The sequence below is a fragment of the Macaca mulatta genome, chromosome 11 (assembly GCF_049350105.2).
Source record: "Macaca mulatta isolate MMU2019108-1 chromosome 11, T2T-MMU8v2.0, whole genome shotgun sequence".
Classification (NCBI taxonomy): Eukaryota; Metazoa; Chordata; class Mammalia; order Primates; family Cercopithecidae; genus Macaca; species Macaca mulatta.
The window spans coordinates 64,184,829-64,601,022 of record NC_133416.1 but is presented as its reverse complement, the minus strand read 5'-3'; the positions used below and the strand labels follow the sequence as shown (position 1 = coordinate 64,601,022).

The 416,194-nt window shown below is 48.5% G+C and overlaps 10 protein-coding genes, 1 long non-coding RNA gene and 2 other non-coding genes across 84 annotated transcripts; 7 read left to right on the top strand and 6 right to left on the bottom strand.

Moving 5' to 3' along the window:
* Positions 1–4,209: 4,209 nt before the first annotated feature.
* Positions 4,210–186,607, top strand: R3HDM2 (R3H domain containing 2). 50 transcript variants are annotated; one of them, XM_077954583.1, is made up of 28 exons: positions 4,210–4,315; positions 33,825–33,887; positions 95,365–95,424; positions 126,545–126,744; positions 131,378–131,401; positions 133,828–133,869; positions 137,102–137,188; positions 137,811–137,937; positions 139,126–139,204; positions 139,903–139,962; positions 140,736–140,876; positions 141,771–141,879; positions 144,625–144,720; positions 148,248–148,279; positions 148,378–148,431; positions 153,845–154,077; positions 157,766–157,935; positions 166,450–166,551; positions 169,454–169,696; positions 169,999–170,125; positions 170,368–170,528; positions 170,983–171,137; positions 172,605–172,705; positions 180,705–180,874; positions 181,594–181,741; positions 183,865–183,962; positions 184,298–184,382; positions 185,254–186,607. In XM_077954583.1, the coding sequence occupies exons 4-28, from the start codon at positions 126,580–126,582 to the stop codon at positions 185,592–185,594; spliced, it is 3,150 nt and encodes a 1,049-aa protein (XP_077810709.1). In that variant the 5' UTR covers positions 4,210–4,315; positions 33,825–33,887; positions 95,365–95,424; positions 126,545–126,579; the 3' UTR covers positions 185,595–186,607. The 50 variants fall into 50 exon arrangements, with proteins under 50 accessions (XP_077810709.1, XP_077810707.1, XP_077810708.1 ...); XM_077954581.1 differs by lacking the exon at positions 95,365–95,424 and adding an exon at positions 53,787–53,867; XM_077954582.1 differs by having other exon boundaries at positions 33,820–33,887.
* Positions 15,311–15,418, bottom strand: LOC114671137 (U6 spliceosomal RNA). The gene has a single exon (XR_003721033.1). It is a non-coding gene; the product is annotated as a U6 spliceosomal RNA (small nuclear RNA).
* A 2,570-nt stretch (positions 186,608–189,177) lies between the features above and the next one.
* On the top strand, positions 189,178–197,595 carry STAC3 (SH3 and cysteine rich domain 3). 4 transcript variants are annotated; one of them, XM_001115922.5, is made up of 12 exons: positions 189,178–189,430; positions 190,776–190,842; positions 191,104–191,371; positions 191,608–191,705; positions 192,208–192,280; positions 193,176–193,273; positions 195,830–195,896; positions 196,076–196,125; positions 196,419–196,504; positions 196,675–196,726; positions 196,816–196,953; positions 197,131–197,595. In XM_001115922.5, the coding sequence occupies exons 2-12, from the start codon at positions 190,777–190,779 to the stop codon at positions 197,227–197,229; spliced, it is 1,095 nt and encodes a 364-aa protein (XP_001115922.1). In that variant the 5' UTR covers positions 189,178–189,430; position 190,776; the 3' UTR covers positions 197,230–197,595.
* LOC114671100 (uncharacterized) lies at positions 197,553–200,303 on the bottom strand. Its single transcript, XR_013401181.1, has 2 exons — positions 199,290–200,303; positions 197,553–198,693 (listed from the first exon to the last, which is right to left on the bottom strand). It is a non-coding gene; the product is annotated as an uncharacterized LOC114671100 (long non-coding RNA).
* Positions 200,304–203,960: 3,657 nt separating this feature from the next.
* On the top strand, positions 203,961–206,155 carry NDUFA4L2 (NDUFA4 mitochondrial complex associated like 2). The gene is made up of 4 exons (XM_001115919.5): positions 203,961–204,035; positions 204,379–204,467; positions 205,251–205,311; positions 205,443–206,155. Exons 1-4 carry the CDS (start codon positions 203,979–203,981, stop codon positions 205,497–205,499), a joined length of 264 nt encoding a protein of 87 aa, XP_001115919.1. The 5' UTR covers positions 203,961–203,978; the 3' UTR covers positions 205,500–206,155.
* Positions 206,128–211,407, bottom strand: SHMT2 (serine hydroxymethyltransferase 2). Of its 15 annotated transcripts, none has more exons than XM_077954653.1 (12): positions 211,247–211,363; positions 210,058–210,255; positions 209,499–209,578; positions 209,146–209,346; positions 208,766–208,847; positions 208,483–208,672; positions 208,221–208,360; positions 207,719–207,884; positions 207,402–207,501; positions 207,158–207,313; positions 206,952–207,059; positions 206,128–206,828 (listed from the first exon to the last, which is right to left on the bottom strand). In XM_077954653.1, exons 4-12 carry the CDS (start codon positions 209,339–209,341, stop codon positions 206,701–206,703), a joined length of 1,266 nt encoding a protein of 421 aa, XP_077810779.1. In that variant the 5' UTR covers positions 209,342–209,346; positions 209,499–209,578; positions 210,058–210,255; positions 211,247–211,363; the 3' UTR covers positions 206,128–206,700. The 15 variants fall into 15 exon arrangements, with proteins under 15 accessions (XP_077810779.1, XP_015007588.1, XP_015007586.1 ...); XM_015152102.3 differs by having other exon boundaries at positions 208,483–208,633; XM_015152100.3 differs by having other exon boundaries at positions 208,483–208,605.
* Positions 211,408–214,637: 3,230 nt separating this feature from the next.
* NXPH4 (neurexophilin 4) lies at positions 214,638–224,193 on the bottom strand. Its single transcript, XM_015152083.3, has 2 exons — positions 223,986–224,193; positions 214,638–216,192 (listed from the first exon to the last, which is right to left on the bottom strand). The coding sequence occupies exons 1-2, from the start codon at positions 224,040–224,042 to the stop codon at positions 215,332–215,334; spliced, it is 918 nt and encodes a 305-aa protein (XP_015007569.1). The 5' UTR covers positions 224,043–224,193; the 3' UTR covers positions 214,638–215,331.
* A 4,132-nt stretch (positions 224,194–228,325) lies between these two features.
* LRP1 (LDL receptor related protein 1) lies at positions 228,326–313,311 on the bottom strand. The gene is made up of 89 exons (XM_015152081.3): positions 312,765–313,311; positions 302,825–302,947; positions 299,598–299,735; positions 297,293–297,412; positions 295,994–296,122; positions 295,604–295,867; positions 286,433–286,595; positions 286,102–286,324; positions 284,515–284,704; positions 283,881–284,024; positions 282,163–282,399; positions 280,786–280,966; positions 279,670–279,892; positions 278,302–278,503; positions 277,836–277,961; positions 275,260–275,400; positions 274,996–275,121; positions 274,127–274,243; positions 273,647–273,727; positions 271,857–272,024; positions 267,889–268,071; positions 267,258–267,458; positions 265,548–265,793; positions 265,147–265,344; positions 264,016–264,220; positions 263,670–263,834; positions 262,788–263,032; positions 262,375–262,506; positions 261,840–262,067; positions 261,440–261,614; positions 261,255–261,349; positions 260,865–261,014; positions 260,544–260,684; positions 260,059–260,193; positions 257,813–257,944; positions 257,413–257,547; positions 257,107–257,236; positions 256,858–256,984; positions 256,322–256,473; positions 256,107–256,231; positions 255,404–255,781; positions 253,864–254,053; positions 250,365–250,569; positions 249,862–250,054; positions 247,590–247,715; positions 247,255–247,383; positions 246,847–246,966; positions 246,520–246,633; positions 246,030–246,179; positions 245,834–245,956; positions 245,477–245,593; positions 245,170–245,298; positions 244,790–244,912; positions 244,567–244,707; positions 244,293–244,483; positions 243,395–243,578; positions 243,166–243,251; positions 242,886–243,005; positions 242,204–242,391; positions 241,877–242,082; positions 241,170–241,358; positions 240,555–240,703; positions 240,048–240,141; positions 239,777–239,893; positions 239,439–239,558; positions 238,972–239,094; positions 238,686–238,811; positions 238,049–238,165; positions 237,301–237,407; positions 237,068–237,200; positions 236,099–236,218; positions 235,880–236,002; positions 235,386–235,526; positions 235,150–235,284; positions 234,958–235,077; positions 233,895–234,163; positions 232,814–232,992; positions 232,213–232,319; positions 231,830–231,946; positions 231,162–231,338; positions 230,861–231,001; positions 230,550–230,723; positions 230,153–230,314; positions 229,674–229,848; positions 229,440–229,541; positions 229,211–229,275; positions 229,008–229,098; positions 228,765–228,909; positions 228,326–228,611 (listed from the first exon to the last, which is right to left on the bottom strand). Exons 1-89 carry the CDS (start codon positions 312,829–312,831, stop codon positions 228,471–228,473), a joined length of 13,635 nt encoding a protein of 4,544 aa, XP_015007567.1. The 5' UTR covers positions 312,832–313,311; the 3' UTR covers positions 228,326–228,470.
* A 19,772-nt stretch (positions 313,312–333,083) lies between these two features.
* STAT6 (signal transducer and activator of transcription 6) lies at positions 333,084–355,281 on the top strand. Of its 3 annotated transcripts, NM_001265997.1 has the most exon segments (28): positions 333,105–333,331; positions 336,170–336,306; positions 336,725–336,863; positions 337,154–337,237; positions 337,632–337,770; positions 337,883–337,935; positions 338,124–338,272; positions 338,854–338,985; positions 339,114–339,302; positions 339,649–339,736; positions 339,883–340,005; positions 341,542–341,634; positions 341,967–342,173; positions 344,265–344,359; positions 344,452–344,588; positions 344,915–345,061; positions 345,279–345,342; positions 345,455–345,565; positions 345,757–345,849; positions 347,218–347,283; positions 347,373–347,501; positions 347,590–349,741; positions 350,754–350,945; positions 351,159–351,289; positions 351,384–351,436; positions 351,770–351,904; positions 352,354–353,226; positions 355,000–355,281. In NM_001265997.1, coding segments are annotated over 21 exon segments (2,544 nt in total). In that variant the 5' UTR covers positions 333,105–333,331; positions 336,170–336,190; the 3' UTR covers positions 347,780–349,741; positions 350,754–350,945; positions 351,159–351,289; positions 351,384–351,436; positions 351,770–351,904; positions 352,354–353,226; positions 355,000–355,281.
* Positions 348,874–355,243, bottom strand: NAB2 (NGFI-A binding protein 2). Of its 2 annotated transcripts, NM_001266687.1 has the most exon segments (7): positions 348,893–349,741; positions 350,754–350,945; positions 351,159–351,291; positions 351,386–351,437; positions 351,771–351,904; positions 352,354–353,227; positions 355,001–355,117. In NM_001266687.1, coding segments are annotated over 7 exon segments (1,578 nt in total). In that variant the 5' UTR covers positions 355,084–355,117; the 3' UTR covers positions 348,893–349,631.
* Positions 355,282–356,488: 1,207 nt separating the features above from the next.
* LOC114671099 (uncharacterized) lies at positions 356,489–360,402 on the top strand. Its single transcript, XR_013401166.1, has 2 exons — positions 356,489–356,547; positions 357,570–360,402. It is a non-coding gene; the product is annotated as an uncharacterized LOC114671099 (transcript).
* A 4,785-nt stretch (positions 360,403–365,187) lies between these two features.
* On the top strand, positions 365,188–394,399 carry NEMP1 (nuclear envelope integral membrane protein 1). 3 transcript variants are annotated; one of them, XR_013401165.1, is made up of 11 exons: positions 365,188–365,333; positions 372,704–372,828; positions 375,063–375,282; positions 376,653–376,725; positions 380,612–380,705; positions 381,165–381,279; positions 382,004–382,229; positions 384,721–384,894; positions 385,611–385,791; positions 393,721–393,788; positions 394,333–394,399. XR_013401165.1 is itself a non-coding variant. In XM_077954577.1 (9 exons), exons 1-9 carry the CDS (start codon positions 365,207–365,209, stop codon positions 385,789–385,791), a joined length of 1,335 nt encoding a protein of 444 aa, XP_077810703.1. In that variant the 5' UTR covers positions 365,188–365,206; the 3' UTR covers positions 385,792–390,016. The 3 variants fall into 3 exon arrangements, 2 of the variants coding, with proteins under 2 accessions (XP_077810703.1, XP_015007566.1); XM_077954577.1 differs by lacking the exons at positions 393,721–393,788; positions 394,333–394,399 and having other exon boundaries at positions 385,611–390,016; XM_015152080.3 differs by lacking the exons at positions 384,721–384,894; positions 393,721–393,788; positions 394,333–394,399 and having other exon boundaries at positions 385,611–390,016.
* Positions 394,400–394,477: 78 nt separating this feature from the next.
* On the top strand, positions 394,478–415,910 carry MYO1A (myosin IA). The gene is made up of 28 exons (XM_015152075.3): positions 394,478–394,617; positions 396,150–396,283; positions 396,389–396,504; positions 396,772–396,866; positions 397,086–397,190; positions 397,386–397,432; positions 397,569–397,632; positions 397,836–397,934; positions 400,269–400,372; positions 400,475–400,622; positions 401,120–401,238; positions 401,320–401,406; positions 402,948–403,013; positions 403,155–403,259; positions 405,171–405,233; positions 405,436–405,636; positions 405,807–406,033; positions 406,373–406,573; positions 406,801–406,894; positions 407,325–407,474; positions 407,576–407,644; positions 408,035–408,109; positions 413,249–413,383; positions 414,113–414,219; positions 414,556–414,688; positions 414,841–414,993; positions 415,169–415,296; positions 415,547–415,910. Exons 2-28 carry the CDS (start codon positions 396,170–396,172, stop codon positions 415,671–415,673), a joined length of 3,132 nt encoding a protein of 1,043 aa, XP_015007561.3. The 5' UTR covers positions 394,478–394,617; positions 396,150–396,169; the 3' UTR covers positions 415,674–415,910.
* Positions 415,911–416,194: the final 284 nt, after the last annotated feature.

Sequence of the window (416,194 nt, the reverse complement as noted above, 5' to 3'; positions counted from 1 at the left end):
CCATCCCTCCATCCTCCCTCCCTGGGGTTCTCAATCTAGCCTTATTTGTTAGCCTTGGTTGAGTTTTGCCCAAGAGGTCTCAAAACCATGAAGTCTGAAGGATAAGGGAAGGGAGGCACAGTGTTCTAGCCATGTCTTTGATGCTCTCAGAGGGAACTCTTAAGGTAGGCAAAGGCCTTCAGTTCCAAATTTGCTCACCCTTTGGGGTTTTTATCTGTCTTGGAAAAGAAGTTCTGAGATTTTTTTTTTTTTTTTTTGAGATGGAGTCTCACTCTAGCGCCCAGGGTGGAGTGCAGTGGCATAATTTTGGCTCACTGCAACCTCCGCCTCCTGGGTTCAAGCAGTTCTCCTGCCTCAGGCTCCTGAGTAGCTGGGATTACAGGTGTGCACCACCACTCCCAGTTAATTTTTGTATTTTTAGTAAAGACGGGGTTTCACCATGTTGGTCAGGGTGGTCTCGAACTTCTGACCTCATGATCCACCCACCTCGGCCTCCCAAAGTGCTGGGATTACAGGCATGAGCCACCATGCCCGGCCAGGAGTATAGGTTTTAAAGCCAGGTATTCTTGGTTATTGTTCTTCAGTTCTTGTACTTGTCTCAGAAACATTTCAGGCTTTCATTCTGTGTCACAGCACTGAGAAAAGAAAACAATTTTAATCTGGGAAATGCAAGTCTTTTAAAATGATCAGGCTCAGAGAGACATTAAAATGAGACAGCAGACCAGGCATGGTGGCTCAAGCCTGTAATCTCAGCATTTTAGGAGGCCAAAGCGGGCAAATCATTTGAACTCACGAGTTCAAGACCAGCCTGGGCAACATAGCCAGACCCTATACATACTAAAATAAAAAAATAAAATAAAAAGAAACTGGGAGTGGTGGTATGTGCCTGTAGTCCCAGCTACTCAGGAGGCTGAGACTGGAGGATCATTTGAGCCCAGGAGGTTGAAGGTGCAGTGAGCTGTAATCATACTGCAGCACACCTGCCTGGGAAATAGAGTGAGAGCATATCTCAAAAAAAAAAAAAAAAAAAAAATTAATTAAAATAAATAAATAAATAAATAAAATGAGACGGCAATCATGTCCTACTCCCTGCTTTTGAGCTATGTATTCATCTCTTGATAAACAGCATCAAGCAATTGGCAATGTGGCAATAGCAAGCAATTGCCACAAGTAACTATAAATTAACCTAATAATGCTGCACTGGACACTATAACCTAGATCCTATAGCTTAACAATGTACAGCCAATCACTAATCAATGTTATTTCTGTAAACCAACAAGAATACCCGACAACTTTGTATCAGCCCACTCCCTGTCCCCTTCTTTTTAGCCCTTAAAACATGCTTGTAGGTGGGGCGTGGTGGCTCACATCTGTAATTCCAGCACTTTGGGAGGCCGAGGTGGGCGGCTCACTTGCGGTCAGGAGTTTGAGACCAGCCTGACCAGCATGGTGAAACCCCATCTGTACTAAAAGTACCAAAAAATAAAAGTAAAAAATAAAAAAACATAAAAAAAATTAGCCGGGCGTGGTGGCACATGCCTGTAGTCCCAGCTACCTGAGAGGCTGAGGCAGGAGAATCACTTGAACCCGGGAAGTAGAGGTTGCAGTGAGCCAAGATCACGCAACTGCACTCCAGCCTGGGTGACAGAGCAAGACTCTGTCTCAAAAATAAATAAATAAATAAATAAATCTGGTACTTTGGTTTAATTATTGTGCCTCAGGTTTCCTCATCTATAAAACAGGTATAATAATACTACCTACTGTATTGAGAATTTGATAGTAACAGTAGATCTAGAATGCTACACATTGTATATTGTACTTACATACACATAATACAAATATTAACTATTATTTCCTCCTGGTCATCACTGCCTGATCTGGAACTCCTGAGCTCAAACGATCCTCCTGCCTTGGCCTCCCAAAGTGCTAGGTGTGAGCCACTGCACCTGGCCAAGACAAAAAGTTTAAATCGTGGTGAAAAGTGGCAGGTTAGATTAGTTCAGCTCAGTTTTTAGTTGTATTTTTCTTCCCCCGTTGCTGTTCTCCAGGGGGTTGAGAGAATTTGGGGGCAGGAGGCAGTAATGACCAGGCAAGAGGGCTGGGAGAGGTGGCTCACACCTGTAGTCCCAGCGCTTTGGGAGGCCGAGGTGGGTGGATCACCTGAGGCCAGGAGTTCAAGAACAGCCTGGCCAACATGACAAAACCCTGTCTCTACTAAAAATACAAAAATTAGCCAGGCATGGTGGTGAGCGCCTGTAGTCCCAGCTACTCAGGAGGCTGAGGCAGGAGAATCACTTGAACCTGGGAGGTGGAGGTTGCAGTGAGCTGACATTGCACTACTGCACTCTATCTGCCTGGGTGACAAAGTGAGACCCCATCTCAAAAACAAAAACAAAAACAAAAACAAAACAAAACAAACAAAAAAAACAGGCCAACCAACCTGGAACTTGCTCATCCTTGAAGGAAAGATGAACTTCATGCCTCTATGACTTTGCTGGAATCTCCAGTCGTACCTCTCTAGTGAACTATTTATAGTCTCAAGATTAGCTGGAATTTCACCTGTAGTTTCTCTGTAACTTACTCAACCTCTTTTACCTCTAAGAATGAATTGCTGTTCCTTGTATTTCCATAGCACATTGAAACCTTTCTATTATAGCACTTAAATTGTACTATAATTATTTGACTTTTTTTTTGCCTACCGCAGTTCCTGTCGCAAGGTACATATCTAATGGTCGAATTCTACAAAAGACTACATTGCTTCTTTTTTTTTTTTTTTTTTTGAGACGGAGTCTCGCTCTGTCGCATAGGCTGGAGTGCAGTGGCGCGATCTCAGCTCACTGCAAGCTCTGCCTCCCGGGTTTACGCCATTCTCCTGCCTCAGCCTCCCGAGTAGCTGGGACTACAGGTGCCCGCCACCTCACCCAGCTAGTTTTTTTTTTGTATTTTTTAGTAGAGATGGGGTTTCACCTGGGTTAGCCAGGATGGTCTCGATCTCCTGACCTTGTGATCCGCCCGTCTCGGCCTCCTAAAGTGCTGGGATTACAGGCTTGAGCCACCGTGCCCGGCTTACATTGCTTCTTTGAGGGAGTTTGGTTAGTAAATTATCCACACGCACATAATCAATAACTAAATTGATTCTGCCTAGAATGGACAAAACGGGGAAGGTTGAAAATTTAAGATTTTTTTTTTTTTTGAGACGGAGTCTTGCTCTGTCGCCCAGGCTGGAGTGCAGTGGCGCGATCTCAGCTCACTGCAAGCTCCGCCTCCCGGGTTCCCACCATTCTCCTGCCTCAGCGTCCCGAGTAACTGGGACTACAGGCGCCCGCCACCACGCCCGGCTAATTTTTTTGTATTTTTAGTAGAGACGGGGGTTTCACCGTTTCAGCCAGGATGGTCTCGATCTCCTGACCTCGTGATCCGCCCGCCTCGGTCTCCCAAAGTGCTGGGATTACAGGCCTGAGCCATCGCGCCCGGCCTTAAGATGATTTTTGAGAACTGTATCTTAGAGAAGGGAAGATGGTAAGAATGTGATCTTAATAGGACAGACTGCGTTCCTCCTAGGTCAGGTTTTTTCATCTGTAAAATGGACATTTACCTGAATTATAGTTATCCATGTGTACAACGAATACCGAGTGCACGTTCTTTGGTACAGGAGTTACTGCCCTAAGTGAAAGGCTGTTTTGAAAGTGCTCTGTAAATTGAAATTACTTTAGGATGATCACTATTAATATTACATTGAAATCCAGGGTATTCTATCTAACAGACTTGATGGGTTTAAGGAGGACCGAGGCTCCCAGTGGCTCCGGATTGGTGTCCTGACACAGGTAACGCGGAGGGAAGAGAGGGCTAGCGAGCGAGTGCGAGTGCGCGCGCGCCCGCGGGAGTGCGTGCGGCAGGCGGTAGGCCCCGCAAGGCTCCTGAGGCGCACGCGGGCAGGCAGGAAGCGGGGACAGACTGAACGCAGGACGCGGTGACGACAACGCCGGACGTAGTGACGTAGCGCGTAGGCCGCAGCGGGGGGCGGACTCTGGGCTTTTCTTCCCCTTCTGATTTCCCCTCCCCCTTTTTCTCCCTTTCCGGGTTTGGTTCCCCCCTTTTCTTCCCCTCTCCCCCTTCCTTCCCAAGCCCCTTTCCCCTCCCCCGCCCCAGTCCCCCCTGTTTCCCAGCCCTCGGCCCCGGGGAAGCCCCGGCCGAGAAGAGCCCGCCCCCAGAAGCGCGCCGCCGCCGGCCGTCGGGGCCGAGCCGCAGCCGAGCGGCCGTGGGCCCGGGCGGCGGGCGGAGACGTGGGCGCCCTCCCCGCTACGGCCCGTGCGAGGTGAGGCCACCTCCCGGCCGAGGGGGCTGGCGGCCCGGACGGCCTGTGGGGAGGGGGCGTGGCGGCCGCGCGGACGGGCGCTAGGAGGCCCCGCGGCCTGGGTTTCCCGCGCCGGGCAGCCGGTCCCGGGGGCGATGGGTCAGGGTCGGATGGCCCGGGGAAGGAGTGTTCCAAGTGTGCGCAGCTGGAGAGAAGCCGGAGGGCGGAGGGCGGAGGGCGGCGGTGCGGGGGCAGAGGGATGGCGCCACCTGTGGCCTTTGCGGGGGCACCTAAAAACTGTTGTGCCCTTGTAGTGCTTCGGGGTGGCTAGCTCCGTGTGTTTCTTGGGTGGCGGTTTTCCTTCGAGCTTGGAGCATGGAAAAATAGGACGGAGAGGTGTAGAAGTGTTTAAAATCATACTGGTGTCCAGGTTTATCACAGGGACGGGGATTTGAGTTGGCACATACAGGGATATGTTTCTATAGCTTAAAACTTGGGCCTACACTAAGCTCATAACTTACTTGAGCACCTGAAAACGCTTTGATTCGTTTTCCTGTAGAGCTAACGTCTTTAAACATTTGTGGCCATTAGTCTCGGAACTACCAGGAATTCTTTCTTAGAGTGAATTTTTATTGGATAATGAGGAGAAATGACTGAATAACAATCCCAGAATTGCGTTAAAACGGAAGAAAGAAAAGTGGAGAAGTTTAAATTCACATCCCGGTTAGGTGAATATCCTTGTACATGGGTTGTTCAAATGGATAACTAAGACTGAGAAGCCTGAGTCCTGTCTGATGTGCATAAGCCACGTGGAGACTCAAGGAAGGAGGAAAGTGACAGGTTTCATTTCAGGAATATCACAAATTCCTAGCATTTTCTTGTATTTTTAGATAGATTTGCAGTTGAATTATTTGTGGCTTTTCTTCCTAATGCTTTTTTTTTTTTTTCGTTTTCTTCCACCAATATTCCCCCACCCCACCCCCAACCCCTTTTTGATGCTGGGGTAGCAAGACAAAAAGTTGTATTTTTTTTGAGACAGGGTCTCAGTCTGTCACCCAGGATGGAATGTAGTGGTTCCTTCTTGGCTCAGTGCAACCTCTGCCTCCTGGCCTCAAGCGATCCTCCTACCTCAGTCCCCCAAGTAGCTGGGAGTACAGGCGTGAGCCACTACTCCTGGCTGATTTTTGTGGAGACGGGGTTTCACCTTGCTTCCCAGGCTGGTCTGGAACTCCTGAGCTCACGTGATCCACCTGCCACACGCCTCCTAAAGTGGTAGGCGTGAGCCACCGCGCCGGGAAAGACAAAGTTTAAATAGTGGTAAAAAGTGGCCTGTTAGATTAATTCAGTTCAGTTTTTAGTTGTATTTTTCTTATCCTGTTGCTGTTCTCCAGAGAGTTGAGAGAAAAGATAACTTTTTTCTTGAAGGCCTGATGAACTCTTAACAAGTTAAATTTCAGAGTGGCAGTTCTAGTTGTCTTTGTGTCCATTATATGATTAGTAGAGCTTCACAATTTTTTTTTCTGTAGAGATGGGATCTTGCTATGTTGCCCAGGCTGGTCTTGAACTCCTGGCCTCAAGTGATCCTCTGGCCTCAGCCTCCCAAAAGCACTGGAATTACAGGCGTGAGCCATTGCTCTTGGCAGAGCTTTACAATGTAAAGTTTTTAAAAAATTTGACAAATAGCATGCCTGAGTGGCTGGGTTGGGTGGCTCACGCCTGTAATCCCAGCACTTTGGGAGACCAAGGCAGGTGGATCACCTGAGGTCAAGAGTTTGAGACCAGCCTGGTCAACATGCTGGAACCCTGTCTCTACTAAAAATACAAAAAGTAGCGAGGGGTGGTGGAATCTGTAATCTCAGCTTCTTGGCAGACTGAGGCGGGAGAAGCACTTGAACCCGGGAGGCGGAGGTTGCAGTGAGCCAGGATTGTGGATTGTGCCACTCTACTCCAGCCTGAGTGACAGAGCGAGACTCTGTCTCAAAAAAAAAAAAGAAAAGAAGCATGCCTAATATTTTTTAATAGAAAATTAAGAGAGGAGATGGCTTCCTTTCTCTTTCAAAATAAAAACTAATGTTACTTTTGTTTTTTTTTTGGTTCTGTTCTCCCTCTGTTGCCCAGGCTGGAGTGCAGTAGTGCAATCTCGGCTCACTGCAAGCTCCGCCTCTCAGGTTAATGCCATTCTGCCTCAGCGTCCTTAGTAGCTGGGACTACAGGCAGCCCCCCACCACACCCGGTTAATGTTTTGTATTTTTAGTAGAGACGGGGTTTCACTGTGTTAGCCAGGATAGTCTCTATCACTTGACCTCATGACCCGCCCACCTTGGCCTCCCAAAGTGCTGGGATTACAGGTGTGAGCCACCGCGCCCAGCCAAACCAATCTTAACTTTAAAGCTCTAGATCTGTGGCACTCTTTCCCCCTAACATGCACACTGGCCTCTGGCTGTTCCTTGAGCACGCTAGGCATATTTCTGCCTCAGGGTCTATGCTCTTGTTCCCTCTTCCTGAATTACCTTTCTCTAAGCTGCGTAAGAGCATAGCCTGTCTGTCCCCTCACCTCCTTCAGGTCTTTACTCAAATTTCACTTTTTTTTTTTTGAGATGGAAGTCTCACTCTGTCGCTCAGGCTGGAGTGCAGTGGCATGATCTCGGCTCACTGCAACTTCTACCTCCTGGGTTCAAGCGACTCTCCTGCCTCAGCCCCCCGAGTAGCTGGGATTACAGGTACCCACCATCATGCATGGCTAATTGTTTTGTATTTTTAGTAGATATAGGGTTTCACTATATGTTGGCCAGGCTGGTCTTGAACTTCTGACCTCAAGTGATCCACCCACCTCTGCCTCCCAAAGTGTAGGGATTACAAGTGTGAGCCACTGCGCCCTGCCGAAATGTCACTCTTTTCTTTCTTTTTTTTTTTTTTTTTTTGAGACGGACTCTCACTCCTGTCGCATAGGCTGGAGTGCAGTGGCGCGATCTCAGCTCACTGCAACCTCTGCCTCCTGGGTTTACACCATTCTCCTGCCTCACCCTTCCGAGTAGCTGGGATTACAGGCGCCCACCACCACGCCCGGCTAATTTTTTTTGTATTTTTAGTAGAGATGGGGTTTCACCGTGTTAGCCAGGATGGTCTGGATCTCCTGACCTCGTGATCTGCCTGCCTCGGCCTCCCAAAGTGCTGGGATTACAGGCGTGAGCCACCACGCCCAGCTTACCAAATGTATTTTTTTTGTGTTTGAGATGGAGTCTCGCTCTGTCGCCCAGGCTGGAGTGCAGTGGCGCGATCTCCACTCACTGCAAGCTCCACCTCCCAGGTTCATGCCATTCTCCTGCCTCAGCCTCCCGTGTAGCTGGGACTACAGGCGCCCGCCACCGTGCCCGGCTAATTTTTTTGTATTTTTAGTAGAGACGGGGTTTCACCGTGTTAGCCAGGATGGACTCGATCTCCTGACCTCGTAATCTGCCTGTCTTGGCCTCCCAAAGTGCTGAGATTACAGGCGTGAGCCACCGTGCCTGGCCCAAATGTCACTTTTTTTTTTTTTTTTTTTTTTTTTTTTTGAGACGGAGTCTTGCTCTGTCGCCCAGGCTGGAGTGCAGTGGCCGGATCTCAGCTCACTGCAAGCTCCGCCTCCCGGGTTCACGCCATTCTCCGGCCTCAGCCTCCCGAGTAGCTGGGACTACAGGCGCCCGCCACCTCGCCCGGCTAGTTTTTTGTATTTCTTAATAGAGACGGGGTTTCACCGTGTTAGCCAGGATGGTCTCGATCTCCTGACCTCGTGATCCGCCCGTCTCGGCCTCCCATAGTGCTGGGATTACAGGCTTGAGCCACCGTGCCCGGCCTAAATGTCACTGTTAACAGTGATACTCCCTTGGCTATCTGGATGGCAAAGCCCCTCCTGCATATGTATTTACATAACTCCCTATCCACCTTTTCTGCTTTATTTTCCGCCTCAATCCTTATCAACCTGTAACATATATTTTAATCTCCCCCAGTAGAAAGTAAGCTTCAGGGTCAGGTGCAGTGACTCACGCCTGTAATCCCAGCACTTTGGGAGGCCAAGGCTGGGGCATCACCTGAGGTTAGAAGTTCGAGACCAGCCTGGCCAACATGGTGAAACCCTGTCTCTGCTAAAAATACAAAAATTAGCTGGGTGTGGTGGCACATGCCTGTAGTCCCAGCTACTCGGGAGGCTGAGGCAGGAGAACGTCTTGAACCCGGGAGGCGGAGGTTGCAGTGAGCTGAGATTGTGCCGCTGCACTCCAGCCTGGGTAACAGACCGAGACTCTGTCTCAAAAAAAAAAAAAAAAAAAAAAAAAGTAAGCTTCAGGAGAGCAGGCATATTTGTTTTATTTATTTATTTAATTTTAATTTTAATTTTTTTATTTTTGAGACACAGTTTTGATCTGTTGCCGAGGCTGGAGTGCAGTGGCATGATCTCAGCTCACTGCAACCTCCACCTCCCGGGTTCAAGTGATTGTCCTGCCTCAGCCTCCTGAGTAGCTAGGATTCTGTAATCCACGTGCCACCACGCCTGACTAATTTTTGTATTTTTAGTAGAGATGGGGTTTCACCATGTTGGTCAGGCTGGTCTCCTGACTTTGTGATCCTCCTGCCTCGGCCTCCCAGAGTGCTGGGATTACAGGCATGAGCCACCATTAGATATTTAATAGATAGTCAGGCTGGGTGTGGTGGCTCACACCTATAATCCCAGCACTTTGGGAGGCTGAGGTGGGAGGATCTCTTGGGCCCAGTTTGAGACCAGCCTGGGGCAACTTAGTGAGAGCCTGTCTCTAAAGAAATATAAGAAAAATTAGCTGGGCCTGGTGGCGCACACCTGTAGTCCCAGCTATTTGGGAGGCTGAGGTGGGAGGATCACCTAAACCTGGGAGTCAGGGCTACAGTAAGCCACAATCCCACCACACTGCACTCCAGCCTGGGCAATAGAGTGAGACCCTGTCTTTTACTATGCTTGATCTTAGCCAAAAGGCAGAGAAGTGATGACCCTGTCTTTTTAAAAAAAAAAAAAAAAAAGCCGGGCGTGGTCACTTATGCCTGTAATCCCAGCACTTTGGGAGGCTGAGTCGGGCGAATCACCTGAGGTCAGGAGTTGGAGACCAGCTTGACCAACATGGAGAAACCCCGTCTACTAAAAATACAAAATGAGCTGGGTGTGGTGGCGCATGCCTATAATCCCAGCTATTTGGGAGGCTGAGACAGGAGAAATGCTTGAACCAGGGAGTCGGAGTTTGCAGTGAGCAGAGATCCCACCATTGCACCCCAGCCTGGGTAACAAGAGCAAAACTCAGAGGAAAAAAAAAAAACGACAGAACCTGTTAGACATGGAGATGTGTGCATGCGTGATTGACAAAGCTACAGAGCAAGAGAGAGGATAATAGTGGTAATGAGAAGGATGACTTCTAGTTTTCTGGGTTCCATGCTAGGGTGGATAGTGCCTTCCATTTATAATTTAGGGAATACAGGAAGATGCATGTTTGGGAATAAAAAATGAGATGTTTGGTTTTGGAATGGTTGAATTTGAGGTACCTGTGGAACCATATGGAAACGCCTGCTAGGTAGTTGGATATACCAGTCCAGAGGTAGAGAAGTTGGGACTAGAGAGAGATTTGGGAGTCAGTAGTATAGTAGTATATATGTTGTAGTTGAAGTGATGGGTTTGGGTCAGCTAAGAGGCATGTTGAGACTGAAGAGCTGCAGGCTGAGGAGAGGACTTGAAGAACACTGGTGGTTAAAGGTGTGACTGGTGGAAGTGGCGCCCCAGAAGAAATCTGAGGAGGCCTAAAGGTAGATGGAAAACTAGTAAAGACTGGGTGCAGTGGCTCATGCCTGTAATCCCAGTACTATGGGCCTAGGCGAGAGGATTACTTGAGGCCAGGAATTTGAGACCATCCTGGGCAACATAATGAGACCTCATCTCTATTTAAAAAAAAAAAAAAAAAAAAAAAAAGGAAAACTAGTGAAGTGTGTGTAATGAGAACTAGGAGGAGTTTCAAGGAGGAGGAAGGCAGTAGTATCAGAGGTGGTAGAAAGACCAAGTATGGTAAGGACAGAAAATAACTCATTGGATGTGGCAGTCAGGTCATTGGTGTCTTCAGTGAGATCAGGGTCACTAGAATGATGAGGACATTTTGAGGAATAAATGGGAGGAGAGAAAAAACAAACTTTGTCTTTCAAGATGACTGCAAAGAGATGGAGAGAGAGGACAGTAATTAGAAGGAATGTGCAAGAAAGTGGCATATTTATGTATACAGGAGAATGAGCAAGACAATACAGAGTTGTGATAACAGAATGAAGTTCTTGAGCCTGTAGAGAAGATGCAATCTAAAGCAGGGGTAGAATTATTATCCCCTTCATTAAGAGAAGGAAAAGGTCAGGAAAGGGGTGGGGAGAAATGTTTGATATCTAAACAAAGGCATTTGAGAGTTTCTGGCTTATGACGTTTATATTACTTGTGATGTAGGAGACTTACTTTTATGTCAGGGAGCTGATGTCTTAGAGTAAGGCAAGTTGGTTGAATAGGGGCCTTGAGAAGAGAGGCAAATTTGAATAGCTATTGAGAGAATGGGAGGGATAGCTGCTGAGGGTACTTGTATGGCTAGGCAGACAAAGATATCATGGGGTAGTGTAAGGGTGGGAGAGCATTTCAAGCAGGTATAATAGCCTGGGCAAAACCTAGAGGTATTAAAGAATATGGTATGAGGCTGGGCACGGTGGCTTACACCTGTAATCTTAGTGCTTTGGGAGGTCAAGGCGGAGAATTGCATCATGTCAGGAGTTTTAAAGTAATCTGGGCAACATTGTGAGACCCCCACCTCTACCAGAAGTTAAAGCAATTAGCTGGATGTGGTGGCATGCACCTTTTGTCCCAGCTACTTGAGAGACAGGTAGGAGGATCACTTGAGCCCAGGAGTTTGAGGTTGCACTGAGCTGTGATTGTACCACTGTACCCCAGGCTGGTCAACAGTGAGACCCTGTCTCTAAAAAAAGAAAAAGATGGCCAGATACGGTGGCTCATGCCTGTAGTAATCCCAGTACTTTGGGAGACCGAGGTGGGCGGATCCATGAGGTCAGGAGTTCAAGACCAGCTTGGCCAACATGATAAAACACTGTCTCAACTAAAAATACAGAAAATTAGCCAGGCATGGTGGTGCTTGCCTGTAATCCTAGCTGCTCGGGAGGCTGAGGCACAAGAATTGCTTGAACCCTGGAGGTGGGGGTTGTAGTGAGCCCACACCGCATCACTGTACTCCAGCTTGGGCGACAGAGCAAGACTCCATCTCAAAAAAAAAAAAAAAAAAAAAAAGGAAAGGAGAATATGGATGGTATATATGGGGCAGTATTTTGAATGGCTGAAGAGAAGGATATATTTAGGGCCTGATTTTATGGTGGGCTTTACAAGCTATATTAAAGAATTTGGAATATTTTGAGGCAAAGGTGAGCCTCTGAAGATTTTTAATCAGAGAAATGAAATGATTATTTTGTATTTTGCAAGGGAAACTGGCAGCAATTTGAAAGAGTACTTAGAGTAGAGGGAGTGACACTGGTTAGGAGGCTGTTGTAGTCTATATAACTGAGACCAGGTGTAGTGGCTCATGCCTGTTATCCCAGCACTTTGGGAGGTTGAGGCGGGTGGATCACCTGAGGTCAGAATTTGAGACCAGCACGGCCAATATGGTGAAACCCCATCTCTACCAAAAATACACACAAAAGAATTAGCTGGGCGTGGTAGTGGGTGCCTGTAATCCCAGCTCCTGGGGAGGCTGAGGCAGGAGAATCACTTGAACCCGGGAGGCAGAGGTTGCAGTGAGCTGAGATCGCACCACTGTAGTCCAGCCTGGACAACAGAGACTCCGTTTACAAAAAAAAAAAAAAAAAAAAAAAAAAAATCGAAATCAGGGTAGCCTAGAGTGTGCTGGGTAAAAAACGTCTATATCTCAGTAGCTTGAAACAGTTTCCTTTCCACTATCACTACACGTCCATCAAAGATAGGCTAAAGACTTTTAGTTGTTCAAGGACGAAGACCAACAGGGCAGCCAGCAGGGCAGCCAGCGCAACCACCGTTGGCAACATTGTTAGTTGCTCTGCTGAAGGCAAAAGAAAGCTCTGGAGGCCTTGCCCCATTAACTAAATGCTCTGCGCAGAAGTAATGAGAATGGAGGAGAGGAAACAGAGCTGAGAAGAGCAGATGAATGCGAGATGGTTCCAGAATTTGGAGATTGTTTAAATGTGGGAAGAGGGGAGGAATCGTGGATGGATGACGCTCAGGTTTGTGTCTTGGGCGAACTGGGTGATGTTGCTTACTGAGATAAGAAAAGGGTAGGTTTGGGATTAGAGGAAATGTTGGTAGAGAGTTCACTTTTGGAAATGTCTACAAGCTAGTTGTCTAAGTGGATCTGGAGTGCTAGAGAGAGGCAGGGGTATTTAGATTTGGAAGTACTCTTCACAAGAAGGTTTAATCCGTGTTAGGAAAGAGGGCTACCCAGGGCAAACTTAAGAAAGTGATAGGAGAGCTGACATGGAACCCCAGGAAATACCAGAATTTTAGGGACACTCCTGGCTTGATGGCATTGGATTTTAATGTTAAGACTGACATTTTTGGGACCAAGGTAGCCTATGCCCATTCCTGACAGGTAACCCAGTAATTTTTTGAGGAAGGAGCAAACATAAGCTGATAAACTACATTTTCCATCACGTGCTATATTCTTTAGAGAATGTTGGTTCTCACTTATTTGTGCCAATGGAGGACGGACTTTTATTGGTCCTTGGATGGAATGCATTATAATTATTTGATTGTAGGTATATTTGGCAAAAATTTTGACAAAATTACCTGTAAGCTGCCAAGACACACAAAACAAGAACACATAATGTGATAATATCATGGGACTATAGTAACAAATTATACATATTAGATCATTTAATGCTCAGAATAATAATCCTCATGGAATAGTATTGTATTATCCCCATTTCACAGTGAGGCTTAGGGAAGTTAGGTTAGATTATATGACCATCATCATGTGGCCAGGATATAAACCCAGTTTGATGTGGAAGTCTATGTGGTTTTTTTTTTTTTTTTTTTTTTTTTTGAGATGGAATTTCGCCCTGTAGCCCAGGCTGGAGTGCAGTGGTGGGATCTCCACTCACTGCAACATCTGGCTCCTGGGCTCAATCGGTTCTCCTGCCTCAGCCTCCCAAGTAGCTGGGATTATAGGCCTAATTTTGTATTTTTAGTAGAGATGGGGTTTTACCATGTTGGTCAGGCTGGTCTCAAACTCCTGACTTAAGGTAATCCACCCACCTTGTCCTCCCAAAGTGCTGGGATTACCTAGGCTTTTTTTTTTTTTTTTTGAGACGGAGTCTCAATGTGTCGCCCAGGCTGGAGTGCCGTGGCACAATCTCGGCTCACTGCAACCTCTGCCTCCCGGGTTCAAGCAATTCTCCTGCCTCAGCCTCCCGAGTAGCTGAGACTACAGGTGCCCACCACCACGCCTGGCTAATTTTTGTATTTTTAGTAGAGATGGGGTTTTACCATGTTGGCTAGGCTTGTCTCGATTTCCTGACCTCATGATCTGCCTTCCTTGGCCTCCCAAAGTGCTGGGATTACAAACGTGAGTCACCACGCCCGGCTGGCTTTTTTTTTTGGAGACAGTGTCTCACTGTGTTGCCCAGGCTGGAGTGCAGTGGCGCAATCTCGGCTCACTGCAGCCTCTGCCTCTCAGATTCAAGTGATTTTCCTGCCTCACCCTCTCGAGTAGCTGGGACTACAGGCATGCGCCACCATTGCCGGCTAATTTTTTGTATTTTTAGTAGAGACAGGGTTTCGCCATGTTGCCCAGGCTGGTCTTGAACTCCTGGGGCTCAGTCAGCCAGCCCTCCTCATTCTCCCAGAGTGTTAGGATTATAGGTGTGAGCCATAGTGCCTGGCCTGAAGTCTGTGCTTTTAACCCTCATCTCAAATTACCTTTTAGGACACGACAAGTTTGTGTTGGGCAGTCAAGTATTTTGGTTAATGATGCTTCTTGTTCTTTTTGGCTCCAACATTTTATGTGGAAGAATTTCAAACCTATAGGAAAGGTGGAGAAATGATACAGTGGACACGGGTAGGACATTACCTGTGTTTACCAATTGATAATATTTTGCCACGTTTGTATGTTTGCTCTCTCCCTTCCTCTCTCTTCCTCTCCCTCTCACTTTTTCTCTCTCCTCTCTCGTACCTCCCTGCACGCATAGCACACACACAGTTTTTTGTGTTACTGTATATTAGGAATTTTTATTCACGTATTAGGAAATAAATTACAGACATCAGGACACCTCACTCCATAATTTCTTAAGCATATATCGCCTGAGAACAATGGTGTTTTCCATAATACCATTATTAAGTTCACTATCACATTCAGAAATTTTACAGTGGTATAATAATGTTATAAACAGTCCATACTTCTTCAGTTATCTCAACATGGTTTACACCTTACCCCCACAATCCTGGATTCCTTCAAGGAATATGTGTTGTATTTAATTGTTGTATGTTTGTAGTCTCTTTTAACCTAGAGCAGTTCTCTTCTGTTTTTTTTTTTTTTTTTTTTTTTTCATGTCATTAATATTTTTGAAGCGTCCAGGCCAGTTGTTTTGAAGAATATTGTACAGTTTGAATTTGTCATGATTAGATTCAAGTCAAATATACTTGGCAAGAATACTACCCAGGTGATGTTGTGTGCACATAATGTCACTTTGTCTCATTATTGATGATAACTTTGATCACTTGGTTCAATTGATATCTGCTAGATTTCTTCATTGTAAAGGAATCTTTCCGCTTTTTTTTTTTTTTTCTTTTTCACTCCTGGCCTTGTGATGTTGGATCCTTTTCTTTTGTAATTAAGAAACATCTGTGGGATGATACTTTTAAGATTTTGGGTCTCTTTTCCTCCACAACCTTTTACCCAGTGACATTAGCATCCATTGATGATCCTTGTCTGAATCTGTTGTTACATTAGTGGTTTCTTTTTTCCTTTTTTAATAGAATGCTTCATGAATGTGCATGTTATCCTTGGTCAGGGACCATGCTAAATCTTCTCTGTATCAGTCCAATTTTAGTATATGTGCTGTGGAAGCGAGCACCACTGGTGCTTTGAATATGTTGATTTTCACATTCTCTCATTCCCTCTGCATTTATGGCTGGTATTGTTCTAAAGAGAAGAGCTTTTCTCCTCCCCTATGTTTTTGAGGATAAGTATAGATTTGACAGTTTTAAAAAATTCAACAAGTTACAGTCCATTGCTGTTGGTATTAAAAGTACCAGTAATACTTATTATTAGAGGCCGGGCGCGGTGGCTCAAGCCTGTAATCCCAGCACTTTGGGAGGCCGAGACGGGCGGATCACAAGGTCAGGAGATCGAGACCATCCTGGCTAACACGGCGAAACCCCGTCTCTACTAAAAACACAAAAAATTAGCCGGGCGAGGTGGCGGCGCCTGTGGTCCCAGCTACTCGGGAGGCTGAGGCAGGAGAATGGCGGGAACCCGGGAGGCGGAGCTTGCAGTGAGCTGAGATCTGGCCACTGCACTCCAGCCTGGGCGCCAGAGCGAGACTCCGTCTCAAAAAAAAAACAAAAACAAACAAAAAAAAACTTATTATTAGAAATACAAAAGTTGTCCTAACTTTGATTCAGAGGGGCTTGAGGGAGCGCCTTCAAGCTGGCTGCTTTGTCCTTTTGACATATCTCTATCATGTTTTGAGCACTTCCTTACACTCTGGCACAACAAGGGGTTCTGTGCTCACTTTGTATTTTACTTGCCCCAGACCTGGAATCAATTGTTTCTGTAAGGAATCCTGATTCCTTTAATGGGGATTGGTTCCTATAAAGAGAAATTGCTTCTCGTTCTTTTCTTTTGTATATATATATATTTTTTTTGATGGAGTTTCACTCTTGTCACCAAGGCTGGAGTGCAGTGTTACGATGTCGGCTCACTGCAACCTCCGCCTACTGGGTACGAGTGATTCTCCTGCCTCAGACTCCCAAGTAGCTGGGATTACAGGTGCTTGCCACCATCCCCAGCTAATTTTTGTATTTTTAATAGAGACAGAGTTTTGCCATGTTGGCCAGGCTGGTCTCGAGCTCCTGACCTCAGCTGATCTGCCTGCCTCGGCCACCCAGAGTGCTGGGATTACAGGTATAAGACACCGCACACAGCCTGCTTCTCATTCTTGATTCTCTGTTCTTTGTTTTTTTTTGTTTTGTTTTTTGTTTTGTTTTGTTTTGTTTTGTTTTTGAGATGGAGTCTTTCTCTTTGCCCAGACTGGAGTGCAGTGATGTGATCTCGGCTCACTGCAACTTCGCCTCCTGGGTTCATGTGATTCTCGTGCCTCAGCCTCCCCAGTAGCTAGGATGACGGGTGCGCATCACCACGCTCGGCTAGACTAATTTTTGTATTTTTCGTAGAGATGGGGTTTCACCCTGTTGGCCAGGCTGGTCTCGAACTTCTGACCTCAGGTGATCAGCTTGCCTTGGCCTCCCAGAGTGCTGGGATTACAGGCGTGAGCCACTGCGCCTGGCCTATTCTTTGTTATTTTTATGAGATTAGTTATTTGTAGTAAAAAAAGGTAGAGTGGGCCAGGCACGGTGTCTCACGCCTGTGATCCCAGCACTCTGGGAGGCTGAGATGCATGAATCATTTGAGGTCAGGAGTTCAAGACCAACCTGACCAACGTGGTGAAACCCCCGTCTCTATTAAAAGTACAAAAAAATTTGATTGGGTATGGTGTTGCGTGCCTGTACGTGCCTGTAATCTCAGCTACTCGGGAGGCTGAGGCAGGACAATCACTTGAACTCGGGAGGCGGAAGTGGCCTATTCTTTGTTATTTTTATGAGATTAGTTATTTGTAGTAAAAAAAAAAAAGGTAGAGTGGGCCAGGTGCAGTGTCTCACGCATGTGATCCCAGCACTCTGGGAGGCCGAGATGCATGGATCATTTGAGGTCAGGAGTTCAAGACCAGCCTGACCAACATGGTGAAACCCTGTCTCTACTAAAAATACACAAAAACTTGATTGAGTATGGTGTTGCGTGCCTGTACATGCCTGTAATCTCAGCTACTCGGGAGACTGAGGCAGGACAATCACTTGAACTTGGGAGGCGGAAGTTGTAGTGAGCTGAGACTACGCCACTGCACTCCTGCCTAGGTGACAGAGTGAGACTGCATCTCAAAAAAAAAAAGAAGTGGATTACAGATCTAAGACTCTCTGTGGCTTCCCAAATGTGCTTGAGCAATAAATTATCTAACCTGAGTTTTTTTTTTTTCTTGAGATGGAGTCTTGCTCTGTCACCCAGGCTGGAGTGCAGTGGTGCGATCTCGGCTCACTGCTACCTCCACCTTCTGAGTTCAAGTGATTCTCCTGCTTCAGCTTCCTGAGTAGCTGGGATTATAGGTGCTCACCACCACGCCTGGCTAATTTTTGTATTTTTAGTAGAGAAGGGGTTTTACCATGTTGGTCAGACTGGTCTTGATCTCTTGACCTCAAGCGATCTGCCCACCTCGGCCTCCCAAAGTGCTGGGATCACAGGCATGAGCCACCTTGCCCAGCCTGTTTTTTTTTTTTTTTTTTTTTTTAAATAGAAGGTTGCAGTATATTGGCCCAGCTGGTCTTGAACTCATGGGCTCAAGCGATCCTCCCACCTCAGCATCCCAAAGTGTTGGGAGTGCAGGCATGAGCTACCTTGCCTAGCCTTAACCTGAATTATTTCACATAATGAAGTGATTTATAAGTAGTTATGGTGACTTGCCATGGGAGATGGGATATTGCACAGAAGATTGGCATTGTACTGCTTTTTTTCCCCTAATTTGGTGGTGACATAAGTTTTCTTTTTCTTTTTTTTCCTGAGATGGAGTCTTGCTCTGTCATCCAGGCTGGAGTGCAATGGCATGATCTTGACTCACTGCAACCTCCGCCTTCCGGGTTCAAGCAATTCTCCTGCGTCAGCCTCCTGAGTAGCTGGACTATAGGCACCTGCCACCACGCCTGGCTAATTTTTTGTGTGTGTTTTTAGTAGAGAGGAGATTTCACCACGTTGGCCAGGCTGATCTTAAACTCCTGACCTTGTGATCTGCCCGCTTCAGCCTCCCAAAGTGCTGGGATTACAGGTGTGAGCCACTGCGCCTGACCAAAAATACATTTTCGTATCCCTGTTATGCTCAGGTAATCCAGGCTGTAGTCACTTAAGAGTTGTTTCCCTCTTTGTATCTTCTGCTGTCTGAATTAAAATATTCTTAGGTAGGGAATCTTCTCAACCCAGGCCTTTAATACTTTGTGGGTTTTGTGTGTTTGTTTTAATTTTTTCCTTGAGACAGAATCTCACTCTGTTGCCCAGGCTGGAGTGCACTAGTGTGATCTTGGCTCGCTGCAGCCTCTGCCTCTCAGGTTCAAGTGATTCTCCCACCTTAGCCTCCCAAGTAGCTGGGATTACAGGTGCATGCCACCATGCTTGGCTAATTTTTTTGTATTTTTAGTAGGGACAGGGTTTCGCCATGTTGGTCACGCTAGTCTTGAACTCCTGATCTCAAGTGATTTGCCCCCCCTTGGCCTCCCAAAGTGCTGGGATTACAGGCATGAGCCACCGCGCCCGGCCAATGCTTTGTGTTTTGAACTTGCATCTTGCATTCATCTGCATATATATTTTACATATTGATCTGTGAATACAATCTAGAACTCATATGAAGTTAGGATATGTATTTGTCTGTTCTCACACTGTTATAAAGAAATGCCCGAGACTGGGTAATTTATAAAGAAAAGAGGTTTAATTGACTCAGTTTTGAATGGCTGGACAGGCTTCAGGAAACTTAAGATTATGGTGGAAGAAAAAACAGGCATGTCTTACATGGCAGCCGGTGAGAGAGCATGTGAAGGAAACAAAAGGGGAAGAGCCCCTTATAAAACCATCAGCTCTTGTGAGAACTCACTATCACAAGAACAGCATGGGGGAAACCACTCCTATGATCCAGTCACCTCCCGCTAGGTCTCTCCTTCAACACCTGGGTATTACAATTCACGATGATATTTGGGTGGGGATCCAAAGCCTAACCATATCAGGGTGTTCAATGTATTGAACATTTCTGTTGGAGCATAGTTTTATGGTTCTTGATGAGGTCTCATGTTTTAGAAAGTCTGAAATAGGATTAGCCTTGGAATTGGGATCTGGTATACCAAAATCACTTCTGATTGAACAGCTTGAGAATGTACTGCTCTGGGACTCTACATGTCAGTCTTATCCACAAAAATATTTTGCGCTGTAGGTGAAGCCCATTAAATATATCTGCATATTCCTTTGATATGGAAACATATAAATAAGCTGCAGAGAAGGTGATGATGTGTTAGCAACGTGTTCTTTTGAAATAGTTACAATTCTGCCTATTAGGCCGAGGCTCATGCCTGTAATCCCAACAGTTTGGGAGGCTGAGGCAGGCAAGTGGATCACTTGAGGTCAGGAGTTTGAGACCAGCCTGGCAAACATGGTCTCTACTGAAAATACAAAAATTAGCTAAGTGTGATGGTGGACACTTATAATCCCAGCTACTTAGGAGGCTGAGGCAGGAGAATTGCTTGAACCCTGGAGGCTGAGGTTGCAGTGAGCCAAGATCGCACCACTGCACTCCATCTGGCCTGGGTAACAGAGTGAGATGCTGTCTCAAAAAAACAAACAAAAATTCTGCATATTATTGCATATACTAAGAACCTTAGTATTGAGGAAGTATAAAATGTTGTTTTGGTGGAGGAAGGTGGTCATTTTCAGACATTTTAGCTGGTATTTTAATTAACTTACTAACTTATCAGTTAATTGTGTGGCTTATATATTCTTTTGTTTTATGTGAATGACTGCTCTAAAATTACTTAAGAAATGAGCTGCCTGGTAACATAAATTGCAGATATTAAGATTGTATGCTTTCCCATTATTTCTGTTACTTGGCCAAATTTAGAACCATGTAGAGCTCTCCTGTAGAATTGAAATCCACTGTTTTTTTCCCTAGTGTCTCTCCAAATTATACTTGATAAATAGAGTTTCTTTTTGTTTATTTAGAGACAGGGTCTTACTCTATCATTCAGGCTGTAATACAGTGGTGCCATCATGGCTCACCACAGCTTCAACCTCCTTGGCTCAAGTGATCCTTCTGCCTCATCCTCCCATATACCTGAGACTACAGGCACACACACCATGCCTGGCTAATTTTTAAATTTCTGTGCAGAGACAGGGTCTTGCCATGTTGCCCAGGCTGGTCTCAAACTCCTGGCCTCAGGTGATTCTTCTGCCTCAGCCTCTCAAAGTGTTGGAATTATAGGTGTGAACCATTGTGCCTGGCCACTAAATATAATTCTTTTTTTTTTTTTGAGACGGAGTCTCGCTGTGTCTCCCAGGCTGGAGTGCAGTGGCGTGATCTCGGCTCACTGCAAGCTCCGCCTCCCGGGTTCACGCCATTCTCCCGCCTCAGCCTCCCAAGTAGCTGAGACTACAGGCGCCCGCCACCACGCCCGGCTAGTTTTTTGTATTTTTAGTAGAGACGGGGTTTCACCATGTTAGCCAGGATAGTCTCGATCTCCTGACCTCGTGATCCACCCGCCTCGGCCTCCCAAAGTGCTGGGATTACAGGCTTGAGCCACCGCGCCTGGCCTAAATATAATTCTTAACACTTCACCTGGATGGATGAGGCAATACATTTGAACTTGAGATCAGGTGAGCCTTACACTTGGGTGCTTGTGGGAGAATTTTATGATGCTGGAATTGCTTTTGCATGTATGTGAATTCAGATTAGAGTTTATGTAGGATACTTTGAGGAGAACCTTAGTAATTCCATGTATATTTAGCTGTCCATGAAATGTAAAGTTTCTTTTTTTTTTTTTTTTTTTAAAGGTTATACTGCTTCCCTGGTAATGTGAAGATCTCTTGATGTATTAATAGTTGGTAGAGCCTCAACACAAGAAATGGCAGATAAAAGGAATGGTTATGTTGAGTAATTCATTTAAATAAAAAATAAGTTAAAATAGAGTAAGATTACACATACAGAGTGAATATGATATGTTTACCACCTGATTTGGTATTTGGAAAAGTAGGATCTTGTTGCTACTATAGCAAGAAATTTTAGGGATAGTAGAAAAAAATGCAAAACATTTATTAACCAACAAAATTAATTCATAAAAATGGAAATGTGTGGTTATTCTGACCCTAGATTTATACAAATGGTAAATGTAAAAGAAAATTGAAAAACAAATCTACATATTCTCTCATTGATATAAGCCCATGTGCTTTTTTTCTTTTCTTTCCTTCCTTCTGGGGCTTCCTACATCAGTCTACATCAGTTTTAGAAGTGAGGGACATATTTTCTTTGGAAAAATGAGCTGTCTTCAAAGAACTTACTGAGACAAAAAAAGTTATGAAGGGGGTTATGGGGTAAATTTTTGTTTTCCTTTAGCTTATTTTTTTCCATAAAGAATATTTAGTTTTATAATTGGAGGAATGAACCCAATTATCTTTTTTTTTTTTTTTTTTTTTTGAGACGGAGTCTCGCTCTGTCACCCAGGCTGGAGTGCAGTGGCCGGATCTCAGCTCACTGCAAGCTCTTCCTCTCGGGTTCACGCCATTCTCCTGCCTCAGCCTTCCGAGTAGCTGGGACTACAGGCACCCGCCACTTCGCCTGGCTAGTTTTTTGTATTTTTTAGTAGAGACGGGGGTTTCACTGTATTAGCCAGGATGGTCTCGATCTCCTGACCTCATGATCCACCCGTCTCGGCCTCCCAAAGTGCTGGGATTACAGGCTTGAGCCACTGCGCCCGGCCGAACCCAATTATCTTAACACTTTTTACAAAAGGGATAAAGGGGCTATATGTCATCTCTGAAGCTCGTATATACTTCAGTAGATCAGGTGGTCTTAATTGGTCTTCAGTTAGGTAGTGATTTCTTTTTTTCCTGGGTTTTGTGACTTTTCCTTTGGGTAGGCTCTCTGTGTATTGCAGCCAATTTTTTTTTCTTTTTCTTTTTTGCCCCACCTCTCAGCTGTAGTTTTTTTTTTTTTTTTTTTTGAGACGGAGTCTCGCTCTGTCGCCGGTGCTGGAGCGCAGTGGCCGGATCTCAGCTCACTGCAAGCTCCGCCTCCCGGGTTTACGCCATTCTCCTGCCTCAGCCTCCTGTGTAGCTGGGACTACAGGCGCCCGCCACCTCGCCCGGCTAGTTTTTTGTATTTTTTTAGTAGAGACGGGGTTTCACCGTGTTCGCCAGGATGGTTTCGATCTCCTGACCTCGTGATCCGCCCGTCTCGGCCTCCCAAAGTGCTGGGATTACAGGCTTGAGCCACCGCGCCCGGCCTCAGCTGTAGTTTTTATTAAATAACTTCACTCTACTTTATCAGTTAGTTAACAGAACTTCTATTTAAATCTAGTAGTATATAATTCTCTTTCTGTGACAGAGTATAAATATGCTCATTTGAACTCTGGGAGAGGGAAAGCTGGTGCGTATTAGCTTGCCTTAAGTGGCTAGAGGCAGTGTTTTGGTGTGATCTGTGTAAAATTTGAAGAACATAATATTGTATGTTTTACTAGAGTAAAAACTTAATTTTAGTGCAGAGTGGCTCTTGGGATGACAAGGAAGAATACGGTATTTTTCCATAGGTCCCAAGGTTTTTTGAGACAACTTGAGTGTCAGATAAGGTACTTGGGATCATTAGGATGCTTAATAATCATTTTAGGGTTTGTGTGTATTAAAGAACCTTACTGACTGGCTAGCTGTGGAGATAAAAAATGAACAATTAATGATCAGGATATAATGGATTAGATCCTGTGATGTAAACAGAATGCAGTATAATTTAATTAAGTCAATTGCTCAGTACAAATAGATACAAAAGAAGAGAGAAATCAATATAGAAAGGCTTCATGGAAGAAGTAGAAATTGAACTAGGCTTTAAAGATTAGTATACAAAATTTATTTCAGTCATCATATTTTTTTTTCAAGCTAAACTCATCCTTTTAATCAGTAATCCACTCCTGAGGTAACTAACTCCCTCGATAATAGCATTAATCCCCCCATGAGGGTGGAACTCTCATCAGTCATCATATTTCAAATATATGTATTTTTCTTTTTTGAGATTTGGTCTTTTATGAAACATTTTACTACAGAAAATTTCATATGTATTCAGAAGCATCAAGAGTGGTATAATGAATGTCCATATGCAATTATCTGCTCACGGTTGATTTTGTTTCATCTATATTCCTACTACCTCCCTTATTTTATTTTTTTGTTTTTAAATAGAGACAAGGTTTTACCGTGTTGCCCAGGCTGGTCTCGAACTCCTGAGCTTAAGCAATCCGCCTGTCTTGGCCTCTCAAAGTGCTGGGATTACAGACACGAGCCACCATGCCTGGCCCCTTATTGATTATTTTGAAACAAATCCTTGATATGTTATTTCATCTATAAATATATCAGCATGTATCTAAAAAAGTAAGGACTTGGCCGAGTACAGTGGCTCATGCCTATAATCCTGGCACTTTGGGAGTCTGAAGTGGGAGGACCACTTGAGGTCAGGAGTTGAAGATCAGACTGAGCAATATAGTGAGACCCCATCTCTACAAAAACTTTAAAAATTAGGCCAGGCATGGTGGCTCACATCTGTAATGCCAGCATTTTGGGAAGCTGAGGTGGGAGGATCATTTGAGGTTAGGAGTTCGAGACCAGCCTGACCAACAACATGGTGAAACCCCGTTTCTACCTAAAATAATAATAACTAGCTGGGCGTGGTGGCGAATGCCTGTAATTTAAACTACTTGGGAGGTTGAGGCAGGAGAATGGCTTGAACCTGGGAGGCAGAGGTTGCAGTTAGCCGAGTTTGCACGACTGCACTCCAGTCTGGGCAACAAGAGTGAGACAGAAAAACAAAAAATTAGCTGGATGTGGTGGCACACACCTGTAGCCTCCAGCTATGTGGGAGGCTGAGCTGAGAGGACTGTTCGAGGCCAGGAGTTGAAGGCTGCAGTGAGGTATGATTTTAAAACTGCACTCTAGCCTGGGTAACAGAGCGAGGCCCTTTTCTCTAAAAAAGAAACAAAAAAATACACAAAAATAAGGACTTTAAAAAACCAATTGCCCATCTAAAATAACAATTCCTTAATATTAAATATCTGGTGTTTCATTGATCGTATCATGATTTTTTAGTAGCTTATATGTTTAAAATAGGATCCAAATAAAGTCTGTTGTAGTTGGTCAGTGCATATTTAATATCTTTTAATTTTTCTTTTTTTTTTCTAGAGACAGAGTCTTACTTTCTTGCCTAGGCTGGAGTGCAGTGGCGAGATCTTGGCTCACTGCAACCTCCACCTCCCAGGTTCAAGTGATTCTCCTGCCTCAGCTTCCCGAGTAGCTGGGATTACAGGTGCCCGCCACCACGCCTGGCCAATTTTTGTGTTTTTGTTAGAGATGGGGTTTCACCATGTTGGCCAGGCTGGTCTCGGACTTCTGATCTCAAGCGATCCACCTGCCTTGGCCTCCCAAAGTGCTGGGATTACAGGCCACTGTGCCCACCCTCACATCTCTTTTTCTTTTTTTTTTTTTTTTTTTGAGACAGAGTCTTGCTCTGTCGCCCAGGCTGGAGTGCAGTGGCCGCATCTCAGCTCACTGCAAGCTCTGCCTCCCGGGTCTACGCCATTCTCCTGCCTCAGCCTCCCGAGTAGCTGGGACTACAGGCGCCCGCCACCTCACCCGGCTAGTTTTTTGTATTTTTTTAGTAGAGACGGGGTTTCACCGTATTAGCCAGGCTGGTCTCGATCTCCTGACCTTGTGATCCGCCCGTCTCGGCCTCCCAAAGTGCTGGGATTACAGGTTTGAGCCACCGCGCCCGGCCTAAAAAAATTTTTAAATTACTTGAGTGTGCTGTGGCACATACCTGTAGTCCTAGCTGCTTGGGAGGCTGAGGTGGGAAGATTACTTGAGCCCAGGAGGTTGAGGTTACAGTGAGCTATGATCATGTCACTGTACTCTAGCTGGGGCAACAGAGTGAGACCCTGTCTCGTAGAAAAGAGAAAGAAAGGAAAGAAGTATATAATGTAAAAGATGAAAATTCTGACCCTACCCCAGAATCACTATTTAACCTACTTAACAATTCAAAGGTTTCATAGTGGATGGGTATCTTTGACTCATATTAATTATAGATAGCTTTTTTAAAAATTTTTATTTTTACATTTTACAAATACAGATGGGGTCTCACTATGTTTTTCAAGCTGGTATTGAACTCCTGCGTTCAAGTGATCCTCCGGCCTCAACCTCAAAGTATGGGACTTACAGGTGTGAGCCAGCATGCCTGGCCTAGATACCTTGTTTTTTGTTTGTTTGTTTTGAGACAGTCTTGCTCTGTCGCCAGGCTGGAGTGCAGTGGCGCGATCTCGGCTTATTGCAACCTCCGTCTCCTGGGTTCAAGCGATTCTGTCTTAACCTCTTGAGTTGCTGGGACTACAGGTGCACGCCACCACACCCAGTTTTTTTTTTTTTTTGTATTTTTAATAGAGAGAGATGGCGTTTCACCATGTTGGCCAGGATGGTCTCGATCTCTTGACCTCGTGATCTGCCCTCCTTGGCCTTCCAAAGTGCTGGGGTTATAGGCATGAGCCACCATGCCTGGCTAGATACCTTGTTTAGGTAGCACTGAACCTACAGTTAAAAATTAGGAATGGACTTTTTTTTTTTTTTTTTTTTTTAAGTATATGTGCTGCCAAAGTAAGCACATGGGATGGATATTTTTTGAGACTAGAGAAAAAAATGGTATGAGAAGTTGTTCCTTATGTAAAATGAGAATTCTTATACATTTTTGGATTTACTTTTTGAATTGGTGTTACATTTATGTGGTTCAGAGTTTTAAGGATAGAAAAAAGTATGAAATGGAGTTTCCATCCTGCTTTTGTGTTTTTTTTTGGAGACAGAGTCTCACTCTGTTGCCCAGGCAGGAGTGTAGTGGCATCATCTTGGCTCACTGCAGCCTCTGCCTCCTGGGCTCAGATGATCCTCCCTCCTCCCACCTCAGCCTTACAAGTTGAGCTGGGACTACAGGTGTGAGCCACCACACTCGACTAATTTTTGGTATTTTTAGAAGAGATGCGTTTTTGCCATGTTGCCCATGCTGGTCTCGAATTCCTGAGCTTAAGAAATCCACTTGCCCCTGTCTCCCAAAGTGCTGGAGTAACAGGTGTGAGCCACCATGCCAGGCCCCATCTTGCTCTTCTTTTTTTTTGAGACTGAGTTTCGCTCTTGTCACCCATGCTGGAGTGCAATGGTGTGATCTTAGCTCGCTACAACCTCCGCCTCCCAGGCTCAAGCCATTCTCCTGCCTCAGCCTCCCGAGTAGCTGAGACTACAGGTGTGCACCACCACGCCCAGCTGATTTTTGTGTTTTTAGTAGATACGGGGTTTCACAGTGTTGGCCAGGATGGTCTCGATCTCTTGACTTCGTGATCCGCCCACCTTGGCCTCCCAAAGTGCTGGGATTACAGGCATGAGCCACTGGCACCCGGCCAGTTATTTTGTATTTTTAGTAGAGACGAGGTTTCACCATGTTGGTCAGGCTGGTATCAAACTCCTAACTTAAGGTGATCCACCCGCCTCAGCCTCCCAAAGTGCTGGGATTACAGGTATGAGCTACCGTGCCCGGCCCCATCTTGCTTTTATACCCCCAAGCCGGTCGGTTCCTATACCTCTCTCCAGAGGCAACTATTATTACCAGTTTTTGTGCATCATGTGCATTGATAAGCATTAAAAAAGGCAAGTATGTATATGTATATTTTCCCCCATTTTACAAAAATGGTTCTGCATTTTTTTCATTTAGCAATGTAGCTTTTAAGTATTATACATCAAGAATTTCCTTATTTTTGGCTGGCTGCAGTGGCTTATGCCTGTAATCCCAGCATTTTGGGAGGCCGAGGCAGGTGGATCACTTGAGGCCAGTTTTTTTTTTTTTGGAGACAGAGTCCTGCTCTGTCACCCAGACTGGAGGGCAGTGCTGTGATCTCAGCTCATTGCAGCCTCCGCCTCCCGGGTTGAAGTGATTCTCCTGCCTCAGCCTCCTGAGTAGCTGATATTACAAGTGCCCGCCACCACGCCTGGCTAATTTTTGTATTTTTAGTAGAGATGGGGTTTCACCATGTTGGCCAGGCTGGGAGGCCAGGAGTTTGAGACCAGCCTGGCCAACATGGTGAAACTCCAACTCTACTAAAAATATAAAAATTAGCTGGATGTGGTGGTGCATGCCTGTAATCTCAGCTATTTGGGAGACTGAGGTATGAGAATTGCTTGAACCCAGGAGGTGGAGGTTGCAATGAGCTGAGATGACGTCAGTACACTCCAGCCTGGGCAACAGAGTGAGACTCTTATCTCCAAAAAAATTTCCTTATTTTTGTTTATGCATGCAGAGTATTGTGGGATATGTATGCACTTTTTTTTTTTTTTTTGAGACAGAGTCTTGCTCTCTTGCCCAGGCTGGAGTGTAGTGGTGGCATCTCAGCTCACTGTAACCTCTGCCTCTTGGATTCAGGAGATTCTCCTGCCTCAGTCTGCTGAGTAGCTGGGATTACAGGTGCCTGTCACCACGTCTGGCTAATTTTTGTATTTTTAGTAGAGACGGGGTTTCACCATGTTGGCCAGGATGGTCTCTAACTCCTGACCTCAAAAGATCCACCTGCCTCGGCCTCCCAAAGTGCTGGCATAACAGGTGTAAGCCACTGCATCTGGCTTGTGCATGCACTTTTTCTTTTATTTATTTTTTTTTGAGACAAGAGTCTTGCTTTGTTGCCTAGTCTAGAATGCAGCAGCTCCATCTCGGCTCACTGCAACCTCTACCTCCCAGGTCCAAGTGATTCTCCTGCCTCAGCCTCCCGAGTAGCTGGGACTACAGGTGCCTGCCACCACACCCAGCTAATTTTTGTGTTTTTAGTCGAGGTGGGGTTTCACCATGTTGGCCAGGCTGGTCTCGAACTCCTGACCCCAGATGATCCACCCACCTTGGCCTCCCAAAATTCTGGGATTATAGGCAGGAGCCACTGTGCCTGGCAGAATAGTCTTTAAGTATTGAGAAACTGTCAGGCTCATGATAGTGATTACATGTTTTTCAAAATTCTGATTTTCACTTGAGAGCTTGATTTTTATCATTGGTAATAAACCTATATTGTTCAAGGGTCAGCTGCATTCTTTGTTTATGATGTAAGTGGGTTCATCTGTCACAGCTTGCCTCTATTCCACATGGTTTTGGCTGGGCTCACTCATTTGTGGTCAGTTGGCATGTTAGCTAGGGGCTGGTTGGACCAGGATAGCCTCATTCACACGTCTAGCATTGGGCTAAAGCTGTCCTCTAGGTTGGTATGGCCTCTTGCAGGCTGGTTTGGCTTCTTTGCATGATGGTTAGATTCCAAGAGGTTTTGAGTGGAAACTGAACGGCCTCTTGAGGCCTGGGTTCGGTGGTCGCAGTGTCATTCGTGCTGCACTCTGATGGTTAAAGCAAGTCACAAGGCCAGCTCAGATTTAAGGGGTGGGGAAATGAACTGTACTTTTTTTTTTTTGAGATGAACTGCACTTCTTGATGGGAATTGCTACACATAACTGTGGCCATGTTAAACGTGGGCATAGTTCTTTATTGTTTCTCTTTTTCCCCTTCCCTTTCTCTCTTTCATTCTTTTACAATGAAATGGATGTTTTCTGCTTGCTTTTATTGCCCTGACTTGTCTTTCTTTTTGAAGTTCATGTTAGAACAAAGCTTACTTACTTAAATATTTCTGTGATTATTTGGTGTGCCTCGCGACTGATATTTTCGGGTCCCAGCTTGGCAACTATTTTTCAGATTACCGTAATAATACCAAACATCTGTTAATCCTGAAAAGCTATTGTTTCTTCCCCAGGTGATTTTGATCTCTTTGAAAAACTGGCAAATTGCTGAGGGTTAACACTCTGGCCCTTTTATGGGCTCTGTTTCCAGCCCTATTCTGTTTCCAGCCCTTTATGGCTTGTTAGTTATAGAGAGTTACTAATAGTCACCTGAAATATACATATATATTTTGTTGTTGCTAGTTGTTCCATGAAGTCAGAGAGGGAAAGGCTGTGTAGCAGGAGCAGGAGAAGGTATCTGGCTAGTAGTTGTCTTGAGTAGACAGTATTTTTATATGTGAAATAAACAAGATTATTTGGCAAGTCAGTGACTTGTCAGCCCATCAAGATGAATCAGCAGAAGTCCTAGGTGAGGTGAGAATGTCAGCACAGTGAGCCCCTTGCCCTGAGTTTATCAGGCATCTCATTAAGGTAGCTGTCACAGCTTCTATTTTAGAGAAGAGTAGAAGTCATTGTTCAAGATTTAGCTGACTTTAAAAACGATTTCGGAGGGGGAAGATCACTTTTTGTATAATGACACCATTGGAAGTGACATGTGGCTGTTTTTCAGATTATAATCATTTTGGTGTGCCCAAGTGTTAACAGTTGTTAGGATCTTTAAAACTTGTCTTCAGGTGACTAGAGGCTATTCTGCTTCTCCAAGTAAGTTTTATTAATTGTCTTGGGTCCTAGACAAGTTAACTGTAGTTTCTGATTTATCTATTGCCCAAACCTGTGATAATTTGATAGGAATAGGAACTAAGAGGTGGCATTTTATTGCAAAAGATGGATGTTGGCTGCTAAATACAGCTGATTAGAAGGCTAGGACAAAGTGTCTGTTTTTCTGGTGACAGGGTCATTATTAAAGCTATTTTATTTTATTTTATTTAGTTTAGTTTGGTTTAGTTTTTGAGATGGAGCCTTGCTCTGTTGCCCAGGCTGAAGTGCAGTGGCGTGATCTCGGCTCACTGCAACCTCCACCTCTCGGGTTCAAGCGATTCTGCTGCCTCAGCCTCCTGAGAAATTGGGACTACAGATGTGTGCCACCATGCCCAGCTAATTTTTATATTTTTAGTAGAGACAGTGTTTCACCACGCCAGCCAGGCTGGTCTCAAACTCCTGACTTTGTGATCCGCCCACCTCGGCCTCCCAAAGTGCTGGGATTACAAGTGTGAGCCACCATGCCTGGCCTAAAGGTTTATAGAACGCTTCCGTAGTCAGATGGCTGAGTTCAGCTCCTTTCCACTCCTGTGAAGTTATCTTTAAGACATTTGGAATCCTTCATAGAAGTCTTATCAGCAGTGATTCTCTTATAGATGTTTGCTACTTGGGTCAATTTAGTCTAAATGGTTCTAAACTGTGAAGTGCTCCTCAGTGCTATGCTGGTAGTCAGAGCTTTGACAATTGCTGCTGCCTCAGAAGATTGGATTTGGGCCCCACGGAGGCAGAGAACAGTTAACTGCCAGATATGACTGCCATCTTATTTTCCAAGTGTAAATTTAACCTTCAGAGAAAGGAAGAGAGGGCTGCAGGTGGATCACTTGAGGTCAGGAGTTTGAGACCAGCCTGACCGACATGGTGAAACTCCGTCGCTACTAAAAATACAAAAATTAGCCGGGCATGGTGGCGGGCACCTGTAATACCAGCTAACTGGGAGGTTGAGGCAGGAGAATGGCTTGAACCCGGGAGGCGGAGGTTGCAGTAAGCCAAGATCACGCCATTGCATTCCAGCCTGCATGACGGAGTAAGACTCCATCTCAAAAAAAAAAAAAAAAAAGAGAGAGAGAGAATGCTCACTGCAAGCCCCGCCTCCCGGGTTCACACCATTCTCCTGCCTCAGCCTCCCGAGTAGCTGGGACTATGGGCGCACGCCACCCGGCTAATTTTTTTTGTATTTTTTCAGTAGAGACAGGGTTTCACCATGTTGGCCAGGATGGTCTCGATCTCCTGACCTCATGATCCCCCTGCCTCGGCCTCCCAAAGTGCTGGGATTACAAGTGTGAGCCACCGCGCCCAACGAGAGATTTCTGAGAATACAAGGCAGATTGTTAGAATGAAGAAAAGAACAATGTTTTGACAGTTTGGCCATTTTATTGGCTATACAAATAAGTTTTAAACACCTTAGGAAACCCAAGTTTACTTCAGAAGAAGTAACTTCTTAGCTTTGTAAATGCACCAAACAATTAGAAAACTGTTTCAGTGCTTATTATGTGTGAGACACTGTTTAGAATTGCAGGTACAGATATGAACAAGAACAATAAAAGATTTCTTTCTTTTTTTTTTTTTTTTGAGGCAGAGTCTCTCTCGCTCTTTCACCCAGGCTGGAGTGAAGTGGCGTGATCTTGGCTCACTACAACCTCTGCCCCTTTCCCCTGCCTACCCCCTGACCAGTTTCAAGCGATTTCCCTGCTTCAGCCTCCTGAGTAGCTGGAATTATAGGCGCCCACCACCATGCCTGGCTAATTTTTGTATTTTTAGTAGAGATGGGGTTTCACCATGTTGACCAGGCTGGTCTCAAACTCCTAACCTCGTGATTCGCCTGCATCAGCCTCCCAAAGTGCTGGGATTATAGGTGTGAGCCACCATGCCCGGCCCACAGTATTTCAGTTTCAATTATGATATGATTACAATTAGGGCAAGAAAGTCAAAATTATGTTGCTCTTGATTCTATTCATCAGAGTTAGAGAGTGACCTCTTGGTGTGACAAAGTTCTTAGTGTGAACCCACTGTGCCCACTTAAAAATTAGATGTATCCGTGCATGGCTTGAGTGCCAATAGGGAAAGGAAACTAGTAAATATTTCGTATAGGGGAGAACAAGGTATTTCATGGGAAAAAGTTTACTACAGGAGTAGTGTTTTAGGACCAGCATTAGTGGTGAAAAGGGGAAGGGCAATATCCTCTGGTCATTCCTTCGCAACTTTAGTCAACTACTCCACATTCCTAATGTTAAAACCGTGATGTGCAGGGGCTATTAAAAAAAAAAAACTAGAACTTTTTCATAGAAACCTTTGTTAAGGTATCAAGAGGGCAGACTTTCATGATGTGGTATTTGTGGAACAGGGTTATAAAACAAAATGGTGAGTTAGGGATATTCTCACTTTAGCGTAGAACACAGTAGGGCTTGGGTGTTTTGAAGGCTTCCAAGGATATGACTGACTTGGGCATATAAAGGGTTCCAATGGTGGCCTCCTGAAATAGATTAAATAGACAGCCCTCAGGGTCTTGTAATAATAATAATAACTACTGCTTTTAGGGTGAAGAAATACTAAATTATATACTTGCAATGCTTACTTATATTCACAGAATAAAATTCTGCCTCTGGTCTCTTTTCACTTCTGTTTCTCATCTATTAAGAGAGAGCCTAGTTTTGCTTGCTCAGTTCCAGACGTTTTTTTTTTTGAAATGGAGTTTTGCTCTTGTTGCCCAGGCTGGAGTGCAATGGTGTGATCTCAGCTCACTGCAACTTCTGCCTCTTGGGTTCAAGCCATTCTCCTCCTTCAGCCTCCCAAGTACCTGAGATTACAGGTGCATGCCACCTTGCCCAGCTAATTTTTTGTATTTTTAGTAGAGATGGTGTTTCACCATATTGGCCAGGCTGGTGTCGAACTTCTGACCGTAGGTGATCCACCTGCCTTGGCCTCCCAAAGTAAAGTGCTGGGGTTACAGGTGTGAGACACCATGCCCAGCCTAGACTACTATTTTTTTTTTTGAGATGGAGTCTTACTGTGTCACCCAGCCTGGAGTGCAGTGGCACGATCTCAGTTCACTGCACCCTCCGCCTCCTGGATTCAAGCAATTCTCTGGCTCAGCCTCCTGAGTAGCTGCAATTACAGGCACCCGCCACCACACTCGGCTAATTTTTGTATTTTTTTTAGTAGAGACGGGGTTTCACCATCTTTGCCAGGCTGGTCTTGAACTCTTGAACTCCTGACCTCGTGATCCACCCGCCTCGGCCTCCCAAAGTGCTGGAATTACAGACGTGAGCCACCGTGCCTGGTCTAGACTACTCTTTTTTTTTTTTTTTTTTGAGACGGAGTCTCGCTCTGCCGCCCAGGCTGGAGTGCAGTGGCCAGATCTCGGCTCACTGCAAGCTCCACATCCCGGGTTCACGCCATTCTCCTGCCTCAGCCTCCCGAGTATCTGGGACTACAGGCGCCCGCCACCTCGCCCGGCTAGTTTTTTGTATTTTTTAGTAGAGACGGGGTTTCACCGTGTCAGCCAGGATGGTCTCGATCTCCTGACCTCATGATCCACCCGTCTCGGCCTCCCAAAGTGCTGGGATTACAGGCTTGAGCCACCGCGCCCGGCCTAGACTACTCTTTTTAATGAGTAAAAAACAGCTGAAGAATTTCAGGGAGTAGACTGGGTGATTAATTTATGTTAGAAAGCGGTAGACAAGAACTGCTCATACAAAAAGGGGGTCGATGTGGACAGGAACAAAATACAGGGTTTTTTTTTTTTATTGTGAATTGACAGTGGGAATGGATATAGAGGGTTAAGGGCAGGGGCAGTGTTAGGAGAAACATTGTGAGCCAAAGAAATTGGGAAAGATATTAACAGGTGCTGCTGTGGATTTTGAATTGAATCTAATATATTAAGGTTTAAAATTGCTTTTAACATGCTTTTTTTTGTTTTTTTCCCTGCCCCCCGAGGTTAGACTTGTTTCTTATATGTGACGCCATTCCAGCACTGGACTCATGGAGGCTGAGCATTTATTCAGGTAATAATAGATAACATTTATGGATCACTTTCTATGTGCCAGGCAACAAATTAAGTGTTATATCTCTGTTCTCATTTAATCCTTACACAACTCCATGGTGTTGGAAGTATTATTGTACCCATTTAGTAGATGAAGAAATTGAGATGCAGAGTGTATCAAGAGTGAGTTCAGTGCTGGGCGCAGTGGCTCACACCTGTAATCCCAGCACTTTGGGAGGCTGAGGTGGATGGATCACTTTTTTTTTTGAGATGGAGTTTCGCTGTTGTTACCCAGGCTGGAGTGCAGTGGCACCATCTCAACTCACCACAACCTCCGCTCCCGGGTTCAAGCAATTCTCCCACCTCAGCTTCCCAAGTTGTTGGGATTACAGGCATGCACGCCCGGCTAATTTTGTATTTTTAGTAGAGGCAGGGTTTCTCCATGTTGGTCAGGCTGGTCTCGAACTCCTGACCTCAGGTGACCTGCCCGCCTCGGCCTCAAAAGTGCTGGGATTACAGGCGTGACCCACTGTGCCCAGCTCTAATTTTTTTTTTTTTTTTTGAGATGGAGTCTTTCCCTGTGGCCCAGGCTGGACTGCAATGGCACGATCTCAGCTCACTGCAACTTCTGCCTCTCGAGTTCAAATGATTCTCCTGCCTCAGCCTCCCTAGTAGCTGGGATTACAGGCGCCCGCCACCGTGCCCAGCTAATTTTTTTTGTATTTTTAGTAGAGACGGGGTTTCACCATGTTGGCCAGGCTAGTCTCGAACTCCTGACCTTGTGATCCACCTGCCTCGGCCTCCCAAAGTGCTGGGATTACAGGCGTGAGCCACCGCGTCCAGCCTTATAATTTTTTATAAAGTAGATAAAACATTTTGAAATAGTTAAAATGTATTTGCATGAATATCCATATAAGATAAATATGTATAACTAGGGAATTCTTTCTTAAGAGGTGATTAATATAGATAACAGAAATCTCTTGATTTCTTTCTGCTTGAGATACTGTTCACAGGTATTTTCACCTTTAAGAAGCCTTATTAGAGTTTCTTATAGGACCTTTCTTGGTGCATTTAAATGCTTATATACAGATTACATTAATTGCAGTAGTATCATATCAGTTATTGAGTGGCCAGCCTTAATACATTTGTCCTATTTTTCTTTCTCTGTCTTTTTAAAAAAAGACCTTTATTGAAGTATAGTTGACATACAGTAAACTGCACATATTAAAAGTATGCATGCGCTTTCTCAGTTCACTCACTGCAACCTCCGCCTCCTGGGTTCAAGTGATTCTCCTGCTTCGGCTTCCCAAGTAGCTGGGACTACAAGTGCATGCCACCATGCCTGGCTAATTTTTGTATTTTCAGTAGAGATGGGGTTTCACCACGTTGGCCAGGGTGGTCTAGAACTCCTGAACTCGAGTGATCCGCCCACCTCAGCGACCCAAAGTGCTGGGATTACAGGCATGAGCCACCACTGCGCATGCTATGCCATTTCTTTTCTTTTCTTTTCTTTTTTTGAGACAGGCTCTTGCTCTGTCACCCAGGCTGGAGTATAGTGGCATGATCTCAGCTCACTTTAACCTCCGCCTCCCAGATTCAAGTGATTTTTTTTTTTTTTTTTTGGAGACAGAGTCTCACTTGTTGCCCAGGCTGGAGTGCAGTGGCGCGATCTCAGCTCACTGCAAGCACCGCCTCCTGGGTTCACGCCATTCTCCTGCCTCAGCCTCCCGAGTAGCTGGGACTACAGGCGCCCACCACCTCGCCAGGCTAGTTTTTTTTGGTATTTTTTAGTAGAGACGGGGTTTCACCTTGTTAGCTAGGATGGTCTCGATCTCCTGATCTTGTGATCCGCCCGCCTCGGCCTCCCAAAGTGCTGGGATTACAGGCGTGAGCCACCGCGCCCGGCTGATTTTTTGTATTTTTAGTAGAGATGGGATTTTTCCATGTTGGCCAGGCTGGTCTCAAACTCCTGACCTCAGGAGCCCACACTGGCCTCCCAAAGTGTTGGGATTACAGAGCCACCACACCCAGCCTAGAGTAGAGCCATTTCTTGTAGAGTAGGTCTGCTGGTGATGAATTATGTCTGTCTCTTTATCTGGGAATATCTTTTTCTCCTTTGTTTTTGAAGGATAGTTTTGCTGGATTTTGGGAATGCTTGGTTCACATTCTCTTAGCTTCCATGGTTTCTGATGAAAAATATGTGTTATCTTAAGGATCTCTTGTGTGATAAGACACTTTTGCTGCTTTCAAGATTCTCTTTGTCTTTGTTTTTTAACAGTTTGATTGTGTGTCTAGGTGTAGATTTCTGAGTTTTTCCTGGTTGGAATTTATTGAGCTTCCTGGATGTATAAATAATGATTTTCATCAAATTTGAGCTTTTGGCCATTATTTTGCTAAATATTATTCTTGCCCCTTTTTCTCCTCTCATAGGACTCCTAGTATGTATTTGTTAGTGTGCTTGATGGTGTCCCAAAGGTCTCTCAGACTTTGTTCATTTTTCTTCATTCTTTTTTCTTTTTGTTCCCCAAACTGGATGATCTTTATGTTGTTTTGTTTTATTTTATTTTGTTAGAGATGAGGTCTTGCTGTGTTGCCCAGGCTGGAGTACAGTAGCTATTCACAGGCATTATAAGTTCAAGTGTACTATAGGTTGGGCGTCCTGGCTTATGCCTATAATCCCAGCACTTTGGGAGGCCAAGGCAGGTAGATTACCTGAGGTCAGGAGTTTGAGACCAGTCTGGCCAATATGGCAAAACCCCATTTCTACCAGAAATTCAAAAATTAGCCAGGCATGTTGGTGGGTGTCTGTAATCTCAGCTACTGGGGAGGGTGAGGCAGGAGAATTGCTTGAACCTGGGAGGCGGAGGTTGTAGTGAGCCGAGATTGCACCATTGCACTCCAGCCTGGGCGACAGAGCAAGACTCAGTCTGAAAAAAAAAGGCCAGGCATGGTGGCTCACACCTATAATCCCAGCACTTTGGGAGGCTGAGGCGGGCAGGTCACGAGGTCAGGAGATCGAGACCATCCTGGCTAACACGATGAAACCCTGTCTCTACTAAAAATACAAAAAATTAGCCGGGTGTGTTGGCGGGTGCCTGTAGTCCCAGCTACTCAGGAGGCTGAGGCAGGAGAAGGGTGTGAACCCGGGAGCCGGAGCTTGCAGTGAGCCGAGATCGTACCACTGCACTCCAGCCTGGGTGACAGAGTGAGACTCCAGCTCAAAAAAAAAAAAAAAAAAAAGTGTACTATAGACTTGAACTGCTGGGCTTCCAAAGTGTTGGGATTATAGACATGAGCTAACACTTGGTGTTAGTTTTTTGAGCTACTTCATTGTCTTTGGGCTTGAATAGCTTCCAGTGAGTTGGAAGTTGTGGTGAGCCGAGATTGCGTCATTGCACTCCAGCCTGGGCAACAAGAGCGAAACTCCATCTCAAAAAAAAGAGAGAGAGGATTCTGTTGTCATCTTTATTTTTGTTCTTCTATATGTCAGGGTTCCCCAGTCCCTGGGCCATAGACCAGTACTGGTCCAAGAGGTGAGCGGGAGGCGAGTGAACATTACCCCCTGAACTCAGCCTCCTGTCAGATCAGCGGTGGCATTAGTCTCAGAGGAGTGTGAACCCTATTGTGAACTATGCATGTGAGGGATCTAGGTTGCAGTCCTTAGGCAAATCTAATGCCTGATGATCTGAGGTGGAACAGTTTCATCCTGAAACCATCGCCTTACTGTCCATGGAAAATTTGTCTTCCACAAAACTAGTCCCTGGTGCCAAAAAGGTTGGAGACCACTGTTACATGTATCCTTTTGCTCTGGCTGCTTTTAAGATTTTCCCTTAGCTGGGTGTGGTGGTTCATGAAGCCTGTAGTCTCAGCTACTTGGGAGGCCTGAGGTAGGAGGATCACTTGAGCATAGGAGTTTGAGGCTGTAGAACACAATGTTCATGCCTGTGAATAGCCATTGAGCTCCAGCCTGGGCAACACAGCGAGACGTCATCTCTTAAAAAGATAAAAGAGCCAGGCATGGTGGCTCACTCCTGTAATCCCAGCACTTTGAGAGGCCGAGGTGGGTGGATTACTTGAGGCCAGGAGTTCGAGACTGGCCTGGCCAACATGGCAAAACCCTCTCTCTACTAAAAATAAAAAGGTTAGCCAGGCGTGGTGGTGTGTGCCTGTGGTCCCAGCTACTAGGGAGGCTGAGGTATGAGAATCAGTTGAACCTGGGAGGTGGAGGTTACAGTGAGCCAAGATCGTATCACTACACTCCAGCCTGGGGAGACAGAGCAAGACCCTGTCTCAAAAAATATATATGTGTGTGTGTGTGTGTGTGTGTGTGTGTGTGTGTGTGTGTGTGTGTGTGTATATATATTCTGGTAATGATATGCCTTGGTGTGGTTCATTGCGCTTCTTAGAGCTGTGTGTTTATAGTTATACTCCAGTTTGGAAACGTTTAAATTATTATTTCTTTAATTTTTTTTTCACTTTCTCTTCCTTGAAAAATGCATTGACAGATGTATTAGGTAGGCCTTTTTTTTTTTTTTTTGAGATGAAATCTCCCTCTGTCGCCCAGGCTGGAATGCAGTGACAGGATCCCAGCTCACTGCAGCCTCAACCTTCTGGGCTGAAGCAGTCCTCCCACCTCAGCCTCTCAAATAGCTGAGACTACACGTATACCAGGATAATTTATTAAAATAAAAAAAACATTTTTGTAGAGTTGGAGTCTTGCTTTATTGTCCAAACTGGCCTGCAACTCCTGGGCTCAAGCAGTCTTCCCACCTCGGCCTCCCAAAGTGGTGGGATTATGGCTATGAGCTGCAGTGCCCAGCTATGCATTTTATTTCAGTATTTATTTTTTCCTGTTTCTGTTTTGGGTAGTTCTATTGCTGTGTTCTCAAATTTTTTTTTTTTTTTTTTTTTTTGAGACGGAGTCTCGCTCCGTCGCCCAGGCTGGAGTGCAGTGGCGCGATCTCGGCTCACTGCAAGCTCCGCCTCCCGGGTTCACGCCATTCTCCTGCCTCAGCCTCCCGAGTAGCTGGGACTACAGGCGCCCACAACCGCGCCCGGCTAATTTTTTGTATTTTTAGTAGAGACGGGGTTTCACCGTGGTCTCGATCTCCTGACCTTGTGATCCGCCCGCCTCGGCCTCCCAAAGTGCTGGGATTACAGGCGTGAGCCACCGCGCCCGGCTCAAATTTTTTTCCCCTGATTTTTTCTTCTGCAATTTCTAATCTGTTGTTAGTCCCATATAGTATATTTTTAATCTCAAACAATTCAAAGTTTTTGTTTTTGTTTTTGTTTTTACTTCTGCCTGACATGCTCACTTTTTTTTTTTGGACAGTTTTGCGCTTTTTGCCCAGGCTGGAGTGCAGTGGCTCGATCTCAGCTCACTGCAACCTCCACCTCCTGGGTTCACGCGATTCTCCTGCCTCGGCCTCCCAAGTTGCTGGGATTACAGGTGCCCACCACCACACCTGGCTAATTTTTTGTATTTTTATTTTATTTTTTTATTTTTTTATTTTTTTATTTTTTTTTTTTGAGACGGAGTCTCACGCTGTTGCCCAGGCTGGAGTGCAGTGGCGCCATCTCGGCTCACTGCAAGCTCCGCCTCCCGGGTTCCCGCCATTCTCCTGCCTCAGCCTCCCGAGTAGCTGGGACTACAGGCGCCCGCCACCGCGCCCGGCTAATTTTTTGTATTTTTAGTAGAGACGGGGTTTCACTGTGGTCTCGATCTCCTGACCTTGTGATCCGCCCGCCTCGGCCTCCCAAAGTGCTGGGAATACAGGCTTGAGCCACCGCGCCCGGCAATTTTTTGTATTTTTAGTAGAGACAGGATTTTGCCGTGTTGGCCAGGCTGGTCTCAAACTCCTGACCTCAGGTATTCCACCCGCCTTGGCCTCCAACAGTGTTGGGATTACAGGCGTGAGCCACCAGTCCTGGCTGCTTAGTTTTTACTATAGCTCTTTGCACATGTGGAATATAGTTGTAATAACTTTCCAAGTGTCTTTATAAATGCTATAATTTGTATCATTTATCAGTCAGTCATTTTAACTTTTCATTGTGAAACGTATAGATTTATAGGAAGTTGTAAAAAGAGTATAGCAATATCCTATGATATCCTTTTACTCAGTGTCTTCCATTGGTAACATCACATAACTATAGTAGAATATTAAAGTTAGGAGGTAGCCATTGGTAAAATTTACAGAGTTTATTCACATTTGTCCAGTTTTACATGTACTTGTATTTGTGTATGCCAGTCTTTGAATTTCATAATGTGTGAGTTTGTGTATCCACCATCACTGTGAAGATGCAGAACAGTTCCATCCCTTCAAGGATCTTTCTTGTTGCCCTTTTATAACTACACCTTCTTCCCTCTACCCCATTCCCTGGAAACCACTAATATGTTCTCCATCTCTATAATATGGTTATTTCAAAAATATTACATAGATAGAATCCTACAGTATATACAGTTGGCTTTTCTTCTTTTTGAGATTGGCTTACCCCAACCCCTGCCCCATTTAGCTTAATTCTCTGGAGATTCATCAAAGTTGTTACATATATCAATAATTTGTTCCTTTTGATTGCTGAGTAGTGTTCCATGGTGTAGCTGTATGCGTTTGCTTAATCATTCAACTGTTGAAGGACTTCTGTGTTGGTTCCAATTTTTGTCTATTGCCTATAAAGCTACTATGAATATTCATGTACAGATTTTTGTATAATTATTAGTTTTTATTTGTGATAAATGCTTAAGAGTCTAATTGCTGGGGATATGGTAATTACATATTTCTTTTCTTTTTTTTCTTTTTTCTTTTTTTTTTTTTTTTTGAGACTGAGTTTTGTTCTTGTTGCCCAGGCTGGAGTGCAGTGGCACGATCTAGGCTCACTGCATCCTCTGCCTTCCGGGTTCAAGTGATTCTCCTGCCTTAGGCTTCTGAGTAGCTGGGATCACAGGCGACCACCACCCTACCTGGCTAATTTTCTGTATTTTTAGTAGAGACAGGGTTTCACCATGTTGGCTAGGCTGGTCTCAAACTGACCTCAGGTGATCCACCCGCCTCGCCTCCCAAAGTGCTGGGATTGCAGGCATGAGCCACCTCACCCAGCCTGGTAATTACATATTTCTTTATTTCTTTTTTTTTTTTAGACAGATTTCATTCTGTCATCAAGGCTGGAATGCAGCGGTGCGATCATGGCTCACTGCAACTCGAACTCCTGGGCTCAAGTGATCCTCTTGCCTCAGCCTCCCAAAGTGCTGGGACCACTGGTACATTCCTCCTTGCTTGGCTAATTGTTTTATTTTTTGTAAAGATGGGGTCTCACTGTGTTGCCAAGCTGGTCTCGAACTCCTGAGTTGTAGTGGTCTTCCTGTCTCAGCCTCCCAAAGTGCTGGGATTTCAGATGTGAGCCACTGCATTTGGCCTTAGTCCTATTTTCTTCACTCAGGGAGCATACTGGACTCTGCCCTTGTTCCCCCTAGACTCTCCTTCCCTGTTAAATTCCTTGGAAACACTGTTTAGGGATTAAGCCTGGATAATCACAGGACTTACCTGGTTTGTTTCCCATCTCCCAGGAATCACTATCCTTCACTGCCTGATGCCCAGTAACTTATATATTTTGTCTTTTTTTTTTTTTAGTTATTTCTCCTAGGAAGGTATTCTGATTCTTGTTACTCTGTTAGCCAGAAGTGGAATCCCCTCCTGCAACCTGTAAAGTTTTCATTAGCATTATTACACCTATTGTTACTGACTACTATCCAATAATTCCTTTCTTTCTCGAGTTCTTAAAAAGGGAATGGCAGCCAAATAGAGCTCAGACAAAAAAGATACTTCTGATGTTGTTCAGTGTCTCTTGAAGCCCACATAATTCCAGAAAATTGCAAATCAATCAGATACAGGCTTAGAGCTAGAAGTAGGTCAGCTACCATAGCACAAGATGATGGTGTGAAAATATTTTAGTGACAGCTTGTGCATGATAATATATCCTTTCTTGTTCAGGGTTCTTTTTGGATATAATGCTGAATTCTGGGTGTTATCATATGCTTTTTTTCTATTCTAATCTTTTTATTCTTTGTTAAAAAATATGGTCATGTTTATAAAATCACAGCTTCTACATTTAAAGGGTAGGTTGACCAATTAAAGCAGCCTTTCCAACCTAAGTGCATCTAGCTAGGTAATTCTCCTCTGAGCTTTATTATTTGTTTTAGAGCTTAGATCAGAGTTTGACAATGTAGTGTATATACTAAGATTTCTTAAAGATTTATCTGTGTATTCCACGGTGTGCTTATCAGCAAGACATGGTATTGCCACAGGCTATCAAACATTTGAAATACTCCTTTGCAGTTATTTTCTGGAATTAGGCCACTTTTCAGTAATTAGATGACTTTGAGCTCTTGGAGTCATATCCTAGAACCACCTTTGGAATAGAGCTGCCTCTGTGCTAGTCTTACCAGTAGAGTTTTATTTGTATTTCCAGTGTGCTGCTTCTGCTGATGAATCTGGGTATAGCTTTGTATATTAGTCAGCTGTTTTCAACATTGCCTATCATGGTGCCTTGCAAGTGGTTACTCAGTGGTTATTTGTTGCATGAACGAATGTCTCTTCATTGAGTCACTGCATCAGTCAATTCCCTCCTAACATTTCAGGGGATCTTTCCTTTTCTTTCCATCTCTATCCTTTTGGTTATTTTCTTTCTTGTTTGCATTTCCTCTGGAGGGTAAACCAAGAAGGCAAAGGAGATGAGCCCAAAACCATTCTGTTGTTTATTAGTAACCCTGATAAGAAAAAAGTATTATATGAAAAAGGATTGAAATATTTGGTGAAAATGAGATTTTGGAGTTAATGCTGGATTTCATTTTTTCATCCTATTTCTCCTGCCACTACTAGTTATGGATTCGGTTTTTGCTGTTTTTTCTTTTCTTCAGAGCCCTGACCATCTTTTTTTCTTTAATTTATAGCTAGTGATGTCCTCTTAGATTTTTTATTTTATTTATCATTTTTATAACTTTTTCCCCCTCCATATGGAAGCCTCTTCCATGTGGAGTCCTAATTCGGGAAAAGGAGTCAGGCTGGCGGGACCAACGGAAAGCAAAAAGAGAAAGCAGATAAACTGTAAGTCTGCCTTCGTGGTCCAGGACACATAGCCCTCCTGCACAAATAACTCATAATCTTCCTGCACCCAGCTATCACCAGACCCTCAGCTGATAGAAAAATGCAAGTTAGCTTACTGCAGCCTTGGCATTGTCAGTACTGCACAAGGTGTTATCATTAACCCTCTTCAGCACATAGCACAAGCACCATCTTATAGAATCCCCAGCAAGCCTTTGTGTCTCCTGGCGGCCAGTTCTTCTCTTGCTGACTTGTCCTTTGCTTCCTTCCAACATACTTTCCTACTTTCTCTAATAAATAAATATGCCTTTCTTTACCTACAGCTGTCTTGGTAAATTCTTTTTATTACCTGCATGACACTGGCCTCAGATAGTTGCCACTCAAAATATTCCTTTTCTTTATCCCTTTAAATATTGGTGTGTCTTGGCCAGGTGCGGTGGCTCACGCCTGTAATCCTGGCACTTTGGGAGGCTGAGGTGGGCAGATCACCTGAGATAATGAATTAGAGGTCAGCCTGGCCAACATGGTGAAACCCCATCTCTACTAAAAATATAAAAAATTTTCAGGCATGGTGGCAGATGCCTGTAATCCCAGTTACTCGGGAGGCTGAGGCAAGAGAATCACCTGAACCCAGGAGGCAGAGTTGCAGTGAGCTGGTATCGCGCCATTGCACTCCAGCCTGGGGGACAAGAGCGAGACTTTGCTTAAAAAAAAAAAAAATTGGTGTGTCTTGAGGCCTCTGCTTCTCTTCTAGCCTTTTCTTTGGTTACTGTGCCACTGTTCTCACTGTGTATTCTCCCTCTGTGACCCTGTTTAAAATCCAAGGTTTCAACTACTCTCAGTTTGGTGTTCTAGATTTCCAGTTCTACTGGTATAACTACCCATTGCACACTTTAATTTGTCTGCCCATGGGCATAACATATTTATTATGTATGAAACAGGACTTTCTCTTTCCAAACTGTTTCTTCTTCAGTATTCCTATTTCAGTGAGTAGAAATATTACCCACTTAGTGGTTCTCAAACTTTTTGGTATCAGAACCCCTTAACACTCTCAAAAATGACTGAAGTATCCAGAGAGCTTTTGTCTTTGTGAGTTGTAACATTAAATATTAATTATTAGAAGTTAAAACTGAAAAAATTTAAAATATCTACTTAAAAAAGTATAAATTTACTGAAAGTGACAGTAAACCCATTGCATGTTAACATGAAAGTAAATTTTTATGAAAAATAATTTTTTACAAAACAGCAGCAACAAAATTTGGTGAGAAATGTAGGATTTTTTTCATTTTTGTAATTATTTTTGATGATGGTACTAATAGAAGACAGCTGGATTCTCATAACTGTATTTTCATTCAAATTAGTTACAATATTCCATTTCATATATCTTCTGGAAAATGCTACCATATACCCATGAGAGCATGACAGTGAAAAAGGCAAACAGGGTTTTACTACTACCGTGAAAATGGTTTTGATCATGTAGGTTCCATGAAAGTCTTGGGGATTCACAGGGGTTCCAGGCCACACTTTGAGAGCTGCTTTTCTGTCTAGTCCCCCAGGTGTCTTCTTAGATGTCTTCTCTCCCAGTCATCACACACATCTCATATGTTACTAAGTCTTTTTTTTTTTTTTTTGGAGATAGGATCTTGCTGTGTTGCCTAGGCTGGAGTGCAGGGCTCACTGCATCCTCGACCTTTCAGGATCAAGTGGTCCTCCCACCTCAACCTCCCGACCAGCTGGGACCACAGGTGTATGCCACCACATCCAGATAAAAGTCTTCAAGTTAGGCCAGGCGTGGTGGCTCACATCTGTAATCCCAGCACTTTGGGAGGCCAAGACAGATGGATCACGAGGTCAGGAGATCGAGACCATCCTGGCTAACACGGTGAAACCCCGTCTCTACTAAAAATACAAAAAATTAGCCAGGCATGGTGGCAGGCGCCTGTAGTTCCAGCTAGTCGAGAGTCTGAGGCAGGAGAATTGCATGAACCCAGGAGGCAGAGCTTGCAGTGAGCTGAGATTGCGCCACTGCACTCCAGCCTGGGCGATAGAGCAAGACTCCGTCTCAAAAAAAAAAAAAAAAGTCTTAAAGTATTTATGTCCTCAGTGTATCTTAAGTCAGAGTCCCCTCATTCTACTCATTCTACAGGCAGAGTACTTTTCTTATTCTTGTTTTTTTTTTTTTTTGTTTGAGATGGAGTCTCACTTATTGCCCAGGCTACAGTGTAGTGGTGCAATCTCACGATCTTGGCTCACTGCAACCTCCACCTCCTGGGATCAAGCAGTTCTCTGCCTCAGCCTCCCGAGTAGCTGGAATTACAGGCGCCTGCCACCACATCCAGCTAATTTTAGTATTTTTAGTAGAGACGGGGTTTCACCGCTTTGGCTAGGCTGGTCTTGAACTCCTGACCTCGTGATCCACCCGCATCGGCCACCCAAAGTGCTGGCATTACAGGCGTGAGCCACCACGCCTGGCATGGGCCAGAGTACTTTCACATTTTTTTCTGTCTAGTGTTCTTGTCTCCGTTTTTTTTTTTCTAAGCCATTCACATTGTAGCAAAAGTAATCTTTCTAAAATAGAAATCTGATGATGTAACTCCTTTCCAAAAGTCCTTTATGAATTTCATACAGCTTTATTAGTATGTAAGACTTTTTATAATCCTGTTTCTACTAACCTCTCTAGATTCTTCTCAAGCCATTCATTTCTCCATGAGTACCTTTATGTTATAGCTTTCTTTATGCAATACTTGCAGCTCTGAGAAACATCATGGTGACCTGTACATCTGTATTAACAGTGTTGAGTTTGCACTGTTCTATGTACTTTACATACGTTATTTTTTTCTATAACCTTCCAAAAGAAGTACTCTTATTATTCTGTTTTATAGATGAGGAAACTGAGAGGATGATTGATCTCTCTAAACCTCTAAAATAATCTCAAGGAACATAGGTTTGTTTCCCTACTTTTCTATTTGGCTAAATATTACTTATCCTGGAGAATCAGGCTTAAATATTCCTTCCTTCTGAAGCCTTTTCAATGGTCTGATTTAGATACCTGCTCCCTCCATGGCTTACCTTGTGAGCAGCTTGAGCTAGCCCTTAACTTGATACAGTTTTTACTTGTTTGTCAGGGAATTTTATTTCTTTGGAATAGGAATATTAGATTGCATCTAATATTTACTCCCTGAACAAATGTGCATATTGAGGTCCTTAAAATCTGATATCCCTCTGGACCTTCTTATTCTGTTCATTCTAAGCAAGCAGGACCCTCAGTTTAGGAGGAGCTGTAAAACATATATTATTATTATTGTTATTGTTATTTTGTTTGTTTTTGAGATGGAGTCTCGCTCTGTCACCCAGGCTGGAGTGTAGTGGTGTGATCTCGGCTCACGCAACCTCCGCTTCCTGGGTTCAAGCGATTCTCCTGCCTTAGCTTCCTGAGTAGCTGGGATTACAGGCACCCACCATCATGCCCAGCCAATTTTTTTTTATTTTTTTATTTTTGTAGAGACGGGGTTTCACCATGTTGGCCAGGCTGGTCTTGAACTCCTGACCTCAGGTGATCCACCTGCCTCGGCCTCCCAAAGTGTTGGGATTATAGGCGTTAGCCACCTCACCTGGCCGGTCATGTTGTTATTAATTCTTCCAGATTTTACAAATTGTGATCCCAATGTATTAGTTTAAAGAAGACTTAATAATAACACAAAATAATAGCTAACCTTTATTTAGATAGGGTCTCGCTCCAGGTTGGAGTGCAGCGGCGTGACCACAGCTCACTGCAGCCTTGACCTCCTTGGCTCAAGCGATCCTCTCACCTCAGCCTTCCAAGTAGCTGGGACTACAGGCATTGCACCACCACATTCGGCTAATAAATTTTTTTTTGGCTGGGCGCTGTGGCTCACGTCTATAATCCCAGAACTTTGGGAGGCCAAGGCAGGTGGATCACCTGAGGTCAGGAGTTCAAGACTAGCCTGGCCACCATGGTGAAACCCCGTCTTTACTAAAAATACAAAAATTAGCTGGGTCCTGTGGCGCATGCCTGTAATCCCAGCTATTCGGAGGCTGAGGCATGATAATTGCTTAAACTCGGGAGGCAAAGGTTGCAGTGAGAGGTTGCAGTCAGGCGAGATTGTGCCATTGCACTCCAGACTGGGCAACAAGAATGAAACTCCGTCTCAAAAATAAATAAATAAATAAAAATAATTTTATATTGTTAAAAAATTATTATTTATTTATTTAATTTTTGAGATGGAGTCTCGTTCTGTTGCCCAGGCTGGAGTGCAGTGGCGTGATCTCGGCTCACTGCAAGCTCCGCCTCCCAGGTTCAAGCCATTTTTCTGCCTCAGCCTCCTGAGTAGCGGGGACTACAGGTGCCTGCCACCACGCCCAGCTAATTTTTTATGTTTTTAGTAGAGATGGGGTTTCACCATGTTAGCCAGGATGGTCGATCTCCTGACCTCGTGATCTGCCCGCCTCAGCCTCCCAAAGTGCTGGGATTACAGGTGTGAGCCACTGTGCTCGGCCCTTTTTTTTTTGTAGGCCGGGTGTGGTGGCTCACGCCTGTCATCCCAGCAGTTTGAGAGGCTGAGGCAGGCAGATTACTTGAGGTCAGGAGTTTGAGACCAGCCTGGCCAACATGGTAAAACCCTGTCTCTACTAAAAATACAAAAATTAGCTGGGCATGGTGGTGCATGCCTGTGATTCCGGGTGCTCAGGAGGCTGAGGCAGGAGCATTGCTTGAAGCCAGGAGTCTGAGACCAGCCTGGACAACATAGTGAAACTTTACCAAAAAAAAAAAAAAAAAAAAAAAAAAGCCAGATGTGTTGGTGTGTGCTTACAGCCCCAGGTATTTGGGAGACTGAGGTAGGAGGATCGCTTGAGCCTAGGAGGTTGAGGCTGCAATGAGCTACGATTGTGTCATTGCACTCTAGCCTGAACAATAGAGACCCTGCCTCCAAAAAGAAAAAAAAAGGTCTGGATGCAGTGGCTCATACCTGTAGTCCCAGCACTTTGGAAGGTTGAGTTGGGAGGATCACTTGAATCCAGGAGTTAGAGAGACCAGCCTGGGCAACATAGGGAGACCCCATCTCTACAAAAGTAAAAAAAAAAAAAAAAAAAAAAAAATTAGCCAGGCATGGTGGTGCATGTGTATAGTCTCAGCTACTCAGGGGGCTGATGGGAGGATTGCTTGCGTCTGAGATGTTGAGGCTGCAGTGATTCATGATTATACCACTACACTCCAGCCTGGGCCTCAGAGCAAGACCCTGTGTGCCTCTCTATCTGTCTGTCTCTCTCTCTCTCTCTGTGTCTCTGTCTTTTTCTCTCTCTCTATATATATATGTGTACATTAAATTGCAATTCTCAGCCTCTTGCCCACCTAATTCTCACTTTCCTGTGAATAACATCAATAAGACATTTCACATTTTAGTTGTGATTTATGAAGTCGATACCATTTTTCTTCTCTCAGTAAGTTATATTGTTTAATTCTAGAACGCTATTTTCTTTATTAGAGAGATACATCTGAATTTTATCTTTTTGATGGGATTCATTTGCCCATTCTTTTTTTTTTTTTTTTTTTGAGACGGAGTCTTGCTCTGTTGCCCAGGCTGGAGTGCAGTGGTGCAATCTCGGCTCACTGCAACCTCCGCCTTCTGGATTCAAGAGATTCTCCTGCCTCAGCCTCCCGAGTAACTGGGATTACAGATGCGCGCCACCATGCCCAGCTAATTTTTGTATTTTTTTTTCTTTTTTTTTGAGACGGAGTCTTGCTCTGTCGCCCAGGCTGGAGTGCAGTGGCTGGATCTCAGCTCACTGCAAGCTCCGCCTCCTGGGTTTACGCCATTCTCCTGCCTCAGCCTCCCGAGTAGCTGGGACCAAAGACGCCCACCACCTCGCCCAGCTAGTTTTTTTTTTTTTTTTGTATTTTTTAGTAGAGACGGGGTTTCACCATGTTAGCCAGGATGGTCTCGATCTCCTGACCTCGTGATCCGCCCGTCTCGGCCTCCCAAAGTGCTGGGATTACAGGCTTGAGCCACCGTGCCCGGCCTAATTTTTGTATTTTTTAGTAGAGATGGGGTTTCACCATGTTAGCCAGGATGGTCTCGATCTCCTGACCTCGTGATCCGCCCGTCTCGGCCTCCCAAAGTGCTGGGATTACAGGCTTGAGCCACCGCGCCCGGCCTAATTTTTGTATTTTTTAGTAGAGACAGGGTTTCACCATGTTGGCCAGGCTGGTCTTGAACTCCTGACCTCGTGATCCACCTGCTTCGGCCTCCCAAAGTGCTGGGATTACAGGCGTGGGCCACCACGCCCGGCCGCATTTGCCCATTCTTTCTTATTTTTATGTTAATTTTTCTTTGAGAGGGAGTTTTACCCAAGTTGGAGTGCAATGACCCTATTTCAGCTCACTGCAACCTCTGCCTCCTGGGTTCAAGTGATTCTCCTGCCTCCGCCTCCCAAGTAACTGGGATTACAGGTGTGTGCCACCATGCTCGACTAATTTTTTGTATTTTTAGTAGAAATGGGGTTTCACCATGTTAGCCAGGCTGGTCTCAAACGCCTAACCTCAGGTGATCCTCCCACCTCTGCCTCCCAAAGTGCTGGGATTACAGGCGTGGGCCACCGTGCCCGGCCTGCCCATTCTTTCATTCTGCCCACCTCTCCAATTCCTTGAGCATTGCAGTGGATATTTAATTTTGAGAATACTAATTAGCTTCAGTAATTACACACCTTGAGGCATTTCAGGACATTTATAGCTTTGTAGTTTTGGTCTTGATATGTCGTCGTTTTTTGGCTTTTGTGTCTTTTTTTTTTTTTTTTTTTAAAGAAAGCTTTGAATTCTGTTCAGGGAAGATTTGTGTTAATCCATCTAAGTGGAATTTAGGGCTATTAGAGGTTTATTTTGTCAGTGACCAAGAATATCATATTTGTATTTTGTTCATAGCATTTTGAGGTCACCGAGAGTTTTAAGATGATGTCTTTTGTTGTAGATGAGTTTCAGAATCAGACCAGTATGGAGGATGCAATCTTATTGTGTCTTTGAATAAGTACCCAGGCTAGTTTGGGGACTTGTGTAACACAGAAAGAACATCTACAACCTGCCCCCTTGTTGCCACACTTTAATTTGCAGTTAGGCCTCGCAGCATGTGTAGCTGAATTCTCTTTTACCAGCCATCATTCTGTCTACCTGCAAGGGTCTTTTGTGTAATATTAGTGTCATTTAAATCTGTTTCAGAATAGATTTGATTCTGAATCACTTACTTCTATAATATTTTAACCTTTAGTTGGGAAATGAACTTTCATCAGAAAGATAAAAATGGATTGATTAAGGAAATTTGAAAAACACAATATGTTTTTGAGAGTGTCATGGTGTATAGGATATAGTTCATAGACTTGGCTTTGAGTTTTTAGGAGTTAGTAGGATTGAATTATTCAAGACTCAAGAGAAACAGGAAGAAAGTTTTTGTTTTCCTACCTGCTTTTTTGGACTTCTTTCTGTTACATCCTATTATATTTGGAGCTTAAAACCAGAGCTTCAGTACAATTTAGTTAATTGAATTATGCTAGTAATTCTCTCTGGTGAGATTATGTATGGAGTTACTATTAGTATGCCTATGTAGACAGGTGAGGAAGATAAGTTGAAGAGATCAGAAATACCTTTATATTAAATATATACTCTAATATTCATTAATTTTATTTGTAAGGAAACTGTCCTAAAGTTAGAGGAAGCACTAAGTGAAGTAGCCATATATAAATAATTTATTTTCTGGTCAGGCCAAGCTTGCTTACATATTATATTGTATATATTACATATATAGGCTTATATATTGATGTTGGAATATTAGATAAACACTTCATATTTGCTTTTTGTGGCCAATAGCTTACTTAACAAATACTCATTGTGTCAGAATTACCTGAGAGTAAGGGATATAGCAGTGAAGAAACAGAAAAAAATCCCTGCCCTTATTGAGTTTATCTTTTTTTTCATTTTCCAATTTTTTTTTTTTTTTTTTTTTGAGACAGATTTTTCGCTCTTGTTGCCCAGGCTGGTGGAGTGCAATGGTGCGATCTCGGCTCACCACAACCTCCTCCTCCCGGGTTCAAGCTATTCTTCTGCCTCAGCCTCCTGAGTAGCTGGGATTACAGGCATGCGTCACCACGCCAGGCTTATTTTGTATTTTTAGTAGAGACGGGGTTTGTCCATGTTGGTCAGGCTGGTCTCGAACTTCTGACCTCAGGTGATCTGCCCGCCTCGGCCTCCCAAAGTGCTGGGATTACAGGCATGAGCCACCGCGTCTGGTCTGATTTTCCAATTTTTTATTGTGTTAAAATCCACATAACAGAATTTGCCATCTTAACCATAACATAAAATTTACCATCTTAACAGAATTTACCCTCTTAACAGCTCAGTGGTATTAAATACATTTATGATGTCATGCAGCCATCACCACCAATCCTTCTCTATAATTATTTTCATTTTGTAAAACTGAGAAATTCTGTACTCATAAAACAATAATTCTCCATCCCCCTCTCCCCCTTCCCCCCAGCGCTGGCAACTATCATTCTACTTTCTTCTATGATTTTGAATATTCTAACTACCTCATATAATTGGAATTATACAGAATTTGCCGTTTTGTGACTGGCTTTAGCATGTCGTCAAGGTTATCCATGTTGCAGCATATGTCAGAATTTCCTTTTTAAGGCTATTATTCTGTTGCATGTATATACCACATTTTGCTTATCCATTCGTTTGTTGATAAACACTTGCTTCTACCATGTAGCTATTGTGAATAATGCTGCTGTGAACATGGATGTACAAATATCTCTTTGAGACCCTATTTTCCATTCTTTTGAATATATACCCAGAGGTCGAATTGCTGAATCAGAACTTACACTTTAGTGAGAAGAATGAAAAATAGGCTGGGTGCAGTGGCCTGTAATCACAGCACTTTGGGAGGCCAAAGCAGAAAGATGTCTTGAGTCCAGGAGTTTGAGACCAGCCTGGGCAACATGGCAAAACCGTGTCTCTACAAAATACAAAAAATATTAGCCAGTCGTGGTGGCACATGCCTATAGTCTCAGCTACTAGGGAGGCTGAGATGGGAGGATCACTTGAGCCTGGGGTTAAGGCTGCAGTGAGTCTTGAGTGCACCATTGCATACCAGCCTGGACAACAGAGCAAGACTCTGTCTCAAAAAAAGAAAAAAAAGGAAAAATAATACCATCAGACAGACCAACATGGAATCCATGAAAGCAAATCCTTAAAATGAGACCCACAGACAGCTCTCTTAATTATAGTTTATCTGAAATTGGCTCTACTTTTTTGTCCTTTCATGTCCCCTTTTTGCCCATGATAGGAAACAGAGTGATGACAGAGCATGTAATAATAGTTTTCTTTTGTTACACGTTTGCTGTGGGCCAGACACCCTGCAAAATTACTTTGAAAATTATATAATCACATTAATAACCTATGACAGGTGTTTTTTGTTGTTGTTGTTGAGACAGTGTCTTGCTCTGTTACCCAGGCTGGAGTGCAGTGGCGTGATCTCAGCTCACTGCAACCTCCACCTCCTGGGTTCAAGAGATTCTCTTGCTTCAGCCTCCCTTCAGCCTCCCGAGTAGCTGGGATTACAGGCAGGCACCACCACACCTGGCTAATTTTTGTATTTTTAGTGGAGATGGGGTTTTACCATGTTGGTCAGGCTGGTCTCGAACTCCTGACCTCAAGCAATCTACCCACCTCGGCCTCCCAGACGTCTGGGATTACAGGTGTGAGCCACTGAACCCAGCCAAAAGGTTTCAGCTTGCTTATTTTACGGTGAGATAAAGAGAGGCTTAGAGAGGTGATTACTTATCTAGGATCACAAAGACTGGTATGTGATAGTGCTAGGTAGGCATGGTCCTAATGTTATCAAGCAAAAGGGGCTTGCTGCCCACTATAAGACAACACTATGACACTGAGTTTTTGAGAAAAGAAAAGCTTGTGTTGCCAGTGTGACTCACAGGAGTCAAGCTCAAATCTGTCTCCTGGTGCAGTAATTTTATTTGAACAGGTTTAGCAGGTAGATTCTGAGATTACTAGGTGATTGGTGGAAGGAAAGGGGAGGTCTGGAAAGTCCTTGGCAGTACCCAGTTTTCTCTTCATGACTCATGGGTCCCATGTTCAAATTTGGGAGGAGTTAATATGAAGCATGTGGTGGCAGTTCAGGCTATGTGAAGCTCCTTCAGTGTGAACTCTAGTTGGCTATATTGGTTGCAACTGATTTCAGCCAGTTTTGTTATCTTACAAGCAGAGGGAGTTTCAGTGTTTCAGAAAGTTGTTTCTTTTCTTATCTACTATCTTGCAAACTCAAGAATTTCTGTTAGTTACTGGTTTAACTTTTTGGGGCATGGTTTTACTAACAACTTCAGTCCCTGGGCAACGGCATGAATGGAAGCCCACATTCCATATTTTTAATTTTTTTTTTTTTTTTCTGAGACCGAGTCTCATTCTTTTGCCCAGGCTGGAGTGCAGTGGCGTCATCTCGGCTCATTGCAATATCCATCTCCTGAGTTCAAGTGATTCTTCTGTCTCAGCCTCCCAAGTAGCTGGGATTACAGGCACTTGCCACCATGCCTGGCTAATTTTTGTATTTTTTAGTAGAGATGAGGCTTCGTCGTGTTGGCTAGGCTGGTCTCGAACTCCTGACCTCAGGTGATCCGCCTGCCTCAGCCTCCCAAAGTGTTGGGATTATAGGTGTGAGCCACTGCCCCCATCCCCATATTTCTAAATATTTAGTAGTTATAAATAAAGATTTTTGTAAAAGGAACCTAATAATTTTATTTCACTACAGCCTTGAACTTCTGGCTTCAAGTGAACCTCCTGCCTCAGCTTCCTGAGTAGCTGGGACCACAGGCATGTGCCACCTCACCCGGTAAATCAAAATAAAAAAAAAAAAACTGTTAGAACTTTGAGGGGAAATTATTTTTCTGAGACAGAATAGGATAGTTCAGGGATATCCTACAAGCCTAGTCTCCATCTGTACCCTTCCCGTTGTTTGTCCCTTGCCCACCATTCAGACAATGGAACATGTATAACAGAAGGTTATTGTCCATGGAAGGACAAAGTTTGAGATGAGAAGAAATCCACTGAAGGCCCTGATTTGGGTTTGGGGCTGCTTAGGCAGGAAAACCTGGGATCTGGAGCATAGCTGAGACTAGTGGAGTGAGGGTCTTCAGGTAGGTATGTCCTCTGGTCCCATGGACATCTTGCCCTGAGGGCATGGGCAAGTCAGAGGAGGGTCATAGTGGTTCTATCTTCAGTGAAGGACCCAGAATAGGTCCAAGACCAAGAGTGCCAGAACTCAAAACTGGGCCCATTTGACCATGCTGTCTGTTGTTAATAGTAAGAAAGCCTGGGTTTACAGAATGAGATGATGGCTTACTCTGTATGGTTAGTGGAGAGGGGATAGAAAGCAGCTGATATGGCCAGGCGTGGTGGCTCACGCCTGTAATCTTAGCACTTTGGGAGGCTGAGGTGGGTGGATCACAAGGTCAGGAGATCGAGACCATTCTGGCCAACATGGTGAAACCCCGACTCTACTAAAAATACAAAAAAAATTAGCTGGGCGTGGTGGTGTGTGCCTATAATCCCAGCTACTCGGGAGGCTGAGGTGGGAGAATCGCTTGAACCAGGGAGTCAGAGGTGGTAGTGAGCCAAGATTGCGCCACTGCACTCCAGCCTGGAGACCGAGGAAGACTCCATCTCAAAAAAAAAAAAAAAAGAAAAGAAAAAAGAAAGCAGCTGATCTGACCTGGAGAAGTGCTTTAAGTGGACCATATTTTGAAAGAACCAGCCTGTTTCTCCTTTGAAGATACAGTTTAGTATTTACTCATAGAATCTAGAGAATTTAAGAATTGAAAAAACGCTGCTTCTTCTAAGTGCATTCTGTTCTGGTGTTTGTGCCCTTTAAGTTGAATGGCACAGCTATGAAGAGATACAGTCATTTTTTTCCTCTAAAAATAGGTGAGGCAGGAGCATATTGATCTATATGTTGGTTTGCAGTTTATACTGAACAAGAATTTTTTTCAGTACCATTTGTTTGCTTACTTAGGATAAAGTAATGTATAAAAGGATCAGATTATGGTTTTATATTCTATATTATACTTTTACAGGGAGATTAGACATAAAAATTATCTTATATTGTCCTAAAATTTCCAGTTGTCTGAAATGAGTTGAGGTGTATATGAAAAGAGGTGTATATTTTTATTTATTTTTAATTTTTGAGAGGTGTATATTTTAATGGCTGCAGAGAAATGCAGTTTTGGATGCAGAGTATTATTTCTTTGGACTATATCTGGTCTGGTCTTTTTTTTTTTTTTTTTTGAGATGGAGTTTTGTTCTTGTTGCCCAGGCTAGAGTGCAATGGCATGATCTTGACTCACTGCAACCTCCACTTCCTGGGTTCAAGTGATTCTCCTGCCTTAGCCTTCCAAGTAGCTGGGATTACAAATAGGCATGTGCCACCACACCTGGCTAAGTTTGTATTTTTAGTAGAGACAGGATGTCTTCATGTTGTTCAGGCTGGTCTCAAACTCCCCTCCTCAGGTGATCTGCCCGCCTCGGCCTCCCAAAGTGCTGGGATTACAGGCGTGAACCACCATACCCAGCCTCTATTCTTACTACTTTTTTTAGAGACAGAGTCTTGCTTTGTCACCCAGGTTGAAGTGCAGCAGCACAGTCGTAGCTTACTGCAGCCTCAAACTCCTTGGCTCAAGTGATTCTCTCACCTCAGCCTCCCAAGTAGCTAGGACTACAGGCACATGCCACCATGTCCGGCTAATTTTTTGTAGAGATGGGAGTCTCACTACATTGCCCAGGCTATGGGCAATCTCCTGGCCTCAAGTGATCCTCCCACGCTGGCCTCCCGCCAAAGTGCTGGGATTACAGGCACAAGCCACCATGCTTGGCCAGAGCTGGAGTTTAATTTAAATCTGGGAAAACCATAATCATGGATTTTGTTTGGTTTTCAAGCTACCCTTTTTATTGATTGGTGAGACTCTTGCATTCGCGTGTGTTGAGTTGTAGGATCTATTAGAGGTGGAAAAAGGAATAGCAAAATCTTGAATGCTATCTCAGTACTAGAGGCATAATTAGGAAAAGTCTAAATTGATGTTAGCTATAATTTGGTGGTGTGGAAAATCGAGTTTTGATCCCTTCTTATTTTTTAAAAAATATACTTCCTATGTGATTTAGATTTGCTTTCTCTATCATAACTGCTCTTTCCAAATAGTACCGTTGTTTATTAGCTTTCTTGTTAATCAGATTTGCCAAATTCCTGAAAAATACTTGGTTTTTGAGAAAGTACATTAGAGTTTGGTATTTGGTTTGTGTGACAATTTCAGCAGCACCCTTTATTGCAAAGAACTTGGGAATTTGTTGACAGAAATCCATTTTCTCTATGACTCCTGATTCCCCCCAACACCCCCGCCCCAAGGCTTTCTAGCCTGTGTTCTATTTTTAAATCCTGCTGCTGTGCTCTGTATTGCGGCAGTTCTTTTCCTGAATTATTTATCATTGTTGGGAGCTGAATGGAGCAGTAATGTTTTTTTACCACTGCTCATTAGGACCCACGTGTCTGTCTTCAACTTGGATGACATATCTGGTTCATGTTAAATCCCACTGGCCCATCCTGGGAAGGCTTTGAGATAGTATAAGAACAGGCCACAATTGGCTGGGCGCAGTGGCTCACGCTTGTAATCCCAGCACTTTGAGAGTCCAAGGCGGGTGGATCACCTGAGGTTGGGAGTTTGAGACCAGCCTGACCAATGTGGATAAACCTCATCTCCACTAAAAATAAAAAATTAGCAGCCGGGCGTGGTGGCTCAAGCCTGTAATCCCAGCACTTTGGGAGGCCGAGACGGGCGGATCACGAGGTCAGGAGATCAAGACCATCCTGGCTAACACGGTGAAACCCCGTCTCTACTAAAAAATACAAAAAAAAAAACTAGCCGGGCGAGGTGGCGGGCGCCTGTAGTCCCGGCTACTCGGGAGGCTGAGGCAGGAGAATGGCGTGAACCCGGGAGGCGGAGCTTGCAGTGAGCTGAGATCCGGCCACAGCACTCCAGCCTGGGTGACAGAGCGAGACTCCGTCTCAAAAAAAAAAAATAAAATAAAAAATAAAAATTAGCTAGGTGTGGTGGTACATACCTGTAATCCCAGCTACTCGGGAGGCTGAGGCAGGAGAATCGCTTGAACCCGGGAGGCGGAGGTTATAGTGAGCTGAGTTCGCGCCATTGCACTCCAGTCTGGGCAACAAGAGTGAAACTCCATCTCAAAATTAAAAAAAAAAAAAAACAGGACAATCTATGATATGTTGTAAAAGCATTCAGACTTTTGGATTACTGTTATTTTGTTTCAGCAGCAGTGGGACAGAGAGAAGCTATGCCATGTTCTTCCCTTAGACTGTGCTCAAAGATATTATGTTATACTGGCTTTTCTGATTATATTTACCTTTTGTTTTTATAGTTGTTGCATTGATGTTACTCATTTAGGAAAGGTGAAAGAGAAATCTCTATGAGAAGCACAATGTTAAATCAAGATTCATTTTAGTTATAAATGTGACGTGAATATTTGGAGATACCTTGAAATTCTCTGTTTTGGGGGTTTGGGTTGTGGGGGATTGGCTTGTTTTGTTTGAGAGTATTTCTTCTCATTGTCTGTCTTCTCATCTTGTTACAGACTGTAGGCTTAGAAGAAGAACGACAAAACCTATGAGCAAGGCAGTTATTTTGAATATTTCTTCCCTTTTCTGTCTTGCAGGACATCAGAACTGATGTTTCTCTTTTGTTTTCATTCTGTTTTTTTCTGCATCCCATCTTTCATGAAAATATTTTTCTCTCCCTTGATATCACTGCTTTTTTTCTTTTTGATATATGAATACACAGCTACTTCGGTGTTCTTTACTTCTTTAAACAGTTAACCCTTTTATGTTACTGTAGGCAGAAAAAGGGTAGCGGTTAATCAATTAGGCACTGAAGAGGGTAAAACTTTGTTTGCCTGCCTTACTTTGTGGGCTGTCTCTGAGTTTGTATGTGTGTATCTTTAAAAAAAAAAAACAAAAAAAAAGGTGGCTGGGCGCGGTGGCTCATGCCTGTAATCCCAGCACTTTGGGAGACCGAGACGGGGGGGATCACGAGATCAGGAGATTGAGAGCATCCTGGCTATCACGGTGAAACCCCGTCTCTACTAAAATACAAAAAAAATTAGCCGGGCGTGGTGGCGGGGGCCTGTAGTCCCAGCTACTCAGGAGGCTGAGGCAGGAGAATGGCATGAACCCGGGAGGCGGAGCTTGCAGTGAGCCGAGATCGCGCTACTGCACTCCAGCCTGGGCGACAGAGCGAGACTCCATCTCACAAAAAAAAAAAAAAAAAAAAAAAAAAAAAGTAATGGTATATATTTGGTTCCCATTCTTGGAGTAATGATGAAATATTTTTATATTTTGAACCAGAACAAATTTTAGTCTTCTGTTGCTGCTTTCTAGTTCTACTGGCCCAGAAAATGGCATATCACTGCTCAGTGATTTATTATCATTCCATTCATTTCCCTGTAACAGTGGCGCTCAGTTGCATAAATCCCATATTTCTCAGCAGCTTGTATCACCTTTGCTCACTGACTGTTGTCCTGACATTAGCCTGTTTCTTTGAACTGTATCAACCAAGTCAAACTAGACTAAATTTAACTATTTTTCCCTTGTGCTTTTGCTCCCTTCTTAGTTATCTTGCCCTCTGTATTAGTCCATCTTCACACTGCTATAAACATATATCTGAGACTGGGTAATTTATCAAAGAAAGAGGTTTATTTTATTTTATTTTTCTTTTGAGATGGAGTTTCACTCTTGTTGTCCAGGCTGGAGTGCAGTGGCGTGATCTTGGCTCTCCTTAACCTCCACCTCCCGGGTTCAAGCTATTCTCCTGCCTCAGCCTTCCAAATAGCTGGGATTACAGGCATGCACCACCATGCCTGACTAATTTTGTATTTTTAGTAGAGATGGGGTTTTTCCATGTTGGTTAGGCTGGTCTCAAACTCCCGACCTCAGGTGATCTGCCCTTCTTGGCCTCCCAAAGTCCTGTGATTACAGGCGTGAGCCACCGTGCCCAGTGAGGTTTAATTGGCTCACAGGAAGTTCCGCATGCCTGGGGAGGCCTCAGGAAACATACTGTCATGGCGGAAGGGGAAGCAGGCATGTATGTCTTCGCGAGTGCAAGCAGGGGAAATGCCAGACACTTATGTAATAAAACCATCAGATCTTGTGAGAACTCACTCACTAGCATGAGAACAGCAGGGGGGGAACCACCCCCATGATCCAATAAGCCTCCCTCCCTCACACATGTGGGGATTATAATTCAAGATGAGATTTGGGTGGGGACACAGAGCCAAACCATAGCACCCTCTCTTTGCTATTACTCCTTGAAAAAGCCAGTTGAAAATTACATTTTTTAGGAAACTTTCTAAGATTTAGGCTATCAAATTCTTACTAATTTATATGTACTATTTTATTTTGTATTTATTTAACCTGTTTTGAAGGTGCTTATAATTTAAAACATAGTCCCTGCACTCAAAGAGTTATCTTGGGAGAAAATAAGAAATTAATTGACTACTTCTTCTTGTATTACTTTGAATTTCTGTTGCTTTTAAATTTCATATATGTATTTTTAAATTCCAGATTTCAATGGTAAGGGCAGGAGCAAAGATCTTGTTTCCTGTGAAATCTTACGAACTGTTCCTACTGCCCTCATCCATCTTACCATGGGGCAGACCTGTTGGCTGATAGGGTAACAGTGTGGGAAAGAGGGATCTTAGGTGTTGGGGATTTTCTGTTTTGTGCCTTTTCGAATGGTAAAAATTCTAAGTATTTATAGTCTTACTTGAAATTATATTTTGGAGACTAAAATGACACAGACTACAAATTGAATGTACAAAAAAAGACATGCTAGATTTCTGAAATAGCCATCCAAGTTTTCGCTGCATAACAAAGTTAGTGCTTACTTATTACTGGCATGCTAGAACGGTGGCTTACTTGAGCTAAAGTCTGTCCCTGATGGCCTGATGATGTAGTTTTACACTCTCAATAAAATTGAGTTCGCATCAATTTATGATGAAAGTCTTTTAGGTGACTTTCAGAACCAGAATCACATATTATCTGCAGAGCTGTTAACCTCATTTTCCAAATTCTCATGACACTTTGCACAAGAGTTATGTTTGCCCCAGAGATCTTAATTCAGAACTAGGGTCCTTCAGCTTTTAAGAGGTGGAGCTACATTTGATATTCCTGACACTTGAGATCATTTGATGGTGTTAAGATGCTGGGGTAGGGGTAGGAAGTGGGAAATGGGAGAGTGGGGGTAGATGACAAGAAAGTTCTTGAGTAGAGGCTAGGAGGAAAACTACCTGAGGTTACTTGTTTGCCTAATCCTTCTGTATTAGAATTAGGAGATTGTAAATTAGTCTCCAGATCACTTGTGTTGCTTTCTTAGTCCCGCCCTAGCCATGACAGACAAATTGTCAGCCCTGGCCCTGCTGACTGTGTGCAAAGTTAGAGAACAGTCCCCAAATCCACCCCCCACTTCTGGCAGCAACTGCAGAGTTTCTGGGGGCGGGGGGTTCCGCAAGATCACCCTCGGGTTCCATAGTTTGCTAGAACGACTCACAGAACTCACTAAACCTATTATACTCACAGTGAAGGGAGACAGATTAAAATCAGCCAAGAGAAGAGATACATGGGCAGAGTCCAGGAGGGTTTCAGATGCTGAGCTTCCGGTTTTCCTTTCCCAGTGGAGTCATGGATAGTGTAACTCCTCCTGTCAGTGTTGTGTGGTAATACACATGGAGTATTGCCAACCAAGGAGGCTACGTAAGCCTTGATGTCCTGAATTTTTACTGGAGCTCCATCACATAGATATAATTGGCAAAGTGGCTGACCTCAGTCTCCAGCCCTTCCTGAGGTTGAGTTGATAGTATGTAACATAAAGTCCCTACCATAAATCATATTGGTAGACTTACTGTCATGGCTTAAGTCTCCTAATAAATCATTATCAAGAGGATATTCAAAGAGTTTAACATTACTTCCTAAGAGCTAAGGGCAAATGCCAGACCTCTCTTTGGGCAAGGTTAAATTCTTTACTACATACCGTGTTAGTTGAAGTGTTAGGCCTAACTAACAGGAAGGGGAAGGGAACTAGTTTAGAGTTTTTTGAACTAAGAAAATGTATTTTCTGCTTAAAAAGTTAAGCAGAAAATATATATATATATAAAAATATGTGTATATATATGTGTGTATATATATAATATATATATACACACATGGAATTTTTTTTTTTTAAAGTAGATCCAAGTTGATAGAGTGCTTACAGGCACCTGAGAGATGCAAACTCAGATCATCCCTGGTGGAATATACCTCAACCCTGGCTTCAAATAATTCTTAAAGATAGATTACCAACATATGTGAGCTTATAATAGTAACCAAAAAATGAAAAAAAATAACAAAAGAAACAAGGTTCTGTGAACCAGCATCAATAGAAACAACTGAAACAGACCCAGAGAAACTTTAGGTGTTGGAATTATTGAATATAGAACATAAAATAAATATATTTAATGAAATAGAACAGTGAATAAAGACCAAGAATAAGAAATGAGAGAATAAAGCAAGACTGGTTGGTTTGTAAAATAAGCAATTAAATTATTTTAGAAATAAAAAATAATGATTGAAAGAGACTCAGTGGAAGGGAACTTACAGTTCTGGTAATAGCTGTGTACAGGAAGCTGATATATGCTGCTGCCTTAAGTGAATAATTGGACAAAGTATATGAAAAAATGTTTTCAGATGTTGGACAAAGAGTAGCACAGAACAGTAATTCCTGAGAGAAAAGAAAGAAGTTTGAGCACTATGATTGTCCGCCTTTCAGCCTGAAGAAAGTTTCTGTGTTGAAACTAGGGTCGGGAGGGATACACATACAGAGCTGGCAATCTTGAATTGAGGAGACAGAGGTAGGAATCAAGAAGCCAAGGCAGCTGGGATTGTGGGGCAGAATATTTAAGAGGATAACTAGCCGGGCGCGGTGGCAGGCGCCTGTAGTCCCAACTACTCGGGAGGCTGAGGCAGGAGAATGGTGTGAACCCGGGAGGCGGAGCTTGCAGTGAGCTGAGATCCGGCCACTGCACTCCAGCCTGGGCGGCAGAGCGAGACTCTGTCTCAAAAAAAAAAAAAAAAAAAAAAAAGAATATTTATTTAAGAGGCGAGAGCTTCTTTTTTTTTTTTTTTTTTTTTGAGACGGAGTCTTGCTCTGTCACCCAGGCTGGAGTGCAGTGGCCGTATCTCAGCTCACTGCAAGCTCCTCCTCTCGGGTTCACGCCATTCTCCTGCCTCAGCCTCCCGAGTAGCTGGGACTACAGGCACCCGCCACTTCGCCCGGCTAGTTTTTTGTATTTTTTAGTAGAGACGGGGTTTCACCGTATTAGCCAGGATGGTCTCGATCTCCTGACCTCATGATCTGCCCGTCTCGGCCTCCCAAAGTGCTGGGATTACAGGCTTGAGCCACCGCGCCCGGCCCAGGTGAGAGCTTCTTAAGAAAAAGAGAGCTCTGGAAATTTGCAGAGGGTTCCCCTAAACGTACACTGTACAATACAGTAGCCACTAGCTACATGTGGATAAATAAAAATTGAGTTCCTCAGTTACACTAACTACAATTCAAGTACTTAATAGCCAGTTTCATCATCACAGAAAGTTCTATTGAACTTTCCTGTCATAGATGCTTTAGCTGAGTACTAATCAGTTCACTGGTGTGAGGAAACTACTCAAGGTCAGAGAAAGACTTCTGGAAAGGATTAGTTAGAACAGTCAAGGAATAAAGGGCCATGAGTATTTTTTATTTCTACTAACCAGAGTAGAAACACCTAACACCTGGGATATTGAGTTGCGTCCTTAGAAGGGTATTGCCTCAGTAGTGATACTAGATTAGCTCCAATGTAAAGGCTGTCAAAAACTAGCCTAATAAAGCATAAAAACAAGCCTCAGAAGGATCAAACTATTTCTAAGTCATTGAGTCTCAAAACAAAGCCAAGGACAGGCGTGGTGGCTCATGCCTATAATGCCAGCACTTTGGGAGGCCAAGGTGGGCGGATCATGAGGTCAGGAGATAGAGACTATCTTGGCTAACACGGTGAAACCCCGTCTCTACTAAAAATACAAAAAAATTAGCTGGGCATGGTGGCAGGCACCCGTAGTCCCAGCTACTCTGGAGGCTGAGGCAGCAGAATGGCATGAACCCAGGAAGCAGAGCTGGCAGTGAGCCGAGATCGTGCCACTACACTGCAGCCTGGGCGACAGAGCTAGACTCCGTCTTAGACAAAACAAAACAAAACAATAACAACAAAAAAGCCCCAAATTAGTTAAAGGAATATTTTAAAACTAGAAACCAACAGTGTAAAATTTACATTTGGCATCTGGTCACAAATTATCAGGCATACAAAGAATTAGAGAACACAGTCCATAATGAGGACAAAAACAGTCAATAGAAATAGACCCAGAAATGATTCAGAAAATGCATGTTGAGACATGGAAAATATAAAAATGACCAAAATCTAACTTTTAAAAATGAAAACTGCTGTGTCTGAGATGAGAAATATAGTGCCCAGGATTTATAGCAGATAGGCACAGCAGAAGAAAAAATTAGTGAACTTGAAGACATAGCAAATGAAACTTACTCAAAATGTAACATGGAAAAAAAGACTGGGTGTACTGGCTGGTACCAACACATAATCCCAGCACTTTGGGAAACCAGGGTGGGAGGATCGCTTGAACCCAGGAGTTTAAGGCTGCGGTGAACCAACATCATACCACGGCACTCCAGACGGGGCAACAGAGAAAGAGCCTGTCTCTAAATAAAACATAGATAAACAAAAAAAAAAAAAATAAGTGAAGAGTGTCAGTGAGCAGTGGAACAACATCAAGAAGTCTAAAAATATGTGTAATTGGAGTCTTAGGAAAGTGGGAAGGGAGGCAAATATTTGAAGAAATAATGGCTGAAGTTTTTTAATTTTAGTAAAAACTGTAATCCCACAGATCTGGAAAACTCACTGAAGATTTACTCTTTATCACTGATATATATGTTTTTTGGTTTTGTTTTTGTTTTTTAAGATGGAATCTTGCTGTGTCGCCCAAGCTGGAGTGCAGTGGTGCAATCTCCACTCACTGCAACCTCCACCTCCTGGGTTCAAGCAGTTCTTCTGCCTCAGCCTCCTGAGTAGCTGGGATTGCGGGTGCCTGCCACCACGCCCAGCTAATTTTTGTATTTTTAGTAGAGACAGGGTTTCACTATATTGGCCAGGCTGGTCTCAAACTCCTGACCTCATGATCCGCCCACCTCGGCCTCCCAAAGTGCTGAGATTACAGATGTGAGCCACTGCACCTAGCCTCGTGTCCCTTTAAGAAGAAGAAATTTAGATTCACAGGGGGATACTGGGGCATGGGCATATATGTGCACCAAGCAAAGACCATATGAGGACACAGTGAAATGGCCATCTGGAAGTCAAGGAGAGAGCCCTTGGGAGAAACCAAATCTGTGAACACCTTGATCTTGGACTTCCAGCATCTAGAACTGTGAGAAAATAAATTTCTTTTTAAGACACCCAGCCTGTAGGCTGCGCGTGGGGGCTGATGCCTATAATCTCAGCACTTTGGGAGGCGGGAGGCAGGCAAATCACCTCAGGTCAGGAGTTCAACACCAGCCTGGCCAACGTGGTGAAACCCTGTCTCTACTAAAAATGCAAAAATATTAGCCAGCATGGTGATGTGCGCCTGTAATCCCAGCTACTCTGGAGGCTGAGGCAGGAGAATTGCTTGAGCCCGGGAGGTGGAGGTTGCAATGAGCTGAGATCACACCACTGCACTTCAATGTGGGTGACAGAGTAACACTCCATCTGAAAAAAAGACAAAAAACAAACAAAAAAAACAAAAACACCCAGTCTGTGCTATTTTCATATGATAGCCCTAGCAAACTAATACATAAGGTAAGAATTACAGCAAACTTTTTATCAGAATCATTGCAAGCTAATGATTCTGAGAGATAACATTAAAATGCTAGATGAGAAAACCTATCAACCTAAAATTTTATATGCAGCAAAAATACCTTTCAAAATTGAAGAGGAAACTGTCCAGGATGGGCAAAACATTAGTGGCTTAGGGCTGGGAATTGGGAGAAAATGGGAAGTTCATTCTTTTGCCTTTTTTTTGTTTTTGTTTTTTAAAGAGATGGAGCCTTGCTTTGCCCAGGTTGGAGCGCAGTGGTGTGATCCTAGCTCACTACAGCATTGAACTCAGGCTCTGACAATCCTCCAGCCTCAGCCTCCTAAGTAACTGGGAGTATAGGCACATGCCTCTACACTCAGCCTTTTAAAAAAATTGACATAATAATTGTATATATTTATGGGTTACATAGTGATGTTTTGATACTCTAATGTGTAATGATCAGATGAGGGTAATTAGCATATCTGTCTAAAATTTTATTATTTTGTTGCATTGGGACCATTTAGTATCCTCTTAGTTACTGGAAACTAAAAATTATTGTTAATTATAGTTGTGCCGCAGTGGTATAGAACATTAGAGCTTATTCCTCCTATCTAGCTGTAATTTTGTATCCTTTAACAAATCTCTCCCTATACCCCGTTCCCCCTACCCTTAATCAGAAGTTGTTTCTAATGAGTATAAGGTTTCTTTTGGGGATGATAAAGTGTTCTAAAATTGATTTTGATTATGGAAGTGTAACTCTGAATATACTAAAAGCCATAGAATTGTGTACTTGAAATTGGTGAATTGCATGGTATATGAATTATGTCACAATAAAAAGTGTAGATGAAATAAGGCCTTTTAAAAACATAACAAAAGCTGACAGAATTCACCACCATCAGACCACTGCTACAGAAAGTGTTAAAGGCAGGAGAAAACTACGCCAAATCAAAATTTAGACAGAACTAAAATAATGCAGGCTGGGCGCAGTGGCTTACGCCTGTAATTCCAGCACTTTGGGAGGCCAAGGTGGGTGGATCACTTGAGGCCAGGAGTTCGAGACCAGCCTGGCCAACATGGTAAAACCCCATCTCTACTCAGAATACAAAAAAACTAGCTGGGCATAGTGGCATGCGCCTGTAGTCCCAGCTACTCAGGAGGCTGAGGCAGGAGAACTGCTTGAACCAAGAGGCAGAGATTTAGTGAGCCAACGTAGCACCACTGCACCCCAGCCTGGGCAATGGAGCAAGACTCTGTATCAAAAAATAAGAAATAAAATAATGCAGATCATTAGAAATCTGTGGAGAAAATATTAATTATTTTATTTGGAAAAAAATTTAAAAGATAATTGTTCAAAACAAAAATAATAAAACTTCTGTGGTGTTTATAACGTGCAGAAATAAAATGGATGACAGCAGTTGCCCAAAAGATTGGGAGAGGTGAAATAGTAGTACAAGGTCAAATTGGCCCATGAACAATGTGGGGGTTAGGGATATTGACCCCCCATGCAGTCAAAAATCCACATATAACTTTTGACTCCAGAGAAACTTAACTATTAATAGTCTACTGTTGACTAGAAGCCTTACCAGTAACATAAACAGTTCATTAACAGTTAAGCAGTTGATTAAACAGTTGATTAATAGCCTTAACAATAACCACAGTTGATTAAAACATATTTCATATATGTATTATGTATCATATTCTTACAATGCAGTAAGAGAAAAGAAAATGTTAAGAAAATCAAGGAAGAGAAAATACATTTACTAGTAAGTGAAAGCGGATCATCATAAAAGTCTTCATTCTTGTCTTCACATTGAGTAGGCTGAAGAGGAAGAAGAGGGGTTGGTCTTGCTTTCTCAGGGATGGAAGAGGGAGGAGGGGAAAGGAGAGGCAGGCACACTTGTAACTTTACAGAAATGCATCATAATTTATGTTTGACTGTTTTGCCTTTTTTTTTTTTTTTGAGACAGAGTCTTACTGTCTCCCAGGTTGGAGTGCAGTGGCTCATTGCAACCTCTGCCTCCCAGGCTCAAGCAATCCTCCCACCTTATCCTCCGAGTAGCTGGGACTGCAGGCCTACACCACCGTGCCTGGCTAATTTTTGTATTTTTGGTAGAGACAGGGTTTTGCCATGTTGCCCAGGCTCTTAGTGATTTTCTTAATGGTGTCTGGAAACTCATCTGTTGCTTCTTGGTTGGCAAAAGCTGCTGCTTCTGTTATCTTGACATTTTAAAAACTCAATCTCTTTCTAAAATTATGAAACTATCTTTGCTGGCATTAAATTCTCTGGCTTTAGATCCTTCATCTCCTTTTTGCTTTGGTTGTCATATAATTACTTCTTTTTCTTGAATCATATTAGAGTCTATAGGTATGCCTTTCTTAGGCTTTTTTTTTGGAGACAGGGTCTCACTTTGTCACCCAGGCTGGAGTGTATAATGGCACAGTAATGACACACTGCAGCCTTGAACTCCTGGGCTCAAGTGTTTCTGCCTCAGCCTCCTGAATAGCTGGGACTACAGGTGCATGCCACCACACCCAGCTGGTTTTTAATTTTTGTAGCAACAGCGACTTGCATTGTTGGCCAGGCTGATCTTGAACTCCTGGCCTCAAATGATCCTCCTGCCTCAGTTTCCCAAAGTGTGGGGATTACAGGCATGAGCCAGTGTGCTCACTTTATGCTCTTTTTTTTTTTTTTTTTTTTTTTTGAGACAGAGTTTCGCTCTTATTGCCCAGGCTGGAGTGCAATGGCGCGATCTCAGCTCACCGCAACCTCCTCCTCCCAGGTTCAAGTGATTCTTCTGCCTCAGCCTCCTGAGTAGCTGGGATTACAGGCATGTGCCACCACGCCCGGATAATTTTGTATTTTTAGTAGAGACGGGGTTTCTCCATGTTGGTCAAGCTGGTCTCCAACTCCCGACCTCAGGTGATCTGCCCGCCTCGGCCTCCCAAAATTCTGGGATTACAGGCGTGAGCCACCGCGCCCGGCCCTATGCCTTTCTTAGAGCAATCCTGCATCCATATAAAAGCCGCATTTTCTTTTCTTTCCTTCCTTTCCTTTCCTTTTTCCTTTCCTTTCCTCTTTCCTTTCCCCTTCCCTTCCTTTTTCCTTATTCCTTTCCTTTCCTGCAGTCTCTGTTGCTCAGGCTGGAGTACAGTGGCACAATGAGGGCTCACTGTAGCCTTGAACTTACTGGCTCAAGCGATCTTCCCACCTTAGCTCCCTGCTGCTTGGTTTCCATGCCTGGCTAATTTAAAAAAAAAATTTTTTTTTTTTTTAAGAGACGGGGGTCTCACTATGTTGATCAGGCTGGCATACCTTTTTCTTAATTTAGAAAAATATTTCTGTGGTGCACAGTTTGTCTGCAAGTTTTTTTCAAATTGTTGCAAGTCTCCAAAAAAATTCCCAATGTGGCCGGGCGCGGTGGCTCAAGCCTGTAATCCCAGCACTTTGGGAGGCCGAGATGGGCGGATCACGAGGTCAGGAGATCGAGACCATCCTGGCTAACACGGTGAAACCCCGTCTCTACTAAGAAATACAAAAAATAGCCGGGCGAGGTGGCAGCGCCTGTAGTCCCAGCTACTCGGGAGGCTGAGGCCGGAGAATGGCATGAACCTGGGAGGCGGAGCTTGCAGTGAGCTGAGATCCGGCCACTGCACTCCAGCCTGGGCTACAGAGCGAGACTCCGTCTCAAAAAAAAAAAAAAAAATTCCCAATGTATTTACTGAGACCAGGCACAGTGGCTCATGCCTGTAATCCTAGCACTTTAGGAGGCCGAGGCGGGTTGATCACCTGAGGTCAGGAGTTCCGAGACCAGACTGGCCAACATGGTGAAATCCTGTCTCTACTAAAAATTCAAAATTAGCCAGGCATGGTGGTGCATACCTGTAATCCCAGTTACTAGGGAGGCTGAGGCAGGAGAATCGCTTGAACCCGGGAGGCAGAGGTTGCAGTGATCTGAGATCACGCCACTACACTCCAGCCTGAGCGACAGGAGTGACACTCTGTCTTAAATAAAAAAAACAAAACACACACACACACACACATATATATATATTTACTGAAAATAATTCACATATAAGTGGACCTATGCAGTTCAAACCTGTGTTGTTCAAGAGTCAACTGTATATTGTTTTATGATTCTTATATATGAAGTGGTATATTTAAGATAGATTATGATAAAAGTATATACTAAATAAACCACTTCTTTTTTTTTTTTTTTTTTTTTTTTTTTGAGACGGAGTCTTGCTCTGTCGCCCAGGCTGGAGTGCGGTGGCCGGATCTTAGCTCACTGCAAGCTGCGCCTCCCGGGTTTATGCCGTTCTCCTGCCTCAGCCTCTCGAGTAGCTGGGACTACAGTTGCCCGCCACCTCGCCCGGCTAGTTTTTTGTATTTTTTAGTAGAGACGGGGTTTCACCGTGTTAGCCAGGATGGTCTCAATCTCCTGACCTCGTGATCCGCCTGTCTCGGCCTCCCAAAGTGCTGGGATTATAGGCTTGAGCCACCGCGCCCGGCCGATAAACCACTTCTTAAAAAAGCAAAGAGGTATAGCTAGTAAGCCAATAAAGGAGATAAAATTGAATCATAAGAATGCTTAATTAATCTAAAAGATAAGAGAAGAAGGAAAATGAACATATTGGACAAGTGTGGTCGATTTAAATCCAACCATATCAATAATCTAAATACAAACAATCTAATCACCACTACCAATAGATGAAAATTATCAACTCGTATCTAAAAGCAAGACCTGGCCGCATGCTGTCTGCAAGAAACTTTTAAATATATTTAAATACACAGACTAAAAGTAGAAGGATGAAAGACGATATACCATGCAAATAGCAATTAGAAGAAATCAAGATTTTACTGTATTAATATTAAAGTAGATATCAGAACAAGAAAAATTACCATGGATATAAGCAGTTCATTTAATGATGCAAAAGGAGTCAGTTCTTCAAGAGGACAATGATCATAAATGTTTATACATTTAGTAATAGTTCCAAATATGTGAAGCAGGTGTGGTGCACACCTATACCTAGCATTTTGGGAGGAAAAGGCAGGTGGATCACTTGGGTTCAGGAATTCAAGACCAGCTTGGGCAGCATGGCGAAACACGATCTCTACAAAAAAGTTCAAAAATTAGCCAGGGGACTGGGTGTGGTGGTTCACACCTGTAATCCCAGCACTTTGGGAGGCCGAGGTGGGTGAATCATTTGAGGTCAGGAGTTCAAGAGCAGCCTGGCCAACATGTGTGTCGTCGCCTCTACTAAAAATACAAAAATTAGATGGGCGTGGTGATGGGCGCCTGTAGTCCCAGCTACTCAGGAGGCTGATGAAGGAGAATTGCTTGAACCCAGGAGGCAGAGGTTGCAGTGAGCCGAGATCGCACCATTGCACTCCAGTCTGGGTGACAGAGTGAGACTCCGTCTCAAAAAAAAAAACAAGCCAGCCATGGTGGCGTGTGTCTGTATTCCCAGCTACTCAGGGTGCTGAGGTGGGAGGATAATATAGTTGGAGATTTCAACACCACTCCCTAAATAATTGGTAGAATAAGTAAAAAACAAATAGGTAATTAACCCAGTTAACACTTAACCACTCCAACAACAGCATGATACACATTCTTTACTGATGTTCATAGACTGTTTACTACAATAGATCACATCTTGGGCCATAAAATAAGTTTCAATAAATTTAGCTTTTTTTTTTTTTTTTCCCCCCCGAGATGGAGTCTCACTGTGTCGCCCAGGCTGGAGTGCAGTGGTGCCATCTTGGCTCACTGCACTCTCCGCCTCCTGGGTTCAACTGATTCTCCTGCCTAAGCCTCCGAAGTAGCTGGTACAGGTGCACACCACCATGCCCAACTATTTTTTTTTTTTTTATTTTTAGTGGACACAGGGTTTTGCCATGTTGGCCAGCCTGGTCTCAAACTCCTGGCCTCAAGTGATCTGCCCAACTTGACCTCCCAAAGTACTAGGATTACAGGCGTGCGCTTCTGCACCCGGTCTCTATTACTAATTTCTAACTAAATCCCTTTATGACAAAACATACTTTGTATATTTAAATCCTAAATTTGGCTGGGCGCGGTGGCTCATGCCTGTAATCCCAGCACTTTGGGAGGCCGAGGTGGGCAGATCACTTGAGGTCAGGAGTTCAAGAGCAGCATGGCCAGCATGGCAAAACCCCATATCTACTAAAAATTGAAAAAAAAAAAAAAATTAGCTGGGTGTAGCGTCACACACCTGTAGTCCCAGCTACTCGAGAAGCTGAGGCAGGAGAATTGCTTGAATCTGGGAGGCAGGGGTTGAAATGATCCCAGATTGCACCACTACACTCCAGCCTGGGTGACAGAGAGAAGCTCTGTCTCAAAAAAAAAAAAAAAAAATGAGTAACATGAAAATATCTGGAAAATCCCCAAATATTTGGAAACCTAACACTCTCTGAAACTCTGTCAAAAAAGAATTAATAAGGGAAGTTAGAAAATGTTAACAGAATGAAAATGGGAACATGACATGGAAAAATTTGTGGGATGTAATTAATGAAGTACTTAAAGGAAGTTTATAGCATTAAATAGTTACATTAAGAAGCAGAAAAATCTGAAATCATTAACCTTAAGAAATTAGAAAAGAAGAGCAAGCTAAAAGTAAGCAAAGGAGAGGAAATTGTAAAGACCAGAGCAAAAATTAATGAACTAAAAAGCCAAAAAAAAAAAGAACAAAACTGAAAGTTTGTTCTTAAAGATTGACAAAATTGAACTTTTAGCCAGAGTTACTAGGAAAGGAAGAGAGAAGACATGCCTTACCAGTATCAGGTATGAATGAGAGAGAGAGAACATCACTGATGATTTTCCAGGCATTGAATATCATGAACCATTCTTTTTTTTTTTTTCTTGAGATGGAGTCTTGCTCTGTCCAGGCTGGAGTGCAATGGTGTGATCTTGGCTCACTGCAACCACCGCCTCCTAGGTTCAGGCGATTCTCCTGCCTCAGCCTCCCAAGTAGCTAGGACTACAGGCATGTGCAACCACGCCCAGCTAAGTTTTGTATTTTTAGTAGAGACGGGGTTTTGCCATGTTGGCCAGGCTGGTCTCAAATTCCTGACCTCAGGTGATTCACCCACCTGCCTCGGCCTCCCAAAGTGCTGGGATTACAGGGGAGAGCCACCGCACCTGGCCTATCATAAACCATTCTATGCCAATAAATTTTACTCTGTATTTATTTATTTTTGAGACGGAGGAAGTCTCGCTCTGTTGCCCAGGCTGGAGTGCAGTGACGCTATCTCGGCTCACTGCAAGCTCCGCCTCCTTGGTTCATGCCATTTTCCTGCCTCAGCCTCCTGAGTAGCTGGGACTACAGGCACCTGCTACCACACCCGGCTAATTTTTTTGTATTTTTAGTAGAGATGGGGTTTCATCGTGTTAGCCAGGATGGTCTCGATCTCCTGACCTCGTAATCCACCTGCCTCAGCCTCCCAGAGTGCTGGGATTACGGGTGTGAGCCACCACGCCCGACCAGATTTTACTATTTGTATTAAATGGACAAATTTCATGAAAGACACAAACTGCTAAAGCTCATTAAAAAAAAAAAAAACACAACCTGAATAGGTTTATATCTACTAGAGAAATTATAGTTTAAAAACTCACCCACAGGGTCAAATGGCTTTACTGCTGAAGTCTATCGAGAATTTAAGACATACCATTTCTGCATAAACTTTTGAAGAATATGGAGGAACACTGCCCAACTCATATTATGAGCCCAACCTTACTCTGATTCCAAAACCAGATAAAGATAAAAGAAAGCTACAGACCAAATTTTCTTGTGTACATGTATACAAAAATCTTTAATGAAGTTTTAGTAAATTAAAGCTAATGATACGTTAAAAAGGACAATACATCATGATCAAGTAGGGTTTATCACAGAAATTCAAGGTTCATTTAACATTCAGAATTCAACCAATTTAATTCTTTATTAACACACTGAAAAAATAACCCACGATCATCTCAATAGAAGCCAAAAAAGCATTTGACAAAATTCAGCTTCCTTAAGAACCACTGGGTTTTTAAAAAAAAAGAAAATTCAGGCTTCATTCATGTTAAAAACTGAATAAATGAGAAGGAAATGTCTTCAACTGATAGAGGGCATTTATGAAAAACCTACAGCTAATATAATACTTAGTGGTAATAATGAATTCTCTGCCCCTACGAATAAGAAAAAGGCATGGGTATTTGCTCTTACCAATTGTTTTCAACATAGCATTGATGGTTCTGGTCAGTGTACTAAGTAAGGGGGTGGGGGAAACAGTAAAAGGCATGAGATTGAAAAGGAAAAAACAGTTTTCCCACTGCAGAGGATAGCATCATGTATGTAGAGTATCATAAAATGTATAAAACTAGAAAAATTTAGGAAGGTTGCAGGTTACAAAGTCAATATATAAAAATCCATTATATGTTTATATGCTAGCAAGAGCAATCTGAAATTGATAAAACATACCATGTACAAATAGCATAAAAATATGAAATACTCAGGGCTGAATTTGACAAGACACTTGCAATACCATTGCTTACGGATCAAAACATTGCTTGTGGATCAGAAGACTTGATATTTTAAAATTCTTCCCATGTCCATAGATTCAATACAATTCCAATTGACAAAATTTGTCTGGAAGCACAAAGGGTCTAGAATAGACAAAACAAGTTTGAAAATGAAGATTACAGTTGGAAGACTTAAACTTCCTGATTTCAAGACTTACTATAAAAGTTCATTAATTAAAATGGTATGTGAAATAAGCATGTTAGTTGATTTTTGACAGAGTTGTCATTTCAGTGGGAAAGAGATGACTTTTTAAGAAGTGTTTCTTAAACAATTGGATAAACCATACTAAAAACAAACCTTCAAACTTACATCAAAAAATTAACTCAAAATGGATCATAGATCCGGGTGTGGTGGCTTATGCCTGTAATCCCAGCACTGTGGGAGGTGGAGGCAGACTCTACTAAGGAAAAGCAAACAACAAACAAAAATCTAGCCTGGCATGGTGGCACATGCCTGTAATCCCAGCTACTCTGGAGGCTGAGGTGGGAGAATCGCTCGAGTCTGGGAGGTCGAGGCTGCAGTGAGCTGTGATCATCCCACTGCATTCCAACCTGGGAAATAGAGCAAGACCCTGTCTCGAAAATAAAATTCTCTATTAAAGACACTGTTAAGAAAATAAAAACACAAGTTTCATACTGGCAGAAAATGTAAGTTTTAGAAAATACTCATATGTAGAATGTATGAAGAACTCTTAGAATTCATCAATAAGAAGACAATTCAATTAAAAAATGGACAAGAGATGTGAACAAACATTTAGCCAGACAAGATACAGGGTTGAAAAATGAACACCTGAAAAGATGTTCAGTATTAGTCATTAAGAAAATGCAGGCAGGGCGCAGTGGCTCACTCCTGTAATCCCAGCACTTTGGGAGGCTGAGGCAGGTGAATCACTTGAGGCCAGGAGTTCGAAATCAGCCTGGCCAACATGGTGAAACCCCATCTCTACTAAAAATACAAAAAAGTAGCGGGGTATGGTGGCCCACATCTGTGGTCCCAGCTACTCTGGAGGCTGAGAAATGAGAATCGCTTGAACCTGGGAGCCAGAGTTTACATGAACTGAGATTGCACCACTGCACTCTAGCCTGCGTGACAGAGTGAGACTCTGTCTCAAAAACAACAACAAAAAAAACCCCCATCAAACAAAAAGTCTGGCCATACCAAATGATGAGACTGTGGAGCAGTTTGAACTCTCATGTTACTGATAAGAAAGATGGTACAACCACTTAAAAAAAAAAAAATAGGCCAGGCACGATGGCTCACGCCTGTAATCCCAGCACTTTGGGAGGCCGAGGTGGGCAGATACCTGAGGTCAGGAGTTCAAGACCAGTCTGGCCAACATGGTGAAACCCTGTCTTTACTAAAAATACAAAAATTAGCTGGGTGTGGTGGCTTGCACTTGTAATCCTAGCTACTCAGAAGGCTGAGTCAGAAAATTGCTTGAACCCGGAGGTGGAGGTTACAGTAAGCTGAGATTGCACCACTGCACTCCAGCCTGGGTGACAGAGCGAGACTCTCTCTCAAAAAAATAAAAAAAACATATTCTTACCACAGGAGACACCCATTCTCCCTCTATGTCTTTATGCAAGAGAAATGAATCCATATGTCCATGTCAAGATTTATATATGATTTTTTTATACCTGCTCTATTAGTAATAGTTAAAAATTAGAAGTAGCTGGGTATGGTGGCACATGCCTATAGTTCCTAGGTCTTTGGGAGGGTGAGGTGGGAGGATCCTGGAGTCCAAGAGTTGGAGGCCAGCTTGAGCAACATAACAAGACCCCATATCTAAAAAAATTAAAATAAATAAAAAATTGGAAACAACCCAGATATTCCTCAACATGTAAATGAATAAATTATACTTTATCTATTCAATGGTATATAACTCAACGATAAAATGAACAATTTATTAATATATCATTACATGGAAATTGTAAGACTTATTTTAAGTTTTTGATGGTCTGTTGGGTGTGACATAAAATTTTTGGTTTTAATTTGTATTTTCCCATTTCCTAGGAGAAGATGAATTTCTATTTATTATTGGTCATTTGGGTTTCTAATTTTTAGTCTTTGCCAAGTTTTCTAATTACTTACTTGTCTTTTTCTTTTTGGTTTGTAATTCTTTATATATACTGAGTACCAATTATTTGTCCTATATGTATGTTTCACAAAAAAACTTGCAGCCTGTAGCTTATTTTTTAACTGTTTATGAATTCTTAGAATTGTATAGAAGTTTTCAATTTTGAAGTCATCAAAAGTTTCAGTTTTTTTTCTGGTTTGTGCTAATTCTTATTCAAGAAATCCGTCTTTATGCTGAGGTCATAAAGAATCTTGTATATTTGTTTTTGAACATTTTAAGGATTTACTTTTAATGTGTAGGTCTTTAATCTACCTGAAATTTATATTTGTGTGTGATGCGAATAGGGCTCTGATTTTTTCTATATAGATAACTAGTTGCCCCAACACATCTGGCATTGTATTTAATTATGCCTCTAATATAATCAAGTTTTGGGGCATGTACAGGATCTCTATTCTTTTCCCATTTATCTGCTCAATTCCCATGTCTTAATTACTATATAAGAAGCCTATGCCTTGGGCACAGTGGTTCACACCTGTAATCCCAGCACTTTAAAGGAGTCTGAGGCGGGTGGATCATTTGAGGTTAGGAGTTTGAGACCAGCCTGGCCAACGTGGTGAAACCCCATGTCTACAAAAAAGAACAAAAATTAGCTGGGTGTGGTAGCGTGCACCTGTAGTTCCAGCTACTCAGGAGGCTGAGGCAGGAGAATCGACTGAGCGCAGGAGGCAGAGATGCAGTGAGCTGAGATCATGCCACTGCACTCCAGCCTGGGTGACAGAGTGAGAATCCATCTCAAAAAAAATAAATAAATAAAAATAAAAAGGCTTTGCCTAGTATGGCAGATTTTCCTTCCTTGTTCATCTTACTTAAACTCCATTGACATTTTTGTTGGAATTGAACTGAATGTAAAGATTGACATGGCGGAACTGGCTTTGCAATATTGAGTCTTTCTAGCCAGAGATATGATCTATGACTCCATTTATTTGGGTTATTTATACCCTTCAATAACATTTCATAAATTTTTCATTGAAGATCTTTTTTCCCTAGAAGTGGAGTCTTGCTCTGTTGCCCAGGCTGGAGTGCAGTGGTGCCATCTTGGCTCACTGCAACCTCTGCCTCTTGGGTTCAAGTGATTCTCCTGCCTCAGCCTCCCATAACCTAAGTAGCTTTGTTAATTATTGTATTTACTTTTTCTACTGTTAGAATATAGATACGCTGTTAATTTTAGTACATTGATCTTCATTTCAGCTGAATTCTTTTAAATGCTAAATGTTTGGTACTTAGATTTTCTTGGGTACTAGACAGCCACATTGGTTAAATTTAGGAAAGTTTTCTTTTTAATTACACCTTCTTTGCTTTTCATGTTTTATTTCTTTTGTCTAAGCCTTCCCATTCAATAATGAGAAGAGATGGTGATGGTGAGCATCCTTATATCATTCCTGACTCTCATGATGACTTTTTTTCATATAAAGTCAGTAATGACAATACTGACTGCAATTTATTAAGTGCCTACTCTGTGCCATGTACAAATCACATAGTGTGTTAGTGATTTGTTTCTAATTTTTATAATATCTTGTGAGACAGATAGAGTTACCCCATTTTATATATGACTTTCAAACAGGAAGAGTAGTAGCTTGCCTGTTACGTAATTAGTGAGTAGAAGGTCTGACAATTAGTTACTATTAGTTTTTGTATTTTACCTAGAGAAAATCTCTCAGCGGGGAGAAGCAGAAAGTCTTGCTAAAATGAAATGCTGACATTTTCTTTATGAATTCTCCATCTGCTACATGCTATAGAAATGGCACATACTCCCTCAGTACTCACCATCCACAGGTCTTACTTATTGCTTCCCTTTATATCCTGTTGATGTAAATGAACACTATTGTTTTTTAGTCTTAATTATTGCTTAATTCAGATTATGTCTTATTCATCACATAAGCAGATTTTGCCTGTTAGAATCACCAGCAGCTCTTCGTTCTACATCTCTTTTATCATTCTTTAGACCGTTTTTTTTTTTTAAATCAGGATCTTGCTGTGTCGCCCAGGCTAGAGTGCAGTGGTGCCATCATGGCTCGCTCCAGCCTCAATCTCTTGGGCTCAAGCAATCCTTCCACCTCAGCCTCCTGAGTAGCTGGGACCACAGGTGAGCGCCTAGCTAATTTTGTATTTTATTTTTATTTTTTGAGACAGAGTCTCACTCTGTCACCCAGGCTGGAGTGCAGTGGTGCTCATGGTCTTGGCTTACTGCAACCTCTGCCTCCAAGGTTCAAGCAGTTCTTTGCCTCAGGCTCCTGAGTAGCTGGGATTACAGGCACCCGCCACCACACCTGGCTAATTTTTGTATTTTTAGTAGGGATGGGGTTTCACCATCTTGGCCAGGCTGGTCTCGAACTCCTGACTTTGTGATCCACCCTTCTTGGCCTCCCAAAGTGCTGGGATTACAGGTGTGAACCACCGCACCTGGCCAACGCCTAGCTAATTTTTAAATTTTATGTAGAGACAGGGTCTTCCTATGTTGCCCAGGCTGGTCTTGAACTCCTGAGCTCAAGCGATCCCCCCACTTTGGCCTCCCAAAGTGTTGAGATTATAGGCGTGAGTTCTCATTCTTTAGACATTTGATGTAGTTGTTTGTTTTTGGTTTTGGTTATTTTTTGAGTGAGGTCTTGCTCTGTTGCCCCATCTGGAGTGCAGTGGTGCAGTCATAGCTCTCTGCAGTTTGAACTCCTGGGCTCGAGGTATCCTCCAGTCTCAGCCTCCCAAGTAGCTGGGATTAGAGGGTAACCATCATGCCCGACCATTTGATGTAGTTTTATTTGCCATCCAGATGTGGAAGAAGTTTTGGAAGTTTATCTCAGGCTTCATCTCTCTTTGCTCATGTAAGCTTTTTTTTCTTTTCAAAAATTTTCTTACGGGAATTTAAAAATAAATAACAATAGAGAATAGTTTAACTTCCATGAATCCAACACCTAGTTTCAACACGGTCTCCTCCCATTTTTTTATTGTTGTTATTAAAGTTGAATTATTTATTAGTTTAATGTATTTTATTTTATTTTTTTTTGAGACAGAGTCTTGCTCTGTCGCCCATTCTGGTGTGCAGTGGCACGATCTCGGTTCACTGCAATCTCTGCCTCCCGGGTTCAAGCGATTCTCCTGCCTCAACTTTCTGAGTAGCTGAGACTATAGGCATACGCTACTATGCCTGGCTGATTTTTGTATTTTTAGTAGAGATGGGATTTCACCATGGCCAGGCTGGTCTCAAACTCCTGACCTCAGATTATCTGCCCACCTCGGCCTCCCAGAGTGCTGGGATTATAGGCGTCAGCCATTGTGCATGGTTGAGTTTAATGTATTTTAATAGCAAACTTACAGGAACAGCACAGAAGATAGACAACATTAAAACCATGTACTGGCCAGGCACTGCGGCTCATGCCTGTAATCCCAGCCCTTTGGGAGGCTGAGGTGGGCGAATCATGAGGTCAGGAGATCAAGACCATCCTGGCTAACATGGTGAAACCCCGTCTCTACTAAAAATACAGAAAGTTAGCTGGGCGTGGTGACGTGTGCATGTAGTCCCAGCTACTCGGGAGGCTGAGGCAGGAGGATGGCTTGAACCTGGGAGGTGGAGGTTGTAGTGAGGCGATATCATGCCACTGCACTCCAACCTGGGTGACAGAGCGAGACTATCTCAAAAAAAAAAAAAGCAAACAGCAAACCATGTACTTGGATGTAGGACAACTAAATTAGAAAAATATAGTGAATGGATGGAATTAACTGCATGATAAAAATGCTGCAAACACTATTTAGTTGCCAACAGTAAGAAATTTACGGCCGGGCGTGGTGGCTCACGCCTGTAATCCCAGCACTTTGGGAGGCCGAGGTGGGCGGATCACAAGGTCAGGAGATCGAGACCATGGTGAAACCCCGTCTCTACTAAAAATAGAAAAAAATTAGCCGGGCGCAGGGACGGACGCCTGTAGTCCCAGCTACTCGGGAGGCTGAGGCAGGAGAATGGCGTGAACCCGGGAGGCGGAGCTTGCAGTGAGCCGAGATCGCGCCACTGCACTCCAGCCTGGGTGACAGAGCGAGACTCCGTCTCAAAAAAAAAAAAAAAAAAAAAGAAATTTACTTGATTTTCTTTTTTTTTTGAGACGGAGTCTCGCTCCGTCGCCTAGGTTGGAGAGCAGTGGCGAGATCTCGGCTCACTGCAAGCTCTGCCTCCTGGGTTCACACTATTCTCCTGCCTCAGCCTCCCGAGTAGCTGGGACTACAGGCGCCTGCCACCACACCTGGCTAATTTTTTGTATTTTTAGTAGAGTCAGGGTTTCACTGTGTTAGCCAGGATGGTCTCGATCTCCTGACCTCGTGATCCGCCCGCCTTGGCCTCCCAAAGTGCTGGGACTACAGGCGTGAGCTACCACACCTGGCCTTGATTTTCAAAAAATCCAAATTCTGGCATTATCCAGAAAAATTCAACAAGTTTATTTATAATTAGAATTGAACTCCTGAAACTTGTTCACTGAAACATTTTGACTTGCATTAATGCTTTATGTACCCAAATTTATATTAAAAATTCACACATAAATGAAAATGGAAAAACAGCCACTACTACTTGATTTCTGCTTATTTGTTTTGAAACAGTGTCTCCCTCTGTTGCTCAGGTTGGAGTGCAGTGGTGTGATCATGGCTCATGGCAGCCTGCAGCCTCAACCTCCTGGGCTCAAGTGATCTTCCTGCCCTAGCTTCCTGAGTAGCTGAGACTACAGGTGTGTGCCACCATGCCTGGCTAATTTTTTTTTTGTTTTTTTTGAGATGGAGTCTCGCTGTGTCGCTCAGGCTAGAGTATAGTGGCACAATCTTGGCTCACTGCAACCTTTGCCTCCTGGGTTCAAGTGATTCTCCTGCCTCAGCCTCCTGAGTAGCTGGGATTACAGGCGTGTGCCACCATACCTGGCAAATTTTTGTATTTTTAGTAGAGACAGGGTTTTGCCATGTTGGCCAGACTGGTCTTGAATTCCTGACCTCAGATGATTTACCTGCCTTGGCCTCCCAAAGTACTGGGTTTACAGGCATGAGTCACCGTGCCCGGCCCTATTTTTCATAGAGATGAGGTTTCACTAGTTTCCCAGGCTTCTCTTGAACTCTCAAGCTCAAGTGCTCCTCCTGCCTTGGCCTCCCAAAGTGCTGGGATTACAGGTGTGAGCCGCCACACCTGGCCTTCTTTGTTTTTTAATAGAGACAAGGGAGACGAGGTCTTGCCATGTTGCCCAGGCTGATCTTGAACTCCTGGGCTCAATCGATCCTCATGCTTCAACCTCCCAAAGTGTTGAGATTATAGGCATGAGCCACTGCGCCAAGCTGGTTTCTGTTTCTCACTTTTCCACTTACAGTGATATATTTTGATACCTTTTGACTCCACAGAAGAAAATATAGAACAATCAGAACTACCAATAACAGGAAAAAGATGTTTTTTCCTTAGGATGAAACATCTGTCATCATAGTGGATTTTTTTTTTTTCTTTTTTTTAGATAGGGTCTTGCTCTGTCACCTAGGCTGGAGTGCAGTGGCGTGATCATAGTTCACTGCAGCCTTAAACTCCTGGCCTCAAGTGATCATCCTGCCTTAGCCTCCCAAAGTGCTGGGATTACAGGCATGAGCCACCATGCCCAGCCCGCAGTGGATTCTTACCACGTTCTCCATGTATGTAGTATTGCTAGCTGGATGTCGTTTGGCATAATTGTTTCATGTTTGGCATGGATAGCACATAGGTGTTTGTTTGTTTGTTTGTTTTCTAGTTGTTGTTTTTTGAGACAGGATCTCACTCTGTTGCCTAGGCTGGAGTGCGGTGATGCCGGGCATGGTGGTTCTCACCTGTAATCTCAGCACTTTGGGAGGCCAGGGCAGGTGGATCACCTGAGATCAGGAGTTCGAGACCAGCCTGGCCAACATGGCAAAATGCCATCTCTACTAAAAATAGAAAAAATAAGGCCGGCGCAGTGGCTCACGCCTGTAATCCCAGCACTTTGGGAGGCTGAGGCAGGAGGATCACCTGAGGTCAGGAGTTCGAGACCATGCTGACCAACATGGAGAAACCCCATCTCTACGAAAAATACAAAAATTAGCTGGGCGTGGTGGTGCATGCCTATAATCCCAGCTACTCGGGAGGCTGAGGCAGGAGAATTGCTTGAACGTGGGAGGTGGGGGTTGCAGTGAGCTGAGACTGCACTGTTGTACTCCAGACTGGGGAACAAGAATGAAACTCCATTTCAAAAAAACAAAAACAAAAAATAGCTGAGCACGGTAGCTCACACCTGTAATCCAAGCACTTTGGGAGGCCGAGGCGGGTGGATCACCTTAGGTCAGGAGTTCGAGACCAGCCTGGCCAACATGACAGAAGCCCATCTCTACTAAAAATTCAAGAAATAGCCAGGCACGGTGACTCACACCTGTAATGCCAGCTACTCAGGAGGCTGAAGCAGGAGAATCACTTGAACCTGGGAGGCAAGAGGTTACAGTGAGCTGAGATTGCACCATTGCACTCCAGCCTGGGCAACAGAGTGTGACTCCGTCTCAAAAAAATAATAAATAAAGTGCTTAGGATAGGTTTGGCAAAGTGATTCATGCCTCCCAAGACTTGGGAGGATGAGGATCGCTTGAGGTCAGAAGTTCGAGACTAGCCTGGGCAACAAGTGAGATCCTTTCTCTACCAAAAAAAAACAAATAATAACAAAAATTTAGCCTCGTGTGGTGACGTGTGCCTGTAGTCCAAGTTACTTTGGAGGCTGAGGCAGGAGGATCCCTTGAGCCCAGGAGCTTGAGATTGCAGTGAGTTATTATTGCCACTGCACTCCAACCTGACAGAGTGAGACATTGTCTCTAAATAGAAAATAAAGTGCTTAGAACAGTGCCTGGACTACACAAGTTCTCAAAAGGGGATTTTGACAAATGTAACTTCATTTTATTACCTTTTTTTTTTTTTTTTTTTTGAGGTGAAGTCTTGCTCTATCACCCAGGCTGGAGTGCAGTGGCATGATCTCGGCTTATTGCAAACTCCACCTCCTGGGTTCAAGCAATTATTTTGCCTCAGCCTCCCAAGTAGCTGGGATTACAGGCATGTGCCACCATGCCCAGCTATGTTTTGTATTTTTAGTAGAATCAGGGTTTCACCATGTTGGCTAGGCTGGTCTTGAACTGACCTTAGGTGATCCTCTTGCCTCGGCCTCCCAAAGTGCTGGGATTACAGGCATAAGCCTTGGTGCCCAGCCTTGCTTTTATCACTTAATGTGTCCTGGAGGTCTTTTCATACTAATATATGGATTTTGTAAATGATCCTTTAAGAGAGTAACTTTGTACCAGCCTGGGTGACAGCCAAACCCTGTCTCAAAAAAAAAAAATAAAGTAACTTTGTAAAGGAACGTCAGCATTAAGTTTTGTTGTAATTTGTCCCATCTTATAAAACCCTTCTTTATCCCCTCCGTCCTCCAGTTATCAGCCAATTTCATTTTACAACAAAGTTATTTGAAAGAGTTGTTTCTTCTTGCTATCCCCAATTTCTCTCCTTTTTCTTTCTTATACCTACTCCCATTAGGCTTTCACCACCACTCTCTATTCCTACATCCAGGAATCAGATAAAAATTCTCATTTCATTTGACATATCAGTACTTGATGCAGTGCATCACCTTCTCTTTAAAATGCTTTTTCATTTGGCTTCCAAAACACTATACTGTCTTTTCTCACTGGCCATTTTTTCTTAGTCTCCTTTGTTGGTTCTTCTGACCCTCCTTTTTTTCTTTATGAAAAATTTCAAACATATAAAGTAAATTTTTAATATTATAATCAACTCTCTCATGTACCCTTCATAATCATCAACATTCTACTATTCTTGTTTAATCTATGACTCTACACATTGCTTACCCCCACTTGGTTATTATTTTTATTTATTATTTTATTTTATTTTATTTTATTTTTTTTTGAGACAGAGTCTCGCTTAGTCGCCCAGGCTGGAGTGCAATGGCGCGATCTCGGCTCACTGCAAGCTCCGCCTCCCGGGTTCATGCCATTCTCCTGCCTCAGCCTCCCGAGTAGCTGGGACTACAGGCGCCTGCCGCCTCGCCCGGCTAATTTTTTGCATTTTTAGTAGAGACGGGGTTTCACCGTGTTAGCCAGGATGGTCTCGATCTCCTGACCTCGTGATCCGCCCGCCTCGGCCTCCCAAAGTGCTGGGATTACAGGCGTGAGCCACCGCGCCCGGCCTGGTTATTATTTTTAAAAGTCTCATTTGGCTGGGCACTGTGGCTCATGCCTATAATCCCAGCACTTTGGGAGGCCAAGATGAGATGATCACTTGAGGCCAGGAATTCAAGACCAGCCTGGTCAATATAGTAAGACCCCATCTCTGATAAAAAATATATATATTTTATTAAAAATAATAAAAGCCTCATTTATTGTATATAATTTACTCGAATAACTCTTACCCTTTTAGGTGAACAGTTCTGCAGATTTTTACAAACATTTACAATCTTGTAACCACCATCACGATCCAAATATAAAATATTTTCATCTTCTCAGATGGTTACCTTTTGCCCCTTGTAGTTCATTCCCTCCACTTACCCCCAGACTCTGGCAGCCACTAATATGTTTATTGTCCTTATAATTTTGCCTTTTTTCCAGAATGCCATGTAAATGGCATCACACCGTATATAACTTTTTGTTTGTTTGCTTTTTGAGACAAGAGTCTCACTCTGTCCAGGCTGGAGTGCAGTGGCACAATCTTGGCTCACTGCAACCTCTGCCTCCCGAATTCAAGCAATCCTCCCATCTCAGCCTCCCGAGTAGCTGGGACTTCAGGTGATAGCCACCATGCCCAGCTAATTTTTGTATTTTTAGTGGAGACATGGCCTCACCATGTTGCCCAGACTAATACATGCATATATATTAGTAGACTAATCTCGAACTCCTGGGCTCAAGCGATGCGCCCGTCTTGGCCTCCCAAAGTGCTGGGATTATTATAAGCGTGAGCCACTGCACTTGGCCAGTATATGACATTTTGAGACTGACTTCTTTCACTCAGCATAATGTCTTTGAGATTCATCCAACTTGTTCCTTACATTAGTAGTTCTTTTTTTTTTCTTTTTGAGACAAAGTCTCACTCCGTTGCCCAGGCTAAGTGCAGTGGTGCAATCACAGCTCACTGCAGCATCGACCTCCTGGGCTCAAGTGTTCCTCCTGCCTTAACTTCCTGAGTAGCTGGGACTACAGCCATACCACCATGCCTGCTAATTTTTGTAGTTTTTGTAGATATGGGGTCTCACTATGTTGCCTGGGCTGGCCTTGAACTCCTGGACACAAGTGATCTGGCCAACTCAGCCTTCCAAAATGCTGGGATTATAGGAGTGAGCCACCATGCCTGGCCAGTTCATTCCTTTTTGTTGCTGAGTATAATTCTGTTGTATGAGTGTACCACAGTTTGTTTATCTGAGTCTGCTAGAGATTTATCAATTTTATTTATCCTTTGAAGGAACCAGTTTTTTGTTTCATATGTTTTCAATTTCATTGATTTTTGCTTTTTATTATTACCTTCATTCTGATTCCTTTGAATGTATTTTGTTCTCCTCTTTTTAGTTTCTTAAGATGGAAAGTTAGATTATTGATATAAGAGCTTTCTACTTGTATTAGCTTCAGCTGCCGTTGCAAAATACCACAGACTAGGTGGCTTAAACAGCAGAAATCCTTTCCTCTCATCCCCTCCCCTCCCCTCCCCTCCCATTCCCTCCCCTTCCCTCCCCTTCCCTCCCCTTCCCTTCCCTCCCCTTCCCTCCCCTTTCCTCCACTTCCCTCTCTCCTCCTTTCTCTTCTTTATTTGTCTCTTTCTCTCCCTTCCCCTTCCCCTTCTCTTCGCTTTCCTTCTCTCTCTCTCTCTTTTTTTTTTTTTTTCTGAGACAGGGTCTTGTTCTGTTGTGCAGGCTGGAGTACATTGCTGCCATCATGGCTCACTACAACCTTGACCTCCCAGGCTCAGGTGATCTTCCCAAGAAGCTGGGACCACAGGCATGCACCACCTTGCCTGGCTAATATATATATTAGAGATAAGGGGTTTGTCTCTTTTGTAGAGATAAGGCTCCTACCTGGGATTACAGGGATGAGCTACTGCATCCTGCCAGAAATTTATTTCTTATGGTTCTAGAGGCTGAGAAGTTGAAGATCAAGGTACTGTCCAAGGTGGTCGTAATCCTGAAGCATCCTGAAGCTTCTTAGCTTGTAGGCAGCTGCCATGTCTCTGTGTGTTTATATGACCTCTTTGTGTGAGAGGTAGTGGGGGAGAGAGAGAACTTTCTGGTGTCTCTTTCAATAAGGACACTAATACGATCAGATCAGGGCCTCACTCATGTGGCTTCATTTAACCTTAATTACTTTCTTAGAGGTCCCATCTCTAAATACAGCCCCACTGCCAGTTAGGGCTTCAACATTCGAATTTTGGGAGGACACAGACTTTTAGTCTATAGCACTACTTTTCTAGTGTAAGCATTTATTGCTATGTATATATTTCTCTTTAGGCAATTTTTTAGTTTGCATCCCACAAATTTTGCTACATTATGTTTGTGTTTTTGTTCAGCTCAAAATATCTCCCAGTTTCCCTTGAGACTTCGTCCTTGACCCATGGATTATTTAGAAGTATATTTAATTTCCAAGTGTTTGGAGATTTTCCTGTTCTATTTTTGTTATTGATTTCTACTTTAATTTCATTATAATTAGAGGATATACTTGGTATAATTTTGATTCCATTACATTTGTTAAGGTTGTTTTATAACTCAAGATATGATCTACCTTGGTGAATGCTCCATGAGCACCTGAAAATAGTGTGTATTCTGTTTGCAGTTGGAGTGTTCCATATATGTCAGTAAGATCCTCTTGGTTGATGATGTTCAGTTCTTTTTTTTTTTTTTTTTTTCTTTTTCTTTCTAAAACAAATTCCTGAACCCAGAGTATTCAGTTCTTTTATATCCTTGCTTTTTTTGTTCTGTCTAATGGTTCTATTTTGAGAGAGAGGTGTTGAAATATCCCATTGTAATTGTGCATTTGTCTACTTTTCCTTTAATTCTCGGTTTTTGTTTGTGTATTTTGAAGTTCTTTTATTAGGTGCCTAGATATTTAGAATTATGTCTTCTTGGTGAGTTATTATCATTATGTAATGTTCCTCTTTATCCCTGGTAATTTTCTTTGATCTGATGTATACTTTGTCTAAGATTAAAATTCTGGCCTTTTTTGGGTTAGTGTTTAATAGGGTATACCTTTTTCTATTACTTTTTAAATTTAATAGACTAGCCAGGCACTGTGGCTATGCCTGTAATCTCGGCCCTTTGGAAGGCTGAGGTGGGAAGATCGCTTGAGGCCATGAGTTTGAGACTAGGCGGAGGAACATAGGGCAACCCTGCCTCTTAAAAAAAAATAACTGGGCAATGGTGGTACATGCATGTGGTCTCAACTGTATGGGAGACTGAGGTATGAAGATTTCTGGGGCCTGGGAGGTTGAGGCTGCGGTAAGCCATGATTGCACCACTTCACACCAGCCTGGGTGATGGAGACCTAGTCTCAAAAAAAAAAAAAAAAAAAAAAAATTAGGCCGGGTGTGGTGGCTTACGCCGCTAAACCCAGCACTTTGGGAGGCCGAGGTGGGCGGATCACCTGAGTTTGGGAGTTTGAGAGCAGCTTGACCAACATGGAGACACCCCATCTCTAGTAAAAATACAAAATTAGCTGAGTGTGGTAGTGCATGCCTGTAATCCCAGCTACTTGGGAGGCTGAGGCAGGAGAATTGCTTGAACCCAGGAGGCGGAGGTTGTGGTGAGCCGAGATTGTGCCGTTGCACTCCAGCCTGGGCAACAAGAGTGAAACTCCATCTCAAAAAAAAATAATAATAATATACTTTCATTTTTAGAACAGTTGTAAGTTTACAGAAAAATTGAGCAGAAAGTACAGAGTTCCCATATGCCACCCACTGTCTTCCATACACACAGTAGTGTCCCCTATTATTAGCATCTTGTGTTAGTATGGTTCATATGTTAAAACTGATAAACTAATATTGATGTATTATTATTTTTAAAGAGACAGAACCTTAGTGAGCCGAGATGGCGCCACTGCCCTCCAGCCTGGGCAGCAGAGTGAGACTCGATCTCAAAAAAAAAAAAAAAAAGATGGGCCGGGCGCGGTGGCTCACGCCTGTAATCCCAGCACTTTGGGAGGCCGAGGCGGGCAGATCACAAGGTCAGGAGATCGAGACCACGGTGAAACCCCGTCTCTACTAAAAATACAAAAAATTAGCCGGGCGCGGTTGTGGGCGCCTGTAGTCCCAGCTACTCGGGAGGCTGAGGCAGGAGAATGGCGTGAACCCGGGAGGCGGAGCTTGCAGTGAGCCGAGATCGCGCCACTGCACTCCAGCCTGGGTGACAGAGCGAGACTCCGTCTCAAAAAAAAAAAAAAAAAAGAACCTTACTCTGTTGCCCTGGCCGGAGTGCAGTGGTGTGATCATGATTCACTGTAGCCTCTAACTCCCTGGCTCAAGCGATCCTTCTGCTTCAGCCACCAGAGTGGCTGGGATTATAGGCACAAAGCTACTGTGCCCAGCTTGATATATTTTTATGAACTAAAGTCCATAGTTTACATTAGGTTTTTTGTTCTTTGTGTTATACAATTCTTTTGATTTTGACAAATGTATAATGTCATGTATCCACCCTTAAAGAACCATATGGAGTAGTTTAATCCATATACTTTTTTTTTTTTTTTTGAGGTTAAGAGTGGAGGTTTAATAGGCAAAAGAGAGAAAGAACAGCCCTCTCTCCTGCGAAAGAGAGGGGCGCCCAAGGGGGACTTCCTAATCTGTATACTTTTAACCTACTTACATCATTATACTTGCAGTGAGTTTCTTTTTTTTTTTTTTTTTTTTTTTTGAGACGGAGTCTCGCTCTGTCGCCCAGGCTGGAGTGCAGTGGCCGGATCTCAGCTCACCGCAAGCTCCGCCTCTCGGGTTCACGCCATTCTCCTGCCTCAGCCTCCAGAGTAGCTGGGACTACAGGCGCCCGCCACCTCGCCCGGCTAGTTTTTTGTATTTTTTAGTAGAGACGGGGTTTCACTGTGTTAGCCAGGATGGTCTCGATCTCCTAACCTTGTGATCCACCCGTCTCGGCCTCCCAAAGTGCTGGGATTACAGGCTTGAGCCACCGCGCCCGGCGCAGTGAGTTTCTTGTAGACAGCATGTAATTGGGTCATTTTTAAAAATGTATTTGGACAATCTCTGTCTTTTAACTGGCAGTTTTAGATGATTTACACTTAATATAATTGTTACTCTGTTAGATTTGGTTTACCATCTTATTATGTGTTTTTTCTTTGTTCCTCTTATTTTTTAATCACTTGATTCTGTTGTTTTGCCTTTGAGTGAGTTGAACCTTTTGTAGTACTAGATTTTAATCTTTGTAATTTATCTACTAGGTTCTGACATATCTTTTTGTATAGGTTTTTTATTGGTTACTCTAGAGATCTCTCTAGATCTCTATGTATATGTGCACACATATATACACACATATATGTGGTACATGTACACATGTGTGCATATGTGTGTGTGTAGATATACACACTTAACTTTTTTTTTTGAGATGGGGTCTCACTCTGTCATCCAGGCTGGAGTGCAGTGGCACAAATACAGCTCATTGCATCTTCAAACTCCTGGGCTCAAGTGATCATCCCTCCTCAGTCTCCTGAGTAGCTGAGACTGTAGGCATATGCCACCAAACCCGGCTAATTTTTTAATTTTTTTGTAAAGATAGGGTCTCACTATGTTGACCAGGCTGGTCTTGAACTCCTGGCCTCAGGTGATCCTCCTGCTTCAGCCTCCTTACATGCTGGGATTACAGGTGTGAGCCACCATGTCCAGCTACATGTAACTTTTTTTTTTTTTTGAGATGGAGTCTCACTCTGTCACCCAGGCTGGAGTGCAATGGCGCAATCTCGGCTCACTGCAAGCTCTGCCTCCCGGGTTCACGCTGTTCTCCTGCCTCAGCCTCCCAAGTAGCTGGGACTACAGGCACCTGCCACCATGCCTGGCTAATTTTTGTGTTTTTAGTAGAGACGGGGTTTTACTGTGTTAGCCAGGATGGTCTCGATCTCCTGACCTCGTGATCCACCCGCCTCGGCCTCCCAAAATGCAGGGATTACATGCATGAGCCACCGCTCCTGGCCGCTACATGTAACTTTTAATATTTAGAATTGGTATTTTACCATTTCAGGTGGAGTCTTGAAACCTTACCACAATATAGGTTTCTTTCGTATCCCTCTTTATGTTGTAGTTGCCTTATGTATTACATCTACATACAATAAAAACCCCATCAACTTAAAACTTTTGCTCTCAAACATCAAACATTTTAAGGAACTCAATGGGAGAATAGTCTATTATATGTAATCAAGTATTTACCATTTATGTTTTTCTTCCTTCTGGTCTTCCATATTTTGTTGTATTATTTTCTTTTTGTAAAACGTCCTTTGACCATTCTTTTAGTGCAGATCTGCTACTGTGAATTCTCTCAGTTTTCCTTCATCTGAGAATGTCTTTATTTCATCTTTATTACTGAAGGATATTTTCTCTAGATATATAATACTGTATTTATAGTTCTTTCATTTAGCACTTAAAAAAATATATCCCACTTCCTTCTTCCTTCTAGTTCTCATGGTTTCTTTCTTTCTTTTTCTTTTTTTTTTTTTTTGAGAAGTTTCATTCTTGTTGCCCAGGCTGGAGTGCAATGGCACGGCCTTGACTCACTGCAACCTCTGCCTCCTGGGTTCAAGTGATTCTCCTGCCTCAGCCTCTCAAGTAGCTGGGATTACAGGCGCCTACCACCATGCCTGGCTAAGGTTTTGTACTTTTAGTAGAGACGAGGTTTCACCACGTTGGCTAGGCTGGTCTTGAACTCTTAACCTCAGGTGATCCACCTGCTTTGGCCTCCCAAAGTGCTGGTGTTATAGGTGTGAGCCACTGCTCCCAGCCTTTTTTTCTTTTTTTGAGACGGAGTTTCACTCTTGTTGCCCAGGCTGGAGTGCAATGGCACGATCTTGGCTCACTGCAACCTCTGCCTTTCGGGTTCAAGCAATTCTGCCTCAGCCTCCTGAGTAGCTGGGATTATAGGCACCCACCACTACACCCAGCTAATTTTTGTATTTTTGGTAGAGGTTGGGTTTCACCATGTTGGCCAGGCTGGTCTCAAACTCCTGACCTCAGGTGATCTGCCCGCCTCGGCCTACCAAAGTGCTGGGATTACAGGCATGAGCCACTGCACCCAGCCCTCGTTCTGGTTTTTGATAAGAAATATGAAGCTGCCAGGCATGGTGGCTGGTGCCTGTAATCTCAGTTAGTTGGGAGGCTGAAGTGGGAAGATTGCTTGAGGCCAGGAGTTCAAGAGAAGCCTGGGCAACATAGCAAGAACTCTTCTCTTAAAAAATAAAGTAAATATAGATTAGGGGTCATGGGGGCACATGCCTGTAGTCCCAGCTACCTGAGAGCCAGAGTCAGGAGGCAGGAGGATTGCTTGAGCCCAGAAGTTCAAGGCTGCAGTGAGCTGCAATCCTGCCACTGCATTCCAGCCTGATGATAGAGCAAGACCTGTCTCTTTATATGTGTATATATATATACGAAAGAAATATGTAGCCATTTGAATCATTATTTCCTTCATAACAAATGCATCATTTCCTTTTGGTTGCCTTCAAGATTTTTTCTGTCTTTTTGTGTTTAGCTGTTAGATTATGATGAATCTAGGAGTTTATCATGGATTTGTGTTTATCCTGTTTGGGGCAGTTTACTGAGCTGCTTGAATCTGTTGGTTTATGTCTTTTGTCAAACTTGTGAAGTTTGCTTCCATTATTTCTTTCAATATTTCAGTACACTCTTTCTCCTCACCTTCTGGGACTCTAATGTCCTGAACATTAGACATTTTGGTATTGTTCCTCAGGTCCTTGATGATCTGGGTTTTTTCCCCCCAACGAAGAAATTTTTTTAGACCAGTCGCAGTGGCTCATGCCTGTAATCCCAGCACTTTGGGAGCCCGAGGCAGGCAGATCACCCAAGGTTGGGAGTTTGAGACCAGCCTGACCAGCATGGAGAAACTCAGTATCTACTAAAAATACAAAATTAGCCAGGCGTGGTGGCGCATGCGTGTAATCCCTGCTATTCGGGAGGCTGAGGCGGGAGAATCGCTTGAACCAGGAAGGTGGACGTTGCAGTAAGCTGAGATTGCACCATTGCACTCTAGCCTGGGCAACATGAGCAAAACTCCATCTCAAAAAAAAAAAGAAAGAGAAATTTTTTTTCCTTTAGTGTTGAGATTCAATATTCACATTTGATAACTCTGTTGATCTGACTGCAAATTCATTGACTCTTTTCCCTGTCATTTCTGTTCTGCTATTGAACTCATCAAGTGAGTTTTTATATTTTGGTTGTTATATTTTCCAGTTCTAAAATTTTCATTTGGTTCTTCTTTAGATCCTCTGTTTCTTTGCTGAGACATTCTGTCTTTTCATTAGTTTCAAGAATGTTTGTCCTACCTTGTTGGAATATTTTTGTAATGTGAGGCTGTTAATTTCAACATTTGTGTCATCTTCTTGTTTTGACTGTTCATCTCTTTTCTTATACAAATTCAAATTATCTTGGTTCTTCATATGCCAGGAAATTTTAAATTATATCCTGGAAAATTTGAATATTATGTCATCAGCGTCAGGGTCTTGTTTAAATCCTGTGGTAAATATTGACTTTAATTTTAGCAGACAATTCAACCTGGTTGTGTTCAACTTCAAGTTCCGTGCAGCATTTTGTGAGTGGTGATTCCAAAGTCTGTTCAGTTTTTGAAGGCTTTGCAATGCTGTTTAGATCTGCCTTGCATGTATATCACCTAGCCACTCATCTGAGATTTGGCTGATGGCTATTCTTATGGTTCAGAATGACCTTAATGTTGGAGATACGTACTGAATTGTTTTAGGTGTGAAGAGTCATCATGAAAGCATGTCAAATAGGCCTGAAAAAAATTTATATGCACATATATGCATGCACATATGTATATACATAAGTTTGTATATGTATCTAGGTGATTGTTGTGCTAGTTTTGCAAATTCTCTATATGTTAGAAATTTCTCAAGTAAAAATTTCAGGGCAACAAAGAAATAAATAAAGGTCAAAAACACGTTATTCATCTGCTTAAAAACCACGAATGGCCTGTTGTGTCATGAAGTGTAAAAGTTAGATTGTTTTCAATGATCGATTTGGCCCTGCGGGATCAGCCTTCCAACCCCCTAAGGCTTCTCATCTCACTCAGAGTAAAAGCCAGAACCTGTTTTTTGTTTTTGTTTTTGTTTTTGTTTTTGTTTTTGTTTTACCTTTTGTATGACCCTTAATGGGTCTATCTCTTATTCCTAGAGCTTATCTTAGTGCCTGTCCATAGTAAGAACCTAACCACACAAGTATTTGTCTGAATGAATAGATGTGTCTTTGTGACAGGTTTTATTGTTTTCATCAGGATGCCTTGACCATAGCTATACATTATTTTGTGCTGTTGCAGATCATGCACTGCCTGTAATGTTCATTACTTCCTGAGCAATAGAGATTATTACTGTCTTTCCTTGGGCTCTTAAAAATTAAGATCTGAGGCCAGGCTGGGTGGCTCATGCCTGTAATCCCAGCACTTTGGGAGGCCAAGGCGGGCAGATCACCTGAGGTTGCAGGTTCGAGACCAGCCTGACCAACATGGAGAAACCCCCTCTCTACTAAAAATACAAAATTAGCTGGGCATGGTGGCGCATGCCTGTAATCCTAGCTACTCGGGAGGCTGATGCAGGAGAATCGCTTGAACCCGGGAGGCGGAGGTTGCGGTGAGCCAAGATTGCACCATTGCACTCCAGCTTGGGCAAGAAGAGCAAAACTCCATCTCAAAAAAAAAAAAAAAAAAAAAAAAATTAAGACCTGAGGGTCGTATCTAAGCTTGCCATTCCAGAGCCAAAAGTACTCAAATAAGTACTTTTCTTTCCTGGTCTCTTTTGTATCACTTTATTTTAATCTACTTATTGTCATCCCTGTACTTATACTCTCCATTAACATCCTTTTTCATCAGTTCTGTCAGTAAGATGCCTTCATAGTTTCCTTATTCCCTCATTTTATAGCCAAAGTATTTTTCCCTTCCTTTGGGGGCAAATAATAGGAAGAGGAACAGATAGCTACTGGTATCCTGTGCTGTCTGCCTTCTGCCCCAAAATGAAAAACAATTTTACTAAATATAGCTTGCTGGCAAGAAAATTCTCTATAACTAGGTTTGGTCTTAATTTTACATTTTTAAAGTCCAGCCCAGTATCTTTTAGGCAAAGATCATATCTCTGGCCTCAATTATTTTGCAGGTGAGAAAAAGGTAAGATAAATTTAAAGGTGAGCTTTTAATTCAATACCTATTTCCAACTTGTTATTCTTCACTAAAGAGACTATTTTGGTATTTCGACATATGTAGCAGAAAGGAGCTGCTGCTGTGTCTTTAAAAGCTATCCTCAGAGCAGTGTGGAGGCAGGCGTGCCACTGAAGTACTTGAATGAGAGCGAGAAGAGGAGGTGGGAGGGGGTGCTCTTACAGCCTCTGTGTGTGTGAGTGTGTCTGTGTGTGCCTGTGTCTGTGTCTGTGAGTGTATGTGCCAGTGTGACTGTTGGCAGAGCTCTGGATGACATCTCTCTGAACAGCTGGCCATGGTCGGCTTCAGAGCTGCTTGTCAGAGCAATTAGCTAGCTGGAGCCACAACAGCAAGGATCAGTATCATTTCATTCAAGGGTGAAGGGGGCGGGAGAGGGCTGTGGGTGGGGGAAGAGGCACAGGTTTCCCAGAAGGAATTTCTTCCGGCAAAATTCCTGCAGAACAGATCTTTACAATGAAGTCTCCATTAATAATGTGAGCTCGCTGTTGGTGTGAGTACAGATCCATCTGGGGTGAGTTTTGGATAATTTTATTTATTTATATAAAAGTCCTTGAACTCCACAGACTGGGTAGAAAGAAGCTATAAAGATATTTTTCTATCTTGGCTGATTTAACTGTATAATACACAGTAGGGAAATTAGAGAATTTTGAAGTGCTAAGTTTTGTGAGGGTTTTTTTGGGCATTTTCGTTCACTGTTTTTTATCTTTAAAATATTATAAAAATTAGGTTTGCTAGAACTTTTACTCTATTCAGATTTTACCTCTTCCATGGCTATTTCAAGCAATGCTTTATTCAGATGTAGCTTGTGAGAACAGTGGTGATTTCTGTTCTCTTTGGTGATGCTGTTGACGCACATTGCAGGAAGCAGGGATTCCCCTATAAATATCCTTCACTGTGTCATTACCCAGCTATCCACACCTGGCTGGTGAATGTACCTCTCTGTCCTCTATCTTTATGTAACTATCCCCTAGTCTTAAATGTGATAAGCCTTTGCTATGTCTGGGGAGCTTTTTTGATTGTGAACATCCAAGGAGGAATTTGTTAAAACCTTTTTACTAAAAAATGCCTTTTGATGTGTTGAGATTGTCACATGGATTTCTTCTGGGTTTATTTATTCTTATTTTGTATTACTTTTTCTTATAATTGGCTTGTTTTTATTTGCTGGCCTTGGCTTCTAAAGAGTGCAGAGATGGGATTCCCTCTACCTCCAGTGACGTAGTGATTTTGTTTGCAGTCTTTTTCTTCTGAGAGGGAGGGGACGGAGAGAAGGAAGAAGAAAAATCCATCTGAAGCGGTGCGTTCTTCCTTCTGTGACTTGATGTTGGTAACTGGGTGCCATTGAATAGAGCTGAAACCAAAATGGGATGTTTTAAGGGTGCTATAATTTTGTTTCCTTTTAGAATAGGCTCAGACCAAAGTCAGAATTGCTGAAGCAAGGTGCCTGAATTAACCCTGTATGTCCTGCTGTTAATTTTACCTAATTACTTTTTCTAAATAAGGAAAGAAAAAGAACTTATGAGCAGATTTCTGGAACCAGGATGCATGAATAATTTTAGGTTGAGTTTTGGATTTGGAATTTTTCTGCCTTATTTGCACAGTTTGTACACTGTTTCTCAGACCTAAAAAATAGGTAGTTATGTGAAATTCCTTGACACTGTAGTTTAGAATAAAATTCTAATTTTGATGTATGTAGCTAAAGCAAAGCTTTAGGAAGAAATTGTTAGATATACTCTTAGGTGTGAGCATAACAGCCCAACCCATTTAATTTTTGGATTGAGTATCTGGGCTTCCAGTGCCTTTTCATGCAACTCCATTTTAATACCGCTGATTTCTAGAGGGCTGCAGAGGTCAGTTTGAAAAACTCAGTAAACTAGAGCCTAGGAAAATTGAAGGTTTACCTATCTGTCAATGTGTGTTTGGGTAACATATGTGGAAAAGTGCCTTTAAGAATGTGCTGGTTTATTTTCTATCTTTATTTTCTCTTCTGTGCTTTCATTTACTCTAAATTCTTCGTGTGAAGTGAAAAGAGTAATAATGTCTGCTTCTCAGTTTACGTTAGATATTCTTATTTTTCTATGATGGTTTGATTATATTAATATTTATTACAGCCATAAATGTTTCAAACCAACACAATCTATTTGTTGCAGGGGTAGGAGGAGAAAAAGGAAGATAATCCTAGGGCAAACTGAGAGAATTCTAGAAGAAATAACCTATTTAGAAGCTTGCCAGAGATAGGAGCTATAAGAGTTAAGAGAAATTCCACCACATCCTTGCATCTTGATATTGCAGCAAATTTGTGGGTAATTTCTTGCTAGCTTTTCAGGAAACCCCTGTGGTGGACAACCCTCATTAATCGTTGCTGGGAGACTGCTCTGACGTCACTGGGAGCAGTTCCCTGTCTGCAACTAGGACAGGAATAGCCTTTGAGGGGGAAGAAAACTGCTGTGAAATTAAAAGATGACGGTTTTGTTTACTTGGTTTTCCTTTCATTTGAGGGTAGATAAGATAGACCTAAAGTCTTTCTTAAATGTTTGTCATTACCAAGGGAAAAATTGCCAAAGTTCTTTTTATTTCAACTGGAAGTGCCTTCTTTTGAAATCTTTATTTTCTAACCATCAAGGTTTTGGAAGAGGTCAAGGAAAAAGAAAAGCTATTGAAAGATGTTAGAGAAGTAAGATTTCTGTTTCTTTTTATCCCCTTTTCCCCTACTTTTTTTGTTTTTTGTTTCTGGAAGAAGGAAAGATCAAGAACAGCTTTTATAAATCGTTTTTAGCATCACCCTGTTTGGGATAATTAAAAGTGTGATACATATGTTGGAAGGACACTACTGTGCCTAAAAGTTACTATAACTACTTAATTCTCTTCTCTCTGATATCTTCCTCTCCTAGCCCACTCCCTTAACAGCTCTCACTGTTAACAGCTTCTCTCTCTCTCTCTCTTTTTTTTTTTTTTTTAAGACGGAGTCTTGCTCTGTCACGCAGGCTGGACTGCAGTGGCATGATCTTGGCTCACTGCAACCTCCACCTCCCGGGTTCAAGCAGTTCTCCTGCCTCAGCCTCTCGAATAGCTGGCATTATAGGCACATGCCACCACACCCAGCTAATTTTTGTATTTTTAGTAGAGATGGGGTTTCACCATGTTGGCCAGGTTGGTCTCAAACTCCTGACCTTGTGATCCGCCCACTGGCCTCCCAAAGTGCTGGGAAATACAGGCATGAGCCACCACATCTGGCAAGAGTTTCTCTTTAGAAAAAACTTACTGGTTGAATGCTTGCCCCCGAGAATTAAAATCCCAGGTTTGCCAATTGCTGCTCTGTGACCTTGGCCAAATTACTTAACATCTCCATTTGTAAAATGGGTCAGATGCGGTGGTTTACACCTTTAATCCCAGCACTGTGGGAGGCTGAGGTGGGTGGATCACTTGAGGTCAGGAGTTTGAGACCAGCCTGGCCAACATAGTGAAACCCAGTCTCTACTAAAACTACAAAAAAAATTAGCTGGGTATGGTGGCGAACACCTGTAATCCCAGCTGTTGGGCAGAGGTTGCAGTGAGCTAAGATCACACCACTGCACTCCAGCCTGGGCAACGGAGCAAGACTCTGTCTTTTAAAAAGATACACACATGCACACACACATTTGTAAAATGAAGACAATAATTAGTACCCTCTTCCTAGGGTTGTTTTGAGGATTAAAAGAGTTACTACATACATAATAAAGCTTTTAAGACAGTTCCTGGTCATTTTAAAGAATTAGCATTAGCCATTATTATTAATATTTAGAAATAGAGTCCACCCCAGGTGGCAGAATGAGACCCTATCTTTCTCTCTCTCTCTCTTAAAAAAAAAAAAAAAAAAAAAAAGGCATGGGGATGTACTATTTGTGTCTTCAGATCACATGTAATTTTTGAGGAAGCCAAAAGAGATTTTCAAGCCATGTAAGAGATTGAGTTTTTAAAATGAACATCAGGGTCGGGCATGGTGGCTCACACCTGTAAGCCCAGCAGTTTACTTTGGGAGGCCAAGGTGGGTGGATCACTTGGGGTCTGGGGTTTGAGACCAGCCTGGGCTATATGGTAAAACCTCGTCTCTACTAAAAATGCAAATAAATTAGCTTGGCATGGTGGTTCACGCCTGTAGTCCCAGTTACTCAGGAGGCTGAGGCAGGAGGATCACTTGAACATATCCAACCAATATGGATACAAATTCTGTACTAATATGGAAACAAAGTTTAGAAAGAGTTACCTCAAAACATCGCTGTTTTTAGTAGGAGTTATCTCTGAGTTGTTGATCATGGGTTTTTTGTTTGTTTATTTTCTTCTCTATACTTGTGCGTGGCTTTTTGTTTGTTTGGTTTTGTTTGTTTGTTTGTTTGTTTTTTGAGATGGAGCTTCACTCTGGTTTCCCAGGCTGGAGTGCAATGGTGCGATCTTGGCTCACCACAACCTCTGCCTCCCGGGTTCAAGCGATTCTCCTGCCTCAGCCTTCCAAGTAGCTGGGAGTACAAGCATGTGCCACCATGCCCAACTAATTTTGTATTTTTAGTAGAGACAGGGTTTCTCCATGTTGGTCACTTTGAACTCCTGACCTCAGGTGATCCGCCCATCTCAGCCTCGCAAAATGCGAGATTATAGGCGTGAGCCACCGTGCCCAGCCGTGCGTGTTTTTTCTAAGTATAAAGAAACCTGCAGTACTTTCCTAATCATAAAAATTAAAAAATATAAAAATTTCTAGTGTTCATATCTGACAGATGAAAATTGAGAAAGATAGCTTCCTATGATTAGAGTTTGGGGCTTTCATATTGGGAGGTAACATCTCTGAGAAGATACCCTCTTCATGCACCTTCTTGTCCTTCTGAGGTTAATAAATATACTCTTTCTGTATCTGCTAGCCTAAGATCTTTACAGTGTGTGTGTGTTGTTGTTTTTTTTTTTTTTGGTGATGGTATAGAGGAAATTTAACGTGGAGAGAGGCCTACTGGTGACTTTCTTTGCAGTGACTTAAAAAAATGCTTTAATACAATTTATGACTCCCACTGAAAGTTGCTTCTACCTTGTTTTCTGAGTTGTTGCCTTAAGAATTCTTGGGAAATTTAGGCTGGGCATGATGGCTCATACCTGTAATCCCAGCACTTTGGGAGGCCAAGATAGGCAAATCCCTTGAGCCCAGGAGTTTGAAACCAGCTTAGGCTCTTAAGATAGGGAGATCCAGTCCCTACAAAAAAAAAAAAAAAATCAGCTAAGTGTATGGCCCTGTAGGCTCAGGTACTTGGGAGGCTGCCTCAGCCTCCCAAGTAGCTTGAGCCCATGAGGTTGAGGCCACAGTGAGCCGAGATAGCACCACTATACTCCATCCAACCTGGGCAACAGAGTGAGACCCTGTCTCAAACAAGAAAAAGAGAGAGAGAAAGAGAATTCTTGGGAAATTTGAAATAGCATTACAGAGAAGATTTTCTCAGTTTTAGGAATTTCTGAAATTCTGTCATTGCTTCTCATGTTAGTCTGCTGTGTTGGTCCCTTGGAACTCAGTGCTAACAAATGAGATCTAGACATCCGTCTACGTTTTTACAAATAATTTTCAAAAATTTATTTGAAAAATTACTTTTCAACTTTAAGAATCTACTTACAAGTAAAACTTGCATGGAAGACAATTTTGTAATATAAATGTTAGCATTGCCTAGCTCTAGAAACCTTTGTTTCTATTCCATAGCCTATTATTTTTTTAAACTTTTATTTTAGGTTTGGGGTACATATGAAGGTTTGTTACACAGATAAACATGTATCACAGGGGTTTGTTGTTCATATTATTTCGCCACCAGTGTTAAGCCCAGTACCCAATAGTTATCTTTTCTGTTCCTCTCCCTCCTGTCACCCTCCCCGCTCAGGTAGACCCCAGTGTCTATTATTTTCTTCTTTGTGTCCATAAGTTCTTTTTTCTTTATTTTTTGGAGACGGAGTCTCGCTCTGTCGCCCAGGCTGGACTGCAGTGGCCGGATCTCAGCTCACTGCAAGCTCCGCCTCCCGGGTTTACACCATTCTCCTGCCTCAGCCTCCCCAGTAGCTGGGATTACAGGCGCCCGCCACCTTGCCTGGCTAGTTTTTTGTATTTTTTAGTAGAGACGGGGTTTCACCATGTTAGCCAGGATGGTCTTGATCTCCTGACCTTGTGATCCGCCCGTCTCGGCCTCCCAAAGTGCTGGGATTACAGGCTTGAGCCACCGCACCCGGCGTGTGTCCATAAGTTCTTATCATTTAGCTCCCACTTAGAAGTGATAACATGCGGCATTTATGATAACATGCGGCATTTTCTGTTCCTGCCTTAGTTTGCTAAGGATAATAACCTTGAGCTTCATCCATGTTCCTGCAAAAGACATTATCTCGTTCTTTTTTATGGCTGCATAGTATTCCATGGTGTATGTACCACATTTTCTTTATCCAGTCTGTCATTGATGGGCATTGTTTTTGCTATTGTGAATAGTGTTGCAGTGAACATTCGTGTGAATGTGTCTTTATGTTGGTAGAATGATTTATATTTCTCTAGGTATATAGTCAGTAATGAGATTGCTGGGTCGAATGGTAGTTCTGTTTTTAGCTCTTTGAGGAATCATCATACTGCTTTCCATAATGATTTAATAATTTACACTCCCATCAATAGTGTATAAGTGTTCCCTTTTCACTGTAACCTCACCAGCATCTGTTATTTTTTGACTTTTTAGTAATAGCCATTCTGACTGGTGTGAGGTATGAAATTAAAAAAAAAACCCACAATGAGATACCATTAGATACTATGGTATGGTATCTCATTGTGGATGTTTTTCATGCATTTCTCTAATTATCAGTGAGATTGAGCTTTTTTTCCATATGCTTGTTGTCTACATGTATGTCTTCTTTTGAGAAGTGTCTGTTCATATCCTTTGCCCACTTTTTAATGGGGTTGTTTGTTTTTCTCTTGTGAATTTAAGTTCCTTGTAGATGATGGCACTCGTAGGCTCAAGCAGTCCTCCAGCCTCGGCCTCCCAAATTGCTGGGTTTACAATGGTGAGGCACCACGCCTGGCTCACACCTATAATCCTAACACTTTGGGAGGCTGAGATGGGAAGATCTTGTGAGGCCAGGAGTTGAAGGCCAGCCTGGGCAACCTAATAAGACACTGTCTCTACAAAAAAAAAAAAAAAGTTAGCTGGGCATGGTGGTGCCTGCCTGTAGTCCCAGCTATTTAGGAGGCTGAGGCAGGAGTATTGGTTGAACCCAGGAGTTCAAAGTTGCAGTGAGCTGTGACTAGGCCACTGTACTTCCAGCCTGGGCAACACAGCAAGACGCTGTCACTTAAAAAAAAAAAAGGTGACCGGGTGTGGTGGCTCATGCCTGTAATCCCAGCACTTTGGGAGGCTGAGGCGGGCAGATCACCGGAGGTCAGGAATATGAGGCCAGCCTGGCCAACATGGTGAAACCCTGTGTCTACTGAAAATACAAAAAGCAGCCGGGCATGGTGGCAGGCGTTTGTGGTCCGAGCTACTTGGGAGGCTAAGGCAGGGGAATCACTTGAACCCAGGAGGCAGAGGTTGCAGTGAGCTGAGATTGTGCCATTGCACTCCAGCCTGGGTGACAGAGCAAAGACTCTGTCACACACACACACACACACACACACACACACAGTATGGGAGATTGACACAGATCAGCAGTACTAAATCGCATATATGAAAAAAAATATGTTACATATTTTGTAGTGACAGGGTCTTGCCCTGTTGCCCAGGCTGGAGTGCAATGGCCCAATCATAGCTCACTGTAGCTTCAACCTCCTGGGCTCAAGGGATCCTTCTGCTGTAGCGTCTCAAATAGCTGGGACTACACAGAGGTACCACTACACCCAGCTAACTTTTTTTTTTTTTTGGTAGAGGTGGGGTCTCTCTCTGTTGCCAGGCTGGTCTCAAACTGCTAGCCTCAAGTGACACTCCTGCTTTGGCCTCCCAAAGTGCTGGGATTACAGGCATGAGCCATGACACCTAGCCAGCAGTCCTAAACTAAAATCTAGCTCTCCGTATATTGAGGCATGGGAAGTTTAAATATTGTGATTTAGCTGGACAGCACTTCCCTACACTAATTCCTCAATATATCCTGGTGTTGGTTTTCTGGCAGTTGAAAGATTCTTGAATTTCTTTACTGAAATTCAACAAGGAAAAATCTCCAGGGTTTTTGGGATCCCTTGTTATTTGTATAGATTCATTGTCTTTGCTACTCACTCCTTGCCCCTTTCATTTTTAGTATAACGGAATGGCAGTATTTCTTATTTGTCTGTAGAGACTATTCTCTGACAATTTTTGCAGCAGTTTCTGTGGAAAATGCTTTATTTAAAAAAAAAAAAAAAAGGCAAAGGAAATCTCATCTTGAGGCTCTTAGTGATAGAACCTGTTGCCATGGAGTCTTGGATCAGATTGGCTGACCCAGGGGCCAATGAACAGATAGAACATAAACACATTATCATTTAACTTTGCGGAATGTATTATTCGATAATAGGTGACATTAATACCATAATTGTATATAGAAACTGTGAAATAAAATGTTTCAAAAATGATATAAGATGTTTTTTAAGTTTGCTGTTAAATATAAATATGATAATGCATATTCTTAATGTGATTTGATTGGGGGAGGATATTGTGGGAAATACCTACCACCTATCTGTGAATTGGGCTGCTACTGCAGCCAGTTGGGCTTGTGCTAAGTCTAAGTCTAACTATGACCTACTAGACTAGAGGAGTTTTTTTTTTTATATATATGAAGCTGCCTTTCTTTTTTCTTTTCTATTTTTTTTTGGTTTGAGACGGAATCTCGCTCTGTCCCAGGCTGGAGTGCAGTGGTGCGATCTCGGCTCACTGTAACCTCTGCCTCCTGGGTTCAAGCTCTTCTGCCTCAGCCTCCCAAGTAGTTGGGATTACAGGCAGTGCACCACACCTGGCTAATTTTTTGTATTTTTAGTAGAGATGGGGTTTTGCCATGTTAGTCAGGATGGTCTCGAACTCCTGACCTTGTGATCCACCTGCATCAGCCTCCCAAAGTGCTGGGATTATAGGCATGAGCCACCACGCCCAGTCCCCTTCCTTTCTCCCTCCCTCCCTCCCTCCAGAAATCTGTATGTATGTATGTATGTATGTATGTATGTATGCATGTATTTATTTATTTATTTATTTAGAGATGGAGTTTCGCTCTTGCCACGCAGGCTGCAGTGGTGCAATCTCGGCCCACTGCAACCTCTGCCTCCCAGATTCAAGCAATTCTCCTACCCGAGCCTTCCAAGTAGCTGGGATTACAGGCGCCTGCCACCATGCCCAGCTAATTTTTTTGTATTTTTAGTAGAGACGGAGTTTCACCATGTTGGCCAGGCTGGTCTCAAACTCCTGACCTCAGGTTATCCACCCGCTTTGTCCTCCCAAAGTGTTGGGATTACAGACATGAGCCACCGTGCCTGGCCTGAAGCTGCCTTTCTTATTTTGATAGCTTTTAAATCTGCATCGGAAATTATTAGCTTTTTTCTTCCATGTTTTTCTTTTTTTCTCCTCCAATCTGACATGGTAGATCCCTGTCAGCGTTATGTAGTTGTCTCTCTGTTGGGTCTGGAGATAGAGGAATAGCTGGGGGTAGCTTCCATGTTTTCCATCTTCAGTTCTCTAGCTTGTTTGTATATATTGACTTAGGTCTGGGATATTTCACTGAACTCAGTGTTGGTTTCTTGTCATAGCTGATCATGGCATGTTTCCTTTTCCTATTTTATTGCCCAAGAGAATAAGAATGATTCATTCATAGAAATTACCCTCTCTAGATCTTGTAAATGAAAGAAGTTGAGAGTTTTGCGTTTCCCTTCTTACACTTTATGTCAAGGGATACTTGAGAAATTATGGGTTGGGTCTTATTCTTTGCTCTCCCAGTGTTCTCATACTTAGCTATTTACAGAGCTGAAGGATTGAAAGCGATATCCAGAGGTCCATGAATTTATTCCTTTCTTTTGAGCTACTGAAGTCTCTGTAAGATGTGAATCATTATACCATCACCTCCATCTCAGGAAAAACCAATTTTAGATTCTGTATTAAGCAAAGAGAGACAAAAAGGTTGTTCAGTATCTGACTGGATAGCTTACCTTAGGGTAAGAATAAGGAATGTGGTTTGGTTCATTGGATAAGCACAAAGCAGGAGGAAAAAGTATCACGTTAGATTCACAGGTTATAAGGTTGAATCTCAGTTCACACAGTTTTTTAGATCTTGCGAATCTTTTCTTGCTAAGCTTTATTTTGAATGAGAATCACTGATCTCTTAGGTGAGAATTTTGGAAAGCCACCCTGATCTAAATTTGGGAGAGCAGCAGACCGTTTTGAGAAAATAGTGTGATATCAAAGAAAGAACATGAATTTGGAGGCATCCTTGAGTTGAATTCTAGCTTTGCCACTTACCTTTTTTTTTTTTTTTTTTTTTTTTTTGAGACAGGCTGGAGTGCTGGAGCGATGCAATCACAGCTCACTGCAGCCTTGACCTCCCAGGCTCAAGCAATCCCCCCCCTCAGCCTCCCAAGTAGCTGGGACTACAGGTGTTTGTCACCACACCTGGTTTTTTTATTTTTATTTTTGTAGAGACAGGGTTCCACTATGTTGCCCAGGCTGGTCTCAAAATCCTGGGCTCAAGCAATCCTCCCACCTCAGCCGCCCAAAGTGCTGGGATTACAGGCATGGATCATCACACCTAGCCACTGTTTACATTCTATTAATATGGCAAATTACTTTTTTCTTTTCAAGACAGGATCTTCCGCTCTGGGGTCCAGGCTGGAGTGCAGTGGTACAATCACAGCTCACCATAGCCTCCTGGGCTCAAGTGATCCTGCTACCTCAGCCTTTCAAGTATCTGGGACTACAGGCACATGCCACCACGCCTAGCTAATTAAAAAAAAAAATTTTTTTTTTTAAGGCAGAGTCTCATTCTGTCACCCAGGGTAGAGTGCGGTGGTGCGATCTCGGCTCACTGCAAGCTCCGCTTCCCGGGTTCACGCCATTCTCCTGCCTCAGCCTCCTGAGTAGCTAGGACTACAGGTGCCTGCCACCACGCCTGGCTAATTTTTTGTATTTTTAGTAGAAACCGGGTTTCACCGTGTTTGCCAGGATTGTCTTGATCTCCTGACCTCATGACCCGCCCACCTCAGCCTCCAAAAGTGTTGGGATTACAGGCGTGAGCCACAAAAAAATTTTTATAGAGACAGAGTTTCCCTATATTGCCCAGCCTTCAAATTACTTTAATTCATTTATTTATTTTAAAATACACTTATTATATGCCAGGCAGTATTCTATTCTGTTTATAAGCAGTGAACAAAACAAAATCAAAATCTCTGCCCTCTTTGAATGTACCTTGGGGACAGAGAGATAATAAACAAGATAAATAGTAAAATAAATTGATCGTTTGACAATTATAAATGATGAGGAGAAAAATAAAGTCAAGGAAATGGGATAGGAGGTATTTGGGGTTTTGTAAGAGATAGGGTCAAAGAACAAACACTGGTGGTCATTTAAGGCCTTGTAGATCATTTTAGGGACATTTGCTCTGAGTGAGTTGGAGACCCATTGGGGGATTTTGAGCAAAGGTGTAAAATGGTCTAACAACGTTTTTACACAATCGTTGTGGCTACTTTTTACAAAATACTATGGTGGGGGTGAAAGTGGAAGTAAAGAGACCAATTAGAGGGATGTTACAGTCATTCAGCCAAGAGAGGATGGTGAATGACAAGGCAAGAAAAAGAAATAAAAGGCATAAAAATTAGAAGGGAAGAAGTAAAATTATCTCTATTTGCAGACGATGGGATCTTAGATATAGAAAACCCTAAAGATTCCAGCCAGGCGCGGTGGCTCACACCTGTAATCCCAGCACTTTGGTAGGCCGAGGCGGGCGGATCACAAGGTCAGGAGATCGAGACCATCCTGGGTAACAAGATGAAACCCTGTGTCTACTAAAAATACAAAAAATTAGCATGATGGCGGGCGCCTGTAGTCCCAGCTACTCAGGAGGCTGAGGCAGGAGAATGGTGTGAACCCGGGAGGCAGAGCTTGCAGTGAGCCAAGATCGCGCCACTGCACTCCAGCCTGGGTGACAGAACAAGACTCCCATCTCAAAAAAAAAAAAAAAGAAAAGAAAACCCTAAAGATTCCACAAAAATTCACTTTAGAATTAATAAATGCCAGCCAGGCACGGTGGCTCACACTTGTAATCCCAGCACTTAGAGAGGCCAAGGCGGGTGGATCACCTGAGATCCTGAGATAAGGAGTTCAAGACCAGCCCCGTCTCTACCAAAATTACAAAAAATTAGCTGGGCGTGGTGGTGGGTGCCTGTAATCCCAGCTACTCAGGAGGCTGAGGCAGGAGAATCACTTGAACCCAGGAGGCGGAGGTTGTTGTAAGCTGAGGTTGTGTCATTGAACTCCATCCTGGGCAACAAAAGCAAAACCCCATCTCAAAAAAAAAAAAAAAGAATAAACACATTCAGCAAAATAGCAGGATACAAAGTTATCACAGAAATCAGTTGCATTTCTGTACATCAGTAATGAACAATCCGGCCAGGCACGGTGGCTCACGCCTGTAATCCCAACACTTTGGGAAGCCGAGGCAGGTGGATCACCTGAGGTCAGGAGTTCAAGACCAGCCTGACCAAAATGGAGAAACCCTAAAAATTTTTAGTCTCTGCTAAAAATACAAAATTAGCCAGGCATGGCTGTGCATGCCTGTAATCCCAGCTACTCAGGAGGCTGAGGCAGGAGAATCATTTAAACCCGGGACGCAGAGGTTGCGGTGAGCCGAGATCACACTTCCAGCCTGAGCAACAAGAGCGAAACTCCATCTCATAAAAACAACAACAACAAAAATGAAATCTGAGAAGGAAATTATGAAAACAATTCCATTTACAATAGCATCAAAAAGAATAAAATACTTAGGAATTAACCAAGGATGTGAGAGACTTACACAATAAAAACTATAAAACCTTGCTGAGAGAAAAGAAATTACAGAAAATATAAATGGAAACACATCCCATGTTCATGGATTGGAAGACTTAATATTGTTCTTTTTTTTTTTTGAGATGGAGTCTTGTTCTGTCGGCTCACTGTAACTTCTGCCTCCCAGTTCAAGTGATTCTCCTGCTTCAGCCTCCCGAGTATTGGCTATTTATATGATACCAATTTGGAGTGGAAATATGTTACTCGTAAGAGAAAAACAGTACCAGTAAACAGCAAGGAAAAGAGATGTCTCAATTATTTTTCTCTCCCTTCTTACTATAAAATGATTAGGAGGAACTAGTATTCACTGAGCAACTACTGTGCAGGCACCTTAAAATTGTTATTTTGTAATTTTTAGTGGCTCTGTGAGATATGTATCATCCCTGTCTTACAGATAAGGAGGCCAAGGCTCAGTGACATAATTAATAAGTTGTAGAAACAGTAGTCACACAGCCAAATTCATGTGGGTCTACAAAGTCCACAATCTTATCTACCGTAACATGATTGTTGTCTCCTGCATTGTAGAGATTAATATTCTTTATTTTGATAGGTTCTACCCCTTATTCACCTTATAATGATGCTCATCGTTCTCCTTGCAGCAGAGATAGTGTTAGGCACAAGGGTGATATACCCTTATTTCCTCCATAATAAAAGTGGCAACTCTCCCTTATTTTACCTCTTTCCTCCCAGTCAGCTCCAGGATGTTGAGATAGTATTCTTTGCTTATATAAATTGTTTATTACTTTTTCATTATTATACTTAGTGTGTGTGTGTTTTATATATATGAGATACCGTGTAGAGAGTATATTAGGTTTGGGATCTTCTACAATTAACAACAAAACCCAAATACAGGCATACCTTGGAGACACTATGGGTTTTGTTCCAGACCACTGCGATTGAATATCACAATAAAGCAAGTCACACAAATATTTTGGTTTCTCAGTGCACATAAAAGTTATGTTTACACCATATCGTCGTCCAGTAAGTGTGCAATAGCATTGTCTTAAAAAAATACATACCTTAATTTCAAAGTACTTTATTGCTGCCAGGTGCAGTAACACGTATCTGTAGTCGCAGCTGCTCAGGAGGCTGAGATGGGAGGATCACTTAAGGCCCAGGAATTCAAGGCTGTGGGACACTATGATTGCACCCATGAATAGACCTTGCATTCCAGCCTGGGCAACCTACTGAGAGACCCTGTCTCAAAACAAAGAAATGAAAAAACTTTATTGCTAAAACATTCTAATAATCATCTGAGCCTTCAGCAAGTAGTGTATTTTGGCTGGTGAAGAGTCTTGTCTCAAGGTTGATGATTGCTGACTGATCATGGTAGTGGTTGCTGAAGGGTGGGGTGGCTTTGGCAATTTCTTAAAATAAGACAACTGGCCACGTGTGGTGGCTCACACCAGTAATCCCAGCACTTTGAGAGGCAGAGGCAGGCAGATCACTTGAGCTCAGTAGTTCGAGACCAGCCTGGGCAACACAGCGAACCCTGTCTCTACAGAAAATACAAAAATGAGCCAGGCTTGCCTGTAGTCCCAGCTCCTCGGGAGGTTGAGGCGGGAGGATCGCCTGAGCCTGGGAGTTTCAGGCTGCAGTGAGCTGTGATCGCGCCACTGCACTCCAGCCTGAGTGACAGAACGAGACCCTGTCTCAAAAAAAAAAAAAAAGATAACATGAATTTACCGAATCGACTGACTCTTCCTTTCATGAAAGACTTATCTAGAGCATACGGTGCGGTTTGATAGCATGTTATCCACAGTTGAACTTGCAAAATTGGGGTCAGTTCTCTCAAACCCTGCCACTGCTTTATCAACTTAGTTTATGTAATATTCTAAATCCTTTATTGTCATTTCAGCAGTGTCCACAGCATCTTTACCAAGAGTAGATTCCATCTCAAGAACCTACTTTTTTGCTCATCCATAAGAAACAACCCTCATCCATTGAAGTTTTACCATGAGATTGCAGCAATTGAGTCACATCTTCAGGCTCTACTTCTGATGCTAGTTCTCTGGCTATTTCAGCTATTTCCACCCCATCTGCAGATACTTCCACTAAAGTCTTGAACCCCTCAAAGTCTTCTGCAAGGGTTGGAATCCACTTCTTCCAAACTCCTGTTCGTGTTGATATTTTGACCTCCTCCCATGAATCACAAATGTTTTTAATGGCACCTAGAATGGTGAATCCTTTCCAGGTTTTCAATTTACTTTGCCTAGATCCATCAGAGGAATCAGTATCTATGGCAGCTATAGCCTTACAAAATGTACTTCTTTTTTTTTTCTTTTTTCTTTTGAGATGGAGTCTTGCTCTGTCGCCCAGGCTAGAGTGCAATGGTGCAATCTCGGCTCACTGCAACCTCCGCCTCCAGGGTTCAAGTGATTCTCCTGCCTCAGCCTCCCGAGTAGTTGGGATTACAGGCCCCCACCACCACGCCTGACCAATTTTTGTATTTTTAGTAGAGACGGGATTTCACCATGTTGGTCAGGCTAGTCTTAAACTCCTGACCTCAGGTAATCCGCCTGCCTTGGCCTCCCAAAGTGCCGGGATTACAGGTGTGAACCACCACATCTGGCCCTAAAAAATACATTTCTTAAATAATAAGACTTGAAAGTCTAAATATTTGACTCCTTGATCCATGGGCTGCAGAATAATAGATGTCACGTTAGCAGGCCTGAAAATAACATTAATCTCCTTGTACATATGAATCTTAGCTCTTGGGTGATTAGGTGCATTGTCAATGAGCAGTAATATTTTGAAAGGAATCTTTTTTTTTTTTTAAGCAACATATCTCAACAATGGGCTTAAAATACTGAGTAAAGTGTGCTATAAACAGATGCGCTGTCATCCAGGCTTCTTTGTTCTATTTTTAAAGCACAGGCAGAGTCAATTTGGCATAATTCTTAAGGCCATAGGATTTTCAGAATGGTAAATGAATATTGGCTTCAACTTAAAGTCATCAGCTGCATTAGACCCGAACGAGAGAATCAGCCTGTCCTTTGAGGCACTGGAGCCAGGTTTTGACTTCTCCTCTCTAGCTATCAAGGATGGCATCTCCTTCCAATAAAAGGCTCTTTTGTCTACATTGAAATTATCGTTTAGTGTAGCCACCTTTATCAATTTTCTTAACTAGATCTTCTATATAATTTGCTACAGCTTCTACCATAGCACTTACTGCTTCACCTTGCACCTTTAGGTTATGAAGACAGCTTCTTTCCTTAAACCTCATGAACCAACCTCTGCTAGCATCAAACTTTTCTTCTGCAGCTTCTTCACCTTTCTCAGCCTTCATAGAGTTGAACAGAGTTAGGGACTTGGTCTGGATTAGATTTTGGTTTAAGAGAATATTGTAGCTGGTTTGATCTTCTGTCCAGACCACTGAGACTTTCTCCATGTCAGCAATAAGGCTGTTTCACTTCCTTACCATTTGTGTGTTCCCTGTAGTAGCATGTTTAATTTCAAGAACTTTTACTTTGCATTCACCAGATGGGTAACTGCTTGGCACAAGAGGCCTAGCTTTTGGCCTGTCTTAGCTTTCAACATGCCTTCCTCACTAAGCATAATTTCTAACTTTTGATTTAAAGTGAGAGATGTGTGACTCTTCCTTTCACTTGAACGCTTAGAGGCCACTGTAGAGTTGTTAATTGACCTAATTTCAATATTGTTGCATCTCAGTGAATAGGGAGGGCTGAGGAGAGGGAGAGAGATCGGGTAGCGGTTGGTAGAAGAGTCAGAACACATACATTTATTGATTAAGTTCACTGTCTTACATGGGCACAGTTCATGGTGCCCCCAAACAGTTAAAATAGCAACATCCAAGATCACTGATCACAGATCACAATAACGCATATAATAATAAGGAAAAAGTTTGAAATATTATGAGAATTACCAAAATGTGACACAGAGACATGAAGTGAACACATGCTGTTGGAAAAATGGTGCCCATAGACTTGTCTGACATAGGGTTGCCACAAGCCTTCAATTTGTTTAAAAAAGAAAAGAAAAGAAAAAACCAGGCGCAGTGGCTCATACCTGTAATCCACACTTTGGGAGGCTGAGGTGGCAGGATTGCTTGAGGAATTCAAGACCAGCCCAGGCAATATAAGGAGACCCCCATCTCTACAAAAAAAAAAAAAAAAAATTAGCTGAGGATAGTAGTGCACGCCTGTGGTTCCAGCAATTTGGGAGGCTGAGGTGGGAAGATAGCTTGGGCCTGAGGTCAAGGCTTCAGTGAGCTATGATCACACCACTGCACTCCAGAAGGGGTGACATAGCCTGAACCTGTGTCTTGGGAAAAAAAAAAAAAAAAAACCAGAGGTAGTCAGTCCAGGACTAATCAGGGGCCTAGGTATCTATGTCTATGGTTTTCTACTTTGGTATCATCTCAGGGTCCAAATGACTGCTAGAGTGCTAGCCTTTACTTTCACATTCAAGCCAGAAGGAATTAGGGATGAGTGAAGAAGTACTGCCCACTTCCTTTAAAGATACTTCATAGCCAGCCTGGCCAAAATGGTGAAACCCTGTCTCTATTAAAACTACAAAAATTAGCCAAACATTGGAGGTGTGTGCCTGTAATACCAGTTACTCGGGGAGGCTGAGGCAGGATAATCTCTTGAACCTGGGAGGTGGAGGTTGTAGTGAGCTGAGATCGTGCCACTGCACTCTAGCCTGGGCGACAAAATGAGACTGTCTCAAAAAAAAAAAAAAAAAAAAAGATACTTCACAGAAGTTGTATTTACTACTTGTATTTGTTTGCTAGGGCTGCCATAACAAAAGAGCACATGCTGGGTGGCTTAAATAGTATACATGTATTTTATTACAGTTTTGGAGGCTAGAAGCCCAAGACAAGGTGTTGGCAGGTTTGGTTTCTCCTGAAGCCTCTGTGGCTTCCAGATAGTCACCTTCTCTCTGTCCTCATGTGATTTTTCCTTTGTGGGCACCATGCCTCTCTGGTGTACTTCCGTGTCCAAATTTCCTCTTAATGACACTAGTCAGCTTGGATTAAGGCCCACCCTAACAGCTTCATTTAACTTAATCGCCTCTTTAAAGGCCCTGTCTCCAAATACAGTCACATTCTGAGGTACTGGGGGTACGGACTTTAATACAGGAACTGGGTGGGGGACATCATGTGTTCAGCCCATAACACTACTTCTTACATCGCATGGACTATAACTTAGTCATGTACTCATGTAGCTACAATGGAGATTAGGATATGCGTAGCTTTTCCCCAGGAAGCTGTGTGCCCCAACTTAAAATCAGCAGCTCTCTTACAAAGAGATGATTGGATATTGGGGAACAAGTAGCAGTTTCTCCTTTGCAGCAGAGGCTTGAGGACTAATGATTATTACAGATTTCCCATTTTTTCTTTGAAATCAGGTTGTTATCTAATTTCTCTGGCCAATCTCATATTTAATGTTAGATTTTGAAAGATTGTCAGCCAGGCGCGGTGGCTCTTGCCTGTAATCCCAGCACTTTGGGAGATTGAGGCAGACAGATCACCTGAGGTCAGAAGTTCGAGACCAGCCTGCCCAACATGGTGAAACCCCGTCCCTACTGAAAATACAAAATTAGGCAGGTGTGGTGGCGCACACCTGTAATCCCAGCTACTGGGGAGGCTGAGGCAGGAGAATTGCTTGAGATGGAGATGGAGGCAGAAGATGGAGATTGCAGTGAGCCAAGATTGTGCCATTGCATTCCAACCTGGGCAACAAGAGTGAAATTCCATCTCGAAAGAAAAATTGTTTTAATACTGAATTGTTGTCTGAGGTGTCCTTTCTAAGGTCATAGGTTATGGCAGGATAGATGTAGTTGCCTGGCATTTAAGTTAGCAATAGAAGGCATGAGAGTGCCATGAATGTAGATAAATTGTGATTTTTTTCATTTTCCAGATGTCTTCTCTGGGTTGAGTTGGAAACAGTTTCGCAAAGGGGTGGGAAAAGACAGTGTGAACTTTCAGGGTCTCTTTCATCCCTAAGATTCTGTGATGCTTTCTGCATAGTGGGATTTCTTTGATAAAGCTAGAGAAAATGGAAGCTTTAGAGGGGAAGGACCCTCTACTCCTCTTTGTTTGAAAGAGGAGGCTATGTGGTTTGTTCTTTTCCACTTTAGGGCGTAAAAAGGGCATTTTTGACCAAGAATGTAGAGAAGCTGACAAAAACTGTAACAGGGCCCAACCACCACTTCAGTCCATTGATAAAGCACCTACAGTTCTCATTTTAAGGCAAGTACAGCAATAATAGATACTGAGCAAATAAAGAGGGTATACATGTCCAGAACATTTTAATCTTGTTTCTCTCTTTACTTTGCCTAAGGAATTGCTGTAGTCACCAGCCAGTTCCTATGGGTTTCCTTACACAGCAGTGAATCCTTTTGCAGTTACAGAACAGAATGATTTTCATGCTTCCTTGATTTGAAATATTGGCACAACTATTGTTGTTATTGGCCCAGTACTAGTGAAGCCTATGACAGTTTACTTCTGCAGTCCTTAAAGGGCTTGGTGACTGTCATATACCTATAGCTTTATGTGTTTCATAAGTACTTTACACCCTATTCCCATATATTCATTCTCTCTTTGAAGAGAATGAAGATTTGGACCTATATCTCTTATTTGTAACTCAGTAGTACCTTCCTTCCTGTCCTTCTCCAAACAGCTGTTAGGCATTTACCTCTTCAGGCATGCAGTTCTACTGTTTTTGTTTTTGTCCTTTGTTTTGACAATGCAATGGGAAGAACATGGAATTCTGGAACCAAGTAGACCTGGGTTTGAATTCTGGCTCCTTGCATGTAGTGTATGGCCCTGAACAATTCACTTAGTATTTCTGAGTGTTGGTATCTTTATTTTTTATTTTTTGGTATCTTTTTTTATAAAGTGGAGATAACACTTTATACCTTGAGAATATTGAGTAAGATGATCTCAATAAACTAAAAAAATTCAAAGTCATGAGGTGTGGACCCAGGTTGAGGGGAAAGGTGACAGTTTACAAATCTAACTTTTTAATTCAAAAATATGTCCCCTCACTGATACTCAGAGGCCTCAGATCTAGGCACCCTTCCCATCCCATACTCCACACCCCAGAATGCTTCTAATGAGCAGCCACCCTGGAACACCTACGACTTTAACTTTGGGATCAGACACAGCTAGGTTGGAATTCTACCATTGCCTCTCTTGTATTGACTTGGGAAAGTTACTGGATTTCTCTGAGCTTTGGTTTCTTCAACTGGAAAATACCCTGACAAAGAGTTGTGTTAGGATTAAATAATAAAAAGAAAAAAAAATTTTTTTAAGTAAAGTAGAGAAAGAACATAGACTTTGGAATCAGACAACATGGAGGTTCTGGTCTATTTCTGCCACTTAGTGATGAAACATTGATCAGGTTGCTTAGCTGCACTTGGTGGATATGAGTTGAAGTACATAAAGCACCAGGCTCATAATCATGCTCAGTAAGCCTCAGTAAATCATGCACCTTTTCCTTTTCTCCTAATTTCTAATGTCAAAGAATGGAAGAAAAGGCTTATGACACAGGAGCACCTAAACTGTTTTGTTTTTAACCTACCACTTAACCCCTGTGGATGTTTGTTCCTACTGTTTGATTCCTAAAGGAATTTTTGGTTTTGTTTGTTTATTTGTTTGTGTTTGGTGTAGTTAAATAATGTATAATAAAAGGCACAGATCTTCACCATTTTGTTAATGAGGTTTGTTTGTTTGTTTGTTTTGAGATGGAGTCTCACTCTGTCGCCCAGGCTGGAGTGCAGTGGTGCGGTCTTGGCTCACTGTAACCTCCGCCTCCCGGATTCAAGCAATTCTCCTGCCTCAGCCTCCTGAGTAGCTGGGACTACAGGCAAGCGCCACCATGCCCGCCTAATTTTTGTATTTTTTGGTAGAGACGGGGTTTCACCATGTTGGCCAGGCTGGTCTCGAACTCCTGACCTCGTGATCCACCCGCCTTGGCCTCCCAGAGTGCTGGGATTACAGACGTGACGGCGCCTGGCCTAGTTAATGAGTTTTGACAATTGTATTCACCCATGTAACCACTCATCAAATAAAATTGAATATTTCCATCAGTCCTGGAGGATCCCTTCTTTCTCTTTCCAGTCAATATTTGCCCCCCAAGTCCTGAGCAATCATTTTCTGATTGTGATCACTGTAGGTTAGTTTTGCTTGTTCTTGAGCTTCATATAAATAGACATATATAGTATGTGTTCTTGTGGTGGCAGGGTGGGGAGGAGAGTCTACTTTCTTTAATTTATCATAGTAGTTTTGAGATCCATCCATGTTTTTGTTTTGTTTTCCAAGATGGAGTTTCACTCTTGTTGCCCAGCCTGGAGTGCAATGGCCCGATCTTGGCTCACTGCAACCTCTGCCTCCCTGGTTCAGGCGATTTTCCTGCCTCAGCCTCCTGAGTAGCTGGTATTACAGGCATGCCACCACCACACCCGGCTAATTTTTGCATTTTTATAGAGACGGGGTTTCACCATGTTGGTAAGGCTGGTCTCGAACTCCTGACCTCAGGTGATCCATCCACCCTGGCTCCCAAAGTGCTAGGATTACAGGTATGAGCCACTGTGCCCAGCCCTATCCATGTTTTTGTGTGTCTCAGTATGTACAGTATAGGTTGAGCGACCTTTATTCAAAATGCTTAGGACTTCCTGTATTTCAGATTTCAGATTTTTTGGATTTCGGAATTTTTTTTTTTTTTTTTTTTTTTGGCATATTATGGTTGAGCATCCATAATTCAAAAACCCCAAACTGGAAATGTTCCTATGTACATCCTTTGAGCATCATACTCATGCTCAAAAAGCTTTGGATTTTGGACTCTTTCAGATTTCAGATTTTCTCATTAGTGATGCTCAGCCTATAGTTCAGTGTTTTTTATCATTAAATAACATTACATGTGTTTATTCTCTTGAGCCCCTAGATTTTAAACGTTTTTTTAAATTTATCAATTGAGAGTAACTTATGATTGATACACAAATTAGTACAGGATTGGAAAGCTTCCAAGGAATTTGCCACAGGGTAGACCAGAATTTTTAGCACCTAGATATCTTTGTCTTGCTTGCATTCTCCCTACTTGGCCATGGATTAAAAGGGAGAAAATGAAATTATCCTTCTGTCTCTGAATGTCCCCTATATAACATATTCCTTTTGGCTCAGTGCCTAGAAAGTTGTTTATAAATTGATGGAAAGATATATAATCTCACTCTGTTATGGAAGGTACCTATCTTAGCAGTAAAAAAAAAATTATAGGGAATATGCAGTATTCTCCCTGAAAAAAATAGCTGAATCTTGGCTTCCAATAATCCTCCCCTGTATTATCTTATTTCTTCACTCCCCCACTTGTCCCCTTGACATCTCACAGTCCCCTGTGTGCAGCTTTGAGCTACTGAGTATCTTCAGGAGACATCCTGCCTTTGAAATTGTGCTATTTGGCTGGATGAAATGTACACTGTACACAAATAGATTGTAGGGAAGCACACATCTAGGCCCTCCTGGGAGCCTAATGTCTGCTTTGTTCTAGTCACCGTTGCATATGAAATAGTTCCTTTCTTCTCCCACCAAAAACCTCCCAAACCCTTAATTTCTTATCTATACCAAATAAACTATTAAGAATGGAGTTACTTCTCTACCTTTTAAGATACTACTGGGTTTATTTTAGCTGTTTAAGGCTTTTTTTTTTTGAGACAGAGTTTCAATCTTGTTGCCCAAGCTGGAGTACAGTGGCGCAATCTCAGCTCACTGCAACCTCCACCTCTGGGTTCAAGTGAGCCTCCCGAGTAGCTGGGATTAACAGGCACACGCCACCACGCCCAGCTAATTTTTTGTATTTTTAGTAGAAATGGGGTTTCACCATGTTAGTCAGGTTGGTCTCGAACTCCTGACCTCAGTGATCCACCCACCTCCCAAAGTGGTGGGATTGCAGGCATGAGCCACTACACCCAGCCTAAGGCTTTTTTAAGTGAGTTGCTTACTTTTGCTTTTGTTTTGGCCTGGAAAAAATTATTTGCAGGAATCTTTATTCCCCAAGAGTAACGACAACCTTCTGCATTGGCTGAAAGGACTGGAAATTACGTTAATTAAAGGTTATTTTGGAAAGCAAAAGAGCCTCAGGCTAACAAATACAGTTTTGGCCAGGCGCGGTGGCTCACGCCTGTAATCTCAGCACTTTGAGAGGCCAAGGCGGGCGGATCACGAGGTCAGGAGATCGAGACCATCCTGGCCAACATGGGGAAACCCCGTCTCTACTAAAAATACAAAAAATTAGCCGGGCGTGGTGGCAGATGCCTGTAGTCCCAGCTGCTCGGGAGGCTGAGGCAGGAGAATGGCGTGAATCTGGGAGGTGGAGCTTGCAGTGAGCCGAGATCGCGCCACTGCACTCCAGCCTGGGTGACAGAGCAAGACTCCGTCTCAAAAAAAAAAAAAAAAGAAATACAGTTTTATGCTTAGTTTATCTTCCAGTGGATCTTAACTCTGGATTAGTAACACTCTGACCCTTCATTACTAGCTTCTGCCTACTTTCAGGGCAGTTTCTTTTATCCTAGAAGAAAATGGTGAGGAGACTTAAAGCCATGTGATTTGAAAGCCTGACTTGAAGCTGGGAATGTTTAGAGAAGGAAATAAGGTAAAGTTTTCTTTTGTAAAGAGCTGATAGGGAATCTTTATGACTCGCACAGAAGGCTAAACAGGGGCCAGTGGGAGGAAGTACCAAAGACGTAAATTTTGCCTCTTTAAAAGGAAAGTATCCCGGAAAGAAATGGTTTCTTTCTGGAGGTGAAGACTTTCCCTTCACTAAGAGATATACAAGCAGGGACATTTTTCAGAGTTACTAATGAGTCAAGAACCTAGTTATGAAAGATTATGTATGTAGAAAAATAGAGCTAAGGCTGGGCACAGTGACTCACGCACTTTGGGAGGCTGAGGTGGGCAGATTAGTTGAGGTCAGGAGTTCGAGACCAGCCTGGCCAACATGGTGAAACCCCTTCTCTATTAAAAGTACAAAAATTAGCCGGAAATTGCTTGAACCCGGGAGGCGGAGGTTGCCGAGATCATGCTACTGCACTCCAGCCTGGGCAACAGAGCAAAACGCAGTCTCAGAAAAAAAAAAAAGAAGAAGAAAACAAAAAGAAAAATGGAGCAGAATGAAAAAGCTTCTAAGTACCCCTAGAGTTATGAGATTCCATGATTCCTTTGTGTCTTTGGTAGACTTTCCTTTCTGGTCTTTGACTATTTCTCCCCTTAGTTAGAGGCAGTGTTGTGTAAAGTTTAAGAAAGCAAGTCCCAGAGCCAGATTTTCTGGCTTTGAGTCCTGGCTGTGCCATATGCCAGTTGTGTGCCCTTTTAAGCAAACTGTTTAACTTCTCTGTGCCTCAGTTTACTTGTCTGTAAAATGGTGATGATAGTAAGAATAAATATGTAATAAGATCATTGTAAGATTAAATGAGATATATAAAATATTTTAGGATAGTGCCTGGCACAATGTAAGCACTCAAAAGTTTCAGCTGATTATTATTATTATTGCCTGTCTCCCTGTCAGTTTTTCTCTTTCTTTCTTTTTTTTCTTTCTTTCTTTCTTTCTTTCTTTCTTTCTTTCTTTCTTTCTTTCTTTCTTTCCTTCTTTCTTTCTCTTTTCTTTCTTTCTTTCTTTTCCTTCCTTCCTTCCTTCCTTCCTTCCTTCCTTCCTTCCTTCCTTCCTTCCTTCCTTCCTTCCTTCCTTCCTTCCTTCCTGTCTGTCTTTCTCTCTCTCTCTCTCTCTCTCTCTCTCTCTCTTTCTTTCTTTCTTTCTTTCTTTCTGATGGAGTTTCACTCTTTTGCCCAGGCTGGAGTGCAGTGGCATGATCCCAGCTCATCACAACCTCCTCCTCCTGGGTTCAAGTGATTCTCCTGCCTCAGCCTCCTGAGAAGCTGGGACTAGAGGCATGCACCACCATGCCTGGCTAATTTTTGTACTTTTAGTAGAGATGAGGTTTCACTATGTTGGCCAGGCTGGTCTCAAACTCCTGACCTCATGATCCGCCTGTCTCGGCCTCCCAAAGTGCTGGAATTACAGGCGTGAGCCACCTGGCCTGGCCCGTTCTTCTTTTAATATCGCCCCCCCCTTTTTTTTTTTTACTATCTCCCAGGATTCTAACATAATAAACTCAACTCAGAGTAGCTTAAATGGTAAGAGGATTTATGACTTCAAATATCAGGAAGTCCAGAGATAGGGAGGGTCCAGACTGACTAATTATTGTCTAATCATAGCATCAAGGATGCAGGCTCCAGCCAGGCACGGTGGCTCACATCTGTTATCCTAGCACTTTGGGAGGCCAAGGCGGGTGGATTGCTTGAGCCCAGGAGTTTGAGACCAGCCTGGGCGACATGGCGAAACCCCATCTCTATTACAAATACAAAAATTAGCCATTCTTGGTGATGGTGCCTGTAATCCCAGCTACTCAGGAGCCTGAAGTAGAAGGATCACCTGAGCCCCAGAGGTTGAGGCTTCAGTGAGCTGTGATCATGCCACTGCACTCCAGCCTAGGTGACAGACTGAGACCCTGTCTCAAGAAACAAAAACAAGAAGCCTGGGCGAGGTGGCTCACGCTTTTATTCCAGTCGCTTTCGTAGGCTGAAGCAAGCAGATCACCTGAGGTCAGGAGATTGAGACCAGGCTGGCCAACATGGCAAAACCCCATCTTTACAAAAATACAAAAATTAGGCCAGGTGCGATGTCTCACGCCTGTAATCCCTGCACTTTGGGAGACCAAGGTGGGTGGATTACCTGAGGTCAGGAGTTCACGACCAGCCTGGCCAACGTGGAGAAACCCCACCTCTACCAAAAATACAGAAATTAGCCAAATGTGGTGGCACATGCCTATAATCCCACCCACGCAGGAGGCTGTGGTAGAATCGCTTGAACCCAGCAGGCAGAGGTTGCAGTGAGCCAAGATCATGCCATTGCACTCCAGCCTAGGTGACGGAGTGAGACTCCGTGTAAAAAAAACAAAAAACAAAACAAAAAAAAAACAAAACGCTGGGCATGGTGGTGCATGCCTGTAATCCCAGCTACTAGGGAGGCTGAGGCAGGAGAATCACTTGAACCTGGGAGTTGGAGGTTGCAGTAAGCCAAGATCTCACCACTGTACTCTAACCTGGATGATATAGTGAAACTCCATCTCAAAAAAAAAAAAAAAAAAAATGATGGCTGCAGGCTTATTTTCTCTGCTTCCCCATCCTCCATGTGTTGGCAGGGTGCTGCCACAGTCCAGGTATCATCTGCATAGAAGATCACCTTGGATAGAAGATACCTGTTTCTTCCAGAGGCTTTAAAAATTTTTTAAATAAAGTAGGAAACTTTTTCCATCCAATAAAGTCCCTTTGTGTCTCACTTGTCCCTTCTAAAACCAGTCACAAAAAGGAAACAGAATTGCCACAATTGGTTTAACTAATTAATATCCATCTCCCAGGGATTGGGGATAAGATCTCCTTCCCTGATCATGTATTCTCAGGGGAAGGCAAGTGCCAAAAGAAATCTGGGTTAGATCAATGAATGTGGAAGAACAGGGAAATCTGGGGAGGTGCCCTTTCCTCTGCTGCTGCTTTTTTCTCAGTGTAAGAATTACTTTGTTTTATACAGCTCTTCAAGAGGCCGGTGGTCTCAGTAGAATGACTGACTAAATTTTTTTTGAGATACGCAGGCAGCAGTACAGCGGAGCGATCTCGGCTCACTGCAACCTCTGCCTCCCAGGCTCAACTAAGTAGCTAGGACCCCAGGCGTGTGCCACCATGCCCTGGTAATTTTTGTATTTTTGGTAGAGATGGGGTTTGCCATGTTGCCCAGGCTGGTCTTGTACTCCTAAGCTTGAGCAGTTCACCTGCCTTGGCCTCTGAAAGTGCTCTGATTGTAGGCATGAGCCAACGTGCCCAGCCAACTGACTAAATTCTTAAAAGTGGGTAGTTAAATCAGTCTGTTTTATGGGTAGCTATAAGAACCTAAAGTTCAAGTCTTCCTGTTTCTCCAATGAACGAAGGAAGCCATGTGTCTCCGTAAAACTTGAGGTTGAATATGTGACCATATTGTGCAGATGAAAGATCATTTTTTATTTGTTTGCATTCATAGTGTTTTGGCTGAGAAACAGTGTTTGTACACTGGAATTATTCCAGGTATCCAGATAGTTGATTCCTGACCCATATGTGAAGGAGAGCTGCAAAGTTGTCATTTTGATTTGACGAATTATACCCATTTGGTAATTAAGGCCCATCCTTGAAAAAGAAACAAACCACTGCTGTGCCTTGCACGGTGGCTCAGGTCTGTAATCCTAGCACTTTGGGAGGCCAAGGCAGGTGGATCACTTGAGCTCAGGAGTTTGAGACCAGCCTGGGCAACATGGCAAAACCCTATCTCTAAAAGTAATAGAAAAATCAGGCTGGGTACAGTGGCTCACACCTGTAATCCCAGCACTCTGAGAGGCTGAGGTGGGTGGATCACCTGAGGTCATGAGTTCGAGACCAGCCTGGCCAACATGGTGAAACCCCGTCTCTACTAAAAATACAAAAATTAGCTGGGTGTGGAAGCAGTCGCATGCAATCCCAGCTACTTGGGAGGATGAGGCAGGAGAATCACTTGAAACTGGGAGGCAGAAGTTGCAGTGAGTGAGATTGCCACTGCATTCCAACCTGAGTGACAGAGCAAGACTCCATCTCAAAAAAATAAAAAAAGAAAAGAAATAGAAAAATTAGCCAGGCATGGTGGCCCATACCTGTAGTCCCAGCTACTTGGGAGGCTGAGATAGGAGGATCACCTGAGCCCAGGGAGGTCGAGGTCGGGCCATGATCATGACACTGCAGCCTGGGTGACAGAGTGAGACCCTGTCTCAAAAACAAAACCAAAAAACAAATAAAAACTGCTTTATAATTTTTTATATCACCTTCTCTTTCTGACAAAGAAATTTGAGGCTATTTAAGCTTGGAAAAGAGAAAAATACTGAAGGCCTATCGTGATAAAAGATGTAAATTTAATTTTCTGTGTCTCTAAGACTGATTTAGGATCAAGATTGAAGCAGTTCATAATTTATAATAGGGAGCAACTATACAACAATTAAGACTATTTCATAAATAGTGAAATGATCCTGTTTCAGTTTTCCCAGAGGTTAGCAGGCCTTTCAGAAAATTACAAAAATGAGTTCTTCTTTGGGGAATAGGGGAAGATTGTGGGAGGTCAAATCTAAGAACTCTTCCAGTATTGACTATTATTTAATGAATTTTTTGTTTTTTTGAGACAGAGTTTTACTCTTGTTGCCCAGGCTGGAGTGCAATGGCACAATCTCGGCTCACCGCAACCTCCACCTCCCAGTTTCAAGTGATTCTCCTGCCTCAGCCTTCCGAATAGCTGGGATTGCAGGCATGCACCACCATGCCCGGCTAATTTTGTATTTTTAGTAAAGACGGAGTTTCTCCATGTTGGTCAGGCTGGTCTCTAACTCCTGACCTCAGGTTATCCATCCGCCTTGGCCCCCCAAAGTGCTGGGATTACAGGCATGAGCCACTGTGCCCGACTAATTTTTTTTTTTTGAGACGGATTTTTCACTCTTGTTGCCCAGGCTGGACTGCAATGGCACAATCTCAGCTCACCGCAACCTCCACCTTCCTGGTTCAAGTGATTCTCCAGCCTCAGCCTCCCGAGTAGCTGGGATTACAGGCATGCACCACCACACCTGGCTAATTTTATATTTTTGGTAGAGATGGGGTTTCTCCATATTGGTCATGCTGGTCTCAAACTCCCAACCTCGGGTGATCTGCCCACCTCAGCCTCCCAAAGTGCTGGGATTACAGGCATGAGCCACTGCACCTGATTTTTTTTTTTTTTTTTTTTTTTTTCAGAGACAGGATCTTGCTTTGTCACCCAGGGTGGAGTGTAGTGGTGTGGTTGTAGCCTACCGTACCCTTGAACTCCTGGGCTCAAGTGATCCTCCCACCTCAGCCTCCCAAGTAGCTGGGACGACAGGCATACCCCACCGCACCCAGCTAATTTTGTTTTTTTTTTTTTGTAGAGAGGAGGTCTCACTATGTTGCCCAGGCTGGTCTCAAACTCTTGACCTCAAGCAACCCTCCCACCTCAGCCTTTTGAATTGCTAAGATTACAGACATGAGCCACTGCACCCAGCACTATTTATTTATTTATTTAGAGACAAGATCTTATTCTGTCGCCCAGGCTGGAGTGTAGTGGCAGAGTCATGGCTCAATGCATCCTTGACGTCCTGGGCTCAAGTGATCCTCCCGCCTCTGCCTCCTGAGTAGCTGAAACTACAAGTGTGCACCACCATGTCTGGCTAATTTTTTTTTTTTTTTTTTTGTAGAGACAGGGTCTCACTGTGTTGACTTGAACTCCTGGGCTCAAGCAATCCTGCTGGCTCAGCCTCCCAAAGTGTTGGGGTTACAGGCATGAGCCAACACACACAGCCCCCAATTTTGATCTTTATTAATGTTTCCTAGCCAAGAGATAGGGAGAATGCATGTGGTGAGTTTTACTAGTACTTCAGACTGAAGAGAATTGAGGCTTGATTTACCTATTGTGGGGGTGGGTAATACATACATACATACTACATACATAAACAAAGTCCCATGTATAGCAAATGATCCATGAAGGTCTATAGGTTATAACTGTTTTTATAGTAGCTTTTAGTTACTGAAGCAGATAATTCTAAAGTAGAAGTTTGTATCAGTGTCTTTCAATACTTGTAGCCAGTTTCTTCTAATATTTTTCGTCTTTAAATTCAACTTTCAACTATATGACTTTTTTTTTTTTTGAACCAGAGTCTTACTCTGTCACCCAGGCTGGAGTGCAATGGTGTGATCTCAGCTCACCGTGACTTCCGCTTCCCAGGTTCAAGTGATTCTCCTGCCTCGGTCTCCCAAATAGCTGGGAGGCAATTGAGTGCAATTGAGCCAGCTTGCTTAAGATAAAGGAAAAAATTTAAGGCTAGACGCAATGGCTCACCACCACACCAGGCTAATTTTTGTATTTTTAGTAGAGTCAGGTTTCACCATATTGGTCAGGCCAGTCTCAAACTCCTGACCTCAGGTGATCCACCCACCTTGGCCTCCCAAAGTGCTGGGATTGCAAGTGTGAGCAACTGTGCCCGGCCGTCAACTATATGACTTTGCAATTGTGTGAATGACTCTCTGGCCCTCTAAAGAGAATTTACCTAAGTAAACCAAGTCTCCAGGCAGCTACTGAAAAGCCACCACAAGGTGAACAAAACAATGATCTAACCCCCTCAGCCTTCTGAGTAACTAGAACTACAGTCACATGCCACCGCTCCCTGAACCCAGGAGTTTGAGGCTGCAGTGAGCTATGATCGCATCACTGCATTCCAGCCTGGGTGACAGAGTGAGATCCCATCTCAAAAAAAAAAAAAAAAAAAAAAAAAATCACAAAGCAATAGCCTGGCAGACCATCTAACTTATGTCAGGATGTGGCTACCTTTGCTTCTTGAAAGACTTCTGGGTCTTACCCTTTAAACTGATTTAAAAGAGAGAAAAATATCTGTTGTGACAATTTTCTTGAAGCGTTGCTAACCATTTGTCTGTTTATTTAATTCTGTTTCTAGGGCTTCACTGGGAATAGATGTGACATCTGGGAGAGTTACCAGTAAAGGAGGGAAAGAAGTCTTTAGGGTTGAAGTACAGTCAGTAACCTGTATAAGGAGAAACCTCTGCAAACTATTGTTGGAGCTAAACGTGTTTGACTTGGGCAATTGAGGACATGCATCTGTGTATAGAGTATCAACTTCTGTTTCTTAGTGTGTGGTTGGAGAACTGTGTAGGCTTCATTACAGGATTTCCCAGGTAGTGATAGTAAGTGATAAAGAAACAGCCGTCCCTGCACTATAGATACTCTATCACTGGCAGACAGTAGATTGACTGAACCCAAATAGTGTATAGCAAAGTAAAGATTCTTCCTCCAGGGAGGGACCCAATTTTTCTGAAGGACAGATATCTACAAAGTTCTCTTCTTGTTTTTTCAGCTTGCTTAAGATAAAGGAAAGAATTTAAGGCTGGGTGCGATGGCTCACGCCTCTAATCCCAACACTTTGGGAGGCCGAAGTGGGAGGATCACTTGAGTCCAGGAGTTCAAGACCAATTTGGGCAACATACCAAGACTCCATCTCTCCCAAAAAAATCTCAAAAATGAGCCGGCCTGCCGGGTGCAGTGGCTCAAGCCTGTAAACCCAGCACTTTGGGAGGCCGAGGTGGGCGGATCATGAGGTCAGGAGGTCGAGACCATCTTGGCTAACACGGTGAAACCCCATCTCTACTAAAAAATAGAAAAAAATCATCCGGGCGTGGTGGCAGGCACCTGTAGTCCTAGCTACTCAGGAGGCTGAGGCAGGAGAATGGCATGAACCCGGGAGGCAGAGCTTGCAGTGAGCCAAGATCGTGCCACTGCACTCCAGCCTGGGCGACAGAGCGAGACTACGTCTCAAAAAAAAAAAAAAAAAAATTTAGCCGGGCATATGCCTGTATTCCTAGTTACTTGGGAGGCAGAGGTGAGAACATTGCTTGAGCCCAGAAGTTCAAGGTTGCAGTGAGCTATGATTGTGACACTGCACCCCAGCCTGGGTGACAGAGTGAGACTCCATCTAAAAATATATATATATTTGTAGGATTTTATATATTCTATAACCATTTAAGCTTTGTCTGATTTTACTTCTTTTTGAAGGGAGAATAGCTTGAAGTTGGTAACAGTGTTGTGGGTTTGTGGTAGCTGTGAAAGTTCTTCCTTGGGAAAGGAGAATATTCCTTTCTAGTAGTCAATAGAGCTTTATAATTTTCTTCTTGCTGGAGAGAATCTAATGGGTGAAGTGACTGAGCCAGAAATGTGAGCAAATTTCTGTAGGGAACAAGGGGAGAAAATAAAGTGTCAAGAGGGCTCATACTACTTTAGAACTGAATCCTGGTGAATCTCAAAATAATTATGTTGAGTAAAAGAGTCCAGACAGTGTGATTGATTCCATTTATACAAAATTCTAGAAAATGCAGACTAATCTGTAGTGTCAGAACAGATCAGTAGTTGGCTGGGGGTAGTGGGAAGAGAGGAAGAGATTACAAAGGGACATGAGGAACCTTTAGGGCATGATGAATGTGCTCACTGTCTTGATTGGGGTGATGGTTTTACAGGTGAATGCATGTGTCATAATATAAAATTATACATTTTAAATATATGCAGTTTATGTCAATTTTACCTCAATAAAGGTTTTTTTGTTTTTTGTTTTTTTTTTAAAGAAATGAACGCAGGGACAGCATTTATTAAATAACTCTTCTCTGGGTTATAGGAAGGCTACTGGAAAAAAATGTACCCATGTGAAATATAAGTCCTGTGTATTTGTTAAGTATGGATACATACCTCCTGCTTAATGCATTTGATGTTTCTTTAGGAGTCCATAGAGGCCACTGTATTCTATTGAAGAACATGTCTAACAGTAACACTACTCAAGAGACCCTGGAAATAATGAAAGAATCAGAAAAAAAACTGGTGGAAGAATCTGTAAACAAAAACAAGTTTATATCTAAGACTCCAAGTAAGGAAGAAATTGAGAAAGAATGTGAAGATACCAGTTTGCGTCAGGAGACACAGGTAAAGATTGGAAGTGCATTATATGCACACTTTTTTTTTTTCCTTTAGAGACAGGGTTACCCAGCTCTGTTACCCAGCCTGGAGTGCAGTGGCACAATTAGGGCTCACTGCACTCAAGAGATCCTCCTACCTCAGCCTCCCAAGTAGCTGGGACTACAGGCGTGTGCAACCACATCCAGCTAATATAAAAAAATTTCTTTGTAGAGACAAGGTCTCTCTATGTTGCCCAGGCTGGTCTCAAACTCCTGGCCTCAAATGATTCTCCTGTCTTTGCCTCTCAAAATGCTGGGATTGTAGGTGTGAGCCACTGTGCCCAGCCAACATTCTTTATATCTGAATAAAAGTGGAAATGTGTAAGAATCAGTCACTTTTAAAAACACTTGATTCTCTTTAAAAACTCCAGCTTCAGCTCTCAAAATAAAATCTTCCATTTTTGTCATGTAGTCCACAATGAAGTCTAAAAAGGACAGTAAAATTCCTAATCTATTTGGGCCTGAGTTCACTGGTTCTTGCTGCATTTTGACTTTTTTTATTACCAAAAAATAAACTGTATACAAATACATATTTAACAAGTCATAAAATGACTCATACAATAAACTCTTAAAACTTGAGCTTCCTGGCTTTACACACAGTGTTAAATTCATATCCTGGTTGTGTTAAAGCAGTCAGCATTTTTCTGGGTCAGAAATAGCCTCTGAGCTTGCCACTTGGTAAATGTGAGTAAAAGGAATTTCACTCTTTGTTGGCCATGTTGTTTTTCATCCAAATTCATACTGTAGTACAGAAATGATAGTAGTAGATAGTTAGCCAAACTTCCTCACGGGGTTCTTTTTTGGTTTCTGCCTGGCCAGCCCAAACTCTGAGCCTCCTCTCATCGACCTGTTAGAGCCCTTCCTCTGTGGTCACTGCTGGTTTCTTCTGTTACCCAAGCCCAATAAATCCTTTCCTTCGTGCCCAGGGGTGAAAACTGATTTTATTATAAGTCGAGAGACAATTAACACTAGCAAGAAGTTAGATTAAAACACAGGAACAACAACATTTTAGAGGATCTGGAAACTTGAAGCATAATTTTTCTAGACAATTCAATTCACATAAGGCTTGTCTTCTTTAAAGATTAAAACAGCAATAATATAAAGGAATGACTTAAAATTAGACAGCTCTCTGAGATATTTTGTTCTCTAACTGCCTGCTTTTCTACTGTTTTTCCTCTTACAATTCACCAGTCTCTGCTCTGGCTGTTTTTCTTTCCATTATTACATGTGAGTTGTCATTCCCTACCAATTCTACCAGAGTTTGTGGAGACAGTCTGCCACTGTTCCAGCTGTACTTCCAGCCTCCACTGATACAAATAATGAATTTTAAATATTCAGTACAGATAAGTGATGAATGTTTCATTATGTGCTGTCATGTTACATGAAAGATAATAATTAAATGAACTTTTGGGTCTAAGTTATTCTATTCTTAGGACACAATTATAAATGGTGTTCTGAATTTCTGTTTTGTGTACTTGAAGCTAGGCAGAAAAGAAGGGACATCTATAGGTTTTTTTTTTTTTTTTTTGAGGCTGAGTTTCACTCTTATTGCCCAAGCTGGAGTGCGATGGCACAATCTTGGCTCACTGCAACCTCCGCCTCCTGGGTTCAAGCAATTCTCCTGCCTCAGCCTCCAGGGTAGTTGGAATTACAGGCACCCACGACCATGCCCGGCTAATTTTTTGTATTTTTAGTAGAGGTGGGGTTTTACCATGTTGGCCAGGCTGGTCTTGAACTCCTGACCTCAGGTGATCTGCCTGCCTTGGCTTCCCAAAGTGCTGGGATTGCAGGCGTGAGCTACTGCACCTGGCCCCATCTATAGATTTTATATGCTTTATGGATACTCACTTAGTTTAAAAATGTCTTCAGGCCAGGCGCAGTGGTTCGTGCCTATAATCCCAGCACTTTGGGAGGCCAAGGTGGGCAGATCATTTGAGGTCAGGAGTTCGAGATCAGCCTGGCCAACATGGTGAAATCCTGTCTCTCCTAAAAATACAAAAAATTAGCTGGGCCTGGTGGCATGTACCTGTAGTCCCAGCTACTCGGGAGGCTGAGGCAGGAGAATTGCTTGAACCCAGGAGGTGGAGGTCACAGCCAAGATCACTCCACTGCACTCCAGCCTGGGTGACAGAGTGAGACTCCGTCCCACCCCACCCCACCCCCACCCAAAAGGAAAAAAAAAAAAAAGTCTTCACCTGGAAATACAAATACAACCTGTCAGGGTTTGGAAGGGGACCTGCCTCCTCTCGGACTTGACTCCTTTTGCTGCTGGTAGAGCAGGTGGGGCTGCTGCTGCCATCTACTGGAGCTCATGTTCCTTTTGCAAAGTGCCGTCTTGTCAGCCTCCCTGGATCCTATGGAACAGTACCTTAAGAAGCGCTCTACTCTCTATCCATTTCCCAACATACCATTTACACCTTCATCAGCACTAAAAATTCTGCTTCTGAGCCGGGCATGTGGCGTGTCCCTGTAATCCCAGCTACTTGGGAGGCTAAAGCAGGAGAATTGCTTGAACCCGGGAGGTGGAGGTTGCAGTGAGTCAAGATTGTACCACTGCACTCCAGCCTGGGTGACAGAGTGAGACCCTGTCTCAAAAAAAAAAAAAAAAAAGAGCATGGCCGGGTGCAGTGGCTCATGCCTATAATCCCAGCACTTTAGGAGACCTAGCCGGATCACTTGAGGTCAGGAGTTCGAGACCAGCTTGGTGGATCACTTGAGGTCAGGAGTTCGAGGCCAACATGGCGAAACCCCATCTCTACTAAAAATGCAAAAATTAGCTGGGCCTGGTGGCGCATGCCTGTAATCCCAGCTACTCAGGAAGCTGAGGCAGGAGAATCACTTGAACCCCTGGGAGGTGGAGGTTGCAGTAGCCTAAAATTGCACCACTGCACTCCAGCCTGGGTGACAGAGCAAGACCCCATCTCAAAAAACCAAAAAAAAAAAAAGAAAAAGCATTTCTGCTTCTCCTCTAGTCTTCCCTGGTTTTACACCCTGGAAGTCTCCCCAAGAACCTAAGTGGTCCTTTCAAAGAAGTCCCTGTTATGAATTGGAGCTGAAAAGCTTGGGGAAAAGGGACGCTCATGATATATAATGTATGAGATATATCCTTGGGATCAGCAAGTGAAACTCAGAACATCTTTTGCATGGAAACAATGCTATAAATTGCAGGTTCGGAGATTCTGTTTAGAATGGGCAAGTCCTCAACACATACTGAACTTAGGTCCTGTGTCCTTTTTTTTTTTTTTGAGATGGAGTCTCGCTCTGTCACCCAGGCTGGAGCACAGTGGCGTGATCTTGGCTCACTGCAACATCTGCCTCCCAGGTTCAAGTGATTCTCCTGTCTCAGCCTCCCAAGTAGGTGGGACTACAGGTGCGTGCCACTATGCCCGGCTAATTTTTGTATTTTTAGTAGAAGTGGGGTTTCACCATGTCAGCCAGGCTGGTCTCAATATCCTGACCTCAGGTGATCCACCCACCCTCAGCCTCCTAAAGTGCTGGGATTACCCAAGCCCAGCCAGGAATGTCCTGTAGCCAACTTGGAGGCCAGGCGCGATGGCTCATGCCTGTAATCCCAGCACTTTCGGAGGCTGAGGTGAGTGGATCACAAGGTCAAGAGATCGAGACCATCCTGGCCAAGATGGTGAAATCCCGTCTCTACTAAAAATACAAAAAAATTAGCTGGGTGTGGTGATGCGTGCCTGTAGTCCCAGCTACTCAGGAGGCAGAGGCAAGAGAATCGCTTGAACCCAGGAGGTGGAGGTTGCAGTGAGCCGAGATCGCACCACTGCACTCCAGCCTGGCAACAGAGCGAGACTCCATCTCAAAAAAAAAAAAAAAAGCCAACTTGGTAAGGCCTCTTAGTTGGGCTTTCTGCCTTTAAACTTGTAATCCCTTTTGATAAATGTACCATATTGTTTTAGAAAGGTGGTTGTGAAATAAAGAACTGTGTTAACTCTATGCCTGTGTTAACTCTATGTGTCTTACTGCATTAAACATTCTATGTGTCTTACTGCCTTAAGCCAAGTCCAGTGTTTCTCAGCATGGTATATTGTGACCTAGTCTCTTGCCTGTCAGCCATCACCTCTGATATCCAGTGCATCAGCATTATCTGATTCCTTGGTCCCTGTTATAAATAGGAGCTGAAAGTTTGGGAAAAGCATGCTTTTGTACATGCTTTCTCTGCCTAGAATGCCCACCTTAATATTCTTATCCTGACCTCCTCCAATTCCCACTCCTACCAACATCTGTCTAATGCCTATTTATCCTTCAAAACTCAATCTAGATGATGTCTTTCTCTAGGAAGCCTTTGAAAACCTATTGTAGGTCTATATAGTATAATTCTTTGATCAATGTCTGTCTTCCTTACAGAACTATAAGCACTACGAGGCCCAGGATTAGGTCAGTTTTGGCTCACCATTGTATCTCTAAGGCCAACGCAGGCACATAGCAGGCATTCAATATCTATAAATGTATGAATCTATGGGTTGCTAGGTCTGAGTCAGATGCTTCTGCTGTGTGCTCCTGTAGCACTCCATGAGTACCTCTCTAGTACACTTAATGTACTGTATTGTAATTGTCTGTTTGTCTGTCTTCTCCAACAGGATTATGAGTTCCTTTTTGACAAGGTTTGTGCCTTTTATCTCCATATCCTCCAGTAGCTAGCATGATAACACGGTGTATATTAGGCTTTTAATATATGTTTGGCTGTTAAAACTATCCATTCTGGGAAATAAGCAGATTCATTCATATATTGTTGGTAACAGTCTAAATTGGTACAACCACTTTGAGGGGCAATTTAGGAATACTTCATAAAAAACTTTTAAATGGACTACAGATATACTATATTTACATATGTATTCAATGATATGGTCGTTGTTTATACTAACAAAAGGTCAGAAACGTCCTAAATGGTGAAACATTAGAGACTGGTAAAATAAGTTATGGTATAGCTATACAGTGGAATACTATATAGCCATTAAAAATGGGGTAGATCTTCTATAGAATGATACTCATGAAAAAAAGTTTAAAAGCAAGGTTCACAGTAGTATGTACAATGTATTTATTTTTATTTTTATTTTTTGAAACGGAGCCTTTCTCCGTCACTCAGGCTGGAGTGCAGTGGTGCAATCTCAGCTCACTGCAACTCCGCCTCCCAAGTTCAAATAATTTTCCTGCCTCAGCCTCCCAAGTAGCTGGGATTACAGGTGCCCACCACCACGCCTGGCTAATTTTGGTATTTTTTTAGTAGAGACAGGGTTTCGCCATGTTGGCCAGGCTGGCCTTGAACTCCTGACTTCAGGTGATTGCCCACCTCGGCCTCCCAAAGTGCTGGGATTACAGGCTTGAGCCACTGCCCCCAGCCAATATATTTGATTTTTTAAAAACCTGTGTGTACACATATACTAAGCTTATATATGCATAAAATATTCCTGGATATATCCAAAAGAACTTCAATACTGGTTGACCATTTAGGAGAGAACCAAGTATCTGGGGGACAATTACAATTGTCTCAGCTACAATTGTAAAAGGAGACTTACTGTTCTATATATACTCCCATTGTGCCTTTTGAATGTTTGTGCCATGTGTATGTATTGCCTGTTTGAAAAAGTAGTGACAAATACTGCTTCATACTTCTGGACTATGAATCTTCCCTTACTGCAACAGATCTTACCACTGAGCCAGATCCACCATCATTTCTTTTTCTTTCCATCCACCTTCTCAGTTCTCCATTTTGCATTGTGGCCATGTTATTTGCTAACTAGTGAAGAAGACCAAGAAAGAGAAATCCTCACCCACCCAAGGCAATGCTGGTACTCTGTCTCTGACTTGTTTCCCCTCCCCTATCCTCCTGCCTCAGTTCCCTCTACATCCCATTGGAGTTCCATTCCAAACATCTCAGAACTCCTAAGTGCCTCATCCCCATATATAACCCTACCCAACCTCTTCCCAAAAGCCCCCATTTTGACTTCTCAGATGTTTACAAATCTTATTAATTGGCTGTTCCTTCCTTATCCCACCTTATACCTTCATTCTTTATCTTCCTCAGTTTCTGTCCTGCCCCTTATCCACTCTCTCCCCTTTGCTCTGAAGGTCTTATCCCTGTCTTTTATGCTCCCTTCTTTGTATCCTGATACTCAGGGAGGGAGGCATTTGGGAAGAAGACTCTTCATTGCATTTTTGCAGCTATAGGAACAGATATTTTGGGTATCCCAAGTTGGAACAATGAATGTGTGTGTTGTCCTATAAAGATGTTATTATAATTGATGGTTAGGGGCCATATTTCATATCCATTATGGGTTAAATAGGCTTCTGTGAACAGGCTTGGGGGAAAAAACACTCTTTCATGCTGTGGTAGGGACATTTCCAGAAGCATCCTAAATAGGACAGGATACCATGGTTTGTCCAAAAGTAGCTTTTGTCAGTCTGTGAAATAGGCCAACAAAATCAGTGTCTTCCAACTTTTTTTTTTTTTTAATGGTTTTTGTTTTGTTTTGTTTTTGAGATAGGGTTTGGCTCTTGTCACCCAGGCTGGGGTGCAATAGCATGATCTCAGCTCACTGCAACCTCTGCTTCCCAGACTTAAGCCATCCTGCCACCTCAGACTCCCGGGTGCATGCCACCACACATGGATAATTTTTTTCTTTTTCCTTTTCTTTTTTTCTTTCTTTTTTCTTTTCTTTTTTTATAGAGATGGGATTTTGCCTTGTTGCCCAGGCTGGTCTCAAACTCCTGAGCTCAAGGGATCCGCCTGCCTCGGCCTCCTGAAGTGCTGGGGTTACAGGCATGAGCCACCACATCTGACCATCTTCTGATTCTCTTACTTAATGGTGAATGGTGATTTGACTGTAGATGGCCTGTAGTCCCTTTCCAGTCACAGTTGCTAGAGTTGTAGGTTGTAGGGAGAAACTCACATCAATTAGTCTTCATCATGGTTTGGCTGTTGTTGTAATGGTTTTTACAGTTAGTGCTTTTTCTTTCTAAACATGTGTTGTTTTTAACTTACATGTTGATTTTCTTCCACCTTTAATATTTTCCAATTCCCTTCTAACAGAGGCGGACATCTAACCATGGTCATGCCAGGAAAAGAGCCAAGGTGAGAGCCCTTCCTCTGTAGCTTCTTTTCTAATGTTATTAGTAATACATTTCACAAGTGGACTTGTCATGACTATCTAGTTTGTTCAGATTATGTAGGCAGAGTTTTCTCACCTGTACTCTGTACCCCAATTGTGAACCTGCATAATACACACATGTACACCTACACATACACACCTCTAATGGAAACTGTATGCATACATAGGTGTATACACATTTGATGCCTGAAAGGCTGCCCAGCTGGAGCCTTCCACAGAGCCTGAAACAACTGGATACTAGTTGTGCTGAAATACCAGTTTCTCTGCTCACTCCTAGCTTCTCTAGGAGAATGGCTGCTTATATGAGTCTTACAAACCCTTCCTTTTTTTTTTTCACTTGTAAATTTTCTTTAAGATTAAATCCTGCCCACTAAGAAAAATGACTCAACATTTTTGGATATCCTAAAAATACAGGCTTTTTTTTTTTCCTGCTAATGTTTTACTTTTTTTTTTTTTTGGAGTTTTTTGCTCTGTTGCCCAGGCTTGAGTGCAATGGCGCAATCTTGGCTCACTGCAACTTCCGCCTCCCGGGTTCAAGCGATTCTCCTGCCTCAACCTCCCAAGTAGCTGAGCTTATAGGCATGCATCAGCATGCCCGGCTAATTTTGTATTTTTAGTAGAAACGGGGTTTCACCATGTTGGTCAGGCTGGTTTGGAGCTCCTGACCTCAAGTGATCCGCCTACCTCAGCCTCCCAAAGTACTGGGATTACAGGCATGAGCCACCACGCCCAGCTTCGAACTCTCAACCTCAGGTGATCCACCCGCTTCAGCCCCACAAAGTGCTCGGATTACAGGCATGAGCCACCATGCCTGGCTATTTTTCTTTTTTTTTGAGATGGAGTCTCACTCTGTAGCTGGAGTGCAGTGGTGCGATCTCGGCTCACTACAACCTCCGCCTTCCTTGTTCAAGTGATTCTCATGCCTCAGCCTCCCAAGTAGCTGGGCTTACAGGCACACACCACTATGCCAGGCTAATTTTTGTGTTTTTAGTAGAGATGGGATTTTGCCATGTCACCCAGGCTGTTCTTGAACTCCTGGGCTTTCAGAAGCGATCCACCTGTCTTGGCCTCACAAAGTGCCAGGATTACAGGCATGAGCCACTGTACCCAGGTAACTTAATGTTTCACTTTTAGGGGCAGGAAGAGGATTTTGCTTTTAATCATTACATGATACAATTAGCACCTCACAGATTATTTTAAGCAGAGTTATCAGGGAAGACTACATGTGTTAGTATGTGATAGGTTTCTAATTTAGCTGGGAAGCAGTAAAGTATTAAATTTTTCTTGCATTGGGAAGAATTGCCTCCAAAAGTAATAATTAAGGTTGGCTACTCTGTTCCTCCAAAAAAATAATGATAGAATTTGGAGAGTGGCTCAGCTACTGTGTGACTTGAGTTTGAAGAAGGCCAAGAACTAAAAATTGGCTCTGTGGCTTGTCTTGCGTGGCCTGATCCATAGTGATGCGCTTGATGTTAAAGTTCAAAACAGAGGTTACTTACTGCTACTTTAGTTCCTCTCAAATTTTTTGGGATAAGTAAGACAGCTATTATCTCCATTTTACAGATGAGGAAACTTGGGCTATAGGGATTGAGTGGCTTAACAAAGTGCATTCAGTAGCAAGTGGCAGAATTAGGCATGAAGTTAATTCTTCAGGCTCACAAGTTCTTTCCTCTGTACTGCACTACCTGGAGCATACCTGTCATGTCTTGTGCTTTGGTGTTTATTGTAATCCTTGGTTTTATTGTGTATTGAGTCTCAGTAAATGTTTATAGGTAGATTTCTGATGAGTCACCCTACAGTTTTTAGCTTTGGGTGGGTCACTAGGAGAGAAATGATTTGCATAGTGGATTTCTGATATTTTTGGGATTCACCAGCTAGCAGAAGTAAAGCGGGCAAATTAGGTTTTATTGCATTAAATCCCAAGTATTAATAAAGTTTTATCTATCTTTTTTTTGTTTGTTTTTTTTTTGGTTTTTTGAGATAGGGTCTCACTCTATTGCCCAGGTGGGAGTGCAGTGCCATGATCACAGCTCACTGCAGCCTCAACCTCCCAGGCTCAAGCAGTGCTCCCACCTCAGCCTCCCGAGTAGCTGGGACCACAGTCATGTGCCACCATAGCCAGCTAATTTTTTTTTTTTTTTTTTTTGAGACGGAGTCTTGCTCTGTCGCCCAGGCTGGAGTGCAGTGGCGCAATCTCAGCTCACTGCAACCTCCGCCTCCTGGGCTCAAGCCATTCTCCTGCCTCAGCCTCCCGAGCAGCTGGGACTACAGGTGTCTGCCACCACACCCGGCTAATTTTTTTGTATTTTTAGTAGAGACAGGGTTTCACCGTGTTCGCCAGGATGGTCTCGATCTCCTGACATCGTGATCCGCTCGCCTCGGCCTCCCAAAGTGCTGGGATTACAGGCATGAGCCACTGCGCCCGGCCAATTTTTAAAAAAAAATTTTTTAGAGATAGGGTCTCACTATGTTGCCCAGACTGTGACCTCCTGGCCTTAAGTGGTCCTCCTACCTCGGCCTTCCGAAATGCCAGGTTTACAGGTGTGAGCCACCATGCTTGGCCTGTCTTTCTCTTACTCTTTTCTTAGACACTTCTTTCCATACCCTTGGCATCTCAGGTTTAGAGTCATTTAGCATTTATTGTCTACTGTATGCTAAGCACTATTTAATGATATGTATATTTACATACTATATATTATCTAATTCTCACAACAGGTTTTTAGATAATTTTAGGTATTTATCGCCATTTTCCTGAGGAAAAACAGAGACCTGGAGAGGTAAGGTAATTTGCTCAGGGTCTCATAGCTTGTAAGTACAAAACCAGGAGTTGAAGCTAGGACTTTTGGCTCTCAGCCCCATTGTGTTTCTACTATGCTATGTTGATGTGTATTTGCATAAAGTTCTGAGACTGAAATTAGAGTACGGGGCTGAAGAGAGAAGAGGGCTAAGTGAAATGGTTTCCGACCATCTGTCCACATAGCCAGTTTGTACATGTCTACTGTTGTAAGCAAGAGAAGTATCTTTCAAGTGAATCAGGAACTGGTGAGTAGGACCCATCCCTTGTTTAATGGAAACAGCAAGTAACAGAGCCAAAGAGGACACTTTTCATTCAGCCAAAAGCTTTCTGAATATTCACCAAGGGAAGAAAGATATAAGATATATATAAAAAAAAAAACTGAAAATTGTTTTTTTCAGTCTAATTCCAAGCTAAAGTTGGTGCGCAGCCTGGCAGTGTGTGAGGAGTCCTCCACCCCATTTGCTGATGGACCATTAGAAACCCAGGTAGGTCATTTGCAGGAGTAAGTGTGGCTTTTGCGCTTGGCAGTTTTTTGGTAAAATGTAGTACAGCAATCACAGCAACATCAGACTTGAAAATCAGGGTAGAAGGTACTTCAGAACAAAGCTGTTGTACTAAAACAGGGCATGGTCTCTCCTCCCAGCTGCGGGTTCCAGTGGCAGTGGCAGTGCTGACAGATCTGTGCCAGGGAGGAGGGGAACCCTAAAAAAGAAAAAAGAAAATAACCCCAGCATAGCTGACAGCATGAAGTATAGGACTTCATATCTTGACCACCTAGGATGATGCAGACAAGAAGATCCAGAGCTAGATCTTATTTTCTTATGTGTACCCTCCCGCTCTGGTGGTTAGAACCATTCCCATCCAACACCTATGCCAAGAACAGCCTATGTAATTTGAGCTCTCCATAAAGTAGGCTGTGCTTGCTGGCAGAAAAAGCTGTGCCTCTACCCTCTTGATAGAACAAAACTAAAACAGTTTAATTAGCAAAATAACACTAATCTGTAAGAGAGAGCTGCCACCCCAATATTTACCTTCTTTGAGATTCCAAGGGAGCTGCAAGAAAGTTAAAATCCTTTTCCCCCTTTGATTATCCTTTTTCCTCTTAAGGATATAATTCAATTGCACATCAGTTGCCCTTCTGACAAGGAGGAAGAAAAGTCCACAAAAGATGTCTCTGAAAAGGAAGACAAGGACAAAAACAAAGAAAAGATCCCAAGAAAGATGCTGTCCAGAGGTGAGGAGTTTTTCCCATCTCTTATCTGTTCTAGGGCTGTGCCCTTTACTTTTATCCTGAAGCCTGGTACCTGCTAGCCTTACTGGCCCATCAATTTGTAGTGTTCTGCTAACTTGGTTGCTTGAGGAGATGCCTAACTAGGTTACTTTCTTTGTTTCTGTAACTGAACCTGCCTTAGGAGCTCGCATGCCACAGACAGCTACTCCATATGCATTGGCATTATCCATGGGAGGACAATGTAGTCAATTCTGATTTTACTTGTGCTCTGGAATAATGGTGACATTGATCATCATTGGTAGCAAATCCTCCAGATGCCATTTATATTTTGGTTTGGGGATGGCTAGGGTGATATTTGTTTATTTATTTTTATTTTTATTTTTTTGAGACAGAGTCTCCCTCTGTCGCCCAGGCTGGAGTGCAGTGGCATGATCTTGGCTCACTGCAACCTTTGCCTCCCAAGTTCAAGCGATTTTCTTGCCTCAGCCTCCCGAGTAGCTGGGACTACAGGCACATGACACCACACCTAGCAAACTTTTGTATTTTTGTAGAGATATTTAGTTTCACTATGGTGGCCAGGCTGGTCTCGAACTCCTAACCTCAGGTGATCTACCTACCTCGACCTCCCAAAGTGCTGGGATTACAAGTGTGAGCCACTGCACCTGGCCTGGTTTTTTTTTTTTTTTTTTTTTTTTTAATAATGCAGATTTGTCTCTAATTATTCGACTGTCTTTGCCTTTAAACTCTTGTACTGGTAGCAAAAAGACATAGTCCATAAAAATGATAATTGATTAGAAAAGGCAAACAGGATTAAAAAATAATGTTTGGGCATATTTACTGAGATTCTGGAAAATTCAGCCCTGACTGCCCTTACCTGGAATTTATTTTCCTTAATAAAACCTGCTTTGTTTTGATCAGGACATTCAGTAAATACCTATTGATGACAGATGGCTTTTCAGTGTAATATTGATGTAATACTATGGCCCAGATTGTTTCTTCTGTCATTTTGATGTGGAATTTTGGGATCTAGCACATCAAGGTCATTCTGGATTTTATGTTAAAACCCTGGAAGTTTGATTTTGCTTTCCTATTCTTGTATCTCTTGGTTAGGTTGTGGACTTCTGCTTAGGATTAGATAGCATGCAAAGCAGTTTCATTTATTTTAAATTTCTTTTGTTGTGGTGGTTCTAGACTCCAGCCAGGAATATACGGACTCCACTGGAATAGACCTACATGAATTTCTTGTAAATACACTGAAAAAGAACCCAAGGTAATAACATGATGGGTATAAGAGGAAAAGAGGTTAGAGGATAGCAAGATTCCAAGAGGCCAAATGGCTTTCCAGAATTTTTCCATTCTTAGAATCTAGGATGCTCATCTCCCTGTCCCCCCAGTATTTGTCAGGTATAGTTTTATATTCTGTGAGGGATTCAAAATACTCTCACATTGAGGTTTCTGTTTTCAGAAGAATTGGGGAAAATTCTGTGAAAGAAGAATGCAGAAACAGAGAAATATGAAGGCTTGGAAGTACAGTGATTAAAAAGCACACATTGGGAGTGATAGTAAGAGGAGCTAAAATAAAAAGCACAGAAAGAAAAAACAGTTGATTGTACATAAGCTAAATTATAATTCCTTTAAAATTCTGTATATAACAAGATGGAATATAGAATGACGATTAGATTTATAACATGTGTTTATATGAATATGTTGCTAACAGTGAGATTTCTGATATGGTATAACAAAGTATATGATTGAAGGACCTGCAAAATGTATACTCGGGTTGTTTTTCTTTTTAAAAATATTATAAAATAGGCAAGTGAGGCTTAGCAGCGTTATGGTTCATTACTGGGTTTGGATATATACCTTTTTCAACTTCTATAATGAGCAAGTTGTGTTTTCAATCCCTACTTTCAATGTCTATGGGAGGGCTGCTTTTTGTTTTGTTTTGTTTTAATCTTTTTTAAACAGGGACAGAATGATGCTGCTAAAATTAGAACAGGAGATTCTGGAATTTATTAACGACAACAAGTAAGTTACTTGCATGAAATACATATTTAGATGTGGGAGGGGGCACTGGAAATAAATTTAGGTACAATTTTAGGAGATGTTTCCCTTAAAGTGTGATTTTTGAAAACATACTGAAGTTTTTAAGTTATTATGTAGATTTCAGTTGAAAAATAATTTATATCTTTTCAGCAGCTCGCCCTTGTCCCAGATTTTACTATTCTTAAATGTCTTCCTTTTTCTTTATCAAACATCATCTAGGTGGGTGGGACCTAGGGCTTAATAAGTAGTCTTTTTTTTTTGAGACAATCTTTCTTTGTCGCCTAGGCTGGAGTGCCATGGTACAGTCTTCACTCACTGCAATTCTGCCTCCTGGGTTCAAGTGATTCTTGTACCTCAGCCATTGTGTAGCTGGGATGATAGGCACATGCCTAGTTAATTTTTGTATTTTTTGTAGAGACGAGGTTTTGCCATGTTGACCAGGCTGGTCTTGAACTCCTGAACTCAATTGATCCACCCGCCTCGGCCTCCCAAAGTGCTGGGATTATGGGCATGAGCCACTGCACCCAGCAATGAGTAGTCTTAATGAGGAAAGTAGGTCATAGTAATCTGCAGAATACTGTAGATAAAGAAACTGAGAGAAACCTGTTTGGTTCCCATTTAGTAAATATCCGTATTTCTTATGTCTGTTTCTCCTAAGAAACTTTCCACTTTAGATACTCGTAAGAAAAATTAAAATTGGTTGTTATTGCAGTTGTTTGTCTTATTTCACTTTTTTCCCCCGTGTTTCCCTTCAGTAATCAGTTCAAGAAGTTCCCTCAGATGACCTCATATCACCGGATGCTATTACACCGGGTAGCTGCCTATTTTGGGATGGACCACAATGTTGATCAAACTGGGAAAGCTGTCATCATCAACAAAACTAGTAACACAAGAATGTAAGGGAGGAAACCATGGTTTGGGAAGACTTCCTTGGGATAACCTGCTGGGTTGGAAGAGGAAGGTGTAGGATCAGGATGTCTCTTGCAGATGGCTGGGCGTGGTGGCTCACGCCTGTAATCCCAGCACTTTGGGAGGCCAAGATGGGAAGACTGCTTGAAGCCAGGAGTTGGAGACCAGCCTGGTCAACATAGCAAGATCCTATCTCTATTACTTTTTTTAAAAAAAAGTTTTAAAATGGCCGGGCACAGTGGCTCACACCTGTAATCCCAGCATTTTGGGAGGCCGAGGCGGGTGGATCATGAGGTCAGGAGTTCACGACCAGCATGGCCAAGCTGTCTTGAAGCCAGCCTCTCTACTAAAAATATAAAAATTAGCCGGGCGCAGTGGCAGGTGCCTGTAATCCCAGCTACTCGGGAGGCTGAGGCAGGAGAATCGCTTGAACGCCGGCGGCAGAGGTTGTGGTGAGCCGAGATCACACCATGCACTCCAGCTTGGGTGATAGAGTGAGACTCCATCTCAAAAAATATATATATATTTTTAAGTATTTTGCGGGGAAGGGGTTTGGGGTTGGGGTTGGTTATATAATTAATTCCTACTCTTTCTGAGGCCTTGGAGATAGATTCTAGAGGGACTGGTGTTTCAGGAAGTCTGGCCTTAGCCTCTCTTCACTGATAGGACAGATATAACTATGGAGGAAGAGAAGTTATAGATGTATAAAGAACAGACCCTGAGGATTTCATTAAAACCTGCATGTGACTTTTTGGATTCCTTACTCCAGAAATTCCCTGAGTGTGAGTTGTGTAATTTAGGAGAGCTGTACCTAATAGGTCTGCTTCCTAACAAAAGGGTCTTTGTCCTCCTTTCCTTTCACATTTCTCTCCAAATCTCAGCCCTGAACAGAGGTTTTCAGAACATATAAAGGATGAGAAGAATACAGAATTTCAACAGAGGTTCATTCTCAAGAGAGATGATGCCAGTATGGACCGAGATGATAACCAGGTGAAGAATGGAAAGGGGTGGGCCTATACAGAGAGATTGCAGTAAGAGAAACTGGGAAGGGAGAAGAATTTTTGTGGGATGGAGAAAACTCAAAATATCTTAGTATGGAGAAATGTATTGAGCTATACTGAGTTGGCTTTGGCTTAATGTTGAGAACTGTTTATTTGTTGAACTGGATGCCACCCTCTTAGCCCTAGAGAGACATGGTGCTGAGGTTTGCTAGGTGATCTCATTTGGCCTGGAACTCCTTGGGTCTGCCACTGACTTCTAACACCACATCATTTGGAATAAAGCAAGGTTGATCCCTGCCTCAGCCTTGATCCAGCTGTTGGTTTCATTCTTTTTTTTTTTTTTTTTTTTTTTTCTTTAATAGTTAGGGATTTCTTTGGGAACCACAAAAAGCTACTTTGTCCCACTTCAGCTCTTATCCTAGCTTAGGGCTAGCCTTGAACTGGCAAAGTTGTGATCTAATTTACCCAATTATAAAAGTGTTTCTGATCCCTTTCTGCAAACTCCTTAATCTTTTTCCAACTCCTTCCACCAAGGTGAGTGAGTTAATTTGACATTTGATGCTGGGAACCTCAGATAGATCCCCTTTGTGATCCACTGCTGTGGGAATAAGAAGGGAACAACCTATCCCGTCCCTTTAAATGGGCCTGGCTATTGCTTTGACCTCAAGCCTATCCTTTAGATATTAAGTGATTATTTGGGGGTTAGCTAAGAAGGTTTAGATCCAGCCTGCCTCTGCTTGGCCTCCAAAAGGGATTAGATTTGAAGACCATGGTTGAGTAGAGGCTACATGAATCTTGCTAATTAATAACTATAATAATATCTTACCTCTAGTGTCAAAATTAGTTTTCTTGGGATATTGTATGGTCTTGAGACCAGGACCTTTCCTGCTTGCTACTTGAGTATTTGAGGGAGTCCTTTTGAGAAAAGTGCCATTATCTACTGTGGACAAACACGCTGGGACTGATTGAAAACAAAGAAACATACAAAAAGACAAAATTTTAAAAACGAGAAAGAGCCTTTCCATCCTGATGCCCTTCTCCATTTTCCAAAACCCTTTTTCTGTGGATCAGGAATTATTCAGGCCTAGAGGCACATTGGGGCAAAGTGGAGTCTGTCCCTATTGTGAACTTTTCATCTCTCAGCTTCAGGCTTGATCCAATAGGGTTGTTTCTGTGTACTTTCTGTCTGTGACGTTAATACTAAGCATAATAATTGCTATCTTATTGAGTGTTTTCCCTGAACTAGGCTGTGTTCTAAACACATTGTATGCATTATCTCTTTTAATCCTCTTCACAACCCAATACGGATGGGGGTTATTATCCCCACTTTACATATAAGAAAACTGAGGCTAAGAGATGTTAAGTTACTTGCGTAAAGTTATATTGCTGGGAGGTGGCAGAGCTGAGATTCTGCCTGACCTCAAAGCCCATTATGTTCTTTCTACTTTGCCATTGGTTTACCTAGGGGCTGAGGACAATATAGCTCCTTGAGGTCCTGTGTCTTCTTGGAACTGAATTTATAAAAGGACATTTGGTAGGATTTAGGTTCTTGAAGCTAATGAGAACTAAATCTAGGCAAGGTTGATATTCTTGAAGTTATGGCTACCTTTGGAGATTGGTAAAGATCAGGAAGACCAGCCTAGAGCAGCAATCTCCTTAGTTGCTTCTTGTGAAGCTTTCAAAGCCTCTGGAGTGGAAGTCAGAATCTTTTATAATCTGGTGATATTCATTTGATGAGTTTTCTCCCTTAGAACTCCTTGCCTTCAAGAGCAGTACGGATAAGGATACTCTTATTACACCCTATCCTGGACAGTGTTGACCAGTTGCAGGCCAGGAGAGGAAAGATCATGATGAGGATTTAGATGGTAGGCTACTCAGAGGTGGTGATTTGCCCAGCCATCCCTTCTGGTTACCTCACTACATTTTCTAGAGAATGTAAGGTTCTTCTCTATCCTCCATTTTCTTCTTTTCCTTGTCAATCTCTCTATCTCTCCCCTTCCTCCACTGTACCTTACTTCTCTTCCTTTCTCTGCCCCTCTTTCTATCTGTTCTTCTTTTCTTTCTCTTTGTATTGCTCTGTTCTCTTTCTTCTTTATTTCTGTAATTTGTCTCTCCCCTTCCCCACCTCCAGTTAATATAGTTAAGATTAGGAAAAAAATGCTTAGACTTTGAGTTTAGCTTCGCCCTTGGGATTTCATTTCCAAGGCCCTCTTTGCTGAGCTGTGTGTGATTTGGGTCTTCAGGCCATGGCATTAGTGATTAATGAGGAATAATGCCAGGTGCTAGTTCTATAAACCTCCTCCTCTATGTTCAGCTCTGCTAAACACCTGTTTCTTCTCCCATTTCAGCTTCCATCTATCCTTTGCTTTCCCTCTAAAGCAGTGTTGTCCCTTTTCCCAGGGCTATTTTCTCGATCCTTACTGACTGGAGGCTACCTGATTACTAGAGGGAAGCAACCCAGTCCTTATAAATAGTTGTTATTCTTGATACTGGGTGGGTGGGAGGGGTGGGGAGATGGAGAGTCCCCAGCCATCCAGAAAATCTGATCTCCCAAACTGCATGGTCAGATGTACCCAGTGAAACCTCTCCAGGACTGGAAATTTTATTCTTTTTTTTTTTTTTCCATTTTTTTGATGGCAACTATAAACTTTCCCGGTTTCTCTTCCTTGCTGGTGTGCAGTGAGCTTGCAGTACGAGGAGAACTTAACTAGCTTAATTCTGCTCATCGATCTAGATCAGAGTTCCATTGCAGGATGGAAGGAGGAGCAAGTCAATAGAAGAGAGAGAGGAGGAATATCAAAGGGTCCGAGAGAGAATATTTGCCCGAGAGGTAAGTGTAGCATCTGAGAGTTGTCAGCCCATAGCTTTTAGCTCTTAAACGTTGGAACTGTGAATGGAATGAACCCTCCACAAATGTTTTTGGGTTTGTTTGTTTGTTTGTTTTATTTTAACCAACATCAGCCAACCCCAGATTTGATCTCTAAAACTAAATGTGGCTTATTGGGAAGCTGCAGATTTTCACTTATATTGTTTCAATACATTCTGCCATATGGTATACAAAGAGAACTAAAACTTGGAGTGGCTGAATTTGGTAAATTTGCCTAGACTGAAAATAGAAATGGTTTTGGCAGGGTCTGAATCTTGCCTCTAAAACCCTCCTCCTGCTTACCCTCTTTCACTCCCTCTATCCATTTTAGGCATCTTTGCTTCTAAGTGGAAGACATAGTGTTCACACCGGCTGTACATTCATCTTGTTTGACCAGCCTCATTTTTAGGATATGTTGGTGATTGTTAGAGCACAGGTCTGGCATCCATTCTCTATGAGCTCCACATTCTGCATGCACAGAGAGTACCACTATTCCCTCCAGTCTCTACCTGAAAAGGAAGTCTCTTTCTTCCTATATTTCTTACCTTGCTTCCTACAGCAGGAGTAGCTCCTAGGGCTAAAAGCCAACATGAATCAGTTTAGGCAACGTTATTCTTAAATGTGTGGGCCACATCAAATATACTTGGTACCCCTGTATCTGGTTGCCTTTGCCTATCAGATTGAAGAGAAGAATAGCAGAAATTCAGGAAACATTGTGGGTGTACAAGAGGGAAACAAATTTCCAGAAAATGTAGTATCCAGATATGAGCACCATCTCACAATCACATGAGTAACAAAAGAGGGAAAACCAGTCTCCCTTCATTGTCAAAAGATGGTCAGGGTTTTCTTTGTTTTTTATTTTTATTTATTTATTTTTTTTTTAGATAGGGTTTTGCTTTGTCACCCAGGCTGCAGTACAGTGGCACAGTCACAGCTCACTGCAGCTTCAACCTCCTGGGCTCAAGCGATCCTCTTGCCTCAGCCTCCCGAGTAGCTGGGATTACAGGCACGCATTACCACGCCTGGCTAACTTTTTTATTTTTTGTAGAGACGGGGTCTCACTATGTTGCCCAGACTGGTCTCAAACTCCTGTGCTCAAGTGATCCTTTCACCTCAGCCTCCTAAAGTGCTGGGATCATAGGCATGAGCCACTGTGCCTGGCAAAAGATGGTCAGTTTTAATCAATATACTTAGATGAACACTACTCTCTTCCCATTCTCCCATTCTCCCCTTCTCACGAGGGAAATATAAATATATATAGATAGATATAGATATAGAGATATATATCTTTTCATCATCATCATTAGTTTAGAAAAATACTGTCTCCAACTAAAAAACTGAACAACTCTATGTACTTGCTCCATTGTCTCAGAGATCCTCACTGGGAACTGATATACAACAAACCTTCTGGCCCAAAGTCCAAGGAGAAGGAACCTTCTTACCTCCTGTTGTGTAGACTTCCATTCTGAGTCAGAAAAGTCCATCTTCCAAATTATTCAACCATAGCCCAAAGAGGGTTCTCTACCTTTACCTACAAACCAACTAGATGGAATGAGAGGAGAAGTTTGTACATGGCTGTGGCCAGCAGAACGGGTTGGTGGATAATAGTAGCAAGTACTGGTCGGGTGCAGTGGGTCACGCCTGTAATCCCAGCACTTTGGGAGGCCGAAGCAGACGGATCACCTGAGCTCGGGAGTTCGAGACCAACCTGACCATCATGGAGAAACCCCGTCTCTACTAAAATTACAAAATTAGCCAGGCATGGTGGCACATGCCTGTAATCCCAGCTACTCAGGGGGCTGAGGTAGGAGATTGCTCGAACCCGGGAGGCAGAGGTTGCGGTGAGCCAAGATTGTGCCATTGCACTCCAGCCTGGGCAACAAGAGCAAAACTCCGTCTCAAAAAAAAAAAAAAAAAAAAAAAAAGCAGCAAGCACTTATATAGCACTTACTATCTTTTAGGCATTGTTCTTAGTACTTGATATAGATTAACTCAGTCCTCATAGTAGGCCTATGAAGTAGTTTATATTATTTTCCCCATTTTATAAATGAGGAACTAAGGCACATAAAGGTTAAACAACCACCTAAGTTCACACTGCTAGTTAGCAAAAGAGCTAAGTATTTGAATTCAGCCTGGCTCCAGAGTCTACGCTCTTAACCCCCTAATGTAAACCACCTCTCAATAGCTTGCTCTGCTCTGGGCTCTTTAGATTAAGAAGTACCAGTGACATCGTAACCTAACTGACTATCTGTGATGTGTTCCTCTGCTTCACTTACACATGGAAAATGACTGCCCCACTATGATAGCCATTAGCAAAGCTACAGATGTTCTGAAAGCACAGACAATTTATAATAGGGTATTGGAGCTAATTATGTACAACACTGGACTGTATCTACCTACAACTATAACAAAGGCAAAGTTAGCGCTTCTCTTTTTTTTATCCTGATTTCTAGTCTTCAAGCCTCTACTAATGTATGTATTCTTCGTTAGATCCTTGTAGATTTATCACTTTGATTTCAGCACTTCTAACTCTTGTAGTGGTAGAGGCATCAGGAATCTCAGAAAGTCTAGACAAGGAACTATGGCCAAAGCCCATCATACTCCAAAGATTCCAAGTGGAGAGGAGCCTGGCTAAAGGAAGCTGATTAGGGGTGGAGTTGTGGGGTTGGGTGTGGGAGCAGGAGGCAGCCCATAAAGAAAGGAAGTGGCAAGAAGGGTGTTTGGATGGAAATGCTGCTGCTGCAGCCTTCTCTGGAGCCTGAGCTATATATTGGAAAAGCTGCCCAGCATAGGCTCTGCTCTGCATGGAGCTCACTCTGCTCAGCAGCTGGACACTCTTGGTACCTTTTCCTAAAGCTTGGGAATCCACCACAATGCTCACTTCACTCAGCTCAGTGGCTTTGTCAGGAAATGATCCCCAAAGGGAATGTTTCAGGCTTTTAATTTTCTCATTTTTTCTAGGCCCTGAAAAGTACCTCTTCCACAATATCCCACCCTCCTTGGGTCTCAGGTCAGAATGTCTTTCATTTTGGCCAATGTAGGAAACAGAAATGGAAAAGCCATTGAGGATGATTTCCAAAAACAAAGTTTCTTTCTCTTGTCTCCCTTTTCCCTCCCTTTGAACACACTCTTTAGGACCGAGGACATGAGTTGTTATTCCCAGGTTACCAATAAATTTAGAGCTAAAAAGGAAATAATAATTAGGTTAATACTTTCCTCTTCCTCCTTTTCACACTCCTGCCTTTGTCAGCCTCTTTTTTTAAAAACACCTATCCGAAGGCTAAAACCACCAAATGCTCTTTCCCATTAAAGGTGAGAAGTCAGATTGGGTATGTGGGTGTGGGTCATCCTGTCCCTGGCCCCTCTCTCCCTGTTGGTGGGGTGAGCTTTGGTTTGAGGACCTTGGGTATTCATAGCATCATGGACATCCTTTTCGGTCATGCCATGCTGTTTTCTTATAAGTTATTTTCCGTTTTCTCCCCCTCACCTAGACTGGCCAGAACGGATATCTAAATGACATCAGGTTAGTACCACTTAGCATGTTCCCTGCTTCTCATTGAGCTTTGCCAGTGAGGTTAATATAATCCTGTAATGATGCTTTTCTTTGATGTTAACCAACAGACTCTCCAAAGAAGCCTTTTCTTCTAGCTCTCACAAGAGAAGGCAGATTTTTAGGTACCTCTGTGTGATCTATATCTCTCCTTTTTATTTTTAATTTTATTTTGTTTTGCTGTAATCTTTTCAGCAGAGTGGGTTTGCTCCATGCATGGCTGCTTGTGGAATAATTAAATTTGTGGTTTTTGCAACATTGGATATTTTTCCCCATTAAAAAAAAAATGGCTCCTGGTCAATGACTTTATTTGTATTGTTGCTGATTTCATTTTGAGTCCTAAATAGGTGGTGAAGGGGACCAAATAGGTGTGTCTGGGATAGGTACAGCTTCCTCCCAGAAATTTGCTGGAATTGGGCATTTTTGAAAGATTCAAACATATTTATAGTAAGGTAAAAGAATGGGCGTCTTCTGGCTAACCTTTTCTGAATCTGTTGAAAAGATGTGTAGACATTATTCCTGACCCAGCATATCTTAAAGATATCTTTAAGAAAAAATAACACATATATATAGAGAGAGAGAGAGAGACACACATATACGGACACCTCTGCGTATGTAGTTTTCTCTTGAGGCAATGTAATGTGTAAGAAAGATGACCTCAGAAAGGACCTGGCCAGGCACGGTGGCTCAGGCCGGTAATCCCAGCACATTGGGAGGCCGAGGTGGGTAGATCACGAGGTCAGGAGTTCAAGACCAGCTTGGCCAAGATGGTGAAACCCTGTCTGTACTAAAAATACAAAAATTAGCCAGGCGTGGTGGTAGGCACCTGTAATCCCAGCTACTCAGGAGGCTGAGGCAGAGAATTGCTTGAACCTGGGAGGCAGAGGTTGCAGTGAGCCGAGATCGCGCCACTGCACTCCATCCAGCCTGAGCAACAGAGCAAGAATCCGTCTCAAAAAAAAAAAAAGGGGCCGGGCGTGGTGGCTCAAGCCTGTAATCCCAGCACTTTGGGAGGCCAAGACGGGCGGATCACGAGGTCAGGAGATCGAGACCATCCTGGCTAACACAGTGAAACCCCGTCTCTACTAAAAAATACAAAAAACTAGCCGGGCGAGGTGGCGGGCGCCTGTAGTCCCAGCTACTCGGGAGGCTGAGGCAGGAGAATGGCGTAGACCCGGGAGGCGGAGCTTGCAGTGAGCTGAGATCCGGCCACTGCACTCCAGCCTGGGCGACAGAGTGAGACTCCGTCTCCAGAAAAAAAAAAAAAAAAAAAAAAAAAAAGGGACCTGTCTGCCTTAGAATGGACTTAAAGTGTGTCCTTCATATGATCATTACTTACTCTGAATGCTGGTGCAACCTGTTGTATTAACTTCCCCAGTTCCCAATGTTCTCCATTTCCCCGCAAAGCAGGTATACTACCCTCCCTTTCATTTCAGTCTCTCAATCCTACCCCAGAGGATAATACAAGGCAGTGTAAATAGAATAGGGTCTAGTCTGTTACCAACTCATTTTAGGTATATTCTTCCCAATTTACCAATAGAAAAACTAGAAAATACTGAGAACCTGAGTATTTAACACTAGAATTCAGGTCTAACCCCCTTTCCAAAGGGTTTCTCTCTTACTGACTACTACACTTGATAAGGACTGTCTGACTAACTCAGATTTGAGATCTCACTCCTAGTACTCTAGTTGTCCTTTCTCTGTTGCCCTTTCTAAAGCTAGCCAAACCATGTGGAAATTGGGATAGTGAGATTTCCCATTCTTAGGTAGAGGATTTTCCATCTTTCTCAAGTCTTTTTTTCTTAGGCTATCCTGCCCTGCAGTTCATCTGAAAACCCCAGGCAGAGAGGGCCTTGCATTGTTGGTGGTAGTAGAGATAGATCGAGTCCCCTTCATTAAAAACAAAAAACAGGCCGGGCACGGTGGCTCAAGCCTGTAATCCCAGCACTTTGGGAGGCCGAGACGGGCGGATCACGAGGTCAGGAGATCTAGACCAGCCTGGCTAACACGGTGAAACCCCGTCTCTACTAAAGATACAAAAAACTAGCCGGGCGAGGTGGCGGGCGCCTGTAGTCCCAGCTACTCGGGAGGCTGAGACAGGAGAATGGCGGGAACCCGGGAGGCGGAGCTTGCAGTGAGCTGAGATCCGGCCACTGCACTCCAGCCTGGGTGACAGAGCGAGACTCTGTCTCAAAACAAACAAACAAAAAAAAAAAAAAAACAAAAAAATCAAGATTCCTGTTTCACAGTCTACACTTTGGGGTCATAGATCATCCCAGGATAACTATAAGAAATAGGAGTTTTAAACCAACTCCTATGTGTGAATTAATGCACAGTGCTTTACAGTCACCAGAGTATACTTTATCTGATTCAGTTCTCTCAATATCCTAATTTGGTCAGCTGGTTTACGTGTAAGAAGACAAAAGCAGAGAGATTAAGTGAATAGCCCGAGTTTACATGGCTAATAGAAGCAAAAATGGAGCTGATTCGTAGTTTAGTGTCCTCTTCACTACACCACACCAGCTCTCTACAGATGTCACCCCTTCCTCTCTTAGTAGTGTTACATTTGGAGCCCTAATCCAGATTCACTGATTAGAATGATGCTCTTTTTAGTGCTGTGGACCATCAGACTACATCAAACTGTGCAGATAATAGTTTGAAAGATCTACTGAGCAGGTGCAGCCCTTTCCTCTCCAGACTTCTTTTTTTCTTCTCTTTTTTTTTTTTTTTGAGACGGAGTTTCGTTCTTGTTGCCCAGGCTGGAGTGCAAGGGCGTGATCTCGGCTCACTGCAACCTCCGTCTCCCAGGTTCAAGCAATTCTCCTGCCTCAGCCTCCTGAGTAGCTAGGATTACAGGCATGCACCACCACGCCCGGCTAATTTTGTATTTTTAGTAGAGACGGGGTTTCTCCATGTTAAGGCTGGTCTCAAACTCCTGACCTCAGGTGATCCGCCCGCCTCGGTCTCCCAAAGTCCTGGAATTACAGGCGTGAGCCACCACGCCTCTCTAGACCTTTTAAGCTACTGGTTTTCAAACTGAGCTTTGATTGATGATCTAGGTCATCTAAAATGCAGCATCATGGGCACTTAAGAGAATAATTTCTTCCTCTACTTGGATACTAGTCCAAAATGCTAATGTTTAGAAGCTGATCTTCTCTAATTGCTTTACACCTTTCTGGCCCAGTTTATGTTTGTGAAACAAATACCTGTAAACCAAACTCCATCATCCACATTGACAATAACATGGCAGCTCCCCAGTTCTTTGGAAGAGTCTGCTCCATTGACAAATAAACCACAGTGAGGCCTTACTGATGTTTATTGCCACCTCTTCGACAGGCATCTTTACCCATTCCCCAGACCCAACAAGCTGAACTTTTCACCAGCACTAAATCTGCTTGTAAAAACTAATCAGCTGTGATGTTATACGAATATGAGGTGTGACTGCTCTTTATCCTTTATCTCCATCTCTCCAACATACACACAATCCAATATAGTGCTCAGAATTGAATCTGGGTAGCTTTCCCTAATTATTTTTATTTGTAGAAAGGGAAAATTGATCTTTTTCCTGCCAAGACTCAACTTAGATTCTCCAAGTCTCAGGGGAGTAGTGTGCTAACCCAGGTTAGTCAGAAGATCATCAGGCAGTCTACATTTTGAGCGTTTGGTCATCACTGTCTTGGGGAAACTGGATTAGTATAGAAGTGCTGCCATTTTGGCCCTAGCTTTTCAAGGTATTTGGTTTAAAGTTGCCTTGTTCACTGTCTACCTCTAGTAGCAAGAGAAAATAAATGGCAGGATTTCCTTTTCAGTGGAAAAGGCCTTTAGGACTTGTCTTGCAAAATTCAAGCTCTAATGTCTAATGAGCAGCCTCATCTATTGCCACTGCTGTATTCCCTTACCCCACAAACACTCATTTTTATTGAGTCCTCTTAGTATACTTGCCTTTGTCCATTGAGATGTAGCTATTGTCTCTCACTTCAGGTCTGGTTTTGTTCCTGAAGAGTACCTAACTTACACTTCTTTCTTGTTTCCCATTCTACTTTTGACATTCCAAGGAAAGGGGTAAAGCTTTTGAGAAACAAATATTTTTTAATTCGCTAACTATATAGAGAGAAGCATTTAAGTGCTTACACACACACACAGACACACACACACACTCACTCTTGGGGTTGCAGAGAAGAATTAGCATGTTCCTAACCCGTTGTGCCAGTGTATTCTTAGCTCATCGTGATTGGCTTCACTAAAACCTAAAAGAAGGACCCTCGCATGTATTTTGCCCATTTTTTCTACAGTGTCTTTAGAGTAGGTATTCTAATAAAGAAAGGTGTTTTCTTTAATATTAACACCCTTAAGAAAAACGCCTTTCTGTATTAAAATAACTCTGAGCCTAGTGCCTTTGGAGCCAGTGGGATTGGAATGGGATTTTCTATTTGCTTTTGAGGGGATGGTGGTAAAAAGAAGGGAGCCCAAACTACAATGATTTTTTGCTTAATTATTCCTTGGTATACCTACCAAAATCTGTAATTGTTATCATTTAGTTTCCTTAGGTCATTAGTTGTTGGGGATGTGGGGTATGAAAGAAAAATTGCTGGGTCTTTGTTGCTTAATGATTAAGAAGCAATGAGAGCTCAACAAGACAGGGTTTTCAGGCCAACCTGGCTATCTTGAGGCATACAGCTGTTAATAATCAGACAGTGATTGTAACATCACGATAACCCTGATGTTTCCAGAGCCAAATAAAAGAGGGAGAATCCCTTTCCTTAATAGTTTTGCTTAGGGAGATAGGATTATGAATATGAAGGCAACTAGGCACAGTCAGCCCCCCTGCTCCTTGCCCTCCTGAGTCCCAAGAGCGTATTTGCTGAAGACTTTAGCGCTTAGAGATCCTGAAACCAATTGTTCGCAGACAGTAATATGGAATTTCCACAAAACAGGTTGGATCAATCCTAGACTATCAAACTGAGTTTTCCATAGTGCCCCTTTAGTTCACTATACTCTTCTTGCAACTCCTGGAAGGGTGGCCATAAGCAGCACCTCTGCTGGCTTAGACATGTGGACATGTGTTATGTGGAAGACCCGTTGTGGGTTTTATCCATGTCATTGGCTACTCCTGTCTTTTAGCAATAGCAACTTCTAGGAGTCCTTTTATTTTAAGAACTTTCAGAAGAAACTGGTATCCCTCTGTTCCCCATTATTTCTTGCATGTGTGGGATTACCCTCAGAGGGTGGGGAAGAGACCACAGCCAATCTCAGCATCATGTATATGGTTTCCCATCCACCTCTGGTCTGATGTATTAAATTAGTTGCCAGCACACTGTCATCCAGATTTGCCTCTGTGTTATTTGTTACTGTACTGGATCTTGTTCTGTCTGCTCCCATCAACTCTTAGTTGGCCAGCCAACTAACAATAAGTCAGTGTCCATCCTCCCTTTAATTCTTATTCATTCTTTATTATTGAGAGAATAGAAATGAATTATCTCCTAGCCCTTCTGCTAAAATGGTGGGTGGGAGGAGCTCTGACCACTATGGTCTCTGCAGGGGGAACCGTGAAGGGCTGAGCCGTACCTCAAGTAGCCGCCAGAGCAGCACAGACAGCGAACTCAAATCCCTGGAGCCACGCCCTTGGAGCAGCACAGACTCTGATGGCTCTGTCCGGAGCATGCGACCCCCTGTCACCAAAGCCAGCAGCTTCAGTGGAATCTCTATCCTTACCCGAGGTGACAGTATCGGCAGCAGTAAAGGCAGCAGTGCAGGAAGGATCGCCAGGCCAGGTATTACAGCTTCTTTTCTTCCTGTCATATCAATCCCTTCTTGCTTGTCTCCTGTGAAACATCACTGTTACTTAACTTTTTTTTTTTTTTTTTGAGACAGTCTCCTCTGTTGCCCAGGCTGTAGTGCAGTAGTGTGATCTCAGCTCACTGCAACCTCCGCCTCCTGGGTTCAAGAGATTCTCCTGCCTCAGCCTCTTGCATAGCTGGGATTACAGGCTTGTGCCACCACGCCTGACTAATTTTTGAATTTTTAGTAGAGGTGAGGTTTCACCATGTTGGTTAGGCTGGTCTCGAACTCCTGGCCTGAGGTGATCCACCTGCCTCAGCCCTCCAAAGTGCTGGGATTACAGGCGTGAGTCACCGCGCCCAGCCCTTATTTACTTTTAATAAAACATTTGTCCCAGTATAGTTTCCTGGAAATCTAATACAGCCATGCAAAGGGAAATTTGAATTTTGGATCCATTGTCCTTGCTTGGATTTAGTCCTCCTCATTTTCTTTCAAACCTTATGCCTGATTGAAAAAAAGAAAAAAAAAAAAGAATTGATTGTGATTAGATTATTTTCTCTGATTTTCATCTAAGATGGAACATCCATATCAGCCTAGGTCTCAAGTTATATACTAAGATAAAAATGATAGCCACTTTCATTCTGTGACTCTTGAGATTGTAGAGGCTTTGTAGAGCAGAGGGAATCCTTAGAGTTTAGTTGTTTTTAATTAATTGATACTAGCCAATAGGCTAGAATTTAGAGGGATGCTGCTATGGCTGCTTCCCTGGAGCTCAGTCACTGGAAAGGAGCAGACATTTCTTTTTTTTTTTTTTTTTTTTTTTTTTTGAGACGGAGTCTCGCTCTGTCGCCCGGGCTGGAGTGCAGTGGCGCGATCTCGGCTCACTGCAAGCTCCGCCTCCCGGGTTCATGCCATTCTCCTGCCTCAGCCTCCCGAGTAGCTGGGACTACAGGCGCCCGCCGCCTCGCCCGGCTAATTTTTTGCATTTTTAGTAGAGACGGGGTTTCACCGTGTTAGCCAGGATGGTCTCGATCTCCTGACCTCGTGATCCGCCCGCCTCGGCCTCCCAAAGTGCTGGGATTACAGGCGTGAGCCACCGCGCCCGGCCGGAGCAGACATTTCTATGTTCCACATGAAAGCTCTGTAACCACCCATCAGCTCTCCATCTATTTCTGCTGCACTCTTAGCAGAAGGGCATTTAGACCTCTTATTTCATCATCCTTCTCTCTTTGAAGAATTGCTTGAATCTCATCCCAGAAGTTCTGTAGTTATTATCAAAAGGCATCAGTAGTGCTGAAGATTTTGCCTCTGACCCCTAGGTCTCTGCTGCCCTTCTCTGTTACCTCCTTTCTAATCCCACTGCCTCAGCCTTTATCCAGGTTTTATTTTCTTTTATGTAACTATGACACTGGTGCCCAAACTGATATCTCTACTCCATTCTCAGCTCTTTTTATTGATTTTTTTTTTTTTTTTTACTTTTTCCAGAGTTGGGGTCTTGCTATCACCCAGGCTGGATTGCAGTGGCACCATCATAGCTTACTGCAGCCTTGAACTCCTGGGCCCAAATGATCCTCCCACTTCAGACTCCCAAGTAGCTGGGATTACAGATGTGAGCCATTGTGCCTGGTTGCTTAGCCCTTTTTAGAGCCAGTTTGCCAATCTAAAACAGATCTAAACACATCAGTGGTCCTTAAAAATGTTCATTTCTGCATCATCACCTGAATAGTAAAATCCAAACTACTTAATATAGCATAACTTTCTGACTCCGGTTTGCCATTGCTGTCTAATTTCCAGATCTTTCCTTCTTTCCAACCATTTCTTTCTTTTTCTTTTTCTTTTTTTTTTTTGAGATGGAGTCTTGCTCTTGTTGTGCAATGGCATGACCTCGGCTCACTGCAACCTCTGCCTCCCAGGTTCAAGCGATTCTCCTGCCTCAGCTTTTCAAGTAGCTGGGATTGCAGGCACCTGCCACCATGCCCGGCTAATTTTTTGTGTTTTTACAAAATTTTGGTAGAGATGGGGTTTCACCATGTTGGCCAAGCTGGTCTCAAACTCCTGATGTCAGGTGATCCACCCACCTCAGCCTCCCAAAGTGCTGGGATTATAGGCATGAGCCACCACACCCACCAACCATTTCTTGAATATGACATTAGCTTTGTTCCCTCTTGGTCTTACAAGCATCTGTCATTCTTCAACCCCAGCTTTCCTGCTGACCTCTCTTTAAATCCTTTCCTGACCCTCCCAGGAGTTTTTGCTTCCTCATCTTTGCTTTCATACAACTTTGTCAATATCACTGATGTATTCCTTATCCTTACCAGATTATAGTTGTCATGTGGATGTCTATCTCCCATCAGAAGTGCCTATGCTGTTGGCCAGGCATGGTGGCTCACACCTGTCATCTTAGCACTCTGGGAGGCAGAGGCAGGCGGGTCACTTGAGGCCAGGGGTTCGAAACCAGCCTGGCCAACAAGGCAAAACCCCGTCTCTACCAAAAACATCAAAATTAGCTGGGCGTGGTGGTGGGTGCCTGTAATTCCAGCTACTTGGGAGGCTGAGGCAGAAGAATCACTTGAACTTGGGAGGTGGAGGTTGCAGTGAGCCAAGATTGTGCTACTGCACTCCAGCCTGGGCGACAGAGTGAGACTCTGTCTCAGAGAAAGAAATAAGTTCCTCTGCTGTTAAGGGCAAGGATTGTGTTTCACTCATCTTTATGTCTTTAGTTCATTATACAGTGCCTGGCACATAGTAGATATTCAGTAAAAGTATGTTGTGTTGAATGAGTTCATGCCTTGAGAGCCTAGAAATGGGGAAAATAGTTGGATAAAGTTATGTGTATGCATGTGCCCATGTGTATGCTTGAAGTTTTCTCAGCAACTTTTTTTTTTTTTTTTTTTTTGAGACTGAGTCTCACTCTTGTTGCCCAGGCTGGAGTGTCATGATGCGATCTCAGCTTACTGCAACCTCCACCTCCTGGGTTCAAGTGATTCTCCTGTCTCAGCCTCCCAGGTAGCTGGGATTACAGGCGCCCACCCCCAAGCTCAGATAATTTTTAGTAGAGACGGAGTTTCACTGTGTTGGCCAGGCTGGTCTCAAACTCCTGACCTCAGGTGATCCACCCGCCTCAGCCTCCCAAAGTGCTGGGATTATAGGTGTGAGCCACCACACCCGCCCCTCAGCAACTTTTATAAGAGATGTTGCAAATTGAGAAGAAAGCAAAGAGAAAACATCTATCTCTCTCTCTAGCAAGAAGACAGATCTCTCTCTCTCTCTCTAGCAAAATCTCTCTAGCAAAAAGATCTCTTAAGAGACCAAAAATCTGTGCTTTCCCAGAAAGTAAGCATTCATGTTTTCAGCTATCTAAGTGTGATGGACAGATTCCAGGCACTTCAGGGGAGGTGCTTCAGCAGCCTCACATTTTGTTCAATTTCATAACCAAACATTGACAGTCAAGGTGGTTCCTGTCCCTAGGGAGCAAAAGCCTGCAAAGGGGAGGACTGGCATCAGCAAGGCAGCTGAAATGCATCTGTGCTTATATGTGAATCTTCAAAAGACAGTAGGGGAGGGGACAAAAGGGAATAAAGAGGAAAGACAAAGAAAAAGTAGAGCCCTCTAAGCCTTCCAGGGATAATGTGTTCATGGCTTGTGCTTAACAACTTTTCGTGGGTTTCTTCTTTGCCTTAGGTATGGCACTAGGTGCCCCAGAAGTGTGCAACCAGGTCACCTCATCCCAGTCTGTCCGGGGCCTTCTCCCTTGTACTGCCCAGCAGCAGCAGCAGCAGCAGCAGCAACTTCCTGCTCTCCCACCCACGCCTCAGCAACAGCCACCCTTGAATAATCACATGATCTCACAGGTGAGTCACCACTCAGTGTCAGAGTCCTCTCCACTCTGATTCAAGCAAACTTTAGATGTACCGTCATGTCTCTTGTGCTGTGGGTGGCAGGAAGGATCAGTTTTTGGAGACATGCCTCTCTCTCCCCCATTTCTCATTTGTTAGTTGTGGGGAAAGAAGAACCTTGGGCAAAGATTTTGCCAAATAACTCTTAGTAGAGTCAGCTTGGGGGTTTTTTGCTTTATATTTCTTCCTCTGCCTCCTGAACATTGTCAGTAGAATCTTTTATTTCATACCACATTTCTACTATGTCCCATCTCCCTCTATGTCCGTGTGTAATTAACAAGGCATTTTTTTCCATTACATCTATATATGGAACTTGAAAAGATTATAACTTCCACCATCATCTGGCCAACTATGTGGACCCATAAACACGTATTTATGTGTTGGGGTTTGGGGAAAAAATAAATAACACTCAAGACCCCTGCCATACATATGTCATGAAACACAAAGACTCCAAATGTTGTCTTTGTTTTCCATGACTCAAAAGGGCTGTATCCTTCTCATTCTGTTGCTGGACTGGTAAATGTTGGTACCAACTAGAGTTTAAGTGAAGTTTTGCATCTGTGGAGACCAGGAAGGTCATCTAAGAATCAGGTCCTGTTCTAAACCAGAACTTTAGTATTCTGTTTTATTTTTTTCTTTTAATTTTTAAAAAATGTATTGTTGTTACTATTATTTTGAGACAGGATCCTGCTTATGTTGCCTAGGCTGGTCTCAAACTCATGGGCTCAAGTGATCCTCCCTCCTCATCCTCCTAAAGTGCTGAGATTACAGGCATGAGCCATCATGCCTGGCCAGTGTCATTAAGGTGACTATGTTTAAAAGTCACCTGGCCGGGCGCGGTGGCTCAAGCCTGTAATCCCAGCACTTTGGGAGGCCGAGACGGGCGGATCACGAGGTCGGGAGATCGAGACCATCCTGGTTAACACGGTGAAACCCCGTCTCTACTAAAAAATACAAAAAACTAGCCGGGCGAGGTGGCGGGTGCCTGTAGTCCCAGCTACTCGGGAGGCTGAGGCAGGAGAATGGCGTGAACCCGGGAGGCGGAGCTTGCAGTGAGCTGAGATCCGGCCACTGCACTCCAGCCTGGGTGACAGAGCGAGACTCCGTCTCAAAAAAAAAAAAAAAAAGTCACCTTAAGGCCGGGCGTGGTGGCTCAAGCCTGCAATCCCAGCACTTCGGGAGGCTGAGGCGGGTGAATCGCCTGAGGTCAGCAGTTCAAGACCAGCCTGACCAACATGGTGAAACCCAGTCCCTACTAAAAATACAAAAATTAGCCAGGTATGGTGGCGGGCGCCTGTAATCCCAGTTACTAGGGAGCCTGAGGCAGGAGAATCGCTTGAACCCATGAGGCGGAGGTTGTGGTGAGCTGAGATCGCGCCACTGCTCTCTAGCCTGGGTGACAGAGTAAGACCCTGTCTTAAAAAACAAACAAAAAAAAGTCACCTTAATAATCTGAGCAGAGCTGTGCTGAGATCTTCACTTACTCTCTTCTCACATCAATAGAGCACTTTGTGAGGAGAGCCCCATACTTTATCCTGAAGTATTCTCTTGTAGCTGGGAAGCCTATATGTCTGCGGTCTTTTCTGCTGCAGTTTACGTTGTCATTTCACCTCCCAGGCTCCCTCATCCCCCTGCTTATTAGTCCAGCTTGGCCTTAGATATATTTCTTCCCTAGGTGTAAGAAGCAAGTCCCAAACACTAATACCCCATGAACTAGAAACTAGAGTGCAAAGATCCCAGAATGGCCCAGTATTGCCCTATCTCAAATATTGTGAAATGAAGCTGAAATAAAGAACAGTGAAGATCTAGGAAATCCTACTTTGTGTCTAAATGTAATTTGCATGCAAGTCATTGCAGCCCTCTATCTTAGTCTAAGTCAGTTCTTTCTATAGTCCTAACTTTCTTGTTCTACCACCATCTACCCCAGTAAGTCTCGTTCGCTTCAGTTTACCTTGCTCCCTACTGAAGCATAGTGTGTATGTGTTCTTTTCTCTGTCTGTGTCTTAATTCAAACCTGTAAGTAGGTAAACTGTGCTTCTCCTTCTGCTGTCTGCTACTGTGTTTTTTTATGTGTATGACTTGCTTTTCCAAGGTCCTAATATTTTCTGGGGTTTTTTCCCCTAAAAGGTGTATTTTAATAGTCTTGCTCCCTTTTCTCCCTCTTAGTCTCCCATCTGCCTCCACCTTCCACCTATCATCTCATACCTAGAAACAGACAGCAAGAGTGGGAGAGGAATAAAGAGATAAGAGAAGAACCATTTGGGACTGAAATTTATACAGAATGTCCAAGTGACTGGCCCTAAACCCCAATCTTCTACTCAGGTTCTATTCCTGCTACTGGATTGTGAGGGTCAGTTGGTCGATCGTTGGCTTGGCTTATCTCCTGTGGGGAGTGTGGTGCCAGGTTAGGTGCTATAGCTTGGGGGTAAGGGAACACTACTTAGTGCAGAGATTCGTGTTCTCTTCGAAATTCATTCTTGAGATTAATTGTTATCACTAACTCCAAATGAAAGAATCTTATCCAAGTTTTGATGCCCTATAAGCATTTATGGAAGCTGCTAAAAATTATCCCACCTTCTCACTGTACGTATCTCCTTTTTTCTTCTTCTCTACTTTTTTACCCTTTTTATTTTTTTACTCTTCTTTCTACTGCCATTTTCTTTCTTTCTTTTGCTTTCTTTTTCCCTGATTGGCCTTCAGCACTGGGGGCTCCCTAGACCGAAGCTGCTGAGCCTGAGAATAATTATTGTTCAGTTTCTAATGGCACATAACTGTGCACGGATTAAAGAAGTGATCACGTGCACACACAAACACCACTGTGCTTATTCTAAAGCTTTTCCTGTAGAAGAAAAACTTTGAGACTGGGTGCGGTAGCTCACGCCTGTAATCCCAGCACTTTGGGAGGCTGAGGAGGGCAGATTACTTGAAACCAGAAGTTCGAGACCAGCCTGGCCAACCTGGTGAAACACCATCTCTACTAAAAATACAGAAATTAGCTGGGTGTGGTGGTGCACGTCTGTAATCCCAGCCTCTTGGGAGGCTGAAGCATGAGAATCACTTGACCCTGGGAGGTAGAGGTTGCAGTCAACTGAGATTGCACCACGGTACTCCAGCCTGGGCAACACAGCGAGACTCTGCCTAAAAAAAAAAAAAAAAAATCTTTGAGGAAAGGTTTTTAACTTTAACTCTGTCACACAAGGCACTTGCCCCAGGTCTGGGAATAGTACTGATTAAACCATGATCTTTCCCTTCCTGGCGGGCCTCCTCTGTCCAAATAGGCCTTCAAATTGTGTGTCAGTGAAGCTTGTGAAACCAGGGGTGAGGCTGAAGACTAAAGGGCCAGGGGCTCCCTTTTGCCCAATTTACTTAAAATGAAGTAGACTTCTTGAAAAGGAGTTCTCTGGGCCTCCTCTTGTCATCAGGCATCCAAGAGCCAGTGAACGAGCCCAGAATTTGCCAGTAGGTGGCAGCCACATTCCTCAGGGCCAGTCTTTTTTTTTTTTTTTCTTTTTTTTTCATTATTTATTTTTCTATAAATTATTGGGGTACAGGTGGTATTTGGTTACATGAGTAAGCTCTTTAGTGGTGATTTGTGAGATTTTGGTGCACCCATCTCCCGAGCAGTATACACTGTACCATATTTGTAGTCTTTTATCCCTTGCCCCCCTCCTACTCTTCCCCCCAAGTCCCCAAAGTCCATTTTATCATTCTTTTTCTTTTTTTCTTTTGAGATGGAGTCTCGCTGTGTCACCCAGGTTGGAGTGCAGTGACACAGTCTTGGCTCACTGCAACCTCCACCTCCTGGGTTCAAGCGATTCTCCTGCCTCAGCCTCCTGAGTAGCTGGGATTACAGGCGTGCACCACCACGCCTAGCTAATTTTTGTATTTTTAATAGAAATGGGGGTTTCACCATGTAGGTTAGGCTGGTCTCGAACTCCTGACCTCATGATCTGCCCACCTCGGCCTCCCAAAGTGCTAGGATTACAGTCATGAGCCACTGTGCCTGGCCCATTTTATCATTCTTATGCCTTTGCATCCTCGTAGCTTAGCTCCCACATATCATTGAGAACGTGCGATGTTTGGTTTTCCATTCCTGAGTTACTTCACTTAGAATAATAGTCTCCAGTCTCATCCAGGTCGCTGCAAATGCTGTTAATTCATTCCTTTATATGGCTGAATAGTATTCCATTGTGTGTATATACCACAGCTTCTTTATCCACTCATTGATTGATGGGCATTTGGGTTGGTTCCATGATTTTGCAATTGTGAATTGTGCAGCTATAAACATGCATGTGCAAGTATCTTTGTTGTGTAATGACTTCTTTTCCTCTGGGTAGATATCCAGTTGTGGGATTCCTGGAACAAATGGTAGTTCTGCTTTTAGTTCTTTTTTTTTTTAGATGGAGTCTTGCTCTGTTGCCCAGAGCAGTGTGCATGTGGCGCGATGGAGTGCAGTGGCGCGATCTCAGCTCACTGCAAGCTCCGGGTTCACGCCATTCTCGTGCCTCAGCCTCCCAAGTAGCTGGGACTACAGGTGCCCACCATCACACCTGGCTAATTTTTTGTATTTTTAGTAGAGATGGGGTTTCACCGTGTTGGCCAGGATGGTCTCGATCTCCTGACCTCATGATCTGCCCGCCTCGGCCTCCCAAAGTTCTGGGATTACAGGCGTGAGCCACTGCACCCGGCCCTACTTTTAGTTCTTTAAGGAATCTCCACATTGTTTTCCATAGTGGCTGTACTAGTTTACATTCCCACCAGCAGTGTAGAAGTGTTCCCTGACACTGCATCCATGCCAACATCTACTATTTTTTGATTTTTTGATTATGACCATTCTTGCAGGAGTAAGGTGGTATCACATTGTGGTTTTGATTTGGATTTCCCTGATCATTAGTGATGTTGAGCATTTTTTCATATATTTGTTGGCCATTTGTATGTCTTCTTTTGAGAATTGTCTATTCATGTCCTTAGCCCACTTTTTGATGGGATTGTTTTTTTCTTACTGATTTATTTGAGTTTGTCGTAGATTCTGGATATTAGTCTTTTGTCAGATGTATAGATTGTGAAGATTTTCTCCCACTCTGTGGGTTGTCTGTTGTTTGCTCTGCTGTTTTTTGTTTGTTTACAGTTTGTTTGTTTTTCCATGCAAAAGCTCTTTAATTAAGTCCCAGCTATTTATCTTTGTTTTTATTGCATTTGGTTTTGGGTTCTTGGTCATGAAATCCTTGCCTAAGCCAACATCTAGAAGGGTTTTTCCAATGTCATCTTCTAGAATTTTTAGTTTCAGGTCTTAGATTTAAGTCCTTAATCCATCTTGAGTTGATTTTTGTATAAGATGAGAGATGAGGAACCACTTTCATTCTCCTACATGTGGCTAGCCAATTATCCCAGCACCATTTGTTGAAAAGGGTATCCTTTCCCCACTTTATGTTTTTGTTTGGTTTGTCAAAGATCAGTTGGCTGTAAGTATTTGGATTTACTTCTGGATTCTCTATTCTGTTCCATTGGTCTGTGTGTCTATTTTTATACCAGTACCATGCTGTTTTGGTCACTATGGCCTTATAGTATAGTTTGAAATCAGATAGTGTGATGCCTCCAGATTTGTTCTTTTTGCTTAGTCTTGCTTTGGTTATGGGGGCTCTTTTTTTGTTCCATATGAATTTTAGAATTTTTTCTAATTCTGTGAAGAATGATGGTAGTATTTTGATGGGGATTGCTTGAATTTGTAGATTGCTTTTGGCAGTATGGTCATTTTTACAATATTGATTCTACCTATCCATGAGCATGAGATGTGTTTCCATTTGTTTGTATCAGCTATGATTTCTTTCAGCAGTGTTTTGTAGTTTTCCGTGTAGAGGTCTTTCAGCTCCTTGGTTCGGTATATTCCTAAGTTTTTTTTTTTGTTTTTGTTTTTGTTTTGAGATGGAGTCTCGCTCTGTTGCCCAGGCTGGAGTGCAGTGGCACAATCTCGGCTCACTGCAAGCTCCGCCTCCCGGGTTGACGCCATTCTCCTGCCTTAGCTTCCCAAGTAGCTGGGAGTACAGGTGCCCGTCATCACGCCCAGCTAACTTTTTGTATTTTTAGTAGAGATGGGGTTTCACTGTGTTAGCCAGGATGGTCTCAATCTCCTGACCTCGTGATCTGCCCGCCTCGGCCTCCCAAAGTGCTGGGATTACAGGCGTGAGCCACTGCACCCGGCCTTCCTAAGTTTTTTAAAAATAAATTTCCTCATGGTTTTTCAGACTTTCCCTGGCTTTGGAGTTTGTCACCCTTCAAGAAGAGAACTACAGCTGAGGATAGCTGTGGAGTAACTAAAAAAATAACACTGATATCCCTGCCCGTATCACTGCCCTTCACCAGTTAGGGGAGGTCTAAGAGGAGCATCACTTCTTCTCACTTTACTCTTTAGTCACAACCTACAAGTGTGGGGAAAACAAGACAGTTTTGTTTTGTTTTGTTTTGTTTTGTTTGAGACTGAGTCTTGCTCTGTTGCCCAGGCTGGAGTGCAATGGCGTGAGCTTGGCTCACTGCAACATCTGCCTCCCAGGTTCAGGTGATTCTCCTGCCTCAGCCTCCTGAGTAGCTGGGACTATGGGCACATGCCAGCACGCCCAGCTAATTTTTGTATTTTTAGTAGAAATGGGGTTTCACCATGTTGGGCAGGCTGGTCTTGAACTCCTGACCTCAGGTGGTCCGCCTACCTCAGCCTCCCAAAGTGTTGGGATTACAGGTGTGAGCCACCACAGGCAACTTTTTTTTTTTTTTTTTTTTTTTTGCCACTTTACTGTTCTTTTCCCCCCAGATATGCCCTGATCCAAGAAAGACCCTTCTCCAAAATAATGAAGAGAATTGGGATAATAGAAAATGTCTATGAAAGCCACCAGCATAAGCAGCTAATGCTGAGCATCTTGTCTATCAGTTATATTTGGAATGCCATTATCTGACAGAAAATAGGTGTGCCAGTAGAGCTAAGAGTTTATTTTCAAGGCTACAGCAGCAACTCTCCCAGGTCACACAGTGGATTCTCCATAATTTTACCTAACCAAAATTACTTACATTTTATTTAATTCAGGTATCAGGTCCTCTGCTGAGACCTCCAGAGTATTCTCCTCTTTGGGGAGTCTTTTAGTTCCTGTACTCTGCCTCCTGAACTGCTAGTCCCTTCTGTGTACTCTGCCTCCTGAACTGTTAGTCCCTTCTGTGAGAGAAACTCTGGAGATGTGTGGCAGGAGAGGATATCGATACCGTGGCCCCACACATCTTAATGCTCTAAATGTGGAGCGAGGAGCCTGTGGAAGGTGCTTAGATAATTCTGCTTGACTTCTTCCTTCACCTCCTCCCCACTACTAGAGTGGAGTAGAAAGAACTATGCCAGGCAGAACTAGATTTCAATCTCAGCTCTGCCATGTTAACTGTGTAAGCCTAGATGAGTGATTTAATTTATCTGAGCCTTTTTAAATTGCAAATACAAGTTATATCTCCCTATAGGATTCTTGTGTGAGGCTGTAATGAGACAATGTATGTGATAAAATAATATATACAAATGTTATTTTCTCCCCTTACTTGCCTCTCTCCTTCTCTCATCTCTCCTACCACCAGGGACGATGACTAGAGAACTGATGAGGTGATCAAAATGCCTGGAGGGGAAGAAGGGAAGGAAAAAATAATAACTACCCACTAGTTGATTTAGAACATTCTGTGTTCCTAGTAAACAAATCCTCCTGCTTGAGGCTAGTGAAGGGGGACTGAAGGGACAAAAACTAAAGCTAAGCTATTTATATTTTATTCCTAAATCTTTCCTGTTTGCTTGTGGGGTGGAGGTGGATTTTTCATATTGCTGTCATAGCCTGGAGGAGCAATCATGGAGTGGAAGGAAGTAGCCAGAAGCAGGCACGATCTTGGGTGTTTTTTCCTTCTCTGCCCTTGGGAGGGAGATGATCCTTGTGAATGAGTATTTCCTCTAGGAGAGCTGTGGTGTGAAATCAGAAGCAGCTGAGCCAGACCTTGGATGACCCTTCCTGCAGAAGCAGTGCAGCAGTGCAGACAGGAATCCCTTCTCAAGTGGGCAGTCAAGGAGGGTTATGATCATGCTCCCCAGGATTGTGTGTTCAGAAAAACTGCTTTGGGAAAAGCTGTATTTGGAATCAGACAGCAGACCCTGACCCTGAGAGTCCTCAGATTGCTCACAACAGCTGCACAGTTTTGAATGGCTAATGGGGAAGGGAGTACAGCAGGTCTACCCTGATAAGAGAGATTGTCTGTTTGTCAAAGAGATGTTAAATCTTCAAGCTATCCCGGGCTTGGTCACCTACCTGCTCAGCAGTCGTGCTACTCATGTGAAATTTCTTCTATGATTATTAACCTTATTGTTCCTTCCCTTTCCCTCCCCATCTCTGCCCACACCCCCTGCCCCACTCCCTGCCTCTCTTTTCTCTTCCCTTTTCCACATGCCTCTCTGCTGGTCCACAGCCAGTCCCGGCTCTGCAGCCCTCTCCGCAGCCTGTTCAGTTCTCTCCAAGCTCCTGTCCCCAAGTCCTTCTGCCAGTCTCTCCGCCCCAGCAGTACAACATGGTATAAACTCCATTCTGCCTTTCTGTCTCGTATATGTGTGGCCTGTATCTGTGGGTATGTCTGGGTCAGTCTGTGATGGCCTTGTAAGTATGTTGTGCTTTTGGAGGGTATATTGAAAGCTATTTCTTCTTGAGGGGCCAGCACAGGCTGAACTATACTCCATGCTAATGGCCTCATCACAGCACATCAAAAGATGCTTAAATGTAAGACAGAGGAACACTGTGTTCCCCCGAGTTTCAGGACAGAGAATGAAATTGGATGTTGGTATAACCTAGGCTCTTCATCTCTACCATGTACATCCTAAATCTAATTTGCTCCCTGGGCATGTCTGAGGAACCCAGTTTTTTCTATACAGAATGGTTCTCTATAATTTCCTTTAAAAGTAAAAACACAGGCCGGGCGTGATGGCTCACGCCTGTAATTCCAGCACTTTGGGAGGCCAAGGCAGGCAGATCACCTGAGGTCAGGAGTTCAAAACCAGCCTGCCCAACATGATGAAACCCTATGTCTACCAAAAAATACAAAAATTAGCTGGGTGTGGTGGCACACACCTGTAGTCCTAGCTACTCGACAAGCTGAGGCAGGAGAATCGCTTGAACCTGAGAGGCTGAGGTTGCAGTGAGCCAAGATTGCACCACTGCACTCCAGCCTGGACAACAGAACAAGACTGTCTCAAAAAAAAAAAATGCAGTTGCAGACTTCTCTGGTATCACTGGCAAAAACTTAAAACTGTTCCCCTATTTTGCTATCAGTTTATATTTTAAAAATCCTCATCCACTGCATAGCACATGCTGTTTAAATCGTTTGTACTCTATAAATCCTTTGAAGATCTGATTTGCCTCATCGTTGATAACTTCCGTCATAGTTGTAGGAGCCCTGAATTGTTTTGCTCTGTCTTAACATCTGCTTTTTCACTAGAATCCCCTCCCTCCTCCTACCTCTTATTTCTATTTTGATTGTCCTGGAATATGGAGTTCAAAATAATCTGCAATCCAGTTCACTTGTCATCTTTTCCTGCCCAATAAGTGGCAAAAGAGCTGACTTGAAGATCAGATCCCTGAAAATGGAATGAAACTACAGAAAAGCATTGTCTTTTGGTTTCTGCTGGTTTTGTGTGTGTGTGTGTGTGTGTGTGAGAATTACTGTCCAGAGAGCAGAAGGGAAGAGGAAGCTAACAAACTCTAACCTATCACCATACAAGTGAGAGATGGAACACCATCACCCTTGCTGCTTAGGAAAGAGAGCTGAGAGAGAAGGCAATTACAGCCTGGCCAGTCAGTCTTACCCTCCAGCTTAGTCACTCACTCTGCCCTCCTTTTGGAGGTGAGAATTGGAAGTAGTTTCTGAAGGGCAGGAGAACTCTAGGCTAGTGTCAGAGAACAAAGGTGGAAATGACCTCCAGAGGGAGTAAGGAGATAAGCAGCAGGAGTGGGTGCCCCCAGTCTTGCTGCTGCATAGGCAGAGCTGTGAAGGCACATGAACCTAGCTACCCATGATCCACTCAAGGTGTTATCTGGGTCCTTTATTATAAAAACAGGATGGCCGGGCACGGTGGCTCAAGCCTGTAATCCCAGCACTTTGGGAGGCCGAGACGGGCGGATCACGAGGTCAGGAGTTCGAGACCATCCTGGCTAACACGGTGAAACCCCGTCTCTACTAAAAAATACAAAAAACTAGCCGGGCGAGGTGGCGGGCGCCTGTAGTCCCGGCTACTCGGGAGGCTGAGGCAGGAGAATGGCGTAAAAACCCGGGAGGCAGAGCTTGCAGTGAGCTGAGATCTGGCCACTGCACTCCAGCCTGGGCGACACAGCGAGACTCCGTCTCAAAAAAAAAAAAAAAAAAAAAAAAAAAAAAAAAAAAAAAAAAAAAAAAAAAAAACAGGATTTGTGGCAATGTAGGGGCCTTTTTATGGTTGGGGGCATGAGAAAGACAGGAAATGGGAAGACTCTTTAATCTTTTTTGTTAACCCACTAGTTTGTCCTGTTTTTTCTATATACAGTAATTGTGTCATTGCTCCCATTTCCCGGGGACTAACCCTAACAACAATCATAGGCCACGTGTGGTGGCTCACACCTGTAATCCCAGCACTTTGGCAGTCCGAGGCGGGCTGATCACTTGAGTTCAGGAGTTCAAGACCAGCCTGGCCAACATGGTGAAATCCCGTCTCTACTAAAAATACAAGAATTAGGCTGGCGCAGTGGCTCACGCCTGTAATCCAAACACTTTGGGAGGCTGAGGTGGGTGGATCACCTGAGGTCAGGAGTTCGAGACCAGCCTGACCAACATAGTGAAATCTCATCTCTACTAAAAATACAAAAAAATTAGCTGGGCATGGTGGCACATGCCTCAACTACTTGGGAGGCTGAGGCAGGAGAATTGCTTGGACCCGGGAGGCGGAGGTTACAGTGAGCCAAGACTGCACCATTGCACTACAGGCTGGGCAACAAGAACCAAAACTCCATCTCAGAAAACAAACAAAGAAACAAACAAAAAACAAGAGTTAGCCGGGTTTGGTGGCAGGAGCCTGTAACCCCAGCTACTCAAGAGGCTGAGGCACGAGAATTGCCTGAACCTCGGAGGCAGAGATTGCAGTGAGCTGGGATTGAGCCACTGCACTCCAGCCTGGGCAACAAAATGAGACCGTGTCTCAAAAACAAACAAACAAAAAAGCACACAACTATAATCAGGGTCACCGTTGTTACCTCATATGTGATAGAGAGACTGGCTCTGGAGTTGGGCTTCAACAGCTATTCATTTCATAGCACAGCACAGAGGTAGGACTATCCCACATTGTTTTAAAGAAGGTTGTAAAAAGCATTGCTATTTCTCTCTGTCTATGTTGAAGCCAAAGACATGAGGTTTGATACAGCCCCAATCCTTGCGTCTTATACTCTCTCAACAGGCAGATGACCTCAGCAACCCCTTTGGACAAATGAGCCTTAGTCGCCAAGGTTCTACTGAAGCAGCTGACCCATCTGCAGCTCTATTCCAGACCCCACTTATCTCCCAGCACCCTCAGCAGACTAGCTTCATCATGGCTTCCACGGGTCAGCCCCTCCCCACTTCCAACTATTCCACCTCTAGCCATGCACCACCTACTCAGCAAGTTCTGCCACCCCAGGGGTACATGCAGCCCCCTCAACAGGTGAGCAGCTCCAGTTCCCAGCTTAAATCACTTAATTCATTTTGTCTCGTATTATATTTTCTTTATTCCTCTAGTTTAGACAGACCAGAGGGAATACCTCTCCCTACCTTGCACTTGAGAGTTGTTCTAGCCAGAAAGTCTTCTTTCTATATAACATAAATCCTTGTTTTACTGCAACTGCAGGTCCAAAATACCTCCGTTTACATACTTCTGGCCATCAATCTTGAGGCATTTATAGTAGTATGCTGATGTTGCGGCTGAATTTTAGGGACTTCTCACACATCTGTCTCCTCTCACCATAGATCCAGGTTTCTTACTATCCCCCTGGACAATATCCTAACTCCAACCAGCAATATCGACCTCTCTCTCACCCGGTGGCCTATAGCCCCCAACGTGGTCAACAGCTGCCTCAGCCATCCCAGCAGCCTGGTAAGAGAAACCACTGGTTTAAGAAGGCAGTGAATAAGGGAAGGGCACACCAGGAAAGAAAGAAGTACCTTCTCCATTAAAATGAAGGTGGGTCTAGGGGCAGGAATGATTAGGGTCCTACAAACAGACCTAGGCTCTCCAGAAAAAGAAAAGATAAAATAGAATGGAGAAGAGAAATTACAGATAGACCGTGACCTCCTAAACATTCATACTAATGTATTTTCTGCCTTGCCCATCTCTAGGTTTACAGCCCATGATGCCTAACCAGCAGCAGGCGGCTTACCAAGGCATGATTGGGGTCCAGCAGCCACAGAACCAGGGCCTGCTCAGCAGCCAGAGGAGCAGCATGGGGGGCCAGATGCAAGGCCTGGTGGTTCAGTACACTCCACTGCCTTCTTACCAAGTGGGTGCATTCTGCATTGGGAAGGATCACCCTAGTCCTTGGCATGAGGAAAAGGAGAGCCTCCCAGGGTCATCCATACTAAAAACTCCAATACTAAAATATTGTCTACTTTCCCTTAGAATGTTTAGGTTTTTTTCCTATGACAGCCCATGGAGTTTGAGAAGAATATTTAAATTGGTCTTTATACAGCCATGGAATGAGTATATGTCCAGGAAAGTAGTGGCTAAAGGAAATCAGGCTCCTTTCTTTATGTCACATGCCCCAAGGGTGGTATTTGGAGAAGGCAGAAATAGAGACAGCTCTGGAAACATTTTCTTTAGGCAGATGGGGAGAACAGGAGGAGGCTGTAAGGTAGGGAAGGAAGTTGTAATGCCCCAATATAGTGACGACTAGGCTGTTTGTGGATGAGCTCAATGCGAATGTGAGTAGTCATTCTCTTCTCTTTCTCACCCAGGTTCCAGTGGGTAGTGACTCGCAAAATGTGGTCCAGCCGCCTTTCCAGCAACCCATGCTGGTTCCTGCGAGCCAGTCTGTGCAAGGAGGCCTCCCAGCAGCAGGGGTACCAGTGTACTATAGCATGATCCCACCTGCTCAGCAGAACGGTACGAGGTGAGGACTCCCAGAGAGCCAGGACATCTCCCATAGACCTTCAGCAATGGTTGCGTCATGGTTTTGTTTCCACTGGCCTAAGAAAGGCAGGGGTAAAGATCCCAGTGGTTCCCTAATTCAGGTAGAATATGAGGGAGTTCATTCTCCTTTTCACTTACTGATTTGACATTTGCATAAGAGGTTATCAGCAGAAAAAAATTCCTGCCTCAGAGACTTATAATTTATGATTTCCTCCATTTTTATTTTTCAAAAGAATGGGACTCAGAACTAGAGGATAAAGACTGCTCATCATTAAGAGAAGAAATTTTTTGGACTGTGATGTGTAACTTTTTCCATGTACTTCTGTTTATCAATGAAACTGATGATGTATCTATTTCTGTATCTATATATACCTGAATATAGGTCATCATGAATAGAATTTTTAGTGGTAGAAGGCACCTTAGAAATTATCTAGTCGACACCCCTTGTTTCATTTTTCTCTCATTTTTAAATGAGGAAATTCCAGCTAGGGCTGTTAAAAAATTTACCTAAATTCACGTAGCTAGTTAGAGGCAGATGTGGAACAAGAACTGGAGTCTGGGCAACTCCATGTGTTTCTATGTGCCTGTCTCCCAGTGTATGTACATTTACCTTTGTCTTTTCCTATATATGTCTCCAGGTTGTTTTGAGTTTGTTTTCTATTTGTCTTTATGTGACTATATTCCTTCTTTTTTTTTTTTTTTTTTTTTTTGGAGATGGAGTCTTGCTCTTGTCACCCAGGCTGGGAGTGCAATCACAATCTCAGCTCACTGCAACCTCCATCTCCTGGGTTCAAGTAATTCTCCTGCCTCAGCCTCCTGGGTAGCTGGGACTACAGGTACGCGCCACCACGCCCAGCTAATTTTTGTATTTTTAGTAGAGACGGGGTTTCACCATGTTGACCAGGTTGGTCTCGAATTCCTGACCTCATGATCTCCCTGCCTTGGCCTCCCAAAGTGCTGGGATTACAGGCGTAAGCCACTGTGCCTGGCTGACTTTTTTTTTTTTTTTCAGTTCAAAAATAATTAGCAATCCTTAGTTTTTGTGTGTGTTTGTTTTTTTTACCCATCTCTCTCTAGCACTCTATGTCTGTGTCTGTGACACTCTCTTTGTCTGTGTTTCTATTGTGTTTCTTGTAATCTCTGTGTGTGCATATGTGCATGTATGTGTGTCTGGTGTTTCCACAGTGTTGAGAAGAGCATGTGTTGCTAACATTCCATCTGTAGCACTGATTAGCAGCTTCCTAATTGAAAGATGATCAAGTACAAATACATATAATTAACTTTGAACTGATGAGTGATTTTAGAAATTGCGTGGCAAATTGGTCTGGGAATGGCTTGAAGCTGCCTCTGCTTCCCATAGGGGAGGACCAGGAAGCAGCAGCTGTTTGCCAGGAGCTGTGTTCGTCCCTCTGCTGCTTCACCACTCCTCTCTTCTCTGTCTTCCCAGCCCTTCTGTAGGGTTTCTGCAACCCCCTGGCTCTGAGCAGTACCAGATGCCTCAGTCTCCCTCTCCCTGCAGTCCACCACAGATGCCACAGCAGTACTCAGGTAAGAGGATAAAGAATTGCGGGTCTTGGGCACTGGCAAGAGCAAACATTGCGGAAGGGCTTATGCTTTAGAGCTGGGAAGGGCAAAAAGAGTTCAGGTATTGAGTCTGTCCCCACTGTGACTCCATCACAAAGAAAAAACAAAGTCTTGGCTGGTGTTTTCCAAGGGTACTGAAGCTGACCTCTCAAGATGACACCTGTAATCCCAGCACTTTGGGAGGCCAAGGCAAGAGGATCACTTCAGCTGAGGAGTTTAAGACCAGCCTAGGCAACACAGCAAGACTTTGACTCTACTAAAAAACTTTTTTAAAAGGCCAGGCATGGTGGCTTATCCCAGCACTTTGGGAGGCCAAGGCGGGTAGATCACTTGAGCCCAGGAGTTTGAGACCAGCCTGGCCAGCATGGCTAAACACCCCATCTCTACTAAAAATACAAAAATTAGCCAGGCATGGTGGCACACGCTTGTCATCTGGCTACTCGGGAGGCTGAGGCACAAGAATCATTTGAACCTGGGAGGCACAGGTTGCAGCTCATGCCACTGCACTCCAGCCTGGGCAACAGAGCGAGACTCAGTCTCAAAAAAAAAAAAAAAAAATTATGGTCGAGTGCGGAGGCTCACGTCTGTAATTCCAACACTTTGACGGGCAGATCACCTGAGGTCAGGAGTTCAAGACCAGCCTGGCAAACATGGTGAAACCCCACTTCTACTAAAAATACAAAAATTAGCTGGGCATGGTGGCGTGCACCTGTAATCCCAGCTACTCAGGAGGCTGAGGCACAAGAAATGCTTGAACCCAGGAGGCAGAGGTTGCAGTGAGCCTAGATGGTGCCACTGCACTCCAGCCTAGGCAACAGAGCAAGACTCTGTCTCAAAAAACAAACAAACAAACAAACAAACAAACAAAACAAGCCAAGCATGGTGATGCGCCCAGTAGTCACAGCTACTCAGGAGTCTGAGGGGGAACAGTCGCTTGAGCCTGGGGGGTCAAGGCTGTAAGGAGCTGGGATCGTGCCATTGCACTCCAGCCTGAATGGACCCAGATAGGGAGTTGGGACCCTGTCTCTAGGGGAAATAAAAAAGAAATGACATTTGTTGCCTCAGCCCTGAAAAGCTATGTCTTTGAATTCTTAGTTTTCTTTTTCTTTTTTTTTTTTCCTTTTTTTTTTATCTGAATCTAGCACTATACTCACATGCCTTTGGGTCATGAAATGAAGACACAGGAGACCTGTGTCTTCTGTACTTATCCTTCGTATTGACAGCATTTCTTTTCTCTTGGAAGTGTGAGGGAAGTAGATAAAATACTTTTTAACTTACAGCTTAGATTTGTTTAGCAGCTTTTAGTGTGTGCTCACATACATTGTAACATTTTAATTCTCACCATAACTTTGTGAGGAGGAAATTTAAAACTCAAAGAAATTAAATGACTTGCCTAAAGTCACAATCCTCTAACTTGAATTTGGATCTTTTGACTTTCCACATCCTGTACTAAGTCTTCAACACATTTTCAACACATTTTTTTACTTAGTTTCTTTCTCTCCAGTGGAAAATGAATGGACGTCATGTTACACAGCTAAAGGCCCTCTTTGAAGAGGCCAGCCATTCCAAGTTAGTAAGTTTATGCCATGCAGCCTTTCACTGCCTTTGCCAAGAATTCCCCTAACACACAAGTACAGCTGCCCTTGTTTGTATCCCTTTTACCCTACTCTGAAATAGCAGTGCACTGCAGTTAAAGAAACTTCAGGGGTCTGTGTGCAGTGGTACACACCTGTAATCCCAGCACTTTGGGAGGCCAAGGCGGGAGAATTTCTTGAAGCCAGGAGTTCAAGACAAGCATGGGCAACAAAGCAAGACCCTATCTCTACAAAAATTTTAAAAATTAGCTGGGCATGGTGGCATGTGCTTTTAGTTTGTCCCAGCTACTTGAGAGACTGAGGCAGGAAGATCACTTGAGCCCAGGTGTTTGAGGCTGCAGTGAGCTATGATGGTGCCACTGCATCACGGTGATGTCACCCTATCATCATGGAGAGCAAGACCCTGTCTCAAAAAAAAAAAAAAAAAATCTGGAAGGAAGGGAGTCTTTGTTTTTTCTTTTCTTTTCTTTTCTTTTGATATATATATATTTTTTGAGACAGAGTCTCGCTCTGTTGCCCAGGCTGGAGTGCAGTGGCGCAATCTCGGCTCACTGCAACCTCCCCCTCCCAGGTTCAAGCAGTTCTCCTCCCTCAGCCTCCTGAGTAGCTGGGACTACAGGCGCCTGCCACCACGCCCGGCTAATTTTTTTTTTTTTTTTTTTTTTTTTTTTTTTTTTTAGTAAAGGCGGGGTTTCATCATGTTGGCCAGACTGGTCTTGAACTCCTGACCTCAGGTGATCCACCCGCCTTGGCCTCCCAAAGTGCTAGGATTACAGGCGTTGAGCCATCTTCCCAGCCCAGCTTGGGAAGGAAGTCTTTTTTTTTTTTTTTCTCAAGACAGACTCTCTCTCTGTCACCCAGGCTGGAGTGCAGTGGCGCAATCTCGGCCACTGCAGCCTCCGCCTCCCAGGTTCAAGCAGTTCTCCTCCCTCAGCCTCCCGAGTAGCTGGGATTACAGGCACATGCCGCCACGCCTGGCTAATTTTTAAATTTTTAGTAGAGACGGGGTTTCACCATGTTGGCCAGGATGGGCCTGATCTGACCTCGTGATCTGCCCGCCTCCGCAGGAAGTCTGAATTTAGCCTCCAACCATCTCCTTTCCACTCTATCGTGGGAATGTCAGAGTGCCCTCTTCTGGTGAGAGGGAGATATTTTGTCAATTTTCCCCATTTAGAAATGGAATATTTTCAGTTGAAGATTGTTTGTACCCTCACTATGTTGGATGCTGTGGCGTAGATTCCAGAATTAATGTTACTCATTAGACATGATCAGTTCTTACCTTTAAGGAGCAATGACTTCCAGGCCAGGCACGGTGTTTCATGCCTGTAATCCCATCACTGTGGGTGGCCAACGAGGGTGGGTCACTTGAGGCCAGGAGTTCGAGACCAGCCAGCCTGGCCAACATGGCAAAACCCCATCTCTATTAAAAATACAAAAATTAGCCGGGCATGGGGGTGCACGTCTGTAATCCCAGCTACTTGGAAGACTGAGGCACGAGAATCGCTTGAACCCAGGAGGCAGAGGTTGCAGTGAGCCGAGATTGCGCCACTGCACTCCAGCCTGGGCAACAGAGCGAGACTGTCTCAAAACAACAAAACAAAAAAAGGAGCAATGACTTCTGCCTTCATACAGGCTGAGGTTTTTAATTCAAAAGTCCTTAATTTTTATTATGTTATTGGTCTCTCTGGCTGTTTCTCCTAGTGTCCGCCAGGGGCACTTGGCCTTAAAATTTCCAGTGGGGTATGGAAATTGCAGAAAGCAGCTCCAAGAAGCACTGTAGCCTGTGGTGGTGCTGGGTACCGCAGAGCATTTTTTCTCCTGCACGTACTTGTAGGTATACTTGTATGTGCATTTTTCTGTGTATCCTTTGTGGTATGTCCTTATATCTACTGGGTCACTGTGGTTACATCTATTCATCTTCAAATGCAAGGTCTTTGAACCATAAACAAATCAAGTGAAAATAATTTTTCATTACCTACTCTGGCCATCATACTAGGTTAATTTAAGTAAACTAAAACCAGTTCTGGAAGTTGGCAACACTAGAAATCTGGACTAGGATTAGAAGAAAGAGATAATTAACGTAGGCTTCCCACATCAAAAGAAATGGGGAATCCCTCTTTATCGTCTGTTTTCCTTGTTTCTTTGGAATTTTCTCAGTTTTATCTCCTTTGTTCCTAGTTACCCTGGTTGATCCTAGGCTTCTGACTGACCCCTTGTACTTTTCCTAGATAGTGGGACCTTGTGTTCTACCCATATCATCTAAAAGACTGTATTCACCATATCATCGATTTTACAGGTCTTTAATCCCTGCTTGTGGAAATCTAAGAGGAAGTGGAAAAAGGGAAACAAGTGCTTCTTCTGCCTTGTTTACCCTATACTGAAAAGATAGACTGCAGGCATAACCCACAAGGGCCCGTCTGTCACCTTCAGAGGACAGTTACCCGCCCTTCTCTCATGTAGCAACATGGTCACTTTTCCAAAAATAAAGGCAGGGATTAGGATTGGCTGTTCCTGGAACAACTGTTCTGGTTTATTAATACATTTTTGTAGTTGCCCCAGGCCTAAACTTTAATTCCTTCACTATAGTATGAGACATAACTCTAACCCCAGGAAAAACTCCCATTAAAATGATGAGTTGCAGGTCCCTTGAGGTTTCTACAGGGGTGCTTGTCTGGGGAAGATGCACGCAGACATGAAATGGCAGTGATACCTATACAGAGACTCCCAATTCACAGTGACACAGCAGCATGGACAGAGTGAAATGCATACAGAAATAGCCTCTCACATATTTACTGGCTCATTGTTTAGCTGAGGGGTTTCCAAAGCTGAGACTGCTCTTTTGTCTTCCATTTAGTGAAGATATCCTACTCCTGCACCAAAAAAAAGGAAAAATACCAAGATATTATTGGTTTCTATCTTTTAATTTGGGAAAGATGCCTGTGGATTTTATTTTTCTGAACAATTCCTTTCCATAGATGTGATTTCTGGTGGTAAGAAAGCCTATCAGTCTTCTACCTCAGTGATTTAAAAAAACAAAAAAACAATAACAAAAAACAATTCTGCCAGATATAAATGTCATCTGTTTGTATTTATGCGGTTTGCTGTGCCCAATCGACCTTTCTGCCCAGGTTTAATGATGCCACTTAAAAAGCCATTCACACGTCCCCTCTCCTTTCAGAGCTTTCAAGCTGAAATTGATTTCCTTATTCAACCCCCCTCTCCCCCTTCCCACCCGCTGCCAACCCATGCTCCTTCCCCCAACCTGATTATATGGAAGTGCTGTCACTGGGCAGTGGGTTTTTTTTTTTTTTGCCACGTCTATTAAGAAGTAGCGACAGTTCAGCTGCTAACAGATGCCACCTGCTTTGGGCTCAAGGAAGAGAAGCATAAAAATCAGCTCATCAGTGGAGTAGTGCTCTGTGTCCTCAGCTAAGTGAAGGAACAATGCTTCAGGCCAGCAGGGGAGGACTCAGTGTGGGGAGGAGCTCAGGACAGGCTGCAACTAAAAACCCAGGCTTTGTTTTTGTTGGGATCAGAGATAATAATATGAGGACTTTGTTTTGTTTCCCTTTCTCTGTGACCTCCCTAATAGCTCCTTATGGCTACCTGCTGGTATTAGAAAGAGCTTCCACTGCCTTGCTTATGCTTATTCCTACACACTCACCCCCTTCTCCACCTTTCCTGGCCCAGAGCATTAGGCTCAGATTATGAGCTACTTTCTAGAAAAACAATAGATTTAATTATTCTTACATTGGACCCTCTGGTAGCAATGAGGTATTTGAATACCTTCTAGAAAAACAATAGATTTAATTATTTTTACATTAGACCCTCAAGTAGCAATGAGGTATTTGAATAAGGTCAATTGCAATTTTGTTGGTACAGGATGTGAGCGAGTCTTAGGATGGGGAAATAAAATGCCCCGAAAAACTACAGTAAGGGGGCAGTTGTTAAATGCATGACACTCCACAACTGTGCAGTGTTCCTATGGCCCTACTACAATCTATGCCCATGAATACTCTGTCCACCTTGGCAGGAGATGGGGATATCTGAGCCTGTTGCACTGAGTGTTTGTGCTCTCTGATTGGATGAATCCTAGAGGACCAGGGGTACAAATTGGCTGGGGAATATGATATGACAGATCTTGTCTCCTGAGCTTCTCTCTCAGACCTCCCACCATTTCTTTTCCCTTCTTTTGACTGATACTACCTGAGAAAAACAATCAACTCACTTCCCAGCATGACTGGTGCCCAGGGCAGAGGCTGCAACATTTCCTGTCACAGGAAGCAATTTGATGACAACAGCGGTGGCAGCCCTGGAGCATCAAGCCATGAAAACAGCAGCATTGCAGCAGGTTTTCAAGCTAGTAACCCCCAATGTCCATTTCTCCACCACCACCCACATGTGAATTCAGCCTCAACAGGAATAGAGCCTGGGAGGTCAGGAACAAACCCTCACTCTAGACAGTCCCTTGCCAGGAAGCAGAGCTCCAGCCCATCCCTCCCAGCAGGAACTGTCCATCAAACTGTTTGACCCTGACTCTTTATCTTGCTTTTCACCATGAAGATTTGGGTCTTAATGTTCCTCCTTATTAAGGCCTTTCCTTCTCCCACCCTGTGGGAGGGTGAGTCTCTCCATGGTTGCTAGTGCCAAAACCTCAAGGTCGCATTTAGTCAGTCACTTGAACCTGTCAGTGTAACCTTCAAAAGGTCTGACTCTCACTCCATTCCTGCTGGCATTGCCCTAATTTCAAATCTTTTCATTCTGTTTCAGCAGGCTTTTTTTTTTTTTTTTTTTTTTTTTTTTTTTGAGACAGGGTCTCATTCTGTCACCCAGTCTGGAGTGCAATGGCATAATCACAGCTCACGGCAGCCTCGACCTCCCAGGCTCACATGATCCTCTCACCTCAGCCTCCTGAGTTGCTGAGACTACAGGTGCATGCCACCATGCCCAGCTAATTTTTGTATTTTCTGTAGAGACAGGGTTTCACCATGTTGCCCAGGCTAGTCTTGAACTCCTGGGCTCAAGCAGTCCACCTGCCTTGGCTTCCCAAAGTGCTGGGATTACAGCCATGAGCCATTGTGCCCGACCTTCAGTAGCTTCCTAAATGGTCTTTCTTGCTACTAGTCTCTCTCCCTAGCTATCCTGCATTCGGCCATTTGTGTTAGCTCTCCAAAGCACAGGTCTCCCAACACCTACAGGATAAAGTTCAAACATCTTACCAGAATGTGCTTCAAACTCTGACACCAACTATTTGTTTAATGTCTGACTCCTTAATAGACTGTCCATTCTATCAGGACAGGGACAGCTTTATTTCTTGTACACTCAGTGCCCAACATAGGAACTAGCACATAGCAAATGTTCAATAAGTGTTTGTTAACTTAAACAAACACTTTTTAAACGTGTCTCAGGGCCGGGCGCGGTGGCTCAAGCCTGTAATCCCAGCACTTTGGGAGGCTGAGACGGGTGGATCACGAGATCAGGAGATCAAGACCATCCTGGCTAACACAGTGAAACCCCGTCTCTACTAAAAAATACAAAAAAAAAACTAGCCGGGCGAGGTGGCGGGTGCCTGTAGTCCCAGCTACTCGGGAGGCTGAGGCAGGAGAATGGCGTGAACCCGGGAGGCGGAGCTTGCAGTGAGCTGAGATCTGGCCACTGCACTCCAGCCTGGGCTACAGAGTGAGACTCCGTCTCAATAAATAAATAAATAAATAAATAAATAAATAAATAAATAAATAAACGTGTCTCATCTCCTCCTGCTTCCCCTACGTGGCCCCTGTGTCTTAGCACCTTGAATCATTTGTCATTTCCTGAATATGACATACATTTCCATACTGTTCCCTCCGCTTGAAATGTTTCCCAACTTACCCCATTCTTGGCCAAGACATACTTTCTGGGTCTGGCATAGTAAAACTATGTGCATTTATCTTCTCCAGAACAACCAGAGGTCACTGGCTTATCTACAGCCATTACCAGAAAAGCCTGCACGTGTCTGCAGCCCTGGCCCATGACCCAGACCAGAACCCGTACAATGCCTAGACATTTGAGCAGTCTCACCTGGGCATTTGGTTATAGCCAGTATTGACAGAATGGAGTAGTTTTCTGCCAAGCATACCAAAGTACCCCTCATCAGGTGAAGGCCAGGGGAACACTGGCATCTGGGGCTCATATCCCTTCCCCTCAAACTTCTACTGGTTTGAGAAGATGGAGTCAGAAGCCACATCAGCAGCCATCTCAGGTTCCTGGCAAGATGTAGCTTGAGTGACCCTGAGGCAATGGGTGGATTTGTTTGCTGCTTTCCCACTCAGGGCTAGCTGGAAGGCAAAAATACAGTTTGAATTTGTAACCGTTTTCTTCCCGCCCTTCAGGAGTGTCACCTTCTGGACCAGGTGTGGTGGTCATGCAGCTGAATGTCCCTAATGGACCCCAGCCCCCTCAGAACCCATCCATGGTCCAGTGGAGTCATTGTAAATACTACAGCATGGACCAGCGGGGGCAGAAGCCTGGAGACCTGTACAGTCCTGACAGCAGCCCCCAGGTGAGTGCAGCACTCAGCCTTGGCAAGGAGATGACCTTATTCTTCCCAGGGTGCAATGTTTGCTATTGACTGAGCAACCTCTTTTACGTATCTTTTCCTGGGTACTTTTTGGGGAGAAACACAAGAAATAGAGAGCATCTTCTTTTAAGGAACCTAATATCTAAGGTGGCAGATGGGATATACACTTGAAAATGCTCAGAGAATACTTAAATCAATGTGCCAGAAGTGGATATTAAAATAACATAAATGGGCCGGGCGCGGTGGCTCACACCTGTAATCCCAGCACTTTGGGAGGATGAGGTGGGAGGATCACTTGATGTCAGGAGTTTGAGACCAACATGGTGATACCCCGTCTCTACTAAAAAGTAACAAATTAGCCAGGCGTGGTGGTGGGCACCCGTAATCCCAGCTACTCAGAAGGCTGAGAGGCAGGAGAATCGCTTGAACCCGGGAGGTGTAGGTTGCAGTGAGCCAAGATTGCACCGCTGCACTCCAGCCTGCCTGGGTAATAGAGCAAGACTCCACCTCAAAAAAATAAAATAAAAATAAAATAGCATAAATGAATTAAGGTCTGAGGTTGCAGTTTGAAGGAAGAGTCTGACTTTGGCAGAGTTCAGCAAGAGAAACTGATTTCCTGAGAGAGGTGAATTTTAAGCTAAGCCATAGGAATATCCAGAGGGTAACGTTTGATGTTTATCGTGTGCTCCTCTTTTCCACAGGCCAACACACAAATGAGCAGCAGCCCTGTCACATCTCCTACCCAGTCTCCAGCACCCTCTCCTGTCACCAGCCTCAGCAGTGTCTGCACAGGACTCAGTCCCCTGCCTGTCCTCACACAGTTCCCCCGGCCTGGGGGTCCAGCACAGGGTAGGGGCTTAGATTAGTGCTGGCTGCTGTGGAATTCACCTTTCACATCCCATTCCCAGTTGCAGAGATTGAAAGAGTAACAACAGGCAGGGGACCAGTGTGGATGATCCAGTTCTGGGAGCTAACTTAACATCCCTGTATAGGCCTTGGACACTTGCCACTTTCTAGTGCTGTCCATACTTAACTTTCTTTAGCCTTCTTTACATACTTAGTACTTACAACCAAGTAGGTGAAAAGAGCTGGGGAAAATAAGTTCACTGAACTTTCTAATGACCAAAGAGTTTAACCTAACATCAATACCAAGTCCGAGGGCTGGGAATGTGGGGCTTTGTAAGAAACAGTATGGTCTTAGAAAAGGAAACACTAGATTTGGTTTCAGAAGTTCCAGTCTCACCACTAACTAGCTTCGCGATGTTCAACAAGTTAATTAAACTCAACTCAGAACTAGACCTCAGTTCCTAGTCTATAAAATGGAGTTAATCACACGTAAGATGGGAATTTTATCTGCTTTCTGCCCTAGCTGTCACAAGCAGTATAAAAATGAGAATGTAGTTTAAAAACTTTAAAGTGCTCTGAAGGCCGGGCGCGGTGGCTCAAGCCTGTAATCCCAGCACTTTGGGAGGCCGAGACGGGCGGATCACAAGGTCAGGAGATCGAGACCATCCTGGCTAACACGGTGAAACCTCGTCTCTATTAAGAAATACAAAAAACTAGCCGGGCGAGGTGGCGGGCGCCAGTAGTCCCAGCTACTCGGGAGGCTGAGGCAGGAGAATGGCGTGAACCTGGGAGGCGGGGCTTGCAGTGAGCTGAGATCCGGCCACTGCACTCCAGCCTGGGTGACAGAGCAAGACTCCGTCTCAAAAAAAAAAAAAAAAAACTTTAAAGTGCTCTGAAATGTAATATTTATCAATAATAGGTAACACTTAATGGTACTTAATATGTACCAGGCATCGCTATAAATGCTTTACGTGTCTTATATTTTTTTAACCTTCCCAGCAACATTAATGAGGGAAAAAAATACCCAACATCGTATTTCCAGTAACAGAGTCACTATTTTAACCTAGGCAGTCTGGCTCCAAGTCTATGCTCTTGTCTACTGTACTTATATTGTCTCTCACGAGTCGGAAGGTTGAACCCTGGGTTTAGGGGTTGGGAGAATCTATATAAGAGATATAAGACAGCTGGCCGGGCGCGGTGGCTCAAGCCTGTAATCCCAGCACTTTGGGAGGCCGAGACGGGCGGATCACGAGGTCAGGAGATCGAAACCATCCTGGCTAACACGGTGAAACCCCGTCTCTATTAAGAAATACAAAAAACTAGCCGGGCGAGGTGGCGGGCGCCTGTAGTCCCAGCTACTCGGGAGGCTGAGGCCGGAGAATGGCGTGAACCCGGGAGGCGGAGCTTGCAGTGAGCTGAGATCCGGCCACTGCACTTCAGCCTGGGCAACAGAGCGAGACTCCGTCTCAAAAAAAAAAAAAAAAAAATTAATAAAAAAAAAAAAAAAGACAGCTGGGCGTGGTGGCTCACGCCTGTAATCCCAGCACTTTGGGAGGCCAGGGCAGGTGGATCACCTGAGGTCAGGAGTTCGAGACCAGCGTGGCCAACGTGGTGAAACCCTGTCTCTACTAAAAGTTTTAAAAAAAATTAGCCAGGGGTGGTGGCACATGCTTGTAATCCCAGCTACTTGGGAGGCTGAAGCAGGAGAATCGCTTCCTAGGAGGCAGAGGTTGCAGTGAGCCAAGATCATGCCATTGCACTCCAGCCTGGGTGACGAGTGAAACTCTGTCTCAAAAAAAAGAAAAGAGAGAGAGAGATAAAAGACATGCATAACGGTTTGTAAGTTTCTTCCCTGGTCATTTTTATAGGACTGTTGTCTACAATGGATAGAGCCTTTCTTCAAGGATGATGGGACCTACTAGTCCCATTTGTCTGTGAGATACAGTTGACAGCCAAAGGATTTAGGAAGAAAAACATCTCTTATACCAGTCACATGGGCATTTCCATCATAGAAAATTAGGAATAGCATGCATTATTGCTGTCTATCTCCAAAGCCCCTTTAAGTCTTATAAAAGTCATACTATGAAGCTTAAGCTCCCAGAAAACCAATTGCTCTTACTCCCTAGGTGATGGGCGCTACTCCCTTTTGGGCCAGCCATTACAGTACAATCTGTCCATCTGCCCTCCCTTACTCCATGGCCAGTCAACTTACACGGTGCACCAGGTAAGGGTGTCCACCAGCAACTGTAGGGCCGTCAGACCCCTCTTCTTATTTGGATGCCTGTCTCTGAGCTTCAACCAGCTGGGTGTACAAGGGAAATAACACAGAATGAACAAAGCAGGAGCCTTGCCCTACCTCCTGTACTCATGTCTCCCACCCGACCCCCATGCCAAGAGGGAGGGGCTCTTTGTTTCTGAGTCGCTGCTCCATGGCCAACCTGACTGCCTGGTGGGGTGGGGTCCTCTGGGTTGGTGCTACTCCACAATCTCTCAGGCAGACATTGTGATGCAAGTCAATGTTGTTTACATGGGATGAGAGTCGTCTTTCAAATGTTGAAGGGACAGAGTGGATTGAAGCATGGAAACCGGGGCAAGAGACAAGCACTCAAATCTGCCTCCACTGACCTGGGGACAGCAGATGTCGGTGAGTCACAGGATGCTGAATCCCCAAGAGAAGGTGCCCACCCTTCCAGCCCTTAATTACCAGTCCAGCATGAGTGGGAAAAGCCAGCTTAGGATGGGGAGTGGAAGTGGGACCCTTTGTGCTCAAAAGCAAGCAGAAATTGGAGAAGTGAAGTATCTCAGTCCTCCTTACCAAGCCATCTCAGATTGTGAGGAAGATCATGGTAAAAAGTGGGAATAACACAATTATGGGAGTTGCCTCTTATTAACAAAGAGTTTTCTAATTAGTGTCCTGTCCCTAATCTACAACATCTACCTTTGGTAGTCCTAGACCCAGTTTAGGAGAAGATTGGTAGAGAATATGGGGGAGGAACGCTCATCCTGCAAGCCTCCCACTAGGTGAACAAGATCTGTCTTGGGATTTGGAGCAATTTCCTAAACAAGGAAAGGAAGGGAAACTGACTTCCTGAGATGATAAGAAGGAAGAATCTATTTGAGCCAGCCTCTGAGTGGGAAGGGAACTATGGAACATATTTCAGATTGATACATTATTGTTAAAGAACATTAGCAAAAGCCACATTTTCTTCATAGCAATAGCACCTTATGAGAGAACTGAGGTATAGGTTCTCAGCTCAGAAACCCGGGATTCTGATTCCTAGTCCCTTCTTGCCTACATCTCTGGGCTAGGAGAAAAAGGTTCATTGTTTTTCTCCTAGTTGCCCTGATCAGAGCTGGGATGGTGGGAAGGGGAAGAAAGGGCTAAGAGAGAAAGGCCAGACTTTTGAAAACATTGTATACAGATTTGGTCAGCTGGACACTTCTCTGCCGGGCTGCTGTCCAGTCTTTCCTGTCCTACTCGTCTCACAACCATATCCTCTCTCCTCCCCTTCCAGTCCTGGGGCGGGTGCTGGAGGTGACAGATCTCCCTGAGGGCATCACCCGTACCGAGGCGGACAAACTCTTCACGCAGCTCGCCATGTCCGGCGCCAAGATCCAGTGGCTCAAGGATGCTCAGGGGCTACCTGGAGGGGGTGGGGGGGACAACAGTGGGACTGCTGAGAATGGCCGCCACTCGGACCTCGCTGCCTTGTACACCATTGTGGCTGTGTTCCCCAGCCCCCTGGCTGCCCAAAATGCCTCCCTTCGTCTCAACAACTCCGTGAGTCGCTTCAAACTTCGAATGGCCAAAAAGAACTATGACCTGAGGATCCTGGAGCGAGCCAGCTCCCAATAAATGGAGGAGGGGAAAGGGACTGTCACAGAAGGAGCAAGGGCAGGGTGGAGGGGGTTGAAGGATCCTGACAGACCATGGACAGAGGCAAGTAAGGAGACTGATGTTAAACTGGAGCCTAAGACAGTGATGAAGATGGAAACAGATACCCACACTGGCATTGGACTCCTTCTTGCTCCCCTGCCATGGGTCCCCTCTTTTTCCCTGGTTGACCCCCACCCTTGCATCACTCTTCTTCCCATCCTATCCTCTTCTTTTTTTTTTTTTTTTTTTTGAGACGGAGTTTCACTCTTGTCGCCCAAGCTGGAGTGCAGTGGCACGATCTTGGCTCACTGCAACCTCCAGCTTCTGGGTTCAAGTGATTCTTCTGCCTCAGCCTCCCAAGTAGCTGGCACTACAGACATGCGCCACCATGCCTGGCTAATTTTTGTATTTTTAGTAGAGACGGAGTTTCACCATATTGGCCAGGCTGGTCTCAAACTCCTGACCTCAGGTGATCCGCCCGCCTTGGCCTCCCAAAGTGCTGGGATTACAGGTGTGAGCCACTGTGCCCGGCCCCCATCCTCTTCTATCATTTTTTAAATCTCTTCTCCCATCATAAAATTAATTTCTCTCATAATTTTGGTCAGGTAGAATTGGGAAAGTCCCACACTCTCCTCCTATTACCTTAACATCCCAAGCTTCCTTTCCTTTTTTGGTCTTTATGAATATATTTATATGGACAGAATTAAGATAAACAAAATTGAGTTCCCCATTCTCTCACTTCCCCATGTTGTCTTCCTAGACCCCACAGAGTTAAAACTTGGGACTCCCCTGGCCCCCACCAGAACACTTGTATATTGTTTGTTTGAGGTTCGTGCCGCAGTAACAGACACAGTATTTAATTGCACATACAGATGTTTGCTGGGTATATTCACTGTAAATTTTATTTAATCTGGTTTTTTGTTTGTTTGGGGGTTATTTGGGGGGAGGTTGGTTTTGTTTTTAAATATAAAAAAAAAAAATCTGTCACTGGACATCAGTCACTGTTTCTCTGTTGCCACCCTAGAATGGGTAAAGGGTTGGAGGCCCTGGGTAGGTATAGTCCTACAGCTGTTGGAGGTGTTTGTCGTGGGTTGGGATGGCTTTCTCTAGCATACGCACACTATTTTTAACACAATTCCCTCTGTCTCATCCTCTTCCCTGTACACAGTTCTGATAGATGACTAGATCTCTAATGGGACCATGGTTTTGGGCTCTCCCAAAACCTGCCACTGCGATTCATCGAGCATATCACTTCTCAGCTCTGGATCTGTGTCCATATCAGTAAAATAAGAGACTTGGACTTACTAGGTGACCTCTAAGTTTCCTTCCAGACTATTAATTCTGTGGTACTGTGGTACTCATTTAGGGCCCTTGTAGTTGAGCTTTGAGATAGGGTCTTGCTCTGTCACCCAGGCTGGAGTGCAGTGGCAGATCTCAGCTGACTGCAGTGGCCTCCCGTATTCAAGCGATTCTTGTGCCTCGGTCTCCTGAGTAGCTGGGATTACAGGTGCGATCCACCATGCCTTATTATTATTATCATTATCATTATTATTATTATTATTATTATTTTGGTATTTTTGGTAGAGACAGGGTTTCACCATGTTGCCCAGGCTGGTCTTGAACTCCTGGGCTCAAGTGATGCCCCGCCTTGGCCTCCCAAAGTGCTGTGATTACAGGCATGAGCCACTGCTCCCAGCCCAACTCATCTTCTGAAAACCCTTTAGGGTTGTTTTTGTTTTTGTTTTTGTTTTTGTTTTTTTTGAGACTGAGTCTCGCCCTGTCGCCCACGCTGGAGTGCAGTGGCATGATCTCGGCTCACTGCAACCTTCACCTCCCAGGTTCAAGCAATTCTTCTGCCTCAGCCTCCCAAGTAACTGGGACTACAGGCATGTACCACTGTGCCCAGCTAATTTTTGCATATTTAGTTGAGACAGGGTTTCACCATGTTGGCCAGGCTGGTCTCAAACTCCTGACCTTGTGATCCACCCACCTCGGCCTCTCAAAGTACTGGGATTACAGGCGTGAGCCACTGCGCCTGGCCGCCTTTCTTTAATCCTAAAGCTGGAGGATTGGGTTTTACCTGTCAGGGACAGAAGCAGATGTTTATTACAATAAAAGCTACAGCAACTGAATTCACAGTGCCAAGATGCTATATTATCCAAACATGCTCAGCAGTCCCTGTCCTATGTGGCTGAAAAAAGGGGAAGAGCAGAAGTCATCTTGCCTGCAAGGTGCAGCTTTTCCTTTAGAGCATCTCAAAGCAAGCCCTGTTGTTCTGCAGTCTGTCAGAGCAGGGCCATTAAAGAACCTGCAGAGTCAGAACCATCCTGCACCACCTTTTCAAACTTCACCCTTAAATAGAAAAAAAAAAAAAAGTAGTGGGTGAGAATGACAAAGCATGTTGCCCTGGAAATCTCTTGGGTCCAAGTAGCTGTATCCCTAACCATGGTCCTACAGGAGCTTGCCTGACTCAGTCTCCAACACAGTCCTTTATTTCTTACAGATACAAGGAATAAAGCAGCACTGCATTGCCACCTCTAAATTGCTCTCCCCTGAGATGGGAGTATCTCCTCTTTCATCTATGTCACAGCCCAAAGAGTAGGAGAAGGGTAAACCCCTGTGAGATCAGAATGGCATCTGTCTCTTTGATCCATCAGTTACATACTGAGGCATCAAAGGTGGGAGATGGAATCAGGGAATCAAAAGGGTTTAGGAAGTGTGAGGTTGGCCATCCTACCTTTAAGAGTTTGCAGTTCTCATGAGGAAGGGGACATTACTTAGAAATTATTAAAAAGATTCCTTATGTGGCAGCTATATCCTTCTGTCTAGTGTTAACTGGCCCTTTTTAATAGCCCTGGTAATTCCATTCACCCTGAGGACAAAATTTTGCAAGAAGGAGGGTGGGGAGATGTCTCTGGGAGCTGATGGAGGGAATGAAGCAATACTACATATTCTTCACTTTCTTACAGGATAGCAAAGTACTTCTCCAACCACCCACAGATAAAAAGCAATCTAACCATGCACGGTGACCCACGCCTGTAATCCTAGCACTTTGGAAGGCCGAGGCAGGCAGATCACCTGAGGTCAGGGGTTTGAGACCAACCTGGCCAACATGGTGAAACCCCGTCTCTACTAAAAATACAAACATTACCTGGGCATGGTGGTGGGCGCCTGTAATCCCAGCTGCTTAGGAGGCTGAGGCAGGAGAATCGCTTGAACCTGGGAGGTTGCAGTGAGTCCGGATCACTTCATTGCACTCCAGCCTGGGTGACAAGAGCAAGACTCTGTCTCAAAAAAAAAAAAAAAAAAGAAAGCCATCTAGTATGGCTGATAGGAGAGCTCTATGCGTTCGAATTAGTCTTTTTTTTTTTTTTTTACCCTGTCTCAAAAAATAAATGAAAAATAAAAATAAACTCCCTTTAAATGTTATATGAGCATGAACAGAAACTGTCCCTTGCTGAATTTGGCCATTATTCACCTGTTCACCTTAGATGAAGAATCAAGGAACAGCAGCTCTGGAGGGATGGGAGGAGTTAGGGTCCAGCCCTGCCCCAGACCTCTCAGTGTCCAATTTCTCTGTGTCAGCTGTGTTTCTCAGCTGTTCACTTTCCTCCAGCCCTGTCATTTCAGCCCTGACACCAAGGCAGGAGGTTAGGAGGTCTACAAATAGCGACTGGGTAGCTGGTGTGAACACAGGGTACTGGGGGGGCTTAGCCCCCAAGGAAGAGGACCAGTTTTTCCCCAGCACCACCATCAAGGCCTCGGGGCTCCCAGCTCCCTCTACAGACTGTGGACTGATTTAGGGAATCCCAAACGTAAGTTACCTCTTCATCCTCTCGATTTCCACGACTGCTCACGCCAGCTGCCCTGATCTATAATCTATTCAGCTTCTTCATTTCTTTCCTTGTCTGTGAGTCGTTTGGGTTTTAGGAGTAAAATTATTATTCTACTCTAGGATGAGTTAGGATTGGAGGGGGGGTGGGGGTGGGGTAAAGGGAATGAAGTAGTAAGGGAAGGAAAGGCTCATATTACCCTGAAAACTTAAAATAGCTGAGCCCTGAGGCAGGCTGGGACAGAACTAGGCACAGGGCCCCCAGGGCTCAAGAAAGAAGTAGGGGAGGACAAATGTCTGCAGTCCATCCTTCCTTGTGCGCACACGAGGACACACATTAAACCTCTTGAAGAGAGGAGATCTGGGAAGGTATGCATCACATCTCTGTTGCCCACAGATTCCCAAGAGAAACAAAGTACCTATAGGAAAATAACATAAACCATGCAGCCTTGAACACTGTAAGGGCTGTAAACTATGGGGTCTCCCCTCAGGATGGAAGGATGAGTATCAGTTTGAGGAACTAATTGGGGAGCTCTTTAGTCTGTTGGGATTTATTTATTTATTTATTATTTTTTATTTTTTTTGAGATGGAGTCTTGCTCTGTCACCCAGGCTGGAGGGCAGTGGCACAATTCTGGCTCACTGCAACCTCCTGGGTTCAAGCGATTCTCCTTCCTTAGCTTCCTGAGTAGATGGAATTACTGGTGTCCACCATCACGCCCGGCTAATTTTTGTATATTTAGTAGAGATGGGGTTTCACCATGTTGGCCAGGCTAGTCTTGAACTCCTGATCTCTAGTGATCTGCCCGCCTCAGCCTCCCAAAGTGCTGGGATTACAGGCATGCACCACCGCGCCTGGTCATGTTGGGCTTTTTCCTAGACTTCCATGAAATCTGTTAATAAAACCTGCCAAATGATCTGTATTTGGCCCAGTGCAGTGGCTCACGCCTGGAATCTCAACACTTTGGGGGTTGAAACGGGAGGATTGCTTGAGCTAGTTCGGGTAAGCCTAGGCAACAAAGCAAGACCATGTCTCTACAAAAAATAAAAAGGTAGCCAGGTAGTGTGCACCTTGTGTTCCAGCTACTCAGGAAGCTGAGGTAGGGGGATTGCTTCAGGCTGGGAGGTCAAGGCTGCAGTGAGCCATGATCATGCCACTGCACTCCAACCTGGGTGACAGAGTGAAACCCCATCTCAACAACAACAAAATCTCTAATCACGTTTCTCCAAAAACCTTCCCTTTGAGTACCGCCCTACTGCAAGGGACAGAAATAAGGGGGAGAAGAGTGAAAGGGATTAGATTTCATAGTGGGGTCCAACCTCTTGCAGGATGACAGAAAAGGAGGTGCTGGAGTCCCCTAAGCCCTCTTTCCCAGCAGAGACTCGGCAAAGCGGGGTGAGTCTGGGCCTGTGACCACTGGGTGTGGGGGGCCAGGAAACCTTTACAGCTGAAGAAGAGTGCTTAAATTGATCTCATTTGTGTGTGACTCATGTTTTGCTGGCCAGCACCTGCAGTCCCCAATACCAATACCTGCCTAATCCTGGGGTACATTCCTTGCCCAAAACTAGAAAACTGTCTGTTTGCTCTAACACCCCCCTACTCTAGAGAGGGTGACAAGTCCTTTTAACGTTGGGTTTTCTTCACTCCCTCCCTCAGCTACAGCGGCTGAAGCAGTTACTCAGGAAGGGTTCTACAGGGACAAAGGAAATGGAACTTCCCCCAGAGCCCCAGGCCAATGGGGAGGCAGTGGGAGCTGGGGGTGGGCCCATCTACTACATTTATGAGGAAGAGGAAGAAGAAGAAGAGGAGGAGGAGGAGCCACTCCCAGAACCTCCTAAGCTGGTCAACGATAAGCCCCACAAATTCAAAGATCATTTCTTCAAGAAGCCAAAGTTCTGTGATGTCTGTGCCCGGATGATTGTTCGTGAGTCATAAAGGGGAGTGAAGAGAGTATGATGTTGAAGGCAGAGGTTGGGGAGAGGGCATACAAGAGGAGTATTTGTAGCAGATGGGCTGTGGCTAGAGTTGGTGTAAGGCAATGCTGTTAGAGATTGAGCAAGTAAGGTCCCAGACAGAAAAGGGAACCTAAGAGTAGCAGCAGTGGTACAAAGGGAAAGGGCAATCTGGAATCTTATCTGAATTTTCTCCCCCTCTCCCAAGTCAACAACAAGTTTGGGCTTCGCTGTAAGAACTGCAAAACCAACATCCATGAACACTGTCAGTCCTATGTGGAAATGCAGAGATGCTTCGGCAAGATCGTGAGTAGGCTCTGGGGAACAAGGTGTAGAAAAGAGGTGACATGGACGGGCACAGTGGCTCACACCTGTAATCCCAGCACTTTGGGAGGCCGAGGCAGGCGGATCACGAGGTCAGGAGATGGAGACCATCCTGGTTAACACAGTGAAACCCTGTCTCTACTAAAAAATACAAAAAATTAGCCGGACGTGGTGGCGGGCACCTGTAGTCCCAGCTACTCGGGAGGCTGAGGCAGGAGAATGGCGTGAACCCGGGAGGCGGAGCTTGCAGTGAGCTGAGATTGCACCACTGCACTCCAGCCTGGGTGACAGAGCGAAAAAAAAAGAAAGGAGGAGACATGTCACCAGCTACCCCTTGCTGGTCCCTCCTCCATCCCATTCATTTCTCTGCTTTTTCTTTCTCAGCCCATCTCTTTTTCTGAGAAAGGGTGAGCACTCATGGGAGAGATGGGCTTCTGGACCTTACTTTGCTACCTCTAATGCTTCCTCCCATCCCATCCTACAGCCGCCTGGTTTCCGTCGGGCCTATAGTTCCCCACTCTACAGCAACCAGCAGTACGCTTGTATCAAAGATCTCTGTAAGTGCCCTTTATGGAACATGAGGGAATGGGCAAGCCTAGAGATGGTTTCATGCCATCTCTAGCTTTGGAAGCCAAATTCTGAAACAGAAACTTTCTATTTCCCATAATTCTCCCTCAACCTAACATTTTTATATCCATTTGGATGCAGAGGCAATATCCCCATTTTACAGCAGAGGGAGATAAGATTTAGTTGCAACTACATACGGTTAGCAAGAGGTAGCGCCAAGACTGGAATCTTCAGTTGCTAGCTTCAGAATCTGTGCTCTTCATGTGCAAAATCATTTCTAAGCAAGAACAAGGATTCTAGATTGTCCTCATCCTTACTACAGAGTCATACCAGACTTGGGGCAAGACCTAAAGGCTGCAGGCACCCTGGGCATGTTCATAATTTGGCAACCCTTAAAAGTATATTCATTGACAAATTTGCTCAACATTTATTTGGAGCAGAGGCTGAACTCTGTGAAGAGCATGGGTGAAAAAGAAGAACCTATTGGTGGCAGCACCTCAGCTTACACATGCCATTCAGCAGAACAAAAACCAGAAGTTAAGGGCCCATTCTCCTTAGAAGGAGAATAGTGATTCTGAGCATGTCTCAACTCCCAAGCAACCAAAGTTGTCTTTCAAACGTCATATAATGCTCTGCCTGGAAGGAGTTCTGATAAATACTTTTCTCCCTCACATTACATCACCAGTGATGTTTTTAGAGTCCTTTCTAGATCGGTGTCCTAGGTATTGCTCAGCTGACCCTTCCCTAATCTTCCCCCACGGCGCCCCCACTGCCACCCAGCACACACATGGGTATCCATCTACTCGATCCTGCCTTTCGCTTCCTTTCCTCCAAGCCTTTCTCTGCCTCCCCAATAATGTCTTCTTTCTCCTCCAATTTGATTAGCTGCTGCCAATCGCAATGACCCTGTGTTTGAAACCCTGCGCACTGGGGTGATCATGGCAAACAAGGAACGGAAGAAGGGACAGGCAGATAAAAAAAATGTGAGCACTGTACCTCCCCACGAGGTCCCTCCCAGAGATCCCATGGAGCAGGTCATTTTCCCATTTGGGAAGCTGACAGAAGTAATGGATTATCTTCCCCTAAAATTGCACATAACCCGACCAGGCATGGTGGCTCATGCCTGTAATCCCAGCACTTTGGAAGGCCAGGGCGGGTGTATCATGAAGCCAGGAGATCAAGACCATCCTGGCCAACATGGTGAAACCTCGTCTTTACTAAAAATACAAAAATTAGCCAGGCATGGTTGTGTGTAATCCCAGCTACTCGGGAGGCTGAGGCAAGAGAATCACTTGAACCCAGGAGGCGGAGGTTGCAGTGAGCTGAAATCACACCACTGCACTCTAGCCTGGGTGACAGAGCAAGACTCCATCTCAAAAAAAAAAAAAAAAAAAAAAAGGCCGGGTGAGGTGGCTCACGCCTGTAATCCCAGCACTTTGGGAGGCCAAGGCGGGTGGATTACCTGAGGTCAGGAGTTTGAGACCAGCCTGGCCAACATGGTGAAACCCCGTCTCTACTAAAAATACAAAAATTAGCCAGGTGTGGTAGCACACGCCTGTAATCCCAGCTACTTGGGAGGCTGAGGCAGGAGAATTGCTTGAGCCCAGGAGGCGGAGGTTGCAGTGAGCCGAGATTGTGCCACTGCACTCCAGCCTAGCCGACAGAGTGAGATTCTGTCTCAAAAAAAAAAAAAAAGAAAAGAAAAAGAAAAAAAAATTGCACATAACCCAACAGAAATATTTTTGCATGCAATTTTAGGGGGTTTTGGGACCTACTGCAGCTCACTCACCATGGGCCTCTGGTTAAGAACTCTAGCCATAGATTACGTTTTCTCAGCTTCCTTCTGAAATAGTCAGATTAGCCACTACAACCACATGAAGGCTAGGCCCAAAGTCTTTGGCATTGCTGGGTGACAGAGGCAAGAGCTGTGCTTTTGGATGTAGGAAAGAGAACTTGTCATGCCAAGTAACTGGAGAATTCTAGAGCCATGCAAGGATCCATGAAGATCATCTGGTCTGACCCATTCATTTTACAGATGATGAAACTGAGGCACAAAGCTACTGGCCAAGATAAACCTCATTTCCTTTTGTAACAGGGTTTCTAGGTTAGTAATGCCATAGATTTGCATTCAGTTCAGCATGGAATTTGTTAGAATATTCTTATATCTTTCTGGACAACCAGGGTTGGACCAGTATGGATGATGGTTACAGTTAGATGGACTCCTAAAATTGGTTGAGTGGCAGTACTCAGAGTCCAGGTCCTTTCAGTATTATACAGCTAGAGGGAGATTTCTGGTGCGTTATAACATGATTTAGATATAATGAAGATACAAATTGTATGTTCATGCCGGGTGCGGTGGCTCACGCCTGTAATCCCAGCACTTTGGGACGCCAAGGTGGGCAGATTACTTGAGGTCAGGAGTTCGAAACCTGCCTGGCCAACATGGTGAAACCCTGTCTCTACTGAAAACACACACACACACACACACACACACTATATATATATATATATATATATATATATATATATATATATATCCAGGGCGTGGTGGCACTCACTTGTAATCCCAGCTACTTGGGAGGCTGAGGCAGGAGAATCGCTTGAACCCGGGAGGCAGAGGTTGCAGTGAGCCACTGCACTTCACACTTCAGCCTGAGGGAGAAAGCAAGACCTTGTCTCAAAAAAAAAAAAAGAAAGAAAGAAAAGAAAAGATAAATGTACATATTTGTTCTTGATCAAAAAATCACCTGCAAAAAACAGAACTAGAAATCTGGCCTCAGACTTGTTGATATGGAGGTTGGGCACAGATAAGGGATTTCTATGGAGTGAATTCTGACTTACAAGGCACTAGCAGTGTGATTTGGCTGCTTCCAGAAGGGCTAACATACTCTTGGGTTATATTCTTTTAAGGGAATTATAAAAATTGTGCTGCTCTTTTTTTTTTTTTTTTTTTTTAGACGGAGTTTCGCTGTTGTTGCCCAGGCTGGAGTGCAATGGCATGATCTTGGCTCACCACAAACTCCGCCTCCCAGAGTCAAGTAATTATCCTGCCTCAACCTCCCAAGTAGCTGGGATTACAGGCATGCGCCACCACGCCTGGCTAATCTTGTATTTTTAGTAGAGAGGAGGTTTCTCCATGTTGGTCAGGCTGGTCTCGAACTCCCGACCTCAGGTGATCCGCCCACCTCAGCCTCCCAAAGTGCTGGGATTACAGGTGTAAGCCACCGTGCCTGGCCATGCTGCTCATTTTTTACTTACACACTGGAGTATTTTTAAAGGCTGACAGCATAGTCAAGGACCTGGAATCTGGTAGTGAATTCCCTGTCATTTAGCTACATTCAAGCAGAATGTGGGTGACCCACCTGATAGGATGTTTTAGAGAAAGTCCGTGCATTAAGCAGAGGGCTGGGCTAGATATTTCCTCCAAGGCCTCTTCCAACCCTGAGATCCCATTACTCTGTAGTTCTCTGACCTGATTATAGAGAGCCAGGGCATGGGTTCCCAAGACAGCGTCTCCCTAACTCTGGTGCCCCCTCCAGCCTCTAGCAGCCATGATGGAGGAGGAGCCAGAGTCGGCCAGACCAGAGGAAGGCAAACCCCAGGATGGTGAGTGTCACCCACCTCCATCCAGAGATGGAGTAGGATTAGAGGCTCAGCTGTGGCACAGAGGGTGGAGGAGCAAAGGGCAGGCCAGCTTTGGATAGATGAGGCCTTTCCACAGAAGGGTAAGAGAATAAGAATTGACCTCCAGGAGACAGACAATTTGTTGGTGTTTCCTATCCCAGGAAACCCTGAAGGGGATAAGAAGGCTGAGAAGAAGACACCTGATGACAAGGTAAGAATCTTTCCTCCCTGCAAGGACCCCAGTCCTCTCCCCAACCCAGCTCTGACACCACCACTCATGGCCCTGGCGGAAGCTCACTCTTTAACTCCTAGGCTTCCCATCACCCTTGACCTACTCTCTCCATCACCTTGCACACCCACCCACAACCAAAACACTTCTCTCAGTTCGGGGACCTAGAAGAGAGTTGGAGTGTAGAGTGTGTGGTGAATGTCCCTGCCTTGGAATCCTGCCGCTCAGTGTGGGGTAGAGGAGCCCTAAGACTCATCATTCCCTTTCACCCCCAGCACAAGCAGCCTGGCTTCCAGCAGTCTCATTACTTTGTGGCTCTCTATCGGTTCAAAGCCCTGGAGAAGGACGATCTGGATTTCCCGTGAGAGGCCTTGGGGCAGGGGGCTGGTACTGTGGAGTGAAGAGGAAAGAGCTGGGTTCCCCCAAGGGAAAGGAAAAAGGGGGACTCAGGGCTTGGAGCCTATTGATGCTGGACCAGGGGCACAGAAGGGGACCTGCTATGTGAGTGAGGCCTCTCTTTTCCCCTCTCAGGCCAGGAGAGAAGATCACAGTCATTGATGACTCCAATGAAGAATGGTGGCGGGTGAGAAAAATGGCTAGGGCTAGGATGGAGTGTGGGTTGAGTCACGAACCCGACATTGAGAGATGGACTCTCCCTACTATCTTCCCTAGGGGAAAATCGGGGAGAAGGTCGGATTTTTCCCTCCAAACTTCATCATTCGGGTCCGGGCTGGAGAACGTGTGCACCGCGTGACAAGATCCTTCGTGGGGAACCGCGAGATAGGGCAGATCACTCTCAAGAAGGACCAGGTAGGCTGTTGCCCCAATCCAATCCCAGGCCTGAATGCTCCCTAGCCGACCACACTCCTTGGAGAGCTTAACCATTAATGAGATTAGGGTGAGCCTCTGTAACCCCCGGCTCCCCTGCTGTCCTCTCCTACCGTTTCCTTTGATTCCTCTCCTACTTCTGATCCTTTAATCTTCTAGATCGTGGTGCAGAAAGGAGACGAAGCGGGCGGCTACGTCAAGGTCTACACCGGCCGCAAGGTGGGGCTGTTTCCCACCGACTTTCTGGAGGAGATCTAGGCGTGCGGGCGCCTGCAAGCGGGAGACACCCACACCCCATTCTGGGCGGGCCCAGTGGAGTTTGGGGAGGGGGCGAAAACAACAGAACTGCTGGGAGAGGAGGGGTTGGAAGGCCCGCCTGAGCGCGACGGGGCTTCCGGAAAGGGACTGGTTCTCGCCCTGTTCCCCAGCCTGGAGCCTCGGGTACGTGCTGCCCAGAGCAGCCCGGATCCGAAACCTTTCAGGCCCCGCTTGCAAGAGCTGGAAAAAAACGCATATCTACTAGCAGAAGCGAGGGACTGGGGCGGGGGGCGGGGGGCGGGGGCGAGGGAGGATGAACTGTCGAATGTTGCAAGTTTTATTAAACTTTTGACAAAACTTAGAAAAGTTGTTCTTTAACTGGGGTTGAGGAGAGGGCCTGCGGAGGGGTGGAGAATCCTCCCTAACTGCCCGACCTCGTTACCATCGGGTAACCTGAGACCCATCTGGGCTGAGGTTGGCGGGAGGTGGGAAGACAAGTGCGCCCGCCAGGTGAGGCCTCTGTGGTCAGTGAAGAAAGGGGAGCGCGGGGCTGCAGTCGCCGCCCCGGCGCCCCAGCGGCTGGGAGCCGGTTCTTGTAGTAGGGTAAAGTCCCCCTTGCTCTTGGCTATTTAGCCGCAGGCAGCCTCTTGTATTTCGAATCTGGCTTGGCGCCGAGTTAGGCCGCCAGGGGGCGATGCAAGATCTCGGTTGGAGAGCGAGGGATGGGAGGGGGTAGAGGGTGGGTAAGGGGAGAGAACCAGAGACACCAAGCCCGAGACCCTGGGCCTGGGAGGGGGTGGGGTGCGTGCCGTCTCCATGGCAACACTTCCTCAAGTCCTCCGGGAACCGAGCTAGCTAGGCCGGGGGCCTAACCCCTCCCACGCGGCCCCTGCCCTAACCCTTTCCGACAGGTTCCGAGTGAGGACGGAGGGCAGACAGCTAACCGGCTCTCGCGGAGACCCCCTGCGGAGCGCCGTATGCAAATGTTATTATTTGCATATGCAAATATGCAAATGCGCCGGCCCTGGTCAGGGCGGCAGGTGGCGAAGAGCGGGAAGGTGTGGGGAAGGGAGCAGAAGGAGACGAGGAGTTTGGGGACCTGGGAGCGGACCCAGTGAGAGGGAGGCTGAAGTGGTCGCTGGAGTGGGGCAAGCGTGTGGGGGGGGTCTTGAGCTCGATGCCGGGTGGGGGAGGGTCGGCTTGGCCAGCCAGGAGCTCCTCTTCTCGTCTGCCCGTTGTCTGCCAGGACTGAGGTTGGCACCGCCTAGCAAGGTTGGCAGCGGGAGCCCGGGCACCATCTGCTGCTGGCGGGGGGAGGGCCGAGACTCAGCTGGGAGGAGGGCCTGGGACAGGCGCGCCCCCCTTCCAGAAGGCTGAGGTGTGATGGGGGTAGGGAAGCACACAAGAAGACTGCAGGACCGAGTTCAGTTTTCTGTTCCCTTTGCCCTTGACGGTCCCGGATGCCTGAGGGGGTGGAGGTGGAGTCATTAAAGAAAACCCCCCTTTAATCGCGATTGAGCTGGAATAGGAGCAGATCACAGGCAAACACACACACCAACCATACGCAAATCAAGCCTTCTGTCCTCATCCTTCCTTGAAATCCACCTAACAGGAATGTATGAGGGGAGGGACCGCGAGGGCTCGGGTCGTCTCTATTCATCAAGGTCTGAGGGACTCAAAACCAGAGCCCCCCCGAGATCCTCGAGAGGGCCCCCCATCAATGCTCAGGCAAAACCAATTTACTGGCTCATTGGGCGGCAATGCTGGTGTGCGGATGCCGAGGAGCAGGGAGAACGGCTGTTCTCTCCCTACACTCGGGGGGCGCCCCCCTCCCTAGCCTCACTGAGCCGGCAGCTGTCCCTAATTAGAGCGGCGGTTTAATTGGATTTATCAGCAGTTAATAGGAAATTAAGCAAAGGGCCCGAGAGAAGGGGGGCGGGAAAAGCGGGGAAACAGGCTGTGCTGAACTTGAAGGAGGGGTGCTAGGGTACCAGGGGTGGGGACATGTGACCCAGTGTCCCGATGGAGCCCCATGGTCACACCCTCCCCTCAGTACTCACCAAGACTGTTAAGCCCTGGCCTGAGGGCCAGAGAGCAGGTCCCCAGAGAGCGCGGTAGGCGTGACAGCGACCCTGTGTGAGCTCCCAGCGCCCTTCATCCCCGTAAGCGGCGCCTAGGTGATGGATGATACTGCCGCACGCTGCAAAGGTCATAAGTCTGGGCCAAGGAGCAGAATGAATTGAAAACAGATCCGAGGAAGGGCCGGTACTGGGGTACAAGACAACCCGCACCCCACCTCCTCCACTGCCCACTCAGCGCGCGCGCGCGCACACACACACACACACACACACACACACACGTGCCCCTTGAAGTTGGAAGACTGGGCAGCACGGGGGGAAAGGGCAGAGTACAGAGTGACCCTCTCTATAAACCCCACTGGCAGCCGTGTTGGGGATCCTGAGAATCTTCTGGTGCAGCTCCAATGTTCCCTTTGGGTTCTCCCTCCACCAAACTGCCCGATTTGGGTCTGTGGGGTCCCCCGGGTCTGCTGCTCAGGGGCGGCCCAACATCGACACCACGCTCCCTAGGGGCCAGTCAAGGAAGCTTGCAGGCAGCTAAGCCCTGGCGCACGGGCCTCTTAGTCCACAGCCCCAGGCGCCTCCTGTCACCAAGACTTCATTATACTGCTAGGTTAACGAGGCCTGCTCCGGAGACCCTGAGGACCTCCCTGCCACATTCCACCCTGCAGGGCACAGATGGCAACTCTTGCATATACTAAGGTGTGCTAGCCTCTGAGTGGGTGTGGGTGGTCTCTCCGTGCCCCAGGCAATTATGGACGTCTGTATCCCCGGCGTGTGGTTTGTGTGTGTCCGTTTGTTCCCTGGGTATGTGAGGTGTGTCCACCTGAGCCCCAGGTGTGTCCGACTCTGTGTCCGGGTGTGTGTCTGTGCCCCGAGTGTGTCTATATCTGTCGGGTTTGTCCACTTCCCGCTCCCCAGCTCCCATCTGAGTGATTTTGCCCGGATGTGCCTCCGCGTGGGGGCGTTTCCGTGCGTCTCCGCCTGCAGGTATGTGTGAAAATCAGGAAGAGCCAGCGGGGAGTGTGTGTTGCTATCGCGTCTCCGCCTGCAGGTATGTGTGTCTCGGTGACAATGCGTGGGCGTGTGCCTGGGTGTGAGCCGCGCGGCGGCGTGTATCCGAATGACAGTGTGACGCACGTGCGCACGCGCGCGCGCGCCGGAGTGAGTCTCCCGCCCCCACTCCTTCCTTTCCCCATTTCTATTCCTCTCTCCTCTCCCGGCCAGCTCGGCTTCGCCGTCCGCATCATCTCCATCCATTATTGAAGAAACAGCCGCGTCCGCTCCAATCACATCAATACCCCCGCCCCTTCTCCGTTCCGCTCGCCCCGCGGCCCCTCTGGGTGCTGAGGAGAGGGGAAGCCAAGGCGCGGTGGGGGAGCCTGGTGGGAATGGGCTTATGACCCTTGCCCCAAGCCCGGCCAGGAGCCGGACGCCGGGGTGCCCGGCGGAGAGCGCTTTGCATAAACAGATGGCGCGGGCGTCTTTGTCTCACTTGCTCGCTCACCGCGCAGCTCCCGGCTTCGCTTCTGTCTGGCTGATGCAATCATGATCATCTCGGTGCCTCGGGAACCGGCACCCTTAATAATGGCAGAGGGGGTCAGGGGCCCCGGGGCTCCCGAGCAGATGCTGGGCCCTGTGTCTTCCCTCCCGGGCGCCCCTCCACGTCCCACAGCCGCGGCGGGAAGACCAACGCTGCGCGGAGGTGACGGGCATGTGGAGGTGACCAGGAGGAGGACCCTGGGCACTGAGGAGGAGGACCCTGGGCACTGAGGAGGAGAACCCTGGGCAGTGCCCCGAGGCGTCCCCGGGCTGCCCTGTTGGGCTGCTGCAGTCCCCAGAAGTAGCAACCCAGAGAATAGGAATAGAGCTGGGGAATGGGGTCGGGGAGAGACAGAAATAAAGACAGAGACAAAGAGAGGCATTAGTAAAGAGAGACACAGTTAGATGGAGAGATGTGAAGGGAGGGAGCGAGACACAGAGAGACACAGAGAAACCGATGCAGAGGGACAAAGCCAGGTAGGGAAGGCAGCAAGAAAGAGAGCAGACAGACACAGCCAGAATGATAAGGAAGAGAGAGATGGACATACCCAGAGAGAGGAAGCAGACAGACCGCCCGAACAAGAGGCAGAAAGAAGGGCAGTGAGAGGCTAGGACAGGCCGGGTCAGAGGGTTTAGGGCAATCTCGAATCTGCAGCCCAGAAGCAGAGATGAAGCCCCCGCCTCCCCCGCCCCCAGGCATCTGAGTCTGCCCAGCCCCAGAAGAGGAACCCGCCTGAACCCTGGGTGCTGATTGTGGCTGGCGAGACAGGAGCTTCCGCGTCCCCTCTCCGCCCTCCGGTCCCATCTCACACGAGAAGAGTGGAGGCTGCGGGACCCACTGTCTTGGCGGCGGGAGTGGCGGAGTACTCGCTGGGCGTGGACGGAGACTCCAGGCACCAACTTAGCTGCCCGAATGCCGGGAGTGCAGGGTCGGCACTGCCGGATAGGGGGTGCCCAAGGCCTCTTCCCCGAGCTTGGGGGCCCCTCGGCCTCCAGGGGGCGCCCGTGCCCACGGCCCCTGCAACACGCTGAATCCGCTGAGTCCCGCTGCCTTTGACCCGCTGTGCAGCCAGCGCGCGGATTGGGATCCTGGTGTGGGTTAGCGCTTGGAGTCCAGTCCCAGCGGGATCCCGGGCCGCGCCTAATCTGTGGCTAATGACTCCTGCGGTCCCTCACCCCGCTGGGCCAGCGTGGCCTGAGTCCTCGTGGTGGGAAAGTGTGGGGAGCCAGGAGAGATGGAGTCCTGTGTTCCAGATCGGCCCCATGGGCCAGCCAGAGACGGGAACCAAAGATGGAAGGGGGATTAGAAATAAGTTCACAGAGACAGGGACCAGAAGCAAAAGGGTCAAAGAGTGGCGGAGAGGCGGAGCGGAGGTAATAATGTAACGTTGCAGCTCGGTGAGCTGGGCGGAGGCCCAAGGCCGGAGGAACAGCGGCGGCCCTGGAAAAGGAGTGTGACAGAGAATTTGGGACCTGGCCGGGATCACCGGAACTCAGAAGAAAGGGCACAAGGAGGCAGGCAAGGGCCCGTGAGCAAAGGCGCAAGGACCAGGCGTCCATTCCCGCGTCCTTGCTCCCCAGCTGTGCCACAGAGAACCAGATGTGCAGCCCAGCTGTGCGGCCGCTCAAGTTCGAGCTCTGGGGTTGCTTTTTGGTCCCAGAGACTGGAGGGCTGGGGTACGCTGGTGACAGGACACACCCTCCCTTCCTGGGCCCTGGAGGCGCGGGCTCTTCTCTGGGAGGGCTGGGCTGCTGGAGGCTCTGACATCCCGTCAGCCCCGCTCCCCCGCCCTCCACACAAATCGCAGCGAGTCTCTGTCTCTTTGTTCTCGCTGTGTCTCTGACACTTTATCTCATTATCCGCCGGAGGGAGGCGGAGAGCCCGGGACCCTGCAGCCTAATTACAGCCGCGCTTGTCAGAGTAGGGGGCGGTGGAGGTATCAGTGCGAAGGAAAGGGAGGGGGACCCTAGAAAGCGCCCTCTCCCTCCCTGTACCCCGAGGATCCCAGCCATAGGTGCGTAACTGGCTCCCGCCCGCGCCCTCCACAGGGCAGGCTCTGGAAGGGGAGGTGGGGGGTGCTCTGCAGGTTCAGCAGCAAGGAGGGAGGGGGTGGTGGAGGTTATGGTGGGAGTGGGGAGAGATATTAGGACTCGATTCCTGCGTCCCTAAGACCCAAATTCCCCAGAGACGGGGGTTGTGGGCTTCCCAACCGCGGCAGCATAGCACCCACCTGAGATGGTTGAGGACAGGAGGGAATCGCTCGCAGTTCTGTGTCTGTGTCTTGTTCTCTTTCAACATCTGTCTGATCTTTCCTGTTACCCCCACTCCATTCCCTTCCTCTCCATCCCACAGCCAGAGGAAGGGGATGGCCTCCTTGGGCGGCCCCACCTTTACCCTACCCCAGGTAGGCAGAGCAAGCAAGTCTCTCAAGCGCCACTGCCATGACTGTGGTAGAACAAATAAACTGGCATATTCCATCCTGATCCTGAGCCATGATTAAGATACACCTGGTTCTTCCAGCCTCCAACCACGATTCCAGTTCAACCACAACCTGAAGAAACCACTCAGAACAAGAGGGGCTGGGGGAGCTTTATGGTGTGGGCCTGTCTTCCTCCTTCCCCCACTGTACTGTGAAGGGGACAGAACTAGGGTTCTCAGGACCTGCTCCTGGACAGCTCTAGGGGTGTCAGGGAAGTGTTGCACATGGCCTCACTGGCCCTGGCCCCTCCTGGTCCCACCTGTGAACACTCTACACATGCATTTTGCTAAGTGCCCGTCCCATGACCATGCCTCCTCCCACATCTTATGGGGTCCTATGCCAGTGAGGTCCTTCCCTCAGATGCCAAAAGCCCCAAGAATGATGGTGTCCCTTGGTCCAGGTGCAGGCATCTGGAGGAGAGAATGGGAGAGCAGAAACCACTTGGCTCCCAGACAATTCCCCTCCAGGCTTTGGGCCTGGAATTGAGGAGAAAGTGAGCTAAGTTGGGGTGGGGCGAGTCCAAAGAAGCACAGGCTGGGCCAAGCTAAGCTGCTCTGGGCTGGGCTGATCCCTCCCCACTCAGGGGCGGGATCCCAGGAGGAGGGAGAGGACAGAGCCACTGGAGAAGACCAGACACTGGAAAAACGATATGGCAGGAGCCAGTCTTGGGGCCCGCTTCTACCAGCAGATCAAAAGACATCCGGGGGTGAGTCCCGTCCTCAGAACCTCTGATTCTAACTCCTAACTCTCCTGCTGCCCCACCCTTCAAATCCCCCAGCGCCTTGCCTTGTGCCCAGGTCCCTCAGCGCTCATAATCTTCCCCTAAGATTGCCCCAGTCTCTCTCCGAAAAGTCCCTGTGTCTCACAAATCTACTACCTTGGACAGGATTGCTGTAGGGTGAGGGAGACCATGCCAGGAAATATGGTTGTAGGAGATTCCAGGGAGGGAGCACCAGACCCGGGGTGGGGTTGGGGTGGGCACAAAAACTTGTGAAGGGTGACTGCGGGGAGAGAGCTGACCCCAGAAGTGCTCTTCATCTTCCCCGCAGATCATCCCGATGATTGGCTTCATCTGCCTGGGCATGGGCAGCGCTGGGCTCTACTTGCTGCGACTCGCCCTGCGCAGCCCCGACGTCTGGTAAAGGCGGGGCTTGGGATGCTCAGTGGGGGCTGGGTGAGGCAAGATGCAGTGGAAATAGGTGGCCCTAGTAGGGATCCCGTGCCCTGCTGCATGCACCTTCGACTGTACCAACCTGCATCTCAGGGCTGGAGCCCACTGACCTGGGAGACCGCTTTATCCCCTCCAGCCCACCTGACTGCTCACTCCTCAGATTGGCCCGCCCTGAAATGCGGAACCGACGCCTCTCCCCCTCTCCCCGCCTGGTTGCCATGACGACACTGCTCCTCCAGCGGTGGGCTCGGGCTTTTGGGTACCTCTAAGTCCTTGCCAGAGCACTGGGGGTGTGGCTGGGTGAGCTGCTGGAGGTGGCATTGGGGACCAGTGTGGGGCGGAGATTTCACACCCGGCCCGCGGAGGGGGTCCGGAAGTGAAAGGCGCACCAACGGCTTTATAATTCCTGGCACATCACCAGAAACCCAGCCCCTTGGGATCTCTGATTCCCACTACTCTGCTCTTAGGGTTAACCTAGGGTGGCAGGTAGCAAGTGGGAGTCCCTGGGCCCCGTTGTCAGTTTGCCACCCAGTCCCATGCTGACAATGGTGACAGGCTTCTTGTCTCACTTGTCAGCATCTGCTAATATGACCATTCCTTTGTCAATCCTGGGAAATGGGACCCCCAGGGCAGAAAGCGGGAGTACCGGGGTGGGGCCAGAGCCTCTAGCTGGAGCTTGAGGGTCAAATTGGGTTACAGAGTCCTGGGTCCCAGGGAGGAGACCCTAACCCTCCCCTTCCTGCTCCACAGCTGGGACAGAAAGAACAACCCGGAGCCCTGGAACCGCCTGAGTCCCAATGACCAATACAAGGTACCTCTTGATGGCTCTAGGGTCACCCCCCCAATCCTCTTACCTCCTGGTCCGGTGACCTACAACTCCCGTACCATAAGCAAAGGGAGGCTTGGAGCACTCAGTGCAACCCCCTTTCCCTCTCCTCTTAGTTCCTTGCAGTTTCCACTGACTATAAGAAGCTAAAGAAGGACCGGCCAGACTTCTAAGCCAGGCTGGGCTGCCAGTGCCATGCAAACCACGGACAGCCAGCCCATCCACTTCTTCCACTCCTCCCCTCAGGCCCCAAGGCGTCAGTCTGGCCACCCTGTCCTGCTCCTGCTCACACAGGCCGGGTTCCCACGCAGAGGGGAGGCTGCTCCACCCCTACTCTCCTCCCTTGCTCCCAGCAGCGGAAGCGCTTCTGACCCTTGGCTTGAGTCCCACGTGGGGGAGGAGGAGGCAGGCAGCACCAGCAGGGGTCCATCAAAAGAGCCCAGACTAGCCCCTCTGCCCTCCTACCCAGGCCTCGAAGGGTGTGGCACAGGCTACGTGTTGAGCGTGGCCTACGTGAGCCAACAAGAAGCAGGGACCTCTGAGTGCCAAGAGACGTGGCGGGCTCCACGTTCGCCCAGGCTCTGGGAGTCAGCCCAGGGGCGGTGCTGCTCAGCTCCGGCTGGTCCAGGGCCTGCCTAGGCTGGGGCACCTTTGCCTCCTGAGGTGCAGCGCATTCCTCCCTGCCCAAGCCCGCTGCCTCTCGCTGCCATCAGTACCCCCTCCAGCCCCATACCTGGGCCTCCCCTTGCTGCTCCCCTCCCTTGCTCCCCTCTGTCCCCAGGGATCAAACAGAAGCAGCCGTGGGCAAAATACAATTTCATTTAACAAATTGAATTTGCTGCGCCTGCTAATCACGTCTGGTGTCGGCTCTGATCAGAGACAGAGAGGGGAGGCTTCAGCCCCGGGGGTCCTTGTGGTAGAGGTGGTGGGAGGGGAGGAGTGTACACATTGAAAGAGACAAATCACTGTTTGGCCCAGAGGACCCCACCCACAGTAATGGAAACTCAGGGCAGGTTGGTATTTTATTAGATAAAAACAGGAAGGAGGGTGCCTACCCACCCCTGCCTGCCACTGGCTCTGAAGGGCACTCCCCAACTTCCCCAAGAAGGAGCACGCATCTCTGACACTGTGATCCTGACAGGGGGTTCAAACAGAAAGTGCCTGGGCCCTCCTTCTAAGTCTTGTTACTGAAAAAGGGAAAAGGAAAGATCTTCTCAGTTACAAATTCTGGGAAGGGGGACTATACCTGGCTCTTGCCCTAGGTGAGAGGTCTTCCCTCCCCCACCAAAAAATAGAAAGGCTTTCTATTCCACTGGCCCAGGTAGGGGGAGGGAGAGTAACTTCCAGTCTGTGGGCCTCATTTCCCAGGTGCCTTCAATGCTCATCAAAACCAGGCATGGGGAAGCCCCTGGCAAACTGCTCCACCCGTTGCCTGAGGTCGGCCAGACGCTGACTTGTTTCTGAGTCCTTGAGCAGGAAGGATTTGAAATCCTGGAGCTTGGCTAGAGAGAGAGGGTGAGGAAACAAGTGGTCAGAGCTCTAGGGAAGGCAGCGAGATCAGCTGGGGGAGGGAGCAGACAGTGAGTGAGAACTGGCTGGCCCCAGGTTCCTTCTTGCTCACTCACCAGTCTTAGTCTTCACCTCTAAGCCAATGTTGACCCCTTCATCTATAAAGTCCACAACTCTCCGGAAGTCATCCTCACGGAACTGTCGAGAAGTCAAGGCCGGGGCCCCTGGAACGAGGCACAAGGGGAGGGATGAGCATAGCCCAAGGTCACCCAGCAGTCATCCAGCATGGGAGCCCCTTCCCTCCTCGAACCCCAGGTCTCACCAAGCCGCAGGCCCCCCGGTGTGATGGCACTTCGGTCTCCAGGACAGGTGTTCTTGTTGGCAGTGATGGATACAAGCTCCAGCACCCGCTCAGCCCGAGCTCCATCCAGGCCCTTGGGCCGCAGGTCCACCAGCACCAGGTGATTGTCAGTACCACCTAAGGTGGGTAAGAAATGGGGAGTGGTGAGTCTCCTGGGCCTCTGCCTGAAGCTACAGAGGCCCTCACCCATCCCCTGCTGGCTCACCCGATACTAGTGAGTAGCCTCGCTCTAGCAGGGCATCCGCCATGGCCCGAGCATTCTTCAGAACCTGCAGGGAGTACTCCCGGAACATGGGGGTGCAAGCCTGGAGATGAGACAGTAGCAGCTGTGACCCTAGGCCTGGACCCAAGCCCTGCACTACCCTCTGGCCCTGCACCCTTGGCATAGCTCTGTGACCCCAGCCTTGACCCCTTCCATCCTGGCATTTCCCTTCCATCAGCCCCAGCATCAGTTAGCAAGGTGCAGGATCTAAGCCTCCAGGCCATTGCCCCCCGACACCCTACAGGGACAGGATGCCCAACCTGCTTTAGGGCCACAGCTACTGCAGCAATGGCATGATTGTGGGGGCCCCCCTGCAGGGATGGGAACACAGCAAAGTTGATTCGGTCCTCAAATGTGTAAGGGATCTCCCGGCCAGTCTTGGGGTCCACAGCCTTCACCCCTTTCCGGTAAAAGATGAGCCCTGACCTGTGTGAGAGGTGGGTGGTCAGAGTCTAAGCTGAAAAGAAGGACAAGGCACAGAGAAGGCAGAGGAAGCTGGTGGACCTGGGCCCCAAGGGCACACCTCACATGGGCTAGGTACACTGGGTTCCAGTGGTAAAGGGAATCAGTCCCTCAATCCCATCCCCAAACCCCCTGCCAGAGCATAGCTACCATGGGCAAGAGAAGGAGAACTGTCACAGACTGGGTAGGAATCTTAAGGGCTGCAGGTGGGAATGAATTCCTCTCAGGTCCAGGCCAACGGTGCCCCAGGAATAGGCCTGAAGGCAGGGAAAGGCAAGGCCCGACCTCAGGGAGCCTGACCTGGCCCCTCGAAGAGTCTTGTGAGTAGTGGTGGTGACGATGTCCGCGTGCTTGAAAGGCGAGGGAATCACCTTGGCAGCCACCAGGCCACTGATGTGAGCCATGTCTGCCAGCAGGTGTGCTTTGACTTCATCACACACCTGGGCAGGTACGGAGGCCATCAGCCTGGGGAGGGCCTGGAGAGGCCTGCCCAAGGCTGCCCTCCTCTCACACCTCCTCACCACCCCCTGGGGAGGTGCCCAGTCTCCAGCCCCCCACCAACCTCTCTCATGCGGGCATAGTCAATGAGGCGAGCATAGGCACTGGTGCCAGCTATGATGAGCCGCGGTCGGAAAAGTCGAGCAGTCAGTGCCAGCTGGTCATAGTCAATGAGGCCAGTTTTGGGCTGGACAGACACACAAACAGCTAAAGCCCTGAGAAGGAAGCAGGGCAGCTCACTCTCCTCCTTGACCCTAAGGACAGCCCAGCACTTCAGTCCCTCAGCTTCTCCAGGAGAGGACCCCCACCAGGGCTAAGAGCCCCTCCCCACACCCTGGAGCACTCACATTGAGCTTATAGGGCATAGACTCGAAGAAGATGGACGTGGCTGATATCCGCTTGACGTCAGACATGTAGCCGTGGGTGAGACTGGGAAGTGAGAGGAAGTAAGGAGGCCTGGGTGGAAGGACTCCCAGACTTAACCGCTCCCTACAACTCCACAGTTCTCTGTCCCCGGAACACCAGTCCTAGCATACACTGCCTCACTGCTCTGTCCACTCTGTGGTAGGCACTGTAACTGGGATCTTATCTTCCTCATCCACTGTGACATGCAGGACAGGGCAAGGCCTGTTCCATCTGTATGGTCCACAGTAGGTATTCAATAAATAACTCCTTTCCCACACCAATCCTGCCCACCAAGACCATCAGCCTGCCCATCCATACTCACTGGCCCCCATCGGGCAGGTCCAGCCCCATGATCCGGTCATGAGGTTGCAGAAGGGCTGTATAGACAGCCAGGTTGGCTGGGGACCCAGAGTAGGGCTGGACATTGACTCCCCACTGTGCAGGATCCAGGTCAAAGGCTTCCAAGGCCCGGCGCTGGCACAGCAGCTCAATTTCATCCACCACCTCTGCTCCCCCATAATATCTGCCGTGGGAGAGGGGTAATGAGGGCGCAGAGAAAGGACTCTCAACCAGCAGCAAAGGACTGGGAAGTTCACTCCTCAATGAACACTGGGAAGGTACAGGTGGGTTCCCCCACTGGGAGCACCATCCCTGACACTGCCCTGCAGCCCTCACCTCTTGCCAGGATAACCCTCCGAGTACTTGTTGTTCAGACAGGACCCCAGGGCCTCCAGCGCAGCTCGGCTGCAGAAGTTCTGGGGTGGTGGGGGGCAATGTCAGAAGGTATTGAGACCCTTCCCCTGGACTCCCACAGTCCCTCCCTGCCAGAGCCAGAGCTGAAAGCGGGGATACTCCCTGCAGAAAGCTCCATTCACTCAGCACCAGGCCTGGGGCAAAGCCAGAGGCAGCATTCTCAGACACCCAGCTGCCATGAGCGGTGGCCCCTCAGTGCCACCTACCCACTCAAACTTGTGCTTCTAGGCTCCTCCTTCCTTACAGAAGGAAGGAAGGAAGGGATCAGATGAGACTGTAGGGACCCGGGAGGCTCCCTAATGCCCTAACCCCATAAACTGGACTTGCCCTACCTTTGCTTCAGAGAGATAAGAAAGGAAGATAAAGCCCAAAGAAAGGTCCTGAGTGTGAAAAGGGGTTTTGGAGAAATATCAGTTAAGATAACTTTGTTACTTTCTGTACCCATGGTGGCCCAACCCCTGCCCATCTCCCCAGGTCCCACCTCTGAGGCAATGAGCTCCAGGCCACGACACTGCCTGTCCTTCTCCCTCTGCAGCAACTCCCACATCTCAGGATCACTGTCCGACAGGCTCTCCTGGCCTGTCCAGCCCCTGTTTGCTTCCCCAGTCTGAGTCTGGGCTGCCTTGCTGTGCTGAGCCCGAATGGCCATCCTGACCAGCTGCCCCCATCTCTGCAGAGGCTAGAGGCAGGAAAAGTCAGGGTGAAATCACAACAGTCTGGACGAATCGTCTCCCAGCCACCCTCACTCATGCTTGTAAGGCCACACCTTGCAGCCAGTTGTCCAGCCAGCCTGTTTCAGTTCTAACTACCCCCACCTCCACCTTCGAAAGCCAGTTCTGGAGCCAAGCTTGAGGCCAACGTCCAGGGGGTGGTTCTGATTTGTTCCATTCACTGCACCGCACCTCAGAAATCTCCCACCAGCTCACTCCATGAACCACTTGGCAAAGTTTGTCCTCCAAAAGCCTATGTCTCCCTAACTCCAGAGAGGGCCACTGAGATTCCAGAACCTTCCAACCCACAGGAACAAGAAGGTCTTCCTGCAGGGCACTATAAACTGATACCCTAGTCAGCGTGGGGAGAAGCAGAGTTGGCAAGGGCTGAGGCCACAGGCTGTAGAGCAATGGAGGTGGGAGGGTAGACCTTTAGCAGTCCCTGGGGAAGAGCTGTGTGGGAGTGGTGGGGGTGGGGATCTGCCCGAGAGTAAGCCAATACCCTTTCCCCTTACTTAGCCCCCTACCCGTTCCACCTCCTTCCAACCCTCACTGCCGCCGGGACCCCTGTCTGATGCAAGCAGTGAGGCTCGGTTGCATCATCTGCAGGGCTCAGAGCTGGCCGAAAAGGCTCAGCTTGTGAGGCCAGGCCGAGAACTCCACTCATTCGCCAGCACCGGGTCCGCGGGGCATCCGGGGCTGTCCTCTCCCCTAATGCCACGTGAAATGGGCGGTCACGAGGCCCTGGGGCGTCTGATCGCCAGAATGAGGACAGGCTCGCAGTTAACCCTACGCGCGCCCACGGGTCTTGGGGATTCCCTAGTTACACGTCCGCTCCCTGAGGCCCCAGTCCACGTGCGTGGAAAAGCCAAGAGAACCCCAGAGTTTGTGACTAGTAACTAAGGTAGGAGAAGAGCTTCCTTTCCACTGATTACCCAGCATCTGGAGCCCCATTCTTACCCGAGCCGCCCAGAACAAAGAGAAGTACAGCATCGCAACTCGGAAGTCGCAGGAGGTCCAGCCACCAACTCTGGTCTAGGGGACCAAGCTGTCGGAAGAAGACCGTTCGGAGAACGCATGCGCGAGAAGAGCGCGCTGAGACTCCAAGGCTAAGGGGAGGGACCTACGCATGCGTAATGGTGGCGCCTTTGTGGCTTTTTGGGAATTGTAGTTCTTAGCCTCCCCGCTTTTTTTTCTCTACAATTCTCGTCTGCAGCCCCAGGGTTAGAGGCCCTTGCCTGGAAAAAAACAAAAAACAAAAAACAAAACAACCCGAGGTCCAGTGCCGGCCCCTCTCCTTACTGTCCTGAAGTTTTCAGGGTTTGTTTTCCCTCTGTTTGTTGTCAAGACAAACGTTTATTGGGTGCCTACTGAATATCTAGCTAGCATTATTAGACTCCAGGAGATCTGGACCCCCACACAAGATAGAGAGCTATGGCGCACTGGAAAGCACCATGGTTTAGAAAGGTCGGAGACCTGACTTCAAGTTCCAGCTCTGGGACTAGTGCATTAGCCTGTGTGGGCTTCAGTTTCCTCCCTGGTAAAGCCACAAGAAAATACTGTGTGGTGAGGATTCAATGAGGCTTTTCCTGTGAACATGCGCTGTGACGGATTGTCCTCCCCTCTTCCTCTGATCCACAGACCTGCCTCCTACATGGCATCTCCTCTTTCTCCTCAGACATCTGGGAGCAGAGGAAGGTGCCCCTCCTGTTGTTCACTTGTCCCATTTTGTTACCTGTCCATCTCTTGATGTCCCAGGAGTAAGTGGTCTCTGCTTTTTTCCCCAGGGCTATAGATCTTTGAGAATGGAAGGGATCTTCCTTTTAGCCTGACTTCATCTGGAGGAAACCCTTGGGAGTGGAATTCATCGACCCTTCCAGGAGTAGGTTCCCAAACCTTGGCAACAGAATGGGTTGGAAAATATGATATAAATATGTGTGTGGGGTCTGTTTTCAGAGGTTCTAATTCAATGGATCTCAAAGAGTAGACATTTGCCCACTTATGCTGTCACACAAGTAAACCTCTCCTCAGTGGTTCTGATTAGCCAAGTTTTTTTTTTTTTTTTTAATTAAAAAATGTTTTTGGCCGGGCATGGTGGCTCATGCCTGTAATCCCAGCACTTTGGGAGGCTGAGGCAGGAGGATCTCTTGAGGCCAGGAGTTCTAAACCAGCCTGGTCAACATAGTGAGACCCCATCTCTACAAAAGAAAAAATTTAAAATTAGCTAGGCATGGTGGTATGTGCATGCAGTCCCAGCTACTGGGAAGGTTGAGGCAGGAGGGTCACTTGAGCCCAGGAGTTCAAGGTGAGCCATGATCAAGCCACTGCACTCCAGCCTGAGTGAGAGAGCAAGACTGTCTTAAAAAAAAAAAAAAAAAATTTTTTGTTTTCTTTTTTGAGAAAGAGTCTCACTCTGTCACCCAGGCTGGAGTACAGTGGCATGATCTTCACTCACTTCAACCTCTGCCTCTGGGTTCAAACAATTCTCCCTACCTCAGCCTCCTAAGTAGCTGGGATTACAGGTGCCCACCACCATGTCTGGCTAATTTTTATATTTTTTAGTAGAGACAGGGTTTCACCATGTTGGCCAGGCTGATCTTGAACTCCTGACCTCAGGTGATCTGCCTGCCTCGGCCTCCCAAAGTGCTGGGATTACAGGCGTGAACCACCACGCCTTGCCAAAAAAATTGTTTTTTAAAGGCCAGTCAAGTGAAGCAGTGGGAGTGAAGAAGGAACAAAGAAACCTGTAACTGATTGTGATCAATTAGTTGTAAACATCACTGCACTTGGACCAGCCTGATAAAAAGTGGTTTTGCGAATCATTGCCTTATGTAGCAATGTTATTCATTCATTCAACAGACATATTGAGCTCTTTATGCCAGGCATTCCATAGCCCTGGAGATATATGAAGAGCTCACTGGCTGCTAGGATACCAACAGGTGAACAGGTAACAATGTGTGACAAGTGCAATGACAGGCAGGGACACCTAACTCTGCTCTCAGATGTCCAGATGTATGAGGAAGAGGAGGAGGAGGCAGAGGAAGAGGGGAGGACAATCCAGCACAGCGACATGTTCACAGGAAAAGCCTCATTGAATCCCCACCACACACTATTTTACTGTGGCTTCACAAGTGAGGAAACTAAGGCCCAGATGGGCTAATTTGTTAATTCCAGCCATTCCCACCTGGCTCTCATACCAGCCCTTAGAAATCTCCCCTTAGCCGGAACCTCCTTCCCTGCCACTCTAGGCTCAGCTTTTCTCAGGTGTTTCCAGCAATAAGCCTGGTGTTAGAAGACTTCCGGGTTCTTCTGCTTTTGGCCAATCTCGGATGCAGAATCATTCTCGATCTCCCTCCTCTTTCGGTTGACCCTGTTATTCAGCCATCCAGCCAGCAGATATTTATTTTCTGCTTACTGACTTTTCACTCCCAGATATGTCTGGGTCAGACCTGTGTCTGACTCAGTTTCAGGCTGGAGCCAGTGGGCAAGCCCCTGGGGAACACTGCCCTTCCAGTGGGCACCCTGACCCCGGAATCAAGGCGAAGATGAGGAGTTCCTGGGTGCCTCAGCTTGTCGGCACCGCTCCCCCTCCCTCCTCCAGCCAGGGGTCCCAAGGGGAGGGGGGCGGCTGAGCTGAGAACCGCTAATGAAGCCGCAGCCAATTAACGCCCAGGCCAGGGTCGGGGGGGCGGATAAAATTAGCAGCCTCGGCTGCAGGAGGGAGCCGGAGGCGCGGGTTGGGGGAGGGTGGGCAGCTGGCTAAAGGGGGCCGTGTTTGCTAGTGGCAAGTGGCAGCCACGGGCCCCGCCCTCCAAACCCGCGCTGGTCCCTTCCCCCACCCCCTCATCCCAAAGCTCCCTCCCCACCTCCTCCGTCTGCAAACTCAGCGCCCACGAAATTAGGAAGGAAAAGGAAGATCGATGACTCCAGATGCCGCAAACACCGTTCCCCCTCCCTCCCAACCTGCCACCACCTCCGCCGGCCCCGTGGAGCTTAGCAGGTTGTCAGCGCTCTGCTTACACTGTCCCTGCATCTCCATCCCATTCAAGGTCTTACACCTCCTTCCCCAAATCATCCGCTGGTGAGCCCCACTCAGGTCTCATCTGCATTCCACTTGCTGCAGCTTCCCTTCACCCACCTCTGGAGGAGAATCCCAACCTCAGGCGGGGCTCCGACCCCGAGGGTAACCCTCAGCTCTTTTTGATCCGGTCTTTGGTGACTTCCAAGGTGCTAGCTCTGTCAGTCTTTGCCTTGGTTTCCCCACGAGCCGCTGAGGGAGAAGGCCCTGGCTCTCTAACAGAGAGAAACCCCACACCACCTCCCCACTCCCTACAAAGGTCTCACACAGGCGTGTATTGGATTTCACTTTATTTTGTTCCCTTTCCCGTCTGTTTTGGCGTAGAAAAAAATATCACAGAGAGGAAGCAGCAGGAGAGGGCAGGTGGAGCTGGACTGCAGGGACTGGAAAGGGGCGGGCAGGGGCCGGGGCCAGCGCCTCAGCCCAGGGGTTCTGCTTCTGGTACCCTAATGGGGTTTGGAGGAAAAGGGGACAGGCATATGGCAGGCAGAAAGGTGGGAGGACAGGCTGAGGTTTTTAGGCCTTTACAGTCTTAGGCGGGGCAGGGTGGAGCAGGACAAGCGTTGGGGGATAGGAAAGTCAGGGTGGGGTGAGGGTGCCAGGCCAGGAGTTATTAAAGCTGCGGGGAAAGGGAGTGTGCAACCTAGCGCTAAGGGTGAAAAGGGGACCCACTGTGGACCTAGGGGACATTGGGACCACCTCCAAGCCCCACCTATTCTGGGGCTGCACTCTTACCCCTTTCACTTTGGGGTGCATTGGAGGGGGCTACCCCAGCCTCAGGGGCACTCCGCATAAGGAAAAGGGCACCCACGTTAGCTGAGGGTCCCGAGAGGGCCGTTCCCCTCCGCCCCCGGAGTGGAAGGAGTGGGCGACATGGCCACAGGAGCGGCAAAACACTGGGAAGGGGGTCCCACCTAGTGAGGCTGGGATTTGGCACGAGGCTCGGGGCTGGGGCTGGGGAGGGGCGCTATCCAAAGTAGGGGTGCTCACTCTGGAAGTTATAGTCTGGGCACACCTTCTGCACCAGTTTGTAGTCAAAGCTGAGGAAAGAGACGAAGATACAGATGACTTTGAAGGGCTTGGCACAGAGCCAGGCGGCCTGGCTCTGCGTGTGCTCGGTGAAGCACACCTGCGATGGGTCGTACAAGCACGGGCGGTGCTTGCGCGCACGGTTTGTCTTCTCATACTCCACGTGGCAATTGAAAGCGCGCGACTCTTTGGCCCCAGGCACTCCCAACGCGCCCCCAAGCGGCCCTGCCAGTGCGCCCCCGAAGGAGCCCGGCCCTGCCGCTGCTGCTGCCATCCCCAGCGGGGGCCCCAGCCCAGGAAGCACCCCCTCCAGGGCGAGCGTAGACTGCAGAGGGTGGGGGACAGGCCCGGGCAGCCAGACTCCCCCGAACTCGACACGCTTGGAGGGCGGCACGATGCTGACACTGAGGTTGCCCAGGCTGGACGAGTTGTGGCGGAAATACACACTGAAGGTACCATTCACATGGTCCACAATCTTGCCGGTCACCAGCAGTGAAAACTTGAGGGTATGCACCCGAAAGTAGAAGTCCCCCCAGCCGAAGATCTTTTTGGCGCGGGCCGCCTTGATGGACGGCTTCCTCTTGGTGCGCTGCGCGGGCAACGCCCCGGCTGCCCCTGCTTGGGCCAGCGCCGCAGTGTGGTTGGTCGGCCAGGCCCAGCTCCAGGCGCGACCGGCGCCTAGGCTGTCGGAAGACCTTAGCGCTGGGAGCTGCTGGCCGGGGGCGCCCGCTCCGGCCGCGGCGGGGCGCAGCTCCAGGTACTGGGGCCTTCCGGACTCTGGTATCTGGGCATTGACCGCCTGTGCACGAAGAAAGAGGAGAGAGAGACGCTGGGGTTGTCCCCCGCCATCCCACCAGAGCCCTATCACACCAGCCCCTTTCCACAGCCGCTAGGAGACCAAATGGAACCACACAGTCCCGCAGGGGGCAGAGAATGTGCTTTGGAGGAGACCTGCAGCCCTTTCAAGTCATGTGGTCTTGGCCCAGTCACTTCATTTATGTGGGCCTCAGTTTGTACATCTGTGAAATGACGTCAAGAATCCTCCTGTGCCCACAGAGCTCCAATGAGGGCCAAAAACCCAAAGCCAGTGTGAACGTGAGTAGGGAGTGGAGCTCTGGATCCTGGCTTATCTTTCGTGGCCCGGCCCCTGGTTGGTTCCAGTAATGAGCCAGGGAGGGACTGGACTTTGAGCAAACTGAGCCAGAGAGGCTGTGACCAGTTAACATCCAGCATCAAGAAAGAGGCTCCAGGCCGGCACTCGCGGTGACTCATACCTGTAATCCCAGCATTTTGGGGGGCCGAGGTGGGCAGATCGCCTGAGGTCAGGAGTTCGAGACCAGCCTGGCCAACATGGAGAACCCTCATCTCTACTAAAATTAGGCGGCGGGAGGCTGAGGTGGAAGAATCGCTGGAACCCGATAGGTGGAGGTTGGAGTGAGCCTAGATCGCACCACTGCACCCCAGCCTGGGCGACAGAGCGAGACTCCCTTTAAAAAAAAGAAAAGAAAAGAAAAAGAAAGAGGCTCCAAGACCTCAGAGACGAAAGCCCCCACCTGGGCCTCAGCCCCAAATGGCCTGCAAGGAGTGAGTGCTGGGAACCAGTTGAGCAGAGGAGGAAAGCCTAGGTATACCTCCCAGTCCCCAGCACTCCACTCTGGTGGAGGCCGCCTGGTCATTCTGTCCCTGGGCTCCAAGGGGGCTGAGGAGCCCCCTCCTGCTCCCACCCGTTCTGTGTGTCTCAGGTGGCCACTGATCTCAGAGACAGCAGGGGCTCGAGGACAAGATGGATAGAGAGGCAGGAGCCGCCGGGCCAGGCCCAGGCCATCAATTATCTGGGGCAGGGGTGAGTGGGGGTGGCTGGGAGTGAAGGAGACAGAAAGGAAGCAAGAGGAAGAAATATGGAGATGCCGCTCCAGCGAGGGGAGCAGGCGAGAGAGGAGCTGCATGTCAGAGCGTGTCAGTCAGCCTGAGCTAACCGCCACCGCCGTGTGCTGTGGCCCTGACTGTGCACAGGTCCCGTGGGGGGAAGCAGTACCGTGTGTGTCAACCTGGGGTTCTTGTGTCTCTGTTAGCCCCAAATGGTTGTGTGCGTGTGGTCTGTACATGTGTGTGTGTGGCTGTGGTGGCTGTGTGTCTGGGTGCCCATGGATATGAGTCTGAGGAGCCTGTGTGTGTGTGGCTGCTTGTCATGGCTGCATGTCTGTTGTGTAAATCGGTGGTGACTATGTGTATGTGCCTGGATTGGCTGTGTGTGTGTCAATTTGTGGAGTGGTGTCTGTGTGGCTGGTGTGGTTGTGTGTCTGGGTTGGCTGTATGGCTGTGTATAGCGGTCTGAGGGTAGCTATATGTGGTTGTCTGGAGGTGTCACCTTTCCTGTGTAAGCCCCTGTCATCCTCTGCCCAAGTATCAAGCTCTTTCTAAAGGGGGTGTATCCGTAGTCACAGAACAAGTGTGATCTCGCTGTGTTCTGATGGGGACAACATATATGCATGTCAATTATATCTGAGTGGTCTCTGGGGAGGTGTCCCACACTGGCCCGCAGGCTGTGCTGTGGGTATGTAAGGAGGCCAGGAAGCATGGGTGCCCCCCTCTGTTTGCCCACACCCATGTGTACACACTCAGTGTCACTGGGGACAGGAATAGCAGAGCCAAGCTGCTGGGCTAGAATCTCCACCGCCTGATCCTGATCCGTCCCCGCCGCGCTGCGATCCCGGGTTATTAATGCTGCCGCCACCCGCTCATCATACATATTTATCGCCCCCCTCATTCCCCCTTCCATCCATCCCTCCTCCCAGCCCAGGTGAGGGGGCGGGGGTGGCAAGAATGATTGACTCCCACAGACAGGCTTAAGCTGGCAGCTAACACCTGGAGGGTGGGCCTTAGAGGGGGTGGAGGGAGGGGTCCCCAGGGTACAGTGGGAGGGAGAAGAGGTCCTAGAAGTGGGCTTGCAGAGGGCAGGGCCTGAACCTGAGAGAGGGCATTGGGGGAGGGAGGTTAGGTTTCCTGGGAAAGCCATTTGAACTCCGATCCCTAATCTCACCCAACCGTTGTTCTTTCCAGAAGCCCAGTCGTCCAGGTCCCCACTATCCCCCTGCCGTCAGATGTTATGACCCCAAATGCCTCCAAGCCATCTCCTCCCAGCAGACCAGAGCACCCCTGTGTCTTGTACCCAGTCAGAACCTGGCTGGGGTGATTCAGGCCAGTGACTTCTACCAGGCAGGGGCAGGGGGTAGAAGTCAGGGGCAGGGGGAGGGGAGGAGGTTCAGCAGGGTAAGGAGAGGTGCGAGGGTGTCACCCCCATCTCTGATCTCAGACAAAGTGCCGTCTGTGCTTCTCTGATCCTGGCAAATCCCCTGGCTTTGGGCACTCCCGCCCCCACCCACTGCTGTAGACAGCCAAGATAAAAAAGAAGAGTTGGGGGGGCACGGCTGAAGCGACCTTGTGGGGGAGTTCGGACAGGGAGGGGTGAGAGTCTGTGAGGAAACGAGCCGAGAAATGGGAACATGGAATAAAATAAAACAAAATCCTCCCTCTGGCTCCCTTGATTGCTCGTGCTCTCTCTCCCTCTTGCGCTATTTTTCCATCTCTCTCTCCCCATTCTCTCAGTCTCTTTTGTCTCTCAGTCTCTTTTCTCACTGTCTCTGTCTCAAATTTCCTTCTCCCGTGATTCTGATTTTCTCCCTCTTTCTGTCTGTGGTTTTCTCCTGCTGTCCTTCAGGTTGTCTGTCTTCAGCGACATGGGAGGAGGTGGGTGAGTCGGGAAGGCAGGTGGTAAGGAGCTCCTCTCTGCCCAGAGCTCTTGTCACCCACCTCCATGGCTGAGGGTGGGAGCAGGATGTTGTCCGAGGAGGGGTTCCCCTTGCTCCAGAACTGGCTTAATTAAGCTAATTGGGCGCGGTGACATTTGCGGAGGGGAGAGGCTAGCGCTGCTGTCGGCGCGGGGGCGGGGTGGAGGTGTGCAGCAGCTGGGGGGTTCAACAGGCTCTTTCAGGCCCATGCGGGGGGTGGGGGCAGGGGGAACTGCACCAGGAGCACTTTGCCCGCGAGGCAGCGGGCCCACGCACCTGCGGGGAATTGAGGTGGCCTCCTGTTGTTGGGGGCAACAAACTCCACTTCAGGGAGTGGCTCTTTGGGGATGTCACTGCTGAGATTGGGGGAGGATCAGACTGTCAGCCCCCCAGCCGCATTGCAGGGTGCACCTCCCCTGGGCCTCCAGACTGGTCGGTTGCTTCTCCCCTGCCACCTGGGTCAGGCAGGGTGCTCCCAGGATCTGGCTGGGGGAAGGGACAGTACAGGCCTGGGCTGGGAAGGGGAGAAAAGAGCATCCTGAGCCCCTGCACCTAGAAAGAGGCAGGGGTGCCGCAGTCAGGGTTGGTGGAGTCTGGCTGGGAACCGGGGATAGAGATGTGGGTGAGGACAGAGGTGGGGTGGACAGGACAGACTGGGGTGAGGACTGAGACGGGGGGGGGGTACTGGGATGGGGGACTGGGATTGGGGACTAGCAGGCACAGATACAGGGTACAGGGATGAGGATACAATAAGGATAGGCCTGGGGACAGCGATGAGAAAGAGAACAGAAATGGTGGCCAGGCGTGGGGCAGAGACAGAGATGTGGATGGGGTAAGGACCAGAAGAGTGAAGATGGGCTACAGAACAGTCCAAGAAGAAGCATGGGGACAGGAATGGTGGATGAGGGATAGGGACAGGGGACAGGCAGGGATGGGGTCAGGGTGGGGGCAAAACAGAGATGGGGGATTCGAATGGTTACTGGGCAGAAACAGGGATGGATGCAGAGACCCAGGAGATGGGGATGGGAGACACGAAGGAAGACTGGAATGGGAAATGGGGGACAAGGGAAGACACAGGAGATGGGGACAGAGACAGGGGCTGAGGACAGGTATAGGAGAGGAGCCAGAGGGCAAGGCAAAGACCAGGCAGGATCAGGCTGTGGGAGGGGGCCAGGCAGGTTGAAGCAAAGACACCTCTTTCCAGTCCCTACCACGGCATGAGGGGGCGGGGACCGCTGGTGGGGTGGGGTGGGCTCTGCCCTTGGGCTGGACGCCCCCTCTCTTTACCCCGCCTGCCTGCCTTCTCTCGGCCTGCCGCGCAAGGCTCACCGTTATCTGAATTTTTATTTTATTTTATTTTATTTTATTTCCCTGCTTCCTAGAGCCAGCGCGATCCCCGCGGGAACGGCTGCCCCCCGCCCCCCGCCCCGCGCCTCACTTTATTATTGCAATAAATGTGCCTATAAAGGCACCGGCTCCGGGGCGCGGTGGGGGTTGGGGGGAGCCGCGGAGCGGGGATGTAATTTCCCGAAGCCGGAGCCGGAGGGGGAGTGGGCGGGGTGGAGGTGGAGGAGGGGCAGGCGGAGGAGAGGGGGAGCCGCGCCAATTTCCAGCGCTCGAGGCAGCACTCCCTGCTCCCCATCCCCACTGGGCAGCTGCTTCCCACCCCACGCCCTGCGACTCCTGCCTGCGCCTGAGCCCTGGGACCCCTCTCCTATGACCCTGACCCATCTCTGTTGCCCTGTCCCTCACGGATCCCACACATCTTGAGTTGCAGGACTAGATCCAAAGTTCCCCATCTCCTTGCCAATTACTCCATCTCTGACCCCTGTGAGGTCCCCCCACTTACCTGCTTTCTTTAGACGTTTGTGTTGTCTCTCTCCAATTACCTCGTCCCTGAGCCCTCTTTGCCTTGCTTCTGACCTTATTACCTCACCTCTTCCCCAGTCACCCGCTCCTGGGTCTCCAGCTCCTCAACCCATCCCAACCCTGACACTCTAAATTCTCCTTTCTGACGCGTGCCCCTCCTGTTAGGAATGTGAAGCTTCCACTGCAGGCTCTGGCCCAAGGGAGCTGTCACAGCAGGCCCTCCCCTGTCCCCCTGGCCCAGCTGCGGCCCCTGATTACCCCCAAATCCCCGCCAGCAGCTCTGGGCCCTAGCCCAGGCTGTGCGTGCCTAAGTGGCCCAGCCAGAGATTAGCTGGGGGGCTAGAGGAGGGTGTGGAGGCAGGAGGGGGTAGCTGGCTGAAGGGCTTCGACCAGCCAGCTCTGAGAGAATCAGGCCTAATCCTTTCCTGAGGTGGGATAGAGCTGGCAGGTCCCACAGGGCCCCGCCCCTGCCCTCCCCCAGCTAATTAGTAATTAGTAATTAGTGATTAGTGATTAGTGACTATTGATCGCCTGCTGCTTCTCCCAGTAGGCAGCTGCTTTGGGAAGAGGTCGGGGAGACAGAGACCGAGAGGGAAAGGAGTCAGAGACTGTATGAGAAAGATCCTGAAGAATCCCTGGCTGAGAGGCCAGAACCCCAGAGGCAGTAGAAGCCAGGAGTCCCAGGCTCTGAGAGATGGGAAGCCTGGAGCGAGGAGGAAGGGAGAGAAACCTGGAGGAGGGTGAGCAAGCAGGACCAGAGAGGCAGAGGTGTCAGCCATTCATGGTTGGGGTTGCCAAAGAGTTGCCCTGTAAACTGTCCCCTACCTACCTCTTACCCAGGATCAGCCTCACCTTTTGCCCACTCCCAGTGCTGGCACCAAGACACCCCTGAGCACGCACACACATAAGCCACACTCAGATACATAAACACATCCTGAGGCTCACAATCTCATAGCACACTCAAATGCACTCACAATCACAAGCACACAGAAACACACTCACAAACCCCAGAGACTCATACAGACAACACATGGGCCCCAGCACACAGATGCACCAGAAACCCCAGGGAATACACGTGAATACACCACACTCACAAGTGCACACAAGCACACACAAGTATTTGGACACACAAACACTCCTATACACATACCTCCCCATGCAGCTATACATATCCATACACCTGCAGTGTGTACACACGTAAACACATTCTCACATGCACATAAGCTGGACTAAACAGCAGATCCACTCTCCCTGTTGACTCCAACACGGAGGCCCCACAGCTGCAGCTCTCTCACACACACTCAGATAGATCCCATCGCTCATATCCTCCAGCTCACTCTCCCTCAAGTCTCCACCAGATGTTTCATTCCCCCTCAGGGGGCAAAGGAAATTAAACCGGATCTGTCCACAGGGGAGTTTATTTGCCGGGGAGAGTGGAGATGAGGTGGGAGGAAGTGGAAAGGAGGGGCAAGGGAATGCCATACCTACCACCTTTTGACCCCAGGCCTTCATCCATGGGTGGGTGGGTGGTAGGGCACAGACCCCCCCACCCCTCCAGTCCACTAAGGACAGACCTGTGCAGCAAGTCCATGAGAAGCTCCTGCTAGCGGAAGCAGTTTTCATGGAGGGGCTCCTCTGCCTACCTTCCAGCCCCTCAAGGTCACCAGGCAGGGCTGGGAGGGCCAGGGAGTTCTAACGCTAGCTTCACTGGGGCAGCCCCTGCCCTGCTGGAGTTTGCCCAGTGTGATTTGGCTGAGCAGGCAGAGGTCCAAGTGTTGGGGGGAGAAATATACCCCTTCTAGACTCTACAGAGGCTGGGGGTACAGAAAGTGAGGGTTTGGGGAATGACCTGCCTGCCCCCAAACTAGGGAGGTCACAGTTGGGGGGCAGAAAACAGGGAAGACATAGGCAGGGGAGGCTGGTAGAAGGAAAATGGGGGTCTGGGGTCTGGGCCCCCCATTGAGGGCACACACCAGGGGCATAGACAGATGGCTGCACTGTGAGGCAGGCACTGGCACTCACTCATGCAAAGCCAACACCACACGCCACACCAGTATACACATGTAACCTGGGCCCCAGTACTGGATAGCCAAGTCTGGCTTCCCTGGACACATGAACACAGGTGCACACGGTGACCCACGCCCTCCACCCAGTACATAGGAGCACACCATGTTCGCGGGTTGAAGCCTCCAAGTCAGGAAGGAGGCAGATCAAGTCTGAGTCCCCTTAGCCTCTGGCTCTTCACCCAAGAGCCTTAGGGAAACAGGCCTTGGAGTGGGGTTGGAGGCAGGGAGGGCACGGGAGGAGCGACTCCCCTTCCAGACAGCCTCCCCCTTCAGTGGGGCACGAGAGGGGGGTGTGTCTGTGAGGTCGTGCAGGGGAGATGGTGTCTCCGTGGGAAATGTGATGGGAGGCTGGCTGTAGCCAAGTTCAGCCGTGTCTGCCTGAGTCCGTGTGTGCGCGTGTGCTCGCGCCATGGATGCTCCCAACACGGAGCCCACCTGGCATGGTGACAAGAGCAGAGAAGAGAAATGGGAAGGCGGGGGTGGATGGGTGGAAGGACAGACAGACAGTGAGGCAGGCGAGCGAGACTGGCGCGGAAAGACGGCAAGGCTGACACCCTGCTGGCTTGTCTGTCTGTCTCGCACTCCCGCTCTGTCTGGCGCACTCGCGGGTCGGGCTTCGTCCCCTCCCCCGCCGCGCCTGAAGCCGGCTCCTAGGGGGACCTCCGCCCGGCACCCTCTCCAAGCCTCAGCCAACTTGCGCTAGGAGAGTGCCAGTCCTGAATCCGGCAGTCTGTCTGTCCGCGTCCCCCGCGCCGCGCAAAGTTGGGACGCTCGGAGCTGGGGGCGGGGCGGGCGCACGGAGCCCCTCGCACACTGGGACCTTCGCGTCCCGGACCCCCGCGCTGGCGCCCCAACCCTGCCACCCTTACCTTCTTAAGGAGCCACGGGCCAAAGAGCAAGAGGAACCATTCCGGGAGCAGTCGCATCTTCTCTAGCGGCTGAGCGGGGCGGGCGGGGCGGGTCCCGGGCAGGCCGGAGCCAGGCCTAGGGGCGCGGGGCTCTGGGCGGGCAGGCGGGCGGCAGGGCGGCTGCGGGAGCGGCGGGAGCGGCTGGAGCGGCGGCGCGGCCCGCGGACTAGGCGCGAGGCGCGGAGCCGGCGCTGGGGGCGGGGCGCGGGCGGGGGAGAAAGTTGGGTCTGACTCCGCGGGCGGGGGGCGGGGCTCCGCGGCGCTCCAATCCCGGCCGCGCCCCGCGCGCCCCCTCCCGCCCAGCTGGGGGCACCGAAGGTGACTTTCACTCCGACACACCCCAGACACGCCCCTGGCCCAGGTGCGAAGCGGAGGGGGTCGAGGAGCTCAGGCACTGGGCCCCCGAGAGGCCGCGTCTGTGCGCCCAGGAGAAACGGGGCAGGGCGTGGGGCTCTGGGCTCCGGGCCTGTGCACCCGGAGTGGGGGCGCCGCGGAGCCGGGCCCGGCGAGGCCCTCCATGCCCCGGGCCTCAGCCTTGTTCAGGGCCGAGGTGGATAGGGGCAGGCCCAGGGCAGGGGCCGAGGTGGGGACGGGCGGGGCCTCGGGTGGCTGCCGCCGCGCGATGCTGACGGGGATGGATGGGCGCCCCGCGGCTTATTCGGCCCGGAGATGAGAATCATTGATCACGGACGGAAACCCCATCACGTCTGTCAATAGGGCTGACAAACGGCGCCTGCCGCCCTGTCCCCGCCTCACCGCGCCTCTGCGGTCTCAGGACCCCTCGGCTAGACCGGCTGTTCACCTTTGCCCCTCGCCCGCACCACTGACCCCCACGAGGCCCAGCGCGCCCCTACGTAAGGGCTGGGCAGGAAATCCCTCTCAGCGCTGCCTGCCCGGCCTCTTGGTGCAGTCTCTGTTCCTTCCCTCCCGCCGTCCCATCTTTCACTACCAGCTCTTCTAGATCCTTGTCCCCTTCCCTATCTCTGTCCTTGTCTCTGTCCCCAGCCCCAGCCCTCTGTCCCCATCCTCTTCTCTGTTTCTTCCTCGGTTCCCTCCTCCCCACAGCCTCTCTCTCTCTCCTGCCCGGGAGGCTTCAGCTGTCAGCTGTTGCTATGCTCTGAGACTGTGGCTGAGGATGTGGTATGACCAACACCTAGACAGTGAGAGATAGGGACAAGCAAAGAGACCGAGAGACAGACACATCCCTTGAGAGCCCACCCCAGGGATGCATGCAGATGCATTCACGGGGACAGGGCACACAGAGCGAAATACAGAGACAGGCACACACTTAGCGGCACCCTGACACAGGAGCACAGCAACAGAGGGGCACACCTGCACCCAGACAAGCACATCCAGACAGCTGCTCAGTGCGCTCACCCTCTCCTTGTCTTGGCAGAAAGCAAACACCCACAGAGGTGGACACACACACTGAGACACACACAGGTGTATGCTGTCACTGGCAGCCCAGAAGACGAGCAGGGGCACATACAAAGAAATGGACAGATAGATATGGGATGTGACAACCACACACACGAGTCAGGAAAAGGACCGGGTGCTGAGAGGATGAGGCAGAGGCAGAGACACCCAGGGAGACAGGCAGAAGCGAGGAGGCAGGAACCTGGGTGCCAGGGTGGGAGTAGAGAGGAGAGAGGCAGGAAGGGGCAGAAGTCTTCAGAGAGGCAGGAAGGGACAGAAGGTCCTTCTGGCCTTGAGCCAGAACCCTGAGCCCAGGTTCCAAGCAAGGGGGCTGCTTCAGTAGTGGGTGGGAGCAGTGGGCACACCAAGGCCTAGGCTGTCCGGGACAGAAGCCCATTATCAGGGTCCTGGTCTTCTGGGGGCCCAACCCACAACATCTCTCCTTCTTTAGCTACAGTCACAGGCCACCTGTTCTCTCTCCAGTTACACACACATATATGTGCGCGCTCGCACAAACACAAGTGCAAACACACACATGCACACTACTCGCCCTGTCTCTGGGTCTTTGCCTCTGTCCCCCTGTCTCTCCACCTCTGGGTCTCTGCCTCTCATTCGGTATCAGCCTCTGTCCCTGGTTCTCAGCCTCTGTCCCTGGTTCTTCCTCTCTCTCAGGCGGAGGTGAGGGCTTCCCACCTGCCTCCCAGGTGGGTAGTTTGAAAAACTGCCTCCTGCTGGACCCTCTCCTAGCAGGTCCTGATGGGCGAAGGGGGGATGCTGACTGGAGGAGTGTGCCTTCCAAGCTGCAGCAGGGGTCCTTTGTCACTCTGCCCAGGATCTTGAGGTGACAGGCAGAGAATCAGTGGCTCCCGGGGGGCGCCAGATGCGTGGCTGGCAGAGGGGCAGGGGTGGGGCTGGTGGTGGTGGGAGCGGGCAGGCACTGGGGGAGGGAGGGGAGCCGGCTGGCAGAGGGTGGGGGGGTGTGGCAAAATAGCCAGAGGGAAGGAAATGAGAGGCTGGGCTGGGGTCCCAGGTGCATAATGAGTGCTGAGGCGGGGGGCTGTGTGGGCCTTCAGGATAGGCAGTGCTGTAGGAGTACAGACACCACCTGGTGGCCAAATTGGGACACAGACCTCCCAGTTGGCAAACACGGATTCTGTTTCCCGGCACAGTTGCCCATCCAGGGCCCTTGGGTAGGCAGGGGAGGATCTCAGAGTTGGCTTGGAGGATGAGGTTGGAGAGGGCTTCTCAAGGCTAAGAGGGAAGGGGAGGGCCCCTGTTTCCACAGGTGCCTAGACTTGCAGCTTCCCCAAGTCAGAAGGAAGCCTGGGAGGAATCTCCTGGATTTGAACCAGTGAGGGAGGAGGAATGAAAGGCAGTACTCCCCCGTTGGGAGTTGGGTAAGGGATCTTCAGGCATTTGCACCCACCCTCCCTGAGCTCATATTTGCTGTCCTGGAACTCAAACCCTCTCTCAGTCCTGGGCAATGTAAACTGTGCAACTTTCTGCAAGAAGTTTCCCCCTCTAGGCAGGGGTTGAAATGAACCTGGACACTTTTGATTGACAGTTTTTTCCTGTTACCCCCTGTGAATGACTGAAATGATTGGTGAGCTGGAGCTGCTGGGGGCCTAGGGGGCCTGGCAAACTGGTCTCGCCAGCTCTCCTTCACCGCAGAAGACACCCCGCTCTGGAATGCAGCATTTTACTTCGCATTTCATTCATTAGCCTCCACAATGTGAGATGTCAATGCTTCAAGAGCAAACTCAGGCAGACAGAACCGCATGGGAGCACCCTGAAGGATGGGAAAGCCTACGCAGCCTCAGTGTATTCACTTCTTACAGTGGGGCTTCTCACTGTGGGAGATCATTTTGGGTAGGGGGGTGGTGTCCAGTAGAAGTGAATGCAGATAAACAGATCTGAGTTAGTGTCCTAGAGCCAGAAGGAACACAAAATCCGGAGACACGAAGTCACGGCTGAAGGTCACACAGCCAGGAGAAGCAGATCTTCCGTGTCAAGTCCAGTGCCACCCGCTTCCCGGGCACAGCAAGATGGAGAGAGGGAGAGGGCCCTGGGAGAAGGGCACTGAAAACCACGCGCCAGCCTGCCTCCAGCACGGGGCAGGTCTCCCTCTGGTGGCCGAAGCAGGAAAGCGCAGCCCCAGGTCCCAGCGTCTCTCACACACAGGCAGACACCAGCGGCTTTTTTTCTTTCTTTCTTTCTTTTTTTTTTTGACTTTTTTTTTTTTTTACAATTTTATTTATAACAATATCTGTGTTATTTCGTTGTAAAGGAATTCAGCAAAAATTATTAAAACGTTCACGTCCCCAAAACGGGGCTGCCCACTTGCCCTTCCTGGGTGTGGCCCACCTCCTCAGTGTCCCCAGGGGAGGGGAGGCTGGGGGAATGTTTACCAGAGGAAGTCTCCAGCCCTGGGAACCTCAGTGGGGGCCCTGGAGATGGGAAGGGCCTGTCTGGGAGGGGGATTCAGCATGGCCATCTCATAGGTGCCCCTGGAGTCAGGGCTGGGCTTTGGGGTGGCCTCCCCCAAGAACTAAAACACTCCATCCTTTCCTGCCTACCTCACCCAGAGCCACGTCTTCCAGACAGGGGCAGCAAAGAACTCTCCTTCCCCAGAATTAGCCCTCCGGGAGCTGTGGGAGCGGGCAAGCAGGGGTAGGGTCGAGAAGGGAGAGCCTTGGCAAAGTGTCTTATACAGGGAGGGGGAGGCTGCACCACCAGCTCTCCCGGTGGGGTGTGTTCTGGTGGGAGGGTAGGAAGTGCAGCCCCAAGCCCTCCCTGCCTGCCTCCCTGAAGGCAGCATGGGGGTGCCGAGGAGCAGGCAGGGAGGGGATGGAGAAATAATACTGTGCTCGCTTGCTGGCTTGCTCGCTCACATATAAAACGTAATTCCTTCATTTTTACATTTATACATCCGGCGAGGCCGGGGAAGGGCTGGCTGGGGAGGGGCTCACTGAAGGACTTCACTGGCAGGGGGCAGGAGGCTTTCTGGGGGAAGTGCGACGGGGCAGGGCCCTATGCCAAGGGGTCCCCTATCTCGTCCTCAGGGCCCCGGCCCAGGAGTTCTCGCTTCTCGTCCGTGCTGGCCAGGGAGTGGCGACTGCCGTGGCCCCCCATGTAGAGTGTGGCATACACGGGGTTGGTGAAGTTGGTGGGCTGCAGGGTGACAGAGGGTTCAGGTAGGGCTTAGGGGCTGGGCCTGTGGCCCAGGTCACCCCACCCCCACCTCTGTCCCTCACCTAACCCAACACCTTTGGTTAGGCCACCCACAGCCTCTTGGCCCTCCACCCTGCCCACCTTCCAGCCCACCTTGTCAGGGTCCAGGGCAAAGTCGGCGTCCAGTAGGCCTCCCACGTCATCAGGCTCTCCGCCTTCGTACATCTTGTAGGTGGGGTTCCCAATCTCCACATTCATGGCCCCGTTGGTCATCCGCTGGTGCTGGAAGCCCTTAGCCCTGGGGAGAGGCAGGAATATAAGGAGGCAGAGATTATTGGGGGGAAGGTTAGGATGGCAAAATAATGGCCAGAATGTTCCAGATTCCCTGTGACTCACCCTTGGACTCGCCGCTTATACCAGAATACCACTCCGGCCACCAGAAGCACCAGCAGCAGCAAGAGCAGAGGGATTAGGATGGAGGCTATATCTGGAGGGAAGAGGTGGGACACTGAGTCACCAAGGCTCAGGGAAGCAGGAGGCACACGGTCCCCCTGCTCTAGGTCCCGGTGGCCCTGCCTGCCCCACCCCCTGCCACCTACGTCCTGGCTGCTGCTGGCTGAAGACGTGCTCCTCACACCGGGGCCCTGTCATGTGGGGTGGGCACCTGCAGAAAGGAGGGACACAGATGAGTAGACATAACCTCCATAGCCACTGCTGCCAGGGAAACGCGGTGGCGGGGGGTGGGCGCTGACGCCTGACGATCTTCCTGCTCAGATCTGGGGAAGGGAGGGATAATCTATGCCTGGGTGAAGCCCGGGCCCAACTCACTGGCACTCAGGCATCATTTTGCTGTTCATGGTGCAGGAGCCGCCATTGCTGCAGTGGCCGATGCAGGTCAGACAGCTGGGGGCCACCCGGCCGTCCGTGCAGCTGCAGGAAGGAATCAGAGGCTGGTGCTGGGGCTGGCAGAGGTGTGTCTGGGATGCTGAGGAAGGGGCAGGGCAGGGCTAGGACAGGGCAGGGGCTGGGCTGAGTGGAACTGTGGAGGAGGGCTCCACTCACTTGCAGGTGACATCCCCACTCTGCTTGTTGACCACACAGGCCCCTTCGAGACAGCGGCTGCACTTGTTCACCTCACACCTCAGTCCCTCAAAGTAGGCAGTGCAGCGACATTGTCGGGAGCCATCAGCGGCCATCTGGCATGTGCCAAAGTTCTCACAGTAGCCAGAGCACTGCCCTGTGGTTGGGGAGGGAGAGAAGTGCCTCAAGCCCCACCCTCATGAGGGCTCTCCAAAGGTTGAACAGAGCTTTTCTGTTTGCATGATCTTGGTGCCGGGGGGTGCACTGCCTCGGGGGAAGTGTGCCAGCACCTTTGTGGGGAAGCACCAGCAGCTTGGGTCTGGCTCAGCTGCTTAAGGCCTCTTTTCCTGAACTTGACCCTGTGCGTCCCAGGCACAGGTTGAACATCACCCCATGCTCTGGGGTTCCCCATCACCCGTCACCCTCCTGCCTGCCCTGGGGCCCAGGGAAGGCTCACTCACGGTACTGGCAGCGGTCGCCCAGGAAGCCGGGTAGGCATCGGCACTGGGGCTGGTTGCCCTGGTTGACAGTGCAGGTGCTGTTGTTGGCACAGTAGCCTGCACACACCTGCTGGGTGCATTTGGGGCCCGTGAAGCCCGTGGGGCACCGGCACGTGGGCATGCCTGGTGGGAGAGGATGTGTGAGCGGGACTGTGGCCCTTGGGACCACCTGGCCCTATAGCAGAGGAATGGGCTGGGGGGACCTGGGCGAGAGTCAGAGACTGGAGTGAATGGATGCTGGGTCATGGAAAGGAGGCTGGAGGTGAGGCAGGGGTGGGCATCTGCCTAAGGTGGGGTGGTGGGTGGTGGGGTTGGGACCCGGGGCAAGGAGCAGGCGTTGCAGGATGAGGGGGCATACCAGAGGGAGAGGCAGCACAGGTGCCCCCATTGCGACAGTGCTCCCAGCATTGGTCCAGTTCACATTTGTCACCCGTGTAGCGGGGCTGGCAGCGGCACTTGGGCTGCCTCCGTGCATTGAGGAAACAGCTGCCACCGTTGAAGCACTGCAGGTTACAGGTTCCAGGCCGGGGAGCTGCAGGAAGGGCCCGTCAAGGGGCAGAGCCAGGGGAATAGGAGGAGAGGTACAGGCAACAAGGTCAGGGGAAGTCAGGAGCCACAGGAAGGAGAAGGTCCTGAGGCATGGCTGGGATTGGGAGGGCATGAGCGTACCATCTGGGGGGGGTGTTGGAGAGGGCACAGGCACGCATGTGCCGTTGTCCAGCCGTTTCCCATTGGGACAGGTGCAGACAGGCCCACTGGGGCTCAGCAGGCAGAGCCACTCGCATTTCTTGCGGTCACATGGGTTGGTCACTGCAGGTATGGGTGGGGTGGGGAGGATGCTGAGCAGGACCCTTCTCTGAGCCCTATGAGCCCAGGGTGACCCCCTCTCCACCAGGTCCCAAGGCCACAGCTTGGAGACTCAATGCCCACAGGCCTCCCTTCCCCAGCCCAGGCTCCCCTCCGCCCCCACCTTCGGGCTGCTTGTGCTGATGGTACAGGACCACATCAGAGGCATGGCTCAGGCCCCCTGTCAGGTTGACCAAGGGGCTGTGGCCAAACTTATGGATCTTGAAGACACGATTATTGATGTAGGTGACACCATAGATGTAATCCTCAAAGACGTCGATGCTGAAGGGGTGACTTAGGCCTAGGGGAGGAGGTGGAGTCAGAAGGGACCTGAGGGGCACTCAGACCCTGGCCATGCTGTCCAGGATACTGGCACCCATGGCTCCCAGACACCTCAAACTCAACACATCCAGACCAAATTCCCCTCCCCACGCCTGTTCCTCTTCCTGTGGCCACTACTGGCAAAAGGTCCCATCACCCCCAGACTTCTGGGGTCATTCATGGCTGACTTCTGTTCCTTCTCTCCGCATTTGCTACGTTCCTAATGTACCTATGCTGCCTCTGTGCAACCCAACCAATGAATGGACAAGTAGGCCAGAGGGTCAGGGTGGGCCTCACGCCTGCAGGGCAGGTTCAGGGGGAGGCCAGCTAGAGAGGCCTGGAAGGTGCTACAGCATTGCTGGGGGTCAGTGACAAAGGATGGGAGGCATCGAAGTGAGGCCTCTGGCTTAGTAGGGAGGATGTCAGGGTTGGGGACAGGGCTGGGGACTGCGACTGCTACCAGGTTCTGACCTCGTTTACTGTCAGCAGCCACAATGGGGTCCGTGCCATTGAGCCGGATGCTGCCGATGACTGAAAGCTTGGCATCTGCCCAGTACAACCGCTCATTGTGATAATCCACGGCCAGGCCTGGGGAGGGAGAGAGCACTGTGAGGGCTTGGCCTCCCCAACACAGCCTTAGGGTGGAAAGAATTGCCTCCATGCCTGGGACAGTTCCACCCTGTTCTCATGCCACTCACAGTCGCCTCTTCTGGGAAAAGCCTCCACGGCCAATCCGCCCCGTCCCAGTCCAAGCCCCATCCCATCCTTCACTTTTGTGTGACTTCAGCAGTAGCTGGGCTCTGTGAGCCGGGCCCCCTCCACACCCGGTCCCTCCCGCCCCCCGCCCCATGAACCTGTGGGCCACTGAATGTTGTCCTGCACCAGTGTCTCCCGAAGGGTCCCATCCATCGCTGCTGTCTCAATCTTGGGGTGGTTGCCCCAGTCTGACCAGTACATGGTGCTGGGGAGGGAGAAGGGGTGAGTGTGGGCAGGCCGGAGGGCCAGAGGAGGCAGGCCCAGGCAGGACACCAGCTTCTTGGTCTGGGCACAGGGACTGCTGGGGACTGGGAGGAGGGCGTTCTGTCCTTCTACAGAGAAGCAGGAGGGAGTCCACTTCTGAGTGGGTTGAGGGGCTTTTCCTCTAAAGCCACAGTGTGCTCATTCAGAGCCACCGACACTGGCAGAGCTGTTCCCTGGGGCAGAGTGTGGCTGTGCATGACAGCCGGCCGAGCAGAAGTCAGGTCCCTGCCCAAGCAGGCCCAGCTGGGGGCCCTGGGCAGAGGCAGCATGGGGAGGGCCAGGCAGGGGTGGCCAAGAAGGCCCAAGGGCCTGAGAAGGACTCTGTCCTCAGGCTGGCCAGGGAGGAAGGGGCATGCCTGTGGGTGCAGCCCCCAACCCTGTCCCCAAGGCTTCCTACCACCAGCCCAGAGGCCTCCCCCCAGGGCCCCTGCCCACCCCCTCAGTGGGTCCACCACAATGGCGTGGGGCTCATCAATCATGCCCGAGATGAGTGTCTTGCGGTTCTCGCCCTTCATCTGTGCCACCTCAATCACATCTCGGCCCGAGTCAGTCCAGTACACGTTTCCGGCCACCCAATCGATGGCAATGCCTCTGGGCATCTTCAGCCCTGAAATCTGAATGGAAGCCACAGGTTCAGGGCCCACCGCTTTGTCTTCCTGCCATTATCCCCCCACCACCACTCTGCCAGCCTGTCCCTGCTGGAACGTCACCCCAGGCTCACAGCCAAGCCCCTGGCTTTAAAGAGATTCGAGCAGCCTGGAGCTTATGCACCAGACTTGCAGCTCTCACACGGGGCTGGTGAGCCCTCCCTGAAGCCTGCACGATGGCGATGATCACCTAATTTTATTGATAAACAAAGTGAAACCCAAAGAGGTTAAGTGAGGCGGCTAAGACGTACACAGTGCGTGGTGGCAACGATGGGGGACTGGTGCCAGAGGGCTGTCTGCCTGCCCATCGTGCCCTGCGCCCTGGGCTGCCTACAGCACGGCCAGCTGCTGACCATTCCCACTGCTCTGTCTTCCCGCCGGCCATGCCGCAGAACACAATCCTAAGACTGGTCCCCTGCCCCACTCTCACCCTTGGCCCCTCACTCTGCCCTTTTCTTTTCTTTTTCTTTTTTTTTTTTTTTGAGACGGAGTCTCGCTCTGTCACCCAGGCTGGAGTGCAGTAGTACTCTGCAACCTCAGTGCCACTGCAACCGAGTGGCACTCGGCTCACTGCAAGCTCCACTTTCCAGGTTCAAGGGATTCTCCTGCCTCAGCCTCCTGAGTAGCTGCGATTACAGGCGCCTGCCACCATGCCTGGCTAATTTTTGTATTTTTCTTAGAGACAAGGTTTCACCATGTTGCCACGCTGGTCTCAAACTCCTGACCTCAGGTGATCTGCCCGCCTTGGCCTCCCAAAGTGCTGGGATTAGAGGCGTGAGCCACTGTGCCACTGCTCTTTTCAAATCCTGCTCTGAACCGCTTGCTCTATGGAGCTCTTCCACTCCATCCACGCCAGCGTGGGCACTCACGTTGAGGTGGGTGACACCCCGGTCAATCTGTCGCCGGTGGCGGTTGGAAGTGGTAGGAGGCGCAGCAGGTGGCAGGCTGCGGTAGGAGATGGTGCCCGTGTGCCAGTTGGTCCAATAGACACGGCCAGCCTTGACATGGACATCCATGGCATCAATGCGGACGCTCTCGTCGCCCTGGAATGCCTGCTCGTAAGCCGAATGGGGGTGCCCAGGGAACAGGCTGCGGATCTCATTGTCATCAGCAATGTACAGGACCTGGTACTCAGAGCCTGGAGAAACAAGAGGTCAGGGCTGGGGCTGTGGGATGGAGATGTGCACCCCACCCAGCTCAGCTCCTTTCACATGAACGGTGTCCTCTCTCCTAGTAGAACAATCTGCTCTGGCCAGAAGCTGCTGCTTACCCACCCTGCTCAGGGTTGCAGGCTCCAACCTCAGCCTCTGGACCTCCTCCTCTCCTCCCCTGAGCTGATCCACTGTGACCTGCTCCTTTCAGCCAAAAAGCTGTCCCTGCCCCTCTAGACCCAGAGACTTCTGCCTCCTCAAGGCTGCTGGAGGGCATCACCATGCTCTCTGCTACAAACTGCCTGGCACATGCTCGGGGGTGCATAGGCACATGGGGTGTGTATGCCTGGCATGGAGCATGTGGGTGTGCATGGCAGTGCATGGTGGGGGTGTGTGTGTTCCAGGGGTGTGTGTGAATGTGCACAGGCATGAGAAGGCACAGGTGGGCATCAAAGCGTGTGGGGAATGTGCAGGTAAGGCCCCCATGACTGTGAGTGTGCACTGCGTGTCTGAGTGTGCTCTCGTTCTGGCAGTGGTGGGTGAGGAGGCGTGTGTGCAATTCAGAGCACTGCTGCATCCCAGACTCCTTCAGTGAGCCAGCCCCAGGACCTGCTCCCTCTGCTCGGGCCAGCCCTTTGCTCAGGCAGCTGCACCTATGAGTATGGGGCTTCCTGTCCGGGCAAGATGTCCACAGGAAGACATTCAATTCCAAGTCAGCCCCGTGTGATAACCCGATCGCCCTGCCCCATCCAGCCTTTCTGCCCTCTGGCAGCTCTGGCACCTTCAGCCTTGCAGGTGTTGTGCGTCTTCATGAAGTTCCGAGCGCAGCTGCAGAGGTGGCCGCCCTTGGTGTTGTTGCAGAGCTGGGAGCAGGTGCCGAAGCGCAGGCACTCGTTGATGTCTAGGGGTTACAGGGAGGGTCATGGGGGTCCACAGCTGGGGTGTCCACCCCTGCTCTGCTCCACTTTCCTACCTTGACATCCGGGCTGGCCGGGCACGGTGTGGAAGCCAGAGCGGCAGGCACAGTAGGCTGCTTTCTCGGTGCGTACGCAGCGTGCCTCGTCCCCACAGATGCTGGCATTGGTGGCGCAGCTGGTCAGCTTGGGGTCTGTGGGGGACACAGAGTGGATGCCCTCCCTTGAGCCACCCCAGGCTGGGGCTCGGCTCTCCCCACTCCCCACCAACGTCCAGTCTGCTGCTGGGCCTCACCGATGCTGCAGTCCTCCTCGTCAGAGCCATCCCCGCAGTCGTCGAACATGTTGCAGCGTAGGGAGGAGGAGAGGCAGCGCTGGTTCCGGCACAGAAACTCCTTCTTATCTTTGCAGTGGGTGGTCTGGGCCGTGGGGGGCTCTGAGGAGGGCGGAGGCTTTAGACCCTGGGTATTCACCCCTGCCCCCTCCTCCCACAGTGACCCCATAGATACCAGTGGCTCCCAATTCCTAACTGACAAGGCTTGCAGTGGGGGCAAGTCAAACTTTCGGGTTCCCAGCCCCACCTCCAAGACCTAATGCATCAGGCAGCCCCCAGAGCCTTCCCCAGGGGGCTTCCCTTGAAAGAGCCTCCAGACTCCTAGCAATGGATCCTCCCCTTCCTGGGCCAGTCCTCCTGGTTAATCCTAACCCCAATGCAGCTCCCACAAGGCTCACACTCACCCCACTGTGCACTATCCGCCCCCTGCAGGCCTTTGTCGGCCCCCTGCTCACCACAGTCCTCTTCATCAGTCCCATCCCCACAGTTGTCCATGCCGTCGCATTGGCGCCCGATCCACAGACAGACACGGTCATTCTTGCAACGGAAGGGCCGGTTGGGAGGGCACACGAACCGGGCTGCGACAGCCAGGGGAACACAGAGCTGGAATTAGTCTTGCGGGTGGGGTGGCTGCTGGCCACTGGGGAGCGCGGGAACCCCGCACCAAATCTCACCACACTCCTCGGGGTTCTCATCTGAGTTGTCCCCACAGTCATCCTCGCCATCGCACTTCCAGGCCAGCGGCTTGCACAAGGTGTTGTTGCACTGGAACTCATCCAGGGGGCAGGTCCGCACTGGTGCCAGGGGGAGCCAAGAGAGAGAATGAGCCATGAGCCCACCCAGACCCCTCTCTCCACAGGTGGGGGTTCCAGGCTCAGAGGGGTCACCAGGTAAGCAGTGGCACAGCCAAATTGGAACCAGGTCTCTTAATTTTCTACTTGGTGGGGCCAAACTGCCTTTTCTGGTATTTAGGGGAGAAGAGGTCATTTTTCAGGGGTGTCTGGAAAAGTTCAGAGGGCACTCCTTCTCTGGTATGTGGCAGGGCATGGGGCTGTGTAGTTCCACAGCAGGGACGCGGGAATGCAAGACCAGGGCTGGGAATGGAAGACCAGGTTCCCATCCCTGTGCCTGGCCTACCAAGGCAGAGCCAAGACATCTGCCCACACAGTTGGGATTTCCGCTCCAAGCCCCAGTCTTTTCTCACCCTGGGCTTCACCTGCCCGCTCTGTGCTGCCGAGCCCAGGCAGGTCAACGAGGGACAGGTACTATCTCACTGCCCCAGGAAGAGAAAATAGCAGGGCTTTTCTTCTTGGGGCAGCAGACTGTCTCGGAGGAACTTGTGGGTTGGGGCCTAGACAGGTACAGCCCTCAGGGTTTGCTGGATTTCAGCTCAACTGGTCCCCTAGACTAGGGGGCGCTGAGCTGGGCACAACCCGCACAAAAATGTGTATTCAGGGGTCCTGTGTCTTGTTTACTACTACGTCCCTAACACCTATGGCAGTGCCTGGTACATGGTAAATGCTCAATAAATATTTGTTGCATGAAGAATGAATACAGAAGAGAAAGATCGAGTGAATGACTGAGCCACGTGACAGGGTGGGCAGCAGAGGGAGGACCCAGGGAGACCAAGCTAAGGGGCGCACCGCCAGTGCCGCAGGCCTCCTCGTCGCTGCCGTCCATGCAGTCAGCGTCTGCGTCACAGCGCCAGCGCAGGGGGATGCAGTGGCCGCTCTTGCACTGGAACTGGTCCATGTCACAGCGGGGGGTGCAGTCTTTCTGTGGGCATGGGCACAGGCAGCCGGTCAGCTCTTGGCACCCCCAAGCCCTGCCTGAACTCTTCTGAAGCCACCTCCTTCCTTCTCATCTCCCTGCCCACCTCGTCTGAGCCGTCGGCGCAGTCGTGGTCTCCATCGCATTTCCAGCGCCCCGCGATGCAGCGGCCGTTGGCACAGGAGAACTCACTCTCGGAGCAGGGTCGAGGGGCTGGGAAGGACAGGGGGAGACAGGCCCAGGAGGGTGGGCACAAGGACTCCAGGCCTCAGCAGTGCCACAGTCCTGAGCCCAAGGCCCATCCCCATGTCTCTGAAGACCACAGCTGACTGACCCAGAGGCCGAGCCAGTCCTGGCAGAGCCCACTGGCTGCCTCTATGGAACAGCTTGGCACAGGCAGGCTCACACTTACCCCATGGGACAGACACCAGAGAGGGCACAGGTCCCTGGCCTTGCCCTCAGGACAGACTGTGTTTGGGGAGGGGAGCGGGGACAAGACCACTGAGACAAGCACCAGGGTTTGGGGAGAGGTCAGTCAAGGATGATGGGTAGAGGCACGGCACAGGGATGGGGGGCTCTGGGGCAGAGGTGGGGGTGTGGTGGGAGCACAGGCACATCAGAGACACCTACCTCTGCAACCCCGAGAGGACAGTGTGAAAATGGAGAGAAACATGAGATGAGGTGAAATGGCACAAACTCAAATACACAACATGGAGTGGGGTGGGTGAGGAGGGCGGCTCCTGCCCCCGCCCTGGGAGGTGGCTGCCAGCTCTGGCGCGGCCTGTGGCAGGAGGGCGGCACGGCAAAGGCCAGGCCTGGGAGGGGCTCCCGTGGGGCTGGCGGGTGGGACGTACTGCAGCTCTCCTCGTCGGAGTTGTCGCCACAATCGTTGTCGTAGTCACACTGCCAGCGGCCGGGCACGCAGCGGTTGTTCTTGCAGCGGAACTGGTATGGCTCACAGGTGCGCTCATCTGGAGGAGGCAAGTGTCAGGGCAGTCAGGGACAGGGCTGGGGCAGACATTACGAACCAGACAGGCATGGCATGGTCAGGCTGGCTTGGCGGGGAGGGTGGGCATCCTGGCTTGGGAACGGTCAGCCGCGGGGAGCCCAGGCAGTGTTTTGAGATGTGGGGTCTATAAGGAGGTTTGGGGACAGGAGACATGATTGGGGGTGTGTGTGTGGGCAGCTGCCTTGGGGAGAAGATGAACAGGTCCCATAGGGTGGGCAAGGAAAACTCCACACAGGTATGCGCAGATGAGGCATGGGCAGGGGCAGGGATAGGGAAACTGGGAGGCATGGGGCACAGGTGGATATGGGGAAGCAAGCTCCAGCCAGGCCTCCTTCCCCAGCCCTACAGCAGGCCCAGGAAGCCCAGCACCAGGGCCACACTGAGAATGGTAAGCAGGCGGCCCCCAGCCCTCCGCCTGCCAGGGGCACCGTGCCTCCCACCCAGGTAGACCGTCTTCCTCCTGGAGTGGGGTCTCAGCTCACCACACTCTTCCTTGGGCTCATCTGAGCCATCCCCACAGTCATCCTCTCCATCACACTTCCAGCGCGCTGGGATGCATCGGCCCGAATCCTTGCAGCGGAACTCGTCCACGCCACAGGTCATCTGGGCTGCAAGTGGGTGGGCACGCAGTGAGGATGAGACTCCTCCCAGGAGTCTGCCAGGAGGGTGGGGAGGGCCTGGGAGTGGCCACTGAGGGGGTCGCACGTTGGGGTGGTGTGAGTAGCAGACACTGGGGAGGGAAGCTGGGCTCCAGGCCAGGCAACTCACTGCAGTTGGCGGGCTCATCACTGCCATCCACACAGTCATTGTCCCGGTCGCAGACCCAGACCCGGGGGATGCACCGTTTGGTAATGGAGCACTGGAACTGGTTGGGAGCGCAGGTCACCTCGGCTGCGGGGCGGGCAAGAGAATGAGGGCCCTCCCTTACACCTGCCACTCCAATTCACCATCACCACCTTCTCCCTCTTCCAAGCCCTGGCCTTGGTCCTGCCAGCAACTTCTTGGGAGGAAGGAACAGTTTACCCCCAGTTTTGGTGCTTTTTGTTTTCTGGATCTCTATGTCTCTATATCACGCGTGGTGATTTTTATGAGCAAAGCAAGTTACACCCAATATAATTTGTGTTGCCCATCTACTAAAGCTATTTGAGAGCCTCTCAAAGCTGTGGGGGGGATTCTGCCTGCCCTGCTTCCGTGTCATCTCCCACCGCTGCCCCCCCACCACCTCTGGCACTCACGGCAGTCCCTCTCGTCCTCCCCGTCTCCGCAGTTGTCCTGCCCGTTGCAGCGGAAGATGCCGGGAATACAGCGGTTGGTATTGGTACATTTGAACTGACTGGGCAAGCAGACGTGGATGTCTGTGGGGGGAGGACGGAGTGACTCGTGGCGAAGGGAGGATTCAGGGGCAGGGAGAGGGTGCCCATCCCTCAGCAGGGAGGACAAAGGCTTGAGCCGCAGGAATCCAGCCTAGAGAGCAAGCTGCCATGGGCTGCAGCTTCCCTGTCCTTGAGAGCCCCAAATCCTGGGGCGGGGAAGATGCTGGGGAAGGAGGGAGGGCGGCCAGGCAGTGCTTTACCACAGTTGGCCTCGTCACTGTTGTCCTGGCAGTCATTGTCTCCATCGCAGATGAAGGCAGGGTTTGTGCAGATGCCTGTGGAGCACTGGAACTGTCCGGGCCGGCACTTGAACTCGGCTGCCAGAGAGGGAGGCTCAGGGTCAGAGTGGCTGGGGTGGACACGGCCAGGTCCACTTGCAGCCACAGCCTCCAGTGGCCATTCAAAGCCTCAGGAGTCAGGCCACCTCTGACACAGCTGGGGACCCTTGTGTCACCCCCAGCAGGCACTCACGGCAGTCCGGGGGCTCATCTGAGTGGTCCCCGCAGTCGTCCTCGGTGTCACACTTCCACCAGAAGGGGATGCACTTGTCGTTCTTGCACACAAACTGGAGGGCAGGCGGGGGCAAGAGGGGTTGGTGGGGATCTGGGAGACTCAGAAGTCCTTCTTTTGAGGGGGTTGGATGTTTCAAAGAAGTTGAGGCAGGGGTCAGGGTGTTCTGGGGCAGGTTGGGCTATGGTGAGTGCAGAAAGGCCAGGTGTGGCGCTGCGTGGGGTAGGGTGGGGAAGGCAGCACTGGAGCATGGCGAGGAGGGTCAAGGTTAGGGTGTGGAGGTATCTGTGTGAGGTGACGGGGGTAAAAGTAGCTGTGGGGAGACAAGAGGTAGGCAAGAAATGTGGGGGTGTTAGCGTGGGAAAACCAGATGTGTGAGGGCATTAGGACAGAGCAGGTGTTGGGGTCCAAGGAGGATTGTGGGTCAGGGAGTGGGCACTGGTGATAGGATCTGGGGGACAGCCTCACCTGGCTCGCTGTGCAGTTGGACACACAGGTGCGCCCATCGCTGCCCAGGTAGAAGTTGGTGGGGCAGGCACATTTGTGCCCTCCCCCGGGGGACAGCAGGCACAGGTTGCTGCAGCCACCATTGTTGACCTTGCAGGGGTGATTGGGCACTGCCAGAGAAAACGTCGTGAAATGTGGTGACATTTCCTGCCTTACCAAAGGCTGCCTCTATCACTCCATCCTGGGCAGAGGTGAGTGGCCTAACCTGCCTCTTTTAGGAGGGAGCTGAAGCCAGAGACAGGAGAGGATTCTCTCAAGGTCCCAGGATCAGGCCAGGCCTGAAGGCCAGCTCCCACCTCCTCTGTGCTTCCCCCCCAGGGTCCTTCTGGGGGCCCGGCACCCAGACCCCCCACTTGATTGGCCTCAGGGCCTTGCTGCTGCCAGATTCCAGGACTGGATCCAGGCTTGGCTGAAGCTCCCGGGAGCCAAACCATCCCCCGTCTAGACCCTCCTGGAGTCTCCCAGTGTCTGGCCAGGAGAGGGCTTGGTCAGTGCTGGAGAAGGGATAAGCAGGAACTCCCAGGGACCCCAGTTCCCAGCTCACCCTTCACCTGCTCCCACCCCTTGCCTGCTCACCGTCCGGCTGGCGCAGGGCGTGGAAGACGTGCAGGTCCATGGGCCGGTGCAGCGTGCTGATGAGGAGCGTTTTGTTGGTGCCCGTGGTCTTGTGGGCTCGGTTGATGGACTTTGTTTCCCAGTCGGTCCAGTAGACGTAGTCCTCAAACAGGGTCAGTGCAAAGATGTGCGGGATGTCCTGGCTCAGCACTGTGGGGCCGAGGGGCAGGCACGGTGCCAGTCAGCCTGAGCTCGGACAGGGTGCCAGCCCACTCCACCTCCTCAAGCCCCACCACCACCCTGCGAGGTGGGTGTCAGCCCCAGTTCCAGATGGTTCAGGGGCCCCCCATGGTCTCACAGTTAACAAGTGTCAGAGCTGGAGTTCAAACCTAGACTGCCTCATGGCAAGTTCCTGCCCCGCCAGTGTATGGTTTCCCTTGGGAAGTGGGGAGCACTGCAGTTCCCAATCGCAGGCCTCCCACCCCCACCATCCTCGGGGCCAGTCCTCCAGAACTGTGTATATAAGGGAAGGGCCTCTCCCTGGGTGGTGGCCAGGCTGGGGAAGCCCCTGGGGTGCTCTGAACCTCACACCCCAGCGAGTGGTGTCCTGAGGCCCTGTCCTCTGCTTTTTATGTCCACTCTTGCCCCCAAAACTTGATCCCCTGTCGCTTCAGACTTCCATCCCCACCGAGTCTGCTGTGCCCGGACAGCCTCACTGGCACACTGACCAACGTGGCGATTGGAGCCATCCAGGCTGGCAAACTCAATGTAGTCCTCGCGGGCGTCAGCCCAGTAGATGCGCTCAGTGACATAGTCCAGCGTCAGGCCGTTGGGCCATGTGATCTTGGTGTCCACAATGACGCTGCGACTGGACCCATCCATGCCGATGCGGCCAATCAGTGAGTGGTCACCCCAGTCTGTCCAGTACAGGTACCTGGCGATGGGTAGGCAGTGAGCCCTGGGAGATCCCATAACCCATCCCACCAGTGGCCTGCAGGGAGGCTGGGCTTGGATGCTGCTTTCAAGGGCTTCCCCACCCCTCCTCAGCCACATACCCATTCTGCACATCCACCACCAGAGCCCTGGGCTCGCGGAGGCCAGAGCTGACCAGCACCGTCCGATAGGCCCCATTGAGCTTGGACACCTCAATGGTGTCCCGGCCTTTGTCGCACCAGTACAGGTTGCCACCCACCCAGTCCACAGCCAGCCCGTCGGGGTTGCTGAGGCCTGTACGGTGTAGGACCTGCAGGAAGGGGCAGGGGAGGGAGAGCTCTGGGTGACCTGGGGGAAGACCTGCAAGCCTCTGTGAAGCTCAGCCTCCCCATGCATAAAATGGGGTAGAGCTCCCTCTGCCAGCTCTGGTGGGAGAACCATGGAAGTAAAATGCCCAGTCCTGGGCCTGACACTATGTACGTGTCAGCAGAGCCTCTAGGAGAGGGGGCTCTAGGTGGGGAATGGGACCACACTCCAAGCCTCACAGTGCTTGGCCAGACCTCAGGGGGAACTTCCTGATAATTAGGGAGACGTGGGGCTAGCAGTGAGGGGAAGAGCAAGAGGAATCTCCTGGTCCTTGCTGTCTGGGCCCAGAGGAGAGTAAGCAGCCAGAACAAGCAGTCATACAGTGACTAGTGGAGTGAGAAGGAAGCAATTTGGGTTGGTGGGACGGGAAGGAGAGACGATCTGAAAACAGCCATCTAGGGTGGGCCAGTGTCGGTCGCTGAGGGCCGCCTGCCTTACCTGCACGTTGCTCCCATTAAGGTGCATCCTTCGGATCATGCTGCCCTGGGTCGTCACATCTGTCCAGTAGATCATTTGCTCTCGGTAGTCAAAGTCCAAGGCAACGGCATTGTTCAGGCCCTGGATTAGGGGAATGAGGGAGAGCAGAAGTCTGTTGTGGCAGCAGGGGCCACATTTACATTTGGGGGAGGGATGGTTGGACCTAAGTGGGGAGACTTGCAAGGGAGGCTGTGCTGGGTCTGGGAGATGGGCAAAGGGGAGGAAGGCCTGGGTTTGGTACCTGCTTAAGTAACGTGTAGTTGGACCCATCCAGGTTGAGCTTGCGTAGGTAGTACCGGTTGGCAAAGATCAGAAACGGTTCCTCGTCTGCAGACAGAGGATCTTGCCTCAGCTCCTGGCACATTCTAGTGGCCCTGGTCTCCTGCCTGTCTGGAGCTCTGCCACCCGGGCGGTCCCACACAGCCCCCAGCTGCCTGGGTCACCTCATGCCCTCCAAGCGTGAATCTCACCAGTCACAGCCTTGCAGCTGTGGGGGTCGCCGCCGCGGGGTGCGTAGCCCTCCACACACAGACACTTATAGCTGCCATGGGTGTTGATGCAGCGCTGGCTGCAGGGGAAGGTGGTGCTGCACTCATCCACATCGGCACATGTCCGGCCGTCGTCCTTCAGCCGGAAGCCAGGGCGACAGCGGCACTGCAGGCACAGGGAGCCTTGGGCTGGGCGTGTGGCAGGGTCTGGGCCTCCCACCCTGGAGACCTGGCTCAGAGACTCCAATTCCTTCTACCCGGCCTCATTAGGGGCAGCAGCACATCGGTACTAAGTCCACCCAGCTGGCTGTCTGGCCTTCGCAGTCCAGGCCTCCTTCTGTGCGCCCCCGAGTGCCATTTGACAGAGCTGCGTGTGCCCTCCCCCTGGAAACGCTTTCTTCTCATGGCTGTTCTCCTGCCTCAGCAGCTGCTCCTTCTCAGGCTCTTCTGCTGGTCCCCTCACCTCCCTGCTCCTGGCTGTTGCTCAGCTTGGGGCTCAGACTTTGGACTGCTCTCTTCTCCACCTACACTGCTCCCTTGGGAATCATATCCAGATTCATAGATCCAAATAGCATCTCTATGGTGATAACTCCCAGACTTCCCTCTCCAACCTGGGCCTCTCCTTGAACTCCAGATCTGTGTATCTCTTGCCTACTTGACGCCTCACTCCTCTTTTCCTCTCACACTCCGTATATCATCTGTCAGCAAATCTGCTGGCTCTCTACCTGCCAGATAGAGGCAGACCCCAACCAAGCAGATTTCCATCTCATTCACTGCTGTATCCCCAGTGTCTAGGGGATGAATGAATGAATGAGGCAGTGGAAAAAGGCGTTCCTGGCACGTCTGGGGTGTGGAAGCTCCTCCCCAGGGCTGGGCATACCTTGAAGCCAATCTTGAGGTCCTCACAGTCCTGGCTGCAGCCACTGAGCTTGTGGCTGAGACACTCGTTGATGTGGCAGCCACGCTCATCCGAGCCGTCACCACAGTCATCCTGGCCATTGCAGAGCAGTACCTCAGCCACACAGCGCCCGCTGCTGCACAGGAACTGAGACGAGGCATTGCACTTGTGCTCTGCAGAGGGGCGGAGACAGCAGGTCAGCAGGGTCTCAGGCAGTCTGGGGAGGGGGCAGAGGGAAGCCAGGTCTGGGGCCCACCTGGGCTGGTGCAGTGTGGGTTCTTGGGAGCCTCGTCACTCTGGTCGTGGCAGTCATTCTCGCCATCACACTCCCACTGGCGGGAGCTCAGACAGCGCCCATTGGCACAGCGGAACTCACTGGGGCCGCAGGTCGGGTACTCTGGGGGAGGAAGGGACCTGTGAGGCTGACGCCCTGGCCCAGCGGAGGGCAGGGCCTCCTCCCACCACCGCCGAGGGCTCACCACACTCGGGGGACTCATCGGAGCCATCTGCACAGTCACGGTCATGGTCGCACACGAAGTGCTTGGGGATGCACTGGCGGTTCTGGCACATGAACTCACGGTCGTCGCAGGTGCTGTTGTACACTGTGGACAGAGGTGGACACAGCTCTTCAGCCCTGCTCGGCCAGCAGCTGACCGTCCCCCACCCTGACCTCCTGTGGTTCTCCTGGTAGAGTGGGCGGGGCACTTGATGAGGAGTCTGGACACCTGGACTACAGCTATGGCTCCACCCCAGCAGACCCCACTGAGGCATTTCCTCTCCTGCACCCCAGCTTCCCCATCTGCAAAGTGAGACTGGGGTCATTTGCTGTCCACCCGGTCCACACGGCCCCGCCACTCACAGCAACCAGCTGCGATGCTCTCGTCTGCACCATCAGCACAGTCTTTGTCACCGTCACAGAGCCAGCGCTCGGGGACGCACACGTGGGTGCCAGGGCAGGAGAAGGAGGAGGGGCCGCACGTCTTGCCTTCTGTGGGGGGAGAGGGGGCCATCGAGAGACTCAGGAGGGGGTGGATGAGGGCCAGCAGCGGAGGTGATGCACTCGCTGCTTCGCCATTGTCTGCAGGGGTGTCTGTGTGTGGGGTGGAATTGGGTGGAGTCTGTCTCTCCCTGGGGCACCTCCCCCAGCCCAATCCCAGCTTCCTCACCACAGTGAGCAGCCTCGTCCGAGCCGTCCCCACAGTCATCGCTGCCGTCACACAGCCACTGCTTGGAGATGCAGCGATGGTTCTGGCACTCAAACTGGGCCTCTGAGCAGAACTTGTCTGGGGCAGTCGGAAGCCACAGTTAGATGTGGAAGGGCGGGGGTCACCCACCTGGAGAGGCTGATGCCATGGGAAGGACAGGAGAAATGCCCACAGCAACCCTCTGTGGGGGGGCTCAGCAGCAGCTAGAGGCAGAGTGGGGCAGGGGGTGAAGGCCCTGGGTGCCCTTTTCCAAGGGGGGACTAAGAAGTGGGGCCCAGCAGGTTCTTGGAGCACTGAGTGGGTGCTGTGGTCACTCACTGCAGTGGGTCTCGTCCTCGCCGTGTTCACAGTCATCCTCCTTGTCACACGTCCAGCTCATGGGGATGCAGCGCCCACTAGGGCAGGCGAAGTAATTCAGGGGGCATCTGGGGCGTTTCACACCTGGGGGGCGAGGCAGGTGTGAAGGCCGTGCTCACCGCAGGCCACCGCCCACCACACACCTGCCCCTGCCCACCTGGGCAGTCGCGCTCATCACTGTAGTCCCCGCAGTCGTTGGCGCCGTCACACACCCAGCTGGGTGCGTAGCAGAGCGAGGTCCGCTCACAGGGCTGGAAGAGCACGCCCTTCACGCCCAGGCGGAAGTAGCTGCTGCAGTCGGTGGCACCTGGTGGGGGCAGGGGTGAGGGTGATTCCTGGTTCCCCCCGATCACCCCCCACTGGGACAGTTGCCAGCCCTACGGTGCCTTCATGCTTTTCCAAAAGTTGAACAGTGCCCTTCCAGTGGGGCACTGTCTGCACCATCCGCTCACTACCCCCTCTCGGAACCCCATGAGAGCCCAGGAGCAGGAGCGGGATGGGGACAGGGCCTCAGGGAGATGGAGGCTGTCAGTGGGGACAGGGCAAGGCAGAGAGGAATATGGGCAGGTGCAGGAGGGCCTGAAGGCGGGAGATGCAGTGAGCGATGGGGAGGAGCCCAGGAGGTGCCAGCAAAGGGTGTCACTCACTGCAGTTCATCTCATCTGAGGCATCCTCACAATCCACAAACTGGTTGCAGCGGCTGGAGTTCCCGATGCAGGTCCCGTCCCGGCAGCGGAACTCGCCCACACCACAGGCTGTCTCTAGAACAGTGCCCGCCCCGTACCGTCAGGCCAGAGTTTCCTCTGTGTGGGCCAGGAGGACGCAGGACAGAGCTCCTGGCCCACAGCACCTGCCCTGGCCTGTCACAGAGTGCCTTAAACCAGACACCATGGGGCCCAGAGACAAAGCTCGGCCAGGGAAGGGTGGGGCAGGAACTGAGGTACAGATGGGTTATGCCAGTGCGCCTCACTTACTGTTGCAGGGGATCTCATCAGAACCATCCCCACAGTCGTCGGCCCCGTTGCACCACAGCATGTTGGACACACAGCGCCCATTGCTGCACTGGCGGAAAGTCTTCTTGCAGCGGCGGGAGTCTGCAGATGGAGGAGTAGGATGTGCATCAGCCACAGGCACAGGGAAAGGGCTGCCTCCCTGAGACATCATGCATGTGTCCAGCTGGCCGCCCCCCAACCCAAAGGCCCAGTACAGGCTAACAGTGGTTCTGCCCTTCATGAGCTCCCAAAACTCATGGTCAGGAAGCTGGGTCCTGATCCTGCTCCATCCTGCAGGGGCTGAGGCTGCTGCCAGAGGGCCAGGGGCCTGGGGCAGGAGGACTTGCGCTTTGGACCTAGAAGAGGGAGGGGCTGCAGAGGGCTCCTTACTGCAGTAGGATGGCTTCTCATCGGACTTGTCCTTGCAGTGGGGGACGCCGTCGCAGGTCAGGCTGAAGTTGATGCACTCGCCATTGGCACACTCAAACTCATCTTGTGCTCGGCAAGAGGAATTCACCGCTGGGGAGGGAGGTGGAGGGAGCTTTCTGAGCCAGGGTTGTGGGCCCCAGTGCCCACGCCTCCTCCCCCCTGAAGCTGAGGTCATCATCAGCTTCTTCTTGGCAAAAGGCTTTGGGGGGCTGGGCTGGAGTGCTTTGGGGAGATAGTCACCATCCCCGGTGTGTGCTTGGGTTCCCCGCCAGCCCCTCCCCCGCCGCCTGTCTCACCTCGGCAGGTGAGGTCATCCTGGAGGATTCGGCCCCCTCGGCACGAGCAGTTGACATGGCCCTGGTGAGTGAGCAGACACAGGTCCTGGCAGCCACCATTGTTGATTCGGCATGGAGAGAGTTCACCTGAGCAGGGACAGGGCGGGCGCAGGGCTGCAGAGTGTTCTCTATTGTGCATGCACCCAGAGTGCTCACCCACTCACTGACTTCACAGAGCTCCCAAGCCTCTGCTCAGCCATGGCAGGCACAGCGGCTTGCAGCCAGTGTGAAGGGCATGGGGATGGCTGCTGTGGAAGGGCCAGGTGCATGGGGTTTTTGGCAGCTGTGCTGTTGAGGATGTGTGTGCTTTTAGGCAGGGCACGGTGGGCTTTGAGTGTTTCTGGGAGATTCCAGTCTGAGGGCCCTGAGATTATGGGTGCAATAGTGAGCCCCAGGGCGCATGAGAGATGCCTGGGAAAGCTGCAGGTCTGTGGTGGGGAGCGGTGGGGCATGTACTTGTGCCCACTGAGGGCACGTGCGCCCAGGCTCTCAGGTGTCTGTGTTGCTCCAAGTGAGGAGAGTAACCAGGGTGGGGGTGGGGGCACCAAGGGCGTGGATGAGCCCTGAGGGGCGGGGGTGACATGAATGTGTGTGTGCAATGTGGAGGAGACACCAGGCGTGTGCAGAGTCCATCTGTGTGTGTAGATGTCTTGTGGGGAAGGGGTACAGGAGCACTGAGGGTTTTGCAGTTTCAAAGGTGTGTACAGCTGTATGTGTCTGTGTAACGGAGGCTCAGGGACAGCAGGACCAGGCAAGTGTGTGTGGGGAGTGGTGTGTGGGGTGTGGGGTGTTTATAGTATGTCTGTATGATGTGTGTGTGTGTGCGCTATGTGGTGTGTGATATGTGTTGTGGGTGGTAGGTGTGTGGTGTGTGTATATAAGTCCTATGTGTGGTGTGTATGTGTCACGTGCGGTGTGTATGTGGTATGTGTGTGTGGTGTGTTGTATGGTGTGGTGTGTGTCTTGTGTGTGCTGCAGTGTGTGTGGTATGTGTGTATGTGATACAGTATGTGTGGTGTATGTGTATATATGTTGTGGTGTGTGTGTGTGTGTGCATGTGGTGTGCGTGTGTGTGTTGGCTGGGTGTGGTGTGTCCTGTGTGGTGTGTATGGTGTGTTGTATGGTGTGGTGTGTGTCTTGTGTGTGCTGCAGTGTATGTGCTATGTGGTGTATGTGTTGTATGTGGTGGTGTGTGTATGTAGTATGTGTGGTGTGTGTGGGGAATGTGTGTATGTGGTGTGGTGTGTGGGGGTGTGTGTGGGGTGTGTAGTGTGTGTGGTATGTGTGGTGTATGTGGTGGTGTGTGTATGTGGTATGTGTGGGCTGTGTATGTGTGATGTGTGTGTGTGTGGGGTGTATGTGTGGTATGTGTGGTATGTTTGTGGGGGTGTGTGTGTATGTGGTGTGTGGGATATGTGTGGTATGTGTGGTGTGTGTGTGGTTTGTGTGTGGGGTGTGTATGTGTGTGTACGTGTTGGGGGTGTGTGTATGTGGTGTGTGGTGTGGTGGGGTGTATGGTGTGGTGTGTGTGTTGTGTGGGAAGGGTGTGGTGTGGTATATGTGCTGTGGTGTAGTGTAGTATGTGTGGGATGTGTGTGTGGTATCTGTGTGTATGCGGTGTGTGTGTGGTGTGTGTGTGTATGTGGTGTGTGTGTGTGGTGTGGTATATGTGGGGTGTGTGTGATATGTGTGGTATGTGTATGTGGTGTGCAGTGTATGTGTGGTGTGGTGTGTGTGTGTGGTATGTGTGTGGTGTGTGTGTGGGGGTGTGTATGTGGTGTGTGGAATGTGTGTGGTATGTGTGGTGTGGTGTGTGTGGGGTGTGTGTATGTGGTGTGGTGTGTGTGTGGTTTGTGTGTGGGGTGTGTATGTGTCAGGGGTGTGTGTGTATGTGGTGTGTGGTGTATGGGGGGTGTGTATGGTGTGTTGTGTGTGTGTTGTGTGTGTGGGAGGGGTGTGGTGTATGTCGTGTGGTGTGTGTAGTATAGCATGTGTGGGATGTGTGTGTGGTATGTGTGGGGGGTGTGTGTGGTATGTGTGGGGGTGTGTGGGGTATGTGAGGGAGGGGTGTGGTGTATGTCGTGTGGTGTGTGTAGTATAGTATGTGTGGGATGTGTGTGTGTGGTATGTGTGGGGGTGTGTGTGGTATGTGTGAGGGGTGTGTGGGGTGTGTGTTTGTATGTCCAGGCATGACAGGCAGGAGGGCGAGGCAGGTGGCGGCAGCCCCACTCACAGCTGTTGGTGTCGTTGGCCACGGCGATGATGCCCATGGGCTGCTGGGGGATGTCCACGCGCAGCAGCTTCATGTTGCTGCCCACGTGCTTGTTGGCCCGCTGCACTGCCCGCCGCACCCAGTCGGTCCAGAAAATGTGCTCCCCATACACGGCCAGCCCGAAGGGGTGGACAGGCTCTGACTTTAGGATCACCTGTGGAGACAGCGCCATCACTGTTACAGCATCGCTCGGGCCTCTCGCCCAGTCTCCACTGGACCACAGCCTGGCCTGGCCTCTGACAGCTACAGAATGAGGGCCCGCAGAGGCATCCTGCCATCTCCCTCATCTAGCTGATGAGGAGCAAGCTGGACAGGGTGGGGTTGCCCGAGGCTGGGGCCTGGAGGGACTCACCTCCTCCCAGCTGCTCCCACCACGTCTGTGCCTGGACGGTCTCAGCTGATGGCTGACCCTGGCCCTGGCTTCCCCTCAGCCGCCCGCCAGCTCACCCACCCCGCAGACTCACATAGCGGTGGGAGCCGTCATACTCGCACCGCTCAATCTTGTCCAGGGTGGCGTCAGAGAAGTAGAGCTTCTCGGCACGGTGGTCGATGGCCAGGCCGTTGGGGGTGCGGATATCCTTCTCGATGAGGGTCAGGACATTGGCTCCCGAGAGCGCTGCCCGCATGATGCTGGGATGCTGCTCATTCCAGTTGGTCCAGAACATGAGGCTGGGGGAAGAGGGTCCAGGGATCAGGAGGCAAAGCCTGAGAGGCTACCACAGAGGGTACAGGCCAGGACACGTAGGCACCTGGAACCCGGAGGCCCGCCAAGGCAAAGCAACCTCAGAGTCATCGAGGCCAAGAGTGCCCCGACGCCCACAAAGGGCCCCGCTATTGCACAGGCAGTTCTCACACGAGGGCCAAGTGTGAGATATTCACATTGCAGTATCTGGGCAGTGACCGTCTACTTGCTAAGAAGAGAGCCAAGTGAGACAGGCTCTGGGGTTCCAGCCCTGGCTATGCCACCACCAGCTAGGTGCCCTTAGGCAACTTGCTCAACAGCCCTGTCCCTCAGTTTCCTCCTCTATGAGGTGGGGATGGTAGCACCACCTGCCTTGCAGGGTGGTTGTGAGAGTGGAAGAAGTTAATCTCCATCTTAAGGACAGATGGCACACGCTATGTGAGTATTTCCCAGGAGTTTATTCTTAACTGCTCTCTTCTGTGCAGGGAGGCTGGCTGTCTTCCAGATCATTCAGGAAGCCCTTGTGGAGCTGAGTGTGGCGTGTGTCCCTGGTCCTGGGGTATGTGGGTCCTATCCTCAAGGAACCCTCGAGTTCCCTTCTCCGTACTTTGAGGCCTTTACATGTTTGGGGTTGGAGCCACCGTTCTGCCTCATAATGGCTCTGACCTCGAACGAGCCTGTCACCCCTCTGAGCCTTGGTCCCCTCTCAGTAAAGGAGGCAATGGGAACAGCCAGCCCCCAATTATGCTGTGCTCCTTGTGGGGTGGAGGAAGGCCTCAAGGCTGGTCAAGCACTATCCTGGGTGTGACAGAGTGATCCTCGGACTACCGGCATTGGATGGTGAGCCCTGGGCTCTCAGTCCCAGAGCTTGTCACTCAGCTAGGACCAGGGCGGGGCAGGGGACTCCAAATTCTCTTGCTCCCAGGCGATCCTTATGCACAGTGGAGTCTGAGACCACCAAGCCACATGAAAGCCAGCTCCATTCTCCAGTTCCCTAACAGGACCTGCCCCTGCCCCCACCCGTGCCTCTGGCCCCCTCCCACCTCCACCCCTCACCATTCTGGCCACAGATCTCTCCTCTGGCCTGTGAACTTGTCTCCTCATACCTCTCCAGGTCACACCCTTCTTGCCCACCCCCAGCGTCTCCAGCACCATTGAACTATCGCGCCTTCTGCTGGGCTCACATAGGAAAATGGTGCTGCTCTGCCCCTTGGGAGACACTGGCTGCCCTGAGCCTCCACGAGCTCATGAGAAGCTCTGATCTTAAGGGCCTCATCCTGGAGGACAGCAGGGGTGTGTGATGGCTCTGGAATCGGGATGTAAGTTGGGAGGGAGGCGGCGTGTCCCTCTAGCCTCCACAAGGGAGAATGGGTCTCGGGGCAGCGACCGGTCATCTTCCTGGCTTGTCAGGATTCGACTTGGCCTGTCAGTCCCCACCAGGGACTCCCACACCTCAAGTGAAACCACTCACACCTGCGGTGAGAAGTGGCTTTCCTCCTGGCGTCAACAGACTCCTCCATGTGACACAACTGTGGTCTGGGTGAACCTGCTGCCCAGGAATGTGGCGGGAGGGAAGACAGAGGCTTTCCTGGGGCAGGTGCTCAGTGTCCAGCAACATGGCAGGCCTTCTAACTATCCGACTGTGACTCCACAGGGTCATCAGTGCTCCAGTGCTGACTGCAGGGAGGGCTCAGGGGGATGCTGGGGTGTTGGAGTCTCCACTGGCCCCTGCCCCCTCCATTGGGGTCCACATCAGCTCCTTCCGATTCCCTGAAAGTGCCTGCTCCTTCTGGCCAGGAGGAGGGCCCCTCCTGCCGGCTCAGCTCTTTCTCCTGGGTGCTGGGACCATGCTCCCATTCAGCCACTCCTGCCATCCTCAGATGTCGGCTCACATGCCTCCTCTTCAAGGACATGTTCCCTGACTTGCAGGCGGGGCCAGTCCTCAGCACACAGCCACGAAGCTCTTCATGACGCCCCTCGCGCTCCCCGCTGGGTCCTCTGCACCTTCTTTGCTCTCAAAAGCCACTCGCTGAATGTGCAACAGAATCCCCTTGGCTCATAGGAAAGGAGCTTGGTGGGCAGCCAGGAGGACATGTCCTCTGGGACGAGAGCAGGGCAGCCCTGCTGGACCCTCCATGGAGGCTCCAGACTCATGAGGGACAGGCCCTGAGGCCATCCCCAGACAGGTGAGGCAGCCAAGGTTCATGAAAGCGGGGACTGGACCTTCGTCATCAGCTGCAGACGTGCCAGACAACAGAGGCAGGAGGAAACAGAGGGCCCTTGAACCAGGTTGGATGTGACTGACACTGGGGTACAGGTAGGGGGAATCTGGGTTTGGGATGCTCACATATCTATACAGCTGCTTTGGGTTGTGTTTACTAGTTTCCTAGTAAAGCTTTCGAAAAACATTCCAAGCACTGCTGAATTGGGAAAAAAAATGTTGCTCACATGTGGGCCAGGATCCCTAAGGCGAGGGGGTGGCTCTCACTAGAGGCCCAAACAGCCAGGATGAGGGCTGCCCTTGTGGAAGAACAGAGCAGGCCGACTGCGGGTGAACCCCCCAGGGGGAGTACTCACCGCCAGGTGCTTCCTGCCACCTGTCCTGGCTTGTGCTCCTAACTCCTCCACACCCTGACCTCACTTCCCGGCTGGGTTCAGGCCTGCCTATGTCCCATGGTGTGCAGAGGTCCCCTTCTGTCCTCTCTGTCTTGAATTTGTCTTTCTTCAGGCTTTTGCTCAAAGCACTTGCCCTGTCCAAGCTGGCCTTCCTTGTCTTTTCCAATTCCAGACTCTGGGCCAATCTACTGCCTTCATGAGACCTGTGGTCACCCGTATACAGCCCTGTGCCAGTTACCATTGCTTCCCACAAGTATGACTTCTCAACCCAGCTAAGTGGCTTGAAGGCCCAGCCCGAGGCTTCCATACGATGGGTTCAACAGACATTCTTTGCCTGAAGCTTTGGATCCCAGAGCTAGAGGCCCTACCCTGTGCCTCCAACATGGTGTTCTGATGAATGAATCAACCACAAAGGCAGAGCATCCCCCACAGTCCTCATGCTCCCCTTGGTGCAGGCAGCTGAAATCTTAGCCAGCTTGTACCACAGAAGAGGAACCTGAAGCTTAGGAAGCTTTTGCAACTCCCCCCAGATCACACAGCAGGGAAGGGTGGAGCTCAAGTGAGGGCTTGCCTCTCCTGCACCCCCACCTGGGTCTGCCTGGGGAGTTTCTGCCACCCCAAGTCCCACCTCTCCCCACTATCCCCATCCCCAGGCAGCAGCTCACTTCTGGCACTCATCCAACACGAAGGCCCGTGGGTGGTCATCTCCGGACATAGTGATGACGGTTTCACGCTCGAAGGCCCCTGGGCGGGTCTGGTCCACTGTGTGGCGCGTGATGGTGGATGTCGTGTAGCTTGTCCAATAGAGAGTGTCCCAGCCACGGTGATAGGCCAGGCCTTCTACGGAGCCCACATCTGTGAAGAGACAGGAGAAGCCATTGGGCGGGAGGGGGCCAGAGGGCAGCCTGCACAGGAGCCATGGGGGACAGCCTGGGACACGTGCCGTCCTGGCTGGAAGGGGAAGTGTGGCGTAAGGGAGTGCATGAGGTGTAGCAGAGGGGGCTCAGGGGCACCAGGGTCTGACTCATGCCCCAAACCTCTGCTGTCCTCACCCAAATGACCTGTGGTCACCTCCCAACCCTCTCCCTCGGTCTTCCCACCTAGGGCGATCGGGATTCCTGGTGTGGTTGCACTTTCCTGGAGCTGTAGTTCTGCTGAGTTGAGTGCAACATAGATTTCAGTAAATCAAAGCCTACTTGGGCTGTACCGGGGAGCCCCCTACTTAAAAAGACCCTGAGCTGGATTGATTATTTTATAAAGCAGATATCTTAAACTCAGGTTAAAGAACCAAGGCACAGTGAGAGACACAGCTGAACAGCAGTGTAAGAGAAAAGACTCGAGCGTTAGTGGCTAAAAGTGATGGTGGCTGCCAAAAGGCCATGCTGTGGTATGGTCTGCAAACAACCAGAGGGGAGGGGATATCCCTTCCAGGGGACTGGGGATTGATCTGCCAGTCTCTCCTGATCAAGCTGCGAGCATGCAGTACCGGGTTTAGCTTCGGATGCTACATTTTTAGACAGACATGTGGGCTGGACTAAGTTGCAGCAGAAAATGTCCCAGAGAAGGCTGAAAGGACAGGTCTGAACATGCAGCACCTAGTTCGGCGCCTGGCAGGTCTTTATGGACCAGCTGAATGAATAAATGAGCAAATGAATGAGTCAGAGGACCTGGTGGTAACCAGGCTGAAGAAGAGAAAATGTAGTGGGATGCAGTTTTCAAAGAGCTGAAAGGCTGTCCTATGATGACAGCCCTGACACTGTAACTGCTCTTTCCAGAGCACACACTCCATCCCCAGCATCACTGAGCTAGGCCTTCATGCGCAGCAGCTCAAGGAATCCTGTCTCACCATGCAGCTGAGAAGGCTCAGGTTTGGCAAGAGCAGGAAACTGACCCAAGTTACCGAAACCCCAAGGGACTGGAGCTCAGCCCCGTGTCTGCAGCCTGGGTTTGTGAGCGCTGGGCTCCACAGTGACCTCTGGCTTGTTCTGTGCAGCACTGAAGGCAGAACTAGGACCAGTGGCGGGAGGAAGATGGGAGCCGACACTGACTCCACATCAGGAGTCATGTAACTGCGGGGGTGCAGTGGGAGTCGGCTGAGTTGCAGCTGCTGGGATTCAGGGTAGAGTGCCTGGCTGGGGTCTGAGAGTGTGTGCTGCTCCCCGCCTCACGTCCCACTTCCTGGGAAGACTTGGGGTCTGGGCTCACTCTCCACAATGGTGATCCTCCTGGAGCCATCGTCGTTGATCTGCTGAATGTTCCCAAAGTGGATGTCGCTGAAGAAGATGCGATTGGGGGTGCCCGGAGAGGTGCCTGCCCGGTAGTCAAAGGCCAGGGCAATGACGTTCTTCATGTGCTCAGGGTCCTCGAAGGGCTGCACGGGCGCATTGAGGTTGCGCTCATCCGACAGGTGGATGCTCTTGAGAATGGTGCGCTCCGAGTAGAGCAGGTAGCCGGCGTACTCGCGGCACGATGCTCCGTCTTCAGCCAGCATCCCGTGGGCACAGGCGCAGGCCCGCTGCCCACGGCCCCGGTACAGGCACAGCTGCTGGCACCCACCATTGGCCACCGCGCACACGTTCGTGCCTGGGGGAGGGGAGGGTACAGAGGGCAGGGCCTGCCTTGGGAAAGGCTCGCTGGTGCCTTTGTCATCCAGGCTTTGGCAAAAGTGCTGCCCTCTGCCTCAGTATTCCCAGCTTGGACGACCTTCCAGGGCCCAGAGCCCAATGTCTAGATCTGTTCCGGGGCACCTCAGCCTTTCCTCCCCATCCCTGGGTCTCTTGGGCCATCGGAAGGTGCCCCATGGGTCTAACTTGTCTCCTGGCCCTCTCACGCTGGGTTCCCTGGGGAGCGCCCTCCCAGGCCAGAGTCCCCCTCACCTCTCCACCTCAGCCCAGAGCCCCGGCCTCACCTTTCTGCCGGTCCCGGTTGAAGACTTTGATATCTTTAAGCTGGACGCCGATGCCGGTTCGCAGGGGCACGGAGTCTGTGGCATTGTCTTTGCTCCCTCGCTTGATAGAGCCGTTGGCGTGAGTCCTGAGGGAAAGACAGGTCACAAGCAGAGCGTCAGTGGAGCGGGGAGGGAAGGAACAGATCAGCTGAGGAGGCCAGGACAGAAGCCCTCACCTGTCACTCCAGTAGATGAAATCCTCAAACACAGACACTGAAAACATGTCCATGTTGTTGCTGGACAGAACCACCTCGCGGTTCTCACCCGTCTCCAGGTCGATCCGTTCAATCTTGTCTGTCCGTGCATCACACCAGTACAGCTTCCCATCCTACAGGCCAGAGGCACCCACCTCACCTCCGGGGCTGAACCCACTGCCAGCCCCATGTCTGGGGCAGCAGGGAGTGTGTGGGCCAGAGTGGGGCCCTCAGTTCAGCCTCCCCCCTCACTCCTGCCTCCTGCACACACTCCTGCCCTCTGCCCTGCTGATAAGGCAACATCCAGGCATCCTTCCCCTCCCCTACTCCCCACTTCTGAGCGACCCCTGCCCATCATCTCTGTGGTAGCAGGAGTCCTACTCTGGGTGCAGGGCTGGGCCGGGAGACCCCGTGACCTCCCTTGGGCTTCATGTCCTCCCAGAATGGGCTCATCACAGGGAGGAGGGGCCTGGGTCAGGGGTCTACCATCGGCTCCAGGGCCAAGTTGGCATGCGAACCTGGTAGTCCACTGAGATGCCATTGGGCCAGCTGATGCTGACGTTGACCAGCACCACACGTTCTGTGCCATCTAGCCGAGACCGCTCAATACGTGGATACTGACCCCACTCAGTCCAGAACAGGTACCTGTGGGGTAGAGGGGAAGTGGGGGGTCAGTCCCCAGACCCTGGAGGAGACAGGGCCTCATCAGCATGGGCCATGGGCAGAATGACAAGGCCAGACCGGAGCCAGTCTGTCCAGCTCCTCACCCTTTCTCTGGGTGGACGGTGATGGCCCGGGGCTTGTCTAGACCCTGGGAGATCACCACGTAGCGGAAGGAGCCATTGAGCCGGGCGACCTCGATGACATCGAAGCCCTGGTCCGTCCAGTAGATGTTGCCTAAGGAGGGAGTTGGTGGGGCTCAGGGAGGTTGGGTGAGGACAGGTGGACCTGGTGTCCTCCAAGCCCCCAGGCACCCCTGCAGCTCCTCTTCCTGCTCCCACCGACTCCTCCTCCCCCCACATCCCCCAGTCCTCTGCCACACCTCAAGCCCCACAAACCCACCCACTGCTCACCTGCGATCCAGTCCACTGCGATGCCCTCCACGCGGCCAATGCCATTGGTCACCACGTCTTCACGCCACGTCTGGTCCCGCTTGGCCCGGCTGATCGTGCTCAGGCCCATGTCCACCCAGTAGATGGTGTCATTTTCTGGAGTTGGAGGAGGTGACATGGGGATGACCAGTAAGGCAGGGGTAAGGCGAGGGGTCAAAATCTCACAAGGCTCAGGACAGAGGTGAGAGAGTGCCAGAGGGGTCAGGTGCTTGGAAGGAGAGGTGGAGTCGGGGTGGCAGCTGTAGCAAGTGCCCCACCTCGGGCCGATTCAGGCAGCCTCTCACTGGACCCTCAGGGCACACCACACTACCCCTAAAGCTCCCACGCCACGCCCAACTCCCTCCACCACTAAATGGCTCACCAGCATGGAAGTCGATGCCGACAGCCAGCGAGGTCCCGGACACTGGGACCAGGGCATCTGACTTGTCATTGGGATCCAGAGGAATTCCCCTGATTCCTTCGTGCACAGAGTACAGGAGAAAGGAACCCACGCCTGAAACACAAGGACACTTAAGGCATGGGTATCGCCAACACTCTCCCCTTAAGCTTGGTTGCTGTCACCCTCCAACTGTTCTCTGCTTTTCCTTTGATGTCTTCCCCCACCATCATCCCTATCCTCCACCCAGCACACACACCCTAGCCTGAGGTCAGAGCATGGACCGGGAGGAAGCTCACCTGGCTGGTAGCTCTGGGGAACCACCTGCAGGACCCCTAGCCACCATGAGAGGGCAGCAGAGACTCGGATTTCTCGCCTTGTGCTCTGCCCTCCTCCATCCAGCACAACCCAATCTGCACCCTGCAAGTCCCTTAGGGAAAGTCTGGGAGTTCAGACCAGACAATCAGGACTAGGTGACTCCAAAATCTAGACTTCCAGTTTGGCGCTCAGCCTGATTCTAGTTTCCTCTTTGTCCTCCCTCTGTCTGGTCCATGCCACACCCTCTCTCCAACACTTAAAACTCAACCCCATAAGGTCACTCCTAAGCCAGTCTCATTACCCAGTTATCCCATTTCTTTTTCTTTTCTTTCTTTTTTTTTTCATTTTTTTTTGTTTTGTTTTTTTATTTTTTTGAGATGAAGTTTCGCTCTTGTTGCCCAGGCTGAAGTGCAATGACGCAATCTTGGCTCACCGCAACCTCCGTGTCCCGGGTTCAAGTGATTCTCCTGCCTCAGTCTCCCGAGTAGCTGGGATTACAGGCATGTGCCACCACGCCCAGCTAATTTTGTATTTTTAGTAGAGACAGGGTTTCTCCATGTTGGTCAGGCTGGTCTCGAACCCCAGCTTCAAGGTAATCTGCCCGCTTCCGCCCCCCAAAGTGCTGGGATTACAGGCGTGAGCCACCACGCTAGGCTTTTTTTTTTTTTTTTTTTTTTTTTTTTTTAATTGAGGTAGAGTCTTGATCTGTCGCCCAGGCTGGAGTGCAGTGGCACAATATTGGCCCACTGCAACCTCTGCCTCCCCGGTTCAAGCGATTCTCCTGCCTCAGTCTTCTGAGTAGCTGGGATTACAGGTACCCGCCACCACATCCAGCTAATTTCTGTGGTTTTAGTAGAGACAGAGTTTTGCCATGCTGGCCAGGCTAGTCTCAAACTCCTGACCTCAAGTGATTGGCCTGCCTCGGCCTCCCAAAGTGCTGGGATTACAGGGATGAGCCACCGTGCCTGGCCCAGTTTTCCCATGTCTTGAGGCACCACTACCCATGCATCTCAGAATCCTCCCTTGCCTTTATCCCTTTGATACAGCATGTCCCAAAGTGAATCCCCAAATGGGCCCTGGTTGCTCAGACTCCATGAAAAGAAGAATGAAGGTCAAGCGAGTTTTGGAAAACCCTAAACACTTGAAAAATTTTTAGCACACATAAACATATTCAAGGCTCTGAGAAGTTCTGCAGCACAAAACACTCTTAAACTTTGTTCAACTCAGAATTTCTTTTGGTAAAATCTACCCACATCAAAGAGGGAGGCTCTTAGGAATTCACTTTTGGGAAATGCTGTCCCCCCGGCAAGCTCATAAATGAGTTAGCAGGTTCTTGTGAAATGGGTCTGAGTTTCATTCCTTTTCTTCAACCCTTGCTGAGCCCAGCCCAGGCCCATCATCTCCTCACACTCCGATTACTCCTGATAGCCTCCTAACTGGTTTAACCGCCTCTGTTTCTTCCCCACCACCAATGCGGTCAGGTTGATCTTCCCCGAACATTACTTTCCAGGCACTCCTGGCTGAGAACACAGGAGCCCCGCCTAGCTCACAGCCTTATCTCCAGGACTTCCCCACACTTTGCCCACCACTCTTGGCTGGGGCCCCCACACACACCTTACGTTATGTATAGTTCTCTCTCCTTTGAGCCCTGCATCCACATCCTACTTGTCCTATAAAACCCAGCTCAGAGCATGCCTCTTCCATGCAGCTGCCACTGATCTGCCTGCTGACATCTATTTTTCCAAAATCCTGCTGGAAGCACTGGAGACTCATAGCCACTTCATGGTCCAGTGTCCCCTACACCATGAATGTAGTCTTGTCCCCAAGGTAAGAAGAGGAAGGTAGGGCTGTAGGGTAGGAGGAGTCAGGGTTGGGGAGCTGGGACAAGGCTGGGAGGAGAGCCAGGCACTGACCCTCACAGGCCTGCTGGCCACTCCGGAGGCTATAGCCGGCTGTGCACATGCAGGAGCGGGTCGTCTCTGACGTGGGCAGGCAGAGCTGGGAGCAGTCACCGTTGTTGACACTGCAGGGGTTGGTGCCCTTATGGTCTGGGGGCAGGTGGGAGGCAGAGGGAAAGGGTTAGGTGGCCCTCCTTGGGACCTCAGGGTCAGGCTTGGGCTGCTCAGAAACAGGATGGTCACTGCCTTTACCCTGGACCTAATGGGGGTCACCACCCCACCCGGCTCTCAGGTTTTCTGTCCTCCTGGGCCCCTGGCCTTATGAATAGGGCTGCTGGGAGCCTATAAGGTGCCTTTGTGAGAAGGAAACAAGGAGTCTCTTTGGGTGGTGGGTGCAGCCTAACCCACTTACTCCCTTGCCCCATGGACCTGCAGCCTGCAGCTCTGGAGCCTCCCCTGTTACCCCTGAGACCCCAGCGGCCGCCCGGCCTCACACCTACCCAGCTGGATGCTCTCGTCATAGACCTTCATGTGCATCACCAGGGTGGTGCTGTTCCGCAGGACGATGGAGCCCGAGCCGTCAGCCTTGCTGCATGTGCCCATCTTCTCCGACACCTGATCTGCCCACCACAGCTTGTCCCCTGGGGCAGCAGGAGGGGATGAGACCCTTGGGAAGGCCCCACACCCAGCTCTCCTGAAGGGCTCATTGGCCCTAAGTCATCAGGCCCCCCACGTGGTGAGATTCTGCCCCAAGCCAGCCTGTCTCCCAGGTCTGGCCTGGCCTGCTCTGCGTCATCTCTGTTTCACCCAGCAGCCCTCACCCATGATGGCCAGGGCAGTGGCCTTGCCCAGCTGGCTCCGCATGGCGTCGATGACCTCCAGCCCACTCCCATCCAGGTTGCAGCGGTTGATGGTATGGTTCCCGGAGCTGATCCAGTAGAGTTTGCTTTCAGGGAAGTCAATAGCCAGACCTGGAAAAGGGAGTGTCACTGCCAGGGAGTCTGGCCCAGGGCTGGGGATCCAGGGATAGCAGCAGAGGATGTGTGTGAGGATGTGTGGCTGTGAGTGGCGGGGAGGCGAGGGGGCAGGTGGTGAGAGCAGGCACTAAGCTGAGGCTCTGGGGAGGCTGAGGGGCACCTGAGGTACCCTGTGAGCACCTCCTGGTCAAGGAAGTAGGGAAGGGCTGTGGGGGTGGGCAGGGAAGCTCGTACCCACGGGGCCCTTCTGGCCACTGAAGAGCAGGGTGCGATTGCTGCCGTCCATGTTGGCCATGCTGATGTTGTCACCATCGGTCCAGTAGAGCTTCCTGGGGGGAGAGTACCAAGAGGGAAGGGTCAGCGTCTTCTTCTTCCCAGCCCCACACCCCATGCTCCCTGGCCCTGGGCCCTAGACTGACCCACGCAGAGGGTGGACGACAAGGCCATGGGGCTGCTCCAGGCCCTGCACCACTGCATTCTTGAAGGAGCCATCCAGCCGGGCCACATTGATCTGCTTCTTATTGGTGTCATAGCTTGTCCAGAACAGGTTTCGGGAGACCCAGTCCACAGCCAGCCCATGGGCATTTGGCAAGTCTGAGGGCACAAGCAGGGAGTCAGTTGTTGGGTGTCTGCAGGGCAGTGGGTCAGGAGGGGAGCCAGTGTGCTTTCTGGAGAAAAGGGATCAGGAAACCAGGCTGGAGCACTGAGGGGCAACAGGACTGGGAGAAGGACCACTCGGACCAAGCAGACCAGGGTTGGGAGCAAGGGGTGGGTGGGAGTGCCCATGTCCACTGGTGGGCATCCAGGGCCGGGAAGAACCTGCAGAGACGACTGTCTCCACGCCTGTGCCATTGATGAAGGCCCGCTTGATGGCCTGTGTCCGCACGTCAGACCAGTACACACGCTGCTCACGGGCATCATAGTCTAGCACTGTGACGTTGTCGATGTCGGGCACCGTGAAGGAGATGATGTAGTTGTAGTAGGGGGCATCCAGGTCCACACCTCGGATCTCCATCTGACGTGCGTACAGCAGGAACTTCTTAAACTCTGTGGGGCACGGGCTGGTCACTGAAGGCAGTCCCTGCCTCTGTGCTTCCCACCCACCTGGTTTCAGGCCCTGCCTTCTTCTGGATCTGTCTGTTTGCTACTGGCCCTTGGTTCCATGGACACACCCCACTGGGTACAGCCTCCCTGGCAGACCTGTAGCCCCTTCTCACAGTGGCTGTCTCTTGAGCCTCTCCTATTGGGACCCTCCTAACTGGGACTCTGCCTTCGCGGACAACCAGGAGCCTGGGGCCTGCAGCCTTCCCTTCAGCCTCAGTTGCTCACTGGCTCTGGAGGGAGGGGCTCCTACCATAGCAAGTAGTTTTGTCCTTGTGGAGCTTCATGAGGTGGGGGCAGGCGCAGGACACGGTCCGGTTGTAGTTGATGAGACACAGGTGGGAGCAGGGGCCCCGGCCCCCATTGGCCTCACAGGGATTGGGAGCTGGGGGCAGGGTGGGGAAGAGAAGAAGCCAGAGAATCCTGTGACTTGCTGCTCCCTACATGGACCACCCCTCCCTCACCCACTCTCCTCCCCCTATTCCAGCAGCCACTACTGCTAGACCCTTCTCTGCTGCTAGACGGTGCCTCTGTCAACAGCCGACCCACCCCTGCCGTCCCAGCACACTTGCTCCTGTTCTCACTGCCCTCTCCTCTCCTAAGAGCTTCTAGAGCTTCTAAAGAGGCTGCTGGCTCCCTTCTGGCTCGAGGCCCTGAGCCCCTTACCCATGGGCTGGCGGGAAGGGTGGTACACCTGCAGGTCAAAGGGCTGGGTGTTGGTCCTCTGTACCACAGTGACATTGTGGCCGGTCCATTTGTTGGCCTTAGCCAGCGTGTTTGTTCGCCAGTCAGTCCAGTAGACCTCCCCCCCGTACAGCGTCACTGCAAATGGGTGTGACAGGAACTCGTGTCCCCGAAGCACCTCCATGTGGCCAGAGCCGTCGTAACGGGCTGAGTAAATGGCATCTGACCTGAGAGCATGATGGAGCAGAATGAGGATGCCAGCCGGGATCTCAGCCCTCAGAGCTCTGCCCAGGCGCCCATCCTCTGGGCCCTGGCCACAGCCCTCCCAGTGAAGAGCACAGGACCGTTCCCTCCCCTAAGCCCGGCTGGCCAGAGCAGATAGACAGAATGACCAAGGTGTGAGAACCCAACAGGTCCAGGTTTCAGCTCTCAGGCCCCAATTCCCAAGCCACAAGGGAATCTTTCAGTCACTTCTCCCCAGGGCTGCTGTCAGCACTCAGGGCTTTGATGAAAGTCAGAAAAATGCACCCTCCCAGGGCAGACCAATTAGAAAGAAGTTTTCCCTCCCTCTGGGCAGACACAGCCCCAGCAGAGGGAACACAGGGAGCGGACAGGTGAGTGGAGAGGACGGTACAGTGTGAATAACCACAGCTGACGGCCCTGCTTCAGCCTCCTCTACCCGCCCCCTACCCTCAGCCCCAGTCTCCCCATGCCCCTCCGTCCTTCTCCTGTGCCCAATCCTTTGCCACCGTTCCTAGTTCTAGATCCCTTGGGCCTTCTCACCACCCTTGTCACCACAGTTCCCTCCCCACCCTGTCCTGGTGCCACAGACTTGGGCCTCCCCAGGGCATAGAGGGCACTGACCTGGCGTCAATCCAAAGGATGCGCTTCTCCAGGTAGTCCACAGTGAGCCCGTTGGGCCAGCCCCCAGAGCCGGTCTCCCGGTGCACGGTGCGGCGCCCGGCCCCACTCATGGAGGCTGCCTCGATGCGGGGCAGGCTGGCATCCCAGTCTGTCCAAAACAGGATCCTGGGGAGTGGGGAGGGGTCAGGAGGGCTAAAGTTGGGGCCCTTGGGGAGGGACTGTGGTGGGATCCTAGGTAGAGGGTGGGAGGAGGCAAATGGCACTGAGAAGTAAGGTGTCCCTGGCCAGGCTGAATGGGACTTCAGGGGGGCCATGGGGCCAGGAGAGGGCTGGGCAGGGTCCTCACCCATCCCGGGGATCCAGTGCGATTGCCCTTGGGTGCTCAATGTCACCGGCCAGCAGAGTGGTCCGGAGGGTCCCATCCAGCTTGGCCACCTCGATCTGGTCCAGGTTACTCTCCACCCAGTAGATGTTGCCTGCAATCCAGTCTACAGCCAGGCCCTCGGGTGTGGCCAGGCCATACTGAATCACCACCTCAAAACTAGTCAGGGCTGGAGAAGAGAGGGCAGTGAAAGGTTAGCCTTTCCTGGGGAGCTGTGCATGAATGTGTGAAATCCTGGGAGCCCTCGATGACCCACCCTCATCCCTGGAACCTCTGCCAAAGTTTCTGATGTGCCCATATTCAAGAGTAGGACTCCTATTGTCTCCCCAACTTTTTTTTTTTTTTTTGAGACAGGGTCTTTTGTCACCAAGGCTGGATGCAGTGGCATGATCATGGCTCACGGCAGCTTCAACTGCCTGAGCTCAAGTGACTGCCATAAAGATTTGTCCACGCTAACACATTATGTGTGTGTCTCATTGTTTTAGAGACTGTTGCACAGTGTGAATATCATCACAGTTTACTTAGCCTCCCCTTGTTGATGGAAATTTGTAATGGTTTCAAGTTTTCCTTATTACAAACAATACAAACTTCTCTAGTAAAATGTGGCTCTTCCAAGTGTTTGCTCAGATGTCACCTTCTCAGGGGACCTTCCTTGACCACACAACTGAAAACAGCCTGTTTTGATCACTGCTTCATGCCCACTGCCCAGTGTGTACAGTGGGCACTCACTATCGCGTGTGACTGAAGGAAGTCTGGGGTGTGCCATGCTGCCTGGGACAGAAGGCAGGGTTCAGGTACGCCTCTTCTAAGTGGCTTTTTTCTTTCAAGCCTGCAATTCTAGATCTGGGGAGCAGAGCTCCAGGCCATTCCAAGGTAAGGGTGATCATTTTGTTAATTATCAGGCTGGCAGTTCTGCTGACGATAATTATGGGGCGTCAGGCATGGAGACCCACAGCAAAATCTAACCCAATTAACAGAAGTGTGGGGGATGGGGGAGCTAAGCCTCTGCTTTGGGGCCACTTGGATGGGACCTGTGCCCCTAGCGCCTAAGTGCTCCGCCTGTGTGCATCCCGCCTGGCAGCAATCGGTAGTCACCTCCGTTGTCCAGCAGCTTCCCGCGATAGATCTTGTCCTCCACCACGTCGGTCCAGTAGAGGGCGCTCTGGCTGAGGTGAAAGTCCAGGGCGATGGTGTTGCGCAGGCCGGGTACCAGGACGCTGTAGTCTCCTTTGTGAAGATCGATGCGCCGGATCTCATGCCGGTTGGAGAAGATGATGAACGGCTTGAAGGGGTCTGGGGTGGGAGGGATGTGACGGGGTCAGCAGGGGGCTAGCTGCCTGCGTGCCACCCGTTTGGGTGCAGGCAGGTCTCTGCTGGTCCCGGCACTGGGGGCTAGGGTGGAAAACTCAGCCTTTGGCACCTGGCCGCCAAGCCCAACCCACTGCAGCTCAGAGGCCTGCCTCGGCCTGCCCTGCCACACCTCACTGTTGTCTCACCCAGGCTGCGGCAGCTCTCCCCATCAGGCTCCAGGACCCAGCCCTCGTAGCAGGAGCACTTCACGCTGAACTTGTTCTGGTCGCACTTTTGGCTGCATTTGAGATGCTTGGCACAGTAGCTCTGGATCTGGCAGGTGTGGTTGTCGGGCCCTAGCTCCATGCCCAGAGGGCAGGAACACACAATGCCTTCGCCAGGTGCCACTGAGCAGTTGTGGCTGCAGCCACCGTTATTCAGAGAGCACTGGTCTGGGGGAGGGGCAGGCAGGGAACAGACCCAGGGTCAGAAGCTGAGAGGAGGCAAGACCACAGCCCTGCTGGGCCAAGTCCAGGGCAGCCTGGACCAAGTCCTCGTGCCCTGCCTACGGCCCTATTTGTCTCCATTCCTGCTGAGCTTCAGCCCAAGACTTCCTGGGCTCCCTCAGGACCAGAATTGGGACCCCTGCACCCACCAGCTGGCACCATACCTCCCCTTCCCACAGGGAGCACCCCTCAATAGCTCTGTCTGGTCTCAATATGTCCCTCCCTTCTTGGGCCCAGGGCGGGGGCCCCAGCTTTTTGCCTCCCTGGGAGGGACCCTGGGAGGTCCTTAGGTCCAGTCTCCTTGTGCTGATCTTTCCTGATCTGGAGGGGTTTGGGGAGGGGTGCGGTAGGACCTATCCTGCCCTGGGTCCTTTGGCACACCCTGGAACCTGCCAGCCTGACGGACGGCCTGTAGGCAGTTCTCCCAGCCAGTCCCTGTGGCCTTATCTTCCACTCCTCCCTTCCAAGGAACTGGGGGCTCTGCCTAGCTAACAGGACCAGATAAGGCTGCTCTGCTCCTTATCCCCAAGTCACACCACATGGTCCTCCCTGACTCCCGGACTCCCCCAACCTTATTTCTTTTGGTTTTGAATGGGCACCCTCCTCCCCTTGCCTTTGTTTGTTTGACACAGGGTCTCGCTCTGTCGCCCAGGCTGGAGCACAGTGGCAGGATGTTGGCTCACTGCAACCTCCGCCTCCCAGGTTCAAGCGATTCTCCTGCCTCTGCCTCCCAAGTAGCTGGGACTACAGACATGTCCGGTTAATTTTTGTATTTTTAGTAGAGACAGGGTTTCGCCATGTTGGCCAGGCTGGTCTCGAATTCCTGAGCTCAAGTGATCTGCCTGCCTCAGCCTCCCAAAGTGCTGGAATGCCAGGCATGAAGCCACCACACCTGCCCCCATGCCTTCTCACTCACTCTGCAAGTTCTGCCTGTCCTTGGGAATCCCATGCAATCCCCACATCTTCCAGGAAGCCTGCCCTGACCATCAGCACTCAATCCTGGTGTCTTCGTCTCCAAAAGACCACTCCACACCTCTCTGTGGTATGTATGTGGGCGAGGGGTCCATGTCTCCACAGCAGTTTAGGAGCTGTGCGACCTTGGCCCAGATCTGGGGGACCACTATGGAACCCCTCTGTGCCTCAGTGCTCCCATTTGTAAAATGGAGAGAACAGAGCTCCTGGCCCTCAGGGATGCCTTGTGGATAAACTGCTCTAATGGTGTGGCTCGCTCACCACAGCGCCATGGGGAGCGCCAGGTCCACACAGGCTGCTGGTGACCACTCTGGGTGCTGCTTGCCTGCCCGGCTGCCAGAGCTGCTCTCTCCTAGACTCAGGTCCCCCCCAGACTGGCCTTGGCCCAGACTCCTACCCAGCCACCCTCCCCACCCTTCTCCTGGGACCAGGTCTCACCGCAGAGCTCGCCCTCATCTGAGCCGTCGCCACAGTCGTCGTTGCCATCACACAGCTTGTCAGGGGGCAGGCAGACTGAGGTGTTGTTGGCACAGGGGTGTGAGGGTGGCCTGCAGGCCAGGGACTCGCAGTTCTCCTCATCTGAGTTATCCTCACAGTCGTTGTCGCCATCACACACCCACGCTTTGCTGATGCACCGAGCTGAGGGACAGGTGCATTATGAGGGCCCAGGCCTAGGGACTGGGGCTCCCCCTGCCCTTCCTTCCAGGCCCCATGGGCTTCTCTAATAGGGTCAGGATTGCAACGCTGTGGGGTCCACGAGGAACCCTGAGGCTTTTTGGGTCAGATTCACATAGGCAACAAAGAAGGCAGGAATCTGCAGCAGGAGGTGCTGAAGCTCAACTCTGGCAAGGGTTTTGGCTCCTGGGGTCCTCTGTGCCGGCCCTGGCCCTTCATGCCTTCCCCCACCCATGATACACAAGCTTCCTCTGGACTGCCTTTTGCCTTGCACTGTCCCCAGCCCCACGCCACACAGCACAGTGCCATCCCCCTTGCCGCTACTCTGCTCTCAACAGGGTCTCCTCCTGCCCACATTGTGCTGTTCCAGATGCCCTCCAACGCTCCTCTTCACCTGAGTCCTTGCAGCCAAACTTGACACTGGGGTCGCAGACGTGGGTCACTCCCTCACAGCTCTTCTCATCGCTGGAGTCCATGCAGTCAGTGTCCCCATCACAGCGCCACCGCAGGGGGATGCACAGTCCATCCAGCCGGCACTGGAACTCATCAGTGTGGCAGCCACCAGGGGGCCTCGTGGCTGCAGAGGGACAGGAGAGGGCCTCAGGAGGGAGGGGTTGCCCAGGTCAGCCCTCCTCATCCCTGCGGCCTGCAACCCGCCCTGCAACCCCGGTATGCCCAGCCTGGGGCTATGAGCAGAGGCAGGCCTGGAGAGTCTGCTGAGTTTTGCTGACACTCCTTGGAAGCACCAACTCAGTAGTAGAGTCAGGAGGCATCACACCTCCAAGGGCCCACAATCATCTCATCTAATCCCCACATTGACACAGGAGATGTCGACTGGAGAAGCAATTTGCTAAGGCCTGAGCCCAAATGCCCACCACCTTAGCCTCTATTTCATTCATTCATGCCACAAATGTTTACTGAGTGCCTCCTGTGTGCCACGCACTGTCCTGGGGCCAGTACTGAACCAGACAAAGTCCTTACCCTCACAGAGCTTAGGTTCTAATGGGGAACACAGACAAGACATAACCTATAAATCTTGACTGTAATTTCAGGTATTGATAAAGCTATGGAGATAAAGCTGGGTAAAGGCTGAGAGCGGTGGGGGTGATCTGTCAGGTAAGATGCTCAGGGAAGGCCTCTGGGCAGAAGGCATCTGAGCAGAGGCCTGCATGAAGAGCGAGTGAGCCCGGAGGATCCCTGGAGGCACACTCCAGGCAAAGGGAACAGCCACTGCAAAGTCTCATCTCCGAGACAGGACTATGCTGGCACTTCAGAAAATGCCACACAGGCCGGGCGCAGTGGCTTACGCCTGTAATCCCAGCACTTTGGTAGGCCAAGGCAGGTGGATCACGAGGTCAGGAGATCGAGACCATCCTGGCTAATGCAGTGAAACTCCATCTCTACTAAAAATACAAAAAATTAGCCGGGCGTGGTGGCGGGCGCCTGTAGTCCCAGCTACTCCGGAGGCTGAGGCAGGAGAATGGCATGAACCTGGGAGGCGGAGCTTGCAGTGAGCTGAGATTGCACCACTGCACTCCAGCCTGGGCAACAGAGTGAGACTCCATCTCAAAAAAAAAGAAAAAAAAAAAAAAGGAAACACCACGGCTGGAGTAGAGTGCAGGGGGAGGGGAGGGCAGGAATGCAGGTCAGAGGGGTAGGGGAGGGGGCCCTGCAGGCCATGCAGAGGGGCTTGGCATTCGTTCCAAGGGTGCAGGGAACCAGTACAGGCTCGAGGGTAGGGCTGGGGCAATGATCTGACTTATGTTGTCAGGATCACTCTGGCTGCTGTCCTGAGATCTGACTCAGGAGGCCTGGAGAGGAGCAGGAGCACTGCCTGGTGGAGTCTCACACTCATACACTCATGCTGCCACAGGCACCCTGCTCCTCCCCCTTCCCTACCCTGGACCTGGCTGATATTCTCATCTCATGCCGGGACTTTCAGCAGCAGTCTCTGAACTGATTTTCCTTTCTTGGGGCCCCTGAACCTCTTTTCAATCTAATCTTCCTCCAGGGCTGTGTTCCGAAATCATCTCCTACATCACAGCACCTTCCAGCTTGGAAATACTTCAAAGGTTCCCATGCCTCCCAAATCAAGCCTCTTACTGATTTACACCTGCTGTCATCATCTGCCCCCTCTGAGGACAGCCTCATTCCCCACTGTCCCTGCATGAGCCTTTCCCTCGGTTTGAACGGCCCCACCTGGCACCACTGTCACCCTACAGAAGTGCTCAATTTCACCCTGTAAGTCTTGACGACAGCATTCTCCAGACCATGCCATCCCCACTGGAAGACCCTCCCTCCCGTCCATTTACCTGCAGTCTAAACACAACTCCTCCTGAATGGTCCCAGATCATCCAGCTCATACCATAGTTAACAACTGCTACCAGTAGTGACATCCTGCTCCCCCATGCCAGGCCTCACATACCTCAGCTCATTTCATACAGGAGGATGCCCAGGCTCAGGGGAAGCAACTTGTCCAAATTTGCCCAGCTTATCTGGGAGGGGCAGGGAGCTCTTCTCACCACACCATGCAGCCTCCAGAGGCCCCTTCTCAGAACCCCAAGGGATATCACCTGTGCCCCTTACCCTCCCCTTCACAGAGATGGCCCTGGAGACTATCTCCTGAGCTTCCTGTAGCCTTAGCTGTCCTCCCTCTCAGGGCGGGGCTCAAGGTGGGCACTCGACATGGACCATCAGATTACAGTCTTTTCCTACTAGGGTGGGAATGTGCCCTAACTCTGTAAGGCAGAGGCTGTAATCTGATGGTCCATGGGTCAGATGAGGCCTGCAGGAAGAGTTTGGTCTGTAGTTTTTTTTAAAACTTTTTTTTTTCTTTTGAGACAAGGTCTGATTCTGTCACCCAGCTCACTGCAGCCTCAACCTCCTGGGCTCAAGTGATCCTCTCACCTCAGCCTTCTGAGTAGCTGGGACTACAGGCAAGTGCTAATTTTGTTTATTTTTTGTAGAGAAAGGGGTCTCACTATGTTGCCCAGGCTGGTCTTAAACTCCTGGAAACAAGTGATCCTCCTGCCTTGCCTCCCAAAGTGCTGGGATTACAGGTGTGAGTCACCACACCCAACCTTTTTTTTTTTTTTTCCAAGATGGGGGTCTCACTATGTTGACCAGGTTGGTCTTCAACCCGTGGCCTCAAGTGATCCTCCCACCTCACCCTCCCAAAGTGCTCGGATTATAGGCATGAGCCACCATGCCTGGCCTGCACCCAGCCTTTTAAAACTTCTAAAATTAACTGCCAGTTGGTATGGCTTGAATTGTATTCCCTAAAAAGATATTAGTCCTACCCCATAATACCTGTGAATATGACTTTATTTGGAAATAGTGTCTTTGCAGACGCTCAACTTAAGATGAGGTCATAAGGGTGCATCCTAATCCAATATGACAGGTGTCCTCACAGAAAGGGGAAATGGGGATCTAGTGACAGACATGCCCACAGGGAGGACACCTTGTGAAGATGAAGGCAGAGATCGGGTCAAGTTTTGACAAGCCAAGGAGCTGCAAAGATTGCCAGCAAACCACAGAGGCTGGGGAGAGGCCTGGGACAGAATCTCCCACACGGCCTCAGAAGGAACCCACCCTGCCAACAGTTGGGTCTGGGACTTCAAGCCTCTAGAACTGTGAGATGAGAGAAACTAACACTGTAGTGTTAAAAGTTTGGTAGTTTCCACATAAAAATCTGCACATCTGATTTCTCCTGAAGTCAAGGCAACCCTGGGTTTACATTCCTCCATGGTAATAATAGGCCAGAGCTAGAAAGCCAGCATCCCTTTAGAGGAAAACATCCCATCCCTCTAGAAAACTAGGCCTCCACCGCCCCTGAGGCTGAGCTCCAGAGGCCAGGGCACTGGGAGCCTTGTGGAGCCAGCCCCTCTCTCCTCTGTCTCCTCATGCTCATTCATCCCTGCCTGCAGCATCCTTTTCTCAAGCTACTATTTACCAAACACAGGCTGTGTGCTGAGCGCTCTTCGTGCATGATCTCACTAAACCCCCTCATCAACGCTGTGATGTTGGTGCTATTATTACCCCACTTTGCAGACAAAACTCACAGAGGCCCATGGAGATTAAGTAACTTGCTCAAGGCCACCCAGATAATAAGCTGCAGAGCTGGAGCTCAAACCCAAGGCCACCAACTGCAAAGCGCATGATATTAACAGTGTGTGGCAATTATTTTTTGGCAACCTCCCTCTCCCACAGGACCGGGAGCTCCTGAAGGACAAGAGCCATGCCTAGGCTACCTCTGGCTCCCAAATGGTGGCCGACGCACCATGGGTCTGAAAGATGGATGGGCTGGGTGTCTGATGCAGGGGGCTCGATCTCATCCCCGCCCCACGGGCCCCCGGTGCCCACCCTGGTTGGTGCAGTTGGCATGCGTCTCATCACTATAATCTCCGCAGTCATTGTCCCCATCGCAGGTCCAGTGCTCGGGGATGCAGCGCCCGCTGTTGCACTTGAACTGGGTGCTAGAGCAGGAGTGGCTGCAGCCGGCTTCGTCACTGTTGTCCCCACAGTCATTGTCTGGGGGGAAGGAAGAAGGGGACAGGCAAAGAGGGAGTTGGTGGAGCAGCCTTCTCTGTGATCCCAGCTTGGGCCCCCTGCCCAGAACCCACCCTCGGCCCACCCCAACCCCCCCGCTGGGAAAATAACAAACAGAAAAGACACAGAAACTGCATAGACTGCAGCATGCACCATGGCCCACGTGGTCGGAATGGGGAGGAGGAGAAGGCTCCTGGAGGGCCCCTCACTGAAGCTCAGAAAGGCTGGGTGTAGGGAACATTAAACATTCCTTCCCCCTTTCTGGCAGGTGTGGGAACAGGGGTCTGCTTGTGTTTGGGGAAAAGGCAGGGGTTTCTCTAGTTTTGGAGGGAGAGAGGTAGGTGGGGTACAGGTAAGGCCTCTCTAATGGGGTGAGACGAGCTTTACAGGCCTACCCTGAGCCTGGCACTGCTGAGTACCATGCTCTGGGTGCCTGGCTCACAGGGGCCCTGCCTGTGGTTGGCAAGGGTGGGGGCCACTTCTGGACCAAGCTCACTGAGGCTGCCTGAAGGAAGCTCCTGCTTTCTCGGCCTTGGGTGGGGGCTACTCAACTTGACCCTCGACACTTATGGGACATGTGGTGGAGACTGCAGTTTGGATTATGTTCCTGCCTCTTTTCCAACTGGATTTGCTTCTCTAACTCTCTCCTCCCCCTACATCTTGGCCTTCTTGTCACCACCTCTCTGTCATCTCCTTTCCTGAGAGGCTCCCTCTGCCCTCTCTGCTTCTTTCCTGCCCACTATTTGCTTTCTCCCTGTTTTCTGCCCTCCCTCCTCTCTGTTGCTTTTTCTTCATATCCTAGCAGCTCTGGAGTGGGGGCCTGGAGAACCTGCAGGGGGCTGGGGCCAGCTGGGCTGTGGGTGATGGTGCATGTGCTTCTATGCACTGACCGGCAGGCTCAGGACAGGTCTGTTCGTCAGAGCCGTCCCCACAATCCTTCTCTGAAACACAGAAACCGCCGGGGCAACCATTGGCACGCGAGACACAGCAAAGGTGAGGGGCAACGTGGCACTGACCCAACACATCTGCTCACACATCAGCTGGGACAGGAACCACTGGGGCAGCACGTCACAACACAACACAGACCCAATAGAGCCCTGAGACACCACACACGGCGGTCACCTGCCCGCACATTTACACACACAATAGCCCCGGTGGCTCGAGGTTGACATCACCTGGTCCATGGCTAACCGCCAGGTGGGCTTCCGAGCCGCAAGCCCAGAGCCTGAGGGGTGCACCAAGGACTCCAGGAGATGGGAGTTTGCAGGGAGAAAGGAATCAGGCACCGGTTTCTCCTCACTCTGCCTCTCTGGCCCATCTCACTCGTCTTTCCCTGGCCCCCGAGCCCTACTAGAGGGTGGGCAGCTCAGGCCCTGCCTGGGGTAGGAACGACACTAAAAGGTGATGGCTAGGGTCTCCCCTTGGTCCATCGTGACTCCCTCCTGGCATTTCTGACTGCTATTTTCTCCCAGGCAACCCAGCAGGGATTCAGTGTCCTGGAGGGAGGCCCCGCTGGATTCTAAAGCCCTTTGCCTTCCCTGAAGGGCCTGGCTGTAGCCTCTAGCTGTCTTAGGAATTGGCAGGTGAAGAGAGCAAGCTCTTACCATTGTCGCATCGCCAGTTGATGTTGATACATCTGCCATTGTTGCAGGTAAACTGAGTCAGGGGGAAGCAGGTGGGATAGGCTGTGAGGAAGAAAGTAGCTGAGTAGGGCCTTCAAGATTACACAGCACCACGGTACTGGGCAGGTGAGTGCAGGGGCCCTCCCATAACCGGCAGCCCTTAGCCCAGTCAGGAAGGGTGGGGAAGGCCCCACAGCAGTGCCTCTGCTGGAAACTCCGCTCACTCACTCATCCCCATGAGTCAGCAGACACAGGACCTGTGCTGCGTGCTTTTCCTGCATGAGTTTGCTGAGACACAATGCTGTGATGATGGGGCTCTCCTCTCACAGAGGCCACCGAGATTAACTTGCTCAAGGCCACCCAAGTACTGAGTCGCAGGTGTCTCGGGCACCCCCAAGTGGCATGCTCTCAGGATGCCCCTTCCCCAGGCCCAGCCTGACTCCCTCTGCCCATCCCTCTTACCACACGAGGCGGACTCGTCAGAGCGGTCCCCACAGTCATCATCCAGATCACACGTCCAGGAGATGGGGATGCAGCGGCCACTGGCACAGGAGAACTGGTTGGGGGGGCAGGTGCGGGCTGGGGGGCAGGGATGGGCGTGAGTACTCGTTGTCCCGACCCTCTCTTCACTGCCTCTTCTTCCCTGTTATTCTCTGCCTTTGGTGTCCCTTATTTCCAAGGATCCAAAACCATTTCTCTTAGAGAATTCAACACCGTCTCTCGGTCTTACTGGATGCTTTACTCTTTCTCTCAAGGGGTCTCTGGTATCCTCCCAGGAGGAGATCTACCCTGCCTTGTTACTGCTCTGCAGTCTAGAGCTGTGCTCCATGCCCTGCAAGCTCAGCCCTCTCAGTGTCCCAGGCTGGGAAGGGGATAGCAGACCCCCCTCCTGCTCAGGGCTCCATCCTCTCTGCCCTAAATTCCTTTCCTCCTTTATTTTATTTTACTTTTAGAGACAGGTCTCGCTCTTGTCTAGGCTGGAATGCAGTGACATGACCATGGCTCACTGCAGCCTCAACCTCCCAGGCTTAAGTGATCCTCCCACCTCAGCCTCTCAAGTAGCTGGGACTAGAGGTACACGCCACCATGCCTGGCAAATTTTTAAAAATTTTTGTAGAGAGTGGGAGGTCTCACTATGTTGGCCAGGCTGGTCTTGAGCTCCTGGGCTCAAGTGATCCTCTCACCTCAGCCTCCTAAAGTGCTGAGATTATAGGCATGAGCCACCAAACCTGGCCCCTGGGTTCTTTTCTTTCTTTCCCAGGCCTGACCCCTCGTCTCCCCTGCCTCCTTGACTGAGGGGTGCCTAGTGTGGTCTGAGCCCCATTCCACACCTGAACAAGTGGCATTGGACTCATCTTCACTGTTCCCACAGTCATTGTCCCCGTCACAGAGCCAGCGGTTGGGGATGCACCGGTTGTTCTCACACTTGAATCGGTCCGAGGGGCAGGTATGCTGATCTGGGGAGGGAATGAGTCAGGGGTCAGCGAGAGGTTGGGTGCCCCCAGCTTCCTGCTCACTCTGGGATAGGCACTGCCAGAGCTGAGCTGCCCTGCAGGTCTGCCATCCAACAGGGTGGGGCAGGGCGGGTGACTCACGGCAGAGGGCTGGGGCCTCATCACTGTTGTCCAGGCAGTCGTTGTCTCCATCACACTTCCAGCGCTCCTGGATGCAGCGGCTGTTGGCACAGGCAAACTCGCCCGGCTGGCACTGGGGTGGAGGCACGTAGGATGGGTTCGCTGTGGGCACCACAGGATCGTGAGGGGGAAAGTCAGACCCCGGTCGTGGGACAAGTGCTAAGCCCTTTGCACCATTTTTGTTTGTTTTACTATTTTTTAATAATACAAAGTAATTTTTTCTAGTACAAAATTCTTCATGAACAAATTATCTGGATGGAAACTGCAATTCTTTCCCAAGCAATAATAGTGATGTTTACTCTACTTAATACTTGCTGTACTTCAGTGTGATCTGAGAATCAAATGGTGTCCAAGAGAGCCCATCGCCTCTATACCTCTGTCACCACCAAACAGGCTCTCCCCACTCCTTCTCTGCCTTCTCCCATGAACTGCCCCTTGAAAGTCATCTCCGGGAACCCCAGGGCCCTGCCCCGGTCCCTGGACTTTTTCTTTCACAGTTTCATCGACCCCACCAGCAGGAGTGAAGACAGGCACCAGAACCGCACAGGCTCCACCCCTCCTGTCCCCAGCATGTACACCTCACCATCACTATCTGTCTTGGCCCATTAGCAGCTAAATCACGACATCCTTTGTCTGCGCCTTGGTAACCTCCACAAGTGCAGGCTCCTGTGTGAGTCCGGTCTCCAGACCTCATAGCTGTGCGCTTGCCTGGTCTGACTCATCTCTCACTCCTCTCTAATCTCTTAAAATTCCCATGGCCCCATGGGTGGCGATTTCCCCTCCCGTATCCCGTGGACCATGGGTCTGGAGGCTGGTATGTGTCCTCCTTGCTCCTCACTGCTGTTCCCTGGACTGTTCTTCCCCTTACATCATGCTTCTACACAAACATCTACTTCTGGAAGGCTCCCAAGCCGCACCCTGTCATCTGTAAGGGTTTTTAGCTCCTGGCTCACCAGCACTTTCTCCAAAATCACTCCTGGTTCAATTCTTGGTGATTTCAACTTCCATGTGGATGATCCTCCCATTACCTTGGCCCCTCCATTCCTTAACCCCCTCAGTCAATGCCCTCTCCTGACGCCAGCCACTCCCTCTTAGCTGTACACTATGGCTGCACTGACCCATTTTCACTTCCGGGATTCTATCCTAAGGAAACCATCCAGAATATGGGCAGGCATGATGATGTGAGAAATAGCAGAGGTATGATTACAAAACAGGCTCTGGGTCAAACTTCCTGGGTTTAAATCCTGCTCTAACTTTGGGCCTCAGTTTTTTCATCTGTAAAATGGGGATAATAAAACCACCTTTCCCACCAGGATGTTTTTAGGGGTAAACAAATTACTGCAAGGGAAATGTCTATGACAGTGCTGAGCACGTAGTCCATGCTCAACAAATGTGGGTTGGGATTATATCAAAAAACTGGAAACAACCTAAACATCCAATAGTAGAGAAACAGTTGAGTAAATTACATTATATTTACCAAATGAAAGGTATTTTAGCCATTAAAAATGCTGCTTACATACTCATTACATGCTGTCAAGTGACAAAAGCAGGAAACAGAACAGTATGTGCAGCGGCTGCCTCGGCCTCCCAAAGTGCTGGGATTACATACAGGTGTGAGCCACTGTGCCCGGCCTTACTTATTTAGTTTTACAATGAATACAACCCACTTTTAGAAAAAACAAGGCTTATTAAAATCATGCAATAATAACACAGAAAATGCTGTGACACTTGAACCAAAAAAGGCAGAAGACATTTTATAAAGAGATGATTATAGTTATGTAAAAAACAACATAATCCCCCTGAGGAAAAAAGAATGGTGTTCACTTTACCGCAATGCTAACAATGTAGTGCTGCTCACTGGTGGGATTTGGGCTTTTTTCTCCTCTCTAATTTCCAACATATATATTATATATATTTTTAATTTAAATTTTTTTTTTTTTTTTGAGATAGAGTCTCCCTCTGTTGCATAGGCTGGAGTGCAGTGGCATGATCTCGGCCCACTGCAACTTTTGCCTCCTGGCTTCAAGTGATTCTCTTGCCTCGGCCTCCCGAGTAGCTAGGATCACAGGTGCCTGCCACCACGCTTGGCTAATGTTTGTATTTTTAGTAGAGACGGGGTTTTGCCTTGTTGACCAGGCTGGTCTTAAACTCCTGACCTCAAGTGATCCGCCTGCCTTGGCCTCCCAAAGTAATTTCCAATATTTGGAACTATTATTATTTTACTTGAGTAATGGAGAAATACATTTAAAAGAAGTAAAGGATAATTTTCTCCTTCCATCCATAGCTGTCCATTCTTCACTCAGTTTCCCCTAATCGCCATCCCCTCGCAAGTCCCTCCCAGCCTCCCATCTTCCCTATACTCCCTCCTAGCCCCCAGAGCCTTTGCTCACCCCCTCCCTTGATTCCTGTTGGCCCCCTCAGGCCCCCTCATTGCCTCCTTAATCTCTGACTGGGACCCTGGAGCCTCCCCACCCCTCTCTGAGGCGTCCTCCTGCTGGGGTCTGCTTCCCACTCCCACCTAGTCAGGCCCCTCATACCCAAACAAGTGACGCCATCTGCGTCCAACACCTGGTCCTCAGCACAGGCGCACTGGCGGCTCCCAGGGGTGGCCAAGCACAGGCTGCTGCAGCCGCCATTGTTCACCCGGCATTTGTTGGTGCCAACTGTGGGGAGGGGCCGTGGAGAAGGGCAAGGGGAGGAGGAGGTCAAGAGAGGCCAGAGAAGGGATAGGGGAGGAGACACATGAAGATACGGGGACAGAAAGAGGAAATATGGAGAGGAAGAAGATCATGTTGAAGAACAGGAGACACAGACATGGGGCAGGAAGGGAAATGGGGAACAGAGAATCAGATTGTGTTGGGGGGAGTTCTCTTCTCAGGATCCTCAAAAGTCAGAGCCTAGGATCCCTGGGAAGTGCCTTCACCCCCAGGGAAGTCTCAAATCCCTGCCTAGGTCCCACCACCCCTTCCAGGTCCCACGCTGCCCCCGGCCCCAAGGGGGTACCTTGCTGCTGCTGGGCATCATACATTCGGATCTCAAAGATGGGGGGCCGCTCACTGCGCAGAAGGGTCACAGTGGGGGGTGCACCTCCTACACCCCGTTCCAAGCGGTAGACACTGCCACTCCGATACTCAGTCCAGAAGAGGTAGTTGCCATGGTGACACAGGCCAAAGGCGTGGTTCAGCTCAGGACCTTCATACACAATCTAGGGATGGAGAGGATGTTACTCAGGACTTGGAAGAAAATTGAGGGAGGCCTGTGAGATCACTTTTTGTACATTAATTTGTCTATGTCCTGAGCATGGTGTTTGCTTTGTTTCCCCCATTAGCCTGGGAGCCCCTGGGGGTGATAGCTTTGCACACAGTAGGATGGTAGATCCTGAAGCCAGCAGGTGATCGAGTGATCCAGCAAGGATGCTGATGGTGAGGTTGGTCACCATCCTCACCATCCTCTCCTGGGCTCATTCACATTCATTCATAGTCCCCAAACATACACACACGCACACACACGTGCACACACACACACACACAAATGAGTAGACAGTCAGTATTCATCTATTCATTTCTTCAACATTTACCAGGATCTATTAGGGGCTGAGCTGTAGTAGGTATTAAGAGGTGAAAACGACATGGTCTCTGCCCATGAGCTGCCCACTGTCTCATGCAGGGCACATACGGGTGATTCAGTGTGAAGAGGGGTCTGGAGATGACATCCTAGAGGAGGTGGCCCCTGAGCACTCTGCCAGGGGAAGAGGAGCTGGGGTGAACATTCCATGTGGAATGAACTGCATGAGTAATGGCACAGAGGGCAGATGCTCTGTGACGTGTGCTGGGAGGAACAATCTGCCTAGTGCTGCTTGTTCAAAGAGTGTTGGGATGCAGGAAGTGGGGGGAAAAGAGACCAGAGAGGGGGTCAGGGGCCGTATCATGAAGGGCCTTATATACTAGAACATGTACATGACTCATGAAGCACGTGACAACCCAAATGACCAAGTGTAGAGATATGCCGCCCCTAGGCACTCACACTTGCAGAGAGTGCAGACACACACCAAGGCATGCCGTGTATCTATGCACGTACGAGGAGGCGCACATGATGTGTATGCAGAGACTGGCACGTGGACAGTCAACTTCACAGACAACACAAATAGACACAAAGAGACACAAATGGAGGCAATCCTCAAACAAATAACACAATATATAAGATATGCAAGCACACAGATGTACATATTTATAGACGCACAGATAAACATACACAAGGCACACAGGCCTGGACACACACAGATACCCACATCCTCACACAGAACCTCAACCATGCACAAGCATAGTCTAGCAATGCACATGGACTCCCGCACACAGGCACATGCCTGCCCACCTTCCGGTCTGTGCCATTGAGCAGTATCGTCTCAATGCGGTCGTAGAAGGCATCCACCCAGTAGAGGCGCCCAGCTGGGATGTCCAGGCTTAGCCCATTGGGCCAAAGCACTGTCTTGGAGGTGACAAAGATGTCTCGGTGTGAGCCATCCATCCAGGCCCTCTCCAGCCGCCCACGCCGACTGTCCTTGGGGTCCTCCTCCCAGTCTGTCCAGTACATCCACCTGTGGGCAGTGACTGGTCAGCACCACGTGGGCCCACTCTCCCATCAACAGCCTCCCCTATGATCCCAATCCATGAGTGCTGTCCCAGAGCTCCTCAAAGGGGTCTCCTGTCCTGCTCATCCCTGGACCACACATTTCATTCATTCACTCCATTCAACAAATATTCGCTGAGTGTCTGTAAGTTGGGCACAGTTTTGGCATTCAGGGATGCAGTGGAGACCAAGGCAGCCAAGGTCCCTGCTCCCATGGAGCTCCTATCCCACAAGAAACAGGTCAATCAAGGTTACATGGAGAGCAATAAAGGCCAGGAGGGAAATAAAGCAGGGTGATGGGGTGGAGAGTGACCGGGCTGCAGGTGGGGGTGAGTGTGAGGAGAGTGATGGAGAAGGCCGCCATGAGGAGGTGGCATGAGTGAGACTTGATGTAGAGAAGGAGCCAGTCCTGCAAATATCTGGGAGTTCCAGGCCGAGGAACTCCAAGAGCAAAAGCCCTGAGGCAGGAGGAGCTGGGGTGCTTGTTTGAGAAAGAGACAGCAGGCAGTGGGGACAGAACTTCAAGTGTGGGAAGTGAGATGCAGATGAGGTCAGACAAGGGCCAGGCAGACGCTGTGGGGCTGTGCAAGCCTGATGAGAACGTGGGCCTCATTCTCAGGGTAAGGGGAGCTGGTGGAAGGCTCTGAGCTAGGAGTGACAGGATCAGATTTCTTCTATGTTTAAGGAATCACTCCTATTTCCCTGAAGACAGGGACTCCTTCTCCCCTTGCAGCCTCCCATTCCTGCTAAAGTATCCTGCCTCAGTTGCCTTCTCCTGCTTCCCTGTCCATTTCATCTTCTAGTTCTCTGAGGCCCACACACTCCCAGCTCCTCCCACCCCCAAGGCCTGGGAGGACTCACCCATTGAGCGGATCTACCACAATAGCCCTGGGGTGTGTCATTTTGCCCTCGATTAAAGTCTTGCGGGTCTGAGCAGCTTTCTCCAGCCTGGCCACGCTGATTGTCTTTTTGGGCCCATCGTCCGTCCAGTACAGATTGTCCCCCATCCAGTCCACAGCCACACCCTCCACATTGTGGATGCCTGTTGGGGGAAGAGGGATCAGTGATGAACAGCTTCAAAGGAAGTTCAAAGCTGCCTGCCTCTGGCCCTCCCGAACTCAGGTACCTTTGAGCAGCCTGGGCTACAGAGGGGTGAGAGGGGTGCAGAGACCCTCTGGGGCCCTAGACAGGTGGGTGGGGGCAGGAATAGGAGGCTGGAAGAGGAATAGGGGAAGGCCCTGTGTGCTGCCATTTGTACTGGGGCCAGCCTCTCAAAACCACACGTGGCAGACAGTAAACTACATGGCTGATGTGGGCTCTTGCATGAGGGCATCTGGCCTGTGCCTGAGTGGAGAGCTGAAACATCGGGTATGTGGCTCTGGGCACAAGTGTGACATCATATCCTAGGCCTAAAAATCCTGAACTAACAAAATGAATAAATTAGGAAGCGATTTTTCACTTAGCCAAAGGCTTCACTCCAAGTGTCCTTTAAATAGCAGTTCCCTTGGTATAGGGATCCCCAATCTTTTCCTGATGAGTTACTTTTGATTTCCCCAAAGTCTTATGATATGATTGCTGACTGTTGGTTTTCTCTGAACTGCAGTGTGGATGGGGTGCAGGGCAAAGGTTATAACTGGCATCCGCCAGATTGATGAGGAGGTGGCCTGATCCTGGGGCCCAAGTGCAGATTTGGGGCAGAACTCGTACAGCTCAGAATCCTTCACATAGACATTAAAAAGACGATGCACTGTGAACCTGCCCAAGCAGCTAAGAGGGAAGACCTGGATGCAATTCACAAAACACGATTTTCTCAGGACACAATAGCATGCAGTTTTTGGCGGCTGTAAGGTCAGCTGCACAGACCCTGTGTGCGCACATACGTGTGGGTGTGCCCTGTTTTGATCTGGCAGGCCTGTCTCCAATTCAAGACCTCAGTTGTCTCCTGGCTGTCTGCTGTGTGCAGCTCCAGGGCTCTGAGCCAATGCAGAGAGACCCTGAGTTTTCCCAAGGGCTGGCAAGGACAGCCCATGCTGCCTAACCCATCCATCCTCCTGCCTCTTCAGCTCAGCCAAGAAGGGGGTCACACAGGGGTCAATCTGTCTATCCCCTCATCTCCATGCCAACCAGTGCAGCCAGCCGGTCATCAGGGGACCATCCTGCTGAGAGGGCACCGAGAAACAGATGTCTGGGCCCCAGCCCCCTTCCATCCCCATGGGCCACATCCCTAGGAGCCTGTACCGTCCTTCAGGATGGTCTCCCGCTCAGTGCCATCGATCTTCTGGCGGCCAATGAGGTAGCTGGTGGTGTCAGCAAAGTAGATGAAGCCGGTCTCAGCGTGGAAGTCCAGGGCTCGGGGGTTCATGAGGTTTTCAATGGGGATCATGTGTTCGTCCGGGACCTTGGCCCCCATATCCATGCCCCGGATGATGCCTGGCCGGCCCTTGCCATACACGAGGAACAGCTCGTGCTCCGGCTCTAGAGCAGGCACAAGCCAGGGTACAGTCAGCCACACACACGACCATCATCCCCACCCAGGGGCTGCGGCCAAGGGGCTGCAATGCCCTAGCTGTGATGGGTCAGGAGACGTTGGAGAGGTGAGACTCTGGGTCAGATGGACTGACCACACACACGCTAACATGCAGGACACTGGGTCTTGGCCGCAACACACCGGGGTCTGACCTCTGCACTCCAAGGGTAGGAAATGAGGGAAGAATAGCAGGTTTTCAGCTAAGTGCCCACTGATCAGTCATGAAATCAGTGGTATAAAAGGAATACCTTCAAAATATGTTGGAGTTACATCATTGTTTACCACTTCCTCTGCTGCCATCCTAGTGCAAACCACATCACTTCTTGCCCACTACACTGAAACAGTCTCCTGGCTACTTCCCTACTGCCCATCCCCCACCCAGCAGCTACGTGACTTTTATACAAATGTGAATCCAATCATGTCACTTCCATTCTCAAAAGTCACCATGAGCTTCCCATCCCAGTTATAATAAAATCCAACCCCTCCCTCCTTCTCTGCCCTCACACTACTCAGCCCTGCTGGCCGTCATGCTGTCCCTCTGGCTTGCCACGCTCATGCTGGCCTCGGGGCCTTTGCACTGTTGATTCCCTCTGCCAGACATGCTCCTCCCTCAGGGAGTTACATGGTTGCCCTCTTCATTTCACAGAGAGCTTGGCTCAAATGCCACATCCTCAGAGAGGCCCTCGCTGTCCTCATTAACTTTATTGTCTGCTTTATTTATTCATTTATTTTTTAATTTTTGAGATGGAGTCTCGCTCTGTCACCCAGGCTGGAGTGCGGTAGTGCCATTTCAGCTCACTGCAACCTCCACCTCCCAGGTTCAAGCGATTCTCCTGCCTCAGCCTCCCGAGTAGCTGGGATTATAGGCATGCACCACCACACCCAGCTAATTTTTGTATTTTCAGTAGAGACGGGGTTTCACCATGTTGGCCAGGCTGGTCTGGAACGCCTCACCTCAAGTGATCTGCCTGCCTCGGCCTCCCAAAGTGCTGGAATTATAGGCATGAGCCACCACACCTGACTATTCTCTGTTTCATTTTCTTCATAACCACTTATTACCCCTAAAGTTACACATTTATTTGTTTCCCCAACTAGACTGTAAGCTCCATGAGGCCATGGACAACATCTGTCTCGTTCACTGCTTAATCCTGATGACCAGAACAGTGCCAAACATGTAGTGAGTGCTCACTGCTCACTAGACACTTGCTGAATGAATCAGTTTAGTTTTCTGCAGAGTCCAGTGGGCGAGTGAGAAAAGCACATTTTTCAAATGTGGATTCGAGTCCCATCTCTGCCCTCACTAGCAGGTACACTCTAGGACACTTCCTTTATCTCCCTGCCAGACAGAGGTAGCCAGGCTGTGGGGGACACCTGAGGATACCCTCCTGCCGCCTCCCAACGGGCACGAACCCCCTTCCCTGTCACTCACTCTTGCATGACTTCCCATCACTGCCCAGGCTGAAGCCGGAGCGGCAGCGGCAGGTCCTCGCCTTGTGGCTATTGGCCAGTAGGCAGATGTCAGAGCAGCCACCCGGCTTCCCGTACTGGTCGTTTTCACAGGCATGGCTCCTCACTGGGGACAGGGTGAAGAGCTGTCAGGACCCCTCAGAGCCCCTGTGCCAGGCCTTGAGAAGGCTTCCTGAATCTGACCACACCCCCTGCTGCTGTGGTCTTTGTGCTTGCTATCCCATTTTAGAATTTGGAAGCCACAGGGGTGGAAATCCTCTGACCCCCCCAACAATCCAGGCTTCAGATTCTTGGGTGGGGGCTTCAGTAGTCAGGGGAGAGAGTTCCAGGGTTGTCCATGGCCAGGTTCTCCTGCTCCAGACTGGCAAGGGGAATGGGAGGGACAGAGTGGGATCTAGAGGCTGAGTGGGTAGACGGGGGCTGGCAGGGGAAGCTGGGGGGGCCAGGTAGCCCGAGTGGATGGCTAGGAGAATCAGCCATGACATGAAGGAAGCCAGGGTCCCCACAGGAGGGCCCATAGAGGGGCTGTGATCCCAAGGGCCCAGAGCCGTCGTGGGGTAAAGCCAGCTTTGGAGAGGCCATGGAGCCCTGCTCACCTCGGGGCTGACGCCGCTGGTGGTAGATGTGGAGGGCACCACCCTTGTCCACCCGGGTGACAACCTGGTACTCGGTGCTATTAAAGCGGTTCACACGGATCACACTCGTCTTCTGCTGGGCATTGGCATTGTCCGAGTTGGTGGCATAGAGGTAATTCTCAAACACGGTCAGGCCATACAGGTGCTCGATCTGAGATGGGCAGGCAAGAATGGACAGCATGAGATGACAGGGGTTCCTCCCTCTGCCCTGGAGATCCCCTCAGCTTCCTCCAGAGTTCATGACCTGTATTCCCCAATTCATCCTGTAGTTTTTTATTTCTATTTATTTATTTATTTTGAGGCAGGACCTCACTCTGTCACCCAGGCTGAAGTACAGTGGCACGATCATGGCTCACTGCAGTCTCCACCTCCTGGGTTTAAGCCATCCTTCTGCTTCAGCCTCTTCAGTAGTCGGGACTACAGGCACATACCACCAACACCTGGCTAATTAAAAAAATTTTTTGTGTAGAGATGGGGTTTTCCTATGTTGCTCAGGCTGGTCTCGACTTCCGAGGCTCAAGCAATTCTCCTGCCTCAGCCTCCCAAAGTGCTGGGATTACAGGTGCAGGCTACCGTGCCTGGCCCCACTATTTTTTAACTCCATGCTTTACTCCTGTCTCCTCTGGCTGGACTAACCTATTCTGAAGATTTTTGCTTGCCAAGATCCCACTCATCCTCTACAGAGCATGTCTTTGAAGAGTTTCTGGGATCTTCTAACCAGAGATGTTTTCTCCTTCTATACGTCCTCTGTGACACTGCTATCTATCCATGTCTGGCATGGTGATTTGTGGACTTATCTCACCCACTCTACTCAGACCCCTTGAGGGCAGAAACCTTGTCCTTCACAGAATTAGGCACTCGGTAGACACTTTAGTGATTTTAGACTGAATTAGAGTTGGGCTCTAAACTCTGTCCACAGAGGACATTCTTAGCCTGTTATGAGGGCTAAGAGGACACGCTTGCCCCAAGCAAGCCCTGTAACACCCTGACTACCCATATAGCTTATCTGTGGTGGCCAACTGTCCTAGTTTGCCTAAGACAAAGGTAAGGGTTTGCTGGCTTACCAGACTTTCAGGGCTAAAACTGGGATAGTCCTAGGCAAACTGGGCTGGTTGCTCACCCTAATTATCCCAGAATGGAGATGCTACCTCCAAGCCGGCAAGGCTTCTAGACCAGGTTCCAGTGCTATCACCTGGCTTTGCAAACACAGGCAGATCACCTAACCTCTTTGATCCTGCTTTTTCATCTGCTGAAAGGGAACTGAACCACCTCCCTGTTCATCAACTAGGGGTTATTATAAGGGTCAAATGAGAAAAAGGAAGTAAACAGAAGTGGTGTCTCTAAAATGACTATTCCCATCACAGTGGAAGACATATCTTGTCCTTTCTCTGCAGTATTCACGCCCACCCTACTCCCATTAGAGGCCTGGGGCATCCACACTCTTTACCAGGAGACTCAGAGAACGGTTCCCCTACAGAGGCTTCCCCCTCACCAGAAGGCCCTGGATCACAGTTCCCCCACAAAAGCCTCAGACAGCAGCTCCCTCACCAGGATGCCCTGGATGATGGTCTGGCGGCCTTTGCCCTCATAGTCCACCACTTCAATATAGTCCAGGTAGGCATCTGCCCAGTAGACAAGGCGGCTGACCAGGTCCAGCGTGATGCCGTGAGGAAACACAATCTTGCTGTCGACAAGCTTGGTGCGGTTCTGCCCATCCATGTCACAACGTTCCACCTTTGGGATCTGCCCATAGTCAGTGAAAAACACCTTCCTGTGGGAAGATGCGTGTTAAATGGGGTCTGGACATTGGGCACCCTCCTTACCACTGTAGCCTCAGCCTCCCACCTTCCAGGGCCAGAACCCCGCCTGTCACTCTCACCCCATGGCAGGATCCAGGGCAATGCCCTTGGGGTTGTAGAGTTCCAGGTCTAGCAATGTGACACATGTGTCCCCATTTCTGTTGCAGACAAAGATCCTATCATCGATGTCATCCACAAAGTAGAAGTTGCCTGTCAGCCAGTCGATGGCCATCTGTTCCACGTCTGGAGAGTATGAATGAAAGAGCCATGGGGTGGGGCAGGCCCTCTTGCAGAGACGCCCACCCTTTGCTGGTGAGAACCCACACCTGGAAGCCCACCTTCTCTGGATGACCTCCCGCCCAACACCCCCATGCTGAGCTCAGGATGGACATACAGGAGCCCTCGCATAAATGCTGGCTGGCAGGCTGACAGGCTTCCCAATTCTAGCCCATCTTTGAAAAGGGACCATCTTCTCGGGGCACCAAAAGGTAGAGAGCACAGGTCCACTAGCTCAGTCCAGTATTTTTTTTTAACTTTGCTTTTACTTGGGATAAGAGCACTCAGGCTACCAAAACATTACACATCTTTGCTTTTCACTGGACTTTTATCTACTTTCTTTCTTTCTTTTTTTTTTTAGAGACAGAGTCTCGCTCTGTCGCCCAGGCTGGAGTGCAGTGGCAGGATCTCGGCTCACTGCAAGGTCCGCCTCCTGGGTTCATGCCATTCTCCTGCCTCAGCCTCAAGGGTAGCTGGGACTACAGGCGCCCGCCACCACGCCCAGCTAATTTTTTTGTGTTTTTAGTGGAGACAGGGTTTCACCGTGTTAGCCAGGATGGTCTCAATCTCCTGACCTTGCGATCTGCCCGCCTCAGCCTCCCAAAGCGCTGGGATTACAGGGGTAAGCCACTGAGCCCAGCCCTTTTATCTACTTTTTATGATAAATCTAGTTATCTCATGCTAACCAGAAGCACTGACTGGAAGCTGGACATATGGCATAAATTTTTGAAGTGGAAAAGCAGGGTACATGCTAATAAACCCAGTTTGAGAGAAAAGTATTTTAAAATATGAGCTCTACAGAGATGCAAAAGGGAAGATCCATGGGGGCAAAAGGTTGGGCACCAGTGACATGGGCCAAACTTCCTCTACTCAGTCCCAGTCCCCTGTTCCTGCAATGTTCTTATTGCTCAATGTCCTCATGTCCTAGGGAGGGTCAGAAGAGGTGGGGAGTAAGTCACAGGGCAGGAGGAGAGAGAGTCTAGGAGAAGGGCCATGAAAGAACCCTCAGGGTAAACTGAGGTATGGCTCAGAAAAAGGTGGGGCTTAAGGAGGATGGGAGTTGGGGAAGAAGATGGAGCCCTGCTGCCTAGACTCAGTTTCAGGCATGGTTCTGGAGGAGATGGAAGAGGCCAAGAAGGGCCAAAGGAAAGAGAGGCAGGGCAAGGGTGGCTGGAATTCAAGGAGGCAGGAAGTCTGGGGACAGGGACACCTGCTGGCCTCCTCTGGGCTCCTCCTCTCCAGGACCACTGGCTTCCTTCCATCTACTCACTGCCCACTTCAACTACCACCATCAGAGATGATGCCTCTTGCAAACTGGGAAACTCCTAAGGCAGTGACTTTCTGGGACCCCTGCCTGGAACTCCACTTCCACTAGTTTCCCCAACAGCTAAAGAAATCATTGGGCTACCTGCTTTGGGCTGAAACTCATCCTCCATTACCAATACTCAACCCAACAGGGATTCTTCTGCCCCCACACAGCTACAGGTATAATGACTTGCTGTTCTGCTTGACTGCTCCCTAATTTCCCCCTCCTCCCCACAGGAATTCAGGGGCTGCTCCCTAACAGTGGGTGGGGGTGGGGTGGGGGCAACAAGAACAGGAACACAGCTCTCAAGGAACTTGGCAGGGCCTTGAAACTGACTCAGAGTCACAGGACAGGAAGGGAAGGAGCCAACTGAGGGCTTTACCAAACTAGTTTCTTCTTCAGGTCCTCTCTTCTAAATCCCACCCCAATGCCTGGAGAACAAGGCCACAGAGTCAATATATTACCCCTGTAAGCATTCATGCATCCCCAAGCCCAGCCACTCTTTCCTCTGGGCCCCCAATACTGTCCCATCCTCACAAGATTAGAGAGAGGGGGAAGAGTAGCTTGAGGAGGCCAAGGCCCTGTAGGAAGAGGGCCTAGTGCAGGGGTAAGGCAACCAAATTCTTTGCCCCACACGCTGTAACCACAGAGAAAACAGATTCAAATGAATGCTGCTGGGCTGCCTCCAGAGGAAATCGAAGTCTCAAAGCGGGGACCTGCCTGCAGCCCCTGGCAGCCAGCAGGGTGGCTGGAAGTCAAACAGGGCTGCGTGCCCTTTACTTGGTGGGCACGGCAGGGGTCTGGGGGCTGCTGGCATGTATATGAACTTCATCAGTGAAAGCTGTTTTCCCAGCACCAGCTGGCGCAGCTACGGCCGGCCTTCTCTCCGACTTCCTGAGGCTTCCCTGAGTCACTGCCCAGCCCTAGGGCTGGCAATAACCTGCCCCTGCTCCCCCTATCCACCCTTCTCTTGGCAAGAGGGAGGAGGAAGAAACCTGCAGAGATCTGATGCCACCATCCCAGGTGCAGCTCCACAATCAGCGCCCCCAGCCCCAGGATGTGGCCTGGATTCCCTCCCAATTCCGGGAAGGAAGGCAGAGAGATCATCCTGCTCTCAGATATTTACCCTTGGCCGGTCTCCCTTCCACCTCCCCAAAGGCCAGGCAGGGCCCCACTCAGCAGGCCGGTGAGGAGTTGGCAAGAATTGGAGTCCTCAGCCTGCCTGGCCTCCCCTTTGGTATTTTTGCAGCTGGAGACTATTAGTTGCAAGCAAAAATCCTTTGTTATCCAACCCCCTGCACCACATTATTTTTCTCTCTCCTAAAGTTCAGATTCCTCTGCCTGCCCCACCACACACGCACATATGCACACACACACATGCATACACAGTCACCCGCACACATACACGTGGCCACCACTCCAAGGCCAGTGTAGAGAGATGGGCTTGAATTGAGAGGAGGAACCTTGCCTCCAGGGCTGCCCTATAGGCAGTATCTGGGCCACCCCTCTCTGTCTTATGAACTGGGGTCCAGGTGGAGTCCTGGGCTTCAGCCCAGAGATGCTGATCATTCTGGCTCCACCAACCCTGAGGGGAGCCATCCCCTTGCGGCCCAGCCTTCTAAGGGCCAACTCACCCCAGCGCACCTTCTAAAAGGGGCTCTGGCCAAAGACCGAAAATCCTGAGGACGGGAGAATCTCAAATAAACCCAAGGGGAGAGAGGGAGGCTGTGTTGTGGGAGGAGTTGGGGACAGTCTAGGGGCAGAAGGGCAGGGGATTCCAGCATCAAGAGGGAGGCTAGGAAGCAGGGAAGAGGTGCAGGAGTCAGACGAGAGACCGCAGCTACCCGTGATGTCACAGAGGACTTTCAGTTCCAGGCCCCAGAATAGACCTGGTATCCTTGCACCCCATCCCACTACTCAGCATCTGCACTCACTACAACTCCAGCTTTTCTCAACTTCTTCATCATTCCCATTGTTCAAGAGGCATTTCCGTACATGGTGGCTGCTTCTCAAACACACAGGCCCCACCCCATGCCCAAGAAGACTCTAGCTTCAGCTGCAGGATTCTAGTCACCTGCTCTAAAATAAGGAACTCTGAAGGAAGAAGCCTTTATGCCCTGAGAAAATGTCACCCAACACATCTACACACCCAAAGAGTGTATACACATCCAAAGAGGTCCCTGGACCTCTAACCACATCCCCAGGGAGCACACTAGATTCTGGCCCTTGTTCCAGGAGCCTCCCTACCTCTCCTCCTATCATTCTGCTCTGCCCTGGGTCCAGCTGGGCCCTAGACACTCACAGCTTGAGTTTGAATTCTGGTTCCATCACCTTCCAACTGAGGCTATAGGCAAGTTACTTAATGTCTCTGAGTCTCTGTTTCTTCATCTGTAAAACTGGATGGTGGACTAACAGCACTTAGCACTGGGCCTGGTGCATGATAAACACTCCCCACATGGGGGCTGCAGTTCCCACTATGTCCTCCCCTCCCCAAGCCCATCCTTTCCCATCTTTTCCACCAAGTCGCCCTCTGTGCCTCCAGCCAGAGCCCTGTGGTCTCCTGACTCTGGGTGGGCCCTCCAGGTGGGCCATTTGGGGCTAACACCTACTATTCATCAAGACTCGGCTCAGGCTCCCAGAAGGAAGCTTGCCCTATTAGAAGGAAGTTTTCGAGGCCAGGCGCAGTGGCTCACGCCTGTAATCCTAACACTTTGAGAGGCCGAGGTGGGCAGATCACGAGGTCAGGAGATCGAGACCATCCTGGCTAACACAGTGAAACCCCGACTCTCCTAAAAATACAAAAAAATTAGCCGGGCGTGGTGGCGGGCACCTGTAGTCCCAGCTACTCAGGAGGTTGAGGTAGGAGAATGGCGTGAACCCAGGAGGCAAAGCTTGGAGTGAGCCGAGATCACGCCACTGCACTCCAGCCTGGCCAACAGAGCAAGAATCTGTCTCAAAAAAAAAAAAAAAAAAAAAGAAGGAAGTTTTCCTGTTACAGGCTCCATAAGCCTCTGGAGCTTATTTGATCATGGCCTCTTCACCTGACTACAAATACTGTGAGGAGGGCGCTGCCTTTTGTCTCTGTCCCAGGCGCCTGACACACATGTATTGATCCGTTGAACAAATATTTACTGAAGACTGAGTCCCCCAGTCTGTTGTTCTAGAGCTGGGACATCATTTCCCCCCTCTCTTCTACTGCCAGGATCCTCCCTCTCTGGCCTTGGGACACTCCAAGACAGTGGGAGAGGGCAGTCTGTCTAGTAATCCCACTCAGGGATCTTGCCTGGGGGCTGGGAGAGATGGCGGAGAGTCTGAGGACTTCGAAGGTGAAAAGGGGGCCTCGTGGTGAGCCTGGCAGCTCTGCTAAATGACGTGGCCTCATGCTCCTTGTTTCCTGCTGGGTCCCGACTTCAGCTCTTCCTCCTTCCACCACCCAGTCTGGAGCTTAGCCGTGTTGTGTCACCTCCTTCCCCTGGGCTCCCTTCCTGCTCCTGCCTGTGATTTCAGTCTGAAGTTATGTACCGCTACCTTCCCCTGCCTGGCTTAGGTCCCCAAGAGGCATTTCAACCTAGATCCCAGGGATGACGCCTGGATTCCGCTCAGCCCATCCTAGGGTCTTCCCTCTATTGAGAAATCCTTGCCGGGCTCTAAAACACATCTCTCTTGCTTAAGTTACTTCCTTTGGCTTGAAAACAGCGAGGGGAGTGCTGGGAGCAGTCTGGGTGGAGAGGCAACTTCAAGGAGACAGCGGGGGAGGAGAGGACAGGGCTGGATCTGGGCCGGGAGACACAGGGCTGGCCCTGGCCAGGAGAGAGGAGGAGCAAGAGTGAGCTGTTAAATGATTAGGAAACTCAGAACAGGAATGGGAAGCAAAAGTGCCAGGATGCAGGGGGCCCAAGGCCAAAGAGTAGGGTGGCTAGAGCCACCCCTTCCCAAACAGCCTGGCATCCTGTGGGTCAGAAAGGGAAAGGAGGGGCATGGTTAGCTTTCACATGTGAAGTCTGGAAGTGCTCTGTAGGCACGGGTGGGCGGCTGAGAGGGTCCAGGGGTGCCCAGCACAGTGAGGAGGTAGCACCCCTTCCAGCAGCAGCAGCCAGTTCATTAGACTCAGAGGGGCAGCTGTCTGCCCCTTCTTTGCCTCCCCTCTAGACAAATCACTACCCCATTTCCTGTTGTGATTTCGAAAACACACACACTAAAAAAATAAATAAAAGAAAGGGAGAGGAAGGGAAAAGTGAAGTTGGCCAGCTGGACCTGGGGACCCATTTCGCAACCTTGCTGCCTGCAGCCTAGGGGGCCTTTGCTGAGCTCCCCGGCCACCTCCTTCTTCCCCATGCAGCATGGTGCAGGGAGCGGAACCCTGAGACCTCTGAGGGCCCCTTCAGACCATCCTTTCACACACAGTCCAAACTCCTGAGTGACTTCAGCAAACCCGATTTCCTTTAAGGCCTCTATTTACAACCTCAGAACCTCCCCTCACCATACACACACATGTTCCCAGGGCCCCACTCTTGCAGTCTGCCTCATTCTTTCTACAGTGGTGGCATCCTCCAAGGTGAAGGGAATACAGATCAGAGGAGCTCAGCTTAGGAAATGCAGGGCTGGGCTGGGGTGGGTAGACTGCACCACCAGCCCTGCCCAGGGGCAGCCTGGCAGGAGGCTGGACAAAGCTGGGGTTACAGGCTCCATAGCCCTCTGGAGCTGAGAGACTGGTCACAGGTGGGGGCGACAGTGCGCAGACCTAGTTCCTGACTCAGGGACTATCAGGCCTGTTGATCCCTCTGGGTCTCAATTTTCAGAACTTTAGTCTTTTGTGTATCACTTTCAAAATGTCTGCCATGCTTATGTACAGCTTGTGCTACTGTTTATTGCCAGATATTTCAATTAACTTACTTTTCTTATTTCACTGCATCCTAAACAATTGCTGAAATAACAGATTTGATGTGCTAGTTACAGGAGTTTCCTAATGTATATCAAATAAAAACGTAACAGTTAAAAAAACAAACAAACAAAAAAAACAAACAAAAAAAACTTGTGCAGGTACCACCTACAATCAAATCAATGCATAGCCCCTTTGAGAAAGCAGTAGTGAAAGGGCTGCTCTTGGTGCTGGCCAAGGGTCTTCCCTCCTCTTCCAGCTCTCACCATCGAGTTCTCCGGTCTTGGAATTCGAGCCTCATAGACCTCCCCAAACCACTGGGCCAGTGGCAGAGGGAAAGGGAAGGTAATCTCAGGTGGGAGGAAAAGAGATGATCCACCCTACCCAGGGGGATGACACTGGGCCTGGGGCAGGAGGGTCAGCAGCCCTGGGGTGTTGAAGAGGAACGTGCACACGCTGCAGGGCCTCAGGGGGGCCCTCGGGGGCTCTCAGGACTCCACAGCAGGTCTGACTCACATGGCCCAGGACACATGTGAACCAGGCTCATTTCCTGGCCTCCTTCCTTCTTTCTATTCTATTTCTGCTTCCAGAGTTTTCTCTGGGGCAGGCTCCCTCTTCTGCCTGCACCAGCGGGCTGGTCTCGCTGGTTCAAACACCCCTCAATTGTTAGACTCCTCCCTCTGTGTGCACCCCTGCTGCATGAGGCTCAGCCCCAGGGATCCAACAGAGGTCACAGTCACAGCACAGAATGGAAGGCTTGCAGGCAGGGCTGCCCCAGAGGGCAGAGTGAAAGCAGGAGAAAGCTGTAGCCTTTCTTCGTCATCCTCCTTGGGGAGCTAATTACAGGCCAGCAGCTGCTGTGCAGGTGAGTGCCTGGGACCAGCCACCCCACACACCAGGACAGTCAGTCTCCTGGGGAGGGGGATGACCCGGGAACTGGGGGAGGGGCTAGGGGAGAGACACTGACATCCTCAGTTTGGGACCCATAATTAGTTTGTGGGAGAGAGCAAAACAACCATCCTCAGGGTGACAGCCAGACATTCAGGCGGCAGGGGTGTGGAGCAGGGGGAGGGCAAGGAGGAAGGGACAGAAGCTGGGACAAGAGAAACCCACTCATTTACCCCACAAGCATTTCCCCTTGGACTCTTCTAGCCTCCTGGACTCTGCCCCTGAGAGGCCCAATGAGTTTAGCAGACTGGGAGGCAAGGCAAATCTGTTTGCCAAGGGAGGGGTACCGGCTTCTTCTGGGGAGGAAGTCAGATAAGGAGACGAGGCCAGAGTAGAGGTTGAGAAGGTTCCCTCCAGGACACCCCATAGCCACCTACCCACAAGCCCACTGTATGGCACAGATGCAGGGCTGGGGAGGGAACTGACAGGCTGTCTGCCCAGACAGGCCTGTTAAGTAGAGCAGTAGACATGGAACAGGGGGAGGGCAGCTGCACAAGAGGGTCTAGTGCCAATCCCACCCTATCGGCCATGGGGTTCCCTGAGCCACCCACGCGTTAAGAGCTCAGCCAACCAGGCTTGACAACCCCCAGCTCAGCACCCCAAGGAGGACACATGTCTGATCACAGGTTAGCTGTGGACCTATCACAAGGACGCTATCGGGGATGCTCTGGAGGAGCCAAAGGCCGAAATGTGAACCTTAAGCTGAGGCCACGGAGAGTGAGGGCTCTCAGAAGGACCCCTGCTCTCCACCATCCCGGGGAGGGGCCTTTCTCTCTCCCAGAATGAATCCCTTGTAATCTCCTGGGATCTTTCTTTTCATCACAAGAACCAAATAAAGAAACTTGAAGATCTTCTAGAGAGGCCCAAGGTTCACAATCCTCAATTCAAAGCCTGCTATCCTTTACCACTGGCTTTCACTCTAGTTAATCTGATCTGGACAGATAAGCTCAAACCCATTATGCAGATTAGGAAACCAAGGCAGAGATGGGAATTCTGGTTTACTAAACAGTCATGGATCAAGTTAGTCTCCCTCAGGGGGTCAGATCAACCACAGGCCAGATTCTTCCTCTCAGCCCTGTGGTGCATTTCGTTGGAAATGTGATGCTGCCAGATGTTGACTTTAAGGCTGCTGGTGTAACAGCATCTGAGATGGGCAGGGCTGTTCCTGGCAGTGGGTCTACACCCAGCTATGCTCGCGCCCCTTCCTGTGACACCCCTTCTTCCACAACTAGGACAGCAAAGTGTAGCCTAGGGAGGAGCCTGAATGGAAGCATCCAGGATATTCTAAAATCTCATGTGGCTCACGCTTCTCTCCCAGCCTCATTCACTGCCACAAAGCCACAGAGAAATAACCTCAGTACTGCCCTCCCCCGATGGCAGCAGAGAGTCCATTGGCAATGGTCCCCGAGGGAAACGATGGCCCATGGAGACAGAGCAGCTGGGCCCCAGCTCCTTTACCCTCAGCTGCAGCCTAACAGGGCACCTCAGGCTTCCGCTCCTTCTTTCCCTAGCCTTGGCTCCCACCGCACCGGAAAGTCCCTCTGCAGTCTAGTCAACACTCCCCTCTCAGAGAAGGGACAGTCCCTGGTCTCTGGAGATTGACCATTCATTGCCCCCTCAGCCCTTGGCCAGAAATGCAGGGACCATCCAGACACTTGCTCAGAGAGCTGGGAGGGAGCTCTGCCCCTGCCTCAAACACACACCATTGTATCCAGCCTCCTGCTTCTCCTGCCCCAGACAGGAGCCATCCTGTGTAACTCCCGGCCTCTATTCCAGACAGCTTCCAGCTTTCCTGTCTCCCCTACCCTCCCCAGCCCTCCAAGCTGAGAGCAGGTGACTCACGGTGCAGACTGAGGGAGATGTTGATGGTGTGCTCATCCACGAAGCCCTTTAGGCCAGGCATGCGGGCACACTTGAGCTGCGTCTGGGCAGCATTGTCCCCAACATGCACCCAGCATACGGTCTCATTGGCGTAGCTGAAGTCCATGGCTGTGGTCTGCCGAGTGCTCGTAGGTGTGATGGTAGACACCTGGGCCCCACTCAGGTACGTGGCCAAGATGTTCTGGGAGTTGGCTATCAACAGCACAGGGGGCCGGTCTACTGGCTCTGAGAATGGGGAAGACAAGAGTCAGTGTAGCCAGGGCTCTAGGACCACCTCTCAGGCCACCACCCATCAGGGAATAGCATTGAGGGGGCTTAGTTAGCACTGTGGCCACAGGCAACCCCACCCACCATTCTTGGCCTTGCAGGAGCGGTTATCCGGCTGCAGCAGGTATCCTTCGACACAGCCACATATAAAGGAGCCATCTGTGTTGGTGCATAGCTGGCTACAGGTGCCGTACACTGAACACTCATCAAAATCTGCCGGGGAAAGGACAAGAATGTGGTCATTTCCAGTGTGACAAGGGCAGGGAAGTGGGTGATCATCAGACATGACCAACGTGTCCATCCTTACAGCCACCTTGAAGGACAGTCCGGCAGAATCTATTACAGCATGAAATGTGCAAACCTTATCACCCAGCAAGTCTAGTCTTGGAATCCACTCTAGAGAAACACGCATGTACATATCATTCATTCATGCAGGGAAGATTTATTGAGTCCCCACTATGGGTCAGGTGCCAGAGGTACATCAGTGAACTTTAAAATAGACCCACATTGCTGTCCTCAGGAAACTTATATTCAGATAATAAATGAAATATAGTTACTATAATAACAAATGAAACAAAGTAAATAAAGTATATGTTAGAGGTGCTAGTGCCACGGAAAGAGAACAGGGATGGAGAATGCAGATGGCAGGGGTGTGATTTTAGAGGAGTCAGGGGACAGCTTCACTGAGAAGGTGGCATTTGCGCAAAGACCCGAGGGAGGCAAATTTAAAACAGAAAAGTTTGCATTGCTTGTAGCAGTGAAAAATTGGGAACATCTTACTCATCAACAGGGAGGTGACCAAGTAAACTGTGGTAAAAGTCATACGTCACAGTGGTTTCTAAAAGAATGATGTAGATCTTTACATATTAATACAGAAAAAAATTATGGAACATACTGATGAGTGAAAAACTTGAAAATAATACATAGAGTATAGTATCATTTACGCAAAAAAGAGCACACAGTACTCTTGAGCAGTACTTCCAATTAGATTTTCTGTGAATACACACAGACAAACGCATAAAAAAGGGCCTGAAAGAGAGAGAGCAAACTGATAATAGAGTTGAACTCCAGGGAGAAGGGAAGGGGACCAGAATTGAGGGGGATTTGTCAAAGGGGACTTTGGTTTTATCTGTTAATGCTTCAGTTTTTTACAACAGAAAAATTTACATATAAACTATAATTTTAAGGTGAATTTTTAAAAGTCTGGTGGAAGCAAATGGTTAGAGCTCACAGTCATGCCCTGGGGTGGTGGCACCCCCTCTCTTGCACCTTCCTTCTAGTTTCTTATTCCAGCCAGGCTCCCTACCCCTCTCTGCCCCTCCCTGCCCACCTCAACTGGCCACTGGCACACACACATGCACACAGGCATATGCACTCACATACCTTTGCAGGTCTTGCTGTCTGCCTGAAGCTGAAAGCTGCTGTTGCAGTAGCAGGTGGGCCCATCGAGTGTGGGGACACAATGGTGCTGGCAGCCCAGGCGAGAGCAGTTGCCTCGAAGCTCTGTGTGGGGGCAGGAGAGACACATTCAGGTCACCAGATCTGGCACCCGCACACAGGCCACACCCTTCCCCTAAACCCAGTCAACCTTCAGAAACCACTTCTAAGGGCTGCAGTGTCAGAGATGGAAGGGGTCTTAGGAAGCATCTACCATATTTCACAAGTGAAGAAACTGATGCCCAGAGAGGCTATAAGAAAAGCCTAAGGTCACACAGCAAGTGATGGCTTAGAACCCACATGTCCCTGTTCTGGATGTTCTGGGCTACCTCTGTCCCCATTGAGAGGGGTTCTGGCACTTTGTTGGGGTCAACAGGAAGAGGGGACGGTGAGTCTTATCCCTTTCATATGCCTCTTGTCCACACTGCCTGGAGATTACAATGTTGGCTTCAGCTGGGGCTGAAGATTGGGCATGGAATTATGCCTGTCCCCACAGGATCCCAGCTCTGGCCTGGAAGCACCCGTCTAACTCATCCCCCAAGCCCTAGAGGCCTCAGAGAGAAGACCTAAGGCCCAGGTAGAGGACGGGAAGGAGGAGCAAAACTGGTTCCCTCTGGATTCTTTTCTAATCTTTCTCCTGCCACTGACCCACTTCCACAGGGGAGACAGAAGGGAATGAGACAGGAGGGGGGAGAGGTGGGAGAGCAGTTGCCCCCCCTAGACCAGCGACCCAGTTAATGGCCTTGCGTGGGGCCAGGCAGCCTGGCCACAAAGACCCCTTTGTCCAGCGGCCTCACACCCTGGCTTCCCCCTCCACCCCCACCTAGGAGAGAGAGCCGCCCAAGATGCTAAGACGTTTAGAGGCACTAAGCCTGCCAGGAAGAGTTGGGATGGGGGGCCAGACCCCAGCAATTCTTTCTCCTCCCCACTTCCACCCGAGAGCCATTCGTGCTGCCTGCCCAGCCTTCCTCCACAGAGGGGGAAAATACCATTTGCTCTGGAAAACCTAGAAAAGAGTAACTTTTCTGGGTATAGGGTGAGGGGATGAGGAGGCCAATTTCTGTAATATCAGAGAAGGAGGTTCAGACCTGAGGTTTTTGAAGTTCTCTGTTGTTTTAGAGACTGTAAAGGTACTCAAAAGGAAGCAAACTTGAACACACGCCACCCGAGAGGAAGGGGTGCGCGTTGTCATTTAAGTCAGCCCCCAGGCCCACATTCTGCATCCTGTCCCAGGAGCTTCAGATGAAAACATGCAAAACCAACCAAAGAAAGGGAGAAAAATCTTCCACAAACTCCCTTGCTCCATCCTCCCTGCTCCTAGTGAACAGGATCCAGACGAGTCTCCTCCCACAGACAGATGTTTTCTCGGGCACACAGCACAGGACGCTGCCCCCACACCCAAGCACAGCCCCTCCCCTAGGGCCACGCTCATGGCCTCTCAAAGCCTCATGGCCTCTCAAAGCTGGCCTCTTGCTCTGGGCCCGGACCCCGAGGACAAGAGAAGGGAGAAGCCATTATTCCCTAACATGCAGGCTTGAGGCTCTTCCTCCCCCAACATGACTCTCAAATGCTCACGCTGTGACCGGACTCTCCATGGCCCACAGGGCCCTTTGGGGTAAAGACTGTAGAGCTGGTGACCTGAGCCACAGGCTGGAAGCAGTCTGACTTATCATCCTAATGTTCCCACCTCGGCCTGAATGGTTTTCCTATCAACCACCTCAGACAGTCCAGACTGTCAGAGAGGGAGGGACCAAGGCAGCTTTAGGGCCCCCCAAAGATCTGCAGCTCCTGGGGGATGCCTTCTAGGGCACCCATAGGGGTGGCAGGTGGACTAAACTAGATTGCTAAGCTTTAGTCACAGCACCTCTGCTCCTCTCTGTGTTCACACTCAGGCATCATGCAGAAAACCTTTTGAAGAAAGGATCATACTATTTTAAAAAATGTATGAAAACACTGATCTCTCATCTTACAGAAGAAAAACTGCGACCTGGAGAGCGGTAGTGACTAGTCCGAGAACACAGAGCCAGAGGGAAGTGCCCAGGCTAGGGCCCACGGCTGAGGCCCACAGGGCTGTCTGACCAAGCTCCAAGCCCACGGGGCACATCAATTTTATCTGCTCTCTGAAGGCAAATCTAGGCAGGGGACCAGGACAAGGCCTCATCCCCACTGAAGGTGCCAGGACAGTCCTCGGAAGGTGGGCTGGCAACATGCTGCATCCACACAGGAGAGTAGAGAGTGGAAAAGTCCTTACCTCGGCAGTGGGGCCCCTCATCGGAGCCATCCATGCAGTCCTGGACTCCATTGCAGAGGCGAGACATGGGAACACACAGCTCGGTACCCAGGCAGTTATGCTCGTTCGGCTGGCATCGCTGGGCCTTGCTCTGTGGACCTGAGGGCAGACAGAAGGGTGGGTATGAACAAGCTGGCTATGGTGGCTCTCTGGCCAGCTGTTCACTGGGGACGAGGGGAGATAAAACTGGGGTTTCAGATCTCAGGAGGTCTCAGGGCTAGTTAGACTCTTCCACCTAGAACTCTGTTACAGCATTCCCCACAGTAGTCACACACCTGTAGGCAAACAGGCGGAGGTAGAAACTAGGCCTTCAGCAAAGAGTCCACCCCTCCAATGTCCCATACCTATGGACCCCAATGCCTCAACATTCTATGCTCAGGAGACAGGCTGAGGACAGCCTGGTTTTTTATGGTGACTGAGGTCAGTAAAAGGTTTTGATGATGCCAGGAGTGATGGCTCCTGCCTGTAATCCTAGCACTTTGGGAGGCTGAGGTGGGCAGATCACTTGAGGTCAAGAGTTCAAGATGAGCCTGGCCAACATGGTGAAACCCTGTCTCTACTAAAAATGCAAAAAATTAGCCAGGCATGGTGGCATGCACCTGTAGTCCCAGCTACTCGGGAGGCTGAGGCATGAGAATCGCTTGAACCCAGGAGGCAGAAGTTGCAGTGAGCTGAGACTGCACCACTGCACTCCAGCCTGGATGACAGAGCGAGATCTGTCTCAAAACAAACAAACAAAAACAGGTTTTGATAAGCTGAGGGAAGCAGAGTCCATGGCAGAGAAACTCCAATGATAAAGAAAAACTCCTTCCCATAGCTCCCAGTTTGCAGAACCCAGGGCCAAGAGTGGTACCAAATGTTCTAGACCTTCACTGTCCAATACGTAGCCCAGCCATATGTGGCTATCAAGCACTGGAAAGGCAACAAGTTCAAACTGTAAGTATAAAATGTACACTGGATTTTGATGACTTACCAGAAAAATGCAAAAGATTGCTAATGATTTTATATGAATATACTGTACTAAAGAGATAATAGTTTGGATCCATTGGATAAAATATTCAAATTAATTTCATCTGTTCATTTTTACCTTTTTTATGTGGCTACTAGAAAATTTCAAGCCGGGCGCGGTGGCTCAAGCCTGTAATCCCAGCACTTTGGGAGGCTGAGACGGGCGGATCACGAGGTCAGGAGTTCGAGACCATCCTGGCTAACACGGTGAAACCCCGTCTCTACTAAAAAATACAAAAAACTAGCCGGGCGAGGTGGTGGGCGCCTGTAGTCCCGGCTACTCGGGAGGCTGAGGCAGGAGAATGGCGTAAAAACCCGGGAGGCGGAGCTTGCAGTGAGCTGAGATCCGGCCACTGCACTCCACCCTGGGCGACATAGCGAGACTCCGTCTCAAAAAAAAAAAAAAAAAAAAAGAAAATTTCAAAATAGCACATGTGGTTTTTAATACATTTCTATTGGACAGCACTATTCTAGACTTCCAACCCCAAAGCAACAGGCCTGATAGAAGGATTTGGGAAGAATCAAAGGTTGTGGTCTGGCCAGGCATGGTGGCTCACGCCTATAGTCCCAGAACTCTGGGAAGCTGGTTCAGGAGGATCAGAGGATCACTTGAGGTCAGGAGTTTGAGATCAGCCAAGGCAACATAGTGAGACCCCACCTCTTAAAAAAAAAAAAAAAAAAAAGAAGGTTGTGACCAACTGGTCATATCATCTCTGGAACTTCCTTTGTTGCTCTGGAGGATGGATGAGATAGAGAGACTACTGTCTATTGGCCCCCAAGCCTGGACATGGTGTGTGAGTGACAGTGTCTATGATCCATGTGTGCCTGGACAGGAGTCCACATACACAACTGAGGGTGTGGCTGTATAGCATGCAGGGGTGTGTAGTGAGAGTGTATCTGTGTGTCTTTCTGTATGCTGGTGTTTCTGGCCTCAGTATGTGAGTTTCCATGTGAATCAATCTGGGTTTGTGTGTCTGGGGACATCTATCTGAGTATACAGTGTGTTTCTGCATCCACATTTGAGTGTGACTCTGTGTTACTGGGAGAATGTGTTTGTGCCTTTGGGTGGGAGGTGGGCTCATCAGTGCCAGGTGGGTCTGTGTGTGATGTTATGAGTCCAGGGGGTATGAGCGTGAACAGAGTGGTAATGCATATAAGGTGAGGTTTACAGCAAACTGAAGGAAGAACGAACAAAAAGAGCCAGATCTGGCCCTTCTGCATGACTTTCTTTACTTCTAATGCAAGAATCAGGGTCAAAAGTGTGGGGGAGCAGGTGGCATCAGACAAGAAGAGACTCCAGGCTGAAGCACCCCGCCATACATATACTCGCTGAATACCCCTGGCCCCCACACTCCAGGGCAGAGTGTAGGGGTGAGGCAGAGCCCATTCGTGGCTCCCTTTCCAGCCCTAAAATTACCCCTGATAATTATGGGTGGGGGTGTGGGGACAGAACACCAGATAGGACTGGAGCAGGATAAAGCCCACGAGAGAACAGAGACAGACCTAGGAATGCAGGGTCGCTTTGACCCTGGCCCAGATTAACCAAGCAGGGGAGGGGCTAAAGGTGGAGCCACCAGGACTGTGCCAGCTATCCAGGACTCTGGGGTCCCACCAACAAGTTCTCCACCTCCCTTGGCAGGGCAAAAGCTGGGCGGGGACCTTTCTCCCAGTTAAAACAGCTGCCTCTGATTACACCACTTACTGGGGGCAGGGGAAGGCGGGGGTGGCGGGAAACGCACAGGGGTGGGGCTTCTGGTATGGGGCTGAGCAAGTGCCAGTGGCCTCTGGCCTGGGAGCAAAAGGACAGAGGAAGATCTGAGGATCCGACAAGACCTGAGGCCAATCATCAAGGGTCAGGGAGGATGAGAGGGGGAACGAGGGAAGAGCTGGAAGGAAAGGGAGGCCAGGCCATCTTCTAGCAAAGCTGTCAGCCCAGAGAACACTGTCTTGGGGTGCATCACCTGAGGGAGAAATCTGAGGCGCCATTTCTAAGCCCAACAGGCACCACGCGAAGCATTCTGAAGGGGGTAAAGGACAGTTTTAGCTGTGTCATGGACAAATACAATCACTGCGCAAGGTCCATGCCAGGCTAGGCATCAGCTGTCCTCCTCCCAAACATCTGCCAAAGGAAGAGGGATAAGTTAAGGGTTTGGGGAAAAGAATCCAGAAAAGGTACTTACAAATCTCAGGGGCCTCGTCAGATCCGTCTGGGCAGTCCCTCTCACCATCACACCGCCAGCCCTTTGAGATACAGGTGATTTGATCTCTGCAGGCAAACTGCTTGGGGCTGCAAGTCTTAGGGGCTAGAGCAAGGAAAGAAAGGGGATATAAATGAAGGGTGGAGGCTGACTCTGTGGCCCTAAAGTTCCTTAGGACTCCTTTTCCTTCCCTAGCATCAGTTTCCATCTGGCCCAGACCCTGAGCCATGGTCTATGTGCCTGGGGGTGTCAGGGGGTGGCTTTGGGTAGTTCCTACACACCGTGTATCTGTGGTGGGGGTGGGGGGATCCAGAAGCACATTTTACTGCACCCCTCCAAGTCCTCTAGGCTGCCTGTTCCTAGGAGTCAGGGTCAAAGCCTTTGCTATTTTTGGTTACTGTGATCAGACATCAGCACCCCCTGGCTTTGATGACAGAGTGATGGTGAAGGGGGGTACATTTAGGCCTTGACATGTTTTCTCTTTATCTTCCTCTGACTACTACTACAGGCCCAGAGCTGGTCTTATCTAACCTCTCTGCTTCTCTGCCTTCTGGGACGCTCCTGGTCCCCTGACCCATCACCCCATACTTCCCAACCCCTAATCACTAGGCCCCCAGCTGGAAGCAGTGGGGAGGGATGCCTTTCGCACACACAGTAGTTGGAGATGGTATTAGCAGAGGCACAGGAGGGCAAGGCTGGGCAGGAATGGGCAGGATGGAGAGCCCTGCTTCCATCTCCATTCCCTAATTTTTTTTTTTTTTTTTTTTTCTGAGGCAAGGTCTCACTCTGTCCCCCAGGCTGGAGTGCAGTGGCACAATCTCAGCTCACCGCAACCTCCACTTCCCGGGCTCAAGCAATTCTCCTGCCTCAGCCTCCCCAGTGGCTGGAACTACAGACATGCATCACCATGTCCAGCTAATTTTTGTATTTTTAGTAGAGACAGGGTTTCGCCATGTTGCGCATGCTGGTCTCAAACTCCTGACCTCAGGTGATCCACCTGTCTTGTCCTCTCCATTCTCTAAAGACACAGCCTCCCTTGGTTAGACCTCAGGGGTACTTTCAGTAGACATCCTTAGAGGGAAGAAGCACCTAAAGATTTTCAAGATATCAGAATTGGGGAGCAGAGGAAGGGGGATGGCTGAAATGAACTCTAGGAACTGGTTTCAGTCCAGTCAACCTAGTTAGCTACTATATTCAGGACCTCTTGGCCCTACCCTCCCACCCCAACCAGACTTCTTTCACTCCTACCCCATTCTCTTCCCTCATCCCCAAGGAGGAATTAAGAGTGGTGACAAGTAACTCTCTTTTTTTTTTTTTTTTTTTTTTTTGAGACGGAGTCTCGCTCTGTCACCCAGGCTGGAGTGCAGTGGCCGGATCTCAGCTCACTGCAAGCTCTGCCTCCCGGGTTCACGCCATTCTCCGGCCTCAGCCTCCCAAGTAGCTGGGACTACAGGCGCCCGCCACCTCGCCCGGCTAGTTTTTTTTGTATTTCTTAATAGAGACGGGGTTTCACCGTGTTAGCCAGGTTGGTCTCGATCTCCTGACCTCGTGATCCGCCCGTCTCGGCCTCCCAAAGTGCTGGGATTACAGGCTTGAGCCACCGCGCCCGGCCGACAAGTAACTCTTTTTTTTTTTTTTTTTTTTTTTTTTTTTTTTTTTGAGATGGAGTTCTGCTCTTATTGCCCAGGCTGAAGTGCAATGGCGCAATCTTGGCTCACTGCAACCTCTGCCTCCTGGGTTCAAGGGATTCTCCTGCCTCAGCCTCCTGAGTAGTTGGGATTACAGGCATGCGCCACCACGTGCAGCTAATTTTGTATTTTTAGTAGAGACAGGGTTTCTCCATGTTGGTCAGGCTGGTCTCAAACTCCCGACCTCAGCTGATCCATCTGTCTCAGCCTCCCAAAGTGCTGGGATTACGGGAGTGAGCCACCGTGCCTGGCTGACAACTAACTCTTGTTGTGGGCTCAGTATGTGCCAAGAACTGTGGTAAAGCAGTTTTTTCCATGTATCATCTTATTTAATCCCCTCCACAGTATGACAAAGTGGGGACAACTAATACCACCATTTCACAGATGAAGAAATTGAGCCAGGTGACTTGGCCAGGGTCAAATAGCTGGCAAGTGACAAAACCAGGACTCAGACCAGCTAAGCTGACTCCAAACTCTGAACCAGTGAAATCCGCACCAGACCTCCCATTCCCACTCCTCCCAACCTCTGTCACCACATCCTTCACAGGAGGAACAGTCACCCACCCCTTCTCCCCCACCCAAGGCTGGGCTCCCAGTCTCCCGGCCTTTCGTGCCTTTTCCTCAGCCTGTGCCATCGCATTTCTATTCTGCTGGCACACACTGAAGGCCAGCTCTATGCCAGGCACTGCACTAGGCATCAGGGTGCCAAGGAGGGTGAGATGACCCTTTGCCCCACAGAAGCCAGAGTCGCCTGAGAAGATAGCTGTACCCAACTAATGCAAATGCAGGGCAGAGACAGAAGTATAAGGAAAATGTCAGGGGGTTCAGAGGAGGGAGGGAGTCTGATGGGAGCCACACCGAGATGTCCTCCCTCCTAACCCCCACCGCTGGCAGGGGGGACCGCACTCAGGCCCCTGGCCAAAATGACCGAGTTCAGGAAACACATCAAGGATGGCCTAGCCAGGCTCCCCCTTCAGCCCCCCTCTCCTGGCCCCCACCCTGAGCCTGGAATAAAGGCCCCTTGAGGAGGTGGATAATGCTGAGTTCATTGCCCCACTGGGCCAGCTGTGAGGTCTTCCCGGGAAACACAGCCCGCCAGCCTAGTTAGCATGCCGGAGAACTGTCCGCTTCCCCTGACCAGCCGTGGCCGGCTGAGGGGGAAGAGGGGGGCTGGAATGGGACTCAGAGGCAGATGGGATGTTTGGAGCCCAGAAACAGACCCCCCGTGCCACCCACCTGGGACTTGGTCCATGCCCTGGCTCCTCCCAGGGGCAGAGTGCACAGCCAAGGCCTGAGGTCACCGGGTGGTCACCTAACCTCCCCTCCATTTCACATCCCAGCCATGGTGCCCCCTCCTTTAGCCTTCACTGAGTCCCCCCACTGTCCCCCACCCCCATTTTTGGCCTGAACTCCACAGAGGAAACAGCAGCTGGCAAACTCCAAAAGCTGGAATGAGAGAGATTCACAAACCAGATGTGCTCTTGCAGGGAGGGGATGGGGGATGGGGCAAGTGAAAGGAAGAGGAGGGACCAGGCCCCTATCCCACAGCAGCACCAGGGGAGGGGGCCACATCTCCTGAGGGCCTGGCCAGCACAAGGATTGCAGAGAGATACGTGAAAGAACTTCCTGTCAGGGCTGATGTTGAAGGCCCCAGGAATCTGGAGTGAGAAGGCTAAGGCCTGTCTTTGATTTCCTTCAGCGGGAGAGGGAAGAAAGAAACAAATAAACGACTTTGGGGCAGTCTACACAGCCAAGGGAAGCCTCACTCAGAGCTGGGAGGGAGCCGTGATGGGGGTGGGGTAGGACACTTATCTGCTTAGAGGGAAAGCCAACCCCACTCCCCTCAGCAGAGCCTTCTGTGTCTGAATCCAGCACCCAGAAAACCCACCTTTGCGGCCTGCAGTTTAGATGAGAGAACAACATCGCGCTAAGGCCTTCCCACCTCCTGGCCCGCATGAGAGAACCTGGCGGTCTCCATGACTGATAGGAGCTAACCCTTTCACCTTGCTAACCACCAGCCACTGATTGGAAATACAGTAACTATTAACTCACTTAGTTCCTACAACCCTGTGAGGTGGGTGCCCTTGCAACCCCCATCTCACACATGAGGAAGCTGAGGCACAGAGTGACGGTAACTGAGCAGGTGGTTTCCTCATTGGCCATGGAATGAGCCAGGTTAAGAAAGGAAACCAGGCCAGGCATGGTGGCTCACGCCTGTAATCCCAGTACTTTGGGAAGCCAAGGCGGGCGGACCACGAGGTCAGAAGATCGAGATCATTCTGGCTAACGCGGTGAAACCCCGTCTCTACTAAAAATACAAAAAATTAGCTGGGCGTGGTGGTGGGCACCTGTAGTCCCAGCTACTTGGGAGGCTGAGGCAGGTGAACCAGGGAGGCGGAGCTTGCAGTGAACTGAGATCGCACCACTGCACTCCAGCCTGGCAACAGAGAGAGAAAGATAAAGAAAGAAAAGAAAGAAAGAAAGGGAGGGAGGGAGGGAGGGAGTGAGAGAGGAAGGAAGGAAGGAAGGAAGGAAGGAAGGAAGGAAGGAAGGAAGGAAGGAAGGAAGGAAGGAAGGAAACCAGCTGGGCGCAGTGGCTCCCGCCTGTAGTACCAGTACTTTGGGAGGTGGAGGCGGAGATGGGCAGATCACTTGAGGTCAGGAGTTCGAGATCAGCCTGGGCAACATGGTGAAACCCCGTCTCTACTAAAAATACAAAAATTAGCGGGAGGCGGAGGTTGCGGTAAGCAGATATTGTGCCATTGCACTCCAGCCTGGGTGATGGAGTGAGATTCTGTCTCAAAAACAAAACAAAACAAAAACAAAAAACAAGGAAGGGAAATTACAGGGAGCACGCTGTCGTTCTCTGGCCCTGGCAGTGGGGAGAGGATTATGAGGGGTGGCCTTCAGGGCTCCTCAGAGAGGAGGGGAGGGCACAGAGGAGAGAGAGAGGAGCAAGAATGGGACAGAGGAAGGGGAAGACAGGCAGGAGAAGAAGGAGGAGAGAACTACAGAGGAAGGAGAGAGAGCGAGTTTGGAGGAAGAACACCAGGACACAGGGGCCGTCTGTTCTCAGCTTTGCCTGAAGATGAATGTGACTGCCATGCTAACTTGGCCAACACCCTGCCCCACCCCCCCAAACCCAGGCACCCAGCCCAGCCATGGCCCCCAGGGCCACCAAACTGAAGCCAGGGCAGGAGGTGTAGAGTTGGGTGTGCGTCCAGACACAACACAGACCCCACTGCCCTGCTTGAGCCTTGGCTGTCATCCTCTGTCCCATTCTGGGACCTTAGGGGTGGGGAAGTGGGGTGAGAATTCCTGGCCAGAGAAGGTGACAGCGAAGTCCAACCCTGAAGGAGTCTTCTCCAGAGGAGGGGAACCCATCCTTTGATACCCCTTGAGGGAGCGAGGGCAAGGGCGAGGAAGAGAGCTAAGACCTTAGAGGTGCTTCTTAAAGGACAAGCAGACTCAGGGACTGCAAAAGCATGACAGGGACCCTTGGGGCCCTTTTTAAGAGTGGACACAGCAGAAGGAGAGATAGGCTCCCCTCTGAGATAGGTGAGAGGGGGGTTTTCGAAAGGGAACCACATGATATAGCTAAGGGAACAGAGTTGGGGGAGGATGCTCAAGGGGGCGGGGACAGAGCCTGCAGGAATCTGAATTTTCAACCCTATGGGGGTGGGGCAGCAAGGGCCTCCCAAACCCAAACCGAGAGGTTTTCATTGAATTTTATGTATTTTGGGTGTTGCCCGGTGGCTCCTTCCTGAGGCTCAGACACATTTTTGTCATTCCTGAGTCTGGGCCTCTGCTTTGCGGCCTGGACAGACAGACAGACAGGGTGGCTTGGACAGCCAGGGGAGGGGAAGGGTCTCCGCTTCCATTCTGAGTCAATATTGACGCAGCAGGACATTAGCCTGACCCGTGACCTCCCCCATCAGCTTTTCCTTTCCCCACAAATAAAAGCCAGACCCCTAGAAGGCCTCCAGAGGTCACCATATCACTCACCAGGCATTTCTAAGCCTCCCCTCCTTCTCCCCCCACCCCAGCCACACACGGCTTATGCTCACCAGAGTAAAAGCTCCAAGCTCTTGACTCACTCCTTACATTTTTCTCCAGTTCTTAGGCTCCTGGTCAGGAGGAAGTTCTGCCAGAAGTCTAACCTCCCTCCTTCCTTCTGAAATACCTCCTTTCTCCCTCCTAGCCCACAAAGGGTATCAAGTTCTTTTCTTCCAGAAACATTCTCTCCAAAACCTATTCCCCAAATTAGTGGAGGGGGAAGAAGAAAGAGGAAGTCGGAGGAAAGTGGAGAGGAAACTTTTGGTGCTGAACTGGACACTGGGTCTGGCCAGGAAGGGGGAAAAATAGCCAAAACAGAGGGGAGGGAGCTAGGGGGTAAGTGGGAAAGCCTCATGAGACTCTTGCTCCCAAGAAGCTTTTGGGATACCAAGAGGCCTAGATGTGGGTAAATGGAGATAGGCAGAGAAAAATAAGACAAGTTACAGAGACGCAGAAAGAAGGGCAGATAATGTCACAAAGGTTTGGCAGTAAGAGATGAACCGAGAGGGTGAGAGACAGAGTTTCTAAAAAGCCAAGACAGTGCACACTAATGAGAGACAGACAGAAAGACAGACAGACAGGCAGAAAAGCCAGGAAGGGGGCTCAGTCCAGAAATTGCCAAGGCGATGACACAGTTGTCCTGGGATGAACCCAGAGAATGACTACTCCATTGGGCCTAGGGTAGAGTGGGAGCAAGATCTGTCCTAGCTTGGAGAGACAGTGTCGGTCCTAGGCAGTGCCGGATGCAAGGGAGACCCAGAATAGGGACCACTACCACCCCTGGAGTCAGAAGGGTAGAAAGGAGGAAGGAAAATGGAGGTCTTCCATCAGGGAAGCTAAGGCCTGGGGGGAGAGGCTCTCATCTCCCTTGGGGGAGCAAGAGGGACCACTCTCCACATACACCCCTCACCTCCTTCCCAGGGAGGGTTTATATTGGTGCCTGAGGCCATCGCACCGGAAACACTCCAAAGCCAACTGCTTCCTTCTCCAAACAATGCAGGATCCTGCTAACCAGGCTGAAATCTGGGACAGAAGGGGGAGGCAGGTTCTCTACTGCTCAAATCCAGCACCACCAAGTCAGGGGCCTTCCCACAGTACCGTTCAACTGCACCCAGATGCCTCAAGAGCAATAAGCCCACACCCAGAGCTGGAGGACCTGAAAGGTAGAGAGTCTAAGGAGCAAGGAGGACCCTGAGAAGAGAGTACTGGGAGGGAATAAAACTAGGCTTTGGGGTTCTGATGTGCAAGGGCTCACACTGCAGCAGGAGGAGAGAGAGTTAGACTTGAGTAAGGAAGGGCTTCCCAAAAGGTAAGGAAGGGGTTTTGAAGAATGGGGGCATCTGGACAGGAACTGACTGGCCAGAACCTGGGCTGTCATCCTTTGGGAGGCTCAGTGATGGAAGGGTGGTTGAGGGTTAAAAAAAAAATGGAGAAAATGAAGAGAGGAGAGAGAACAAGAGAACAAGATCGGAAGAAAAAGATGTCTAGTGAAGCAGCCCTAAACATCAAAATATCCCTCCAACCCCAAAATGAATTTCTTACACATTCTTGCTTTAAAAGACAGTGAGGCAAAGGGAGACGTTTAGGATGTGAGTCTGATCAGGGAGAAAGGAGTTTGGAACTCTCTCAGGGATCCAGGACGCTAACACCCCAGCTTCGTAACTCACTTCCACTGTACCTACTCTAGTAACTGGTAATATGCTGGCTCAAGGGGGTGGGTGGAGAAAGGTCAGGAAAAAGGGAGGGAGGAAGTCAGCCTTATTCTCTGAGCTGTATCTGTCTGGGGGTACCCTCCCCACTAGAAAATGTTCCCCAATCTCAGCAGGGCCCTCAATAGTCCCTCTTCCCATTCTCCACCCCATCTTTCTCCAATCTCTCCAGCAGCAGGTACACTCAATTTTGTCACTAGTGGGGAGTGATGTTACTCCCCAAAGGGCAGGGGACCCCGGAGGCAGATTCAGACATAGAAGAGAAAGTAGAAGAGGTAGGAAAGCCCCTAGGATTGCTGCTCTGGAGAGAAAGCAGCAAGGCTGTGATAGCAGGAGGAAGATTACATACTAAGTCAGGTGAGCTGGGTCATTTTCATTCTCTGGAAAGTAAACAAGAAAGTTCAGTGTTGATGGACCCCGAGGCAAGAGGGCAGGGGTTAGGGATAAGGGATCCTCTAGGCTGCCTCTGGATGGAGTTGAACTTACATTTCTGTGCAATTCTCCTTTCTCACCACCCTGTACCCAAGAGTGGGGTGGAGCTGATTATTTGTATTCCCACTCCCAAGGCAGAACCACTGGTGTGTGTTTCGGGAGGGGTCCTCTCCTGGGGTTTCAGATAGTTTGATCTGAGCTGGAGATACAGAGGGGGTATGGGTGAACATTTTAAGAAAGGGTAGGGAGATAAGGAGAACATGTCCAGTCTCTCTCTTCCACTAACTTGGTGTGGCAAATAGAACTCCTTTAGGGCCCTGGGAGTGACACTATCTGGGGTCCCTTCCTGACCTTCCTTGCTCTCCACAGAAACCCTCTTGCTTCTGCCTAACTCTAGCCACCCTCCTTCATGGGGCTTCTGATGGGTCTCTCTCTCTCAGTTTTTTTTTCTATTCCTCTCAGAAGTGGTTGCAACGCCAATCTCCCTGCCTCAGTTTCCCTTCTCACCTCACAGGGCTGAAAACAAGAGAAAAACACATGATAATGACAGGAGTTATGCACAGATAATGACTGGCTGTGCGATGTGTGGAGGATATTCAGGCAAAGCTCCTCTCCTACTCCGGGGCAGATAATTGGTGGGGTGGGGGTGGGGGGTAGACAGTCCCCAAGAGGGCACAACTGAGGGCCACTAAATATGTTTTTTGGGGGTACAGCTGCTTCCTGACCCTGTAAGTCTCCTCCCCCAATTGAAGCAAGTTAGGGAGAGGGAGGGAGATAATCTGGTTTGAGAAAAACTTTCCCAATCCCACTCTGGCAGGACAGAGGAGGGGGTGTATGATGGTATTGGGCCCAGTTTTGTCTTTGGATGAGAGGGCTAAGATGACAGGAAGGGATGAGATCCCACCCCGTCTCAAATCAGGGACCTAGCCCAGCCCAACCCCATGACCCCAGCTTAACGCTTAAAGCTTGGGCAAGACTTGAACCAGTGACTCACAAGTAAGAGAAAAAAAACAGCTGACAAGAAAAGGGAAGAGAGGCACCCCATTTCCCCAAAAGGATGCAGTTCTAGCCTAAGCCTAACTGCAATATACAAAATGTGTATACATGGGATTTTGGGCTTGGAGGGGTGCAGGGAATAAACCCATTTACTAAAGGAGTGTGGGGGCACAGTCATAATCCCCATCCAACCTCCAGCTCTCCTTCCAATCCAACTGTGATGAAGCCAGAAGTCAGGGAGAAGGCAGCCTCCCCCACCCTCCTACCCCAGCATTCCAGGCCATTCTCCAGTCCCCTTCCCCAATGATGACATCTGACGTTTTTTCATCTCAAAGCTCCCAGGAATTAAGAAGGAAAATTCAAAGTCACATAGTATGGCGAGCTCCCCCTCTCTGCCCCCCAACACAGCCCTACCCCAGGCCACTGACAGAGGCCCTGAGAGGGGGAAGAGCCCACTTCAGCACCCAGGCCTCCAGCCGGGGCTCTGGGGTCCATTTCAGCCCAAGCAGGGGGCCCTCCCTCTCCCCATCCACAGCCTTCCCGGGCCTGCCTGCCCTGTGCCCAGCAGGGTACCCCTGGCCTGGCTCCCCCTTCGAGCTACAGAGGTCACTGCAAAAAGCCCCCCCACCCCACCCCCACCCCCTTTTGCAGCCGAACATTGCAAATCCGGATTCCTTCACAATTCAGATGGGGGGTGGGGGGGTTGGAGGATGTAGGGGAGGCGGAGGCCCTCCCCGAACAGAGATAGGAAAAGAAGGCCTCTCCTCCCCAGGATCAGAAAAATGGGGATCCCTCTTCTCTGTACCCAGGCCTCTGGTCTTTGTTTGTGCTGGGGGGCCCCGGAAGCATCATTTGCCCAGGGCCCCCATCCCCCAAATCGGACCCCCATCCCCGCCCCCAGTCGGGCCGCTGCTGTGTCAGCTGGACTGGGATAACAAAAGGCACCCCCTCCCGCGTCTCCCTTCCCCATCCGTATGCAGGAGTGGGGGCTGGGGAGAGGGTGCCCCCAGGGGTCCAAGGGGGACGCGGAATCTCACTCACCGTCGATAGCGGCCGCGACCAGAGCTGAGAGCAGGGGCAGCAGCAGGAGCAACGGCGGGGTCAGCATGGTGTGGGCTGATGCAAGCAGCAGCCCCTTCCCCTCTGGTCCTGCTACTTCTCTCCTTCACCCCCCCAATTGGGGGGTCCCCCTTTTCCTCCTTTCCCCCTCCTCCTTCTCTATTCTTATTCTTTCCTTCGGCAAAGCGCACCAGGGGCGTGGGTGAAGAGGTAGAGTTCCGAGCCCCTTGGGGAGGGCCTGCTGACTGGGGTGCGCCCCTGCCCCCAAATCCAAACCCTTCACCCCACCCCCCCGCTTCACTCCTCGCTGCTCTTTCCCCCTCCCCGGGCGAAGCTCACAGCCCCATCTCGGAGCCGCCTCCGGCTGCAAAAATGCACAATTGGGAGGAGGCGGGGAGGGGGGGTGGGGGGCGTGGACCGGGTAGGGGAGCCTTTCAAGGGGGCTTGATGGAGCTCTGGGGGTTCCCCTCGTTTCCGCCTCCTCAGTGCATGGGCCTGGAGCTCGCACCGCTGTTCCCCGGACTGAAGTGCCGAGGAGGGGGCTGATGGGGGAGAGGGAGGGGACGGGTAGAGGAGGGAGGGAGGGAAGGGGCGGGGAAAGAAAAAAGGTTGGTGGGGGGGAGAAAGAGCTACGCGGCAATCCGGTGAGTGCGCATGCGCCGGTTTGACGCGCTGCCCGGGGGAGGGGGACGCGGACCCGCGACAGGGTTAGGAGTTCTGGAAAGCGGTCCGAGCGTGGGGGTCCCGAGGACTCGCTAGCTAGTTTGGGGCCTGGGACGCCCTCTCCCCTGGCTGGACCCTCATCCCTGGTGCTCCAGAGAGCTGAAGGGGCCGAGGGTGGGATTGGGCAGTGGGCGGAGAGCTGAGCGGCTCCCCTTTGAAACTCAGTGTCATACTCTAGATTTCAGGCTCCCTCCGGGGGCGTCCGGGACTCGGTGGTCTGGGCCGAGGCCCGATTTTCTAGGGGAACCCTGAAGGTGCCTCCTCTGCCCGGGGTGGGGACAGGGGCAGCCAGTCCGCGGGGAAGGTGCAGGGAAAGGCTGAGCTTTGATTTGGAGACTTTGGAAGACCGGACTGGGATTGGGGCCTGCGGAGGAGGGGGCGGGGTGGGGGAGGGACCGAGAGGACCCGCCCCCACCTTGCTCCAGGGCTCGGAGTAAACAGGGACACCCGCGGGGACACGCCGGAGCTTGTCCTCCCGCGTGGGACTCGGGGATGGAGCCCACCTTAGTACCCGCCCACCCTGCTCGCCCAGCCCTGGGCACGGGAGGGGCAGGCCCTGGTTTGGAGGGAGGTGAGTCACCAGCGGGTGGGGTTGAGGAAGGGCCACCCCCTTTCGCCCAAGAAGCCGGGGCTCATTTATTTTTCTGCTTTTTTTTTTTTTAAAAAAATACCTTCTGACTGGTTTGCCATCAATTCAGAGTTCTAGATTCCTAGAGCCAGGATTTGGAATAAGATGAGGGACTCTGGACCTTCATTTCTAGGCCTCGGGTTCCAAGAAGGTGTCTGCTGAGTGCCGGACCTTTGTCCCCAGGCTCAGCCCACACGGGAATGATACTTTGCAGAAGGCAGGCGCCGGGCGGTTCCCAGGGGCCAGTGAACGTGCTTCTGGCCACTGCCCCCTTCTGGGCGGCGTTTTATGGCTGTTCCCTTAGTGTCTGACTTTCTGGGTGTCTGCATGTCAGAGTTCAAGGAGCCGGGCAGACGACGTCGGCTGCCAAAAATTGACGCTGGAGAGGAGGGACGATTCCCCCTTTTACGTTCTAGTCACAGAAAGATCCCCACTCCAGTCTGTCCTTGGCAGAAACAGGAGCAGCACAAAGGACTTGCCTCCTAATGACAGTGATCTCAACCTTTAGCTTCTTCCAGCCGGCTTTGCTCAGCGCCGTGGCCACCTGCCTTTAGTCTCCCGGGCTAGAAACCTCAGACTTTTTGCCAACTCAAGGGGGCCTTTCCTTCCTATATCCAATCTTGCCAGCCTATGCTCCAGGCTTGTAGTTTTTTTCCTTTGAAATATATCTCAGATTTCCTCCATTTCCACTGCTGGAGAGTTGCTCCAGGCAAGAATAGGGTCTTATTTCTCCTTTTATCCAGCTCCCATAGCCCAACACAGTGTGAGACGCACTGTGGGGACTCACCAAATGCCTCTGAGGTTTCTCCCAGGGCCCCTCCCAGTATTGGGATTCAAGTGAAATCAGGTTGAAACAGACTTGGGACAGCTTGACAGCTTTGAAAGGAAAATGGTATCTGGAGCAACCACATGTAGCCTGAGAGGGCTTGAAGGGGCTTTCCTCCCTCCCCCTACCCATCTGTCAGGTGACTCTTCCAAAAACTGCTCTCCCTGTGTCTCTCCCTTGCTGGGGAAACTCTAGTGGGTGTCTATAGACCAGAGTCAAATGTGAACTCCTCTTCAGTCATGGTCTTCCAAAACCTGGCCTCAGTCGGCATGCACTTCTCACTTGCAACCTCCTATCCCCTGCTATATCCTGAATGTGAATGTGTATTAACTTTATATTGTTAAAAAAAAAAAAAAGTAATACCTAGTGGTTAAAAAAAGTACAGGAAGGAAGGTACAAAGTAAAAGGAAACTTGATGGTCTCCACACCCCCATTTTTCAGCTGCACCCTTAGAGTAACTTCTATTAACAGTTCTTCAGGTCTCCCCTACCAGCAGAATTTCCCCCCCCACACCCTGCCCCCAGAGTCTTGCCCTGTTGCCCAGGTTGGAGTGCGGTGGCCTTATCTCGGCTCACTACAACCTCTGCGTCCCAGGTTTGGCAATTCTCCTGCCTTGGCCTCCCGAGTAGCTGGGATTACAGGCACACGCCTATGCCAGCTAATGTTTTTGTATTTTTGGTAGAGACGGGATTTCACCATGTTGGCCAGGCTGTTCTCGAACTCCTGACCACGTGATCTCCCCTCCTCAGGCTCCCAGAGTGCTGGGATTACAGGTGTGAGCCACCGTGCCCGGCCAGGAGAGTTTTTAAAACAGTAACATACAGGCCAGGTGTGGTGGCTTATGCCTGCAATCCCAACACTTTGGGAGGCCAAGGCAGGCAGATCACTTTTCAGGAGTTCGAGACCAGACTGGCCAACATGGCGGAACCCCATCTCTACTAAAAATACAAAAATGAGCCAGGTATGGTGACGCACACCTGTAATCCCAGCTACTGGGGAGGCTGAGGCACGAGAATCGCTTGAACCCGGGAGGTGGAGGTTGCGGTGAGCCGAGGTCGTGCCACTGTACTCCAGCCTGAGCAACAGAGGGAGACCCTCTCTCAAATAAATAAATAAATAAATACATAGATAAATAAATAAATAAAACAGTAATATACAAATATAAGTAAATATCCTTTAAAACCACAAAGGGGCCGGGCACGGTGGCTCAAGCCTGTAATCCCAGCACTTTGGGAGGCCGAGACGGGCAGATCACGAGGTCAGGAGATCGAGACCATCCTGGCTAACACGGTGAAACCCCGTCTCTACTAAAAATACAAAAAAAAAAAAAAAAACTAGCCGGGCGAGGTGGTGGGCGCCTGTAGTCCCAGCTACTCGGGAGGCTGAGGCAGGAGAATGGCGTAAACCCAGGAGGCGGAGCTTGCAGTGAGCTGAGATCCAGCCACTGCACTCCAGCCTGGGTGACAGAGCGAGACTCCGTCTCAAAAAAAAAAAAAAACCACAAAGGAACTCATATGATATATACTGTTCTGTAAGTTGCCTTTTTTTCAATTAACTTAGCTTGATCCCTTTCCACATTGCATGAACGCATTTAGCTTACCCTTTTATCTTGGCTACTTGGAATCTCCTTGCTTGGATGTTCCATAATTTGCTGGTATTGTTGGGCACTTGGGTTATTTCCAGCAGGTGAACTGCTCAGGGTATGTCTGTAAGGTGAGAGAATGCGTATTTATGTCTGTTTTTTTTTTTGAGACGGAGTTGCACTTTTGTTGCCCAGGCTGGAGTGCAGTGGCATGATCTCGGCTCACTGCAACCTCTGCCTCCCAGGTTCAAACTATTCTCCTGCCTCAGCCTCCTGAGTAGTTGAGATTACAGGCGCCCGTCACCATGCCTGGCTCATTTTTGTATTTTTAGTAGAGACGGGGTTTCTCCATGTTGGCCAGGCTGGTCTCAAACTCCTGACCTCAGGTGATCCACCCACCTTAGCCTCTCAAAGTGCTGGGATTACAGGTGTGAGCCACCTCGCCCTGCTGAGAATGCATATTTCTACCTGAGCCATTGATTATACAGTTCCCCTGCTCCTCTACCCTCCTCAGAAAAGCCCTCCTGTTATTCTCGCTCTGCCCATCTCTCCTGTTCCAAACTTGTATTCAGGATAGCTTCAGTATCCAGAGTGTAGCACTTTATTACTTTATTTTGTGGGCTCTATATCCACCACTAGACTATATACTCCTTGAGGGCAGGAACCATGTCTTTTTCTTCTTTGTTTCCACCCAGCGTGAGAGGCTCTTGATTGGTAAAAGGAATGTTAGGACTAGAATTGCTTTCCCTGGAACAGGATGTGACTTCAAGCATCTTCTTCCCTCTATTTCTCCTATAGCATTCATTGTTTGATCCTCTCTGCCTCAGCGCCTTCTCTTCCTCCCCACATCTGTTCTTAAGAGGCATTTTCAAATTCTTGGGTTGGGATTATAACCAAAATAGTAGGGAATCATGGAGGAATTCTCTGCAATTCATGATTGATACCTGGAATGGTGGTTAGGGCAAAGAAGCTAGTGTGGGGAAAGGGTATCTCCTTTTTCAGGTCGCTCAGCAAATTACAAAATACTCCCTTTTCTAAGTATAATAGGGCCTGGGCTGGGGCATTAATTGGGCAGCTCTGGAACAGAATGTCAAGCCAGAGGCTAGCACCACCTAGTGGTCAGTTAAGGAAGTGTGCGTAGGAAGGGTATCTCGGAAAAGTCTGACGGCAGGCGGAGAGAGGGAGAAGGACCGGTATTTATTGAGCGCTTACCATGTCCCAGGCCCACGCAGTGGACTATATTTACAGTATCAGCTCACTTAAGTCTACCTTTTGTCATGGGTGTTATTTCCAGTGTGTATAAGAAAATAGAAGCCGGGCGCGGTGGCTCAAGCCTGTAATCCCAGCACTTTGGGAGGCTGAGACGGGCGGATCACAAGGTCAGGAGATCGAGACCACCTGGCTAACATGGTGAAACCCTGTCTCTAGTAAAAAATACAAAAAATTAGCCGGGAGAGGTGGCGGGCGCCTGTAGTCCCAGCTGTTCCGGAGGCTGAGGCAGGAGAATGGCATAAACCCGGGAGGCGGGGCTTGCAGTGAGCTGAGATCCGGCCACTGCACTCCAGCCTGGGCGACAGAGCGAGACTCCGTCTCAAAAAAAAAAAAAAAAAAAAAAAAAAAAGGCCGGGCGCAGTGGCTCACGCCTGTAATCCCAGCACTTTGGGAGGCTGAGACGGGCGGATCACGAGGTCAGGAGATCGAGACCATCCTGGCTAACCCGGTGAAACCCCGTCTCTACTAAAAACTACAAAAAACTAGCCGGGCGAGGTGGCGGGTGCCTGTAATCCCAGCTACTCGGGAGGCTGAGGCAGGAGAATGGCGGGAACCCGGGAGGCGGAGCTTGCAGTGAGCTGAGATCCGGCCACTGCACTCCAGCCCGGGCGACAGAGCGAGACTCCGTCTCAGAAAAAAAAAAAAAAAAAGAATCTTCTGAGAGAGTAAGGAATCTGCACCAAATAATGGTGCAGATCCAAGCCCGGATTTCATTCACTTAATAAAAATATTAGGTACCTTGTATAAGCAAGTACATTGCTAGGCACTAGGGATAAGAAAGGGAAACACACAGTCTCAGCCTTCAAGAAGCTTGCAGGTTAGCTGAGTGCTCAACAAGTGACAGACAATGACAACACAGTCAGTACCTTAACACCCATGATGAAGGCATGCACAGAAGGGCATGGGAACCCAGGAAGGATACCTCTTCCAGGCAAGGTGGTCAAGAGAGAAAGCAGCAGGTGATGCCAAGCTAAATGTTGAATGAGAGGAAGAAAATGACAACTGATAACGAAAAGAAAGGGTGTTTTAGGCTGGATGGTAGGCAAAGGCATTGGAGGCATGAGAAGTTTAAAATATGTGAAGAACATCAAATATGGTATGATAGCTGAAGTTTAAGGTACTTTGAGGGGAGGGATAGATGAAGTATCAGAAAGCCTAATCACAAAGCGTGATGTTAGCCACAGTAAGGACTTAGAATTTTTTTCTAAAAGTAGTGTAGAGCCAGTTGAGAAATTGGTGAAGTCCTTAATGCATGAGCGATAGAGCTGGAGAGGAAGAGGATTCAGAAACAATTAAAAAGTAGGATCTAGTATACTAACCAGTTAACTGTATAGGCCTAAAGATAGTGACAGAGAATTCTGAGTCTAGAAAATTTGGCTCACATTAGAATCACCTGGGGAGTTTTTAAAAATCCCAGTGCTGTGGTGGCATGCATCTGTAGGCCCAGCTACTCAGGAGACTAAGGTGGGAGGATGGCTTGAGCTCAGGAGGTTGAGGCTGCAGTGAACCATGATCATGCCACTGCACTCCAGCCTGCGTAACAGAGTGCAACCCTGTCTCAAAAAGAAAAATAAATGTATCAGTGCTGGAGGATTTATGCTACTTGATTTCAAGACTTGTAAGCGACAGTAATCAAGACTATGTGGTGCTAGCATGAGAACTGATAAACAGATCCATGAAACAGAATAGAGAACCAGAAATAGACTTACAATCATTTGATTTCTTAAATAAAAATTATATATGCATTTATTATTTTATAATGTTACTTTTATACACTTTTATCTTGGAATTATTATTTTTCATTTGATTAGTTTTCTATGCATCTATCATTTTTCCCAAATATCTCAACATAATTTTTAAAAATCAGATGGTTGTTCGATTTCTTATTGCAATTCCTTGGTGTTTACCACCCCTCCACCCTGCTCATCCCTATCTCACCCTGTGCAACTTCTGCATTCTTGCTTCAATGTTGACTAGGCACAGCCTTTGTTTTTCTTTTTAAGACAGAGTTTTGCTCTTGTTGCCCAGGCTGGAGTCATAGCTCACTGCAGCCTCAACCTCCCAGGCTTAAACTCTTCTCCCCTGTCAACTTTCCAAGTAGCTGGGACTACAGGCACATGCCACCATGCCTGGCTTCAGCATCCATTCTTAAATTCCTCTTCACCATTGATCTGGAATTTTACTCGGAGCTGGAACCTGTCTGAGACCAGACTATTGGAAGTCTCTTACTGCTGGAGGATGGTATCGCTGGGAAAGCCCCACTCCCACACCCAGGAATGCAGGATCCATCTCAGTGCAACTGTTCTCAGCTCTCTACTTGTCTGGGGTACCACACTTCTCAACTGGATTCTGTACTTCTCATAAAGGTATTTTGATCAGCAAATTGTTAAGTCTGTGTTTCTGCAAGGGGATGAGAGGTGGGACTTCCTATTGCACCAACTTGCTGACCCCACTGTAAAGGTCATTTGATTTTGACAAAGATGTCAAAGCCAGCCAGTGGAGAAAGGAATGTCTGTTCAATAAATAGTTCTGGAACAACTTCACATCTATATGGGAGAAATAAATGAACCTTGACCCCTACCTCCCACCATATGCAAAAAATTAATTCAAGATTGATTACAGGCCGGGCCTGGTGGCTCACACCTGTAATCCCAACACTTTGGGAGGCTGAAGCGGGCATATCACCTGAGGTCAGGAGTTCAAGACCAGCCTGGCCAACATGGTGAAACTCTGTTTCTACTAAAAATACAAACCTTAACAGGCCAGGCATGGTGGCTCACACCTGTAATCTCAGCACTTTGGGAGGCCAGGGTGGGTGGATCATCTGGGCTCAGGAGTTCAACACCAGCCTGGCCAACATTGCAAAACCCTGTCTTTACTAAAAATACAAAAATTAGCTGGGTGTATTGGTGCATGCCCGTAATCACAGCTACTCAGGAGGCTGAGGCAGGAGAATCGCTTGAACCTGGGAGATGGAGGTTGCAGTGAGCTGAGATCACACCACTGCACTCCAGCCTGAATGACAGAGCAAGACTCTGTCTCAAAAAAAAAAAAAAATTAATTTAAAAACATAGGCTGGGCGTGATGGCTCACACCTGTTATCCCAGCACTTTGGGAGGCCGAGGTGGGCAGATCACAAGGTCAGGAGATCGAGACCATCCTGGCTAACACGGTGAAACCCCGTCTCTACTAAAAATACAAAAAATTAGCTGGGCGTGGTGGCGGGCACCTGGAGTCCCAGTTACTCAGGAGGCTGAGACAGGAGAATGGCGTGAACCCGGAAGGCAGAGCTTGCAGTGAGCCGAGATCACACCACTGCACTCCAGCCTGGGTGTCACAGCGAGACTCCTTCTCAAAAAGAAATAAATAAAATAAAATAAAAATACAAAAATTAGCTGGATGTGGTGGTGAGCGCCTGTAATCCCAGCTACTCAAGAGGCTGAGGCAGGAGAATTGCTTGAACCCAGGAGGTAGAGGGTGGAGTGAGCCGAGATCACGCCACTGCACTCCAGCCTGGGTGACAGAGTGAGACTCCGTCTAAAAAAAAGATTGATTATAGACCTAAACTACAAATGCTAAAATCATAAAGCTTTTAGGCAAAAACACAGAGTATCTTCATAACTTGGAGGAAAGCAATCCCTTCTTAAGCTATAGAAAGCAATAACATAAAATAAATTTCTTGATAAGTGAAACGTCAAAATAGAAAACTTTTGCTCGTCAAAAGACATCATTATCGTGCAATCCCAGCACTTTGGGAGTCTGATGTAGAAGGACTGCTTGAGGCCAGGAGTTTGAGACCAGCCTGGCCAAAAAAGCTAGACTCTGTCACTACAAAAAATTTTTAAAATGAGCTGAGTGTGGTGGTGTGCACCTGTAGTCCCAGCTACTCCAGATCCTGAGAAAAGACGATTGCCTGAGCCCAGGAGTTAGAGGCTGCAGTGAGTTATGATTGTGCCACTGCACTCCAGCCTGAGTGACAGAGTGAGACCCTGACTAAAAAAAAAAAAAAATGTTATTATGAACGTGAGTAAGTCAAATAGATAGACAAAACATTGATCTGAGAAGGGACAAAGGAATGTGAGATATATTAAAAATTCCTATAGTATAGTAATAAAATGACAGCCCAATGAATGGACAATAAGCATATGAAAGGTACTCGAGGCCAGGTGCCCTGGCTCATGCCTGTAATCCCAGCACTTTGGGAGGCCGAGGTGGGCGGATCACCTGAGGTCAGGAGTTCGAGACCAGCCTGGCCAGCATGGCAAAACCATGTCTCTACTAAAAATACAAAAATTAGCTGGGCGTGGTGGTGGGCGCCTGTAATCCCAGCTACTTGGGAGGTTGAGACAGGAGAATCACTTGAACCCAGGAGGTGGAGGTTGCAGTGAGTTGAGATTGTGCCATTGCACTCCAACCTGGGCAATGAGAGCAAAACTCCGTCTCAAAATAATAAAAAAAAAATAAAAAATAAAATAAAAAATGATCTAGATATGGAGGTGCATTCCTGTAGTCCTAGCTACTCAAGAGGCTGAGGCAGGAGGATTGCTTGAGCCTAGAAGGTTGAGGCTGCAGTGAGCAGTGATTGTGCCACTGTGCTCCAGCCTGGGCAACAGAGTGAGACCTTGTCTCAAAAATAAAAAGAAAAAAGAAAAAGAAAAGAACTCAGTATTTTTAGTTATTAAGAAAATGCAAATTGGCTGGGCACAGTGGCTCATGCCTGTAATCCCAGCACTTTGGGAGGCCGAGGCAGGCAGATCACGAGGTCAGGAGATTGAGACCATCCTGGCAAACACAGTGAAACCCCGTCTCTACTAAAAATACAAAAAAATTAGCCGGGCGTGGTGGCGGGCGCCTGTAATCCTAGCTTCTTGGGAGGCTGAGGCAGGAGAATGGCATAAACCCGGGAGGCGGAGCTTGCAGTGAGCGGAGATCGCACCAATGCACTCCAGACTGGGCGACAGAGCGAGACTCCGTCTCAAAAAAAAAAAAAAAAGAAACAGAAAATGCAAATTATGCCAGGCGTGGTGGCTTATGCCTGTAATCCCAGCACTTTGGGAGGCTGAGGTGGACAGATCACGAGGTCAGGAGATCGAGACCATCCTGACTAACACAGTGAAACCCTGTCTCTACTAAAATTACAAAAAATTAGCTGGGCGTGGTGGCAGGTGCCTGTAGTCCCAGCTACTCGGGAGGCTGAGGCAGGAGAATGGCGTGAACTCAGGAGGCGGAGCTTGCAGTGAGCCAAGATGGTGCCACTGCACTCCAGCCTGGGTGACAGAGTGAGACTATGTTTCAAAAAAAAAAAAGCAAATTATAACCACAGTATGATACCTCTCCATACTCACCAAAATGATTAAACTTTAAAAAACTGACAGTACCAAATGTTAGTGGGAATACAGAGCAACTGGAACTCTCATACATCATTAGTGGGAATGTAAAGTATACTATCAATTTGGAACAATATGTAGCAGTTTCTCATAAAACTACACATACACCTACCCTATGACTCAGCAATTCTATTCCTAGTTATTTATCCGAGAGAAATGAAAGCATATGTTCAGCCGGGCGCGGTGGCTCACGCCTGTAATCCCAGCACTTTGGGAGGCCGAGGCGGGCGGATCACAAGGTCAGGAGATCGAGACCACGGTGAAACCCCGTCTCTACTAAAAATACAAAAAATTAGCCGGGCGCGGTTGTGGGCGCCTGTAGTCCCAGCTACTCGGGAGGCTGAGGCAGGAGAATGGCGGGAACCCGGGAGGCGGAGCTTGCAGTGAGCCAAGATCGTGCCATTGCACTCCAGCCTGGGCAACAGAGCGAGACTCCGTCTCAAAAAAAAAAAAAAAAAAAAAGAAAGCATATGTTCACACACAGACTTGAACATAGAATATTCATAGCAGTTTTCTTCACAGTAGCCAAAAGCTGGCTATAGCTCAGGTATCCTTCATTTGAAAAAGGATAAACAAACTGTGGTATAGATCCACCATGGGACACTACTCAGCAACAAAAATGAAAGAACTATGGATACATGCAGCAACATGGATGAACCTCAAAACATGTTACTGAAAAGAAACCAGACATAAAAGTACATCCTACATTACTCTGCTTTAAAAAAAATCAGAGGCCGGGTGTGGTGGCTCACGCCTGTAATCCCAGCACTTTGGGAGGCCGAGGCGGGCAGATCACAAGGTCAGGAGATCAAGACCACGGTGAAACCCTGTCTCTACTAAAAATACAAAAAATTAGCCGGACGCGGTGGCGGGCGCCTGTAGTCCCAGCTACTCAGGAGGCTGAGGCAGGAGAATGGCGTGAACCCGGGAAGCGGAGCTTGCAGTGAGCCGAGATCGCCCCACTACACTCCAGCCAGGGGGACAGAGCAAGGCTCCGTTTCAAAAAAAAAAAAATCAGAACAGTAGCTTTCCCTGTGGGTTGGGGTGAGGGTAATGATCCACATCTTGATAGAAGTTTGGGTATCACAAAGCAACCACCTGGTAGGGCAGAGATTTGAACACATGTGGTCTGCCAGCGACCATGGTTTTAATCACCATACTATGTAGCCTTGCCCAGGCTGTGGAGCCTCAAATGTGGATGAGATCACACAGAAAGAGTATCCCGTGAAGACAGGAGACTGAGAGGAAGGACCCAGAGAGGTAGGCCGAAGACCAAGAAAGGAATCATGAAAAGTACTTGGGGGAGAACTTACTCAAGAATGGCTAACAGTGTTGAGTACTGCTGAGAGGTTCAACAAGAGAGAGACAGGAATGTGCCATCATTCAAGGCCCCTAGGAGGGTGTATGTGACATAGGCCAGGACAGTTTCATGACTGGTGGGGGCAGCAGCCAGCTGGCAGTGTAATGAGGAGGTAAGGAAGAGAAGACTGAATATGAGTAACTGCATAGGGGAAGGGAGAGAGGCAAGACACCTGACCACAGCTGACTCCATCCAGAGCTGCTTGACTTTGCCCATTCACCAGGATGGCTACTTTGTCTTTCTGTGAAGTAAAGGTCCCTTCACCACAGTAAGCCTGTGACAGCCCGAGGGCTCCATTTGAAGCCTTGAGATCAGCTGACTCCACCATTGCTCACATCCTGTGATCCTTGGCAGGCCTTGATGGGCATCCATCCTTCTCCACTCAGCCCAGTCCTTCCTCTTCCTAACACTGTTATACTGCTCTCCACCCCTCTTCTTGCTTGAAGCCTGGAGCCACCCCTGGCTCACATTATCCTTGCCCCTCTTGACTTGTCTGGAACCTGATCCTTCCTTGAGAACATTCTTCCTTTAATGAGGTATCACTTACTCTCTCAAGTGTATAGGGCGGGTGGTAGTGGGAAGACAGGCAGGCAGCCCACCTGAGAGTCTCCATTTCCTATGGCCATGTGGCTTCACCATGGTCTTAGTTAGGGATGCATTTAACAGCAAGTAATGGAAGACCCAATTAAAGCAGGCTGAACAATGAGGAGTTTTATAGCAGGTCCAGGACTGGTTGATTCATCAAGGGTTTTCCACCTCTTCACACTCATACTTTATCCTCATTGGTTGGTAGTATCTCCCCTCCCAGTTGCAATGTGGTTGCAGCTATTCCAATCCTAAAAGTGAGCATGGCACTGAAGAAGAACAAAACTTTCCCCAGAAGCCCCCTAAGTCCTATTGACCAGGATTGGGTCACTGGCCAAGGGAATAGAAATACTATGATTGGCTAAGCCAACTGGAGTCATCTCCTGAATATATAGGAGGGGGACCCTGTGTGAAATCCAGACTTTGCTAGCAAGGGAGAAAAGCTTGGCTGCTGAATAGGCACCGCCAGTGCTTGCCTCAATAGTCATATCAAATTCCTCTTCCTTTAAGAACCAGCTATTTCACCTTCCACTGGGATGTGCAACATAGGGTTTAAGGGCAACAGTTCTGGTGCCAAACCAAATGGATTCGAATTCCAGCTCTCTCACTTTAACCTTGAGCAAGTTGCTGAACTTTCCATGCCACAGTTTCCTCATTTGTAAAATGAAGGTTATCAGCACTATCCAATAGAATTTTCTGTGATGACGGAAATGCCCCATGTCTGTTCTAATATAGTAGCCACAAGTCATACATGGCTATTGCACATTTGAAATATGGCTGATACATCAGAGGCATTGAATTTTAAAACTGAAATAGCCACAAGTGATTAGTAGCTACTGTATTGGGCACGTAGTTCTAGCTCATATTATTATTGTAGGATAAAAAGTACAGTGCTTCAATTTTAAAGTAAGAATTGAAGCAACACATAAAGCCCCACTAAGTGTTAGTTATTATTTTTGCTGTTATCCACTGATGTCCTGGTCACTTTACTCTGTGAAGGCTTTGTTTATTTTATTTTTATTTTTTTGAGGCAGGCTCTCACTCTGTTGCCCAGGCTGGAGTGCAGTGGTGCAATTATGGCTCACTGCAGCCTTGACATTCTGGGCTCAGGAATCCTCCCACCTTAGCCTCCCCAATGACTGGAACTACAGGCACATACCACTATGCCAGGCTAATTTTTGTATTTTTTCTAGAGACAGCAGTTCACCATGTTGCCCAGGCTGGTCTCAAACTCCTGGCCTCAAGCAATCTGCCCACCTCAGCCTCCCAGAGTGCTGGGATTACAGGCATGAGCCACCACGCCTGGCCTTCTGTGAAGACTTTAGCAGCCGACTGTCTTCCTGTCCACCTCAGGCTTTCCACAAACCCAGATGGTTTCAGCGCTCACGCAGGTAGTCCAGCCAACACCCTGGCCTCTTGGTTCCTTATTCTCTTTGACGCCAATGACTTACCTCTGTGTTGCTGTAACCACTCACTCTCATAGCCACCACCTTTACCACACCCTTGCAGGAGAGCTGGACTGAAATCTCACTCCCTAGATTCTGACCACAACATCCTACCCTTACAGTTCTTTCTTTCCCTTGCCTCTAAGAAGCCTGGTCTTTAAGTCTGTTGAGACTTCCAGTTTCTTGCCTTTCTTTCCTTTGACACTGGCCCCTCGTGTCTTTACTTTTCTTTTCTTTTTTTTTTTTTTTTTGAGACGGAGTCTGGCTCTGTCGCCCAGGCTGGAGTGCAGTGGCTGGATCTCAGCTCACTGCAAGCTCCGCCTCCCGGGTTTGCGCCATTCTCCTGCCTCAGCCTCCCGAGTAGCTGGGACTACAGGCGCCCGCCACCTCGCCCGGCTATTTTTTTGTATTTTTTAGTAGAGACGGGGTTTCACCGTGTCAGCCAGGATGGTGTCGATCTCCTGACCTCGTGATCCGCCCGTCTCGGCCTCCCAAAGTGCTGGGATTACAGGCTTGAGCCACCGCGCCCGGCCGTGTCTTTACTTTTCTTCCTAACCAGTCTCCATTCCACAGTGCTTCACCTCTGCTCTTCAACTGTATTGTCTCCCTCTCTGTTGTTATTAACCTTCTGAATGGATCTCCTTGCTTCAGGACTTATCTTTTAAATCCATCCTCCACATTGCAGCTAGGCTGATCCCTCTACTAAATCTTATCATATGACCCACCTGTCTAAATCTTCTAATGCTCCCCATTGCCCACTACTACCCGTTCCCAGAAGGTACCATGCTCCCACAGGTATCCGTGCCTTTGCATATACTAAACCTTCTTCCTGCCTCAATGCTCTTCTTGTTCTTTGCCTGAATAATTCCTATGTCCCTTCAAGATTCATTTCAGGCTGGGCATGGTGGCTCATGCCTGTAATCCCAACATTTTGGGAGGTCGAGGCAGGAGGATCACTTGAGTTCAGGAGTTCAAGAGCCTGGACAATATATTGAGACCCTGTTCTATGAGAGAGAGAGAGAGAGAGAGAGAGAGAGAGAGAGAAGGATTCAGGCATGCTTTATGCTGAAAGTATAGAGCTGTCATAACTACAGAGCAGGAGGGTGGAGATTTGGGGAATCAAGGGGATAATAAATGGAACAAGTGCCTGAAGAGGCAGAAGGGAGGGGCCTTGAGCACAGGTGTTTCCTAATTAAATGATGAGTTGGTATGAAGATGGATGGAAACTTGGGGAGAACAGTGAAGGCCTGGGAGATAGAGTTGGCTAGGGGCCCTCAGCAGCTTCCCACAATTCTTTTGTGACCTCCTTCTCGTTTCCCTCATCCTCCACAAATCACGGGCCACTATTCAGTGTTCTTGAACTGTCTTGTCTGTGAAATGTATTGAGCTCCAGCAATCAATCCATCAATCAGTTTAGTCCTTATATAGGAGACTATGTGTAAAACATTTAGCCCAGAACCAAGTACACGGGAGACACTCAGTTAATTGTAGCCCTTGGTATCTTTATCAGCAAGAATGCATGTTGTCTTTTCTAGCTGCTGCACAGCAGTGTGTACAGTATAATATGAGTCCTTGCCCTCCTTGAACTTGTGTTATTGTTGAGGAAGAAAGATGTACCCAGGCCGGGCGCGGTGGCTCAAGCCTGTAATCCCAGCACTTTGGGAGGCCGAGACGGGTGGATCACGAGGTCAGGAGATCGAGACCATCCTGGCTAACACGGTGAAACCCCGTCTCTACTAAAAAATACAAAAAACTAGCCGGGCGAGGTGGCAGGCGCCTGTAGTCCCAGCTACTCGGGAGGCTGAGGCAGGAGAATGGCGTGAACCCGGGAGGCGGAGCTTGCAGTGAGCTGAGATCCGGCCACTGCACTCCAGCCTGGGCGACAGAGCGAGACTCTGTCTCAAAAAAAAAAAAAAAAAAAGAAAGATGTACCCACAAAATAATTAAAAAGCAATACAAAGGAACATGTAGTGGCCACCAGTATCCAAATTGTGCTTCCATTATTATTATTATTATTATTATTATTATTATTGAGACAGACCCTCACTCTGTCGCTGAAGTGCAGTGGTGTGATCCTGGCTCACTGTAACCTCCACCTCCTGGGTTTAAACAATTCTCGTGCCTCAGCCTCCCAAGTAGCTGGGACTACAGGACAGTGCCACCATGCCTGGCTAATTTTTGTATTTTTAGTAGAGATGGGGTTTCACCATGTTGGCCAGGCTGATCTCGAACTCCTTACCTCAGGTGATCTGCCCACCTTGGCCTCCCAAAGTGCTGGAATTGCTTTTTTCTTTTTTACACAACCAGCACTAAAAAGTATGTTTTACATCATGACTTAGAATTCAGATACATATAGGGCGGGCAGTGGTGGCTCATGGCTGTAAATCCCAGCACTTTGGGAGAGCGAGGTGGGTGGATCACCTGAGGCCAGGAGTTCAAGACCAGCCTGACCAATATGGTGTCTCTACTAAAAATACAAAAATTAGCTGGGTGTCGTGGCATGCGCCTGTAGTCCCAGCTACTGGGGAGGCTGAGACAGGAGAATTGCTTGAACCTGGGAGGCGGAAGTTGCAGTGAGTTGAGATCACGCCACTGTACTCCAGCCTGGGCAACAGAGGGAGACTCCATCTCAAAAAAAAAAAAAAAAAAAAAAAAAGAATTCAGATACATATATAAAGCTGAAACAAAAGTTTAATTAAACAATACTTATCCTTACTTCACATGATGCCTTCTGATATTTATTTTTTAATTTTATTCACTTTTTTATTTTTATTTTTTATTTTTTGAGATGGAGTCTTGCTCTGTTGCCCAGAATGGAGTGTAGTGGTATGATCTCAGCTCACTGCAGCCTCCACCTCTTGGGTTCCAGTGATTCTCCTGCCTCAGCCTCCCAGGTAGCTGGGATTACAGGCACGTGCCACTGTGCCCGGTTAATTTTTTGTGTTTTTTAGTAGAGACGAGGCTTCATCATGTTGGCCAGGCTGGTCTCGAACTCCTGACCTCAGGTGATCCACCCACCTCGGCCTCTCAAAGTGCTAGGATTACAGGCATGAGCCGCTGCGCCTGGCCTTTACTTCAGTTTTAAAGAGTGATGGTCAAGACACTGGTTTTTTTTTTTTTTATGTTTTGGTTTTTAATTTTGTTTTAAATTTTTTTCATAGACATGGGATGTTTTTATGTTGCCCAGGCTGGTCTCGAACTCCTGGCCTCCAGCAATCCTCCTGCCTCAGCCTCCCAGAGTATTGGGATTACAGGTGTGAGCCATTGTGCCTGGTCAAGATGCTGTTATGGGCTGAGTTGCGTTCCTCAAAAATTCTCTTGAAGTCCTAATCCCAAGTACCTCAGGATGTGACCTTATTTTGAAGGACCCACTTACAGGGTCTTTACAGAGGTAATTAAGTTAAAATGAGGCCATTAGGGTGGTGCTTAATGCAATATGACTGGTATCCTTGAAAGAAGGGGAAACTTGGAGGCTGACTTGCATACAAAGAGAACACTGTGTGAATGTGAAAATGGCCATCTACAAGCCAAGGAGGGAGGCCTGGAACAGAGCCTTCCTTCACATCCCTGAGAAGGAATCAATCAACCCTGCTCATGTTAACCTTGATCTTGGACTTCTAGCCTCCAGCATCTTGAGAGATTTCTGTTGTTTAAGTCATACAATTTGTATTACTTTGTTACAGCAGCCCTAGCAAACTGATACACTCACCAAATTGATTTTGTGACTCACTATTGGGTTGTAAAATTGATTTTGTGACTCACTATTGGGTTGTAACCGGCAGTACACAGACATAAAGTTATTTTTTCCTTTTGCTTTCTCTTGTGCAATCTTTTGTGTGTGTGTGTGTGACGGAGTCTCGTTCTGTCACCAGGCTGGAGTGCAGTGGCGTGATCTCGGCTCACTACAATCTCTGCCTCCCAGGTTCAAGTGATTTCCCTGCCTCAGCCTCCCAAGTAGCTGGGACTATAGGCATGCACTACCACACCCGACTAATTTTTTGTATTTTTAGTAGAGACAGGGTTTCACCATGTTGACCAGGATGGTCTCAATCTCCTGACCTTGTGATCTGCCTGCCTCAGCCTCCCAAAGTCCTGGGATTACAGGCATGAGCCTCTCTTGTGCAATCTTTACCACCACTCGATGGGATGGCAGGGCCCAGGGGAGGGTGATACAGTCACCCTCACAGTCATGCAGGTGCAGATGTCATTAATGAAGGTCTGACAGACCCTGCAATTGTACAATCTGAAGATGAGTATCTCCTTAAATTTCATACTCTAGGCACTTTACCCTAGCCTAGACTCTGTTGAAGTAGGTATGACTATTATTCTCATTTGAGGGATTGACATCTGATTGAGAACCTCCTAAATGGAATCAGACCCAAGCCAGATTTGCCTCTAAATTCTGTTTTTTTTCCCCCTTACATCACAGTGTTCCCATTGGTATAATCAGTTAGAGAGGGAGACAATAAATACCATTTTTCTACCAGTACTTGCCCCTTGCCTTCCTACCCCTTAAAAGGAGCGAAAGTCAGAGAGCACATTTACTCTTTTCCCTCCTGCTACCCAAGTCTTTGGGGACTTGTAGCTCTGACACCCCTAGATGGTGAAACCTGGCTTCACCTACTGTCTGTGGATGTCTGCAGGCAGAGTGGGCACCCGGGACCACATACAAAGCACGTGTGCCATGAACACGTATGTGCACACACCTTGATCCTAGGATGGCTTGTTGGACAAGCCAATGGACAGAGTCCCTGCCTGCCACCTCCACCCGTGCCTCCCTTCTCTTCCATTCACTGCCCTGCAGACACAGCGGGCACATATGCACATACACTCTCAATAGGATTCTTTTGGCAGTAATATGACCCCCAAATCTGGGGACTTCTATGTAGGATGGAGACCCTTCTCCTTTCCTCATACCTGGTTTATTAAGAACCATAAAAATAGTGCCTGACAGTTACTGTGTGTCAGTCACTGTTCTAAGCCTTCAGATGTATTACTGCATTTGATTCTCACAACATTATGAGTTAAGACTTATTTGCTCCACTTTACAGATGACGAGAATGAATCACAGAGTAAATTGCCCAGGGTTGTGTGGTTAGCAGCATTAGCAGGATTTGAATCCAAGCAGCCTGTATGCACAGTCCAGTCTCTTAACTGCTATATTCTGCTGTGTTCAAAGCCTCTGCTGCCTGGCTGGATCCACACACATGCACTCATGCACAGACCTGCGGGGTACCAAGGGATGGAGTGGGAGGAGCTGGGTCTGGAAATCAATTCAGGCACCAGGGGGCAGCATAGGCCTAGCTTTGGCCCCTCAGCCCAGCCCGGCTATGGGAGGGAGGAGGGGAGCAGAAACTTCCTCCCGCCGCCCCTCAGACACCACCTCTTCCACACACCTGGGCTCTCAGGTGTCCGCGAGTAAAGGCCTCTCTGGGTCCCTTGGTCTCCTCCAGCTCCTCCCCCAGCAAAAACTGCAGCACCCTCCACTAGTTATGATGATGACTCAGAAGCTGAGCAAGACTGTGTGTGTGTGTGTGTGTGTGTGTGTGTGTAGTGTTGTGATTACAGTGGGCTCTGAGTGCGGATATGTTTGGGAGCCTGCCTGCATATGTGTGTGTGTGTGTGTGTGTGTGTGTGTGTGTGTGTGTCTGTGTGTGGTGTTGTGATTACAGTGGGCTCTGAGTGCGGATATGTTTGTGAGCCTACCTGCATGTGTGTGTGTGTGTGTGTGTGTGTAGTCTTGTGGTCAGGGAAGTTGTGCATGTGTGTGTTTGTTTCTTGGCGTGTCTCAGTGTTTACCCCAGAAACAGATAGGAACTTGGCAGATAGGAACACAGCAGATTCGAATTCAAACTTGTCCCTTGTGAATCTGCAGGCAGCAGCTCCGGCTTGTGCTGGTTCCCCCCACAGTCTCAGGAGGGGTGCCCTGTGAGGAGAGGGCAAAGACCAGCTTCAGTCCAAGGGACTCCTGGAGTCTTCCAGAATTCTGAGCTGAGGGTTCCCCTCCCCCACTCCCTCCCATCAGTGGTCACGAGACCGACCTCTAAGGCGTTCCCTGCCAGAAGGGAGGGGGACCTAGGAGTTGGCTGGCATCGAGCTCCCCGGCTGCTTTTCAGGGTCCTCCACTGGAGGGAGCGCAGAGTCCAGAGGGATTTACTTTTCCTGAGGCCCTGGGGAGCCCAGTCCCTCGTGGGCCCAAACCCCAGCCCTTGGCAGAGTTTGAGTTTGGGAGCCAAGCAGTTAGGGGTGGCATGTCTCTGTTTGATATTGGGTGACTTTCTGGAGAAAAGCTGATGCTTTTGAGGGGGCCAGAGTAAGTGGGGGTCAGCCTCCGCCGGAGCCTGGCTCCAGGGCCTGGACCCCAGTCCTGATCCCCCACGTGCTCCCCCACTCGGCACAGGAGGCACACATATTCACCCCACTTTCTTCCTCTTCCTCCTCCAGCCCACTTTCTCTTCTCTGTGTCGTCAGAGCTCCAGGGAGGGACCTGGGTAGAAGGAGAAGCCGGAAACAGCGGGCTGGGGCAGCCACTGCTTACACTGAAGAGGGAGGACGGGAGAGGAGTGTGTGTGTGTGTATGTATGTGTGTGTTTTATTTTATTTTTCTTTTTGGTGATGGTGGTGGAAGGGGGGAGGTGCTAGCAGGGCCAGCCTTGAACTCGCTGGACAGAGCTACAGACCTATGGGGCCTGGCAGTGCCCGCTGAGAAAGGGAGAAGACAGCAGAGGGGTTGCCTCCGAGGTGGGTGCGGGGGCCTCTTTGAGTGTGTGGGGGTGGATTCGGCGGGGGAGCTCTCGGGATCCTCCCCTGGCTGGGTGGATGGTCCCCAAGAGATGGTTTCAGCTAGTGTTGGTGGCTGGTGGCACTGGGTTTTGGCAGTTTCGAACTCCTGGAGGAATCTGGGAGGGTCCAGGCCTCAGTACTCCCCTCCCCCATGGGTCACGTTTTCACAGCCTCACCCCTGCACCCCCAGGGCAATGGAAAGTCAGGGAAAGAAGGTGAAGGAGTGCTCCTCTGCCCTGGGTCGGGGGAAGTGGCCGCCCCTCCCTGGAAGGTTGATGCCAGAGGGCAGTGGATCCTCGTTAAACCCCTATCCTGCCCTCCTCTAAAGGTTCCTGTTCAAGGGTGTGGCTGGGGGGTGAGCGAGCCCCAGATGTAGACCTCATGGTGCCCCACAGGAGGGGGAATTTCCCCCTCAAAACTGCTCCACGCTTGGCTGCTGTAGACGCTGAGATTTCCCAGCGGTGGCGCCGAGTTAACCCTCCTCGTGCTGAACTGGCTCCACCTCCCCGCCCGCCCCCACCGCCACATCCACACATTGGGCAACTCAGAGAAGCTGTTTTAACTTTCGATCCTGTGGTCCCACAGTCAGAGGACTTCGGGAGGTAGGGGTTGAGATAAGCGAATTTAGGCCACCAAGCGGGCGGACAAGGATCCCAGACCTTGCGCTTCCCTTCTGGGTTTGGGAGGGAACACTGGTCCCGCCCCTCACGCCGTGGTTCCTCCCTCCCTTCCCCTACAGCGGGCTGAACGCTAAAGGAGCCCCTGTCCTGGTCAAGCCAATCGACCCAGCCTTGTTATGAGTTGGGGTGGGGAGAAATGTGTCCTCCTAATGTCTGGGGAAGAAGAGGGGTTGGATATTCCTAGCCAGGGCCATGCCAGGAGGCTGGTCACTTTGCAAGGGGATGCAGAGGAAAGCGATGCCCACCCATTCCAGAGGACCTTTCTCTCTTGGGTTAGAGAAAGGCCTATTGGAGGGACCTAAGCAGGAGGGGTAAGGATCCGTCTTGAGGAGAAAAGAGCTGGGGGAAGTGGGAACTGGAGGAAAGAGGGGCATGAAGGTCTTGGAGCAGGAAGGTCCAGAGAAGGGGCCTCTCCATTTTCCATCCCTTTGAGAGTCCTGGGTGAAGTGAGAGGCTGAACGTGGAACAGGAGGACTTGGGGTTACTGGTTTTTGGGAGACCGGGGGAGTTGTCATCCCATCCTCTCCCTCATCTCTAGGAGAGGGATATTGTGAGAAACGTGAACTGAGAGGCCCCTGGGGAACCACTGGTCTACCCAGTTCCCCCTGAACCTGGAAATGGGGATGCAACCCCCTCCTCTACTTCCCTGTCCCCTTCTCTCCTTTCTCCCTCTTTTCGTCTCTCTTCTTCACCTCCAGCTTCCTCTCTCTTCTAGGCTCTTTCCTCCTGGCTTACTAAACCTGCCTTTTTTTCCGGTCTCTCCCATCCTCTTCCTTAGTTCTCTCTACTTTCCTTTTCCAACTCTCCTCCTTCAAGTCTCCTCCCATCTTCCCCCACTTCTTAGGATGATCAGATTTGCCCCTGGAAGGGATCCTAACAACACAGTGCGATGGTTAATCCCCACTCAGATTCAAAGCCTGCTTTCCAAACTCACCTACTGAGTGACCTTGGGCAGGGTAGAGAAACTCCTTAAGCCTCAGTTTCTTCATCTATAAAATGGATATTATATATTTTCAAAAGTGTCATGAGGCCTGAATGAGATAATGCACTGAGTGTAATGCCTCCTACGTGGTAAGTGCTTAACAAATAGTAGCTGTTATTACTCTCCCATCCTCTTCATCATCTAGCCTTGTGGTTTTCATTTTTATTTAATTTTATTTACTTATATATATATATTTTTGAGACAGAGTCTCGCTCTGTCGCCCAGGCTTTTTTGAGACAGTCTCGCTCTGTCGCCCAGGCTTGAGTACAGTGGTGTAATCTCGGCTCACTGCAAGCTCCGCCTCCCGGGTTCACACCGTTCTCTCACCTCAGCCTCCCGAGTAGCTGGGACTACAGGGGCCTGCCACCACGCCCTGCTAATTTTGTTTTTGTATTTTTAGTAGAGACAGGGTTTCACCGTGTTAGCCAGGATGGTCTTGATCTCCTGACCTAGTGATCCGCCCACCTCGGCCTCTCAAAGTGCTGGGATTACAGGTGTGAGCCACCGCTCCTGGCCGAGCCTTGTGGTTTTCAAATTATCTCATGGAGTCCTAGAATTTTGAGAGGTTTGTCTAGGGACGCCTTTGGCGTCAGGAGATGGGGAGAGGGAAGTAGAAGCAGTCAAGTTTCAGGCTTTCCATGCTTGCTTTCAACAGGGCATCTTCAGTTTCGTACCTTTTATGTAATTGAGATTCCACAGATTAAAAGCTGACATTGCCTACTGCTTTAAAAAGTTTGGAAAGTTTTCCATTCATCTAACACTCATATTTTATAGATGAGAAAATCAAAGCCCACACAGGGAAGGCTCCTTGCCCACAGAACCAGAGTCAGGTCTAGAGCTGCAACCAAATTCTCTGCCATCTCCAAGAGAGCTCTCTCCCTACTGCCCTGTCTCCCTTTGCCTCCCCACCCCTCTGGCTACAGCTCAACTCTTTCCACCCCTGTGTCTATCACTGAAGGAGTTACCCCCATCTCAGGCATTGACCCAGGATGCCCCTGGTTTAAGGTGGTCTGGCCATGAGTGGTGGTGGGGATGGTCCCTAGGAGGGCTATCTATAGGAGGTCCCTGGCTGCTCCAGAAGATAGGCCAAGTTTCTTGGGCACCCCTCAGAGTGGCCTTATTTTTCTCCTCCAGGCAACCTCCAAGTCCCAGATCATGTCTCTGTGGGGTCTGGTCTCCAAGATGCCCCCAGAAAAAGTGCAGCGGCTCTATGTCGACTTTCCCCAACACCTGCGGCATCTTCTGGGTGACTGGCTGGAGAGCCAGCCCTGGTGAGTCCTGGCTGTTCCCTGCTGGTTCCCCAAGTCTTCCCTGACTCATCTTCCTTCTCCTTAGATTTTTTCCCCTCAGCCATGGATTCAGAACTTGAGACCTGTTATTCCATGTGTAGTGACCTAGATTTAGCAGGGAGTCTGTGCCCCATCAAGACCAGCCTATGAATGTTGACAGATGGAGACCCCATCTCTTAGGAGGCTGAGCTGAAGAGGAGGGAGGTTTGGGCTGGGACAAAGGCACTTCTCATAACAGCTAGAAGACTGGGGAACAAGGAGCACGGGTGAGAGCTACAGAGGGCCTAGATGGAGAATAAGGAGCGAGAAAGGAACTGCTGAGCTTTTGGCTGTGGGGTAAAGGGTCAGGAGAGCTGAGGAAGCCCTGGCCTGAGATAGCCTCATCCTGATCTTCCTGCAGGGAGTTCCTGGTCGGCTCAGACGCCTTCTGCTGCAACATGGCTAGTGCCCTACTTTCAGACACTGTCCAGCGCCTTCAGGCCTCGGCGGGAGAGCAGGGGGAGGGGAGCACCATCTTGCAACACATCAATACCCTGGAGGTGGGGCAGGAGGGGAGGGAACAAGGCTGGGTGTGGCTGAGGTTGAACTGGGTTGAGCATTGGGCCCTGGAAGAAAATTGGTTGGATGCTGGAAGCAAATTTGTGTTCCTGTGGTTAGCTACTAGCTAGCAGGCAAATTAGATTTTAAAAGCATGCAAATGCACAAAAACTTCTGGAGTCTACAGTTGTGCTGCCTTATAGTATATGTGTGAATGGGGGCCTGGGGATTGGAGGGATTGAGGGACATGGGTAAGAGCCAAGCTCACTGTTTACCACTCTCATTTCTATAGAGCATATATCAGAGGGACCCCCTGAAGCTGGTGGCCACTTTCAGACAAATACTTCAAGGAGAGAAAAAAGCTGTTATGGAACAGGTATTATGATATTCCACTTTCCACCCCAACTCAATTCCCTGAGACTTTGGCCTGAGCCATGACAAACTAGAAAGAATTTGAACCTCAGTAAAGGCTCAGTGTTCTAGGCCCAGGAATAACCAAAGGAGGTTCTTAAGGTCAGAGTGAACCCCAAGTCAAGCTCAGGGAATCTTTCTATGAGGGACTGAGGGTAAGAGGCCTGGAGAGAACACAGCAAGGGATAAGGAGCTGATTCTGCTAGGAGCAAGGTCCCACGATATTCCAAAAGGTCAGGAAGAACTGCCAAAGGGGAGAGGGGAGCAAGAAAACGCTCTCTGCAGAGCAGAGAGTAGAGGCCAGGTATAGAGGGATGAGCAGAGTGTTTCACCTCTTGGCATCTGTCCTTCCTGCGTAGTTTCGCCACTTGCCAATGCCTTTCCACTGGAAGCAGGAAGAACTCAAGTTCAAGACAGCCCTGCGGAGGCTGCAGCACCGAGTAGGGGAGATCCACCTTCTTCGAGAAGCCCTGCAGAAGGGGGCTGACGCTGGCCAAGGTGGGGGCCAGGGTGGTTCTGGGGAGTGTATAGGAGTGGTCCCCTCTTGGATCTCAACCTTAACTGAACCTCTAATCTGTCTGCACCCTTGATTTCTGCCCCCAACCCTCAGTGTCTCTGCACAGCTTGATAGAAACTCCTGCTAATGGGACTGGGCCAAGTGAGGTGAGTAACGGGCTGAGAGGTGGAGACTGAGGTCAAAGTGCAGCTGGAGGGATGGAAGCCAGACCTCAGAGACACACAGGCTGAAGTAGGGTAAGGGAATTCCAGAGGAGTGAGAAAAAGAGCCGTATCCCAGGAGCTGGGTGCGGAGGCAGCGTGAGGCTCTGGCTCAGGCCCCTTTCTGCCCATAGGCCCTGGCCCTGCTACTGCAGGAGACCACTGGAGAGCTGGAGACAGCCAAGGCCCTAGTGCTGAAGAGGATCCAGATTTGGAAACGGCAGCAGCAGCTGGCAGGGAATGGCGCACCCTTTGAGGAGAGCCTGGCCCCACTCCAGGAGAGGTTGGGCCAGGGCTGATGGGGAAGGGGGGATAAGCTGGGGGTGGGCAGCTGACACTGCTGGAGGCCCTACAGGTGAGAGAGAGAAGCCAGGCGGGAGGGCCTTGGAGTGGACCAAGATGCATAAAAGCCGGTTCCAGTGGGGCTGTGCACACTGTCGTTCAGGTTGCATCCTGTACAAGTGGGCCCAGTCGAGAGGCACAAACGGGGACTCATCCAACCCAGGCTTCTCTCCATGCCCAGAGGAATAGGAGGGCTTTTCCATTTGGTTTATTGGGTGGGAACACTTTCCAATTTGCTACAAAGCACTGTAAGGGCGGGTAGCTGTTCTGGGTGCAAGAGCCATCGGAGGAGAGGCAGCTGGGTTTCCACAGGGGTGTAGGCACTGAGAACAAACCTCCCACCCAGACCCTAGGCCAACAGATCACAGAACCCCCTTCAGCCCAGGTGCCTTGCAGCCATACCCACTACCCACCCCACTCCTCCACGCATGATAGCCTTCCTCCCTGGGTATAGTGGAAGGGGGTCTGGGCCGGAGCAAGCAGCCTTAATCCTATGCCCCCTGACCACTGTCCTGGCCCCAGGTGTGAGAGCCTGGTGGACATTTATTCCCAGCTACAGCAGGAGGTAGGGGCGGCTGGTGGGGAGCTTGAGCCCAAGACCCGGGCATCGCTGATTGGCCGGCTGGATGAAGTCCTGCGAACCCTCGTCACCAGGTACGTCCCGGGAGTCCCCAGTCTGGCCTAGAAAAGACCTCAGGAAGAAAAGAAGGGGGCTAGAGCTGGGGGCAGGGCACCAGCAGGGACCTAGCCCCCAACTCCCCTTGTGTCCTCCTCACTCCCAGTTGTTTCCTGGTGGAGAAGCAGCCGCCCCAGGTACTGAAGACTCAGACCAAGTTCCAGGCTGGAGTTCGATTCCTGTTGGGCTTGAGGTTCCTGGGGGCCCCAGCCAAGCCTCCACTGGTCAGGGCTGACATGGTGACAGAGAAGCAGGCGAGGGAGCTGAGTGTGCCTCAGGGTCCTGGGGCTGGAGCGTAAGCTGGGATTGGACCTGGGGTTGGAGAAGGCATGTTAGGGTGATGGAGGCAGCTTGGGGGGCTGGCACTGAAAAGAGCAAGGGATGGGGAGGGAGGGCCATGGGATGTGGAGACCCTGAATGGTCAAGGCAGAGGAAAGGGAGGGACCCATTTAGGGCTGGAATGGGGTGGGGGCATCATGACTTGGCCAAGATGGGGACTCCTCCCTTAAGAACCCAAACAGAGACGTGGAGATTTAGGGCTGGCGACAATGGGTAGTCTACACTCACTCATGCACTCAAGCGCGTCGCCACAGCTGGCCACAGTGAGATGAGCTTGTTCACACTCTGACCTCCCCTGGCAGAGAAAGCACTGGAGAAATCATCAACAACACTGTGCCCTTGGAGAACAGCATTCCTGGGAACTGCTGCTCTGCCCTGTTCAAGAACCTGGTGAGGGGCTTTGGGGTGCAGTGGGCAGTGAGGGGGGCACCACTAGGAGACTATGGGACTCTCCTTGGAGAGGATGTCGGGAAGCCCAAGAGGAGCGGTCTCTGTCCTCATGCACTCGCCCTTGCTCTCCCTCACCCCACCCACAGCTTCTCAAGAAGATCAAGCGGTGTGAGCGGAAGGGCACTGAGTCTGTCACAGAGGAGAAGTGCGCTGTGCTCTTCTCTGCCAGCTTCACACTTGGCCCCGGCAAACTCCCCATCCAGCTCCAGGTGAACTGTGGCCCAGCCCTACCCCAATCTGGGACCCCGAGTCCTTCTCTAATGCCACACACAGGGTCCCTGGACCCTCACCTCCTGTGACTGCCCCATACCCCATGTGTCTGGGATTCATGCACACTGGGGCCCGGGTGAGTGGGGTGAAGCAAGAACATGGAGCGCACGGGGCAGGGAATGGTAGCGGATAGCAGCAAACACTTAGGAAGCACTTCCTATAGACCAGGTCTCTCTATTAAATGATACACACACACATGTGTGCCAGCACACACACGTTTGGTTTTCACAGTAACATTATGAGGTAGGCAGTATTATCAGCCTCATTTTATAGATAAGGACATTGAGACACAGTTTAAGTAGTTTGTCCCAGTCACACAGCTAAGTGTTGGAGCTGGTATTTGAAACCTGGAGGTCTGGCTCCATAGCAGTGACTCATAACCACTTCTCTAGAGTGAGGCCCTAACTGAGCTTCAGAAAACTTTTAATAACATGGCATGAACTTTTTGATTATGATGTGTGAGTCCAGTAACTTCTCTGAGTGCTCAGAGCCAGCCCCCTGAGGAAACTTCTTGCTTTATTAAGAAACCCCTGTCCAGCTGGGCGTGGTGGCTCACGCCTGTAGCCCCAGCACTTTGGGAGGCCTGTAGCCCCAGCACTTTGGTAGCTCCGGAGGTCAGGAGTTCAAGACCAGCCTGGCCAATATGGTGAAACCCCGTCTCTACTAAAAATAAAAAAATTGGCCGGGCGCAGTGGCTCACGCCTGTAATCCCAGCACTTTGGGAGGCCAAGGTGGGCAGATCACAAGGTCAGGAGATCAAGACCATCCTGGCTAACACGGTGAAACCCCATATCTACTAAAAATACAAAAAATTAGCTGGGCGTGGTGGTGGGCACCTGTGGTCCCAGCTACTTGGGAGGCTGAGGCAGGAGAATGGCGTGAACCCAGGAGGCAGAGCTTGCAGTGAGCCGAGATCGCGCCACTGCACTCCAGCCTGGGTGAGAGTGAGACTCCGTCTCAAAATAAATAAATAAATAAATAAATAAATTAGCTGGGTGTGGTGGTGCAGGCCTGTAGTCCCAGCTGCTCAGGAGGCTGAGGTAGGAGAATCGCTTGAACCCGGGAGGCAGAGGTTGCAGTGAGCTGAGATCACGCCTCTTCACTTCAGCCTGGGTGACAGAGCAAGACTCTGTCTCAAAAAAAAAAAATTCTTAGCACTTTGGGAGGCCAAGGTAGGAGGATTGCTTGAACCTGCAAGTTTAAGACCAGCCTGGGCTACATAGGGAGATCCAATCTCTATAAAAAATAAAAACTTAGCTGGATTAGGTGGTCCATACCTGTAGGTCCAGCTATTCAGGAGGCCGAGGTGGAAGGATCACTTGAGCCCTGGAGGCTGAGGCTGCGGTGAGCTGAGATTGTGCTACTGCAGTCCAGCCTGGGCAACAGAGTGAGATACTATCTTAAAAAAAAAAAAAAAAAGGAAAGAAAGAAAGAAAGAAAGAAAGAAAAGAAACCCCTGTCCTCACCCTCTTCAGGCCCTGTCTCTGCCCCTGGTGGTCATCGTCCATGGCAACCAAGACAACAATGCCAAAGCCACCATCCTGTGGGACAATGCCTTCTCTGAGATGGTGAGGAAATTCCTGGAGTTGGAGGGAACAGGGGCAGGGTGGGTTCTAATATGGGCAGTGGTGCAGGCCTGTTGATGGGGTGGCAGGCATGTTTAAATGGGTGTGACCTTAACACCTTCTCATGGGCCTACTTTCGTACTTCTGACCTCTTTTCACCCCAGTCTTAACAACTATCAGGCCACAGCACTGTAACCTAGAAAAAACAGCATGTTCGTGAGCGATATCAGGTGCTGTGGATGGGCAGGCCATAGGCAGGTGGGAGGGATGAAGGCCGGCCTGAGGAAGAACAAGACGGTAGCCTCTGATGCTCTCTTCTTCCCCCTTCTCCTCAGGACCGCGTGCCCTTTGTGGTGGCTGAGCGGGTGCCCTGGGAGAAGATGTGTGAAACTCTGAACTTGAAGTTCATGGCTGAGGTGGGGACCAACCGGGGGCTGCTCCCAGAGCACTTCCTCTTCCTGGCCCAGAAGATCTTCAATGACAACAGCCTCAGCATGGAGGCCTTCCAGCACCGTTCTGTGTCCTGGTCACAGTTCAACAAGGTCATTCTCCTGCCCTTTGGACCTCCCACCCCCAAGCTCTTCATGCCTCAGGCACTCAGGGCCTGCTCAGCCTCCACGCAGGGACCTTCCGCTGGAGTCTCCACAGTGCCCTCTCAGGTCCTTTAGGAAGGCCTGTCATGGACCAGGGAGGAAAAACCCCAGGTCTGGGGGTTGGCTCCAGAGATGCATTCTCTGACATCCCTGTGGTTTTGGTCTGGGGGTCATCTGTCCTTTCTCTTTACCAGCGACTTGCATGACTCACCCAGGTTGTGTGTAAACAGAGCTCTGATTCAAAGTGACTTTGACCCATTGGAAAAATTGTTCCTGGCTGGGCACAGTGGCTCATGCCTGTAATCTCAGTCTTTGAGATGCCGGGGTGGGCGGATCACCTGAGGCCAGGAGTTCGAGACCATCCTGGCCAACATGGTGAAACTCCATCTCTACTAAAAATACAAAAATTAGCCAGTTGTGGTGGCACATGCCTGTAATCCCAGCTACATGGGAGGCTGAGGCAGGAGAATCACTTGAACCCGGGAGGCGGAGGTTGCAGTGAGCTGAGATCACACCGCTGCACTCAAGCCTGGGTGACAGCGCAAGACTGTTTCAAAAAAAAAAAAAAAAGGGGGGCCAGGCATGGTGGCTCATGCCTGTAATCCCAGTACTTTGGGAGGCCGAGACGGGTGGATCACCTGAGGTCAGGAGTTCGAGACCAGCCTGGCCAACATGGCAAAACCCCGTCTCTACTAAAAACGCAAAAAATTAGCCAGGCATGGTTGTTTGCGTCTGTAATCCAGCTACTCGGGAGGCTGAGGCAGGAGATGAACCCAGGAGGTGGAGACTGCAGGGAAGATCGCACCATTGCACCCCAGCCTGGGCAAGACTCCATATCAAAAAAAAAAGGCCCAGGCTGGCTCACACCTGTAATCCCAGCACTTTGGGAGGCTGAGGAGGGCGAATCACAAGGCCAAGAGATCAAGACCATCCTGGCCAACATGGTGAAACCCTGTCTCTACTAAAAATACAGAAATTACCTGGGCATGGTGGTGCATGCCTGTAGTCCCAGCTACTTGGGAGGCTGAGGCAGGAGAATCACTTTAACCTGAGAGGCAGAGGTTGCAGTGAGGCAAGATTGTGCCACTGCACTCCAGCCTGCTGACAGAATGAGATTCTGTCTAAACTGAACAAAATCCCATAGGGACATGTGCAGTAATACCAGCTACCACGTGTTGACAGCTTATTATGTGCCAGGCACCGTGCTTAACACTTTATGTATGTTATCTCACTTAAGCCTCCCGACATTCCTTTGAGGTAGATACTATTATTATCCCCATTTTACAGATGAGGAATCTGATGCTCAGAGGGTTATGTAGTTTGTTCAAGGTCCCAAAGCAGGTGAGTGCCATGGCTAGGACAGAACTACATATTTCTGACTCTTGCTCTTTGATTTTATGTTATATTACGTTATTTTAATTTTTGGTCTTCCTTCCTCCTCTCCTCTCCCCTCCCCTCCCCTCCCCTCCCCTCCCCTCCCCTCCTCTCTTTCCTTCCTTCTTTTCTTTCTTTCTTTCTTAGTGTGAGACAGAATCTTTAAAGAGAAGAAAGAAAGGCTCATGTTACCAGAGGGTGTTTTAGCAAAAAGGAGCAAGACAGTCACACCCAGCAGGTTACCTTCCTTTGGGCTTCACCTCTGCCACACCTCCTTAGGGAGAGGGTGTAGCACAGTAGTTAACAGGGGCTCCAGCGCCAGAATGCCTGGGTTTAAATCCTAGCTCTGCCTCTTACCAGCTGTGTAGACCTGGGCAAGTCATTCGACGTTTTTGGACTTCCATTTCTTCATCTGTAAAATGGAATTATTATAGTCCCTACCTCCATAGCCTTATAAAGAGCAAATAAATATATGGAAAGGCTTGAAATAGTGACTGGCACATGTAAGCATGAGGATTGGTTGTTGTCATTGATGGAGTCTCAGGTTCGGTCCGATCCCTCAGCCCTGTGATTCTATCATGAGGGCACTCACAGCTCAGTGCCTGCCCTAAACAGGCTCCAGCTCTGGCCCTCTCTTGGCTCACACCATTTCCCTTCTCCCGCTAGGAGATCCTGCTGGGCCGTGGCTTCACCTTTTGGCAGTGGTTTGATGGTGTCCTGGACCTCACCAAACGCTGTCTCCGGAGCTACTGGTCTGACCGGTGAGTCCCCGCCCTGGGTGGTCTGAGCAGCCATACCCCAGTCACCTCCATACTCACTGCCCATGCCCCATCCTCTCTTTCATCCCGGCCAGGCTGATTATCGGCTTCATCAGCAAACAGTACGTTACTAGCCTTCTTCTGAACGAGCCCGACGGAACCTTTCTCCTCCGCTTCAGCGACTCAGAGATTGGGGGCATCACCATTGCCCACGTCATCCGGGGCCAGGATGGTGAGGCCACCCCAGCCAGTCCTATGTCTCTGTGCCTGTGCCCTCTGGGGTTTCTTCTGGGAATGAAACGTCCTGACCTTCCTGATGCTGATCCTGATCTTTAGGAAGTTCTTCCAGCTTCTCTTCTTCCTTCTGGGGTCTAAATGTTCACCTTCTCACCGTGACCTCTGTGGGAATGGAGACTAGTGGGTCTCGCTCCCTCAGGAGCCCCACCCTAGGTCCTCTCCCCCTTGCCTTGGTGGAGTGAGAACAGGTCTTGTGGTGGGGGTTGGGGAAGGGGAAGAAAGTCTGAACAGGGGGATCTCAGGGTCTCATTCCTACCATAGGCTCTCCACAGATAGAGAACATCCAGCCATTCTCTGCCAAAGACCTGTCCATTCGTTCACTGGGGGACCGAATCCGGGATCTTGCTCAGCTCAAAAACCTCTATCCCAAGAAGCCCAAGGATGAGGCTTTCCGGAGCCACTACAAGCGTGAGCTGGAACTGGCATTTCTGATTCCTTCCTGTCACCCACTTCCTCCCTGCTCCCCGCTGCCCTCCTCTCCCTGCCTGCCTGTGTCATCCTGATGTCACTCTCTATTACATAGCTGCACTTCTCTTACTTCCCCATCATCCATGCCCACCTTTTCCACCTCCCTTCCTCCCTAACTCCAGAGCACTCAATGGCTCTCTTTTCCTTCTCACAACAGCTGAACAGATGGGTAAGGATGGCAGGGGTTATGTCCCAGCTACCATCAAGATGACCGTGGAAAGGTGAGTGTGGTGGTGTGGACAGTGGGTAGGTTAGGGGTCTAGTGCTTATCTGCAGGAAGAAGGGGTGGCATCAACTCTTGGTCAGTCATATGTATCTCCTTCCCTCCTCCAGGGACCAGCCACTTCCTACCCCAGAGCTCCAGATGCCTACCATGGTGCCTTCTTATGACCTTGGAATGGCCCCTGATTCCTCCATGAGCATGCAGCTTGGCCCAGATATGGTGTAAGGAGCTGGAAAGACAGGAATGGGAGTGGTCTGTGCAGATGGGCTTTTAGCATGGGCAGCTGGGAGAGCTGGCACTGGGGGCTGAACAGGGAATTTTCCTTTCCATGAAAGGGACAGCCGTTCAAAAGCAGGGTGTGGTGGTGTCCAGGAGAAGGGCTGGCATCAGGGGGTCTGTTTTCTTTCCCTAGGCCCCAGGTGTACCCACCACACTCTCACTCCATCCCCCCGTATCAAGGCCTCTCCCCAGAAGAATCAGTCAATGTGTTGTCAGCCTTCCAGGAGTAAGTGAAAAACCTCATGGGGATACCATCCCACTCTAAGGGGGTGGGCATTCGAATTGTTAGAAGAGGCTCTTCTGTGAGAAAGGAGCACCAAATGCTAACAACCTTTCTTCTCTTCTGTCCACTCTAATGAGGGGATAGTAGTTAAGATCCAGACTGCCTAGGTTTGAATTCTAGCTCTACCACTTACTGGTTTGGGGCAAATTACTTAGCCTTTGGTGCCTTATCTGCCCAATAAGGGATAATAATGCTAATAATAATAACCTACCTCACTGCATTATTTTGGAGATTAAATGAGTTCATAACACTTACAAAGCTGAGCATAGTGCCTGGCTCATAGCAAAAGCTGTGTAAGTCCAGTCGTGGATCACTTAATGAAAGAGCATTTTCTGTCCTTAGGCAGTTTCATAGTTATGCGAATATCATAGAGTGTAATTACACAAACCTAGATGGTATAGGCTACTATACACTGAGGCTATATTGTGTAGCCTGTTGATCCTAGCTTTAAACCTGAGCAGCATGATACCGTTCTGAACAGTATAAGGAAATAGTTACATAATGGTAAATATTTGTGTGATACGAATTTTCAGCTTGATTATAATTTTTTTTTTTTTTTTTTTGAGACAAGGTCTCACTCACTGGAGTGCAGTGGTGCAATCTTAGCTCCCTGCAACCCCTACCTCCTGGGCTCAAGCAATCCTCATGCTGTTGTGCACCAGGATACTCGGCTAATTCTTTTTTAAGGTTTTTCTGCAGACAAGGTCTCACTTACTGCCCAAGCTGGTCTCAAACTCCTGGGCTCAAGTGATCTTCCCACCTCAGCCTCCCAAAGTGTTAGGATTACAGGTGTGAGTCACTCTGCCTGGCCTTGATTATAATCATATGGGATCACTGTGGTCTGTAGCTGACAGAAATGTCATTGTGTGGTGCATGACTGTTTCTGTCCTGCCCCTGAGAGCCACTGTCACTTCTCTGCTGTGTTGATTTTTGTTTACTCATCTGTTTTGGCCTTGAGATGGCCTAGACATTTTTCTTCCCCAAGTATAACACCCAGGTGCTTATTAACTCTTAGTCAAGGCACAACATCTCCCCTCCCAGAAGGTGAGGCGGGAGTGAGGACTTGGGGACTTAAGAACTATCAAAGTTCAGAGTCCAAAGAAACATTAGAAATTGGCTAATCCACCCCCGTAACACACACATTTTACAGATGAGAAGACTGAGCTCAGAGCATAGAAATAGCTTGCCCAAAGCCACTACTAAGTCAGGATAAGGAGCTGGAGCTTGTTTCCTCACTCAGTGGTCCTGACTTTGCACCACTTTGCCTTTGCCTAGACTGCCTTCCTCTAACTGTGCTCTCCCTAATTCTAGGCCTCACCTGCAGATGCCCCCCAGCCTGGGCCAGATGAGCCTGTCCTTTGACCAGCCTCACCCCCAGTGAGTGACAAGGCCCCTCCTGACCCCATGTGCCTCTTCTTTCCTGGCCTTGCCCCTCCCTCCTTATTTCCGTTGCTGGTTCCTGGCAGGGGCCTGCTGCCATGCCAGCCTCAGGAGCATGCTGTGTCCAGCCCTGACCCCCTGCTCTGCTCAGATGTGACCATGGTGGAAGACAGCTGCCTGAGCCAGCCAGTGAGAGCGTTTTCTCAGGGCACTTGGTGAGTGGCAGCTTAGTAGTGGAGGCTGGGTGGCATCTAGGGGAGTGGGCGCCATGCCTACTCCACTGCTTCTCCCATCTCCTTGTAGGATTGGTGAAGACATATTCCCTCCTCTGCTGCCTCCCACTGAACAGGACCTCACTAAGCTTCTCCTGGAGGGGCAAGGGGAATCGGGGGGAGGGTCCTTGGGGGCCCAGCCCCTCCTGCAACCCTCCCACTATGGGCAACCTGGGATCTCAATGTCCCACATGGACCTAAGGGCCAACCCCAGTTGGTGATCCCAGCCGGGAGGGAGAACCCAGAGAGACAGCTCTTCTACTACCCCCACAGACCTGCTCTGGACACTTACTCATGCCCTGCCAAGCAGCAGATGGGGAGGGTGCCCTCCTATCCCCACCTACTTCTCGGTCAGGAGGAAAAGACAGGAGAATGCACGGTGGGTGGAGCCAATCCACTCCTTCCTTTCATCATTCCCCTGCCCACCTCCTTCCAGCACTGACTGGAAGGGAAGTTCAGGCTCTGAGACACGCCCCAACATGCCCGCACCTGCAGCGCGCACACGCACGCACACACACATACAGAGCTCTCTGAGGGTGATGGGGCTGAGCAGGAGGTGGGCTGGGTAGGAGTACAGGTTAGGGCATGGAAGGCTTCTCCGCCCACTCTGACCCAGGGCCTAGGATGGTTAGGCAGGAACATACAGACACATTTACGCTAGAGGCCAGGGATAGAGGATATTGGGTCTCAGCCCTGGGGGAATGGGAAGCAGCTCAAGGGACCCTGGATGGAGCACAGGAGGGGTCTGGACATGTGGTTACCAATACAAGTTTTGCCCTGATTAAAAAATCTCCCAAAGCCCCAAATTCCTGTTAGCGAGGTGGAGGCTTCTGATATGTGTATGAGACTATGCAAAAGTACAAGGGCCGAGTTTCTTCATGTATAGCTGTGTGAACGTGTATGTACCTAAGATATGTTAATGTATAGCTGGCATGTTAGTTGCATGACCACATAGAACATGTGTCTGCTTTTGCCTGTTTGACAACACAAATTTGGGAGTGTGAGACATTGCACAGAAGACAGCAGCAAGTGTGCTGGCCTCTCTGACATATGCTAACCCAAAAATACTCTGAATTTGGAGTCTGACTGTGCCCAAGTGGGTCCAAGTGGCTGTGACATCTACATATGGCTCCATATCTCCAATGCTGCCTGGGAGCCAGGGTGAGAGTCTGGGTCCAGGCCTGACCATGTGGCCCTCCAGTGTATGAAGGAGCCCTGCCTGCTGTATCTTCTCTGTTGCCCTATCCACTGCCAGCTTCCCTTCACTCCCCCATCCCATGTCACCGTTTCTCCCTCTCGAGGCAGGGGTCATAGATCCTAAGCCATAAAATAAATTTTATTCCAAAATAACAAAATAAATAATCTACTGTACACAATCTGAAAAGAAAGACGCTCTAACTGCTCAGATAGGTGCTGCGGTCCAGCCCCCAGCTGGAGGAGACCCTGAGTCCAACCCAGGCCTCCCAAGGGGGCCAGTGAAGGGATCCCACACCCACCGCCCCCATGTAGGGCAGGAGGGAGGAAATTGCAAAGGACTTGGGGGAGAGATGGGAATGGGAGGGCAAACTGCAGCACTTGTTAAATTAAAGAAACAAACCAGAAGCACAAAAACGGGGAAGGAGAGGGAAGAAGGAGCAGGTCCAGTGTTCCCAGGCCCCCAATTCTGGGGGCAAATGTTGCCACTTTTAGCTGCTGGACCTTCCCAGGGAAGTCCCCCTTTCCCCCTTGTCCAAACTGAGTCCAACTGCTCACACCACTGGTGCAAACCTAAAGAGAATGGGAGTGTGTCGTGTGAGGGAGGGGAGAACCCCAGATGCCCTTGGAGGCAGAGTCCTTGCCCCCTCGCTCTGGGCAGGGGTGAGGGCACCACGCACCCTCCTTGTGTCCTCTCTCCAGGCCCCTGCTTGTTATTGCTTGAAGCCCCACAGTCTTATGCCCATGGAGCAGGTGGGGAGGCAGGAGAAGGGCAGAGGAAGGATCCAGGGTTGTGACTATATTCCGGGGATGGAGAGCATGGGGGTCTGTGTGAGCCAGAAGTCTGAGGTCCTGGGTCTGAAGACACCAGTCCACCCCTCACTGCCGGCTGGCCTCAGCCTCCACTTTCACGCTGCTCCTGCGACCCTCCACCAGTGCGGGATGGGGTCCTGGGGCAGGACATCTGTCCAGCAGCCCTTCCTCGAACTCTGCAGGGAAAAGGGGGCAGTTAGGAGACCGCAGGGTGACTGGCTGCAGACAGAAGTGGTTGGAACAGAAGCAGGGGCAAAGAAAGTTGTGAAGATGGGCTCCGTTTGTTGAATTACTGCTTCCTGCCCACTGCATGTGTATGGGGGGTTCCATTCCTGTGTGTGTGAGCCCCCTCCCCTCTCTGGCTGTGTGTAGCTCTGTCTCTGTCTGTGTCTCTCTCTTTCTCTGTCTCTCCCGCCTCCTCCGTTGTGCTGGAATTTCTGGTTCTGTCAGGAGCTGCGGGGGTGGTTTGGCTCTGACCTCTCCCCTCCCCCTCTTCCCAAGCTTTGCCACCCCCACTCATCCCTGGCCCCCTCCCAGGCCCCTCCCAGGTCACCCTACCATGGCCCCCCAAGTGTTTTGGTAGCCAAATCAGGGGGAGCACAGGAAGCCAGCCTCCGAGCTCCTCCCTCAAGAAGAGGCCCCCTTCCAGTCCCCGCCCCCACTTCCCACCCACGCACAGTTTAAAAATACCAAGCCAGGGTTGGTGGCTTTGTCTGCTGCGTCACTCTCAGCCCAGCGGCTGCCCAGCCCTCTGCCTGCCCACTCCCTCTTCCCCCTTCCACACACAAAGCATCACTGCTTTGGGCTCCTCTGCTTCCAAGCTGGGCATCCCCATCCCCATCCCCGCAACTCCTAGCCTGCTCCCCACTCCTGGGTTGGTGGAAGTGCCATCTGAGCTTCCCTTATTGATGCTCCTCCTTCCTGCGCTTTCATCCTCTTTTCTCTGTTCCCCGTTCCCCAGTTCCCCTTTCACAGATCTACACTAGGACCAGACTTTTCAAGGTGGGAGCAGCCCGGCAGGGTCTGCCTCACCGCACCCCAAGGCCTGGCTGGCTGGAGCCCAGCCCTCCTACTGCCCGCTCTGACGACTATATCCCTCTTCCTCCCACCTGGCCCCAGGACACCAGAATTGCTGTGTGGGGCCTGGGTGGCCGGGGTGCTTGGGGACAGCGCTGCTGGCTGCCTCACCTGCGAGAGGTGGCTTCGCAGGCACACAGGGGCTGAGGCGGCCCACGCGGTCGTGTGAGACGAGGCGGGCGAGCCGCAGCCCCTCGTCCATCAGTGTCTGCTGCAGGATGTGGCGGCTCCATAGCCCATGGGCTGGCAATGCCAGAGGCAGGTCAGCAGGGGGCGGCGTCAGCCTTGGACATGACCCCACAGCTGTGGGCATGGGCACTGGTCAGGTAAGGGGCTGCAGCCAACGGAACCCCCACCCTCAACCACACAGCCAGCCCACAGGCCCTTCTGCCCCCCCCCTCCAGCCAAGCTTCCCAACCCTGTTCCAGGCATTGCCTCCTGGCTCACTCCTCCCCCCAACCCCTCCCCTACTCCCCCACCCTCAATGAAGAGAAAAGTATTCTGAGGCACACTCACCCTGCAAATGTCCATCCAGACTCTCCCCAGACAGGCTGGCGCTGTCCTCCTCCAGGCTGGGGCGGTATGGGGGTGCATAGGACTCAGGGCCTGGGGGAGGCTGCTGGATTTCAGGGTGACTCTGTTCTCCAACCTGTGGATGCCCAAAATGGGGAAATGAAGACCTGGCAAGGGAGGGGATTGGGGAAGGCTGCCCAATGCCCCTACATGCACCCCGGAAAACATACCTCTTGTTTCAGCTTCTTCAGTGGAGGGCCTCCCAGTTCTTCAGGGTGGAGCCTGAAAAGATGGATAAGAATAAAGTGGGTGAGGCTGATGAGGGCCACGTGACGGGCAGAGCACAGAACCCGGCCAGAGACGTGTTATTTAAAACCTTTGTCAAGAAGCTGGCCAAGAAAGAGTCTCTAGCTCAGGCCCTATTGTTGTAGGGGGTTGGGGGGACCCGACATGGATGGGAGGAGAGACCAGACCTGAGACAAGCTGACTTGACCAAAAGCAGGACATCCAGGTGGGCGGGAAGCAGGCCTAGAGCTGCCTGAGCTGAAGGTTAGGACATAATCTAACTCCATAGCAGGATTCCAGTCCAGGAAGGACCTGGGGAAGGGGTCTCACCTGGAGCCCTTCAAGGAGGACAAGTAGGTGCTCTCTCGGGCTACTTGGCGGGACAAAGAGAAGAGCTCCACTCTCCGCAATAAGAGTGTGTTGTCCCTCATGCAGAACTGGGCAGCAGCCTCATTGATGGTGAGCTGTGGAGAGAGGGCAGCCAGGAGAGTCAGAATTTGAACTCCCCTGCTGCCTCACCAGACCTCCTCACACCCCTTCACCATCAGACAAATGAGGCCCATCCATCAGATGCTTGCTTTGGTTTTGACACTACATGGGAGCTTTCTGAGGAAGACAGACAGAGATCAGCACCCACAGCTTCCTAGGAATGCCCAGGGCCTCTTCCACTCCTGTGGGGTCCTGAGTGACAAGGAGCTGAACAGCTTGGTGCGGCCTGTATCTCTGCTTCCCCCTCAGCTGAGGATGGAAGCACTGCGGCCACTGGGGTGGGGGCCTGTCAGGGAGGGGATCAGGGCCTGGGGTCCTGGTCAAGGGGTAATGAAACAGAGTTGGAGACCGTAGAAACTTGCAGAAGTAAGCGGCTGGAGGCCCGGGAGTCAAGGTCAATCCTAGGAGGCCTGGGGGTTCTCACCTCGTGCAGGCTGAGCTGCTTGCCCTCCCGCCGCTTAGAGTCGAAACGGCCATAGATGATGCTGTATTTGCGGATCTCCTCTTCCTTCTGGCTGTCGTTATCATCCATCTCAAAGATGTGCCCAACGCTCCGTGCCAGCTTCTTATTCAGCTTTAGCAGGGATGTGACCTCCCCAGCATCCCCCCTTGGGAAGCTCCGGAAGATCCTCTCCACACTTTCCACCACCATGCGTACCATCTCTGGCTCCAGTCGGTCTGGTCCACCCCCAGTCCCACCTGCTGCCAGCCCCCCAGCCCCAGTCCCCTCAGGGACTCCTCCCCCTGCAGGGGGGGAGAAGGGGGGCGAGCCAGCCTCCTCTTCTCCTCCTGCCCCAACGTCCGACTCTGGAGTGCTCCGGCCTGGCCAGATCCGGGGGTCCCCTGCCCCAGGTCCCCCAGGCAGTGGTGATAGCTTCTCTCCAAGTTCAAGGGGGCTCTTGGGGCTAAAACTGCGGGCACTGCCTGCCTTTTCCCCAGGGCTGCCATGGCCATTGCTCATGCTCCCTTTCCGGGTACCCGCAGTCTCAGAGATCTTGAAGAGCGGGATGCTGGAGACGGGAACAGCAGGCACTGGTTGACTGAAGAGCCCTGGATTGGTGGCCCACTCTCTCAGTGCCTTCTGCAGGCGCCGGACATGGAGGGGCTTGGTGGCCATGCCCACAAGTGCCATGATCTCCAGAAACTCCTCCTCACCCGCCTCACACAGCTGCTGCACGTCGTCCCCTCCCTGCTGGATGAAGGTCTCATAGTAGGAAAGGAGGTTGGCACGCTGCAGGACCCGGTACAGCTGCAGCTCCCCCAGCGTCCGAGGCAGTGCCATGGCTCGGGCACTGGGCCTGAGGAGGGGCACAAGAGAGAGGCAGTCGGTGCAAGTCCCCTACTGGGTACCAACCCACACTAACAATTGTTCCCTCTTTCCTGCCTGCTTTTCTTCCCCTCTCTCATTTGGATGCTGTCCTGCGCAGTGCCCAGGTCTGAGTACAGACTCTGAGAATCAGGCACTGCTCAGAGGCATGGACAAGCCAGTGCTGTCCTAGACTGGCCTGAAGCCCCAAAAACCAGTGCCCTGTGTCTGCAGGAGTCGAAGCCTCTTAAACCTTATCTTCAGCTTTTATCTTTTTGGTCTGAGGTAAGAAGAACTTGAGCGCTGAGGCTAACCAGCACCGACCTCGGATGGCTGGACCTCCCTCTCCCCCAAAACACAATCCTCACCTTCCACCCTAAACACTCAGCAGTCTCAACACTGAAGTGAAGTCGCCTATACTAAAGTGAACGTAGAACCCGTCTCCCGCACAGTGGACGCTGCTGGCCAGCTTCATTCCCTGTGAAGTAGCCACAGCCCCAGGTGGCTAGGAGGGAGGGTGTGGCACCTTCCCTGGCTTTCCCACTCAGTGAGCCAGGTGGTGCCTTGCTCTTCTCCGCTCAGCTTTTCCGAGGGATTAAGCATTTTTTTTTTTAAGACAGAGTCTCGCTCTGTTACCCAGGTTGGAGTGCAGTGGCGCTATCACGGCAACCTCCGCCTCCTGGGTTCAAGCGATTCTCCTGCCTCAGCCTCCTGAGTAGCTGAGATTACAGGCGCCCGCCACCACGCCCAGCTAATTTTTGTATTTTTAGTAGAGACGGGATTTCACCATGTTGGTCAGGGTGGTCTCGAATTCCTGACCTCGTGATCCAACCGCCTTGGCCTCCCAAAGTGCTGGGATTACAGGCGTGAACCACCGCGCCCGGCCTGGTTAAGAATGGCCTGGTTAAGCATTCTTAACCAGCACGCTTCCTCTCTCCCCCCAGGACCTCTCCACCCTTCCAGGCTGCCCAGTGCTCCTCAGTGGCCCCTCTCCTAGCAGTGACACTCCCCACTTCCTCAGTCGGCCTTTTCCTTCAGCTCAGGGGCTGCGGCAGGGGGAGGGGCGCAATTGTTCTGCTCCGGGGCCGTTCCGCCCACACACACTCCCACAGTGGTAGCGTCTGTGGGCGAAAACCGCCCAGGGGCTCCCGCCTACTCTCCTCTCCCTTATTTTCCACCCGCATCTTCAAGTGGAGTAGGGGAGAGGCTCAAGGCCTCTTGCAGAAGGGGCTGCACACTGAAACTCCCCTCCCCACTCTGTGCATAAAGGGACAGATATAGGAAGGAACTGCCTAAGGCCTCCCTGCCTCCCTCGTCACCCCCCTTCCCCCAGCTGATGGTCCTTTAACTCAAAGGCACCGCCTTCTCCTGGACCCCGGGGGCCCGCGCGCTCCGTGCCAACGAGGGACTGAGGCAACTGAGCGTCCCCCCACCTTCCGCACTGACGCCAGCTCGAGCTCCAGGGCATTCCCTGGTGCTAGGAGGCTCCCACGTTCTTTACAGGGGGCACTTAGGCCAGAGAGAGCCCACAGAGTAAACCAGGAATGGATATTTAGGTACTACTCTTTCATATCCAGCTTCATCAGATGTTTGCCTGCTCCCAGGGCCCCCTAATTCGAAGACGCACCCCCTTTTCCATCAGTCTCCACCCCCCACCCCCGTCCCGCTTCCCCACGTCCTCCCCTCGACCTCCGCCCTCTGGACCCCATTCCCAAGTCCAGCTCCACCCATCTCCACTCCCCGCTGCCTCCCTTTGCCCACTAACTTGAGTCTGGGCTGCAGGGTCCGGCGGGCGCTCTCCCCTCCGCCCGGCGGCTGCTCGGCTGTGGGGGAAGGCGCTCTGTGCATGGACGGCCGGAGACCACCCGGGTTGCTCTTCTCGGTGCCCAGCGCTCGGCGCCTGCTGCGTGCTGCACTCTGCCCCGCGCACGATGCCGTGTCCACCGCTGTCCAGGCTCTGTCCCTCCCTCCACGTCTTCTCTCTCCGAGCCTCCGCGCCTCTGTCTGTGCCTCTGCCCCCCCCACCCTCCCCGGCTGCGCTCGCCGCCTCTCCGCGCCTCCGCCCCCGCAGGACGCACGGGGAGCGAGGCCCGGCGCTGCGCTGGCTGCCGGGCTGGCGGGCGGAGGGCGTGGGCAGAGCCGGGGGCGGGGGTGGGGGCGGGGGCCGGGGGGCGGGCACCAGGGCCTCTCGGCCGCGGAGACGCCGCGGCTTAGAGACTGGGAGAGGCGGAGACTGGGGGGAGGGGGTGTGGAGCAGGAGGCGGGGGCGGGGATTCAGAGCCGAGGCGCCGAATTGGGGACCGAGGTGACCGAGACCCGGCTGTGGAGGGCGGGCTTGGGGACCCAGCGGGCGGGGCGAGGTCGCTCTGTGCCGCCCACGCCGGATGCACAGCCGGCCCTCTTGGCGCCCACGTACCCACGTGAGCGCCCCGCCGGCGACATTCCTAGTCTCCCCCACTCCTCCGAGTTGAGAGGAGTTTCACAACCACGCACAAGTACACAAAGAAGCGCACGGACGTGCACACGCGCCTAAACAACTACGGGGACGCCCGTTGCCCACACTCAGGCCTTGTGGTGCTGGACCTGTGAATGTTAGGAGTCAGTCGGGAAAAGTTCGCGAAGGCTGGGGTGTGCGGCTCCTCCTGTGTGTGCATCTGACTCCCATAATATGTGTGCACTTAAGGCAGGCCTGAGAGCGTGGGGTTCTGCAGGGATCCCCTAGATATCCCCGCGCCCCTCCCCAGCCCCCCAGTGGAGTAATCTGAGGGGGCAGCTTTCAGAAACCGAGGCCTCCATGCTAGCCTGGAAAAGTTTGGGAAACAGGGATGGGGGGGTTATGCTGCATGCCACCACTTAGGTGCGCGTGTTGATTAGACGCATCGGGTTTTGTCAGCGCGTAGGTCAGGCAGGGATTCCTCCACTTGTCCTCTGTTTGCTGAGGATGAGGCCCTGCTTGGGAATTTTGTGTGGCAAGGCTGAGACAAAGACGATACCCTTCCTGGGGCCGTCTATTAGGGACCTCGCCCGAGAGTCAAGTGGAAGATAAGAGGTCGGGAGCCTCCGACGTGACTTCCTGCGGCGGAGCTGGAGGGAGGAGCGCCTTGAAGGAGCTTAGTCCCCCACCTCCTGCAACCCACCACCGTCTCCCCCTTTGGTTTCTCCTAGCCCCATCTGGTTCGCATTGCACTCCCGCCCACGGCTGGGAGGGCTGTTGGGGGAGGCGGGGGCTCTGAGGGCCCGGCCCAAAGGCTCTAAGCCCCAGGGAAAGGGGGGCTGGTGGGGGACAAAGGGAAGCCAGCGGACTGGCCACAGGTGAGGTTTCCCCTAGTCCGAAACCTGAGCCCCGCCCCGCCCCTCTCCTCTGTCCGCACTTCTGAGGGGCTGGGGCGTGGAGGCCGTGGGCTGGGGCTGGTTCTACATTCTGGCCTAGAGAGGAGACCTTTCCGCCTTGTGGGGTCCGGGGAGAATGAGCGCGTTGTTGGTGGGGGGATTTCAGTTGCTCAGGTCCCCTTCTTCATCCTATTAAGCGCCAAACACAGTGGGGGTGGTGGGAACGAGCAGAGTCCCGTGTCCCAATCCTCCGCCCCGCAACTGGAGGGCGCGGCTAGACGGGCTCCCCTAGGGGACACTCCCGACCCCGTACGGGGTGTGGGCTCCCCTTCCCTCCTTCCCTCCCCCCCCCATCTCAGGTTATTTTGGATCCCGGGCTGCCAGCCGCTGGCCCCGGGTTTCCACGTGCCCCCTCCCTCCCCCAGCCCACGCTCCCCGTGACGCACATCCTCCGCCCACGCAGCCTCTGCTCGAGGCGCCCCCCTCCCTCCCACCCCGGCCCCCTTGGGGCGGTGCTGAGCCTTGGGATCTGGGAGACGCCCGCCCAAGGAGGAGGCGGAGTAGGGCGTGAGCAAGTGGGCGGCAACCTACTGGGCGCCGGTCGCCCGGGTCGTGGTCCTGGTCCGGGAAAGAGGAGGAGGGAGGAGCTGATTTTGAGTTCTCCACTCCCCGGTCCTGGGAGAGGGGGTGCTCGGCCAGAGAGAGACGAGGGAAGAGAAATTCCGCAGAAGGGGCCTGCCCACTCCCCTAGGGGAGCCCGCGGGGGTCCGGGTGTGACCCGGTGTGTGAGAGTGAAACTACTGGGTGTTTGTGTCTTTGTGTCCTTGTTTCTCAAGATTGTCGTGAGATTCGGATGAGAGAATGTACAGGAAAACTCTCTAAATTGTAGAATGCTAAGCATATTTAAGACGCTACTGCCAGTTTGTGTCTCTGTACCTGAGATTATGTATTTATATGTTTCTTTACATCCACTTGTATATCTGTGTCCCTCTCTCTCTCTCTAGGTTTGTATATGAGCCCCTATTTAAAAAATCATTGACTTGTCAGGGCCCGCCAGAGGCCCAGAGCGCCCCCGCAGCCCGCAGCCAGAGCTGCCGAGATGTCTGTTCTTCCCGCCCACTCCTGCCACCCCCAACTCCCCTCCTACTCCCTTCCGTTGAGAACAAGGAATTTCCAGCCTTTAGCAAAGGGAAAGAGGCAAAGACAAAGACGGAGACCATGGGAAACTATAGAAAAACATAAAGAGACAGGTGTGTGTTTTGGGGGGGGAGGGCCGGGCGGGGAGTGGTGACAAAAAGGGAGTGGGGACAAATAGAAAAAATTTCGTTTGTTTCCTGCATGGGCCCTGTTCTCCCATGTCCCCTTGGCTCACTCAAAGAAGGACCACTTCTTTGCTTGACTCACCTGCTCCCTCCATCCCCAGTGCTCTCAAAGACACACAGAGCAGAGCAACTGGTCTCGTGATGAAAAGGATTAATATTTCCTTTATCTGTACTGGTCTCCTCCGTGAAGGGAAACAGTATCCTCAGTCCTAGTTTTCCAAGAAAAGGGGAAACGATTGCGAGGAAAGGGAGGAAAGTGGGCGGAAGAGGAGTGCAGAGACTGTCGTCCCTACGCACGTGTAGATTTTCATCTAGCAGATTGCTCTGCTCACTCCTCCCCCAACGTCTCCACTGGGCCAGATCCGACTCACTCAGCAAGGTTTGGCTCACCCTCTCCTTCCTGGACCCCTTCCACTCCTTCAGGCAGAATTAATTCCTCCCACCCCTCTGTGGCCTCCTCATTGCTCTTTGTACACATTTCCAATTATAGTTGCTTGTTTCAGCCAAAACCCAGGAGCTCTCCAGCCTGTTATCTGGTGGACCCTCTGAAATGAATGAATTGATCCTATTCACGGGCCTGTGCAACTCTGAAAGGGCAGGTGACACAGATTTTACTCCCAAAGGGACTGAGCCTGGGCAAAACTGTTTAAGTGGAGACATTTGTTTTCCATATCTCTTTCCCTTGTAAAGTTTCCAGTGAGTCCCACAAGTCTGGCTCCTTGGCCTTCTAAAATGTCCACCATTCTGGTAAATTAATTCAGAGTCAGATGCGAAAGGTAGTAGGCTGAAATCCTGGCTGGTAATAGAAAAATATAAAATAATGATCCCTTTTTTTCTCTTTCAGTAACATGCCAGAATTTATCATCTAAGGAATGTTGTCCTTCGAGTTAGTTATTTTACAAGAAATGTTTCAGTCCTGAAAGACAGATAATCCTAACCACTGCCTTTAAGGAACTCACAGACTAATAGGGAAATAGACCTATAAACAAATAATTACAACATAGTGGAATAATGGCGGTATAAACAATGACCGAAGTATAAGAGGGTGAGTGATCTGTTCTGCTTGGAGTTGTGAGGGGCCTTGGTTTAGACAGGCATCCAAAGGAGGTGATGATGCAGTCAATTTGAGATTTCCAGGAGTGGCCAGGGCGGTGGCTCACACCTGTAATCACAGCACTTTAGGAGGCTGAGATGGAAGGAACATTTGAGCCCAGGAGTTGAAGGCTGCAGTGAGCCTTGATGGCACTACTGCATCCCTGCACCACAGAGCAAAAAGTGAGTCTCAAAAAAAAAAAAAAATTTTCCAGGAGGAAGGGAAGTCAAGTCAGAGAGGCCAGAAAGTGCATTTCCATGGAGGTGGAGATATGAAACAGAGTGATATGTTTCAGAAACTATAAAAGGTTGTTCATTACTGCTGGGTGGTGGGTGGAGGTGGTTAGAAATGAGCCTAGAGAGGTGTACAAGTACATGACATTAAAAATATTATGGACCAGTGCTTCTCAAAGTATGGTTAAGGACCAATTTTTAAAACATTTTCAATCTATTATTGTCCACTACTTTTATAGAATGCACTAAAAGTGAATTATTCAGAAAACAAACTACCATTTTGTTAGATTCAATAAATATAAAATTTCTCTGTCAAATTCCTATAAAACTTTCTAAATGCTTACACTTAATTTCTTTCTTTTTTTTTTTGAGACAGAGTCTCGCTCTGTTGCCCAGGCTGGAGTGCAGTGGTGCAATCTCGGCTCACTGCAAGCTCTGCCTCCTAGGTTCACGCCATTCTCCTGCCTCAGCTGCCCCAGTAGCTAAGACTACTGCTAGTAGTCCCACCACGCCGCCACACCTGGCTAATTTTTTTGAATTTTTAGTAGAGGCAGGGTTTTGTGTTAGCCAGGATGGTCTCGATCTCCTGACTTCGTGATCCACTCGCCTCGGCCTCCCAAAGTGTTGGGATTACAGGCGTGAGCCATCGTGCCCGGCTACACTTAATCTCTGGAATTGTTTCATTACAGATTGGTAACAAACATTGAATAACATTATTATAGCTATTTGTGTCTTTGCATCTGAGTTTTAGATCATACTAAGCATGTTGGACTTCATCCTGTGGTGTTACTGGAACCATAAAGACTCTGGAAACAAAGACTCATGGCATGGTCAGATCTGCACTTAGGAGCAGAGTGGAGGAAGGATTTATGGCTGCAAAAAGAGTAGGAAGGTCAGCTAGAAAAAAACTGAAGGACCCTCTCAATTGAAAGATGGCAAGGCACTGGCATGGGGGGAAGAACAGATTCAAAAGATAGAAAATAAGATCAACAGGACTTGACTGATTGACTGAGGGTTGAGGGGAGAGAATGAGGGTTTAGGATGACCCTCAGGCTCCTAGCTTGGGTGACTGAGTATGTGGAATGGAGTGCTCCTTCTCAAAACTCTGGAATTGCCTTCATCAAATATTCGTGGTCTGCAAATCCTTCATTCACAATTTCTAAATTAAAAAAAGTTATGAAAACCAAAAGCTTGGCTGGGTATGGTGGCTTATGCCCTTAATCTTAGCACTTTGGGAGGTTGAGGTGGGTGGATCACCGGAGGTCGGGAGTTCAAGACAAGCCGGCCAACATAGTGAAACCCCATCTCTACTAAAAATACAAAAATTACCTGGGCGTGGTGGCACGTGCCTGTAATCCCAGCTACTCGGAGGCGGAGGCACGAGAATCGCTTGAACCTGGGAAGCAGAAGTTGCAGCGAGCCGAGATCGCGCCACTGCACTCCAGCCTGGGTGACAGACCGAGATTTGGTCTCAAAACAAAACAAAACGAAATAAAACAAAAATTAACTGGGCGTGGTGGTGGGCGCCTGTAATCCCAGCTACTCAGGAGACTGAGGCAGGAGAATCACCGAGATCACGCCATTGAACTCTGGCCTGGACAATAAGAGCAAAACTCTGTCTTAAAAAAACAAAAAAACAAAAACAAAAACAAAAAACAAAATCTTTTTCATAACGTATTTGACAATGAAACCTAACCTGAACTGAATTTATTTTGTGGCAGGACCTGACCTAAACTTACATAAAGTTATTCATAGTTTTCAGTTTTCCATCTTTCACTTATCACGGTATGAATAGTCATATATGTCATTGCATAAATATTAATTTATTTGATTACTGGGTGCTGTCCAGATGCGTTGGGATTGTTGCTTTATATTTTGTATATGCACCATACTATCTTTCAAAAATCCAAAAAATTTTGAAACACATTTACCATCCAGATTTCCCACCCCATTTACTCATCAGTGTTGGCCTGAGTTCTTTTGGCTATTTGCATAAATCCAATCCACCTGCAGATAATGAATATTCATTGCATTGTGTGTTATAGACTCTGAAGGAGATTCTTCTTGTTTTGAGCAGTGTCCTCATTAAAACAAGGCTAAAAGCTTCTTGAATGACTATTTTGAAGTGACAGCACTCATTTGGATGATAGGTTGTAATGTTTTTATGGACAGCCAGTCTCATTACTATACACTTCATTATATTTCAATAGTCAGTGGTCAGTGATCTTCTGAGATTAGTTTCCCTGGATTTGCCTTTAGTGAAAACTAAAGAGCAAGCTCTGAATGGTGAGGATGGGGCCTGGTAAAAAAAAATGAAGCATGTGTTTATATATGTGTATATATACCTACACATAAAAAATACACATACATATCTATACATATATATTTTTAGTAGGCTTTATTTTATTTATTTTGAGACAAGGTCTCACTCTGTCACCCTTGGCCTCCCAAAGTGCTGGGATTACAGGCTGCACAGTGGTGCAATCACAGCTCATTGCAGTCTTGACTTCCCAGGCTCAGGCAATTCTCCCACGTCAGCCTCTCAAGTAGCTGGGACCACAGGTGCATGCCACCACACCCAGCTAATTTTTTTCTTTCTTTTTTTTTTTGTATTCTTTGTAGAGACAGGGTTTCATTTCACTATGTTGCCCAGGCTGGTCTCAAACTCCTAGGCTCAAGTGATCCACCTGCCTCAGCCTCCCAAGACGTTGGGATTATAGGCGTGAGCCACTGCGCCTGGCCAATTTATTCATTTTTTTTAGCAACAGGGTCTTACTCTGTCACCCAGGGTGGACTGCAGAGGCATGGTCATGGCTCACAGGAGGCTCAACCTCCCAGACTCAAGTGATCCTCCCATCTCAGCCTGCTGAGCAGCTGGGACTATAGGCGCGTGCCAACACACTTGGCTAATTTTTGTATTTTTGTAAAGACAGAGTCCTACTATGTTGCCCAGGCTGGTCTTGAACTCCTGGGCTCAAGCCATCCTCAGCCTCGGTCTCCTAAAGTGCTGGGATCACAGGTGTGAACCACTGAGCCTGGCCAACTTAGAAACATTACATGTATAGAAAAATTGAAAAGATAATATGGTGAATTCCTATATACCCTACATTCAATTTCCCCAATTATTATCTGACATTAGTATGGTACATTTGCCACCATTAATGAAACAGTATTGAAAATTATTATTAACTAAAGTCTACAGTTTATTCAGATTTCCTTTTTTATTTTTATTTTTATTTATTTATTTATTTTTTTGAGACGGAGTCTCGCTCTGTCGCCCGGGCTGGAGTGCAGTGGCCGGATCTCAGCTCACTGCAAGCTCCGCCTCCCGAGTTTACGCCATTCTCCTGCCTCAGCCTCCCGGGTAGGTGGGACTACAGGCGCCGCCACCACGCCCGGCTAGTTTTTTGTGTTTTTTTTAGTAGAGACGGGGTTTCACCATGTTAGCCAGGATGGTCTCGATCTCCTGACCTCATGATCCGCCCGTCTTGGCCTCTCAAAGTGCTGGGATTACAGGCTTGAGCCACCACACCCGGCCTTATTTTTGTTGTTGTTGTTGTTGTTTTAGACTCAGTCTTACTCTGTCACCAGGCTGGAGTGGAGTGGCACTGATCTTGGCTCACTGCTGCAACCTCCGCCTCCCAGGTTCAAGTGATTCTCCTGCCTCAGCCTCCTAAGTAGCTGGGATAACAGGTGCCCGCCCCTATGCCCAGCTAATTTTTTGTATTTTTAGTAGAGACAGGGTTTCACCATGGTGACCAGGTTGGTCTTGAACTCCTGATCTCGTGATTCGCCCGCCTTGGCCTCCCAAAGTGCTGGGATTACAGGCGCTCAGCCTCCTTTTTTTTTTTTTTTTTTTTTTTTGAGACAGAGGCTCGCTCTGTTGCCCAGGCTGGAGTGAAGTGGTGTGATCTCGGCTCACTGCAACCTCTGCGTCCTGGGCTCAAGCAATTCTCCTGTCTCAGACTTGTAAGTAGCTGGGATTACAGGAACCTGCCACCATGCTGGGCTAATATTTGTATTTTTGGTAGGGATAGGGTTTTGCTGTGTTGGCCAGGCTGTTCTTGAACTCCTGGCCTCAAGTGATTCTCCCACCTCAACCTCCCAAAAGTGCTGGGATGAGCCACCACGCCCAGCCCATTTTGACTTTTTTTTTTTTTTTTTTTTTTTTGAGACAGAGTCTTGCTCTGTCACCTAGGCTGGAGTGCAATGGGGTGATCTTGGCTCACTGCAATCTCCGCCTCCTAAGTTCAAGGGATTCTCCTGCCTCAGCCTCCCGAGTAGCAGGGGTAACAGGTGCCTACCACCACGCCTGGCTAATTTTTGTATTTGTAGTAGAGACAGGGTTTTGCCATGTTGGCCAGGCAGGTCTTGAACTCCTGACCTCAGGTGATCCGCCTATGTTGGCCTCCCAAAGTGTTAGCATTACGGAGCTGAGCCACCGTGCCTGGCCCATTTTGACTTTTAAAAAATTCCTTGTTTTAGACCAGGTGCAGTGGCTTACGCCTGTAATTTCAGTAATTTGGGAGGCCAAGGTGGGAGAATCACTTGAGGCCAGGAGTTTGAGGTCAGCCTGGGCAACATAGCTAGATACAGTCTCTACAAAAAATAATTTTAAAAATTAAGCCAGACATAGTGGCTCATGCCTGTAGTCCCAGCCACTTGGGAGACTGAAGTGGGAGGATTGCTTGATCCTGGGAGTTCGAGGCTGCAGTGAGCTGTGGTTACGCCACTGCACTCCAGGTGGGTTACAGAAGGAGACCTTGTCTCAACAACAACAACAACAACAATGAAACAAACAAATAGCCGGGCATGGTGGTGCATCCCTGTAGCCCAACCTATCTAGGAAGCTGAGGTAGGAAGATGGTTTAAGTCCAGGAATTCAAGGTTACACTGAGCTGTGATGGTGCTGTTGTACTCCAGCTTGGGTGTCAGAGAGAGACCCTGTCTCTAAAAATATTAAAAAAAAAAATTGTTTTGAAAGCTTGAGCCTTCCCCAGAAGATACCCCCTTCCTTGAATTCTTCAATTCATTTGGCTTTATCATCTGTAGTTTTCCTACCCACCACCATCGGATCCTCTTAAAAAAAGGTTTCAATTTCTACTAAGAGTTTCGGAACATCTGGCTCTCTGCTGGGACCTGTGTTAAATCATTGAATGGGAAGCAGCTAATCCGTATAAATAACTCAGGCTTTGGGGTCAGTAGGATTTAGGTTGGGACCACAGACCAGATGAACTATGAAATCTTGGGCAGGTTCCTGTGGCTGTCTTGGCTTTGGCTTCTTAAATGGAGAGAATTATATTTGTCTCACAAGATGATAAGAGGAATAAATAAATCTTTCTTAATCCTAACATTAATTTTACTTCCAAAAATAAAAATCCTATGAATACATTTTTAAAAGCTAATGTTTATGCTTATAAAATATTGACAACACACACTTTTTTGTGACTTCTATTTTAAATCCTTTAGGATTTTGGAGAACCACACTTTTGTCAGTCGACTTTAAAAAATGGCCTATCAGGACCCTACTCATAAAGCGATCTCAATTGTAGGCGTCTCATAACAGAAAGGTCGTGATAAAAAGTAACCGAAAGAAAAGCGAAGGAACTTCAAACAGCTTCGATGATAATACCGAGTTTGGTCAAGAAGGCCTCTCTCATTCCGATTTTCTATTGGTTAAGCTTACCATCAATCACACCAGTTGTAAATAAACTGAAGACGGAAGCGTGTTGTTAGCGGGGTGGGATCTTCCTGTCGCCACTGCTAGGGTGAGAACCCATTTTCTAATAGGCTGACAGCTGCTTTTCCCGCCCTCTCTCTTCAGTTGCTAAGGGGCGGGACTCGTAGGACCCTTGGAGAGCCGGGTGCTCGAAGCTCTGCCCATCCGATTGGTTGATAGGGGCGGGTTTCGTAGAGGATAGGCTGCTGGTGCTGCCCGTTCAGAGTTAGTTGCTGGGGTAAGGCACGTGAGGAGGAGGCGGCTTGAGGCAACCATGGCGGGAGGAATGAAAGTGGCGGTCTCGCCGGCAGTTGGTCCCGGGCCCTGGGGCTGGGGTGTCGGGGGCGGTAGGACAGTGCGGCTACTCTTGATCCTCTCCGGCTGCTTGGTCTACGGCACAGGTACCGCCCGGGCAGCAGCTGCCAAGGGGGCGGGTGCCGAGGGGGTTATTTTTGGAAAAGGGATTGTCTGGAGGGCGCGGGCCGTTATTCTGCAGACGGGCCACGGTGGCTCTACCGAGGGGCGCCGGCGTAATGTGGTGGAAGAAACTTGGCGGGCTAGTGGGCGTCGGGGCTGAGGGTCTGGGCCCTGGAGCGGGCTGGGGCAGCTTCCCAGAGTGGGGAGGAGCCTGAAGCCCTTTGGCGGAGACAGGAAGGGAGGCCTAGACTCATTGAGAAGCGATCCTGGGGGCTCTGTCGCGCCGCAGAGGCCTCCTCGAGTTTCTTGGTTAAAAGAGAAAACCAGGGGACCATTCTGGGCAGGCAGAGCTGCCGCGGGAAAAGGACCATCTCATTCATTCGGCAAATTAGCAAACACCATCTGAGCTTATGCTCTGTCAGGACGCAGGGCACGGGTGGCAGAACGAATGTGGTTGACCTAAATGCAGTGATCTCTACTATCTTCTCATGTAAAACTTTGACTCCTTCCCCCACCCCCCACCCCCCACCCGCCCGCAAATGGCGTCTTGCTCTGTCACCCAGGCTGGAGTGCAGTGGTGCGATCTCGCTCACTGCAACCTCCGCCTCCCGGGTTCAAGCAATTCTGCTTCAGCCTCCCGAGTAGCTGGGATTACAGGCGCCCGCCACCGCGCCCGGCTAATTTTTGTATTTTTAGTAGAAACGGGGTTTCACCACGTTGGCCAGAGTGGTCTTGAATTCCTGAACCTCGTGATCCACCTTGGCCTCCCAAAGTGCTGGGATTACAGGCGTGAGGCGCTGCGCCCTTCCAAGATCTTGACTCTTAACAGCCCTGTAGAACGGAACTGGAGTTATTCCACTTTCCACTTATAAGTGAATTATAAGTTATTCCACTTTCCACCTACATTATATTCCACTTATTTGGTACCTGCTGCTGGATAATGAAGTTTGGACTGGAAAGGAAACTCTTCTGCTCCAATCCAGAAAATTTAGAATGTGTTTCTGAAAACCTCCTTCTACCCCCTTATCATTAAATTCAAAACAGAAAAATACGTGACGTTTTCTAGAATCCACTGGAGGAAGTTGACGCTCAAGAGAATAAAGATAATAGTATCTCATAAACACACATTACCATCTTTTTTGTTTTTTTTTTTTTTTTTCCTGAGATGGAGTTCGCTCTGTCGCCAGACTGGAGTGCAGTGGCAGGACCTCGGCTCACTGTAACCTTCGCCTCCCGGGTTCAAGCCAGTCTCCTGCCTCAGCCTTCCGAGTAGCTGGAGCTACAGGCGTGTGCCACCACACCCAGCTAATTTTTGTATTTAGTAGAGACGGGGTTTCACCGTGTTGGCCAGGATGGTCTTGATCTCTTGACCTCGTGATCCACCTGCCTGGGCCTCCCAAAGTGCTGGTATTACAGGCGTGAGCCACCGTGCCCGGCTTTTTTTGTTGTTGTTGAGACGGAGGAATTTCTGTCTTGTTGCCCAAGCTAGAGTGCAGTGGCCGGATCTCGGCTCACTGCAACCTCCACTTACCGGGTTCAAGCGATTCTCCTGCCTCAGCCTCCGAAGTAGCTGAGATTACAGGCACGCACGCCATCACGGCCAGCTAATTTTTTGTATTTTTAGTAGAAACGGGGTTTCACCATGTTAGCCAGCCAGCCTGGTCTCTAACTCCTGACCTCAGGTAATTCACCTGCCTCGGCCTCCCAAAGTGCTGGGATTACAGTAGTGAGCCACCACATTTGGCCATGCTCTTTTTCACCTCTCCCTTTGGTTCCTGCCTATCTCATGCTGCCACTTGATGATTATACTTACAGCTTTAAGGTGGTCTCAGCATCCTTAGAAGAGGGCCCAGGATAGCATTCGAAGGGCCATGATGTGAATAAACTTCTTAATAAATGGGGTAGTGAGTTGTGAAGAAAAGAGAAAATAGAGGCAAAAATGCTCCTACATAGTAAGCACTCAATTAGCAGTCTCTCTCTAAGTTTCTTAAATGAGGAGAGGAACAGAGACTTCTTGGCTTGGAGAAGAGTAAACTCGGGGTTACATTTGTTCAGTGCTGCCTGATAGACTGGTGGCAGCTAGGAAGAGCAATCATGGAATTAGACAAGAACTTTCTAAAACTCAGACGTTACCTAAAGTTAGAATGGAGTACTTCAAAATGTAGAGAGTTCCTTCTCACTGGAAATTTTTTTTTTTTTTTTTTTTGAGACGGAGTCTCGCTCTGTCGCCCAGGCTGGAGTGCAGTGGCCAGATCTCAGCTTACTGCAAGCTCCGCCTCCCGGGTTCCCGCCATTCTCCTGCCTCAGCCTCCCGAGTAGCTGGGACCACAGGCGCCGCCACGTCGCCCGGCTAATTTTTTGTGTTTTTAGTAGAGACGGGGTTTCGCCGTGTTAGCCAGGATGGTCTCGATCTCCTGACCTTGTGATCCGCCCGTCTCGGCCTCCCAAAGTGCTGGGATTACAGGCTTGAGCCACCGCGCCCGGCCCTCACTGGAAATTTTTTTTGAAAAATTTGATTGTAGCTGGGCGCGGTGGCTCACGCCTGTAATCCCAGCACTTTGGGAGGCCAAGGCGGGCGAATCATCTGAGGTTGAGTTCGAGACCAGCCTGACCAACGTGGAAAAACCCCGTCTCTACTAAAAATATAAAATTAGCCGGACGTGGCGCGCACCTGTAATTCCAGCTATTCAGGAAGGCTGAGGCAGGAGAATCACTTGAAACTGGGAGGCACGGGTTGTGGTGAGCCGAGATCACGCCATTGGACTATAGCCTGGGCAACAAGAGCGAAACTCTGACTCAAAAAAAAAAAAAAGAAATTTGATTGTAAAAATAAGGCATGTTTGTTTGTTTGTTTATTTTGAGACGGAATCTCGCTTTGTCACCCAGGCTGGAGTGCAGTAGCATGATCTCCACTCACTGCAAGCTCCATCTCCCGGGTTCATGCCATTTTCCTGCCCCATTCTCCCTAGTAGCTGGGACTACAGGCGCCCGCCACCACGCCCAGCCGCCTCGGCCGCCTAAAGTGCTGGGATTACAGGCATGAACCACTGTGCCCGGCCACAATAATGCATGTTTATTTTAGATGATTTGGCAAGGTACAATTAAGTATAAAGAAGTAGGCAGAAACCTCACTGTTAATCCATTCAGAAGCAATCTATTTTAAAAAGCACATTTTCTTCTGATCTTTTTCCACATATTTTTAATTTTTTATGAATTGATAATTTGTATCCAGTCAGTACTCTAGTTCTCTTCCCTGGAGGCTGCCAGTTGTTACCAGAGATAGTTTTATCCTTTGATTTTGTAGTACAATAATTTTCCCATGTAATTTAAAATTCTTTGTTTTTTGTTTGTTTGTTGTTTGGTTGGTTGGTTTTTTTTTTTGTTTTTTTTTTTGAGATGGAGTTTTGCTCTTGTTGCCCAGGCTGGAGTGCAATGGTGCAATCTCAGCTCACTTTAACCTCCGCCTCCTGAGTTTAAACGATTTTCCTGCCTCAGCCTCCTGAGTAGCTGGGATTACAGGCGCCCGCCACCACGCCCGGCTAATTTTTTTTTGTATTTTTAGTAGAGATGGGGGTTTCACCATGTTGGCCAGGCTGTTCTCGAACTCCTGACCTCAGATGATTCGCCTGCCTTGGCCTCCCAAAGTGCTGGGATTACAGGCGTGAGCCCCCACACCTGGCATTAAAATTCTTTATAAATGTTGTCTTACTTGTATTACATTCCAATATATGGGCAAATCTTCATTTAATTTTTTCTCTTTTTTTTCCCCTGAGACATAGTCTTGCTCTGTCTCGCCCAGGCCGGAGTGCAGTGGTGCAGTCTTGATTCTGGTTTCAAGCCATTCTCCCATTTCAGCTTCCCAAGTAGCTGGGACTACAGGTGTGTGCCACCATACTTGGCTAATTTTTTTTTTTTTTAGACAGAGTTTTGCCCTTGTTGCCCAGACTGGAGTGCAATGGCACAGTCTCGGCTCACTGCAACCTCAGCCTCCAGGGTTCAAGCAGTTCTCCTCCCTCTGCCTCCCGAGTAACTAGGATTATAGGTGCACGCCACCATGCCCGGCTAATTTTTTGTATTTTTGGTACAGATGGGGTTTTACCAGGCTGGCCAGACTGGTCTCAAACTCCTGACCTTGTGATCCGCCCACTTCAGCCTCCCAAAGTGCTGGGATTACAGGCATGAGCCACCACGCCCAGCCACACTCAGCTAATTTTGTATTTTTAGTAGAGATGGGGTTTCACTATGTTGACTAGCTTGGCCTCAAACTCCTGACCTCAGGTGGTCCAGCCGCCTCAGCCTCCCAAAGTACTGGGATTACAGGTGTGAGCCACCACGCCTGGCCTTCATTTATTATTTTTTAGTGACATGATTTTGCTGTGACATCCAGGCTAGAATGCAGTGCACAATCATAGCTCACTGTAACTTCCCATCTCGGTCTCCCCAAGTAGCTGGGACTACAGGCATGTGTCATCTGCCTGATAAAAATCATTATTAATGTTTCTGGATTAAACATTTGGTTGGATATTGGTGGTTTGTACTGTTGATTGGATATTTGTGGTATTTCTAGTTTTTCAGTGTTGTAAGTTTGTGAACATCTTTGTGTATAAATTTTTATTATTATTATTATTATTTATTTATTTTTTTGAGATGGAGTCTCGCTCTTTTGCCCAGGCTGGAGTGCAGTGGCCAGATCTCAGCTCACTGCAAGCTCCGCCTCCTGGGTTCACGCCATTCTCCTGCCTCAGCCTCCCGAGTAGCTGGGACTACAGGCGCCCGCCACCTCGCCCGGCTAGTTTTTTGTATTTTTTTAGTAGAGACAGGGTTTCACCGTGTTAGCCAGGATGGTCTCGATCTCCTGACCTCGTGATCTGCCCATCTCGGCCTCCCAAAGTGCTGGGATTACTGGCTTGAGCCACCGCGCCCGGCCTAAATTTTTATTAGTTATTAATTGTTTGAGATGGAGTCTTGTTCTGTCGCCCAGGCTGGAGTGCGGTGGCGCCATCTCGGCCACCTAGATTCAAGTGATTCTCCTACCTCACCCTTCCGAGTAGCTGGGATTACAGGTGTGCGCCACCATGCCCGGGTAATTTTTTTGTATTTTTAGTAGAGTCGGGATTTCGCCATGTTGGCCAGGCTTGTCTCAAACTCCTGACCTCAAGTGATCTGCCTGCCTCAGCCTCCCAAACTGCTGGGATTACAGGTGTGAGCCACCATGCCTGGCCATATTTTTTTTTCTTTTTTCTTTTTGTAGAGATGGGGTTTCGTCATGTTGGCCAGGCTGGTCTCAAACTCCTGAGGTCAAGCAATCCCCTCACCTTGACTTCCCAAAGTGCTGGGACTACAGGCGTGAACCACCATGCCTGGCCCCAACTTTTTATTTATTTATTTAATTTATTTTTTTGAGACGTAGTCATGCTCTGTCACCCAGGCTGGAGTGCAGAGGCGCAATCTTTGCTCACTGCAGTTGCAGTCTTCCCCTCCCAGGTTGAAGTGATTCTCCTGCCTCTGCCTCCCGAGAAGCTGGGATTACAGGCGCCCGCCACCACGCCCAGCTGAGTTTTTTGTATTTGTAGTAGAGACGGGGTTTCACCATGTTGGCCAGGCTGGTTTCGAACTCCTGACCTCAAGTGATCCGCCTGCCTTGGCCTCCCAAAGTGCTAGGATTTCAGGTGTGAGCCACCATGCCCGGCTGGACAGTGGTCACTTTTAAACCTTGAATTAGCTGATACTAAATAGAAATTGAGAGGAGAATCTTCTGTTTTGGTATATCAGAGGGACTGCATATAATCATTGCCTGCTCTTAAAACTTGAAGTGAGACAAAACAGCTGGAAGGAAACAACCTTGAAATCTTTTAGTATCCTCCTAAAGTACTATATATTAAAAATATTGCTGGCTGGGCGTGGTGGCTCACGCCTGTAATCCCAGCACTTTGGCAGGCTGAGGTGGGTGGATCAGTTGAGGCCAGGAGTTCTAGATCAGTCTGGCCAACATGGTGAAACTCCATCTCTACTACAAAAATACAAAAAAAAAGTTAGCCAGTTGAGGTGGCTCATGCCTGTAATCCCAGCTACTCAGGAGGCTAAGGTGGGAGAATCGATAGAACCTGGGAGGCAGAGGTTGCAATGAGCCAAGATTGCACCACTGTATTCCAGCCTGGGTGACAGAGGGAGACGCTGTCTGAAAAAAAAAAAAAATGCTCGCTGGGTGTGGTGGCAGATCTGTAATCCCAGTGCTTTGGGAGGCCAGTGTGGGTGCTTTGGGAGGCCAGTGTGGGAGGATTGCTTTAAGCCAGGAGTTCAAGACCAGCCTGGGCAACATAGTAAGACCTTGTCTCTCTAAAAAAAAAACTAGCTGGGTGTGGTGGCGTGTACCTGTAGTCTTGGCTGCTTGGGAGGCTAAAGTGGGAGGATTGTTTGAGCCCAAGAGTTTGAGGCTGCAATGAGCTATGATCACATTACTGTACTCCAGCCTGAGCAGCAGAGCCAGACCCTGTCTCAAAAAAAAGAAAAAACTTGCCAATTCTGTTCCACTCAGGAAAGGGATAGAGATAATCAACAGATGGAGTATTTTAGCTTACTTTAACTAGTCCTTTATAGGACAGGAAGTATATCTAGACCATAGTCAGACCTGGGGGTGAATCTCAGATAGGCTATTTACTACTTGTGTGATTTTGGAGCAAATTAATCTTTCTTAAACATCCGTTCCTCATTTATGAAATAGGGATTATGAGTGCTTACCTCATAGCATTGTTGGGAGCATTAAATGAGACAGCATACTGTCTTATTTATTTATTTATTTATTTATTTGAGACAGAATTTTGCTCTTGTTGCCCAGTCTGGGGTGCAATGGCATGATCTCCGCTCACCGAAATCTCTGCCTCCCAAGTTCAAGCGATACTCCTGCCTCAGCCTCCTGAGTAGCTGGGATTAGAGGCATGTGCCACCATGCCTGGCTAATGTTTTTGTATTTTAGTAGAGACGGGGTTTCTCCATATTGGTCAGGCTGGTCTCAAACTTCTGACCTCAGGTGATCCGCCCACTTCGGCCTCCCAAAGTGCTGGGATTATAGGCATGTGCCACTGCTCCTGGCAGCATACTGTCTTAATAGGTACCTAATAGTAGTTTTTATTATTACTTGTCTGACTGAATGACTGTGTAATATTTAAATAATTAAACAACAGAAATAAGACTCTGCCTTAGTTGTTCTTTCTTCTCAGTTTTTTCCCTTATTTCTCAGTCTGGCTAATGTTTTAACCCAAAGTTTAGGAAAGTGGTTAGTTTACTCTTTTTCATGAAATGAGTTATAGTTATTAGCTTGTTATGTTTAATTCTTGTTTCCTTTCTTTGCATAAAGCTGAAATTGATGTAAATGTGGTCATGCTTCAGGATTCCCAAGTTTGTGAAAAGCGTGCCAGCCAACAATTCTGTTACACAAATGTGCTTATTCCAAAATGGCATGATATATGGACACGGATACAGGTAATAACTTGGAATCCTCTGGCAGGGGCAGCTTCTGCAAATTTCTGTCTGTCGGTGATTAATGAGTATTTTGACACTTTTCTCCCTTTCACATACTTAAAAAAAAATGTTAACAAACTTGTTAGGGTTGAGATTATCCTGAGTTGTGTTTTCATCAATAAGCATTTATGCCTACTTTGTATTCCCCTCTGCTCCCTCAAGTAGATTACAGTATTCCAGGGTAAACTTCCTTTCCTTTTCCCAAAGAAACTGCTTCATTTTCTTGTCCTTCATTTTGCAGTAAGTATGTGTGCACACACACACACCCCTCTTGCTTTTTTTATTTTTATTTTTTATTTTTTGAGGCAGTCTCCCTCTGTTGCCCAGGCTGGAGTGCAGTGGCACCATCTTGGCTCACTGCAATCTCCGCCTCGCGGGCTCGAGCGATTCTCCTGCCTCAGCCTCCCGAGTAGCTTGGATTACAGGCATATGCCACCACACCTGGCCAATTTTTTTGTATTTTTTGCAGAGATGGGGTTTCATCATGTTGGCCAGGCTGCTCTGAAACTCCTGACCTCAAGTGATCTGCCCGCCTCGGCCTCCCAAAGTGTTGGGATTATAGGGATGAGCCATCACACCCAGCCCTCCTCTTTCTTTTTAAAGGCCTTATGCCTTCTTTGGGCTGGAAACTTATGTGCCTGTCAGGATGTAAACTCTTTTGCCCCGCTGTTCCTATTCTGATTCTACATGAGGTATTTCATAAACCCCCAGAGCTGAAGAATGACTTTGGTCTCATTTGTTTCATAACACTGTTAAGTCACCTGGCAAACAGGAGTGTCTGGCAGTAACAGTGATTGAACAAAATGAGTCCTTTCAGAAATGTCGTAGTTGTTTTTTTTTGTTTGTTTGTTTGTTTTTTTGTTTTTTTTTTTGAGACGGAGTCTTGCTCTGTCACCCAGGCTGGAGTGCAGTGGCCGGATCTCAGCTCACTGCAAGCTCCGCCTCCCGGGTTTACGCGGTTCTCCTGCCTCAGCCTCCCGAGTAGCTGGGACTACAGGCGCCCGCCACCTCGCCCGGCTAGTTTTTTTGTATTTTTTAGTAGAGACGGGGTTTCACCGTGTTAGCCGGGATCGTCTCTCGATCTCCTGGCCTCGTGATCCGCCCGTCTCGGCCTCCCAAAGTGCTGGGATTACAGGCTTGAGCCACCGCGCCCGGCCTGTCGTAGTTGTTATAAGCATAGTTACTGATAAGGGCATTTGTTGTTCACATCAAAAACATAGGGTGGACTTGTGGATTTTTTTTTTTTCAGACGGTGTCTTGCTCTGTCACCCAGGCGGGAGTGCAGTGGCACGACCTCAGCTCCCTGCAACCTCCGCTTCCTGAGTAGCTGGGGGCCGTGCCTGACCGACTTGTGGATTTTTTAAAAAAATTATTAAAAAAAAAAAGTCTGATAAGCTGGGCACGGTGGCTCATGCCTATAATCCCAGCACTTTGGGAAGCTGAGACGGGTGAATCACTTGAGGTCAGGAGTTCGAAACCAGCCTGGCCAATATGGTGAAACCCTGTCTCTACTAAAAATACAAAAATTAGCCGAGGGTGGTGGCATGCACCCTGTAGTCCCAGCTACTCAGGAGGCTGAGGCAGAAGAATCACTTGAACCCAGGAGGCGGAGGTTGCAGTGAGCCGAGGTCATGCCACTGTACTCCAGCCTGGGCGACAGAGCAAGACTCCGTCTCAAAAAAAAAAAAAATTATCTGATAAAAAAGTGATACTCCATCTGGGGCACATTATAACCAACATTTACTCATAATCAGTGACTTGTGACAATGGATTGAACTCAGCCTGTCATTATGGAAAACGTTTTTAGTCTTCTGGGGCAGTTTATGCCTGGCAATTTTCTTAATATTATAGACCTTTGCTTTGTGTGATCTCTAATAAATAGCTGCATCGATAACTCTTTCAGCTTGGAAGCCTTTTTTCCTCTATGTTCTACGTTCTAGGTCAGAACGACCTAATAGTAGATTCAGGTCGTGTTAACAAGAAGGTATTCTAACAGCTGTCTCTCTAACATGTGCAGTGTTACTTGCCCAATTATGTTTTAGCCTCTGTATTTCTATATTTCTGATAAGCCTTGTGGAAAACTGACACTATTACTGATTTAGTTGTTTACTCTGAGGGTTTTAAAAAAATTGTATTTGTGAAAAATTAAAATTCCTACTTACTTTTTTCTCATCCTGATTTTATTTGTGTTACAGATCCGAGTAAATAGTTCCAAATTGATTCGAGTCACGCAGGTGGAGAATGAGGATAAACTGAAGGAGCTAGAGCAGTTTAGTATCTGGAACTTTTTTTCCTCCTTTTTAAAGGAGAAATTGAATGACACCTATGTTAACGTGGGTCTATACAGCACGAAAACCTGCCTCAAAGTTGAAATTATAGAGAAGGACACCAAGTACAGTGTCATTGTCATCCGGAGTAAGTCTCACCTCTGTTTTTCTGATGGATTCTGTAGTGATAAGGACTGAGTTCTGAAGGGTATAATTAGTGAGACTGAGAAGTCAGCCCAAGACATCTCCAGTTGGGTTCTGATTATAACCCTGAGTATACCACTGCTCCAAACAGTTCATGGAGACTTCACCCCATATCAGACACTTTAGGCCTAGAATTGAAACTCCACATCAGGAAATTCTGAGTACTTCCTTACCTGGAACTGTGAAGACTTTTATTCATAATTACAATGTGCTGCTAATGGCCCTGAGCATATATGCCAAATACTCTTAAGAGTAAATCAGATAGATGTGTTCTGCCTTCTGGACACTTCTAGACAAAGGTAACTATCCGATGTGTACATGCCTATATTTAAAGACATGAATGGTTAATAAAAATTGAAGAAAGGTAAAACTGAATATTAATCATTCACAAGTAAAAAGTGTATTCATGGAACTATAAATAAAGATGAAGACCACTGCAGTTTAAAACTTACTCAGTGGAACTGGGAGAAGTTTTCTCTTTTCTGAAGATGACTGAGAAAGTTTCAGAGGAGGTGGATCCTCTTGAATTCTCTCTGACTTTGTTTCCCCTTGGTTACTACACAGGGTCCTGGGATGTTGTAAGTAGTAGAAATGTTTCTAGGTTTAGTATGAAATAGGTTGTGCCCTTCCATTTGTCTTAGGGTTCTTTGGTTATGTAGGGTTGGCTGGTTTTTTGACATTCCTTCTACATTTACTGATTCCTGCTGCTCCTGTTCTGTTTGTGGGCCTCCCGTAGAGCTGTTGAATGTGAAAGCTGTGGGAGTATCTGGTATGCCACTGAGGGGCCTTTGCAAGGGCCCCCTGGTCCTGAGTGAGATGTATTTGCGTGTAGGCTTTTCCAGCACAGTGCTCTGTAGCAAAGGGAAGTAGGTGGTATTGTTGGGCAAGAAAAGCGGCCAGTTAGAGAACAACACAAGGCCCTGACCCACAGTTCTGGGAGTTCTGGGCAAATCTGCTGAGTTCCATGACTGTGAGTGACTTAAAGCTTGAAAGCCAGAGTGATAGAGACCCCTAGTGGGTGATTGCATGAATTGCTGATGGTACTGTGTCTAGCTTTGTCCAAAACGAAGCTTGAGTTTCTTTTAACCTTAGCCGAAATAAAAGTAAGATCATCAGGCAAATACAGGTTAGACAGAAACTTAATTATACACTGGAAGGGTGCCCAGGCTTTAGGTGGAATTTAAATGCTTTTTAGGTGGGCTGTTCGCATTTATTTTTACTGTAGCTGACCAATAGTGCCAACATTGTCTTTTATTCTATAATGCCTTAAGCTGTTTTGTTCCCTTATTAAGCAAAAATCTTTATTTATTTCAGGATTTGATCCCAAACTCTTTCTTGTTTTCCTTCTTGGACTTATGCTATTTTTTTGTGGAGACTTGCTGAGCAGGTAGGTTCCAAGGCTAGTGTGTAGAATGACACGGCTCATACCTATCCTGCTTGGGTTTTATAATAACTATTAAGTACTGCCATTCCCATTTCCAGGATCTTTATGGCTTGGCTGTTGCCTGCTTGGATAGTTTAAAAAATACTTTAATGTGAATTATGATTTTTGTTTTTTCTTATTTGAACAATATTGACAGTAATGAAATTCCCACATTAGGTTGGCCTATCATTGGGTTGATAGGAGTTAGCCAATACAGTGAAATGGAACATCATCACCCTTTCCATTGCTAGAAGTAATGTGTTAAGGTGTCATCTTTACAGGTCCATGGGTTGATGAGTTTCATTTTGTTCAGACGTAGAGAGACAAATATCAGCTGGGCGCGGTCGCTCACACCTGTAATCCCAGCACTTTGGGAGGCCGAGGTGGGTGGATCACGAGGTCAGGAGATCGAGACCATCCTGGCTAACATGGTAAAACCCCATCTCTACTGAAAATACAAAAAATTAGCCGGGCGTGGTGGCAGGTGCCTGTAGTCCCAGCTACTTGGGAGGATGGGGCAAGAGAATGGCGTGAACATGGGAAGTGGAGCTTGCAGTGAGCCGGGATCGCGCCACTGCACTCCAGCCTGGGCAACAGAGCGAGACTCCGTTTTTTAAAAAAAAAAAAAAGAGACAAATATCAACTGCTCAGCCTGGGCAACATGGTAAAACCCTGTGTCTACAAAAAATACAAAAATTAGCTGGGTGTGGTGGCATGTGCCTGTGATCCCAGTTACTCAGGAGGCTGAGGCACGAGAACTGCTTGAGCCTGGAGGCGGAGGTTGCAGTGAGCCGAGATCACACCATTGCACTCCAAGCTAGGCCACAGAGGGAGACCCTGTTTCAAAAAAATAAAAATCAAGTGCTTATTCATTTTCTTCCTTTAAGAACCTACTAGTTAAGACAGGTGAGACTGACATGTACAAATATGAAGAAAATATATAGGTAACTAAATAAACATTGAGTGAAGGTAAAATCAGCATTAAGTTTGTATACAAGTAAAAAGTATTTGTGGAATAGTGAATGAAAGATTAACAATTGGAGTTTGAAGTTGGGCTGGAGTGGGGTTGCTGGAAGTTGTTCCTTATTTTGGGGATGCTGGGAGAAACAGTGAGGGAGGAATAACTGGTAGAAAAAAATCTGGAATAGGGGGCTGGTTGTGGTGGCTCACACCTGTAATCCTAGCACTTTGGGAGGCTGAAGGGGGGAGGATGACTTGAGCCCAAGAGTTTGAGACCAACCTAGGCAACATAGTGAGACCCTGCCTCTACAAAAAAATATAAAAATTAGCCAGGCCTGGGTTGTGCATGCCAGTAGTCCCAGCTACTTGGGAGTGTGAAGTAGGAGGATCACTTGAGCCCGGGAGGTTGAGGCTGCAGTGATCTGTGATCGCACCACTGCACTCCAGCCTGGGTGACAGAGTGAGACCCTGTCTTAGAAAAGAAAAAATAATCGGGTTGGGAGAGATGATGGAGATGGGAATAGGACATTACACAGAGGCTCATTATTGGGAAATATATGAGGGAAGCCCTTGAATACTAATCTTCATAATCTGATAGTAACTACATAGCGTCAGTCTCTACAGTTCTCTGACCTCAAGTTTTGGGCAAATATAGGCACACATCAGTTTATTGTACTTTATTGTGGTTCACAGATAGTGCATTTCTTTCCAAATTGAAGGTTCCTGGCAACCCTGGGTCGAGCAAGTCTACCACACCATTTTCCCAATAGCATGTGCTCACTTGGGGTCTCTGTGTCACATTTTAGTAATTCTTACAATATTTTAGACTTTTTCATATGATTATAACTGTTATGGTGATCCATGATCAGTGATCTTTGATGCTGCTGTTGCAGTTATTTTGGGGTACCACATGTCCATGTAAGACACTATATTAGTTCATGCTGTTGATAAAGATACCCGAGACTGGGTCATTTATAAAGAAAAAGAAGTTTAATGGACTCATAGTTCCTCATGGCTGGGGAGGCCTCACAATCATGGCAGAATGCAAAAGGCACATCTTATATGGCGGCAGGCAAGGGAGAATGAGACCCAAGTGAAAGGGGAAACCCCTTATAAAACCGTCAGATCTCATGAGACTTATTCACTACCATGAGAAACAGTATGAGGGAAACTCCCCCCATGATTCAATTATCTCCCACCAGGTCCCTCCTACAACATGTGGGAATGATGGGAGCTACAATTCAAGATGAGATTTGGGTGGGGACACAGCCAAACCATATTAGACAGTGAACTTAGTAAATGTCATGGGTGTTCTAACAACTCCACCAGTTGGTTATTCCCCTGTCTCCCTTCTTCTTGGGCCTCCATATTCCCTGAGAAACAGCAATATTGAAACTAGGCCAATTAATAACCTTAGAGTAGATAGTAAGTCTTCAAGTGAAAGGAAGAGTCATACATCTCTCTGATTATGCTTAGTGAGGACAGCAAAAGCCAAAATAGACTAAAAGCTAGACCTCTTGTCCCAAGTAGTTAGCCAAGTTGTGAATGCAAAGGGAAAGTTCTTGAGGGAAATTAAAAGTGTTGCTCCAGGGAACACACAAGTGATAAGAAAGTGAAACAGCCTTATTGCTGATATGAAGAGAGTTTTAGTTGGCTGTTGAGAAGATTAAACCAGATACAACTTTTTTAAAGCTAAAGCCTGATCCAGAGCAAGACCCTAACTCTCTTCAATTCTGTGAAGGCTGAGAGAGGTGAGGAAACCTCAGAAGAAAAGTTTACAGCTAGTGAAGGAAGGTTCTTGGTTCATGAGATTTAAGGAAAGAAGCTGTCTTCATTACATAAAAGTGCAAGGTAGGCTGGGCGTGGTGGCTCATGCCTGTAGTCTCAGCACTTTGGGAGGCTAAGGCGGGCAGATCACTTGAGCCCAGGGAGTTCAAGACCAGCCTGAGCAACGTGGTGAAACCCTGCCTTTACAAAAAATACAAAAAAGTCAGTCATGGTACCAGCTACTTGGAAGGCGGAGGTGGGAGAATCACCTGGGCCCAGTAGATCAAGGCTGCAGTGAGCCATGATCACACCATCGCACCCCAGCTTGGGCAACACAGTGAGACCTTGTCTTAAAAAAAAAAAAAAAAAAAAAAGATGAAGCAAGCACTGATACAGAAGCTGTAGCAAGTTGTTCAGAAGATCTAGCTAAGATCATTGTTGAAAGTGGCTACAATTAAAGATGCCATTGAGGACTTTCATGGTGAGAGAGAAGTCAGTGCCTAGCTTCAAAGGAGGGGTGATCCTCTTGTTAAGGGTTAATGCTGTTGGAGGATTGACTCCAATTTTGAAAGAAGTTCTGTGGTGAAATGCTATCAGGACAGTATTGCATGCTTTAGAGAAATCTTCATGAAAGGAGGAGCCAGTGCAGCAAACTTCGTTGTATTTTAAGAAATTGCCACAGTCACTCCAGTCTTCAGAAACTACCACCTTCATCAGTCAACAGCCATCAACATGGAAGTGAGACCCTCCACCAGCAAAAAAATGATGACTCACTGAAGGCGTAGATGATCTTTAGCAGTTTTTAGCAAAGCATTTTAAATTAAGGAATATATATTTTTAAGACATAATGCTGTTGTATACTTAATACCCTCTAATATAGGGTAAACATGATTTTTATATGCACTGGGAAACCAAAAAATTTGTATGACTTACTGATTGCAATTGCAGTATTTGGTTTGTTGCAGTGGTCTGGAACCAAATTGGAAATGTTTCTGATGTTTGCTTGTACTGCTCTAATCTTGTTCCTTTTAAAATCTTTTGGCTAGGTTAGTTGTCCTAGTTTCAACAGTACTATGTATGAAATATATACATATGGTCATGAAATACATTTTTTTTTCTGCAGAAGTCAAATTTTCTACTACTCCACTGGGATGAGTGTGGGAATTGTGGCCTCTCTACTAATCATCATTTTTATACTATCTAAGTTTATGCCTAAGGTAAGTATCAGAATCTTCATGTGCAGCTAGAATGAATTTGGATAGCTGAAGGACTGTTTTCCTGGGTAATCTTAGAAAACTGAAAATGTGTATTGATGGCTGATGAGTCAATGTCCTACTCTCCTTGATTCAAAAAGGTACTTTCCACGATGAAACTTGGAGCCTGATTACAAATTTTTTCTTTTTATATAAAATCCTGTGCTCGGAGGGGGGTTAAAGTCTCCTTCCTGTTTTTTAATTATATAGCCAGGCTTTTAAGTTATTTAGCATCTCATCTTCCCAGTGTTCCTTGCAGACTGTACCATTTTAAGTATAAAGGACATCTTTTTAAGAGAAGTGTTTTTTGTGCATTTTGAGTAGGTTGAATTTTTTTTTAAAAAATCATAGTTCCATTTTGCTTCTTTTATGTATGGAAAGCCTGTTGTAACTTTTTGCTTTCACTTCTACTCTCTGTCTTAGAAAAGTCCCATTTACGTCATCCTGGTGGGAGGCTGGTCTTTTTCTCTGTACCTCATTCAACTAGTTTTTAAAAATTTACAAGAGATCTGGAGGTGTTACTGGCAGTATCTTTTAAGTAAGTGTTGTCGGTTTTGCTTTCCTTTTGTATGTTTATAGGCTGTTTCAGTTAATTTAATCATGAAAATATTTTACCTGCTTATGGGATTTAATAGTTCATGTCATTTTTAAAAACTTTTAAAAATCGTAGTTTTTCGCTTATTTCTGACCCCTCTACGATTATCACCTTCTCTTAAATTAGAATGGTACTGTTAAGGAGAAGATGTCATTTATTGGTATTCATAAATATACCTTTCTTTACACAATAAACATTTTTCTGAAAAGCTGTAAATTGACCTTATTAATGGAATCATATTTTAAATATACTTGGGGACCTTAAGTAAAGGACTCTGCAGTAAATTTTTTTCTCCTTCATTTCTGAATGAACTGCTGTAGATTTTATTTACAAAGTAAAAATCCTTGGTCCTATAGATAGTAACCTTTGATTTATCCTTTGAGGGGTGATTAATCTGGATTTCCATATATTGGTTTTTAAAATAGACTATTTCAGGGTTGTTTGACATATAACTTTAATGTTCTGTTTGAACCGAATAAATTTAGGATAGCAGAAAGGATAGAAACTTAGAGAAATGTATTTTAAGAAAAAAGTGTGAATAATTAAGTAAAAATCTGATTTCCCGGTTCAATTGGTGCTATATAGTAAATTTACTACTGCTTCCCACACAAATTATTTTTACCAAGTATAGATGAAAAAGAATGTCTTCTGATAACTCTTCTCATAGGTTATGTCCTCACAGTTGGATTCATGAGTTTTGCAGTGTGTTACAAGTATGGGCCCTTGGAAAATGAACGAAGTATCAACCTGCTGACCTGGACCTTGCAGCTAATGGGCCTGTGTTTCATGTATTCTGGCATCCAGATACCACATATTGCCCTTGCCATTATCATCATTGCCCTGTGTACTAAGAACCTGGAATACCCTATTCAGTGGCTGTACATCACCTACAGGTGAATGAAAGGCAATGTAACTTAATATTGACAGGTACAGTGTGGGATGCAGTTGCAGCAAGAGGATACAGAGGTGTTGACCTGGGAGCTTCTTCGTTAATGAAAAGTCATTGTGTTGTACTTCCGCCTTTGTTCCTTCCCGAGTCTATTTTTTTTTTTTTACTTTCTATAGGAATTTTTATATTTTTATTCTAGTCATTTTATATAAAATAAAAAACATCTAGTAAAATGTCATGTGTTCCTGTTACCACAAGGTGGTGCAAATTATATCACTTTTTTTTTGAGATGGAGTCTTGCTCTGTCGCCCAGGCTGGAGTGCAGTGGCGTGATCTCGGCTCACTGCAACCCCCACCTCCTGAGTTCAAGCGATTCTCATGCCTCAGCCACCTGAGTAGCTGGGATTACAGGCATGCGCCACTACACCCAGCTAATTTTTGTATTTTTAGTAGGTTTCACCATGTTGACCAGGCTGGTCTCGAACTCCTGACCTCAAATGTCAGGGGTTCCTAAAGTGCTGAGGCAATCCCAAAGTGCTCGAATTACAAAGTCCTGGGATTACAGACGTGAGCCACCACACCCGGCCACAAATTATATCGCTTTTATACTATATGCTCATTGAGGTCTCCTGGGTTCAGTTTTTTTTTTTTTTTTTTTTTTTTTAAACAGTGTCTTGCTCTGTCACCCAGGCTGGAGCACAGTGGCGTGATCTTGCCTCACTGCAACCTCCGCCTCCCGGGTTCAAGTGATTCTCCAGCCTCAGCCTCCCGAGTAGTTGGGACTACAGGCGGGCGCCACCATGCCTGTCTTAATTTTTGTATTTTTTGTTTTTTTTGTTTTTGTTTTTTTGTTTTTTTTTTTTTGAGACGGAGCCTCGCTCTGTCGCCCAGGCTGGAGTGCAGTGGCCGGATCTCAGCTCACTGCAAGCTCCGTCTCCTGGGTTCACGCCATTCTCCTGCCTCAGCCTCCCGAGTAGCTGGGACTACAGGCGCCCGCCACCTCGCCCGGCTAGTTTTTCGTATTTTTTTTTAGTAGAGACGGGGTTTCACCGTGTTAGCCAGGATGGTCTCGATCTCCTGACCTCGTGATCCGCCCGTCTCGGCCTCCCAAAGTGCTGGGATTACAGGCTTGAGCCACCGCGCCCGGCCCAATTTTTGTATTTTTAACAGATATGTGGTTTCACCATGTTGGCCAGGGTGGTCTCAAACTCCTGACTTCAGGTGATCTGCCCTCCTCAGCCTCCCAAAGTGCTAGGATTATAGGTGTGAGCTACCTCACCCGGCCCATTTCAGACTATTTCTCAGTGGCTTTCAGATTGCTCTGGAGGTCTTAGTCTTATTTTAAGATGTAATTCGTAGCATGTTTTGTCACCTTGCAAAATAAATATGGAATGTTCCTAGGTCCTGAAGTTGTCTATTATAGATAGTCAAGGTGATACCTTCAGTCTGGGAAATCAAGTTATTGGACCACAATCTTTTTTGTTTTTTTTTTTGAGAAGGAGTCTTGCTCTGTCACCAGGCTAGAGTGCAGTGGCACAATCTCAGCTCACTGCAACCTCCGCCTCCCGGGTTTAAGCGATTCTCCTGCCTCAGCCTCCTGAGTAGCTGGGATTACAGGCACATGCCACCACGCCCAGCTAATTTTTGTATTTTTAGTAGAGATGGCGTTTCTCTATGTTGGCCAGAATGGTCTCAATCTCGACCTTGTGATCCGCCTGCCTTGGCCTCCCAAAGTGCTGGGATTACAGGCATGAGCCACCGTGCCTGGCCTTTTTTTGAGACGGAGTTTTGCTCTTGTTGTCCAGGCTGGAGTGCAGTGGCATGATCTTGGCTCACTGCAACCTCCGCCTGCCTGGTTCAGGCGATAGTAGCTGGAATTACAGGCATGCATCACCACGCCCGGCTAATTTTGTATTTTTAGTAGAGACAGGTTCCTCCGTGTTGGTCAGGTTGATCTCCAGCTCCTGATCTCAGGTGATCTGCCTGCCTCGGCCTCCCAAAGTGCTGGGATTATAGGCGTGAGCCACTGCGCCCGGCTAGGACCACAATCTTATACCATAATTTTCTTGTTATTTTCCCATCTATTAAAAAATAAGTATTTTATCATTTATTGAAAAATAAAGTGAGTTTATTCACATTAGTGGATAATATTGACTGTAAATAATTTTTCACTTTCTATAGGCATTTTTATATTTTTATTCTAGTCATTTTATATAAAATAAAAACGTCTAGTAAAATGTCGTGTGTTCCTGTTACCACAAGGTGGTGCAAATTATATCACTTTTTTTTTTGACATGGAGTCTCGCTCTGTCGCCTATGAGTTGTCATTCATAGTCTAATATGTCAGGCGTTCATTATAACTAAAGGTGTCTATGGAATTTTTAGGAGTGATGACTCTTAATGTTCAGGCTGTCTGCTGTATGCTTGGCCCACTGAAGGGAGCTAGAAGTAAGATTACTGATTAATGATTCATAATGTTATTTTGGTGAGCACAGAAAGGTGTATAAGGCAACAGAAAAGCCTGTCCCCCCTCGTCTCCTGACAGAAGAAGAGTATCGGATACAAGGAGAGGTAGAAACCCGAAAGGCTTTAGAAGAGCTCCGAGAATTTTGTAACAGTCCAGACTGCTCTGCTTGGAAGACTGTTTCTCGAATCCAGTCTCCAAAAAGGTACACTCTTGGCCAGATATGCCAAACATCTATCAGGGTAATTGTGACCTTGAGTTCTACCAGAGATCGTACCTCTAGAGAATCATGCACTTGTGACCTTTGTTTTCCTGTTAATCTTCAAGTAGTCAAGAGAAAGGTAGATGTATAATCACACATTAAGCAGTAACCTGTTTCCTCAGGGAACTATCTACTCTAGCTTTGATTGTAGCATTAAGATGGGAAGACTCCAGTACCATATTAAGTTTCCTTTCTGAAAGTTTTGCATTGCTCCCTGAGTTGGTAGGGTTCCTCTCCACCCACTTTTTAATTGGGGGCAACTATACCAATGAGTATGTGAAGCTTCAATTTGGAATCATGATGGTATAAAGTTTATAGGGCCATAAACGTGAATAACTGTGTAATGCCCCTTAATCTTCTCTTATCGGGATTACAGATGACTAAAGGAACCTTGGCACTTTCATAATTAGAAAGGATAGGCAAGTGCTTATTAAGCAGGATGGAGTTGCAGGGGTATTGGCCTATGATCCCAGCTTTCCTTTTCTCCTTAACTTCATGCTTTAGTCTACTTACCTGCCAGAGTAAGGACAAGGATGTTGGCTAGACTCAATATAATTTGTGTTGTGAGCATATCGAAGGCTTTAATTTGTTCTTATTTTGAAAGAAAACCAGAAGGACAGAAGGCATATTTCTAATGAGTATTATCTTCTCTCTTCCAGATTTGCTGACTTTGTGGAAGGCTCTTCCCACCTCACGCCAAATGAAGTTTCTGTCCATGAGCAGGAGTATGGATTAGGGAGCATTATTGCCCAGGATGAAATCTATGAGGAAGCATCCTCTGAGGAGGAGGACTCATATTCTCGGTGTCCTGCTATCACACAGAACAACTTTCTAACCTAGGTGGTGGTCAGTTATCTTTATGTGGACTGGCTTGGTGCCTTGGTCCGTGTTGCGTGTGTTGTGCAATTGCTTTCAACCCTTTGAAACAGTGAGATAGGGTAGAAATTCTCCCACTGAAATAAGAGGCCTAAAAAGGCCTCCCTTTGGAAATGGGAGGTCTCTATGGGATCCCTGAGGAAGGAGAGTGGATAAGGTAGTGAATGCTATGGTAGTTCACTTTCCATTGGTTAAGCTAACAGCCTACTTTTATGTTCCCACAGAAATTGGATGGCCACAGCTAGCATGGCATTCTAGTTCCTTTTTGAAAGTTGATTCAATCATGGCATTTCTTTCACTGGCTCTCCAAAGTAAGAACTGTTGTTAAGTGCAGGAATGCTTTTTGATTATAGGCTGCATCTTCCAGAGAGAAATCCACAAATCTGAGCCTCTTTCACTCTAGCTTTTATTTCATTGACTTTAGAATAATTATTGATTTAACTGTTTTGGGAGGAAAATAGATTTTTATTGTTTTGTTTTTTAAATGAATGTCTTTTTAAAACGTAACAAACTCATGTTCCAGAACCAGCAAGTGCTCCAGAGTGACACGCACGCCCCCTAGGCCCCTACATATTTATTAATATGGATTATCCATTAAAGCCCCAGGAGCTGCCGTTTTAAGCTTTGATTTAGTTCTCATACATATGATGGAAAGTTCTATTTGCCTTTAGGAACATGCTTGTAGGCTCTTCTGCAGGTGAGGTGTGTTGGGCTTTTTATTATATTCAACTTTCAATTCCATCTTAAAAAACATTCGTATTCTTCTCTTCCCATTCTTCCTTGCCCTGCCTTTGACCTTTCAGGAAGGGTCAGTTCCCTTACCTGTGAACTATGTATGTTCAGAGTAGCATTATTCCTGCTAGCTAGAAGAAGTCATCTTGTTTAGGGGATTTGGATGCTTTTTACAAGTTCTCCATTTTTCCTGTCATTGGGTCACGTATCTTTGAGTTGCTATGAAATCAAGAAACTATGTCCTTTTCCTTTCCCTCCCTTTGTCTACTTGTTCTGTCCATTTCAGCCTTTTCTCACCACCCATACTCCCCCAAATCTGGGTAATTTTTAAGCCCTGGAACTATGTAGTTTCTTGATACAGAATTTGTAGTTATGCAGCAGCCACAATTTGCATTGCCAGGAAATAGGCTCCAGGTTATCTTCATGCCTCTGGGTGCTCATTCAGCTGTCAAGTTTCCATGAACTTACACTTCTTTGTGATTGCATTTCTGACCTGAGATTTATGCTGCCTGTTGTTGTAGTAGCATTAGTTTCAGATTATTTTGCCAGTGCAAAGTACCCCTTATAAACCAGCAGTGTTATCTGTGAGGAAGCAAATTTTCAAGTGTCTGTCATTTACTTGGTTCTTTTTCTTTGCAGTCTTCAGCCTCATACCCTGGAAAAATCTGTAATTACTTTAGCCAGGAAAATAGATGGTCATGGCAAGTGCACAGCATCAGACTTACTGGCTCACCATGATCATGGAAAAAGGCAGATGATTTTTTAAAAAGCCGTAATGACTCCTTTAGACCAGCCATTTAGCGTGGGTAATTTTGAAAGGCCTGGCTCCATTGCAGACTTCCAAAGGGTCAGCTCTGAGACTGCCCTCCAGGTGGGCAGTTGATTATTTCCGCCAGTGTTTTCCACAGCCTTAAACTGTCCTAAAGTGACAACTACCTCAGTTGGCAGGAAAGAGACATATAGTAGAAAGTGAAAAATGAGCAGTATTTGGGCAGATGCTATGGGTTACAGTTGAAGGGTAAAAGGAACTTTACATTGGGAAACCTTTATACCCTTGTGAATTATGTATATGGTAAAATGTTATCTCTCTACAAAGAACTATTAAAACTTCTGAGATATACTATTTTTTACCTTATTTATAGAAATTGAGACCTAGCATATTTAAGCATAAGTTTATTTTAAAAAATAATTCAACTTGTGCAAGTGGTCTCAGGATTCTCTGGAAATTTTGGTGCCTCCCCTACTTAGGGAGGTGATAACTTGCCTCTAAGGGTGACTTTTCCTGATCATGTCTTTATTTCAATGAGAAAGCACTGTGAAATTGTGAAAGATTCTCCTCTTTCTCTGTTTAATAAATCCCCATGAAATATAGTTTCCACCTTTAGATCGGTTTTTTTCCACCGTGTTTAGATTTGAGGTGAGTAAAATCAAACTGTTTTTTACTCCGTCTGGTAGTTGGAGACCTGAGCTGTAGGCAGTGGAGATGGCAATTGGTTCTGCAGCCTGAGAGTTGCTCTCAGACAGTGAAGGACGGTGCTTCTCTAGTGTGTTGTGTGTCCTTGCCCTGCCTGCCTGTGGCTCTGCCCGGATGCTTCAGATCCTCTGTGTATCCGGAGATTGCTTGACTTCAACCTTCTTTAGGAGCTGCTCTTGTCTCCCTCTTGGCCACTTAGTTTGCTGGCTCAGTCACTACTTGAAGACCCCATTTAATTTTTCTCTGGCAGTTATAGCTCTTGTGATTTCAGTACAGTCTCATCTCTCAGACCAATCTCATAAAGAAGGATCGAAGGGATAACTATGAGGTAAGCTGGACATCGGAGCCATGTTTGCTGCCACGTCAGCATCTTGCTCGGCAAATGTCAAGCCATAAATGGGCTCCAGGGCTCCGGATCTCATCAGCATTGGAAATCTATTGCCTCTCAACAGTCTGACCAAATTATGTAGAGCATTAACGTAGAGACTCCCCTTAATGGGAATACAAGAGGCAGCTGGCATAAAACATTTCTCTTTCACTTTCCTTTCCCACTTACATTGCTTCAAGAGACCAACAGAACACAGGGATCAAAAACAAGGAAAATTTAGCAACTTTGTTACCTTCTAATAAGTAATTCCTGTTAGCCATTGCATCCCACCAAAACTAGTTTATTTTTCCCCTCAAATTCATGATTTTTATGTCTGTTACAAAGGGAATTTTGCTGATGATAGCTCTTTGGGTCCCACTGTTCCATTTTATGCTAATAGATTCCATTCTAGGGCCCAGCCTCTTCACTGATGGTGTTCCCTTTAACCTTTGGCATGTATAATAGAATTTTGGTGAATGAAAGAACCCAAATAGGCCGGATAGTCCCCCCAGGTCCTGATATCCATAAAAGGCTTGGGAATGCATTATGTAATTGTCCTTAGTCTTTTTGTTGTTTTAGAAAAAAAAAAAAAAGATGGGCTCAGATGGATGCCTACGTAAAAATGGTTCCTAGCTGTGTACTCATAACTTTTCTTTGAATTGAGTAGTGAAAGGAAGTAGGAGGAAAGGAAATTAAATGTCCTTCTGGTATTCTTTGGACTCAAGTCTGACATATGAGATAATAACCTATATTGAAATGCCAAGAATTGTATCTGAAACAAGAGAACAGTTTGACACATTTATCATACCTTCATATTACGTATTAACTGAAATCAATTAATAAACATGTGAAATATCCATTGAACAAGGCAAATGCACCTAAACCTTTTGTTTCTGTTTCTACATAGCAAAAATGGTTTTTTGTTTTTTTTTTAGGGGAACCTATATAATTATGACCCAGTGATGTCTTTTGGTGATTTAAGCTTACGGATTCAGGTTACAATTGAGTTGGATTCTAGATGGTTACTACCTTGAAAAGGATGTTTGTGCCTTATGTGACACGAGCCAGAGCCTGCTGGGAATAAGCAAAGCAGATTCATGCCAACACCAACTCGTAGCTTTAGTGGGGGATGGGAGTGGTCACAGACTTCCAAAATGTGGGGCTTTGGATTTCCATACCACCCCACGTGTGTGTCATCTTCCTCTCACACTCTTGATGATAATTTGAAAATGGTGAAATCACCTCTGAATTTGCCTGTAGCATGAGTACATTCTTATGACAACATAACAAATAGTTCAAAATGTGAATATTAGAAGCTGTTACAGCCTACAATTGCCATAATTTTCCACATTTGTGGAATTGATATTGAAATAGCGGGGCTAAGGAATTACTGGCAAGTTTTAGCCTGTGGGTAGTACCTTAGGGTTGTTTAAATATTTGTAATTTTATTTAAATGTTCATGAATGTTTGAAAGGAACAAAATTATCAGGGATGGCTCTTTGCCATGGGTCTTATTTTTACCCTCTTTTCTGTAAGAAAAAAGAACAATGTCTTATGTATTTTTAAAGTTTTTGGTATAGTTTCTAATTCCAATTTTAATAAAAGTTTTATAGATATATCATGGTCTTTCTTAATGAACATATTGTTTTCTTGTTTGGATTTCTTGTTTTCAGGTATCAACAATTAACTCCTCAGTTTCCTCTTTCTAATGAGATGGTTTTGCATGCCATTTATTTCCCTTTTTTTCTTAGCCACCCCTTCCTGTCCTGAGTCTGTACTGGTCTACTTTCATCCTTGGACTCAATGATTTCCCAGGATGCAAAATCTCTAAGGGGTATTCTTTCAGGAGCAGCAGGTTATACTACCATGCTGTCTCATAGAAAAGCAAAATATAGGTTATTCCTGGCCCAAGGAACTACTCTGATTACACTTTAGTTCTTTTGTTTTTTTATGGCACAAAATATCTCTTTTGTTTGTCCATTGGGCTGGAGGGAAGACCTATGGCTCCAGCTATGGGATCCCTACCAAGAGCTCTGTATAGGATGGAAGAGAGAATAGGGCTATAGTGAGCATTATGAGTATTGAAGAAAAACCTTAATTATGTCTAGGCCCAGCTTCTACCATAGGAGTCTGGTACCTTTCATTTTATGTATTGGCTTCTTTGCTCTGGGAATCCTTTGTAATATTCATATTAACTCTGTACCTGTCTTTTTTCATCTAATTAATTAATTATTATTATTTTTTTGAGACAGAGTCTTCCTGTTGCCCAGGCTGGAGTGCAGTGGCATGATCTCGGCTCACTGCAATCTCTGCTTCCTGGGTTCAAGTGATCCTCCTGCCCCAGCCTCCTGAGTAGCTGGGATTACAGGCATATGCCACCACACCCTGCTAATTTTTGTATTTTTAGTAGAGATGGGGTTTCACCATGTTGGCAAGGCTGGTCTTGAACTCCTGACCTCAAATGATCCGCCCGCCTCAGCCTCCCAAAGTGCTGGGATTACAGGCATGAGCCACTGCACCCTGCCTATTTTTTATTATTATTACTTTTTGTTTTGTTTTGTTTTGTTTTTTGAGATGGAGTTTCACTCTGTCACCCAGGCTGTAGTGCAGTGGCAGGATCTTGGCTCACTGTAACCTCCGCCTCCTGGGTTGAAGCAATTCTCCCTGCCTTAGCCCCCTGATTAGCTGGGATTACAGGTGCCCACCACCATTCCTGGCTAAGTTTTTGTGTTTTTTAGGTAGAGATGGGGTTTCACCATGTTGGCCATGCTGGTCTTGAACTCCTGACCTCAGGTGATCTGCCCACCTCAGCCTCCCAAAGTTCATCTCAGTTATTTGGACTGCGTGGAAATCCATTGTCTATTTTTTTTTAAGACAGAAAGTTGGCAAAGTAGGAAGAAAACAGGATGTAGAACATATGTAAATTTATGTTAATTAAGGCACACTAATGACATCTTTTCTCCTCTTCTTTCCATAACTATCACTAGGTAAATAAGAGACATAGGTGATCGTTAATGGTTGAACTAATAAAAACTTAAAGCGTAATTGCTAGATGTACATCATAGAGTTTTAGTGAGGATAAAAAAAGATGGTGAGTTGTGTAAAGCAGTTCTCCAACTTTAAAGTGCATAGGAATCACCTGGGGATCTTGTTAAAATGCAGATTTTGATTCAGTAAATCTTCAGTGGTGCCCAAGAATCTGCATTAATTGTTTTTTAAGAGAGAAGAATCTTGCTCTGTTACCCACGCTGGAGTGGAGTGCAGTGGCACACTCATAGCTCAGTTCAGCCTGGAACTCTTGGGCTCAAGCAGACCTCCCAATTAATCCTCCTGAAGATTCTGGATTTCTAGTAAGCTCCCAGGTGATCAGATAATGCTGGTCTTTGGACTTCATTTTGAATAGCAATGATGTAAAGCACTTAGCTTGTTACCTGGCACATCTTAGTCCAGTCTAAGTGTGATAAATGTTATTAATACAAGATAGTTTATGAGAGCCAAGAAGACCCTCTACCACCAGATATCTTCCTCAGCATATCTGAAAATATCTGCCTTTTTATTGTGTAACATCTTTTTAAAAGTTAGTGTCTGTGGGAGGAGTAATGAGTAAGTTGGCTTAATCAGATTGCTGCCCTCCCAATTTGTCAGAAATCAGCACCAAATGATTTGGAATTTTAAATTTTTTTTTTTTTTTTTTGAGACTGTTTTGCTTTTGTTGCCCAGGCTGGAGTGCAATGGTGTGATCTCGGCTCACTGCAACTTCCACTGCCCAGGTTCAAGCGATTCTCCTGCCTCAGCCTCATGAGTAGCTGGGATTACAGGCACCCGCCACCATGCCCAGCTAATCTTTTTTGTATTTTTAGTAGAGACGGGCTTTCACCATATTGACCAGGCTGGTTTCGAGCTCCTGGCCTCAAGTGATTGGCTTGCCTCGGCCTCCCAAAGTGTTAGGATTACAGGCGTAAGTCACCATAACCAGCCTAGAATTTTTTTTTTTTTTTTTTTTTTTTGCCACTTTGTTGAAGTACAATTTACATAACAATAGAATTCACCAGTTTTAAGTGTACAAATTTGCTGAGTTTTGACAAATGGAGACAGTTGTATAACCACTACCACAATCAGGATATAGACCATTTCTGTAACCCCAAAAAGTTCCCTCTTGCCCTTCCAAGGTCTAGAAATGTTAATGGGGGAAAAAGGAAAGTGATTTAGGAGTCAGAGTAGAGGAAGACTAATAAGCTCTGGTTGCTTCAGTTTTGCCTAGAAAGCAGGAGATTAGAAAATCCCAGCTGACTTGGATGTGTATTTCATATCTTGTTAATTTAGGGTGACCCACTGGCTCCAGTTTGCTGGGACTTTCCAAGTTTTAACACTCAAATTCCCATGTCCAGAGAACTCCGCTGTGTCCCACAGGCAGATCAGTATAGTTAGTTGCCCTAGCTGTGATATTCATGTCATTGTTCTTACACTGGAGAATGCCATCTCATTTTAGAGTCACTTTGCTCATGAGTAAGCACATAGTAGGCACTCAGTTGACTGAATGGGTGGACATGCAGGTAAACCCCACATGGCTGCAGATTCCTGGCCTAGAGAGCATGAGACTTGGGTTTTGGTGCCAGCTCTGCCAGGTTTGCAGTGGTATGACCCTGGAAAAGTGGTTTTCTCACTCTGGATCGGTTTCCTCCATGGGGAAATAGGGGATATTTGTCACTTCTGCCTCTAGGACATGGATACTGCTCCACTTACACAGAGCATTATGTTTTGATGTCACTTCCACTCAGCTTTCTCTCTTTTCCTTGCCCCCCTCCACCTTCAAATATATGTAGTAGATCAATAAATTATGTAAAGGCAGGTTGATAATAGAACTGCTGATGGGCCAGGCTTATGCAGACTGCTTCTGTGAGAGCAATAGAATTTGGACCTTGCACCAAGCAGTCATAGCTGAGAGTTGGAGAATCAAGTCTCTTCAGTTAAGTTACTATAATTACCTAATTTGTTCTTTGTGCATGCCTGGGAGAGAGGGTGGTAGGCAGAGAGGACTTGCTGTTTTTAGGAATTTTCCTGGCTGGATGAGGGGGTACTTATCTATCAGAGGGAGCTATTACAGCAACTCAGGGTCTTAGTATCCTAGTGCTGAAGAATTAAAATTAGAAACATCAGAACTTGGGCTGCAACTTATGGCAAACTTAGGGTTAGGGAGCTGCATTCTGTTCCTGGTTCTGCCATGCACTAGTGTGGAACTGTGGGCACATTGTATAACCTCTCTGAGTCTGGTGTTTGTCCCTAGCTTTCCATTTTAATGTATCTGTATTGCCTTCCTCAGGGTGGTGCTATTCAGTGAGGCAATGACGGGGGAGTTTAATGAAACTGGGACATCTATATACATATAAGGTATTATTACTAATCACTTTAATCTTTGGGTCCCTATGATGGGGTCTGATTCATGGGGGAAGGGAAGTGGAGAAGAATTTGGGGATTTTGTCTGCTTAGCTCTCCAAGTAATCTCATTAACATCCCCTGACTCCCAATAAGATAGGAAGATTAGGTATGAGGGAGGTACTGTTTTTTTGCTAGGAAGACTTTTGTAAAGACGTGTCTCGCCATGTTGCCCAGGCTGGTCTTGAGCTCCTGGGTTCAAGTGATCCTCCCGCCTTGGCCTCCCAAAGTGCTGGGAGTACAGCCATGAGCAACCGCACTGGGCCCTACCTGCCCTTGACAAAATTCCTGACTTCTCTTTGGGAAATATTTTCCTTGGCTATAAATTCCATTCTTCCAGCTTTCGTTTCCAAATTTGGGAGACAATGGAGCAAGAACCCTTCTTTAGTTAAGCCTCTCAGCTAATGCCAGCCAGATACCCTTTCCTACCTAGAGGGAGCTTGAGTGTCTCCCTCTGGGGCTTCAGGCCTGTGAAGGGTTAAGTGAGCCACACCCTCAGCAGGAACAGTCTGGACTTTGTGCTGATCAGCCATCTCTGGCCTCTCCTGGTTTGAGTGGCACAGGGAGCCTGGGCTGGAAGAGGCAGCAAAAGGGAAGATCAGAAGAGTGGACACTGGCAAGAGGAGGCCAGCCTCTTTCCCGGCTTCCCTGCACCATGGACAGCTCCCATTAAACCACCTCTCCATCCCGGGGCCGGGACTCCTATGCCCCATTCCTGTCAAATTGAGATTTCATCCACCATTCTCCAAAGGACAGTGAAGTTATACCCTAGTTCCAGTGTTGGGTGAGTCCTGCCTTGACCTGTCACTGCTTCTCTTTAACACCTTGAGGTGCCCCATCAGGGGCCTGTTGTCTTTTGCCCTTCACCACCCTCAACCAGTCGCATTCCCACTCCCTTCAAATCTAAATCCAAAGAAGATGCCTGCTCCTGACCCACCTTCTGCTTCTCACCCTTCCCTGCCAAGTTAGTTAAAGGACTTAACTTTTTGTAAAATCTAGAAAATACAAAAATAGTATCTACTTCGTGGGGATATTGTAAGCACTAAATGAATTAGTGTTTGTACAGTGCTTAGAGCCGTGCCCAGTTCATGGTAAACGCTGCATGATTCCTAGAGACTATTATTGATATTCTTATTACTTCCTCAGTTGTGTCCTTCTGAGAAGTGACAAGTGCTTTCTTTTCCTAGAGCTTGGGGAAAGCTAAGTGAAGGGAGAAGGAAGCCTGTGCCCCTTCTTGCCCCACTTCCATTCCTGCTTCCTCCCCTCTCTGACCCGGGTTCAGAGATGCAATAGCGTAGGAGAATGTGTCTCTTTCATTCCTGTTTGGGAGTGGCATTGACCATTGTACTAATAATTCTGTCCTGTGCCTGGCCACTCTGCCTACTCAGTCTCACAGGAAAGACTGAGGAGGGCCGGGTTTCCTCCTTAGGGAACACCTGCTATGTGCCTACTGTGTGGGGGCCAAGCCCCACCACCCTCCCTGTAGTTCCAACTCTGCTCCTCCTTGCCCACTTCCCCAAGAAGCTGGGTGTGTCCATCTGGGGCAAAGTCCATGCCAGAAGCTTATAGGAGTGGGTGTAAAAGCTGGAGATGGAAAAATAGAGACAGACATGTAACACATCCAGAGGTCCTGACAACTGCCTGTTTGTTGTGGAAGCAAACCCCACTTTCATTTTCTTTGGGAAATTCCAGTCTCTTATGGAGGAACTCCTGCCTCTGTCCTCTATAATTCTGCCTTGTCCAGTTCCCATTTTAAAAATGAAGCTCACTGTAGCAATGCCAGGGGAGGAGAGACCTTTGGAAGAACTTCTGAAATGGGTATGGGTAGGTTGGGTGTCTTTAATAGGGGCTGTGAGAAGTAAAGTGTTGAGAAGAAGCACTGAGGGGAGATAGGGAGTCTGGACCCTGGCCAGGGCCCAGTGCGGGAGAGAGAGGGCTTTCCGTACCTGGCGGCAGCACAAGTCTTCACTTACACTTTCCTCCTCAGCCCTCTCTCCTTCAGTCACAACTCCGCTTCCCCAGTTGTAGCCCACTGGGTGCCTGCCTTCCCCTGGTGGTCAGAGGCAGGTGTTCCTGTCCCGCCCCTGCCCTACCTCTACCAACTGTAACCCAGAGGATCCCCCCAACCTTCTGCTGAGAGTTTCAGCCTCCCTTAGCTTGGGCTGGTCCAGAGGCCTCTCCTAGGTTGGGGGCTCTCTTTAGGGCCAGGGTAGGAAGAGAGGAAGGCTCTTTTTGTCCTTCTGCCATCCTCCCCTCAAACAGTTATTGGTCCCTAAAGCTGAGTGGACATCAGCAAACTGTGCCTCTTATCTCCAGGATCAGTGGCCCCTCTGGACATGCCTCTCCTGGATGGTTCTGTGGGGGTGGAGGATCTTGTCCTCCTGGAACCCTTGGTGGAGGAATCCCTGCTCAAGAATCTTCAGCTTCGCTATGAAAGCAAGGAGATTTATGTGAGTGTCATATGGGTGCCTCTGGCTGTGGATATGTGGCTGGAGAGGTCACAGGTACCCACCTCACCCTCCAGCTCATTCCCTTCACCTTCTTCCTGGCTCCAGACCTATATTGGGAATGTGGTGATCTCGGTGAATCCCTATCAGCAGCTTCCCATCTATGGGCCAGAGTTCATCGCCAAATATCGAGACTATACTTTCTATGAGCTGAAGCCCCATATGTGAGTAGGGGGACCAAGGGAAGACTGACAGGGCCCCAGCTTCTTGACACTGAGTCATCCTAATTTCCTTTGTCCCTTCCCCTGAAGGGGCTTCTCCAGCTGCCCCTTCCTTCCCTGGCCTTCTGGAGGCCCCTTCCAAGGCCTGTCACATCTTGCCCAGTCTGCTCCAAGTAGAGAGAGTGGATGAACCTGCATGCTGGAGATTGAGTGAAAGATGGTGTCTTGAACTGATTCCACAATAGTCATTGCCCACTTCCTCCCCACAAGCTACGCATTGGCAAATGTGGCGTACCAGTCACTGAGGGACAGGGACCGAGACCAGTGTATCCTCATCACAGGCGAGAGTGGATCGGGCAAGACTGGTGAGGCCCCTGGCTGGGGGAACACATGGAGTCACCTCTGGAACTGCCTCCTTGTCTCTTTCCAAGCCAGACCTAGACCTGAACCTTTACCCCACAGAACTTCCTTCCCACTTTATCTGACTCCAAGGGGTGGTGAGGCTCTGGGGTGAGGGAAGTTAAGGAGATGGGGGGATGGGCTGGTCCTGGGTAGGGACCCACGAGAGTGTTTCTCCTGCACAGAGGCCAGCAAGCTGGTGATGTCTTATGTGGCTGCCATCTGTGGGAAAGGAGAGCAGGTGAACTCTGTGAAGGAGCAGCTGCTGCAGTCTAATCCAGTGCTGGAGGGTGAGAATTCTGCTCTCTGCCCTCTCCACCCTACACCTAACCTCCAGAATCACTAAACCCTAGACCCTCTTCCCCAGTGCTGCAAAATCACCTCCCTTGTTCAGCCCCAAAAAATCCGAGATTGTCATGAGGACTGGAAGCCCTTCCTCCTTTCCCTTCTCTAGAGTTTCACTTCTCCCCTCCTCATCTTTGTAGCTTTTGGCAATGCCAAGACCATTCGCAACAACAATTCCTCCCGATTTGTGAGTAAATGTCTCCCCACCTGGGAGGAGATGATGTGGGGGCTTGAGAGGGAAGAATGTGGCACAGACCCCTCCCGGGCAGGGTGGTGAGAAGAGGAAGAAGCTAAGTCTTTCTCTCTCTGGTCTCTCTCTGAAGGGAAAGTACATGGATATTGAATTTGACTTCAAGGGATCCCCCCTCGGTGGTGTCATCACAAACTGTATGTGTCTCCCCAATTCTACTCACCTGTCTTCCACCTGCCTCACGTGGCCCTTTCTGCTAATCTGTTCCTGTAGAAAGACAGAATGTTAAATATCACGGAGACTTCCCAACCACTAGGAATGCCAGTGATGGGGGCAGAGTTAGAGGGAAGCTACGGCATCTCCCAGGCCCTCAGGATGTTATTTTCTAATTCTCTGCCAGATCTGCTTGAGAAATCCCGAGTAGTGAAGCAGCTCAAAGGAGAAAGGAACTTCCACATCTTCTATCAGCTGCTGGCTGGAGCAGATGCACAGCTGCTGAGTATGTGCCTGCATGGGGAAAGTGTTCTCATGAGTGACACATGGCAAAGTCCCCAACCTCCATTCAGTCCCAGAACCCCTGTTCCCTCTGGGCCCCTGTAGCCCTCTTCCCTTGAACCTCCCAGATTTTCCTTGCTGCATTTCCCATTCTGAGCCTCACCCACTCATTGTTGGGAACAAATTCCTTTACCCCTGTGTTATCTTCTTTTTTTGGGGTTTTATTGCTAGGGATATGCCTTCTTGCCTCTTCACTGTTCTTGTTCCTCTTTCCTGCCTGGGTTCTGCTTTTCCTGAGCTGGCTTCAAATATGAAACAGTTGTCTCCATCTACTTTCCTTCCTACCTTCAACTTAAGGGGATTTAATTAAAACAGGGAAGCAGGCAGAATGTTGTAAGTGTTCAGGAACTTTCAGTGAGCAGCAGTTGAAGCTGTCCTGGGTCTACATTTGCCTCACCTAGGACCGTGTTCCTGATTTTCATTCATTCATTCATTCATTCATTCATTCATTCATTCAACATCTCTTGAACACCTATGATCGAATATTATGCTAGCCTCTAGGGATACAGATTTGAGTAAGACATGACCCTGTCCTCGAAGAACTTATAGTCTTCTAGGGATAACAGGTGTGTGAGCAGATCCATTGTAATATGGTGTGATCGGGGCCATCAGGCCTGTGCAGCAGGCTATAAGAGCAGAAGACCTACAGCCCCTTGGCTTGGTCTGGGGAAGGGTCCATTACAGCCTGGATGCTGTACTGGCCTGAAGTGGCTCTGGGTGGGCATCACTGGAGGGTCTGGTGGACTTTAAGCCTACTGGAGTTTGCCTCCCATTCTCCCCTCTGGCTGCGAGCACTGTGGGTGTCTGGCCCCCAAGAATGTCTCTTTGGTTTCTGGTGATTCTATGCTAGACCTGTGCTATCTCCTTTTCCACTCTTGGAGATCTCTATGATCTTCAGGAACACCTGCAGATCTCATGCTCATTCCTGGCTTAATAGTTTTGGTTGTGTTCAACTTGTCTGCATCATGGGCATTAGTGTCTTGTTCTGGTTGGTCTGTCACTTGTTGGTTTAAATCAACTCTAGATGAGGTCTCCCAGGTATCATCATCCCCAGACTTTCTGACTCATTCTCTCTCTAGATACGCCTCCTTAGCAGGCTCTTGTTTCAAAATTTGTGTGCCGGGGGAGCTACCATTAGCTTATAGTTTGAAGGATGCTCCCTGATTCTCAGATCATTTGCATACCAGATAATTGACATCCCTCAAACTCCATGATTAACCCAATCCCTCCCATCCTAGGGAAACAGCTTTGATAATTCACTTGATTCGTTTATTAAAAAGAAAAGTTCCTGCATGCCAGAAAGGCACACAGAATATGGAGATGAGAAACACAGTCCCAACACACAAGTTGCTCATTTGTGGGAGAGACAGAAAAAAACAAAACCTAGCCCATATGATATGGGCTGGGATATATATTCACCAGTGGGGAATGCAAGAGAGTCATTTGGCTCAGTGCCTCAGCATCAGAGAAAACTTTTCAGAAGAGGTGTCAGGGTCGGGGAACATGCTACCTGCCACTTTATTGGTATTTGGTGTTCAAACAATGAATGAGCAACCCAGGCCGACAGTTGAGGCTGGGGGCAGGCAGGAGATATGAGCTTACCCTTCTCCCCTTTCCTTCACCCTCCAGAGGCACTTGCGTAGGATGGAAGGGTTGCTTGTTTATTTTTATTATTTAGAACCCTGAGGGTAGGGAGAAGAGTAAAATGAGGGTTTTGTTTCATAAAAGTTGGGGGGAAACCCAACCAATATGAGCATGAAAACCCTAAATACTACTTAAAAGTGTACTTAAAATTTTAGTTTATCAGGCCGAGTGCAGTGACTCATGCCTGTAATCCTAGCACTTTGAGCGGCTGAGGTAGGTGGAGTCCAGGAGTCGAGACCAGCCTGGCCAACATGGAGAAACCCCATCTCTACTAAAAATACCAAAATTAGCCGGGCGTGGTGGCACTCACCTGTAGTCCCAGCTACACAGGAGGCTGAGGCACGAGAATCACTTGAACCTGGGAAGTGGAGCTTGCAGTGAGCCGAGATCGCACTACTACCCTCCAGCCTGTGTGACGGAGTGAGACCCTGTCTCAACAACAACAAAAAATTATTCTGTCATCACAGGAATTAATGATCCCAAATCAAACGAGGCAGGGGAAGAACCCAAAACAAAAATGACTCCTTTGAATAAATGAATGAATCCATTAGGGCAAGGGCTGTGAGGTGTCAAGGCTGGAGGGCTCCAGAGAGCCTTGGGTACTAACCCTCTTCCCCAACACTGGCCCTCCCAGAGGCCCTGAAGCTCGAGCGGGATACAACTGGCTATGCCTATCTGAATCAGGAAGTATCCAGAGTGGATGGCTTGGACGACGCCTCCAGCTTCAGGGCTGTACAGGTGGGTGCCCGGGGTGGGGCAGGCTTGGGCCTTTAGGTCATCCTCTATTCTCATTGGACTGGCACTAACAGTTCAGCTTTTGATTTCTGCTTTCTGCCTAAGAGTGCAATGGCAGTGATTGGGTTCTCGGAGGAGGAGATTCAACAAGTGCTAGAGGTGACATCCATGGTGCTAAAGCTGGGGAACGTGTTGGTAGCTGATGAGTTCCAGGCCAATGGGACACCAGCAAGTGGCATCCGTGATGGGAGAGGTCTGCATCCCAGCCTGCTGGAGCCCCTACCCAGATCCTTAATCTCCTACTGCAAGTCGTGTCCTTCTGCCATCCCTAGCATAATTGATCTCACCCTGATACAGTCCCACTCAGCCCACTCCTGAGTTCTCCCCTAAACAGACTCACTGAGAGCTCCCGATGAAGCATATGGGAATGAGCTTTTGAAATTTGATATATCTAGGTCTGGAAATTCTCTGAGTCTGAGGTGATCCTTCTGCAGAATGGGGATAATCACACCTAATTCAGGAGATTCTCATATTAAAGTAGATGATACATGCAAAATGCCCAGATCCCCTTTCTCCTGCCCCCCAACTCCCTGAGATTCCTCCAGGGCCATGTTCTGGGTTGGCTGCAATGACTTCTCCAGTGAGACCCCAGGACACCAGTCTCTCAGGCAGTTTCACTTATCAGATCGCACTCCCTCCCCTGAGAGAAAACTGCCTCTAAGGACATGGTGTACTTTCTCATTACCCCAGGTATTCGGGAGATTGGGGAGACTGTGGGCTTGAATTCAGAAGAACTAGAGAGAGCTTTGTGCTCGAGGACCATGGAAACAGCCAAGGAAAAGGTGGTCACTGCACTGAATGTCATGCAGGTAAGGGGCTCACTGGAGTGGAGGGGGTTGATTTGACCTTGTTCTGTGATGCCGCCCTAACCAGCTGGGCCTCATCCACAGGCTCAGTATGCTCGGGATGCCCTGGCTAAGAATGTCTACAGCCGCCTCTTCGACTGGATAGTGAATCGAATCAATGAGAGCATCAAGGCAAGTGGCCGCTCTCCTTTCTCCATGCTCTCCTGTCTGCCTCACCTTCTTGCCCTGTCACTAGCCCTATACCTTGGTTTCTGAGATGAGCAGAGTAGGGAGGATGATGGGAGGGTACAGTTCCTTCCAACAGTGTGTTGTCATGGAAACATCACGGGCTTTTGAGTTAGACAATCTGGATCTATCATCTACTTACTTAATTGAAAGTCATGTGGACTTTCAATATCACAAAGATTCTGGGCCTCAGTGTCCTGATTTGGAAACGCCCACTAAGAAACTTTAATATGCTGGGCGTGGTGGCCCATGCCTGTAATCCCAGGACTTTGGGAGGCTGAGGTGGGAGGATCGCTTGAGCTCAGTAGTTCAAGACCAGCCTGGGCAATATAGTGAGACCCCAAATCTATATTTTATGAAAAAAAGTAAATTAAATAAAAAACTAAGAAACACTAATGCATGCCTACCTGCTTCACAGGGTTTAATGAGGATCAGATAAATTATGTAAATAGTTACTATATGATACCACAATTCCCACTCCTAGGTATATACCCAAGAAAACTGAAATTAGATGTCCTCAGCTAAAATTTGTACACAAGTGTTCATAGAAGCCTTATTTGTAATAGCCAAAAAGTAGAAACAGCCCAACTGTCCATCAGCTGATGAAGAGATAAAATGTTGTGTATCTGTACAAAAGAATGTTATTTGTCCATAAAAAGAATGAAGTACTGATACACGCTTCAAGATTGATGAGCCTTGAAAACATTATGCTGAGTGAAAGAAGCTTGTCACAAAAGACCACATTTTGTTTGATTCCATTCATATGAAATGTCCAGAATAGGCAAATTCATAGAGATGGGAAGTAGATCAATGACTGCCAAGGGCTGGGGGAGATAGGGGTATGGGGAGTGACTAATAATGGGTATAGGATTTCTTTTGTGGGGTGATGAAAATGTTCTGAAATTAGGTAGTGGTGATGGTTGTACAACCTATTGAATATACTAAAAAGCCACTGAATTATATGTGGTATGTGAATTATATTCAGTAAAGTTGTTATTAACAAATTATCCACATGGAAGTGCCATCTATTTAGAAGCTATTACTGAAAGGTAGTAGAATAAGAAGGGATTTGAGTCTAGGCTTGGGTAAGTACCTATCCTTCTGAAATTTGACTTTTTCATCTGTAAAATGGCAATAAAAGCACCTTATAAGATTATGATAAATAAAGACATGGAATCTTTTGTAAAATGCTTTACAAATGTAAGAGATGGTTATTGTCCTGAGAGGTTTTATTGTCTTTCTACCTGGTACCATTGTAGCACCATCCTGGAATCTATCTGTATCTTCCTTTTCCTTCTTGCCTCCCTCTTTGTTTTGTTCTCTAGTGTATGGAGGAGCAAGAGTAAAATCACAACAATTCCTTTCCCGTTTGGCAAAGCTCTTTCTAGTTCTGTTTGCCCCCTACTCCAACCCCATCCGCTCCAGAAGGACCTGGCCTGGTGTGCAGAGGGGGCCTGTCCTCAGATTTATCTTTCTGTCCTCTTCAGGTGGGCATCGGGGAAAAGAAGAAGGTAATGGGAGTCCTTGATATCTACGGTTTTGAGATATTAGAGGTGAGAGTGCCTCACCTCAGAACCCTGCTCCCCTAGGATTAGAGGTGGACAGGCTCACAGGGGGGATGCGAGTGGGGGGAGGTAGGGCTGAGAGGGAGAAAGTCTTGGAGTGAGCTCTCTAACCTGTGCTCCCTCTCTCAGGATAATAGCTTTGAGCAATTTGTGATCAACTACTGCAATGAGAAGCTGCAGCAGGTGTTCATAGAGATGACCTTGAAAGAAGAGCAAGAGGAATATGAGAGAGAAGTAAACTAAGTCTTTTCTACTTTCCCCTCTTAAACAACTTCTAGGCATATGCCAGAGCTTCCTTTCTTCTTGATCACAATTTCCTCTAAGTCATCCCCAGATGGGAACACAGAGGACAAAATGTTTCCCTTGCAGAGTAGATCATTCCAGCATTACCAAGTAGCCCTAATCCTCTGCTCTCCATTCTGCATTTCCCTGGCCTCCCAGGGTGCACGTGTGGAAAGTCCTGACAAGAGGGAAGTGACAGCTGTGCTTGGCCTATGGCAGACTGTGAGCCAAATATAAAAAGGACATTTCTCCTGGGCTTGGCCCAACCACATCTCTTTCTGTGCCCTTCTCTAACATCTCAGAGTCCTTGGTCTCCCCCGGGCCCTAGCTACAGTTGCTGTCCTTTCTTGTAACACCATGATCCCAGACTTCCTTACCAAAAATGCCACATGGCTCCAATTTCTATGGCTAGGTGTTAGAAAAGCTCTCTGACTGAGCTCATTCCCTTCAAAGTGTGAATGGCTGAGAGTCTCACTCATCAAAACCCTCCCAGGGATGTTCCCTTGTGAGCTCTCAGGAATCATTTGTAACAGAATTTCAGGCAATGTGGTCACAATGTGTGAAAAAGTTTTTTTAGTTGTTTTGTGTGTTTTAATTTTAACGATTTGAATGATCAAATACATAATACATTCCCATGCTTCAAAATTCAAAAAGCTTAAAAAATATATAAGGAAACGTTCCCTCCTGCTTCTGCCCCTAGCCTCCTAGTTCTCCTCCCCACTCAGAGGCAACCAACATGGGCCTCCTTCCAGAAGTCTCTTACGCATATGCAAGCAAATTTGTAAATATATTTCCCCATAAAATCTATACAAATGGCAGTAAATACTCTCTGTTCTGTACCGTGTCGTCATCGCATAACAAGATCTTTCCATATCAGTATGTAAGGATGCTTTTTTACAACAACATAGTATTTTAAGGATATCATAATTCCTTTAACTGGTTGGGGAAGGTATATGGGGGATGAGGTGGGAGGGCAACTTAATTTAGTTCTGTTTTCGCTAAAGACCTGTGATAGAGGGAGGAAAGAAAGACCTATGCTTCCCAGCCATACTTGAGAATGTCCCAGCCTAGAGCATCTGACCCTTGGGTGGGGTCAGGAACTGTCCTGTCTATAGACCTGATGCCCAGCAAGTCCCCAAAGTAGAGAACAATTATCTTTGGGTTTTCTGCTTTTGCACCATTCTTGCTTTTCAAAACATTATATAGTCTAAAAGTCTCATGTAGATAAAGTGGTTCCTAAAGGGTGGTCCTGGACCAGCAGCATCAAAATCACTTGGAAACATGTTGGAAATACAGATTCCAGGCCCACATCCCAGACCTGTTGAATCAGAAACTTGGGGAGTAGGACCCAGCAATCTGTATTTTAACAGCCCTCCAGGTGATTGTGATGCACACTGAAGTTTGAGAATCACGGATGTAGATCTTTGAAGATGTATCAAATTAGCCTTGTTGTTTGATGATAAACTCTCACTCACATGCTGTGGTTTTAAAGAGCACAGAGTAGTGTGGCCGCTGTTCCACATACACATGGATCCTTCCCCACTCCCACATGGGAAATCTCTATCCTAATCTTCACTCAACATGTTACACTTCCCTCTCCACCCTACACCACCTACAGGGATCTCTGCATTGTCTCACCCTCTGTCACAGCTGCTCCAGTTCCTTCCGTGTGTCTGTCTACCCACCCCACAAATTCTCCACCAACCTTGGAGGGATGGGGACATAAATAGAAATCATACCAAGGACCCCTCTGAATTATGGGACTTTCTGATGTCCTTTGTTGGGTGGGTGAAAGGCTAGATCTGGTGAGGTCTCTGGAGGCTTGTCTTGGACCTGTTCCCTGTAATTGTTTCCCCTGACCAGGGCATACCGTGGACAAAGGTGGACTACTTTGATAATGGCATCATTTGTAACCTCATTGAGCATGTGAGTTATCATTCTCTTATCTGTGGGACTTCCTCTTCCAGACTGCCTGAACATCCTTCCCCTGTCTCTCTCCCTGACTCCCCACTTGGTAGAGACAGTAAAGAAGGCAGAAGATAAGAGTGGAGAAAGGGGGCAGCAGTGAGAACGTGGACATCTTGGAGGACCAGATTTAGGTTGGCCTTCTTTTGTTCCCCTGGCCCAGAATCAGCGAGGTATCCTGGCCATGTTGGATGAGGAATGCCTGCGGCCTGGGGTGGTCAGTGACTCCACTTTCCTAGCAAAGCTGAACCAGCTCTTCTCCAAGCATGGCCACTATGAGAGCAAAGTCACCCAGAATGCCCAGCGTCAATATGACCACACCATGGGCCTCAGCTGCTTTCGCATCTGCCACTATGCGGGCAAGGTGAAATGGCAGGGCTGGAGGGCAGAGATTAGGGCCCAAGCCCAGGCTGAAGGCAATGGGGGAGGAACCCGGGGAAGGTGAGAGTCTGGAATACTTCACAATGAGACTGGGAGGGCCAAGTGCTGGGACAAGGTTGTGGGGTCTCCAAACCGATAGCTGCTCCTTTACAGGTGACATACAATGTGACCAACTTTATTGACAAGAATAATGACCTACTCTTCCGAGACCTGTCACAGGCCATGTGGAAGGCCCAGCACCCCCTCCTTCAGTCCTTGTTTCCTGAGGGCAATCCTAAGCAGGCATCTCTCAAACGCCCCCCGACTGCTGGGGCCCAGTTCAAGAGTTCTGTGGCCATCCTCATGAAGAACCTGTATTCCAAGAACCCCAACTACATCAGGTGACATGCTGGCGTGCAGGGGAACATGCTACATATGTGATGGCATGTGCAGGGTCCATGCGCTATACAACATGTCCGTGTGGGAGGCTTCTGGAATAAGGATATCAGAGGTCCTTTCCTCACAGAAAACAGTCAGATAAGGAGCTGAGAATCCCAGTGAGAAAGCATCAGATTCAGTAGGGAATACATAGAAGCGAGTGAAACTGGGGAGGCCAGTGTGTCTACTTTCTTTGAAAATTTTCAATGAAGTGGACTGTGTGCAGCATAGGGGAACATGATGGATTACACTGTCAATGGTGTCAGCTCCTGAAGCCTGTGCCTTACACTGCCTCCCACCAGGTGCATAAAGCCCAATGAGCATCAGCAGCGAGGTCAGTTCTCTTCAGACCTGGTGGCAACCCAGGCTCGGTACCTGGGACTGCTGGAGAATGTGCGGGTGCGACGGGCAGGCTATGCCCACCGCCAGGGTTACGGGCCCTTCCTGGAGAGGTACCGATTGCTGAGCCGGAGCACCTGGCCTCACTGGAATGGGGGAGACCGGTAAGACCCCATAGGGAGACTGGGCATCAGGAAAGGGCAGTGCAGAAAGCATCTCTGGAGGAAGAGACCTGGAGGTGCAGTGCACATCTGCTGAAGCTGGGTGAATGGATACTTGGAAGAATGAATTGAATGACCACTTCTTGGAGGCTGAAAGGATTAGGGGAAAGGTGGAAGAGGACTCTCTCTTGAGATACCCCTCTGCAGCTTTCTGTCATCTGCTTCCATAGGGAAGGTGTCGAGAAGGTCCTGGGGGAGCTGAGCATGTCCTCGGGGGAGCTGGCCTTTGGCAAGACAAAGATATTCATTAGAAGCCCCAAGACTGTGAGTTAGAAGTGCACTTGCATTTGGTGAGGGTGGAAGGTGGAAGAGTGAAAGCCCACTTGAGAAAGGCTGGAGGGGGTGGGAGCATGTATAACCTGGAATGGATAGTAGATGGGAAGCTTCCTGTCTGTAGGAACCGTATCCCTGGGAACTGAACTGTTGGGTTCCTACACTGCCCTGAGTCTGGGGAGCTCGGTGCTGCAAGGCTCTAAGTGCCTCTGCCTGAGGCAGAGCCCTTGAGGGTCGGAGTGATCAACATCTAGCTACAAAGTTAGAGTTCAGTAGATACTTGTTTACTGAATGAATAAATAAATGAACTAAGAAGACAAAGGAATGATCAAATAAGGCCTAGTTGGGAAGCCTAAGTACTGTGGGGTATAGGAGAGGACAGTACTGTTCCCCTGAGCCAGTCTCTTCCACCTCTCCACAGCTTTTCTACCTCGAAGAACAGAGGCGCCTGAGACTCCAGCAGCTGGCCACACTCATTCAGAAGATTTACCGAGGCTGGCGCTGCCGCACCCACTACCAGCTGATGCGAAAGAGTCAGATCCTCATCTCTGCTTGGTTTCGGGGAAATGTGGTATGGTCACCCCCAAAATCCGACTGTGTTCACTCTAATAGGGAGGATGGAAGGTGGCTCAGGAGATGCTGTTTTTCTAACAACTCCCATGTTTTCTACAGCAAAAGAAACACTATGGGAAGATAAAGGCATCCGTGTTATTGATCCAGGCCTTTGTGAGAGGGTGGAAGGTAATGGAGAGTGGAAGAGAGGCTTCCTCACATTGTTCCTCCTGGATTGTGCCACCTGCTGGCTAGAGCAGCAGAGAGCTAGTCCTGCCTGCACCCAGGCTGTACTTCTGTGTATCAGTCCGTCCATGTGTGGGTGGGTATCTGGGAGTGAGAGGCCTATAGGGGAGACCTGTGTAGGTGTCTGGGTGTGTAGATGCCTAACTTGGCAGCAGAACTTTGCCTTCTGCTCTAAGTGTCCTCACTGCCAACTTGTCTGACTTTACTACCTCCTTCCAGCTACAGTCTCAGCTCTTTATCTTACTCAGGTCTTTGTGTGGTTAAAAAATAGTAGAACCTCTTCCAGAATCTGCCTATCTTCACTTTGGCTACTTTTTTGTACTTTTCTGCCAGGCCCGAAAGAATTATCGCAAATATTTCCGGTCAGAGGCTGCCCTCACCTTGGCAGATTTCATCTACAAGAGCATGGTAAGTGGTATGGGTTAGGGTAGATGTTAGGGATGGAGCAGGGAGGCACAGGTTTGGGAGAGGGGTTTGAGAAGAGGCAACCCAAAGCTTTCCCCCAAGAGTTTCCTCAGTCTGCATGTAGTTAAGTCCTAGGAGAAGAGGGCAGCTACCTGTAGGGACCAGGCCCCAGTGCCTTGTACTCAGGGGCAGAATCAGATAGCATTTTGGCATGAGTGGACACTCCAGGCAACCTTGTGGCAGGAAGGGGTCTCAGCACACCCATCATCTGGTCTATGGTCAAATAGGCTTGTGAAGAGCTTGGGGCTGGATGTTTAACAACAGTTGAAGAGGCTAAGCCTCATTGAAGAGTAGAGTGATCTGCACATTAACTAGCCCAACCTCCCAAGATATATTTTACGGTTGGGGTGAAAGTGGGGGAATTGTGTCTTCCTTCTATTTCCTCTGAAACTATTGTTGGCAAGTCAGAAAGTAAATCTCAGAAAGGACCTATCCTAATTCTGGAGGACGTGGGTCAGGCTGGGTGGGAAGACCTACCTGGAAGGCCTACACATTCAAACTTACAGGCAGTTCCCAGGGGGAGAAAAACAGGGACAGAGAAGAGTAACTTCTGGAGACATCAGTCGGATAGCAATAGTGCTTCTGAGAAGTGTCAGGGAGGAAACCAGGGAGGGAGAAGCACTTCCAATGAAACCTTGGGAAAGGCCAGAGAGGAGGAAGAGCATGGAATCTTGGACAGAGGCTGGAGCAAATTGTAACTGACCTCTGCTGACTGGGTTTTTGACCATAGTTAGGACCCTGACTGTGCTCATTCAGACATAAGACATGTTTGCTTGCAGCCCCTCTTTGTTGTTTGAGAGTCTGGATCCCTCAGCTCAAGAGAGGAATGGGGGCTCTGAAGCTCTGGGCCTCTTTTTTTTGCCTTCCTGAGACTTCATTTGCTCGTTCTTTTCCCCTCCCCAGGGAATTTCCGTCTTCCAGGTCTCTTCAGTTGCCTGTTCACCTCTTGTGCTGGTGCCAGAGTAGCTGCCTTCCCACCATACATGCTTCTTGCTACACACCTGAGACTTGTAATCTGATTTTGCTGTTACCTCCTGACTGCCATTCTTCCTCTTTTCTTTCATCTGTATATTGTCAGGCAGCTACTAATTGTCAACCCAGAAGCTGCTGGGTTTAGACCAGGGCCTCAATAAATCACACCCCCATAGAAGTCTGCAGCCACTGGGCACTGATCCCCCCAGTGTTTCTGACTATTCCAATTTGCCACTGCCTTGACTGTAACTAACGCTAGTATCCATTATCATTTGTTATTTATTTATTTATTTATTTATTTATTTACTTTTTGAGACAGAGTTTCACTCTTGTCGCCCAGGCTGGAGTAAATGGTGTGATCTTGGCTCACTGCAACCTCTGCTTCCCAGGTTCAAGCGATTATCCTGCCTCAGCCTCCTGAGCTGGGATTACAGGCATGCACCACCATGCCCAGCTAATTTTTGTATTTTTAGTAGAGACAGAGTTTCACCATGTTGGCCAGGCTGGTCTTAAACTCCTGACCTCAAGTGATCTGCCCATCTCGACCTCCCAAAGTGCTAGGATTACCGGTGTGAGCCACTGCACCCAGCCTATTTTTTTTTTTTTTTTTTTTTTGAGATGGAATCTTGCTGTGTCGCCCAGGCTGGAAATGCAGTAAGCATGATCTCGGCTCACTGCAACCTCCGTCTCCTGGGCTCAAGCCGTCCTTCAGCCTCAGCCTCCCCAGTAGCTGAGACCACAGGCACATGCCACCACGCCTGGCTAATTTTTTGTGTTTTTGGTAAAGATGTGGTTTCACCATGTTGCCCAGGCTGGTCTCAAACTCCTGAGCTCAAGCGATCCGCTCGCCTTGGCTTCCCAAAGTGCTGGGATTACAGGCGTGAGCCACTGCACCCGGCCTTACCCATTTTGAACATCTACTATGCATTAAGCTCTTTATGTGCATTAACTCTAATACTTTCACCAACCCTGTGAGGTAGGCTCTTTTCTTTCTCCCATTTTATAGTTAAAAAGCCAAGGCTCAGGGAAGTTAAATAACTTGCCAGGGGTTCCACAGATGTAAGTGGTAAAGCTGGGTTATAAATTATTTGACTCTAGAGCTTTTAACCACTGCCAAAGACTGCCCCTCATCAATAGAGGCCTGGGCAACCCGTGGCCCTAGGCAGACCTGGGAGGAGGGGGGCTGCATAGGAAAGGGCAGAACTTTCTAATCTAGAAAAAACAATGAAAAGAAGAAAGCCTTCAGAGGCTCCACATTAATTGGAACAAAGGGGATTATGACAGATGCTTAGGCATGTTTTTTGAATTATTAATAAATAAAATCAGACCAGGGACTGGGGACTCCAGTCGTGGAGGCCTTTCCAGACCCAGATCCGAAACCCACCAAACCCACCAGACCTGTAGTGGAAGCTACAATGAGCTTGGATAGTTCCTGCAGTTACAACAATATACTGTGTTCTGCCTCTTTCTATTTTAATTTTTTAACCTGATATCTTAGTAAAACATTTTCATAAAAATTTCAGACATTTAGAAGTGCCAAAAATCAAGTCATTTTTTATATCTTCAGTAATTCTGTGCCATAAACAAACAGGTTGCTAGGTGCTCTATGGGATGTAAAACCTTGGCCAGGCAAGGTGACTCACTCCTGTAATCCTGGCACTTCGGGAGGCTGAGGCGGGAATATTGCTTGAGCCCAGGAATTTGTGACCAGTCTGGGCAACATAGTGAGACCTAGACACTACAAAAAAAATTTAAAAATTAGGTGAGTGTGGTGGCTCGTACCTGTAGTCCCAGCTACTTGGAAGGCTGAGGTGGAAGGATCACTTGAACCTGGGAGGGCAAGGCTGCAGTGAGCTGTGATGGTGGCACTGCACTCCAGCCTGGGTGACAGAGCAAAACCCTGTCTCCAAAAAAGAGACAAAAACAAAAACTTAAGAATCCTCATTCTAGATTGGGGGAGACTAAACAGTCATTCTAGATTGGGGGAGACTAAACAGTCATGGATGAAGCTTCACTGGATCCTGGAAAAGGAAAAATAAAACAAAGCTTAAAAGGACATGTTTATAAGTTTGTAAAGGACATGTAGAGAAATCTGAGTGTGGATCACTGTTGGATGAATGATGTTGATTTTCTTAGGTGTGATGATGGAGTTATGATCCTGTAAGAGAATGTTCCAGTTCTTGGGAGAGGCATGCTGATGTTTTAGGGTAAAATGTCATGATATCTATAACCTAGTTTAGGATGGTAGGGTGGCAAGGATTTGTGTAAATGTGTATATGCATGTATTTATATGCACACATGTGTATATGTGTTAGAGTACACAGATAGTGCAAGGTGTTAACATTATCAGTTGGTGAATTTCGATGAGGAGCATACAGTATACAGATGTTAATTGTATCTTTTTTCAACTTTTCTGTAAGTTAAAAAATTTGCAAAATAATAAGCTATATTGAATTTTAAAAACATCATATTATGCTACTCTTCTGCATGAATTCTCCAATGGTGTTCCATTTCACTCCTTACCACAGCCTACAAGGCCCATCATGATCTGCCCCGACCTACTCTCTGATCCTTTTTTCCTGCTCAAGTGATTCCGGTCACCCTTTCTTTTGTTTTTAGACAGAGTGTTGCTCCGTCACCCAGGCTGGAGTGCAGTAGTGCTATCTCGGCTCGCTGCAACCTCCGCCTCCCGGGTTCAAGCGATTCTCCTGTCTCAGCCTCTAGAGTAGCTGGGAGTACAGGCATGCGCCACCATGCCCAGCTAATTTTTGCACACCCTGGCTTTTTAATGTCTCTGGAATATGCTGCCAGTCATTCCTGCCTCAGGGTCTACTTCTTTGCGTCACAGCAGATGCCATTATCTGACATCAACCTCTATATTTATTTGCTTGTGTAGTTGGTCCCCTTCTCCACCCTATAGTAGAATGTAAATCCAGTGAAAATGAAGACTTTGTTGACTGTTATGTCCCAATACCTAGAACAGTGCCAGGCACTAAGTGGACACTCAAAAAATGTTGAATAGTGAAAAAAAATGTGAGACCTGGGATCCTGCCTTATAAGGACTCAGTGTCTAGAAAAGGGAGCTGTTTTCCATGCAAATAACTATAGTACAAAGATGAGTGTAGGCAAATTGCTGTGGAGCTTCAAAGAAAGGAGAGGCAATCTGGGGCTTGGGGAATCAGGGAGGGCTTTGAGCAGATCTCCCAGGTTGGCAGAGCTGAGCCAAGGCACACAGTGATCATGTGTGGGCTGGGTAGGGGCATGGGAAAGAGTCCTGTCTGGGTGATGTGCCTGGGGAATGCAGAGGTCCTACGACATGAGGCTGAGGTCTAAGTGTCAGGGAGGAAAGTGGGGAGAGAAAAGCACTTCCAGTGAAACCTTGGGAAAGGCCAGAGAGAAGGAGGAAGAGCATGGGATCTTGGACAGAGGCTGGAGCAAATTGTAACTGACCTCCACTGATTGGATTTTTGACCGTGGTTAGGACCCTGACTATTACTCATTCAGACATGAGACACATTTGCTTATAGCCCCTCTTTGTTGTTCGAGGGTCTGGATCCCAAAGCTTAAGAGAGGAATGGGGGCTCTGAAGTTCTGGGCCTCTTCATTGCCTCCCTGAACCTTCATTTGCTCTTTCTCCTTTGCTTCTTTATTTGTTCCTTCTTCCTTTGAATGGAGGCTGACATGTTTGGACTTGACTGATTTGAGAGGAGGGGAAATTTGGTACCTAGCCAACAGCCGACACAGACAGTGGCTGCCACCCGTAGGTAATTGTGAACAGAGGGAATAGAAAGCTACAGGAGCAAAACTTTGAAACCAGCTTTCATATTGGTTCCTCTTACCTCACTGCCCTGGGTAGCAGGTCTCTGGTTGGAACTAATCTTTCTCTCCCTCCAGTCTCCTATTCATGCTCTTACCTCCCAGCCTCAAGCTTGCACCTCACGCTGAAAAAGATCCAGGAGGTGACTCCCTTCCATCTCTTCAGCTCCACCCCTTGCTTCTCACTGTGGGTTAATCTCCTCCTTTGAAGTGGCAGGATCTGGGTGCCAGTTTGCCTGTCAGGAAGTGTTTCTTCTCATCACTCTACTCCCAATCCCCCTGCTCCCAAACCAGGTACAGAAATTCCTACTGGGGCTGAAGAACAATTTGCCATCCACAAACATCTTGGACAAGACATGGCCAGCCGCCCCCTACAAGTGCCTCAGCACAGCGAATCAGGAGCTGCAGCAACTCTTCTACCGGTGGAAGGCAAGTGGATCCCAGGCACCCCTCCTCTCATTTCATCTTTTTTTCCCCCTCACCCTGATTTTCCTCTTTTGCCTCCCTCTTCTATTTTTTTCTCATTAAAAAAATTGTGGTAATATGTACATAACATACAATCTACCATTTTAACGGTGTTTAAGTGTATAGTTCAGTGGCATGAGCGACATTCATGTTGTTCTGCAGCCATCACTGCCATCCATCTCCATACACGTTTTTCATCACCCCAAACTGAAACTCTGTACCCATTACGCAATAACCCCCTATTCTCCCATTCCCCTAGCCCCTGATATCCTATAATCTACTTTCTGTTTCTATGCATTTCACTTTTCTAGGTGCCTCATATAAGTAGGAATCATATCGTATTTGTCCTTTTGTGTCTGGCTTATTTCACTTAGCATTATGTAATTTATTCTTTTATTCAGGAAATGCTATTTCAGCACCTGTCTGGGGCTAAGCCTTGCCCTGAGAGCTGAGCATAGATCCCTCCTGGTGCTTTTATTTGATGGTGTCCATTCCCTACCCCAGCCTCCCTCGGTTTCTGCACTCCTCCTCAATGGTCCTCCAGCCCTGGCCTCTCCCTGAGGTGTCTAGTGCCTGTCCTTTTTCCTCAGTCTCTCTCCTCTCCTAGGGTCTTCTAGTCGATGTTTCTCACCTCCCTCCCCAGCCCTGCCCTCCCACTCCATGATTTTAGCTCCTGTTCCTTCTTCCTCACAGTGCAAGAAGTTCCGGGATCAGCTGTCCCCGAAGCAGGTAGAGATCCTGAGGGAAAAGCTCTGTGCCAGTGAACTGTTCAAGGGCAAGAAGGCTTCATATCCCCAGAGGTGAGGGCCTCCCAGACCCTGCACAGCCAGTTCCATCAAGCAGTGCTTCTCAAACTTGAGCCTGCCTCAGAATCACCTGGCAGGATTGTCATCCCCAGGTGCTATGTCCCTCCTCAGAGTCTCTGATCCAGCAGGTCTTGGGGTGGGGACCAAAATTTGCCTTTCTAACAACTCTCCAGGTGGTGCTGATGTCTTGGTCCCGGACTGTGCTCTGTGGACACTGACAGAGGATACATGGACGTGGGGGAAGGGCCCAGGAGGACTAGAATGGGAACTCTGGGGGTGGGGAGAGGCCTGTGGGCTTGTCTCTGCTGCACACCTCCCGTGTGTTCTCAGTGTCCCCATTCCATTCTGTGGTGACTACATTGGGCTGCAAGGGAACCCCAAGCTGCAGAAGCTGAAAGGTGGGGAGGAAGGGCCTGTTCTGATGGCAGAGGCCGTGAAGAAGGTCAATCGTGGCAATGGCAAGGTAAGGGTCTGCAGGCTGAACTCCTCCCACAGCTACTGCAGAGCTGTTTTCTGGCATCTGCAGAGTGGATGGCAGGCTGTGTTTGCGCCCTGCCAGGTGGAGTGGGGGCAATTAATCCTGCCTTTCCTTACCCTTTCCTGTTCCGTCCCTAGACTTCTTCTCGGATTCTCCTCCTGACCAAGGGCCATGTGATTCTCACAGACACCAAGAAGTCCCAGGCCAAAATTGTCATTGGGCTAGACAATGTGGCTGGGGTTTCAGTCACCAGCTTCAAGGATGGGCTCTTTAGCTTGCATCTGAGTGAGGTATCAGAGCTGGGTGGGGCAGGCCTTGGACTGGAGAAGGTGGTATGCATCCCAGAGCTGGGGAAGGCTGGAGGTGATGGGGACCAGACCTTTCGCTCTGGGCCTTTGATGTCCCTCAGGTGCTGCTGGAGAGAAAAAATGAATCCCTTTCCTGCTATTTTTCCCTCTTCCTAAGATGTCATCGGTGGGCTCCAAGGGGGACTTCCTGCTGGTCAGCGAGCATGTGATTGAACTGCTGACCAAAATGTACCGGGCTGTGCTGGATGCCACACAGAGGCAGCTTGCAGTTACCGTGACTGAGAAGTGAGGCCATGAGTTGGGGGTGAAGGGCGGCTTAGGGTAGACAGCCAGGCTAATGGTCATTGTGACCGGGATCAGAAAGCGAAGCATGTAGGGCAGAGCAGGGTGGGGCTTGGAGGTGTTTCTCAGGCCCCCACCCAGGTTCTTGGGGCCTCAAGCCCTCTGACTCGCATGATAGGGGAGCCATCATGGAAATGCGGGAGTCGGGGTGAGGGGATGGGCACTAGATTTGGTTTTTCTGTTCCCTCTCCAGGTTCTCAATGAGGTTCAAGGAGAACAGTGTGGCTGTCAAGGTCATCCAGGGCCCCGTAGGTGGTGACAACAGCAAGCTACACTGCAAGAAGAAGGGGAGTCGTTGCCTGGAGGTGACAGTGCAGTGAGGAGGGGGCACCATGCAGAGACTGCAGCTGCTTCCTCCCAAACCAGCATTAACCCCCTCTGCCCTCCTGTGTGGGAGGGTCTCTAACCCCTCTGATCGTGGGGCATGGCTTGGGGATTAAACTACCCTTGAAGAGGACCCTTGTCCCAAACCCTTCCTGTTCTCTCCTCCAAAAGTAGCTTCCTCCAACCCTCAGCCTCTTTGCTCACTAATAAAACATGTGGCTTGGAAAGGTTCAGTCAGGGTGGGTGGGTCCCTGTTCCCCCTATCTTTTCACCCAGGTGTACTTAGACCCCTGCCCCCATGCCCTTTTTCCTCCTCAAGCTCCTTGGAGCCAGATAGTGAGGTAATGAGAAAGGAAAAGAAGGGAAATTGTCTCCGGGCTCCTTGACCGGCTGAGCTCTGGGGGGTGTTTAGAGAGACTGTGGTGGGTGGAGGGGCTGCGGGGGGAGTTAAGGATGGGGCTTAGGTCTCAGGTGGCCAGTGGACTGATTCATTAAGTGTGTCCCTGGAGGGAAGAAG

Excerpts from the sequence above, each read along its gene's own strand:
- R3HDM2 (XM_015152084.3), top strand. The coding sequence starts at position 126,580 with ATGTCTAACAGTAACACTACTCAAGAGACCCTGGAAATAATGAAAGAA. Across the intron at positions 133,870-137,101 it reads ATGCCAGGAAAAGAGCCAAG|TCTAATTCCAAGCTAAAGTT; the intron begins GTGAGAGCCCTT and ends TGTTTTTTTCAG. Across the intron at positions 144,721-148,247 it reads AGAGAATATTTGCCCGAGAG|ACTGGCCAGAACGGATATCT; the intron begins GTAAGTGTAGCA and ends CCCCTCACCTAG.
- STAC3 (XM_001115922.5), top strand. The coding sequence starts at position 190,777 with ATGACAGAAAAGGAGGTGCTGGAGTCCCCTAAGCCCTCTTTCCCAGCA. Across the intron at positions 191,706-192,207 it reads AGAGATGCTTCGGCAAGATC|CCGCCTGGTTTCCGTCGGGC; the intron begins GTGAGTAGGCTC and ends CCCATCCTACAG. Across the intron at positions 196,954-197,130 it reads TCACTCTCAAGAAGGACCAG|ATCGTGGTGCAGAAAGGAGA; the intron begins GTAGGCTGTTGC and ends TTAATCTTCTAG.
- NDUFA4L2 (XM_001115919.5), top strand. The coding sequence starts at position 203,979 with ATGGCAGGAGCCAGTCTTGGGGCCCGCTTCTACCAGCAGATCAAAAGA. Across the intron at positions 204,036-204,378 it reads AGATCAAAAGACATCCGGGG|ATCATCCCGATGATTGGCTT; the intron begins GTGAGTCCCGTC and ends TCTTCCCCGCAG. Across the intron at positions 205,312-205,442 it reads GTCCCAATGACCAATACAAG|TTCCTTGCAGTTTCCACTGA; the intron begins GTACCTCTTGAT and ends CTCTCCTCTTAG.
- SHMT2 (XM_015152098.3), bottom strand. The coding sequence starts at position 210,953 with ATGAGTGGAGTTCTCGGCCTGGCCTCACAAGCTGAGCCTTTTCGGCCA. Across the intron at positions 210,256-210,813 it reads GTTGGAAGGAGGTGGAACGG|CCTCTGCAGAGATGGGGGCA; the intron begins GTAGGGGGCTAA and ends TCCTGCCTCTAG. Across the intron at positions 209,347-210,057 it reads TGGAGCTCATTGCCTCAGAG|ATATTATGGGGGAGCAGAGG; the intron begins GTGGGACCTGGG and ends CTCCCACGGCAG.
- NXPH4 (XM_015152083.3), bottom strand. The coding sequence starts at position 224,042 with ATGCGACTGCTCCCGGAATGGTTCCTCTTGCTCTTTGGCCCGTGGCTC. Across the intron at positions 216,193-223,985 it reads GCCCGTGGCTCCTTAAGAAG|GCGGTCAATGCCCAGATACC; the intron begins GTAAGGGTGGCA and ends CTTCGTGCACAG.
- LRP1 (XM_015152081.3), bottom strand. The coding sequence starts at position 312,831 with ATGCTGACCCCGCCGTTGCTCCTGCTGCTGCCCCTGCTCTCAGCTCTG. Across the intron at positions 265,794-267,257 it reads AGATGAGGGCGAGCTCTGCG|ACCAGTGCTCTCTGAATAAC; the intron begins GTGAGACCTGGT and ends CCCCTCCCCCAG. Across the intron at positions 245,594-245,833 it reads CGAGGACGAGACCCACTGCA|ACAAGTTCTGCTCAGAGGCC; the intron begins GTGAGTGACCAC and ends CGACTGCCCCAG.
- STAT6 (XM_015152045.3), top strand. The coding sequence starts at position 336,191 with ATGTCTCTGTGGGGTCTGGTCTCCAAGATGCCCCCAGAAAAAGTGCAG. Across the intron at positions 336,307-336,724 it reads TGGCTGGAGAGCCAGCCCTG|GGAGTTCCTGGTCGGCTCAG; the intron begins GTGAGTCCTGGC and ends ATCTTCCTGCAG. Across the intron at positions 345,566-345,756 it reads CAGCTTGGCCCAGATATGGT|GCCCCAGGTGTACCCACCAC; the intron begins GTAAGGAGCTGG and ends TTCTTTCCCTAG.
- NAB2 (XM_015152047.3), bottom strand. The coding sequence starts at position 355,083 with ATGCACAGAGCGCCTTCCCCCACAGCCGAGCAGCCGCCGGGCGGAGGG. Across the intron at positions 351,905-352,353 it reads AGCAGCTCAGCCTGCACGAG|CTCACCATCAATGAGGCTGC; the intron begins GTGAGAACCCCC and ends CTCTCTCCACAG. Across the intron at positions 351,292-351,385 it reads TGAAGAAGCTGAAACAAGAG|GTTGGAGAACAGAGTCACCC; the intron begins GTATGTTTTCCG and ends GGGCATCCACAG.
- NEMP1 (XM_077954577.1), top strand. The coding sequence starts at position 365,207 with ATGGCGGGAGGAATGAAAGTGGCGGTCTCGCCGGCAGTTGGTCCCGGG. Across the intron at positions 372,829-375,062 it reads ATATATGGACACGGATACAG|ATCCGAGTAAATAGTTCCAA; the intron begins GTAATAACTTGG and ends TTTGTGTTACAG. Across the intron at positions 381,280-382,003 it reads TTACTGGCAGTATCTTTTAA|GTTATGTCCTCACAGTTGGA; the intron begins GTAAGTGTTGTC and ends CTCTTCTCATAG.
- MYO1A (XM_015152075.3), top strand. The coding sequence starts at position 396,170 with ATGCCTCTCCTGGATGGTTCTGTGGGGGTGGAGGATCTTGTCCTCCTG. Across the intron at positions 397,191-397,385 it reads GTCTAATCCAGTGCTGGAGG|CTTTTGGCAATGCCAAGACC; the intron begins GTGAGAATTCTG and ends TCATCTTTGTAG. Across the intron at positions 413,384-414,112 it reads AACTCTTCTACCGGTGGAAG|TGCAAGAAGTTCCGGGATCA; the intron begins GCAAGTGGATCC and ends TCTTCCTCACAG.